At 40.8% G+C, this 521,467-nt stretch overlaps 9 protein-coding genes across 31 annotated transcripts; 4 read left to right on the top strand and 5 right to left on the bottom strand.

Annotated features, from left to right (window-relative positions):
- Window positions 1-25,901: 25,901 nt before the first annotated feature.
- On the bottom strand, window positions 25,902-54,296 carry CDC42EP3 (CDC42 effector protein 3). Of its 6 annotated transcripts, XR_011140327.1 has the most exons (3): window positions 53,650-53,808; window positions 49,750-49,811; window positions 25,902-27,999 (listed from the first exon to the last, which is right to left on the bottom strand). XR_011140327.1 is itself a non-coding variant. In XM_068939389.1 (2 exons), exon 2 carries the CDS (start codon window positions 27,723-27,725, stop codon window positions 26,958-26,960), a length of 768 nt encoding a protein of 255 aa, XP_068795490.1. In that variant the 5' UTR covers window positions 27,726-27,999; window positions 54,225-54,296; the 3' UTR covers window positions 25,902-26,957. The 6 variants fall into 6 exon arrangements, 5 of the variants coding, with proteins under 5 accessions (XP_068795490.1, XP_068795486.1, XP_068795488.1 ...); XM_068939389.1 differs by lacking the exons at window positions 49,750-49,811; window positions 53,650-53,808 and adding an exon at window positions 54,225-54,296; XM_068939385.1 differs by lacking the exon at window positions 49,750-49,811 and having other exon boundaries at window positions 53,650-53,801.
- Window positions 54,297-122,335: 68,039 nt separating this feature from the next.
- On the top strand, window positions 122,336-175,189 carry RMDN2 (regulator of microtubule dynamics 2). Of its 3 annotated transcripts, none has more exons than XM_009686659.2 (11): window positions 122,336-122,428; window positions 125,849-126,315; window positions 133,588-133,783; window positions 134,721-134,823; window positions 136,917-136,977; window positions 149,857-149,932; window positions 151,649-151,726; window positions 160,140-160,238; window positions 161,229-161,282; window positions 161,375-161,455; window positions 171,814-175,189. In XM_009686659.2, the coding sequence occupies exons 2-11, from the start codon at window positions 125,861-125,863 to the stop codon at window positions 171,865-171,867; spliced, it is 1,257 nt and encodes a 418-aa protein (XP_009684954.2). In that variant the 5' UTR covers window positions 122,336-122,428; window positions 125,849-125,860; the 3' UTR covers window positions 171,868-175,189. The 3 variants fall into 3 exon arrangements, with proteins under 3 accessions (XP_009684954.2, XP_009684953.2, XP_068795482.1); XM_009686658.2 differs by lacking the exon at window positions 122,336-122,428 and adding an exon at window positions 123,086-123,198; XM_068939381.1 differs by lacking the exon at window positions 122,336-122,428 and adding an exon at window positions 125,205-125,317.
- On the bottom strand, window positions 161,462-205,649 carry CYP1B1 (cytochrome P450 family 1 subfamily B member 1). Of its 2 annotated transcripts, XM_068939379.1 has the most exons (4): window positions 204,916-205,609; window positions 204,675-204,809; window positions 202,874-203,884; window positions 198,112-200,964 (listed from the first exon to the last, which is right to left on the bottom strand). In XM_068939379.1, exons 2-4 carry the CDS (start codon window positions 204,692-204,694, stop codon window positions 200,352-200,354), a joined length of 1,644 nt encoding a protein of 547 aa, XP_068795480.1. In that variant the 5' UTR covers window positions 204,695-204,809; window positions 204,916-205,609; the 3' UTR covers window positions 198,112-200,351. The 2 variants fall into 2 exon arrangements, with proteins under 2 accessions (XP_068795481.1, XP_068795480.1); XM_068939380.1 differs by lacking the exon at window positions 198,112-200,964 and adding an exon at window positions 161,462-167,669 and having other exon boundaries at window positions 204,675-205,649.
- EIF2AK2 (eukaryotic translation initiation factor 2 alpha kinase 2) lies at window positions 178,627-310,403 on the top strand. Of its 6 annotated transcripts, XM_068939373.1 has the most exons (20): window positions 178,651-178,985; window positions 207,820-207,922; window positions 281,728-281,822; window positions 282,198-282,318; window positions 284,534-284,691; window positions 289,510-289,626; window positions 291,919-292,033; window positions 293,207-293,394; window positions 295,834-295,960; window positions 297,603-297,685; window positions 298,622-298,700; window positions 299,173-299,207; window positions 299,375-299,506; window positions 301,253-301,372; window positions 302,643-302,750; window positions 303,304-303,496; window positions 305,746-305,871; window positions 306,478-306,576; window positions 308,669-308,731; window positions 308,835-310,403. In XM_068939373.1, the coding sequence occupies exons 5-20, from the start codon at window positions 284,657-284,659 to the stop codon at window positions 308,952-308,954; spliced, it is 1,740 nt and encodes a 579-aa protein (XP_068795474.1). In that variant the 5' UTR covers window positions 178,651-178,985; window positions 207,820-207,922; window positions 281,728-281,822; window positions 282,198-282,318; window positions 284,534-284,656; the 3' UTR covers window positions 308,955-310,403. The 6 variants fall into 6 exon arrangements, with proteins under 6 accessions (XP_068795475.1, XP_068795474.1, XP_068795476.1 ...); XM_068939374.1 differs by lacking the exon at window positions 207,820-207,922 and having other exon boundaries at window positions 178,627-178,985; XM_068939375.1 differs by lacking the exons at window positions 178,651-178,985; window positions 207,820-207,922 and adding an exon at window positions 278,606-278,880.
- NANP (N-acetylneuraminic acid phosphatase) lies at window positions 274,409-278,566 on the bottom strand. The gene is made up of 2 exons (XM_068939382.1): window positions 278,357-278,566; window positions 274,409-278,186 (listed from the first exon to the last, which is right to left on the bottom strand). Exons 1-2 carry the CDS (start codon window positions 278,444-278,446, stop codon window positions 277,491-277,493), a joined length of 786 nt encoding a protein of 261 aa, XP_068795483.1. The 5' UTR covers window positions 278,447-278,566; the 3' UTR covers window positions 274,409-277,490.
- Window positions 308,412-316,929, bottom strand: GPATCH11 (G-patch domain containing 11). Of its 2 annotated transcripts, none has more exons than XM_068939383.1 (9): window positions 316,864-316,929; window positions 316,360-316,444; window positions 316,033-316,259; window positions 315,096-315,137; window positions 314,896-315,016; window positions 314,033-314,123; window positions 312,867-312,968; window positions 312,068-312,149; window positions 308,412-311,401 (listed from the first exon to the last, which is right to left on the bottom strand). In XM_068939383.1, the coding sequence occupies exons 2-9, from the start codon at window positions 316,398-316,400 to the stop codon at window positions 311,346-311,348; spliced, it is 762 nt and encodes a 253-aa protein (XP_068795484.1). In that variant the 5' UTR covers window positions 316,401-316,444; window positions 316,864-316,929; the 3' UTR covers window positions 308,412-311,345. The 2 variants fall into 2 exon arrangements, with proteins under 2 accessions (XP_068795484.1, XP_068795485.1); XM_068939384.1 differs by having other exon boundaries at window positions 316,360-316,459; window positions 316,864-316,923.
- On the top strand, window positions 316,930-379,145 carry HEATR5B (HEAT repeat containing 5B). 3 transcript variants are annotated; one of them, XM_068939370.1, is made up of 36 exons: window positions 316,930-317,003; window positions 320,388-320,554; window positions 321,109-321,320; window positions 323,052-323,160; window positions 324,618-324,767; window positions 325,311-325,482; window positions 325,877-326,034; window positions 327,094-327,343; window positions 329,024-329,179; window positions 330,614-330,864; window positions 331,314-331,425; window positions 332,630-332,782; window positions 333,074-333,173; window positions 334,014-334,123; window positions 335,341-335,504; window positions 337,458-337,633; window positions 338,901-339,006; window positions 341,386-341,576; window positions 343,166-343,325; window positions 346,133-346,322; window positions 347,624-347,793; window positions 349,635-349,779; window positions 350,616-350,855; window positions 352,736-352,987; window positions 354,816-354,997; window positions 357,161-357,229; window positions 359,330-359,509; window positions 360,845-361,082; window positions 361,766-362,026; window positions 362,997-363,124; window positions 363,318-363,462; window positions 368,525-368,794; window positions 370,950-371,174; window positions 373,603-373,754; window positions 376,701-376,914; window positions 378,196-379,145. In XM_068939370.1, the coding sequence occupies exons 2-36, from the start codon at window positions 320,429-320,431 to the stop codon at window positions 378,498-378,500; spliced, it is 6,222 nt and encodes a 2,073-aa protein (XP_068795471.1). In that variant the 5' UTR covers window positions 316,930-317,003; window positions 320,388-320,428; the 3' UTR covers window positions 378,501-379,145. The 3 variants fall into 3 exon arrangements, with proteins under 3 accessions (XP_068795471.1, XP_068795472.1, XP_068795473.1); XM_068939371.1 differs by having other exon boundaries at window positions 316,931-317,003; window positions 373,606-373,754; XM_068939372.1 differs by lacking the exons at window positions 341,386-341,576; window positions 343,166-343,325 and having other exon boundaries at window positions 316,931-317,003.
- A 3,504-nt stretch (window positions 379,146-382,649) lies between these two features.
- Window positions 382,650-448,578, top strand: STRN (striatin). Of its 4 annotated transcripts, none has more exons than XM_068939367.1 (19): window positions 382,650-383,025; window positions 396,616-396,719; window positions 404,254-404,327; window positions 407,513-407,591; window positions 409,594-409,758; window positions 420,937-421,072; window positions 423,126-423,261; window positions 426,972-427,082; window positions 429,405-429,491; window positions 430,049-430,192; window positions 432,951-433,087; window positions 436,593-436,768; window positions 437,790-437,837; window positions 438,511-438,632; window positions 439,429-439,596; window positions 441,930-442,070; window positions 444,444-444,548; window positions 445,886-445,972; window positions 446,065-448,578. In XM_068939367.1, the coding sequence occupies exons 1-19, from the start codon at window positions 382,726-382,728 to the stop codon at window positions 446,232-446,234; spliced, it is 2,490 nt and encodes an 829-aa protein (XP_068795468.1). In that variant the 5' UTR covers window positions 382,650-382,725; the 3' UTR covers window positions 446,235-448,578. The 4 variants fall into 4 exon arrangements, with proteins under 4 accessions (XP_068795468.1, XP_068795467.1, XP_068795470.1 ...); XM_068939366.1 differs by having other exon boundaries at window positions 382,651-383,025; window positions 444,441-444,548; XM_068939369.1 differs by lacking the exon at window positions 429,405-429,491 and having other exon boundaries at window positions 382,651-383,025.
- A 9,417-nt stretch (window positions 448,579-457,995) lies between these two features.
- Window positions 457,996-520,585, bottom strand: VIT (vitrin). 4 transcript variants are annotated; one of them, XM_009686646.2, is made up of 19 exons: window positions 520,256-520,585; window positions 500,717-500,786; window positions 498,487-498,552; window positions 497,328-497,484; window positions 494,862-494,995; window positions 490,050-490,127; window positions 487,160-487,240; window positions 485,124-485,330; window positions 484,358-484,408; window positions 478,819-478,857; window positions 478,664-478,720; window positions 477,949-478,011; window positions 472,975-473,022; window positions 469,991-470,053; window positions 467,058-467,205; window positions 466,103-466,206; window positions 465,327-465,553; window positions 461,986-462,499; window positions 457,996-461,303 (listed from the first exon to the last, which is right to left on the bottom strand). In XM_009686646.2, exons 2-19 carry the CDS (start codon window positions 500,745-500,747, stop codon window positions 461,125-461,127), a joined length of 2,247 nt encoding a protein of 748 aa, XP_009684941.1. In that variant the 5' UTR covers window positions 500,748-500,786; window positions 520,256-520,585; the 3' UTR covers window positions 457,996-461,124. The 4 variants fall into 4 exon arrangements, with proteins under 4 accessions (XP_009684941.1, XP_009684940.1, XP_009684944.1 ...); XM_009686645.2 differs by having other exon boundaries at window positions 497,328-497,499; window positions 520,256-520,556; XM_009686649.2 differs by lacking the exon at window positions 478,664-478,720 and having other exon boundaries at window positions 520,256-520,550.
- Between the last annotated feature and the right edge of the window lie 882 nt (window positions 520,586-521,467).

The following is a 521,467-nucleotide window of genomic DNA, read 5'->3' as shown; positions in this document are numbered from 1 at the left end:
TGTTTTTTAGACCACCTTATTCACTTACCACAAATTAGCTTAATTTCAGCTGATAAATTTTCTATTTACCAGGTTTCACCTCACATATAATTGGAACTTAGCTCTATATCAAAGGCATTTTTGATGTATATTTTTAGCTAAGTTTTTACATGAGCATTACACTTGAATTAGCACACAGTTTTGAACCACGCATGAGCAGCAGTTGAAAAAAAGATGAGCTTAGGATTTTTAAAGTACACCGTTAAAAGCAAGGAACTGCTAAACGCCATTTCTGACTGTTCTTACATTAATTTAGGCAAAGTTTCTTTTGGACTTTTTGCTTGAGTAAGTTCTATAGATTTTAGCCTAGCTTTGTCTGTCTTCAGCTGTAACAACAGTGTAACTGTGGTCTGTTCTTAGCCTGTCCCATCACAAATGGCCTCTTTAAACAAAGACCTACAATGTTAACTGCAGTACGCTGTCTGAGTATTGACTTTAACTTTTCTTAGGCAAGAACATTACAAAAACAGATAGATGGAAAAAAGGCAGAGACTTTAGAATGAAAAAGTTCAGTTGTTTGAAATAGGTTGGGTCCTATGTGACCATTTAAAAAAATTAAGCTACAACAGTCTTTTTTAAAAAATAAAATAGCTGTACTGTGCAACTTTTGCTTTCTTCTGACAGAACTGTGTTGTGTTGCATTTCAAGGCTGACCCTGGAAAGCATCTTAGGTGGCAAAGCAAAGATCAAGACCAATGCCAAATTTTTCTGATTTATGTTTCTCCAATGCTTTCAGAGTCTGGAGGCAAGATGAAGTCTAAATGGATTTAGGGTTATTATATTCCCACGTACACCTCATGAAGAAATATCTTGGGACTAAGAAAATCATAGAAATCCCTTATTCTTTTTGGCTTAGTATAAGATGTGCATATGTGAAGTATAACTCAGGCGAGGCTTTTCAGCATCTCTTGTCTCAGACTGATATCCATGACAGTGGTGGGCATGCCTGAATAATGAAATTGCTATCAGCAGTTCACCCTCTTTTCCAGGATCACATGAGTGTCACCGTGCTGTGCTGAAAGAACATGAGGTCGTATTTCGCATAAGGAGAGAACGAAAGCTGGAACTGGTTTCATATTTTTCTCCATATTTTCTTTTCCGCTCTCTCAGTTATATCTGCATGGCTGATGGTTAACAGGGTGCTTTGCTTCTATGTGAGGAAGCATTTGTTATTGCTTGCTCACTATTTTCCATAGCAACACAATGTCTCTGTTTAAGATCCAGTGCAGATGAGCAAACAGAAAAGCCTTTAAGAAGCAGTTTGTCAAAGAAGCAAAATTAAACTTAACTCTTTCATGTTAACGGTGCAGTCAGTATTTATTCTGGTACAGTGAAAAGTCTAGCTGAAAGCCAGAATGCCCTCAATCTTTAGGCACAAGAATGGGCATATTGGGCCAAACCTACTGTCCCTTTAGCACCGAAAGTGGTCTCTGTCAGTGCTGGATAGCGGATACGTAGAAAAATATACAAAAGCAGGGCAGGCGTGACAAGTTCCCTGCTATGCCCTCCCCTTCTCCCCCTCCACAAGTTCCTACAAGCTGCAGCTGAGGAACTTCCTTGGTAGAGGAGGGGTCTGTGTTTTTAAACACAGGTGTGTATGAAAATGGTTAGGTGGCAAAGAATTTTATCTTTTATTTATTCCCCTTAGGGCAAGAGACAACTCATGGACTTTGTATTTGATCACACACTGCACTCACGGGATACACAAGCAAAACCAGACAGAAATCTAAGGTGGGAATCGGAGACAACTTGAAAGGTCCAGATCATTGGCGGAACGCTTTAAACCACAAAACATGTATGGAAGTACACAGTATTAAAACATCTACCATGAAGAGCACATTTTGTTTCAAAAGACTTAGAAGAGCCAGTGAATAGTAAATTCAGACTCAAGTTGGGCTGTGAAAGATGAAGTATCCCAGGGACATGGGAAAGGCTACAAAACACTGGTGAGAGTATACACAACAAATGATTTGTGTCCCAACCTGGAAACTAAAGTTGGTGCAGGACTTCATGTGCAGGTGCTGCTCCAGCAGCAACATTTTGTAGAAGCAGTAGACATTTGCAAGCAGCATTTTCTTAGACTTTTTTTCCCTAGCATATACTCTACTATCTACCTGGAGACACCAGTAGTAACTAAGGACAACAGAGACAGGTTAAGAGCGTTAACTGGACAGTGTTGGCATTGAGAATGATTTTGAATTGAAAAGACCATCCACCAGCACTACTGACACTGAGATTTTTTCTTGTAAATCCTTCCATATATGACGGGTTTTTTAAGCCCTAACCCCGGAGTAATTCGATATATCATGATGTCTGCACTTTTACCTTCCTTTTCCTTGTGTTTATATCCTTCATGATTGCACAGAAAACCTTGAAAATGCATACGCTAAAGCTTAAGAGCATACCTGAACAAATAAAAACACTACCAGTTTTTAACTCTCATGGTTACCAAGCCAAACCCAGCTCACATGAACCTTGTTAAGGTGGGCCTGCCAACACCTCACAGAGCTGTTCAACTTTCTACAACAGCCCTGACTCAACATATTTCCCAGAAAGGTTGCATTAGAATGAATACAAACAAATATTCTTGAGTAAATCTTGAATTGGCGGGGGGGGGGGGGGGGGGCAAATTTAAGCAAAATTAGCAAGAAAGAAAAAATTATTTGCTTTGATCAGCCTGGCCTTTTTCTCCAGTACCTATTCAGCTAAAGATACTGTGATCACTTTGACAACAGAAAACATCCTCAAGGTATTGTGTACTTATTCTTCAATTTAGTCAATGAAAAATAGTCAATGCTTTGAAAATGAAGTTTAAAATGAATGTTAGTTAATCTCTCACTGCTCACCAGCTGCTCTTGTGTTTACAACATACATTTTACAGAGATAAATTTGGATGTAAAGTATAATGCTCCAGGATTTCTGCTTCAAAAACTGCTAGAAACCATATGGCAGTAGCTTGCAAATACCACTGAAACAGGCATCTGTTAGAGCAGCAGCAGTCTGGCAAAAGGACATTGAGTACATCGGCAAGCGAGGCAGGGTAAAGACTTAAGCTTGCAAGCAAAAAGCATATCGTTTGGTCAGCCTTATCTAAGCTGGCGTAAGAATGCACTTCCCTCTCATTTGTTTTAGTCAGCTTTATTCTCATGGTTTAGTTGGTCCCCAGACCCACACAGCTGAATAGCAGCCGTTTCGCACAGGGCCTAGCGCTACTCTACGGTATGAAAGCGCTTCTGTAGGATACTATAATTAGGATTTACCCTCCGGTACAACAAAGTTGTGGTTCATAGACACTTTTTAAGGTGATTGGTTAATCTTAATAAGCCTAGTTGAAGAATTATGACTATATCAAGCAACTATGAATGATACACATGTGTTTTATGTCAAAACCATTAAGTGAATGGAAGCAACAGACTGACGCAAAAGAAAGAACAGCAGCACGAAAGAGATGAGAGGGGGAAGAGCAAATGCCTAGGAACGCAGATCTTTAATTTAGCCTTGACAGAGCATATTGTAATTCGTGTAAATATTTTCTGTTTTCTCAATCCAAGCTGACAGTCTTTCTGCAAGGGCTATAAATGCACCACGGGATGTTTTCTGGGGAATCGTTTATAAGACATACAACTATGTGTTTCTTGTAATAACTGCCGCTTGCTTACCCTGTATGTCAATGAGAGAGACACAGGATAAAAACAATCGCCTAAAGCCTCAGTCAATTTCTAAAATGTCTTTACATGCCGCCAAATCCATCATTAAAATCCAGGCACACTGACAAAACACCTCTGACCCCACCTGACATCAGGGCTGCCCGTTAATCGCTCCCCGGGGCCGAATCAAATTGATTTGGCGAGCGCCCGTTTACCGACCGGCGATGCGGAAGCGTGACCACCGCCTCACACCCAGGCTTGTCGCCAGCGTAATCGCCGGGTTTCGGCCCAATTTCGAGGCCTGGCTGCGCGCCGGGGCGCAAACCCTGCGCCGGGGGGTCTCGCAGGCCTCTCGCGGCCGGCTTCTCTTCTTCGCCCGCCATCCCCGGCGGCTTCCTGCCCCTTTATTTCAAGGCTAGCCCCAATATTTATTACCCTCGAATTAAAACTTAAGAGCGTGGTTTCAAGGCAGGGGAGGGGGGAGCGGCTCCCCCGCTGGCCGTGCCCTTCGGACGCTTCAGCGCGGCGCTGACGCTTGCCAGGCCCCTTCTGTGCGCCAATTCGATTAGTTCAAATGGCCCCCCCCCAAAAAAAAAAAAAAGGAAACGCAATGAAATTTGGAATAGCTCTCTGCCATATTAGTGAGTTAAATTAGATCACAGGAGGGTCCAAAGTGTGCCCGAGCTGGCGCAGGAGCGGAGGCGAGCAGCGAGGAGCCGAAGGGCGGCGAAGGGGAGGCAGGAGAGATTAAATGCCTGCCCTCCACCGAGCTTGATCAGCTAATTGAATTGCAGTCCTTGTTTTATTTTACCTCTGAAACCCGAGTGCGTCAGAAAGGCAGAGGAGGCCTGGCACTGCCCCTCGGTCACTAGTAGGTGCCAATGGAGGGCCGCCGCCGTCGGGCAGCCTGGCTCCTGCCGACGCGCTCGAGCAGCCGGTGCTGCACCTCTCGCTGCCCACAGGAGCTGCCGAACGTGAGTTACCCCTTTTCTAGGACTTAAAAACCCCTAGGATGGGAATTACTTGCGGAATATTTAGAAGCTGGTTTTGCCACGACGCTTCAAAGGCTGAAACGCAGCCTTGAGCCCCTTTTGCGGATGAAAAGCAGAATGTGCCGTAGGACGTGGGGTTCCTCAGGCTTTCGTCCACGGAAACATCCTTCTCGGGGGTAACGCTCCCTTGCTCGGTGCAAGGCAATGCACTTGCACCAGTGCCCGTATCTCTTCTCAAGGGGGGTGTGAGGATTTTTCTGAAAAATCACACAATGAAATGATGAGAAAGATGCTATGCAAAAGAAAACATTATGATCTGAGCATGGGAGGATCTAATAACGGGTTCCTATTGGCACAGTCTTGGAAAGCTCTCTTGGGTGTGATAAAATTCAGAAAGTGATGAAACATATATTTTTATGCCTCTCTTGGAAAACTGGAGACGGCCAATCCACTGCTTTTAAGCTTTGTTCGTATCCCTCTTCCCACCACAAAGACAGAGTAGTTTTCATCGCTGCTGAAGGTAGATTGAAGAGCTTCTAGCATCCAGACACAGGCATAACAAAATGCAGTGGCTGAAGTTTAAGTCAGCAAATTTTAAACAGGAAGTAAAACATATTTTTAACACTGAGGGAAATAACTACTGGAACAGTTTACCACAGGCATGGAAAACCAGGCCTGTTTTGCACTTCTCAAATTAGAATTGGCTGTCTTTATAAAAAAAAAATACTCTCTAGTGAAGTTTTTGGGGTAACCATGGAAATTGCAGGATAGGACAGGCAGGAGGTCAGGTCAGGCCATACCATAACCATCCCTTTTCACTACAAATCATGATTATCATCCTCAATCCCTATCAGGCCCTAGGCCGATAGCTTCTCAGACAAGCAGTACGTTTTCTAACAAAGTTGACCTCAAAGCTGAAGCTGGAGTATTCCTTCCTGGATCCACCGAGGAGCAGGTGTCCCAAGTAGTCTGCAGAGAACTGTGAATTTGGAGGATGCTCTACAATTACGTTAAGGTCAAATATAGTTAGTTCACCTTCCATAACTACTGACTGCAGAGAAACTAAACAGCTCAGAATAACGCAAGCGCTATGCAGTCATGCATCTTTATTTTCCTATTTCGATTACTATCAGACACTTACAAAAGAGTATTTGGAAAATCTTTTATGCCAACATTGGCAATTTCCCCAATGGGAATGGCCAAACAGTGAAACAGATGCTATTGATTTTAATTACACTAAGAGCATCCATTGTAATCATCCGCTAGCAGAATCTATGTTACAAAAAAGGAGAATTGAAGTCTAACTTCAGAAAAAAATGACAAGCCCCTAATCCTATTACTAGGTGATTTCAATAGTTGGATTTGATATGGGATATTTCTTTTGTCTAATGTCCAGGTAGCAATAAGTGTTCAGAAAGAAAATTTGATAGAAAAGAAATAGGAAAAAATAATAAGCTGTAAATGCCAATACCTAGCATAGACCCATGCAAGATTACTTCGCAAGACTAATGCAGTTAAATTAATATTGTGGCATCAGTGCTATGCATTTCAGGATGACAAGTTTTGCTATTTTCCAGACTCTTTCACCTTATAGCTGCCCATTAATTACCTTCATTTGTCAGCTGGCAGTACAAACAGGGTACAAATGTTTAGTCTGCTGCTTGTGTTAATATCTAGGAGTTGCAGTAGACAGAAGGTTTCCAGAGCTCTGCTATATAGTCACCCTATGAAATTGTTCAGCTCTGAAGTTTGCTAGTACTACCAGCATGTTTTATTTTTCTTACAAATAACATAACAGATGAAAATGTCTTAAGCTAACACTAGCTTGTTTGCATTCATAACAAAAACACTTTATAGCAATGCAGTAATTCAACCTCAGTATCAGTTTTCAATGTGCTTACTCACAAATTACATTTTAATATTCAGTTTTAGGACCAAATTGATTTACACAGTGGCATATTTGCGTAAGCTGCTTTCTTGTGTCCCTACCTCATGAATAACATCGTAGGAAGAAAGACAGGTAAAATAGGGTGCATAAAGCTAGCATGTTCTCTCGGTCTTCTCAGGCAGAGAAGCAACAGAAGAATGAGACAAGAAGCACGTTGAGTGTTATTGCTCTGCTCCCACCAAAGGAAACAAGCCTGGTCCTGGGTATTGGCTTGCTCAGTCATTTTTGGAGGCAGAAAGTGAACTGCTGGATAAACATGCAAATGCACAAGAGCTTTCCATCAAATCTGGCACTGGACCAAGTTCCCTCACTACCATGTAAGCTAGCCAGTTCACTTACCATGCGTCATCAAAACGCTAACTAGAGATAGCATGTTACTCATTTTTTGAAGAACCCGTTTATTACCTAGCCACAGACAGTGCAACATTGGGAGAAATCCTAGCACAAAGTCACACCTAGGATCCTATGTCAAAAACTTCTACTGCCGCTTTGTTAGGCGTATCCTCAGCCAGTCTGATCATTCGACCAGGACCGTAGCCCTACCAGCATTCCTCAGGCTAGAACCGTTCTACGAGCAGCAGCAGCAACTGCTCTTAATGCCACCTCTTTTGCAGCTTTTTTCTTACCAGCCAGGAGGTAACTGAACAGACACAGGTGGGATTCAGCCCTAGTCCTTAAAAGGTTTTCCCAGACCATGAAAGTTTGATTTTTTTTTCCGATATACATTTGTTCTCTCAGGTTCTTTTCGCACTGCAGCTGCAGAAAAGCTATAATTCAATGACTTACTAACTTTTTCCACATAAAAGCCTGCAGCAGAAGATTCACATACTTTATAGTATAGTTCCTCATATTGCGGTAGGCTGGTATGGCTGTAAACAGACTAATATGATAAATATCTTGATCTTGCGGTGTTTTACCAATCTGCTTATTTTGACCTAACATCAGTAGGTTTCTCATATTTTCAAAGTTAAACACAAGTTAATATTTGCAGAATTGGGGTTGAAGTCAAGTTGAAGTCAGTTGAATCAAGCTATAGCGTATGCACAAGAGAGAAAATGTGATGGTCTCTGATGTCTGTCTGTGCACAAATACATGATTGAGCTCATTTGTAAGAACTACTGAAGACAGTAATAATGCCAGTTTACTTGTCTCTAAATGTTAACAGACTATGTTGAAAATCTCTGTTGTCAGTGCTTCCAGCTCCTGCTAATGCAGCCTGCAGGTTTATACAGCTGAATTTTCCTCATTCATTTTATACTGATTCTTTTTGTCAATATAAACACAGATCAAAGCTAAAATGTTTTAAAGACGAAGCTAGAGACAAAAGACAGCAGCTGGTCCCCAGAGGGAGGGCTCCAGCCTCCAGATCAGAGAAACTGGGGAATTTCCTCTTTGCCCTGTCTCTCAAAGGCTGTTGCTAGGGAGAGCACTTTTGTTTCAGCAAGCCTGTGGGATGGACTAGTTGGCATATATGCAATACTCCTGCCACTAAAGGTAAAAGAGAAGCACAACCTGTGGAGTCTTTGTCAGGACAGAGCACAGAACACCGCTTATGAGGCCCTTTTCAACTATCATCCTTGTTCCTAGACACAACAGTTGGTAACCTCACCATTTTTAAGTTTCCTTTGCAGTCAGCTTCATTTCACATGGGAAGAAAAATGTTGCTGTGAATGACACGGAGATGATATCTTCCTACCAGCAGAAATCCAAGCAGAGCACAGGCTTTTTGTAGGAATGGCTCTCCAGCTAGGCATAATCTTTTCATTACAATTTCGGCAGGTAATCATTCTAAATATGGCACCATCTCTGACTTCTCAAATAGTGACAATAACAGGAGGTAGTATACGTGGATGTGAGCTTACTTTACCCAAGGCAATGCTATTTGCATTACTAAAGAGTTTCAATGGTGCTTGCAAGTAACACAAATTCTTGACGTGTTTTAACGCTTAAGATTTACTCTTTTCACATCTAGCCTTCCATCATTCCCAGTTTTGATAGTTTTGAGTTTCTTCACATTGGCTTTGGGTGAGAGAGCACTGGCACAGGTTGCCCGGAAAGGTTGTGGAGTCTCCTTCCCTGGAGATATTGAAAACCCGCCTGAACGTGATCCTGTGCAATGTGCTCTCGATGACCCTCCTTGAGCAGGGAGGTTGGACTAGATGATCTCCAGAGGTCCCTTCCAACCTTAGCCACTCTGTGATTCTTTGATTCTGATTCTGTGACTTCTGTTCCCGTAGGTTTGACATTCACACGAGCTGTGTGACATCAGCAGCAAAACTGAGGTCACAAGGCCTCCATTGTCCAATCTATTGTTTCCCTCTGATGATCTTTTTGCAAGATAAATTAGTCTTGGAAGGCATTTCCTAAAAAGGAAGGGAGAGAAGTTTCCACTGCAGAATTATTAAGAATCAAAAGGTCATTCAAATCTGTTATATTTTTAAAAAGGTTTTACTCCTATTACTGTTTTGATTAGAGGTGTAATGTTTTAAGAAAATAGTTACATACAGGAAAGGCTGTTGGGTGGACCCCATATATAAATGCTCTGCGCTGAAATAGCTAATACAGCTTCTAGAATGAGCTGTATTTGTATGATCATGTTCATCTGCCCTAAGGAAATTTTGTAAAACTTGGTAGCAGTAAAATTGTTATGGATAAGCCCCCCCTAGTGATCTACGATTCATCTAGAAATTAGGAGCAATAAGCTCTCCAGTTCCTTGAGCCTCACTTTTCAATGCTGTTGTACAATCCAGAGGAAAGGCATAACAGTTTTCATCAGAGATTTTCATTCTTCTCTTACCATGTGAAGTGAATGTGATTCCCTTTCCCAGTGACAGCGGTATGTTGCATTCTTTGCTTGGCACCTACTTCTTTACATTGATACTCACTTTTTGATCTTTAACCTTTAAAATATTCTCCTTATCAATGATGTAAAGTGGCTTGCAATATTTATTTGAATTTGTCACAGATCTTTCTAATATAAGGAATATTTAGATTAAATGTGTTGAGTAGTTCCATGACAGAAGAGGATCCAAGAAGTCTTGGTGAGTTGAGTTCAGTTCATTTATTTCACTAAAGAGACACATTGATACACAATTGTTCTTTAACACTCAGTCTACAGGGGAGTGAAAGTAAAAAATGGAGTAGAGCAAGACAATGTAGGGCCAACATACTTCATTTCAATCATCACCTATTTAAAATTCTTTGAAGAGAGATGTAAATAAATTAATACCAATTATTTTAATAAACCAATTATTTTAATAATTTACATGTAATATACATATATTTACTGGTTTTGTAAGAGGAATGTGAATATTATTAATTGCAGTGTAAACAGCACGCATAAACTATTTGATTCCTGGATGGTCTCTCGCTTTGCACTATTATGCTTTGATGGGGGAAAAGCAAAGTGTTAAAGGTGGGATAAAAAGGGTGCCAAACTGTGAAAAATATATCTCCTCATTACCAGCTACTATTTGTACCGCTGAGAGGGAGCAGAATCCAAGGCAGCCAGGTGAGCGAGAGCTGGGGGCAGCGGAAGAAAAGTAAGGCTTGTTCAGTGTGGGGGTAGGTGGTTTCCTAGGCTCCAAAATTCCTGCTACAGCATGAGGAAAAATCCTTGAAATGACCAAGCGTGTGCCAAAATCTGCATGTCTGTTTTGTCTTTTGTAAATTAAGAGGTAATTTTCATCTTTATTGTTTGTTGTTACTTTTTATTTTGGGGGAGGTATAATCACGTTCCGCAGTCCATTGTATTTTTATGGAGCATTGTTTCATAAAATCATCACCTCCTGGATGCTGAGCTAGGAGAAAAGAATGAAATTTCATTGCAATGTCACTTAGAACTATCACCAATCAACTCTGGTTTCTTCTCACTTAATTACTCATCTCATCCTAAACTATTTATATCTTACAAATACTTGGTTTATTTTTCCCTCTCCGAAGGAATGCAGCTAGAACAAATTGAAAACAAAAGGAAAAACCCAAAGTTGCTTCACAATGACTGAGCATGGAGTTATTCTTCTGAAAACCCTTGAGCTTCCTGATAAATTATTAACACTTAACAAAGAAAGAGCCAAAATCATCAGAGATTTAACTGCAGGCTTTTTGTGCAGAACCTTTTTCCTCTTTAAAGGTTTAGAGTGAAAGCACTGTTTTGTTCACAATTCATTAATTCTTACTGCTTGTGGAAATTATTTTTGAAGGTATCATATTTTAATACGCGTTTCCATTAATTTTTCCACACTACTTCTTTGCTTGTGGGTCAGTGCTTGCAGCCAATAACATACAACAATGTCTTCATTTAATTCAACTTGATGTGTTTTACATTCTGAGTATGTTATTGAATTCCTCTAATATAGTCTGGAGAACTTCTGCCACAATACATGAAGTAAGGGGCTCCCAGCCACTAAAACAAAGTGAATCATTAAGTTGCTTCCCACAAATTCAAAGTTCTTAACACCTTAGCAACTCCTGTATTTTAAATCTCTAAGGCACATTCTTTGCTGGCATAATGTGGTTTCAGCTAAGGTGTGACAATTTGCAGCAGCTGAAGATCCCGTGCTCAGTTGTCAAATATTGCTATAATTCACCTTCTCTGCAATATATCTGCATTGCAGCTGGCTATTAAAATCTATTAAAAAATAAACCAAGTGCAGAATTTTTGGCTTTAGGATAACAAATAGAAGCTGCAATACTATACCTCAGAGTTAACATCCAAGGTGTCTGGGCCCCAGCAAAGTCAATGGGAGTTGTGCCATTGCTTTAAATGACACCTAAGATTTCACCTCAGAACTTTGAGACTAGGCTGATCCATCTCAACAAACTCAAGATTGATTTCTTTCCTCATCACAACAACGTGAAAAAATGTGAGATTTTCTCAGAAAAGCGAGATTGGCACAAAAGAACATTTCTGAACAATACACTCACATAGTCACCATATCTAGGAGGGATGAGAGCTACCTCTGTGGTATGCTTCCATTTTCCTCAGTCCTGAGGAGGACTCTCAGTGGTGGTTCAGTGGTATCAGTTTCCAGCCTTCCCGGGTCTGTGGGATAATAGTTACATAAATCGAATCTATATTGTTCCCCAGTGGATATGCAGAGGATCTGGGAGTCTGGGAAGACTGTGGCCAGGGAAGGAAACACAACTGCTGAGGCTGTTGCATTGACCAGCATGTCTAGGCCTGGGGCAATCCAGGCAAGGAAGCAGGATCAGCATGTTTCCACTGACATGCTTACTGGCCAACAGGTCTCGTGATTCTCTCAGGCATATATTGTAGAAGAGCATTACTTTAAAAAAACACAACAGAACCAAATGCACAACACCTTATCAATAAAAAATGAGATGGAAACTGCATGAAAACTCCCTGAGGTTTCATGTCAGCACAAATGTGCGAGAGGTATTGCTCAGATCCATCCTTTTTCTTCATGAAGATTTACTGGTGGCAACACCTCCTTGCACTGTAACAGACCAGTGGAGAACCAGCTGTTTGACTGCTAGGATTTGGGTCGCGATGCTGGCCAGGAGGTGTGGAGGCAGCGCAGAGTACTTACTAATGGTGGGTGGAGAGCATCCAGGCCTACACGTTCTTCCTTTCAGATCCACATAGCACAACCTTGCAGCTTTCTGAGTATCAAAGCAAAATCAGCTGCTGGTTTGACAACAGACAGCTAGAAGTGAGTGGAGGCACAAAGACAGCCTTGTAGCAACAAGGAAGTACTGTGGAAAAAACTCCTGTAATTCTATAACAAGGATTTACAGATTTATACAACTGTTCCACAACTTTTGGGTTCTTTCAAGCATTTCAATGCTATTTGATATCCAAATAAGGTCTGCTTGTACCTAAGGCTGGACTTCCCTTTCAGAGGTAGTGATCTGTAAGTTCAGGAATTCGGGATTATGCTACTATAACCCTTAACTAGAGTTAAAAACACATACTGTGAAGTAACCTCTAACTGACTTGCTGCATGGCAAGCTTTTTACTTAGCAATGAAGGTCAGCACTAGCCATCTTACTTTACTGCTTTGCTTTCTATACTAGCTGCCTGCTCTGCCTGTTCTGTGCAGGATTCAGGGAATCACTAATTCTAATCAAGGCCCAAGGTAATATCAAGGCAAGGTAATTCTAGCATAAATTGGGAAGTCCAGGCAATAGTGAAATCACTTTTGGGAAACTGCATAATCATCCATGTACAGGAAAGATGCACTTAAACTGGAAGGTTTGCAGGAATGAGCTGGAAGGATCATTAAGGAATGAAAGGACTTTTAAAAGATGTAAATAGCTCAGCTTGTTCAGTCAAACAAAATGAAGATGGAGGGAGAATACGACAAATACCCTGGAGAGAAGGGGTAAACACCAGGAAGAAGAACTGTTTCGAATAAAAGACAACACTGGCACAAGGGTATAAATTGACCCTTAATGATTTTAGACTGGAAAAATGAGGAGAAGGTTTCTCTGCTGCAGGAGTGAAATGCTGGAGTAACGACAGCAGCAGTGCAAACAGAGAGGTTTAAGATAGCATTTGACATAGCCCTGAAAGGGACTATATAATGTGACTCGCTATAATGTGGGAGATTGGTCCTGAGAGCCTGTGATACTTAGTGCCGTTTTATCTTTCTAAGGCCCAGTCTACAAACAAACGTGTACTGAAATAACTCCCTCCATTGCCCCTCCAGCTGTGAGCAGGACCATCACACAGCAGCTGCATTCCACAAGAACAATGAAGGGAGTCCAGGCTCCCTCATGAGCAGAGAGACAGAGACTTGGCTTTCCTACGCTTGGAGTATGTTACTTATAGAACTTCAGATCTCACTGCATTCATAACTAAATACAAAACTAATTTGCTTGATTTCCTACAGTAAGCTTTATAGACACATTCAGATTCTACTGATTTTTTAATTACTTCTACAACTGAAGAGAGGGAGAGAGGGAGGGAAAAAGTGCATTTGAGATTTTCATAATTGCTATAGAATGTTCATTCTTAAATTTTTCTTTTTGTGACACATAGTCTTTTTGTGAAACGAAGGATTCTTCCCCATTTCCATAGAGCACTATCTTCTAGAATGTGTCCTCTTAGAGACCTGTGTAGAATGCCACCAATATGCCAGAGGGACATAGAAAATACAGCTGTGGAGCTATTTTAAGTTTTGCAGTGCTGTATTAATAAATTACTTAGTAAAAGAAGGCTTTGCCTTTGCATATGAGCAGGCTTAGGACTGTTTCTAGAATTCTGTCTGTGTTGTACAGCATCCAGAAACTATACATAATTACTCAAACTTTCTTCACGGTCTTGTATTCTCATGGTGTCCATGAAATTCTTTCCAGTCCTGCAGTCAGAATGGATGAAAAGGGTCTCCAAAGACAATCTATCTTTTTCCTGTCCTACTGCTGAGGAGAGACCCAGAGATGCCCGCTGGGCTGCAGAGTTTCCATGGAAAGCAGAGAGGCCCTGCTTGGGTATATGGATTGGCTTGCTTTGTAAAGCCTGACTCCTCTTCACAACTCTTACACAGACAGTTAGGAGTAGTGCATTAGAGCCAAGTCTCTTCATGATCAGGTTTAGATTTGCTGCTTTCTCCTCTTATTGTATTTTGTCTCATCAGAAGAAATTGTTCATCCACTGCAGTAAGTGCTTGCAGGCAGACTATAAAAGAATTAGTTATTCTCATTCAGCATATTCAGCTAACGGGTAATCTTACCCAAAGATCTGAACTATTTATTTATGAAATACAATTTAAAAATGCTCTCTGGTGCAAAGCAATTACTGTAGGGATGTTTTGGGCCAGTTGGATCTAGCACTGCAAATAATAGAAGGGGAAAACAATCCTATAAATGGATGAGAAGGAAAATATTTATGAGATCATCTTGAAATTCCCCCAAGATAAACATCAGGAATAAATTATTAGAGAAAACAATTGAAGTGGTGATTATCTGTAAGTTCAAAAGATACCCGATTGTTTCTGACGAACACTGAACCATATTATTCCAGAGTAGAAGCCTGTCATGGTTACATTTCAGATCCATAATCTGAACTGGGCTGAGTGGGAAGCTTCCAGGGCCACTTATGTATTACTGGAAATATAAGTGGTAATTCTGTAGAGGATTTCCCAACTCAGTATTCATTTTTGCATATTTCTGTTGTACTCTAGAGTGATCAAGGGGTGATGGCCAAAAGAAAGACAGTCAGTGCTTTGCTGTGGTAATGTTACCAGGGATGGAGAGGAAGAGGAAGGAGGCAAACCCAGAGCCACTGGGGCATTATAAACTCATATAGCTTCTTCGAGACAGCCCTATTTTCTGATTGTTCTCTGACAGCCACTCGGGTGTAAGAGACGACATATTTTAAAGTTCAAATTCTTCCCTCATTCCACAGGAGCTAAACCCTGCTCCAGCGTAAAAATGATTTGAAGGATCTTCTAGAAGGAAAACTTCACAGAGCACCAGGAGCATTCATTTATCTTCAGGTCACATCTGGAGTTTTCAGTTTGTTGGGGAGCTTTACAGTGTAGAAGTCCTGAATTCATAAAGCCTAGTTGGTACGGTGTGGATCCCTCATCTGTGTAAATTGTTACAGCTTTATGGATGGATTTGATGTATTTTTTTGTTTTTCTTATTCCTTTTCTTTATCTAGTCAAGACATTTTACTGAGTTTTATGGTATAAATATGAAACCCTAATTAAAGCAACTACATTGTGGAAAATGATCCAAACTATCACATTTTGTTTTCCAAACAAAAAGTGCAGCTGAAGTGACAAACTCCTGGTTTATTCAGTTAGAATATCTAAGGATATTTTCCCAATGGCACAGTTTTCTAACTGTGAAAAACATTTAATGTGTTTTTGAGCTCTCCAACATCGTATGCACGTTTGTAATTAGAAAAGCACTTTAACTGGGCTGGAAAACAAGTTCAAAAGAAACGTAGGTTTAATCGGGAAATGTGATTGAATGGATAATTCCATGAGTTTTTGAAGGAAAATGTTGACGTTCAGTATTTCAGGTTAATATGTATCCTCCCCACTTTGAAATCCATCACATGCATACATAAATGAAAAGACCTAGCTGATCTGAAAAGCTGGTATGTATCAAGTGATAACTTTAACGTAAATTTAATGTTGGTAGAAAGTATAATGAATATGAACAAGCAGGTACAGAATGGGAAAAAAAAAACAGTATATAGCTACCTCCCTCAAATGAAGACTAATGGAAGTTTTCCATGTCAATAGATTTTCCCCTAAAAGGAAACAGTTTACAGAATCCAAAAAATAGCCATGCACAAGCCCAATTGTACATATCTCTGCTTGACAGTGATGAACTTTTTATGAGATAGTTTAAATTATATCTTTAAGACATTTCCTAAAAAGGAAGAGATAGACTCATCCACAGCAGTTAAACGATGTTTTAAGAAATAATGAACAAACAGTTCAAAATTGAACTGTATATTATTTACATTTATTTGCACTTAGTATCACACGTCTGAATCTCAAAACACTTAAGGCATATTCTGCATCTATTTACACTTTGTCTGACTTCATAGACTTCAATGTGGGATACAGAATAGCACACAATTAGCCTGGCTTTCTAAAGAAATGTGGTTTGGAAATCTCAGTATGGCACTCTATGGGTGGGTTGGTGGGAGAAAGCCACCAACAATCCACAATACTGGTGAAACTCTTGGCCATTTACATTTGGAGTCAATAGACAGGAAAACACCTCAGCTATGTTGCATTGCTGCAAACTGCATGAAAAAAAAATAAGCAGCTAGGTAGCAGAGAGACTATTTTAGTGTGTCCCTGTCCCTCTAGTGTAGAAAAGGCAGTATCATGAAAGGAGCCTTTATTAGACATGAAAGTATCCATGCAACAGGACTTTCCTCTGCTCCCAAAGACATAAAAGCCCTTGGAACCATGATGCTTTAGCATCATGGTTCAGGTACTGGTTTATATGTGTAAGTATGTATGCTTATGTCTTAATATACATACAGTGTCACAAATTGAGTTTTATTCTGTATCGGAAAAAAGCTGCGTTACCCAGTCGATGAGCCACTGGGTAATTTTCAACTTGTGTACTTTTCTCAGATTTGCCCACTCAGTAATTTGGGACGATGTGTCTCCCAACATGCCAAGGGCCAAATTGTATGATTTAATGTAGTAAGGAAGCTTTCAGAAGGCATCTTGCAGCTGCAAGTTACCAGTGGAGAGATGGAGTCATTAGGACTTTTTTTACACATATCCAGGTTTCAGAATGGAATGAGGAGCACTACAAATGGAAAAGTGGTAATTTCTGTTTTGCTTGCAGGCATGTTACACAGGCGTGTACACAGCAAGCAAGGCTGAGTGGGACCACTTTCATTTGAACGGCATTTTGCTAGGTGCACAGCCAAGAGGCAAACCCCACGATTCCAGTAGGGGAGAGCTCTAGGACTCTGCACGAACTGGTGTGCTTGCGGGTCCTGGCTGCGGGGGTATGCCCTGGCAACATCCTGCCTGAGATCATAGCAAGGCCCAAGTTCACATCAGTTTTCCACTCCTATGCTGTTTCCAGGGGAAGGAAACCTGGACATATGGGCCAGAGGGGAACTAAGGCATGCTTTAGCTGGGTCCTGAAGCTGTTCCACTGAGGGATCTTAGCCCCAGTGTGCACTGTGTCCCCATTGCTCAATGTCAACATAGTCTGAACAAATTAATTTCTAAGTTAAGCAGAAAAGCCTAGAGGTTTTCTAAGTCAGCATGAAGGCAGCAGGCCTTAGTGAGGAAAGGCATAGCCTCCTGCAGATTGCTCTGTGTGGGCCTCTGAGCCATTCCTTGTTGCATGAAGTTCCCATGAGAGGTGACATGATCTGGTGAAAGGATGCCACTCCACATGCGAGCTACTTACAGTTTCCCTCCTTTCCATGAATAGCAGTAGAAAAGGAAGATATCTTGTGATTACTCCCACATCAGGAAGCAATTCAGAATACTGACAAGATAAAATGTTTTTCAAGATACAGCAGTAACGTGAGGATGTCCATTTCTCTTGCTTGCTTGCTCTAGGAATCCTGTCAGATACTCTGTGGCCACAGGACAGTTTAAGATTACAAATACCATGAGGGTAGAGTGTCTTATGCCTCATTTAGCGTGGCTTAACCAGATAGTTATTTCCTGGTGGTCTGGTAGCACCTGTTCACACTTAACTGAATCTGCCCAAATTTGACCTCTGCCTGACATCTCTGCTAACATGTCCTGGCACACTGAATATCCCTTTGTTGCTGGCCATGTGTTTTATTATTTCTTGAACTGTGGTGACAGCCAGGTTATTCTAACTGCTTTCCAGATGTAGGACAAGACAGTCCTTGTTCACCAATGCAGTTCCAAAAAGACAAATGATAACAGGCAAACAAATAAGTTAGATACTTTTCTGGAAATCCCCAAACAGAGGATTTCCTCAGACTACCACTATCCCATCTTGCCCTCTTCTCCAAGTTGTGCAATCAGATTGCCTCACAATCTATCATATTTCAAACTGAGAATAAAGCCTTGATTTTTTTTTCTTCAGATGATGGATCCTGATATGGAAGTTCTGTATGGGAATTCATAGAAAGTATGGTTTTAAGGCATCTGCCATTGAAACCTTCTACAGTCTGTTAAGCATATGTATTTATTAACCCATTTTGTGTATAGCATAGTAAAACATGACAGTTCCACGTAACAATACCTCTTAGATACCCCAGCTAATGCTTCTTAAACTAAGCACTGTCTTCAGAACAATTTATCTGCAAATTTGTTTTCAACTAATTTGACAGAATGGAAAAAAGTTGAGAGAAGCATAAAATTGTCTTTCTGATACTAGAGATGACAGTCTCAGCTGTGGAGAGGTTTAAGTGATTTGCCCAAGTTCATGCAGAAAGTTTGTACTAGAACCAAGAGAACCCACAACTTCAGGTTAATACTGTAGTCACAGAGCAATCTTTCCCTTTCTTTTGTTTTTCCTATTAGCTTGGAGGTCTGCACTGGCAATGCTAGGGAAGACTCCCTTAACTACACCAGTGCAAGTACAGATACCAGTACTGGAAAGCATGTTACTTCCAGAACGTGCAATGGCATTGCTCAGTATGCACATCCTTAGCACAGTTAGAATTTCCCCAACACTGTCACAGGATACAGGGCTCACTACAGAACATTCAGCTTAAATTCAAAACTAATTTCATAAGCTGAATACAGAAAAGGCTGTTTCAACCCTGTGAATGCTGAAGGTCAGCGTTTACATTCGGCTTGTTAACTTGCTGTCTCCATCTGCATTTTTCTAGTGAGAGCAGTTCAGATAAAATAACAAGTGATGTGACGCTTTTCTAAATTTAGAAAATGCTTGATGATTAAACATAAATATATAAACCATGAAGTGCAGATATGTATGAGTATCTGCCAGGAGAGGAAATAGAAATATCATGAGTAAGGCTATTCTCACAATTTTTCCAGCCCATCAGATACCATCATATACTGAAAATTAAGGTGGAGGAAAAGAGAATCCATCCTCAGAAATTTTTCCACCCTTTTTTTGGTTCAGCAGACTGCCTTGTCAAGAAGGAGTAGGCAGAAGCCCTGAGAGACAGGGTGAATGTCCTACAGTATCAGTGAGAAACAGAAAATAATGGTTGGAATTCTGTTTCCTATAAAGAGAATAAATATTAGAAAACAAATAAACCATCCAGTTATCATATGGTAAAATAAACAGCAATTATAGTTGTTTGGCACTCAGTGTTTTAAATCTTTTCTCCTAAATCTGGTACTACCATCAGACACATGTCTAAGGAGCCTGCAGCAAATGTTTTCTGTTAAGGTATTTTTACTTCTTGTTGCCTAAACAAAAGGCAGTGAGGATGTGTTTCTCAAGTATGATTCTTGGTGCTTATTTTTCTTTGTAAGTATGTATCATATCTGTAGACAGCTAATGAAGAACCTAGAGCTCATCTTGTAGTAAAAGACATAACGGATTTCAAATCGGCATGGATCACAACTGGTCAGGAATGTGACGGTCAGGGCAGCCTTGGCTGCAGTGACCACAAGATGGTGGAGTTTAGGACTCTGAGAGAGCAAATAAGGCAAATAGCAGGATCACAACCCTGCACTTCAGGAGAGCAAACTTTGACCTGTTCAGGGAACTGCTTGGAAGACTCTCATTGGATATGGTCTTGGAGAAAAGAGGGATCCAGGAGAGCTAATTGATTTTCAAGGATCACGCCCTCCAAGCTCAAAAAAGGTCCATCTCAATTAGCAGTGCAGCAAGCAAAGGTGTCAAGAGACCTGCATGAATAACAAGTAGCTCCTGACAAAACTCAAATATAAAAAGGAAGGGTAGAAGAGGTGGAAGGAAGGTCAGGTGGCCCAGGAGGAACATATGGACACCGCCTGAGTATGCATGGATGGGGCTAGGAAACCAAAACCCATCTGGAGCTGAATCTGGCGAGGGATGTGAAGGGCAACAGGAAGGACTTCTACAAGTACAGCAGCAGCAAAAGGCAAACTAAGGAAAACATGGGCCTTCTGCTGAATGGGGCAGGGGACCTGGTTACAAAGGATGTGGAAAAGGCTGAAGTACTCAATGCCTTCTTCACTGTGGTCTTTACTGGTAAGGCTTGCCTTCAGGAATACCAGGTCCCTGAGACCAGTGGGAAAGCAAGGAAGCTTACTGCAGTGGAGGAGGATCAAGTTAGGGAGTATTTAAACAAACTGGACACACACAAGTCCATGCGACCTGATGGCATGCACCCATGAGTATTGAGGGAGTTGGCCAATGTCATTGTGAGGCTGCTCTTGATAACCTTTGAAAGGTCATGATGACTGGGGGTGGTGCTGGTCAGACTATAACAAGCAAAACTAGCCAATATATGGCAAAAGGCATGGTCCACAGAGCCAGAGAGCCAGACTTCCCTTTTGGCAAAGCACCTAAGAGCTGGAAGCATGCCCAGAGCAAAACAAAACAAAACAAAACAAAACAAAACAAAACAAAACAAAACAAAACACTCCCGCAGCTGACAAGCAGTCCACAAAGCAGAACTCCTAACTTGCAGCAGTGCTGGCCATGTGAGGTTCTGGATCCTGTGCCTTCAAAGTAGATCTGTTCCTGGGCCTTTCTCCTTCTTCCTTTCTACTCTTGCTCCCCAGCAGCCTTCTATCTCTCAGCTAAAAGGTCACCCATTGCTCTGACCTTGCTCCCCCATCTTGGGAGACAGGAACAAAAGCTCATCCCTAGTGTGCACCCATCGATATCCCTCGTATTCAGAGCCTGAATCTGTCTGTCAGCCAAGAACACGATTGATGGTAGAGGGACACACGCTCACACATTGGGGGCAGCTGTTATTCTACATGACTTTCTTGTGAGTGACCCTTGAAGGGTTAGGCATGGTCCATGTGCTTGGCACAATAGATGGCATTATTCTTCCCATTCCCAGTGATGGGCCCATTCCTGGGTGTCTCCTCCCAAGAACCCCTGCAAGTTTGCTTGAGTCCAGCTGGGATTGCAATGGATCATTCCTGGGGGCCATAATTGCTCAGCACATGGTTTCCACCGTGGCTGGTTCTGGGTGGGGGCTGGGTCCTGACTGGACTTTCTTTCATTAGGTGTGAGTGAGCTGACTGACGAGATGTGGAGGAGGCTGGATTTGTAGCAGTCTGGCAGGAAGCAAGGAAAGGCTCAGGTCCAACGAGCCTTCAAAAATGCATGAGACAGTATCTTATAGTGAAAGGTGATCACTTTCTGGGAATATGGGGACTGTGACCTCAGGGCACTGACAGCTGAAAGGAGGCAAGATGGGACTGGCAAAAGCCCCGCTGGGTTATCTGCTGACATGGGGTATCTAACCTGTCAATTTTACCAGGATATGGGTACCTCTGCAAAATACGTGAACAGCTTTCTTCTTGAGAAGTAGATTTATTGATCAGCACTTCATCTGGAAAAGCTGAAGCACTTTTAATGAGGCATTAGGTGCCCTGGAATAGATTCAGCAATTCGGTAAATAGGTAAATTTAGGCTGACTTTTCTTTGCCTGATGGTTCCATAGTACGTAGCAAATAGGGAAAGGATCAACTCCCCGTTATTCATATTGCACCAAAATCTAATAGCATGGTAGATGGCTTCAACTATTTATGAGTTACTAAAGGCAAAATAAGCTCCATCATTCTTTCAGGTCAAAAGTATTACCCACAAAAATCTGCCAGAGGTGTTAGGGCCCTGAGTGCACTAATAGGCCTCCCCCGGGAACTCCTCCCACCCTTCCCAGGCCAGGTCCCCATTTCAGCCCAGGCTGGGACTGTTGGTCCCTGCCCCATGATGCTGCAGCAGTGCTGGTCTCCTGCCCCTCCGTGGACCTGCCACGGGCCCCCCAGCCCCAACCCCAACCCGCAGTCAACTGCCCATCCCGACCTTGGCCCAACCCTGTCCCTGCAGCGGTGCTGGTCTCCTGCCCCTCCGTGGACCTGCCACGGGCCCCCCAGCCCCAACCCCAACCCGCAGTCAACTGCCCATCCCGACCTTGGCCCAACTCTGTCCCTGCAGCGGTGCCCGACTCCTGGGGCTGGGGCTGCCCCAGCTGCCCCCAGCGGCCCTGTTCCCTCGTGGGGCAGCAGGACAGGCTCTGGCAGCCAGGCTGGGCCCTGCCACCACCGGGAGCCCCTGGCACTGGGGAGCCCCCAGGGAGTCCCCCGACAAGAGGTTCTAATGGAAAAAAGGTTCCCAAATGTATCAATTCCTTAAGAAACAAAGAAAATATAGCACAGGCTAAAAATCACTCATCTGCACAGCTAAAGTTCTAGTTTCATTGAGCACAAGCTAAGAAAGAGTTGTCTTAGACGATCAGGAAAAGAAATGACCTGACTGCTTAGGGCCATACTACCATGATGTACCTGTGAAAAAAAAAAGGGAAACTTTCCCCCGGTATAAATCAGAATCCATGATTTTTTGGGAGTGGTGCTAACTCATACCAGCAGAAAATCAGCCCTTTTGAGGGAAAAAATAAGCTTACAATATTAAAAAAATAAACAAAGTATTAAGTACTTCCTTGATTTTCTAGCACTTGTAAAACTGTGACTAGAGAGGAGCGATAGATCCAGCCTTACCTTTGGACTCAGAAAATCCCTTAAAAAAAACACATAAAATGAAAGCATTTATAGAAAACAGATGTACTAATGTACTTCATGTTCATGTGAAAAGCAAATGGATGCAAGCAGAGTAGAGTTAGGTCACTGCTAATTTAATTAATTTGCTTACAGCAACTGTTAATTGTTTTCCTTGGAATCAAGTCTAGTGCATATCTGTCTTAGCTTCCCCTTGCGTCATCCTAACTTTATTTGGCCTCGTTATGCAAGGTCCAACAGCGTCCTTGTGACGCTTGCATCTAGATTATTTATATTTGACACATCAAACAACTGCTTCTGATTCTGGTCGTGACTGACATTCTCAAAAAAGCAGCCATCTCAAGTGTTCCTTCTCTGTCTAATTCTGGCAAGAATGAAACATTTTTGAGCTGATATACCTTCAAGAAGCCAAGTCCTCCTGTGTTTTGTCTGAAACTTGGCCTCAGCCTATTCTTGTCACTTGCTGAGAATTTCCTGCACAAATTAGAGACTATCCTTCCAGCTCTAATCCTGATAACAAGCTTCCCCCCTTTAAAACCAATAATGCAAAAATGGAAAAGGACTATGAAGTAAATTCATCCTTAAACAAGGTATTGTTTATCAGTCTCTTGAAACATTTATATTAGATTTGAGGCCCACTTCTGTCATGTCCACGTACTACAGAGTTATTCATACCTATTTGTCAGCAAATCCAAATGGTTCTATCCTGTATCCACTTTCACCGGTGTGGGTAAACCAGGTGAAATGAAACAAAGGTGAAGCCTTCTGTATTTGAAACTTTGAAGAGTGTGAACTTAAGCAAATGTCAATAACAAGCAAATTTCAATAACATAAAATAGCTTTGGCAATGGAGGAAGGAAAGTAAGCTTGCTATTGAGGTCATTCGTTACTTGATGCACCTAGACAGGGCACTTTGAAAAGAAACTGTTTGTTTGGACTGCATTAAACCCCTACCTCAGCGTTTGTGCTAATCTCCTCTTAAGACCATTGCCATCCTTGATTTGTGATCTAGCTTGCAGGTTAGTTTTGCTTTTCAATTTCCTCTAAAGCACTTGAGGTTGGTCCTTGCTAGAGAAAGAGGGTGAACGCAGGCTCGTGCACCTCCTGGCATTTAACTTGCATTGTTGCATCCCACTGCCATTCTCAGCACAACACTGATCATCCCAGTCAGTGTGGCAGGGGAACCAGGACAGGGGTTCAGGGTTTCTTGAACTGGGTGGCTATCAGACTTTCAGGTATGTTTCTGTATTGTATGGGGCAGAGTCAAGTTAATAGGATTGTACAGATGTGGAATTTAGCAAATACTCATGCAGGGACCAAGCAGCTAACTTGATGTCTCCTGCCATCTTCCTCTAGCACATTTAAAATATTTTGACCTTCACTGCATCTTTTCAGTTAGTAGAAGAGATAGGGAAGTATTTTCTGGCATATTAGAATGAGTTGTGAAGCACCTGTAGACCTTTCGGTGTAGCTGCAACAGTTAGCACACTTATTCCTATGATCACACAAAATTGATGTGATATTCAAGGCAATCCATTCTAGCCCTTTGTTCCAAGGCCAGCTTACAGTAGTATCTTGGTTTTGAGGAAATCGCAGTAGAACTCCCCCTAGAAAATTCTAGTTTTCATTCAAAATTTGATCAAGGCTTTAGGAAGTCAGAACTTCTGATAAACCAGAAATCCAAGATTTCGATCTGACAACCTGCCTTGTGACAGCTAAGATGCCCGATGAGGCCAGATTAGACAGAACAGTACTGTATAGAAGACCATGTCAGAACAGTAACTAGGCGTGTTTTGACTTCTGTGTGTTCAAAGTCTTTACATATAAGACTTAGCAAATCTGAACAATTCAAGGATCCAGTTTCTGAGGAAAATGATCTTTAAGAAAGATGCAATTTACTTTGCCAGTGTAAAAGTCCCATTCTTGACTTGAGCAAAGGTTCTCCTGCACATCACTGTGGTTCTTTTTGCCTGGAGTGATTGTTATTATTTTAGTTCAGACTACCCTCATAAGAATTAAGCATTTACAAGTTGTAGAAGAGCAGTCATATCAAAAGGATAATACAGACCAAAACCTCCTGAAACCGTGACCCATTTTACAGCCCTAAGCCAGGAAACCAATTATAAAACATGACAAAAGCAAAAATAACCTGACTGCAGATTCTGCTTTCTAGAAAACGCTTGCTGTCCTGCAAGATACTGACTTTTCATTCAGCAAATACTTCTAATGTTCTAATAATAACGATACTTCAACCTGGCCCGCACAGAAAGTGTCTAACTCCTTATTTCACCCCAACTTCCCCTATGCCAATGACTGACAGATTTTTTTCCCCTGAAAGTTTTGGCACCTAAATTCTCATTGGGTTTTAAATCCCAAGATCCTGCAAGAAATATTTGGCCAGAGAGAGCCTTGAACCTGCTTTCTAAAATGCTAAAAGCGCTATAGTCACAGAGCCACATTCTTACAGCATGAAACCACTGGAAATTTGATCTAAGCTTATACACAGAAAATACGAAGTTAAAGGCAATTAAGTATTATCTTAAAAATAAACATAGCTCTTGGCCATCTACATCTCAGGTCCTCATTTGCAAGAATAATATGGGAGGCAGCATCCATATGTCTCATTAATTCACAATAATATAACTCCTTGACTGGAAAAAGGGGTAGCAACTGTGACGGGCAGAATTGCTTCTGAAACAGGTTGCAGAAATGAAATTAGTTGGCACTGACTCCCCACATTTTTTTGAGGATAGAGATAAAAAATACTTTAAGTCATTCATGACTTACATGTTCTGATAAGAAGATACAGATGCAACGTGGTTATCTAATGAAAAACTATTTACAAACTCTGTCAGGATTTACCTAAAGACTTCACCAAAAGCTGCAGAAATTTTCATCAACTTTACTGAGACCAAAATATCATCCTTTTGTCTCCTACTACTTATTGAAATCAGCGCATGTCCCAGAGGATCCTACCTGCTTGGAGCTTGTCCCTTCTACTTCAGGAAGTAAATTGCATTGGAGAAGTGAAGTTAACTGAATAAAGATAGTGGAACTGATCGGCCCCTCCATCTCGTATTTCTGCAATTCTGCTGCGGTCTGTCTCACTACAGCAGAAGAGAAAACTCAGTGTTTTGATGAGGCTATGTACTGAATCACAAAGACATAGCAGTTTAAAGATTTTTTTTATTGTATTGCACAAAATATCTATGCAATCCATGTAGGTACTGTATTAAATGATCCACATTTCCCAAAACATTGGCTGTTGCAGCACGCATCAAGCATTGTGAATAACCAGTGCCTTCTTCAAAAATTAAAATAATCGGTTGCAAGTTTAAGCATGTGTGGCAATAAATGAAGAAAAAAAGCTAGGAGTATCAATACATATTTCTTTTCAAACACACAATTATACAACTTTCAGAAGAGCACCAATAATGTCAAGCAACTATTTTGATGAGATACTGTATGTGTAGGCTCTGCAGTAAAACGCCAAGATGCACACAAAAAATATATTTCAACTTTTAAAATAATTTAACCATAGTATCTTGCATGTGCTACCTGTTTACAACATATGATTTCATATACAATATCAGCTCCAAAGCCTCCATTTGTTTAAATTTGTGCATGCTCATTTAAAGCAGCTGTGACTCTGGACCACATGTTCAAGCTGAAAGAGCCTTCAAATTGTTCACACCTGAACACAGAGCAGTAGAAAATAGAGGAAATAGTTACAGTGAAGGTATAACAGAAATGGTACAATGAAAAATGAAGAAAAACACAATCAAACTCCCAAACATAAGGTTCTAGAAAGAGGCCTACATGTAAAGTGATGTTGCAATAATTTATAAAGGTGAAGAATTAATATCGGTCTCCTTTCTGACGCTTACAGATTCTCAAATATTCAGAAGCTCATAGAAGTGAACTAACCAAATGTCACAATCAATATCATCCTCAAACTGTCTTTCTTAAGTTTGATTGTTAATACTGGTACTTAAAACATTTTATATTATTTGCTGAAAACTGTTATTAAAATTTACCCTCCTGCTGTGAGAATTTATTGTAATAAAAATCACGAAAAACAATAGGTAAAAAAATAGTATTTTAAGTACATTTTTAGAAAACCCGTCGAACAACTGCAAATACAGCCGATTTTTAAGTGTCTCTGCTCTTGAGTTGTGGTTTTTTGTTGTTACATGAATGACTTATAAAGAAGCAAGAAGTACCAGATCTAAGATTTATTTTTGTCCATTACATTGAGGACCTCATCCAAAAGTGAAGGTCCCAAGTCAAGTTGTAATGAGAGAAGAGAGCCTGCAAGATCTGAAAGGGATTCTTCTGACTTAGTCTCTGTCTTGGTTAGTTCACACGAAAGCTGACTGTCATCAAATAAATCAACTGTTTGCCAATCAGTGCATCGTTCGGAAAGGCTGGATGAGTGACTGTCTCTACCATTGGTAAAATGCGATGAAGAACCATTTTGCTCCCATATATCATCTTTGTATATTTCTCCATCCTCCAACTGTTTATTTTTCTCCTGCAATTTTTCTTCCATTACTGGCTCACAGCTAAGCCTAGGATTTCTGGATGGCCTGACAGATTCTTGCTTTGAATTAAATGTCACTGGTGACAATAAGGGCAGCATAAGGGCTTGAGAACCCCCAATGGCAGGAAGGGAAATGGCATTTTTGAGCACTGGTGACGGAGTTTCTGTAAACATGGATTCAGAAGTGCTGTTTGCCCTTAGGAATTCACTGTGGCCACCAGACTGGGTAACTCTAGTTTCTCCTTCGTTTCCAGGCAAGAGTTCATAGTTTCCCTGCAAAAAGGAGATATCCCCAAAAACATCATGTTGCCCTTCTTTTCCAATGTGTATGGTGTGACGAAAATCTCCAAGGGGTGGACTGATCATATCAGGAGACAAGATATCCCTTAGTTTGAACTTCTTCCCTTTCTTATTGTTAGCAGCTTTCAAGTAGATGGGTGTCTTGGCTGGCATCTTGTGTGTAGATTCTGAGAGGGCGAGTTATCAAAAAAAAAAAAAGGAAAAGCCTCTTACAAAGCCTCAGTTATTCTCAGGATAGCTTGAGTGTTATCTGAGTTACATCATCATCTTGGACGACCCTCACACATGAAGTCCCTTTCTTCTGAGACAGAAAACTCGCAGATGTGTTAAGGTGAAAGTCTCTCACTGCAGATCTTTCTAAAGCAGAGCACAAGTTCCGGGTCAGTTAGCAACCAACTGTCCTACTATGTTCAGAACCTGAGAAAACCTGCATGAGATAAAAAACCAGGTTATCATTAACTTATTTTTCATGGTCCATTCAGTCTTGTTTTTGCAAAAAAATTTTTAATGGTACTGACAGTTCCAGCCTGCAGATTAGCTTTATGATGTTGCTTCCCTTCATTACGCAGGATAAAAGGGTATAGATTAGCAAGGGTTAGCTAACCTTTCCCTGCCTTCATAGGGTTTTTTTTTGTTTTTTTTTTAAAAAGTCAGAGTTTCTTAGACACAGTTGCTGAGCATAGTTAATTTGATAAACATCACTATCTCAATCTTTCTTCTTACTATTCTGGCATTCAGAATGCAGGCCTTCAAGAGCACATGCAGACACACATTTAAAACATGAGGACTCAATTACATTAAGGTTTCAGAAAGACCCAAAAAGCGTCACAGAGTCACACAGACAAAGTTTTTTGAAATGGAGACCACCTTGGATCTGAGAACTTTGGATACCCCTATTTAGGGCTGGAACTCTCCTAAGCTGTCACCAACGACGCTTCTGAAAAACGGGCCTATAAAAAGGATCATTTTAGGCACTTAAAGTTCTGCTGGTCCACGTCTCTAAAATTAGTTGGAAAAGTCCAAATGCAGGTGTTTTAGAAGAGACTGATTCTTATCACTATCATCTTTAGACTATGGGAATTCTTCATAGCAATGATTACACACTGTAGCTCATGAATACCTGCTACGCCATGAGGCCACAGTGACTCAAAGTTGGTCTGTGCAACCAAATGAAACAGTACTTTCAAACCAACAATCTCCCCTAGAATCTAGTCTCTGAAAAGGCTGATAGACTGTCAGTGCTATGGACTCTTTTTTGGGGCCAAAAGCTTACGGTAAAACACTTTTTATTAATGCTTTATTGGTGTATTTCTTTCTTACAGTACCAACTCTTGACTCCTGAGCAATGCCAGAATAAACGCATTTTTCTCCAGGACATCTTTGTCCTTTCCCCCACTCAACGCCTGGAGCACCAGAGTGTCACTATCTTTCTGCTGTAGGTTTAGTGGTCATTCCTTCTTACCAGGATCCTTACCCCCAAATCCCTCACCCTCTGTCCTCTTCCAGCCTTACTCTTTAAAGAAGCTTGCAGTTCCTGCACAGGAAGGACTGTAACGTGAAATAAGTGAAGGAATAACAAAGTGCTACTCCTGCTGCCTTTTAATAAATGCCCCAGCAGAGCTATTCCTTCATTGAGTTAAGCCAACACAGATCACCAGTTTCAAAAATCTGTATACTATGAATATACAGCCAGATTGTCAGAGAGTATTTAGGCATTTCACAAATCCTTTAACCTAACTGAGCAATTGGTACCCACACAGAGTGCTTAACCGTGCCTCACAAGGGGAGCTGCGAATCCAGCCAGCTTAGTATTCTTTTTTGACTCCCACAAGACATCTACTGAATTTCAGATACCACTGAAAATCCCTCCCCCAAACACCTCAGCAAAAAGTACAACAGATACAAGCAGATGAAAGCTGTCATGCAAAATAAGCTCAATGTTCTATGAATTATAAGGATACTTATACTTTCAAGCTCAGTTTTGATAATACAATTACTTGCATTAATCAGTTAAAAGCACTTCAAAGATTGCTCCTCCATAACAAAATGCTAATTGTTTAGGATCTAGAGAATGCTAGGAGATTTACATTACATACCAAAACTCCACTGACTGAACTCCATCTTGGTACTGTAAGATACTGAATAAAAAAGTTGTGCCACAGATCATGGGAATAGAACTAATTAGTCAGTTTAGTCACCTTTCAGATTCAAGCTGAAAAATTCACTGCATTGTTTTAACTTCCTCCTCCTCCCCCTCCTTCCACAGCTTATCATTTTAACCTTGTAACCCATTTAGCTAAACAAAATGTTCTCAATTCTAAAGAGAATTCTATTCTCGGTGAACAAAGCTGAATGGTGAGGTTGTTTTATGTTTATCTAGCAAATTCAGCTCTATCTCAATTCCCAGGAATAACAGACAGAACTCCCTCTGGTTCTAAATCCTCGCTCTTTCAGCTTTTTTGATCTGCAGAACGAATGGCAATGCAGTGCCAATGTGGTCCAAAGTCAAGCCTATTGGCTACTAGTTTAAAAATGAAAGACAAATCCCAGTTCATTCAAACTTTCATGGGTTCTACCAGTTTGGTTCTGCAAAGGCCATTATCACCAGATTTCAAACACACCTAAGTTACACAACGAAACACACCTGAACATCCAGAAATACTAAAATTAACTGCCAACCAACTTTCATTGCAAGAAATACATTTTGACTATAATATAGTCAAATAATATATATTATAGAGAGGACTATATTATATTAAACTCATCGCTTGGGAAAAAACAAAAACAAAACAGAACAAACATTGGGACATCCAGAGCTCCTTCAGTTCTTGCACTATGAGCGAGCCCCAGTAAGGGGCAGTGTAAAACCACGCTACCCTGGAGGCTGCTGCAGGAGGCTGCTGCCAGGAACTGCAGTCCCTCCCTGTACAGCAGGCACAGCAGTTGTGCAAGAGGAGGCAATGCCTTCTGTTTGGCCAGTTCAGAAAGGCTTTACATCTCAAGAGGAGAACATTCGAAACTATATGCTTACCACAAGCATTGCTTGCTCGGCTAAAATCAATGGCTACCCTTGCTACACGTTTCATTAATCACTTTATTGAAAACTCCCCAAAGTACACCTTGTAAGTAAAAGATATGGGTTCCCTCTTCAACAGGCAGGCTTTTCACGCACAGCATAACACAGGCCTTCAGAGCAACTATACTTCAATTCTGCGTACTTGTCCTCTTTGGCAACTGTTACCCAAAGGAGTACAAATTTTAAGCCATTCTGAACAGCTGAAATACAATACTAATCTGGAAATAGTCACTCATCCCAAAATACTGTTATTAATCATATTTAATTTACAATTAAATGAGGACAAGCCTATGCCTATATATAAAGTAACTTAAAAAAAAATTAAGACTTTGTAAAGGAAGCAAGGCTTAACAAGACCACGTCTCCCACTCGACTCCTCCAACCCCCTCCCTCCCAAATTGGTCCAGAAGTTCTCACAATATCTTTGAGCACTGCCTGCATTCAATAATATCTAAGGACCAGTACACGCTGGTTAAGAGATTACCTTCCAGTCTTGATACTGTGCTCCACAGTAGTGTTCACCTGGTCTGAAAATTAGTAGCAGCTCCTGAAATGAGAGACCGCAGGTCTGTCCACTTCTAGACTAGGCCACCAGTGAACCTCTACTTATACAACCACCAGTTTCTGAGTAGTTCTAATAAAATCAAGTGGTAACGCTTTTCCTTCCAAGTTGTTCATCTAAACTTACCTCGTTTATAAAAGGCCCAGCCTTTTGATTAATCTGTATTAAAGTCAGTCTTCCTGATTGGGTTAAAATCCTTTGCCCTTTTGTTTCCCCCTCCTTCAAAGAATTTGCACCTTTCTGATTAAAGCTACAGATTTAATTAATTTATAAAATAATCAGGCTAATTCACACTTAAGTTCAATTGATCTCAAACTGCACTCAACCCAGTTGCCTAGATCAAATCTAACTTTTCACCCCATTGTCCCATATGCTTCTAGAAAATGAAAAGGGGAGAGGAAAAAAAAACCACACAAAAAACACCCAGTACTTCCCAGAGCTATAGAAACACAGGTCAAGAGGGGACCCCAACATGCGCTTCGTGCATTGCTCCCTCGTCCTGCAAAGGCCTAGGTGGCCTTCTGCTAGTCCTGGCAGAAGTCTATCCACCCTCCTTTTAAAATCCCCTACAAGCGCAGATCACCCAGGTTAATCTACTCTACGTAGGCTAGTTGTCAGGGAAAACAGCCAAAGTCTCCCCTACTCCAGTTTGCGCTCTAATGAATGCAGCTTATTCTTTTCTTTTATACATTCTACATCTCCTTTCAGCCTTCTCTTCTCCAGACTAAACAACCCAAATGTTTCAGTCTTTCAACACAGGTCCTGCTTTCTTGAACACAGATCCCTTCCCCCCAACCCCCTTTTCTGGTCTCCCTCCTCTTGGCTCATGTCTTTCTTTAAGTGCGCCCAAAAGTAGACACAGTACTCAAGCCGAGATCTCAACTTCTCTCTTAACAGCATATCTGCATTTTTCTCTTAGCAGCCCAGCACTGTGCTGGCTTATGTTTACTTTGTGGTCCACTAAAAAAACCTAGCTGCTTTTCAGAAGAACTGCTGTCTAGCCAGTTATTCTGCGTCTTGTTCTTGATTACTGATTACTGCCACTTCAGAGAAGCCTTGGCGCTCGCTGCACTATGCTCTGCTCATTACAAGCTTTTCAGTTTGTTAGGAACATTTCCAATTTTAATCCTGTTCTCTACAGCATACGAATTTAGCATCGTCTTCAAATGATATAAGCATACATTCAAATCATTCACGAAAATATTCTGTAATAAAAGAGATGGAATATAGCCCTGCAAAATTCCACTTGATCCATCTGTCTACACTGATAGCGATTAAATACTCCAAGCTACTACTCGAAGTAGTTTGAATTCTTGAGAACGACTGTCTGCTCATGGCTAGGGAATGGGGGGAGGGAGGGAACACAAGTATGCTCCGTAATACAGATCTATTAATGAATGTGTGACAAGGAAGGCTTGGAAGACTTCAGCTATGGGAACACTAGCTGGGGAGAAAAAACAAAAAAGCAAACAGAGGAATTAATGGATTATCAGTCATATTTCCCTTTCACTTTCCCTTCTAAGGATATGAAAATTATATGAGGATGCATTTTCTTTTTCCTTGCTAAAAACCACTTTTTCCCCACTTAAATCATAAAAATAAATACACCAGCTATAAGCAGTCCATCTGAAGAAGTGTTGTCATTAAATGTTAGCACAGATAGTGAATATATTTAGTGTCTTTCCTTCCAGGTATCTTCCATTTCTCCAACACCCTCTTCTTTTCCCCCGTAAATCTTATGTTTATGGAGGAGAAAAACTCAAGTTGCTGAAATGATTTTCAGTTGTTGACTGCTTTAAATCTTGCAAGCTTTCCCTCCCAATATCCTTTCAAATGGGTCAAAACAGAGTAAACCATGTTAACCAGATAACACCTTCAACATTATATCATTAAACGACTTACACATTTCATTGAAATGAATGAGGCATTTCACACATTTAAGAGCTTTTATTTTAGCCCCTAAGAAACCGAAATAACGGAAAACCAACCTGATTTGAATTAACTGTTTTCACAGTTCATTGTGCTCTGCAAACTGCCGTACCAGCACAGCTGGAAGGGGCTGCTGAAGGGATGACTGTCAGATTTGAGTAACTGGCACCAACCTCCAGTTAATATTTACATCTGTCTGTTTGATTAAAAATGCCCTTTATCACCCAGTAACCTTCACCGCTGTTAAGGTACTTGAATACTAACTAAATCATTTCTCAGGCTTCTTTTTTGATCAATGTGAGCTGAGGGGATTCCCCATTTTGTGGGGCAAACTGGTTTTGAACCTTCAAATATGTCTCTCGCTCTCTCTCATTTCATCTCCAATTTTCCAACATCCTTTTCACAGCAGATTAGAACGGATTCTAATATTCTGATATCGTTCTCCTGAACGACACATACCAATATAAAAATCAGTTCTTTCTTCCCATCTTTGCTGCCTTGCTTATAAAGAAGATCATATTAACGCTCTTTCCCCACCATCTCACAATAGGAATTCTCCTATAATTACAGGGTTTGCTTGCGGTGTTATATCACAAATCCTTTAAGAGTTCTTTTCAGGTGTAACATACACCAGCTCACCAAGTAGAATAAGCTATATTGGCAAAACTAGAAATCTGTTAGCACAGCCACTCATTGGTCCAGAGTGGGTGTCCCCATCCTCGCTCTCCAGGATGGGGATACACAACATACCCATCACATCAACAATATTGCCAGCACGGCCAAAGGCAGTGCTCATACTACACTGTTTGTCAGTAAGACTCTATTCTATAGAAAACACTATGGCTTTCCAAGCTATTGTTCTCCAATACATGAGCATGATTTATTTTCTTTATAACAAAATATAGGGCTATATCTCAGAAAGAGAAAACATTTTATATGACTGATGGGGTGAAAACATTCAGTCAACTGAGATTTCTGCATCTTCCTCCTCAATATACTACCTCAGCAGCCTCCATCACCTGAAAACTTACACCGCAGTGATTTTACACTTACATGCAGGTTACTCATCAAAATACTATATAGCACTGGGCTGATGAAAAGATCCCTGCATTATTTCACCGAAATTTGTCCCTCTTTGACACTGACTTCCCTCTGACATTTTCTTTGAGATTTTTAATCTGTTTAATGTGTGCCTTGTTGACACTGCAAAGGAGCAATGTTTTAAAAATTTGGCTATCGGCCAATATTAAGTCAAATGCCTTATAGAGTCATTTTTTATGGCTGTGCTTTTGACTCTTAATTAGAGTATCTTAATTCCTCGGTTTTCATTAGGCAATTTTCTTTTCCACCTTCCAATAGGTTTTGGTTGCAGCTTGCTTTCAGCTTTGAGAAGCTAGTATCTTTTCTAGAATAATAAAACTCTTTTTTTTTTTTTTTTTCCTTCTCTAGAGACAGGCATTTAATGAGGAGTTCACTGTATTCAGTTCAACCCCGTGGTCAGAAACAGGCCCCTCTTATTGCTTTCTTCTTAGCTTTGCTGGCTCATACATTCATACGCATGGATTTAATACCTCATAGTTCAGTTTTATCACTGGCTTTCAAAAAAACTGTATGAGCGCAAGACAATGCAGATGCAGGCAGAGGTATGAACGCTTCCACCAGGTCAGTGCAAAGCCTAGCACCTTAACACAGAGCCTGTGAAGGTGAGGGCATGCTAAGTCAGCCAGACTGTGCACTAAAGCACAGGCACACATTTCCTCCTACAAAGCTAGCAGACCAAACAGCTGGGGCCTATCAAGTCATAAGCCACAAGACAGAGAGGCTTCTCTTAGGCCAATGAAAACCCATTGTGAAATGGGACCAAAAAACCTACAACCTAAGTCCATATGCCACCTAAAGGACTGGGTAACTGCTCTGGCTGAAATCTCACCTGCAGAGGGAGAAGAAAGGATTAATTTCAGCCAGAGCAGCTCAAGACTTGTCTACCAAAGTGCTGGTACTGGCCTACAGACGCATTTAGAAATGTGTGGACTGAGGCAGGCAGCACTGCCCCTTTTGATGTCAACCAGCACTGATAGCTGGTTAAGTGGATTATGAATCCACCCCCTTTGTAATTCTGAGCAGGTTAGTGTAGATGGCTTCTTTTGAGACAGAGGGTGTAGTTCCCCTACCAAGCTCTCTTCTCAAAGCTGGTTTAAAAGTTCCCACCCCAGAGCCTGGCCCTCCTGGCTGGCTGCTCCTAGTTGCGCACTGCCGTTCCCTGTACCCTCCGTTCACCGGCACGCCTGCAAGCCATGCTGCAGACAGGTCACAGCAGCAGCTCTCCCCCGACTCAGTTTACAGTAAAAGCTTCCAAACTGCTGTGGTATAACTGGTGGTAAAGTTTCAAGAGAGAGTTAAAGCCCACCTAATTGTTGCTGTCAGAAGGGCTTTCTCCCCCTCCCTCCCTTCGCACCATATGCACACCTTTAGCCCGTTCAATTCACTACACTGGATGAAAAATAATTAGGAAAAGGGTGTAGGACCACATGGCTAGGAGTGCGACTGCTCCTTTTGGCTGCAACAAGTCATTTGAACAGCTCAGCTGTCTGGTGAAGCATCATGCTTAGAGAGTGAGGAGTTCTGGCAGAGGGATGCACAATTCTGAAACTAACTCTTCTACAACGTAAGATGTCCATGGAATTACACCCAGATTCCATTTTCTTGATTCAAAACTGGCTTGGTAGCTCCACCAGCTTCCGCCTTACAGTTCCAAGGGCTGCTGTCATGTCAAAATGAAGTTTTTCCAGCTATAGTTAGCAGTTTATTATTCATAATTTGTAAAAGATCCCTAATTTAACTTTTCCTTACTTGGTAGCTCCTGATAAAAGGCAATCTGAAATAAAAGCATCTTATAAGACCTCACCCCCACCCCAGTCTCTAACCTCCTCCAATTCTCAAATACCCTTCATCTCTAAGTCAAATATTTTTTATCGTCTCCTTGAAACACACAAGTGACACAGACTTACTGTAATCACCAATGCTGCTATTATTCAATTCTCTTAAGTGCTTCACTTCAAATAAGTATTTACCATCCTGAAATGCCTGGTAAAATGGTTTAAACCAAACTTGAAGCCAGAGAGCCCTCTATGTGCAAATGCTAAGAGTGAAGTAGAGGTACAAAGCTACAGAAAACTATGAATTTGCACAAGGCTTATTTGATTTATTACATAGGAAAGGATGAATCCTCTGCTCTGTTGCAGTTCTTCTGCTTCCTTCAAAGAGCTGAATGGTCATCGAGATGAGATCAAAGAGCATGGGGTTGGGGTAGTTGGAAAGAAGGAAAGTCTACAATGGATTACAAACTCTTCACCGAATTTCTTTTTTGGTCCAATTCATGCCCTTGAGGAATAGGGGTGAAATCACGGAGAGCGGGTAAGACTTTTAAAAATTGGTTATGCATGTATAAGTCAGTGTAGGTTGTTAAAGTAATTGTTTCTGCTTTATCACCTTGATATGAAGTAGAACGAAATCAAATGGAAATTACATCTTCACAGTGAGTTTATCCTATACTCCTAACAAAACAGCTCCACCGTGTGAAGGTACCATACAAGCAGAGGGAAGAATCTGGAGGAACAAGTGACAACTGGAAGACATGTCATATTCTGGCTCTGCTCTGCAGCATGTCAGGGACACCTGGGACTCGCCCCTGGCGGAGGGGAACGCATCGCGCTGGACAGCAGTTCAGCGTTCGCCACTTCCTCCTGGCATCTTTGTGACAGAAGCTCAGCTCTATTAACTTGAGTTGCCTCTACTAAACTCTTTTTTTTTTCTCCTTGGAATATATCAAATAGCATCGGAGCGCCTCTCTATACAAACAGTTACATTTCACACACTGCTCTTAAAACCAGGCAGAGTTGAGGACCCTAATTTGAAAGTTACGTACTCAGGCCTTGTATTTTCTATGTTTGGAAGCGCTACAGAGGGGCACTGTCAGAATATTCAGAGCGGCACAGTGGCAGTTAAGTGCTAAAACTAGTTTATTAATTAGCAGCTGATATTTCTTTCAAACTCTCAAAACCAAGCATTTTAACTGTCTGAAATACTGCTGTTTCAGGTCCCACTGAAGCTACCTTCTCTATACTCGAGTGTTACCTCAGCCAGTACTTAGCACCTATCATCCCATTACTGCAGCTGCATTTCAGAAGAGAAGTGTGGGTCTGCAGGACAGTTTACGCCAAAATGGCAAACAAGATGACAACATCTGTATATAGAGAGGACTGGGCTTCTAGCTTGCATGTGCAGGCAGTATGACAGCATAATTAAACGGGTCAGGGAAACATGCTGTATCCAATGAACCCGAGCAGACCTAATGTACTGCAAGTCAAGTCCTGTCCTTTGCAGCTTTCTGGAAAAGCATTTTGCACACATTACTTGTTCTCTCTGCACTCTGCAGGGGTTCCTGCTCAGGATTTTGCTTTGAGACTACAAAAGAACATAAATCTCTGTGCTTAAAGGTCAGTATTTCAAAGTGCTCCAAAACGCACATTTTGTTTGCAGAAGTAATGCCTAGGGAAAGAGTATTGGTGGCAAAAAGAAAACTTCTAGTAGGCAGTCACATTAGGGTAATGTAATCATGACTCACGCTCCTCACCCATTTCCTGACTAGGCTGTGTATGATCAAAAGAAAAATCGGCCACAGTAATGCTGCCGCTCGTTAATGTTAGCTGCCTGAGAGGATTACAGACTACCAGAAAACAAACTCATTGCAGAGTATCCTATTTAAAGGCTGGCATAAACTGACACTGACAAATGCAGTGTTGTAATACCATACTCAACCAAAACAGCAACTTGCCTTTGTTGCAAGACAAATTACAACTTTTTACAGTGAGTTCTCCTAGCTAAACAAAGCTGAGGATTCATACCTCTCGCACACCTTAAAGCACAGACAATCCTTGGTAGGTCTCTAAGGAAATACAAGCTACATGGCCCTTTTGAAAAGGATCACAGCAAACACACTGCTACAAAACAACAGCCACCTCCCCAGAAAGGCTATAAATGAACACACACACACACACACAAAAAAAGCACGGGCAGGGCATAAGTGGCTTTCACCTTTTAAGAGAGGCACTGCAAGAAGTGATTTCTCTCATGCTGCTCAACAGGATTGCACGTTGAAAGTGAAGCATGCATGTAAGGATGAAAATTGGAGTTGGATAAAGAGTTTTTCAGTGGAAAACAAATGTCAGATCCTTAGGACTTTGGTCACAATTAATTTGTTCCAGAACCCACATTAATGAAAAACCAAAAAGTAACAGGTATTTCTACAAAAACTAGGCTAGACTTTAGGTAACACAGAGGACAACACCCAGCTGCACCTCTCTGCGCTCCTCTTAGGTCAAATCGGGATGAATTGCCTCTCCTCCCTCCCTCCTTCCTCAGAAGCAGAGCCCTCTGCATTTGCAGCTGCCTTTCACTCCCCTTTACAAGTGCCAACTGCTAAACATGCTTCTCAGCACCAGTCACCGGGTTCCTCACGTCACTTCAGGCAAGGGATATCAAAGGGGAGAAAAAGCCTCAAGTTGAGCATTACATTTACAATCCCTTGCCAAAAACATTGCGCATAGACTTCAGATTTATCAGCAATGGCACTCCACTTCCAGGATGCTGAAAAGACCTTCACCAGGTTTCTGACAGCCAAATCCCACCTGAATTACACAACAACCTCCCTTTTAAGCAATGCCTTGGCGTGCCTATTACAAGCATCAGACAAATATCAGACTCCACAAATACTCCGCAAATATCAGACTCCTACAAACATCAGACTCCACACGATATGGAGTACTGTGGGGACAGGCAGGAGAAACAATCAAGGCAGAAGTTATTTTAGATCTGGCTAAATGAATACCAGCTGAATATACTAAGCCTATACTTTATCTAGGTTGCACTTACTACTTCAGAGTTGAGACAAGCTAATTCTGTATCACAGCACACACAGCAAGGCCTTGCAGTGCATTTTGACACTTGTTCCTAGACTGTTATAACTCTGCTTGGTCATCATATGCCTTATTTATACAACTATAACAGCACAAAAACAAGGTGCAGCAATCCCTTTGGGCATGGATGCGCCTCTCTCTTGACGCAAGCATGAGCACGCTGCGAGTAATCCATGTACCAAGTCATACCTGGCATGGAAGGCAGTGGCGTGCAGACCATCAACATAATTCTGGAACTTACTTTGCTATGTAAAGGACCTGTTTATTTACTTAACCCTGTAATAAGTGGGAAAGATGAATTGACTCATGCTACTGAACCTGAGAATGCTACTGAACCTGAGAAAAAACTTCTTCACTGTGAGGGTGACAGAGCATTGGAACAGGTTGCCCAGAGAGGTGGTGGAGTCTCCTTCCCTGGAGATATTCAAAAGCCGTCTGGATGTGATCCTGGGCAATATGCTCTAGGTGACCCTGCTTGAACAGGGAGGTTGGACTAGATGATCTCCAGAGGTCCCTTCCAACCTAAACGATTCTGTGAAGATGAACTTCTGCCCTTGGTGAAGGCTATTTAAAGCAGATTTTTAATTGTCATTAGAAAGCCCTTACCATCAGACAGTCAGAATTAAGAGCCAAAATTCAAATTGTGAGAGAGGAGCGACGTGCTGCTTAGTACGGTTCACAGTCCATCAGAAATAAAAGAAAATGTGACACATTGTAGGGTCCGGGACATCCACCCACAGCACTGACAAAAACCTCTGCTCAAACGTTGCAGAAAAATACCCTCAGAAAATAAAACTCATGGTCAGAATCCAAGCCATAGCAGTTAATGGCCAGAAGGTCCTGAGCTCCTTAACGTGGACAAATAATTTTGAGTAGAAGGTGAGGTCAGTTTCTCTGCCCTGAGGGCAAACACAAACTGGGCAAAATATCCCCCATATAATACTGTAACAGTGCAAGAGGATTGCATTAATTTAAGACACAGCGTGGCATTCTCTTCCTCCTTTGTAAAAGTCCATGCTATTTCTCTCAACAGAGATAGCCTCTGTAGAAACACAGAAACCTGCAGGCTTTAGCTTCCTCAAATACAAAAGAGCGTATGGCTAACAGAGACAGCACACTGAAGAAATTCAAGAAGAGGGAACTTGCACGTGAGAAGGGCATCAGCATCTCAGTGCTGCTGCTGCTGCTTCAGTGCAGTCAAGACAAAAATACATGAACGCAGCGGGGACCATTCCACAGAGTCATGGGGAAGAACAGAAGTACCATCATCAAAGTACCGCGCATGTCTTTTGCTGGATCTGTGTTTCATAGCAACTTCAAGTAGAAAGGTGATGGTACAAAGCTGGTATTTTCTTCCTTCTCCTATGTACTTGGGTACTACCTCAAATCTGCCACAAGTATTTCCTTTTGGCTGCAGCAGCAGTGGGGCAGCATACTTAGGCTCTGATCTATATTGGAGAAAATCATTAAATTGTTCACCAACAGCTACGTAGATCCATGGTAGAAACAGTTCATCAACACCCCTATTACCATAGTCCCATGCTTCTTAAATTATACCACATTGTGATTATTATTGTTTTACTGGTCTAAGGAACAGTATTCCCCTAAAATAAGAAAGAAAATACATACACGTATCCACTCATCCTCCAACACGGAGCTCTTAATCCAAAGAAAAGATTTGAACCCAAAAGTGAGAGGAAGATGGCAGATCTCTGATCTCTTTGCTGTTCATATTCTGCTTGTTTCTTTCCTAATGACTCCTCTACCATCGCTACACAGTTCTTTCTACTGTATAAAGATAATCTTTGCAAAATGCTCCGTAGGCAGTATTTATTTCTAAAGGTAGCTAAAAAGATCAGCAATTTATTCACTTTATGAGAAAGAATACTTTTGCAAATTAAGTCACCGTATAGCCTCACAGTTATTCAGAGCCTATCTAACTGTATCCATGGTCTCTGAGTGAGTTCATAGTTAATACAGCTCTCTGTATTTAGAGCCCATTGAAGCCTTTGGGATTTTTTTTTTTCCGCTTGAATTATTGCAGGACAACCTGTATTTAGTGTGTTCTGAGAATTTAAGTTAAGTAGATCTGTTCCCTTGAAACAAAAATCCTGCTACCAACGTTGCTGTTGAACTCTTACCATTCATGAAAATCCGTTCACTTGGGAGAAACAGAAGTGGGAAGGCAGAGACAATTTAGCATGGGAAGAGAATCTATACTGCAAAGGCCTGAACAACAAAAAAAAATCTGCATCCAATCAATAAATCAAAACTCTCTGAATTCGGCATATTAACAGTTTGCAGTAACAAGGTTAACTTTTAATAGTCACCAAGTTCCAGGGTTAGTCACCACTGACATGATTAGGAAAACTCACACCTCCCAAAGCTATTGTTTCAGAGGGCCTGCAACAAGGGCAGGCAGTATCACCCCGGGGTGCCAACACAGGCTGAAAGAGCCCAAATTCTTAAAGTGAAAGTTCAATAATTTTAAGACCAAAAACATTGTGAATACCTGAAAATCCAGAAAGACTTTTAATCTGCCTGACATTTTGGCTGTTACAGCCTCAGTGATTTGACTTATTATGCAATGGTATGAATTAAGTGCAGTTTCAGTATTTCAGCAAGCTTAATTAATAGTGAAACTCCCTTCATACCTCTTGCTATTTACCTCTCTCACGTTGGAGAAGATATGGAAGAATTTGCTCATAGTTTTCCACACACTGAAATATTTTGTTGGACTTCCTGTTGGCAGCTCGTCATTTACGAGTCACTTGGAAATGGCCATTTGCTCCGTGGTCAAACTTAGCATTCATGTCCTCAGCAGAGTGCAAGGAAGAATTTACCAAGGCAGCAAATGTCTTAATACATATGTTGCATTGGGAAAGGAACAACACTCCACCCCCCAGGAAGTACAATGAACTCCTAAGTTCATCTGTTTTGCTAGTACCTTTCATTATTAAATAGAAGAAAACAGAATGAAACACTGTTAAATGCTTTGAAATACTGCAGCGGTAGTGCATCTACTGATGACACTTTTTTTGATAGCTTAGCAGACAACCAAGCTTAACCTCGAGCCACTTGGTCCAGTTCTGGTCTCTCCTGGTTAGCGGTAATTAAATAAGTATAATCACTGGAGGGCGTAGCTGCTATAAACCAAATTAGAATCAGGACTCTTGTTTTCCTAAACAGACAAGAAAGCAAACTGATACAACTGTAATGGAAGAATTACCGGTTTCTATAGCATCCAATATACACAGCTCCTCTTCTGCCCAGTGCATCTACTCAAAGACAAAAGAACATTTTTGTCATAGGATCTCAGACTAGATCAATTGTGACTTATTAAACCAGCTTAACACGTCTGATTTCACAGGAGTTTCTCCTCGTTTGTAGACAGCAAAGGGTAACGTTACTCCAAGTCAGATAGACAGAAGATGTTGCAAATAGAATTTCTAGCATTTGCTTCTACTATGGACGTTATGATTCACATGGGCCTTTGGTTCACCAAAAGACCCTTCAACCTGTGCATGCTCTTACACTCTTTGCGTTCAATTCATCCATTTTAGTTGGGGAATTAAGCTAAAATGACCTACAGCGGAGGACTTGGGGTCAGGGGGAAGAGAGGAAAACTGACTGGTAGGTAATGGAAGGGAGAGGAAGAGAGTGATCCTGATTAGCTGATGCCTGAACAGCAGCAAGACATCTGAACATCAGCAAGCCATTTACATGTTAATAGTGGCCAAGTTCATACATTTAAGATTAAAATTTAAGATTAAATCACATAGGCCACATTTTCAGGATCAAAGACTGTGCTTGGGAACAGTAGCAATAGCTGTGCAGGTCAGAAGAGGGAACTAGTTGAATCTGATCTTCTCGTGCTTTATCAAAAGGGGCTAAAAGTGATTCCCCAGTGCCTACGAGAGCATTGACAAGGAGAAGAGAAGTTCCAGTGATTTTGTATTTGGCCCTTATCGTGACCAGTCCTGGCATCCACAATTCCAGGAGGATGCTACTGAGCAGAAGAGTTTCAGCAACAGCCGTGAGACTGATTAATGGACTAGATAATTTACAGCAACAGACTCACAGAGCATTCAATCTGTTCAGTTACTTAGAAGACGAAGTGATGAGTTGATCATGGGCTGTAAGTACTTCACATGCAGCAAAAATTTAATAATAGAGGGCATTCAACTTCCACTCACTGCATCTGCTACAACTTACACTTACTGGAATGAAAGCTTGACAAAGCAAGGTAGGAAAAAAAAAAATGTATCTTTTTAACAGTTAGAACAGCTTACCAAGGACTGTGGTGGATTCTCTCCTATTTGGATTTTTTTGAAGACAGTTTTTCTTTTCTAAAAAAATCCCCATGGTCTAATTCAAACTATTCAGGCAGATCCAGGAGCCATACTGGCACAGAACTGGGTAACAACTCAGCAAAGTCCTATAGCGTTATAGGCAGGTTCCCAATGGTCCATTCTGGCTTTTATCATTCAAGATACAAAATGTATTTTCCCTTGATTGCATGCATGACATCTCTCTTTTCTTAAGGAATACATATTTTGAAAAGCATTTTTATCCAGGGAAGGCCATACTAAATTTTTAAAGTCTTTTTGTCCACGGGTTATATTTTCTCGATCATCAGGGTGATTATTAAGACTGAAAGGGTAAATCTGGAAGTTATTAAAACAGAGCTCTCATCCAAACTGTTGTGTCCAAGGAAAGTTATAGTCCTTCAACGCCAAATTAAAAAAAAAAAAAAAAAAAAGATATCTATGTTTGATACTGCTACTTCAAATCCTGCATGGACAACTGAATAAATACTCTTCTGTCAAACTGCCATAAACAGTTTGAGATCTGCAAACTTTAAAAGCTAGTTCTCCTCTGATACTGTGCAGGCAGAACGGGCACACATTTCACAACAATTCAACCTATTCAAAGCGAGTAAGGAAAACAAAACATTTTAAGATACCACTCTGAAACAAGCATCTCAAAACCCTGACCAAGTAGAATCCAATGTTCAACTTTAAATATCCCGTTTTTGGAGAAAAGAATGAAAATTGAGATGTGGCTTTGGCTTTGTTTACTTTCTACTCCAGAGAAATTAAGATAACTTGCATTTTGACAACACTCTCAAACTATCATTTATTTTCAAGGCAATTCGCCTATACATTACGAGAACTTAGATTTGGGACCACATTTGTCCTTTTAAGATATTAACTCAAGAACTGCAAACTTTGAAATTCAGAAGGCCCACTAACTCCTGACACTACCTCACCAACGGACTGAAAGAGCACACTGAATCAAAGCATCTGAAAAGTTATCAGGTGCCATTTCAGACAAGGATCTTAAACCTATACACACACACATGCATGTACACGGAGCTGTTTTGTTACACGTAGCTTACACACCGTTTCTTAGATGTGGCATTTCTAACATTGCCACCTATCCTTCAGGTCTCTCAGCCTCTTCTATTGAAAGGCTCATCTTAAGAGCGGTTTCTAACTATCAGACTTTGCCATTTAAGCCAACAATTTCTGTCCTCTGTCCACCTCTGCATATATTTGTTGAGAGAATTAGAAACAAGTGGGAGAATTTTAGCAGGAGTTGTTAATCTGTTTCTCTAGCGAGGCAAAAGCAAAATGATGCGTTTTCTCTTCCCCTGCCCCAACCTAATCCCCTTATTCCTATACATAACCACCCACCAAAATCCACAGCCCTGCAGTGGTGCTGCTAAAAAGTTCTGGCACGTCTGTGCTTTTAAACATAGTCTTGAAATTCAAATTTATGTCCAGGATGTGTCTTTCACTGTTCCTGTGAATTACCAGGATGGCCAATTTAAGGTGCTTCAAACACGTGTTGTTTTTGCAAGAATCAGTAGCTGTCTGTTAGCACTGGCCAGCTGAAGTGTTTCAAGATTCCTGCTCCATTACAAATACTGCCTCTCCTCATAGCTCTCTATGCTCCCTGTCCACAAGCAGCTTTGCAGGAAGGAAGCACCACGAGCCCACATTCGGGAAGGACAGAATCCGTGTGTAAGGATTAAGGGCGTGGAACTAGGAGATGGAGGAAAGTGAAAAGGGAGAAGGGATCAACCCAGTACGCACAGCACACAGAGCGATGTGGAGGCGTCAAGAAAAACCTAGTGTAAGTAAACACTACACATATACGCACAGGTACAAGGGAGAAAGAAACATAAGCAGGCTTGATTCAGGTGCTTCCTAATATTTCAGTGATAGACTTCACCATGCGTAACTTCCATTTAACAACTTGCTTGTGCATTTTATACGCTCATAAACACAATGACATTACCAAGCCGTTCCAGCTTTCACAACAAATTTTTCTTCTTATGATGCTATAAATTGTTGTGTACACACCTACAAATACGTGTTTCCACAGCTTTTCACTTTCCTTCAAAAGCAGAACATACAGTGTTCATTAACAAAGAGGACATTTTAGGACCCAAGTCTACTTACATATGGAAATTAGCTGGAATTTAGCAATTAGAGTTAATCCCATGTTTAGATTGCATCTTTGAGCACTGAAACCTGTATCTCACGTTATGAAATTTTCATTTTTATGCATATTATCTCTTCTTATTTTCAGTGATTGCTCAAATACACTTAAAGATTTGCACTTTAATGGTTATGCTGTTCTTAGCAAAGGCATTGTCAAAAAATTTCAAGTCCTCTGTTGTTGCTTCATTCAGTGCTACTCCTGTTTCTTCCTCCCAAACAGTCATCACATTACATCCCAGCAATTCAGCTGTCATACCATCCCACAAAATACTTTGTAAACAACATACTCTTCTGCCAAAGTAGGAGCACTGCAGTAGTTTCAAGGTAAAATAATTACTGCAACTAAGAGTGAAGGTAATTCTCAAGGAAAAATATGAAAGCTGTCTGCAGTATAAACTACTCGATAGTTCATCACTTTCCTTAGGAGAGGTGGAGTTTTTTTTGTCCTTCTCACAGATTCCTTCAGGAACTCCTACAGATTCCTAACCTACTTGGGCTCTTGCTTTCGTAACTAACTTTTCTTCTCTGGGACTAGAAATATGTATTTTCAAGAGAACCGTGCAGCCCACTCTGCCATAAAATGGATGGGTGCCCTTTTCATCTTTGCTGTTGAGTTTAGTGGATCTTATCTAAAAGATTCTGGAAACTGAGATGGGTATTCATCGTGCCTGAGGGTGCACCGTTTACCAGCTGTAGACAAAAAAACCAAAAAGAAATAGAGCCTTCCTCTCCCGCTATGACCATGCAGTGCAAGCAGGGAAGGGACATACAGGAGCACAGTAGCTGCCATACAAGTTGGTGACCTGTTCAAATCAGTGTGTTTCTAACTATGTATTTTCTGTTCAGTCTATATGACTTCTCCATATCACTAATTATTTTGCTTATCATTAAAAAGAAACTAGTAGGAGCAGATATGATAACATTAACAATCCAATCTCTCTTCATTTAAGATTTTCTTTTCAAACTGACTAGATGTGTGAACCCTCTTTCTTCCTACCCTTTTTTACTTCTAGGCAAGATGACGAAACTGAGCAAATGCATTACTATGCAGTTGTATTACTGTAGTATCAGGAGCCTTAATCACAAGCTAGGGATCTAGTATGTTAAGCTCTGCGCAGACACAAAATCACAACAGAATCTCACAGACAACAGAATCTCCTCAGTCGTGGCATCTTTGAGGGCAGGGAATACTGTTAGCTTTATAACAGAATTATAATTATTGTAACTAACACCTCCCGTCCTATTCCATCGTTCTACTCCAAGTGTTTGGACTGAATTAAAATAAAATTCCACACGCCGTACAAACAGCCTGTGTGTGGACACTCTGCTCTATTCTTTACCTGCATATGCTCATCTGGTTTTAAAATATCCAAACAGAAAACGCTGTCTGCAGAAAATGCCAGCAACACCCCCAAGCACACTTATCCTTCATAAGCTGTGGTAATTTTTCCAAAATCATCTGCTAGAGAGCCACAAGCAAGCAAAGGAAAGACCAGCTTAAACCGATGAAGAGCAGTAATCTGTAGCATCCAAAGCAGGGGCACATGAGCTGCATCTGCCATGCAGGATGATCAGTGGCACTAGCCTTTCCCTGCCCTCCTTTCACATGCCATGTAGCTCTCCTACTATTTAAGTCTTCCCCTCAGCTGAGCTAACCCCTGACATTCTTCCTAGGAGCCAAGTGTGCTAAAAAAAAAAAAAAAAAAAAAAAAAAAAAAGGGAGAAACCAAAGTCTAACTAGCCACATACTATCCTCCAAATGAATACAGAAAAGTCAGGCAAAAAGCAAAGTATCTTTGCAAGGACCACAGCATTTGGGAGACACGTTATGGCTGGCCTTTGGAACAAACTACGTCCTCAGCAGACCTGCATCAAACAGAAGGCAGAACTTGCACTTTCCTCTTCCTTCACACCCTCACTGTGATAGATGCAACTTTCGACTTCACAGGCACTTTTGTTTTTATTCTTTGTGATTACAGTGACAGGAACTCTCAGAGAGCCAATCCAAGTCATACTAGTGTTTCAGATGACAGGGAGTTTGTAAAATTAAAATTGATCAAGCTATAATTTGAAAACTGAACTAGGAGAAGACTGGCCTAACCCTTCCCTTGGGATAAATTATAAAGCAAATTCACACTAAGTTTTAGTCCCCAAAAGACAGTTTATTAAATGAATCTGAAAATAAAGAGAGCAAAGTAATACTGGTGACCGTTTCCCAACACAATTAATTATTAAAAGCAGTGGTAAGAACGCCTGAGCAAGATATTGTTCCTTAATACCAGTATGTCAGATTCATATTTATGGTGTACATCTTGAGCACAAAAAAGAGGAGAAAAAAAGCAAAACAAAACATTCACCTCAAGCCACACCACATCTTGGACTAATCTTTGCCTGAGTTTCAGATCTAATTTATCCAATCTCATGAATAAATAGAATTAAAGGCAAACTAAATCAAAGCACATATTGAATCACATTAAATGAAACAAAGATAAACGTAGAGGTTTCTAGAAAATATTAAGAGATTTATGTAAACTTTTTAAAAGATATATATATATATATATATATATATATACACACACATGATTTAGGCATTACTTAACTAAAACTGAAGATACACATTAAAAAAAATGGAACTAGTTTCTGTTCACAATAGATTTATGAATACAATTTAAAAGGTTAGCGTTAGTGAGCACTATAATCAAGAGTAACAGCTAAAAATTGTTTTGGTACCTGTATTTCACAAGGACTTTTTAAGGTCCTAAATTACTAAGGTACTGACTTTTGTAAAATTTAAAGTCCTTCTTAACGAGAAGAATTCAATAGTGCTGGCATATATTTTGTGAAAGTTTAATTGAGCTAAGGGAAAATTAAACAAAAAGGCAAGTATACTGGCACTATGTTCCTGTATATCACTTGGTACTAGAGCACCACTTGAGCATTAAGGAAACTGCCAACTCTACAGGAGTTGACCCTGTCATATGACCTGACAAAAGTGCCTCTTAAAAGTCAGCGAGGAGCTTTACTAGAACTACAGAAACAAACAGTTTGCCAAATCAACAAGACCCATTGCCCTCTTCTTCACTAAACATCTTATGCCTGAAGTCCTGTCTAGCATCTCCTTCCTGCCCTTTCTTTCCCTCAGCTTTGCTTCCTACTAAAGATTAAAAACAGTATTACTCATCTCCTTACAGGTATCAGAGCTCCTCCCTGCAAAGCTCCCATGACAGAAAGCTCTGCTGGCAAGGAAGCTAGTTTCACAACCTCTTTGGAAAAACACTTCACAGGTGACTGTGGTGGCAGCAAAGCACCTTTGATCCTCCTCACAGAGTATCACTGAGAATTCTGTACCCCGTAATTAGAAATATCATATGTGGAACACTTAAGGTTGCAAAGTCAAAGAATGCAAAGTTAAGAAATCCCAAGATTAAATTACTTGTGCAACCAATACTTGGTTCCTTCACGCATCTGCATTAAAACATTGCCCAACACCACCCAAAAGGGCTATGACAGAGGAGGACCAGGACCTTCAGCCTTAGCCCAGCACTTCAGAGTCTTTCTTCCTGTAATTTCTCACCTCATTCACCCCACATGCTGTTTGGGGAAGAGGGCTATGAGAAATAAAATGCGACCGTAATTCACATACATCTGTGTCTCCATTTTCCACAGGCATTTTCTAACTTCTGGATACTTCCTTTTGCCGGGCTTTTCACATAGGTTTTTGGGTTTCCTTGACTTTTGTATCATACTGTACGCACTTTTAAAAAAGTTAACTGGAAAAAAGATTGCTTACTGTTTTTATGCTAGTGTCTAATATTTTTATAGGAAAAAAAGCATTTGGAATGAAGATTCAACACCTGTTTCCTTTGTTTAAGGCGGAATACAAGTATTCAGATACACAAAAAAATTCTACAGCAAAACAGTGAGAGTCAGACTTGAAACACCTGGCATTTCAAAGGGAGAGAATAAAAAAAAATACAGCAAGTCCTGCTCTCTGGATCTTCCTGGCAAAGACAGGAACAAGCATTCCTTTTCAGAAAGCTCTCTACAAGTTCCTTAAAAAAAAAAAATTGCCATTAGCATGCATCTAGACAAGTTTGCAGAGATCTGATTAAGCAAGTCATACCTGGTTTCAATGAGCAAGGCTTGTCATCAGCAGTTGTATCTCTACAGAAGGTCCGCTGCTATCTGCACAAACCGCAGACAAGTTGCCTCAGATCATTCAGAATGACCCACAGCACAATAACTGACTATATCATTCCATCTCATTTCTTATCTGACTTGTTCTGTGCTGACCTGTATGCTAGAAATCAAAGCAGCGCATCAGACTTGTGAGTTTTCTTCTACTATTTAGGGCAAGTAAACAACATTAATGAAATATTTACATAGTTAAGTTGTATGCTGGAGACCCCACAGATGGTGAAGGCTGAAACCCTTAATTCAGCTCCTTGGCATTCATGAGATATCAGTCATCAAATTTTATGAGTATTGTGCAACTGCATAATTTCAAAGATAAGTATAACAGTATTTTAAATTACTTCAGCTAAACATACCATCAATAAATGGTCTCACATAAAAAGCTATTGTGGTCACAAAGATATGATTTAATTTGAGCATTCAACTATCACTTTCCCATTTTCAGAGCTTTAAGCATGAAAATGTGCTGCTCTGACGTAGGCTCGGGCTATAAATGCCTTGCCTCCCCACTTTAAATAAAACAAAAAGGAGTAAAACACACTCAACTCTTCACTGGCCCCTCAGAGGAGAACTGTAACAGATGCTTATAAAAATTATTGATTAACTGTGTTCCTGCGAGCGTAACTTGTTTTAGAACCTTAAGGCAAACATTTGTTTCTACACCTGACTTATTTATTCCATAAACGCCAAGGAAATACAAGTAACAGCATACATATATCTTGTCACCCTGGCCAACTCTGTCCATTAGATATTTTCTCAGTTTATCCTGGCCGTGTGCTTTCTGAAGCTTGTGCATCTTGATTTACCTCTGAAACTAAGAGGAGATTAACCTCACAGACTAGCTTTGTCGCTAGCCAGTTCCGAAGCGACTCCTGTTCCACCCATTTCCCTGGTGTCACCACACTGGATTAATAGCTTTGCTCAACGAAATTATGAAAGTAAATTCAGAACACTGTAAAGTATATCATCAAGAATGTCATCCACAAATATCTCTTATTTAACATAGCACTAGAAAGAGATCTTTTCTGAGGTCAGCAAATCAGTTCATTCCGACTTTTCCTTCGGCACAGACTTCACCTGAGCTTGCACTCAGTAGCTGCACCTAATTCTGCCCTCCTGTTTCACAGAAAACCCTTCCGCTGAGTAAGTGGTGCTTCAAACCCACCTGGCTGGCCTACCTAGGCATGTCCATCAGTAACAGATAGCTGCTGTCACTAGCTAGTAACCAATCTGCTCTGCAGTGAGAATACAGAATAAATCATATAAAAACTGACAGTCCCCAGCCCAACGCCTGTTTACAGTTCTCCTCACATCCCCAGAGGACTTCACGTCCGAGGTTTTGGGGTAAATCACCTTGCTGTCGAATGAAAAAACCATAGGATATGCCTTCAGCCTACTGCCACCCATGTCTACGCCAGTGCTGTACCAGCGGTGACTGCTGCAACTCTGCAGTGGGGCTGCTCCTAGCAGGCACCGACCACCCAGTTAGCTCAGTTATACCGCTGTGGGAAGGGAGCGGACGCCAGCTCTCCCTGAGAGGACTCGGATCTTGAGCAAAGATATCTACTGTGCTTTGATCATGATAAGAAAAGAAAGAAAAAAGAAGAGTAGAAAGTGATGCTTTTTGTTTGCTTTTGCAAAGTTACATTTGCATGCAGCAAGGTGAAAGCCTGTGGCCTTTTAAGTAATTAGACACGGCCAAAATGGGCCAAATCCAGAGCAATTCTATCAGCGACAGGCTCGGAGCATGAAGAATAACTGGCCGGAGTCTATCGGTGCACCTCAGGGATACAACTGCACTGAAAAGTGAAGCAAAAGGGAACCCGATGGCAAGGTACATGGGAGAAGGAAATTCATCTTCAAAAGCTTGCACAGTTCCCTCCCCTACCCCATACTCTTTCTCAAGACTTGGGCAGAGAACCAGAATTTCTTCTGTAAGAAGTCATCTAGCTTATAAGACTATAAACCAAAGCAGCCTACCTAATTACGGAAAGCCGAGTACAAAACAAGGTTTGCCAAGAACTATGGCCTTCTTTGGTTAATCTAAGGCTGATAAAAGTGGTTTGGAACAGATTTAAAACACCTCTTTGAAGTCAGTGTGACATTTAGCCACAGCAGTCAAATAGCGACGGTGCAGAGCCATGCTGCCCCAGGGAAAGAGTGGCTACAGGCTGCCTCTTGGGCGATATCCAGCTCTTTCCTTCTCCAAAATTCACCCAGGCTGCCTCCTGGTGACATTGGCTGGCTTTAGGGATCAGTGACGAGAGGCAGAACCACCACCAGGGGAGTTTCTGCAGCCTGATTTTCACTTCTGAGAGCGCACCAGGTATCGCCGGGCTCCTGAGAGAACAGTAATTGGGATTATCTTTAATCTAAGCAGGAGATAGGCCCCATTGTTTCCTGCACTGATACCATTTGCTTACGCGAGGGCCAGGAAAAATTGTTCCCTTCAGTACTATCCTACCGACTGAAGGACCTGTTCAGTTCCTCTCCCCTTGCAGGCTCTAATAAAAAACAAATGTTCAAAGCAAGGAATGTTTTTGAACATAGGAATTCACTGTTACTTTTTTGAATACTGCTGCTGAAAACCTATTTTTAACATGCCATACAGCTGAAGTAAATCTTAATGCTCACCCTAAAAAAAGCTGGACCCTTTCAGGACGAAACGCTTTAAAAATAAATCCTTGCGACAGTAATCACCTGCTGATATATGCTTTTATGTTTAGCCAGTTGCTAAGATGCCACATCTGTCACTTCTTGCTTCCAATAATGCGCTTTCCTTTTCTGTGGGGAAGGGGAAAATTCTGCTCCTGGAATTGCACCGAGCATCGCGATGCCTTTTTTGGTATCTCTGTCATTCTGCTAAACATCTGAACGACAGCACATGGATTTTAAGGTTTCTGGCAACATGTCGCTTAAGAATTGTTCAGTTTTAGATTTTCGTATCTTAAAGGCTCTGCTTTTTTTCCGTGCTTTGCTGAACAACGTTACATATTTATAACCTACATGTAACCAAGAAGAATGGTCCGCATGTGAATAATTTCACTCCCGCATATGAATAATTTCACTCTGCTTGCCTCCCTCCCCCAAATATTTTCCAAAAGAAAATAAAAGATCGAGATCATATTTGTTACATTAAACACTTCATAATAAGCCCTCTTCCTATTTTTAAAACGTAACAACAATCTACAATGACGCAAGCCCCACATTAATTACTTCCTCTATTTCGGTCTCCTTCTAATTTCAAGTGAAAACAAATCAAGTCCCTCTTATTAATCCCCTGCCCGCATGTCTTAATCAGCAGCCCAAATGCAAATTCTTACTTGACTTCCTGACTGGGACTCTTTGTTTGACAATCAGCATTACACCCTGCTGTTGACTTTCTTCCCAGCGCTGCATTTCGCTTAGGTGCAGCTCCCGCCCCAGCTCCGCAGCCGCTCAGCACCGCGGCGTTCAAGCGCCTATTTATTTTCGCACCGATGCGGAACGGCACAGCTAGCAGCGACATCCTGCACCCAGTTAGACGTGTTATTTTCGCCCGCGCTGCAGCGTTGCCTTGTGCCTCTAAGACAGGACATAACATCAGGTGTGGCTGAGCACCCAGGCAGGAAAATTTAAACCGAATAACGGGGAGGGGGGGGGGGGAAGCAACGAGGCGACTATTCCGCCTTGAATTTCAGTGATTTAAAAGCAGCCCGAGACGAGCTCAGGCGCCTCCAGCCTGCAAGCCCCCCGCAGCCCAGCACGGGGCCACCCCCAAACGCCTCCCCCGCCGCCTAGCCGGGGCCCCCCGCTCCGCGCTGCCCGCCCGCTCCCGCTCCCCACTCACGGCGCGGCTCGCTGCTGGGCTCCGGCTCCGGCTCCGGCTCCGGCTCCGGCTCCGGCTCCTCCCGCCGGTGCGGCGCGGTGCTGGGCGGCGGCGCGGAGCCGGGGGAGGCGCCGGGGCGAGCGCGGCACCTGTGACCGCCTGTCAGTGCCGGGCGCCGCGGCGGCGGCGGCGCGTGTGCCGGTGCGCAGCGCGGGGTGCGCAGCGCGGCGGGGCGGGGGGGGGGGGGGGGGGGACGCGCAGCGCTGCGAGGCGGCGGCGCGCAGCGGCGGGCGGCGCTGCCGGCGGGGAAGGCGGCTGCAGGGAAATCCTGGCACCGCGGAGGAGTGCCGGGAAGGCGGGCGGGGAAGGGGGAAACAAGAGCAGCAATAGTAATACTATTAATACAGGCTTTTTTCTTTCTTTCTTTCTTTCTTTTTCTTTTTTTTTTTTTTTACGTCTGCAGCGTGAGGCGACCGGTCCCCACCCCCGGCAGAGCCCGCGCAAGCCCCGGGGCGGGACCCCAGCCGAGCACAGCGCCGGCTCGGTGGATTGCTTACAATTGAGCGGGTGGGGTTTTTTTTCACCCTCTCACCTACCTCCTCGCTTCCCCGCTGCGCTAAAGGGGCTGTTTTCAAGCTTGTCTCCGCAGCGGCCACTGCCCGCTTCCGTCTTTCCCGCATGATTTATGCGGTGGCGAGGAGCGAGGATGTTTCCGTGGCTCCGCAGCCTGCGCTGCCCAGGTAGGCAGCAGATCCGCGGCTGGCGGCGTGGGCCGGGGGATGCAGCGGCGCGCAAGCCGCAGCGCCGCGCCGCCGCTGCGCTTGCCAAAGCCGAGAGCATGTGTAATGACAGATTTGAGGGAAGCTGCCCATCTGCTTTATAAAAGTGCAAATGCTTTGCGCAGAACGGTAAAGGACTCGGAGTAGCTGCTGGCAGCCCGACAGGTTGCTGAATAGGAAGCCCGTAAATACTGAGCTGATGTTAACGTTTTTACAAGCTCCTTGGTAAATGCAGGTAGAGACCCCGATATTGTTCCACTCCTTCCAGTGACATCCTCCCAGAAGTTTCTGTTGGCAGGTACCTGAGCCTAACACCGTGCTTTCGACAGTTTTGCTGAAGGTTCGTTTTTCGAAATGCTACGCTTGGCAGTGCCGTACAAGCACTGCACGTGCATTTACTGAGATATTAAATATGGTTCATACCTTCCTCAGGTGTTTTTATAAATAGTGGCATAGTTTTCATTATGTATGGCATTTTTAAATAAGTGTAAACACTATATGCACTGCATATAAAGGTATACTTATTTTAAAATGTTTACATACATGTGGATGAGAGGATTTTTTCCCTTTGCTCTTTTTGCACTGTTAGCATTGGAGCACTTTACGGCTAGAGCGTTTTGTCACAGGACAATTGTATTTTCTTTTATGTAAATACAGCGCCCAATTCAGAGAACATTTTCATTTCAAGGTGCCGAGTCTGCAGTATTCAGGATGCCCGCAGACTGTTGCACCCTTACAGATCCACAGTGCTGTCTCTGGGCGGGCACCATCGTGGGATGCACAGCGGTTTACAACCTGATCCTTTCTGAAATACCCAGGAAAAACCTGCCCTTTCAGGCAAATTCTCTCATCGCTGAAGCATTTGAAGTTCTACGAAAATCCCTTCAGCCATTTGACTTACCAAACATAACGATTTTTTTCGAAACAAAACCTCCGTATGTCAGTCCGGTAGGTGACTGCTGGCTCGGTCAGAGCTGTAACACAGCCCAGAGGCTTTGTGCCGAAAGCGGCGGCCCGTGGCCAGTGCGCGGGGCCTCCCGGCTGGTGGCGGCGCGGGGAGCGAGCAGGTGGCTCCACGGAGGAGTCCGCGGCTGCGCGAGGGGCAGGATGGCTCCGGGCCTCGGCCTCCGGCCGGGCTGAAGGCACGGCCAGGGGTTGAGCAGTTCCAGTAATTCCTAATTGTAATTGCGAAAGCCAAAGTAAATTTGAGAGCAGCCCAAAGGCTGCTCCCGGTTTATGCAAAGAGGCCGTCCAAGAAAAAAGCTATTAGAAAGTTAGCGTAAGCGAAAGAGAAAAAGAATTCTGTAATAGACGCTGTCTCCTTTGGGTTCTTTTCCAGCTTTGCAATTATTTGCTTATTTATTCTGCGCGAATGCACTCACATGCTACCTTTAATCTGCCGACTCTATTCTCAAGACTAGTTTTTCATTTAAGAACCCAATTTAAGTGGTTTATGACTTTCCAAAGGGGACACTCGAGGGATGACATTGCTCATATTTCTTTCTAGTTCAGAAAGGAAATGTGTGTGGGCAGGCATGTGTGTGGCTTCATATGCTGAATCTCTGAAGGAAATCCACACAACCGTTCCTGAGGACAAAAGAGACCCCCAGCCGCATTTGCTGTAACAATGCGCTGCCACCATTTAACAGCGGCACGCTCAGAAGCTCGCTCCAGTCATGTCACACATCCCTGCCTCTTCTGAAGACTTCCATTGGTTTCTCTTTTTCAGAGCGAGGTTGCAAACCTCTGCCTGCCACGGTGCTGTGCCACCGTTCATTCGGTTCAAGTTTCTCTCTTTTGTGCCCTTTCGCATAGCGCTCCCCTTGCGCCTCCAACCTGTCACACCTCTTCCAGCTTTTCCGTTGCCTTTACCCATTCTGAGATTCATAATTGGTTTCACCGTAATGAGAAGACAACCAATTTCTCTTTAGTCCTAAAAGCCTACCCCTGCCAGGAGCCACAGCCACCCCATTTCTGGTATACCATTACTCATACCTTCTCCAAAGGTAGGAGTATCTCTTTTCTGAAGAGAATCTCTTCTAAGATTATAGAAGGCAGGCTGCAACACCCAGTACCAGGAATCCTTTCTTTATCCTGTACTGTACCCAGGTATACAGCCATAGATCATAACCATTATTATTTTGCTCTTATTATGAAGAAGAAAAGGATTATTAGTAGAAAAGTGTTCTTTATACACATAAATACAGTTACTGTTTTGAGGCAGAAACAGCTCAGAGAAAAGATGCATTTTCTCTGTGGAAGAAATGCCGATCCATTGCCCAGCTTAGCGTGTTTTGGGGAAACCCTGTGGGACAGAACTATACATGCCAGAGGTGGAGTCAGGGTTACGAAAAGAACCGGAATTCTGAATTTCTCCAGGTTCTTAGCAGCTAAAAAAAGCATTAAGCATGTATTAACATTGTTAATAACACACAGATTTTATACTGAGTGCCAAGAAAAAGTGATGGAAGTCTTTGAATGTTTGGTCCATTTCCACCACAGATTTATGGTGTCTCTTCTGTCATTTCAAACCTCTATCATTAGGAACTAAATGGAGTTTAAAGCATAGTCTGAAGATTCCTAAATGACAGAATATTGTTTTTATTTGTGTCTGCCCAACTCAAGCCCACGGTGTTTTCGCATTTCTTTCAGCTGGAGCAGGATCATGCATTTAATGAAGATTGTAAGTAGACTCTGCTACACTTCAAAATTGTCTGGTTAAAAGTCATATTTCGACAAGGATTCTATGCTTCTTAAAGTACACACCATTAGCATAAGCTCTGGAAGCTAAAAAGTTAAACTGTTTAATGTAAATGCTCTTCCTACTGCAGTCATAAACAAAAACATATTGCTAAAGCCTTTTCCAAAAGCTGTTTAATGCTATTTTCCAGTGCTCCAGCAGATTGCACCCTGAAATACTATTGCTGAATAGTGTTTAGCAATGATGTATAGGAATAGTCTAAATTTTTGTATTTTTTTTAATAATCCATGTGGATTACCAAAGCACATATCTCCAAACGCACAACATTTCTGGTAACTTCCTTCACAGAGCTGTAAGACTGTAGGGTCAGAAGGGACTTCAGAGTCATCTCCTCCATGCTGGGCCCCGATGCAGGGCCGAGCTCACTTACCTTTCAAAACCTTTCAAAATCTGTGGACGTCGCCATTCTCTTCTCTAGTGAAGGTGCAGAGCCCTTACGGTTACCTGAAACAGGCTGCTGCATAGCATATAAAAACGGATCCGCTCTGCCCCCTTTCACAGTCCCCTTAAAAATGGCCCACAGATCCCTCTGGCACTATGGACAAGTTGGAAACCAGCTACACGCGTTCATTTATCCTCCATTCCTAAGGGCAACAAGGATGGACATTCCACAACCTCCCTAGGTAAGTCCATGCGTTCCTCTCTTCGCTACCCTTATTTTTTCTGTTTTTCCAACTGATACTACACAACTTGCATCTTTCTTTGCTGCAGATTGACCCACTTTCTTCTCTCACTGAGCCCAGAGAACAGTGAGACTCCCTTCTTTATAACAGCCCTATTTGGAGATTGCTCTTTTCGCAAACCTCATAGTCTTTCCTCGCTGTTGGCTCTTACCAAGTCAAAACAAGGATCAGGGCTACATGATGCAGCTTCTTTCATGGAAATTATTATGCAGCGTTGGAAAGAAATAATATGATCTGACTGAGGGAAAAATCTCCTGCAACTTGATTGCCACAGATTATTTCTATAACTGTCACTCTGGGAATTTCTATAAATAAAATCGCTATCACTCTTGTGAGAAGTGAACATTTTCTACCATTTTTTTAAACAATGAAAAAATACAGATCTGTTTTTCATCTAAATTCTTTATATATTTGAAATCGCTCAGAGAAGAAAGTCCAAAGAAATGTGGTTAGCTTTGACGAAAAGAAGCCTCCCAGTGGGATATTTAACAGAATACCTAGAAAAGAGTGTTGAAAGACTTATAATATTTGGAACCCATTTTTTTAGACTCTTGTTCTGTGACCTCTGATCTCCAGAGGACCTTACTTAGCTTTAACTCATTAGCCTCTGTGGCGATAACACTTTGGACACGGGGGAGAAAGAAGGACCAACTGACCCTCAGTTTGAGCAAAGCTTTTGTTTAACCTTCTAAATACTAATGACGGATGTTTGACTTGCAACACACTTTGGGTATTCAAACACGGTACCAGGTTTGGCTTTCTTAGCCTACCTTTTCCTTCAGCATTAGGCGACCCCAAACGGAAGCACATGAGCGCTCAGCAACCCCTCCAAAGCCTTCATCGACTGCGTGGTAGCATCTGGATGGAGTGCACGGGATGAAGTGGTGATTCAGTTGGTCAAAGGAGGTGGTAGTTCACATACTGCCCACAAGCAGCTTTTCCCTTTTCTGTCATTTGCTCTCTCTGGCTCCCCTCAGTTCAGACCCCTTTTCTCTGCAGAACTCCCCAAGGAGGGAGGATGAAATTCCGCAGCGTTCGGAGGGAGGGGATGCAAGCAAGTCTCGAGTGCCAGATGAATGCCATCGTCTATAACCACCCAGCAGCTTCAAATGAGTAATTAATTCATTTTTAATAAAAGGCAGTTAAAGGCTGCTTTAAGGTCAGAAGGGAAAAAGTAAAGTAAAAGTCGCTTGAAAGGATATTGCAGTTGTTCATATAAGGATAATAATTGGATAAGGCCTAGAGTAAATATTATTTTAATTTTTAATAATAATTGCTCACTTTACAAACAAAAAGGAGACTCAAAGAACAATGAGAACACTGCAAAATGTTGTCCTGCCTAATGGAAAAATTGGCACTTCTTTATCAGCATCTAGGGACTAATTCTGAAACTGCAGAGTCCTCTTGCCGTCCATTGACTACTGTGGGAGTTGAGACCCCTGGCCTCTTGAGGAGTCGGGCTCTTTGGTGGTTTTAATTTAGAGTCTGACAATAACACTGAATAAAAATATTCTTGGGGATAGCCCGCAATTATATAGCATGAGCTCATTTCTTCATTATAACATGTGAGCTGAAACCATTCATAACTGCCAGCCGATGTTACAACAAGCAATTCCAGTTTCTCATTGCATGGGAAAGGCACTAGCAAGCTTTAATGAGTTTCAAAAATAGCTGCCACATCACAAAATTGTAATTGTGCTTGCTTTTCTAACGTGAATACCTGTTCAGCAGACATCGCTTAAACAATGGAATCCAAATAGACCAGGGCATGTAAAATAGCTACTTTTATTTGTCAGCTGCACACCCATTGTTTTCGGTCAGAGCCTGCAGAGCAGCTTCAGCTGTACATTCCTGGGGAGTGAATAATATCGGTTGAGATTATGCTACAGTACCACATCTATTACAAGCACGTTATAAAGATTGAATATAACCTAATTAGGAAATGCTGAAGTCTGCTGGGTGTGGATGTGGGTTGGTAAAGAGTCGTTTAACATGACCTTCGCTTACTGAAAAATGAGAGTTCACAGAGGATAAAATAAAGGTAACAATAGAGATTTCAGTCCGGAATCCAGATATCACAAATGCATCTCACATTCCTCATACCATTGCCACTGAGCTAAACAATTGTTCTCCAGATTTCGCTCCTACGAAGCACTCTTGTAAACACTTCGTGAATCCAGCAGGACAAGCCAAATTTGATCACATCCTTCTTTTTGATCCAGATAAGAATTAGAGACATATTCAGGCTTTCAGGGCTAGCAGGAGGAGGCTGCAGAGGGAGGCAGCCCGAGCCTCTCCCGGGAAGCAGAAGCTGTTCTGCGTGCGCTCACTGAAAGCTGTGCTTCCCCACCACGGCCCGCTGACGAGCCTCTTCCTCCCACCGCACAAGCACGGCCACCAGGCCTAAGGACAGAGGGCCTGGCAGGTCAGCCCTCTCACCTGGGTCCTCACAGGTTTTCTTATCTTAACGAGGTATTAATACAGCAGCAAAAGACAGCAAATACCTGCAGACCGCAATGTCCTGCCTAGATGACGGGACAATTCCAGCTGTAATCTGGCTTGAGTTTTTCTTCATCTTTGGACTTGGAGGGTATATATTAAGAGGATTGGAAGGTCGTCTGCTTTCATTACAGCATCCCTGAGGGCTTGTCTTTAGTGGACAAGTGACGGGGCAAGCTCTCCCACTAGCTTCGTGGGACCTGCCTCTTCATGTAGGTCTGACCCTACTGACATCTCCTCTGGTTTGTCAGACAGGGTTGTTTCACTGCTCCCTGCTTGCAGCCTTCCCACAGAATAACTGATGAGCATTATGGGATTTCACAGCTATAAAAATTGCTATCAACTGCCTCTGTGCCTGCACGTTGTTAGCCAGGCATGCCTCTGGCTAGCAAGAAGTCCCTGACAAACTGCCTGCAAACATGTCTCATGTCTTGCATTTACCTCCTGGTTCCAAAATGAAAGCCGCGTTAATGCCAACAGCTGGAACAGATCAGTGCTCCAAGTTGGATTCATGCCTCACCGCTGACTGAAACAGAGGTTGCAGAGAGAAAACTTGAGCGTGCCAGGCAGAAAGTAGTTTACTATGTTTATGGGACAAAGTCACATCTGTGCGGGTACTCACAAAGGACAGGCCAGTTTTCCCACAGCACACCGCAGAACGGTGCAACTGAGTGTGCGGTCAGAACCAGTAAACATAAACCTCAGACATCACGGTATGTCACATAACTGAATACAGAAGCAGAATAAATACACTTGAGCATAGCTTTGCCGTTCGTGAGCTTGGACCTGAACTAAAAAATCAACAATTACTTGTTTTCTCTGCCGTGAAGGATTTTTGAGACCCTACTCCCGCTGCGGACAAAGGAAAGGCTCATCTTCTCGGTGTTGGCCTTTGCACGTTGTTTAAGTGCTGTGGAACTGAGCCTCCTCTGATTTTACTGTAAGTCAAGAACAACTGCTAAGATCAGTGATTTGATGCCGCTGGGAAATCGTAGTCAGGTCTCGGCATCACTTACAGGAAACACTCTCTACAGGCATGCATTTACTAAGCCATACATACGCTGTGCCGTGCCATCCTGTAGCTCCTGGCATTAGCACGGCCGCGCAGCTCGTGCCCTGCACCCTGTGGATGCGGCCGCCTCTGCCCCTGCTGTGGAGGTCACAAGCCCTGGGAAGTTCTCCCTTCTCGCAGATGCTCCTGGGCTACGTGTGTCCTCATCAGTGCCAACCCAACCTGCATTCCAAATGCAAAAATTTGTAAAATTACCTGTTCCACAGCCCCGCAAATATTCTCTGGTTTGCAGCTTACACAAGTTGCAAACCACGCTTGAAGCCAGCGAAAAAGACAGGTTCAAAAAGTCTGAATTGCTTCTGTTACGCAGTGTCCCCGGAGCAGTCAAGACAAGCTTGCTGCTGCCTCACTTCTGAAGCGCTCGTTTCGAACCCGTGCTCTGCAGGCCCCCGTGCCCTCTTCTGAGGGGTGTATGAAAGGTAAATAAGAAAAGCAGGCCCCTTGCCAGTAGGTTTGCCTTTGCTACAGGAAGCCACATCATCCCGGGAAAATGTTTAGGAGTCTGCAAATTGAGAAAAGTCGAGAACCACTGATCTTGGGAATGCAGGCTTACACCTTTTTGTTACACATGGGAAAGATTTAAAGATTTACTTCGGACTGAAGAGTATTAGGGCGACAAAATACAGGGGGAGGGAAAGCTTAAAAATGTTTTGACTGATCAAATCTGAAACAGATCATTTAAAGATATCTCCATTTTGTAAGATATCGAGTGCATTTGGGGAAAAATGTCTGGAAACCTAATAACAAGTATTAGTGTTATATATGTTTTAATTTTCATAATACATCAATTACTGTAATGTTTTTACCAGTATTCCTGTTACATAATTAGATGACCTGACATCTGGCTGAACAAACAACATACTGTATGCAATTAAAAGACTGATTAAATTGCATAGGATGATAATAGGGCAGTGCTGGAAAAATCCATTTGCTTCTGATAAATAGTTATTTTTCCCAGACAAAACCACCGTCATCTGGAGGTTAACCTTCATTAACCCCTTCCCTCCCTTCTTCCCCTTCCCAAGTACGCATAGATGTGTTTGCATCCTAGAGGAAAGTTTGGGAAGCAACTGGACTAAAAGTGGTAATGGCCTACGAAGCGGCAGTTAACTTCAGGTAAAAAGTGCTCCACAAGTGCAAATAAATCCTAGAATAAGAAAACTCCCACTGAAGTAGTAGGAATTTGGCCTGCAGTAGATTAGTCCAGAATCAGGTCTTTACGGTTTCTATGGTCTTTGACACTCAATGGATACTTTAAATCCCATCTTGTTTTAGTTAAATCATTCTTTTTGTGTACTCTCGTAAGCAAACTGGTATGCTTGGAGTACATATTTTAGAGAAGAAAGATTTGGACCAAACCTTAATCATCCATCTTTCCGCTGAATTACATAATCTGTGTTTCTTAAGTAACCACAACACTTGCAGTCTTTTATTTGGAGTCTGGTATGTTTAATGTTGGCTTTTTTTTTTTTTTTTTGAGTGTAGTTTACTATAGGTCTATTACTCTTACGCTTATGTCGCCTGTAAAGGCTGCTGGAGTGGAACGAGTATGGTCAGTTAGTCATATCTGCCAGTTTACTAGGAACACACAAAGTCTTTCTGTTGCAAAAGTTTTGTTGCTTCCAGCATCAAGCGCTTAGAAACGTCTAAGAACAGCTCCTTTCTATTTGGTTTAAGTTTTCAGGTTGCTAAATAGAGGTATGTGCTAACCCAAACCAGATTATACATTTGGGTTGATACCATTTGCTGATGGAATTAAAAACAAAAAAGCCCCAAAGTTTGTCAAAAGCCCTTCTGTTAAGTGCAAACAACGTGGAATTAAATAAACCTTGCTGGATCTGAGCTAGCGGTGCATGGAGTGATGCAGATATTTTGTGCATTGCTTTTCTCCAGTGTCCAAAGTATGTTGTTTGCTCTATTATCCAGGCAACCGCAGCTGGATTTTACCTTGTACTTGGTCTGTCTAGCATAGAAGTATAGAAGTATAGCATGGGTGAAGAGTAAAGGGATTTGAACATGTCAGACTTCTGTCTTAGAAGTCACTTGGGAGTTCTGCTAGTTACTTGAAAAATACATCCCGTTACAACTGTGTGCTTATTCAGCCTGTCTGTATACTTAGAAAATTCGTTGCGTGTATCTTTATGTTTGACTGGTGGTTGTCTATTCAAGGCTGTAAAAAGTAAAACTGAAAAAAATAGAAAAGTATGAAGCTGCTTTCAGATATCTATTTTTTCTCTCCTTTCACTTGATTTGTAAGAAATAATACAATTATACAAACTTATACGGTTATATAAACTTATAGAAGTTGTACAAACAAATGTTTAAGGTAGATTCATCAGTGGCGTTCTTCAGCTTACTATTGGGAGGCTAATGATACCACTGGAGCCGCATCAGCTTAAAGCTTGAGTATTAAGGCTCAGCCTTAGAGGTCCAGTGGTGTGTCTGGCTATCTTGCATTCCCATGCTTGAAGAGATGAATTTTCTACTCAATTTTTTCCATTCTAACTGGAATCCTAAAAGATGTACAAATTTCACATGTGTATCTTAGGCAGTACAGGCACATCATTCGAAAAAAAGCTCAGCATCATGGAATGATGTCAAGTGATGACTCTCTCATGATGTGTCCCAACTATGAAAACCTGAATTAAAAAAATGCATCTTTGAAAAAAACCTCAGAGTTTAGTCACAATGGACCAATTCCTGAAGTCCTGAACAAAGATCTACCCTGGCTTTGGTTAGCTGGGACACACATGTAAAGATGCAAAACCAATGCTTCCCAAAGGGATTCCATCGTTCTGAAATTTCCAGTGGTTTAGAGAAGGGATGAAGGCATCAACTAGAAGGAGAGGAAGGGATCCTACTTCTGCATGTCAGTGTTTTCATATTTACCTTAGTTTGGCCTTGCTTGCCATTGTGTCGTGTTTGTTTTAAAAGTGACTCAGAATTTATGGACTCTTTCGGGAGGATGTCCAGTAACCTGTGATTCATGACATCCTGCAGAAGTTGCATGCTGCTGGTAAATAATACCCTCTCTGTACAGCACTGCATTTCTAAGTTGTGAAATACAAGTGCTGACAAATCATTCCAACTTACCTCTGTTGAAAATCTATTTTGTGATGTCCAGCCTCTCAGAGTATGGGCCTATCCTGAAAAAAAGCCTCCAGAGCATTCAATGATAGGCTCACAAGCCCCATAGAGCCCATCCTCCCCATAAGAAATATTTGAAGAGCTTACCCACATCTATGCTACATTATCTGCAGAACTGTTGGCTTTTTAAAATGCAGACTTCCAAATTAAAGGCTCAGGCTGTAAACCCATTCAGCAGGCCCAGTGCTCTCTGCTGTGGAGCAATCCCAACGGTTTGGCCGCCTGGGACAGGTTGCCTTGTGGTCCATCAGAGACCGAAGAAAAGAGTGTTGACTTCAGGTGGCTCTCTGCCTGCAGTGCGCCTAATGAGATGTACGAGTGTGGAGCCTTTCACTAGCGTGTTTTTCGTATCTGATTTTAAATTACACTGTCATTTAGAATAAATACAACCCCACAATATTAAGAAATTAGCATTAGTAACACCTAGGGAAATTCTTTTTGAAATATGCAGTCTCTTAAAGTGAAATGGAAATAAAAGCGTAGGAAGGAAAGTGCCATTAAAAATAAGCTACAGTAATAGCCTAGCATGCAAACGGTTCTGTGAAACTTGCCGGTATTGCTCTGCTGAAATTCTGCAAAGTGTGCCCTAAGAGAAAATCCTGCATAGACTTGCAGCTGACTTAGAAGAACATAGTGACAATGACATTATTATGCCTTGTCTTGCAGTTTTTGAGGTTTCTTTTCTGCGAGGTAAGAAGGTACCTTTTTTTCTCTCCTCAACAGGAATTGCATGAAAGAAAAATATTGACCTGAAAGATAAATACCAATCTGAACTGAATTACCTTACAGATAAATAATCATTTCCATGGTGTGTGTGTCAGGGGGAGGGTCTAGAGAAGGATCAGGAAACACTGAACTTCTACATTCCAACACTTTTCATTTTGGAGGAGTATTGCTATTTTCTGTAAATAGCTGTCGCTTCAGCTGGGCAGTACAGGATATTGTAAATTGAAACACTTCCTAAAAAATACAATGCCTGCACAGGTGCAGTGAGCTAGCAGGATGATATCAAGAGTTGCTCTGTGACGCTCATCCTCACAAATAGCCGTGTCTCTTGATCTGTTTGGCCACAAGAAATCTTTTTAACCACCTTCGCTCTTACCATTGAAAACTCCAACATGTGAAGAATGTTTTCAGACAGGATGACAAGGCCACATCCTGCATGGATTTGAAAGGAATTGATTGCCAAGAGCAAGCAATCGCCCATAATATCCTTCCTGCAGTGTAGACTCTCCTATCGCTGATGATCTCAATATGGGGAAGTCCCAAATAAATAGGTACTTTAAACTTCCTAGTTGTGTTACGTCCCTATTTGGCATCTAGACTCCTATTCTTTGCTCTCTAGTGAGGAGGCACGTGGATTATTGATTAGATCATGGTAGGTCTGAATGGAGGAATGTGAGCATGTGAAACTGCAGCACAATTAGATCACTGTAGGCCGTTAAAATGGACTTTACCCTATACTTTTTCAAGGATTTTTCCCAGTTGCCCTGGAATCAGGTGTCCCTGGTACCTGGTGCATGCAGTTGGTACACTCAGGCTGTGTCTAGACGGAGGGCAGATGTGTGCTGTGGTATGCATGCAACGAGGATCTTGGCCTCCTTCTTCTCCCATGAGGGCCTTGCCCCGAGCCATGGCAGCTCTCAGCTGCATTTCCATACTGCCTTGCTGCAGAAACCCTCACGGGGGGAGACAGCATGTGTCTGACTTTCCTTCCAGCATGGCGCTGGGAAGTGGCTGGGCTGCTCTCACCCAGGAGATCGGAAGTGTTTCTGGATGCACCAGTTTTGACAGGCCTCACGCTGGTTCTACAGCGATATTTTGGTTTGACCGGGACAGCCACCCGTCTCCAGGTTCACAATACAGGAGCCGCACCTCACCCTCATTTGCATCGTACCTCGAAGCTCACTCCAAGGCACCCGCATGGTGTGTCCTGACCTTCCTGCAGCAGTGACCCTCTAGGAATCAGCCTTTCTCTCCCCCTAGTTTTGTTATCTCTAATTAGGAGCATCCGAGACAGGCTCAGCAAGTGATGGATGGCTGGAAGCCAGGTGTGGGCACTGCCTCGGGGCTGCCGCTTGAGGACGCCTCGTACTGGCAGCATGCAACCCTGAGGCACTTTCGAGCAGGGCAGGACTCGCCCTCGGGCACCCGCCTCCTTCTGGGCATGGGCTAAGCAGCTGCCAGGAGCCAAGCGAAGGATTTATTGCGCGGGCAGCGGGCAGGAGTGGCCGAAACTTGGGATCCCGTCGGCCTATTGCTAAATGCTTTTTTTGCCAGCAACCAAATGGCAACTGCTAGCGTTCATTTCTGTAACGTAGGTCTTGTAAAGAAAATAGCATGATCAAATAATGTGGCATGTTGTATTGCTTAATTAATGGAAGGGAAGGCCTGAGATAATTTACCACTTCATCATCCTCCAAATTAAAAGCCTGATGCTTGAGGCTTGTGCCCAGAACTCCTATTTGTTGCTATTAGGACAAGAAAAAAAGTGCTACACTGCCAGGCCAAATTCTGATAAAATGATGATCTTTAAGGGGCTGATTCTGCTCTCATGACAAGTAGTGCAAATCAGAAGAAAACTCTAAAGATAGTATGGGAGCTGTAATGCTAAAATGTCAGTGATAACACCCAAACCTTAGATATTTACAAGAAAAGATGTAGTGCTAGTGTCTGTCCTACGTTTGTTGATAGTTTAGTTTGGTGCAAACCAAAAGCTTAGCCTGATAGTGATTACTTAATTCCTATTTTCTTTTCCAAAACATGTTTATGTTGTCTTCTAGCTCATTTTGGGATAAATTTGGCTGAGTTCAGATTTGAAAGGATCTGCACTAAGTAGATAACACAGTTCTTTCTGGTCAAAGCAATTCCTTAGCATAACAAACTGGGTTAAAGCACTGACATGACAATCAAATGTTAAGTGAAAATGAATCTATTTTTTGTAGCATGTCTCTGTAAAACTACCTGGATCTCCATGTACATCATAGTGTACTTCACTGTTTTTTGGTACTGGTCAGCTGGTTCTAGATAAAAGACTTAAAAGTGGACTTTGAAGGCACTACTGCGTTCATTAGTTGGAGAGAGGAACTGGATCAGGCTCGATGAGTCACTGCGTGAGCGTGCTGCAGTGTTGACCCAGCTGCCTACTGGGATTCGCAGGTGCACATTGCTTGGCCCGGATATTCAAAATTAATAGGGAGGCATTCAACATTCAGCAAATTCTTATTAGACAGAGAAGGTTTTCTCCTAAGGACAAGGGCATGCTCTTCATGGCAGCATACAGTACACGCTACTGATGGAAACACCGTGAATCCCAGTATGCTTTGACTTTCTGCCTTGGTTTCTCTTTTGGTAGTCCAGTGCAGTAGTGAGTTGGACTCGGTGCTAAGAGCTGTCTTGAATGTTTTCCTGTATTTTTTGCCATTTTAGCCTCTAGCCTATACTGAAAGAGAAAGTCAACGTGCTGAGATTGGCAGGCAGCCAAAAGTTTAGCAACTTCTCAACTACCAGATTTTCTTGTGCAACTGTAGAGAGCATATGCAAAAGATATGAGCTATTGTTACTAATTTTTTAATCTGGAAAAGTTTCGAGTCGTATCTGCTATGCTCTGCAGAGGAATCTGCCTGTAAAATCCAAATTACTGCACTGGAAGCACATTACACTTTTCCAAGTCAAGACTACTGAAAATTATGTTTCCTTTTAAGCGCAATGCATTTTAAAACTTTCTATGTTTTTTATCATACCCCTTTTTGGTGTTTGTTTTTTGTTATGAATTATTACTAAGAGAATTTCCTGGCATGTCTTATCCTTTTGCGCCTATAGTTTTCGTCAATACTAAATGCCGGTATTATTAGAACAAAAACTAACACTAGTATTATTAGTGCAGTACTAAATGACACCAGGGATGCATTATTGTTGTACATCTTTAATATGACTTTTCTGACCCGACCAACAGAAAAAGATGAACTGTAATCATGGCAAATTATAAAATGAATTTGAATCAAATTTGATCAAGTTCTAGTCATTAATATATAATACAAGCATATTATATAATACAGGCTTTTGATTACATGATTTGATTAGTCAGTAGGAAAGCATGCTTCTGTGGAAGGATATTTTAGATTTATATTTACATGCTTTCCAACAGCAATAGCATGCACTAACAGCTGTGGATGATACATCAAAACTGCCATTCCTGGCATGTCTTCCGGTTTGTTTTTTGCTTTCTGTTTCCCAGCATGTACACTTTTTCTGTCTGGAAATCTTGCCTGGGTGAATTTGGATCACGTTCTATATTCGTCTGGGATTTTCAGCCATCCTGTAGACCCGTGCCTGGTGAAAGGTCAGGCGCTATTTCACATATGCCATGCCCTGACACTTGAGCTGGTAAGTTTGGACCTGTTTTAGCTACAGATAGTGTGAACACCCAGTGTGGATTTATACCTCCCTCGCTCGATGCCAGGGCTTTCAGGAAGCACAGGATTTACCCTGCATGCAACACCAGCGCTTCGGACCTCTGCAATCCATTTGATGCTTTTTAGGAGGAATCGGCCGTAACTGCTGGGCTAGTGTTGCCCAATTACCCTGCGGAAGGGCAGTATGTCTGGGACGTCCCAGCGGTTCCTATGTGGTGCCAAGCACAGGGAAAGTATCTGTGGCAGAGTCCAGCTGTTTCTACACCCATTGCATGAGAATAGCTATTTAATCAACTTTAATCAACTTTAATTCTGTACTTTCACTTAGTTAGCCTTGGCTTCCTTGAGTGGTCTCTCAAAGACAAGCCCTCACAGGAAATAATCCCTTATTTCCCACTTGGCCCTACTCTTTAGGCTTTCTTCAGGACTACCGGTGATTTTGAACAATGCTGCCTTTTGTGGCTTAATGTATTTGCGAGTACACCTTAGACATTTTGATTATATTTGGGATTCCAAAGAACTGCTGGTAGTCTCCTGTGACAAGATCGTTCTCTCTGCAGCCCGCTCAGCGCATGAATATCTGACCCTCTGAAGCGCAGCTGAAATGTTGAGGTATAGTTCCTTTTTCAATTGACTCATTTTAAGTGGAATTTAGGATAATAAGACACTATATTTTTTTAGATTTATGTAATTATATAAGCACCGCTAAGACTACAAATAAAGCCTTAGATCATTGTGAAACAGCAATAGCAGTCCAAGAAAAACTCCGAGTTACCAGAAGAATGTTCACTTATGGAAGGAAAGATAAATATTTCTAAGACTCACATCATAATTTTAGCCGTATCTGAAGGAATAGTTTTTTCCAGTTTATCTTTTACCTTTGGTAATTAGAAGTTATGGTTCTTGCCCTGAGCAACTCCAGTTTCCATTTAGCTTTAACGTGAGTGCATGAATGGAATGCGGCCCTCTGTGCCGAGCGCGCATGCCGCCCGGTGGCTTTCCCAGGGCTCAGGATGGGCTTGTCTGGCTCTTGGTGAGCCCTAGTTTTTAAAAAAAAAAAAAAAAAAAAAAAAAGCCCTAAGATTTGGGTTGCTCAATGAACCTCGCTTACGGATATATGAGCTAGATTTGTACATAGATTGGGCTGCTGGCACCATTTCCACGTGTGTGAGCTTGTCAAATGTGTGTTTACCTTAAAATGGTGATTTTGCTTGTGTCTCTGCATGGTTTTGCTTCATTAACTGCTCCGTTCTGAGTTTTCAGTCAACAAGGGGTTCCCTATGCGTTCTTCACCAGAAGTAATACAGCATAGGAACAAAGATTTAACGTTTAAAAAGGAAAATGATCTTTTGCCAAGATTGTTAGTTTCAAGGAATTTAGTCTGCTTGTTTGACTAAAATACTGTATTTTAAAAATAACTGTATTTATAAAACCACCAGCTCCCTTCCCAGCTAAGTTACTTTGGCATCTGTAAAAGCAGTTAGAATAACCATACCAATCATACCCATTAAAACTGTATCAGGAGCTGTTTTACCATGCAGTTTATTTCACGCAATTGCCAAGCTCAGGCATCCAAAAACCATGAGCTAGTTTCCCCCCAAATAACAAGACTTCAAGGAGTAAAAATGTTGGTGCTGTTTTTATTCCTTGATGTTTGGTACACTTTGGTGTGACCTTCTACCTAGTCTGTGGCATATCTTGCTCTAAAAACAGCATATACTATATTTCATTCTCCCTAAAGACCTGATATGTCCCAGGAAATCCAGCAGCGCTCTCTGACATTTAATCACTTTCCATGCAGTTTTATTCAAACCCCAAATATCAATAAATAACAATCATTTCATATGTATATTATATTAATTAGTGTAAGTTATCTCATGAATATGGTGACATCTGTTTACATATATGCACATTAGCATTCGCTAATATGGAGATTTAATGCTGTTTAAATATAGGCTAGATATTGTACTTCTTTATTTAGCCTTGCCAGTCCAAACAATTCGCAAAACAGGAGTCAAGCTTTAAGGTCAGCCTTCAAATCATGGTACTTAAAAATAAGTAAGTGTTGTATTCTACTTTTTGACTTTTTTGTTTCTTCATACCATGTTTTCAAGCTCAGAATTACAGGAACTAGGTTTTTACGAAACAGCAAATATCGTAAGAATTATGGTAAAAAGATACGTTGGCAGCTGTATGGCAGTTGTGACATTGTTTTAAATTTTCCTGCTTTCTTCCCCTTGCAGCTACATATAAGGACACTAAAAGTGACATAATGGGAAAGAGGTAGCAGTTAGGCTATAAAGTGCGTGACAAACTGTCACAAAATCAGTGTCTACTTTGCAAAGGAAAGTGTGTCATTTTAAGTATACATCCCACATTGTTGCACGTACTTGAAAATACAGCGAGGAAATCTGAGGAATGAATAGCTCAATGAAAGAGGTCAAAGCAAAATTTTATTTCCTAGATTTCCAGCTCATTATATCTAGCGTGAAGTATAAAATGTGCTTAGCATGGAAATGGGCAGAGATGGTAAGCTAGGATTTCTAATACTGCGTATAACCCATAAACACAAGTGTTTGCAGTGCTTTTATGTTCTATACAAACATTGTTAAACTACCCAGTTTGAAAAAGATAATACAGTTACTCAAAAGTAGATGTGAAAACTACTGCCCAGTCTGATATTTTCCAATAAATTCTATATCTGAAACCAATTCAATATGGAATGTGAGCGGTATATTATCATCTATATTTCAGGCATATTTTGTGTGAATTATGAACAAAGTCATGGGGAAACAAATGGCTGCATTCTCCTCTGCTGGCAGATAAAAATCAGTGAGTTTCAGCATTTGCAGAGGTTGTAATGAGTCCCCCCCATCCCTCTCAATATTCAGGACCTGATTCCAGGCTGGCTAGGGCCATTGGAAAGGTTTTCGTACTGCAGTAAGCATTGCATTAAGTTGGCAGCACCTAAGCAAATCATTTAAATCCTCCTTAAACATTCCTCTCTCTTTGTGAGGATATAGATTTATGGAATTACCACAAACAAGTTTTATGATCATATTGAGAAATTCCTTCTCCTTGCAACTGATTTCTTCTTTTCTTAATCCTGACCCTGTACCTGTGTTTTTAAAACCCTAGAGTATTACCATAGAGTATAACTAGCTTTTACACACACACACACTTATGTCTATTTATGTGTATTTCAAGGGTCCTTAAGCAGCAGTAACATACAATTTGTTAGTCCTCATATGGTCCACACAGGATATCGTTAGCACCCAGCACTTCTTATTGAAAGCAGAATTCCTGATTCAGGAATACCTGATATCTGCAAAGCTCCCAGTCCAAATGCCAAACTTTGCACCTCTGGGACAAGATATGTTTATTCTGCACTTCCTAAGTGATAATAAACAAAACATATTTTGCACCTGAAGCTGTCTAATCATGTCTCTCAGCAGGAAAAGTGGCTTTCAAAGAGCCCTGTGATATTGCTGAGCTGAGCTGCTTCCCATACTTGCCCTAGATCTTTCCACCTCTAGCTGGACAAATGTTTTAATCCAGCACTGTTGGTCCAACTTCTGCCCAACCCAGATTCATGCCCAACTTTGTGGGGCCCTTCTCTTATGCCAGTGTAATCATTTTTCAGGCAGGTCAGTTCTCCAGCTCGCCCTGTGCCTGCCCAAGCACTTACATGGGTAAGGCGAAGGGTGATGCACGGGCACGGGCAGCTCGGACCAGGGCAATGCTGCTCCTCGCAGCAGCAGCAGCTGATACCACCTTCTGCTGGTTTAAAGCGTTTGTCAAACTACAGCCTGGGACGGCAGTATTGTCTTCTAAAGCTGAATTGACTCGTCAGCGTTGCACAAGATACAGTCAATAAAATGTAACAAAGATAAGAGAGTCTCATCTTTTAGAGACCTTACTGCTTGTGAGTAAGTCCCACAAGGAGCCTTGGAGGCTGACCACCACTGATTTTGCCAGGACGCTGTGCTGGAGCTGACATGCATACGGTCATTCGCTATGCCACAGTCTTTCATACCTACCTCAAACTGCAAGCCCATAAATAGTGAAAGTACCTGTAAAAACCCAGTCCTCGGCTGAAGCCCAGTGAACGACACCACATTTACACAGAAGAAGAGCCATTGCCCTAGATATGCACCTGACCTTGGCCTCAGCGTTTTGACTTAACTCGCACACGGCTCCTGGTTTTGCCAGTATCACACACTTGCTATGAGAAACGTCAGGAACTGCTGGGCCTTTTCCAGTCTCACTTACCTGGACAGAAATCTGCAGTAACTCTACCAAAAATCACTGGAGTTACTACAGAGTTGCACCATCTTAAATGACATCAGAATCTGCCTTATGGCATATTCAGTGCTTCAGTTACTGCATAAAGATACACTTTCACTTAGGATCAGATATAATCTTTGACTCTCAGAATGAGGTAAGAATTAATCTGTCTTGCATTTATAGGGGAAAAGCAGATCTAAATATTATAATGGGAACAGCTTTTTCAATTTCTGGAGGCTGAAGAAGCCAGCGTCTGTCAGATTACACGTTCTTATAGGTAGATAAAACTTTGTCCACTAGAGGGATGTTTTAATTTTATCCTAATGTAACACAAATTCCGAATGAGAATTTTATTAAAATGGTATTAAAAGCAATTTATATAGTTAAGTGAACTGTTAGGAATAGAAGGCTGAGTCATATCCTACTGAAAAGGATTATTATTAAGTATTATTGATAATAATACTTAATTTTTTGGTTCAAAGCAACACTGCCTTATCAACTAATTAAGCCTTAGAATACCTATCTGAGGTTGCAGTCACTTCCCTTTTATGGATGGAGGAATCGGTGGATCAGCTTTACCTGACACCAGATTATGCTTCAGTGATGGAGTGAAGATCAGAATTGAAATTCCTGAGCACACACTGTCTCCCCACTGGCAATTAATAGTTTAATAAATGTATATAACTGATGTGAAATACATATAACTAATGCAAAGAAAGCTAAACTGCATTATAAAGCAGAACTTTGAATTAATCAGTTACTGATTGAATTTGATCTATCTGACCTCGAAGTCTGGATCTCCACTGCCTTGCAGTTTGTACGGTGGCTTCCACCAAGACAAGAGGAAGTTCAATTGCTTCCAATTCAGAAGCGCAGCATTTTACATTCACTTTGCACTTACCGACAAGTGGAAGCGATTCCACAAGTGATTTGGGTCTTTCGACATGAATTCCTTCTACTCTAATCTCAGTGCACAGTGTCGTCATGCGCCTCGCAGTAAGGCAGACGGAGTGCATTGCATTGCTGCAAATGGAAAGCTCTGGAAAACAGAAAACGCCAAAGCTAGACAGACATCATCTCTACTGTACAATCATATGTCTGCCTTTCTTAAATGAAGGCACCACATGCCAGAACTGCAATAGTTTTACAAATGCTATGGGACACTTTGGGAACCAAGGGCAAGGCACAGCGCCGGATGCCAAACCCTGGCACTTTCTCTTTGTTAAGACAGATCTCCAGCTCTGGTTGAATACATCGAGCAGGAGCCTCTTACTTCTTGCAAGCCATCTCAGAGTTTATAAATGTTGTTTTTCTCCTTTCTTCTGCTCTGAACATTATTTCTGGGGCACTGCTTTCCTTTGACCCTCACTAAACCTTGGAGTCACTTGTGCAGGGTTCATCCAGCTGGCTGATAATTTCTATGGTGACAGGAGAGCTTTGTATACCTCTGCAGGCGCAACCCGCAGAATTAGGTGTTGACAAGGGCTGCATTTGATGTACGTTTACCTCTCTTGCCACAGCCACCGCTTTGGGGAACTGCCATTCACCATGCAGTGCAGCTGCATACAGCCCAGCGGGTACAGCTGGACCAAATACAGAGAAACGCTGCAGTTTAAACTTGCAAAACACATTCCCAGTAAGAACAAGTCATTTCAGGCCTTTTACTCTTTACTTTCCGGTTTTGGACACCCCACACCTTCTGCATGGCTGAAGCACTTCTCCCAGTGCTGCTGAGCTGAGCTGGAGAAGGTGCCTCCGATTCCTTGCCCACGGCAGGGGCCGTGGTAAGGAGAGGCAGGGGAGGAAGGGAGACCAGGACCAGATGGAAATCGCAAAAGTGGGGCCCTCTCGGCTCTGCCTGCTCGGTGTTTCCACTGCATATGGCCCTGGGCTGCAAGGCAGGAACCGCTGACCTAATCACTCAGCAGCTTGATTTGACCACACTCAGTCTCCCTCTTTAGAAAACATGATTACTGTGTCCTAAATGCTTCCTAGAGCCTTTCATCTTTCCTCTATTTAATTAATGCTAATTTCCTTGATGGTACTCCTAATATACAGTTGGAGCCTGGCTGCAGATTATAAAGCACTTTACAATGTCAGCATTAAATCAGACGGAGACCACAAAGCACATATAACATGCATTTTCTGAGACTTGTGAAGGGCGGGATTTTATCTTGCAGTGCATTAGTGCCCCCAAGATTGTGTGACGCTATAAGTCACTCAGTTATCATGACACTTGGTTGCCTGGAAATCCTCTTCCTTTACTCCATATGCCTATTTCATTTTCGTGGACAAATCAGTTTGACACATGTTAACCTCTAACAATAACTTTTACCTTTCAGAGTTTTCAATAGTGTTTTTTCCACAAGTGTGAAAAGTATCACAAATTTGCTGAGAGACATGAAAAGGGACTAAAATTGCCTTGGGGAGAATCACACCCATAATTTGAGCCGAGAAGTGTACATGAGATGTAAAAGACGGATACCCGTTAAAACTAAAAGTACGCTCAGCTTGGACTATAACAGGTAAGTTACCACTGAAGCAATGAAAATAAAATTATCCTCCATTTTAGCGATACTTCCCTTCAGTAAGAAAGGTAAATGGGCAATTTTTTAATGTAACGTTAGGCCACTTGGCTGTGTGACTCAAGCCCAAATCGTGCAGCAAGTATCATTGTGCATACTACTAAGTCTCTCATATAGGAATACATAAGTGCTTGCACAAGCACTTTTCTGATTTATGCAGGTATATTTGTGGGTGTGCATGCATAAGGGCAGGTGCAATTTGGAGGTTCGATTCTAAAAATGTGGCCTAAATGACCTAAAAGCCAAGCCTATCTGGCGCTATCACTTCCAGTGATGGTAAAGGAGATATGAAATATGACTCTCGGGGTTCGATAGTATTTTTCCATCGCGTCTCACTGATTACCCAGGGATCTGATCAACCCAGGGGATTCCCAAGGAACCCTTGGTTCTGCTATTCTAAACAATAACTCTTCGAAGCAATATATGCGACCCAGTATAGTTTATAGCTGGACTCAGATTTCGTTTGACAGAACAAGACATGTAGAGAAATTGAGCCAATACACGGAGAGATAGAAATCAGAATTCTGATTCATCAGAAGAGCTCTCCGTACCTCTTCCTAACTAAAGTACAGCATCTTCTACAATCTGCTCATGGAAGGGAAAAATAAATATACCCTTGCCTCCTTAATAATACCAAAACTCCCTATGTTTTTACCTAAATGTTTATATACGTTAGAAAATGAGAATGCGATCAGAACACACTTATATAAATTCAGGACTAATGATCTATTAAGCTTCCTCTAGAGACAACTTTCTTCTGACCCACCATAAATTACTGTTAGTTCATTTTTCTAATAACAGCTTAGCTTCAGTGACTACAGGGACCCAAACCTAAATTATTTTCATTGTAAATTATGACATGCACATTTTACAAAGCCTATGTGTTATTTAGCTTAAAATCGTCCTCCCTTTTAAAGAAATACAGTAGCTGGCACTTCTACTGAAAAATTCATTAAATATTTCCAGATTGGATTCCAGCTTGTCTGGTGTTTTTGCCTGGCAGAGTACAGAGCATCTTTGTGCTTTATTAATGGGCTGAGCTTCTGGACAAGACCATGCTTTTTGCCACTGCAGAATTTTCTTACAAACTATGCACTATAAAGTGGACAGAAACAAAAACTTTCATACATCCAGAGGGCTATTTTTAACAGACTAAGTTAAGTCATTTGCATTATACAAAAGCAGAAATAGAGACCTCCTCCCTTCAAAACATAAATAAAAATTAAAGAAAAAAACCTAGGCATTTTAGTAGTTCAAAAATTGGAAGGAATGTAGGAGGCTGCTAGCCTGGAGGTCTGGTCTTTGACCTGCATGAATCCTTCTCCTTTTGGCTTCATGATGGAGGAACGCAGGACGAGTGTGGCAGATGCAGAACTACATGGTAGGGTTGCCAGATGTGGGCAGTGCAGGCAAATTACTGTCATGTATTAGAGAACCCTTTCCAGGTGGGCTGCAGGCTCTGGGGTGGGAAGCGTACCATTGCCAGCAGCACTTGAAGCCATGTGTGACACTGATACTGCATTCGGCGGCGGGTTCGGAGCAGCCGGAGCAGCCGGGGAACAGTGGTGGGTGGCCCTGCACCTGGCCGGCAGGAGAAGGGGGAGCTGGTTTGTCGCATGAGGAGAAGATAACCAGGAAGTTTCCTGAGCCCCCCATTGCCCCCTTAGTCCCTGCTCCCGCAGCTCATCTGCCCTCTGAAATGAAGGCAATCCAGAAAACTGTCCAGGAATTGTCAGCCCTTTGAGGTCTTTATACTGCAAAGATGGCTTTGGTGAATCTGCCAGATGTTGCCACCCCTGGAGCAGAAAGAAACACGTGCCTTGGTCTCAGCTGCAGTATTTCATAAGCTGAGGGAATGTGTTAAACCACTGATGAAGAGGGAGTTATGACACTAAGCCAGTCTGCGCGTTGTTATTGCGCTAACGGCCTACTTTCCCTTGAGCCCTCCCTCCGGTGAGGGGGCTAGCTCGGGCGGACAGGCGTGGAGGAATTTTCTGAAATTAACTAATCTAAATTTGCTCAATGACAGCGTTCACTAAACGACAACAGGAAAGTCTCATGAATCTGAATATTTCGTTGGCAGTACTTCTGGTTTCCTTCATTTCATAATTATTGTAAGCTGTCAGGAGGGGCAGTAGAGGCAATGCTGGCAGATAAATTGGTCTTCTGAATCTCTTATTTACTAAGTTGAATACAGTAAATGATGAGGCAAGAGTCACTCACTTAAATTGTCCCAACAAGATTCACCAACGCTATGTATTTAATCCTCACACGTCTCTATTATTTCAAGTGTGCTACTTCCCTCCCTTCCATCCACCTCCATCTAAAACCCATCCTCCTGCCTCAGGGCGTCTAGGTTTTGAACACAGACAACTAGTGTTCTCTGCTCTTTGGCAAAAATGGAGGGGCTCCTTCACCTCAGTACAGGATGACAACTTAAGGGTGGTCCTAACCTTGACCAAATCACAAAGTAAAAGTCAAATAAATATGGGATACCATGTCCTAGGAGTTTCAGTGTTAATTTAGCAGGAAGTTTGAATCTTTTTTAGTAAAATATCTTTTATTGGTTCCTTTGTAATATTACAGAGCGGAGGGGATCTGGCCAACATGGATTTGTATTTCCTGACTACTTGGCAGAAGCAAACCTCTTGAAAGGATTTGGTGCACAGTGGCTTCTCAATGCTTAGCAGTTAGCCTGGAATGAGACATAAGGAAATGAAAAAGGAAGCAGGAGTAACTGAGTAGACAACATGACAGGATATGAAAATGTGTTTTTTTAATACAGGAGGAGTTTGGTGACGGTTCTACTGTTAAGTTTTGCAGTGAAGGGAACAGCATGTTTTTGATGACAAAATTGTTCTCCCCTTTTTCTGACAGCTCCTCCTGTCAGAAAATGACATCATTTTTAATCTACTCTAGCAAAATAAAGGTCCAGATTTTTTCCTTTACCTGTGCGTGTTCTGAACACCGGCAGCCACTCACTGAGCGACCAAAAACTTGGGAACAAGCTGCATGTTCTTCAGCACCATCTACTGGCACTTTCCCTATTTGCCACTTGGGCATCCCATCACCTAGAGCCCCCGGGGACGCAGCCAGGCTGAAAGAACGCCCAGGTACAATCCTCCATACCACTGTCCATATATTACATGTACAGCTGGAATCAGCGCTTAATTAGATTTTGATTCTCACATGAAGCATAGTACAAATCAGGCAACTTATAAATTGCGCAGGTTGAGCTAAGGAGAATACAAGTCCCCTAACAAAAGTGTAATGGAGGCAAGGGGCAAAAAGGAAACTCAAAGCAAAACAAAACTCATGAGGTGATGAGAACACAAGATGAGGTTTATCTGGGCAGGAAAAAATGTACAGGAAATGTAGGAAAATATTATCCTGGAAATGAGCCTTTGGAAGCAGAGGAATGGGGACAGTATGTATTTCCTGAGATCTAAGAACTGCATTCTTGAACAGGCTTGTGCTGTTAATCTCAAATTTTGCAATACTCCTGTTTAAACATAAAACTGATTAAGAGAGAGGGATGACTGTGGTTCTAGAGAAATGAACTCTGACTCCAAACTGGAGCAGCTCGACCTAGTCCAGTGGGACAGATCTGGTGCTGAGTTTATCAACAGTCTCTGCCATCCTCAGAAATAATAACAGGAAAATGAAATGTGGAGCACATCTGTAGCTGCTGTAAATCAGTGCAACTCGCTGACATCAAAAGCACTTACTGATTTGCTGCCATGGAGGAACTTTTTCCTGTGTTTGATGCCTCTTCTGCCAATGGAGTAAACCCAAATTGAAGCACAGCCACTGAATGAGCATATGCAAGAAGTTCAGTAGTGTTTAGTGCCAATTTTCAGTATTCATTTCAGTATTCATTTCATTGATGAAAGATGGTGTACCAGAGACAATTCAGGATAGCCATGAATGAACTGTTTCTGTTGTTTCTGAACATGAAATAAGAAAATCAGAGAAAAACAGCCTAACACAATGAGCTACTGAACGCATTGGGGTAAATCCTCATTAAACCTTTCTAGTTTTTTTTTTTTTGTTTAAGCACAACTCTATCTTCACAGATTTACAGCAGTTCGATGAAGCACTACAAAGACAAAGATATGTTCCCTCAGCATGAAAGAGGGAATTTCTAAGTCATCTGGTCCAATAAAAATCCATTGATAAAAGGCTTCTATATATACCTCACAACCTTCTCTTTTTAAAGTCTTTCTCATCAACATTACACTTAGTTGTGGCATCAGCACAATGTTGATAAAAAGAACATTTTCTTGTTTGCAGTATCTAACCGGCTCTCCCAGCCAAGGATGTTGACAGCAGCACCTTCTGAAAGGATGTTTTAAAGTTGTCAGCTTGGCCTCATCGGAACAAAACTTAGGCAAAATCTCCTATATTGCCTGTGCTTGCCTCTGCTGTTGTCACAATCACTGATATCCCCAGCTGCTAAAGAGAGGATAACTCAGTTACTGGCTGTAGTTAGGGATTTCAGCAAGCTTTACTTCCCCATGATATCATTAGACTTGTGGTTTTTGTAATGCTTTCTGGAAGATACTGTATCTATCCTCACAAAGACCTAAGATATCTTCCGAAGTTAACGACTCCAACTCTTCTAGACATGGCAATATATGCGGGCAACAGTATTACTTCGGTGAAGTCAGTGGAAGAACAGACCTAGGGTAAAGCACGATTGGATGTCAAGTGAAGTTAAGGAGACAGTGCTGGAAATGATAATGATGTCAGTGATGTTCTTAGAAAATACAATTGATAAAGAAGGAGTAAAGATAGATTCAGAAAAAGTCAAAAACATAGAAAATGTGCCTCCAAAAAGTATTGATGCAGATCAAACGATTTATATACTTCAAAATGACTAAAAGAAGATACCAGATATGCTTTGAGGGTTATAAAGCATCCCATATGTTCCTCCCCTCTTTCACTGCAATTTCATAATGTTTCCAAATTTAGTCATTTTAGTGACTATGATCTCAGGAAGTTGCTACTGTATTCAGCTGAAGATCAGAAGTTGGCAGCATATCATTCCAGATGGCTTTCAGACAGGTCTGGGATGCCCAGATAAAACTGATGGAGCGTTTGGTGAACATACGCGTGAGCGAGCTGCCTGTAGATTTTGCAAGATGTTGATAGCACCACGCTTCTGACAAAACACAAACTACTTGTTCCCACGTATGAAAAACAAAACCCGAAGCGAGAGTTTGCCATGGTCGACAGAGAGTAGAACGTGCACCACAGAATTTCCTAGTAGCAGCCGTACCTGAGGCAGAACAAATCCTACAGCTTAAGGATAAAAGCACAGGGCAATGAGACCCTGCAGCTGGAGGGCTAGCGTTGGAATTTGGCCAGGATTTGCACACCTTAATGATAATCATACCTCTTTCTAAGGGCCTCAACTCAGCGCCTCCGTCACTGTTACAACTTGGTCTTTGCGTACAATTCAAGGTGCTGCCTGATTCATAGCCGCCCTTCAAGGACAAACCAGAACCTGACATTGAAGGGAAGGTGTCATTCCGTGGGCCGCGTGTAATCAAAGATGGTTTCTGAGGACTCTGAGATTAACTATCTGAGTAGACAGCCTGTGTGTAGCAGATTTAATTTTTTTTCCTTTAGAGCATTCAGGGCTTTACACATGGCATACATATATTTTTTTCTGGTACTAATATAACAGTTATGCAATGCAAGTGAAGAGTAGCAAAGCCCAGAATAAAATTAAGGAAGAGTAACATGTGCCTCCCACATGCATATGCGAGCAACAGGATTTTTCCGCCTGTATCAACAAACTTGTCCAAGAACTACAATGAAAGGAATGTAACTTCCTGTTAATAAGCCCAAAAACTTTTGACAGGGAGGCATTATAAATATCGCCGTGCAGAGACTCCTACCTTCGGTTTGCGGGGGTACATCTGCGTAGCCGGAGCAGGCGTGCGCAGAAGGAAACGGCCTCCCAGTCTATCCTCCCTGCACCGGGGGTCCCCGTCAGCCCAGGGCGCCTGCAGCTCCTCAGCTGGCCCAGGGCCCTGGGCAGCACCCAGGTGCAGGGAACCGCCGTCTGCAGCTGCTCATCCCAGACCTGCTCCAGGGCCTTCTCCATGCGCTCCTTTGGGGAGACTCATGCACCATCCCCGGGAACGTACCATGACTCCGGTGAAAGCTATGTCCACCACTGGAATGGTCGCTGAAATGACAGACTAGGAAGCTGGGGAGATGGAGATCTGTTTGCTGTCGGGCAGGCTCCTACAGTTCAGGAAATAAAACTGCCTTATTGTACTGAAGAGCAGTGGCACAACAATGCTAATGGCTGTATCCTGCATCCTTTCAGCTCTGTGAGAAATGGGAAATAGCGGGTGACTCTCCAGAGGAAACAAGGAGACCCAAGTGCCCAGTCACATGTTTGCAGGAGCCCAGCAACATCCAAATTTCTGGATAATTCAACCAAGCTGTCTTGCTGCCAGGTGCCTGAACACTGCTTAATGATGCAGGGTAGTTGCAGCTGCGTCCTGGTGACAGACACATTTTCTCATAGATGGACAAGATATTGGAGGAACTGGAACAGTTTTCTTATAAACGGCACTAATGCAAGAGTGGTAAAGGAGATCTATTGGGAGAGCACAAAATCCACTGCCTTTGGGAAGAAAGCGTGGTTGGAAATCTATACTTTGAATGGTGGATAAAGGGCTAAGTCTGGGCTATTTATAGAGTGTATGCGCTCTGCTCCATAATCTTCACTAGCTGAATTTCAGTAAGCTCTTATTCACTGAGTTTTAACTAGCAATTTAGCTGTTCAACACAGTGGTGTATCAGTTTGTTCGTGTGCAAATCTGCCCCTCAGTTTTCAATAGGCTCACGCGCTCCCCTGTGCCGAAGCGGAGGAGCCCACCGCGACACCATCTGGGACGCTGCAAGGGAAATGGAAGTGATTAAAAAGTGGGGCCATGCTCACTTTAATCAACAGTGCTATCAAGGGTGATTTTATGAAGCTGAAGAATATTCAGTGACATTGCCTGTTTATGTTTTAACCTACAGATCATTGCACCCCAGAGGACAGTTCACACAGCGCAAAGAAAATTGAGTTTCGTATAGTTGTTGCAACTATGCTGTAATAAATATTTTAGTCACGCTGTATAATGATGGAAACTATCTTGACCTCTCCTGCATGAGGCATATAAAATAGAACTATAAAATGAGTTACCTAATGGAAGTTTTGTCTCACCTGCAATTGTTTCACCTTTTTAAAACAATATTTGTGGGAACAAAAGGAGAAGTCATTCAGAAAGAATAATGCATTGTTGGAAATGAACTGTAAAGATTATTCTACTCATACAGAAATTACCTGCAGCAATAACAATACGGTAGAGGATACCAGTGCTCAGCATAAAATTGCCTGTAACTCCTAGAACAGGTGTTTGAGCCTATTTCAGGCTGATGATGCCTGAGAGCTGCGGGACGCTTGTATAAAATGAGCTTGTAAGCTTAGCTGGAGCATTTAAACCTATGCTTAAAAGCCGCCATCTCAGGTGAAACTTTTGCTTAACCCTCCAAGCACTCCATCCAATGTATAGCTACAGGCTATATAGGCTGTAGGGCAAACTGATGCTTTAGTGTACCATAGCAGCTGGTCAGGATAATTTCAAAGAATGTGGAAATTAGAGATATATTACGTTTTGTTTTTATTTCCTAGCTACCTATAAAGATCGGGATTTTTGTCTTGCTTTTGCCTGTGGTTCAATAACTGTGAAATAGGAGCTTTTAAGTCTCGAAGGGATGACAAGCGAGCATTTATTAAACACTAAAATCAAAGTAAACTATTCCCCTAGAAAAAAATGGTAAAACTGACATTGCATTGTTGCACAACATTACTGCAAAGTCAGAAAGCACTTATTCCAAAAAGCACTATTAAATTATCAAACTGTTATACCAACATTTCTTATTAATTATGTGGTTCTACTGCGCATTTTCAAGAGTACATTTTTTTAGTTTGTTATATTTCCAGAGAACTGGGAAAAAAGTGCATAATAGCTAGAGCTATCCTGCTGGGATGGGTCAGTAAGCAAATTTTAGCAGAACATTTCTTCTTATTATTTATATAGTTAGGTAATTACAATTCTTGCTAAGGATGAAGAATGAAAGACTTTTAGAAGCATTCAATAAGGTTTAATGGTGTTCAATGGATGCAACTTCAAAGAGTGAGCATAGTGAGGTCATTTAATTAAAAACTTACTGAATACATGGCTCAAATATGCTCTTGCCTAGCTGTTAGCCAAGGGAACGTGTAGATGCCCCGTGTGCAAAGCAATGACAAGAATCTTTCTTAAAACAAAGCGATAACAAAAATGCTAGTGGTCAAAAATTAAGTCAGGAAGAAGCCATTTTTCACTGTAAAGAGGAGAGAGTCATGAGTTGACTCCTGGCTCCTTCTTGTGTGTACATTATCTGCAGAAATAACTTTTGATATAGTCTATGTATCTCAAATAGGGACTGGAGAGCTAAAAGCCTGTTAACAGGCTGCCTTCTAAGAGAAAGGAAAATTAATAAGAAACTTAAGCAATTGCAGTTTGAGAAGGGATGTAATTGGCGATGTACTATGCTAAGAGACTTCAGGTTGAAAGGACAATAAAGTGGAGGACTGGATCTAAACTGCAAACCAAAAGAGTACAGGCAAGTTTGTGAGCTGTGACTGATGTAACTCTCATCCTACAAATTGGGGAAGGAGAGGGAGACCAGTACACTGTTAGATTCAAGGTGACCTCTCCTTATTTTACCTAAAGGCACTCTGAGCTAGAGCAGCCATCCACTAGGTCCAAAACAAGAGACGCTCTGACTCTCTCTGAATCCTTCTAAAAGTTTTGCTTTTAAAAAATGCTTTGGATGGAGGCTGGGGTAGTTGGCAGTCGTCTTTGTGGGAGACAGCAAAAATTGCCCAGGAGAAAATATGATGAAGCGCTCCTCTCAAACAGCTCAGTAACGCCACAGAAATCACTTGTGGCTATGTTTTCTCTCATATTATTTTACTGCATTTTTCTGTTTCAACAAAAAACTGCGCTGTGTGTATGTGTGTAGTGAACTGCAGATGTGGTAGAGAGGAGGAGAAGTTCACTTCAAGCTTGCCTGTTGAAAAATTTCATGCAGTGTTAACTTATTTTCTCTTTAAACTAAACATGTATTTGTGTACATTTAAAAAGTGCTGATTTTAATCGTTTTTGTTTCTGATCTGGGAACTCAAAGGGCAGTCTTCTGAACAAACTGTTGACATTACTGAGCTATTATTACACCTTAGAGACCTGAACAGTTCCAGTATATGCATTTGAAGGTAATTTGACAAGACATGTGGAATCTAAGGTAGTGGAAGTGTAGATAGAGGTTCATTTTCTTGAGGAAAAAAAAGAGTTCAGAGTATAACCTAACCTGAAATGCCGAGTCAGCAACAAGGTGCCTCAAAAGTTTCTTTCCAAACACTGTGGCATCTGTTAATGCCAAGACACCTCACAAAAGTTAAAGAATGTGACTGAGATATTTAGAGTAAGATCCTGAATTCTACTTCAAGCTCTGATGATGATATAGTTTATGGTATGTCTCCACAGTAAAGTATGATTTTAATATGGGTAGGCCTACCTTACAAGCAAAACCCAGCTAGCATGAATGACTAACAGTGAAGACCCCAGAAGTCTGAAGTATTCACATATGCTGGCAACTGCCCCGAAAGTTCTCCAAGGATCCTGGTCATATATTCTGTTTTCTAGCATGTTATGGTTTTCCGAAATGACTGCCATATTCTGGTTAATTAATCCTGGATGCTCAGTTTGGTGTTGGATAGCTGCGCACTCTTGCTCTTCCGCACTGTCTCTTTCCGAGAACCTGCTTTCGGTAGTCACTGGGTGGCCGATGACGCTGGTAAATGAAAGGAGTATTTCAGAGGGTGTATACAGAGATGAGGAGGTGTGATGCAAATGGGTAACTCAGAAAAAGAAACGAGGTAGTTGTTCTAAAGGAATAGTTATGATTTATCTTCTGTAAAATTCTTTCACCTCATCTAAACCAAGGGCTTCTTTGGAACACCTGCCCTTCGCTGTTGGAAGCTCATCTGAGTTGGAAAATTCTTCCTCCGGAGGCAATTTATTACCCATGTAACGGATGCTATTCTGTTGAATGTGTAATGTATTGAGGTTTGGCTGCCGGTTCCACTCTTTCAACACAAAGTGAAAGTATGGAGTTTGTGGGTTTGGAAGAATTTCTCCTATTGATATGGAAAACTGAGAATATAACTTGGAAATTCTTTGATTAACTCTTGAGTCTGTTTATGCAGGGAAAAGGCTGTTAATGTTGGAAATTAAGTTCAAATATATTTAAATAACAAACTTCCTTCTTCGGGGGCAGATCTTATTTCCCCTTTTGACGGGATACCATTCCCTGAGCAAAAAGTCTATCTGGCAACAGGCTGATATCATTATCTATTTTAAAATTGTACAAATATATGTATTATACACATGAGAAAAGTGAAGGTCTGAGAGGCAAAAAGGGAAAATTTCCTTTGTCTTAATTAAATCGCTCAGCACAATTAAAAACTTAGCAGCTCTGAGAAAAAGTACATTGAACTGTGTTCCCTCAATCAGATGATATAAGTTGTTTGTTTTTGTTAAGAACGATTTGCAGTATATTTCCACATTTTTAGAACACAGTTCTCCTCAGTGTGTGCCTACTGATTCGAGTGATGTAGAAAATTAGCAAACCTCTAAAACTAGAAACAAACCACCTATTTTCATCTTCTCTTCTTAAAGATTCTTTATCTGTAAAGGTATTTTTGCTTTATTTTGTATTTTAATTTCAGTAGGCATCAAAGCACTGGGAGATGGGTATGACTGTCCATTTTGCATGTAGAATTCCTAAGGAATTACCATATTCGACTGCTCATGACACCATGATTATCCATTACAGAATTTCTTGCATATATTTATGAACCATCATGTACCAGATGCAGTTGATCAGTGTCATGAGCAGTTGAGTATGGCAAGTGAAATACACTCCTGTAAAACACAGTTGTGGAGCTATCTCCAGTCTTTGAATTTCAAATGTTTCAAAGTGGTCAAAGCTTTATGTTCTTTGTTGTAGTTCACCTCAGAATGATGACAGCAAGGATCCTTCTCTTACAGCCTCCACTGTGGTTTGATCATGTTACTGTAGCAGTTTTGATATTGTTCTTAGTTTTGAGCAGGATTAGGGTACAAGTGTGAATCTTATTTTTGTTTAGTGTAAAACCTGTGCCCCGTTCAAGTGCTTTGGATAGCAAGGGCATTCTGCCTAAGACCCAGATCTGGGTCTGAACGTCACAGCAAGCCCTTCCAGGCTGGACTAAATGTCTGGGTACAAACCCTGGGCTTTTGCAACGCTGACTCCAGATTGGAACAGAGTGGCTTTGGCCTCTCTTCTTTATTTTTGCTAAAAACCAAAACCTCAAACTGCATAAATAGCAGCCTGTAGCAAATACTTAGATTCAGTGAAAAATCCTTATGCTAAAAAATAGAGAAATGAAAAATATTGTTTTCAAATGTTTTAACTAGATAGATAGGAAAAATATGTTGATAACTAACACTATTGATTGCACTTAATATAAGGTTTGCTTTGTTTTAACTGTGAATTAATAGGAGCTGGTAAACAAAACCATAGCAAAAGTAAACCCACTTTGATATTTTCCTGGTGTGGGTGGCTATAGCTCAGACAAGTTTTTGTCTTGAGGCCAACCCCATATCAGTCTTAAATGAAGGACTAAATGTTTTTTTCTTCCTACCTACTCCTTCATATGTACGTATTTAGGTTAACGTCTTTGAGAGTGTTCTAGGGAAGTGTCAGATCTGCAAAGACAAAGAACAGGTATTGCAATTTTTACTGTGAAGCGTTAAGTTTATATAATGGAGAATGACAGGCTGCTTGCGCAGGTGCAGTGGTACAAGTAAGCAAAGTGGAAGACTGTATCTCAAAAGCCCACATCAGGCCTTGCAGCAGATTGGTTTTTTCCACAAAAGGTCTGGAGAACAATTTAGGGGCTTTTCGGGGTAGGAGTCTGACCTGGGCATTGGTGTATTCGTGCAGTTTGTCACTCTCAGAAGAAAAAGTATTATAATAGTACACTATCCTGATCTAATCTATTCCTTGAAGGTTACTAAGGCCACTACCAAAATACTAACAGCCCAAAGTGGAGCCATGTGATGACGTGGAAGTGGTTTATCAAAATCGGCTCATTCTGTAAATAAAGTTGTATATCTCAGATGCCATAACAACTCCTTCAGAAGCCTCCTTTGAACTAGGGGAGATAATAAAGTGCAAACTCTGTTAGTACGGAAGAGACAAGTTGCACTTTGAGAATTATTTATCAAGCAAATATGACATGCCACAGCTATAGGAGGTTCTTTTTGTTTTGTTTTGTTTTCCTTTTTTGCTTGTTTCACACTGTATTTATAATCTGAATTTCATGTTGACTATCTGGATGCTCCGTCATTCATATACGGATTATTCAGAGTCCATTTCCAGGGCTTACTATCAAAGCAACTTCAAAAGATACATTTGCTCCCATCTAATGTGACTGCCCCATTCCAGGCACAGAGGCTCTCTAATCACTGGCTTCCAAAAACATCAGACTGCAGATAACAAAGCGAGAGAAAGACCCCGATATAAACAGCAGGGTTTCCCCCGCCATACAAACCTCCATCTGTTTCCTGATTTAGACAGGAATGGGGAGAACTGGGTCTGTCTGGATTTTTTTTTTTTTACCTCCTCCATTTCTTATTTTAGCTTCTCTTTCATCAGCTGCGCATTTGAAAACACTCTTCTCCCAGATGCTCAGCATGGACACCAGGAGGTACGAGAGTCCTGAGCACGTGATAATACCAATTAAATGCTCTATGCTCTGTCATCAACTTGTTCATCTTTAAGCTGCTCTTTCCCTCCTGGCTGCAGGTTCAAAAGACATCGCCATGCTCCTGGGATCTGCTGGCACAAAGCAGCCCTGAGACTGGTTTAGGACTGCAGGCTTGCTCTGGGGAGTGACCAGAGCCACCTTGCTGGGCAGACACATCCTCATGCCTGCGGTGGGGAGCGCATGTAGTGTCCTAGAGCCCCAAAGTGGGTATTTTTGCACTCAGAATTTCTCTCTGTGTTGCTCCTCTGCTCCACTCTCCTCCTTCCCTGACTTGGACTGCCTTTGCTCTTTCTCTTTTGGGTGTGTGGAGGTGGCCTTACCTGGACCTCCACTGCTTGCCTTCACTGGTGCCGAGCACTCATTCAGGCACCAGCATTTCCCCCACAGTTTTAGCATGCAGCATATACTGTAGTTTTGGGATCAGTCAGGCTTACCATCCATATGCAGTGGAGCCAGTGTGCACTGTGCACTGGACATCTTTCTGGGCAAGTTTAGTAAATTATGGGCATTTTCATGCTGTTGACCTCATAGGCTGCAGAGGGATGCATCCACATTTTTATCTGAGCTTTCCCAAATGGAAGAGAGCTCTTGCTGCATGTCCTCCATGTAGATGAGAGCTCTGCCTGCCCCTACATTAGGTACTTACATTCTCCTGCCCTCTCTTCATTGGGGATTTAGCGTTTCTCAGCCTTTAACACAGTTATTGTCATAAAAACACATATGAAATGTTGCTACCCTTTTTTACAGAGTGAGAAGAAACGTGCAGAATGGTTAAAGGATTTAACCCATGTCACCAAAGAAGCGGGTGACACAGTCAGGGACTTAAACCCCCGATTCCCAAATTTTAGGCTACTTCTACAGCCTATCTGGTGGTCCCCCTCTGGTGCATTCACATTAATACTTGGAAGCAGGCAGTGCTGCAACTGCTCTTTGCCTTCTCTCCCTGCAGAGGGAGAGGTGGGTGCTCTCTCTACAACCCCACCTTTACCTCAGGTACCCCCATGCAGGGCACAGCCTTACCTTAAATAAACTTCATGGCATTTAGTAAGTAAATCTCTGTGTTCATCTTATAGTACTCTTGTGCAATGTCATAAAAGTTGGTACACATTTTTTCTCTTAGTAGCTTACCTCCAGGAAGGCATGAAACCACAAGGAATCTAAGTGCTTTGAACGTGGGCTTTACTTTGAATTCCTATGCTCTCCCCCCTGTACATCTTTGGAAACAAAGTTATTTTCAGATGTCCCCAAAGAATCTTTTCATCAGATAGCTGGGTTTGTGAATAATAGCTTTATTGATGAGAAATGTTGCCGATTGCATGGTTCAGCAGCAAGGAAAAATATGATGGCAGGATTTTTTTGGCCACATTTTTCAGACTTTTTTTTCCCTCACCATGAAACCTTCAGGCTTCCCTCTGGCACACTTGAATGAATTAACTGTGCAGCCTTTTGCCACTGCCAAGATCCTTCTTATCCTGCTCTGTAGATGAAAGGATGAGAAATCTACGGATCTGCTTTGCATCGCTCATTGCAGGCAAATGTCCCCTTTATCACCAAGAAACATACCAAGACTTGGTTAAGATTGAAGGCACAGACTTGCTGTGTTCAAGCTCAGGTCAAAGCTCAGCAGGCAGTCAGCAGCTGGATCTAAACCTTGTGAGCACTTGAGGCAGATCAGCAGCATTTTAGACCTGAACACACTAAACTACTGCGACACTGGCACGTGTGCCTATTTTTGGTGTCACTGTTACCAAGCTAGTAAATATAGTTGCAAGACTTAGGTCTTGATCTAGTTTTTAAACTCCACAGCCAAACACCACATTTACAAAAGCTGTAACGTTGGGTATTGACCTAGCTTCTGTACAGCTGCTGGCAGGTTTGTTTTTTCAGCAGGTTTTGTAAATCACATCATCTGAAGTACATTAGATGTGGAGGTATCTGTACTTACTAGACAATTTTCAAAACCTGAGACAGGGTCTTAGTTTGAGGAAGTAAGGTTTGACCCACTGTAAAGCTCGTAGCACTTGTAAGGTTTGGATGCAGACCAGGGGCTGGGTTGAAGGCTTCAAGGACTTTTAATTTGTGCCCAGAGACAAAGTGGGCCCACTTGCACCCCTCTTCCTCTGTTACGTGGCTATTTGCTTCCAGCAGGACTGCTTTGGTCTGCAAGCTCTGCTCAGCATGAAAAAGCACAACAGAACCTAGCCCACTAATGGTAACGTGTTAACAAGGTTTTAGTCTTAAGAGTATGAACTTTCAAACGTAATTAATTCAAGCGTGATTATCATCCATGCAGCGCCAATTTGTTTGGTCTTGTCCATTATGTCTGAGAGATGGTCATGGTGGCCTTACTGGAGCTCAAATCTAATGTGGCCAACGATGAGAAAAGTGCTTTTATAAAGTTTTGGAAGCTTCTCCATACTTTTATATGCATTTCACTTTAGAGCTACTGTTCTATCACAAACCCATTGCTGAAAAGAGCTTTCCTCTTCCACAGTTTGCTCTTAGTGCAAAGGACAACTCAGAAGAAGGAAAGAAGACAGCTGCTTTTAAAGCATACAGCGTTTGAAACCGGGAACAAGCAACATACATGGGAGTCCTAGTACTCCAGCCCCTCACAAAGAGATGACATAAAGCTTTTAAAGTAGCCGAATTCTGAGGAAAAATCAAAATTCTTATTTAACTATGGGGTTTCGGGGTGACTGGAACTGCACTATTTGCCTTCAGTTAGCTTCCCACTGATTCTTTACCTGTCTCAGGTGTGTTCAGGTCTATCTATGCACTAATTTGATGAAGAAAGTGTCATAGACTTTTCTTTTTATTTTATTTTAAAGTCATTTCTAAGTAGACTTACTGAAGCTGGAATAAACCTAACTGTCTTTTAAGTGAGTGCTCAGACAGCTTAGTTTCACTGTAATGTTTTAAAATAACATCTGCACTTAAACTACTCTGACTGAAAGCACAGGCTCTTGGCTGTTTTGCTGTGAGGCTTGTTCTTTCCTGTGCAAGCACCGTCAATGGCAGCAGAGCTGGTTCTGCTGTTACCGAACTAGCGGGCTTCAAAAGCCCCAGGCCTATTTATTTCAAGAAGAGATGTTTCAGCAGAACTGAGTCTTTCCTAGTGTTTTAAAAACATTTCTTCTCAGAGTAAAAAAAGGGGTGTGTGTTAAAGGAAAGGCTTAGAGAGTCACAAATTCACAAAACTGAGTTCCTAATTTTCTTCCTTACTTTTTAACTCTGCCTCAGCATGCAGCTGCAGCGGCCACAGCCTTGAGCCTTAGCAGCCTAGCTGCGTTTCCTTCGTGCTGAAGAATCCGGCCCTATCGGCACTCTAGTGCTTCAAGCAGGAAAGAAAATATCCTGAAAGGTGCCCCAGGATAAGGGAACGGGAGAGTAAGTGTAAATAAAGCACGAGGCTGGGCAGCCCAGCGAGAAATGTTTAACATTCCACGCTCTCCGCAAAGGGCAGGTCAAGGAAAGGGAATGAGTGGTTGGGATGAAGCACATGCCACAGATATTTTTCAAGTACTGTTCACCAGGGTATATCTGGTCACGTAAACATCCACAACAAACAGAACGGGCTTGTTCTTGAACGTGGCGAACCTCCCGAGGTCCTGCTACGTACGCAGGGGATGGGGAAGCCGCAGCTGCCGAATTCACAGCTGTATGTTTGAATTTGCAGGCACGAATGACAACGAAAGCTGTGGCCCAACTGACAGATGTTCTCAGATGAGAGCAGTTGAACCCTCTCTTGCTCGTGTCCCCAGCAAACTAAAATCCTGTGAAGTTACCTGTGCACTTCATCACCTTGGGCAGGGAGGAGGTGGAAGAGGTGAACTTGTCAAAAGTCATAATTTGGGGTCTGTGGAAAAGCTACAGAACCCTTAATAACAAATGAAAGACCCAGATGCAGTAGGTAAGATTCTGATCTTCCTTATCCTCAGGTGTAATCCAAAGTAATTGCATGAAGGTCAGAATTATTAACCCCATCTTTTAATTTATATAAAGTAAAAGCAACAGGTTTGATTCCATTTAAGGCTCATGTCACTCCGAGTCTTGAATTAATGAGGCTGTAATGATGTAGAAGTGGTATGTGATCAAAATGAAATTTATTTTTGCCTTTTTATATTGGTCAACATTTCATATTAGCAGTGATTTTGCCTCCTGCGCAGTCTGAAACCACTTCCTAGGCAGTTTGCATGGTGATCCAGAGAGACGCGAGCCTCCTGGAGTTTGAGCGTATTGCAGACATTGTGTTTTTTGGTTTGGCTTTTTTTTTTTTTTTTTGAGATGGCAGGGTTCAGAAATCTAGCTGGAGTTCATGAACCTATTCTTCCTGTAACTGAAACCCATGTTTTAGTCAAGGTTGATTCAATTTTTAAAATAAATGTTTTCCTAGTTAAAGGGAAAGCCAGTGTTATGTATAAGGGCTAGAATAACACCCTTCCAAAATCCATGTGTCATGGGTGGGTGGCCTGTATACAGGATATGTACGCATACAAAATCTAATGTAGAGTAAAAGATTTTTTCCTCCCTTTCCATCTGTTTTCTCCCTCCTACTCCCCTGCCATAATTTCTGTCATCTTTCTGCCTTCTCTCTGGGCTCTTTGCATATCAATTGCCATCTTTTTAAACATAAGTTTGTGGTCATTATTTTCAGTTTCTCTCAATGGAAAGGGAGCTCAATACCATCAGATTTCGGGACAAATTTACCAAACCCCGTTTTTGTGTAACGTCAACTTAAGCGGAGTTTACTTTCCCTCAACAGAGTCGCAGGTCTGAACTTGGATTACTGACATAAACACAATGATAAGCGGTTCGTTTTCTTGGGCATGAGTCACCTCTCCAGCCTGAGTTAGCAATGGCACCTACTATCTTGAAGGATCTGGAGCGCCAGATTTCTCTGCAGAGACCCTAATGCGCAGCGCGGGGTGTCCCACCCGGATGTCTGCAACATGACCCACGCAGGAGGGAAGGGACAGGAGCCTCCTCCATGGCACAGCATGCTCTCCACTCTTTTTACGGGAGTCCTGCAGCCCTTTTACCCAGGGGAATATCACTGGTTTCCCATTGCTCCCCAGGAAACGTTCCTCGAAGACAGTAGGTTTTTTTCCGCTCCAGGACTCTGACTATACACATCGTACGAAATTCCCATTCATGCTGGGGGAAATTCCATGCGCAGATCACGGGCAGTGCAAACTCAGGCATGCAGTCATCTGCCAAGATACATCAGTTTCATTTCATAAAACCACAGAATTATCCACTGCAAAAAGGAGATAAATCATTAAAAACAAGTTATGATATTAGACAGGAAAATGTAAATAACCACATATAGCAGCATCTGCTCCTGAGCAGGTTCTTTTCTTTGCTCTTTAGAAAGATGGCTTATTAATTAGTCGGGTCAGCTCTAAGTCTTTTCTCAGTAACAATGCTCTTCTGAAGCACCCAAATAATACCTAGTCACTTGCAATTTTGCTATGCTAAGTTTCTCTGGCAAGGAGTCTTCAGAAAAATGGGACAACCTAATTGGTTTAAGATAAATAGCCTAGAATTTAGGTCATGTCTGTAGTGGAGAGGGGAGCCATTTTACGGATGACCAGGAGGACTAAAACCTTTGAAACCCTAAAAGAAATGGATTCAGATCGTATTGATATTGCTGGGTACAGCTGATTGTGAAGGGGGTGTCTATCTGCTGTGTCAAGTTCCATCTGCACCAGAAAAGCCACCACATTACAGTTGCCAGGACTGCTGAAACAGCGTGCTGTTAAACTGCATTTCTATCTTGTGCTGCTGGATGAACTGCAGAGTCCTGCTGCGGTCCATGTGACTGATGGGGTACAGGATCAGGCCCTGGGCTGGGCTCGAATCCAGAGCACCTTAAAACCTAAAGCCCGGCATCAAACCAGCTCACAAGAGCAAAACCCTGGAGCCACAGAAGATGCCCTAGCTGGGCCTCACTAGTTTCCAATGAATCGTCCCTGACTCCGCTTCTTTGGATTTAGCTGCAAACAGGAACAAGCTACACCTGTAATTTAAATGTAGGCCATAACATTTAAAGGCAACATCTTTCTGTTAACATGATATAACTATGCACTGTCTTACAAATTAAACTTGTAGCAACCTGTATGGAGGGACTACCAAAGGAATGGGAAGTGACCTTGATTTCTCCTACTTTTCACACAGTAAAAAGCACTAGAAGTTCAAGGTCTGTGATTATGTCTGCACCTGACACAAGACATGCAGCAAAGCAGAGGCTTCTAGACTATGTTTATTTACACATATGTTAGGGATAGGCCCAGTATGGCCCAAAGTAATTAGGGTTAGGATTGCTGTTTCGCTGTTTTCTGGGCTGAACGTTCAGAAAATCATGGACAAGCCTTGTTCCCCACCTGCTAACGTGGTTTAACAACAGAGTAGCTTGTCCTCCTGAAAAGGATGTGTAGTCAAATACACAAACACTTCCTCCTTGCTTATGCTTGATGCAACATGAGTGACTCTGGCTCTCTGTCCGTGCAAACGTGCGTGACAAGTTGAGCTTTTTATCACTTCCTCTGTGGCTGCTTTGATAGAAATGAGAGTGGGGAAAGCATTGCCAGTTGCTTCACATGGAAAGATTGCAGTCAGTGACAAAATGGCTGGCTAAGTATCAAGAGAAGAGCCAAAGCAACATACACAACAGCTGAAAATATTTAGAAAGTGTGGAGATCTGTGGTTTTGGTTTAGGCTTACCTTAAAACAATTGTAGAAACTTAGGTCACTTGTAATCATGTTGATATGTATACAACTTTACAATACATATTTATGCAAGAACACATATAAAGTGCGGTCGTACATTCAATCCTTATGCAAAATGCTGCAATGAAACCCTGGATAAACCTGACTGGAAGAGCAGAAAAAGCCGCAGATCCCTTCAGTGGTGTGTTGCTAGGGTCACAGCAGTTGTTTAGTTGAGAACTGTTGCATTGGAGGTTGTGTCGGGAAAGATGCGATATTTTAAAAAATGATTCCCCACGTTCCTTAGCATTCATCATAGAATCAAAGAATAATGTCACATTTTGAGCATTCAGACTGACCTACGGATTTCAGGCAGCATTTCACCAGCACAGAAATCCAGCTTGCTCTCCAGGGCCTGGTTGCATCAAGGCTTTAATGCTAACGTCCCTGGAGCCACTTGTAACGTTTGGGAAGCCCTGCGAAGGGTAGCAGCTGGCTCCTCACTCCCCGCTCCACTACTATCTCTTCCCTTTTGAAATCACACTTACTCACACATTCCTTCTGGGCATGGCTCAACTCTTTACCTCGCTCGGTAAGAACTTCCTAGCAAGCTCTGGCACACTGTACTGCACAAGGTTTGTAACTGTGCCTCCCTACTGAAACACTTGCTTCATCTGCTTTATTCGGTAAAGAAGTGAGGTGCATAAATATCTTAAAAATCTGATCTGTACTTACTTGTTCAAAGAACCTAGCTGGAAAACAGAGAATGGTGGCAGGAATTTTTTCAATGTGATTTTTGCAATTCATAACTACCACAGACAGACCTGAGCTTTAGGCAGTAACTAAATGCAATGTTGCAACTATACTTTACTTCTGAGTCCTTTGAGGATTACATCAAATTGTTGGCCTTCAGAAGGGCTGAGATGTGTCTCTTTCTTATGTTTTTGTTACTCTTCCTTTCCATCTCCATGTCTTCTGTGCAGTCCTGTAAACTATTCAAGAGTCTACTAAAACTTCAGAAACCAAGTAGCAAAATGCAGCCAGATCAGAGCCCTTGTGTTGCCCTGCCTGCAGTGATGCACCAGGTGCATGACAAGTGGGAACAGAGAGGAAACTTCTAAGAAACAAACCTAAGTCTTTCAGTGAAGTGTATTTCCTCAGTGGCGGACATAGGTTTCTTTTTTCTTTCTGTGGACACAAGTGCTGAGTTTATAATAACTGCCTGCGCAGGGGTATAACGTACAGGTACTGTATCTTCTTATACCTTCGTTGTTTCCCCCACACACTGCCTGACTGTACACCCAGATGGAGACCTGCCTGGTCCTCTGCTGCAATTCCCAACTCTCTGTCTCCAACAGGCTGTATTACTGCCTAGGAAAAAGGAGGCTAACAGGTTAAAATCTGGGGATGAACTTGGAAAATCCCTGTAGTTCTGCTGGCTCTAGTTTTGCACACTGCTATTGACTAGTCCTCAGCAACAACTAACAACGGGGACTTTTCTCTATCCTCTTCTGTCTGAACGTTAAGTACTAAAAACAGACGCTAATTGTACGGTTCCAAAGAAAAGAGTGAGCTGGGGTGACTCAGGACATACTCCCTCTGTTGTGCAAAGAAAAATGATATTTAGATATGTGGAGATAGGTTTGTGGTTAACTGTGGCTTGTTGGGAGCAGGAGACGGGTATGTGTATATATGCAAAACCTTACAAGCACCACCCTAGACTATTTTAAGTCCTGGAGATGAAACTGGTGATTATCTGCTGTCTAAGTTGTTAGCAAATGACTACTCACTGCCATGGTGGGATAAGCTGAACTCAGTGACAAGTAAAGAATGGGAAAATAAGGAGAATATTATGCATTTCTTTTGAAAGCATAAAGCTCACTACAAATTACATATCATTAAACAAAGGCATTAAAACTTATTGAAAAACAGAGGGTGGCAACACGTTCACAAAAATGTAAATAGGACTCTGGTGCATATATTTTTACTTGAGGGAAATCAATGCCTGTGAAAATACTCAAGGCAAGAATGCCTACGAAAATGAAAACGCTCAAGATTAGAACTTATTACCCTACAGTTAGATTTTTTTATCCTATTCTCTAACACCACATCAAGTGATAGGAATGCAGCGCTCTTGACCACACTCACAGTTCTCTCAGCAATTGACTATAAGCATTGACAAGGACCTAGGAACACCATTCGGAAACTTCCACATCTCAAGCTGGATTCTTCAGTTTAGAGTCAGGCATCCAAGTAGTTAGCATCATTATCTTAGCTAGTAAGCATGTGAATGGAAAACTTATTTAGAAACACTAGTTGAAAGGCTTATTTAGGTGACTTTCAAGCACCAAAGCTTGACAATGTTGTCTATAACTTCCCCATACCTTCGATTACTTTAGCTGGGGGACTGTAAAGCTTGACTTGTTACTTGACATTGCATGTCACATTTTTGTCACTGTTACGCTCCAGATGCTAGAGTCAGGGTATTAATTATGAAATAGATTTTTGGCTTTCTGCTGTGACTTAAGTCCATACTGCTCCTGCAGCAAACATTATTTCCAAGCAGTTAATTTCTCCAAGGTATCTTTTAAATATTTCCTTGATAGTCTGAATAACAAAAATCATCACAGAAGGGCAAGTCTGTTTTCCTTGGTATGGTCCTTCTTTGTCCAATGTGACCTAAGTTCTTGTGTTAGGTCTTGTGTCCTTCACCTTTTGGACAGATAAGATTCTTTCGCATCTTATTAACGCTCCCAGTTGCTAATAAGATTGATTATGCACGTGGCTAGCAAGGAGAGCTATTTTTACAGGCACCAAAAATGAAAATGATGGCCCTTGACACCCCTTCACAACCTAAGCTTTCTGGTTATGAGATCTCATTTGTTTTAATGAACTTTCAGGTTTCACTGCTAAATGCTGCAAAATCCTCTGGTAATCCCCTGAGAAGAGACAGGAGTGTCCTGAGGACAAGAAGGAGCCTAGAGTGAAGCAGGAGCAGGAGCAGCACATTGGAGGAAGCTCTCCAGACCTTGGCAGCAGTGGAAGCAGCCTATGGAGGCTGGGCCCACGGAGCAGGAGCAAATAGCTACTTGCCAGCAGTCACCAAAGAGCTTTGGACGAGACTGCGGCCATCAGGCCACAGCTTGCTGGTATCAACCTCTGCAGCCGCAGGGTGCAGCTGTCTGGGGATGGAATAACCCTCACATTGGGTGTGAAGAAATGCATTTGTTTTCCTTTAATTCACTGTCCTGTTGGGGCTGGGTATGAAGGTGTAATCTGTGCGTTTACAATAATTCTTGAAGCAACCGTGCCTCAAATATTTGAATGCAAAGCCTCTGGCAGACCTAACGAATGCCTCCAGTTTCTTCCCACGTGTACGTTCAGGTCATGCCGACGCAGCTGGTGAACGTGGAGACTGATGCATGAAGAAATGACGATCACTTGCTTCCGAACTTCTGATTCCCGGCACTTGTAGCGCCAAGTCGGCAATGGCATCCCCTTGTACTGAAGGCAGGTAGGTAGATAGGTGCCTGCTGGTACAGTTCTCCTGGTACTGATGGTGGTATTGTCTTTCCCTTTTAAAGCTCCAGATGTTGTTGTCAGGATGTTACCCGTGAGCGTGAGCTTTCATTAAAAAGGAAAACAGTAATTTAAAGACAATGGTCTTCAGTATGGTAAAGGAAAGCTTGAAACTGTAAGACCTCAATGTCCCCAACCCAAAGCAATACTTTTTTTTTTTTTTTAGAATTAAGATTTCTAATCCAGCCTTCAGTGGATTAAAAACCTGCCAGTGAGGGGCTCAGCTTCACTAAATTGTTTGGCTTTCCCTACACGTCCTATCACTGGAGAGCGGCATCCAACTTTGTCTCTCCGACCAATGTTGCTGGAGTGAGATGGTTTGCCTCTGTGATGCTTATGTTTACACTGGCTGCCCTGTGGTGACTTTTTGTGGTTCTTTCCCTCCTTCTTGCCAAATACTTAGTTTCCAGTGCCAGAAAAGGGAAGAAGGGGTGAATGAAGGTTTTTGGGGGAAGGAAATCACCATGCGTGATAGCAAAAGGAGCAGAACTGGGAAGGGGGATGAGGGAACAGGAGGAAGAAGCTGAGAGATCTGGAAGGACCATAAGATTCAAATGCTTTGCGTCATTGAACCTCCAGCATTTCATTAATATAAGTCTCTCTAAGTTCTAAACAATATTATTTTTGTCTGGTTATTATAAACTGATAAACAGGAAATGTATTCAAGTAATAAGCAAAGAACAGGAAAAAGGAAACACCACTAATCAAACAGGAACAAGGCCTGTTAACACAAAAAAAGGAACAAACAATAGTTATGTGTTGTCCCATTATCTCTCAGGACTGAAAAGGATAGCAAATCACACTTAAAGGGTTACTGTGACATAACACAGGACAAAAAAAAAGATACACACAGTTGCAGTGGGACAGAAACAAAGACCAATGCTTTCAGAGACATTTTGCGGCCCTGTTATTGCTAGGAAAAAGGATGGGGGCTTTTGGCCTAGTGCAAATTCTAGCTGTTGTTCTACTTCTTACAGTGCAGAGGTTTATGAGCTTGGCTCTGTATGAAACTGTAGCTACCCCACCCTAGAGCAGTCTCTCATTTTTGTAGACATGTTTGCATCAACAGAATGAACCCATACTTGCATAAAAAGTGTGTACAATACTCATCTATTGCCAAAGCTAGGCTTTGCTTGTGGTGGAAGTAGAGCTAAAATATAACCTCCCTCATTTATATATGTATATTTTATATACACATATATGTATGCATGTGTGTATATATATATACACACACACACACATATATATGGTTTTTGTTTGTAGGAACCTATTATTTCCAGTGTTTTTAGTGGGCTAGGGAGTATCCTTTCATGCATCCTTTGTTCTTTTCTAGTACGTGTGCTCTGTGTTTTAGCCACAAAACCCTCTTTAGAAAACAGACTGTTTTCTGTACAGAATCTCTAGTCAAAAATAAGTCTGTGTTCCTTTAACTGTTGTTCCATGTAGTTCATTCTGAAAACAGTATTACTTTCCTGGAAATTCTCTGTTACAAATTTTCTTGGATTAAGACCCATTTCATAATCGCACAGTTTTATGTTGTGCCTAAAGGACAAAGGTGAATAATGGAGAATTCTTTGGATATCACAAATAGGATACTCATGAACAGAATATTCATAAATAAAATTCTCAAATGCTCAAATGAGCTTCCAGTGGATGAAGACTAGCAACATGGGAAATATACGATTGTATTTCAGCTAAGTAACATCTTCATTAATGACCTCGATGATGGGACAGAGTACACCCTCAGCAAGTTTGCTGATGGTACAAAACTGCGAGGAATGGCTGATACCCCAGAGGGCTGTGCTGCCATTCAGAGGGACCCCAACGGGCTGGAGAAATGAGCAGAGAGGAACCTCATGAAGCTCAACACAGGGAAGTCCTGCCCCTGGGCAAGAATAACCCCAGGCACCAGTACAGTCTTGGGGCTGCCCTGCTGGAGACCAGCTTTGCAGAGAAGGACCTGGGAGTCCTAGTGAACAAGAAGTTAAACATGCACCAGCAATACGCCCTCGGGCAAAGAAGGCCAACAGTATCCTGGGCTGCATTAAGCAGCATTGCCAGCAGATCAAGGGAAGTGATCCTTCCCCTTTGATCAGCACTGGTGAGGCCACACTCAGAGTGCTGGGTCCATTTCTGGGCTCCCCAGTACAAGAAAGACATGGAGCTACTGGAGTGAGTCCAGCAAAGAGCCACAAAGGTGATGAAGGAGCTGGAGCATCTCTCTTGTGAGGAGAGGCTGAGAGAGCTGGGACTGTGCTGATGGGAGGGAGTAAAGACAGAGCAAGGCTCCTCTCAGTGGTACCCACTGAACAGACAAGAGGTAAAAGGCACAAACTAAAATACAAGAAATTCCATTTAAGCAAAAGAATGAACTTTTTTTAAGGTGAGCATGGCAAAGCACTGGGAGAGGTTGCCCAGAGAGGCTGTGGCATCTCCATCCTTGGAGATATTCAAAACCTGATTGGATACAACTAGCTCTAGGTGACCCTGCTTTGAGCAGTGGAGTTGGACCAGATGATCTCTAGAGGTCCATGCCAACCTCAACTATTCTGTGATTTTCTGATTTTGTGATTCTGTAAAATAAAAATGAATAAATAAACAAATAAATAAAGAGAGGATGAAGATTAAATGATGAACAAGTCACAGAGAAGGACAAGCAGGGGAAACACTCTGCAGAGCACCTCTGACTGTGCCATCTCTGAAGGCACCCAAAGAGACAGTAGATGCTGCTGAAAGCAACTCTGGAGGTACCTGAAGAGCTGATATTAGTAGGGACCTAGCAGTCAAAGCAGCACTCAGATCTCCTCCTCCAAACCGTACAGATGGCTCTGCCAGCAGAAGCAGCAGGGAGGTAGTGAGGAAATTCATGGGTTCTAGGATGAGAGGAAAAAAAAGTGCAGGTGGATTCTCAGCAGGGTATTTGGAGAAGGGTTTCACACTGGCCTAGCTGCAGATCAGGATGTGGCTGTCTCCACTTGAAAAGAGAGAGCGGGCTCAGGTGCTCTTCACTGTGTGCCTCAGTCCTCTCAGTGCTTGCAACGGAGTTGTATCCAGCCCAGATGGATGCTGAGCTTGGGCTTGAGAGCAGGCATCGGTCTGTCATGAATGCCTTCTCACTCAATTCTGCTTGTTACCTGCTTCTCTCACTTTTCCCCCCACCGGCTTTAGCTGATGATCCAGTTCCTACTGATCATGACAAAATGATTTTGATAGTCCTCTAGGAGTCCAGCAAGGATAGGTTTGGAAAGATACCCAACATAAGGACAGCAGAAGGATGGGCTGAAGGCAATCCATCTTCCTTGTCTCTTTTGGATGCTTGTGCATGAAGACAGCCCCATAGACAGCTGGAGAAAAGAGACTAGACAGGGTTAACACACATCACTGGCATGACCTTCCCAAGTAATAGCGTAAAGAAAAGCATGAGGTACTGCCCAGCCAGAGACCAGGCCTCTGCAGCTTCCAGCCTAATTAGCAGAGGACTGTGCCTGTAGCTGAGAGCTATAGTCCTCTGTCAGCAAAGTATGTGTGTGCTTGCTTTGCTCACAGTCAGCATGGAGGAGACGCTTCATTGCTCTGCCAGGAGCCTGACTGACAGGCTGCGAGTACATTTTCTAGACCTGCATCCTGCCTGCAGATGCCCCAACTTCAGTCAATAGACATGCCTCTAACTCAGGTTAGATAAATGACTTCAGGTGCTGACTGGCTTTAGTACATGTAAACTGTCAACATTTAACCTTGTTCTTGAGTTTCTCTCACCATTGCACACCCTAACAGTTATCCCGTTTTGTGTTCACAGCACAAACAAAAGCAAGTGTGGAGAAATAACAGGTTCAGAGAGTACAGACTGCCCTTCCTACGTGACAGACCATTTCGTCAGGCAAAGGGCCAAGTCAGACTAGGCAAATACAACGTAATGAAGCTGATTTAAGTAATCTCTATCAAAAACAGTGTCCTCAGTTGTGTATTAAAGAAAAGAACCCAGACTGTATACTGACCCACCCCTACTAAAACGGAAGCAGGAATGGCAGCAACAGGGCAAAGATCAAGTCTTGTCCATACGAAGGAATGCCGAGGTCACGAGCAGAAATGTGAAGTGTGGTGAGAAGGACGGATCTCTGGCTTGGCATAGAAAACAATAAACACAATTCATCATAATAGCACAGTTCATCAACACATACTGCCTTTCTAAAATGCTGGCAATTATCTATGATTCTCAGACACTTGGGCCAGTTCTACAGCTGTAGTAAAATGGCACATTTTCCCTCAGGCCACAGTTCAAACACGTCTTCTCTGCTAAGATTCTTTTTGATGCTTTATTCTTTGCACACATTAAGACTGAGCACAAGTATGAATAATGCTGTACCATTCACACTGTCCAAGCGCATGGCAAGTAGATTCTTTGTGCAGCCCATTTCTTCTCAGTATTTTGAATAAAACTATTTAAAATTTAATCAGTCTTTTCAGTTTTTGGCTAGGCTGAACGAAAATAAGGTGAAAAAACTCTAATGAAAAACTGACTTCCCTAAAGAAGTTTTGTGCCACTAAGCTGATACAGGTGCAATACACCAGTTTGCTAAAGCAAATTGCTCCGGCTTTGAAAACCTGAGACATTTATTCTAGAATCCAAATTTTAAAACCTTTAAAAATTAAATGTTAGAAGTAGAAACCTGGGAGTAAAGCAAACCAAAGACTGCAGCAGTTAGTTTTGGCAAAATTAGTAAAGAAAACAGAACAAAATAAAATATGATCAAGGGAAGGGGAAATCCACAAACATAAAGGCTCTCACAGTGTGATTTTTTTCAGAGTGGGATTTTCACCAAAATCTTTACATAAACTGAAAACTTCATTAAAACATACAGCTTGAAAGGGTTTAGTGGACAGGGCTCTTGTTTATTATGTGAGACTGTGATGTCAGGCCAGGTGGCAGCTGTAATGAAAACAGTTACATGATTTCAGTCCAGTTTCTTTGAAGGTTAACCCAACATCACAGAGCCATCATGTAATATAACACTTTTTGGCAAGACCAGGGCTGCTTCCATCTCTGAAGTCCTAAGACTGCATGGAGGGTATGTAAACTGAACTACAAATCACTTGTGGGATAGTAGCTGTGTAAGTTAAAATCTTTCGATGGTTATTATGGCCCGTTTGGAAAACATGAAAGGCCAGGTTTCCAGCTACACACGTGTCTGTCTTGAGCATGAAAAATATTCCCTAGGTGTGAAAGGGTCCAGTGTTTGCACAAACAAATACCTGGCTGCACCTGACTTATGGATTAGTCCTGAGCACTGTGCATGGTCATGTCACACATGATGCAGACCATTTAAAAAGTAAAGCAAATACCATCTTTTTAGGAAATACGTTATAACACCAGAATGCAGAGGGGGAATGCCGCCGAGATAGGAAATTAGCCCACATACCCTCTCAGCTTGACAAGTTTTCATTAGAAGGTGATGAGAACCTCTGAAAATCCTCTCAGCAGGTCCTACAATGGGCCTGAAGCAGCCTCTGGGATGCAAGTGTTTCAAAAGGTTCTTGATATAAGCCTTTTCCTAAAAAAGGTAATGGAAGAGAGAAATTAAGTCCTGATTTTGGCTTGAAAAAGCAAGTAAAGAAAGATTATTTCCTTTTATGACAGAAGAGTTGTAATATGCTGCCTCTTGTCTGCTGCTGCCTTGGAAAACAAGTGTGGGCAGATTTTCTGTCAATATTGGCTCTTACAGCTTCACCAGGATCAAGCACCTTGACTGAGGATCTGTCACTGTGCGCTTAGACAAATATCACATTCACACATGCAAAGGCTACATTTCCTAATTACAGTGTAGGAACCATAGCCTTAGCAAACTACTTGCATTAAATGCAATGCTTTCCTGAATAGGTCTTTATTCTAATATTCCCTGGAAGGAAAGTTGTCTTTTGCAAAGCATGCCTCTCAGATTTCTAACTTAAGCTGTCAAGTAGGATGGGATGGGTTCTCTGTGCCCCTCCAGCTCTCCCCACCCAGATTTCCGCTCATGCCCTTCAGTAAGGGCTAAGTGCCTAAAGGAGATTTATGCTGAGTACTACTCTTTGGCCCCTTACTGCCTGGTGGCATCCACTGCTCCCAGTTCGTACCTCGATATTTGTCCAGATATTGCATGAAGAGTCTTGGGAGACTCCTGGAAGTTGAAAAGCCGAGTGCGAAGCCGGTGGCAAGTGCCGAGAGGAAAGGCAAGGCTCAAGGGTAGGTAGGGGTCTAACTCTCAGCTGGACAGAAGTATTTACCTCTCAATATTCACTGCCATGAACCTTTTCCCAGGAAAGTAAGTTAGTCCCTTTCCATGAGAAGCAGGTACTGTGTTTCTTTTTGCCTCTACGAGAAGGGCAGTAGTTAGTCTACATATACCGAATGCCCCTTTTCCAGGGCGGGGCAGGCTTTCCTGCCTCCCAGAGGTTGCCCTAGTCAGAGGTCTGCTGTGTATCAGGAGGAAACACCTTTAACGGAAACGTTGTGTGCGAGGACCTGGGTGAGAGCGCACATGGAAAATGCTGGAGCCATAGCCCTGCAGGCAAAGAAGATCAGCTAATAGCTAATTTAAGAAGGACTTAAACAAGGACCAGTGTGGATGTATCTGCCCTTCAGTAGTTATGATGTGCTGCCTGAGTTCAGATGGGCAAACAACTTTGATGCCTTCCCCAGCAGGTGGCATCTGAACAGCCCCTTGGGGATTCAAGGGTTGAACTCAGGTAAAGTGGCAGGTAGGGCCCCGAGTCCCCTGAGGGATCAATTCTCTCTAAATATGGAGTAGGGAATCGGAGTTTTTCTGGGTGAGTGAAGGAAAAATTGTCCTGTAACTGAAAAAAACAGTTACAGGTCTTTGTGATTTTTGTAAAGGAGATGTTCGCACGAGCCCAAGCAGCAGTCTCTCAGCTCAACCTTTTGAGGCAGCTTTATTCAGTCCTGTCACTTGATTTGTGTGTGCATGAGCTTTCCTGAATACTTTACACAGTAGATGTAGCATGTAGCACATGCCCCCAAAATGCACAACTAGGCATGCATTTTCCTGCTTCAGTTTTCTCATCACTCTGTGGCAGTCTTTGGTTCTCTAGTTTTTAAAGGCTAGCATCAGTACATTGGTTTCTTTGTTCTGAATTTGGGTATTTTCCATTCTGCCAACCCCAGCTCCCCTGCAAAGTGGCAAGTCAGAAAGAGGTCAGTTAAATGATTGTCCAAACATGTTTCCACCTAAATAAATTACCACTAAATCCTGCTGCCTTAGCATTTTTGCATGATGTATGAGGGACACAGATTTGCCTCATGGCTGGAACTGACCCAGACAGTCTGGCTTTCCAGTGATTGCCAGGTGCCAGGGTCACAAATGCAATCCAGACTATTAGAAGACACCCCTAGGTTGGAGTACTCAGGAGGCCACAAAATGGTGCAATTACTTCAGTTTGGGTCCAAACAGATTCATCACGTGCAAGGACACATGACATCCCTCATCAGCAAAGGTAGAATACCGCAAATACGGAAGCCTTCCGTAATTCAGCAGCACTGTAAATTTAATCACCACTGATAAGTTGTACAGAGATTGCTCACATTTATAAAGTTTTCACAGAATCACAGAAAGGTTTAGGTTGGAAGGGATCTTCAGATGTCATCTAGTCCAACTGCCAATACGATTAAAAGCATTCATACCTGAAGGCCAAATGTCATAAACCTTCTGCTTGCCGATCCCTCAAATCATCTTTTCTGTATCTCCATAGTAAATGCATATAGGATTCTAAACCAATGCAGTCAAAAGGTGAAACATATGTCATTTATGTCTCATAAATAGAGAACGATGGCAGAATGTAACTTTGTCATTCCTAGAACACGGCAGAAGTAGAAGGGAGACAGCGCTGGGTACAGAGTATCTCAGAAGTTCTCTAAGTCATGAGGGGACCTCAGTGTTCTCATTTCTCTGAAATATTAATCAGTTTGCTATTGTCACACTTTTATTTTTCTTCTAGTCTAATAGCAGATATGCATTTGCTATTATGCTTCGGTTGGAGAGCTCACAGCTGCTGTTTTTAAAGTGAACTATTGCTTTTGTTAGCCAATTCCAAATTCATTTAAAAAGGAAAATCTTGTTTCTCAAGATCATTTTATGTTTTTATAAAAATGTGTATTTTAAATGTTGTCTATTTAGATATTCCTAACCTCATTTTTATAGGTTTCCTTCCTTTGAACTAATTGCTCATTCCTGACCAGTTCTGTTTCCTAGCATCCTGTCTGAACATCATTACATTGTGGATCTATTCAATCTTTTGGGAGTTATGCTATTCCTTTTTTATCACCACGGAAGGAGGGGGAGGCTAGTAACATACTACTTGCTCTAGCTTACTCTTATTCAAAGGAAAATAATATATTACTTTAGGGACCAACTTCCTGTTATTCTGTTTATTGATGCTGTCATCTGATATCCATCAATGAAGCTTTTTATGCGGTATATATCCATGTTTAACACAATTCTTTGGAGAACCAGTGCGAACTCTTTAAAAGAATTTTAAAAATGTACAACCTCATCTATATATGATGGTGATGTGAAGGCCTTCCACAACTCAGGCATCAGTATTGGTTTGGTTTAGATCCCAAATGTGCATGTTTTACTTCTCCTATAACTCTCTAAGGACCTCAGCTTGGCTGAATGTAGCAAGCCTTTTAAAAATTCCCCTGTGACATCTATGTTCAAGTGGAATGGCTTGGCTAGAAGGATTCTGGAGTTTGGATGTTTTGCTTTTTATGTATTAAAAAATGTTGCATGCTAGGCCATGACATCACCTTGTCCTGAATCCTACCGTTACGGTTTCAGCTATTCTACTTTCCCATGCTTACAGCAGTTTGAACTTCTGCAGCAGCGTGTTGGTTCAGTGGAGAAATTTTTTACTCTTTCATCCTAAGTCTAACAAGCAAACATTGGTGATGTAGCAGGAGTGGAGGGGTTTATTTGCTCAAGTCTGACTCTCGGGAAGTTTACTGGCATATTTGAAGAGCTGAGGATGTTTTTGCAGCATAGCAGCCAAGCTGACTGTGATAAGGCCCTGTGGGGTGAAACACCAGGGTATTTTCTGTGTTTAGTTAAACTCTCATATCTGTGAGCAATTTAAAATGTTGATTATATTTTATTGAAGACTTGTGATTCAGTTTTCTCAAGAGGCCTATAAACATGAGACTCTTCTTAGTTTGTGAACAACTCATATTCCAATGCCAGATTTTGCTTTAAAACAAAAAAATAAAAATCCCAAAACTTCCTTAAGACAATGGTTAGTATTCTAAAAACCTCTAAATTAGTTAGTATTCAAAAAAGGAAGAGTCCAGGATAGCTACTGACTTCCCAAAACAATGGGCTAGGCAAGCTAGGGTCTGATCCAAGACTTGTTGAACCTAGTGGAAGATCTCCTTTCACTCCAACAGGAATGGAGCAGGCCTCTTAGGACTCCGTTGCAACCAATAACATCATGAAATATAGGAAATTGTGACTGAAATGTTATGACATATTACAGTCATTTGGACACAGCACACTTGGAAGGAATTTCTTTCTTTATGCACAAGAATGACTGAGAGCTGTAACTTCATGTAGGTGAGACTATTTTGACATAAATCTGTGGAATAATAAAAGTTTCTAGTGGCAAGCGTTAGTAGAATAGTAACAGGACTCTGCTTTACTTTGTCTGGTCAAGACAAACAAAAAGAGCCTGCAAATATATGGTATAAAATTACTTCCAAATTATTCTCTTTCCCTGCTGAGCTAACTTTATACAGTACGTGCAATAGGTACTGTAACATGTTGGGCATAACCAGCCATTGTGTTGCAGCTGCTACCCCTTCTGTCAAAACTTGCTGCTCAGTATACAGCTAGCATGCAGCTAAGAAACATTCACACTAAATATTATTTCTGCTGCAAACAACCTTCGGTGTTTATTACGATAGTTACAAAAAGAATTACAAATACACAGTTGCAAACACTTTGAATCTGAAATACCCCTCAGCTTATTAAAATATCAGTTCCGTCATTTCCATGGAATCTGCCCTGCATTTTCCTGTTGTGACGTGACTGACTCTTATGACCCAGCTAACCCAGACTGTTTTCTTGTGACACAGCAAACAGGCAAACACAGAAAGCTCTCTACTTTCTGTAGCAGAAATTGTCAATCATCATCTACAAACGTAAGCTATGAAAACACAAGATAAAAACCTTCATAATACTTTCCTAGGTATATGGTGTTTCTTCCCCTGTGTTAAGCTCCTCAATTTCCACAGAACCACAATTTCATGCTAGTTCTGTATCTGCTTTAAAGTACCACATAAATTGAGATCCATTGGAGAGAAGGAGAGGGGAGCATTGCAGATTATGGGATTTTGGCCAAACCATCCCTAGAGAAAAAAGAAGTGAGAGTGGTTATGACAATTCAGGACAAATTTTTGTTCTTAGATATGTAGCGTTAGTCCAAAAAACCCTGTCTCATAAAGACTGCTTTGAAAGGCAATCTATTCAAAGTCTTAACTTGGCAATATCTTATTCAAAACAAAACTTGAAAACCTAAATTTTCAGAGATAAGCTTCTGATTTTCACATAATATCTATATCCAAATACATGAGCAGCCATCTGCTCCTTTTGAGTACTAACTAAAAATATACTGACAAAACGATTTAGGAACTTACAAACTGTTACTCAGGCTTTGTGTTTGTTTTTGGAAAATGGAACTTTTATAGCATCTTGGCTTCTTTTTGCCATGTATGCTGCATAAACAATTGTGAGGGATATAACTTCAAGCACCAAATTTTTCCAGGTCTAGAGCTGGGGGACTGAGCAGCCAGCCAAGGAACACCAGAGGAAGGTGTTGGGGAAAAAATCGTTCAGGTAGATGGTTTGGCGTGTTTCCTTCTATTGCACCTTTAAACTCCTGAGGATTCAGCTTGCCAGGACTCAGCATAGCCTTCCACAGAAGTCGCAGTCCAGTGGGGCTTCCACATCCAGTACATTCGCTCACCAGAAACCTGCAAGCAACACTGGTAGAAAACCTAACTCTCTGAAAACCAGATGCAGACTGAAGTGGCAGACAGGCTGGTATTCACAGGCTCACAACGTGTTCAGAAAATCCCACTTCATCAACCTCTTGCCATCAACATTTTAAGAGACTTTTCTGAAGTCTCCTACAAATTATTATTTTTCCAGAAAGATGCATGTCTTTCACAAAGTTGCATGGGTCTTATTGAAAAAAAAAACAGCCTTAGGAAGTCTTCTTGTTCTTCTTAAAGCTTTAGAAGTTCTGCAGTAATTTGTTCAGTCTCTTGATAACCTTACAGGCTTTATCTCTGTTCAATTCTGTGACAGGCTTTCATAAAGCAAATAATCCAGTAATGGTGGTCGCTTGTGGAACAGGTTTAAATGAGGGAGGGACATCTGAGTTTCCCCTTGCTGGCGATGGGAGAACATATGAAATCCTTTCCCAACCCCTGCACCCAGTAGTAGGCACAGGACATGGTTAGAGAATAAAAAGTCTGTGGCTGGGGAAACACCGTATGTAATCTGATTCCTATTTATTAGGGCTGTATCCAAACAAATCCTCCGAACTCATTAGGGAGACTGGCAGAGAAGGGAGTAAACTCCAGCTGAAAAGGAAGACAGGAAGGTGAGGTGATAGAGAGAGATGCCCTGACCAGAAGCCTGTGGGTGTTGCTGTCAGCACTGCCCATTTTCAGGCTTGCAGTGAACTGAGGCCAAGTTAAAATCGGTGCTGCCCATTGAGTGCCATGGTCTCAATACAACCATGATTTCAGCTGTCATCTCTAGAAACTTTACTCAAGAGTAATGAACTTGAGCAAGACAGAAAGAGATGAGAACAATAAAGGGATTCCTCAGAGCTCTTAAGAAAGTTGTACAGGGAAGAAAATACAGACTAAGTAGCTTTGCAGTTCTTCAAGATCGTCTCTGTTAAGTAGTGTTCTAGGGAAGCGCCAATGCTTTTTTGAAAGAGAAAAAAATAATAAATGGTTTCTCTGACTTTTCCCTTTGACATCTCAGTATTACTTTGTCTTATGTTTGGAGTGACAGAATCAGGTTTCTCTCCTCTTAACCTTCACAGATCCTTAAAACTCTTGGTGATAGCAAATCGTCTTGTTCAATCTTTTCACAGTGCCTTAGTCAGTCTTTGGCTTTATTGGTTCAGTCCTAACTCAATACTGTCCATAGGTAAAGCACACATATGTAAAGCTAGTAGTAGCATGATTTCAGTGATGAATGTTTATAACAGAGCTTGAGGAATTTCATCCTCCCCTGGTAAACTGTGGAGGAGATTGTCTTAACGGACAAAGAAAAATGTCTGCTGGATTGTAGCCAGATGCTTGGACTTGCTTACAAAGAAGAAAACGCTTGTCTAACCTTCTGGTACTGTGTACAGAAGACTTTTTTTTTTTTAAATATTCAGCTCTCTTCTCACAACCTAAAATGGAATCAGTGAGAGATTAATGTGTTTTTCATTATTTTATGGCAAATCACTTAGTTGTGACAAGTTTAATTCTGCCTTTTGACCAGATGCCTTACAAGGCTGTTCTGCTCTATTTGCTTCTATAGATACCCCGATCTGGGAAAATAAATTATGGATGACGGTGAAAAGCTGAAGAGAACTAAAAGATATGAAAAGAGAAAACGATAATTGGCTTTATTCACAGGAGTAAGGATTCTGACTTGAAACAACAGGTTAAAAACCACAACCGAGTCTTAACTTCCTTGAATGGTTTTGCTTGAGTAAGTTGGGGCTCAAGTTCAGAAAGCCATTATGTTAGTTAGATTTATGCTTGCAGAGTTTGTTTAATCAAGGCCTGCATAAAAACTTCAGGATTTGAGCCGTTCTGTAGTTTACACGACACAGAGTGTTCTGGGCCTAACTTAAATTCTGTGCAGAACAGTTTCTACCCTACATTGATGAGTACCGCAATTACCATGCATTGTCCTGCTAATCCTAATATATGTCCTAAATAAATGTTCTAATAGATGTTGCATTTATTATAAAGGCAATATACATATTCAGCACTATATTGAAGAATAGCTGCTCACAGGTAGAGAGCCTAAAAAATCTTCATGCCACACAGTTGTTCAGGATCTCGTTGCTTGCTTAAAAACAGTAGATGCCTAGCAGTTAAGAAGGAGAGTTTCAAACATGATCTCGGCATCACTGACTAGCAGCCAGGGTGTACTAGTGCCTTTATCCACTTGAGAACAGCGGTGCAGAACTATGAATAGCCCTCTGTGTTTACTTCCCTCATTCGCTGGTCTAGGTTAAATGTCTATTAACTGGACCCCTATGGAAAATGTCAAGTGCCAGGAATGGAAAAGCACATCACCTGCAACACCCACTTAGCTGATGCAGAGATTGAAAGTGGACGGGCACCTTCTGCCTCTGTATCTCAAAAAGGGACGAGAGAATGCCTGTTTTTCCTTAGAGCACCTTACCCCTGCTGCTGCTTCTGGGTTAGAGAAGGACACTCCCGAGGCCATTGGCATTGCCTCAAGTGCTCTGGAAGAGGAGACCCATCTCCTCTTTCTTTCATCAGAGCCCTGGAGAACAGGAATTTCTCTCCCACATTTCTGGAAAAGACTATCCTTCCCAAGTGGAATTCCAACGGAAATGTGAGCTTAATTCTGGCCCCACCTGTCACGTTCACAGGCTCCCTGACACCTGGTAGCTTCCATATTGAGCTGTCACGCCTGGAAGCCACGCAAGCTGCTGACGGAGAAGCCAAGTGAAGCTGGAGGGCAATCAGGCAGCTTGGGATCCTACCTGGCTTCTGTCAGAGCCAAAGGGCTGCTCAGAAACCTGTCCATTTCAATTCGTTTTTTTCTCCAATGGAAAAATGTTCTGTCAGAAATTCCCAGCCAGCTCTGTTCTGTGTTGCCACTGTCTCTCCAGACAAAAAATGCAAAAAGGCCCACAACGCCTGGCAGAGAGAGCAGTGCAGGGCCCTGGGAGACCTGGCGTCGCAGCAGGGCTAGAGTCCTGGCTGCCACAACCCAGCCACAAATACCCTTCTGAAATGTCAGATACTCCCTCCGGAATTAAGAATATTTATTCAGTCTAGCGTGGCCAGTAGAACAATACAGGTGTCTTGCCTGGGACTTTTAATATTAAAGGGTTTACACAACACTGTAATCCTCTGATAAAAACTTCTGGTTTTTATTAGTCAATAATCTTTAAACAGAAGAGGAAAGTGAACTCTCCTGCTATATTTTCACTGAGCAGTATGTGCTTCTTTTATTAAACACCCAGTTGCTTAATAACTTTGCATTTGTCACCTTAGCTGACAGAGATGCATTTATGGCATATTTGAACAATGGCGTCTCTATCTAAAGTACACAGAAGTACAAAATTGCTGGGTCCAAAACTATAACCACTGAAGCTGAGCTCTTGAAATGAACTGGGACATTGCTCCTAATACACAATATTTTTTAAGTGTTACCGTGCCTTTGCTGCGTCAGCCTAAACAACAGATCAACTATTAGGCTTTTTCTGTACATTGCAACCCTACTACTCCCTTTTTCTATGTATTAGAAAGTGAAATATGATGGGAACACAAAGCTTATGTTCAGTGCATGATTTTAATCTGCTCACGGTATTTAGAAATAGATACTACAAAGAAAACGAACTAGAATCTAAGTAGAAACTTGACTTTTTAAACTAAAGAGCTTGCATCCATAAGCTTGCTGCTTTGCAACTTGGCTAGAGCTAACTTTTATTATTCTGTACTGTTAAACACTGATTATGGTCTTAGTGCCATCACAGATAAAGCCTACCATTGCCTCAAAGAGATTAAAGTATTAAAAAGGAGATACAGACAAGAAAAAAACGCATTGAGAGACCCGTGTTTGTTTAGAAATACTGTTCAAGCTTCTCTGCTGCACCAGACTGCTGTTCAGCACAGCTACTCTGGAGAAGGCAGCCAAGATAAGCAGCAAAGCTGTCACAGCTTCGTGACTGTCTGCTCATCCTGCTGTCTCCGTTCGAAAAGGACTGCAGGACAGCTTGCCAAAGGTCGAACCTAAATTCACCCGTTTTAAGACCTAAGAGACAATGATGGTCATGTGGGCTTGGCCTCCCACAGTCCAAATATTCTCTCACTAGTAATTCTCACTCCAAGGATTATCTTGCTATAAGCAGAGGTCGGTATAGCTTAGGCACGTAGGAGCTAGAGTTAGAGAGTGATCTATAACCTGAAGTAGATGGACAACTACTGCTATTCTACTTAGAGACCTGTGTTACTCTTTGAAGGTGCCGTTCCCTCTGCAGAAGTTATAGGAAGACTAAACTTAGGCATCCTGGTAACATGCTTAAAAACAGGAGAAAGAAATTCAGGTTATGATCACCTTCATCTAGGAGAGAAGCTCTCCTGGCACGCATACAGCTAGTGCTGCCACATACTTTCCTTTAAAATTTTACAGACCTTGGCCACCTTCCTTTACTTCTTGTTTCTTTGCTTTCACTTTCAGTTTTTATTTCTGATCACTCCACTTTTCTCCTGTGCATCTGTTTTGGTGTTTCCATTTCTCTGGATATATTTTTTTGCAAGAGTCACAGAACCCATGACTCTGAACTGCATCTAGCTCTTTAAGAGCCAACTCACACAAGATACACCACGAGAATTATTCTGGTTCAGATCTACACTAGAAACAAGAACAAACACCAGAGAGCTCTGCTGCTCTCTAGTCCCTGAAGATATTTGTTCTCCTCTTCCTAGTACAGGTGTTTGGTAGATACAAGCAGGTTTTGTGGCGCCTTTCCTTTCTCCATTTGTATCGTGCACCTTTCCCGCACCATTAATGGTGCATCTTCAAGATGTGCTCCCCTGTGAGATATGAGCTGAGCCAGTCCATCTGGCTCACCTTTTTCTACAACTCTTAGCCATGTGCTTGTGCCTTTTCTTGCATTGAACTCCTTGAGCTGATTAACCCACCAATCCGGCAGAAAACTAACTCAGCCAAAAACAAGTTTTCAGTCAAGCCAGTGAGCTGCAAGATGTAATGAACATTGGATTCAGTGCAAGGGACAGGGTAAAATCATTGGGAAGAAGAAGACAACTGCTTTGGGTGGCAGCAAGCTGTGCATTCAAGCAGCTTCACTTCGCATTGCCTGCTCTTCTTTCCTCACACATTCTATTTTCCTCTTTTCCAGACTGCAGATTTTTTTATCATCTGCTCTTTTTCCTCACCTCTTCTTAGAAAAAAAAACAGTGATAACCAAAGACTACAATGTCCAGTGCTTTACGAAAATACCTGAATATGTGGAGGCCAAAATTTTAGAGAAGTCAAGCTTCTAAGATTCACCTAAGATATACCCGAAGTGGCCATCTAGTAACACTTAATCACATGATTTTCTCAAGCGCTAAGCACTGACTGCTCCACTGTTGCTATCTCCTGATGGCAGGAGATGTTGCACCTAAGTGGCAACACTTAGGTGAGCGCTCCAAGGCGGATTTCAATACACTAAATGAAAACCTCGGCCTAGGGCCATCAGTTTTGACCAAGGCTTTCATACAAACGGGCTCCTGCATGACATTTCCTGTTTATCGCTGGACTGGAAATCCCACATGAACGCTCATCAACAACTCAGGGCATTTCAGCGTTTCCAACCGTGCGGCCCGGAAACGTGCCAAAGAGTCCCGAGACAAGGGGTGAAAACGGGGCTGGCGGGGAGGGACCGCACATTCCCTTCAGTATCAACAGGTTCATTTTGAGGGGTAATAGTGCTGCTTCTCTCAGCGAAACGGAGCCCAGCCCTGACTACAGTTAACAACCGCCGGGTTTCACTGCGCACCCACGTATTTTTACGAGCGCGGCGCCCCACAGCGGGGCCCCGGCGCCTTCAGGGCCGGGCACGGCAGCGAGGCTGGAAAACTCTAGAAAAAGCCGCGGCAGCGGGGTCTTCCCCCGCCACCCCTCACTCCCAGCCCGCAGCCCCCCCCTCGGAGGCGGCGGCCCCTTCCCGGCTGCCGCTCCCGCCGCCGCGGCCCCCGGCACCCGCCGGGGCTCCGCGAGGGAAGCGACCGCCCCGCCGCCCCCCTTCCCGCCCTTCCCGCCAGCCGTTGGGCGGCGGCGGCGACGCTCTGGCGCCCCCCAGCGGGGCCGTTGCGGCCCGGCCCGGGGCAGTGCGGGGGCGGCCGTGTGCCCGGAGCTCCCTGAGAGAAGGGGGGGAAGGGGGATCTCGCTCAAGTGATAATAAATCGTGTCGTTTTTAGGGGGCCTTGCGGCCCTGTCAGCGTGAGGAGGACGATTCCCTCCCTGCTCGGCCCAGGGCGGCTGCAGGCACCGCCGCGAGTGGGGCGTGTTACATGTGGGGAGAGACCTGGCGCGTCGCGAATTGTGGAGGGCTCCCGGTTCCTCTGCTCTCCCTGCACAGACACAGCAGAGATCCGTGATACAGTGTAGGGTGTAGAATAAGAAAGGGACTCCTGGGTCAGCGGCTCCAGTGCCCTGCTGTTTCGGGGAGTCCCATTATTTGCCTCTTCTTACATGTACCACATGCCATCTTAAAACCCAACAGGACTCTCCACGCTTTACACTTCACTGCAAGGCTGTTTCACAGCGCAGCTCCTCCGTTAGTTAAAAAACCTTTTGTAGTTTCCAGGCTACGTTTGCCCATGGCCAGTTTACACCAACTTGCTGTGTGTTTTAGCGTTAAAAGCACCCCTTCTCCCTGCCTCCCTCCCTCAGTGAGCAGCCACGTCCCCTGCGCCCGCCTCGCCGGCAAGGACAGGATTGTGCCCGTACGCCTGGGCAGGAGCCGGCCGTTGCGTGTTGGGGCGGTGGCACCATCCGAGACGGAGAGGCTGCGACGTGGGTTGCGATGACCTGCCTGCCTGACAGCCGGAGGCCCTGGGACAGTGCAAGCCCCGAGGAAATCACAAGGGCCTCCCGTGCCTCAGGCTCCCCCAGCAAAACCGTCAGGGACAGAGAACGGAGAGAGGCAATGTCGGGTTTTGCGGTGGCATTTGATTCATGCCCTGTCATGGAGCCACCCTGTATTTGTCACATATTTGACTCAAGCTGGCATACGCTATTCTGAGCGGCCAAACTACTTTTGAATATCTGATTTTAAGTGCAGAGAAAAAGTTGGGGTTTACAATGGGGAATGTTTGGTATCAGGGAAGCACTGAGGTAAGGCATCCCCAGAGACAGTGCCTGCCCTTTTCCCCGTGTGCTTTGCCATACAGGCCTGGTTTATACAGGACCTGACTTTCCTCTTGGCCTCAGAAAGGCAGCTGCAAGCAGCTGATCACAGCGACTGCATCTGTGCTGTGTCCTGGGGGTCCAGAGTGACTCGACAGCCAGAGGAGTCCTGAGACAGACTCTGTTTATGTATTTTGTCTTTCAGGGTAGCTTGAAGTCAGTCAGCCTTCAAATCCCACCTGCCGTTGCAGGAGCAACCCAAGGTTACGGTCTTCCTAAAATTAGCCAAGTGACCTCCCATAAAGGCAAATGGGAAACAGCGAGATGGGTAGACCAAACACAGCGTTTTGGGCTCGTCTGTAGGCTAATATGCACTTGAGAGCGCTCTAAAGAGCGCTATCCCACTTTTATCCTAGGCATGACAGCTAAGCTGTACCCAGAAAGCGTGCCCTCAGAACAACAGGCTGGCCTTGAGTTCAGCTTTTAAATTGTAGGGTGGATGTACTTGAAGTCTATGAACTCCAGAAGACCATGAGAACAAGACGTCCGTTTCTCCGTGCCAGCACTACTGCATGACCTATGGGACAGCTTTCTGTGCTGGGCAGCTCTCTACTCCTGAGAGACTGGATTGTCTGGAGTGACTCCCGGAAATCGTTAGCTGATCATCACCGTATGCCAGTGCGCTGCTGATAGTTATCATCAGGATTTCTGTGTCTACTGCTGCTAGGTAGTAGCAAGTCAGAGGCAGAAAGACAGCAGGGAAGGTAAACAAGCTTCATCCTTCAAAATGGAGTCTGCAGGAATAATAAGCAACCTGTCAATACCATGTCGTACTGCAGTTCTAAATACACGCACTGCCAATATATTAGGCTTCGTTACTACCGTAGTATTGCAGCACCTGCAACACCCGACTTGTGCCCTGTGCATCCTAGCCTGGCCGGAGCCCCATGTTGCCCCCACAGTTTCCCACTTGTGGAAGCTGGGACAGCGCAAGCCACAGGGCAGCTCTGCTCCAGCCGCAGGAAAGGGCAGGGGTGGGGGGCATGCTCCCTGCCTCTGCAAGGTGGGCAGCAAAGCTCCACACACACGCACACACAGGCAGGCTGAGCAGGCCCTGGAGAGGAGCAGGCCTTGGTGGGGTAGTGCTAGAGGAGGGGTGGCCTTTGGGCACAGAGATGAGGCGTGAAGCGGTGGCACCTCCTGTCCCACCCTTGTCCATGAGCGCCTGAAATGCCTCCGAAAGCCCCGAACAGCAGGGGAACAAGGAATTAATGAGGGGTGGGAAAGAGAGAAATACCTTTGCCCTCAGCAGCTGCTCCAGCCTCATGGTCCAAAGGTTTAATAGCAACGTAACACATGATACTGGCATGATGCTGTATCAGGAAAGGTTTAAATGTCATGGCCCCACATTAGTTTGCAGCCTAGCACAAATGAGTTGAAAGTACCCTAAGATCAAACATATTTCATGCTCTGAGGCTTTACAAAATGCTTCTGCACCCTGATTTAGGAGAGTACTTCAGTAAGTTCAAAATTAAGCATATTTTTAGCATTCTTTCTAGGCAGACAGATGTTTTATTGAACCAGGGTCTGATGCAAAATGGTGAAACTAATAACTTGTGTATGTCCTTTGCTGCCGTATATGCTGCTAGCTCTTCAAGGGGACTCTTGATGTGTGTGAGACTTGTTCAGAGTGCAGTGCCAGATTTTATTCATGCTTCAAACTTCTCCCTCGATGAGACTTTTAGTTGTGCAAGGAATGCAGATCCACAGATTCCTTTACAGCTTTGGAACTATTTTACATTTGTAAAGAGCATAAATTTTAAAAAATAGTTAAAAGTATCTAAAAGGATTGCTTTGTCTCTTAAAGACATACTGTTTTCTGGACGTTACTGTACTTCTGGAAGTTATCTTTTTGTCTTTGGAATAATACCTATAGAAGCAAACCAACCTTTCCACCCCCACCCTATTTAAAAAGTGACAGATACAATCCCATTGAAATTGCAGTAATTTACTCAAAAGAATGTTGTTTTGATACACTATTAATTTTCTGGGCTCTAGGGCAAAACTCTTCTGTCTCTGACTTTTCTAGGCATTTTGTTTGCTTAAGCTGCACTTTGCCAATTCAATTATATTCAGTGAAACACTAAGTACATGCTTTATGACTATGGATGGACTTCAGAAACTGCTTAGTAGCTTGCTAAGGTGGGTTATAAGGGTGTGTAATAAAAGTCTATCAAGTATTTAATGTGCATATCAACATACAAAGCTGTATTTGCATAAGCATGTGAAATTGAAAATAAAATACCAGAAACACATGCTTAAATTGTCAGTGCAATTTCTTTTTCTGGCTGGAACCTTAACTCAGTAGTTCTCAAAAATAACTGGTATTTCACTTTGAATATAAAAGCACATGCCAATGAAAACATTTCCAAAACAACTGTTCTGACCAAAAAATGTGCGTATTTCAGAAAAATAATGTAATGCTGAGATGCTTTCCTAGCTGTTAGTTAGAAGTGGATTTTCAAAGCTACATACTGAGAAACAATGCAGTAGCTTTAAGTAGTGGCTCTAAGAAGCAACTATGGTGGCCAAAAGGGGCTATGGAAGAAACATATTCACTATTTTCACGGACAGCAGTACTCCTTCTACCCCCGAATGAGTTGGGATGGATTTTGTTACCTCTGCTGAAAAACGCTACAAAATTTTAGGTAGTCAGAAAGCCCAAATCTTTTTCTGGACCACGCTGAATACTGCTTCCCCATATAACCTACTGGTTTAATCACAATAACATAGGTTGAGTGATGTAATTTCTCTAGTTAGAAAACATTTAAATTATAATAATACAAACATGCAAACATTTAAAAGTCTATCGTTACTGTTCTTGACACTTGTTCTTAAAATACCCACTTCTCTACCAGAGGGCAAACTCGACGTTGAAATTGCTACAGGGTTTATTCCCACAAGGTGGCAGCATTAGTACTATTAATAAGCAAGAGGCTCGCAAAACATTTCACCAAAATGCAGCAAGGTTGCCCGATTTATTTTTATTTTTTTAATTTTCTGGACTCTGTAGCTCAGAATCAGGTAGGACAAGCTTCTTAAAAGCCAGCACTGGGCGCAAAGAGCAATGAAAATAATAAAATCTGCATTGGCATTTCATATTAACTGGCCTACCCCTGCTGAAAAAGCAAAGCAGGGCATTTGCAGCGACCTGCAAAACTCAAATGTTGCGAATGTATAGGTATTTTTATATATGTTTGTGTGTGCATTGTATATAGGATAACTCCTATATTGTTACTGTGCGTAGTTAAAAACCTGTAACTAACCAGGAGCGTTTGTTTCCCCTTAACTCTTCTGGTTTCGCCGCTTCTGCTGCTTGTCGCAGCGCTTACCAGTTGCCATTGCCCGCCAGCGATCGTGCCGTGAAGCTGGAACCACTTTGCCAGCACGCTGCAGCTGCTGCCGGGAAGCTGCCTCTCCGCTGTGGATAACTGCGTAACCCACATCGAAACCTCCAAAATCCCTTGGCTCACAACGCGGCCATGCTTATCCCATAGAGAGCACTCAGCAGTGTATAGGCCTAGCAAAGCTAAATTATTCTGTATGCAGTCAGACAGTGAAGATGTTGTCTATAACTTTTTTCCAGGAGTTGTTCAAATGAGCATTTAAACTAATATTTCCTAGCCATTTGAATAGAAAGTAAATGGACTGTGAAAATATATATATTTGTATATATGTTTTACAGCTTTAATATTTTCTGGTACTGCGGATAGAGAAAAACGCATGTGCTAAATAATGAAATGACTTACTGAAAGATGCATTCAAGCGTGCAACAGAGCCAGGGATAAGCCCCTTGTTAGCAGGCATTCATCAACAAACCAAAAGACAATGTTAAAAATGTAGAATGTTGACGAATTTTACATTTACTCAGATGATTATTGGTAAAAATAGTTACTATTTTAAAGTTCATTTAGCTGAAGGGAAGCTGAGGAAAACTGTCATTCTATTTAAAAAACTATTTAAAGGTAATCTTTGCACTGGTATCTTTGATATTTACATGATGTCTTCTTCAGGGATAAAGAAAGACATCCACTGAGCAGCTTTTAGGCAGGTGGAAACTAGTCTATCATAGCTTTGCTTGTCTTGCCAAAGTTTCACAACTTTTTACTTTTATTGCTACAAGCCCCACCTAATTCTGTCTTCACTAGCAGAGGCTGTTACGCTACATAATGTAAATATGTATGTATAGAGTAATGTTTTAGGCTGGATGAGGTGTGCACTTCTGAAGCAAAACTCCTGGCTGTCCCCACTGAGCAAGCTTTGCTTGGCCCGTGGAGCAGGCTTGGGGCACGAGCTGCGCTTCAGGGAGGCCCGTTGCAGAAGGGCGTCTAATGCACTGCAGCCATTTCTCTTTGTGAAGGCATCAGGCAGCGCTGAGCAGTTATCACTAATGTAACCGTAAGTGTTTATTCCTGTTATTGTCAACACAACATGCAGAAACCCTTTTGGACTGCCAACTGTCATCTCCTATATCAAGGAAATTGAATCATGCACCTTGGCCTAAAAAATTAACATGGCTTGCCTAAGTATCTTTTGATAATGTCCTTGAACTTCCTGGTGAGATGAAAAGAAACACAAAGAAATAGGAAGAGGGAGTACATTTTTCTTTTTAAATACCATGACATCAGTTACCATTTGTCCGTAGCTGAAATTGCAGCACTGGATCCTGTCAACACAATAAATAAATAAGCAGATGGTTCTGTGTGCAGTTGCGCTAATGAAACCAGGTTTCCTATCAGTTTCTATCTCGTAGTTCCATTCTCTCACATCTAATAAAATGTAAGCTCTGTGTAAAGCTTTTCCTGTCCTCGCGCAATGCAGAGTGCTCCTCTCCTGGGTGGATTCTCAGTTGCGTAACAAGGGGTGAGCAGTCCTCTCCATAGTGGGGGCACTAATTCAGGCCTTTCTCCACTACGTGACTGACTAATTCAAAGAAACTCGTCAAAACTTCAGTGCTGTGTTGAATTTGACTGAGCTTGGCCAAAGATCCAAAAAATACCCGAGAGGACGCAGATGTGCACACATATGCATGAAGACAGTGCAGTAACAGTAGTTCATCTCCGCTGGCAACCAGGCTAAGCAGTACGTCTGCGTCTGAAGAAGACAGAAAAGGTCAGTGTGCCATTGCCCATCCCCTTTTAACTCCGATGTATTAATTTTTAATTAAGAGTTCTAGGCAATTGTTCAGGGCAAGAGCGGCAGAGAGTAAGTGACAAGTCTGATGGTGAACGCTCTTCCCTGCCCTTTGAGGTAAGACACAATTTTGTCCATTTTTATAGCAAATGATTCAGAAGAATTCAATGCAACTTGATAAAACAGTAGGATTTCTGGCAGGCTGGCTCCAGGTTTGGTCAAAGGTATTTAAGTTTCACAATATTTGGTAATTTATTAACGAGGTTCAACTGTATGCTTACAAGACAACTGCTAAAATAATAAGTATAAAGTGTTGCTAACACATTAAAGACTGGACTTTTAAAAGTTTCTGTATTCTTTACAGGCGGTAGTTTTACTTCCAGTTTGTAAGACTATTTCAGAAAAAATAGCAAACCACAAAAGCAAAGTTACAGAAAAATTACAGCTATTGAATTTTATGTAGATTTTAAAATATGAATGCCTTTCATCCACTCATTACAACACTAGTAAGGGAAGCTTCCTCTTGGCTAGAAAAAAACATGCCTTGGTTACTTTGGAACTGCTCTTTCACCTTTTAAACACAATCGATCAATAATACACTTGTAAAATATGGCACAAGAATACTGCCCAAGTTCAAAATATTGCAAAGGACAAGTTAAGCTGCCTGGTCTGCTTAAAGCAACCAGTGCTGTGAGCAGGCTGGTGGTCTACGCCCATGTGTGTGGGGTGCAGCTCTGGTGCGGGGTCTGGTGAGTCTCGCTCAGGCAGGAGCACTTGCCCTGGGCAGGGGCCGGGGCGGGAGGAGGCATGCTAGCAGGGTCTTACCGCCTCGCAGCCGCTGACCCTCATGAAACTTGCTGGGACTTCAGTATCTTGGCATCTTTCTTCTTCTGTGAAAACTGATTGAAATTAATCCGGAGGTTCAGAAGTTACTGGGTGGAGAATGTGTCGTGGTGTTGCCTGACGAAAGGACAGCACGCAGACCACCCAGGGACATAAGCTTTGTCTTCTTAGGAAGTAAGGCTAAAAACACAATTGCAAGTAATGGACATCTAACCACTTTATAAGAGAAGGTTGCCTGGACTTACACATTTATGAAGAGGCCAGGGACAAAGTTGGTTTTGAATTAGGAAGAAATCCACATACAGAATAACTAAAAAAAAAAAAAAAAAGTTCCTTTCAGTTTTCTTAGAACGGCTGTCAGATTTAGGCCAATTTAGTTGTGCCAAATCTAGGTGAATGAGTGTTTATGTCCCAGCCTGGCAAGCTGCTCTGGCAGGTTTCTATGTGCATGTAATGACTTCTTCTCTTCCGCATAGCTCTTTCTTGGGTAAAATAGCCACAGGTGCAAAGCAAATGATGAGTTAGGGACCAAATAGGTGACCTGATTTTCACAGTGGCTGAGCATCCAGAGAAACAAATGGCAGATGTAGATGTTGGTTCTCACAGCCATTATTTTAGAAAACAGGACGCTTGACTAAGGCCTGCGGCCTTAGATGCTGACTTTGGAAAATCTTTTATCACTGAAAAAATCCACTTTGCTTTTGCACCTGTAATCTTTCAGGTTTGTGTTGTTTTTGTTCTCTGATTCTCATTTTAAAAAACCCTTCCTGTTTTACTTGGCTTATATAAAGACATCTCCTTCCTTGGAGATGTTCAAAAGCTGTCTGGACAGGAACCTGGGCAATGTGCTCTAGGTGACCCTGCTTGAGGTAGGGTGGTTGGACTGGATGATCTCCAGAGGTCCCTTCCAACCTCAACCACTCTGTGATTCGGTAAATGCTATTTAAGAGTGAAAATACAAATAAAGGTTTTCAAACCGTTTTTTCATTACTATTCCTGAACAACATTTGAAATACAACCACCAAGAAGATTCATGTTACTCTCTTCCATCTTAAAACCACTGGTGGATTATGTAACTTAAAACAATTACCTCTACTGTAGTGAAACTTGTTCTTTGGAAATAACTCTATTTTAGTAAAGTTTCCATAAAATTGAAGAGATTCCTCCTCAGTTCAGACATTTCCAATTATGAAGAGATGCGCAGATTATATTTTTTTTGTAACTAGGAAAACTATAGAATACTGAAAGAATATCCATTTTTCCGTCTTAATAGCTTTCTACGTTTTTCTCAGGTTGTAGAGCGGTCTCATGTAAGGCTAGTTTCATTCTCAGGTTCTCAATGGAGAATATTTTAGCGGCTGTGAAGTAACTGTTTAATGAACAGACAGCAGACTTATTTACATTTGCTAACTTAACGTTGGACTGAAAAATCCAGCAGAAGATTTTCTTTCTTTTCTTTTCTTTTCTTTTTTTTTTTTGGGGGGGGGGGAGGCAGAAGCTTGTTGGGGCCGAACTTCCGAGTTCTTCGCCACCTGCGTAAGGCGCGTTTTTGTCAGCAGCACTTTGTTCATCTTCCTCAGGGCAACAAATATGTTTAAGGGCTACCTCGGAATCGCTTGTTCCCGAGCGACACGGCCGAGGAAAGCCGTAACCGTTGAAGGGCGGCTGCCTTCCTCGCTCACGTGTTATGGCTCCCTTGAGCCTGCACGCGAAAGGACGAGCGAACTGGGCACGGTCCGTGGCCGTCCCTCTTTCCCAGCAGCAGGAAGGCCGACTTCACGTCGACAAGCAGCCAGCCGGCACAAGGGCTGGCTGGTAAACGCCCAGACGGGCAGGCGGCGCCACACGCCTCCCGCCGCCGCCCCGGGCCCCTGCTGCCGCCCGGCAGCTCCGCGCCGCCGCCCCTGGCCGCGGCGGCCGGCGGAGGCCCGGCCCGGCCCCCTCGATCCGGGTATCGCCGCCCCTCGGCCGCGCTGCCAGACCTGCGGCGGGCCGCGCCGCGCTGGGGCCCGGCCCGGCCCGCCGGTACGTAGCGGGGCGGCCCCGCGGCGCCATCCGCGCTGCTCCCCCTCCACCTCGGCGGGAGCGGGCCGGGACCCGGGCGGGGGGCGGCTTGGGGGGGCGGCGGGGCGCTGGGCGGCGGCGCCTGGCCGCGGCGGGCCGAGCCGCGGCCTGACAGCTGCGACCCCTGCCGCTGTGCAGAGCGGGGAAATGCCGCCGAAACCTAAGTTTCTCCCCTTAAAAAAAAAAAAAAGTTGCCGCAAAGGTGAAAAAATGAAGGCTGCGGTCCTGCGCACGTGCGCTGCAGAAGTCACCCCCCCCCTCCCCTCGCCCCCCCAAAATAGCCGGCCCTGGCCTCGGTGCCGCGCGGCCCCTGGCCTCGCAGACCATCCTGCCTCGCACAGGCGGCCCCGGCCGCGCTGCAGCTCCTGCGGCCGCTCCGGTCACGCCGCTCCCACGCTTTTGTGGGTTAAAAACAATGTAAGTATTCCGCTGAGAGTAAGAAAACATTTTTAACACCCCCCCCCCCCTTCGGTTATTGTCTCACAATTTCAGGAGAATACAGCAATGTCTCACTTCGAAAATAAAGGCCTAATACTGGGCGTAATGGCAGGGACCGCTGGAATAAGCCTGTTCCTCATCTGGTACCATAAGATGCGAAAGCCCAGCGCAGCCGTGAGTACCTCTGCGCTGCTCGCCGCGGGGAAAGGGTTTAATGCGGTGGGCTTGCAAAACGAAGCTCCTAGCGAGCAGGGAGCTGTGGTGGTCCTGCACGGAAGACAGCTTCAGATCCTAGAAAAACTGAACGGCTTGCTAGTCAGTGTGGACGAGCTGAAGAGAGAGGTGGCGTCCCTTAAAGAAGCTCTTCCCAAGCTGGAAGACCTTGTCCGCGCGGAGCTGCGAGGCAAGGGCGACACTCCGAGGGGCAGCCCATCGCACAGAGCAGCCCGACGGAGAAGAACTGAGGCAGATCCGGGCGCAGCGGAAACCACCAGCTCCGAGGAGGCGGAAAGCGAAGGAGGGTGAGTCGGTAATAGTATACCGTGTGTAGCGCACAGCACGTGCAGGGCACGTTTATATCGTGGCATATGTGAAACTGCGTGTTGCCAGCAGTAGCCTAGTTTTTTTTTTGTTTGATGGGTATTTTGTCTTTCTCTGTGTTCAGGGAAAAATCCTCAAAGAAGTCAGATTAGTCATTTTCAAGTGAGAGGAAGCTCTGGGTGACCACCTCTAAAACTTCACTGTGTGTTAAGTAGTGCATTCAATGCCAAGCATAATGCAGATTTTTACATTACGTTTGGTAGCAGCCTGATGCAGTATTGCTACATAGCTATGTAATGGAAAGCAAAGTTCTGAATAATGCTGTGATTTTACCAGAGCTTCTAGGAAGAAAGTAGTCATGTTACTCTGACAGTGCTGTGTTCAAACTGCAGGAACGTTTTGTGCTTTTCATGATAATTGTCTTCCATTGGCTTTAAAGGTGAGTTATTACAGTGTTCCACTAACAGGTATTGCATAGCTATGAAAGTTATGTCTGAATGCAACACAGGTACAAATGGCTATATGTTTATGTATATCCGTTACTGTATGCCGTTCTCCCTGTCTTAAAAATCGTGAGGGATTTTGGGCACCGATTCAGTAAGGTAGTAAGTTCCTAGTTTTGATCACATCTGGAGTCCCACTGTGGTTAATGGCCTGAGGGAGGGGCTGTATTTTTGTGTTTTTATGTTACCCAGTACACCCTACGGTCATAATGTAAAAATAGTGATGGCGTTACTTTCCTCGATTGCAATGTTCCTATCTCTAGATCAAGACTAGTATCATGCACCTCGCATTTATTTGTGCAGATAAGCCAAACTGAAATGTGTTTTGATGTAATCAAATTAGATGCTTACATGAAATTTAACATAGGTATGTTTGCAGCAACTGAGTTTTTGTGTCACCTGCTCGATGTGTTATACATACTAGCGCAGGCATCAGTACGTCTGTAAATTGCTTATCCTGTCGTGTGTTCTTTTTTAAGATACTTTAATATTCTAAAGGCAGCAATGTGCTGTATATTATAATTAATACAGTTCTTTTTTTTGAAGAGTTCCTCAAAATGTCTCTTCAGTTCCTGTGGGGAGAATTTTTTGTTGTGTTACTTCCCAGCCCACATGCTTCATGAGCCTTGTATTTTTGCACTGTGTTTTGAGACCTGTCAGTTCTATTATGAATCGGTTCTTACTCTTATTTTTATTTTAAATCCTTAAATATTAGCAGGGATCTTCAAAGACATATTCCCCTTCATGTGGTATAGAGACATAGCAGTTCTATTAGTTTCTCAGATTGGCTTGTCCTTTAGTTGATTTGCAGAGGCCTTTGTATTGCATGTAAAATATCTGGAGATGTAGATAATTCACAAACGGGTGCTTTAGACTTACCAGATTCATAGACTGAGTGCAGAGGTTATTCCATACCTAGCAGTTAAGAAGATTACATTTTATGGTCTGGAGAGATGCATTGCAGTTTGAGAACTTGTCAAGGAAACTTGGCTGTTCAGGTTCTTCTGTGTGACAGCAAAGCTGTGAGATGATCCGACAGAAAAATGATTCTCGTGTGCAAGAGCTTTGAATGTGTCCTTGAGAAAGACCTTCTCTAATGAGTGTTTGCATACAGTCAGAAGAAAGGAAGGAAGATAATTCTTCAAGGTTATAGATAGTGTTAATCATTGGAGTATGTTCTTAACAAGGCTATTTTTTTTATCTCTTCTGAAAAGAGGTTTTTTTTTTTTACTAACACAGATTACTTTCATATGCATATTTTTGAAGGTAATTCCTAAGCAGTACTTATTGATTGATCATTTTGCATATCTTCTCTGAGTTTAAGATAGTTTTGTTTCATTTGATTAATTAGTTCTCTTTTTTTCACTTGCTTTATTTATCTATCTAAAGTGCATACAGTGTGTTTCACTGTCAAGCAATATTTTCATTGTCTAGAAGGCAGGATTTTGCTTGTGTTCAGCACTTCTGGTTTTAACTGACACATGGCTAGATGCTGGGAATGGACAAATGAAGTCATTTTAAGAGTTTTATGTTGAAAGACTACATTGGTTTCAGATTTGCAAACTTCTCCCTAAAGAGGTTTTAATACTACCTATTTTTTCGATAAAATATTTGATGCTGGCAGGCTCACGTGTAACCTTCGTGGCTTTGATCTGTTCTAGTTATATTCTCAATATTGCAATTGATGTTCAGCCCCTTGGACAGAGAAGCTTAGAAGCTTTGTATTTTGCCTTTCAAAAATTATCATATATTTCTGGAAGTGAAAAAAGATCACGCATTTTTATATAAACGAGATACATTTTTACATAATAACAGCTAGCCTGAATGGAGGGGACCCTGAATGGATTGTACATTATATGGTTGCTGAAGAGCCCATTGTTTATAGTCTGTGTGCTCCTATGGACTATTCTTAATAGTTTGTTTCAGTTTACATTATTCATTGGCAAAGATCGTGGTCTTTAACTTTGGAGGATTCATTCATTTACAAATACAATAAATGGTGTCTAGATGGATCAGCTGTGATGGGGTGTGTCACCTAGTTCTGACCTCTCTGCCATTTTGAAGCTGTTTCCTCCCAAATACAGCAGTGACAAACCATTGGCCTCAGTGCCACGTTTGGCACCAATCTTCAGCTAGCCTGGCACCCAAGCTTTTCAGATGACATTTGGCATCAGTCACCAGAAAGATTCACCGCAGTAACTCTTTTTTCTTCAATTTTTTTTCACTATTTTTCCTGGAAATAGTTTATTCTTGGGAGAGAGAGAAGGAGAGAGAGAAATATTTCTCTTGGCTGCTTGGGAATTTTATTTCACTTTTCATTTATTCATTCATTTTTGCTGCCCATAGGTTTCCAGTGCAATCCTCAGCTGACCTAAGAATCTGATTTGGGAGATTTCTTCTCTGAGGCCATTATCATTAATAATGGCTCTGCCTTCTGCTGGGTCGTATGAGGCAAATTTGATCCAGATCAGGTGTTGACACATAAGCATCTTCCTATTTAATTAGCTGGAGTGGATTAGACAGTGTTTGTGTCAGCTTATGCTTTTTATGTTGGCTGGGAGACAACAGATAATATCTCGTCTATCTAAAAGTTGGAGTGCTGTGAGCAGATTGGATTTATGGTTAGTGTCGCCAATAAAAAGTTACTCCAAAGCAGTTTTCATACCAGGAAAGTGAGTCTATGCCACAGCAGCGTTTCATACTATGTGGCTCAGATTTTTTAATGCAGTGCTAGGTGCCTGGATTACTGCACAGCTTAACCACAGCATGGTGAGTCCCCAGCATAGTTTCCATTTGTTCTTTGAACTTTGAACAGCCCTTTGCGATCCAGCAAAGTCCGGTTGGTCGATTGTTGCTCCTTACAATCTTACCACTGTTCTCTTTTAAATGAAATGTATTGGTAATAAAGGTGAAAACAAGCTGGCACAGAGTGCACGCATTTTTAAAGTTCTTGCATTTTGTCAGATACTGGTCAAAGTGTTTATCACATGTAAGTATTCACTTTTCTTTTCATCATTTGATAAAACCAAGTTCAGGAAAATGCCAGGTGAAATAGCAGCTACCAGTAGTTAAATGCAGCATTTGTAAAGCAAACCATGATGACTCTTTCTCCTGTGTTTTTAATTTGCCTTTTCAGTTACTCTCATCATCTCTTGGATTTTTAGGATGTGTTGGAATTCCGCACTTCTGTTTCTTGTGTTTAGTGGTGATAAATTTGTTTTGCAGTGTGGCTCTTCATAACATACAGCTTGCTCTTCTACTTCTAGAGTGAGCAGATATAAAAGCCTGCTAGAGAGTTTGTGGAAGTCAGTTATCTAGCTCTTCTTGTTGTAGTTTTATATCAACAATGTCTTTCAGGCTCTTACTTGGTCCTTAAGTAGCTGTAAGGATTTCCTGTCTTGAAGTAAAACTGGCTTCAGTTCAAAATGGTAAAGTACACCTTACCCAAATTTTTAGGAAAAATCCTAGTGTTTATTTTTTAGCAGTCTATATTGCCTTCATAACATGTTATGTTTTCATGCTTAAGATAAATGTTTTGGTCTGACTACCTCAAGAATTGAACAGAGAGCTAGGAAGAACATTCATGTAATCAGAAGCAAAACAGAAAACATTCTTTATGCCTAGTTTGGCAAAATGTTAAAAGTGATATTTAATGTTTTATACTTGATTAAATTACCTTATTGTCATTTTACCTCAGTAGCTCCCAGCCAGTGTAGGAGTTTGCCTGGGGTGCCTGATGAGTGAGGCAGGAACTCATCACGAGTGAGTTCTGGAGCCCCGTAAAAGCTGTCGACTTTGTGTTGGTTCTTTGGGAAATGCCTGGAGCCAGCAATGTCAGCTCTGGAGCCAGGGAAGGAGGAAGAGGAGGAGAAGACCCTCTGAAGGCACTGTATTGTCAGTTTTCTGAGGGAAGAAAACAGAAATTTTGAGGAATGCTGATGCATCTCTGGAGGGACAACTAGCACGTCTAAGCTTAAGCATGGAGAATCGTTTGCGTTCCCTTGGACAAATTGGTATCAGGACAATTAATTTCTGTCCTTCTCACGAGAAACACTGTTCATGGGCCAAACTGGGAGATTTTAAATGTTTTGTGTTACTTCATTTGAGAATGGCATTCTTTTTTTTGGTTGTATAGATGCCCCAGCCCCTTAGTGCAGCTCAGTGTCTTTTGACTTACGTCAGCAGGTTATATGTTTTTTTGCAGTTCCCAGAAATTGTATTGCCTAACATGGGGGTGGAGGAAGAGTGTTGATGTTTTTCATTTTTCCTTGGATTGTTTAGTAGGTACTCGTGTACATTCTTTAAAGCATGTAGGTCATCAACTAAAAAGAAATATATGACATTCTTACCAAGGTTTAAGATGGTCTGTTGAACATTTAAATTCTTTGAGGACTTGTAAGACAGGAATACAGAAGGTGGGAGAGAATTTCCCAGGATAGTGAGGGGTGGAAACAAAGGACCTGTCCTGCCTCCTTCTCCTTCTAAGCACAGACGTGATCTGGCAATCAAGTTTCTCTAGGAGTAGCAGCATGAGAAGAGAATTAATGCATTATGGGCTGATCTTAGGAGATCGTTCTTCCGTGATGTTTTATATTTTGCTCCTTGTGAGTTCCACATCAGCTGTTAGTCAGTGACCTGCTTGCATGCTTCTTTTCATTTGAGTTGTTGGAAGAATATTTGTATATGACTTAACCTGCTGGAATATGATACTTGGTCATGCCAGTTTAGTACAGCGCTGCTGAAAATTTCTGCTGAGCTTGTTTGGAGTGACAGGGGTGGCTCTCAGCCCAACCTTGGCCTTTCCATTTTTGCTGAGAGAGTAACCTCTTAAGATAATCGCTTTTGTCTGTTTTCCAACATTGGAATGGAAATGATTTTAGAAATTTGAGACGTTTGTGCAGCGAAGACAGAGATGTCAATACCAAGATTGAATTCCGAACGCTGGTTTCTTTCTTTCATACCTACACGCTTAGGTGTCATATCATGCAGTGCCCAAATGTCTGGAACTGACTGGTGTTACAGTATTGTTCAGGAATTTGTAATTCCTTTTACTGCTTAGTAGTTGCTACTTTATATTATCTGACACCCAGGATTTAAAGTATGTAATTGCACAAATTTTCTTTTAATTGGAAGAGCAACCCAAATCAAGTCAGGAAAGGAAGAAAAGTGCTTTTCAAACATAACTTCAATCTGAGTACTTTTCAAGCATCCCCCCTCCCCCCACCCCCAAATCTCGTGCACTGCTGGTTAAGTTGGTGTTCCTGCTTGTGCTCTTTATATATGATGTAGCTCTGCTGCTGCTTCAAAATAACTGTGGAAGAATACACTGTGTTTTTAAAGACGCATCAGGAAACCAAAGTAAACATTCACTGTGCATAAGCACAGCTGCAGCATACAGCATAGGATTTGTCTTTGGCTTCAGCAGTATCAAGATTTGGCGTTATAATTCTATGGGAATCTATGACATTTCCCTTCTTTTCTCTACTGTGCCTTATTTTTTCCATTCGAACATGTATGTATGTTTGCTTTTTTGCTGTTCAGAAGTTTTTTGACTCCTCCTTCCCATATTACTGGGTTCATTTTACAGAGAAATCATCGTTCCACATCTGGCAGTTCCGTAATTTAAATGAAAGTTTACAATTGCATATTACAGGCTACAGCCAGGGTATCTGGTGGTATTTTAATTCTGGTCACTTCCTATAGCAATTTATTGAAAACAGGGTATTTGAAAGCCATAATTATAAAGCTCTATTTATATTGCTAACATACTGTACTGGTTATATTTCCAGGGAAAGAAATAGGACTACTGTCCTGAACTAGTTAGAGTTGCTTAATGCATATAGTACATTTCGTGCTTTCTTTTCTGCTCATAGTGGCCATTTAAAATCTCTGAACTTAGCAGATAATACTTTTAAATAATCATTTCTGATAGGAACAACATTTTCAAAAATGGAAATGCAAAAGATCAGGCTTTTCTGTCCATCTTTAGTGCATAACCAAATGGCTACTTTTCAAATAATGCTGTTCAGTTGCTCCTATTTGAAAATTGAGGACCCGATTCTATGCTTAGCGCTTTGGACAATAAGGCCACTCACTTACCTCTGCATGGAATTTATGGCTTCTGTAAATATTTGTTTGTCCTTGACTCTCTTGTGCTGAGTTCTTGTGCCCTAAGAGTAATGAATTAATACAAGCTGTTTCCCATTTTCAGATATTCTGATCTTCAGAATGTACAGAAGAAATAAGTAAAAAAAATGACGATAGTGATGTTACTGCTTATATTTAAATTGTGTCTGTGATCTTCGAAGTGTTTAACAAAACACTGTGTGATTCTTAAAAGCAGTCCTGTTTTGGTTAGTAAGTGCTTCAATTTCAAAACATTGGAAGACTGAGGCAGAGTGTTGTGGAGGCCTATTCAGGGTTGCAGAGCATGTCTTAATATGCATTATGATTTGTAGTGTTCTGCATTTGAACCACAAGGACACATGTTTCTAATATAGATTTAATTTTTTGAATGCATTGTTAGGGAGGATATAATGTAATTACTTGCCTATTATGTGTGGTATTATGGTCGTGCTGTCCCTTTGAAGGTAGGGGTACTATAATAATAAAAAGCTTACTACCATGAACAAAAAATCCCTTAAGGTTTCACAACTGGCAGAAATCGTGCTCTGAAGTTTTTGCATTTGAATTTCGCAATGCTTTACCAATATCTTCAGAAAACATAGTTATCATTTTCTGCTATTTTAGTTATATTACAGCTCATACTGATACTGAAGGAGAGTCTGAGGAAGAAAAGGGATGGATGAAATCGCCTGATGTTGCTGTGCGATCAGAAGAAGAAAAAGAGTTATTTAACCTTTTGCAGCAGGTGGACAGTTTGCACAAGGGTTCAGAGGATGATAAGAAGAAAAGTTTCAGACTGCTGCTTGAGAAAGAGGACAAGGTATTAAAGGGTAAACTTCGTATTACGTTGCTGTTAACTTATGCTTAGCACTGTATTTGAGAACTTCCTTAATGTAAGCGTTAAAATGCACACAGAAGTGGGAGATGGAATTCCATGCCTATTTTTCAAATATAGTGAAAATGAAAATTTTTCAGGTATTGCCAGTATTCATCTTGGGCATGCATAGAAGTTTTACTATTTCATATCCAGCCCAGGTGCAGTAACTCTGAGGCTCTGTTTGGTGTGTGTGTTCTTGCATGCAACGGAGGATGATACTATGGGCTTTTTCCTAGATAAATGATCCTTATTTTTACTGGTTTTAAAATGGCCTGTATGAGAAAGTCCTGTGGCATTAAATAATAACAAGACCAAATGTTCTCAAGAAATCAAACAATGAGTCTGTAAACTGCTTATAGTTTTCTGGTATACTTCATGTGACTTTTAACTTTACTGTGTACGTGTGTAACTTGTAATGAAATTTCCAAGTGGTGTGATGCACAATGCTTAATTCAGTGTATCAGCTTCTTCTGATTTGACAGATACTGATTTTATTGCCATTTACATATTGAAATATACAGATGGGTAGATGTGATAAGAATTATGAGTGAGTATGGTGCTTATTTCATGCCTAAAGAAAATATACATCGTTCAGGGACCTGTTGTGCTTTACTGGATTGTCTTTTTATTTTTAATTAAAAAAGACCTGTAAAAATGACTTATAAAATAAAACCTCTTTAGCCATTGCAGGCTATTACCAAAGTTACCTTCTGTGATAGTGGAAAAATTGAGCATGTGGTTCTCACAAAGCTAGCACAGAAGGATGCAAAACACCAAAGATTCGTGCTGTATTCCTCAAAACTACTCTAACTTTTATGAAAGCAAACTGTATAAGTCTCATTTGGATGAGTTTAATTATCCAGTTGTCCTCTACTTCCAGTATGAAAACTGTGCAGGCTTTCTTTGGAGAATTGCTCGCGCTTACGGAGATCTGTTTGAGATGACTACAGATGCTGAGGAAAAGAAAAAGTATGTTACTGATGGTAAGTCAAGGAAAAATATTTATGTAAAATGTCATCTGAATGTAGTAAAACGTGCTTTGAGCATTCTTGCTTAAGTTCTCCAACGCAAGCCATTTCCAGTCCAATAAATGGGAGCTTGCATACCATAATAAAAATGTTTTGCACAACAAACGGCCACATTATACAGCTTCAGTCTCTTCTTTTCGCACTGGAGAGATGCAGAAGTGGTGTAGGAGAAGTGTTGTCAGTCACAGTTGAGGGCTGTTGGCTCTAGACGGTGTCCTAAAATCCTTTATTTTAATGAGAATCATATGGAAACAAAATGTAAAAAAAGACAGATGTCAGCACAGCTTCTTAATTACATCTTTGGGAGAGAGGGGAATAAATGCAAAGGCAAAGCCAAGATTTGTTTTAATTCTTTCCTGTGGCAAAGAAGCTGTCCTGCAAATCAGCAACCTCTTTTGTGGTGGTCATGGGGCTAATACTTTGGGAATCTGGAAACACTGTCTAACAGAAACAATAGTCCTGTATGACAACGGAGGCTGCTGCTTCCAGGCATCTCTCCCCAGGTGCCCTGTTTTGACAACTTATCCTCGAGAAAGTTCTAATTTCCTTCTTCACAGCTCTTTTTCTATGTTGCTTTTAAGGGTATGACCCTTTCTTTCACTGTTTAGAGGCATTTTGGGGAGAGGAGTGGTTTACATTTCTCTTTTATTTTGGGCCTTCTTCTCTTGATTACAGTCAAACTTACTTCTTTTCTACCCACGTCACTCTTCTGCTGTCTGTTCAACGTATTCTCTTAAAATAATCCTTTTTGCCTCTGTCTGAGAATATGCCTCCCTCCTCTTTTTCTCCATTGCCTCTCCCCTTTTTACTGCACCAAATTAAAGGTTTTATAATTGTATTCCAAGTTCAGGTTATTCTGTTTTTTGTAACTCTTCTCCCTCTTTTGCTACTTACTGTTCTGTTGGCAGTGACATCCCTGACAGAGCAGTTTTGACTACCCTTTGTTATCCTGAAAGGCAGCGTGACCCTTTGTGCTGTGGTTAAGTATGCCACAGCCAGCATCAGCTTGTCCAAAGTCCCCGTTCCTATCCTATTGTCATCTTAATGCTCATGAAGACTTACACTGCCTTAACTATTTGATTGATGCCGTCTTTGCTTTGGTAGCAACTTGGCTTCTTTGTATGGAAATCACCCAGTCCAGTGAGGGTTATGACAAAAAATAAAATACAGTGGTAAACTCTATTACTGGATCCTTTGCTTTTATCAGTGATTAAATGTAGCTTTAGCTGATGGAAGATAATGGCATAGCAAAAGACAGGAAGAGGTAAGGAATGGTGGAATGAAAGTAGGTCTTAGGTGTTACGTAATCAGCTGTGTTTGGCTCATTCTCCTAAAGCGGTGGGTGGGGGCAGCCTTTTTCATCTGGTTTTTGGAAGTGGTGCAGAGAGATTGAGGCTGTGGGGGAGCTGGCAGTAGATTGTGGTTTTTTTTTTTTTTCATTCCACTCAATTGGAGGACTGTGTATGCTGCCCTTTGTTTTTAGGAAGTTAACTTGTAATGCAGAAATGTCAGTGTGGTTTAATTGGTTGCAGCTGAGACTTTGCAAACAGCAAGCGTCTCCTCTGAACTTCTTATTGGGAGCATGGATTTGATCGAATCACCTGCTGTCTTCTTTACTCAGTTAAAACTGGAACTTAATGGAAATTATTGTGCTGGAAAGGAACTTCACCTAGTTCACTCCTGTACCCAAGGTGGAAAACAGCTCTGCTTGGTTCTGACAAGGTGCTTCTGTAATGAGCTTTTAAGGGTCTGTCCTCTTAGCTGCACCACAGCCTCTTTCAGCAGTTCAGTCCAATTCTTCCCCAATTTAGCTGAATCTGAATTGAATTATATAAGAGAAAATATTAAAATTACATATATGTGTGCGTGTGTGTGTGTGTATACATGGTTTAAAACCATAATGTTACATTGTCCATCTAAATATCTTAAGAAAGAAGGCACAATTTCTCCTTTGCAGCTAGAGTTTATCTGACTGCTTAGTTCTTGGGTGTTTCTTAAAATGTAGAAGAGTACAATAACTCTTTTAATATATCATACTCCTTTTACAGGAAGGAGTAAAGCTGAAAAGGCCATCCAGCTGGATGCCATGAATGCAGAGAGTCATCAGTGGTAAGTTTGCAAGAGCGTGCATTTTTGCAAAGTTACATGTGTTTATCAGATCCAACCAAAAAGGCAGCAGTCCCCGGCTCTATAAACAGTGCCCACCGCAAGTTACATATGCCATATTGGAGCTGGACATAATTTCATCAATTATTCATTAATATCTTTTCGTAGTTTCATAGAACTCAATCAGTTGCAGCTAAAAATTACTTAGACGTAGTATTTTGTGAAGCATTTACTATAGCAGACGGGACATCACTAGCAATATTTCAGTAATAATGAAATATAGGAATATTTCCTGTTATCTCAGGCTCCCTTCATAGTCAAGAATGTAAGTATGTGCTCCTGAAGTGCGGTTCATATGAGTCTATGTTGCACGTCTGCATTAGGGTGAGATGAATTTCTCCCTAGGCTCAGCTGACTACATCTCCATTGCCAATAAAGGGAGCACAGGTCAGCTCACTCAGGTTTAGAGACTCGAATAGATGCAGATGTTTATGTTTAATTATGTGGCTCTTATGTTTGCTCTCTCTCTCTTCTTTTAAACTTCAAAGATGGCTATGTTATTCCATGCTGTGTTCCTGTGAGTGTTGCCATACTTCTATGATTGTTTTTCTTCCTTGTGCTTATAACAACTAGTGATCCAAACACCTGCTTTGTAACAGCGGGGTGCTGGAAGTAATGCACTGTGGAAATAAGTTTAATCTCAGCGGAACTTTGCCATCACTGACAGATTTGCATTCGTTCTCTCCAGCGGCTTTGAAGTAGTGATGATACTTGCCTGGAGGTGAGGCCTGGGCTGGAGGTGAGGCCAGCTATAATGTGGCAGTTAAAGATAGGAGCCTTTGCTTTGCCCCTTACCCAGCTGCTTGTTAATGTCCATCAGCTGAAGGTTGCTACTGTAGCAGCAAAGCTTGCAGAAGAGCTTGCAGGAGTGCGTGTGAGCACCCCTCCTCAGTGCAAAGTGGATTGAAGCCCCTTAAACACCTGCTGGAAGCAAATCGTAGCCATTTCTGCCAATTGCCTGACCACAGCTATGGTCACTTCTGCAGGGTAATGCTGGTGGTACCCCTCTCAGCTAGAGCTATGTGTATAAAAAAACACCACAACATCACATGCACATACAAGTCCTCCCCACTGCTGCCTGACAAAATCGCCTAGTGTAAACTCAGCTACAGAAACTAGGCTGACAAAAGCTTTCATGGTGTTCAGGGAAATGTAGGTGGTCTGCCAGACTTCAGATGTAAGATCCTGTACCGGCAGGCACGTCCAGCAGGGGAAGAATTACAAGTGTAAGGAGACGCGTTCCAGAGTTAGCTCAGAAAGCCTGTTTTAGAGATATAAGAAAAAAACGTTGTGTTCTGTAAGCTACGGCTTCTTGTTACGGGCCAGGTCTTTCTGTATGTTTCGGTTTTCATCCTTTGTGTATCTGGGTTGCAAGCAAATGTGATGTTTTTATCTATTACTGTTGAACCCGTGGCTTTCTAGTGGTACAAGCAGGCATAATAGATTTGAATAGTCTGGTATAATAATTTTTTTCCAAATATTTTGTCTGCTGATTGTTCTTTTCTGAATTCTTTCTGATTCGATGCATAAGTCTTAAATTGTGGTGCCCCATACTTGGATATACCTCTCCAGCTGAGGCTCTAAACCCTGAACAGAATGGACTTCCCTGTTGATGTGCTGCTCCAGAAAGACATTTGTATGTTTTTGTCTAGCATGCCAACCGTCATTCAGTCTGTGGTCCCTGTTGATCCTTTTCTGCTGTGCTGCTGCTTAACCAAATAGACTTGTTTTGCAATTGTGCATATGTTTTTTTCCTTCTTGGGAAGAGTGTTTTACACTCATGTTTCATTGATTTCATGTTGATTTCAGACCATTTCTCTGGTTTATCAAGGATATTTAGGGTAGTAAGTGCTTGCATCCCCTCCTCTATACTATTTTATTTCGTAAGTTTGTTCTCTGGTTATCATTGAAGTCATTAATGAAAATACTGTAATATAATGAACCCAAGACAAAACTTCTTGGCACACCTGTAATGATTCACAGGTTCATATGAACCAGTGATACGGTCACTGACCCTGGTTCTGCAACCAGCTGTGGGTTATTTCATCTGAAGAATATTTCTGTGGTTAGATTATGGGGCACATCATGTAGGACAAAGTCAAAAGCCATACTAAGGTCGAGCTATATCACATTTGCTACATTCCTATGATATACTGAGCAAATCTGTTTTGTCAGAGAAGAAAATTATGTTGGTTTGATAGTGTTTGCTCATGACAAATTTGTGCTAACTGCTTTGTGTGTTCAAAATTTATTCTAGAATGTTTTCAGGTTAGGCTGGTTTGTCTATAGCTTCTACTCTGTCCTTTCTTTTCTCCTTTTATAAATAGGGACTACACTTGCCTTTTACCTTGCTGTTGGGACTTTCCCCATTACCCAGGAGATCTTGGTAGTCAGCTGTCTGGCTAATGTAAATTCATCCAGTTTATCTGAACAGTTTTTTACATGTTAATCTCTGCGTGTTGACCTCCCAGACACGAACAGGAAATCAAAAGAGTTCAGCAAATCTTTCCTGTAGAAACTAGGCTCTCAAAGTTATCTGCAAACGGAATTTTGCCTGAGATCATTAGTAGATAATACAGTGTATGAACAGAAAACAGTGCAATACAGTTAACACATAAAGAAATAATATGTGAGAGTAATATGAAATCCGCAGTTTAAATGATAATGAATGAAAGAGAAAACATCTAAAAAAATAGAATAAATATCTAAACAAAAGGATTAGGATCACTAGCGAGTAGTCAGTTAAGCGAGAAAGGCTTGCCAGTTTTCCCTAAGTTTAGAGATGAAGGGCAGGACCCAACTCCAGATTGGCACCTAAATGTACTGCCTGCGTTATAGGTGTGTGCCATTTGACATGCCAGGATACTTATGTGTCATGGCGGATATGACGTAGGACCTATGGGAGGTCTCTACCCTTCTGGGCCAGCAGCTGGAACTGGTCGGAAACCTTAGGGTCTCTCCTGTGGCAGTAGATACCTGTGTTGTTTGGGCAGGATGTTGAGAATTGAGCAGGGTCTCTATTGACTGTAATAGGAACGTAGATACACAGTGAGAACTTGGGGTATCTACAGATGAGAAGCTTCGCATGAATACATGCTCAATGAGAGTGCAACAGCATCTCATACCAAAATCTTTTCTTCTCATCTCATCACCAGTATAAAGTTTTCTCAAGTTGTATAAGCTAAGCGAAAACCCTGCGAAGTGATCTTAACCTGTATAAGATACATCCATCTATTGGTTATATAATTTTCTCATTTTTGTATAGCGTTATCACATTCTGTATTAGCTGTTGATGAACAAGTTGGCTGACTGTTGCCTAAGGAAAGCTTTGGCTGATTTCTTACTTCTCTGTACCTTCTCATTTCTGAGGTTTTTTGGTATTTCCTATCGGTGTGACTGCATTTTTACTCATGTTTGGTGTAGCTGCTCTCTGTATTGTTAACTCGTGCATTATTTCTGGTGTTCTGTTAAACTGTTTAATATATTATGACTTACTAAATGAGTGAGGATTAAATGGTAGGCCTATTCTTTTCCTGGCCTGTGGTCCTATCCCCTGTCCCCCAATTAAAGTTTGAGGGGTGGGGAGGGGAGGGAAAGGTATACGCAAAGAAAAGATTGAATAGTTCAGCCTTGTTGGTTTCATCAACATATCTCACTGCTAGTGGTTCTGTACTTCCATCTGTGGCTTTTTTTTTTTCCTTCTACTGCATTTATAGAGCCTTTTCTTACTGCCTTTTATGCCTCTTGCAACTTGCAGTTCAGTTTGTATTAAGCATTTCTGATTTTTATCTTTAAATACTTGTGTGCTCTTCTTCAGTAACCATCCAATATCACCTGCTTGGCCATATGTTCTTACTTTCACTTTTGGGTTCAGTCTCCATTTTTTAGGTCAATGGAGAACACCTCCCTGGAGCTGAGCTGGCATTTAAATTCACGTCCTGTCTTTCCTCCACAGAGGAAGGGCCGTTTGCCTTTCTGCTTTTGAATATTGTCTCTTCTACGAAACTTTTGATAACCTGGCACTCAGCTTTCTTTGTATGCTGTTCTGTTTATGGTTTAATGTTCTTTACTAGGAATGTATACTGTGTCTGTCAAGCAAAGATTAGGGCTGTAGGCCTCTTTGAAAGTTTGTTTTAGAAGCTTATCCCTAATGCTTAAAAGCTTTGTTCACAGCAAAATATATTTTGGTCACACCCTGACTGGCATAACTGTTCTGTGAAAGCCCTAGTGTGAATGGAGTTGTACAGGGAAAAAGTCCTTTTGCCAGGGCAATTGTTTTCCGTTTTGTGGAACTGCCATAAGCTGTCCTGGGAAATGAGAAGTATGTTTTGTGTCTACCAGGAGAATTTAGCGAGGGTTTGCTGGTAAGACCATTCCACTAATGTACACAACACCTAGAGTTCAGATATCTTGCTTTACTTTTCATGTGTACTCCATTAAAAAAAAAAAAAAGCCATACGTATCCTTAGTAAGCCACCTATATTTTGTGGTCTAGTTTTATGAAAAAATATATCAATACTAGAATTGGCCAACTTACTGATCAAAACACTGACTAGTGAGCGATATTCATCTTCGGTTTACATTTGATAAGATACGTGCAGAAAGAGCTGGGCAAAAGAGCTTGAAGTAGTCCGTCAGCTTTGGTAACAGTCTCCTCCAGCTGCTAATAATTTTAATATCCAAATCCAGATATTTGAAAACATGTGTTCATACTTAATATTGTGGTTGCCAGGCAGATCACAAAACCTTCAGACTGTTTGAGTGGACACCTTGAAAAAAATGTACTTAAATGGAAACACTGGAAAGGGAAAAGCATAGCTGTAACCTTTTATTGTTTGTCTGACCACTGCAGTGAGAGGCAGAGTAAATATTTTAGGTGACTTGTTGCCTTCTTCAGCCTGTGGCAGTTTAAGTTGTGAAGGAACCTGAATGCAAAAGTTGGCATTGGCCAGTGACAGGTGGTCTTGTTTTCCCAAGCCTCAAACAAAATCTTTTTTTGGGTCAGTGATTCCCAAATGATAGCTGTGAACCCTCACAGCTCATCTTGGACCGCAGTGTATCCTTGTCATCCTGATTTTAATTAGAAGTGCTCTGAGGCCAATTCAGTGTTGTAGCCACTTCAGATGACACCAGTTGATAACTTCAGAATTATTAAAAAAAAAATGCAGAATGCCGAGGTGTGTTGAATAGTGCTTTTACTAAAATATAAGCAATCACTTTTAAGTTAATTTTCAAAGCAAGTGGATTTGTTGTCTTTTGTTGTTGTTGTTGCTTTTTTCCCCCTCAAAAGTTAGGAAAAAGTCCAGAAGGCTTCTCTGATAATTGTCCAGAATCCTGCACCTCTGTTTTTCAGTGAAGAGGATATGTTACATACAGGCTCTTCAAAGAACAGAAAGATTACTAGATGCAGCCAGTCTTCATCACATTCACCCAGAAGGATCATTCTTTGCACTGGACTTCGGTTTGGTTGCCACAAAGCCAGCTTAGTGCTGCAGTTAAGTTTGGGTTACTTTGTGGAATTCACCTGGTGACAGGAGTCATGCAGAACATGCATCTCGTTTGCAGCAGAGTGAAATTCTCAAGTGAAAAGCTGATAACTTTAGCTGCAGACACCTCAGAACGTACAGCTGCCCCCAAGACTTTTCTCTGTCACGTGTACGTGGGTTACACAGAAACAAGATCCCCAAGCCCAGGGTTGTCCATGGGAGTCAATCCCGGAGCTGACAGTCTCTCACTGAGAAAGGTAACTGTGGAAGAGAATGGATTGTCTTCATTGAGGACCTGAGTAATTATCCCGTGGGAATTTGGCTGGCTCATATTAACATGGCAGAAAACGGGAAAGGAGGTCGCCGTAAGAGACTCTACTAGCTTTTACTAGCCGTGGAGCTTTATTACTCACTCCCAGGACTACTTCAAAGTCTTGACCCTTATGTTTGTATATAATTTTCTGCTAAGCTTGTGCCTGGGCTAGAACTCGTGGAATCTTTCCACTAGTATGCCTTACGCTTCGGAGTGGGCTTGCTGTGTCTTACACTTGGTATGGAAAAAATGAAAAAAATTATAGTCTGAGGTAGACCACATTTCAGTGAAGAAGCCTAAAGATTGCAAACGTATGGAGGGAGTCTAGCCCGGTGTTTTGTAGTACTTGAGAGTTACAAAGTATTCATAAATCTAGAAACATCTTTAACTTGTAAGTCTTGTGAATAAAAGATGGTTAACTCACTCGTAATAGGGTCAAGAACTGCTCAGAAGGAAATTCCCAAGTGCAGAAGTCTATCACTGCTTTGAGCTGACCAGGGTTAGGTTTCTCCTGCATCACCATCAGTGGATTAACTTTTAAGGTTAATAGATATTACTACCCAGCATGGTAAAGTCCAGTTCTTAAATGCATATAACTTGGTTATTTTGCAGAAATGTAGGGGGCTGTGCAGGAGCAGGAAAAATGTTCTTTTTATGGAAGAAGAACTTTTGTATTTAAAGGCACGTACATGCAAAAGAATTTTACACAGACTTCCCACAGAGGAGCGAACGTGTCATGCGCTCTCAGAAATAGAGTTGTAACAGACAGTTCCTCGGATTAGTAGGGTTCAATGACAGTAAAATATTTTCCTAGTGAGACAGAACTCCTTGCAATTATAGAATATGTTGTAGGATATTGTCATACTACTTTGTAGGATATTATCATACTACTACCGACAGCTTTTGAAAGTGAAATCTGTACGGTGCTTGTTCTGATTAAAACTTGTAACCTTCTCTCCTTAATGATCCCTTAGCCCTAGAATTGTAGCACAGACAGATAACTCACAAGCTACAAGCATGTGTTTCTGTTACACGCTCCTGTTTTTCAAGACCTGATGCCTTGGCCAGAAATACTGCTTACAGGCAAAACTTGGTATAACAGAGTTTTAAGTTATGGGTTATTTATCCTGTATTTGGTTTATGGGAAGACCAAAGAAGTTTTCTAGGAATCTTCACTGTTAATTATGCTTGATGTCAGCCAGTTATCCTTGAATCACTTATTATTTTGGCAACAATAATTTCAAATAATTTCTGAACCACAGGAAGTTCCATCTGAACCTGAGAAAAAACTTCTTCACAGTGAGGGTGACAGAGCACTGGAACAGGTTGCCCAGAGAGGTGGTGGAGTCTCCTTCCCTGGAGATATTCAAAAGCCGCCTGGATGTGATCCTGGGCAATATGCTCTAGGTGACCCTGCTTGAACGGGGAGGTTGGACTAGATGATCTCCAGAGGTCCCTTCCAACCTAAACGATTCTGTGATTCTGTGAAATACAGAAAGGCAATTTCAGAAGCCGTTTTTGAAAAGCTGTAGCTTGTTTTGTAGCAGGTGAATCTGCCAGATGCTTAGCTTATGTACTTTGATTAAGGAGCATTTAAATGAGAGAATGGTGGAGGGTCATGCATTAGGACTATGCGATTCGTGGGGTTATAATTAGATCAGACAAAATCATTTGAGGAGGGCAAAAAATTACAATTTAGGGTTCTGTTTGCGTTTTTTGTTTTTTTTAATAGAGTAGGTGACTGAAATGTTTCTATTCAGAAGTGTCGAAATGTCATTGCAGCAGTGCCTGAGGACGTTTTTGGTCCATTTTCCTTCCATCCATTTTCCTGCTTGGTGCATGTTTCCCTCCTTGCTGAAGGGAGGAGGTAGGAGATGCTGGCAGTTGCGTCATAGGAGCCCTCTGCAAGGGACTGAGCTCAGGTCTCTAGTCCAGCCTGTGAGGAGGGGCACGATACGTCCCCTGGGTGTAAAGGCTCTTGGAATAGCAATGCCTTGGTAAAACGCTTCAGCATCCTTGTGCAAGTGCAAAGGAGGCAGATTTGGCTTGTGAGAAGATGTATGTACTAGAAGTTTTCTGCCAGCATGATCTCAGAGGAAGTAATGTTGGCAGCCCACTGATCCCCATGACACTTCTGTCAAGGAGAATTGTTATGTTACTATCTCTGACAGCTGTTGTTTCACTCAGTTTCCAGATTTGCAGATTTTTTTGAGGTCATGTTTGCAGCAATAAGGACTAGAAATGTGTGTGATAAAAAGCTACATTTCTGGAAAATGATCCAGTTGCAGAATCCACAGCCTCAGAAATGCGAAACACAACGTCTACATGTTCCAATAATGCACTTCTGTGAATATCCTTTAACAGCAGCATTTTTCCTTGTTCTGATTTATAGTATGTGTTGCAATAATTTATTAAGCCATAATTCTTAAATGTCCTTGTGTGTTTTTTTTCTTTTTTTACCAAAGCAATGGTTTGTTTCCAGTGTATTTTCAAGCGTCAGCTACACAAGTGCGTGCTGCATCTGATGTTTCCGTGGAGCTCAGCTTTGTTACTCTGGTGAATTTTTGATATAAAAACTATATTCCTGCCAGTTTTTGCACTGTAGACTCAGTTGTGTTCCAAGTAAGGGAAACGTAAACATTTTACTTTGCACCTTGGCACGTTTTAGTTTGTACGCTGGCATTGTTAGCCACTGCTGCCATGCTCTTGCCAACATGAGGAAAGTAGTATCAAATTGATGCTTTACTTTTGATATATCAGATATCAGATGCATTTTTATAGATGATGCATCATGGTGGGAAAGCAATGCAATTTTAAGCATGCAAAACTGATCTCTGAAACAGTACTGTAACAGAAGTCACAAACAGTAATATAAGTGGCAGAACCTCCCTCTGTAGGAACTGAGATCTCATTGAAGTCAGACTAAAAAGGAAGCCTGAGGGTCTGGCTGCATCGCAGAGGCTGTTGGCAGCGCGCGTGAATCTCCTGTGCAGGGTGCACGCAGCCCCGAGAGGCAGGGAAGCAGGTATGCTCCTGGTCTGTCGGACAGAATGAGTGCTGTGGACAAATTCTGAATATTTTCATTGGTGCGATAACTGCTGTGCTACAGATAAGAGGGAGTTAATGGCAAAGAAATAAGATGGGGTGCAGAAGGCCCTGAGCTGTGTAGAGAGGGGCAAGAATGGCATTTAGAACCAGAATGAAAGTGGACCTTTTTTTCCATGGGCCTCATGCGTTACCCCTATGTGGAGGGGATTGGAGGCTCGGAGAGCAGGAGTAGTCACGAAGTGCATGAATTAAGTTGCCTTTGGCATTAGTAAATACCACGAACTCTAATCCCATTCTTAGTCATACTGATTACAGTAAAGAAACTTTTCTGTTGAAACTAGACTGCTGAATGGGAGGCTCAGGAGCCCTGAAAGTCCTATCCCCAAACATGTGTTTCCAAGCCAAAGTGTGCATGGAGCAGGAGGTTATTTTAGAGTTGGAATAGATGGAAGGAAGTGTAGAAGAGTAGGGAGCCGGCTTGAGAGGATACATGTTGTTTCTGATTTTCGTCCCATGAAGCTTATCAGGGGAAAGGTAAAACTTGATGTGTTTGCATGTCCTCAGGTAGCTTCTTTTTGGCTTCAGGCTTTAAACCTTTTCTGTGAATTCATCTCATATGGCATAAACTCTGCTTACCAGAGCCCAACCGCTGGTAGTGTCTGTCTGCGTTTTTGGCATTAAGTGCAGTTAAAATTCAGGTTGCTTGTGAACTTGCTTGGTAAAACTAGCTGGATCAACCTGCTGCTCTTCCTTTTGCAGCAGATAATTCCCTCTTACAATTTGATCTTGTCTGAATGCATATGGAAATTCTGGAACACCAGAAGCGAAAACGTAAGCTGGCTTCCAGCTGGACCCCTTTACATGAGGTCCACATGGATGCTTGGCCTCCATCTATGTCAAGTACTTTTTCTTATGATTCTGAGTTTCAGTCACATCGTTTGTGGCAAAGGGACCCGGTACTGATTTATTGCTGAGTTTTATTGTGTTTGTGCTTAGAAAGAGAATATTAGTTGTGGGAGATTAATCCATATGCTTCTGTGCTGTTTTCAGTAAGATTTCTTCCACCTAGAAATAACCATATATTTTTTTTAAACAAAAAAAATGTATGTCTGTCTAACAGAGTTATGATTATCTCTGTTAAGTTTATTTTGACGACTATGTTTACGGGCATGTTTTTGACATGTTTCAGGCAGTAGCATTAACTTAGCAGTTAGGTTGCTTCCTTGCAGTGCTTAGTCAATAGTGATTTTCACTTTATTTTTCTCTGTGTAGCTGCTGTGATACTGCAATCTTGATGTTCGAAGGGCCTAAGTAAGGCCATGGCTGCGAGGAAAGACAATATCACGTGCTCTCATAAAATATATGTATGTTTTATTCATTCCACAGACTCCTTGCACAGTCTTGTGGGGTTTCTTTTACAATTTTTATGATAATAGTGCACTGGGTGACCATGTTAAAATCTGTGAAAACCTCGGGGCCGTAGACTGGCTGATACTTTTATGTTTAACCACTAGATGGGGGAGGTGACTGTGAAGAGAGAGGAGACTGAAAGCAAGGTTAGTGCAGTGAGTACGGCTCCAAGATCGAGGAGGTGCGGAAAAGTAAGATAGAGTCTCTGCAATACAAGCACTTCTGTTTCAGTCTGGTTGCTTTGCTAAGAGCTATACCATGAATCTGTAAAGATATCTCTGTATTGAAGGGAATGAGCAAGATGGAAGTACTTTCAATTAGTTCCTTCCTAATTTTCACTGATCGTTTTCTTACTAGTTAATATCACCTTTTAGGCCAGTGAAAATAAAGCTTACTTTCTTATCCTTCCGTTTTTGAACTGTTTTAAAATCATATCAAACGTCTAAGAACTCCTGCCTGGCTAAAGGTACTCTTGTCCCTGGAAATTAATATTTGAAATGCCATAGAATTTTAAATCCAAAAAATAAATAATTTATTTATGCTAATTGCCCGTTTAATGCATTTCAAATGTATAAAATATAAAATATGATGCTCATATGCGAGACGCTTTCATTTTATCTTTGAAAAAAGAAAATGCATTTAAAGTCAGTAGACTAGCCTATTTTTCATTTGTTGAGAATTTTACTGGCATTTCTCTCCACTGGAGATTTTAGCTGTAAGTAAAAATTTTCCTCTGAACTGGTTTAAACTAAGGCCCTTTTTCTTGTCACGCACAGACAGGGAAATACTGCAAGATGCTGGATTAGCTTGTTCGCTTTTCATTGTTTTCTTTTGTAGCAGCAATCCGTTTAGCTATGGTATGCTGAGTTTATCTGATTAGCCCTTAATGAGTAAAGGGAATAGGGAAATGTTGCGTGAGTTACTTAAGCCAAATGAAGTTTTCAGGACCTTCCCCCCCTTTCTAAATACCTGAACTTTCCTGACCACCCCCCTCCTTGGTTTTTTTCTTCCACCGCAGCTCTTTCCCATCTGAAATGCGCTCCCCCTGCAACTTTAGCTGTCAGAAGTAGCGGTGCGATTAGCCGGATTTTGTTCAGTGCACACTGATCACAACATACGTCCTGCTCAACAGTGTTTGACAGTCTGTCTGGAGCTCTTACAAATTCAACTACTGTTGTTATGCTGACTTTCATGCCGTATCCAAGAACGTTTACAGAATAAAAAAAGTAATAATCTGTAGCATGAGTACTTCTAAAATAGATTTTTAAATTAAAACCAGGAGGTATGACTGTAAGCAATAAAATGATTTATTTAGAAGTGACATTTTAATGAGGATTCACTGGAGCTTGAACCATTACATTATATAAAGAAAATCAAGAAAGCTGAGATTTATTAACGCTTAAAATCAGTGTGTGCCATAGAGATTGTGGTTCTGTTACTGCGATTAACCTGGTAAGTTTCTTGCATAACTCATGTTTTCCTCTGGACTTCAACTTGATTTCCCTCTTTTGGGATTACTCTGTTTCCATATGATATTGCGTTGTAAATGTTTTAATAGGAAAGTGAAATTCTGAAAAACTTAGAGGAAAACATCTGTATCAGTTTATGCTGCTTAAATATATCGTAAGTGGTTGTATTAGTTTTATAGAGAAATGTGAAGTTGTCCTAATGTCAGTGAAAGTAGGTCCATGGAAGGTAGGACTGACTTGCAAAAGGGAATTTTCTTTGGGTTATGCATAGCAAGTTCTACAGCTGTTGAAGTAATAATGGCAAAGCAATGAAAATGTGTAAAGTGGATTATCAACAAAACAACAGTGCTGTTGAAGAAATGTATTAGAGAGAGAGACCACTTCAAATATTACAAGCTTTACCTGCTTAACAATAAATTTTTAAAAGAAGTGAGTTCACATTTCTTTTCTTGCTGTCAATGTCCCCACTTTCTCAGAATTAGAAAAAAAAAACCCTTTACAATAGGCAGATAGAATAGCAGTAGTGATCCTGTGGGAGCAGAATGTGTGTGTATATTTTTAAATAATTTGAACATATTGAAACAAAGCTAGAGGTCCTGAAATGCACCACGACACTTGAGAAAGGTTGTAGGAGGCGGTGAAGGGCTGTTGGAGCGTGCTCATCCTCCCGCTTAGCGTATCCCGAGGAGTTGCCTCCCCCAGGGGAGGTGCCGTCACTGATGGCGTTCACGTTCTCGGTGCGTTGCAATGCAGAACATAACGTGTTCGATTAAACTACTGTCAATGCTGAAGCCAGTCTGGAAGCGTCACAGGTTTAAAAGAAATAAATTTTGAGGAACATCCCAGTTTGTTCACTTCACTGACAGCCCAGTGTCATTTAAGCTTCTTGTTTCCATTATTGCTGTGTTTTGTTTTGTTTTGTTTTTGTCTGCTCCTGAATATATACAGCTCACGCCAGACTTCTAACCAGCCATCAAGATGGAAGAAAAATAGGTCCTAATCTGTGAATTAGGTATTGAAATATTTTGTAATTTCATTCAAAGATTTATTCAAATCACAAAAAGTATGTGTGTGTGTTTTTCTTTTCCCCTCTCAGGTTTGCAATTATGTGTGGCTATATGTCTCAGTTTGAAAGTGTACAAAACAAAATCAGGAATGGTTATCTCTTTAAGGTATGTTTTTTGTAGGGTTTTTTTTAAGCTATTCCTGTAATTTATTTCCTCATATAGTGTCAAAGATGGATTTTTTTCCATCACACTAATTTGTCCTCAAAAGTGTACTTTGGTGCCTATGTTAAAGAGAAAGAGTTATTTTTATGTACACTAGTAGGCGATATGCTGGCAAAATGTAAGTATATTGACTCAGGTTTCCAATAGCGTCGAGATTTCCATTTTATTCTGTGATCACAGTGAGGAGGAGAAGGGAGTAACAATTCCGTTTGTAAAAATGAAATACGTTAAATGTGAAGTGGTGAACTAACACAATCCTGCAATCATGCTTCCTGCCACCCTTCAGAAGCGGTGTATGTTTTAACCCTGGCCCTTCAAAGGCAACTGTATAACTTAGACGTAGCGATTTGTGTTACGTGTACTCCCCTGCCCCTCCTTGCGCTCAGTGTTGCTCAGGCTCCTTCCACCCGCTGCCCCTTCGAGCCTGTGTCCCCGTTTCTGGGTGTCACCAGGGCCAGCAGGCAGGTTTTAATTTGCTGGGAGTTCCTGTCCTGGCGGATGCCCAGGCCAGGTCCCCATCGCATCCCCTCCTTGGCAGGGCTTTGAGCGTCACAGGGCTCTCCGATGAGGGTGCATTAATTTTGTCAGAGCCGTGCCAAGTGAGCTAAATCCCAAGTGTCAGGGCATGGCAGGAGCAAAGGAAAAATGATGTGGTGTTGCATAAAAGGGAGCATGTAACAGAGAAGTGCTGCAGTTGTTAAAGGATGGAGCTTAAAAAGAGCCCACAGTGTTAGCAGTAGCCTTTTCAGTGAAGACCTTCTCTTGAGAAGGACTTGCTGAAATCCACGTAAATCATTTGGAAGCATGAGGGCTTTGGGGAAAATCGTAGCTTGAAAAAGGAGCTCATACCTGCATAGTTGTGGACATCATGATGAAATAATAGGCTCTCAGATCAGTACAATTCGGATATTTTAGTGATTGGCTTCATTGGAAAAACAGAGCTATCTGAAAAAATGATATCTTAAGAGAGAGATTTATTCTGAGAGGCAAATGGTCGCTAGGGATGAAATAACATATTTCTTTTTTCTTTAAACTGAGGTTAAGGAACAAGAGCTTTTTGCGGTGCATTAAACAGAAACAGAGAAACTCGTGACCTATAATGAAAATGATTTTGGAAGAAGCACCCCGTTAGATAGTTCCTGGGTTTTATTGTTTCATTGCAGCAGAACCATTTTATCTCCTAAGTTTCACGTTATAGCAACAATTTATTGCGTCATGAACCATATTGTTAGGAGAGTGATGTTCCAAGGTGGAGGAGATTGGTGCTGTTTTGTAAGATCTATCAAAGAGAATAATTGCATTCCTACCGATTTGGTGTGCTACCGTTTTCTAATAGTAACTGTATATACAACGAATGTAATTGAAGCTGTTGCCTTTTTAAGACAAAAGTTCTTGAGCTGTTTGGTTGAACTTTGGAGCTGCTCAGTCTTATTCTAAATGCAGCACGTCTTGCTGAATTGTGTGCAAAGTGGCTAAATAATTTTGTTTGTGGTTTCCCTTCATAAAGGTTTTGCTAACTGAAATATTTTTAGGATATTAGAACAAAATTTAAGGAGAAGAGAGTTTCAAAATGTGTATATGATTTACAGTGAATTTCTAAGAATGTAAACACACTTGCCAAACAAACATCTAAAGTGACACTGATTTTCTTTCTAATAGGAGCATCTAGACAAAGCAATTGAACTTAAGCCTCAAGATCCTTTTTTATATTACCTAAATGGAAGATGGTGCTATTCAGTAAGTTGCTTTCTATATCTAACATATGATTTGAATATACTGAATAATGATAATGCATTTGAAATGAAATAACAGACCTTAAGACAAAATATGTATTTATTGAAGTAGATGTTTTGAAACCAGATGAAACAGTACACATACATTTCTGGATTTCATTTCCACACCTGTGATGTTACTGTGACCTCGGATGTTGGAAGGCTTGATTTCAGTTCTTCACTCTGCCACAAACTTCCTGGGTGCTCTTGGGCCAGTTACGTAGCCCTTCTGTGACTTCAGTCCTCACCTGTAACTGGAGATGATGGCAGCAGCTCTGTGCTGCAGCATTAGGTCTGTGGCAGGACAGCTACCATGCTGGCTTGGTGAATTTCAGGTGAATGTCACAGCAAAGGTGCAGGTATAAAATCTATAACTTACCTCAAAACTTCTGAGTAACACAATTTTTTGTTGTGCTAACATGACAAATACTTTTAAATATTGTGTTAATGACATAGGGATAGGTATTCATATATGCAAAACTAAAATAATTATCTGGTTTATAAGCTTAGCTGTCGATTTATTTTTGTTAGAGAAATTGATGATTGTGCTTGTAATCTGAGAGTTCCTCTATTCCTAAACCCACATCCTTGATGGCTCAGATAGCTGTCCTTATCGCTTCATCTTGCATGTTGCGAGACATCTTTGTCAGAAGAAAATGTTCCTGCACAAGCTATGCTGTAAAAGGTCACTAGGGAACTTCTCAAAGCAGTAGCAGCCAGTGTTAGTAGAAGATCTCTTACTTCTCTCCAAAAATTCAAAGTCTGAACTCTTCATATTAAAAGTTGTGTTCTGCAACCACTATATTCCTCTTTTAGTAGGGTGTTGTCTTCAAACACATTAATTGAATCAAAAGCATATACAAGCATGAGATGAAGATGTCCATCTAGATTGGGATCAGGTGTTCAGGCTGCCTTGAAAAGTGAAATAGGTCAGAAAAATGTGGCACACCCACGCACTAAGGCATTTCAGTCCTTTCACTGTGTTCAGCAGAGGCTTCCTTCACTGACACGTTCCTGATAGTTTGTAAAATTTTGCCTAGTTTGTGAACTCACATCGGTCATTTATCATTTTTTGTGCTCTAATCTGAGGGAGGTTGTGTTTCTTTTTGAATGCTGAAAGTTGGTCTTGAACCATGTGCCTCTGTTTCTAAACCAGTTGTATGTATTTCTGCTGATGCATGCAGGGAGACGACATCCTCTTCTGTTGGATTCTATTTTTTAATCATCACTCTTTTAAAAATAATTACATGTCAAAATGGGCAGCTTTAGCTTTGCTGTTCTTTAGTCCAGTGGTGATGGTACTGCAGTTGTTTTTCCTTCTGGGTCAGTAGTAAGACTCTGCAGGCAGAAAAAATAGTGAAAGTTTCTTTTAATGCAAGAGCATTAACATACATAGCAGGGTGTTTTTTTCCCCCCTACCTATGCCCACATGAGTTGGGGAAAAAACATGATCATAGGTTTTGAGCAAGCCTGTATTTCAGAGTCAGTTTTCTCTGTGGCCTACCTCACTGCCTAAGTCTCCCCGCATAAAATAAAATAAACTGCTAGAAAAAATGTGAACTCCAGCCCTGCCTTTTTCTTTCACCTCTTTCCGAAGCTAGTCACTGTGAAGTGCCTGCACACTAGTAAGAGGGAGTTGCTATGACATTGAGAACGTTGCAGCCTTTGACTTTGGTTGTCTTCATCTAGAAAAAGAGTTAATGCAAAGTAATCTTTCAGCAGGTCTTTCAGATCACATATATGACTTTCAATAAACTTTCAGCAACTACATTTTTCTTAGTTGATCCAAGCAAGGTATGTCACCACGTTTTTCAAAGAGCTTTTCATTCAGCTTTTCATCACGGTGTACTTTGGAATATCAGCACTAGCTATGCAAAAGTGAGTTGCTAAAGACTATCCTGTCGTATACCTGCTGTCCTGCCGTTGAAGAAAATCTCTCTCAAACGCTTCTATGCTATGCTGTGTCCAACAACTGACTGCAGCTTGCATTTATTTCAGACACTCCCGGATGTTTCTCATGGCTTGTTTCTCACATGAGCTATCCCTTTTGGGTACTTCACGTGTTATCTCAGTATATCCCACTTGGCTTTTATTGCACTGTTTGTTAGTATTTTTTTAGTCTTGTTTCACCTTAGTGACATAAGAAACTGTGAAATGGGATGCTTCTGGTATTATTAGTCTGGACTCCAGTTTATTTTCTTGAATGAAAATCGTTTGAACAGACGTTTGGGCAAAAAAATATAGTGGAGGCAAACAGCGAAGATTTATTGAAGACTGAAATCTCTACCCAGAGACTGCATGTTATACTGGTAGAGCAATTTGGTTTGTGGAGTTTTGCCAGAATTTGACTCCGACTTCCACTTCTCACCTTCCTCAGTATAACACAGTCCTGCTGTGAAAAGCAGCAATAACGGGAGAGCCAAGTTTCTGACGCAGCAGTTGTTCTCGCAGGGCCAGATCCCCGCTGGTGCCTTCCAGCAGAGCCCCTGGCAGCCTTCCCACCTCTTCGCAGCACGAAGGGGTTTGCCTCTGATGCACTGCCAGTGACAGTCGGATGCCTCCATGTCTAAAAATCAATTTCTGATATTTTTGAGTTCTCTTATTAAAAAGTCGGTAGGGCTGTAAGACAGAGCTAGATTCTGTTCCGACTCACATATCATCTCAGCTTTGTCAGAGATTTACTTCTGGTGACAAAATCATCTGATCAGGCAGGATTTTTCACAGCTCTCTTCATAGATGTCATGGTGGGCAAAATTTTCCTGTAGGACCTGTTGTGTGTAGAAGAACCCACATATAGCTCCAATGTAAAGCATGTTTTTTGTTTTGCAGAGGTGATGAGTAAAAAAAATAATAATCTACCCATTTAGCAAACACAATTGAACACAGTTAGAGATGAATAACCATAGAACCCTACCAAATGTTGTTTTAATATTCCTTTTTTCATTTTAATATTCCTTTTTCCAGAGCTGATATGTACTGCTAAATAGTGGTAATTTTTTCCAGGATAGCTTTAGTGGTAAGGTTGAGGAAAAGATGCATACCATATGATTGTAATTAAGATACTTTAAAATATTTAGTAAGCAAATTAAAACTGTGGTTAGTATGGAAGAAGATATATTAGTATTATTAGTATTGCAAGGAAAAGCAACTGGAGCAAAAGCGTTTTCATTTAAAATTTCTTTAATGATGGTAGATGAAACTCCCCCCCCCCCCCCCCCCCACATCAAGCTTCAATGACAAAAAGCAGACTTTGTGAAGTACGTATCTTTTAGGGAAGGTTTCATGTTGATGCATATGATTTAAAATAATTACAGTGTTGTTTGGAGACTTTTAAGTTTCAGCTTCTTCATTTTTGTGAAGGGACAGTGAAAACTACTTTACTCTTCAAATCAACAGGAAATGTTTGTTGGAAGTGAATTAATCTGTGGTGATTTGTATGTATGAATTACAGCTTTCTTTAAAATTTCGTAAGCAAATATCTGGTAGTTCTTAAAAATTACTTTTTTCAATGCTTTGATGTTTAAAGTAGCTTTTAAAACTGAGTTTGTATCTAGTTAAGATTTATGGCTACTTGTCGTTACAGTACTGGCACAGAACAGCTGGGGTGTATACTTGTGAAACTGGATCAGAGCCTCTGCTAAATGCAAGTGTGGTGTTAAAAATGAGACCTCTTGGAATTTGCTTTTGCAGATTACGTGCTATGTGTTGGATTCATCCCAAGTGTATCCCAGTATAATCTGTTTGGGTTACATCAGGGAACAAATTGACCCAGTGCCTTTGTCTGTGTGCTTTGTAAGTCTGCTCCCCTTACTGGAAGGGGAACAGCCCAGGGAATTCAAGTTGCATAAATGGCTAAATGCCGGTGCAGACTGTAGTGGCTCCTCAGCTGGCAAGAAAAGGGAATATTTGTGTTGGAAGCCAGTGTTTTAGAGCTGCTGTCCAGTTATTTAATCTCTTCCAGAAGTCAAAACATTATAAAATTATTTAATACAATTTCACATTAATGTATTGTAATAAAAAAGAAAAAACTCTCAGAAGATATTTAAATAGGTTGCATTAATATTTTACTGAAGCTGGATCAATGGGATGATTTTTCTTTATGGAAGACAATTGTGTTATGTGTCTTCAGTGGACTATTACCAAGGAAACATTGGAGAAGGAAATCCTTTAAGGAGGCAGGTCGGTCTGGGCTGAATTTTCAGACTGAATGGGTTAGTTTCCTTGGTACCAACATCCTGGAGTCTGACAAAGGCTAGGAATGGACAGGGTTTGCATCTCATCAAAACCGAATAGAAGACAAAAACAGACTCCAAGCAGCGGGTGTTTTAGTTTATATCTGAGTTTTGCTGCCACTAATCTGCAGAGGAGAAAGGGATGTTAGGGAAACCTTTTCCCCACTTCCAATTTAGACACAAAATATATTGGTGAGAACCGGAGCTTCTGCCTTAGTCTTCAGTGGAAGGAGAGGTGAGGTCTGATAGGAGAGTGCTGGGCGCAGACTTTATGGTCAGCTGCACATTAGCCCTGTGGATGGTATTCTTCCATCTCTGGTATTAATACAGATTTGGGTAGAATAAACTGCTGGAAGCTAGCTCTTTTGACAGAGCTATAGGAGAAATCTTAAGAGACACCTATCTCTGTTAGCTTTGGGATACAGAAGAGTGGAGTCCCCTCCTTGCCAGTGGCCAGGCGGTGCTGGTGACCTACTCCCCTCCAGCCCTAGGGAAGTTCAGGAGAAGAGTGATGTTTTCTTTCTTCTTAGTCTCTCTTCTCGAGCGAGCAGATGGGGGCTGGGGAGCAATGTTCCTCTTCAGCGTGATCCAGTTCATTCAGGGCATGAAACAGCGTTCCTTGCAGTGTCCTTGTGAATTTTCAGGTTGCTGGGGGACTGAGGTCAGGGCTTGGGAGATCTTGAAAAACTAAAACATGCTAAAGGTTGAGAAGTTGTTTGTAGAGCAGGGGACAATCTTGTTCTTTCTTTAACTATTTTTTTGTAGTAGTTATTACCTGCTGTGTTAGCTACTTTGCCTTTACTTTCTGCTCTCCTATACCAGTCCTAGGACATGCATGTTAAGTGAAATATGGCCATACTGAAGTTGATGATAGCTACAGTCTCACTCCAACCAATCTCTGTGCTTCATTTTGTATGGGCCTCCAGACATGCTTTTGCACTATTTGGAAAAACGTTGACTATAAGAGTCAGTGTTTCACTACACTAGAGCTTTCTGCACCAGGGTTTATGTTGCATGTGCTTGCTAACCTGCAGAGAACACTTAATAAAGTGAGTTGGTATAAAAATTTACTGTCGTAAATTGATTTCAAGTTAAAGACTCTGCTTGTGTGCGTGTGTTTAGGGGAAGGATATCATTTCCTGTACATCATTATTGCTCCAGGACACAATTTTGTATTACAAAGCAGCTCTTTTCCATTTGTCCCCACTCAGGCATATGAGGGGGGCAGGCTGACTCCGACAGGGGTTAGTTAAGCTGTTCGGATGGAATTCATCTCTCCTGTCTTTAGGCATCCACAAGATACCTGCCAGATCTGAGCTAGTTGTCAGCGCTCCTTTTGTAGTCGAAAGAAAGAGGAAGAGAGGATAGTTCAACCCAGGCTGAAGTAGATGAAGCAAGAGAATTGCCTGATGAAAAGTTGCTCTCTCTCTCTATTGACTCTCCAAGGAACCTAGAAAATGAGTGTAAACCAGGCACTTCATTTGTAAACGGCTAGAGTTTGCTGCAATGAATTCATCAAGCCATTCGGGTGCAAGTCTGAGTACTTAAAGCATTACAGAATTATCTGACTACCTGTGTAACACCCATAAAGTGTAATACTGCTTCCAGTGCATGTTAAAGAAAACTCACTGTAGCTGCCTTTTGTTTTTTAATGTTGCTTTAGGTTGGGGGATTTTGTAATATAAAAATGGCCAAGTAAGTATAGTTCAAAGCAGCACCCAAGGCAGATAAAACAAGAACTAAAACCTCAGTAAAATAATTCTGATTAAATCTTATACGACAATGGAACAACTGCTAGGAATAACTTTTATTTTAAGTAGCTAGTTGTAACTCCACGTGGAAAAATTGCAAGATCATTTTGTGTATGGTAATTGTATCCATGCAGTGTATATATAATGTCGCGTGGTCTTGCAGAGAACGGTATAAGAAGATACACTCCCTTCGTTTTTTTCATCTCTTCCTTCCCCTCTAAGCTCACTGTATCTTGATGAGATGAACCTTAGAGAGACAGAAAACCTCTTCCTCTTCAAGACAATAAGGAACACTACAGCAGTAGATTGGCCCAAAGAAAACCGTGTGTGTGTGTGTGTGTGTGTGTGTGTGTGTGTGTGTGTGTGTGTGTATTTTTTTTTTAAACATTTAATACCTCTCACAGAATGTGTCCTAGAAACCTAGAGAGTAGGTAGGAAAGTGCAGCACAGGGGGAGTTATGCATACATACATACATGCATACGTATATGTATACATGTATGTGTGTGTATATATATACACACACACACCCGTACCTACCTACAACTTGAAGTGTTTACCTGCGTGCTGCAGTTCATAACACAGTATAAAAGCACTGCTGTGCGGAGAGGGGAGGCATCATGTTGTTTTAATGAGTGAGAACTGTGAGACTGATATAGAGAGCTTTGCTAAAAATGCTTTATTCCATTAAAAGCGGCTTCAAGAGCGAGAGATCTGAGAGAGATAATGAAAAAGGCTTTAGTTTCTTAATAGTGTTTATCTTTCGAATATTATTTTTAGTGGTTTTGAGTGAAAGACTTACTGACGACATTTAACAAACAAGACATTGGACCCTGCCAGACAACCAGCAAGGCTTGGCCAGGATGCCTTCTGTCTCCAAGCAATGCTGCTCTTACTTAAGAGTTGTTTGACGCCAGACGAAAAAAAATTGGTTCTGTGCGTTTTTCCTGTTGCGTGCTGGCCTGCATTTGCTCTCTTTGCGGTGGTATTTTTACGGCAGTTTGCAACAAGAAATAGGGAGAGCTTGATGTCCACTCAAAAGAGAAACGTTCTGATCGATGGCTGTGGGTAGCTGTATGTTCTAGTGTGGATGGATTCTCGTATTTTAGCATAATTGACTGTAACCTGCTGGATAATTGCTGGATTCAGCAGGAGAGGGCAGGGGAAGCGGCAACAGCTCTGAAGAGTTTGGGAAGCCAGGGAATGAGGCGGGAATAATCTGAAGCTATCCAAAGCCATTTAAATTTTTACAGTATTGGGACAGGCTTGAATTCAAGGCTTAACTCCATTAACTGAATTGGAGCTCCCTCTATAACAGGTGGCTATAAGGTGCTCATCTCTTGCTTCACCTCCTAGTTTGAATGAGAAGCTTGCTTTCTTTGCCTGTGTGTATCCCTTCTCTGCATTACTTCCGTATCGATCAGGCCAGAAATCACTAAGAAAACACAGAACCTTACTTTACCTCTCCTCTACTCTGTGACAGGAGCCATCAGTGCTGGGGTTCAGATACTTCTGTGAAGACATAAAGTCCTGCCCTTTGTTTGCAGATGTAGGAGCTATTCCATGTATCCGAAGGAGGAGGAGGATTCCTTCACCCATTGTCCATATGAACAGGCTTCAGGCTCGCGTTGCGTTTCTGAGCGGCTCCTTACTTCAGTTGAGGTGTGAGGCGTGTTTCACTGGGTTTGGGGATACAACCAAATTCCTTGTGGCAGTAACCAGTGCAGCTTCTGTCATGTGTCACGATATGTAAGGGAGGAAGTTGTGTATGTTATGTGGCAATGTGGCATTTCCATAAAGCCCTTTTATAGCAGCCTGTCTTCCTGAGAAGAGAAGAGCTTTTTGGCATGTGTTATTTGTCAGAACTGGAGAGGGAAAAAAGAAGATTACGTCTTAACAGTTGTTGTAACCAGCTTCTGTATAATAAATGAGCTTGTTTTACAAGGGCCAAGAGCACATTTTGACTGTAGCAGCATCTTTTCATAATGTTGAAAAGCATTCAGTAGATGGACTACCATGCTATGCTGTCTCTTGAAAATCTTAAAAGATTAAGGCACTATTGCTAGGCTTAGTTTTTTCTAAATTGGTATGGTTCTTATGATGCTTTCAGTATACTTTAAGCTTTGTAGGCGGAGATAATCTTTCAACAGGGTTAGTGTTTGGTAGTGTATTTCTACCTGTGTACTTCTACCTGTTAGTGGACTCTAAAATCCAAAAGACTGTGCTTTAAGTTGGCTAATGGACAACATTAAACATTCCTTTGTGTGTTCTTTTTGCAAAATAAGTTGTATAGGTAGTACAGCAGCACAGGACAATGGTTTACCCCAAATCTTAGAAACAATCCTAAAAGACTTCTCTTTTTTTTTTTTTTTCCTCTCTCTCCCGTTTTTATTATAGGTAGCTCAGTTGTCTTGGATTGAAAAGAAAGTAGCTGCTGCTCTTTTTGGGACTCCACCAACTTCAACAGTAGAAGAAGCATTGCAGAATTTCCTTAAGGTGGGTCCCAGCCAAGGATTTTCCTGCACGGCCATTTACCAGCCGCTATATGTGACTGTTCTCAGGATGTCTGCTTAACAGATTATGTTCGGTAGCTATAAATCCAGGACTCTCCTAAATACCACAGAGCTCTCTAATAAAATAATTTTTTTCTTTTCTGTTTTAAAATTAATTTGGAGACAAGTGACTGATACTTTTCTCCTCTTAATTCTGTTTTACAGAAGTCTTCAATTACTTGCCTCACTAATAGTTCTTGGTTTTAATGTGAGATAGATAATAGATGTAGTTATACATGCCACTGAAACAAATTGACCACAGGGGTAACTGATTATTTTCCCATTTTTGCAAGGGGTTTAAAACAGGCAAGGAAAACTTTGGCATTATGACACTTCCCTTTTTCTGACCTGAAGCTCTTTTCTTTGAATTTCAGTAGAAGCTTTTCTTTTTTGGGGGAGGTGGGGTAGATGCTAAGAAAAGACCTTTGCAGTGAAGGAGAAAAGAAAGCTCTGTCACATAGGTCCATGTTCTGGCCATTCTACTTGAATGGTAAGGGTCTGTGAAGGAAAAGTAGTAATAAGGTTGAAGAATACAGTTCTTAACCATCACCCAAAGTGAGAAACCATTGGTTGCTTGTTTATTTCTTTGATGGGGAAATAACTATTAATAATGCAGAAAAATTAGCGTCTTCCAACTCGCTGTATGAGTGAGTACATGTTGTTTTCTGTTTAGAATGATCCATTGTCTTTACAAAACATTTAGAGAGAGAGAAAACTGAGGAGTTCAGAACATTTTTGTGTTCAGTAGCAACATCTCATGTGTTTGTGTGTTTGTTTTTTTTAAATGCTAAATGGGTTGTGGTACACACAGTAGGGATGATTCAGTCTGATGTTTGAGGAAGCTCAGTGCATTACTGAAAATGTTATGCTAACCACATAAGTCTCATCACACAGTTTTTATGTCTATTTTGTTTCCTGTTTTTTTATTATTTAGGCAGAAGAAATATGTCCAGGATATTCCAAGTCAAATTATGTGTATTTGGCAAAGGTAATCAACTTCTTTAAAAAATAATGATTTGTAGACTCTGGTATTCTTACAGCGGTCTGGTTAGAAATAAAATGTGATTTTTTTCTTCTCAGTGCTATAAAGATCTTGGCCAGAAAAACAGCGCTCTGAAGTACTGTGATTCTGCACTGTCAATTCTCTCAGTTACTAATGAGGTGGGTACTGAGAAAGATAGCTTGTTCTCTTGTGACTGCTGTCCTGTTTTTAGTATCCATTATTACAGTTGTCAGTCGTGGCATAATGTTTCACTTTTTCCTCTGAACACAGAACCTTCCTTTTTCCTCCGCTCTAGGCTGGCTCATTACAGTTGTCTGTATCAACAGCTGTGAAAAAATCTTTGGGAAACTGTCAGAGACTTGTTTGTGTCAAAGGCTGTCAGAGATTTGCCTTGTGAATTGAACTCTTTGTAATTCAACCCATTTCATTAAACTGTCTTAAGCACAAGCAGTTGAATGTGTCACTCTAGCTGTGCTGAAATTTTGCTTCACACCTCCTCTTTCTCAGCTGACAGTATTCTGGATTTTAGTCCGACAGTTTCTAGTTCACCTAAAAGCCTATGTTTTGTTAAGGCCTCCTGGGCACTGTGGGTTGTTAGCTATAGCAGAACTGGATGCATTGTTCAAGCTTGTTTTTGTCTTCGGCAACAGTCTAGTTAAAGAGACACAGTTCTTCCAGTTCCATCTACCAGAAGTTAGTTTACTCTTACAGATTATTAGATTATTTTTAAGGTCATTTAGAGCATTTTTGTACACAGATGTGAAATTTCGATGGATATTTGAGAGATTTTAAGTGGTTTAATTTCTCAAATGTAACCCGAGTCATGGCAAGAAGATTCACTCTTGCTGTCTAATCTCAGGTAGAAGCAAGTTCCATAATTAACAACCTGTGACTGAAAACGTCTTACCATCCTAGAGCATCACAAGTTCAAACCTGAGCTTTGTCAGTCTTAAGGGACCCCCTTTGAGCATAGCAGATGCGGTAGGGGGAGAGAGAGAAAGAGGTGATTCCAGAGAGGAATTGACCGTATCCCATTTAGTTCTTTGAAGTTAAGGAAAAAGACCATTAAATAGCTCTGTAATTTGATTGACAATAAGTGCAGTGTGTGGAGCACTAACATGTTTATGTCAAACGCTCCTGCTCAGAAGAAAGACCACTGCATGCCTCACCAGCAGCTGCTCCTGGGTGGCCTCTGTTTTCAGGCCAAGTTAGAGTATGTACCAATCCTAAATTAGGCAATCATTGCTTAACTGTAGTGTTTCTTTAAAAATCTATTGATATAGATATGATTTAGTAATCTTTTTACTCTGCTTTATTCTTTGCTTACAGCTGAAATGTACCTTCAGTTTGCCTATTTTTACAGAACATAGCAAAGACTGATATCAATTAGCAGTAAATTCATGCCATATTTCTTTGCAAAAAAACAGTAGGACCAGTGGTTTAAGGGCGAGGGTATGCAACTAAAACTGCTTGAGCTCAGCCAGTTTTGTGTATGTCTGGACCAATTATGCTGATGAATTTGGTGCTCTTCCTGTTACAGGCCAGGTAATATTGCAATGAACTCTGAAGTCAAAAAGTAAGACATGTAATTTCAAATGCTACCCAATAAAACTACAAACTCTTATATCACAGAAACTTCTGGTGGGCAGAAAACTGCTTGTGTATAGTAAGCTGGAAGTCGTTCAACATATGCGTAAAGACTCCTCAAAAAATACAGCGATAGCATAGGCTGGGATCCATCTCTGCTAAGATTAGCTGGCCAAAAGTTTGGTGACCAGTCAAAGGTAGTTGTTGAGGCTCCGCTTGGTGGAGAGAGATTAGATACCTCCAGGTGCCGCATCCTGCCTCTCTCTGTCCACAGATGGTAGACAGAGATGAGATGTGAACACCTTAGATATTTAACTTTCAAGCTGCTAAGTTAATGGGAGACAAATCCTGCCTCCAAATTTCAGCGTCATCAGTCTAAACATGAGCTGGAGCCCACCTGGGAGTATTTCGTTCCTGGAAAAAGGAAAGCCCCATCCAATTTCTGAAGTGCCGACAGACCTGAAAGAGCGGGGGGTCGCTGTGGTAAGGGAAGGAATTCAGTAACAATCTGAGGGGTGTGTATGTGTATTGTGGCAAACAGAGTGGTGACGAGAATAAGAATTATGGTGGTATTTGAACTGACAAAGAGCAGCAAGTAGGTCCCAAAAGTCTATTGTGCATCTGAAGAGAACAAGATGATTTATCCTCTTCTGCTATGGCTAATTTTATAGATATCACAGGTTCATCTGACTTGGCTTGTTTACGTGTAACATGTTGTGAGATAAATTTAGAAAAAGCTCCAGGAAAACATGGTGTTGGGGCAACAGTGTGTAATTAAAAAAAAAAAAAATAGTAGTCAGCATGAGGTAAAGCAGGCACATTCTCAAAGGAATTAGTTTATGGATATCTGGAACATGACCTCTGCTGATGCTAACTGTTAATTCCAGTCCCACTGCCCGAATTAGAATATTGTGTATTGTTCTGATTATTGTGTTAGAGAAAGACCGTTACAGGTTTTTGGGAAGACGTTGGAACTGCAGTTGTTCAGAGTTTGGAGTTGAATGTAGGAATAACTTTTAGTTGGGTTAATTTAAGGGAGGGAAGAGGCTGTAATAAGATGGAAGAGGCTTTGTGGAGACAATAAAAACAGATACTGGTGAAGTACCTGAATTGACTACAGTCCTATAGAAGATGGAGTTCATGGATTGAAATGGAAAATGCAGTTCAACAGCAGTTTGAGAATCTCAAGGTTGTCAGCAGCGTAGTATGTTGTCACAGTCGTGCTAGAAATCTGAGAGTAGTCACCGTTTCTCATGTGATTTTTAAAACCTCTCTTTCTTCAGGCAGGGGAATTCCTTTATTGTTTTTAAATGCTGGCTTCCACTGAGAAACGTATATATGTATGAAGGCATAAAATCAGCAGTAGACTGAAAGACAAAGTCACTGGAAAGGTGCCATGTTGAGAAAATGTATTGTGTTTCCTGAAACAAATCACCCTGTAGCACAAATATGAAAAATAATAGTAGATAATGGTTTAATTTTTTAGTGTTTCTGAGCCTCCAGTTTCCATTGACTTTGGTGGGAACCAGAGGTACTTGGCATCAGTAAAATAACCCATAGCTCATTTTAATCCTCAGGCCAAATTCTCAGCTGGTCTAAGTCAAGATACTTCTCTGACACTTGTCTAGGATTCATTTCATGTAACATTTCAAATAAAGTGAGATGATTTTCATCTTGAATGTTGTATCACATCCAATTACCCCTTTGTGTGTCTGCTCTACCACTTATAGAATATGTTTTCAGTTCACAGCTTCCAAACAAAGTTAATTCTTATTAAGGAAAAAAATCTGATGGCGAGTTTCAACCCAGTGATAAACCTAAAACAGAATACCGAAGAAATTAGCAAGAGAGAGGTAATTTATTAAGAAAGATTCCCGTAAGTCTTAGTATGGGTTTTTTGAAATAGCCAGTTTGGCACCTTTTTAACTAAGCAGTATGCACATATTTTTTTATTTTAAGAGTGAATACAGGCCTTTTGATGCAAATTATATCTGGAGAATGAAATTGATGTTATAGTACTATATTAGAGGCCTTTCTCTTTATCCTCTCTACGCTAAACAGAAACCTCTGATGAATCATATAGTCTTTGCTTGGCCATAAATATTCTCATATTGTAGAGTGGTGCTAGAGGTTCACGGGACATTAAATTGTCCCACTTTTCTCTGGTTGCTGTCCAGGTGGATAACCTCAGGGTCCTGGGAAACATTCACCCCTTCAAAAAAAGAGATCCTAACGTTCAGGGCTGCATGTGAGTTATTGTCAAGTGCATAATAGCTGCTCTGTTTATCTAATAGTCATTGCAATACGCTTTCTGAGACTCTTTACTCATTACTTTGTAATGCACTCAGAGGCTTGGTGAGTGTGACTACATAAAGGGCTGTGGAAACCAGATGTGGTGGACTACTGTGATGGAAAAAAATGACTTTTTTGAACTTGGGGAGAAAAATATAGTTTAAATTTGAAAATATGAGCATTGATCTTGCATACAACCTCAAGCTTCTTGTCTCTGTGACATTGCTGGAAAATGAATCTAAAAAGCAGCACTTCTTTTACAAAACGTGTAGTCTTCGAAGAGCTGAAGTCAGTAAAGCAGGAATAAAGCAAAGCAAACTTATTTGCACTGAAAGTTACAGAAGAGGTTTATTTAAAATGTGGATAAAAACCTCACTGAGGCTGAGAATATATTTTACAAAATTATTAGTGGTAAAAAAAAAAAAAATTCTTGCCTTAACAAAACACTCCCCCCTCCCCAGTAATTAAAAATGAAGGCAATTCTGAGTTAAAAGTAATGAGAGAGCAATATTACAGATATTACAGGAATTGACAACTTTGCCTTTTACTTCTTACGGCCATAGCGTGGCGGGAAGCATAGGCTTGGTAAGGACTCTGCCATTAACCTCAGTGACACTTGAAAGGCTGGAAAAACCCATGAGAACTTGGAGGTATATGTAATGTTAGACAGAAGTAGTGGCAGGAGGTTTGAACAATGAGGAGAAATCATGCCCATAAGATTTTCTTATATTTTCTTATCTCACCATAACTGACATTCCAAGTCACTAATTTACTTTTTGAATATTGTCTGTGAGGAAAAGGGTGGGAGTTGCAAAGGGATGGCAGAGGGGGCAGAGTGTAAAACTCAGCATCTGTCAGTTGCTTTTATCAAAACAGACCATTTAGATGTCTTTAATTTTCCTAAGGAGATCTTCTGAGATATGTCTTCTCCAAGCTAAAGGCTGATCCTGTGTAACAGATCTTGCTGTGATATTTCCCGTAGATCTTAGTTGAAGCTAATGTGATAATCTGTGGTTTTAAATAAGATTTTGAGAAGAGGAAAAGTAATGTAATTTTGTTTTTAAAGTGAAGAGTACAAATTATGACTTGTTTGTGAAGAAACTGCTCATCAAAGCTATCTGAATAATTTGGGCTAACCTTATACAAAAATGTTTTTGCTTTCCCATCAAATAGAACGTTTTCCTTTCTCTGCATCTTTCCTTTTTTCCCCTATTCAAAAATGTATCAATTACAGATGCTACTCAAAACAAAATGTTACTGTTTTCAGAGGATATTCTTTCCTTTAGATTTTATGTACATTTGTTCTTAAAATGCCAAACCAAAATCCATAATGTTTCAGTTATGAAATAATGAAATTATTCAGATTGGTATTCATTTTTAAGTTGCAGGCTATTGTTTTTCTGCTAATACTGTTTGTGAAGTTCAACAAGAATTTGCTAATAGCTACCACCAGCCCCAAATTAAAGTATCTTTTGAATAAACTGTTTGCCAAAAGATTATGTTTCTAACCAAAAAAAAAAAAAATTAACTATTGCTTTAGTTAGTGATTCTGTTTACAGAATATGAGTTCTTGAAGCTTAGAGAATGGACCTTCCAAAAACTCTTAGTAGGGAGATCAGCTTTCAAACTGTAAAATGCTGCTAAAATGAGTCGTTTGTAAAAGAACTGCTAAAAGAACTTATGAGCACCTCTTCTTTACGTTATTTAGCTCTTCATAGAATGTACAGTCTGTTTTTCTCTCTCTTACTCCTCACTTTACAGACTGCATATTTTTGAAGTTTTTGCCGAAAGGTTTGTTTGCATTGTTTGCTAATAGCTACCACCAGCTCGGAATTAAAGTATCTTTTGAATAAACTGTTTGCCAAAAGATTGTGTTTGTTGTTGTAAAAAAAAAGATTTCAAAAAATGATGAAGATTTTGGTTGTTTGGTAGTGTAGTAATGTCATTCATATGGATAAAGTCTATACTGATAAATACTGAGCTTAGTATACTTGCGATGAAATGGACTAGTTTCTTGCCCAATATTCCTGGCAACATCCTGTCAAAGGTAGCACAATTTCAGCATAGCTGTCAGTGCAATACGACGTATCTTCTCTGGCATACTGAGGATGGGGGGTGGAAGCAGGAGAGGTATTCACGGAGGTAGCAGCGCGTTTCAGTATGAAGAGGTTTGCCGTTGGTTTCATATTTTCTTAAGGGCAGCTGAGAGACATCGAGGGGATTTTGAAATACGTTGTCTCAGAGCCAATATGCAGGGTGAAGGTGAGCCTGAGCAGGTGTCTTTCTGAGGAGGCTATAACGGGTATGAACACGTGCAAGCCCGTGCAGCGGTGACCGGGCAGAAGGAGGGGCTGTAGGTCCCGTGCTGGTGGGAGCTGCAGCTGCAGGGGAAGTGGAGATGCCTCCGACACCAACAGCTCCCTATTGTGTGCGATGATAAAAGGAAACCAGGTGGTCGGTGAGACTCGGTGCTTTAGGTTAGAAAAATGCCTCCTGGGGTGTAAAAAATTTTACACAACTATTAATCATTATAAATTCAGTTATTCTGTAACTTTTTAACAGCAATCCTAAAACTCGTTGAAATATCAATTCACAGTCATTTGGATAGGAAAAGATATCTTTCCCATTGCTCAAAGTATAATCAGAACGTGTTGAATTATTGTCGGCTCTGTATTTTAAAGCTGTGGCTGCCCTGTTCCTAAAAGCCTAGAGAAGACATCTTTCATCTGTGGAGCAAGATACTGAAAATATGAAAGAATATAGAAAGTCCGAACTTGTGACATGCAGCAGTCATACAGAAAGTTGCAAGTGGATGATTGCGATGGTTTATAGAAATGTCTGAGGGGAAAAACAGTATTACGCAACTCAATGTGAATTAATGCCTGCTGCAATCACACCGTATGTGAAAAGTTGTCACGAAATTGCGAAGGGATGACATATAGCTTTCTCTAATGATTTGTATTGTCTACAAGCACTGTTACTCGCTAATTAACCATCCCTGTGCACGCCTGGGAGCCTCTTCAATTATAGTCCAGGGTTTCTCCTGGAGCAGGGAAGGAGCGATACAGCTGTACCCGAAAGCTTGGCTGGCTCTCAGCACCTCGTTGCTGTTCCTGAGCAGCAGAGCACAGCCCTGGACCACCCTCGCAGCACTGCTCGCTGGATATACCACGCAGCCCCGCTGCCTGCGCTGCAGTCATACGGGATGCATGTCAGCTTGGAATTTGGCACTGGCTGCACACAAGTATGTTATAGTTGGCAGCTGTAACCATTTTGGCTGCGGTCATGGGGGTGTATCAATTCTCTGCTGACAGTTGGGACTTTGTCAACAAGTGCACACATATGCGATGCCTGGGTTGAGTGTGTTTAATGCATAAGGAAGCAATTAACTGAGATGGAAGGTAAAATCATTATCTGTTTGTCTCAGTTTTAATTGCCGTTAACTTTTTACACGCACATTTATATGACTATATGTCTGTGTGTGTATATGTATGTATAAATAAAATTCATTAGCAGAAAATAACTGTAAAAATATGGACTACATCCAATTAAGCCAACATTCCCTTCTTTCCACCAACTCTCTCTTCTGTCTTGCTCTTGTTCTCAACTCCCTCTCTTCCCTTGTTCAGTTCCTGGCCTCCCCAGTCTTTCTTTCCTGTATATATCCCCTGTGAATGGTGAAATAAGAAAGAAAAGCAACTAAATAGGAAGAGGGGGGAATGCAGTCACTGACCCTGTAGTTCTGAATACCCTTTGTGTGACAGTTTGCAGAGCATTTTGAACTCATATTCAACTCTGAAAACGGTATGAGCAGTGTTTAATAAATGTAAGCCTTGGCAGTAGAAAGTCAAGGTTGAAAATGGCTCGGTGCTCAAGGAGAGCTAAACTCAGGCTCAGGGTGAGCAACTGGGACTATGGCAAATGTATTGCATTCTTCATCTGACTTGCACATCGTCCTCTCCCTACCCTACTCTACAGGGACATCAAAGCCTGCTCATAGTTAAAAAAAAAAAAAAAAAAAAGGGGGGGGGAAGGAGGAGGGGGAGGTGGAGGAGGGAAGGCAACCGTAGTGATTGTTTCCAGAAAGCCAGAGACCCAGAAATCAGTGAGGAAGAAAGTTGTCCAGATGCGGAACCTGACTTTGTGTTCCCATTAAAGTCAAGGTTTGGGCATTAATGAAGTTTTCATCCTTCAAACAGGAGAATGGCACAGTTAGCAATGTTGTAAGCTTCTCCCTTCTTTTCGTGTGACAGAGCTCTCAGGCTCGAAGAACACTATCTGAGGGAGACATAATAGTTCCCTTCCCAGACCATTCTCAGCTTTTCTTTTAATTTTTACTAATTTTTCTAAAATGATTTTGCCAGCTGCGTTTTTATTATCGAATAGAAGCTGCTGGCTCAGTTAACACAGCCAGTTAAATACACAATAGTTCACAACAGTAATTCCTGCCTTTACTGATGCAACCTTATTTAAAACTGGCAACGCAGAGGTAGAAAGCTCTGCGTGCTGTTGCAGTTTCTTCTTTAACTAGTTCTTAAAACAATCATGTTTCTGTTTCATTTTTTTTCATAACCCAGAGGAAGATTCAGGAAAGATTGCCCAATGGTTTTGGGACTTTGCAACTCCCTAAAGCTCATTGCCCAACATAATCGTTTGCTTCTAAGGAAAAAGATAATTACCCAGGACTGTTTGGAGATCTAGTTTTAAAAAGCTGCATTGTGCCAAGTGAGTAACGAATTCTGTGAATCCATAAAATGCTGACCGCAGTACTTTCAGGTATGACAAAACCTGCCTCTATATTATTTTTGGCTCAGAAATGTATGAAAAGAATAGGACCAGGTAGAACCGCTTTAATTTTCGTAATAGCATGGGACAGTATCTGTCCTGCTACTTTTACGTTTAATGGAATTTAGACAGAAATAGACAGAAAACACAGAAAAAGTATATTTCCCCTGAATTAATCAATATATTGATTCAAAGCTCGTTAGTTTGCCAGTTTTTTTTGAAAGCCATGGACTGCTGCTCCAAGCAGCCTGCCGGGACGTGGAATTTAAGGGGTGCTGAATTCAGTGTGACATTTCCTTCTGTTGGAGTATTTTGGCAAGAGCTTACTAGCTTTACAATGTGTGCCTTTTAAAGGCCTCTGATAAATGATTAGGCAGATAGTTTAGCCTATTGTTGCCAGTGGGAGCAAGGCAGTGACTCCAAGAGAAGTGTCCAGCTAATGTATTAATGCCTTAATGCAGAGCAATAATATAATGTAGTTTGACATATTTGGCATATGGTTTCTATCATCCCAATAGTCTACTCTAGTCCTCCATGACATTATAGACAACTAACCAAAATAAAGAGAAGCAGGAATTTCTTCACCCGTAAAATGTATTTTAAAATGTTCTGTATTTTGTTCCAGCTCTTTGGTTGATTGGATAATGAAGTGATCTTGAAATTCAGTGGTTACTTCCCTGTCTGTCTGCAGTATTTTCTTTCAGAATTGGCTGTTATTTTGTCTGGGAAAGAAATACTAGTCTCTGTCATTAGAAATACTTGCACAAAATTTGTGATGTGCATGTGCCTTTGTACCATTAAATACATGTGGGTGCAAATACTGGTTGCTTGGACCCTTACCAGTCTGCAGGTGTGCGGCGCTGACTTTTTAGACATGTTGTTTCCAGCTAAGGTCCGTTTTACAGGCTAGACGTTTTGCAGCAGCAAGTGAAGTGAGTGGATTATATCCAGGAGACATTATAAAAATACGTACACGAGTAAGAGGTTTTGTACTGCTGTGACATGCTCGTACACGTGTACCCCTTTCCTAACAGTTTATATGAAGTAGGTAGGATGTATGTTGTTGGTACCGTTGGAAGAGTTCTCCGGGCTAGGCTTTGTTTTGAGGAGTAGTTCTGTGCAAACTGTGCGCTTACACATCAGCCTGAAAGGAGTCTTTCCCTTTTCCCCTAGGTGATATATAGTATTGGCTCTGACCATAGCAGATCGCTTGCCTCTTGCTCTCACACTGGCTCCACTTGGCTGTGAGCCTGGTAGCATAGACAGGGCCCCCGTACTCCAGTATGGAAGATACCGAGAATGTAGTCGTTCCGTAGTGGGATGTTATAGGTAGGTCTGGCCATATAGGCTGAAAATACAGTCTCACCTGTGGCATTAATCACATTTCCCAATGTTTTCATATTAATTGGATAATAAATTTGTAGGAAACACATTCCCGTATTTTCTTGTTCGTTGGATAATAAATTATTAGGAAGCATCACAGAAAATATCCTTAGAAAAACTGCTCACAGTTGGGTTGCGAGCTTATGTAAAACACAAAGCTAGGCAGTACCTTATGCAGAGTACACCAATAAAAGTTATGGCCTAAGCCGAAAGGCTTACTGCTCTGCTGAGAAGGCTCTTTGTGCCCAACGTTTTAAGTGCTTTAACAGAGCTGTATAAAGAGGGCTGCCATCTGGCTCTTGTTTTCACTTCGTATTTTATTTTTGCAATTACTATGCGGTCTTGTACATTGTGTGGCTATTACAGTTGTGTGTTATGTCTGTTGTTAGTGAAGAAACGCGGATAGGCACGTATTAGGCAAATCAAAGGATTTATCCTATCTAAGTTTGTGTATGATTGTCTCTTTCAGGATAAAGAGGCCCAGAAAGACTTAGAGGCTCTACTTCTCACACTGAAGCTGTGATACTACGCACTTTTAACTCTTCATGCTGTGATAAAATTGCAGAATCAAAATGAGAATCTGTAGACGCTGGGGACTGCAGGTAGATTTTCCGCTAAGCCGGTGGGAAACCTGTCATTGGTTTCAGTGAGTTTGGATCATGGCCTTTAACTGTCTGCATATTATGATATGAAAGTGATATATTAATTTCTTTGAATATTTATAATTCTTAAGTTTAATTTTAGATTGTTGACACTGTGAGTTCGATTCTCTGAACATGAAGTCCGCTGCTGGCAATGGACATAGTGGGGATTGGAGTGCAAATTGCATAAATCTTGCTATTTGAGATATTAACCAACTAAAATGTGATGCCAGCATAGAACTGCATGTAGCAAAAACAAAAAAAAATTATACTTTTGGTTCCTACAGTAAATTATGTTTGTATCAACTGATCTGCCGAGATGTATGCAAAGGGAAATCATGAATGTTTTGTTTATACATTTAAAAAATAAGAATCTCATTGAAGTTAAAGAAGAAGCTGTTGCCTCCGCAAAGCTCTTTTTACTTTAAATCTGCTGTTGGTTTTACATGGAAATATGAAAACTTTATAAATTAAGTACTGAAGTTATATTTTACGTTATTTGTAACCTCAACAAGTTAAATATTAAAAATCAGACCAATGATGTTAAGTGTTTTGGCCAAATCTGTTATAGCTGTGATTTTCATTGGATTTTTTATGAGACCTCCGTCAAGTTTGTGAATCCTGGCTGTTTTGCTTTGAACAATTGCCTGCTGTGGTGGTGCTATTGCGTCTTCTGAGGACTTTCTCCAGCATGTGACTATCTTTAACCTTTTATATCTGCTGTATAACATAATTTGACATAAAAGTAGAATGGTTAAAGACCTACTACTTTTGCCTGAGTGTATAGGGCAGCGATGTTTTCAATAAAACATAATAGGCAGGGAGAGAATTTTCTTCACTAACGGACTGATCTAGAATTCACCAAAGTCTGTAGAAAAAGAAAGGCAAGTTTTCATTGGCTTTTAAATCAGGGTCTTAATCTAGAGGTAAAGAGTGTATCCAGAAGTAAGCATTCCTGTTAAAGGAAATGAAGCGAATAAAGTTGGATAGGTACAGCTGCACAATCCTTCTACTTGTTTGATGTGTAAGATAAAAGTGGACCAATTTATGGCTAAGGCATGGAGAACTCTTAACGGCACCGGTATATTAAACTAATGACTGGGCCTTTAATTTCGGACTGAAGGGGGCAGTGACATAAACTTACTAGGAACTACAGTGACCTGAATAAAGATCTAGAAAAGTTGGGCAGATGTGGAGGAATGCGTGTACATATGACTGAAGCATCTCATAGTAAGTGAGCTTTGGCAACTGACAACAAAAGGCAATAGGTGCAGAGTAGTGGAAGAAGACAAATGTGTAGAGTTATATTTGAATTCAGCCTAAATCCATGAGTCCTCCTGAAGTGCAGGGATTTTGCAAGCTCTTCATTAAAAAAAGGGCTGTCCATTTTCCAAATAAGTTTTTTAAAAATAAGTTTTTAGAAATGCTAGCATTACCATGGGATATTTCTGACCAAAATCTGAAAGTTCAAAACACTGGTTCTGAATTTTCACTGTCATCTTCATGTCTTTCATTCTGCAGAAGTTCTCCACAAATTGCAGTAAGCATTTTAATAGTTTTCAGTGTTCTTTCTGAGGGAGAATATTTAATATACCCATTTTTCAATCCCAGAGTTCTTTTTCACACAAAATTTCAGGAAAAAGGGGAAATATCAGACTGAATAAATGATATCAAGTAATTCCTTCTCTGAAAGAATAAATGGCTTGTGAACGGAGGAGCAGCTGCAAAGGTGACATGTCTCGATTTTGGTAAGGGGCTTTGGGTAAAGGCTGCTTTTGACATTGTGGTAGTCAAAGTAGATAAGCATCATCTGAATTGATCTACCCCAGTGATTTGTGCTGTTAGGGTTGTTGTTAGTAATTCACTGTCACCTAGGAGGATGCAACAAGTAGGGTTTTACCTAGATCTGTTTAATGCTGTTTGGTATTCTTTATAAATTGTATTGAATTATGCAATAGATTCTTCATTTACAAACAACAATTACTGATGAAAGTTGAAAGTGTTTTGGAGGAAAGGATTAGAACTATAAATTATTTAAATTAATTGGAGAAATTGTGAGGTAAGTAGGTATCACTTCATTAAGGGCAATTAGTAAGTATTACATTCAAGTAATAGCAGATAGAGGATGGAGGATAACACAGTAGGTTTTGTAATTCTGTGAAAAAGGACCTGCAGATTCCAGTGAACAGCAAGCTAACCATGGGTCAATAATGTCATGTTTTTGTGAGAAAGCAAATTACATACTAGAGTGAATAAATAAGAGTGCACGTGGAACAACCTTTTACTCTAATTAGGCCTAATAAGCTCTAATTAGGTCTGGGCTGGAATACTGTATCCAGTTTTGGGCACCACACTTCCAAGAAGGCTGCAGGCGAATTGGAAAGAGGCCAGCGGAGAGAGACAAGAAAGACGAGAGGGACAGACAACATGATTTTGTGTGTGAAAAATGGAAGAGTTTGGTTTGTTTAGTCTGCAAGAGTGAAGACCAAAGGAGTATTCACATTTGTAAAAAGTTATTGCAGAGGAGAGAGTAAAACAAAAACCCCTCAAGTCCTGTTCTCCAAATTCGCTGTTCATAAGACAAGTAGTTGGCTACCTTTAGCTTAGACATTAGAGGAAAAAAATCCTGATGGTAACTTTGCAAAGCCCTGCAATACATTTCCGGAGAACATTATAAAATCATTTACGCAAGTTTTTAAGAAAAAGTTAAACAAAGATGACTTTAAACATTGGCGATGTTTAAGGCACAGCTCATCCTCTGGCAGAGGTGAACTAGATGACTTCTTATGATCTCTTCTGGCCTTGCTATCTCTGGGGAGTACAGGCCCCTGCAGGCCACGGGCACTCCTCCTCCTCCTCCTCCTCCATTTCCGCAGTCAGTGGGATTGCATCTGCACACACTGGCTCTGAATTGGGGCCCAGCCTACCGAATGAGTTGTTACTGTGAAACATTTACCATCATGTCTCAAGACGTGAACTTAAAGGTGCACATTACGGCTATCAGCAGCAGCTTATTTGGTTTGTTGCACCTGTGGTTTTAATCCACGTAGGCTTTTAATGGAAATTCTAGTTTTATGAAATGAAATTACTGATCTTCTGCCTTTGCAGTTTTCTGAACTAAAGCCCTTCTGCTGTTTTAATTTTTGTTACTGTTCTATGTGTAGAATCTCAAAATAACATCTGGGAAATAAAATGCCGATTTTAGTCATTTGTTCCGGGTTTTCTTTCATAGTTTGCAAAAATATCCCTCACACAGGTAAGAAGCTGTTGTTTACTACAGGTAAAATATTTTGTGCCTATTTTTATTTCTTTATGGTAACTGTACATGAGTGGTCTCAACTCTTTGTTTTTCCTGGTTTGTTAATCTGATTACTTTTAAAATTGAAACATTTTCCCCAGTTTGTTCTCTAGTTGCTCCTGGAGTAAAGCTTTTACATTTAGTTCCAGCCCTAGGCCCTCTGTTCTCTGTGACATACCAGCTGCAGCAGCAGCAAGCATAGCTCCAGAGGGCCATATGTTTTCCTTTTTGTTTAAAATATCCACAAGCAGACATTCACTTCCGTAGTTTTGTCTCTTTGGAGGAGCTGAAAGTTGACTGCATTAACCCCCCGAGGGTCTGTAAGCGGTATGGAAGAGCTAGGGCTCAAGCTGAATGAAGCTGTGATGTCTTGTCCGTGTTGCCCACAGTCTCCTTCAGCTCTTCCGCTCGCGCAACTCTTGTTTGATCTCTGCTCCTGTACTTATATTGTACATTCCCTGGGGAAGTGCTTCTCTCTGTATGTGTTTGCAAAAGGTGCGTTTAAGGGGCCTCGATCTACTACTGGGATTTTTGTGCTTCATTACAGTTAAAACTGCTAGTTCTGCATGCTGCTTGATGCCTTCCTAAATGACTGATACTACTTTTTCTTCTTGTGGTGAAGATGAGGGCTATGTTAGCGGATCCTAATCCTTTGGAATTGCCTCCATGCAACAGTAGATACTCCTCTAGGAACTCACAAACTAAATTGTATTTTTAATAGTAATTGGTGCATCATGGAAAAAGTTAAAATGATACAGTCTCATACCTACTTTGTTTAAATGACTGTCTTTCCTTTTGCGGAGTCTCAGAGTGATTTACTTATTTTTATGTAGCAATCTCAATACGCCAACTGCTGGAATGAACTACGAAGCTGTCCAACAGCAGCAAGTAGCTGACAATTCAGGAAGGAAAGTGACAATTCCTATATCCAGTTAAATCAAAATAAAACTAAAATTCCTGCCCCCTTTCCCAAACTGTTATTATAGTATTAAAAGCTAGAATAAATTTAAAAAAAATGATGGAAGAAGTGGTTACCAGAGATAAAGTATATCCATGTCAACCTAAGCATATCTATTTTTCTGGATGTAGATGACTTTCTTCAGGTTATTCGGCCAGTCATTGCTAACTGAACGTCTCCCATGTAAAGTACCTATAGCTGTAGGTAGGTACTGTAGATTCCAGCAACGTCCATAGGTTTTCTGGATATGCTGGAGTGTGGTGGTCCTGTAGTGTTTTATGCCAGTGGGTGCAATAGTCATGAATGCCTTACACCTATTTCGAAACAGAAAATCCTGTGGTAATGCGACAGTTAAAATTCTACTGCAGCATTCATCCGATGCGAACTCAGAAGGAGTACCTCTGACTGAAGGACCAACGTTATTTCTTGCAACTCCTAATTTTTCTTTTGTTCATAAAGTTATGTTCATATTTGCTAGTACTTTTCCTTCTTACAGGCTCTCCCAAGTTCATTAGAGAAGAAACAAATCAAGCTGTCTTGACAGTACAAATGGAAGTAAGCTTTCCTGGCCCCATCTATGTTTGTGTAACTCATGCATGTGTGACACTGGTAAATGAAGCACTAGAACTAAGAACGTGAAACTTTTTTTTTTTTTTGAGGAAATATTTTACTGCATCTCATTAAAATAAACAGTCATTTTAGAAATATATGTAGGGACCATGTCCAGTATGCACTTGAATATGTATATTCTGGGCTCTGTGCCTGGTTGTGCTATTGATCCATGATGTGGCTTTGGGTAAGTTACTTGTCCAAGTTACGCATGCAAACACCCATTTATCCACTCTTCATTTGGCGTGTTTATTGAGATTATAATCTGTTTTGGATTGCTTACCTATATGAGCCAAATAAACAGATGCACAATACTAACTGGGAACTGTTGTAATATAAATATGTACTAAAGACATCAGGCATGAATATGAATGCACTTTTTAATCTACCAGGCATGTATAAACTAAGTTCAGGTTTCTCATTCTTGGATAAAAATATTCAACATGGCTGATGAATTTTCAGTGCCCAGGTGGTAGAAGTATTCATATCCTGTTCAGAATAAAGTGGCAAATCAGCAGAGTGAATTCAACGAGTTACTTGTGTTTTTCCAATATTAGAAGAGGATCGTTTATGAAGGAATGAAAGTCATTTGTAAAGCTGCTGACTGTGGCTCTGATTAAGGATGGATGATTTTCAGCATACTAGACCAGCTTATATAGTGCAGTATGAAGTCATATGTGAAGTTTTAAAGCAGTAAGAAAGCTAAGATGTTCAAAACAAAAAAAAAAACAGTGCTTTTATAGCAACGTTGTTGAAGGACAGCAAGGAATTCATATAAAAGCGCTGTTACATATTGAACTTTGGTTTCGCTACCGCCAGCTTTGGACTCAGCAGAACACATGGGTATTGGCACTTGCAAGCAGCAGAGCGTTCTGGTGAAACCCTAGACAGGATGTATCAGCGGACACTGGAACAAAAGACCAGCTTCGAGGGTGTGCATCCACGATCGCGTGATGTCCTCTTAGTTTTGGAAGTATTTGTCTTACTAAAGAGTAGTTTCACTTGATTTGTCCCTCTGCAACCTACCTGTGAAGTGTTGGTGGCGCTGAAGAACATGGCAGAGCTGCCCCCGGACGTCAGGGAGACCCAGGCTTTGTGCCAGGATCACATTTTTTAAATGTACCCACTTGACATGTGCTTTTTTAAGTTCTGAGACTTTATTCTGCTTGTTACGGTAGCACACCTTTGGCCCCTTTTATGGCCATTCCTGAGTGACCAAAGGTCTAATTCATGCAATGAAAAGGCAGGTGTTTCCAGCTGCCCTGGTAGAAGTTCAGAGCAATAGTTAAGGAAAAAACCCAAACAACTGGGCCTGTATGGTCATTCGAGAAATACTTTTAATTAGTTGTCCAGCAAACAGAATTTCTTTAAAGGGCATTAGTTTGCTCTCTAGGGGGGACCTTTATGAACGCTTAGTCTAACCCATTGCACACCAGAGTTTTTCTCCAGTCACACCAAGCATTTAGATTATACTACTTATTCCCTCACTGTGACTCGTTTCTCCGTCTGGAAAATGGGGGTGAGAGTCCTTCTTCCAGCCACGTGGGCTGGTTTGAAGGGGTACATGTCAGGCTGTGAGGCACAATTCTCCGTAACGGGTGCCACTGCGCTGCTTGAACAGATCATCAAGCGCGTAGGAACCGTCGCCTTCCCAGGCTGGAATTGCAAAAGGGGGAAGGCAGTCGTAAGATTTTTCAGCCAAACGTTAATTGGTTGGGGAACGTACACAGGAGCAAGCAATAAAATAGGTTTCAGGTTTTCAGCCTCTTTTACTCTTTACATGAGCACTTGAAGAGCTGTGAGGGGACACAAAGCCTCGGGAAACTGCACCCTAGCTGCAGTTCTCGGTGTTTTAACTCGCAGAGGCCCCGTGCAGCAGGAGAGCTACCCCGCCGTTGCACCAGCAAGCGCCGCTGTGAGAAGTGGCACCAGCTGGGATGGCTCACGTGGGGCCTGCAGCTGTGGGCCTGGTGGGAACGTCCTAGCTGTCTCTTGAGAAGAATTAGGCTGTGTGTTGGCCTGTTGTTCATCTCCAGGTGAAGGACACTGGTCACCTGGGTGCTGCTCTGCTACAGGAGATCGCTGGAGGAAGGGCTGAGGTTGCTGCTGCCACCGGCATAGAGGCGAAGGATGGGGTGAGTACCACGCGCTGCGGTGTACCTGCCCTCGCGCTGGTGCCACCGCATGAGAAGGGGAGTGTTTGCAACCCACATAGCGCTGTGGGCATTACAGCGGCTGGTGTTTCGTAAATCCGTGGGTCTGTTCTTGGCATCTGCCGAGATTCACTTGAAAGAGAAAATCCGGAAGCTCTTTGTAGGAAAAGTAGCCAAAGGTAGGAAGGGTTTGTGGCCAGTGCTGTCAAGGGGGTGCGTTAAGGCTGAAGAGCGCTCCAGACCCACCACGTCACCCTTCGGGGTTGCAGTGCCCGTCGCAGTTAGGAAGGACCCACTGTATCCCTCCGCTTCTGCGCAGGGCTCGTGTGTGTGCCAGTTGACAGTGAAATGAAAGATGTTTATTTTTCTTCTGTCCTTGCTTCAAAAAGTGCATTTCAAATTGTTCACATCCTCAAAATTATATGGAGAAATACGAGGTAGAAGACACCTGATGCTTCAAAAGTGTTGGCTACCAACTGTCTTCTTGTGGGAAGAGCTCATTACTTTTAATCAAGTGTTTGCAGATGCTAAAATCACACTAAAACGCTGGTGGGAAAACAGCTTTTTTTTTTTTTTTTTTGTGGCATATGTTTTAACTGCCAGCGCCTTACTCAGTTTGCCCAGGAGGAAACGATGTTCCCAGCGCAGCTAACATGCTGCCTGAGGGAGCTGTCGGAAGCGGTGTGGCTGCCCGGGGTGGTGGCAGCAGCTGCTGCGAGTGCGCACGGCCCCAGCGCTGGCAGGGCTCTGCAAGAGCTGCTGGGCTGGTTCCCAGCAGCTGAGAGTCTCTTTCACTAATTTGCAGTCTTGAACGCAAGCAAAGGGGTGCTGTGTTTTTGTTACGCTGTTAAAGGTTTGTTTAAAAGTAACCGTAAATTTAGACCAGAGAAGGAACTTCAGTGAAGGAGCTCTTCTTACATGAGTGAGCAGCAGAACAGGAGCAAATGGTTAACGTTTCTGAAATGGTATCAGATAAAAGCAGACAGTCTGACTGGGTTCATCTGCCCGGCAATGTCCTGATTTGTGTGTGTTATGCTGGATTTACTTTAGTACAAATGACGCGTATTTGGGACTTGGTTCTCTCTCATTTTGAATGCCAAGCTGCATTTGCATGTAAAAGGGAATGGTGATTACAGTTCCTGTGTTTGCCTGTGTATATACCTATGTGTGTCTCTATATATGCAAGTATATATACACATGCACAACTTAACAGAGGAATTGAAACAGATACAATTAGCTATATTTTGTAGCTGCAGTAAGCAGCTTGGTTTTTTTGGCGAACCTTTTGAAATTCCCGTCCATAAGACACGTAGTGAAAATATAAGAAAGTAAGAGCGGAGGAGAAAGGCTATAAAATCACGTGAAGGCAGAAGCTAATGTCTGGTAAGAGCAGAGTTTAAACTGCTTCATGAAAGGGAACTGACAACACAGCTCAGCTCTGAACTGGACCTATTTCATGGGCCCAGTTGGTACTGCCTTTGAGAGGAAGGAAAAGGAAAATATGTGTAGAATACGAGCTGTTGCTGGATACCTTGTCAGCTGGAGAGGAAATGCTAGTTATAATAGCCCTGCTCGATAGTGCAGACGCTCAGCTTGGTACAGGGCAGTCAGTTTCCACTGGAATTCCTTGATGTATTTGACTTGGGGTAGGGAGATGATAGGAGGAAAAAAAAGGTTTTTAAAAAATGTAAATTAATATATTAGCATTCTTTGACTTGGCTTCTTGACCTGTGAGCCTGTGAACTCTGAAGGGTTTACTGAGTCAGTAAACTGATAGACTGAGCTGGTTCCCTGACCATAGGACATATAGCTGTAATCCGTATCCCTGGGGCATCATGTCTGCCTCTGGTGAGTCTGTGTTTGGGAGTGGGGGGATAGGAGGTTGAGCTTTTGTTTGTGGGTTTTTTGGTTTTTTGAGGGGTTTTTTTTTTTGGTAAGTCAGAATTGTGATTTGGAGGCAGAGATGCTCAAGGAGGTTTACCTAATAACCATTTGTGGAATGCTTGACTTCCTTTAGTTTCTTGAACTCGGTACGCATTCACCAATCAGTAAATTCAAAGTGAATGCAAAAGATGTAGTGCAGAAAGGCTGGTCCAAAACTAATCAATGGACTTGAAGCTATCTTCCAGGATTTTCTTTTCCAGTAATCAGCTGTTGGAACAAGAGAGTGTCCCTATGTGGAGGAAGAGGAATAGAAAATTTCAGGCAAGACTGAAACAACCCATTGGGCATTAGGTACAAGGAGATTAAAGTGCCAACATGTTTTCTTAATTGCTGTCCAATTCATTCTCTTATCTCAGTTCCAGTGTAGGAAACTAGAAAGGATGTTTTCAGTGACAAAGGAAAACGGCGCTAGATTATCCCTGGTTTCTGCACTTCCGAGGTGAAAGCTTGCCTGGGACAGGGACTGGCTTCCTTCCCCTTCTCCCATTAGTGAGTGTCTTTGCAGAGAGTGCAGCCTTTGCAGAGATGGCCGTGAAGCCATCACTCTGCCTTCCCCCTCCTCATCCTGCTCCCTAAGCATGCAAGCGAGTGGAGCTCAGTTAAAAGACTGCGGGGGAGACCTGAGACTGGAGCAGGTGTGGGTTTCCTCTGTGTTTGGTGATACTCCCTTTGGGACGTGGCCAGAAAGTTTTCCTTAATCCAAAACTAGTCTGTAGTCCCTGCCCAGGAGGAGATGAGCAGACGTGTCCGTGTGTCCCTGGAAGACTGTCCTGCTGAGATGCCAATAGCTGATCCGCTCACCAGTATTACATTGAATCTCTTCCAGCTTTCTTGCCAAACCAAATGGTATTTTTGTTTGTACTCCAAGTAAGGAGAGGTCAAAATGTAACCTTAAACCAGTGAGCTTTAAAGCTAGTATTTGAGGGACTGTTAAGTGCTTTTTCTGTCAAGCAGAGAGGCAGGGCTATTCAGCAGTAACTGCAGGCCTGTCAATAAGTTTGACCTGAGGCAGATGAGGCCCCATGGCCAGAAGGGAAGTTGCCTGTAAAAGTTAAGTCTTCAGCAGAGCTATGCACATCTCCAGGACTTCAGTTTCCAAAAATTTTGGCAAACTTTGATTTTCACTGTTGATCTCGCATGGCTCCTTCTCTCTGGAGTTGGCTTTGATTTTTATTCTGATTGTTGCAACACGTGGCAGTCAGAAACAGGCACGTTTAGATCCTCAACAGTTACGTTCTACATCGGTGTCTTGATTACAAGGTACAGCATCCAATATATTCAGTCCTTAACATATATAATATGAACTGCTGAGGGGAGGTAATGCTGTATTTACTGACTCACTCAATTATTGTCTTACCAAACTACTTCTAATTAATTATCTGTTTCATCAGACAGGATCTCGTTTGATCTCTAGCATAAGCTTTTGCAGCGAAGTATTCCGCAGTGTTCTAAGTAGTCTTACAGCACCAATAGTCTTTTCCACCAGCAACACGACCCTCCTGTTAAAGATGGTGAGCTGGAACCGCCGCAAACGCGAAGCACATCAGAGAGAAGGTCGGGGCAGCGGGGGCCTGTGTAAACTCTGCAGGACGGTGTTCTAGTTGAAGTGTGCCCAGCCTCTCTTGGTTCGGTCTTCTTGGAGAACTTAAAACAGTCTGTTGTTCTTTCCTTCTTTTATTCTTTCCTTTCTGTAGTTGTCTCGATTTACTGGAATTTGTCACATTTTAAGTCAGAGTGCTCCTACTGATAGTCTCAGGTGGAAAATAGATGAGAAACTGTAAAACACAAAGAGAGCTTGAATGTTGCCCTTTAGGAAAGTTTTATCCTTTGGGGTAGGGAAGCTAAAGAGGGTATCTGAGTATAGTTCTGAATAGGACCCTTAATAGCATGCTTTTAATTGCTATGTCTTCTAGCTTGGAGCCTAATTTAAATGATGGGATCTTCCAAGTTGAGCATCCTTTATCTGCTGATAGTAAGAACTAAGAAATAGCAAAAGGCACCCGCTGTGACCCACAGTCTTTTTTTCATTCTTCAGTCTGCCTTATTGCCTGTTCAGGCTGTGGTGGTGTGCCTCATTAAAGACTTGATCCAAAGCCCTCTGAGGCTGCCTTCTGCTGACTTAGGTAGGTTTTGTTTAAGGCTCCACTGAGCATCTCTTCTTCTAGGGTTTCATAAGGGCTATAAAAAGATTTCTTTCGCTGGAGACCTGTGAAATTTTTCGTTCAGGTAGTGTTTCGCTGAGTACAATTTTCATTAACATATAGCTGATGTGGAAACTTGGATGTGGAAGCAGCCAACTTGCCCAAATTCACATTTTCTTTTTTCCAGTAACATAATAGATTTTCCAGTTGTCATCAGAAGTTTTCGAAAAGATATATCTTGTATTTGGAGAAAGTCTGAGTAATTCTTGTTGTTACAGGCATCGTAGCAGCCTTAAAAGAAAATATGACCTTTCAGCACAGATAGAATTCTCTAATTTTGCAGATTGGTTTAGAAAGCTCTTGGTGTGAAAGCATAACCTTCTGCGGATTCCTTCATGTAAAATGCTTCATGCCGAGGCTTATGTGCCTTGACCCTTTCAAAAAATCTCCTTAGACACTGCAATTACCTGATCTCTTTAGTTTTAAGAAATATTGCATAAGCAATAGACATTTCTCCTATAATTGACATGCACCACTTACAAACTGCTTCCTTCATGTCCTCCCTTTCCCTCTTTAGGTTTAAAAACAAAACCACTTAAGTCCTCAACCCAATTTCTTAACTCAGTTAAAATTCTGATCCTGCCAGGGGGGAGGAACCCAGGCACCCTGAGTATCAACAGGCATTTTCCTGCCGATATTAAGTGGAATGTTCTCAGATGCAATAGCGAGTTGGGTGCTATAAACTTATAAAATGGATTAGACGTCAAAGCCATTGAGCTAGAGGACCCCTTAGGCTTTTTTGTATCCTCTGGAATTATCTTCTGGGTTTCCGTTGTTGCCCTGAAAGGGTGCAAACTGACAACACACTAGTAGCTCTGGAATAAAGCTGGGTGGAAAAACTGCTTGGAGAATGCCATTAGCACTTTACTAAAGCCACAGTATCTAAACTAACTGTGAACTTAAGGCGGGGGAAAGGAAGCCGATAGGTTATGCAGCCTAGGAGTGAAAAGAGTAAGTTTCTACTGCAGTGTTATCAGAGTGACAATTCAGCAAAGAACTTAAGAAAACCGTATTAAAAATGATATGATAACATGATAAAAATCGTATTGAAAATGTAACTTGGAACTGTATTTTTCATATTCGTTAATCCAAATATTTTTTTCTCATGAAAGTGTCTTTAGTATTTTGCTAGTATCAATATTCGATGATGCACATCCATGTATTAAAAAATAACTACAAGATTGCTATTTTTCCTAGAAACAGAGGCCACGTGACAGCCTGTAGGTCTAGCCTAATAAAACAGATAACCATGTGTGGGCGTGCCAGGGAAACAGTAATGCTGGGCTGCTGGTGAGTCGCCAGCTATGTGGTTCCCTCTCGAACAATAGGATGCTTTGTGGAAGCCCTGGGTGTTGTTTCAGTTGTCAGTGCTTGTTGGTCGTACTGGAGACAAGAAGGCAAACGTGAAAAAAGGAAGAAACAAGAGACCTTGATGTGGGCCAGGATTCCTCCTCTGACTCTGATCTCTTCCCAGCTGCCGTTCAGCTCGGACAGCAGTGATGCTGATAAGACTCCTGTGGGTGTTAGGCAGCAGTTGCTCAGGTGCCTGGGGCACATATTTCATTCCAGGCACACCGTGTTTTGGAGTTTCCATGAGTAGGTGTTACAGGATTTTAATTTGCCATTTGCTTTTTTTCCCTCTTTCCTTTTTGGCATTCGGGCCCAGTGTAGATGAAAAGATTGTCCAGGGACATGAACATTTTCCTGGAGCTGAAATTCACGTTACCAGAGAACTTTCCTAGGATCTCCTCCTTAACACATGGTGGTTTCCCTAGGGAGAGGGCGTTCTCGCTATGAGGGCACCGGCTTGAAATGCGCACATAGGCTGCTCAGCTACAGGAATCAGCAGCAAGAGCTCTGGCAAGCGGCTCGACTGCGTTGGTGTGCTCGTGTTACCCTTAGCTCTTCTGTGTCTGGGTTGGGGAGTGAAATTCATGAGCCTGTTAGGGATCCCAGTCCCTAGACTGTAAATAGGAGAAATAAGATGCCTTATGATGTAGCAGTGAGGTGTGCTTTTCCTAGGGAGCTGCAGCCTTCCCTGTTAACACCCCGAATGTAGCATGTATGTTTTAAGTCTTGTGATGTTATCTTTTCTCCAACCATACCGGCCAACTCTGACCCTGGCAATGAGCCCCTTAGCTGAGGAGCTGCTATATCAGCTATTAGGGAATGAAGAGACTTGTCTGCCCCAAATCCCACCTCTGTCCTTGCCTTAGGACAGAGTGTGAGTGCCATCCCGATTTAGATATCTGAGAGACTGGGTGAATTTGCAGCCCAAAACTGCTTCCTAGACAAAAGTGCTTAAATTGCCCTTTTAATATAAAGGCAAGATGATAATTGATGCCTTTTAAATTCTAGGCAGAGGAGGTGCCTGTATTACATGCAGAAGTCTAACGGGGAGAGGATTTGCCTAAGTGGGAGAGCTGGAGCTTAGAGCCTTGGCAGCCTGGGAAGTTTCATAATGAACTATTACTTCTTGAGATGCTTTAATATCGGGTTGTAGAAGGACTAGAATGGGGCACTCCTTATCCGCCTTGCAAGACAATGATAATCGCAAAAAGGAAAGCCAGATCCCCTGGGATGCATAGACAATAAGCAAGTAGAAACCTAGTTGTAGTCTAATGATCCAGCAGGTTTGAACCAGAGGATGCAAGAGTCTTCTTGGTCTCAGGGAGGACTATACATTTTTACTCAATGATTTTTTTTTTTTTTTGGTAGTAGCGCATAAGCAGATCCATTAGCAGGAAGTGAACCTGTTCTCCTGTGCAATTGTTCTAACAATTCTCTTGTTATCAGTAAAAATGAATTTCCCCCTCTCACCCCTCTTTTCTGGCACGTATCTTTTTACTTTTTTATTTTAAGAATGTGGTTGAGACTAGGGTGGTTTGGACTCCTGCGTCATGGTAAGTGTGCTGAGAACAGGCCTGTTAGCTTGCTCTGTTGGGACGCTGGATGCCCAAGTCCCAAACTGACGTGGATGAGAAAGATGTAAGGCTGTGGCAAGTGCAGCTGGCGGTGCTGCTGCTCTGTGTGAGGAAACGCTGGATTTCACTTTGGCACCGACTTCAGGCTGAGTGCTTTCCCCCAACACATGCTGATGCTATGATGATGTAGGTGTTAATAGTTGCTGATTACTTTGATGCAGCAGCAGTGATCATGTTTGTGTTTTAGATGGAAACAAGTTTGCACAGGCTGGAATAGACAACGGAAATCCGTGGGAATCCTTGTATGCAGATCCACATCCAAGGTGGAGTCCTTGTTTTACTTGTTCACATTTCACTGGGAATTAGCAGTAGTTTCTAATATAAAGGATTAACTGTCTTTAACTGTTGATGACTGTGGGTAGATCCCCCAAATGGTCTTCTACTAAAATCACCTTGTATTTGGGTGTTGGCCGCAGCATTATTTGCTGTTTCCTGAAACAGAGGAGGGCAATGGAAACTTGTGGAACATGTTTGGCAATACGATATTTATATAGGTAGGATGTAGTGCTTTTTCTACCTTTTGCTTTCTGTTTCTTTTCTGTTTCTTTTCTGTGCAGCAGAAGTCCAAAGTTACATAAGTTCAGATCTTTGAGTACATGGACATTAGATGCCTAAATGACTTCTTGGGGGTGTGGTCTTGAAAATCTTGAGTTGTAGCAGAAATATATTGGAAGTATCTGGCACTCGTGTTCAGGCATAGTTCTGAAGAGTTTTATGCTGCTAGTGTAACCCATCTTCGGTTCAGGCAAGGATTGGTTGTGGACTTCCTTGTCTAGAAATTTCCTCCATCTACACCCAGAAAGCTTGGGCTTATTTGCAAACATTCAGTGCTAAAGAACCTTCAGGTGACCCATCTCTAAAGACTTTAAGACTCTATATGGCTTTGTTCCATGAGAATAATATGTAGTCCCATGGCAACAGTAGGCTGCTTTCTAAGATCCGTATCTCTTTTTATAAGTGGGAATGTACTATGAAATAAAACATAATTCTGTTTGCCTGTGAAAAAATTGCACAAAAAAGAATAGCAGTGATGTTACCATTCATATTGCTTTTTATCGAGGAATAAGAAAATAGCTTGGGCCACCAAAACAAACTCAGTCAAAAAAGATGAGTTCCTAGCTATTAAGTATAACTTGCAAGAACGCTCTTTACGGCTCTTCTCCTAGCCAAACTATGTGGACAAACTCTTCCATTCCCTGGGATGCTCTTAACCTAAAACTAAAGCACATATTGGTGCTTTAATTGACGGATTAAGCTTTCAGCTTTCATCTTGCTGCCCAGATTGAACAGAGGGTAGATGTCTGACTGCAGAAATGCCCTTTACTAGGAGATGGGACTGAATGAGACCAAGGAATTAGAAATTCTCCTAATTTCTATAACTGCCTTTATTGCCTCCTGTGTCTTGCCTTTGGTACTCTAACCCCACCTGGCCTTTATTTTTAATAGCAGAATTACTAGCAAAGTTACTCCTGCTGCTTGGGACTTGATTTTTTCCCTCTTGCTGTGCCTATTGCAGATCTGGCCGTATGTGGAAACTTCTAATACTGGGCCCTTTAGATCCAAAGGCCCAAGCATGACTACAGGATTGCTTTTCATCCGGCTTTGTGTTTCTGCTCTGAAATAAAGAATCCATAGGTTCTCATGTTGTGGGTAGTCTAATATGAGAGAACCGCATTTCAGCTGTGCCTTGGTCCCTGATTACCAAGTCTGTGAAATATCAGTGTCTAAAGATGGACTGGGCATGGAGCCGAACACAGAGTTCAAGGCCTTTCTTGCACCTGATATATCACTTTTAAACTGGATGATGCTTCCTCATGTGGAGAGGGGACTGTAGTGCCTGTGCCCTTCTCTTACCGTACATAATCTAACCTGGTGTGTTTTGGTGGGCAGGATCTGAGATAATGGTGGCTCCTGAAGATGGTTCCCTGAGATGAATGAAGCAGTTTGGTTTGGGGCATAAAGCTTGAGTTTCTCAGCAGTCTTAGATGTAGATAATGCAGCTGTAGACATAGATGTAGATACCAAGTTCATGTTCCAAACTCTTCTAGAAACTTACTTTTTAGATACAGATGCTGAAAGAGACTAGAATATGGTGTAACTGTGGCCAGATGGCCTGTCCTCCTTCACTTGGTTTCTCTGTCAGTACAAAATAGCTCTATCTATACGTAGTACAAGCAAATAAACACAGGTATTCATTGCAATATAGGAATTTCGGTATGAAATTCTAGGAACTGCACTATCTGTGAGACTATATTTTGTATTTTATCATTACGAGGGCTATAAATGGAGAGCGAAAAGGAGAGGAATTTGCTGACTGGGATTCAGATTGAAGCTTTCTAGAGGTTTATACAAATTACATGATACAGCTTTATAACTTCCAGCAATGAGACAGGAGGGGATTTACCAAGCTTGGAAATAATTAAGGTCATACTGAAACTTTCCTGACAGGTGCTAAATGTGACATAGTGTGTGGTCTGCCTGAACAGGGTTGGCTTTCCCTATGAATTGGTTAAGTGCAACATCAGATGTTTCAATACACGCACATGGATAAACAATGTTTTTATGGCATATTAAGGACACTTTGTTTTATGGCTCCTTATATGCATATTATAATCTTCTTTTATGATGACTTTAGCAGAGCTGTCAAATTCCAAGATGTGCTTCTAAAGCAGGATGAGGTTGTACCTGGTTTTTATTAACTACATTACAAACTAAAAATAAATCAAGATGCAAACATCTGAAAGCAATGTGGACCTTCAGTGTGTTTCATTAAAAAAAAAAAAAATACTAATAATAATTCTTTTGGGGAGAGGGAGGGGAAGGAATCAAGCTCCTTAAGTCTCCTGGAAGCCCTTCTACTTGTCTGGAGGAGAAAAGTGACCTGGCAGTCCGTGACGTTTACAGACATTCATCAAGATCATTGGGCTTTCGTAGTTTTTCTCAGACAAAATAAGTGGCTTTCTCATGCCTTGCAGGCTACTGGCAAGGAAGCTTTCTAATCGCGTGTGTAAAAGGATCCAGTGGTTGTGTGTCTAAACTTGACAACTCCAAGTGCAGAATTACAATGAGGGTGGTCTCATTTTTTAAACCACCTTAGGGATGTGGTATTTCTTTCTAATTTGGCGTTTAATCATGTCTGAGTGTCTTTGTGAAGACTGGACTCAGGGTGACTTGGGAGTTAACACTTCCATACAGAAATTCATAGATAAAAGCCCAGGACCTCTGCAGGAGTGCAAGCTAATTACTGAGTGCAAGTTGAGCAGCATTCCCTTGGAAAAAGGATTATAAAAGGTCTAGTCTGGCCAGAGCTAGACAAATGAAAAGAAACATTCTAGAAGAACACTGGGGCTTTTCTTTATCATTACTATGTAAGCCTATGCTACTACTGAAATCTGTTTCCCCAAGAGTCATATTTCACTGAAGTCTGTCCCTTCTAATACTGTTGCTGTTTAGCAGTGAAAACTAAAAAGCCAATAAACCAAGTGCATTTAGGCTGAAAACACTTTGTGCCTCCTAAATTTGGAGACAATTTCTGTGGAACAGTTTAATAAAACGTGTTCTGGTGCACATCTGTAAGCAAATATTTTGTGCATTGGATAGGAAAAGCCCCTACAAAATCCCCCAAACAGTTTTTAATATATCTGTGTGGATGATACTCAGCAAAGTCTTTCTGGACACTGGGAAAGAAAGCTTTCTATAAATTACTTTGATCAACATCTGAGCAAGAAGGAAGAGAGCAAAGAAAAGAAATCACTTAAAATAAAAAGGTAGAATTTTAATTTCTAGTGATTTTTGAAGTGCTATTCCGTGCTCTGAATTTCTCCGTCCAGATTTGGGTTCACATAAATCATAATTTGCTTCCTATTTTTAAAATTTGGGTCTTTTCAGATATGCATTAAAATGTAATGGACAGAATCGAGGCATAAGTGTTTGCAAATTTGTTGCTCTATAGCTTTCTCCTAAGTCCTGATAATAAGAGTTGACTACTAGTGGAACACTGCACGTTTACCACTATTTTACTGATATTTGTGCATTTATAAAAACATATTTGTGACAGTACTTTGACAACAAGGAGTTTACTTTTAAAATAGCGGGGAAAAGCTCCTTGATGTGTCACCATTGAAATATTACACTGTACAACACTGACTTATGTGCTAAAAATCAGTGGGCAAACACAGCAGTGCTTGCCACCTATGTCTTAAATTGCATGGCCATTTGGCTTCCTGTTACAGGTAAGATTTCTGCATGTAGTGCTTAATTCCTACTTCAAGTATCAAAGAGTGTGGTGCTATTTAGAATTTCAGAAGGATTAAAACCTTTTAAAAGGTGTGGGGATTTTCCCCAGTAGGTCATACTTGTGTGCGCTGGTCCTGGTGGCTCCTGAATGGCTCTTTGGTAGAGCCTCCACTTGGAAAGTGCCTTGCGCCGACTCTGCTAACACAGGCGAGCAAGCGCCTCCTTCCTTAAGTCGAATGGAGAGTTCCCCTCCCTGCCTCTGTTTGTGCTGGCACGGGTCTTCGGGGAGAGCGGCAGTACATACGGTTCCTATTAGTTCAGAAAACAGAAACATCTGGGAAAGAAATGAGTGACTTACTGGCTCAGTTCAGCAGCAGGAAAGCCTGTGACAGATCGTTCTGCGCTGATAGATCCTCTCCAGTATGTGCTGAAGGAGGGAGCAAATATGCATGAAATCACATAAAATCCAGCTCAGAAGAGCAGGAGGTGGGCAGAAATGGCTGTTTTATATGGCCTTCCCTTCATCCTGCCTCTGTGGATGCTTCCTCAGGAAAGTGAGGAGATGAAAGGCTGTTCTCATCCAGGGCGAGTGGGACATCGCCAAGGAAAAGCGCTTCCTAGGGACAACAGTGGATTTCCCAGGGGGTGAAGTCCATGCAGGTTTAAGTACAAGAAGAAAGGAAAGCAAACCAGTGGTGGCACAAACTATTTACAGTGTGTTTACTATTTAAAAAACTGCAGGAAAAAGACTGCAATCTGATGGGTAGTTAGTATTGTTACCACGGAGGTAGAATGACTTCAGCTAGTTGAATTGGGATAAACTCTGTAATGTTGTCTAGTTAAATCCGTGTGGCTTATTTTCTTGATCCATAGAGAAATGTGCTCCACTAGCGTAAGGGTATTGGTTTCACTAATCTAACTGCACCGTTTCAGAGGTTTCCTAGCTTAACGTGTCCGTTTCTAAACATCTACCTCTAATGTATCATGAGTAGTAAGGGAAAGACAGAGCATAAAAGTCTCCTAAAATGTAGGTGTTTGGTATAAGCAGGCTGTCTATGCTCTCTCTAGTCAGTGGAGATAAAATGGCAGATGGGATCAATTGCCCTCTGTGGGGGCATGTGCATCTTTCTTCATGAATTATAAGCTGTTGTTGTTAAGGTACCTTGGGAAGCTTTAACTTCCCTAGAAAATTACTCATGTTCATTTTCGCATGGTCACGCTTATAGAGCTACTGGCTCTATATGATGTTTGTGAACTCGGACAGTGGTTTTATGACAGCCAGGGAAGGCCAGAGGTTCACAGTAGGCACCACCATGCATGCAGTTTCACCAGAGATCAGCTCCTGCAGTGTTCAAAGTGCTCCAAGACTGACATGGCTTGCTCCAGCTCTGGCGCAGGGCAAGGCCTCCCAGGCAGCACAGAAATGCAGACAAGGTGAGAAGTATGTGAAGAGTTTCTGAGTGCTGAATGGGAGGGAAGAGGACTGCAATACCCTGCACTTTAAACTCATGCGATCAATATTGTTCATGCTCAGAGAATTAAGCGCAGGGAGAAGCTACTGTATTTGGGGATGGGGCAAGACTAGCATTAGCAGCCTCTCACAGTTTTTTCCATTTCATTTATTTTCTTCCTCATGAGGAAACATTTCTCTCTCTATTTTCTCTGGCCTACTGCTTTAATATATTTCTCCTTTTCTGTGTGTTCCTCCCTCTCACTCCTCAACTACCCCTATTTTCCCTCTGTTTACTCCTCCTCACATTCAGTCTTCTTTACTCTGCATCCTAAAGAGCTTCCGCTTTTATTAGTGTATAATCAAACCTTGAGCGATTTCTCCAAAAGACAGGTATGTGCCTGCTTTAAAAAGATACATATGACGTGAGTTCAGGGAAATAACTGACTAGAATTCTATTGCCAGCTAGGTTTGTATGTATTTCAGGGAAATATTTGAAGAAAAGAGGGAAACTGGCACATCCTCAGGGAGAAGCTTGTTCATAATTACATGAAGGCCTTGACTGTATATGGAAGTAAGGATGCAGGAAGTTCCACTCACTGGATCTTTGTTAGGGAAAACAATGTCATCTAACCAGGATACAAATTTGGGGGTTATAAAGAGAGCGAAAGAGCTCAACAACTGTTGAACAACTGACAGAGCCAAAACAACTGTTACTTCAGTAACTGATTTTTCATAAACCATTAGAAGAAAGCACCTGTTTTGTTAAGAGTGAAAGTTTGTCTTTACTATCCAATCTTTCTGTAAATATCTACTCTGCTTTCACAGTTTCAGCCATTCAGACAATTGATGGAACATCTATTTTTCCCAAGAACTTCCTTAAGAGAGTTTCTGTTTTGCTAGACATAGTTTTATGGTTGTATGCCCAATGAAAACTGTTGTTAAGTACCTACCATGGGAACACACTACAGCTATTTACTCAAGTTGAAAAGTATTGTATTAGCATAACAAGTAACTTGTACTCAAAGTATTGTGAAGATATGAAATCTTTCTGGCTCTGAGAAGACAAGAAAGTATTTGCAGCAGTGTTGTATAGTGAATACATTGTAAGCTAAATGCTGTGAATTCTGGCTCTGCTGATGACTTCAGGGAAATTAAACTGTGCCTTATCTTTAAAATGGAGAGGATGACATTATTGGCATGCTGTAGATCTCTATGCAGAGATGCTAAGTTTCTTAGTCTCAGTACCAACAACAGTATGTGGGTTTTTTTGTACGAGGTTTCAGTCTAAGCATAACTTCACCAGAGGATCTGCTTTGCAGTTCTCTGGGGATCCTTCTTAATTTAAATATTTAGATAAAACTGATTTTTTTTTCTTTTCCCCCTTTGTGGGAATTCATCCTTGTTTAATTCTATTAAATATTTTCTGCAGTGCTTTTGTCCAGAATTCATTATCTGATTTGCACTTGGCTCAATTATGGCACAAGTGCTTGTCACACACTTGGAAGATGTTAGCTTGGCAGGATGTAGGGCACCTGAGAGAAAGAATGCATATGCAGAGGAAGCAGATGGAAAACACTTCCCTTCTGTTGTTGTGCTACTTGGAAGGGTTATCCAGAAAGCTTCCCTGCAGGGCACGTTGTTCTGGAGTGTAGGTACAGCTCTTCCTCACTTCTGCCAGAAACAGAAATATGAACATAGTTATGGCTTTGGAACAAGTTGTGGCATGACACTGTGGCCCAGCAGTTACATACTTGAATGAAGGGAAGGAAAAGAAGCTTTGTTACAATGAGACAAAGATTCATTTAGGAATCTCATTTTTCATTTGAAAGAGTAATTATTATGAAATCTGAGGTTAATCTCTAGTGGCACATTTTTACTTGAATTGAGCTATTCAAATTTCCTGAATCACAAAGGATTAATAGCTTCACAATTGGATTTTTCTCTGACAAGTGAAAAAAGTATAATTAAAAATGAATTAAAATATACAATAGTATTACACTTTTTGAACTGCAGCCTGGAAGTCTTGTACACAATACAAAGCACGTAAGTATGGAGTATTGTTTCCCATTGCTCTGCAGATGATTGCAGATCGTATTTGCTTTATGAAGGCCGAATTTGCCCTAAATCTTGCTTTCTTACTGGGCAACAAGGGCATCTTACATCTTCTCCACTTGAATTACTTTATCATGGTCCAGAGTAGTCTAAATAAGAGGAAGGTCTTTTGTTAGTCTTACCACAGAAAATTTAGTGACTTCAAATCCCATTTATTACGATGAGAGGATTAGAAGTCTGTTTCTATGTGATGACTGCTATGCTGTTATCATGAGAGCTCAGGCTGGTAGAAGGGAGGATGCAGAAAAAGTTTTTATTCTTTTAGAACTATCCTTGCACCCTCCCCCCCCCCCCAATAGAATGTCATCCATCACTGAATATATACTGATATATATCAGATAAAATTAATTCTGGTATATCCTGCAACATATGTACCATTCTCTGGGTGACATTGTGCAACCTCAGAAACAACTGAAGACAACTATACAGTGTGGGAATATCCAACTCTGATATAAACCTCTCCCTGTTCAGCTTGCCCAAATAAATGACACTGACCTGCTCTGCATGAGTCTTCTAGACCAGAAGTGCTTCTGTCTGGTGTAGTGCTCACTCCTTACACTGCTCTGACTGAATGTAGAGAGGAAAATTTCCCCAGTCAGACTGTTGCTTTTGGGGTGTCTTTTTGTCCCCGGTGCCCTCAGGTGCAGGGGGAGCTGGGGTAAGGAGGGGAATGAAAGACTCTCCATGGGTCCCTCTTGTGGACCCCTTCTGTTTGCAGATCCTGCAGCCTGCATGGCACAGCCACTATGGTCATCCTTCCTGGTTGGTTCCACAGCTCTTGTTTCCATGTTTGCTACCTCCCGAACCTATTGCTCAAGTTAATGGGCAGTGAGGAGTCAGTATTTGGACTTCCCTAGTTTGTTCAAAGTTTTCAAGAAAATAATCGCTCATTCTGTCTTCTGCTTGGTGCAATGGTAGGATTTGGTCCAGTTGCTCCCTGCAGCTGATGTGAGTTAACAGCTCTAGTATCATGTGGGATGTTTATAATCCTAATTCTAATACACTGCATGCACAAGCCATGTGAAACCACCACCTTTGTCTCTGTGGAGCTCCAAGCCCTCGTGCATGGTTCCTCTCTAGCTGGAGGGTCTTCCCACGCTTTAGACATACATTTTCCTCCACTAGCTCTCAGCCACTCCAGCGAATTACTCTGTAGAGCTCCGCAGTTGATTTCTGTACCTTTCATAAGTCCCTAAGCATTCCTTCCCCCTTCTCCACACACATTCATGGTTGAAATTGGCTCAACATCCTATGTCTTTGAAATTAACTGTATTAATGGATCAGTATCCCCAGACACCCAGCATGGAAAAGGAATGGAGGGAATATTGGGAGACTGTTGTTTGTTTTGGATCGCCCTAGATTTGTCCTTTCAGGCTGGAGCAAGCTCTCCCTAAGTATTGAAGGACAGAGCAACACTAACAAATCAAGAAATAGTTTTGGTTAGTGGAGCTGACTGAAAAGTTTGCAAAAATCCCCAGAGAAGGGCTATCAAAGCATCAGCTAGAGCCATCTTAAATGCTCTGTGGCTGTTCATGCTTTATGCCAAGCTTATTTTCACCCTGACAATTAATCAGTTGGCCTGGTCTGAGTACAAGTCACTGCAGCATGAAAAAACAGCTGAAAAAATACAGAGCAGTAAACAGCAGAGAAGCTGTTGAAACTTGAATCATGGCATCTGTGTTGTACTGCATTCAAAATCCAATCCCTTCTTCCTCCACCAAACAGCCAGGTCCAGGTGTTGTGCTAACTTGAATTCTTTTTCAGGGTGAATGAGAAGTCTGAATAAAACTTGACCAAGGTAGGGATGCAGCAGAGACAAATCTTAACTGTTCACTTTCAGTGGCTAATTCCTCAACTTCTCTCTGGTAAAATGTAAGCTCCTGATTGTCTAGTCTTTATAGTTGCTCTGCCTGGATAATGGGAACCAATTTTCTAAAGACAGACCTACCCATCAGGCCCTGACACTTACAAACAAACAATGGATCTGATGCAAAGACAGTTGCAATTTGTTGTGGTGAATTTCCATTTAGTAATATGCTATACTGGTACTCATACCTGATCCACAGCTCCTGGACTGACCCACCTCTTATCTTTCCAGAAGTGATTGTTTCTCAAGCTCTGATGAGTCTTGTTCTTAGCAATAGCTTCTGAGAAAACACTTATCTACAAGAAGAGCATTGTCATCTGTTCCAGCCTCTTTGAACTGTGTTCTGCTAAAGCCAGTAAGCTTAAGTATTGGCTTTACTAGGAATATAATGGTACACTTGAATAGCATAAATGCCTTCCCTATCAACTCTGCTAGGTCTGCCAACTTACTTCCCCTTTGTGTTATGTAGTGGGTAGTCTGATAGCTACTGGTTTTCCAAGAAACTTACAATTGTATTAAGTGGTCCCTGTACTTCCCAGTCTTTTTTGGTCACTCATCCTAGCCTGAACGAAAGATGTTACTTGAGTTCTCCTGGCCCACTGAAGTCACTACAACCTGAACATCAAGATTTTAAAGGAAAAACATTTGACTTGAATAAATTGTTTCTGTAACTGTTTTTATTTGAACTGTGTGTATTTCACAAAGTAGTTCCCGAAGAGCAGCATGTATTTGTCAAGTATTGCTATGGTGACATCCAGTCACAGGCTGGTGAGGTAGTGACAGTGCAAACTTGAAATCTCATGAGATGAGCATGACTTGCTGTGAAATATGACCTTGCCCAATTTTGAAAATGGTGGGGTTTTTTCTACCAATTGTTCTAACGAAATAGGTGGAAAATGGAAATATAGAATTTTTAAAAAGCTTCAGGATGATTTGCCCTGTTAGCCTTTATTCTATTTCCTTTACAATTTGTACTAGCTCACAGTGAGTGAATCAGAAACTTTCAGTTGCTTACTGAGTTGCTATAAATACTATAGTATTTATAGCGATCTTCACGGATCTCTCCAAGAATGCCTTCTTCAGGCCAGCTTCTCCTAACTGCATCAGCACAAGAATCTTTTTGCACTAAAGCAGCAGTTTTTGCTGTAAAAACATGCCTGTCAATGCTGAAGAGGGAGTCTAGACTTCAGCTGTAGACAGCTGGTAAAGCAGAAAAATACCTACAAATTAACCAGAAGCAGGGACAGTGTGGCTGGCAGCTCACTGCAGTATCTCTTGACGATATTAAATTGCCCTTGGGTTTTGCCGCAGGGAGGACACCTGCCCTCTATTCACACCGTGTCCCCCACTAGCCAGCCCCAGCCACGCATACGCTGCATGGGGTGTCCTTGGACATTCCACTTACTCCACGGGTCTTTTGCTGCTTCTAGGAGGTCTTCTTCAGCTGGCGCTCCTTCCAATTTCACCAGCTTGGCCAACACTTAAAATCCTGCTCCCTTGGGGAGAAACTCCAGGAAAATAAAAGTGTCCCAAATCAGTAGGAAACTACTGTTAGTCAGAAGTTTTTTATCACTTTCTCATGGCTAAATGACTGTGAAGGTCTTTTCTCAGATACGTCTGAAGTAAGCAGGCTTGCAGAGTAAGAGACCTGGGGGGAGGAGAGAATGCAGACAGGGGGTCATTGCCTTATGAGGAAATGTTTTATATGCAAATAAGGCCACCCTTCACTGCAGGATTGCCTTGACTTTGTGAGAGGTTGCACTAGGGGCATGTTAAGGCCCTGAAATTTCCTTCCTGGCACTCTGGGGAAACTATTCCTGCCCCACTCCTGACTATACACCAAGGCCAAAATAGCATGAACAGTGAGGGAATTTGGTCTCAAGGGCAGTGATGTGGATACAGTAGCAGGCATGTATCGATGCCAGCACTGGATATAGGGCAAAAAAAGAAGGGAAAAGCAGCTTGTGGGCATGAAATCGGGGGAGATGGAAGTAAACTAAAATGCTAGAGGGAAGAACCTAACATAGGGGACTGTGAAGGCTGAGGAGAGGTGAACAGATGTTAGAAGAAAGCAAAAGACATGAGGGAATCCAGACAGATGCTCAAAGCAGAAGCAGGGAGTGCTCTGATCCAAAGGGGAACGAGGAACATGAATACAGATGGCAAGGTGCGAACCGAAACGGAGACCCGAGAAGCCTGAATAAAGAAAGAATAAGTGTATGAACAAAGAATATCTAAAATTATACTTTCCAAATCAAAAATAAAAATTGTGTTTCTCTTGATGTTAAAAAGTCACACGTGAACTAAGCAAAGGCAGTACAAGAATAATTTTATTTAGTATTTTGGTAACACACTGATTCGTCTCAAAATAATCACAGAAATTATCTCACTGAACAACTGCATACATTCTAAATGGATGTTACTAAATTCGAATAACTTTATGGATTATATGAGGCATTATTTCACCAGCAGCTATGTAATGTGTGAGATCCACTGACAGACATCAGTACAAAACCACATCAGCAGTGTGAATGAAAGTTGCATTAGTAGCCAATGCATAGTTAAAGCTTTAGGGAGAGTACAAAATTGCAAAAGCCTTTTTTACTGAAATATAAAACAGTAATCCTTGAGTTTGAATAACTATTCCGTTGTAGGTTACCTCCTTTATGTTTTTTTCAATAATGATGCTTACAAAGGTACAAGGAAAAATGTCTTGCTAGCGTTTGATCTAATGTAGATCTCCACACGAAAATGCTGGATATCTTATAAAGCTTTTCACAGGTATAGGCTAAGTTCTGGGATATCACAGATTTGTACATAATTCAGAAGAACACCTGAGGTTACTCCTTGTGTAGGTAACAAAGCTTTTTTAGCTTTGAAAAAAAGAGAATAGATGCCATGTGAAGTCAGAGAGATTAAATAAGTGCATTACTACTATGGGGGGTTAGGGAGGGGTACTTTTAGACTTGATTCAGGTTCTTATTGAAATCAGTCACAAAGTCTCTACTTATTTGAAGAAGATCAGGATTGTGTCATTAATCTAGCTCCTATCACTGTCAGTATGAGTTCTGTCACTGCTGTCAACATAATTATGCCTGGCCACGTATCAGAAGACGCGGTCCTGCAAATCTTTACTTGCTTAGGTCTCAGCAGAGCTACTTTAGATTGTAGGCTTGTGCCCTTATTTTCTAGGGCTGCTAAGGCCTTATTTTGTACTAGGATGAGTAAAGCAAGCCGCGTGTGAGGTACTGTTATTTCTGACAGGTTTCATATATAATTGAGGGCTAGCTGTAGCTCCTCAGAAATGTCCAACACTTTTTGAAATCAGACACGTACGTGGGATGGTTCACATTTTAGAGAAATATATGCAGCTTCGTGTGCACAAACATTAACCAGACATTCAAGGCCATAAAGTTTCATGTGTATGTTTTACCTTAAAACAATAGTTTTATTTTTTTAACTTGACGTTCTTTACCTCACAAAAGTTTTAGAAGTACTTCTTCTTTAGTGAACCAGTACATTAATCAGGATATGTAATGTTAGTTTTTGTTCTGTGACTTTGTTTTAAATAACTCATACTAAAAGTACATAACTAACGTCTGGACATACCGTTCAACTCAATCTAAATAGAATAACTAGAGAGTTGTTTTTGCTATGTGCATTATTTGAGGCATTTGGCACTGAAGTTTCAATATAACCCCCCCCCCCCCCCAGATTCTCACTTCTACAAATCCTGGCCCATTTGAATTTTAACTGGACTTACTATGTGCCTAGGGGCAGGGATTCACGTCTTTACTGGAGAAAACTGGTGACATACCAGTTCTGATCTTTCCTTTCAATACGTATTGAAAGTGACTGGATTAGGACACTCTGTTCTCATATAAAATATGAATTTTATTTTAAAATATGTTGTGCTCATAAGCAAATCTATTTTTTTTAGTCATATGTGTAAACACTCTGGCATATTAAAGGCAAGATTTTACATTGGCCTTTTATCAAAAGTATTTGAAAGTTTTTTATGGAGGCATTAATGTACACCCCAGCAGTCACAACGCAGGACCTGCCATATGCCTATGGCAGTTTCCAAAAGAGCGAACTCAGAGGGAGGCTACAATGTTCTGAGTGCGCTTTTTTTTTTTTTTTTGTGGAATATGAGATTTCACTTTGGAATGTGGAATCACTGAAGGCGAGCTTAGAGTTAAGGCATAGTGCACGGAGACATGGAAAGGACTGTACAAACAGTTCCTGGAAATGCTCTAACCAGTCAGCAGACAAAAAACGCTTTACAATTATAACTTCTGTGAACAGGCTAGAAAAGGAAAACCTTACTTTCAAATTGCATATTTTTGCATATGTTTTATCATTTAATATATTAAATGCTTCTGGCTCTGCCTCTAGAATTAAAAAAGAGGACTGAATTATGACTTGCGCAGTTTTCCTTCCTGCTCCTGTATCTTGTTGTCTATTTTCCAAAAAGATCACCAGAACAAACTGTAAGTTATTTAAGTCTAAAAAGAGAGAGGGAGTATCTTTAGATGCAAGATTTGGTGCTTAGGCATTTGCTGATGGGTGATTTTCATTGGCTGTTTTCTCTGCTTGCAGTCTTTGGACAGCCTTATCAAGCAAATCCATAGTATCTCTAAGTGTGACATTCACAGTAAATGGCTTAGGTTTAATGGTCAACCCATAAGTAAAGTCCATTTTAGGGTCCTCATTTGGATTAGCAGTAAAATTGCACTGATGCACCAGTATGGAGGTAAAGAGAAACAGCTGCACCTTCGATAACTCCTCTCCAATACACCGACGTTTTCCCAATGAGAATATCATCACACTACTAGTAAGATCTTTGTTAATGAATCCATTCTCATCCAGGAATCTCGTTGGGTCAAAATCTTCTGGGTTGGACCATTTTGCTGGATCATGATTCACTGACCATTGATTAATAAATATCACTGTGTCTTTGGGAATGAGGTAGCCCATTATGAAGGTGTTGGTTGTGGTGGCATGTGGGATAGTAACAGGCACAAAGCTGCTGAAACGCATGGATTCATACAAGAAAGCCATGATGTAGTGCAAATGAGGCTGATCTTCAGTACATGGCAGACGGTCTCTTCCAACAATCCTATCCACTTCTTCTTGCATTTTAGCCTGCACTTTTGGATACCTGTCATTTAAAATAAGTGTGTGTGCATACATAATACTTTCAAAAGATTACTTTTAAAAATAATAAAATCTCTAAATGCTTCCCACAGAACGATTTCTCACCCCCTGCCCTACACTATGCCAACGTGAGCAAACGTAAACATGTTGCAGGAACATGTAGATCTTAACGAAAACTTGATGTGAGAAAAATCCAAACTTTCCATGCAATGGTGCCATTTTTAATTTGCTCAGTTTTCACTTTTATATTTAATATCACATCTAATCAAATCTCAGTCTAATCAAATCACAATCTAATCAAAAACTGAAATTAATTGAGATGTTCTGAAACAAAATATTCTAAAATTATATATCCAATATATTTATACATACGTATATGTATATATATATAGAGAGAGAGAGAGAGAGAGAGAGAGTTTGTTCTAAAATGGCTTATTTCTTTCAAATATTGAGCTTTCTGGGGGAGTGAAAATTCTGTTTTCCAGCTCTGTATGTGACTTCTAAATGTTGGCACTGGAGTTCAAGTAATCATTAGACCTATTGCACACATACTAAAGTCTATACATTTTAAACAGAAAAAGATCCCTGCTAAAAATCGTCAGGATAGTTTTATGAACATCCTGCCTGGTCTTAGTTTGTGTATAGTTACTCAAATTATTATCAAGATATGTTTTCTTTATAATGCATTTTAAGACCACTGTCATGAAGTGTGGACAGTAACTAAGAACACACTAGTGAAGTGTGCACAGTAACAAATTAACAAAACAAGATCAAAATATCAATAAATTATTCTTATTTTCCTTGCTTGCCTAAAAAGCAAGTCTTCCTACAAGCAGCCTTCATTTGCTTTTTTAAATATTCAAGTTTGGTTTTTGTGTCTCTGCCTTCTCCTCCTGCAGTGGGTCTGCGTGTCAAGTGCAAGGCAAACGTAAGAAACGGGGAGAAATCAGACAGGTTATGTAAACACTGGAAATCCTACCCTTCACGTGAAGCACTAAACATTTGCCTGTTTTTCGAGAAGTGGCTGAGTAGATAAAAACCTAATGAAATGTTTCTGTAAGTCTACAGATGATGCAAATGATCAAAGAAAACGCTGGGACCCGCAAGAAAATCAGTGCTATGCCCTTTTCTATTAAACGACCTCTGGCAGCTGCGAGGTTTCCCGGCAGTGAAGGGCCGGGCCAGGGCAGCATTTTAAAGTTTTGAGGTGTTTTGCCACCAGTCACGCAACCACAATAAAGGCACATATTACAGGGGCGACAACATAATAGCGGGTCTGTAAACCAGTGCACGAACTCTTTATCTCGCTTAAGCAGTTGTTATCCTGTTCCTATGATCTCCTTGATCTTGACCCGGTGAAATCTGTTACTTTTGGGCTTTACGCCGCCGCCTTTTTTGCCAGCCTCTCTTTGTGCAACATTACCCGTTCGCCAGAGCAGGGGCTTTTTTTTAAAACAAACAAACAAACAAACAAGCTTGCTTTCTTTCTTCATGTCTTTTCCTGGCAGCTCTCCCAGAGCTTCCGTGTCCGTTAATCGGCAACCGCCGAGGTGCCCGGTGCCACCCGGGCAGGCCGTCCGGGCGCCCCCTCGCCGCCGCGCGCACAGCGGCGCCGCCCCAACGGTCGCCCGGCAGCCGTTGGCGGCCGCAACCGTCGAGGCGGCCGCTGCCCGCGGCCCCGCGCCTCCGGAGCCGCAGCCGCAGCCGGAGCCGCAGCCGCAGCCGCAGCCGCAGCCGGAGCCGGCGGGTGTCGCCCTGCTCCGGGGCCGGCCGCTGCCGTGGGCGCCTCCCCCGCGGCGGCAGGACTTTTCGGAAAGGGGGTGCCCGTGCCCCCGAGCCCGGCGCGCCTGCCCTCGCCTCCCCCCCGGGCGGGGGGCCGCCGCGGGGGGCGCCGCCGCCTCGCCGCCACCTACCTGATGAGGAAGATGACGAGCCACTGCAGGGCGGTGGAGAGGGTGTCCTGGCTGGCGCCGAAGATGTCGGTGACGGTGGCGGGCACGTGCTCGAGCTGCAGCCGCGGCTGCTCCCGCTGGAGGCGGATGAAGGCGTCCATCATGTCGCGGGGGGCGGCCCCCGGGAGCAGGCTGCGCTGGTGCTGCAGGAACTTGCCGCGCACGAAGCCGTAGAAGTCGCGGTTGAGGTCGCGGAAGGCGCGGTAGGCGGCGCGCACGGGGCTGGGGAAGCGCTGGAGCCAGGGCAGCGCGTCCACCAGGCTGCCGGCGCCCACGGCGCGCCCGAACTGCTCGTTGCGCCCCACCAGGCGCAGGAACTCGCCGTCGCCGTGGCTGTAGCGGCGGCCGAAGCACAGCGCGCTCATCACGTTGGCCACGGCCACCACCAGGACGCGCGAGGGGTCGAGGAAGGCGCCGCCGGCGCTGCCGCGCACCAGCAGCGCCACCAGCGCCCGCGCCTCGCCCACCAGGTGCCGCTCCAGCAGGCGGCGGGTGGCGGGGCTGCCCGTGGAGAAGGCGCGCACCGTGGCGTGCGCCGCCCGCCGGTGCAGCTTCCACAGCTCCGAGTAGCCGCCGAAGGCCAGGCTGCGCCCGCCCGACACCAGCTGGAAGGAGGGGAAGGGCGGGCGGCCCGCGAAGGCGGCCCCCTGGCGGACGAGCGCCTGCCGGATGGCGCGCTCGCCGTTCAGCACCACCACGGGCCAGCGCCCCAGGCGCAGCTGGAAGACGGCGCCGTACGTGCTGGCCAGGCGGGCGAAGGAGAGGTGCGGCGCGCTGCCCAGCTGGGCCGCGTTGCCGATCAGCGGCCAGGGGAAGGGGCCCGGCGGCGCCTGGCGCTGGCCCTGCCGCCGCCGCCGCTGCAGGAGGAGCTTGCCCAGGTGGATGGCGGCGAGCAGGGAGAGGAGGAGCAGCAGGGAGCTTTGCAAGGGGGGGATGCTGCGCAGGGCTTCCCCCAGCCTCTCGAGGGCCATGCTGCAAGGGAAAGGGAAAAGGAAAGGTCAGCGGGCAGCGCCTCTCCCGAAGGGCTGGGAAGCTCCCTGTCGCCCGCAGGAGGAGCGGGGCCCCGCGCGGTCGAGGGCCCCGGGATGCGCTGGCGCGGCGGAGGGGAGCGCCGGCAGCGCCGCGGGCGCCCGGAGCCGGCGCGCGCTCCCGCTGGGCGCTCGCGGCGTGCCTACCACCCGCCTGGGTCCTGTGCGAGAAACAAGGCATAGTCGATAACCAAGCGACAAATTAAAGAACCGAAACCATCTGTAAGTGCCGGGGCCACTGCTCTCTCCCCCTCGGAGGGGGAGTTTGCAGCGGGGGATCCAGAAGGTTACGGCTGAGGAAGGCGGAAAGGACGGCGGGAGGATGCTCTCTCCCGACGAGCTTCCCGCAGATGCAGGCAGCCAGTGTGTGCTGGAGACAGGTTCACCCCCGCGCTGCTCATCGCTGCTCCCGGCAAAAGAGCCCCTGCAAGAAACGGGCTTCTCGCGTGGCAGTCGGAGCTCTCCTCCGCTTTGGCGAGGCCACCTGCGCGCTCCCCGCCCTGTCCCCAGCCCTTCCCTCCTCCCCGCACCTTCCCGTTCCTGGCGGGCAGGCGAGGATGCGGTGTGCGCGGTGCGGCAGGTCCCGGCCGGGCAGAGCTACCTGGCCCCGCTGCCCGCCCCGGTGCCCAGGACCGGCAGCACCCGCCCCTACCTTTTGCCCCAGCCTTTCTGAAGCGGCCAGGGAGGAGGGGGTGAAATAAGCGGCCGTCGCAGGCGCCGGTAGCGAAACTGACCTGTTGTACACTGCTTCCATCAGAGACCTCGGGGAGGATGGAGAGGAGCCGGGCAGCCTGCGGCAGCTGTAACGGGCAGCCCCAGGGAGGAGAGCGCGGCAGCAGCAGCAGCAGCAGCGACGTTCAGATCCCAGACTGCGGGAAACTCATTAGGAGCCCAGGTTCCTGTCACCCGGAGCTTGGCAGGTCATGTGCAGGCAAATGCCAGTTGCACCCGATCCCAGCACAGAGTTATTATCACCTTCTCAGCGCTTTAACCCTTCGGAGCTCGCCCCGCAGGCAGCCACCTGCCGAGCGCTGGACGGGGGCGAGCGGGCTGCGGTGCCGCTCGGCCGGCGGGGGCGAGCTGCTGCAGAGCGGGGGGACGGGACTGGGCGACCCCAGCTGCCGCCGAGAGTGGCTGTGAGCGGCTCGGAGGGTGCGGGGAGGACGGCCCGGTCCCCCGAGGCTTAGCGGGAGCCGGAGCAGCCGCGCCTGGCTTTGGTACTCGTGCCTTTAAATCCACCAGCATCCGCGGCGCGCAGCACCGTGCGGTGCGGGCGTGCCTCAGTTAGCCCCACTGACAAATCGCCGCTGCCTGGCCCTTCCCCTGGCTTGAGGGGTCCCAGCTATTTGCCAGCTGCCCTTGGTCCCAAGCCAAGCGGAGCGGCTCAGCCGCGGATGCTTTTATGGCTCGGGCCAAAAGTTTTAGCAGAGGAGCTGCTGGGAGGGAAGCGGGGCGGCGGGCGGGCTCGCAGCCCTCCGTGTCAGGAGGCAAAGTCTCGCCTTCATCTTCGCGGCTGAGGAAGCCGCAGAGCTTCCCCTCCTCCGCCTGTCGCCTCCCCGTTGCGTGCGGAGTTCGCATTGCGTGAGCCGGGGCTGGAAAGCCTCCAGCCATCTCCTCCCCGGGCCCCTACCCCTCCTCGCCATACCTGACAGCGGCGCGGGGGAGAGAGGCAGGGGGGGCGCGGGCTGCCGCCGGCCCCGCCGGCCCCGGCCTCGCCCCCGCGCTCACCCCGCTCCCCGGCCGCGGCGCGGTTTGCTGCCAGCTCCGGCGCCTCCGGCCGCCGACAGGGCTGGCTAGGGCCGTGCGGGTGCTGCTCGCCGGTGCCGCGGAAGGGAAAAGGGGGCTGCAAAACCCCCAAGCTTAAAGGAAACCGTTCCCCAGGTGTTCAGAAACTCCTTGGTTTTGTTGTTGTTGTACCAGGCAAAGAAAATAAAATTAAAAAACCCAGGTCCTAGTTCTGGTGGCGCCATGAGATAAAAAGGCATTTTGGTGGCATTTAGGAATTAGATAAAATTGAATGCTGGGAGTCAGCCCAGCTCAGAGGGTGATCCTAGGCCCGGCCTGGCTGCTGCTTGTGTCTTTGTTAGGAAGTGCAATCCCATCTGTTGTCACTGTCCCAGGCTCTTCCAGACAGTAGTACTATCTCTTGCTTAAACTAGCATCACACAGATTTTCCATGTCTCTCTAAAATCCCATCTGCGTGCCCCAGAACACGCTGTGCTTCTTCCAGATGTGGCCAATTGACAGAGGCATTGAAAACACGTTTTCCTAGTAATGCAGAACAAGTAAGCTTCGCTCCTCCCAGATGCATCTCTGGGGTGAACTGCAGGGATCCTGCAGCCCAGCCCTGCGCTGTGGCCCAGCTTCACCTAAGAGGAGAAGGGAATGGCCCCATCCCCATGGCATGGGGATTACAGCAAGCTTGGGAGGAGTCCTGAGGGTTTGATCTCACCACCACCATCACAAGGTAGAAACCAAATTTCACACACTGTAACCACTAGGCTGTTATATAAAGCAGGCTCTCCGACCTTGGCAGCCACCCTTCCTTCATTCGTCTGTCACATGTCGAAGAAGAGACATAGGCCTCTCTCCCTGCAAAGAGTGTTCAGGATTCTGGGTCCAGGCAGCAAGGACTAGCTTGGATCAGTTACCTGACGGCTGGATTATCTTGCTGAGTGTTTGCCATTGCTGGAAGGCAAATTTGCATTTTTTCTGGTGACCCTGGGAATTGGCTGCTTAAAACCTGAACCTTACAGCACTAGTTAGTAAGTCCCTAAATCCTTTCTTGGATGCAGTCCTTAACCTAGCGTCTATTGCCGTCAGGATGAGGATGCCATTCACTTTGGAGCAAGCATTTACTTTGCTGCAAGCAGCCTTGCACCCACCTCACTGTTTCTCATCTATTCAGTAGGTGAGCTGGGGTCCAGTACACTACACACTTTATATCCTGCTAACATTTTTTTTTTTCTGTAATTTCAACATGTGTAATCTCAACATTCCCACATGCAAATGGGATGGGTCCTTGGTGGCTAGTAGTCAGTACAGAAGGAAGGAGCATGTTGGCACTGCTATGAGCTTCACAGGCACAGTTTAAGGAGGAGTTATTCACAAATCCTTATACATTTTTTTTTTCATGCTGTAAGAAAACACTTGTCTCTTTTTTCACGTCTTTTTTTTTTTTTTAGAAGTTCTGTCATTATTAAACAAGAAAGATAGAAAAATCTCTTTCAGATGTTTTGCTCTCCTAATGTGATACCAGCCAGTCCCACTGTAATAGGTGCTGTATGAATAGGGTACTTACAGTCTCTGCCTACTGGTACATCTATTATAGCCTGAGTATTAACTTGACTGTGTGCAATAAACATTCACCCGGTTTTCTCGGGTCTGATACTAGGGTCTGATCCTGAACTTTAGTAGTCCCTTACAGATTCAGTAAAACATTTCGCACACTGATGAGTTAATGTGTTACCAGGTGCAGGCAATCGATGATCAGGCCCTTCGTCTCTGTTACATTTGACAAATTGCCCTTCTGCCTACCTCCTTTTTTATTCTTCTTGCTTCCCTTCTTTTGTTTCTAGAGGCACAGAAGTTCAGAACTGCCCTTAGATGTTTCAGGATTTGTTTTTTCAGTTTAGACTTAATTCAGTACTACTGAAGCCAGTCCCAGATTTCTGTGAGTCAGAGTTGGTTTTGTTAAGTGAAGACTGGGATCACTGAAAACGTGTGCTGCCTAAAATGAATTATTTCTGAGGCCTAGAAAAATGTACTTGATGTGTGATATGGGAGAGAAAGAAGTTGAAAGGGTTTAAGTGGGTGGGTTTGGGATTAAGGGAAAGGAATTTGTGCCTAATCTGGTAAAAATCCTGATTGATTTGACAGGAATGCCAGACACGGGTCAGGCAGAGTCGGTGGGGACATCAGTGCCTCTGCAATACCGAATGAAGGTGCTTTGTGAACATGGATGAGAAACCTTATTGTGAAGGTAAAATTTGATGGGGGAGGGGGGAATTGCATAACCTGGAGAGACTTAATTTACCTTTTAAGAGGAAATTTTGAGCTCTGAACTACAGTCTTCTCTTTTTGAAGACTCAGCTCCCAGCTTTTCTTCCAACTCTGGCAGCAGTTGGCTTCTCTTTTGGACACTGGCAAGACTAGGTTATCAGACAGGATCTGCTGCACAAAAATCCTCCTGAGCAACAACTGGAACTTCTCAGGGACTTGACCTTGTCCCATTTTCTTTCCTTACCTCTTCCTGTTGAAGCTTTTTGTGGAGAACACTCTGTCACTGAGCTCCTTTGTCTCCCTGGGACTATGGACCCCCCCCCCCCCTTTTTCTTTACAAGTTCTCAGGGTAAATTATATGACAGTTGAGCAATGTTTTATCCTGGGATTGATTCAGTATAGAGCTTGTACAAATTGTTTACAGTTTATAGAACGATTCAACCCATGCTTCATTAAAGAATCCCTTGGAAATATTTTTCTGATCGTCTGTTTCTGAATGTTGCACAATACTTTATAAGATGAAGAAACAAGTAGCATGATGATAAAACCCAGAAATCACTGGGAAAGCTAAACAAATGGAACATCCTATTGTTTTTTTACAGGCGTTTTTATATATCTCCGCAGTTTAATTCTCATCTCAACAATACTGTTGTAAAGCAGGCAAATCACCATTAAAATAAGCGGAGTTGTGTTGGTTCACAGTCAGGACTAGAACCTGGTAAACCTCTGGCCTTACAAGAATTCCCTCAGATGGTCTACACGATCTCGCACCATGCGAACTTACCTGAGCCAGCTTTGGCTGAGGTAGGTTTAGATCCAGGGGCAGAAGGTCTGCACCAGCTGCTCAGCCCAGGCACAGGACCACCCTGGGGCAGCCAGATCTGGAGCCAGCATCTGTGCTTGCTGCATGGCATCATGTAGATAAAACCTACTTGCTCAGGGTTGTCTACACAATACTGAATTGCTCAGAGTTAAAACTTTTCTCTGAGACTGCTTACTGTAGGATCATTCCAGAAATCCTGGGGAGATCAGAATTAGACATTTCTGTTTGGCTGGTGGATTTTCTCTCCACTTTTTGGACTTAATATTTGCTGCTTTTGCAATTTTTTTTGGAAAAGAAATCCCAGACCAAAAGAGTTTACCACAAAGTGTGGGTAATGATAGAATATTTTCTGATCCAGGCTCCTGGTTTTGCTCAGTTTGGCAGCTTTCCCCTGACACCAAGCATGAGATGTCAGCAAATACAAGGAGCCACTTCCTTGGTATTGCTCAGCGTGCCAGGCATACCCAGGAGCCAGTGGCTCCATGGTTCAGGGGTAGCTCTGTGTTCACTCTGGCCTAAATTAAAGCATTTATGGCATGCTTTTCAAAGTATATATTTTTATGGTTGCATATCACATTCTTAACCTTCGTTAATTTCAGATTTCCTTGGACTTTCACTCTTCTCTGTATTCCCACTGACTTCCCAACTCATGATTTCAAGTCTCACTAGCTACTGAAAAGCCCAAGTTGGGTCCTAATTCTGAGCCAAATTCCCACAGCTTCTGAGGGAAGGGAAGAAACCTCCCAATACTTCCTGGGCCTCAGCTCAGTGCTAGCGTGAATTATTGTCTTTGTATCTGTTCACATTTTCATGTTATTTGTAAAATAAAGATACAAATTGCAGTCTCTTTCCACACAGATAACACACAGGTGTGATTACAGAAAATGTGAACATAACATTATATTTAATTCAAGCATAGAACTTGATTATTTAACTTATCTTAATTTTTCATTGTCAAATTCCTATAAAATTTCTTTCCAAAGTTTGCTGTCTTTTCTTGACAGTACTAGATGAAACCACACGGCTAAGTCTTTCCTGAGAGGAAAACACAGAGCTGATCACTTTGTGGGCATGCTTGGAATAACTTTTCTAAACTGCTCTTCTAAGAGGAACAAGAGCAAAATGTGATTTACACACTCCTGGGCGCTCATCAGTGGCGTTCTGTGTGCGTCCTTTTACTTATACCACACAAATGCCCTGAGTGAGTGACAATTAAACTACTGTGAAGGGCTTGACAGAAAGATGGACCGAACAGCAACATTTAGAACAGTTTAGATCCTGCTTAAGATTTACATTATTATCTTAAAAATGTGGGCAAACTGTGGTGCCTGCTCAGTGCCCCTCTAGCAAAGAGACTCCTTGTGACATTTAGCAGCTTTGCATCATCACATTGTTACTGAATTTTGCAGAACTAGGAGCTGTGTTGCCAAGGTCCACCTTTCCTTTGAAGTATAGAAACTTTATAGCCTGTATGATAGGCTGGGTCATTAAAAATGGTAACATTGCTTAGAGTATTATGCAGTCATATTGTATTTCTCATTTGTTTTGCAAACTTTTCTGGGCGTTGTATTAATAGTTATGAGGTTTGCAATGTACTGCTTTATAAACTCTGAGAGTTTTGTATTTGCCGTTTTAGCAAATACCTTTGTATGCTCAGCACCGTGATGTCTGCTAGTTCACAACAGCCCAGGGCTACAGCTGAAAGCCGTGTCCACTTCAGTTACAGGCTGGAGTATATTCTGTATGAATGCAAGTTTTGAAGATTTATCTGTGAAGTTCTATAAAGTCTCTGCTACAAAGGTGCAAAATATGATTTTTCAGAGTTTTACAATTTGTTCATATTTGAGTGGATTATCAAGGGAAGAGCAAAAGCCACAAATGTGGGAGAAAAGGCATTACCTGGGTGAATGTCAAGTTCCGGCTTTGAAGTTTGAGGCTACAAAGTGTTTCAAAGGAAAGGCCACCACCATTTTTTAACATGAACACTTTTTTTCCTTGTTCTCATAGATGGCCTCGACTGTTTCTGGACTAAACGTTTCTGAAAATTGCAACCCGAGGCATGGATTTTTCCAGGGTAGAAAATTTCAGTCTAGACGATTATGCTTTGATGAAGTTACGAGTAATAGAGGACATAGAGTCTCTAGCTAAGGGAACGCAGTGCAAGTAGACCCAGTGGCACTGCTACACAGAGAGAGAAGACACTGAAGCACAGACAGAAGCAAGAAACTTGCAATTGTTTGTTGAGAATGTGGTTTTTCCTATCTTGTGTCCCAGGTTCCCTAGCCATTGGTTAGACCAGCCTATGTTCACTTCACCGGCTCCCAAGAGATAATTTGCTGTGATACAAAATATTGGTCATTTGGGTTCTTTACTTGGTAGTGTGTGCACTGGGCATTGAATCTGGTAGCTTCTAGAGCAATGCAAGCTGAGTTTCAGAATTCTCCTTCCTTCAGAGAATAAACCTGGTTATTCAGTGGGGAATGCAGGTTTGATCTAGGTAAAGGAACTGCACACAGGTTTGGCCAGTGAGGTGTCCCCTGATGTGCGGGCAAGTTTTCTATATGGAGTTGTCCTTAAAAGTAGGTTCTGTGGCTTCTTCAGCTTCTCCAATGAACCAGTGCTTGTTATGATACCTCTAATCTTGCTGCTTATGGGTGTTCTTGGACTGAGCTGCAAACCACCTAAATAAAGAACACTTCAGACAGTGATATGCCAAGGGTATATTGGTATAGTGTGTATACATGCATGCATATATATATATATATATATATATATACACACACACTCATTTTTATATATATATGCTTTTCCCTTCTGGAGTCAGACTAGGACCATTATTGAAACATAGCATCAAGTGAATGTAAAAGCAGATCTTGGCTACTTGTGCTCATTAGGTGTTTTCAGAGGACTGGCAGTGTGTCCCTTGTTTGGGCTTCAGCTCTAGCTTCTGAAATGTTTGTTCTGCTTACTGGCACGTTCACGTGGATACGCCAAACTTGCTTGCATTGTCAGGCATGGGCTTCATAGGGCCTGGGATAATTTATTGTCCAAATGATTGAAATTTTATAATGAGAAAATTTCAGTGCTTTAAAAAATATTTTCCTTTACTTAATTCTGTTCCTCTCAGGTTCTCAGGCGCTCTGAAACAGGAGGTTGTGCTCGGCACAGGGATTCAGCATGACAAACTGATTGTCAAGGTGGCAGCTGAACTAGACAGAGACAGAGCCACATGTGCATCACGAGGGCTTTCCCTAGCCTTTAATTGTTAAGAGGAAGGTCCTTAGCTGGGATCTCACTAAGAAAATTCATGTCAATCACAGGTTTGCTTGTAAATGTCATCCCTTAAATAGCCCCTCTGAAATGAGCCAGGGAACATACTTGCTCCAGCCCCTCACTCCCCTTTTCCCTTCTGTCGCCAGAGGTCAGTAAAACGGTGAATAGTAGGTGTGAAGATCTGAGAGAGGACAGACACACGCAGCTGGAGAGTGATAGATTTTCCACCAGAAATGGTGAGTTTGGCTAAGCAAAGTGCGTATGTATATCCTGTCAAATGTAAATACACGGATCGAAAATGGGCCTTAATGGTTTGGCTGCTAAAGCTCAGCTAAGGAAACATTCACACAACCCCCTGCAGTTTGGTATTCTTAGCTTCAGTTGCTCTGTTGTGTAAGATTTTGGTGCATTTGCCTCCGGCAGTAACTGCGTTGCAGCGGTAAGTGAAATGAGTCCAATTTTAAGGACTGGTATATATGTTGGTAATACTTTAGCCTATAAAATTATTCATGCCCTTCCCTGGGGTAAAGGAAATGGGAGTACTTTATTTACAAAATTTTTTATTTGAAGAAACGTTTAGAGGAAATATAATCGAACCAAGGGAATAAGGAGCACCCTTTGTGGTACCTGTGCTCAGTCATGGAAAACTGAGTTTGGGAGACAATATTCCATATAACGGCCTGCGACCTTGGTCAAGACAGCTGACTCCTCCTATAAGACAAGTAGTAATAATAAAGTTTTCCTCTAACCCTCTCAGTAAATTCAGCAGGGAGGGAAAACGCACTCCTGACACATACATCGCTCCAAGCATTTGGAAGCGAACCCAGGGGAAGTGTCTGTTTGTGAGCTGTTCAGGTCTCCTAACCTTCAGCAATGGCAGATCAAAGACCACGAGGGAAGCAGACTGCAGGTGCCAGTCAGGGCAGGTTTCGTCTTGTCACAGCACTCTGGGAAGAGGCATTTGCTAATGTCTGTTAATCTCATGGCACGCCAAGGGAGAAAGACAGAAAAAAATTGCAAGAAACTCTTCCCTTTCCCAAGCAGCCCACACCGAGGCTCCCATCAGCTGCGAGGAGGCCTGCTGGCTGCCTCCAGAGGGGAGAGCTGGGCAGGAGCCGCTGCCCACCCGGAGGCAGGAGTGCAGCTGCAGGGGTCAGGGAGTGGATGCTGCTTCCGAGGGAGAGCAGAGAAGAAGCACCCACTGAAGCAGCACCCCGCTGCGAGGTGCATCCTTGTGGCAAAGCAAAAGAAGCAGTAGCTGAGACCAGGAGAGGAAAGGTCTCCCATGGAAGAAAACCATAGATCCATCTTGGCAGCTGTCCTCTCCCGTAGAAAAGCTCTTGCCAGGCAGTTGCTGCAGAGGAGGCAGCATGAAACACTGTGCTACCGTGGAGAAGAGGTAGCAGCAGCGGAGGTAACAAGGTGCTTTACCAGATGCAGGATCTGGTAGCACTGCTTGAGGTGCTCTCGGGGATGGCTTTGGCTGAAAGCCAGGTTTGCCCCTCTCTTTCTTTTGAGGTGTAAATGGCATGCAAGTAGACTCTTCTCAGTGGCTTGGCTGTGAAGATAAATAAGCTGAACCCCCGGTTATTATCCCCCTGCTCGCCTCTCCTTCCCCCTGACTGACTTTGATTATTGTAACTTTACATGCGCTTTTAATTTGCGTGCAGGCAAGTACAAAGGCACAACCGGATATACCTGTTATTTGCCAATGACCTGAAAGAGAATAGTTTATGTTAAGCCTTGGGTTATGGTAACGTTTGCACGCGATTCCTCAATATACGTGCTGCAGGCAACTGATGGACGGAGGTGATGGAGGGCGGAGGAAAGTTTTAAAGTGACAGAACCTGATTTAGTTCCTACTTAGTTTACCAGTTATATAAAGGCCTACATTTCAATTTTATGCAAAGCAAAATTTTGCCCTCTTTTCAGGCAAGGAATGTATGACTTGGATCACGTTATCCAGGCTGTAGTTCGTTCATAGCTGCTCCGGCAACTGATTTCATGAAAGCTTTATGAAAGTTAGGTAAAAGAGGCAGGTGGGATATTTATACCTCTGCATTTGTGCACACACTGACATGGCGGGGAGAGGCTTGCAGCGGGAGGAAACTATGTCTGAGATGCTTAGGGTTCGAGGAGCCCTTGCTGAGTGGCTCCGGGGCTGCAGTGTTTCCACATCAAATTAGCTAGGTCTTCAAGCAGGAAGAAAGCATTTTCATCTGCCAGGTAAGCAAGCCTACCTTGAAGTCTGAAACTCAGGTGGTTTTATTTCTGGCAGGTGTCTTAACACAGTGTTAAAGCCTGCACTGAAGGAATTCATTAAGGATTTCTTTTGAAGGTTCAGGAAGGCAAAGGAATCCTGTTCACCGTCAGCACCTCCTCTCGTCTCAAGAGGAGCGAGCATGTTAGTGAACTGCTGCTTTGACGTTATGGTCTGGACTTTGCTACGTGTACTAGCACTTCCCTCAGAGGCGGTGCGACAAGGTACAGAGCCAAGTGCTACTCTTACACATTAGGGCATCATAAAATTGGTGTTAAAATAGCATAAGCCAAGATGGGCCTGTTGTTCAGAGTGCTATGTAACTTTACGTTTCTGGAGATAAGTGTGGACAGTTTCTCTCTTCTATGCCTCAACTTCCCTTGGAAATTTAGGACTGATGATAGTCTATGGAGCTGCCTAGTATCTGTTCTCTTGTTCTCTAGCATGTTAAGCTAGACTTTGTGCAGCCAGCATCCAGGAAAATGTTTAAATCTGAGGGGTAGGAATTGAAGGACTGAGTTTTTCCTACTTTTAAGTAAGACAAAACAAAGGTGCCTTCTGCTTCACAAGTCCACAGTACAGCAGGCAACTGTGGTCCACTTGCATAAGGGGTTTATCTGAAGCAGCCTTGAAAATAAATCCTTTTGCATTTCTGCCCTCCTCTCTGCTGTTTCTTGCTTTTTCTTTGCATCTCTCTGGTTTATCTATCTTCTCTTTTGAGAACCAGGTTCAATTAACAAACTCTTCTATTTTTTTTCCAAATTAGTCTTCTGTTTCCCATCATGTTTTTAAGTTTTAAGCATCCAAAACGTAAGACACAGTTGCACATCTCCGTTGTTCTCTCTTCTCTGTTTGTCTTGATAGTTTGGCTGAGTGTAGAGAACTTACATCCAATAGCTTCTCGTAAGCGTGGAATTCTTAGCAAGAACACGTGGCTGGTCTTTGTATGGTCAGAAAACTTCTCTAAGCTAAACTGCATATACTTATGATTTAAGAAAGGGCATACACCTCACATACACCTCTTCATAGCCTGATTTTTAAACAAGTTTGGCAAAATTGCCTAATGCTGCTTTAAGTATTGATGCACGAAACAAGCTGTTAAAGCACTATGTCCATAGAAGCCGTAAAGACCATAAAACTGTCTTTTCCAGCCCTACCCCCCAACCTTCACAGCAGCAAATCGTATTGTGACAGAGTAAAACAGTCAGGAAAGGGTTACGGCTGCCTACTTGTCACTTGATTCAGCAGGGTTTTAAACACAGATGTGTGCCCTTCTGCTGACATGGAAAGCCTGCGAGCCCCTGCAGCCGGCTTTGGACAAGGGAATAGCTTTGCTTTGTGTTACTTTATGATTTTGATGTTTAGCTAGTAAACTGTATCCTGGAGCAAAAGCTGAAGAGGGCTTGGGTATTTCTGTGGCCTGACCCTTCCCTCTCCCCCTGGGCGAGGAAGCCCACCAGTGTTCAGGCTGCGAAAAAGCGTATGACATGGATAGTAAAATATTTTCCTTTCCCTTTATTGAAGCAATCCTGGCTTATGTTACTGAAAGAGAATTGTGAAGAGGCAAGTATAAAGAAGTTGTAAAGATGCAGCCGGCCTGAGTTTCACTTGTTATATGTGCAAGAGAAAGTCCTGCTGAAGATAATTGGGCTTATGATGAAAGTAGGACGAACGAGATGATTGAGTTGTGATATCCGTCTAATACTCAGCATTTCCAAAGCTCATGTCACAAAGTAGCGTCTGCTGGAGCAGGGGTACATGTCTTCAATCTATTTAAGATTTTGAATACACAGATAGGAAACTTGACACTAGACCAGAGGGACAAACAAGCTACTGTAACCTTCAGCTGGACAAGGGTTACAGAAAGTGGTGTAAGTCAGTATTTCCATATCGAATCAAAACTGAGAGGAAAGCTCCAGCAGGCTGCAAGTACAGGAAACAGGCTTAGTATTGCACATGGTTTGGGCGCACCGCAGGGAGGATTTGCTACCAACAAGATGAAGTAATAAAAAAAAAAAAAAGCACAGAGAAATAAGGACAAATGCACACGGATGAGAAGGCAACTTTTGTGGAAGTACCGGGGTGGGGGGATGTTACGGTGAACAGGACACAAGGTACGTTGCTGTTGCAAAGGGCAGATGTCAGGCTGCAGTGTATGAGAAGTGGCATAATACATAAGACGAGGGTGGTGACTAAGTCTCTTCTTGCCCTGATGGCATCTCAGCAGGAGCACTTTGTCCAGTTTTAAGCGCTATGTTCAAGAGATGTGGACAGACTGGAGGGAGATCAGAGCAGAGCAGCAAGATGCATAACAAAGTTTAAGAGATGGAAGCTCTTTGGCTTGCTTAGCCTGATAAGGACTTCAGTATTGAGAGGGCTATTATAAAGAATAATGTAAGCAGAGTTTTTTCTTAGCTGTAATGGAGATATGATCAAAAGTTACCGGATCATCACAGAAGATTTAAATATTAGGAAAAACCTTCTACTGAGAGAACAGAGCACTTGAACAGGCTACCGTTGGAGGTTTTGGCAAACAAAATTTAACAGATGTTTCTCTGCTGTCACCTAAACGTATTTGATTTTACCTTGCTTTGGTTGGGGCGAATGAGCTTGAGCATGGTCCACTTTAGGTTTGTTCTGGCCTAGTATTTCACTGACTCCACAGCAGCCCATGGGCAGCTTGAAAAAGGGTCAAGCGGGGCTCGTTCTGGGTTCAATGTTACCATATCTAACAATGATGCTGCCTCTGAGTTGGAGGCTTTCTTGAGGCTGGGATTTCAGTCTCTGGCACTAACAGGATCACAGCCGAAAATATATCTGCCAGTAATGAATATGGCCTGTTCTCTGTTAGCTGCAGTGAGGCTGCAGTGAGTTTGCAGTGTATCAGAAATCAAATGTTAGCAAAATCTAATTCCGCTCTTCCTGGTTATTTCCCAGCACCCTGTAAACACATCATAAACCAGCACATCCCAGTCTATCTGTCTTGTGATTTCTGTTCAGCCATGTGGTTGGTTTGCGCTAGTATGACTTCTAGCTCTCTCCAAGTCCTTGTCACAACAAGTCTTGGTGGACCAAGGTTGCTTTGGGGCTTACCACTTGTGCAGTGTGTCTTCATTCCCCTCTAAGGTGGATCTGAGCACGAAAGTCTAAAGAGCAAACAAGGAAACAGGTGGCAGGTAATTCAGAAAGCAGCTTGGCTCAGTTGTTTGCTAACTCTCACTGGATTGTTTTGCTCATGAGGGCAGAAATCTTGCTGCTAACAGCTGGCGTTGCTCCATCTCGATGCAAAGCAGAAGAGCCAGGGCAGTGCTGGGCAAAGCACTGTGCAGGGGACAGCCTGGGAAGGATATAGCCTGCGAGGCAGCAGGCTGCTCTCCTCTCCTCTGCCTCCCTGCAAGAAGGGTAACATGGCTTTTTGCTTTTCTAAGCAGCAGCAGTGGCGATGGTGGCCCTGACACACTTTTATGCCCTGTTACCGAGCGCTGCAGGTGGAAGGCAGCAGGGGAGCTGCCTGCTCTGTGCGAGCCCTCCCTTTCCCTGCTAAGTGGGGAGGTGGAGCAATACCTGAAGGGTCAACTACATCCTCCCATCTGAGCTTGAACCAAGCTTCCCTGGGGCCAAAAGTGACTTTCCAAGGTCACTACAGGATGCACCCATAGGCAGGCTGGGACCAGGCCCCTGCTTGTGCTGTTTGCAGAGGCCAACAGGGGCACAGTGGGCTCCAACTCTGAGAGCCTGGGCACAGGCTTGCTGTGAGCAATGAACCTAATTCTTCCCACCACAGCAAGAGACGATGTTTTTCCAGGGAGAGCCCATAAACCCACCAGGGACTGTGGCTCTGGGAAGAGGGATCTTTTTCACCGTGCACCAAATCTGAGTGCTCCGAGTCCCTTCCCAGGTCTGGAGGCAGTCGGTTGTGGATGCTTGTAATATCACATTAATAACACAATTCAGAGAGCAGGGCTCTGAGCTGTCCTCCTGCAGGTGAACAGCCTGTGATCAGTTCCCAGGCCAGGTAATAGATCTCCAGTTTTCCTAATGCTGAATATAAATAATTCTCTTTAGAAATCAGAGCAGTCTATACTGGTCAGGGGACAGAACCTATTTCAGTCACTGGGAGTTCTGTCCAAATACTGATTGTAGTTTGTACTCTTCACAAGAGCCACTGAATCTTAAGAATGAGTTTGTGCAATCCTGCTTCTGTGAGACATCTCAGCAGGCAAAATCCTTGTGTGCTTCGGGGGAGGCTGAGGTTTGCCTTTGAGGAAGTGCAGATACAGGTACTGTCTTTACACTTCTTCTCTCACCTGGGTCTAAACTTGGCTCTTCTTAGTCCTGGTAAAGTCATTCTTATCTCAGTGCTTTTGCCATCCTGTCAGTTGTCAGTCTTTGTTAGACGATTTTACTCTTATTTTTAATGTTCACATCGATGAAAATGTCTCTGTCTCCTTTTTGGTGTGATATCAACAACTACAACCCCTTCATTTAACTCACTCCTTTAAGCATTTATTTATTGGAACCCAAAGAAGTGATGCAGCGTATGCACTCCTCTCTTCTGATCGGTCAGCTCCCAGCGCAGTGAGAGAGGAGAGCCGTAGGTGCGCGCTAATGCCCCCTCTGCACACTATCAGGTCATTTGGCAGGACACATTTGATCTGACCAGATAAAAGTCATTACAGGTTTTATGCTTTATGCCAACTGTGGAAGGATATATAATACCTGTAAGAGCAGTATGAACAGATCCTATCTAATCTGGCATAGAGTCTACATAGGTGACTGTACCTCTTCAGAGTATTCTGGACTGATTTGAATTGACAGAGCAAGCTTGCACCAGTTTTACATACCCAAGGTACTTTAGATCTGTATTCCAAGTATACTTGCCTTGTGCAGTTATACTGTAGAGTTGTGGTCTGACTTTTTCTATCTGTGATAGGTAAATCTCATTCTTCCATCAAGGTCATCTTAAATTATTATTTCAGCAGAAAAGTATGTGGGTTCTGCTTACTAAGCCCGCATCAGGCATCAGGCGTACTGTAATTTTCATGTGCCCATCCTTAACATATTTCGCTCTACAGTGTCCTTGTTGCAGATTGCAGGACGGATTTTGAGTGGGATCTTCATTGTTTGCTCTTGATTTAAAATGTAGGCAGCTCTCCAGATTACGCAGTGAAACAGTTTGTCATCTGGCATTAATGTGTCTCTCAGTCAGTTGTACTAAGCTATGAAAGAACAACCTAAGAGTAAGCAGTTATCTCTAAATTTCAGCCAGCATCTGAAATAGATCACCTGGGGAGGCAGATGTATTTGCATGAACATACACAGATCATAGGGATAATGCTGTTAATAACATTTTTGTGAGGTAATCGCAGAACTTTTTGCAGTCACTCATAAGCACAGCAGTACAGCACACTTGTGATGTGGGTAATTATTAAAATTCCATTTTAAAGAGGAAAACACTGAAACAGTGCGATTAGCGACTTTCCAAAAGCTACGCATGACATTTTTACTTGCTTGACAGTAAAATCCAAATTTAATTATCTCTATTCCCATGCCTTATCTACAGACTCATTTTCCTTTTTTATATTTTTGCTTGGCATTACCTGTTGCACCTAATATGTTTTCATGTTCAAGCAGACCCTTACTAAGTGTTCCCACTGATAGATGACTTTTGATAGATATTTTCCATTTTACTAAGGAAGAATGAGAAAAAAACAAGCATGTTTTATACCATGCAACGTAAACACATGCGCCAGCTTCTGCAGTTTCCCAAAATTCGTTTTGACAGGTCAGCACTGTATTAAAATCAGCCAGTCACAGCACTAACTTCCTTCTCAAGGCCAAGTGATGAAGCTGACTGATGGTACTGGCTCATGCTACTCGAAGCGTCTGCCTGACGCCTCATAGAAACTGCTCTCAGGAAATCTAGCAGCAAGCCACAAGTTTAAAGCACCAAACGGAGTAGAAAATATTTTATGATGTGGTAAAAAATAGACAGCTCTGTATGTGGTCGGGGAATCCTCCTTTCCTTGCATCTACTAGGTATCATTTAGGAGAAATGACTCCGGCTCCATTACGGCTGTGGTGGTGTACTGACTCCTGGGAAAAGAAATGTGTGCACGGCTCATGTGCAGAGACCTGGAGCCACAGCCTCCGCTGTGGGAGCTACTCCTAGCACAAGCAAGGCTGGCGGGAGCATTCGGAGAGGACCTGGAGCTCACCACCGTGGCTCCTCATTCCCGGGCAGCACGTCCCTGCACAGGAGGGGGAGCAGCCGGGGAGGTCCAGAGGCCGAGAGCTGCAGCTGCAGGTTGTAGAGGGACGCACGGTGTCAGCGCCAGAGCAGGCCGGGGAGGGTCTCCAGAGATACTACAGCCCACCCTGCTGCGGCCAAGCCTGAATCACATACGCCTATAACATTTCCAACAGATGTCTGTCTGAACCGCTGTGAAAAACCTCCCCAATGGTGATTCCACATCCTCCTCCAACAGTATGTCTGGGGCTTTACTACCCCTCCCCAAATGCCAAACATCAATTTCCCTTGTTCTGACACATCAATTTTTATCCATCAGGGACCCAGAGGACAGGTTCTTCTGTCTGCAGCCGCGTGCATTTGAAGTTTGACACTGTCTCTTCTCTCAGTCTTCTCTAGATGGAGCCTCCCAGCCTTTTCCTATCCATCCTCGTAGGTTATAGTTTGGAGATGTAGGATTATTCCTGTTAGCTTTTTTTTTAAGGCACCCTGTAATTGCTCTGCATTATTCTTAAAGCCAGAGCCTAAAACTGGACAGAGTACCTAGATGAGCATGAGTAGAACAAGAATATACTTTTTTCCAAGCTATAGCATGTGTCACACAAGCCTGGGATTGCTGTCTGTATTATCTCGTTTCCCTCTGCTCAGACCAGGAAACAATTTTTTTTTTTCAGTATTGTATGCCCTGCAACAGTATCTTGTGGGGTAATGGAAAAGGTTGAACAAGTATGCTGTGAAAAAATTGTAATAGGTAAATATGTGGACATGTAGTTAGCTTTGAATTTCTTTCTTTCTGTCTGTCTTTCTTTTTAGTTTATTATCATGGCAGTGTTGTGATAATTAAGAGTATTTCCTGTTCACATGGGAGTTTATTTGTCCCCAGGAGTAGCTATCTCTACTTTAGCAGGAGCTATTTTTATTGTATGCTTGAAAAACACTTTCATTATGCTTTGATTCTGCTCCTTATGTCCCAGCTCTCTCTTGTGGTACTCAGAAAAATGCTACAGTAGGTAAATATTTGGGTAGGACAGGTAGGACTATCTTCTTCATCCAAGTTAGCCATTCACTTCTTTCCTTCAATAATTGTTCATGCCATCTCTTCAGAAACAATTTCCAGTAGCTGTGGGAATGAGACATTTCAATGCCATGTTTTTTGTTATTTAAAATATTTCCTCTATTTTGTACAGAAAATGGAAAGAGGGCAATTATGGAAACCAAGCAAACCGGTAAGACCCTAATGTCTGGATTAGGGTTAGTGCAGAGACCAGTTCCTACCTGGACTGACTTCCAGTCTAAAGTCAGTAGAAGTGCAGTTTGCCTGTGATTGTGCTACATTTCTCTGCTCGTGGCTAATACAGAGGATTCATTTAATTACTGCACCCAGTTACCAGGCCCTTTCGCTTTTAGCCACATGGAATAGTTTCTGTGGGATCTGGAGGAAGCTACAAGGCGTTTCTGTATCCCAGAGGGGTTCTTCCTGCATTCAGTCCCCACATATTGTCCCTGCCTTAGCACACCTTGTAGCATTTCTTTTGACTAGGAACATCTACGGAGAGGATGAGAAGATTCAAGCTAAAGCTATGTATTGATAGTAGACCAGTTTTTGCAGGGCAGATGTGGGTACTTCCTTTATTTTCACTAGAATTGTCTTCTACGACCAAGCTCATGCATTCTAGTGTGAGACACCCAATGGGATGAGAACTCCAGCTTGAAAAGATTGCTGATGAGAATGAAGACAGGAATCATTGTTAAAGAACATTACACTAAAAAAACACAGTGAAAAACTTGGCTACGCTGTGGAAAATCAAAATGATTAAAAACGGAGATGTGTCATTTTTTTTCTTCTAGCTACATGCAGCATGTGTTTCCCGTGTCTCATATTACAAGCAAAAGTGAACTGAGGGTTTATGGTAATACCACCAGGGAAGTATGATATCATCTCCCCCACAGGTGGTAAGTCAGTTTTCCAAGGTGTGTTTACACGGCGCATTTCAGAACACCAGCACACACAGGAGGTACTTGAACAGTATCTGTAATTACTGGAAGGTTTGAGGAATAAACACTGTCTAGCCAGGTATGAGTTGTAAAACACCTTATGGCAAAATACGTGATGTCATTCATCTTGTCTTGATAAATACTTGTTACGGCATGAATTTGACTGCATTTTAAGTGAAGCTGGTAATGTGGTTTATAAATGCATGGCACGTAGATCTTATGTAATCAGACTAGCAGTTAATAAGATAAATAGTCTGATAGCACAGAAGCAAATTTGCTTATATTTTGACATTTATAAAACTGTGTTTCGGGATGCTGGTCTGTTTTTATCTAAACTGTAAACCACAAACAGAATAAACAGTACAAGATTACTAGAGGAAAAGTGACAAAAATCAGCATCAATAACACACCCAGCTTGATGGATTTATTCTTTTGGGTCACCAGAGGACTGAAAAACTAGAGATCATTAAAACTATCTAAGCATTATCTGCCCTTTATCTCCTTTATGTTTATGTTCATTGAAACAATTTCATGCAATCAGACAAGATGGAAATGGCACTTGCCTGCTAAGTCTATTTGCTATTTGTTATCTTTCATAGTGGAAGCACATATGTTTTATACATGTTCCTAGAAGCTGCAAAATGGGGTAAAAACAGTAATCTGTTCTTTTTATGTCACGTTAATTCTACTGCATGGCTCCAGGACAGATTCACAGCTGTCTGTCTTTAGGGCCTTAGGTATTTTGGGAAGAAAATGATATATCTGTAAAGTTCACCTTTTGTGAAACACCTGGCTGGATATTACCATTTTGATACCAATAAAATTCCTCATGAATATTAAGCTCAAGGCAGCCCCAGCCTTGGCCACTAGCAGGGACGTGCTCTGCACCACAGTGACCAGGAACAGTGCGTTATGGCACGGATAGCGAGCTCCTTGAGGACCACCACCTGGGCGATTGCAGGTGTGTCTGCTAGGCCACCCACTGGCTCCAGGCTGGCTTCCCAGGGCCTCCAGAGTCAACCCAAGAAAATGCTGTTTGTTACACAGCTCCTTCAAACCATATTGTCCCTCATCATTTCCCCACCGGAGCCCAGAGGCAGGAAGGGCAGCTCTGAGTCCCAATACCACTGCAGTGATGGTGTCTCACTTTGGTTTTAGTTGTTGTTTTTCACAGTCTGATCCCATTTAAGTATCTTAGCAGATGTGCTTGACCACCTACCGTCTTTTTGGACACTTTCCCTTCCTGACTTTCCATGCTCAGCTATTCGTGTAATGTTGATCTCTGAGGCTCTTCCAACTTCCCTTAATGCAGTAATTCTTTCAAAAAGGAAATGGGCAGCAGTTCTGCGAAATGCTTGTCCCCATTTCTCTTGGATGCTGTCCTTTAATAAGCAGAAGAGGGGAAGGTCTGTTTTTAGCTAGTTTCCCAAGGAGGCAAGGCATGCGCAGTATTTGCTGACTGCATATATGTGTGTGTCTCTCAGTCTTCCCCAAACACCTTTTGAATTCACTGGCCAGTCTAAACCAGAGGGACACACATCCCTGTGGTCCTGTATGGCCCTATAAATTTCAGTCAAATTGGATAGAAGAGAGACATATTATCAAGGGTTTGCTGAAGGGTAGGATTCAGCACAAGCTCATACTTGAATAGGCACAATTCAGCTGTGAGACACAAACCCACAGGAAACCGGGTTCATTACTTTCCCTGTTCACACCACTCCCTGTCGTAATGCTCAAAGCGTGCAGGATGACTGGGTTACTTCTCTTAGCCAGGAGTAAGGCAGTCTTTTTTGGAGTGCTAAAACCTTTAATCTTATGCAAGCCCTTAGCAGAGCATATTTCTCCTGTCTTCCACATCATTCTCTGTATAAGTCTGTTTTCTGGTCAGCTCATGCATTATGGAGCCCTGCAGGGCTTGAAACTGCACCTATTTTTTTATGGGTATGTGTTGTTTCTCAGTTCAACTTTCCACTAAAGAGATACAGGGCATTGCTACACCAATCATTTTTCATTACTCCTTTCCTGAAGTGTCTTGTTCTTCTGTTTCATGCTGTGCTGGAAATTTAGCATTAACAGCATAAAAATTTTTAATCAGAAACCAAAACCAAGCCATTCAGGAGTGAGTGGTATTTTGCCTATTTTATTGTTAATGTGATAGCCTTTTCAGCTTCTGTTTATAATCTCCTTTTAATTGATGGAATTGTAGCATTACTGTTATTTTTTTCCTTCTTCTCATCTGCACTATGAAGTCTCTGATTGTCAGGCACTCTTTAGATATTGTTTTTATCAGGGGCAGCTTGCAGCTCTTGAGATTCCCAGCGAACTGAGGATAGCAAGTCTCCTCTGTACCCATCGCCTCCTCCCCATGGTGACGGCACCAGAACATCTGAAGCCTTCACTTCCTTTCAGTTCCTGGCAGGGACTGGCCTGGGAATGGCCAGGGAGCAAAATTGATATGCAGCCACCTCAGTTCCGGAGCAGGCTACTTCCTGACACCCTTGGCATGCTGGAATTGCTACGTTGTAGGAAGTTTTGAGCTTTCTCTAAGCTATTTAGTCTGCATATTTTGGATACCATTCATATGCACGCTCACTACTTGGGCCATTGGCTTGGATTTTCAAAGCAGGGGGTTTATCCTAAGTCTGTCATAGTCAGCCTAGTCTTTTTCCTCATGGCTTCAGACTAGTCAAGGACAATTTATGTGTTTTACAGTTGATACTATTTTCTTCCTACTGGGGCAGCAACAAACTCGTCTACAGCTGTTAGAGAGATATTTGCTGCCTGAACCCCTGCTCCCTGTCTTTCTGACCACACTGTGGTAAATTCTGTAGGATCCACATCTAGATGCATTCAGCCTGTGTGCATTTCTCTATGAGAAAACTATCCATTTCTGCCTGTACTCCCTTGTTATAGCATCAGAAATAGGAGAAGTGTTTCCAAATGCAGCTGAAGCCTTGGGTGCAGAACTGCAGCCACTTGTGCCAGCATGAATGAAGGTGAGATCTGGCACTGAGAGCACATGGGCATTCATTTGCCAGCACATTTCCCTTCTGCCTCTGCATGTGAAATTGTTGTGTGAGTTCTTATGGACAGAAAACTCCATTCGGTGTCTATCCAAAAGTGAACTTTTCTGAACACCTTGTACTTTTTTTGTTTGAGAAGAGGGTAATCTCTGCATGATCAAACAATTTGTGAGACCTCCCAGGGGCACTCATACTGTTCAAAGGGATGAAGGAGCTCTGGGTGGAAAGTTAAGATGTAAAATAGCCCAAACTGTGGCGAATCCAAGTATTTCAGTATTTGTAATTTGTGAGTGTTTAAAAATTGTACACCCACCTTACATGAACAATACGTTTGGGGCCGGTTCCCTGCTGAAGTTTTTGAGATAAGGACTCTCTCTTGCAGTAAGTTTTATCCTGTGCAATACAACCCATTTATGGTAGTTTTCAGTTCTTCAATAATTTCATACATGTAATATGGAAAATCTTTTTTTGTTATGCAAAGTTTTAAGGTAACAATGGCATGTGAAACCTGAGTTTCTGCTTTCACTAGCACAAAGCCCATATTCCCTTTAGCCTAGCATCACAGTATAATCAGTATTCCTTTCAAGAAACCCCTACATTTCTAAAATGGATTTGAAATGGTAACATTGAAACCTAGCTAAAACTAAAAACTAAAGAAACTAAACTACGGAAATCTGTTTGAAAGATAGTTGTTTGTGCTCTCCAACACTTGCCATCAGCAATGCTTTAGAAGCGGAGTGAAGTTTCTAACTCGAAAGAAAAGAAAGCGGTGCTGGATTTAGCAGCGTATTAAGGTGACTAAGTGAATTACTCAAGTGTCATCCTCTTGACATATGAGGTAGGAGCTGGTTTTAGTAGTGACTGCCAGCATATTCCACCCAGGAAAGCACCTGATAGCCTGATTTGGTTATTGTCCTCCTCAACCAGAAAATGAAGAAGTCTGCATGTAAATTAGTTTCTAATGATGCCTCAGGCTGCTGCATTGAAAAAGCTTTGGTTTCTTTGGAACATGCTTTACTGACCTCTGCATCTGTAGATGCTCCCCACCAGGCGTGATGTGTCTGTCCCATTCTGACTCCAGAGATAGCAGAGAGGTCCCAGGCTCCCCTCGAGGAACAAGAAGAGCACAGAGAGGCTGCTTCTGCCCCCTCTGATGAATCCTGTCTTCTATAGTGGGTCAAAAGACTGGAGCTTTTTTTGTTTGGGAGGACGTAGGCAAAAAGGAAAGTGTAAAATTAGATAAAATAGTAAATCATTTAGAGCAGTTAGATTTGTTGCTTTTATTACCTTTCTCATAACGTAAGAGCAAGGGGATGGCCAGAGATGAAATCTGAGCAAATTCCAGAAAGACTAAAGGTAGTGCATTTTATGTAAGGTACAGCTGGAGTTTGGGACTCATTGGCAAAAGATAGCAACAAGGCTCAGGAGTCAGCAAGACTGGGAAAACGGACTGGATACTTCTATGAGAAACATAAATGTTCAGAGATACTTTGCAAAGGCTCAAAGCAGGTTTAGAAGGCATGCAAAACTTGAGGTACTTGTGAAATTTGCACAGATCAACCCTCGCAGCATTAAACCTGTAACTTCAATATTCTACATTGTTTGATCTTTTGAGCCTGTAGGTAAACACACCTGTTAAATCTCTTTAGTCTTAAGTAACGTATTAATTTACCTTTGTGTCAAGATGGTGCCTATCTGCTATGAAGTGCTAAAGTTTCATTGATGGTGCTCTGTCATTGTCCGCTCTGGGATTTTTTAATTGCTTCAGAAAGTCCTGTCATCTCTTAGGGAAAAGATTTCAACCTCTCCTTTCCCTTCAAGATTTTAGACAGGTGGGAGAGCCTAGTTCGCTGTTGGAAATGTCTGTTTGGGACAAGATTCAGATCTTTGGGCAAGATCTGAATACTTACAACATCAAGAAAGTTTTGAACTGAGTAGGGTTTTTGTGGCCAGTTGCTAATGGTATGTTTGCTGGTTGATCACCACTAGATCTAAGTGCTCACCCTTCAACAAGGAGGATTTTTGCAGTTATTGGATCATTGTGGAAGAGATGTATGTGTTATTCTCTTCTGGTAAAAATATCAGCTTGCAACATTTTCCCACTAGCTTTTTGGGAATCGTTACTTGGATGTATTCTTGGCTCACCTTCTGGGCAATCGCATGTGCATTGCATGCACTCCTCCCCTGGAATTATTATCTGCTCAGGGCATGTAGGTTTTGAATGCAGGTTTTGTGTCGGGGGTTAGGGAGGAATCTACAGATAAGAACAGATGAAGATTGTGTTTTAGGAGAGAATGGACCTGGCTGTGATCCTCGTGCCCCTCTGGTACGACCACAGAGAAGAGGGAAGAGACAGGAAACGGAGGCCCACAGCTGTGTCATTTGTGTCACCTGCACTATGAAATTTGGACCCATAAGCCAGAAAATAAGATGAAAGCTTGCTTTGCCACATGGGAAAAATACTTGGAAAACTGTAGTGAGGTATTTCAGACCAGTCTTATTCATCCTTAAACTGTTTTATTTCCTTCTAACATTAGCCACCAAACAAAATATTTGGAGTCTTTAAGAAGCACAGTTCCTTTTTGCTTTGTAAATAAGAAACTAATTTACTCAACGGTAGCTGTCTTTGAGATCTGTTTTTTGATTCAATGGAAAGGTGATGACAGGTGTTGTCACACAGAAATTAATTCTTTCAGCATAACTTTCCAGGGTTTTGAATGATTTATTCTGTGTAAAATATTTGGCAAAAATAAAATCCACTCATCCTGTTTAAACAACAAGGACAAATGACTGAACGAAACATTCCAGCGCAGCCGCCTGGTTAGACGATCCTGGTTAGAAACCAGCACCCTCGCGACCATAACGTGCAGTTTGGAGGCTATTAAACTGATACTCAGCAAGTTCTCATAATGGGGGTTTTTCTCAGGGAAAAGAATGCCAATGCTTGTTTTAGGCCAGCACCAAAATCGGTGTTGTTGTTGTTGTTGTTATTGTTTTTCTCTGCATAAAAGCAGATTGCAGGCTTAAGAACAAAGGTCTCCATTTCCCCTATCCATTACTCAGTTCTCATGAGAAGCAGCCCGTGTCCGCCTGTTAAAATAAACCGACGTACTGGATTGTGGGGAAGTTAATCAAAACTGACAGTATAATGAAAGTGATTGCAGCTTAAGTTGCAATAAGCTTGTTTGTTTACAGATGGGATTTTGGAATAAACAAAGTGTTTTATAAATCAAACAGATCGCTCACTGAACTCACCTTATTATTGAGTAAAACAACATCTGATAGTATGGAAACGTAACTGCTTTGAAAATGGCGTTTAGCTTAATTTCTTTTGAAATAGTTGGTAGGTGAACATTTTATTTATTTCAGGCAGTGGAAAAAAATAATACTACAGCATGGCCATCTTTTAATTTTGCCCCACAGTCCCAAAATATTTATGCTAGGTCCTGATGACATGAGACTGTCAGTTTATTCCCTTCTTTTTTGTTTTAAATAAGTATGCAGTCCTCCAGGATCAGGAAAAAGCTGGGCTAGCTAACCAGCAGACAAAGGTGCTTTCTAAATTCTATTGCGTATATAAAAACATCATAGTACTCAAATCACTGCCATGACTCAGGTCCAGCTCATGTTTTTTTCATTCTTGAGTTGGCAGTGTTGTTATTGTTTATCACTTGCACTAAGATAGAGCCCGTTAGGACTGCTGCACTGTTCCCACATGTCCCGGTCTTGATCTGTGATTTGCAACTTGATCTTAGGAAAGATATGGTAGTTATCAATTCTTGGTCACTGTTGCTGTGCTAATCACCTTTGCAGTCTCTTTACTAAGGCATATGGGATATGAGCAGATTCATAGATGTATTTAGAAAACACTACCAGGAATATTCATCTCTGTCTCTGTTTGCTACTTCCAGGAAATACATTTTTTGTTTTTTTGAAGGCTGGACCATGAGTACAAACCTCACATATAATTGCATTTAACACTTCTCTAAGTCCACTGATATTGATGAATTGATGCTTTAAATTATTTTAACAACTGAAAATCTTACATGTGCACTGCTGAAAGCAGTGTTTTCTCACTGATTGGATAAGAAATGTGGAACTAGATGTTGCAGCATTCTCCTTTCAGTATAATAGACTAGTGATCAGGGATTTGCAACCGGACCACAGGAGAGTTACGGTAGTTATCCTCTCTTGCTTGCCACCACTGCACCAGTCACCTTTGCTAACGACCTTACCAGAAGTGGTAGGATTTCGTATTCTGATAACGTGTAATACCCAGGAGGCCGCATGGCAGAGCTGGGAAACGCAGCTGACACTGTGGCACAGTGCAGTCATTTGTAAAATGTAAGAACCAAGAACTGGAGGGACCTCCTTCATCTTTGTATGACAACAGCCATTTCATTTCAAGCCTGCTAAAAACTGAAAATAAGTTTCATTCTCAAGATTTGCTTATTTGCCTTCACTGCTTCTATTGGCAGTAGAGCATTATTCTTCCGAAAGTCAGGAATCTTCTTATCTTCCGTGTACATATGCTATATTAATTGGCTCTTTTGCCAACGTTTTCGGTCGGCTTGACTCGTTCTCCCTTTGTGGTGCTTGCCCCCTGGATTTAAATACCAGTAACATCATGTCTCAGCTTTGCTTTTGCCAGGATGAACTCCTGCAGTTTTCTTTTGTGTCATACGTTCCCATTCCCTTACCCTACTGGCAGCCCCTCTCTGTCTAAATTTCAGTTCAAATTCATCTTCTCTGAACACGGATAACAAGAATTATATACACCACCCTAGCTGAGATTTTACTAATCTCTGCCCATTAGCAATAATATTGCTGTTACTGGAAACACCCTTATTTTTTCTCAGCAGGTAATAACAAGAAATACGTCATCACACTAAGTGCAATGCAGTGCAGTTGGCAATATCCAGCATGTTGTGTGCCTATTTCATAGGGGACGTTGTCATCGCCTCTAAGAATCACTAACAATAACTCACTGAGGCTTTTTTACATGAATTTTAATCTGATGGTTAAGATTTGCCGTTAAGAACTGGATAAGCCCTGTGCCAACAAGCCAGGCAACTGCCTTCCTGGCCAAACAGATAAGGGTGAGGAAGAGTCTGCACCTTGCTGAAAAAAGAAGGTGAGGTTTCCCAGTAAAGCTCGTTCCCAATGCCCTCCCCCCCGCCCCAGTTTAGCACGCTACATTTTTATTGCCGTGGTGCTCCGCGCTTGTTAAAAACCTCGGTTGGAGGAAGCTTGTTGCAACCTGCCAGCAGCTCCTTCCCTTTGACAGCTTCGAAGCCGGGCCGTTCCTCAGTGCTCTGTGGTGTGACCCTGCAACGTGCACAACTTGCGCCGGCGTCGATGTAAAGCTGCCAGCCAAGTGACGCTTTCAAAAATGCTTTAAAATAGTTTTTAAAATTTGGAACGCCTGTGCTAAAAGCAGAGATTTAGGTAAAGAGCCTCACGGCAGCAAGGTTTTGATGGACTTCAGGAGTGAGACCTGGCAGTCCCTTGGGAGGCAGCTCGCAGCTGCCAAATGCTTCCCCTTCCCTACGGGACATCCCCACCAAGCACTCAGCCCAGCTCCTCACCTGCATTGGTAGCAAGGACTCGCTTTCGCTTACGCTCCTCCGGCTCGTGCGGGCTGAACGAGCGACGGGAGGGCTCTCGCATGTCGGGAGGTGGCCGCCCCGGTGGCGGCAGGCAAGGAAGAGCAGGGACTTCTTGCCTCCGTGCCGCTGCGTCGTGTCTGCCTGCAGCCAAATGTCATTTCTTGCTGCGCGCCAGCGCTGTCGGGAGCCTCTCGTTCATGTGCCTTTGTGGCCTTCCTCCCCTTTCTTGAAACTGGGAAGATGTGTGAAATGAAATGTCGTTCTTTATAAATAATCCGAATTGGCAGCAAGCTCCCCGAATGTGGTCACGTGCACACAAATTAAAAGCTGTTGCAGTGAGCTTGAGACATTCCTAAAATAGATTCTCTCTTACAGAGTGACTTTCACTTTGTGCCACTTTACATAAATTAGTTCAAAAACTGGTTTAGCAGAGTGCTGTCTTTCTTCAGAGCAGACCGCTCTCAGGCAGTTTGTAACGGTAGCTGATTTTGTAGCTAACAGTGAATTGCTATTCTCTTTTCCATCCTTCATTATGTTTGGCCTTAGAGTTAATAAGAATAGTTTAACTGTGCTGGTAGCAAGAAACTTGTAAGAATCTGTCTTACCATCAGCTGCCTCCAGAGTCTGTCCATACTCTTAATTCCCCAATGGTATCAACCTTCACTTTTGTCTTGGGAAGCTTGATTACTTAGGCACTTACCTATGTCCTTTGCTTTGGTGTTTCATGCTAGTGATTTCAGTGAGAGCACTTCTACATGTTGTTCCAGCTGAACACAAATATTTGCAGAAATAGGGTCTAATAGGGTCTCTGCTTTCGTTTTGCTTGTGTTGGCATCACTGGGCCAGGTCATCAGAGCATTTTCAACTACTGCAGAGATCGTGTTGCCTTGCTAACATGAGTGCAGTTGCTGCTGGAACAAATATCTAAAAAGCAGGATATCAATCAGCTGCATGGGAGCTGAGAGGACTGTGGTATTTGAACAGTCAGAAAGAAAGAATGAGAATGCTGCAGTTCAATTTGTCTTACTGACTTTTTAATTGTTTGGGCAAAACTTTATTCAGTTTTGTTTAATCTAGCAGATCTTCTTTTGTTGTTTGCATCCATAGAACTGTAGGATAATGCTAGAAGCTGTTGGCAACCCTTCAGCTTTCACCAAATGGGACTTTACGTTAGTCTGGAAAGATGGAATACAGACACAGTACAAGTTTGTAAATACTTTTTAGACGTAAGGAGCTCACACTGACCTCACATTGGTCCAATGTGAAGACAGCCCAGCAAGAGGTGTGAGTCATCTGCTGTGGCAAACAGGAGGAAGGTGCTGGTAATCTGTAGGCCAAATAGAAATGCAGAAGTCGAGGTATGTAGAACCGAGATGTCGCAGTACGCCATCCCTCCGCCCTGCCGGCAATGCACAGGAGAAGTCCTGGTTTCACATATCCATCCATCCGAGGGGTGTCCATCTTTACCGGCACTTTCCAACCATGGCTTGTAATTTGTCAGCAGAACATGTTTCGTTATGCCTAATTCAAAGCGTATTGCACTCAGTGGGAGTCTTTCCAGGGATTTCGGTTGTATTTAAATTACACTCTTGGAATATGCTTGCTTTCCCATGCAAAGCACTTAGTTAAAATAATCCAAATTAAAGATATTACTATTATTATTAAAGCCAGCTTTTCAAACAGGCCTTTGGAAGTGCAATATGAGTGAGGTGAGCTGATACGACTCGTATCAGTTTCAAGACAAACTTTCCATATTGACCTCCTTCGGGGTGAGCAGTGAGCAGCCTGCCCCGTGCCAGGCGCAGGTGCGCGGAGAGCCAGCAGCCGCGCTGTCCTCCGGAGCAGCCTGGCTCACGCGCCAAAGGGCCGCGTGCAGCTGCGTGTGCAAACACACTCGATTGCTGCTTTGGCTCCAGGAGCCGTGGGCGATATTTCACTCTTGCTAATCTAGCTAAATGTGCAGGAGATTGAGGGGCCCCGCGTCCCACTGTTCCTGTCTCATCATCTCTCTTCCCACCGGGACTCTGGTTAGTCCAAAGTTTCTTCACGTACAATATAAACAGGCTCAGTGAAGGCAAGGGTGAAAGCATGCATGGAAGTGCTGATTCCATTATTTCCGTTTATTTTAAAAATCTGTTCCTAGTCTACAGAAGATAAATAGATGTGAGCCTGATATATATAGGTGGAAAGAGTGACATTTTTATAACCATTTCTGCTTGTTCAACTAAACTGTTTTGAAGTAACAGCTTTTCTTAAAAACACTGTAACTGTGTGTAAACAGGCTCTGAGATTGAAAGGAATGCCAATGAAAAGTGAATTTTTCTCTTATTCTGGAACTTAACTCTCTTTGCTTTCTTCTTGCTATCTCCCTTTATTGAAATTTTCTTCACAAACAGAGAGAAGGGAAAAAAAACCCTGAGCACCTATTCATTAAGCAGTAAGCGCCCTTCCAGTTTAAAAAGAACAAAATTATTGTAATTTAAGCTTAGTCAGAATTGAACAGAAAAGTAAGTATTTGGAAGAAAAGGGGATCTAATTTTTAAAACTTCTCTATTTCATTGGATTTCCAGAACAAAACTTTAAAAAGGTCCAACCAAAAACAGCACAGAGAGAAGTGCAAGAAATACTATTAATGAGATTGTATCTACTGAGATTGGCCAAGTACTTACACAAGCTGCTGAAAGAAATTTGATGCTTAATTCTTTCAGACAATTTGGATGTTGCCAGCGGTGGTGTTCCACCTGCCTACAGGAAACTATCTGCAACTTTACATCTTAAAAAAAAAGTTTTAAAACTTATATTAATCATCTCATTTACAAGCTACTGGTACTATACATGTTGCTGCAGATTAAATGACTCATTGGCTGGGTTTCAAATAGTAGAAAACAAGGCTCTGCACTGACATCTTCCCTTTCTATCATGCTAATTAGACTGCTATTTGCGTTCTTTTTATCCCATCTGGAGCCCTCAGCAGAAGGGACTGCTTGGCCCTGAAAGATTAAGATTAAAATTGATCTGATGACAATCAGATGATGGCAATTGATTTTGTTTTCATGTTGACATTTTAGCAGCCACTACATTTACATTAGGCCTATGTGGGCATACAAGACACTGTAGCAGTAAATTGGCTTACCAGAAGCAGTTGGTGGCAATCGTGCTATTACCTGTATTACCTGGTGCGCTACCGGGGAGGGACAAGGCCCCTTGCACTTCTTATGGGTACCACAAGGTAAGAGCATGTAACTGCAAGCAGTTCCTGAGGAGCAGCTGAGGTGCTGCCAATTTGGGCCCTGACTTCAGCCTCGGTAACTCCTTTCTCTGCCCATCTCCTCAGGGAGGAAAGGTGGTTTTGGAGTCAGGAAGCTGAAGAGACCTGCCTAGTGTGAGACCTGTTCACCATTGCTTCGTGCATGGTGCACGGTTCACCAGTGCAGACAGGGACATTCTCCAGGGTGAAGTGGGTGGTGCATGGGCAGGGTCTGTCCTCACCTTGTGACAGGCCTCGTGGTAACCAAATTGTTTCGAGTGCTCTCTCCACTGTCTTGTTGCTTGCTGACAAAGCTGGGCTACCACTTGGTGAAGGAGATATTTCTTCATGCTGTGCCTGACTGTGAGCAGGCCTTTGGGCCAGCGCGAGGTTGATGCCCTGCAGACTCATTGGCTGTGAGATACTCCAGGACTTTGTTAGTCCACCCCTGAATAAAGAATTTCTCATGCCCCAAAGGTGCAAGTCCTGGGTAGCATGTGTCATGTTACCCAGATCATTTAAGGATAAGAGAAGAGGTTTCCTTCAAAACGTGGATTTGCAATAATTAGGCAAAGTTACAAAATGCTGAGAGCGTGTAAGGCTTTACGAGCATTGCTCCTTAGCTGCTGCAGCGTCTGAGTTGGCACATGAGGCTGGCAATTTACCTGAAGATAGCAAGTTCTGGCAAGTTTTTTGAGCTACGTCTTTCTTGCTCCTGCTTTTAGAAAGGACAACATGCCTGTGTGCCCCTTTGTAGTCCTAGTGGGTAAGCGGCACCTGGCGTAGCTCTCCACCAGCAGCAAAAGTGGTTCACGAGAACGTTCAGTATCTCATCCTTTACAAAGGAAGAGCTGGTCAAAGGTGCTGATTGCTTGTTCTGATACCTCATGACAAGAACAGGAGCTCTGGCAATAAGTTTGTACATTCTTGGATAGTTTTCTTAAATAACCTGAACTTCTAGGTTAGAGAGTACGCCGGGCCAAAGTGTCAGAAAGCATGAAGCCCATTCTTTCAGAGCTCGTAAGACTGATTTAAAATCATGCATTTAAAATTAATAAGCAAAAATATTCCTTTGATTTGTGAGCTTTCACGATAATGTAATATATATAATATATAATGGAAACACATATTACCAAAATTAAGTACCAAGCACATACACGAAAAAAAAGTCAAAGCATATTCTAACGAATAAGGCGACTGCAGGAACGCAGACTTTGAGAAAAAAAAAATGTATGTTTGTAATGAAAGCCAGTATAAAATCATGGGAGGGCAACTCTGAAATCTTTTTCTGTCTGGGGCTTGACTGCCTAAACAGAGGCATTGAGTGCCACTTGGGTCTCCCTTGTGGACCTGAGACATCTGTGCAGGACAGACAGACATGACACAGGATCCACAGGAGATGCGCACCCTTCTGGGTGTATGTGGAGACCAGGAAATTGAGGACATCTCAAATGCCTCTAAACATCCATGTTTAAGCAACTACATTGAGCTATAGGCTATCACTGCCAAAAAAAATCCCTGTAACAGAGAAGTTAGTCTATGAAGGGCATAGGAGGACTAATAATTACTCTTAAATACTGCTATTTCTATCTGACAGAGCACAGAGTCAGGCTCCTGGTAGCTGTGATGGTCCTTTCTGGGAACCTTACTGGCTTATGTTTCTTACAGTTATATAAGTCTTTGTATGAACTGAGTCCGTAACTACATCTTGGGGTCAATGCACTGTGGAGGTAGAACCCCACCACGCTTGTCTGTGCTCACGAACAGAGACGACTGGCAGGGTGCTAGACTATGCTAGGTTTCAGGGAGCAAAGCTGCTTTATGGTGTCTGTTGGGAGCTTCCAGGAAAGGGGAGGAAAGGACCTCTTACAGATGAGTTGCTCCCCAAATATTTGGGATGAGTGGACTGACTATTGATGACCTATCATTAAACTGCAGCTGAAAACACTAAATTGCATTGTTTAACGTGGTTCTGCAGAATAGTTACCACAATCCTGTGAATCATCAGATGGAGACCTATTAGTTTAAATAAACTGATTGTGGTCTCAGCTGCCTAAGATATTGTGCCCTGCTTTTACTGTGAGTCCTATGAAGAGGACTTCCTTCTATGAGATCTTTTGAAGGGAGGAAACTAAGGACTCATGCGAAAGGTGGGGCTTAATTTACTCTCCTTCTAGATATCTGCGCTCTGTCAGATCCAAAACTTAATATCCCTACCATAGTATATTTCCTACAGTGTCTCATCAAGTAGCAGAAGTATTCTGTGTGCCTCAAAGGATGGGAAAGGTGACCTTTTTGCAGGACTTCCAAAGCAGCAGCTTTGTTTTATGAATGGTATGTGTACAGCACTTCAGTATTGTAAAATACATATGATCTTCAATCTTATATGCAAATACAGGCTTTTTTTGGATGCAGATACTGTTTAGGTACACTGTTGGGGAAGCCCTTTGGAAAATATTGGCTATAATTTGCATCTAGTTTGCATTACCTAAGTTTGTATATTTAACCTCCCTTCCTTATCTCATTCTTTTTAGGTCCGATAGTGCATTTCGTTTAGCTAGTCAAAACTGCTTCAAGTTTACATTGGTAAAATATAGCGTTTGACTCAAGGTAACATTTTTCTCTGAGACTGCTTCACCGTTGTTGAAATTCCCTTTTCGGATGTGCTTAAGCTACTTCTATTTTATGGAATAGAGAAGAAAACCATACTGATTCCACCCTAGCTCAGAAATTCTGATTTTAACTTGGAAAACAGAACAATACAGGAAAATGTCACAAAGCATGTGTTGATCTTTGTGTTTGAAGATAATATTGTCTAAGATTTTGAGGGAATAGGAAGAAGGTAAAGGGAGAAAACTAGAATCTAATCTGCCTGGAAGAACAGATCATTCACACAATTCCAAAAAACCTCTATGTGGGGGTGGGGGTGGGGGGGGGAGGGGGTTGTTTATGGAAAACATATAGAGAAAAGCCTTTGCTGGTGTATACTAAAAACTGGAAATAGTTTTGATGTTAGGTAGACATCAACAAGGAAGTGAGAGCGATGGTAATCGAATCTATTTGAGATTTAGAGCCATAATCTCCAGCTGAAAGCCTCCTTACCCCATGAATTTCCTCCCTGACTTCAGAGGAGTGTGTGCATTAAGATCATACTCCCCACGGGTAAATGCATCAGAATCTGGCCATAGACAGAGCCCCTGCCGCTCCTAACTTCTCACGCACCTTCTCACAGTATTTGTGCAGCTCGCTCATACTTCAAACTGGCAAATAAGTTCCCCCGTCCTGCCCTGTCCCTGCTAATCACCACCATTGCCCTGGCCTGCATTGGATTTTTCAGCTCACTGTGGTCTTTGACAATTTACCCCCCACATTTGCTCTGCTCCCATCCAGGCCTTTTCTTTTAATCTCTTCTCTGTTTTACTGCTACTCCATGCTTCCATCCAAAATTTTAGTCCAGCTACTGACTATCTTTTACCTGAAATACTATGATGCCTTCTGCTTACTCTTCATCTTTTTACCTCTCTTGCAAAATCATACTTGTCCCTTTGATTTGGGAAGACACTCCTAACCACAACCACACACACTTTTGGTTCACTCCTGGGACTGCCCTTGCTTTTTGCTTACTTTCAAAAGTGTTGATGTTATCTTTTAAGGCCCTGCACATAGATATACCTTGATATCTGTTCTTATTTCTTCATACTGCACCCACTTGCTACCTGTGCTTCACCAGTTCTCTTTTCCTCTCTCTCTCTCAGGCAAAACTGAGAAAATAATAGCAGCCTAAGGACATTCTGAATAAGGACTGTAGATATTACCTTCTTGCAACTTTAGAAGAAGAGTGTTTCAGTCCAGCAAATCCTGAATACAGAGATGGGAGTCCTTAGAAAAGAGAAAAGCGTGACAACATGCTCTTCAAAGGGGTACTCATTAGTGGAACAAAGACCTAGCATGTGGACAAGTGCTGATGAACCTGCTTTATCAAGTGCATAAAACTGTAAGAAATTGTAATAAATATCCATTTTCTCATTCAGACCCAGCAAGCTTGAAAAATCATAAACCTAATTTCCATGCAATATTGTGTATAGTGTATTCTATATAAAGCAATAGACTATGGTATGTCTTCTGTGCTAATTGAAGGTCGAAAAATAGAAAGTTGATAAGGGTTCCCATTAGCCTGCAATTGGGTTATTTGCTATTACTTTTAGGGCACAGTCTCTGTTACGCATTTCATCATTAAAATAGAGGAAAAAGCACTTACTATTGGAAAATGCCCTTCACTGTTCCGAAGGACTGTGATCGACAGCTTGGAGATCCTAATTGCAGCCTATTAGAAATAATGAGATTTGCATCGTAGAAGCCAGAGAATTATACGGATAAAGGAAAAAATTCACAACATGAAAGGTTAATATAAACATATACTGCCTGAAAGTGCAAAGGACACATAAATTGGTGACTCATTACTGCAGACTGACCCATGGGTAAGAATGTCACCCAGCTCAGAGCCTTTCCCAGGAAGTTTGGCTGCAAAAGTTACAAAAGATAAGGCCATGCTTGTGGAAACCGCTAAACTAATGAGAGTTGAAAGTTGTTTGAAATATCCCGATGACCTCACAGATGGGATGCTTATTAAGGTATCTGCACCAGGCTCTTTTTTGTCTAATAGACTGTTGTAAAGCTTTGCCGAGGCGTAGCCAACAGTCCGTGAAGGTGTCTCCATGCTTTCTGACATACCAAGAGGTTTTTTTTTTTTTTTTCCAAATGAATTCAAAATGAAAGCCAACATGCATATCCAATTTTTGTTTGCGGGCATGTTTGTGGAATAGCACAGGCGAGGCAGTCAACTATGATTACTTCATCGACACGGGGTCTGCCCGCTACCTACGTGCCTATCTGCTCGAATGCGCTGGTCAGGAGCCAACTGCAAATTTAGGTCTTGAAAGTCTGAAGAAAAGCGCTTTATGTGTGGGGGTCCCATGGAGGCTCCATAACGCAATTAAGCCACATTTTAACAAAAGGCTTGCCATTTTGCTGAGGCATGACATGAGTAATTAAAATATCATTTTAAAAAACAAATGAGTGTTCTTTCCCACTCTCAGATATTTTTTGAAGAAGATGGGGGAACAGGAATATGATTTTTGTTTGTTTCAGGGTCTCCTGGGTGGGAATCATGGGCAACGCAATAAGCCAACAACATAACCTACCTACCCAAGCTCCTAAGTGGACCCTCTCCCTGTAGCAGCTAATACTGCTCATAACTGAAAGAACGGCAATAATTATTTCTTTCTCTACGGGAAATAAATAGATTTTCCAAGTGCTTTTCTTTGTTTTAGATGACTGTGTAAGTATAAAAGTGCTGTAGGAAAATCTAGGCAACTTGAAGAGTGGAATAGGCAGTACAAGTTGATTTGGATTTTGCATATAATGAAACACTGCTGGAATGGCATGAAAATCATGGTTGGTCAACTAAAAGAGTAAGAAATGACAGTAGGTTAAAAGAGGGGAGCTATAATTCTAGCCATAGCCAAAGACAAGAAAACAAAGACAAATTTATGAGGGAAAAAACTGTTTAAGGCATGTCTAAGGAAGCAGATTTTGGTAACTTTATTTCAGGAACTCTTTCGTGTGATTACACACTTTTGTTAAATAGTCACAAAACGTAATTGTCTTAGTGCTTTTGGCCGGATTCTGCTGAATATATCCAGCAAGTCAGAGCTTCAGTGGATATCAGACATTCAGCTCCTTCCCCAGGGCTGTGATGGATGGAGTTCATGGTTGCTATGGAATCTATTACGTTAAAAATACATGGCCAGGCAGTGAGATGTGGCCCGTAATGAGGAATTTGCTAATAGCCTGAGCACTGCCAAATCCCGCTAAAATGTTTGGCAACCTTTATTTAAGGGTTTACATTTGCATTTAAAAGCCTAATTTAAAGTTCTCAGATTAGAAATTGTAGCCTCTCTGTTTAGGAAAATAACAAATGAAAACAAATTAGAGAGTTGCTGCTTATAGCACCAATTAGGTCTTTCTGGAGCAACACGAGCCAATAAATCCCTCACATATATGTCCTCTGTCCATCTGGCAGTCTTTTTAGATCATCCTCATGAATAAGCCCAAGGCAACCCACAACAATAAACCACTATTTTGCTAAACTCTTTCACTGCCTCTCATTGCCTTTCTTGCCATTCCCTTCAGATGTATCACTTTGCCCAGGGGCCATAATGATCTTGGTTTCAACTACTGTGGGAAGGAGCCTTCCCAGGCGATGCATGCAGCGCTGTTATCCTCTTCCCACACTTGGGCTGCAGACCCTGCTCTGAATTAAAACAGCAAAAAAGCCCAAGAAGCCCGAGAGTGGTGATTAAACCTAAAATCAAGGAAGACTCTCATCACAGCTCTGCTTGGTGTGAACCAGTCAAAGGTGGGTGGAGGAGAACATGGGCATCATGTCCCTGTGAGCCCCATTTCTAGAAAGTACACTTGGCGGTATGAAAGCTGTTACGAAAACTCAGACAAGCTGAGGCCATGTTTTTGAGGCAGTTTGCTTATTGCTCAGGGAACATACGTAAGTTTGCAGAAGATAGTTGACTCTACAGCTTCTTCTCGGCTATTTTCTTCTTGCTCTCCTAGCCAGCCCATCAGCTGCATTTTAGTTGTAAGTGGTGCTTCCATCCACCTTGGGTTCAATGTTGATTTTTCACTTACTGAAGCACTAAAAATGGACGGACTTTTCCCCTACGTACACTGAAAAGCATGGTCATTTGGTGCAGAGTTTTTTTTTTTTCCCTCTGAACAAAGCCATTTTATACACTACGATTATGTGTGAACACTTCACAGTATTGCCGTGGCAGTTTGAAACCTATGTTACATGTAGGACTGAAAATTATTGAAAATTTGGTGTGCTGTGCCTTTTAGGGCCCTCTAAGTTAGGAGGGAAGGAGCAAGTGCATGGCTCTTCTTGGAAGTTACTGAAAATTCGTGAGCAGAGTGCATAAATATTCACACTTGTTGAAATTTGTCATTTCCAAGCAGCCACCAGTTATTACACTGTAGGACAAAAGATATGGGGAGCGGGGAGGGAGGGTTGCTCTAAGCACTCAGGTTCAGCAAAGGTTGTAATTCAACTTTCATAGCCCTGTGGTGGATCTGAACTTCTGAACTCACTATTGTCTTGGGTTTGTCCTCCTGTCTTTATGCCCATGTGCAGCTGCGATACCATAATATTTCCATTTTCCCCAGAGCGCTGTCATGTGATTGTATATTGAAATGAAATGGAAAATGATTTATTGTCCTGGATCATTTTTTTTTCTCTTCTGTGTATGGATGTAAATCTAGGGCAATTTCCCATGCTCCTGGAAGTAGATCTGGCTTGAAAAAATTTCTAGAATCAACACAAGAGAAAAACATTCCAGAACACTAGAAAAATAGGAGCATTTCTCTCTGCCTTCCTGTGTTGATCCAATGGGTTTTTGCTTAGTTTGCTGATGACTGAGAAATGTCTTACACCTAAGTTCCCTAATCCCTTTCTCATAATTGCATTTTATAATTCTGTACAACTGAATACACAAAAGATGTTAAAATAACAGTCATATAATACCCCTGAATTCTCAATGTGAAATTTTTTTAAGTTCAAGATAACTGCTACAAAGAGCTGTATTACAGAAGAAAAGTGCCTATGAAACAGGAATTCAGAGGGAATTAATGATAAAACTCATTGTGAATCTTTCTATGCTGGTAATGCAGCAGAAATCCAGTCGTTAGATAAGATATTCAAATGTTGAAATAGCTGTACAGAAACAAATGCACTGTTCTGATGTTAAATGAGGCACAGATTAAGTATCCTTCCTTTACATTATTAAATTTACAGTAATTGATGTTGTTTTAAACTCTCATTTTATACTGATATTCTCAGGGGATGAATTTCTGCCAATCTTATCCACAGACCCAGGGGAATCTTTCAATGATGGCGTTGTTTAGTTTTTGCCAGATGACCATTGAGGGGATCTGCATTCTTTTAACTGTTTTTGTTATAAGATTTAGTGTGAGTGCAGTCAAAGTGTTTAATTTCACGGTGTTTGATTTCATGGTTGTTAGTTGTTTGTCTTGATATTTTAGCCTGTAAACTTCCAGGGTGAGTAGCTGTGGCTCACAAATAGTCCGTGTCACCTCAGGGCCCTCGTCCCCACTGGGGCTTTCAGGAAATATTGTAGTACAAATCATATATATATATATATATATATATATATATATTCTGCTCAGAAGAAGAGGAGCATCAGCAGCTGTATTTTTCCTTTGCGTCGTTCATCTAACAAGAACCTAGTCTTTTCTTTACGCAGGAAATTGTCTCTGATATGAATAATGAGGAGAGTTTATCCTCGGTAGAGGATAACAGAAGGTGTGGCCAGTGTCCTAAGACCGGGACAGATTTGCTCTGCAGTGTTGGCAGACGCAACTCCATGAAAGCCAGAAACATATCCAAGGGCTCATTTGGGTGGGACTGCTGAGAAAGAAGTTAAAGTATCTGGCACTTCTGGAGAGTTTCAAAGATTTGGGAAGGTCGCTCCATTGGTTCATACCAATTATTTAATCCTGACCTCCGATTTCTGCTTCTATATTTTTTATTTCCACTGAAAGCAGAAAAGAAGGATGAGAGCTTTCCAAAATGTTAAGCATTCTTTTCTACTACTCAAGGAAATAATAAAAAGCAAGGCAAATAAAGGATGATAATTTATTTGTGATTTTTCTGGCAAGTGCTATTTGAAGTGTACATCTGCACCAGTCAGTGTATTACCCCAGGGGCTGATTAGGGGGCCTGGGAAGGGGACAAAGACAGATTTTGCTGAAACAACTTGTATTTTCCCATTTGGAACAAAATGTAATTTGATAGGAAAGGCAGGATCCTGCAAGCAGGATGAGATGGCAAAAGTGGCAGTAATCAGCCTCCAATTTGGCAGGCAGCAGTGGATTTTGCATCTCAGCCGGGCATATCGAGCCTGTTGTGGTGGCTCGGATGATTAATTTCGAGGATAACAACCATCTTTACAAAGCTGCGACCTGTGGCAGTGAGGGTGATGGGCTCCCCTTCAGATCGAATCACAGCACGACAGCTGAGTTGTTGTTTTAACCCTAACAAGACCCGTCATTAAAAGTTACTGGCGCCTGACTTTTCTCCATTCTTTATCAGTCACCCTTAGCCAGGGCCGCGGGTCCCGTTTCCTTTGAAGACAGCTGAGCCGCGGCTCTGCTCGCTTTGTTGCTTTTCACTGCATAACGATGCCGGGCAGCTCGCGGCCAAGGGCCGGGCTGGCTCCCGCAGCCCAGAGAAACCTCGGAAACTGGTGCGGGTGGAAAGACCGGTGCCTACGTATGCAGGGGAGCGCAATCCTCCACAATTTTCCTAACTTCTGCCTGCTGGGATTAAAGGTGGCTGTGCAAAACACAGTACTTTTGCTCATCCCCTACCAATTCCACATTCAGTGTCATGCGGGATATTCGGTGAAGGAAGGTTTCTCATTCTTGGTGTATGCAGTTATTGACGTTATGTAACCCCATTAATGACAGAAGGATTTTGGCTAGGGAGGACTGCCGCATTAGTTATGGTTGCTTGTTAGTTAGAAGTACTTTAAGATTTTGCTTCAAAATAATTGAATTTATCATTTCACAAAAAGCTGCTTGATGTTAGGAGCACTACTTTCTTAGGTCTTTCCTATTTCGCCAGACCACAAGCATCAATAATTATTCCTATGCATGTAATTCTTTATCAGCAAGAAGCCGACAACAAATTAAGAATGCAGTGAATAAATAATTGCTCAGGAAAGTAGGAAAGTGCAATGAAGCCAGTGGAAAGGCATACAGATGTGCCTGTAACTCATGTTATACTTCAAACAGAGAGCAAAGAGAATAGTATCTCCACAGAAAATCCCAGCACCTGACTGGGAGCACTGGAGGTTTTTTTTTTTACTGGCAGTAAATAAATACATTTTTAAAAAATAATGTTCTTCCCTGGACCCTGGAGTCACTTGGCACGAGCCCTTTCCATGCTACCTCCCTGCTACTCCCCCTCTCTCCCTCTTCCACCCCCTCCTAAGAAGGTCTTGCAGCTCCTCAGTTTTTTTTTACCCTGGAATTGCCAGTTACAGCTGTGCTAAATAAGTTGTAAGTTGTTACTGTTTTATTTTCCTGTCACATGAACAGAGATGATGATGCTGTTTTTTGAAGAGGAGCACATGAAGAAATCTTCTCCTAATGACTAATTCAAAGAAATTTCTTCACAAGAATCTCTAAATTTATCTTGTAAAAACTGCAAACAGCGAAGAAGTGACCATGTCACGCAACTGCTACATGTAACCAGGAGCCAGACAACTGTTGCCTGTGTCTCCAGAGACTTTGGCAGTTTTGTTTGCCTATTAGGACCACTTTGCTGCTGATGGGAAATCCCTATTTTTTTTGCTTCTAATATGCCTACCACACTGAAGATAAACGTGAAAACGTAAATAGATGTTTTCTGTTCAAAGCACTCTATTCCCAATGGTGCTGTGTGTTTTCATTATTTGCAATGTACTTCATGCTACACTCCTTCCAACTTCCACTCTTCTTTCCTCCAGATGCCCCTCAGCTAAGTCAAGCTCTGGAAGCAATGATGACTCAAAGGTGCTCCTGCTGACATGATTTAAATTGAATTAAGCCAATGATTTACAAATCTGAGACATCGTTTTCTTTTTAAGTGATGAAAACATCAGCTATAAACTCGTGAGTCCTTCTGGTCTGTGCCCAATTGAATGTGATAGGTAAGCTCTTGCTCTTTTCCCAAATTTACAATTGTGCATGGCAGTCTGGAGAGTACATCTGTCTGCAGCTTTATTATTCAGTAAATTGCATCTGCATGGTTCATTGGTAATTAAAGTAATAAACACCATGGAGTCACTAGTTCACCCAAATAATTTCAATGAGAGAAAAAAGAAAAAGAGTCCTCAGAAGATCCAAGGAAAACAAATATAGCCACTGAAGTTCCTTTTGCCTTTCCTTTTGCTCTTCTGAAGGACTTGCCCCTGGGAATCAAGGCTCAGTGACGAAAAGGATCCCAGGCAGAAGGAAAGGATTTAAGTACCTATATTTGCAAAATGGTACTTGTACGATGAATTGCCCAAAGTCGGTAGCTGCAGAACCAGGGCTCAGTATATTTTTCTAGCTGAGAGGGACCAGCCAAGGCGGGACATCTCGTGTCAGAGATTTAGAGGCTAAGAAAAGTCACCATTACTAGATCAGAGCAGACAGCCACTTGGCTGAGGAATAATAACGTAATATCATCAGGAACCTATCACACTTAAAGAGATTGACTAGGAGTGCACACTAGCAATCACTGCAGAAAGAAAGTGTTGCTGCCTTTCCATCCAGGTTACGGCCTCCTCTGTGAGTTCAGCAAGACGTAGGAGCATTCACCGTTTGCTCTGCTGCAAGGTCAGCCCTGTGGCAGTGTGAATGCAATTTCACATTCAATTTTGTGCCTCTGCCCCAGCGGTAATTTTCCATACCTCATCCAACACCATTTAGTCTCAGATTTCTCCCCTCCTTGAACTATGTGCATTTTGAATGATATTCCCCTCTAACAAATAAACCAACATTTTTACAAGTGGCGTCACTTAGGCATTAATCCCTCAAATGTAAATAGTTGAGTAAATATTTTGTAAATATTTGAAAATTTGAGTACAAGAGGAATCCTGTTGATTTAGATTCTTTCTTCCTACATTTCTAATCTCTGCTCCCTTTGTACTCATTCTCACTGGATTTTGTAATTCTCAGAGGTTATTTAGTGCAGGTGTTAGACAAAACTATTTTCTAGTCTCTTTCATGAAGAATAAATATTTTAATAGCAATAATCACATAACTGAATAATTTAAATTACACACGGTGAAAACCACAATCAAATTATCACGTGGACACATTTCTGGCAGCGTTGGCTGCCTAGAAAGACAATGCCCATTTACTTTAATCTTCTGATAAAATATGAACATCACTTTGTAATATAGTTATATGTAGTGGACCGAAATACTCACTTTCAAAGAGGCCTTATCCAGAGACTGAAGAAGGTATAGGTTTGCACTTTGGCTGGGAGGTGGACGTTTATGAAAAGGATCTAATAGCTTTGTAAACAGAGGGGAAACGTTGTCGGTAAGGAATTAAGAAAGATGGCAAGGAGCTGCCATCTCATGTGCTCTTCAGAAACCTGGCCATGAGAAGAGCACCAGAAGTGGGGCTGGTTTTGGAAAGAGGTAAAATCACATGGTGGCGCTCCTGTCCAGAGATGATGCTCTTTGCAAGAGAGGGGGATTTAGTGCACCTTGCAGTGCCTGTGAGGATTTACCCTCACTCCTGGAGCAACACAACATCCATAGGGTAAAAAGATAGGTCAAAGGCATCCCTGCTTGTCTTCTCCTCTTTTTGAGTGCTTTCGCTGGGTCTGTAGGAGGCATAGCAGATTCCCACACAGTGTATTTATTAAAATATGTTTTTTATGAAGACAGAATGTCCTAACACATTAACATTATTTTGAACATTTTGAAGTGAAGAAAATGGCTCAAGACTAAGCCATAAAGATACTTACCATTTTATCACTGGGTTGACTCAGTGCTTGGCATAAGTGGTACCTCTCTGTAGACTATTAGCATGCAGAAGACCATTAGCACAACTGCGGAACTGGCTGATTGGCTGTGTGTTGGAGAGCGGCTGATAAAACCGGAGTTCAAGCGTAGTTCTCTTCCACTGGAAACTGACTGCAAACAAGGGGGCATAAGACCAGCAGGGTTTTAGCCACCACCCTAATCCTTTAAGCCAAAAATGGTTGAAGTATAGCAGAGCTGCTCAAAATGTGCTGGCCTGGGTTTTTCAGGAAGACCATTTTCTGCTCGAATGGTTCTCCCAGGTTCACGCCCACTAATGTTGCTCTGGATTTCAGGCTGGGATTAATACATAATCTCCAAAAGGCCAGCTTAGCCAAATTTAGACAGAAGGTTTTATACCGTGCAAAACCATTGAATTTCAGATGTTCCACCTAAACACATAAATCTTATATCTGAACATATCTAGATGAAAATAAACTAAGTTACCTTAGCATCAGCTGAAAGTTGCAAGGGAGTCCAGCTGTCCCGTGTCTCCTATAGCACATTAAATCAGGCAAAGAGGTATTGCACCATGGCTGACCGGTGCTATTAATACCTCTCTTGGGTGACAGATTCCTTCTATAGGACAATCAGAAGAGAAATGAGAAAAATGAACTAAATAAAATTATTGATCTTTTTGTGTTTAATTAACCTAGACTTACGTCTTCCTTTTGTTTAAGCATCCCCTTATTCTGGCTGTCTGGTCAGTTTGTGACTGATACACATTTTAAAATGTTTTCCTTTAATCTTCTGAGGTTTTTTTTCTTATTCCCATTAGTCTATGTCCCATGTAAGGGCAACACTATATTCTCTGGATGCCACCTCCTAAAACAGGCCAGTGTTTAGGGGCCTATCTGTGAATGAGCTAATGTTGAACTTTTCACAAGACTTAACGTAGGGCAGGCAAAGATGCAACAGATACTACCTCTGTGCATGTTCTCTGAAGTCTGGCCTGTGAGCAAAAACAGAAAGTCAGTATTGGGTATCATAATTTTTGCTGATAGTAGCTGACATTCCTTTTCTTTTACTTTCCAGAGCAATTATTTATGTATTTTCTTGATGGTGTGTGCTTCTGTTCCCTTTTGCATAGTCATTTCTGACATGCACCTTATGCAGCCTGTGTAGAACTGGTCCTTTGGGCAGGAAAATGTGCTGTCTTCAGAAGGTTTATACTGTAAGGTTATATTTTTGCTGAACAAGAACTTCACATTTACTTTGGTAAAAAAATCCGCTTTAAAAATCTGACATAAAATATTCTGTAGCCATTAATAAAAATGTTATAGTTTAAAAAATAAAATGAAAACCTATAGAACATATTCCTCTGGGGAAGAGAAAAATTCAGCATGTAATGAATGACTCAGATTAGGATTTATCTGACTGCTAGGAAGACATCTGCCTCCTATTTGTGTGCAGCGAATTCTGTTCTGTACAGATGCCACACTAACCTATCAGTGGGTTTCTTAGCAGTTGTCACAAAATATTGAGCAGAATTTTACATATCCGAATTACTTTTTAATCAGACTGTATTGTTTTGCCTCAATACTTAAAAAACATCCTTAAAGCCTGGAGATATTTTCTTCACAACCAAGGTGTGATTTTATAGGGGTACTTGAAATGGTGAAAGTACTGAACGCCTCATAACAGTGATTCACACAAGCCGTACTCATTTGATGAATTTTCAGTTATAGCCTGTAGGCAATATCATAGCACAGATAGCAGATGCTATGGGATCGTAATCTTACATACTCTTTCCTCATTTACTGGTGGATCGCAGAAAAATTATTAGTAAAGCACCTAAGGTCTGTATGTTACTTGACTGCACTGAAAACAGCAAATACAATAAGGGTCATATACAAATCTGTGAAGCATGTGACATATGGGCCAGCCTGTTGCTGCATATGAAGTTCATTTAATTTCAGCGTGAATAAAAAGGGGTGAACATACATATATACGTTCAGGAACGATGATCCACTACTTAAAAAAAAATCACAAGCTCATAAGTCAGCATTTGGAAGATAATCTTAGAGAAGATCTCTATCAAGTTCCCTTCACTGAGAGGCAATGAACTGTATTTAGGCATTCCCTACAAGCATTGGTCCCGTGGGTTTCTTAAAACTTCCAGCATCTGACTGAAATCTTCTTTGCTGCAAATGAAGATAATATCTTCTTATCTTTCCCTGAGTGGCTATGGGGAGAAATCTATCACAATCCTCTCTCAAACAGCCTTTGGAACAATCCATTGCAAGATTATTAATCCCCCTCCCCAAATCTGCCTGTTTCTAGACTAAGCAAGCCCAGTCTTCTCTCATACTCAATACTTGAACATCTTGTCACTCAAACTGCGTCTCTCCAGTTTCACCACATCTTACTCTGCCAAACACAGTGTGGCAGTTGAGGTCTTTTTTAGCAACGAGAAGAAAGCTATCATGATCTCCCACAAGATACACATGATGCTCCTGTTAGTACAGCTGAAATGAATTAACAGTATTAAATTATTGCTTTGTATTCAGCTTAGAATCAGCTGTAGCTCCTGCCTCTCTTTTGACTTAGCCCTTACTTGTACAACTGATTTTTCTTTCCTGAGCATTGTGCTGTGCACTGTGGTTATTCAATGTGATCCTATGTGAGGGTTGGACCTTCTTTCCAATTGCTCACATTCGGCTTGACTTCTGTTTCCATTCTCCAAAAGACTTGTGAAAGTCTTCAGGTTGGTACGTCTATATATTTTTTAGCCTAGTGTCTCCTCTGTTATCTAAGCCGCTCACTGGAATATTAATTATAATTGGGCTCATGAAAGACCCTTGCAGGAGCACACATGAAAACAGACACAGAACTCTTGTAAGTGCTCCTTCAAAGTGTTTTTTTCAACCAGACGGACACATTATATTTATATTAATGTCCATTAACTTGCTTATGTGAATATCATGTGGAACGCTACTAAAAACCTTGCTGAAGTCAAGAGGTGTCTATATCTAATGCTTCCCACTTATCCACTAAGCCAGAGACTACATCAAAAAGGAAAGTGGACTTGGTTGGACGTAGTCTCTTTTTCAGGCATCTGTAATGACTGTTTTTAATCTTGTTAGTGTTTTCTAGGTATTTGCAAACTGATTGTGCAGTCATCTATTTCATGACTGTTCCTGGTAGGGAGGCTAGGATCACTGATTTACTATTTGCCAAGTCCTTTCTGAAGGGAAGTACAAGGTTTGATCTTCTGACAGAATGTGCACTCTCATTGCCTTCCATTTTTCAATGGCCCTTTGAAATGTAATTGAAAAGGGAAAATATAGTGCTGAAGTACTAACTAAAGTGCTAACTTCACAAGGCATGAACAGTATTTTGTTTCTCAAAGAGAAATATAGAAGAAAGAACTGTGACTGGCTCTGATTCCAATTTTTAAGCAAGGGCAGAAAGGTTTTGGTAGATTGCGAGAGCGGGAGAAGAGACTGTGAGAAAACCAGTATCTTTACAAAGACCACATTATCCCCACTGTTTGTTTTTTAACTCTTAATGGCCTTCATCCGAATAGTCTCTCTCTCTTATTCTATATCATTTTAGTTTCTCTAAGAGTGACGGATCTTTTTTTACACGCTTTTTAGAAACCCAGATAGACAATATCAGTCAGATCTGTTATGTTCACTTTTGTTGAATTCGATAACCCTTAATAGATTTGTGAGGTATGACTTCTGTGTACAAAAACCATGTTAGCTTTTCCTCAATATACTATGTTTATCCATGTATCTACTAGTTGTACTCTTTAGAACAGATTTTCTATTCGGAAGGCTCCTTGATCTTTCTTGCAGGTCTTTATTTTTGCATCTCTATTGAAATAACAACTGAAACATTGAAAAAAATTTTGTCATCTACCAGTGTTGACCATAAGCATATTTTTTTTTGGCATAGTACACTGTTAATGCACTGAAAGAGGTGAAATTCATTGCATTATAAAGAACCTACTATGAAACTCTTATAAAGTATTTTCTCAAGATCCCAAAAGCTGATTTGCTGTTTTGATAGCCATCATTCTTGCAGAATAAGGCCAGATCCTGAGGTGGCAATAATAGCTCTTTTGCCTTCAGCATTGTGTTAGAATTAATAAAGTGAACCTCAGACGTGACTATGCTAGATCCCTTCTTATTACAATGACTTGTTAAATTAGGTATCCTGATCCATCCAGAAGAAACAGTATTTGGAACTGCTTCCTTTTTTGGAAGTTGCCCAAGCCCCTCCTAAAGCCTCGAAATTGTCCCCATTTTCTCTCCTTTTCTGTTCTCCAACTTAGTATCCCAATACAAACAAGCTAGTGGAGTGTCTTCTCCCCAGGGTGGAGACCTCTGTCATGCTACCCCCAAGATTCCTCACTGAATCTGACAGCTTGAGTTGTTAGTTAACATGTGAAAAGAGGTTTGTAAGTGTTATGTTCATGCTACATTTTGGGGGGCCTTAGAAAAACCTACCATAGAGGCAAATAAGAGAAAGGGTACTTTCTTTAAGTACTAAGTATTATTTCCAGTTAACAAATTTCGTTCACTGGAAGTGGATTGCAGGAAAGAGCATGAATCCCTAGCTCAAGAAATTACCTTGCTCTTGCCTTAGCTCTCCCAGCTTTTGAAGGCCAGCAGAGACAATGTGTAGAGGACCAAGACTCCAGAATTTCCTATTGTGTTACAGCATTGTGGTTAAACCACAGAGCCAGCATAGCGTGACTGACTTCTTAAGCCCAAGGTGTAGCGTGCCAGGAAGGTTGCCAAGTTTTCAGAATATGTCTTTGTTGTCTTTCGGGATGTAGACTGCCAAGATATGTGGTTTGGCTGAGTGGAAGCACTTTTTGTTTCAGTACGTCAACATAGCAGGCTGGTTGATCAGAACGTATTATCCCTAAGTTCCCACATGCATGGATACTGGCAAAGAAAATGACTTCTTTATCATTTCAACAGCTAGGCACTGCAGGAAATATTCCTGTCCCTGATGTTTGCTTTTGGTTCATTATAGGCTTAGGAACAGTGAAACAGTTGCGACTTTACATCTCAAACTAAGATCAGGGGGAGAGGAGAAAGTTGTTACTGTAGTCAGTGATTGGATGGAGAGGAAATGAGGATATTGACCACAGGTCTTTAGGTGTGGAACTTGCAGAAATGTGGGTACTAAATAACCACTCATTCACCATTCACTATCAGCTGGCTTTCAGGACTGAGGGGCACCTAGCTGCACTTTGCAGAAAGCTCAGGACTTCTGGTTTGCTTACGGTTTCCTGTTGCCTTCCTTTGTCTTCCAGTTATGGCCTAATCAACGAATACTTTCATGTTTGCTGTTTATTCATTCTTTACGCATCGCATCCTCCCTGCCTATTCTGCCTATTATACTATAACTATATGGATGATATATGGACAAATCTGGCCCTTTTGGTTATCCCGTCCTCATTGCAGAGATGCTGGGCAGAAGCAAAGGGAGCCTTCATCATTCAAAAATTCTGAAACTGCAGGGTATAGTGAGTGATGTTCAGCTCCACCTCCTAGGGGAACTGCAGTTGCTCATGCCCTGATTTAGTAGAAGGTGCACTTTGCTGGCAAACAGCTAACCTCAGAGGCAGGGTCTTTCTTCACTGGACCTTATAAATGCTAGCAGAGAGAAATGACTACATTGACTGGAAGTAATGATGATTCCCAGTGCTCATGTTGTCTTGTTAGTGAATTTGGAAGCTAACCAGTTCCTGAGTGTAAATCAAGACAGCAAATGTTCAGCATTCACCATTCAGAGTATATAGGATAAGAATTCTCCATTCCTTTAGGCAGAAAAAGGCAATGTCATCCATAATATACACTGATTTTTCCTCTTGATTCCTCTTTTTGACAATTCTGATCACTTTGATTTGATCAGAATTTCCAGATTTCACAGGTCTATGTGCCTTTTTGCTAGTGTTGATACGTATGTGCACTTGGGAAAGAGGTTTTTTGTGCATATTTTACTAACATAATAGTGAAAGCAGAACTATTGGACTGATCTTTTACAGCTCAGTTTAGTTTCTAGCTGTAATTGTAGGAATCATAGAAAATACATAAAAAGAATGCCCTCAGAGGCTGGAGGGAACACCTCATATAGCTGCCCTCCAAAATACCTGGGCCTGCCTACACTGCCTTGTGGGACTGGCTGCCCTCAGCCACTCCAAACGTCTTGTTGAGATGGGTAGTAAGCACATCTATGAGGATGGCTCACCAGCAACCCCAATGTCACTCCAGCATACCTAGGCATTCAGTTAAATTAAAATTTCAATTAAAATGGAAAAAAAAAATGTTTGGTGTAAAGGAAGGCTGCTCTGAAGAAATCAAAGGTGGATTTAGGCACTGGGGGATTGATTCTGTTCCTGTTGCAGTTAGTGCTGAAATACAGTAGTTAAGATGTCATCTGTTGAATTAGTTGAACTGAATGGATCTCAAAACATTAGCGGGGAATTACTAGCCTACTGGGGATTTTGGTAAAATGTACTTTAATGGGAAAGAGTCACATGAAAATGCTCAGTGGAATTTGATACTTCATCAGTGATGTGGAAGACATAAATTGCTTGCTACCTGAAAACAGAACTGCAGATGGCGCAAGAATTGGAGGAATAGGAATAAACCGCTAAGAGAGGCCACAGAAAGAAAGCAAATTCTTGGCTCTCTTAGCAAGAGAGGAGCAATCAGACTATGGGAAGACATGGAAGAGGGAGCCTGTGTTACGTCCACGCGTGTGCTGGGGAGGCTTGTACTAAATAGTGTCTCTGTCAGAGTCCCTGCAGGTGAGCAGAGCCCTGGCCTGGGCGGCGCAGAGCTGAGCACCCCAAAGGGGAGGGGGCCAGGCTGCGAGGGCACACTCTGGGCAGCCAGGAAAGAGCTCGGGATGGTGCAGTGATTTGGAAAACAGGAGGCTAAAGGGGTGGCGCGATTTGTTTAGCTAACTGAAAAGAAAGCTAAGAGGTAATTCCATCAGGGTTTATGAGTAAGTATGCGGTGGGGGAAGATACCTGATACTATGAGGCTCTTTAATCTAGCAGATAAAGGCAGAACAAGATTTGGTTTCTCAAAGTTGAAGTCAGCCAAGTTCAGCCTGGGAAAGAGAAGCCGACCTTGAACAATGGATGCAACTAGCGACCGAAACAAAAGGAGGTGAGAAAGTCTCCAGAGAGAGTCCCTAAATGAAGGCTGACACTTCTACCAAGGATAGACTACCGCTCAGGCACAGACTGAAAACTAAGACCTCTCAGCCACTGATTGACGGTCCTTGGCTCATGTTATACCAGAGGTCTGCTCACATGACCGCATGTGGACACGCTCATGTGGTCTCAGCGGGTCCTATATTTGGATATAAGATGGATATTTGAAAGCAGGATCAAATCCTCTGGTCTGTACTGCTTGGGAAGTTGTTGGCAGTCACAGCTGAATATTATTATTATTATCACTATTACTGTTGGTTATAGTAGTATCTTGATCAGAATCCCGTTGTACTGAGGGCTGCAGGAACACTCTGTGGCAACTACAGCAGCAGTGTTCCTTGCTCCAAAGAAAATTTCCATGCCTGTTAACTAATCAAATATACACAAGAAATTGTTTGTCTGTCTTCCCTCTGCTCTTGCCTTTTTTCATTAAACTCTGACCTTAAGGATCAGAATAGTTTACTATCGAGGGAAGAAAATCCTATGTCAGAACAGTAACTGCATCTTTATTTCCCTTTATTACTGAATAGTAGGAAACCTAATCTGTACTGCCTGACTGGGTGTGTTTGGCTGTTCTTCAAACTAAAACAAGCCTTGGAGGATTAAAGTGGTGCTTGGCTCAGGATCAGGTGAACCAGCATAGTTATAATGCCAGCGAATGGCCTGCAGGATGGCCTCTATTCTGTAATTATATAGGCTCTTTATGCCGTACAGGCAAAGGAAGTGATTTAATCTATCTGTTCTAATTGAATATGTGATATGAGGAAACAGTGATATGTCTGTGTAAAACATGCTTTAGGTTCTTTTGTTGAGAAAGTGAACAGGCTAACTGTAGCTACTGTACTCTAACCTAACTATAACTTTACCATCAGTACTTACACTCTCAAATGTCATTCATGTACCAAGTTCTACTAGCAGTTTTTAGTTGATATGTAGCACGAAACTTTATGGGTAGTTTCCTCCGCTCTTGTATATTTCGCAAGTTTATTTTATGGCCTAAAGCAAGTTACTTGGGACAAATGTGATACCAAATGAAATGAAATTTAGTTATCACAGAACCGGAACCGGTGAAGGAATTAGGGAAAATGAATTCCTATAGACTATACTGGAAGCCAGGTTGGACCCACATATCACGGAGGTCTCATTTAGCTGGGAAACAGTAATGTTTAATTAAAAGGAGTATTTGAAGGTTATTATGCAGTATTTGTTGTCTCTTCTGTTGGTAATGCCTGATCAAAAGAGTTCTGCCTTTGGTTTCAAAAGCCAAGGTCAGCCCTGAGCTGTCATGAAAAGGTGTTAATGAAAAGAACTGGAAAGAGGATGTATTATGATGAGTGAAGGAGAAGGACTGAAGAAGTCAGATTGGCAAATAATGGTCAAACATGGAATAAGAAAATGAAACAGATGCTCCCGTTGTGCCTGTCTTATGTAGAGGTAATGAAGGCCATAGATAAGCTGGTGAATGCTTTTCGGGGAACTCATATGCAAAATAATATCATCCTTTAACGCCATTGTAAAAATATCACTTTACCACAGCACTATATGTTTTGTAGGTGCTTTCTCCTATTTTCATTAGTGCTTTTTAAAGAAGGACCAGGATTCTTAAAACCTGCCCCATCAGAGAAGAGGAAAAATGCTCTTGAGGAAAAAATTTTTTTTCTTGGTTTGCTTTGTTTTGCTTGTTTATTAGCAGTTAGCTGGCACTGTCATTTCACTCTATCACTGGTTTATAGCTGTAGTAAATTTGCAGAAGGACTTGATGTTCCCACTGTTTTGAGATGCGAAAATATGCTATAAATTGTGCTACAGCTTTTTGATGAGCGTTAAAGCTAGGATTTGGGGGAGGAAAGAGTCTGTGAAAGCCTTGGCCTTGCTGGCAGCGGAATCACGCCTAGGGAGCAGTCAGTCTCCTGCTCATACATTGGCCTGGGAACTTAAAATGAAGATAAAAGAGAAAGGGTGTTACCCGTACCATCCAGGAAGGCTTTGGCATCGTTACCCTGGAAAGTTACCAAAGGAAATTGATATTTCTGGGAGAAACTAATGGCTTACTCAGCTCCTAAAGGTGGTGGTGCTAATAGCTTGGGGAATAAGGTGCCTGATTTATATAACCTGAACAGTGTTTGAGCACTTCTTGCTGACTATAAATGATTTGTTCCCAAGGGCAGTAACCTTCCTGAGGCTTGTTAATGAGCCAGGAAAGGCATTAGGTGAAAGCTGGTATCAGATATTCAGGAAATGGGTGTGTGAGTTAAAAGATGAAAAATAGGAGGTAGGATCCCCGAGGGGTGTGGGGTGATGCTGCCAGCAGAGTCTGCAGAGATGCACTTGCTAGAGCCGCGGGAGAGGGTGTGAGTCCACGTGAGCGAGCACCTCCGGCTGCCCTTGGCACAACCTGCTTCGGGTCCCACGGCGTAGGAGCCAGCAGAAGTGAGTGGTGCACATCTCTGACTGCACCCAGCGCTGCGGGATGGCTGACTTATGATTCATTTCTCAGTGCTGGAAAAAATGAAGTGCTCAAAAAACAGCATCTGTCTTCCCTGGTGCCCTCATCCATCAGCGATCCAGGATGTGCTTTGGGGCTCAGATGACCTTTCCTGTTTATTTTATCTTCTGGAGTGACAAGCATGCAGTGGCAGTGATGTTGCGGGCTGCCGGCAAAAACAAAGGTGTAAAGGAGGGAAGGCAGAAAAGAAGACCGAAGAGCAGGACATAGTGTTTAAAAAAACAAAACAAAACAGTCCCAGTAAGAGTGAAAGGCAGGTCTGATAAGGGGATGGGAGAACGGAGACTGGCTAAAAGGACAGTAAGGGAGCAGGGCACAGGGGAGGAGCCAGAAGAGAGGGTTTGAAAAGGTAAAGGAGAGTAGAGTAGCAGTTTCACCATAGCAGGGGTTAGGAGAAGAAAAATGGCTTTTCAGAGGAGTTTGTCGTTATGGTGACCTGCTGTCTCTGCACCTCGCTTAATTCCTCCTTACCTCAGCTGCCACCTGAAAAAATGGGGGGGGGGGGGGAACGGTCAGGAGGTAAAAAGGTGCGGAAGAAAGGTACCAGTTACCATTGGTTAGGTAGGTGTTTTAGGCCCTACTGCGAGACAGTCCTTGAGGTGCCCAGTTGTGACTTACGGGTGGTGCGTGCCCTCGCTTGGCTCCTGAGCAGACAACCTCTGGCTGCAAAAGAGCCGTGCTAAAACCTATAAAGCTTCCTGGTGCATCGAGCTACTGCCATTGAAAACCGCGGTAGTATTTCAATCTCAGTCCTAGTGATACAGCTGCTATGATCCATCGTGCAGTCCAGCTCTGGTGTCTGAACACAGACACGGCTTTCCCGTTCCCGCTGCTCCGTGGGGAAGGGACGGCGAGCACAGGGCAAGGGGCTTCTCCAGCGACCGCCTGGAAGAGACACGTGCATGAGATTTATCTCTAGTGAAACAGCGCCAGGAGGATTCAGTCCTCAGGATCCTTCCCTGTCGCCTCCTCCCCTGAATTTCAGGAGCGCTGCCGACATCGTCGTGGCCCGTCCGAGACAGCCTGGCACCCTGCCCGAGGGCAGGCGAACCAGCCTCTCTGCCTAGCAGGAGGCAGACGCTGTGCAGAGCCTTTGCCAGGGTAGCGTGCTTTCTGTTGTTGTCTTTTTGCCTCTCTTTCACCCAAAGATATGCTTTCCCTCCTTTCCGATTGTATGCTAATTTAGGCAGTGGCTTGCTTTCCTATACTTCTCATACTGTGAGATAATCATGATGTCCTCTCACTGCCAGCCATCGATACACGCATGACAGGAGTAGCCTGGTGTCACTCACACTCACTTACTGGAGGTGTGCTCACGGCTCTGCACTTCTTCCTTTTTTGGGGTCACTGTCTGGTAACCCTGATTGCAGTCCTCTGCTGCCCCACTGGATGTGCCTTGGTAGGTCTGTAAAACGTGCTACCTAACCCCTTTCAGTTAGTTTTAGTGTGCTCTGCCATATATGCTCAACCTAGTTCACCTGCAGTTTTTGGTAAGAGTCATGTAACATAGCAACTACTGTCCTGAAGTTCTGGTGTGTTATTACAAACCTTTTCTCTTCTCCCAGTCCAGCTTAACCCTATCTCTCAGATTACTGCTCTGTTTCCTGCCTCTGTTAACTCTGACAGTGTTAGAGCATATGGACTACCTAGTTAGCTCACCATATGCACACATAGGCACATTTATTAGGGAGACTTGTAGCACTGCAGTTAGTAATAGATAGTCTCACGTTTTGAACTTGTAAATAAACTTTGGTAAATCCAAAACACTCACTGAAGCATTTATTTTTGTCTCTAATAATAATACCTCTGATATAAGAACTTGTTCTGTCATCTGTAGGATGCAAGTTAGCTGTACCTATGGTTTTATTTTTTTACCTTAGTGCAGTGCATGCTGTTTTTAGCTTAATCACGTGCAGCAAAAGAGGCAGTAAATCTTGCATGTTGTAGACCAGAGTTTGTCATCCGTAGGAGCTTTGGTCAGTTCAGCACTGCTGCATTCTTGGGAAACGTGAAAACTGTGCTTGAGCATGGGTGGGGACAGGCTGACACTCACAAACCCATGATTTTCATTGCCCCTCAAGGCCCATGAGGAAGGGTAAAATTACAGGTATAAATTTTACTCAGAAATTAGTTTGAACGATGAGGACGTTGCTGCATAGCCGTATCTCAAAGGTCATAAACCAGCATGGAAGTAGCTCAGCTGTCATTACTATTACCTGCTGGGGACTATAAAGTAAGGGCTACTATAAAGTATGGCAATATACTCCTTGGAAGAGTTCTTGTACTCTTCTTGTTTCACCCTGTGGCACGATCCCTCTGTGGGAAGAAGCACTTGAGAGTGAAAGAAGGCCGTGAGAACCCAGCGGCCACACAGAGGGGAAGTGTTTTAATAAAGAGCAGCTTTCATGTGGCCAGGTGTAAAAATAGATTATATTTAATTGTTGAATCTGTCTATACATATATATACATATGTATATCTTGCACACCTTACTGTTTCACCTCTACTGCTTAGTTCATATTTCAGCTATGGTGCCGTTTCAGAAACTTCCCATCTCCCTCTAGGCCTTCCTTCTTCATTACATATAATAAGCATTTGTTGTTACCTGATGGCATCTAGACCAAATACTTACTTGGTGAGATCAAACTCACCAGAACAGGACTGGGAGCCATGAGGTTTTCTGTAAAATAGCCTACACCTTTCAAGAACTGAACTGGAGATCTGTCAGCAGCAAGGCCCTGCAATTAAATGAAATAAGCCTTGGCAATAGCTCTGCCATATCTGCCTGTACGAGGCTCCCTCAGCAGCAACGCTCCCATGGGAAATTAAATGCCCGGCTGGTGCATGAGCCAGCCTCGGTGTCTGGTGTCTGCAGCAGGGGAAACTCAGCCCTGCCTCCAAATCAGCCCTGGTGGAGGAAGTGTTTCACGCTTCCCTGAATTTCGGGACAGATCTAGGGAGAAGGCATTGCCTGCATCCACGCAACATGCCTGGCCTGGAGAGCAGGCAGCCGTGAGGGAACAGGGCAATAGTGGGGCTGGAGGCCTCCGCTCTCCCCCTGCTTTCAGTCTCCTGCTGTAGGTTCTTCCCCGGCAGGACCAGCCAGCATAGCCAGGCGTAGATGCGGGTGAGACAATAAAGCAAAACAAGCAAAAACCAGCGTGAGAGAGTACGACCTTCCTGGGATGAAGTGGTCCAAGCGCAGTTGTCCCTTTCGCAGGAGATCACTTGATTTAACTTCTCCGGGGGTGGCCTCTCCCCCTTGGGAAAGTCCTCTGAGCCTGAAGAGAGCAGAGAGCACCCTGGTGATACGCTGGGATAAAAACCTCTCTCTCCGGCAAAAAAATGCATTGTTTGATTCTGTGATTGCCAAGCTTCTCTGGAGTAATGGCCACCGTCACCCCACAGAAATGTTCTGGGAGTGAAAGAGAGGAAACACCTTGCCTGCACACTTTTGACTAAAAACACAACATAACATCTGTTATCATAATGTAGTTTTTCTTAAAACAAGTTTTTACTAGATTAGAAAAAAGAGACTAGAGATATGTGAATGACTGATTTCTTAATTCTTTGGCTGGGCTGAAAAAATTAAAACAAAATTACCTTCACAGTGGATAAAATAGATTGGTTTGGCATCTCTTACATTTTAAAGATAGTTTTGTCAAATTTGAATTCAGAATTTTCTGAAATGAAAAATTTTAAGACTTTTACAAAATGTTTCCCAAATGTAACCAGACTTCTCAAATCTTCCCCAAACTGTTAGACTTGAGATTGCACTTTTTGTAAGTAAGACATTCAAAAAAATTCACTCAGATATGAGAGTGATGCACAACTTAAGAATTTTTAAAGATAGAAAAAATTATACAGTTTTGTGTTACTAAATATGATGGTAAGGGTGGCAATCTATTCTTGTGCTCCAACGTAATGAACTTCTTTTTATTTTTCCCATGAAAGTGTATTCTCAGAAAATGCTAACTTCTTCAAGTAAGGCAAATCACACCAGAGTTTAATAGTCTCTGCCTTGCCCTCAGTTTCACGTAATTAGGTATGTCTGGACTTTTTAAAAATAGAGCTAGAAAAACTCAGGAGAAAGGATGGAAGATAAGGAATTCAATGATGAGAATAAAACAGATGGAAAAGAAGATTCATGAAAATAGTAGGGGAAATTAAGAGCCTTGCATTTGAAGTGAAAGTAAAGATGACAGTTTGCAAAGAGGATGTATACAAAGTGAAATACTACAGATATGTATAAACTGTGATTTAGAGATCAGTTCAGCATCTTTTCCTACTAAAAAATTGTGATACAAAGTCACTTAAAACTATTCATTTGGTCATCACTTTTCACAGTGCATATGTACCAGAAGTACTAAAAAGCATCTTAGTTTAGTAAAGAATATCAAGAGTAGACTTGATGGAGAGAATAAGTAAAATCCAAAATCATATCAGGAACTTATATCACGAAGATAAATATTATGCAGAGCTAAAATAATCTAAATATATATATATATATAAGGTCTGCATCCTCTCACTCCATTGCATTTACCAACTGAATGCTCTGTAGTGTGCTTGGCGTTGCTGAGTAACTTCTACACCATTCTTGAAAACATCTGGTATTGACGGCTGTCAGAAAAGGAAAGTGGACTTAGTAGACTGCTGATCTGGTTTGTAATGGTGAATCCTGCAGAGTCATTGCAGAAGTCAAAGATAATAAGTTGTGTGTTTAAAAAGCAAAAAAAGTTTAACTCTGCTGAGAAAGAGGAATGGCGATGTGGCTCTCCATCAATGTGAAAGAGGGTAGGAGCTCTGTAAATCCATGTTCCTGCTCGTAGCGCAGGCCCCAGCTGCCCTCGTCTTGGCATGTGGACGAGGGCATCCTGTCCAGGAGGGCGTCTGAAGCAACCTGCTCTTTGCAGCCTGGCCACATCCAAGCCTGAGGGGTGTCTTTTAACAGGTGCTGGTGATACAGCACACACTATTGCTGGGCTCAGGAGGAAAATCTAGTTTGGACTTCTTCACCAGTAAAAGCAGTTGTTTTGCCCTCTGCTAAAGCCCGGGAGCAGGCTAAGATGGTTGCCACGTGGGGAATCAGGAGATCAGAGCCCCCAAGTGAAGGAGGAGCTGCTGCATGCCTTACCTGGGGCACAGGAGGGTATAGATAGCCACTCTGGATGTATTTCAGCCTCTGGATGTACCGAATTTGCCAAATGAAACCCCTCTGCTGTTCATTTGTGCAGCTTATTTTACTCTAATTACCTACCGTTTCTATATGCTGCAGTAGTATTTTTGTCCTACCTGCTGGATCCTTAAAACAACAAATAGTGAGTATCTTAACCTCCAGCGACTACGGATTAGTTAAAGGAGTGCGCAGAATTGCTAATAAAGGGGGAATTCCAAATACAGGCAAAAACATTCAGGATCACCTTATGGTTTCAACACGCAAGGGCAAAAATCTTGTTAATAACACCACATCATAATTTATCTTAAAAAATCAGTTTAAGTTTTCATGACCCACAGCATTAAAGTTTATTTTACATAGACATCCTTATTAAAAATCTCTTTCTGCTTGTGGCTGAATCTGGTTAGCTGTGTTGGATGATACATTATCAATGTGCTGGGAGATAGCAAGTCATGTTTTTTAAGATCTCAAAACATGAGATTTTTATTGTGTCCAGAGTAAGGAAGTTATTTTGCCTCTTTTAGCAGAAAAAGGTATCTAGCAGAATAAGAGAATTTTGCCTTATGCAATTTATTTATTTAGAACTCCTGCTCCTTTGGGTAGGGACCATACCTTTACAGGGCCGAATATAATTGAATGCGCGTGTATCTTGGCTTTTATTTCTGCTATATAAAAGAGAAATTCCTGTCAGCTGTTGAAGACAACTGACTTTGCAGTTATGCTATTGTGGCATGCAGTTTTAATGTAATATTTTACCCAGTTCTTTCATTATAGAATGCAGCTCATTCTTTTGTTACTTACTAAAATGCCATCCTGAGTATGTGAACAGCATCCCTGCAAAATTCCTACTGCAGTTTCATAGGGAAAGGAATAATGGTCGGTAAAAACCTGTGTCCCGAAGCCCTCAAATTGTTGATTTGTTTAGTTCTCTTTACTATGAAGACTTTTCTATGAAGACTGGCGCTGCCTAAATCCTCTTCAGAAACTGCATTTCTCTAATTTAGGTAACGTTTACCTTCAAAGCTATTCTGGTTTACTGTATAATTTAAAAGTAGTCATCTAATCTGAAGGCGCTTTTTATTCGGTTTCAAAGCGGTGCTTAACAGCTGAAGTTGGTGATAAACTCAATTAACTGGCTGATACAACCTTATTCAAATCAAATTAAGTGCATTTCTGCAGCGGTTAGCATCTATTTCATTAAATGTGATTAAAAACTGCTTGGAAGTTAAATTGGTATGGCTTTGAATATAGATAAAGCCCAAGGAAGACAGAACTGGCAGCTGAGCTTGAACGGGACTGGGAAGTTTGCAGTTCTTCTTTGTATCTGCAGCACCAGAGCTTTGTTTGTTTTCATTAAAACTTGGATCGGGCAGAATGTAATGGATGTTGTTTAGAAAAGCTGCCTGCTTGTTTCTGATAATTGGATTTTTCTAGCCCAGATTAATATCCACCATTCCATCTCATTACCTCTTAGCGTATACCTCCAAATAATTAAAAAATGAGTGCTGAAGACTGTAACTATCTCATTAAGGTAAACTGACAACAACTCTTTGATTTAAATAAGGAGATCCTTTCTTTTCCTCCGGAAAGAAGCCACAGTTTATTTAGCCCAGCAGTGGCAAGAACGGATTTATGGGTATGGGGGGGGAAAAAAAAAAAAAAAGCTTTTAAAGCTGCTACTGTTGAATCATGGTGTCCCAAGTAACACAAAATTGGACTAGTAAGCTTTAACAGGCGTTTTCAGGATCTAATTTGGAGGGGGTCACAGTGGCAAAATAATGAAAAATAAAGCATTTGTGAGAGTATAAGTATTTCCAGAGAACTTCTGGCATGTAGTCTCACACCAAACAGAGGCCAACAAATGAATCTGCCTGATACTCAACGGTAGAAATAGTAGCTCTCCTGTTTATTCACCAGGATGATGCTATCTATTTGTGTTCTAGGGGTAACATACCATGCAGCAATATATCTAAGGGCTAATCCTAGCTCTGCTTAAGCAAGGTACTAAGGTACAAGCCTAAAGTTAAACCTGAAGGCAGACCAAGGGCACTTGCCTACATCAGTGAAATCTTTGTAGACTCACGGGGGCCCAACTTCCACAGCTCCCCTTGCTTTGAGAGCTGGTTTCAGACTGAAACTTGTGCAGTGTACAGCTTTACTCAAAACTTGTTCCTAGGGCAAATTCCACATCAAAAATCATATAATCCAGTAATGTCACAGATAATTAGATATTGAAGATATACCTCTTTATAGGAATATATTATTTTAAAGCACTACATCAAAAAATACTTATTCCTGGCTCTATCATAAGCAGTACCTGGCATACTAAATGTAATAAACACCACTTTAAAGAATAAAAGGAGAAGAGTCATGGTACTGATAAACCAATAAATAAGTAGCTGCTGAAGGAAGTATCCCCATGAAGAGAGAACTATATTTCATTCTTGATTAAATTTTACAGTAAGGTAGGGGTTAGATATTTCTTTCACTGTGACTTACTTTAGGTAATTTCTTTGGATCCCATGGGTCCACAGGATATTTTAAATAATTAGTATGGAGATTTCATGTGCTGGGTAAGTAGGCAGGTCCAAGAAGTGCATTTGAGAACACTTTCCTCCAAGTCTCTGTTGTGCTTGGAAGTTGGGAGATAATGAAAGTGGTAGATTCCCAGAGGGCACAGTGATTGCATCTGAAAACCCTGCAAGTTTTGCCTGGTTTCTGAAGTATTTGTCTGCAAGGTGTAAGAAGCCTCATATCATAATCTTTTCTAAGTGAACATGCAAGCTATATGTAAATTATATACATTTAATCTTAATTCTGGGGAAGTTTTTCTTGAGTGTTTTTTTTTTTTTTTAATATTATAAGAACATCTGCCTGGGACCAGATCAGAAGTGCATGCTGTCTGCAGGGGTGGCTGGTTGTAGATTACTAGGCAGAAAGATAAGAAATGGGGAATTATCTAGGTATCTTTGCCTGGTAAATACTTTTCAGCTGCCAGCTGTGAGTGATTTAGAAACTTTCTGAGCCATGAGCTGTATCCAAAACATTGTTTAACATATTCTTTTTGGATACATCCTCACATCCACAAATTTGCTTCATCTCTCAGAAACCATTTATACTTTGACAGTCGCAACATCCCGTGGCAATTAAATCCACGTTTAGCATACAGGGTAGGTTGAGAAAGGACATCAGTTATTTGCAGTACACCTGTTTCCCGATATTGCTGTACTCTCGACTGCCTTGTGCTCATGTGCAGAGATCCTGGGGCATCACCACCTGGGAATTGTCTGTTTTCTTCCTAGCAGCCTTTGGAGCGCAGGGTTTAGGCTAATGCGCTGGCTGCTCTGCATGGCGTGTTAGCTTTCCTGCATGCCAGACCGCTGCACGCTGACAAATACCTGCCAGCAGTTTTGTCCCGGGGAATTCCAGGTAAACATGATCGTTCAGCCTCTCAGAGAGAACAGCTGCTACTTTTGCTCAAAGGGAATTCCCACTGACTTTGATCTGCGAGAGAAGACATTGCCCTCAATTTGCTTTGCTGCAGTGATGGCCATATTAGCAAAAATGTTTGATAGGAGCTACTTCACAAGTGGCAGGTCAGATTTTCCCACCTCTCAGCCGTGTCACAGACGCTTTGCTCTTAATGGGGTTCTTCAGTTGCCCCTGTAAAAGCATGGTCACAATCTGAGCCAAAGAGGAGCAAGCAAGAGCAGAACACACAGTAATTATTTCTCTGGTAAGACCTGTGGAAATCTACAGGAATGTTAGATTTTGGCATTTTTACCATCTATCTTTGCAGTCTTCAGTGCATTGGAAAGCTCTAACGCCTTTAAAAAGTCTGCCTTTCATTGCATAATGAAGAAATGTTGTTCATTACAACTCAGCATTCATTACTTGTGCTTACTTTGGGCATGGTGCACGGGCCAACCTCCTGGGCTTATACTAAGTACTGTATAAACATGTTGTAAGAATACCTGCCCAAGGAAGCTTAATAATTAGATCCTTAAAAGTGGCTGAAACAAGTGAGAGGAGTTGGATGGGCAGGAAAGAAAAAGCAGGATAAAAAATATAGTATGAGAGACACAATTTCCAGTCAGCCAGGAGTACCAGTCATAATCTTTTACAGTCTCAGTGATTAAAAGTGCATTGACCACTTACACTGACAGTTCCAGATCTTTATCATAAAAATTAAGGTTTTTATTATTATTATCATGTGAGTAAGGCACAAGGGTACTGTAAAATCATTGCACCCGTGCACTTATCGTGTGCATCAAACAGGCGGTCACTGGGCAGTGCAGCACGGTATTTTCCAAGGCTTAAGGAAAGGGCTTGGGGATCGTTCTCCTGACAAACACCCGATGCTTAGCGCAGAGGTAGACCTCACCTAACGCCAGGCCCTTTGAGGGAGCCCCCAGGTGTTCACGAAGCCTTCAGGAGAAGACAGGCAGCCAGTGCAGAAATGTTCTTTTTGGAAGTGCATGCCATAATTCACAGCCATTTGTCAGAGGCGCTTCCCTGTAGGAACACCCCTCCTGTACAGCCACGCTCCCAGGTGAGAAAAGTCGCTGGATGCAATTGAACATTTTTGAACCATTCCAATATGACACTGCTTATTCTCATTATAATGGACAGATCCTAATGCCATGCTGTTGTTCTTTGCCTAGAACAGCCTCAGGTTCAATAGCCAAGGCCCCTACTGCAGGCTGGACGCACCTGGATGCAAGCTCCGTTTCCACCCTAAACCCACTAGGTCACTCTCGGCAAGTCACTGCAGGTTTCGGTGTCTCATACATGCTGGAAGTCTAATCAGTGTCAAGTGTGTTATTCACTGTATGGGATGTACTGGGCATCTCTGTGTGTTGTAGTATAAATGTTCGAAATGCAGAAACCTACTGCAGGTGTCGATCAGTCTTTCTGTGCTCTCAGGGTCAACGTGATGGCTGTGGTGGGGAAGGAGCAGGCTGTGCTAAACCCAGGCCCTGTTTACTGTGGGACATGCTAGTGCAGTTGCACAGAGATAGGGTAGCCTGTGGGCTGGTTCTGCTGAAAACTAATCCTCACCTGCCACCTGCTGAGCATTAAGAAAAAATGCAGCAGAAATTCTTGCTTCCTCATGCAGAGATCTTAAAGCTATCACTCCAGGGCCAAAATTAAAGTCAGTAACCAGGGGCAGATGCTGAACACAGTGAGTGAAAACCAGCCCGCTCTTTCAGGTACCCAAAAAAAAATGTAGGTGCTTACTGTAAAATCGTGTTTAAAATTGCCAGTGTGGGGATGTAGCCAAGAACTCCTCAGAGAAAGAAAAATATGATGTAGCAGCAGGTAACAGTTTATAGGAATCCTTTACATGACGTCACAGAAACAAACTGTTAGTAAATTGCTTGTTCAAATATAGACAGAGGAGCTTATCAGCAGAATTTTGAAATCATGAAGAAGCATCAGCCATGCAGGAAAAAAAAAGCTCCTCTGTCTTAAATAAATCCAATGCTTGCATGATGCAAATCAAACTCAGTGTAAGCACCGTGCACCTGTACCCTCTAAGGCTGGTTCCTGTCTGGCATTGTGATGTTATCACAAACTTGTTGCTGACATAAGACACGTTCTTCTTCAACAAGCTGTTGGGCATCTTGCAAAATATGCCTCAGATTCCATACTTGAAACAAAGATGATACTTCTTATCGACACAGATCAAAAAGCTCTTCTAAGCAGGGCTACTCTGCCACGTAGCTGTACGGTGCCTAGTGAAGTAGGGTCCCAGCATCAATTATGACTTCAGGAGGGCAGCGGGATGCGACGAGGAGAGTGCTCTGACCTCACCCATCACTTCTAGGTGGTGTCGCACATGTAAAACAGTGACAGAGAAAACAGTGGGGAGAACAGGGAAGAAAGCCTGTGCTTTTAACTACATTTAACAAATCTCTAATGCCACCTGCTGAGGAAACACTGAAAATGAGAACAGTCTTCACCAAGCTTCTTACTGCAGTGTTCTCATTATTGATTTCTTTTTAAATTTCTTTATATAACAATATTGAAATTATTTTAAGAAACGCAGGTGAGCAACCACGAGCACAATAAAGTGGATCTGTTTTTAAATGCCCAAACGGTAGGACATCCTTTTGGACACTATTCCCCAAACTAACTTTTTGCAGTCAAGAAATGCCCCTGATATTCAACTTTAATTTTTTTCTTTTTTCACTCCTAAGTTAGTCAGCCACAAAATTATTCTATAATATATTTTGCTTCTTTAAATGTAGAAAGGATCTCTTATTAGCAGCATTGTGAATCCTTACAGGCATCTCTGTAGCACCCAACACTGCAGAGAGGAGAAAAAAAATGTTCTTAAACAACCCCCCCATACAACACAAGTGCATACAAACATGAATACCGTGCTGGTTCTTAATAGGAAAAAGAGATCGAAAAATAGTGGGGCCTATTTCTGAATAGCCTTACAATATTTTTATGCCAGCATGACCCTGCTGACATCTGAACAGCTTTACTATTATAACAGAATGGAGAATCGAGGCCTATTACAATTCTTTCTGGAAACATATGATAAAATTATCCTGTGGTATTCAGAAATATCTCCTTTGTCCATCATTCACGGGTGATAGGACTTAAGCTTCAGGGAAGGGTATTTAGTGGACCTAAAAAAAAATCCTGTCAAATTCTGAAAGCACAGATCTTAACACAGAGGATAATAGAGGCCAAGGGTTTTTTTTTTCCTCCACCATTCATCATCTACTGCATCCTGCTTACCCTGAAAACATGCACATACACTGCTACTCTACAGAAAAGAGAGAAAAACAAATGGGACATTGTATGGATGGATAGAACATCATTAAACAGGGGGCAGAGTAGTCAAAATATAAGAAAAACAAATTGTTATTTTAGAAGATCTGTCTCAAAGTAAACATATTTCTGAGGTGGGGGCTTGTGTTTTGTGTCCATTTCCACACACAGCATGAAAATAAAATATAAAGCTATCATAATATAATATACAGATGAACCTGTGACTGCAGCAGCCATTATTTAAAGGGACATAAAACGATTCACAAAGTAACAGAAAAAAGATATCAAATATATCAGTGTTTTGTGTATGAAGATATTAGGTATCATTTAATACTTTCAACTGAGAGGGATGGAAATAAAAGGTATATTTATCTAGTTACGTTTACTGAAAAAATAAACAAGCTATTTGCGTTGTTGATGCATTTTCTTACTGAAAGGAAAAAAAGACTTGGAACATTCAGGACCCTTCTTATTTGAATGTCTGAAACAAAACACAATGGAAAGCATCAACAATTTGGAAAACAAAGGCTATCGGTCCACCCATTGCAGACTTCCTGGTAAATCCTATCCCCACGGAGATTTTGCATGCCATAGAAACATGCAGTATTAACAATAAGGAAACCTTAACCAATATAGCAACAGAAAACAGTTGAGATGACGATTGATTTTATCAAAAAGGCAGACCTAGCACAAGTTATTACTCTGATGAAAATGGTATGGTAACTTTGACGATAACTGTTGGTCTGACTAATTAAAAGAATAAAATAGAAGAAATTAGTGTGATTCTTAATACTTGAGCCTCAAAAGAACAAATATATATTTGCATACCTGATACATTTTCACATGTAATGAGAAAATTACATCCAGCTGGACCATTCTGTTACTCTGGTGACTGCTACGTGAACTGCCTATAGAGGGTTTCATCCTCTATCAAAATTTTCTAGAATGGCTGGAGAGGAAATGGTCATCTTGTGTCTGCCCAAATATACTACTACTCAGGAGACTCAGTGACAAATTTGCTAATTTGATGCGCATCAGGATGTATTTTGACCAAGAAAGCAGGATAAATAGAAATGCTCTCCACCTTGCTTTCTTGAATGTTCATTGAGCAGATGGGGAAATCAAGCCATAAATATATTGACTTCCCCAAATCATGGAGAAGTACAAAGAAAACCCCCGAATCCTTAATCTCAAACATAGTACATAGCTGACCACACTCATATATGCTCAGGTACATCACTCTACCCTATTGGCCTTGTATTCTATTGCTTTTTATATTGCTTAGTTATTGATGTTGTAGGAAAATAAACATTTCCAGAACAAAGCACAAAACGAAACCTAATAAAAATTTGAATTAATACATTAAATACATTAAATATTAAAATGTGATTTTGATTCTCGGTGTTCCTTCCATGTTGCTTAGTAGCATATTATTTCCAAAATATAAGGAGGGGACGATTCACATACAGATTTTCTCAGAGTCACAAAGTTATCCTTAAGTACATTTAATACAAAAATCCCATGTTTAGAGTTGGTGATGAAGGGACTGAATAGACAATGGGAAACTGCTGAAATGATTATTAATGTTTTGTTTTCCTCACAACATTAATTTTTTAAGTCAACTAACCAACATTTATTTTGAAACTTTGCGAAAAGTAGCTCAAACTTAGTATTTTAAACCTGTCATGAACTTTGATATCTTTGGATGATTAACAGAAGATTTTTTTTTTACATATTTTTATACCTTTTTTTTTTTTTTTTTACATATTTACAAATGTGCCTGGCTATATGATATGGATAGAAGTTTCTTTGGAGGTAAGGCTATTTAAAACAAACATAGCCCTAATACATGCTTGCTGCACACAGCCACCAAGAAGCTGATAATAAATGTACATACTTGCATGCTCTTATTAGAAAAGCTGGCCCTTTTCCACTACTTTTTATTGCGGTCCTCTGCAAACTTTGCCCTAGATGCTAGAAACTGTTGTGATTCAGAGAGCTACAGAAGTGCAACCAATGAAATAGATGGCTGAGAAAAGGGAGCAAAGGGAAAAGTGCAAGGCAGAAGTCACTTGCTAATGATTTTATAGAAATGAGCCTACAAATCTTATTTAAACTTGTGACCTCCCACTGATGTAAATAGCAGCATTTTCATGTTGCTATTGGTAAATGTTCGTGTTGCATATGTTAAATTACATCCTATGCAAATTTAGCATCTGGTCTTTGGTTAGATCTTGATATGAGTAGCATGGCTTGCATTTCTAAAGGACTAAAATTTCATACAATATTAATAAGTTCATTTCATTTTTCGTAAAGCATCTTTTTCTGGCATTTGAGGACTGTTTAGTAGAAGGCTTTCATGCAACTCTGTTCTTCTCAGGTGAAAAAAATGTCAAAATATGCTATATGGAGAGGCCAGGGCCCTTGCAATTGCAGTTTTTGCTTTAGACACAGCTGACACCATCTCTGCATTGTTATGTCTCTTGTATGTGCACAGCATGATCTAGAAAGTGAGTTATAATGGAGACAATCCCACTGCAAGGTTGATAGAAAAATAAAAGCTATGCACAAAAAAGCAGTGTGCCACTCCATACAACAGAGAAACATTGTATTTCTATTATTTGTTGAACTTCTCAGCATATTCAAATAATTTCCAGGTGATGAGATTTGTTAGTGTAGAATTAAGGTAGACTTTAAATTTTATTTAAAAGCCATAAGACAGCTTAGAGGTAAAAATCCCCACAATTCAGAGCTGAAGTCAAAAAAAGAAAAAAAGAGTCATTACAGATGTGAACAGTCAACACCACCTGTCTTTGCTCCTGTATGATAACATTGAGAGGAATGAGAATGAAAGTTGCAGGGCAGAAACAAGTCCTGCTGCTCTCACATGCACCCACAGCATCAAGAGCCACTGCCCCCTGTGCTGACCCTTCTGCCGGGGACATTAGTGACAAAACTGAAGGACTTACTTAAATTTCTTATTATTGGTAGCCATAAGAATTAAGAGCACTTTCAATTAGGCTACCTTAATTTTAAAGTTGCGGGGGCTGTAGAAGACTAATTTGGTAGACTGCAAACTCTTTTCAGGCAAGGGCTCTTACATACTACATGTTTGTACAGTCTGTAATATGTTAGTCACTATCTGCATTGGCTCTAGGGGCTACTGAAGAACAATGTTAAAATGTTGGTATTTCCTAAACCAAACTGCATCAGCACATACATTATAAATGGTTGTCTTTCCTGACTTCTTGCACAATCTGTTAACAGAGGCATTGCTGGCTGCTTTATGAATCAAATGGAACAATAACTGCTCTCTTCCCCTCCCACCCACAGTTTCGAAACAAGAATGTGGCTGGTCACCTGTTTATTTGTGAACAATTAAAACATCTTGTTCACATATGCACAGACAGCTCCCATCAAAAATCAACCTTTGGTACTCTCCCCTTTGCCAAGCCTCCCCTCCCAACCCTAGCCTTAACTGCATGACTAGTCATTATAGAAATAGGGATAGCTTTCTGTGTTTAAACATACGGATAAGGAGCAGCTCAGTATTGTGTCTTGGCAGATTCTTAAGACCCAACACACAAGAAATGGCATATTTCAGTATGCTACAGCCTAGAACAATCTCTTCGGAATAAACAACAACCCTTCATTTGAGTTCAGTGGGCTTTGAATTAGACAAATAATGCTGAAGGTGGTTGTCTTTGAAGATAAAACTATTCCATTGTAGCTCTGACCTTGATCAGACTCTCAGTTCATTCACTCAGTTGCATTTAATGCAAGTAGTCGCTCAACAGACAGATGTCTGTATCTGACTCTTTGTCTTCTAGGCTCCTTTATAACCAGTGGAGAAAAATAAAGATCTTCCTAGGACATGAGCCATCAGTGACTAGAAGAGGATCTTAGGGCAACTGGTTCCAATGGTAAATCTGCGCTGTATGTATTCATATTAGGTGGTATGAACCCTTGCCACAATTCATTGCGATTAATGCAGAAAATAAAACTTAAGCATGCATGTAAATCTTAGATGTTGTTTCTGGTAGTGAGGTAACCATGGCATATTGGGCTCATCATTCTATGCTTTGGCTATCCAAACTCATATTACAACTCTGCTTGGGTTATCTTTCAATATTTAATTCAAATTAACACCAAGAATTACTGTGTCTAACTAAATAGATTACTTTCCTTATATGGTAGTGCCAGATCCTTTAAAGCAGCAAAAAAGATTGACTTTCAAAGTCAGTCTTGCCTACCATTTATATTACCTCTGCGGAGTAAGCTACTGTAATGATGGGGGTGGGGAAAAGGAAAACAAACAGTGAGAGGAAATAAAACAAGGAAGGCTATTCATAAAATATATTAATTAAAAAACAAATCCTTAACATAGAGTATGTTTACTCATTTCCTAAAAACAGAAATTGCTCTGATGGATCAGACTACTTCAATGTAGTTCTAAACCGTATTTACTCGCAGTGTCAGGTGACAGAAGCTTCAGAGGAAAAGACAACTGGAATGGGCAGGTGCAGGTAACTAGTGTACAGCAACGTTTCCATTGCCAGTATTTCAGGGAATAATAAACTCTTTAGTTGCTATTTCTGAGTATCCCTTCCAAACAACTTTTCCCCCCCCCCCATTAACAGTATTCTGACTAAAGGGCTTTTCACTTGTACAAACACTTAAGTCACTTCTAAGAACTATTAACTTTGTGCTGAAGTTTTTAAAGCATGTAAGAAAACATTATTTCTGAGCCTCTCACTAGCTAACCCAATGCCTTCCGCATAATAAAACTTCTTAAACAAGAGCAGAGATGCGATGATGTGCCTGTCTGTGATATTTCGGAAAGGTAGCGGGCACAGCCAATGGTGTGGTTATGGAATGAGTTCCCCTGTACACCATTTAACACCCTGCCCTCACCTAGAGTCAAATTTTAAAGAAACTTTCCCCTTCTCTCCATTTCTGCATGCCCGGAAGATGGGTGAGCTGTTCCATTACTCAACGGAAAACAATCGGGACACCTTGCTTTTCTACAACCAAGAGAACCACGAGATTTGCAACCTTGCACCCTCCCCTCTCCAATGTCACACACACGTGAGTGTAGAAATAACTTAGATATGGCTTTGTTCACCCAGAATACAAACGGAAATGAGTGCCCAGAACCTGAGATTACTGTTATGTCCTTATCCCATCTCCTTTGCAGTCTTACGCTCCTGCTGCAGCCAGTGCTGTGATGTCAGGTCACGTACGCACGCACCTGCTGGCACATACCTTGGCAAGTCACATTCAACTAGCAATGAACTGCAGTTAGAATCCATAATGGCTTACAATTTGGCCAAAAAGCTTTATAAATACACAGCTATGATTCAGCTTCTGTTGGAAATTATGGAAATTACACACATTAACACATAAAATATGAAGGTCACAGATTTTAAAGCCTAATTCTATGCTATTTAAAAAACAACTAGAATCCTCGTCCTTTGCTGTAAGCCTGGCCACAAGCAAATTTATCCACAGTAATAATACAGTGTTAAAAGTATTTTTTATAAACAAAATATTTTTATTAGACTACTGCACAGGTTATTTTAAATCAAGACTTAAAATATAGTTGTTAGTAAACTATTGATTCAGATCATTTCACTGCAGTCAAAGTTACTGAAGATTAACCTCAGGAGACAATATTTTTCTGAAAAAAGGTGTTTAATGGAATTTTTTCTTTTTTTATTTAGCGTGTTTTGGCAGTATAATTTAAACCAGACAACTTATCTCCTGCAGCATATTCACTAAGCAAAACCAGAACTGAACTGAATACACACTGTTACATTGATCCATTTCCACTTCTGGTGTGAAAATGATCCCATGGTTATATTTATTTTTCCATTTCCATAAATACAGTTATTTTGCAACAAGCTTTCCCACTAGGAGTAAAAGCTGCATCCACAAAAAACAGCTCAAGAATTTAGAGATATTCCAGATACCCAATCCAGTTTACTCCATAAGTGCTTCTATGAACATCCTGGATGGAGAAATTCCTTCCATTGTTTTTTCCTGTTTTATAGCAGCATCTTAATAACATCAGCCTATGTTGAACAGGTAATCAAATATGACCACTCAGCAGTGGTGGTGGTGGGGGGTAGGAGACAAAAAAAAAAAAAAAAACCCTCGAGCGTGGCTTCTACAGACCACATTACCACCTGAGCATTCAGTTGTAGTGTTTTTTCCATGTTTCATTCCTAGAATTAAGAAAAAGGGTGGCCATGTGTAAAACAAGGAATAGCCTCTTCTAAAACAAGAGACCTTTCATATAATATGTAGGCTCAGGATCCTACTTCAGAATGATGAAATTGCATGAGACTATAAGCCTCAACTTACACATACAACAAAGAAAAGGTAACTGGATGTACATCCTTAAAGCTTATAGATAGAATTGTAAATTGTTACTATTTGTCACTTTTAATCATAGATGTATTCAGAAATTTCATTCAGATCTAAGTTATGTTACCCTGACGCTGTGCAAACAATGTAGAGCTATACTGTGACTATTTTGGGATGCTGTTGTAATGAAAGTTGTTTTTTGTATCAGATGGCATGCTTAAAACAGCTTACTTCAACTAAATTATGTTTTCAGATATCCATCTAATCTTTTGGATACACTTTATTCCCTTTTTACGTAATATTCCTTACAGGTTCAATGTTCTTCATTATTTTTCTCTCAGCCCTTGGTTACAATGCATGTTACTAACAATGCTCCTCTTTGCATTTGATTGCTTTGCTCATCAACTACACCACAGCAACTGTTTTCATGCTCAATGCAATGCTCATGTTCCAATGCAAAATAAAATCTTGTCTTAGGCCTCTTACTTCAGTAACAAGGGTGTGTCCAGTCAGTCACACTGCCTCTATTACAGGTGGCAACTTGCTATCTACCGCTGTAACTGGATCATTTTCTGCACACGCCCGTTTCCTCATAGGTACAAGTGGAGCTGGCCTCTCTCCTCTTCACTGATGTCATTAACATCTCAAAGGTCTTGGTTATCTAAAACGAAGAACCTGGCCTGGTCTGCCCTTTTTAAGGGACAATTTGATGAAAGGGCTTCAAACCTCAAGTAGTTCAACTTCTTCCAATGTAGAATCAACTTACTTCGATGTAACCTAAACTCTTTGCCAAACAATTCAACCCAAATCAAAAATAGCCTCCCCTAAACTGAATCTGTCACCCTATGTAGAGACTCATTTAATGGATCAGTTTAAATTCATGTCAAGATAAACAAAGGCACCTTTCTTATACAGAGGATTCCTTCCACATACCTTCTTCCTGCTGTTTTTATACTGTTTGCTAATCTTTCATTATTGCCAGCGTGTGCCAAACACTCTTCTGCCAGCTCCTCAATATCCCTGTTTTCACAGAATTTGTCATAACATTATTCTAAAACATAAAATGTATGATTGCTCACATAATGTTAGATGCTTAGTCCAATTTCTATATAGCAAATAAGCTTTGAAACAGGCAGACTTTTGCTTCTCCATTCAATATGTGAGCACTTTCCCAAAGTTTTCATATGTGTTATGTAGTGAGAATATGAACTACAGCAAAATTAAATCATAATCTAGGAAACAGAAGTGTTACAGTGCCTTAGAGGGTCATCTCCCACATCTAGCAGAAACTGCACATACACATTATGAAGTTGTGTACAGCAGTGTAACACATCATTTTCCACGTTCCTGGAAAGCAGTCATGAAGGCTATTTATCAGCAGCTAGCTCATATTTTCTCCAGAGTCAATCATATGAAATACATGTAGAACCTGGATTAAGTAGGGACTGTACAGCAATACCAGGAAAACAGTCAAAAAAGCACTGAGCCAGCAATTGGATCTGAATGACAGTACATCTGAGCAAGACCAAGAGCAATTTCTCCAAAAAGTCTGATCAAAATTCACTAACGAAACGAGTCCAAACAAAATTTTTTACCTTTTTAAGAGTTTGACTGTACGGTAAGAAGACCACTGAAAATACCCTTGGTATACCAATTGCAACAAAAATCATAATCCGAATAACAGTATACGGCATACCTGCACAAGCACCGAGACAACACAGAACAAAACCTAATCCATCAAGTCCCTCTGATAAATGGTCCCCTATACAGATGCAAATGTTTATGTACATTTAAGTATTTTTGACAAGAAGTACCAATTCCATAAAAGAAAAGCCACTGCAAAGCTGGAAAAAATTCTAAATATGAACTTAAACTTGAAAAAAAGATCAAAAGCAAGCATTTTCTAATTGTCTGATACACAATAAATTCTGTCACTTTTTATAAATGCCAAAGTTCTTCAATTCTTGAGATAAACTGCAGATTCACGTGTAAAGATTTACTAGATTGCACCACACAGTGTCTTTCACCTTCTCTTGTTTTATACACTGCAAACAAGCTTTGAACATGAAAGAGCAAAATATTCAATTTTTCTTTTCCAGTATAAAAACAGGAGAGTGGCAACTCAGGTCAGAGATAGATATGCTTTAGGCACAGTCTGTCAAAATAACTCCAAGGCAGAAACAGTTATTTTAAATTAACTGCACTTGCATCATTTAAATTAATCTAATTTCGTGTTTCGATCCAGCTTCACTGACAATTGTGCTCTTATCCATCCACCTGCTGTTTGAGAAAGCACACTGTATGAGTTTAAAATCCCAGGGTCAGAATTTAAACAAAAATGCGAGTCACCTAGCAGTTTAGCATTTCTCAGATTGTATGCTGGAACTGTCAATGAACTTCATTACTACAAATCATATGGTCATTTTCTAAGTTAGCATTAATTTTGTGGTCCATCTTCTGTAAAAGTGCTGGAAGGTCGAGAACAGAAGAAATAACATAATGAGGTACAGGGGAGGTATCTAAGGGGGTCGTCATTGCTTTGTTTAACCAGACAGTAGCTTTCAAGCCAGCATTTAGGCCTCCTTGAATATCTGTGTCTAGAGAGTCGCCAACCATAACACACTCTGCAGGCTGCACCCCCAGAAGATCACAACAGTAATGAAATATAGAGGGTGCCGGTTTCTCCTCCTTCTGTTCTCCCCCCACAACGATAGCATCAAAGTATGGCTGACAGGCACACGCTTCAATCTTCTCCCTCTGGGTCTGCTTGTCTCCGTTGGTCACCAGCAGCAAACGGACCACTTTCCGCAGCTCCGTGAGCATGCCTCGCGTGTCCTCGGCCAGGGTGAGATGCTGCAGGCGGGTCGTTTTCCACAGGAAATAGCATTCGGCAGCCAGGCTGCGGTTCGCCTCCCCCCCCATCGTTTCCTGGATAGCTTCCTGCCAGTGCGAAATTCTCAGGTCAGTGATGCACATTTTAGCGGGATCGTGACACTCCTTGAGAAGTTTCGCCTGGACCTTATCGCAAATGACACGGGCTTCTTCCTCGCCACAGTGATGCTTTAACTGCAGGGCGCTAACCACCTTCAAGGAACACGAGAAACCCATGAGAGCGCCGCACGCGGGCCCGCCGCCGCTCCCCCTCGCCCGCAGGAGCGCGCCGCGGCCGTTAACGGCTACGTGTCAGAGGCGGCGCCCGAACGGGACCCGCCGCAGCCGCAGCCGCCCGGGCGGGAGGGGGGCAAGGGCAGTACCTCCTCGATGGCCCGCCGGCCCGCCGCCGCCGTGTCCACCAGCGTGTTGTCCAAGTCGAAGAAGACAGCCTTGACGCCCGGCAGCTCCATGGCGCCGGCCGGCTCTAACGGCCGCGCCGCCCAGGCCGCTCCCAAGCCCCGCGAGAGCGCCCCGTCCCGGCAACCAGCCCGGCGGCGGCGGGGGCGGTGGCAGCGGCAGCCAGCCCCGCCCCCTCCCCGCCCCGGCGCTGGGCGGGGCGGGGCGGTGCCACGTCACGCCGATGTGCTGGCGCGGCCGTTGGTGTCGGTTAACGGCTGTTGCGAGGGTTGGCGGGGGGGAAGAGTGACAGGCTGCGCCCGCCCCGGGCACGCCTCAGCTCCAGGGTAACCGCTGCACCGCCGCCCCTTTTCGTCCACCCGTCCGTCCGTCCGCCTGCCTGCCTGCCTTAAAACGCTCTTGCAGGCTTTTGCTAAACTGGAGATGAAGGCCAGCGTACCTGCGGCGTCCGGGGGGGGGGCTCCGCAGTCCTGGTGCTCTCCGTGAGGTGCCAGAGTCGCCTTCTCTCACTTGGTGCAGTACGCGGAGGGAGAGGCAGCAGTGCTAGCAAGTGTTGGATCGGGGAAGAGAGACCTATCCGAGGAAAGGGAAGGAAGAACGAGAACAGGACCTTTGGGAAGTAGTGACAGAGGGAAATGAAACTGGCTATTGGTGGTGATACTCCTTTGTGGTTTTTTTGAAGGAATGGGTTTTGGATGAGGTAACTAGGAACTGGAATCTGTGGGTTTTTTGTTTGTTTTGTGGTAGTGCTGCCAGGAGGTAAGGGGAACATCTTTTCTTAATAAATTCAGGGATGCTACTTTAAGAAGGCTTACAAAGCGACCACCACTAGTTGTCTGCCCTCTCCTGTTTAACAGTCCTGTTGACCTCAGTATCTTTAGCAAAAGTGACAGTTCAGTTCCATGACACTGTTTTCATGACACACTGAATTATTTGGGTACTGTAATGACCATGGCTATTATTACAGGTAAAGTCTATTATCCATCTCGTAAAATGTTGTCAGTAAGGTCTCTTTATTGTGTTACTGCATGGCTTCCAAAGATACCAAAGTCCTTAGGTTTGTATTCTAGAGCATTTTTTGAACAGACTTTTGTGAAAACCACATAAAAGGAGGAAGCAGATATATGGGAAAACAACATATTGAGTTCACTGGCAGGCACAGGACTTTCACAGTTCCACAGTTGCATTCCCTGGAGCGTGTCCTTTTAGAGCCTCCTACAGGCAAAGAAAGCCATGAGCCATTCCACAGCATCGAAATGGCTTGTTCGTGATCAAGTCAAAGCCAATGACTTCAGTATAAATACTTCAATATTTGGGGGACTGGTATAACATTAGAATATTTGAAATTCCGAAGCTTAATATTTTCTGTAACAATAGGAATCCGAAAGGGGATGAAAGCACAAATTTTACTGTTGTACATACGGACTACTGTTTCAGAAAAGATCATTTTACACAAAGTGAATCAAACAACAGGTTTGATTAGTTGATAAATATGCCTGTCATTCTTGGATAAAATGTTTGGATAAGCACAGTATCTCTTTCTCTATTCTGCCAGCAAGTTCTGTTGCTTGATTGCTGCTAGTATTGCTAATACCAGTTAGACATTAAAGTTAAATGTAACTCACAGCACTGGAGGAGACTGTTTACATGTTACCAGAGATACCAGAAGTTCACTACAAGGCACTTGCAATTTTGAACACTACACCTTTGTCAGCAATTCCTTTGGTGGATCACACAGTACGTAGGGCCCAATAAGTTTTTGCCAAAGAGCTTGCTGTATGGCAAGTAAGGCTAGAGAAGACAATGTTTAAGGAGAAGGATTCTGAGAAGAAGCAGGCGGCACATTCAAGACACAGCTAAGGATCCTGTAGTTAGGGAAACAAGATTTTAGTAGAGTTTAAGACACACAACCTTAAGAATAACTGTTGTTTTGTAATGGGATTTCTTACCCAAGGTGAATGTGTAGCACTGAAACATTTCAACCCCTGGACATTCTGGAAGTTAGAGGAGATGGTGTGTTCACACCACACGCACACACACCCACACCCACACAGCTGGGCAGAGGACGGTTCTATGGAAATTGATATATCCTTATATATAAAATACCTGCTCACTTCCGAGGGTACAGAAAAGCAGTAACTGATTCAGTTCTTGTAGCCGAGCAGTATTTGCAACAGGGAACCTGTGATACTTCTGGGAACGGCATATTCTTTCTTGCATAATTTCAGATGCATGTATTTGATCTGGCAGTGATTTTAGTATCAGGATAGACAAATGCCTCTGGCTATAGGAAATTGAATACAAAGGAATATTCAAGCTAATAACTTGAAGTGCATGGGCTCAAAGATTTAGTGTTCTCCAATTCTTTTATCAACTGAATTTGAATTCTTCTGGGTGTCCGCATTCCTTAAAGATAAGTACTATATACATAACACAACATAAAAGAGATAGGAATCAAGTCACAGCATTTGGGACTGGCAAAATCAAAATTTTTCTAAGCTTCATTGAATACCAAACCCTGCTAAAGCTTTACTAACTCAAAGACAGTATCATCAGCACAGAACACAGACAGACATGATTGTTTTGAAACAGTTTTCAAGAAAAAATTTCAAAAGCAGTCACCCTTGGCCTACGTTAAAGTAAATAGGAATAAAGTGATGCTGATCTTGAGAATATTTAGAAATCTTGCTGTAAGGAACGATATGAAATCTGATTGAAATGCATACTTTTATTTAGCAGAAAACGTTTAAAGAAGATCTGTAATAAGATTTTTGCGTGATGCAGAATAGTAAGACTATTCTAAAGCAGATTAAAAGGAAACTTTAGTCTAACTTAGGTTAATACGGCATTCAACAAAACATCAGTAGAATTAAAAATAAAACAATGCAGCATCATTGCAGGCACAAATGGAGAGGTACGTAGCTATAACTTCCCTTTCAGGAATGTGAAATACTAAAGAACTTTAGGCATTTTTTTTTCTTTTCAAAGACAGCCTGAGCAGCTGCAGGGCTCTAGACTACATTAATTTACTTTCCACCCTGAAATCTTTCAGAATTTTTAATTCTTCTTATGGAAAAACCTCCTAAATATATATGATTGAAACCTCTAGCCACATTTCATTACTATTATTTAGAGATAAATTGCAAGCCAAGTAGCACTCAGTAGCCTCATTTTCCCAAACAAAAATTTGCCTTTCTTTTGGAAGCCCTCCTTTCTAGGCATCTGAAATCAGGTGGGTTTAGTTGCTCCTGACTGAGTTTAGGCAAGTAGGCACTCTCACCAAAATGGCTGCTAAGTTCTAAACTCCATGTTTTGATTTTTCCTTCTGATTTAGTGGAATATCCTCCTAAATTTACTTCTGGGTTAAATATGCAAGAAGATGCCGTCAAGAAATCTGTGAGTGAGAGAGATGAGAGAGTCCTATGACTGGTATGTGTTTTATGAAATTTAGTAGAACTTACGTGTTGAAAGTTTTGAACTTTTAATTCAAGGGAAAAAAAAACCCTCAGGTATGTTCTTTGACATTGATTTATGCAAAAGGTTTATGTTTTGGGCAACAGACTTGAACCAAAATAAGGATGCTAATAACTTTGTGGATACTTAGTGGGAACAACATTTTAAAAAGTGATTGCATATTTAATCCTGGAGAAAATATACCAAAATATAATAGCTACTTATACCTTTGTCCTACCCAGATCTTTCTGGAGCAAGGAGTCTTAGCACAGGATCTTCAGCAAAATATACTTAATAGGTTATGAGTCTAAAATGTATACTTAACTCCTTTAAACTGTTTTGCTGTGTAAGAGGCGCTAACCGGATTTGGAAGGATTTAAGTGAGTTGATGACTTCACGTCTAAACAATAAAGGGAAACCAGCAGTAGAACCTATGAGGATGCTTGGATTTGGAGTACCAGTAAAACTTCAGGTCAGCACTGATTAGATAATGAAATTTATTTTCTTTTTCTTCTTTTTTTTTTACTTTAATGTTTGTTATTTCAGTGCTTATGCAAGAACAGAACAACTTGTATATAGACTATTTACTTCATTTGGGAAGTCTGTGAAGTTATTTCTGTGTTAGTTTCTTTTTTCCTCTGAAAACAGATTATAAAATATTGACAAAAGCAAGTACAAGTTGAAAGTAATTTGACTTCTGGATAAAGAGATATTAATTCCTCTCTAGACTGTATTTCTCACTGCTTTTACTTTGCTGTTTGAGTTTCATTTCTATAATTGTGTAACTTTTAAGCAATAAGCTGAATTTCCTTCTTTTAAAGAAAAAATTAGTAAAACAGAAGCTGGTTAAGTCATAGGTTTGTCTTTTCTAGATAGTCTCTTGGAATCAGCTGAAACACAGAAGTAAATTTAAGCACAAAATGCATACAGAAGAGATAATTACAAACTGGAAGCAGTGTTTGAATTTGGCAAAAATCAACATTTTTCCTGACCTTGGAATTAAAGGTTGTAAAGTGAATCAGAGATGTGCAATCAAGGCAATTTATTTTCTTTAGTATATTCATTTGTAAAGCAGTCTCAAAAGCAGTTATTTCAGACTGATTAATAGTTGCAAATTGAAAAAAAAGGCAAAGTAGTATATCACTGTATGAATACATAAAGAAACATTAAGAGGTAGCTAAATTGCAGTGAAAACAGACCTTCTCTAATCATGCACAAACACATGGATGTGCTCAATTCTCTAATTAAATAGGAATTATAACAATCACCCCATGTGAAGAAATATAACAAAGTTAATTTAAATATAAAACCAAAAATTGCTTCATATTAGTTCAATATCAAATCATCTTACAACAGAATTCAGAAATTACTGGACCAAAAAAGCTACAAACTCAGTTGTAGATGAACAGTTGATCAGCGAGAGTTGGGATAAGAAGCTGCAGTCAAAGGAAGAAGCAGTGACTGTCTGGGAAACCTTTACTGTTTCTACTGTAGGAAGAAAGGATTAGAATGGCATTCCTGATATGCAGGTGTAGGATCTGTGATGGGAAGAGATGAGGAGAAAGCAAGAAAGACTGTTTCCTGGACAATGAGCACAATTACCTTGGAATCTCAACTGGGAGAAATCAACAAACTCAGTACCAAGGGGAATGTATTAGCTGTGAATACTAAGTTGTATTTTTGTGTGCCTCTTTAACTTGTTTAGTAAGTCCTAATCCTGGAAATGCATGGGAATTCTGTATTAACTGTGATGATTTTTTTAATTATTGGAAGAACACAGAAAAGTGGGGTGCTTAGCATCAGGGTATATACTACAGAAATTCAATTCTGAGAGAGATTTGTCCTCCTTAGTGTATCTTCTAGTGTCTTCTTGAACAGCTTCATTTTGTCTTAGGAAATTTCACCTTTTTTTAATATCTGAAGAGTGGAAGAGGTCTTGCATAACGTAGCAGCCCTTTTAACTTCTTCTTTGTTGAAGAAACTGGGCTGTGTAATTGTCAGTTTTCATTACTGATAGACTCTGATTGTGAAAATAATGTTGTGAAATTAGTTTCATGCACATTGGCCACAGCAGCTATGACTAAACTAGTAAATTAAGCAGCACAAGAGACTCTTCCCAGACACAGAATGTGGTTATCTCTACTGTTAGTCTTTTCATGGCTCTTGGTGTGATTTTTATTCCCCAGATAATATCTAGAATGGGCCATTCCCAAGAGGAAGTTTGAACACCACCTGTTTTGGAGGTGAAGAGAATATGATTGAGTAGAGGGTGGCCAGGCCACTCATTTTCAAAGCCAGCAAATGTTTCCTAGCACTGATCAGTTTACTAGAATAGGCATAGCCAGTGGCATGGTTAACATGCCTAGAAGTAGAATATGCATGTGATGGCAGGATCAGGGTCTTAAATTATAAGAATGGTAATATTTATCCGGAATCATAAATCGTTATCTGTTGGAAATAAATGAAGTGAGTGCATTTTATCTTTTATAGTTTGTTATTCTATTTCAGGTATGGAAGAGTTCCAAATGACATTTAAAATAACCACCTTACTGTGGCAGAATTTAATATTTTTCTTTAACTCTGTGCTCTAGTTGACTTGTAATAGAATGTGTTTCTTTCATTGGTTCAAATATGAGAAGTGTTAGGCATGTTAATTTTACTTATTTTACTTAATTACTGTTTTTCAGAATTTATTATAAAGAAGAGTGATTAGAAATAGCTGAATTTCTGTGATTCTCTCTGCTTAAGAAGATGCATCCTGTTTCAGAGAACCCTATTTTCCTGTCAGTAAACAGTGGATCCCGTGAAGCATGTGGCAAGTTTGCTTCTGTTTGTTTCAGAAAAGGTACATTTATATAAAAGCAGTCTCTGTGGTTTCAAAACAGTTTCCCAATTGGTCAAAGAAGTCGTAATTGCAAACTAAATGTCTTCAAAGATTTGGTAAGATATATATCTTTACTAGAAGCTTCCATTTACAGAACTGAAGCATTTAAACCATGGATGATAATTTTTTATGTGTTGTCAACTAATATTCACCTCAAAGTAGTAGGAAGATGCCATAATCTTAAAAGGTGCTTGCATGTAAAGTCGTAAAATTTCCTGCAAGGTCTTTTAATTTCAAACAGTAATTGCCATGCTTAATTTGAATGAACCCTGTGGTTATGAAATAAGGCAGTAAGGCCGCTCATAACAGCCCTTTCTATCAGCATTTCAGCATGCATTATCTACGTGCAATCTTACACTTTCAAACATACATAAAACTTTTTCATTGTTCTTTCTATGTGATTGTTGAGACTATAAATGTTTCACAGAAGCTCAGAGCCAGGAAATGGATGGAAAATTTGAAGAATGTTTAGCAAAAACCTAACTAGAAGCCAAGTTAAAATATGAGGTATATTGCAAATTCTGGAAGTGATAGGAATGCAATTTTTCATGTCTTTGAATGAGAATCCATATATGGGATTATTCTAGGTGGGCTTTCACAATGAAGAACGTCATGAACATTTTTAAAGAAAGCCTATTCTGTCTGTCGCGGGAGGCCCAGGAGGGGCAGCTGAGCCGACCGCAGAGCATCCTCACGCTCTGGTCCCCACAGCGCTCCACGCTACAAGAAGGGTTCGGGTGGCGGTATAGCTGTCCCTGTCACTTATGACTGGGTTCACAATTAACGGCCAAAAACGAACAACAAAGTTTAATATGTACCGCTGGTAACAATAACAATTAAAAGCTAGTGATAACAAAAACAATAGTAACAATACACTATTAGTTAGTAACCACACGCTGAACTCCCCATACAACACAGCACAGTAACAATTACAGTCATTACAAGCACAAACATGAGCTCAAACCAGTAAGGTGAAGGTACCTGGTGGTTACCCCGGAAGCCGTGGGTGGGGAGGAGGAAGGGACAAGCAGGTCATGCCCGGGTTGGGGCGGCTGGTGCCGCTTCAAGCCCAAGGATTACTAAACAGGCCATACGAGGCGCAGTGTGCCGCCGCCATGTGCGCTCCACAGTAAGCAGGCTACAGCCAAGCCGGCGTGCCGCTTCGGTTACCGCTCCCCGGAGTGGTCTGGTTTCAATCCCTAATTTTAATGTGGACCTCTTTGCAGATGGCCATGTAGACTCACCTGCCTTCTGGAGTAGTCTGCTTGACTGACAGGTACGGGCTGCTAGGTGACATGTTAGCCCTCCGCTAATCTTCAGTTGTGGCAGTGGGGGATTTCTGCAGGCTAACTGGGGTTACAACAGGATGCAGTGATTGGCACCTTGTACCCATTGTTCAGTAAAACAAATTTTTTTTAACTTTTCCCCTAAACCAAACCTCTCCATGACGCTGTCCATATATATGGTCATACTAACTTGTGAATTATGTGACTAATATATTTTGTCCTTTTTTTGCAAGATGATTATACATTTTTAAAGCCAGATTCTCAGTTCTTATCTAGATTTCTGTAAGTAGGTCTTGTGTTTTCTTCACATCCGTACCAGTAGCTGAATGGGTTCCTTTCTGGCTGTATCTGTGCTATGGGAGGGTAGGATTGCTCCCAAGGTGCAGGAGGGTGCCCAAGCTATTTCCTCATTCTAAGGATGAGACCTAAAGCATACTGTTGTTTTCTTTCTCACCTCCATAGCTGTCTGGTTTCTACCAGAAGGCGATCTTACTGTGAGGGGCAAAGGGAGTGAAAGCACAGTCTAATTGTATCTGGACGATCAGGAGTAGAAGTATAAAGCACACAGTGGAGCATGCCTGCCCCGTAGTTTAAATATAGTCTCTGGAAAAAGATCTCTGAGATCTCTTTATTATTTTTTTGAAGAATATATTAATTTGGTAGCTCATTTTTTTAAATCTCAGTAAGAGATTAACTATAAAATGTCTTAATGTTTAGTGATATCCTTAACATATTTTAACTTTAAGAAGGGTTAAACAATAAGAGATGAGAAGTACTTCTTATATTGGAGAAAGTTATCTGTTAGTTGAGACCAAAACAGAGGACTGTGAGGAACTTCAAAGAGACCTGAGAAGGCTGATTGGATTGATTAGCATCGTTCAGTTCTGAGAAATGCAAACAATGCAGGCTGGAAGGAAAAATGTTTAAGTTATACAATTGATTTTTAGGTTTTCTAAGCTCAATACGGGCTCCTTGGTATGATGTCTGAAAAGTGAAAGGCTGTTTTTGTTAAATGAATGCTTACCAGCACAGAAGGAATGATGAAGTACCATGTACAGATGATGGATTTTTTTTTTAAATTAAATCCATAGTGCAAATTCATTTAGAAGAATTGTGCTCACTGAACATGTCATTAAAAAACTCCCACAGATGCAGAACTGGAAAGGTTTCAGAGAAAGGTGGTAAAGCTGATTAAGGGCTGAGGAAGAATGTTTAGAGAGAGATTGCGTTTAAATGGGATGCAATGGAACGCAATAAAGTAATGTGATAATGAGCTTCTCTTTTGCTTCCCCCATTACTATCTAAAAGGGTAGCAACTGAGTTGAAAATTCAAAATATATAAAATGATTTTTTTTTTAAATGTGCCATAACGGCAGTTCAGAATATGCTTTTTTTGGGAAGTTGCCAAAGTTAAGACCATGAAGTTATTGGAAAAAAGTGGGATATCGACATGAACAGCAAGACTATTCGGAGGTATATTTTTGCTGTAACATTAGCGTTGTCACACTTGGTAAGAGATATGAGAGTATTGACAGGCTAGCCCCTTGCATTGCCATTTGTATTTAGCAGAGAGAAAGGGAAAAGTAGTATGAGAACTTAATTGGGTGTATCTATGCGTCATCACCCTCCACGTCCAGAAATGGAACTATAATATGTGGTTACTGTAACTGTCTTGTATCACTTGGAATAGAAAATGCTAACACCTCGTCAGGAAAAAAAATTGTTCTTGAGTAAGACTAGCAACGTGTCAAACATCTTTGAGAAGCAGCTTGTTTGACTTGCCACCCCTAGTAATAGTTTCTAGAAAATTAAGCGTCGTTGAGCGAACATATTGTGGCAGAGCAGCAAAGCCAGGATTACGTGCGGCATAAAGAGTAGATTCCCTGCAACTGCAGGAGCGGAAGAGCTGGCTCTGCGCGGGCGAGGGCCGTGGGGACGTCTACCCCCGTTTCGTGGTTGGCCCGCAAGCCCGTCTTTAGCGAAGCCTTGCAACAACCCCCCGCGGGCAAAATACAGCCGTTTCTGCCTCCTGTGTAGCGAGTAGCCTCCGCCAAGGCGCTGCGTCCCATCCGGGACTACCGGCGCCCCCCACCGTTTCGGTTTCGGTTGCGGCTGGGAGCTGGAGGCGCTGCGGGAAACGAAACTGGGGCGGTCCCTAACGCGCGGAGCCTGCGTCGTGGCTCGGCGCTCTTCGGGTGTCCTTACAGCGGCTGCCGGGGCCTCGGAGGTAACCGCGGGCAGGGGCGCTTGGAGGGGAGGGAGAATCTGACATGTCCCGCAGGGGAGGCTCTCTTCACCCGGCTATAACGCGGCGAGTTGCCCTGTTTGCGCCCCGTGGCTGCGGACGCACCCGGGCTGCCGGACCCGTGCGAGCGCCGGGCGGGCTCGGGGTGCTGGGCTCCGGGGAAAAGCCCGTCGCTGCCCCTTGGAGCCGAGAGCGCTTGTGCCGCTCCTCCCGGGCGGGGGAAGGCTGCAGCAGGGAAGAAGGACCGCTCGCCGCAGTGCCCGGAGGTGGCAAGGGCCGCGCGGGCTCCTCGGGGCAGAGCGCCTGGGGAGCTCGGAGAGTCGTTGTGGCCTGGGCAAGGATTTGAATCAGGGTTTCCAGTGCTAAAGGAGCCTGAACGTACACGAGAGTTTCCAGCCCCCTGGGAATTGCTTGGGGTTATAGCCAATTGGGTACTCAGTTGCTGTCCCTTTTACTGTGCATTGGAATGGTAATGCTAACTGAGCGCGTATCAGGCATCAGACGTATCGTTTCTGGGCGCCTTTACAGGTTGCCCTTTACAAAAAGATCAGTTCGAAGTGGCCAGACTGTACCTGCACTTCCGTAATTCAGAGGAAATTTTCAATGAAATAATTCAGCAGATGAGTTAATTAGGTAGTCAAGAGTTTGGAAATGCTCTTCCCTGCTGCCATTGCTGGTATTTTCACATTGTTAGCTTCCCCCCCCCCTCCCCCGGCCCTCTCAAGTTTCCATTTTAAAAATCTTGCTATTAAATTAATCTAGTTTTTACTTTTTAGTGTAGTTCTTTTCTTCTGCTTGTCTATTTTAATTGTTATTGTTGCCGTGGATTTATTTTCTGTATGTGTCACTCGGCCTGACAATCAACACATTTCGAAAGGATATGTTAAAATGCCTTTCTGCCCCACTCTGAAACAACTCATTTTAATTCTGTCTGGAGAAGTGTTACTGATTTCCCACCCCCCAAGTTAATCAGAGATTCAGCTTTTTCTTGCCACACCCTCCCTAATCACTAAATTTCCTCTTTCACTTCTGAAATTTGTTATTCCAATTAAAAGCAACAGATCTTGGAAAACAGTGGCAAATCACCTGCTTGGATTAGAAAACTACCGTGAACTTAATCCTACTGGTGCTGATTTTATATTTTATATCACAGTAGTGGTCTGCCAGAGTTGAGGGCTGTCTCACCACTGTGCATGGAGAGATAGTCATGTCTTTGCATGTTGCTTTACAGAACCTTTTTTTCCTCAGAGATTGTGCCAAAATGGAACGAGACTGCATGGCCAAGATTAACAGTTATTGTCAAAAGAATAAATTTACATTGATTTATAGGGACATCCAGAAGACTGGCCCTCCTCATGATCCTGAGTAAGTTCATAATGCCTGTCAATTAACTTCATAACTCTTAATGCAATGCACAACACAGGCTAAAGCTTGCAATCAGTGTCGTCTGAGGACCTACGAAGAGTAAAAGGTAGTTTTCTGAATGTATACGTGCAGTAGGAGAGCTGTTTGACGCTTGTATAAAATTTTACATTTTAGCCTTACATATAGATTGTTGGGGGGAGGGTCCCGTGACTTTAAGGAGAAAACTAATTTCTGAGTTATTGGCTGTTTACCAAGAGCAACAGCAATGCACGTGTTACTGGTAGCTGTATTGTAAGTATGTTACGTGGAGAATCTCAGGAGGTCAGGGATTACAGCAAGTATTTCAGTTTATGATGCGTGCTAAAGTGCTTTGTTTATTATTTAGTTTTACAAGGGTGTTTACAGGAATTATTTATGTTTTATATTAATTCCTAAGAATTTGCGTAAGGGTTGGTGTGTTATGGGTAGTTCATTTTTGAATGTCTGCTACAGGGGGAGGGTCTTTTTGGTTAAACAGCTTTGCTTTTATTTTTAGAGACAATTACAGGTGATGGAATAGGTGTTATTTTTAACATCAATATATATATATATTTTACTGTTTTTGCCCTGCCAGAGGTCATAGATACCTAAGATCTATGATATGTGTCTTTCTGTTTATTTGCTAGTTTGCATGAAGACAAGCCTCATGCTAATAACCTGGATGTTTCTTTTAAACTGCAGTCTTCCACATTGCCAGCTAGCACTGTCTGTGTTGACATATTATTAGACTTGACCACAAACCCAGAGTAAATTAATATGTACTAGCTGGGTCTCAAATTTTGATCAATTATCTTGTTTTTTTTTCCATGCAGCTCAGGTAATTCAAGAAAGTAACCCATATCACGGTAATTGCCACAGCTGTGGTCACGCAGCTGTGTGTTCATAGGTGACTCAAAGGGGATAGCTGGGACTGATAGAACTTAAACACATTTTGGACTTACCCGTTTATCCCATTTATTGCATTTTTTCCATTTCTTGTGTATTCTGCTACGTTCACAACGATAATTCAGCCAGCTCTCTTGTATTTGTAGGTCATGTACAGTGGGATCGTGGTATCTAGGAAAATCCTGGATAACTTGGGCTGTTCTGAGGAGTAGTACAGTGTGCAGTGCCTGGCTACAGTGAGTCAGTGCTGTAGACCCTCTTGGGTGTCCCTGTGGTGCCTCAGTGTTCTGACTACTAGCAGGGCGGGTTGGCCATTGCTGGTCCAAGCTGCCTCCCTAACCCTTCTGTGCTGTGTCCCATCTCATGAGCTCTCCTGGAGTTGTCTGGGATATGACGCAGAGATACCTGCTGCCAGCTCCTCTCATCCTGCCCGGCTTTGGTGCTGTAGTGGCTTCTGCTGTGATGTCTGGCAGTGTTGGTGCAGATCACAGCCTAAGAAGCTTGAGAGAGTCCAGGCTGGCTTTGTCCTGAGCTGCTCCAATGCCTTTACGCTACACTGCACTACCAGCTTTCCTGGCCTGGAAGCACAGTGTGTGGACAGCCAGGCCAGCGCTGTCAAGTCTGGACAGGCTTATGAACTTGGAGTCCGTGGTGGGTAAATGTGACTGTACTGCTTTTGGGATCAACTCACGCAACACTCTCTCAGATTTAAATCTACGGGATGAATAATCCTCAACTCACATAATTAGCTCCCGTTCACTGAGACTCAGACTACGCGTTTCCTTGGAACACTTGAATAAAATGGTGAATTTTGGATGCAAAGTTGCAATAGAATGTGCATAGTATTCAGCGCTTACGTATGGGTTGGCTAACGAGCCCTTTCTGGAAGAATGATCTTTCTTTTATGCTTTTTTTTTAATCCTGTTTCCTATGTGCAGAGTATGTGGCACAGTGGGGTGTGCCTTCTCCCGCTCTTTCTGTCCTTAAGAACTCTCATAGAGGCTCACTTATGTGATGACTGCAAGCACTATTCTGCATCACGTTCCTTTTTTTACCCTAATATTTCATTAAAGGAGAGTGAAGTTGGAGAATACAATTTCAGTAGAGAGTGAAGTTGGGATAATGAAAATAAGTCAATTCTTGAAATCATCCTGCTATTCATGAGACAAATTCTCCCACAGAGAAATTCATGCTGTTCTACCTAGACTCCTTCTTTGTGTGTAATCTATCTTGTTTACTCTTAGCTTGAATATCTTTATGTTATGCTGTGGTCTGAAGTACAAATTGGAAAAAAAGAAAGTTCAATCCAAACAAAATTGTATAGGACAAAATTTAACAATCTTTTCATAAAGGTTTTCTTCGTTGCAGATTTACAATTGTGGTTAAAATAAATAATGAAGAATATGGTACAGGCACTGGTAAATCTAAGAAAGAAGCAAAAGCAGCAGCAGCAAAAAAATCGTGGGAAATGATAGAAGAAAAGGTGAGTAAACTATAGGACTTCTTATGAGTAAAGGTTTAAGGTGAATTGCTAGAAGTAGCCAATAAAATATTATTTTCTTTAAATTGGAAGAGATTCTAATTATTTATTTAATTTAAAATGTCTTTACTGTTTGTTTTTCTACTTTTTTTCCACTAAAGTATTTTCCTTGTCATTCTACTACTAGATTGTATGTAGTATTCAGAGTATTTCTTCCTCTTATGTCTGCAAGAAGGAGGAAATTAATTTGCCCTTCTTAAGCTGCCTTGGTGTGCCCAGAATTTAAAGTGTTTTTTTTTTTTTGTCTTGACATTTGTTCGATGATATAGTACAATGTCTTCAAAACATTTGTGGGATGTTGCTCAGTATGTCTGTTGCCACTTTGTTCATAAAAATGCTTAATGTCACTTGATACTCTGCTTATCTTTGTTTCCTTTTCATTATATTCCTTATGATATCGCTGATTTTGTGCTTTTTATTTTTAATTGATTTATTTTAATTTTGAATTTTGTTCCTCTATTTTTTGCCATGTGTTTTGTGGTAACCATTCTTTATTCCTCTTTCTGACTCTGAATGCTTCCTAGCCTTTTAAGTGAAGTCTTTTTTCTTACCTGTTAGCATTTGCGTTTCGTCATGGCAGCATCATTATTTAACAAGAATTACTGCATGTTTGCTAATATATTTTTAATGGTGGCAAATCAGGAGACAGCTGTGAAAGGAGTCTCGTTTGCCCTGTCATATATGCACCAGACCATTTGCAGCCTTTGCTTAAAGTAACATCAGTAGCTTCCTGCTGCCATCCCCCATCTTGGTTCTGAAGCAAGCTGCGAGCAAATTCAAGAGACAGCATTCATGTGTTTGTAACATGTTTCACTGCTCATTCCCTTCCTTTTCTTAAAAGAGGTGGTGAGACACAGTAATGGGTTGTTAAATACATTGGTCTAGTATTTGGAAAATATGGCTTAAGTTTCTCTGGAAATTCAAAATGTAATAGTTCTGGGTTGGAGTAGCTGTGTTCTGCCTTAAAAGACTCCATTAATGCACATTTGGAATATTTAAATAATATTTTGAAACGCTCACAAACCTTGCAGCTATACTAGTTCTCTCATACACTACTCCTTTTAAATGATTTATTAATCTTAAGTTTTTAAGTTACCTTTTTTAACTGTTTTGTAGCAAAGCAGATCTTCAAATGTGCAAAATCCAGGATTAATTACATCTCCAGTGAACTCACTACCTACACCAACAGCAGAAGTGCTACCTGCAGTCGACTACGTCAGCCTACTAAATACATTTTCACAAAAGAAAATGCAAGCAGTTGATTATAATGTGGTCCGACAAACTGGAGATGGCCATGCTTCCCAGTAAGATGTACTTAGTGTTATTATTTGCTTTTACATCTTCTCTATGTTTACTGATACTACTGTTAGTTACCATGAATAGTGTCATCTGAGTCTTTTGGAAGAGACTCAGTCAAGATTTGGGGATAGGCTGGAGAGAATCCAGTGGAGGGCCATTAAGATGTTTAGGGAGTTGAAGCAGTATGACGTAAGAGGAGAGGCTAAAGTTCAGTTCAATTCAGAAAGCTATTACAATCTATTAGTGGGGTCATGGAAGAAAAATCAGCCAGGGCAGAAACTTGGGAGATGGGGAAAGCAATTCTGACTCAGGATGTCTTTAAGCTGAGATTGCTGGAGATGTCTATATACAGAGAAGCACTGTAATGTGTTGGCCCAGTTCTCTTTGCCTGTCTCTCTGCTCCTCTTGCTCCCTTCTCCCTCTCTCTCCCCCAAGCATCCACAGTGGGTCACTGTCACGGGATATCAGACTAGATGGACTTATGGTCCTACGCAGGATATTCTTTTTTTGTTACATGTTTCTTCTCACAGTATGTAAAGAATCCTGGGAATAGTTGTGTTTTAGGGAATTTTTTTTGATAGAGGGGAGAACATTGAAAGTATAGGCTGAAGCACAAACAATACCTATCAAAGAAATAAAGGGTTTCTATTAGGGTTAACTACTTTTTGGAGTCTGATCTCAAAGAACACAAAAGAGTATGTTTTAGACTCTGCTTTTGAAACCTCAGCCAGAAGAAAATACACCACTTATGATGATTTTTGTCTAAGTTAAAATGGCAGCAGAGTCTAGCTTCCTTCAGCCAATGCTTCAGTGAGGCAAAAAAATAGAAAGTCACTTCCTCAAGAAAAGCGTTTTTTTTTTCCTTTTTTACTTTATAAGTTAGAATAATTTCATGGCACTTGGGTAGGCCAACCTTCAGCTTTAAGTCTTCAGTTATCTTGGTTGTTGATCTGGTTCCTTTGTGAATCTCCTGGTGTGTAATTCTGAGGAGTGATATACATACCCCCCCCCCAATAAATATATTTAACACTCTTGACAATAGCTGCTGGAAAACTCCTTCTCTGCTTCCCTGTAAAATCAGTGATTTTAAAACTTAAACTAAAGTGACTACTCTAAGTTGATTCCGGCATATCTGTACTTGGCTGTAACAAGAAGCTCATTGGGATCATGCTGTGGTGGAACATAGAGTGAAAGTCCTTGAAAGCATCCAGTTTTCTCTTGCTTTTGCCCTTGGGTTTAATTCATACACCTTCTTTCCTATGAGGCAAGAAACACTTTTGTTTTCATGCTGTTCACTGGCATGGCTTTCCTGATGAGGCAGAAGAACTACTGTTTTAATTCCATTGTTCTCCAAGGAAATACAGCTGGCTGGCGAGGGAGGTATTAATATAGATTCTGAGTACGGCGCATATGGTATGTATCAAATCCTGAAGGAACTGAGGAGTGAAGCGATTGAACTACTGCCAGTTTTTGTAGTCTTCTCCAAATCAGCTACTGTAGGAGACTACTCTACTGTACTTAAATCCAGTCATGGTTTTAACATGGAGGAAGTTGGTGATACATTTATTGCAGGGAATAAAAGAAGCTAATAGAGTTTCTAATACCTACACGCATCACATGGGCCAATCAAGCATTTTTTTGGGTCTCTCGTCAGGGGTCTAGTTGCTCAGTCGTCTATTTACACTGTGTTTGTGTCCTGCACTATATGAATTTAATAACTTTTATATGAATTTTGAGACTCAGAGCCATATGTTAATGCCATCATTCTGTCCTATGTCCCCCTGCCCAGTGAAAGGGACCTGCCTTGGTAGTATTCTTGAATAATATGTTCAGGAGTTCATTCTAGGGAAGATGCACTTTATTAAAGGCTTCTTAATTGGTGCCTATGTCCATTTAAGGATCAGCTTGATTCATAGTTATTTACAAAATGTATTAAATAACAGCCATAATAAAAATCTTAATTCTCTTTATTTTATCAAGATTTTTTTTGAAAGTTAGTATCAAATACTGAAAATTAGCCATAAATATATCCTTCTTTAAGCTACACTTTAATCAGCTTGCTGTGAGAGGAAGTTTTAAAAAAAAAAAAAAAACAGGATCCTGTAGGCAAAGCTATTAAAATTTTAAATTAAAAAGCACTGGATGACATTGCGTATAATGGCACTTTACATTTCAGTTCAAAATTTGCAGAGAGTTTGCGGTTGTAGGTGCCTACCAGATGATGCTTTGAGGCATTCAATCTTCAAAAAGCATTAAATATGTTATCCTGGAGGCATGTCAAATTAGGTATCTACCATTACTAATTATATTGAATGAATATTGAAAACACTCATCTGAAGATGTGTGTGTTAGGCTTATTTTCTATAATGTCAGTTGACTGTAGTGTTTTTTATTAAAGCTTGTCATATAGAGTGTAAGGAGACTTTTCTTTGTTGTATTTACAGCTTTTTGTGTACTTACACAATTAGTGGTTTTGTTTATGGAAGTGGCATTGGAATTTCTCAAGCTGCTGCAAAACAAGCTGCTGCAAAACAAGCATATGAGCAACTAAATAAGGAAGGAGAGCTAACGGTACGTGCTACTTTTAGCCTAAGATAGAAGTTTAATTTTCATATACTTAATCTTTGAAACAGATTCCTTGCATTCCTTTTAGCAGGGAAATAGTCCAGATTTTGGAGGTTTTGCTGGGCTACAGCATTCTTTTGGTAAAATTTTGTTGTGGTTTTATGTCCAGTTGCTGGGTTAAAAAAACCCACAACTGCTATCTCTAACTATATATTTCAGAACATGATCTGATATGTTATAATACAGAGATGCATGTGTATTAAAAATTTCTGTATTCTCTCCGTTGATTGTCTCTTCAAAGTGTTGTCAAGCTGACTGCTATGAACATAAATCTCTTACTGCCTTCCATTTTAAAATCTTGGGCGAAATGTGAGAAAGGCAGAATGAGGAATGCTAATCAAAAAAACTGTGTCTTTATAGTGTTACAAGGAAAGATTCTATTGAAGCAATTGAAACAACATCCTCTAGAGAGCAGAGCTGTTGTCTTCATGACAGCTATTATGTTTCCATGTATGCACAAAAGTATCAGAATTCTAAAATCCCAAGGCACTTGTGAAATACACAGAATAGTACATGTGAACTAACTGAACTAACTCATATGGCGTACAGTTTGCAGTTTCGTAGTGGAGGGAGGCAGTAAGGGCAAGAAAAGAAATCTTTTCCATTTTAAATGCTTGATTGTAACTACTTGACAGCTTACTGTGCGTTTTAAATTTTTTGTTGTTGTTGTTTTTAAATTGACCACTTTAATTAGAATGGTCTATTGTACAATATTAAGGAAAGACCATAGAGTTAATGTATTGTGAGCCGAATGATTTTTATGATAGAGCTCCTGCTTGAGGAAGTAAATATCAGACTATCTTAATAATTCTAAATGCAGAGTGGTTTATTCATTCTTAGTGGTTTCTGTTTGGCATTCAAATTGTTACTAAATGTATATAATCAGCCAAAAGTAGTAAAGGCCCAGTGTATTCCTGAGTCCAAAAAAGGTGGGGGGAGGGGGAGGGAGATGGAAGATTTCTGTCTGTTGGTTGTTACTGAAACAAAAACTCTAAATTTTTTGACTTTTCATCAAGTTGTTAAGGTCTATAACAATTGTAGAGTTGAGCTCAAGCTTAAGCTGCTTTGACATGGGGGAAAGAAGGGAAGGGATGCTGCTAAGCGTTTAGGATTAATTAGGCTCTGAATTAGCAATTAAGAGTTATCACACTGAAGGCGTTTAATTTTTTTTTTTTTTTAACAGACTAATAGTTAGATTTGCAGCTATCCTGACTGCGTATACCAAAGCCTACACGTCTTGTTTTTCACGTGGACAGTTGCATGTTCAGCTAACAATGGAAACATTTGCTTTTAGTAACCACCTATTGTCTTAATTTTTAATAAAGCTCAGACTCTGCTTCTGCAGATGTTAGTATACGCTGCATGTGAGTGGAAAACTGCTCCATAGGGCATTTGGGATAGGGCCTTGTTTTTCCACTATAGGTGGAAGTTAAGCAGATGCTTTTCTTATGCATAGCTTTAGCCAGTAACAACTTTCACTTAGAACTTTATAATCTTTCCTCACTTTTAGAATGACACCTTTTGCACTAGGGATTTTCTAAGTGATTTTGTTAAGCATTTTTAGGGTTTTGTTTTTTTCTTTTTTCAGGAGGGAAGGGAAACATCTAACATCAGTTCCACAACTAGCAAATCTAGTAATTCTTGTGGAATGTCAAATCTGTCTGACTCAAAGTAAGTTGGATGCATCGATAGTGTAATACTACCAAAATGTATTTACTAATTTTAGAGCATCATGTGATCTAGTTCAGAATAAAATCTCTCATAGTTTCTGTATTGCCATATAAAGGTGTTTAAGCTTATATTTCTTTGACTTCAGGGGAAAATTCATTATAATTGAGCAAGTCTATTTGACTTGAGTCCCTACAATTTAGCTTATAATAGTTTTAGGGCTTTCTGATATATTTATAGTTTGGCACAAATAATTCTTTCAGAAACATTTCTATTGAGACATAAAAGGAAACAACGCTACTCCATTCAGTAGCGTTATTTCATTCCATTTCTAACACTTGTTTTCCTGTTGTGATGCTCTTGTGAACTGAGTATAATTCAATGTCAGTACTTTTGTGTGCTCTACGTTCTGATTTCTTCTGTACTTTTTGCTTTTCATTCGCTGTAAATCTTCATTCTCACTGAAGGGAAAAGTTGCTTACCGAAAGAAAATGAATGTGCCTAATGTTTCGTTTGTGATTTGGGAACCTTAGATCAGGCCTTTTGTGCCTGACAGTTAACTTGACAGTGGTGCTACTACTATTTTTTCTTTATCTTCCTGTGCCATTGTAAAGCAAGCTGATCCATAAAATGCTAGAGGTGGCTGTGCTGTGTTGAAGTGAACATCTGTACTTAAGCTTGACTGGAGGATATAATCTTTTTATAGATTTTATAGAAATAGAGGATTTTATTGTAAAAATAATTACTGTTTTATTAGCTGTTTGGCATAAAATTTTGTAGTTTAAATCAGTCACAATTATTAATGCTTTTTTTTTATGTTTTACTTCTTAAAAACTGTGCCCTGGTAATGCTTCTTTTTCTGTAGTAGCAAACATTGTAATTTTTATTTAGGAATGTGTTACTTCCACCTAAAACCAGTCTATTATTTTTCCATGATAGTGGTATTGCTTTTGAAGACTTAGGTGCAAGCTTGTTAAAGAAAAACGCGGTGCTAAGTGAAAAGCCTTCACATTCTGAGGTATAGTATAAAAGTGATCTTACTCATAATTATATTTTAGATTCTGAATAGAGCAAGTCAAAGTGTAGCATCAGTTTTCTCCTGTATGTGCTAAAGTTATCACTAGAAAACATATGTGGGTTTTTTCCCCCCAGATGTTTGGTACCTTATTACTGCTAGCCATTAGTTTTTCTTTTGTGTACTGTAGATCCAGTTTAGGTACTGTTGACCAAATGGGTTTGTACTCCCAAGAAAGAGGACAGACTTAACCTTATATTTTCTATGCAAATAGAATGATTTGGAAAGAATCGTGATGTCATACATAGAATATGTGAAAAATTTAAACTAAGATACAACATCAGTCTTATTACTTTGTATAAAGTGTGTTCATGTTTATAGACCACTGTTAGATATAGTCTCAGGCACGTTTTAAACTAATTATAGTGAAAATATTCAACATATCTTAGTTGTGTTTTTCTTATTTTTTGTGTAGAGAAATGCTCGAAGTTCTCTTCTGAAACCCAAAAGGTATGTGTTTATTTCTACATAGCTATTTTCCATAAATGAGCTTGCAAACCTCTTTAGTGTTTTCTATACTTAACATGGAAATATTGCTAATAAGAGGTGCATTTCTTTTCTCTTGATGCATATTATAAAAATAGTTCATTATAATTTTGCTTTTATCCTTGTTAAAGAAAACTGGCTGCTAAATTTGATAATGAAAGAAACGAGGAGAAAGAAAGTATGTCAGATTCAGATGAAAGTTTGTCAGATTTGGACACAAATGAAAGTGAGGAGGGTGAAAATACATGCACTGTGGATAAAAGGTAAGAAAGAATTTGTAATGAGATTTTTTTGGCAATTACAATATGTAGCAGTCTAGATTTCTGTTTGTTTATTTGAAATCGAATGTGGGGAAAATACTGTTGTAAAAGAAACTTTCAAAGAAAATTGATACTTGATTCCCCCCCCCCCCGCCCCTACAAATGTTAAATATACTGTAGCAACTGATATGCAATGATGTTTGATGCTTACGACCAAAAGTCATTTGTATGAAGATATGAAAGTAATGACGCTATAGTCTGTCAAGTCAGGTGCATATATTGAAATGTAACAGGTAACGTTATATTCTACTGATGTAGTGAAGTGCCACCTATAACTCTTGTAACAGGACACTTCCTGGACATATTGGCTTATGGCAGCCTTCCATCACTGTCCTTCCTGATTCATCAAATTGCCTTTGTGACATAGCATGCTTTTTTATTATAAAGTGCTTACTATCTGAAATATTGGAGAAAGAACATTTTTGTTTCATACATGGAAGGATGGGAAAAGTTCTACCATTCACAGATCTCCTAATAAATCTGTACTAAAGCTTAGGATAGCTTATGATCAGTTTAATGGCAAGTCTGAAACCTTTAATCTCAATTATAACAAAAAATGAAACAAAAGGGGCCAGTGTGAATCTGCCATCCTTTCTTGATAAATACAACAGTTAAATTTTGCACCATCTTACTGATTGATTCTACTATTCTAAATAACTTTAATAAGGAGATTTTTAGGAAAGCCCATTTAAATGGATCACTCTGAGGTTGCCTGAAGAACATGTAGTGAAGCAGGAGCTATGAACTCATTAGCCTTAAATGTTGAAGAAAATTTTAGATGATTGTGAGTGTGTATCACAAGTACTATATTTTTGTAGGAGCTTAATATGACTTTAAACATGGGTCTGTATTTTGTATGTTCAAGAGACAAGTTAAAGCATTCCTGTGAATACCCAATCAAAGGAACAGCTTCTTCATTTATTAAAGCAATGCAGACTAATGAACGAAGTGACTTTATTCTTGTTGCCACATGAAAAAACTAAAACTATTGTGAAACATCGTTTGCAAATGCCTAAAATTAAAAGTCAGAGGGTGAGTTTTGAGATCCCGTTTGGTGAAAATATTGATGGATAGCATGAATAGACACACATTCCTCTTGATACATGAGTTTGGAATAGACAGAGAAAAATTTGAGAATTGTCATGTTAGTTGAAAGGACATTCCTCAAGTTGGAAGTTTTAAAAGTCCTTTCAAAGTTACAGTGAAAAATGTTTGGACTAAATTATCATAAAATTTTTCATACTGATTCACTTGTATGTGACTACAACTAAGATATGTGGGTGATCTCATTGAAGTCTATTTTGCCTGGCATGGAACTAGACTTGAGCCTAGAATCTAGAAGAGTTTCTTAAACATAGGTGATAGGCAATCAGGTGTAATACAATCTCAGTTTCCCTTTGTATAAATTATGAAATATTTATTAGAACTACTATTTGAAACTTGTTCTTTCACATTTCAGATGAGAGGTGTAACTGTGGGTAATAGAATCGTTTTCCCTTGGTTTTTTTTTATTTTTATATTTTGGGTTTTTTTAGTAGTCTTCAGGATTTAGACCTAAACAGGTGTTGAGTGATCCACGTAGAATGGTATTTTAGCTGATGTGTTGTGCTTTACAGGACAACTTGTTCTTGTATTTTGCTAGTTTAATGTTAAAGACACTTAAGTTACTTTTCTTTTTGTTTTTTTAAGATTTCTTAAAGATTTTAAAAATATAGTTTGTATTGGTGAAGGTGGTTTTGGGAACGTTTTCAAAGCAACTGCAAGGATTGCTGAGAAGACCTATGCAGTCAAACGAGTCCAGCTCACAGAGTAAGTAATGTATATCTACTTGTGTTATTTATATATTTATTTGAGGACATCAGTTTTTAACCGTTTAATTATGTTGTCTCTTTAATAATCCTTGGAGTATGTAAGCAATTTCCACTATTAATTGTTCATTTTTCTGGTTAAACTGTTTTCTTGCTTTCTAAGTGAAGCTGAAAATAGCACCCAACTTTATTAATTTTTATATGCAGTGGAATAATTTTACGTGTAGCTGTAAGAAAATGATTTATTAAGTTTTATTGTCTGTGAACAAAATTTTACAGAATTTTTAATAGTTCTGGTTTTTATATGCTTGAAGAAAACTTGCAGATTTATAGAACATTGAAAGCAGCAGTGTTACTTTGACAGGTTTCATTGTCTGAAAATGTCCTTATCAGTAACAATAAATATGGAAAATGGAGAAAAATTAATACATTTCTGTATATGTAACTGGAACATACTTCATGTATGACCTGTGTTGTCATTCTTTTGACAGTGTTACTTGTCTTTTATAAATCTCAGCACAGAATCATTATCTTAATTTATTTAAAGTAATTTTCTGTAGCTAGTACCTAGTGCTGTACTTCAGCAGCAGCCAAAAAAAATATAATTTCTTTTAATCTGTTCAGAAATTTTCAAGTTGTTCCTTTAAAATCATAATACTTACCTTACATTTGAAGAAAATTGTTCCATGTATCGTGTAACTGCCCTTCCTCAATTTTCTTGTGTCCTTCAGAATTGTACATTACGTTAATTTGTATTACAGTCCTGAGAACTATACTAAAAACCATTCTACTGATTCTTCAAATACAGGCTGCTGGTCTGTTGATGGGTTTGATTAGGCAATATTACAGCAGTTAGTGTAGGCCAAATTTAGTAATAGGTTTTCATGAGTATTTACACTGACTTCTGGGTTTGTAAACAAACTTCACAGAGGTGAAAAGGAATGCCTGAGTGTTTGCTACACTGTGTTTTGCTACTCAGTGCAATTATGCTTTAGAACTGTCTCCTTTTTCTTTTGGCTCTTTTGAGTGGGACTTTCATTTCTAATAAGGTTAAAACATTTCAGCACTTGGAATAACTGAGCAGATAAGCAAAACACAGTTTCTAACTGCAAATGTTAACTTTTTTAAATCAATTTTTTTTCCAAATTAATGTAAAACTATCTGTAGATTACAACTGCTCCTTAATAGCATGTCTTTTATTGAATTTAGAATTTAATTTTCTTAGGGAAATGTCATTTGTTTGAGATCTTTTTTTATTTTCCTCTGAGTAGGAATGTAGAGCGTGAAGTGAAAGAACTTGCAGCACTTGACCATGAAAATATAGTGCGATATTACAGTAGCTGGACAGGGAAGGACTATGTAACGTATCCGGACTCAAGGTAATTACAAGGCAGCTCTGCAGTTTAAAACAGCAGCTTGCAAATTGCAATCCCCCCTTTTCCAAAGGACAGAAGTTGAAGGAATGTGATCACATGATATTTGAGGGCGTAGAGGAAACGTAATGCTGTATTTGCTGAGCAGAGCAGAAAATACCTGCCAGAGACTTGCAGTGGTTCCTAGAGGGCAAAGCGGGAGCCGAGGACTGTGCTGTTTCCTGCTTTGTAGGGCATACCTCTAGATGTGAGGAGAGCAGAATCTGGGCACTCGAAAAATTTTCAGTGCAAATAAAGAGGCAAGCAAGAAGTTAAAAATTTTCCAGGGGTAAGCAGCCTCTAAGCAGGGACTCTTTGGTTTGCAGTTTTATTTTTTTAGTTCTAGTGCAAATTGATCTGAGATCTTCTTAAAATCAAGGGACTTGCACACCCTGTTCTGGGGAACTCTCAAAATGAAAACAATTTTAAAAAGAAAGGCACTTTAGAATCATTGATGCAGTGGCTTGGGAGGAATTGTATTTTGCTAATTTTAATATGGTTATATAATTTGCTCTTGCAGGCAGAGGTCACGCGCAAAACATAAGTGTCTTTTTATCCAAATGGAGTTATGTGAACAAGGGCCACTGGAAAACTGGATTGTAAATAATCGAGAAAAACGAAACTATCAGGATATGGCACAAAAAAAATTTGTACAAATCGTGAAAGGAGTAGAATATATTCATTCTAAAGGGTTAATTCATCGAGACCTCAAGGTAAGTAGAAGAGGTCATTTTTAAGTGGATAAATGTAAGTAGTACTTATTGGAAATTCAGACAATGTTAAAGTGGTTGTACTCTTTGCTTATTCTATTATGTGCCTTAGTAGTGTGTCTCTTCTGGTATTACCAGTGTTTTTTTTTTTCCCCCAACAGTCAGACTGAATTCTAAAATCAGAAGGTGAACTAAAGGATCTCAGAAAACAGTAGTTCAAAAAACCAGTCATTAGTTAACAAACTTATTAAGTGTTACTGGGACACAAGATTGCCTATTAGAAAAAGAAATAGAAAGTTTCTTTAGTAATCAAATTATGTAAAATGTTTTTCTTACGATAACAGTGGCTGTCAATCAACCTACTTAGCAATCTTAAAAGAAAGGTGGCAAAAGGTTGAGATTAGGAAGTTTGCTCTTGTCATATTATAAAGGGATATTCTATTCTAATACATGTTGCATTTTATAACTGCATACTCTAGTTCTTGTATCTTGTACACAAAAATATGTGAATGCTACGTTTTTGGACAGAATTGCTCAGTCCCCAGAGGAACTGCATAATCATATAACCTTTATATGGAAATAAATTATTTTTAAAGGACAAGGTTGCAAGCCTTTTCAAGGTTTCAAATGCTGGCTATAATGTTGCTTATAGAGCTTTAAATCAGTCTGTGCACAGGCACTGATACAATTTTTAATTACACGTTAACATACCATATTTTAAACAGAATTAACATTACTCACTTTTTCAGCAATTCATTAGTGTGGTGGTGGTTGTGAGAACTAAAAACAGCTGTAGCAAGGCACACTAAATGTTGATCTAGCTTGTTGTCCTCCTCATACAATGGGTAATTCCAGATACCTAAAGACTTTCAAGACTACCCCTCCAGTAACCTGAATTTCGTGGAATTCTTGAGCCAGAGGTGGAATCGTCTGCGTTTTGCATTCACAGCATGGTTCCAGGCCACATTCATTGCACACTCTTAGAATCTTTTCTTACAGACATGCATGTCATCCTGAGCTTTTCTGTGTGGCTTATACTATTCATTTGTTCTCCCCAGAAGGCCGGGAAGAAGACGGCTAATAAATGTCTTATCTCCCTACTTAGCTCTTCCCTCTCTGCTGGCTTCCTATACCCTTGCTCCTTCAGTCCTGCTTTACTTTCAGCTCAAACTCCTAGTTTTCCCTCTTCCTTTGAATCTGTTGCCCCAGTCTCTCATGTGTGGAATCTGGCTGTAAGCTACTTTAAAGTTCTGTTGCTAACTTGTCTGTCTGCATTTGAATTTAGAAACTTTTTTCTCCCCACTTCAGTCTGCTGTCCACTTAGATGCTTTGCCAGTTGAGAACTCAATGTCCCAGAATCCCAGCTGCAGGATAGGTTCAGGCTCTGAGATGAATGTCCGTTTGTGGCTAGCATGAATGGAGTCTTCGAATAGTATAGCCATGAAGCACTGTAGTACTGTGTTAAGTGTGTGAAGTTGGTCAAACTTGAACAGAATTAGTTTGGACATTCTTGACACAATCATCCCTTCCTGTAAAATCTTAAATCTCTCTCAGCCTTAGGGGCCACTGGAGCTTCTTTGAGTAAAAGATAGTGTGGCTTTTTTTGTTTTTGCTTTAGTAACATTCAGAAATGTATTTTCTTTATCTTCTTTGGAATGACAGGCGGTTTGGAAAACTTCAGCAAAATGTATATGATTCTATTTTTAGTTGCGTGTAACTCTCAAGTTTTAAAATGGGAAGTTCAAAGAAACCTAAATACTTAAAAGTGATACTGTGAGATGCCTAGAGTAAGCTCTGCAACTGACTTAATACAGACAACCCTGCTGTGAAACCTAGGTGAAACCATTGATTTGAGTGGAACTCCACGTGAGCTTAACGGCTCTGCCCAAGTGTATCAAATCCAAAGTGCTTTATAGTCTCAGATACTGGTCCTGGGAAGTGAAATGTTCTATGCAGAATATATCTGATGAGAGCTAAAGCATGACTGAGCTAGCGAAAAACGTTATGGTTACCATCGTGTGCACTATCTTAAAATTGGTTTGTATGTTTAAAAAATAAGTTAATTGAATGTTCCTCTGTTCCCCTCACCTCTTCCCGCCCCCCCCCCCCCCCATCTGTTTCTTAATACTAGTATCTGTGGAAAAACTACCAAATTTTATGGGGAGCTCTTCTGTGGTCGGTTATAGTTGACAACAAATGTTAGCCATATGGCAATTTACTTTTTTTTTTTTTCCCTCCTCGCCTCTGCATAGCCTCAGAATATATTCATATCAAATGAAGATAAAATAAAAATAGGTGACTTTGGGCTTGTGACCTCTGAGGCGTATAACCCTCTGACTGAAAACCGAGGAACAAAATCATACATGGCACCAGAACAGGTAATTGTCCTGCTGTATTAGCATGTCTGTTATACCCTATATTAAGTCTGTTAGACTTGCATTGTAAACTCAGTATTGGTTGTGCTCAGTCCTAATATCAGTACTAAACCAAGTTGCCTAAAGTTTCCTGGTGTGATTGTATACCAGCATAACCTCATTCTGGAGAAAGCAGCCTGCCAGTTTAGTTGTTGCAAACTACAATGTTTGAAGCTGATGCATAAGTAATACTCTTGCAAAAATAGGATGCCCACCATGAATTTCAATTTGAATGTAAGTAATCCAGGATTTCTGATAATTGTGGCATTTGAGTCTCTATTTGTACCAGATGCATTGGCATGTCTTATCTCTATAGGTCTCTAGAAGTGTTAATTTCAGTGTATTCAGTGTCACATAACAGTAATTATTTAACAGGTCTTTGGCAGAAAGGATTAAGACTAATTTGAAGATCAAGTAGTAGCTCCAGTCCTGTAGCATTTAAGTGAAATTTTCTACTGATTTCAAAATGTTTTGCCTTAAGAAGTGCTATCAAGCTGGATTTGATGGAAATAAATTGAAATGCATTCTTATGCATTTATGCCTATGTTTTGCTTGTTGTAATCTTTGTAGTTTGGAGACAGATATGGAAAAGAAGTAGATATTTATGCACTGGGATTAATTTGGTTTGAAATTCTTTCGGCACTGGCCAGTTGCCATGAGAAAACTAAGGTAGGTAATTTTTAAATTAAAAAAAAAAAAAAGCAAAACTAAAAAAGCAAAACCTCACGTTAAGTCATTGCTTTGCCTTGCTGCTGATGTCTCATGCTGCTTAGATGCCAGAAGGAAACTCTATATCTAAAGTACTGCCTCCGTTTATTTACACTTCCCTCTGTGATTCATTTCTGTAAGGCCTGTAAGTTTATCGCACTTCAGTTAAAATGCAGTAACTCTGGTAAAGAAATAATGTTTTTATTTTACTTATCTTCTACTGACATACAAACAGATTAAGGCTTAAGTGTGCTTAGCCATGTGCTTACATCTATGGAAAGGCTAGTCAAAGAGCTAAAAAGTATTATCCATTAAAAAACATCTCGAGTTTCTGATAAATCTTTTTGTTTGATCAGAACATTGAAAAGGATTATTTTTCTGTTTTTAGAAAACAAATCCTTAAGGGAGGGAGAGGAGACATTAGTCTCTGCCATACTCTCCTCTTTACTGCAGAGTGAAGCAAGAATAAAATTTCCATCAGGCCAAAACATCTGCAGTTTTCCAAAGTGGAAAAAAAAAGTGACTTGGAGTATGTGACTGTTTTGTTTAATTGAAAAAATGGTGCTTCAAGTAGAAATCATTAGTACTTTAAAGATAACTTCAAAGAACTGTTTTTTGTCTTTTTCTGGGTACTTTGCAGATTAATAGTGTAACAGGTTGTTTGCGCAAGCCTACCTATTTGTAGGCTGGGGATGAGGATGCTGAATGTCTTGTCTGATGTTATTATTTTGTAAGATACATGTATCTTACATAATACATGAGATATCGTTGGACCTAGAAGCTCTTTAAACACATCAGCTTGCCCCTTTGCCGATGTGGAAAAACAATACCAAAGTGGTTGTTTGACTTGCAGATTCAACTTTGCTCCGTTTGGCTACCTTGTAGTATTTTCTAAGACATCTTGTTCCTGCTTGCAGCTGACTATACAGATGTGTCCCTAGTCCCATAGCTTTTAAAGTTAAAAGGGCAAGACAATTTTTTAGTCTAGCTTCCTTAAAGTAAAGCATAAAAGTCCTGTGGCTGTACAGAAATGGAGAACTCATGTGGATGGAAAGTCCTAGGATGCTCTTCAGCTGCTTCATCAGCTTAAAATAGTAATTTCGCTCAGAGCATGATAGAATCTTTTGTTATATGGTGTTGGCAAGCCCTGTTGAAAGACCATCGTGCAAAAGCAAGGTTGGTGCTACGAAATGAGTAACTGGTTCATTTGATGATCATCAGCAGGTAGGATCAAAAGCCTAAAGGTATTGGTCAAGAATAGGAAAAAAGCTTGAAGTTCACGGGAGCTGTTGTTTTACTGGACATTGATTATATGGGCTTACTAAGCCAGACCAGTACAATCCAAAAATCTAGCTAATGATTCAGGCTGCATAGCTAAGTGCCCAAGAACACAATTATCTTTTTCTTCGGACACACGTTACAGTAGTTAACAGCCAAGAGGGTGATGTGGACATCTTTGTTTACCCAGAAAGCCACGTCGCGTAGGGCAAAATAGTTACCCGGAAGCAGTTTCTGAAAGCATGTAACTGTAACTATTAAGTATGTTAGTTGCTTTGAGTTCTACCTAGCACTGTTTGCAGTGACACAGAAATAAAGTGTATGTGATATAGAACAAGATAAAAGAGAGGAAGCATAGCTGCTTGGCTTGCAAATAACAAATAACATCCAAATGGTATCAAAGTAGGAAATTTAGTCTTCTCCCATCACTTTTCTATGTGATAAGGAAATATAAAAAACACTACTTTTAAATTAGTGCCAGAAAGATAATGGTTATGAAATGGAGAGTTTTGCCAGAATGAGCTCATCATTATAGTTTATGAAGCCTTTACGTTCAAAAGGGTACAACAGTTGATGACAAGACCATAAAAACAAAACAAAGTATAACCAAATGTAAAACTTCATAATTTTTACAAGTACTTTCTTTTTGAAGCTCTACCTTTTTCATAATTTGTATTTTCCTAATTACACATAACATTACTAGTTATGGGGGTTGGAATCTGGGATGCAAAATACAATCACTGAAAACATAGTGAAAATGTTACGTGACTTTCAGGTATGGAAAGATGTTAAAGAAGGTAACTTTCCAGAGGGCTTCACTGAGAAATTTGCAACAGAGGTACAGTATTTTAACCAATTACTTCAGCTGATGTCTTTATTTACTCATAAACAATAATGTATATTGATCTTTTTTTCTTGTAACTTAATTTCTTTTTCTGCAGGCATCTATGATCAAGAAGATGCTTTCAAAAGATTCCCAAAGACGACCTTCTACAACTCAAATACTTGTATTTCTTAAGTCTGTTGATAAAGACAACCCACTTAGAGCTCATACTCGCTAAATGCCATTTTAAAAGACTTGCAGAATTGCTTTGATCCATGTCTTTTGAAACTGATGAAATATTATTTCAGAAACAACAGCAAAACTTACGTCTTCTCCTTGATGCTTAGCCTTCCTGCCATTTATCATAGGTCAGGGAGCTTATTGGCTGAAATGGTCACATCACCATTCAGTCCCATCAGCTGCAGATCAAAACACTTCCCCTGGTGCACTTCTGTAAACATCTGCGTGTGTATGTTTTTAACCTGGAGCCACAGGTTGCAGATGAACTGACCTATATTCTTTAATAAGTAAAGGAACCTAGTCTGTGGCTCTCAGAAGATAAAGCTGATATAGTGCTAACTTCTGTGACAACTGCCTATATGCATGCTCTTAACATGTGCTGCATGCATTATGGGGTCACCTGCTGCTTTCTGTGAAAGTGCTGTCTTGTGGCATGTGAATCAAAATATTTTGATCTGTTCATGGTGATGTTCTTATTAGAATTAGCAGTATGCTCCCTTTAAGACCACAGGAAGTAATGTGCTGAACAGAAAGGAAAGACTAATTTTTTTAAAAAGCTAGAAATGGCTGTGGGTTACTTTTTAAAGTTCTTTAAGATATATTTTCTTCTCTCTGACCAACTGTCCAACACCTAGCACCTTCAGTGTGCTGGACTTTAAAGATATGTGTGCTTTTAAAATAAGTGTTCATTGAGAATTTAGATGTTTAACATCCAGCTTTAGGAAATCTAGTTTAAGAAGATCTGGTCTGAACAGCTGAATCATGAATTTTTTTAAATTTGTTTCTGAAAGGAATACGAAGGGTGCTGTAAAATATAGCAACTCTTTCTAGAGTTTTCTCAGTAGTATTTAAAATGCAGAGACCACCTTAAATATAGGTACTGCTAGCTTTTAATCGTCATTATCATACCAAAGCATGTCTAACATGTTCTAACAAGTGTTCTGAACACCTCTGACGGTCCTTTTCTCATCCCCACAAGAGGTAACAATGCAGTTTGCCTGTTACTCTTTAGTTACAGACTTCAAAGAGTTCTGACCTGGCTGAATAGGAAGAATTGGGCCCCTGGCGTGGGGGAGGAGGCTGGGGAACAGGGAGAAAAGAGAGACAAAGTACCCCTAAATACTTGTCTGAGGTGTATTTTTTTCAAACCATTCCCAGCTGTGGAGCCCCTGTAATTTCATAAGAGGCAGGCAAGCAGAGATTTCTAAGCAGGAAAATAGTTAATGAATGATGTGTAGAGCTTAAAATAGTGTCTGATTGGTTTGAAATGGGAAAAAAAAAGGGTGTTTGGTTAAAAGGAATAATAGATATGGCTGCATAATCATTTTTACACTCTTAAGGAAATCTACTGCTGATCTTCTGCAAGTGTTTGTCACTAAATAACCATCTGATGTTCTTTTGTCACATCTTTCTGTAACAAGTAAAGTTTTCTTTCTTTTTCTTGTAATGACTGTTATTTTTTCTTCACAAATACATACACTGCTATTTTAGACTACTATTAATTTCCTGGCATCCCTCTCCCCTGGCAGGGAGAAATGATACCATGATACAGACAAAACACCACGTGTTTGACTTCCTACTCCTTTTCCACCCCCTCAAAACTACTCTTATACTATGAAAACTGGTATATGGCAAACTTTAGCTGAATATCCTTTACAGTTCATGGGCAGAGTGCCCATAAAACAAACAGCATTACTTTTTACTACTAAATAATGTTGAACGTGGCCCAACACTATGATAGATTTACTCTGTAGTAATTGCATACTTCAGTACCTTTTATTAGTGGTGTTTACAGTAGCAGTTACTGTTCTATAAGAACAAAAAAAAAAATCTATTACTAGATAATGGGGTATGTTAAATATATTAATATATATTTTCTTAGCTCTACAAAATATCCACCTTTAATTAAAGATAATATCAGTTCAAATAATGCCACTGTAATATTTCACAAGCTTTTTTCACTGGGTATAAGATGATAAGAAAAAATAAACTCAGTTACAACACAGATGTACAACCATTCTTTTAAAGATACAAAAACACTTGTTTAACACACTATAAACAGAGTAACTAGTTAATAGTTATCCCCTCATTTAAACCTGAATTTTATTATCAGCTCAAGACAGGGCTTAAGTGAAGACTGTAGAAGTCTTACCTGCCTCTAAATTACAGTAGTGCAAATATAAACGTAAAGTTGTAATTCCTATTAAATTGTTAATCAAGCAGAAAATGCATAGAATGCTTCAGAAATGTGCAGTTTAACCCGTCAACATTTCTCCTCTTCTGCATGCTTTGTATGAATTCATACAGAGTCTGGCATAGTACTCCATCTTTTTTAAAAAAAGTTATGGACTATACATATTTATCTAGGATTCCTTTCTTTAGGACGACTTTAGTCATGGTCTGCAGCACTGTCTCCAGGGCAGTTTGAAGATAAATCTTCAGAATCTACAGAGTAAGCAGAGAAAAGTCAATGATGCCAGCTAGGAGGGGGCAATAAAAAACTCAGAAGTTATTTGCAGAATCTGTAAAAACAAATCAAAAAAATTAATGAAGGTGTGCAAGTCTGACAGCGGGGTTACTTGCTTTACGAATTCCAAAGTATACTTTAAAACGATGAAAGCAAATGAATTTAATTCTGTCCTCTTTGGTGCAACGAGAACAGATATACTCTCACACAATGTTAATGTAGGATAGTTTTCATCTCTCCCACAGCATGTGTTGGGCTGGATGAGGGCTGAGCACACAATCAGAGTACAATATGAGAACTTCTAAGCCAGCTAGCAGAACAGAAAACAAAGCGTCTCTTAGGAAAACATCTCTGACAAAGTTAAAGCTATCCAGTACCCTTCCGGCTTAAGTAAAGGAAAGATAGTTAGGGAAACTGGGTCAGACCCCTCATCAAATACTTGATGCTCTCCGATTCCAGACCTCAGAAAAGGAGAAGTGACTGAATAGAACAAATTAAATAAAAAAAGACGTGCAGGGATATTGTCTACAGCACTCTCCCTGGTGAAGGCATGACAGGCTAAAGAATATGTATCTAGACTCAAATAGTAGGATATATACTCAGCCAAAACAAAACATTTATATACCTGAAAGGTTTACTCTCACCTTCATAGGTTATTCCACACCAAATGCAGTAAAAATGTTCTCCTCTCAAATAAGCGGTCAGGATCTGTAACTTTTCTGATACCTAGAGGAATGTACAGGGATGCAAGGGTCAGGTGCTCATGACATAAAAGGGTTTGAGCTATTGGCTTTCCTGAAGTACACTGTTCACCCTTTTGCTATGGAAAAGTTACGCGATACTGCAGCTTAGTAAGGCATAAGATCCCCAAATTGTAGCCTACAGCACAGTAATCCGTGAAGTCTGGAAAGCCGATGACTTGTTAGCTCATCCTTGTTTCCCACTAAGAAATTTGCACTGAAGAGACAGCTAAAAATATGACTTAGGTGTTTTATTTCAAGTATGTGGTATTTTTTGTGGATTTTTTCGTATCCGATCTCCTCTGCAAATCAAACATATACAACTGAACAACAGTGGTGTGATCTAGTTCCTGTAAAAACTGGATTTCCAGTGTCCAATTTGAGATTACTGCTGAAGCAATTTCGGAAATTACTTAGTGTTTCTAAAATTCAGCCTAAGACATGAGGCATCCAAAATTAAAACTTCAAAGCAAATGATTTTGCATTCATCAAATAAATGATTTTGCAAGATCTTGGCTAAAACAAAAGTGTTTAGAAATTGATTTCTAGAGTACTTTTTTAAAGATCGGCTTCAAAACAGATTACCAATAAATCAGTGTTCTAAAGTTCTTTTACAACAATTATATGAAATATAAAAGTGTTTGTTGCAAGATTGCAGAGAAGCCATTCTGAATCAAGCCATTCATTTAGTTGCAGAACTTACACTCAAGTCTGAACTTGTGCATTCATCTTCCTTGTCTTCATCCTTTTTTTCTTCCTCTTCAGGTTCTGTCCAATACCAAATCTCCTTGGGAACATCAATATCCTTAATAACGAAAGATTTAACGGAAAGTTATCTGCTTCTGTAGTTTTTCCTATAAGATACCGGATAAAATCAATTTCTAGTAGGTGAGATATTAGGTTTTAAAACTTTCTTATAAACTATAATCAACAATTATTAAAGTTGTAGTAGACAACTAAGCACAGCAGTACGCAGAAAGGATTATTAACTTTTTCTTTTAACAAATATAAATGCAGGCTACAATGAACTTTTATTCCATCGATGTTCAGTATGTGTAAGGTTACACAGCAACATGATCTCACACCAAGGCCTTTTCTAGATGTGTTTTTATCCACCGAGGACGTGCCACCTGAAGTTCTTATATCAAGAGATCACACAACGCTTCCCAATTCACGTCAGATTAAGTTAACTTAAAGGAAGAAGACCCAACAAAGATGATTTAAGCTAATACAGCTGACTTTCCTTGAAACAGACTAGGGGGTATCATACAATCTCAGCAGAACTCTGGGGCAATATCAACCTCCAATAGGGTCATGAAAGTGAAAAGAAGACTTAAAATCTTCCAAGCAGCAAAGCTTTAAACTACTTCACCCTTATTACTCACCTTATTCCTAGCAGGCAGAAAGTTTTTTTTTTTTTTAAAAGCTTTTAGAAGTGTTTTTAAAAAGTGTTTTTTGAATCTGCTTATGCCCTAGACCATGATGTTGCTCCCTCATTTGAAGGAACAGCACTGCCATTTAGGACAGCCTGACATTGCTTTTGTGCTGTTTTCATACCTTGCAGTTGGCAACCACAAGAATTGCAATCCACAGGAGCAATCGCATGTGAGCTCTGATGACCCCAAAGAGCATGGGTACTCACATAACTTACCGTAATGGCTGGTTTCCCAAAAACCTTCAAAGAGCTTAACGGTGACAACATACACTTTGAGGCATTTTGAGAATACTGATGTGTAGCAGACTTTGTGACTTCAGCCTAGTTATCCCACCATTTTACAGAACTTTCAAGAACGGAATCACTACTTTGTTGATAGCCTCTATCTCTACCTGTAGCATTCCTTCCAGTCCAAAGAAATATATTTGCCTTACCTTTTGCATATCCAACTGCTGGCAGGCCCTCTGGCTTTTTCGAAGGTCTCCTTCCATCTTACGTTCTTCTTGCTTGTTTTTGAATCTTATTCTGTTAAGAAAAAGCAAATAGCTAAAACGAGCAGGTAAACAAACAGTGAGATGCATTACAGTCATAGGTTTTTCAAAATAGAAAATCTGTTAAGATATTAGCCATACAATTCCCTCAGAACCACTGAAAGCAGACCAGAGAAGACAATCCTAACCAGGACTATGCTGAAGTTGAGAAGTCCCTCCTGACATTGTTTCTGTGGGAGTATGCACATATTTCTTAAGAGTGATACCTTTAAATTATTATATTTTTAGGATAGACCTCTTGATCACACTCCACCCCCTGAATGCTGTTTCTCCACCAGGTTTCCACAAGACAGGAAAAAGTGGTAATGAAGCATCTGCAAAAAAATATAGCCTTGCCTGGCTTTTTCTTCTCTACATGTAAAAAAGTAAATCAAGAAAAAATAAAAAACAAAGCCCAAAACATTTGCCCTGATTTTTAATTGGCTGTAAATGAAAATCACTGTGGTAACCCTGTACCGGTGGATTTTATCTTCAAAAAGCTGATGCGTTTCTCTGATTTTAAAAAGTTGCAAATGCTTTCTCTGAGATAAATGAGTATTTATACTGTGCATTCACTTTTAATATTACAGTGTTCTTCTGCTGTTGCTTTAGAACTGAGAAGCAATTATTGTATGTTTCAACTCCTTCTCTATCCCTCATTCAAACAACATTCAGAATTAGTAACACACTGAAAGAACAATTAAACCTAAAGCCTAAAAAGAATGGCGTTATAGCCATTGCTTGGAATATTAATTACATCATTTTACCGGAACTGATCTGCAGCCTGCTCATTTGCTTTCTTTTTCATATGGAGTTTTTGTCTGTAGTTTTCTAGTTTTTCTTCGGCTTTTCGCTTTTTGAATTCCTCATGACCAAGCCCGCTTCTGCCTGTGTAAGTTCAGAATATGAATGTAAGCAGCTGAGAAGCTCCGATATCCAACTAAGTAAACTAGGAAGTATCACACACCTGTTTTTATGTTCAGAGGAATAGGTTCAACAATGCCTTCTCCTGTGGGGAGCAAAATAGGCAAGTTAAGAAATCAGGTCTCTCTCAAACCACGAATGCAGTATATTCAAGTAGACAAGCTGCTTTTATCATTAAACTTCTAAGTTTTCTTGACATTTTGTTGTTTGGAAATTGAAAAATCTCATATCAATTATACATTTAGTCCAACAGAAATCTAGTGCATTGCAAATCCCTTCTTTTTTTTCCCCTTGCCTCTTTGATTGCTGTATGCTGTTTACAGAACGGTACCAAATTGAAAGAAAACGGCATTGATTTGACATGTATAACATAGCAGTGATGAACAATAATTCATTGCTACATTCCTCTGTAGCATTTTTTATGCTTGAATCTCAGAACTTGACAAACATCAAGAATGTAAAGAATCTGTCCGGGTCAGTTTATTTCCTATTCGTCTGCTAGAGATGCATTAAAATGGCCCAGTTACAGATACTGTGTTTTTAATGATTTTCTTATTTCTTTTACTGAAGCTTCATAACAGTAGGCCGGTGTATACCTTTTTTTCAGAAGCCAACTATAAATTCAAATGCTGGGGCTGATTTTTTTTTTTTTGAACACCATTAACCTCGCAAGATCACCAAAACAAATTCCTGCTGCAACTTCTGTAGATACCACACACATATGGAAGTGCCACTTAGCTAGTGGAAAGTAGTGCTGCTTCCCTCAGGTCTCTCAATAGTCCATACCATTTTTATTTCAGTTCTTAGATATTTGCTTTCATCTTTTGTTCTGCCGTGACACACTGACAGTTCAGTAATGCTAGGGCTCCAAGAGAGGCATCTATTGACCTTGTCTATAAATAGAGCGGCAGCTGCAGCCCATACAAAATAAAGGTACATCTGCATCCAGGCAAACAGTTTCAGGCAGTGACAAAACTTACCACTTTTGCCAAGAGCTTGGCCACTCCTGTAGCCCATCTTCTGGAGCAAAGCAAAGCCTTTGTTCTCATTGCCTAACGCACTTTTCAGCACCAACTCACGTCTCTCTTTTTCTTCTTCTTTTATACTCTTCTGCTTGTTTTTCTCATTGGCTTCTTTCTGCTTCTCTTCCTTCTGAATAGCTTCTTTCATCCGCCTCACCATGGGCAAGCCTGGCCTGACATCCTGCCTAAGAATCAGTAATTCCAGCAAATATTAACACTTTTTTTTGTTTTTGTTGTTTTACATCTTTCAATCACTTAGAGAGAAAAACACAAACATCTACTTACTTGATAAACGAATCAGACATGTAATCTTCCTCTTCCTCCATGTTTAACACGCATGCCCTTTTCAGACCTCTCCGGCCTATAAACACTGTAATTACAGTCCCTCGGGGGAGGGAGGGGAAGAGGGGGCTGTTTGTTTGGTTGCTTTCGCAAGTAACCTGCTCTCAGGCGGAGGGCAAGCCTGCAGCTCAGCCCTGCCACACTCGCTGCGCAGCCGGACCAAATCCCCTCTCCTCCCCTTAGGGCTGCTGACGAGGCCTGGCCGCCCCCAGCACCCCCAGGGCACCGGCGGGGTTCACTGCCCCCAGCCCCTTCCCTGCCGACCACCAGCTGCTGCCACGTTTATCTGCCTTTCCCCGGCCACCACCGTAACGCTCCTCAGCCCCCAGACACCCCGGAGCGCGGCGGCGGCGGCGGCGGCGACCACCCCCTCCCCCCGCTGCCAAGACGCCCGCAAACCCGCGGCAGAGCGGGTCGGGGCCTCGGTAACGGCCGCCCCCGGCTCACCCGCTGCCCCGCACCGCGGCCCGGCCCGGCTCCGCCGCACTGCGCCTGCGCGCCCCGCCCCGCCCCGCCCCGCCCGGCGCCTGCGCCTGCGCGCAGGCCGCTTCCTGCCGGGCGGCCGCAGGTGCCGCCGCGGTACTGAGGTGAGTCGGGGCCGGCGCCGGGCCCGGGGGATTGGAGGGCGCCGCGGCAGAGCCGTTTGCGTGCCTGGTAGCCTGGCTGGGGTACGGGGTGGGCAGGGGAGAAGGAAGGGGTTCGTCCCTCGGCGGGGAGCGCCTGGCCGCGGTGCGAGGGGGATCGGTGACGGGGCGGGTGAGGGGCGCGGCGGCGCGTCCGGCGAGGTGCGTTTGTGCGTGTGTGTGCGCGCGCATACGTGTGTATATACCTCCAGGTGTGTCCGCGGGGCTCGAGGCCCTGTTGTCACGCCTCGCGCAGCCCGCCGCGGGCAGGACGCGGTCGCTGGACTTTGCCGGCGTAACGTGCTCCTGGCGACCGTTGGCGGCGGCGGCGGCGGCGGAGGCGCAGCCCGGGCGGGCAGGTGCCCGTGTCCCGGCGGCGGCGGCGCCGAGCGGGGGTCCTGCCCGCCGCCCCCGGCTGCCCCGGAGCCAGAGGAGGCAGCGTTTGTGTGGGTGTGCGTGTTTCTGGGGCGTGAGTGTGCCGCCCGGACGCGGTGTGCAGGTGTTTCTAGAAAGCAGCAACTTTCTGATTGTTTTTTTTGGAATTCTTTCTGCTGAGAAGCTGGTGAATAATTATGTAATGCAGGCTTGAGGCGTTACTTCTCGAGGGGTTTTTAAGCCAGGCAAGACTTACTGGGAGAGGTAATGCTGCTTATTAAACTAATGGATGCGGTTGGACGATCGGAGGCACAGAAAACCTTTCCATCTGATCCAGGCCCTCAGAAGCACCTACGTCCTCCAAAGCTTGTTGGATTTTCAGCTTTCTCAGTTAGTCTGGTGAAGTGTATGATGAATCAGTCTAAACGATTGATTTAGAGGTAAATAACTGGAGAAGAGACCTGATGTCTGGTGTGTTTGTATGCTGTTAATTATACCCTCTCTATTGCTTCAGAATACTTTCCTGGAGGGTAGTTCACTTTGAGCTCTTATTTGCATCCTGTGGGAAATAGGGTGCGTTACCTATAATGTGCACAGTAAGAACCAGCTGTAGTGCGGATCAGAGGAGGTTGGTAGGCGTTTTTGTTTGAATTTTGGAGCAAGCCGTTGGCCGATGTAGGTGACTTTTGGATTGCCTGTTTGCGTAGCTATATATTTGACTCCGATTCTTCTATTAGTTGGATATTTGTATAATTATAGCAAATCCTTTGTGCTGCAGTGGCACAGCTGAATGTATGTGGAGGTTTGATACCTTAGAGCTTGTATTTCCTGAGTTTAGGTGGCGAAGTGGTACGGGAATGTGTGGAAAGCGTATAAAGAGTTCTCAACTCTATACGCCAGGGGAAAGTGGAAACTTTTATCAGGAGAGGAAAAGGAGACAGGTAGTGAGCTGTGCTGTCAAATTGTATTTGTACTGCTGTGTTGTGCTGTCCGTAAGTGTGACAAGCGTGTAGCTCTCTGGGAGCATCTCTGAAGAATCATAGTGCATGCCATAATTCACTGTATTTCTCTGTGCTTTCATTTAAAAGTGCTTTCAGGCAACGTGTCTGTACCTTAGTGACAGGTGATACCTCCTGAATCCTTCATAATATTGTGTGGGTGTTTTTGTTGTTTTTTGTTTTAAAAAAAGGGCCCCAACAAGTCTTTGGAGGTCTTGGGGTGAGGGCTGAATGTGCCTGTGTATGTGCTTATTCTACCCTCGCTATTCTGTCTGTGGAGATTTATGTCATGAAAAATATAACGCAAACTCTCAAAGAGCAGGGAACAAGATCAGTATTACAGATATCATGATGCTATAGTTCTGTCAACGCCTAACTACTAAGGTAAATTTAGAACGATGATACAGTTTTACTACTAATATGTCACCCTTTACTGCTGGCTGCTCTGGGTTTAGGGGGGGAAAAAAGACCATTTAATTTAAATCTCTTCATTTGACTTAAAGGAATTGTTAGGTTTGCTCACAAATGAGGAAGCAGGCATGAGCACAATAACTGTCTTGAGAATACAGGCAGAAGGACGCACCTGCAGAAAGATAATACTCTTTGTTTGCTTTACTTTTTCTGTTTTGCCCGAGATCGTAGTTACAGCATCACTGAATTCAGTTTTTTTGTTTTTGTTCTGCAGAAGAGGGTCAGCTTTCATTGTGATTTTCAGATAAGCTTTGTCTGTCTATTCTGCACTTGTTTAAATAGGGTATACTAAGGTAACAATCATTGTTTGCTGAGTGCTTGCGCCGAGAGCACCCTTTTGGTAGTACTTTTTTGTTAGCCCCACACCCGCTGACTGAGCTGGATCTTAGGTACTTGATCTGTAGTATTTTGCCTGCTGGGGAGACTTGTGCTCGCTTGGCTGCTGCTTATATTCCAGGCTGTGACACACAGGGCTTGCAGGATTTCAGAGGGCTTGTTTGCCTACTCCTTAAAACAAGACTGGTAGGGTCTGGGAAGTTTTAGGTCTATGATTCTAAATGCTGTGAACGTTCCTGCCTCTCTCAAATTTGTGGTGGCAGGAATGTCTGTATGGGAAAGTCTAATAATACAGTTTTTCTCCCTTTTCTCTTACTGTTTCTGTTGCACAGTTAGTTAATTTGGGCCATCCTAACATTTCAACTGCAAAACTCTGTTAGGCCACAGGACTGTCTGCTGTGGAATTTTACTGGAGGATATGTTGGTGGATTGCCTTGTGATTCTTAGTAGTATATTCTAGAGCAGCCCAGATGAATCCTATTTCTAGATGATGTGTATTCTGTCTTACTTAATGTAGTGCTGTTACTTGCATGTGATCAGTTCTGCAGCTCCGCTGTGTTCTGGAGCTATGTTTAGTGGAATGCAAGCCTTGTGCTGTGCTTGTGCTGTGAAACCCACAGTTTGTGCTTCAGAACATGCATGCATGCTTTTGCTTCAGAGGAAAGAATCATTTTATCATTTCTCAAAGCAAAAAAGCCACTGATTCTTCACCAGCCCTTGGGATGGGTTCATCTGTTTCTCACCCTGTCTGTTGAAGATGTTGAAAAGTGGCCAAGTTCATGCCGAAGCATCAGGGATGGGGGAAGGGTCATGCTTAGTGGTAGTCCTTATTCTGTTTTATGTAAGAGGAGAAAGTGAAATGACTCCTTTATCTCTCCCTCCCCCCCCCCCCCATAGAGATTTCAGTATATTTTTCTTGGCAAAGAATTAATACCCTGAAGTTGCCAATAGATGCACTTTTTACTGTTTATGACTCTGATCTCTGAAATACTAGTGGATGTACTCAGTCTTAAGCATGTAAGTAGTTTTTATATGAGACTGTTTAGTTAAGCTGAGTCTAAGCACACTTCAACTGTGATGCTGTAATCCATAACTTTGAAAACAGATGATGAAAGCTTTGTGCTGTTGTATTGCACTGTATAGTAATATTTTATTTTTTGTTTTAAAGTCAATACACAACTCTACAATAAAACTGGAATTTAATGAATAATGGAGCTGGCTCATAGTTTGTTACTGAATGAAGAAGCGTTAGCTCAAATCACGGAAGCAAAGAGACCAGTCTTTATCTTTGAGTGGTTAAGATTTTTGGACAAAGTGTTTGTAGCTGCTAACAAGGTAATTCTTCTCCTTTTTCTAAACACTTACACACACATTAATTTTATGCTAGAGAAAGATAACAGATAATGTCCAGATGATAACTGTATGATTTCAGACTCAGCGTGCAGAGCTACTGTATTAATTTGTAGCTTTTAGCGTCTAATTATAGGCACTCAGTATGACACTCTGTTATAAAACACTTAGTTTGGTCCGAGTTCTTCGGTGTCATACATTTTTGGAAGGTAAAACCTCTCCCAGAGTAGGGATTCTTGATGGTGAAGAGGATGAAAAGATGCTTTAGGGGGGTAACATTACATTTTTAATAAGAATTTTTAAAAGATGAAAAATAAACACAGTAATGGCTGATCTTGATCATTTAGCATCTGTCTCTGATAATTTTGAGTGTATCTCAAATCTCTGTGAGATAAGCAATTTGTTGAATTACATATATGTGGGAGTGGTATAAGGTTTCCTTCAGTCTCCTGTAGGTGTTTGCTGCTGACTGTTTTTGGAGACAAGACAGAGGATTAGACAGCCTCTCTTATTCTTAATAATTTTTGTCCTGTTAACAGACGGATGTCAAGGAAAAACAAAAGAAACTTGTAGAACAGCTAACGGGACTCATCAGCAGTTCCCCTGGACCGCCGACGCGGAAACTACTCGCAAAAAATCTTGCTGCTCTCTACAGCATTGGAGACACGTTTACTGTTTTTCAGACGCTTGACAAATGTAATGACATCATCAAGAGTAAAGATGATACTGCTGCTTACCTGCCCACCAAACTGTAAGCTTAATATTATTAAGAGTGAGGGAATGATTTTTTTTTTTTTTTTAAGCAAAGTGGTACTGGATAGTACAAAATATCAGCCCGTGTATGTGCACGTTTTGTGGCTTACTTAAACTCCAAGCATGCCAAATATACATACGCTTAGCGTAACAGAAGAAAGAGCAGGATTGAGATTGTGGAGGGCAGGATTCAAAGGCGATAGATATGTGGCTATCTGAACTTGAGATAGTTTCCTCTACACAAGGAGCCTCGTGGTTATTTACATGTTTGTATCATTAGGAAGATAATTAACAGTTGGTGAAATAATGCAATGAAGAAATTCTTCCAGTTTGCCTTTTTACTAGTTGGGTTTAAGTATCCAATGTAAGACAAGGTGAAACCTGCAGACTGCCAGAACTGGAGCATTATCTGTGCCAAGAGAGAGTTCTAACTAAATCTTTTTTTTTTCCCCTAAGCTTTGCTGGCTTATGTTCCTCTGCTGTAATGTACTGCACAAGTCTCTTACATAGAGTCTCTATATTTGGATGTAAATGTGCATGATTATGTGATTCAGCTTGTATTTAGATTATGGAAGCAATTTCATTGGTAGGAATTACAGTTAAAGCCACAAAAAATCTCTGCTGAAACTGTTTTTAACACTATCCTTCCCATACTGCTTCATATATTCACAGCATTTAGTGAACCCTAATTTAGGCTTGTCCTTAGGCATTGCCATAATAGTAGGGGTTAACAATAAAATCCAATAGTCACAATTTGGGCAGAAAGTGTCTTCCTTTTATTAGAAGCTGTTGCAACTCTGTGAGAAGCTTATGTAAGTGGGAAGGGTTTTGTGCTATAACGATCTCGGCAATTTACTCTCCTGACTTTAAGTGAAAGTCCAGGAGTCTTTTTACTGACTTTAATGACTTCAAGCTGCAGTTGTGTTTTTTTGGGTGGTTTTTTCTTTTTAATTGCAGAATTGTGTAAGACATGTCAGTTAAGTGGTAGGCTTTGAGTTTGTAGCAAATATCTTTTTAACTGATAATGCTATCAGTTGCCAAATAATCATTTATCCAAGAACTTTAGTTTAAAAAAAAACCCAGAAAACCTTGTTTCTTTGTGATGAAAAAAATGTGTGTTTTCAGGAGCTGCTTCTGTGGCTCTCCTGAAGCAACTAGTATATCTAACTGAAGGACAAGGTTACTTAAAATACCCCTAATCTCAAATGGCAGTGGAAGGAAAAGGCATATATAGCGTGTTTATGGGCCCAGTGATTTTGTAGCACCCATACATTTTTTTGCAATGTGCAATTATTTAAGCATTTTAAGTTCTTGTGCTTGAAAAAAGTCTCATTTGATGTCTAGGAAAATATGTTCATGGGTGGGATTATGTTGTTTACAACTTTGCAGCTGCTTAGAAAAGAGATAGTTTATTGAAACTGTGGTAGTGTCCTAATCTTGCTGAGATTGCAGCATATACTTGTCTTCTCTGGAATTTCTCGTTCCGTATGTAGGTCCTGTAATAATATCCATCCAAATACATTTACGTTCTTAGTAGCTGATAACTTTTCTGTTACTTTCTTTTTAATCAATGAAGTATTTTAAATACAGAATTAAGCAGCCAGAATAACGCAGTGGATAGATTTTTTATTCATCAAAGATAATTAAAAATGTGCCTTTATATTTAACTATTCGTCTTCATTTGGATGATGTAGAAAATGAGTACACTGATGAATGCCTGTCTTCATAGGGCTGCAGTGGCATGTGTTGGAGCGTTTTACGAAAAAATGGGCAGAATGCTGGGTAGTTCTTTTCCAGAAACCGTTAATAATCTTTTAAAGTCTTTGAAAAGTGCAGAGGTAAGTTTCAGCCTACCTTATATATGCAGTCTTGATTTCATTTAAACTGAAACCCGTGTCCTCCAAAGGTGTTTGCCAAAATAGCTTGATTTTCTGCTACTTAGGAAAATTCAAATCACTTGTGTAGTTAGTATCACGTTGAACAGGTGCATTTATTTTTATTTTTTTACTACAGAGAGAATTTATATTTTTTTATATGAATGCTGTAGCAGTTGCTTCATTCTGACATCAGTGATTAAAATGATTACATGTACCATTATGACTAGCGTGTTAGGGTTCCCTCTCGTGTACCCTGAATACATTTTCAGTTGTTTAAAATGGAAAAAGTAATGCTTGAGTTTTGCAAGAAAGATACTACTCTTCTTGCAAGCAGAGTATGTTCTTTCCTGAACAGAGAGTATTGTAGTATTGTGAGATCATGTTCTGGGCTGTCCGTGGGTCTGATTTGCCTTATTGTCCTGTTTTACAGGACATTACAGGACATTTCAGTATGGCTTACCAAACCATGATGTTTGTTCTTGGAATTATTTTTTCATTTAGAGAATTAAAAAAAAATGCAGATTCTAAAATTTAAGCATTCTGTGGGGATAATTTTGTTGAGCTAAAAAAGTAACTTCATTTAAGTTTTGCCCTAGTGATAGCTAGGCAGTTTGCATTTAGCCTCAGTAAAACTGCATGCTCAGGAAAACTGCTTTTGATTCAGAGTTCTGTTGATGTAAACTTAGCAGGCTCAAAAGCTCAATTTTTTTTTTGAAATGTGTGACAAATTGGAAGGGGTACTGAGTGTACTGATCTTGATTCCTGTTTCTTACTGAACATAAATATATATGCAGTAATTAATATTACAATAATCCCATTGTTGGGGATAGAAGCAGGGACTTCTCTTGTGAGAGTCAAGGAGACCATGGGATCCTTAGTGTGTGTGGTGGGTTTTTTTTTTGGTTTTTTTTGTTTTTTTTTAAGCAGTGCTGTGTATGGAGAACAAATCTGCATTTTACCTCAAGAGCTTTTTTCTTCAGCTGGGTCCTTATACTGTGTGGTTTCAGTGCCTTGTGGCTTTAAGTACCTAGGTGCAAGAGTAGTTGGAAGCCTTTGACTGTCTGAGCTTCCTGTTCTTTCGTATCAGCTGGTTGGTTGGTTGGTGTGGTTTTCCTGAGGCTGCAGCAGACAAATGGTGGAGTAGAAAAGAAGCATTCTGCCTAGGATCGATCTGTTGAATTGCTTAGCCTCATCTTAATTTATAGGCTGTTTCAGTAAGGTTAGGTATAGCGCTTAGCACTATCTAAAAACAGCTAGGTGTTTGTTATATATGACTTCAGTGAAACATATTATCTTTGTTCACAAAATATGCGTGCATAAATGCAGAAAAACACAGAAATACACACCTGCTACTTGATAGAAATGCTGTATCTATCTATTTGCATAAACATTTTTAAATTTCCTCTTCATATGTGCAGTCACAGGGCCGCAGTGAAATCCTGATGAGTTTACAGAAAGTCTTAAATGGACTTGGAGGAGCAGCAGCTTCTTGTCACCGTGATATTTATAAGAACGCCCGATCTCTCTTGACAGACAGATCTATGGCTGTACGATGTGCAGTAGCTAAGGTGAGTGTTTCTAATCAGCTCTAGAAATTCTTTGTGCTATGACTGTGAAGTGCCTGCAGTCAGGCTTTCACCTGTTGTTTATGATGTGAAATTTGGTAATTATTTGGGCAAGATAAGTCCTTCTTAGTTTATGCTGAAGGCTCAGACATGCGACCAATTACTTCACATAAGCCAAAGAACAGTAGCGTTGTCTTCCCTCCTTCATAGACAAATAGGAGGTAGAATGTATTAGCTGTGAGCCTCAGTGGGAGAGGTTTTTGGTAACACAATTTTTTTGGGTGTATTTTCCTTTTATTTATTTATTTTATTTGTTAACCTAATCCCATGATTCTTCTAAGTGTTTACTCCAGCTATGTTATCTGGGGTAAGTGAGGCAGTGGGGAAGTTGTTAAGAATATCTGGGGTAAGTGAGGCAGTGGGGAAAAAGTTAAGATACTCATTAACAAAACATTTGCTGAGTAAATCTGATAAGTATCCTGATATCTAGTCAAAAGGTAAGCATAGTCTCCACCGGTGCTCAGCAGCTCATATTTTTTTCTACAGTGTCTACTGGAATTACAAAATGAAGCTGTATTTATGTGGACGGCTGAACTGGAGAATGTTGCAACGCTTTGCTTTAAGGCTCTGGAAAACTCAAACTACGGTGTGCGAGTTGCGGTGTCAAAGCTTTTGGGGACGGTCATGGCTACAGCACTAATACCAAAACAAGCAACAGGTACGTTCCTTTTTGGATTCCGTTTTCAAGTAGACAGACTGCACCTTTGGTACTGTATTATGTGACAGAGTTGCATGATATTTTGTTGTTCCAGTTCATGGGGGTATGCACGTTGAATTGTTTTGTTCTATTACAAGCTTTAAACTAAATTGAGTGAAGTATGCAGATTCTCTATTGTAGACATACAAAGAAAGAGTGAGTGAGCTCTGACCACCAAAAATAACTAGGGAGAAGTAGCTTATTTTTAAATAAAAAAAAATGAGCAGTTATCCGAAATGATGACTGGATTCACGATTGCAAGATGATTGTGAATGATTAGTTCTGCTTTCAAGATTATTGATTGTATTGTTTGGAGAACTTTGGGATTAAATGATTGCTTTTATCTTTGCAAAAGTGATGCGGCAGAATGTGAAGAGAGCTACGCTTGAGGAAGTCTTGGAACTCATGGCCACTGGATTTCTGCGAGGCGGTTCTGGTTTCCTAAAGAGTGGTGGAGAGATGTTAAAAGTAGGAGGATCTGTCAACAGGGAAGTGCGAGTTGGTGTTACCCAGGTTTGTGATAATCTGGAGAAATTTTCATTTGGTCATCTTTTTTAAATAAAGTAACATTTATATATCAACTATGACCCTTTAGGGAGGAAAAATGTACACTTACGGTCTTTTTTTTTTTGTCTTTTATAAGTTGAATAACAAACAGCTTAACTCACCTTTTACATGAGATGTATATGCAGTGTCACTTGCCTAAGATATTTTCTTTTATTGTTGATGTGCAGTACTTATCGATTAAAATGTATACTAAGGAGAGCTTATTTGACCAGTATATCTTAGTATATCTACAAATATTTGAAAACTTAGAACATTGAAGACTTTAGCTCCCTATTTAAATCTTACTTCTTTTGAGACAGGGCACGTTTCTGTCCTTTTGTGTGTGCTGGCTCTCTTTTGTTTGCTGGGTAAAATTTACAGCCCTAGCTCATTAAATGGTGTTTCTTTTCTCCACATGTCTTCCTTTAGTAGGTGAAATCTGCCAAACGTGGAAGGTCTGCTTTTTTAATTCGTAATAGAGAAAGACGGCAGCAGCACATCTTCCAGTTCAGGGTGACCATGCTGATGTATATTTCAGTATACCTCAGTAACTTTCCAGAATCCAGATTTCTTTTTTTCCTAAGCTGTTTTGTTAAGCCCTTTTATTTTCTTGGTCTTTTTCAAGTGATTTTGACAAAAATGCTGAGTCGCTATTTTCAGTTGAAACACATTCATGTAACTTGCTGTTACTGACTTTTTTTTTTTAATGTGACAATTGTTTAGAGCAGTGGACTAGACTTTCTTGCAATCATCCAAAGAGTATTTTGTACTTTACAGTATATGTAGCAGTACTGGAGTCAGCTGTGGCACTGGAAACGGCTTAGCTGAAGCAGCTGAGAGCTGGCTAATGGATTGATTCATCTTACTTAGCCTTTTTAGGGTTGCTTATAGCTAACTTTGATATAACTATTATGCTACGTTATGCATGAGTATAACTATCTACCTATAATTGTTTAGTCTTTGGTGACTGAGTATAACCTTTTTTTCTATTTTAATTGAATCTGTATATAACTTATGTATTTGCAGGCCTATGTTGTCTTTGTTACAACATTAGGAGGTCAGTGGCTGGAGCGCAACTTTGCTACGTTTTTATCACATGTACTTGATCTGGTCTCCCATCCTCGTGCAACTCAGACTCACGTGGAGGCAGTGTACTCTCGAAGATGCGTGTCCTTTATTCTGAGAGCGACTGTGGGCAGCTTACTGGGGGAGAAAGCCCAGATTGCAGCTGCCAAAGATATATGTCAAGCCATTGGTAAACAGATGAAGGCTGTGGGTGAGAACCGTTTTTCTTTATCTGAGACCTGTTGAAAGTTGCTGTCATTCGATAGGGTCAGCCATTTTTCCACTTCCTTCTGCCATGAGAAGTAATTTTATTGTTATGGTAAAAGATTATTCAGATGCTTTCTGTTTGAAATACGATATCCAAAAGATAAGTTCTACTTGAAAAGTGATTATGTAGAATTGGCTCTTTATGCTGTGAGGACTTTTTCCATTGCGTTTGCCTGGAAGGCAAGGGGGAGAAGAGTATGCTTTTTCAATCTATTTTGGGGTAGGCTGTATTGAAAATCAGAGTTCCTTATGACCAGCGTTGAAGATCCTATAGGCCGGATATATGTCCTTATGTATCCCCTACTAATATCTGTATTGCTATTTAATTGGATTTTACCGATAACAAAAATGTAATCTGGAGACTGTAATACAGTAGATAAGTATTCCCTTTGCAGAACCTTTGACATGTAATCACTAAGGGGGTTGATAGTTAAAACTGTTTTGGCATTTATGTTTCTTATAAAATGGGTTAATTTGAGCTAGAGATTAAGGAAGTAAACTAAAATTGCATCACAATGTGTTTACTGGACAACTATTTCTACTGCTTCATTATTTTTATGCTGCCATCTAGTTTTGAGTTTAAAGTAACATTTAACGCATGGAATCACACTTCTTTTTAAAACACTTGCAGGTTTTTCTTACAGCTCTTTTTTTCTTTTTTTTTTTTTCTCCCCCCCCCCCCTTTTTTTTTTTTAATAGGGAAGGTATGTTTGAGATTACTTGGGACTTTAAACAGGGTTCTCTTTAAAGTAAAGATTATAGTAAATATTGCTTTCAGGAAAGAAGTCTATTGGAAATGCAGCTTCTGAGATGACAGAGTTGCAGAAATGTCCCCTTCCACCACCTCCTTATCATTACAGAAAATTCCATTATATAGTTAGATGATGGGAAAAACTTAAGTTTTTTTTTGAGCATTTCTGTTGAATTTGTTTTTTCATAAAAGGAGGACTACTTGCTAAATTTGTACTGTATTAGACATATAAATATTAAGCTGATACTAAAGCCCCTTTTCTTTAAAGTGACAGTTGGAGCTTCTTTTCCCATATGCTACTTCTGTGACATAGTGTAGGAGAAAGAACATACAGTGGAATCTTTGAAATTAGTTAGATAACTTGGAGGTGAAAGCAAAATATAAGGCTGTGGTTATCTACTGAAGATTAAGTTTTAACAGTTTTATTCCAGATACATGCGTGAAAAGGCATATGCAGAACCTAGATATGTCAAGATTATATTATTAACAACTTCATCTATAGGAGTGTGTGTGTATATATATGTAAATATAGATACAATGCACACATGCTGCACATCTGTATATCCTTTGCTGTGTTATGTTATTAATCCTACCTTTTAGTGCACTGCCATCCACAGTAACTTGGGATCTTCTGAGCATCTGTTATTCATGGTCTTTGGACACTTTGTGTTTGGCTAGTAACTGTAAAGCGTTTTTCTTCAGAATGTGCTTGCTTTGCCAGCTCATACTGTGAGAAAAGTTGTGGTTTTGTTTCAATATTTAGAGTTGATGTCAAAACTAAGCTGTCCCTTTCTGTCCCCTGTTGTTATCTGTAGGTGTTTACCTGTCATTCAAGTGACAGTTAAGCAGGATGCTTTGTTTTCTTTTCTACAGAAGCAGTAGTGAATGATGCTAACAGTGAAAATAAATCAGGAGCTGCTGATGTAGCTGCAAGCCAACACGTAATGGTCTGTGCCCTTCAAGAACTGGGTAGTCTGGTTCAGAGTCTGAATGCCACTGCATCTCCTCTTATTCAAGAACCCTCCATAGGTATTTAAATCAATTTAAGTACCTTATATGAGACATTTGAGAAACTATTATGAAGCATGATTGCAATCTTGTTAAATAATAAAGTACTGTGTAAGAAACAAAGTGATGAGACTGGCACTCCTTGTAATTTATCTTGCTATTTATTCAGCTCATTATTTTAAAGTACCCTAACTTGAAGTTTGGCAAAGTTTTAACCCATTATTTTGACAGAAGGTTTGCCTGACGTTCTCTTTTTGGGATGTGAAGTTTTGTTTTCAGTACTGATGACTTTCAGATAATGATATTATAGAAAATGCACTGTTTTTCTCTATAAGTTCTAAAACACTTGCTTCTGGAAAGGTACTTCGCTTTCTGGTGTCAAATTTTTTTGGGGAGATTAGGAGATTTTTTTTAGGAGGTTTTATCAGGAGATGAACCTGTGGATAGACCCGTTTCGAAAGCTTATTATTTGCATACAGTTGATCGCGATTGGTGTGTGTTTGCATTTTTTATTTTTATTTTTTTAATCTGGATCCATATTTGTACTGTAGAGCTGCACTGTTTTTATCTTTCTGAATGTGTGGATTCCTATTTTTTTTCCAATGGAAGTGCAAGCCGCTTTAGACATTTCATTTATAGATTGTTTTCTAGCGCACACAACATTCTTTTCCTGTTGATTTTGTACGAGCTGTGGGGTGAGGAAGACTGTGCTTGCATTTATTCCTTCTGGCTGTTGTGTCCTGCAAGAACAAAGAGCAAAGGGAACTGTATCTTGGTGGTGTTTCTGCTAGCTACTGTGAAATAAGATGAGTAGAAGCTGTTGACTAGATACAGAGAGCACAAGAGAAAAGGCATCAGTGGGAGACGTGAGCTAGGAGTAGGTAAGGGTTAGAGGACGGGGCTAGGGAAGTTGCGGGTGTTGGAGACTGAGGTTGCTAGAAAGCAGGACTAGCTAGGCATAGAGGTTTGGAGAGTGCAGAAGGATGGTAACTTTGTGTACAGCAGAGCGTTCTGTCAAAAGCACGCTGCACAGAGTACAGTGGTCAGTGGCATCTATAGAGCACATGCTTGTCTGCTATGTGAAACAAAACAAAAAATCACTTTTATTTGCTGCTCTGTTATTGACAGATTGTAAAAGATGGACAAAGTTTAGGCATTGTCCCATTCAAAGCTTGTTCCCGTATGTGGGATTACTGTCTCTTTTCAGTTGCTCTGTTAGTTCAAGTGGCCGCATTGTGGCTCTGACAGCTCTGATTTTCCTGGTAAAACCTTATGCAGATCAGCATGATGCTAGTAACTTTTTTGCCTTTCCTTAAAGAAAAAGGATAAGTCACAAAACTTCAGTTCTGGCATTTCTTAACTTTTATATTGCCTGTCAAATTTGGATACAGTTTACTTGTCTACGTATATTAAAAAATGCATCATAATTGTATGGCTATAAACTCTTTCCTTTAGGTCTGTTGGAGACAGTAACTTCAGTTCTTCTTCATCCCAGCATGGCTGCTCGACTTGCCGCTGCATGGTGCTTACGGTGTGTAGCTGTGGCATTGCCTTTTCAGTTGACTCCATTTTTGGATAGATGCGCAGAAAGACTCAACAATCTGAAGACTTCCCCTGAAGCTGTCAGCGGCTACAGTTTTGCTATGGCTGCTTTACTAGGTGGTGTGCATCAGTGTCCCTTAGGTATTCCTCATGCCAAAGGAAAGGTGAGATAATGAGCGTTTAATATGTGAGTACGCTAAAAAGAATCTTTTTATCTAGAATCGCTTTGCGATTGTGTGACGTGGTAACAAGTTAGAGCATTGAAAAGCTAAGCTGTGCTTAGTAAGAGCGATGGCCAGAACCTTCATATGCAGTATTTCAGTTGCAATATTTACCAGCGTTCTTTTTCCCCTCTCTTTTCTTTTTCTAAGTTTAATTCTCATTTGGCATGTTAATGTAGAGCTACTCATGAAAACATTACTTTGTGTTGTTGTGAGCATAGGGTAATTATTTGCATGAAATGTAATCTGCTGTTTATAGAATGTCCATTTACATGATTTGAAACTGTCTCTATGTATAATCTTTAAGGGTGATTTTGTAGCAGTCTTCCATTATCTACATTTATATTTTGAAATCCATTGCTTTTTTTTTTTTTTTCCTGTCATTGCTGCAGATGGTTGTCAGTATTGCTGAGGATCTGTTACGAACTGCTGCACAAAATAGCAGACTCTCCTTGCAGCGAACTCAAGCTGGATGGCTTTTACTTGGAGCACTTATGACTTTAGGTTTGTAAAAACAGATGTTTTTTATTTTACTTAAATGCTTTCCCAACATTTCTGATTATGCAAATAGTCTCTGCATGCAGTCATTCCAGTATTATACCAGTCGTTTCCCCAAACAGAGAATTGTTGCTTTTATTTCAGCGGTGATGGTTTATACTGGGGAAAAGTGAAATATTAGTGTTTATGTAAGCTGAATGACAGTAGAAAGTGTCATATCTAATTTTTCTGTGCTTTTTTTGGGTGCGGGGGACAGGGAGAGGGCGGCAAGGGAGTGGAAACTAGCCTGTAGTCATAGTATGAAAAGGGCAAAATTACCCATAACCTTCCTTCCCTAATTATTGCTGTGGTATTGGAGTATATGCACTGTAAACAAAATGCAACTGAAATTCCTGCACTTTGCGTGTGTCCCTGGATAAACAACAATTCTGACTACAAATATTAACAATTTAAAAAACATTCAGTTACCTTTTTAAAAATCCAGCCTCATATGTGTCTGTGCTTATCTGTCACCACAGAAGTATCAGAAGTTGAATTTTGAGAGATTTTTTTTTTATAGACAGTTCTGATGCATCCTTCAGTATTTTCAATCTCAGCAAATACATTTTATGTTTCCTCTTGCTTCTCTAAATTGTTCCATTCTTTTGCCAGCTTGCTGTCCTATGTTTTTTCTAACAGTGCAGTGCTATTTTGGCTGTTCTTCTCCAGAGCGTTTTTGAATGCACTTGCATTGGATCTTCCGGAGCTTTTTCAGGAACTTTTTATAAACTTGACCGTTAAGCTAGTCAGTAAGTGTCAGTTAGTCTTCTACTCATCATATGAACAAGTTAGGATAGGCTGAAGAACTTGTCTTCAAAATAATAATATAAAAAAAATTAAAGGAAGTCAAACAATTGACAAAAAGTTAAAAAGATGACTGGCAGCAGATGGCTAGTTCTGGATATTGAGTTATATATTACATACTTTCTATTTTTAGTACTAAAATTGATAATCAACAAAAAGTTATATTTATACTGTTTATTTGCAGCATTTTTAACATACAAATGAAAAAGGTTTTCCTTTATTTTTCATTGTTCAGGTAGGGAGCAGTAGAGGGGAAAGGGAAGTGAGGAAAAAATACTGTAAAGGACAAAGCCTTCATTGCAGTTTTTTAATCATACTTAATTTAGTAAGAGTTCGTATTATAGTGTCATCTCATTTTTTTGCATAGGTCCGTCGGTTGTTCGGTACCATCTACCTAAGATGTTGCTGCTATGGCGAAATGTGTTTCCACGTTCTCTGAAGGAGTTGGAAGCAGAGAAGGCGAGAGGAGATTCTTTTACCTGGCAAGTAACGCTGGAAGGCCGTGCTGGAGCTCTATGTGGTAAGAATTTCCAACCCGAAAATTACAACAACAAATAACGCAAAACGTGATCCCGTATATTATACAGAGGACTCTTGTAACTTCTCCTCCTTCTTTTAAAATGAGTGAGTTATATCATTTTTTCACCAAATGTGCCCTGTTCACAAGTCTGTGCATCAAAAACAGGTCACACAGACCTTGAATAAACATTTTTATTTGCTGCTTTTTGATATTCTGTTAGTATCTATATCTTGCTCACGTTCTTTGTCATTTGTCTCGGTAACATTTTAATTTGAAATACTTTGTTATTAGCTATGAGAAGTTTTGTTGCTCACTGCCCTGAGCTTCTTACTGAGGATGTGATCAGGAAATTGATGACACCTATAGAATGTGCCATGACCATGATGTCACAGTAAGTAGACAGTTTTAAAAACTAAATGTTTTTGTGTAATCTGTAGAAGGACAGTTTGAGACTAAAAATGGTCTTTTGAAAACAACTTCCTACTGCTGTTACGATATAAACTGTCAAAACTGAGAGAAGTTACTGTTGTACTTGTTGCTCTTTCTGGTTGCTCTTTCTGCTCTTTGTTTGCTTCTGTGTATTCCCTGAATTGAAGTATTACAAATAAATTTGTATTAATTTGCCTTCTCATCTTTTAGCCTAGCACTGGACTATTGCTGCTTGTGCATAATGAAAAAACTGTTTTGTTTTTAGTTATGAGCATAACATTCCCATCTTTAGGTTTGTGAAAGTATCTCGTCACATAGCCTGTACCAAGTGGCTTACCGCAATAGTTTTTGTTAACTGTCTTTTAGATTTCCAGTTCATTGAGCATGTGACTCCAACATTTGCTTATCCTTTTACAAGAAATAAGAAAACGAATGTACTTTCATACTAGATGTGTCCTTTTACGAGATGGAATACTGAAGAGACTTTAAACACTTTATAGACTGTAAGGAAAAATGCAGTGTTGGGCTAGAGTGTTTTTGGAGGGATAAATTAAAGATGCAGTGTTTTTATGAGGAGGTACACCTCTGAATTACAGCACTGTGTTTAAAAAAATGTTTCCTCAGAACAATTACTTCTCAAACTACAAATAAATTTTCAGTAATGTTGTTCAGAATAGTTCTTGGAACACTGTTTTCTTATCTTTGCTAGGAGAGGTATCTTGCAGGGGGGGAAAAAATGGAAATGCTTTTTTCAGTAACTGCAATGTTTCTGACTTCCATCTCTCTTCTTTTGATTCTGTAGCATTCCATCAGTAATTAAAGCCCACGGAGCTCATCTCAAAGCTAGTGCAGCTATGGTCCGTTTAAGACTTTATGATATTTTGGCTTTATTACCTCCAAAGACATATGAAGGTACATAACTCTTTGACAATTTTTATTAAAGTAAAAATTCTAGTTATTCCTTTTAACGCATTTTTAGTGATTGCTCTTGAAGCTCGTTTGTCAAATTCGTGTGGTTATATGCAGATACAAGATTCAAAATAAAAGACTAGAAGTCTCCAGAAGTGTTACACTATATTTCTTATCTCATGGATGTCATCTTGACTGCTTAAGTACACAGTATGAATATTGCATATTAGAGTAACACTTAGAGTATATAAAGTTTTAGTTACATTTGTAGGATTGAGATGTATTGAGTTCCCATTTTGAAATTCACTTTAGGTGTTTTATGTTATTATTATTTAAAAGAGAGAGAACATATTTCATAGTATACTGACAAAGAGCAGCTGTAGGAATAAAGAGTTAATTCTGTTTTCTAACTATAACTGTTTTAAGCTCTATTGTAGTACTAGGTGAATATAAAAAGTACATATATATTCCTTCCTAAATATTTAAAAAAAAAAAAAAAGAGAATTGAAGTCAACTAAACAGATATCACACACTTTTGGGGAATTGCAGTATGGACAAAATAGCTTTTTATCTACTTAAGTATACAAACTTGTTTAGAAAAAATCTGATGGCTCACTTGATTAATACCATTACCCACAATGATGGAAAATAGATATGGCTTTTGGGCAAGAAAATGTGTATAGTTCTTGAAATGTTTCATTTAGAGATTTTTCTTTTTAAAATCTTTAATGTTTTCTGCTCTGGAGATGTTCTGTTTGTATTCTTTCTCTAGCTTTTTCTCTTCTCCTTATCAAGTATGAGTGTAATCAGATATGTTAGTTTATTAGACTATTTGATCTAGCAGTCAGAATTATGCTAGTATTGTTGAATGACCAGACATTTTCACATGATCTGACAAATTAGCTTTAAATGAAAAAAAAAAAAAAACAAAAACCCTCAGTAAATTTACGCAATCACTTAAATGAGCAAATATTTGTAAAATCTGGATTGCCATCCTGGAAGGAATGGCATGATTCTTTGTTTAGAACGTTGATTTGGGACCTGGGAGCCCTGGTTTTTGTTTGAAGCCTTGCTCTCAACTGTAGTGTAGTCAGGTTTACTTCTGTGGCTGTTTGCTATGTGTAAAATCAAAATAATGGGTCATGCTTTCATTTGTAACTCTAGCTTAAATCTTCTGGATAAGAAGCAACAATGGTTCTTTTAAATATTGTACCTTTTAGGATCGTTTAATGCACTTCTTCGAGAACTGGTAGCAGAATTTACTTTGACAGACAACTCTGCTAATACAACCACATCACTCCTGAGGTCTCTTTGCCATTATGATGATAGTGTTCTTCTTGGCTCCTGGCTACAGGAAACGGATCATAAGTCAATTGAAGACCAGGTAGTATAAAAACAGAATAAGAATAAGATGAATTATCTGCATTATCTGTCTGGGAGGTGGTGGTGGGGAACCCTTCAAAAACTGAAGTTTCAGTCCTTGTTTTTAGGCTTATCTCATGCCTTACTAAGTTTTAAGGCCCTTCGTCTACAGTGTAATGTTTTGATAAAACTGCTCACAGATGAGCTGTGGATGTTGTTATACAATTTATATGGCTGTGGTTATACAGCTAGCTTAGTTCTTAAAGATTAACTAGACCCTCTTAGTCTAGCAATTGTTCTGATGGTTTTTATTAATCAAGAGATACGTTGCCAGTTCCACTTAGCATGTTTTATAATGGAAGTGCTGTCACGGGAGCCGCATTGCAAATTACGTTATAGCAAAACAGAATAAAACTTTGAGGGTGCAATGTGAAGTCTTACAATTCATTTGGAAGCATGCTGCAGTCTTGTTGGCAGTATAAGGGATTTGCCATCTTTCTGAATAAAGTGAATCTTTGAAACACTGGCATAATAAAAGGAAGCAATTATTGCTATGGGAGTCTCTTGTAATGTATTTTTTCAGATCAACTGCTAATGTTGATTGTTACCTTTTTTTCTCTGTGCTCCTTAGAAAAATGGAGCATTGGGAAACTTCACTGGGAAATAATTTTAAATAGCTTGGGAAACTATCTGACAATAACCTTCTTTCTTTCCTAATGTGTAGTGATTAGGAAGGGACTGGCCTTCTCTTTCAAGCCTTTTACCCTCATAGGTTTCAAGATTTAATGACATGAAGAAAAGTGCTTGTCCACATGAATATACCCACCATGCTGTCTCTGTTTTCATAATTTTGCTTTCCTTTCTGGTTTATCAGTGAACTATGCTCTCTAGACAAGTATCTGTTCTGAGCATTTGCTGAACTGTGCCATCATAAACTTTGCAGCTCAGTTTCTTGGAGATTTCTTGGAGTAAGAAGGGGAGGTGAAAACGCCTCTTCTGCCCCAGCCTGTCTAAAATAGTAAGGCCTTCTCAGAAGGCATCTGTCTTGATGGAGCAGATGCAAAAGCCACGACTGATACCCAGTGTTGGGAAACCATGGGGAAACTGTTTCTGAGCAAAGAACAGCATGTCAAACAGGAAGAGGGTTTTATAGACTGTATTTGTTGTGGTAGACAGTAAACTTCCAATGCGCCATTCAATGCACAGAGCTTTCTGGGAAACCTGGCTTTTTTGCCTGTAAAACGGTGGCAGTGTGGGTAGCAATGAAGCACTGCTATGAGAGTCCCAGGATTTGGTCATATTTTTTTACAGTATATGAAGATCCTGAGACCTGTGTGTTTGCTTTGTTTTTTGACCCTTTTAAGAAGAATACGGAGCCACTGGACTCAGCTTTTGTTTCATGATAAAATAATGAATGCGTTAGGAAAATAAGTTGTTCTTCAGACAAGGTAGATGATTGAAAAAATGATGTTTAGGAAGTATATGCATTATGGTAGAAATGTCTGTCATTGTAATACTATTTTTAAATCTTTCTGCATAGAGAATCATTACAATGAAAACTGATCCTTTAACTTGTACAGTGTTGTAACTCAAAGCTCAAAGAAAGAGTGAATTAGTAGCCTTTTTTCTGAAATGATGCTTTGTTGTAACTGCTTCACAAGCTGCTGTTGGTACTGGAATTTATCTGCCTTTCTGTAGTTTCCTTGTCTTACTACCAAGCGTGAGAGTTTGTACACTTACCTAGTTGTTAACTGTTTTGAGCCTCTGGGATTTCGCTGGCCCTGCAAACAAAATGATGAATTTAAATTGATTTGCTAGTACGTGTATGCATGGGGCACTGCCGTTGCAGAATTTCGGTTGTTTGTAAATTACCTAGTTGTTCTAGCTACTGCAGATGTGTTTTGGTTATCTCTATTTCTGAATTTTATGTGCAAAGATATATTCAGAGCTATTCATATTATATGGCATTTTGCAGCTTCAGCCAAACAGCGCATCTGGAAGTGGTGCTTTGGAACATGATCCGTCTTCTATTTATTTGCGTATTCCTGCTGGTGAAGCTGTACCTGGTCCCCTTCCCTTAGGAGTATCCGTCATTGATGCATCTGTGGCTCTCTTTGGTGTGGTTTTTCCTCATGTTTCTTACAAACATAGGTCAGTTTAAATCGATGTTTAATTTTGGAATCGAATGGCCTGTTTTTTGGATTATATTACTTTTTTTTTTTTTTTAACAAGAATCTGCTCTAAAATCAACTATCTCAAATTCAGATTTCAGTATTTGGTGCTCATTGTGTCTCAGGATTTCAAAACGTGTCTACTCACTTTAAAAGTAAGATGATTTCATGAATTTATCATTTTTGAAGAATAAGATTCTGAGGTGCAGGCTGGATTCTTCGCTTCTCTTGCTGCTTTAACAGTAGTAGTGTCTTTGCAACCCAGACTTCCTGTATGGAAACATAACAGTGGCATCCATTAGTTTTCATTTGGCTTCTACAAGTAAAACTGTTTGATTCACGCTCAGCGAATATTTTATGACTAATGAAAAAGATGGAACGGAATTCAGCTTATCTTTCTTGTGCGTTCCACGTTATCTTTGCAGAGTTACGAGCTATCATAACTACTTTTGTCATACAACGTAGCTAACTTGTCATTGATTATAGAGTTGAAAGCAGCTCTGAGCTGCGTTTCAGAGTAAAATTACCTGTCAGTGCAATCCTGATGGGAACAGCTTTTTTTCTTAACAGTCAATCTCATTTTGCTGTAAGTCCAAGTTAGATTTAAGACTGGCTTGCAGTAATTCAACCTTATCTATGCTGTTGTTAGCTATGGAAAGATTTGGCTGTGTCTGAACAGCTCTGTGGCCAGCTACAGGGGAACTGCTGAGTAGTTGAGAATGCAGATTTTTCATTATATTCCTGTTCTTGGTATCTTTTAGAGAATACTTCTTAGGGAGTTACTCTTTAGGGAGTACTCCTCTTCCCCGCAACACTTCCTGGAGTGAGGTTAAGTGGGGAAAATCTGAACAGTAATAGGAAATTGAAGAGTAACATTATTTTGAATGGTAGCGGAGAGGTGGTATTTTTGCTGATCTTGGCCTCATAGCTTTCCAGTTACATAGCCAGACGTTCTCTGCGGACTCATCTCCTCTTGCTGATACTTTCTTCAAAAGGGACAGATCATTTACTGTGGCTGAGCTCAAACAAGAGCTAGAAGGTACCATTTAGAAATAACTCTCTACTCTCCCTGCCTAAGGTGGAGCAGAGAAATGGACCAATACGTTCTGCCGTCCCTGCAGCCTGAATTGTGTAGCAGAAGTTATAGCACCCTTTTGATGTGTTTATTTTTTTTGCCAACTGTATTTTAGTTTGCATTTTTTTTTTTGAAGAATATTGCTTAAATTACGTTCTTTCCTCTGTTGTAGATTACAGATGTTGGATCACTTTGCTGAATGTGTCAAGCAAGCTAAAGGTGTTCGACAGCAAGCTGTGCAGCTGAATATCTTTACTGCTGTTCTTAGTGCTTTGAAGGTAAAGCTACTGTAAACGTGTAATGGATGCCAAAATTCAGCAGTTTGATTCATAGATTTATGTTCTATACTAGAGGCTGTCAGAAGAACATTATACTAAAATTTACGGTCAAGCACTCGGAAGTCGGAGAATACCAAAATTGATTTTTTTCAGAGGTTTGTAGCTTCACCTCTTGTCTGCATGGATCAGTACAGAGGGTAAACAAAACTTGCATGATCAGGAGCTCTGCAGTGCTCCACGCTTGGAAATCAAACCTCATGCAAGTAAGGAAGATAGACAGTAGGTCACAAATAATGTTAATGAGAAATGTTTGGTTTCAGTGACCTGTGCAGCCTCCAATCTCTGTGGAGAAGAATTTTCTTTCGACTGGTCAAATTTCTAAAGGCTTTTCTAGTTTTTACTGCTGCTGTTCTATATGGTTTCCAACTTGCGAGTCTGACAAACAAATGTTCTTCATTATATCGTCCTCATTCACTTTTAGAGCAGCTAAGTCCTGTGCACTGAGGAAACTACCCTCGTAGAGGTGTCTGCCTGTAAATAAAGATTGGATAGATTTCCTCTTATCTAACTTCTGTCTTCCTCAAAATGACTGCCTACTGTAAGCTCATTATTATCTGGGCTACGTATCCTTGATTAAAAGGGAGAGAACGAGTGTCTCTGTGGAGTGACTTGTCCCATTCCTTTTAGGATGGGATGGCACACCCTTCTCTCTAATGACTACAAGATATTTACATAGTTGTTTTTCGTTTTAATGCCTAACACTTTAGATGATTCTCGTGTTAGGTCTTTACCTGTGCAACCTAGTGCATATATGCAGTCTATTTTCTTTTTCAGTACTGTTTTTGCCATATTTCTTTTTCCTGCTACTCCAAGTCTTCTGCTTCCTGGCATCTCTTCCAGTCGTCATTTCTGCTCCAGCTGCTTTTTTTGCCTCAGTTCCTGTTTCTTTCTTTCCTGCAAGTCTCTAGGCCTTGTGGTTTGGTTGCTGGTGCTCGCTCGCGCTTTCTCTCGCTCGCGCTTTCTCTCGCTCGCGCTTTCTCTCGCTCGCGCTTTCTCTCGCTCGCGCTTTCTCTCGCTCGCGCTTTCTCTCGCTCGCGCTTTCTCTCGCTCGCGCTTTCTCTCGCTCGCGCTTTCTCTCGCTCGCGCTTTCTCTCGCTCGCTCTCTTTTGAGACTTCTGAGTTCAAGTTAATCGATCTTCTGCATAATTCTGGTTAGAGGACCATTAAGATCACAGGAAGAACTACTCCCTATTCAGTTTTGGTTCCTAGTTCTGAATTAAGACATCTGCCCTGATGTATAGCTAAGGGACATACCTGGTTAAGCGTGTGATTTGGAGCACAATAATTAAATAGAATATTCTGGGAATTTGACTGCAGAATTCTAGCGGAGTTGGGCAAAAAACATTTTTTATAAGCTTATAATTGGGTAAAATTTTTGTGGTAGCAGCAAAAGTTGTATTCCTCTTGCAAAAGTTGTCATCTGTCAAATGTCAACTCTCTGTTTAGAACTTGATAAGAGTTTTTCAGAGAAAAATGTCTTAGAAACATGAACCATTTTACTAAAAATTGAAATATAAAATCTGAGACAGATGCCTGGAATTTCCCATGCCATGCTAAGTAGCCAAATACTGTTGAAATTGTAAGAGTTGAAACTAGGATTCCAGAAATAAAAATGAGAATCTTTGGTAGAGCCATCAGCCTCTCCTCTATAACATGGGCAGTTGTAATTTACATGTATTTAATCACTTTAGGAAAAATAGAACTCTTTGAAAGTTGTAATGAAAGGTAAAGTGCTATTAATGGAATATAGGAACCAAAGAAGCTGCTGAAACAGTGTTGTAGTTTAGTTTTATTACTCTGCACACTATACTCTAAACACTGTATAAATGTTTGCAAAGATGTAAAATTTTTTTTTTTTAAAAAAAAGCTTTGATATACCTCAAATGTCTTTGATTTAAACGATGTTTACAGAAACATGACTGAGCTGTGGGTTTCCTCTCTGGTGGAAAGAGATGTTGCAGTTGCAAGGCAGATTTAAAGCTTCCTTTTTCTGGGGTATGCTGTGTAAAGCTAGCTCAGATTCAGTAGCAGTAGGCTGCATTTTTCTGTGATGCATTTGAGGATAAGAAACTGGTGTAACAAACCTTCCTGTATGTGAAACAGGTCAAATGTTGGCAAAGATAAGGCGTTTGTGTCTGCTGTTGGTATCACTTTAAATTTTATCATTTTTCCAGGATACCAGTATATTTTAGAAAAAAACATTAATTCAAACAAAAATAAAGTTTTGTCATTTTTTTAATTGAAGATCTCATATATAGAAAAATGACTCTTATTATCTTGCTCCCTTTGGAATGTTTTTTTTCTCATCTGTTTGTGTAGGGTTTAGCTGAAAATAAAAGCACATTAGGACCGGAAGAAGTTCGCAAATCTGCTCTGACATTGGTAATGGGTGCCCTTGATAATCCTAACCCTATTTTGAGATGTGCAGCAGGAGAAGCTCTTGGCAGAATGGCTCAGGTGGTTGGAGAAGCCACTTTCATCGCTAGAATGGCTCAGTACAGTTTTGATAAGTAAGTTGGTTTTGATTCAGAAAAGGAAATAAAAATATAATTTAGTGTTGTTTGAAAAATTCCTCTGCTAGATAACATAGTGATTATTCTCTTATTTTCATGATTTATGACTATATAGATCTAATGAAGTCTTCAAATTTTGATTTATTTCCTGTGATTCTACCAGCAGTAGATGCTGACTTGTTAAGATACTTGGAACCCAAAGGGATACTGATGAAGAGTTTTTGTTGGTTTACTTAAGAGTGAGCAGACCGCTTCAGACGAATGAACTAAACTTACTCTAAGCATGTCTGCAGCGCGAGTTCTATAATAGTGGTTCTGCTTCATCACAATATTCTCTTTACATATTGGTTTATCTTATCTCCTGGCCCATAATTTGCTTCTGTGTTCTGTCACTCATCTTGGGTCTTTAGGAATCTGTCTGCTAGGCTTAATGAGACAACATATTTCCCAATTTTTAGCTTAAAGTTAAGAAATACCAGCCAGTCTGTGGAATCAGTATGTGCCTGTGTCAGGGCTGCAGCCCATGTCTTCTGGCTGGCCAGACTACATGCACGCAACCTCAGACCAGCGATCCCTAACCCCCTTCCCCCACCCCCCAAAGATATTCAAATTTGTTGATCATTTTATCTTTCTTTCTTTTATCTTACATTTTCACTGTATTTCCTTAAGATGCAGTGAATTTCTGTTACTGGGACTATCTCCTTAGTCTTACCTAGGATTCATGTTAATATTGGATGCCTTTCTGTGACGTTGTCATGGTTTTTGTATGTTTGAGACTTTTTTTTTTTTTTTTTTTGGTCACTAGTGGCTGACAGCATGGTTACCTCCAGTAGAAGCAGACAGGGATTTTTTTGCTTTTTTTTTTTTTTTTTAGGCTATCCTTTTTTTCTTTCCTTTTTCTGGAGAAGGTTTAATTAAAGTTGACAGATATATGACATGCATATGGAAGCTAAAATATTGTACAAAATATTCATCTAGTCACTGCTTCATATAATTAGGTCATTCCAAATGCTATTCCTTTTGCTTTAGTCTTATTAATAAAACACTTGTTTCAGAATTGTATTGGAAAAGTCATAGAACTCAGCTGTGGAGGCAAATAGTTCAACTGAAAAAGTTATTAAGTTGGCTCTATAGTCGACAATGTAACTGAATTCCTTTTTCATTTCTCTGCATGTGTTGTCTTTTTTCCATTTGGGATTTGTTTTCACTGCCACAATCTAAAAATGACTTTTCTGATTATTAGATTAGTATACTGTGAAACATTGTTGAAGAGTAGACACGTTTCGTGTGTTCTTTCACTTCCAAAAATATTCTTTATCAAAAGTGTTAAGCTCTGACCAGGAAGAAAGAAAAGATTTATTAAATCACAGTACCTTTTTATTTGGTTGCTTTATATGCAATCTGTTTTAATAGCAATATGTATTAAATCTTTTTTCTTCTTTTGTGATTAAGGCTTCTGAAGATCTTGTAGGTTGATAGGCAAAATTATGTTAGAAGCTGAGTTATTTGCACTGTTATGGTACTTAAAAGGTTCTTGCTACAAATTTAGTGAATATCTTGATTTGTTTTTATTTAAATTTTGATAGGTTAAAATCTGCTCGAGATGTTGTATCAAGAACAGGGCATTCTTTGGCTCTGGGCTGTCTCCATCGGTATGTTGGAGGAATAGGTTCTGGACAGCATCTGAAAACTAGTGTCAGTATTCTCTTGGCTTTGGCACAAGATGGAACTTCTCCTGAAGTCCAGGTAAAAAAAAGCTCAACCACAAAATTGCTCTAAAACATTCAAGATTAAAAATCAAAACAAATTTACCTGTTTTAAGGTCTGTTTAGCTGAGATGGTCAAATAAGCCAAAACAGACGGATATAGCATGTGCCAGGGAGTATTAAGAAAGGAGAACTTTCCTTAGAAACTTACAATACAGAATCCCAAATATCTATTGCAATCGAAATGCAACCTTAATGTGAGCTGTTACTTAGGAAGGCAATTGCCAAGTGTTCATGTTAATTCAAATCAACAAGTTTCTGCTTGTCAGGTGAGCCAGAGTAATTTGCTGTGGGCATGTTCCTAACTAGTTCTAATTGCAAAGCAAAATGTGCTAATTGAACCTTCATATTCTAAACTAAAGTTTTATCAACTGGCTAATCAGCTGGTTCAACATGTGATCAGCTATCAGAGGCAATAAAGAGCAATAATTTCATTTCTTGTGATACAGTGAACACAATATGACGAAACATCTTTTTAGGGGGTTTATATTATGACAACAAAATCAAAATTTGTTGCAAGATAAACTTTTAATTTCCTTCTGTTACAAGGAATAGGAGATAGTACAGGAATTGGTGGGAGTGAAGTCCAAAGAAAGTAAAAGGAGGGTGTTCTTACCCCAATGGATTATGGCCCTGTGGAAGTTCTCACAGGAGGGCACTTTGGCTGCTAAAAGTTGCTGTAGGGTAAAGAGTGGACACTGAAAGGGCCGTGCCCTTGAGGTTACTGAATATGTATAAACGTTGTCCTGTTCATAAAGTTCCCTAAACTGAAAATATTTGGAAATTGGGAGAATTTAGTTTCCTGGGAGAATACTTGGAGGGGGGAGTATATTGCTCCATATCTGCTCTCCCCTAAACATCTTTTTGGCCTGCTGCTGGAGAATGAAGTGTGGGCTAGATGGACCAGTATGTCTGTCCTTACATTAAGAAGTTGACCTTTAGAGGGAAAATTTATGATTTTCTTTTTTTTAACAATCAAATCTGTCAAAGCAGTAGAATAAAAGAATTACTTAAAAAGGGGAAAAAAATAGAAACCCATTTTTAGGTGAAAAAGTCTTATCTGTAATTATTCTTCAAAGATTATAGTCTAATAGCACCATAGAACAGGTGACTTTTTGTCATTCTTTTCTCAAGTTACTGCAAGGAAATGATTATCTGAAAGAGTGACTGATTATTACACTTTAGCAGTAGGAAATTGTATACCACCCCCAGGAAGGGGCACTTTATACCCACAGAGTGAGAAACTGAAGCCCCTAGTAATTACACAGAATCATACTCCCACATCTATTTAAATTATTAACTTGATAAAATAGAGTACCTCTTTATTTCTTTTTCCTAAGGGAAATAAAAAAGATAAAAACTCATTTATAGCTTCTCGTTTGAAAAAACAAGGTTAGTTTTGTTTGGAGATAGAAGTTAGAAATATGTGAACACAATTTAAAATCTCGTTTACATTTTCTTAGTTAATTTAAAGTAGGACAAAGTTCAATTTGCATGTGTAACCTTATTTCATGTATGAGTCCGAAGCATACACTTCATACATTCCTTTTGGAAACAAAATGGAAAGTATCCCTGCTTTATGGAGGGAAAAAAAAAGAGAGGAGTCTACAGGGGAGGCATTCAGACACCTAGCTTCAATATATGTGCCTAACTTATTTTATATGGAGAGTATGACACCAGGCCACTGTGAAAAGCTAAGTTTGTAAATTTTTTCCCCTCACTAAATGAATGCGGATGCTCAGGAACTCTTTGGGAACAGAAGTAATGGAGATTGGCAAGAACAAAAAGATAAGCTGTAATGTGCTACTCATGTGGTTAGGACTGTAGAATATATGATTGCTAGAGATGGTGCTAATGGTTTTCAGGTTGCATCAGAGAGGACTAAAAGGGAACGATTTTAGAGGCAGGTTTTCCAGCTTACTCCAAAGAGTCTAGCTCTGTAGCCGTAATATTCTTTCAACTTAGCCTTGTCAGTGCATTTGCATCACTTATTAAATAGAAGAAATTTCTGAAATAAGATAATTTAATAGGGTGATATAGAGAGATATCTAATGTTTTCAGGTCTTTTAGAGGAGTTTATTTCCTGTGACGTTTTAGTGGTGGTAAAGATTGTTCCGTTCCCCCCTGCCCCCCTGCTGTTTTGCTTTAAATTGCAGTAAATTATTTTGTATTTGCTCTTTTGTTGCTTGCTTACGTTACAACTGAACAGTTTGATCTTTCATCAACTTTTTCTGCACCCTGCAGTACACCGGCTATATGTAAACAGCACTCCTTTCCTTTCCTGAACCCTCTAATGAGAAAATTCAGTGGTAAATGCACGTGAACCTTTTTAACTTGGGTGGAAGCTGATTTTCATGGCAAGTGTCGCAGGCACTCCCTGATAAGGACTTACCAACTGTCCATTTCAGAATGGACGTTCAGTCTCACAGAAATGATTCCTTCTTAGGAAAGACTCCCCCTTAAAATTTGCCTCCTCCTGTAATGGATACATTGTTTGTGTTTGATCAAAAAATGGTTAAGCATTTTGAGGAGATGGAAGAAAAATACAAACTCCGTCACCTTCATCTCTGTTATGCCCAAAAGCACTGGCAGCCAAGGAACACACAGGAAATATTTCAACCCCTAGATGACTGCTTGAGGTTCTGGGACTTTTGGGACATTTCAGGAATCAGAGAGCTAAGTAGAAATGTTTAAGCAAGGATATACAGAGCAATACTCAGCCTACATACAAATTTGTTTACATTTCCTAAATGTACTACTCAAAAGTATTCCTTTGTTTTTTAATAGACTTGGTCTCTCCATTCACTTGCCTTGATAGTGGATTCTAGTGGACCAATGTACCGTGGATATGTGGAGCCAACGCTTTCTCTAGTTCTTACTCTGCTCTTAACTGTCCCACCATCACATACAGAAGTGCATCAATGCTTGGGCCGATGTCTTGGAGCTATAATAACTACGGTTGGGCCAGAGCTGCAAGGTTAGTGTGAATTTGAAGAGAAAACAAGATAAATAATTTGTGTTAAATGGAAGCTACAATGGAATTACGCTCTTAAATTGAAGATAATCAGTTTTTGTTCCCTGCAGTTACTGAAGGGGGGGAAAAAAACTGGCCAGTTGGTAGTTAAGACCCTACAAACAACCTTAATTTGGATCCTACTTACAGTCAGGGTGGTTTTTTTTTTTTTTTTTTTTTTTTGGTAGACTGCAGTTTTAGTTTTATGTAAGGAAGTTGCAATTATGTCTGGCGTTCTGGCTAACGGCTAGTTTGCATGGTAGGTAAAAGATGAAGAATATCCTTACTGCATGTGTTTTATGTATAGGCAGGACAAGAGATGAGATTTCTTCCTCCACTTGTTCAGCATATGTTGGTAGTTTAAGCTCTTGCCGTCAGTCAAAGATTAAAGTTCTTAGAGCGTCTAAGCACAGAAAATAAAATCTTGTCATACCAAACCCTGTATCTGAAGTTTTGTGGCTCAGATGGCAAAAACATGGATTAGTGACTTGATCTAAGTGGGAATTTTTTAGGGATATTTATTGGATGGTCTTTGATGCAATGCCAGAGGGCCAGCCATTAGTAAAATTTTGACTCTAAATAATTGGACTTTCATATGTAGTTATGAACAATTTCTAGATGATTGTAACTTGTGTATCTGCTTGCTGTATATTAACTTTTTGCTTTGGAGTGTCCACTTTAGAGCATACTTGTCTAGAATGTTTTCAGCATGTTATGTTTTGCTGTAATTCAGGATGGTTTGTAAAGCTTGTGTAGGTTAATCCTTAAAATACAGGATAGTGCAGTTTTTAAAATCAAATTCTTTTGAATGCTTGTCCTGTTACAGCTGTGTGACTCATCTGATGGAGCCAGCAGACATCACCTGCATATCTGTATGTTAGCTTGAGTGTTAGCTGATATTTTAGGGAATGATTATGTGCGCAAAATGTTGTATAAAATGAAAGAGACTTTCAGAACTGAAATTCAGATGATTTTACTCGTTTCATGTCCTGGGAAGACGCTCTCAAAATACTTCTGACTGAAGATCATTGATTCAAAAGTTCAGTTGGAAGGGACATTGTTTAACTGAGCTAAAAGAGTTGTCGAAACGCTCTAGTTTATCATTAGAAATGGTGTGGGTACTGACTTGAAGTAGGAATTCAGAGAAGTCTCACGTTAATCCTCTGAGCTTTCGTGCATTTGAAATTGTGTAAGTCAAAGGTTTAAAATCTACAGTCGTCATACAATATCCTTAACACAGCAAGATTTTTGTATTATATCGTTAGGTAACGGAGCTACCATTTCAACAATCCGCTCTTCCTGTTTGGTGGGATGTGCAATCACGCAAGACCATTCAGACTCGCTCGTTCAGGCAGCTGCCATATCCTGCCTTCAGCAACTTCATATGTTTGCACCACGGCATGTCAACCTGTCCAGTCTAGTTCCCAGTCTTTGTGTGAGTAAAAAATGCATCCCTTCTGTTCCTCAGAACTTATGCGTGTGCCTAAGTGCAATAGCAGAAGTTAGGAGAAGCACTTAGCAAGTTGTTAAGGATACCTGTATGTAATAAACAGCTGCATTTGTAAAAACACTGGAGTCCCACTGAAATGCAATAAAAGGACTTTTGTCCCTAAGTGGTTTTAGATGCTTTTTAAAAGGCTGCGATCTTATTTGCATCAGTGTGGGAACTTTTTCTTAATCTCCCATTCCGACTTTTCCCTAGGGCATCCTCTCATCATTACAAGTTTTCCCCTTTCCAGTCCCTGTATTTTTTTTCCTGCTCTGGAGCCCTCCTGTATAGTGTTCCCAGATTCTGTTGTTTGTCTGTGCATAAGATTTTGCATGAAGGAGATGCAACATACTCAGAAGTAGGTGCGCCTTTTTGTATAAATAGCATGCACAACATGACAAATAATTTCTCCAGCAGTTCCTCTAGTGGATAATATGAAAGGCAATGAAGCTAATTCCGGCAGGATTTGTGCTGTTCTGGAAACTTTTCCTAGGCTTTTCTCCTGTCTCTTTCCTGATTCTTTATGGTCCTTTGTTAAACCACAGCTATTTTCCTTCTCTTTTCTCTTATTCTTTACTTTCAAATCATACTTGGTTTGATAAGTTTTCCTCTAAATAGGCTTATGCAGTTTTTTATACTGCAAATATAGATATGTAGGCCAGGTCTTTATTACCTGCCCAATTAATGAACTTTTCATTACTTTGTAACTTGCTTTTGCATAGAATTAATGCCAGGTATCAAAACTAAACCACACAGTTCCACAATGCTTTCTAGTTTTCTTTCTGCTTCTTGCATTGACATCATAACCTTTTTTTTTTTTTTTTTTGGTAACTAAAACCAGGCAGTAGTCTTTCCATTGATTAAATCCCCAAAGTGTTCTATGTTTTAGTTCCATTAAAACAACCTCAGTGTGATACTTAGAGGATTTTTTAAAGTCTGTTTGTTTTTTCAGGACTGAAATCTTGTATGTTTATATGTGGAATAAAGATCTACTGTTAAAATAGTTTATAAACTATATGACTCTCACATTTAGAAAAGCAGCTTCCATCCACATAATAAGCTTAATACTGAGAAAGCAAATGTGTTTGCAATTTATTGAGCACAAATTCCCCAGGGTAAATAAAGAATCGGAGTTTATTAAAGAGCACTCTTTATCTCCTCCACTGTGGAAAAACATACAGTACCCTGTGCAGCTACTTCCTCCCAAGAAAATTGGGATCATGCACAATTCTTCTATAAGAAAAATATTTACTTGTACTTGAGATGATTCAAAAGGAATTAGAAGCCCAATATTAGTTAGCAAAGAAATCTGAAAACTCTTTTATTGAGGCACTTGACTGAAATTTATGCTATAAATTTTGGTACACATTTGACATGGAAGTTTTTAATGATAGCTGTCATGTGTGGTGCAGCTGCTGGTGGCTTTTTTGTTTAAAAATGTGATTTATAGCTATAGCAGTGTATGGTGTTTAGTAGTACTCAAGAGTATAACAGATTCAAATGTATAATTAGTCTCAAGTCACTTTGCTCTAGTTCCAGTTTTTAAGCTCTTATCTCTTTAACCGGATAACAACAGTCAGCTCTGGATATGCCAGCTTTATTTTCAAATTTGTAGATTGTAATAAGTGATTATCCGTGAACTTTCAAGATTTTGTGAAGAGCTTGGTATCCAGCAGCTCACACATGGACGTATAATTAAAAAAGAGAATGCTGGTAGTCCTTAGCAGTTCTGATTTGCTGAAGTGAGGATGCAGCAGTTCACTGACTTGTAATGGTTCTGATTGTAGGTTCATTTGTGCAGCTCCCACTTGCTACTTCGCCGGGCTGCAGTTGCATGTTTACGACAACTTGCTCAGAGGGAAGCAGCAGAGGTATGTGAATATGCCATGAGCTTAGCGAAAAATGCTGGAGACAAAGAAAATAGTGGCATCAGTAAGTATTTCTTTCACGTCGTTGTTTGTAACAGCTATGTGTGTGCGCGTGTATGCACGTGTGTGGTTTGTCCTCAAAAAAACAAAACAAGAAACGTTCCTTCCAGCTCCAAGAAGAGCTTCTAGCCTCACCCCCCACTTACCTCCTGAATTATGCTTGTAACTTAACCTTTTGTACAGTTCAGAATTAAACTTCTCTGCCCCATTAAGAAAAGCAGGCAAGTAAGGAGGCACAATGTACATACGGTGGAAACATTTTGTAGTTTTCTGATATTCCTGTTTTGGGTCTTGCTCTTTTGAAACGGGCTTAATGGTATGCTGTTTGATTGAGCTACCTAGTTGTGATGTATTCTGTTAGCGGCACATCTACCAGCCTTTGGGCTTTCCTGGGTGGTTCAGTTTTGTGTGTAACATTTCATTCTGAAAATGGAAGGCTCAACAGTGTTGATCAGCAAAGTTTTCTTCATATGAACACAGAATTGTGAACATACTAGTATTAGATCAAACCAATTAAGTCTGTCTGTGAAAGGATTCTGTAGAGTCCAATGCTATTAGGCATTTCTACAAAAAGACAGGGTAGGTACCTTGAACAGAAATAGATTATTATTTTTTTAATTAATCCTAGGAGATTTAAATTGCCTGGCAGAAAATAAATTTAATGAATTGCTTTATTAAAAGCTTTTTAATGTTAATTCAGAAGAAATTTAGTAACATCTTTATATACCACTGCCTGAACTGTATGCACATGAATGCAAAATGTCCAATTCTAGTTTGTTACTCCCAGTTTTAAAACTGAGTCATTAATTTCAGAAAAGTTACTTCACTATCATTTTACAGATATTAATCCTTTTGCCCCTGGAGCTGGTTCTCGGCGAGATATTCATTCCCGGCATCAGGGAGTTAATATAACAGAGACGGGCCTCGAGGGTGTCCTTTTTGGAATGTTGGATCGGGAGACTGATCGGAAGTTGTGCTCTGATATCCATGACACTCTAGGACATATGCTTTCATCACTGGCAGTAGAAAACCTGTCTCACTGGCTAATGCTTTGTAAGGATGTTCTTGCAGCTTCCAGTGGTAAGTGTTCTGTAGCATTTGCATGAGAAGACAGTGTGTTCCTAGTATTAGCATTGTCTGGCAATGCTTCTTTGGAGCTTGTCTTTTGTTATAGCAAAGATGCATGCTGTAACTTAATGCTGCGTATAGAACTTAGACTATGGTGCATTAAGACTTGCTCAGAAAGAGAAAGTCGTCAATATTTTGGTCCATTTTAAAAAGTATTTCTTTCTTTTAAGATTTAAAAGTTATCCTTTAGAAAGTAGAATTTCCAGCGGGGAGCGATGTGGTCATTAATCTGACTTTTCAGTATGTTGTAGTAAAAGGAGATGTATTCTTTTTAACCTTTATACATCAGGACCATGCAGAAGGAAGAGTGCTGGTCATGCTCTGAGCTTTCTTTCATGAGGTTTTTTGAGTCACTGATGTGATGATGGGTTGCCATGGTGACGGGAGTTTTTTGCTTGTTGTTCAGCTTTGCAGACTTGTTTGCAAAGATCTTGTCCTCAGAGACCTTATTCCTGTTTTTCAGCTTTTAGGATGGTTGTGACGCAGATTCTGCTCGTTTCCCTTGCATTTATACTTGTTTATTGGCATCCTGTGAGTTCATCTTGAAGCTCTTCCTAAATGTGGCCAACTTTATGTTTACTGATGAGTAATGCAACCAACAATTTCTTTATGCCATGTAGTTACAGTATATCTGCCAAGTGAGAATGGCCTCTTGTTTCCCAAGTTTGAAGTGGATATGTCCTTCTCTTATTTCATGTGGGATGAGTTTTAAAGTTATTAACACGTTTGTCCAATCTCTTCTTTGTGACTTTTTTTTCAGTAGCTGAAATAACCTCTGAAAGAACCATATTTAAATACATTTCACTCCGCTGTACTTTAATAAGCCAGCAACTTCAGTTTGAACTCTTTGATCCAAGTAACTCTGGCATATGAACAAAATCTACTTTGTTTTTTAAGCAGAGATTTACATAAGTTTTCCTGGATGCTTTCTCAAAACACTCTTGTTGTGACTTGGCTTCATCCATGTTTGCTTTGTCATAGCCTCTCTCCCTATTGAGTGTCTTGGCTTTTCAGCTGCCTAAATTTGCACTTCCTAAGAAGTATGCCTTAGTTGGGGTAGGTTACCCTTGCAATAATTTCTTCTTGTTCTCCTCTGGCTATTACCAGAGTGATTTTTGTCAGTATGTTGGCGTTCTGCTAATTTACAGCTGAGCACTGAGATTTCATGTGCTGATATTTGAATAGTAGGAGTGTAGATGCATGTTTGGTGAGTTAGTTTTTGTTCCCCTTTTTTTTTCTTCCTCCTGTGATCCCTGAAGTTTTGTTATTTTCTGAAATGAAATCTCATAGCCCCATTTAAAGAAAGGAATTTTTATTTGCGCATTAAGCATATTTGTAGGTGCCATAAACTGTCCACTTGGTTGTATGTCTGTCCCATGGCACAGAATTTAGTTTTGTTTCAGTTTAATGTGCACGCTTAGCTTTTACTTGAATAGTTCAAGGCCAAGCTAGTTCTTTGATTCTGAGCCTCGTAAACTCCTTACTCTGTTTATTGATAGTTTCATAGGTTAATTTTCAAAGTTGAGGAGCTTAGATATGGGATTTGCTATAGTTGGTATCTGTGGAGAACTAATGTTGAAGGAATTCATTTCATATCCTTTAAACCAAATAAAGGATAATGTAGCCCAGAGTTAGGGGTGAAAAACTTTCCTTTTACTGATATTCCTATATCCTTCTACATTTTCCAAATGTTGCTGTTTCCGCAGAAGAATGTCTGTTTTGAATCTGAGTATAAAGAAAGGCCTGGCAGCCTCCTTGTTGAAATGTCTGTCTGCAGATTATAATAGTGCTTTTTTATTTTTTTTTTCTTCTTCCATTGTTCTGTGTTGCAGACATGAGCACTGCAGCTCCCTTGGGAGGAGGGAAGGATGAGGAATCGGAGAAGAAGGAGGAGATGGATGATGACACAATGTTCACCACCCTGGGTGAAGAAGATAAATCTAAGCCTTCTGTAGCACCTCGTTGGGCAACTCGTGTGTTTGCAGCTGACTGTCTGTGTCGAGTTATCATGCTGTGTGAGAATGCAAACAAGGCGCACTTTGATCTGGCAATGGCCCGTTCAGCCAGACTTAAAAACCCCAAAAGTAATTACATAACGTGCATACTTGTTTTTTGTTTTTGTTTTTAATTTGACACCTCTTTAAGATTATGCAGCTAAGATAGAAATGTAAGTGGTTAAAAGTAAGGTGAACATCCTTTCATGCAAATGGTTAAAAACAGAAGCTATGTCCAGCAAAAGGCAATAAAACTGTGGTTGTGTAACTGTTAGAGCATGCATGAACACGAAGGGTTGAGGGTTGCTGGAGGAGATAGCTTCTGTTGTTGACAGACTGATCTAATCGGAAAAAAACCTTCCGGATTTGCAAACTTTTTCTCCAATTTGCAGTAGAAGCAGCAAACTTCTAGCTAAGTGTGAGCCGGGAACAGTTGCCCCGAGTTTAGTGACAGGACAGGAATGATTCAGACTTCAGAGGTTATTTTAGCATCTGCAGAGCAAAGGTATGCTAGAAAAAGAAGAGTTGATAAGGCCAAGTAATTATTGCTGTGGGGTTGGTGCGGGGTTAGGGATGTGGGAGGGAGTGGTAATATGCCATGAAGCCTACTGCTTTATTAAGTTCATTATTTTGATATCCATGAGAGTGAAGAGTATTAGTTTTAAAGCTCCTGCTTTCAAGATACTCTTTTGACTTGGAGGATCTTAACTGAGAGAGATGAGATGGTTGGTTTCTGAAAAATATTTCTTTGACTGATAATGGGAGGTGTCTGTCCTTTGATCATCCATATGTATTCGTTCTGGTGCATGGTAATTGTTTGCTTTCACCGTATAGGGTTCATGAAGGCTTTGTGTTATATCTCCGAATTTGATATTTAAAGTGAACTCGGTGTATTTGGTATTATTTAAAAAAAAAGAAAAACCCAGCAACCCTCCCCTCCCACCTTAAACTTCTAAAATATTTACATTTTACTGGTATTTATTATGGCCTGAACTAGCAATGTTAGGCCTTACCTAATTTTACTTACTGTTAAAATCTGATTACTAATTTATTATCTATTTTACTAATTACCTATGTGTTGCTAATTTGTTAATGATTTTTCAGCCTTTCCTTAAGGTCATGCCTCTGAAAAATTTTAACTGCAATATTTTTTTTTTTCCTTGAGACTTGAAAATATCTAGAGCTTTAATAATTTGTGATTTTTCTTTGTTATTAATCACCCTGGATATTATGTTTTAAAATGGTTTATTTTCATATTAATTGTACAGCATCTGGTAATGTAAAGCTGAAGGTCAAGAGAGAAATAAAATGAATAAGAAGAGAGAAAAATAACCCTTACAGAAATGTTATTGAATTAAGTATCATTCTTCTTTTCTGCATGTTTTCTTCTATTACTTCTGACCTTGGATGCAGCTTTTGGGAGCAGAAGTAGAGGCATACTCAGTTTTTGGATTTCAACTTGACGAAGTTGTCCTTTATCAGCAGAGGTCACTATAAGTATAGGACTCTAACAGCAATTGCTGTTAAAGTTTTTCTGTAGCTGTGAGGAAAAAAACAGTAAAATTAGCTTTATTAAGTATCTTAATGTCTTATAAGCTGCCTCAGCCACATTTACAATTTTCTATTCAATGCAATTTTTGTACATCTCTTATTTCACTTTGTTTCATATTTGTGCTTAAAATTTTAAGGTGTTTTTTTTAGGAGTAAGGTGCAGGTATCATTTAAAAAAAAAAAAAAAAAAAAAAAGTTGCCTTCTTACCTGCCTTCTCCCACACCTTAAGTGTAGACCTTTGAAAAAGAATAGGTGACATTTGTGCATATCAATGAAGAAAAAGTTACAAATATCTGATAGGTGTCAGCTTTAAAGTTCTTTAATAGGCTTTTTGGTTTTTTTTGTTTGTTTTGGTTCTGTTTTAAGATGACTTCTTAGTGCTCCATCTTTCCGACCTTATTCGAATGGCGTTCATGGCAGCGACTGATCACAGCAACCAGTTACGAATGGCGGGTCTCCAAGCTCTTGAAGACATTATCAAGAAATTTGCATCGGTTCCTGAGCCAGAGTTTCCAGGCCATGTGATACTGGAGCAGTATCAGGCTAATGTGAGACCTCCTTTATAAGTTTAGGAAATTGTGTATTTATGCCAATATGCCAGTATTAGCTTTCAGAACATTTTGTAACTTCAAAAGAGCTGTGAAGAGCTTTTTTATGTGTGAAAATGTACTGAAGAGACTATTTTATTTACCTCTTCAAAATTCATTTCTAGATCTCTTTCTATTTATTATAATTTAGTGACTGACAAAGTTAAAAAATCAGTAGCTATTCATTCCTGAAAGCCAAATATTAAAAGGTACATTTAATTCCATATTGAACCTAATAAATCTGTTTTCTTAGGAATTAATGAAAATACTTCTATTTAAATGAGAAAGCTACAAAAATATAGGAATCGGAGCTGGGCAGTTTAAGACTTATTTTGGGTATCAATTTAATTTGTTGAGTTGCTTAACTCTTGTATGCCCTCTATCTTTGCTTTTAAAAATTTCAATTTTGATAATACTGAAGTGTCAAAACTGCGAATTTAACTATTAAAAATACCTGCCCTGCCTAAAAGTCATCTTTTGCCTGAGGTTTGCTTACAGTGACTAAAGCTTTAGGATAGTGCAATTCAAAGAGGTTTTTTTTGTTGACTTTGCATATCTGACTGGCTTGCAGCTGTACTCAGCTCTGCTGTTTCTCTTGTTCTCTCTATTTGAATAGATCTTAACCTTGCGGACAACTGCATGTGTGACTTGTCCCACTGACTTCAATATTTGCATTTATCCCTTTGATAAATGATTGCAAGATCAGGTTTTCACTTGGTCGAGTTTCCCAGTTTTTGGGGGCGTGTTTCCCACGCTGATAAATATGAGAGAGAAATTTATGTATGATTATAAAACAAAAGCTGATTTTTTTAAAGCAATAGGATCTCGTTTGTTCTCCTCTTATCATTGTACTATTTGTATAAACTGTTGGAGAAAGTAATGGTGCTATATTATTTGCAGAGGCAAGGATCATATTATGAACCTTGTCCTCTTTCTTTTCAAATAAATACTTTCCCTGCATTGTAATTTCTTTGCTAACAGTACTCGAAATGTGATTGATCTCCTGTTGCTTTGGAAACGAGAATGTTTGAAGTGACTATCCTTTTAGTCTTATGGGAACATTTATATTCACTTTTTATTTTACAGATGGACTAATTATATCTGATTTTATCAGTCTTGTCTTCCTTGGAACATACCAGTTATGTTTTGCTGATGCATGTTAATCAGTCTTTAAAACCGTTGAGTGTGTGTGGTTTGTAGACTGCATTTTAACTTAAGAATAATCTGAGATAGTTCGCTGGTACGTAGAAGGAGCTTTGGAGAGGTGACAGAATACCTCCTTTTGATTCTTGTACAGAAATAGCTATTTGAATGGGGATACTTTGTATTAGAATTAGGAGGGCAATATGGCATCTTTAATTTGTTACGTGCTGGAAATATATGCCATGCATATGGAAATATATTAAGAGATGATGAAGAGCAGTTGAGATGTAGGCCTTTTCTTTCTGTCTACAAGAGTGATTAGACCAGCTCTGGACTCAGTCCTGCAATTGCACTAATTTCTTCTTTGTCTTTTTTACTGTCCTGTGCCTTCTGCACCTTCTAAGTCCCCCTCACCGCTATTCCCCCGCCCCCCAAGCATCCGGTTCTGCTGTTGTGTGTTCAGGATCTTGGCAAATCCTTTTTAAAGACAGGTTTTCATCCTTGTCTACTCCTGTCTCTTTCTCCTTCCTTCTAATAGTGCTCTGACTATTGCTTCTGTCCCTTTGACTTGTTTTTTTTTTTTTTTTTTTTTGGGAAAAATACTGTCTCAGAAGGACAGCATTCGTCATGCTAGCGAACTTAACGCAAATCCAACCGTAAATGTTTGATTTCACATTTTTGGATATCAAAAAATCATTGTCTTCTGGTGCACTAATAAGTGATTGAGGTAGTTGAAGGTAATTGAAACTTAAAAAGGCAATGGGAAAGCAGGAAAAAGTTGAGGACTTTGTTGTTGCTTAAGGAATACTATAGCAAGTATCTGCTAGGGAAAAATGAAGATTTTTTTTTGATATAATTAGAATGTCAAATTTACAATCCTATCTGTTCATTTTGTATATATGCTTTAGCCTTGATTGCGATTAGATGAAGAATGTTAAGTCTCAATTATTTTAGTTGGATTTTTTTTCTTCTTACAAATAGGTTGGAGCTGCTCTGAGGCCAGCTTTTTCCCAAGATACTCCATCAGATATAACTGCAAAGGCCTGCCAGGTACAGAGGAAAATACTCAGGTGGCATAATCCAAACTGAATCCATGTCATGCATTTTAAGAGTTGATGTGTATAATTTCCTTTCCTTTGGAAGAAGGATGCAGAAGAAAAATAGTAGTAAAGAGCTGGAAAATTTTGTAAATTCATCAGAAAATACTTAGTCTTTCTGGAACTAGTTAGGTCTCCGTGTCAATTCTGCATTCTTTGCTGAAAATTTTATTCGCACAGCGAGACTGATGCTAATGTATTTGCTGAGATGCCTTTCAACTTGATCAAGTATTTTCGATTAATGCTGATTTACCTTTATAGTTTTATTCAGATTAAGACTGTCTTAGATTTGCGACGTTCTCAGCATTCTCATTAGTCATAGTAACAACCCGACAGTGAAAATTCAGTGAAAGGTTTTTGGTTTTTTTCTTTAGTATGGTCTTGTACTAGTTTTAAATCAGCTATCAGCTGCATAGCTATAGTTGTATCAGATAAGTAGTTTGAGTCATCTATTTACTGTAGTTTAAATCAGTTAAACTACTACTGTAGTTTAAATCCTCAGTTAATTATCTATGCAGACATCAGTTTTAATAGGATAATGTTGTATATGTGGGAGTTTTATTCGATAGATTTTGGTCCAACAGGACCTTGATTTTTATTGTTTTATACTCCTCGCTGGCAGCAAAACTTGTAATCATAGGTCAAATATTGGTATAATTTCTTGTTATACGTTCCAAAGAAGGTATCCATTTTACCTTATGGAAAGTTAAGCTAGAGGAAGAGACAGTTTGTGTGAAAACATGTAAAATTCTTTGGAAGTGGTCCAAGTCTTCCCTATTGAACAAGTTTCACAGTGGACATGAACGCTTACAGGATCAGATAGTTGGAGATCAAGTCTGGATATTTAACTCTCTCTTTAGAAATGATGTGGGTAGAGACGAGCTGCACTGAATGAGCTGGATATTGTTACTGTTTTATATGTCATTACTGAAACAGAGTTGTTAACTTGACCAGCAGCAGGAGTGAAACTGGTCTTAGTCCTGCTGTGAATGAATTATGGGTTTGTTACAAAGATATTTTCAGCAGTCCTGTCCAGTGCACCCTCAGTGCTGTATATATAAACTGACAGCATCAGTTTATATATACTTCAGATATACTCATTATTCTGGTCAGGAGACCCCTTCCCAAAGGCTTCCATAGAATCAGTTCTCTAAAATCAAAATAAATGAATAAATTGGAGATAAGACAAGAATACCATTAATTTAAAAAAAAAAAAAATTTGAAAAACCTGAGACTCTTGAGTTCTGTGGTTTTTGCTTATATTCCTTATCCCTGTAGAATCTCCACCACAATTAAAGCTGCTCATTTGTATAAAGAGAGACTTTGTCACTTTTTCTTTTTGTAAAAAAGCAGCTGCACCAGAATTCTTCCGTTGCCTTCCGTATGTGTGGGTGTGAATGTGTTTCGGAGGGCGAATGCCAGTGCATAGCACAAGACGTGAGCAGCTGATCTGTGTGATGCCTGGATTTTAAGCACCTGTTTTTATTAACTTGGTATTAACTTTCTAGGATGTGATATTGTTGGTTCCACATAAGAGCCCAGCTGTTTGGAGGCTTTAGCTCATGCCTTTACAGGTGTTTTCTTGAAGTAGTTGATGTGCTTGAAAGCCTCCCATTGTTCTGGAACCTTAATACAAAATTTGCGAGTTGTTGACTTTAAAAAAAACATACTGCTACGGATTGCTGACTGATATATAGTTCAAAATGAATGGGATGACCAAATCATACCTTTGTGATTTGGCACACACTTGGGAAGGGAATAAAAACTTTGTTTTACGTATTTATGGAGGATTAAAAAGCTATTTTAAGTATTGTGCAATGTATTTTCGATTTGTTTACCAAGTTGCCATTGCAATACAATTTACAAATATAGTCTTTGTAACCACTTGTGAGCAGTTCCATCAGTATGGGGATGAAAAAGGAAAATCTCATATTTGTGATGTTAAGCAGGAAGAGAGCTACTAAGTTTTGTTTTAGAAAATTTTCATTTATAAAGGTTTTTTTTTTTTTTTTCCCCCTGCTAGTTTACAATGATTTTGAACTTTGTTGTTTAGGTATGTAGCACATGGATAGGAAGTGGGGTTGTAAGTGACCTGAACGATCTCCGCCGAGTTCACAACCTCCTTGTCTCTTCCCTGGATAAAGTGCAAGCAGGAAAGGGATCTTCTAGCCAGCTTTACCGAGAGAGCGCCACTACTATGGAAAAACTTGCAGTTCTGAAAGCATGGGCTGAGGTAAACATTTACCATTAAATCTCTAAACTTTTGAAAGGATTTTGCAGCATAATAGCAGCCTCACACCTCACTATCTGTTCAGCCAGTGAGCCTTCCATCCTTCTTAGTGGCTTTTCTTTCTCTCTCTGTATACATTCCTCTCTGTCTTTCTCCATTTCTTTTTCTGCCGTGCTCAATTTTTCATCCTGTTTGTCCATGTTTATAGTGGTGTGTGTTTGTTCTTTCCCACTACTGTGTTTTTGTGTATTAAAGTACATGCCCGTTTCCTGTCAGATTTTGATTTTCTTCTCATCTTACTGCTCATAAATTAAAATACTTAAAAGATATTGTGGTTCAATATTGTATTTAATTAGTTAGGAATTTCCCGAAGTGTTGGCAATAAATTACGGGCTTAATGTAGGTGATGGGGAATGGCTGGAGTACCAGAAATCTTGGAAATATCTCCAAAGGTGGAATGAGCAATATTTATGTTGCCTTGCTTCTGAAAATGTTACTTGCATGCCATAGAGCTCTACATGTAATTACACAAATGATATTTAATTTCTTTTAGAGCAGCACTGTAAGGATTCTTTACCTTAAATTTTCTTGGAAATTACTTTTGAACCTATTAAAGGAAAAATATGACACTTCAGCCGTGTAGTGTTAATCACCCTGTACTGTTATTTTCAGTTTTGATAGAGCAGGTAGAGCATCTGTTGTGTGAAGACACTTATTTCTGTACTATTCTAAATATATTCCTTTACTGTATTTTTGTGATATTTCTGATTATTTCCACGTTATTTATCTAACTGTTTGAATATCCTCCCTTAGCTCCTATAGCATCCGTCAAAGACAGTCGTATATGCTCTTGTATTCATGTTGCCCATATTCAAAGCCATTTCACCTTTATTTTTACGATATCTAATCTGCTTCCAGAAATTGCAAATTATTCTGACTTGTATAGCAGCTCTTAACATAGGTCAATAAATCTATCTGTGGTGAGCACAGAAAAAGTACGTGCAGCCAGGTTGTTTTAGGAGGGTGCTATTTATGTCCCTAAATGTTACATACTGGTAGAAATAAAAGCAAAAATATTTAAATAAAATGTAATTGTAGTGCAGATCTCTTTCTCACTCTCCCACTCTCCCCCTTCTCTCACCCCCCAAGTCCTTTTCTGGATGTTTTTCATGGACTTCACAAAAAAGAAAATCTAATAGCGTTTACGACCTACAGGGGCTAAACTGTGAATCATCTGTTTATAGAATCTGTTATTTTCACTGGGGAAGGCTGCTGTTTTTTTTTTTTTTCTTTTTAGCATTTTACAGCCTATATTTTCATATCTGTCTTGCTCCTTAGGTGTACGTTGTTGCCATGAAAATTAAGAAGGAAGCAGAGACCAAACCGAAGCGTGTTTCAAAGAGCACGGATGATGATGATGATGATTTTGGTGCTGTAGATGAGTTGCCACCAGACAGTTTGATAACACTTGTACAGCCGGAGCTACCTGCATTGAGCCGACTCTGGTTAGCTGCACTGAAAGACTATGCTCTTTTAACTTTACCAGCTGAATTTGCTACTCAGCTTCCACCAGATGGTAAGCACAGAAATTTATTTTTGTGTTGTCATGAAGGACAGAATGAAACTCTTAGGTGAGATTTTAAAATTTGTCTATACATTATTTGGCAGACATCTTTTTTCTTCTTTTTCTATTTAAAAACGTGCACATAGTAACATACATTCTTATTATGTATAGGTGGAAATTTTAAAGTTTGAGTGAGTTTTTATTTCTGCAGTCTTCAGTGAAGATATTCTGTATCTGAACTATGATCAGAGATCACTAAAACCACGTTTTTCCGAAAATAAGAGTGCTTCAGTTACTTCTAATACTTGAATATTAAATGTAAAAAGATGTTGATGTTTATTATATGAAAAGCATAGTCTGCCCTTGAAATTAGAGTAGATACTGTCTTATTCTTAACTCGGCGAAGTACTAGGAGCGCTCCGTATGAGGAGTGCTGCAAGACCCGATGTCTTTGCCTGCCCTCTTGCTCTCTGCTTACTATTCCATCATGTCCATTGCAGTTTGTTATGAGAAGTATTAAGGTTGCTTATTCACACAGAGAATTGGGATGCGCTGTCAGTAACAAGGATTACATCTGAACATGTGCATGGTCAAACACACCCAGAGCAGATCCAGTGATGAATTTAGAGTATGTGCTTTTTGTCTGTTGTATGCAGAGAATTTCGGAATTTACTTTTGCTTTGCTAACTTAACAGGGGGAGCATTTTACACTCCAGAGACAATTGACACAGCTAGACTACATTATCGAAACTCTTGGGCTCCCATACTACATGCAGTGGCACTTTGGCTAAATAGTGCAGGATTTAATGCTTCTGAGTCCACAGAAGAGGCTGCTGCAGTGATGCCTAATTCACAGAAACGTGCTACGTCTGTAATGTTAAACCAGACACCTGGAACTCCACCAACCATTAAATCTTTGCCAGAGATAAACAAAGATCGAATGCACTTGATTTTGGGTAAGAGTTATGAGTTTAGAGTTCAGTGCCAGCACATTACAGGAATAAGAAAAAAATATTTTGTGCAAAATCGAGATCATTTAAAATGTGAAAGCATTGCATATCTGCTGGGACACTAAAGTTTGGAAATATGTCTGTCTGTCTCTCTTTATGTGTGTGTGTGTGTGTGTGTGTGGTTTTGTTTTGTTTTTTTTTTAATAGACCAGCTTTATATCTGGTTTATTTATATAATTGAAGAATAAAATGACTAGTTACTGTCCCGTGCTGTCATAAAATTCAGATAACAGAAAATATTATTTGCTTATCTGCAGAACTGTGTTCTTTCAAAGACCCTAAAGCTGTAGGACTAATTAAAATACGCAGCTTGATTAAAAACACAGTTCAGTAGAGGCTGATATTTGACAAGTCACATGGGCTAGCTTTTGCGTCCCTTTTTTCATCTTTGGGTAGCGCTCCCTGTTTCAATTTGTTATCTAACAACTTTTAGTAGTGAATGGGATCGGATATTCTGAGGAATGCCAACAGATTGCTCAAATATACAGATGTTTAAAACTGGAGTTATGTGCTATATGTGTACTACATTTTTGAACCTTAGCTTTATCAAACTTTTAAACATAAAAATAACCAAGATAAAATAAAACTCAATTTACAATTGAAAGATGCAGAATTCTAACTTACAGATCTTTAGAACAAAGCATGAATTTGTGTTCAGTCCTCTAAGTTACTGGCTGTGAATATTTACTTGTTTTCTTGCCAAAATTTGGGGAAACAGGGTGCAGAAGAGGAAGAGAATACAGTCCTGTATTTCTAATACATAGAAACTCTCTTTTCCTTTAAAGGAAAACAGAATTGGGAAATACATGTGTCTTTCTGAAGACATTAAGAACGTTCCGTGTTTTTAAATAAATTTAAAAAGAAGAAATATTTTTGTTTTTTAAATATGAACATTTTTAGTTTTTGTTCTTTTCAGGTGTCAGTATACAGTTTCTCTGTTCCCCGCGACCTGAAGAGCCTGTTGAGCATGTTACATCTTGTTTACAAGCACTTCATACTTTATTGGATTCACCTTGTGCTAGGATCCATATTGCAGAGGATCAGGTACTGTATTCAATTCTTTCTCTTAGTGTGTTGCAACAGTTAGCTTTCATAGATCTTGATCTTTCATCTACGATGATTACAAAACCTGTAATTATTTTTATGTGAGAAAAGGATTTGCTTATCGTAAGCAAGCGACATTAGGAGTTATTAAGTCCTAATTCATTTTTTTAATGTGTATTTTGTTTTACTGTAGCTCCTTGGTGTTGAACTCTTGAGTGTGCTTCACCGACTCCTCCTGACCTGGGATCCTCCTTCAGTGCAGCTACTAGTAACAGGAGTTGTCCAGCAGATAGTAAGAGCAGCTCAAGATTATTTGCAGGAAAAAAGGAACACCCTAAGTAAGACTTTGAAAACACACCTTGTTTTGCAGAGTAAATAAGCAACAGGTTTTCATATCGGGAAGGACATTAAAATACATGAGAGTACACTGAGGAAAAAATTGCTGTGTATTTCACAGATCCTTTTGATATGTTCATAATCTCACCTGCTGATTTCTCAGCTCCTGTAAGATGCAGTTTTTCTACTTCTGATCAGCCTAACGGTCTTTCTCTTCATGTCATCATTTTAATTCATTTTTCTTGAACGTGGGTGACCGAAAGTATGCCCAGCAAACCAGTAAGGTCTTACCAGTACCTTGCTCAGTTTCATTAATATTTCTCTATTGACAGCATCCTAGCATTCCGTTTGCTTTTTTTTTTTTCCTGAAGTTTAACAGTTTCAACACCATATATAGGGTCCTGTGGTGTGTACTTGGCAGAACTGGTGTTTGTGATGTGAGTGAACTGTTGCTGGAACCAGAAGATATTTGCCTGACAACCAGAAGATCTTACAGGGAAGTGAAGCAGGCTTGCATCTGGCCTCTTACTCACCTGACACTTAGGGAGTGTCAGCAACCAGGAGTTCTGGGAACAGGGTGTGCAAACAGGAGCAAGGCAGTTGGCACTGGAAAAGAGTGCTCATGGAGCCCAGAGGTGCTGCTCAAGACTGTACAAGACTGCTAGAGAGAGCACAATGATGACAGTGACACATAGCAAGGCACAGTCCCCTGTCTGAGCGGGAGCAATCACCTCTGGCGCATCAGAGGTCTAATAAATCAGAGACCTGGCTTGAGATTCAGGTGAAAGTCCTGCTGTGGCTGTCCTCCAGTTTCTCGTCTTTGCAGCCAGGGCTGGGGGTGATAGCGGTCTCACCTGTGGGATGTGAAGGTAATGCACATGAAGGTGAGCAGACTGTGTGTGTAATGTCAGGGAAGGCAAATGGGAGAATGACACATTCTTCATAGGGAGAACTGTGGGCAGTAACCCAGGTTCTGCATGTCACAGGAGGAAGGACAACCAGAGGCTATGCTGGAATAGGGGGAGTGTAGGACTCCCACGGTAGTGGAGGTTGCAAGCTTATGACTTCCAGCAACAAAAGGCTTGCTCCATCTCCAGATGTTTGGCTGGAGATGGAGCATAGGGCCCTGGCAAGAAGAGAGAAGGAAGAAGTTGTCAGGGAAGGAATTTGGGCCAATAATGCCTCTTTGACAAGTCAGAACTGGTACCACTGAGAGGAAATAGAGAATGATAGTGGTCAGGAACTCTCTTCTGCTTTGCCACAGACTGCCTGATCAAAAAGAGGAGGTGCCTGAAGCAATTTTAGAACTACTGGAAGAAGCCTTCCAGTTGCAGGGTCTAGGAAACTCACGATAGACTTTAACCATCTCACCATCTGCTGGAAGGGCAACACTGCAGGCTGCTAGTAATTTGAAGATTTCAGGAGTAACTGTAGGAGGCACAATTTTCTGGCACAAGTATTGGACAGTGAGCAAGGAGATGCTCACTGGATCTCATACTTACCAGTATAGAAGAAATGATTGGGGATGTGAAGGTTGATGGCAGCCTTCAGCGGAGCAACCGGGAGATGGTGGAGCTCAAGATCCTGAGGGAAGTGAGGAAGGCAAATGGCAGACTGGAAGTCCTGGGCTCAGCAGACTTGGGCGTCTGACCTTGCAGATGATCCTGTAGTAAGTTGCCTGGAAGGGCACAGGCAGATAGATTATTAATCTTCAAAGACGTTCAAAAAAAAAAAAAAAAAAAAAAACCCACCTAAACAGCTCAGGATGATATGCAGGAAGCCAAATGTTCGTGGCAAGAGGCTGGCTTCGCTGAATTGGGAACTCCAACCTGAGTCCAAAGGCGACAGGGAAGTGTATAGAAGGTGAAAGTGTGGACAAGCTTCTCAGGAAGACTAATAAAGACACCTGCCCAGGTATGAAGGAGTGAAATTTGGAAAAATCACAGTTTGGCTGAAGTTGAAACTGGCGATGGATGTGAAAGGTAGCAAGAGGGACTTCAACAGGTATGTTAGCAGCAAAAGAAAGACCAAGGAAAACGCGACCCTGCCGCTGAATGCGGTGGATGACCTAGCTTCATTGGAAAAACTGAGGCAATCGATACCACCTTTGCCTCGACCTTCAGTGGTACAGTCTGTTCTTAGCCCTCACGTTTCTCTCTGTCTAGTGACAGAGTTTGGGGGAGAAAATTACTCCCTATAGTAGGTGAGCACTGAGTTTGGGGCTACTTAAGTAAAAGCTGGACATACCCTGGGACGAGATGGGATGCATCTGAGGGAACTGGCTGATGACGTGCTGAGGCTACTGTCAGTCTTTGAAAGGCTGTGGTACTCAGGAAAGGTTTGCAATGAATGGCAAAAGACAGATGTTATGTCTGACTTGAGGGGAAAACAAAAAGGGAGGGGAAGGCAAAAAAGGGGGTGGGGGTAGAGAGGGACAAGAAGAAGGTTCTGGGGAACTACAGGCCAGTAAGCCTATCTTGTGTGCTGAAATATTTTGGAGTAAATCCTCCTGTATGCTTTCTGAGTACATGAACAAGGTGTTTGGGAACAGCCAGCACAGATTTACCAGGGACAAATAGTGCCTAATCATGTTCTATGATGAGATGACTGGCTCCGTGGATGAAAGGAGAGTGCTGGATATTGACTTGACTTCAGCAAGGCTTTTGACACAGTACCCCACAGTATCCTTGTAGTCAAATTGGAAAGATGTGGACTGGATGGGTGGACTGCAAGGTGGGTAAATAACTCCTTGGACTGCTGTGCCTGAGTGGAGTTCAGTAATTCAAATCTAACTGGCAGCTGGTTGCAAGTGATGTTCCTCAAGGTTCAATATTGGGGTGCTGCTGTTCAATGTCTTTATTAACAGCCTGGATGTTAGGACAGAATACACCCTGAGCAAGTTTGTGGATGGCACCAAAATGTGGGAGTGATTGATACACTGGAGGACAGTGTTACATTTCATGGGGTTTTCAGCGGGCTGTAGGAGTGAAAACCAGGCAAAGTTCAAAAAGAGCAATTGCAAAAATCTGTGTTTGGGATGGAATAACCCCATGCATTGGTACAGGCTGGGGACTGACAGACTGGAAGACAGCTTTGCAGGGAAGGACCTGGGGATTTCTGGTGGGTAATGAGTTGAATGTGAGTCATCAATGTGCCTATGTGCTGATGAAGACCAATTACATACTGGACTGCATTAGAAAATCATGGCCAGCAGATCAAGGGACATGATCGTTCCTCTCAACTTGTGCTTGTAAAGCCGCATCTGGAGCAGTGTCTAGTTTTTCCTCCCACCAAGAGAGGTATTGACAAACTGAAGAATGTGCAATGGAGGTCCACCAAGATGCTTAGGGAGCTAAAGTATGTGATATATGAGGAGAGGCTGGGAGAGCTGAGCTTTAGTCTGCAGAAGAGAGTGTTAGTAGGGGATTGAATAGCAGTCCCGCTTACCTAAAGGGGGTTTATAGAGAAGACTGAGCTAGAGCCTTCTGAAGGGCACATGTTGAAAGGACAAGAGGCAGTGGACAAGTTGCAGTAAAGGAGATCCTATTGGGATTTAAGGAAAAAATTTATCACCATGGGAGTGGTTAAGCAATAGGACAGGTACCCAGAGAGACTGAGGCATCTGCATCCTTGGAGATACGCAGAACTTGACCAAACAGGGCCCTTAGCAACCTGCTGTAGATTTCAAGTTGGCCCTCCTTTGAGCAGGAGGTTGGACTCAGATGACTTATGGAGGTCCCTCTCAACTTTAATTTTTCTGAGATTCTCTGATCAACAGGTATACCCAAATCATGTTCCTCTACCTTTGTTTATATTAAGCACTACTACAGCTCATTCCCATTTCATTTATCCCTTCTTCTGGTGTGACATTTCAGCTTCTGATGTTTTGCTTAAGCTTTTCATCAGCAAATTTCATTAGTTTGTGTCTACTTTATGTGAGAAGATCCTTGATGGGGGTATTGACATCAGTCCAAATGCTACTCTGAGGTACGATTAGTAAACTCTTCCTTTTAACAGAGCATCTTTATCTTTAATCTTTCCTTTACCAATTCTTTAGCAGTTTCACATAGGATGTACCCATCTTCTGTAGGTAAATTATTTTCAACTGGCAACCTGGCAAACAGTTTACTGATGTCTGATTAGGTTAGGTCTGCTATGTTTATTTTACCTGAAAGAAACAAAGCAAACCCCAAAGAATGTTTATCTTGCTAAGGCAAACTACCTTCTTGGTCTGGCATGATATACTGTTAGAAAAAGATTATTAACTTATACCCATTTTCCACACAAAAATAGGGAGAGGATTTTGCTGGAATTTGAAGAGTCAATGCAGCTAAAAATGTGAGCTCTGCTACTTCTTGTGAATTAATGGCATTGTTTGCCATAGGCCCAGTAAGTTGCATTTTTCAAGTCAATTAATGTGATAACATTAGAGCAAATCATTTGAATTCGTAAGGGCTCCATAGGGGTAGTGTAGGCCAGCTTTGACTTGTGAATCTCTGTTGCTGTTTAATGACAGAATGTTTAGTGGGAGAAGGAAAAGCTGCAGCCAGCTGAGCTGCCATTCAAAAGAGACTTTTTGAACTGAACCCCCTGAAATCATGAAGCCAGACACAGAATCCTACAGTGCTTTTCTGTTCTCTTATTACATAATCAGCTTAGACTGAAATAAGATTTTGGCAGAGTGAAACATTAATTTATAGCTATTAAATTAAGAAATATTGCCATGACGGTTTATTTGGCAATCATTGCAGTTAGTTTTGCCATTAGATTTGAAAGAAAAAAAGTAGAATAATTGCTGCATTTTTATTTTGTATATTACTTTTTTCTAGTTCTAGGTGGATTTTAAAAATGTACTATTGTAGTCATAATACTTCTAAAGGATGTTAAACTCCTTTAGGTCATTCTGACTGGAGCATTTAGTTTAACATGAGCCACGTTTGTCATATCTAACTGTGAAGCAACTCTTTTTTCATGACTTTATCTTTTTGCAGAATGTTTCAAGGTAGTGTTTTTTTAATGTTCCTTTTTGAACTATCTGCTCAGACATTTCTTTCCTTTTTTCAGACGAAGATGACATTGAGGATAAAGAAAATTGCCTTCCTTTAGGAGAGGGAGGTGAAAGTGGTGGTCTTGTGCCTGGAAAATCTCTAGTCTTTGCGGCCATGGAACTGCTCATGTTTATCCTAGTACGGCACATGCCACATCTAAGTTCAAAAGTGTCAGATTCTCCAAGTCATGTATCTGCCAAATCTCATCTTTCTGAGGAAAGTGCTCGTCTTGTGGCTGCCACTGTTACTATACTGTCTGACCTGCCTTCTCTGTGTTCTCCAGCAGGTAAAGTATTGTAACAAAATACATATGAATAGTTATTCTAGGGGAAGCGTCATGAGCGTATAATGCTAAGAGCAAGCTGGCTCTAAGTATGTTTTACAGACTACTTTAAAGGTCATCTGTTGAAAGTGATGTGTAGGCTTAATGAAAAACTCAAACTTTTCTAGTGAGCCAACATAAAGACATTTTTATGGTGTTAAGTTTGCATGCGTGCTCTGCTTTTATCCAAGTTTGCTAAAGAAATGAAGCATATGCCATTGTGACTTTGCTTTTTTTCCCCTCCATTTTTACCTCTCATGATTTTTGAAAACTTTTGACCAATTGTAATCATATTGTAAAAGAAGTTATACATATCAAAGATAATTAAATTACTGAGAAGTTGAAAAGCAGCAGCCAGATGAAGAAGAGAATGCCACTGAGGAAAAGATTAGCACAGTTCAGCTGTGGTACACTTTGTTTTGCAGCCATTGCCTATCAGTCATCCTAAATGTAACTCTAAACTAAACAGAGCTTGCTTCTGCCTAGGAAGACTGTCACAAAGGATACGTGTAAACTGGGGTAACTGCACTGAGTGGAGTTCAGGGGAAAGGGACACAAAAACATGGGACGCTGTTTTGCTTTTCAGAGAACAAATTGTTTGAGTTGTGCATCTCATGCATCTCTGAAGTTTCACTCACTGATGTAGATAAGATGTTCTGGAGGTTGGTCCCTTAGTGAGATACAGGGTAAATAACATATTTAGACAAAATCATGCTCAGAAAACCATGTATTCTTTTCAAACAAGCAATAAATGCCCTACAATTTTTTGTTAAAACATAGCAAATTTTGAACTGGTCTAGAGTCCTACTTTTATTTTTGATTTCTGGTTCCTTTTTCTTTCTCCTTGTTTTTGAGCAAGAAGAGTTACCCTACTACTTCTGCGTTGAATGGGATGAAGGTATGACTCCCAACTCATGGCAGTAACTAGTGAAAGTAGTAGCTAAGGAGCTATTACTAGTCTAAAGAGACTGTTACAGTTGTATACTTTCTCATCCAGAAGATGTAGCCTGCTGATTGCTGTAGGGGTGTGGCATAGTATACGCACAAATATTTGTGCTATTTGGATCTTTGGATGTGAGGGAAACTGAACAAGGAGATTGAATCCCTTCCTGAGACTGAGTGGTTTCTTTGTTTCCTCTTCTTTCTTTTATATGTGGGCATCTTGTGATCTCACCTGGACAAGGTTCTGGGCAGTCTGATCTAGAGGAACTGTTTTGATCAGGGATTTGGACTACATCTCCCTCTGTCCCTTCTAACCATAATGATTCTCCAATTCTCTTGAGTGTATTTATCCTCAAAACATTTCCATAAGTAGGAAAACAGTGGGGTTTGAGGTGCCACGGATGTAGAAAATGAGGCATGGAGAAGTTAGACATGCAAAGTGACCTGACTGTCTGAAATGAGCTGTAGATGGATAATAAGCACCTAAACCCAACAGCACCCTTCTTTCAGTCCTACAGGTGCTAAAAGCTTCTGTGCATTATTGAAGCTCATTCTAATACAATTCCTATGTGTCTAAAGGCAGGTTACAAGTTACTTCACCAGCACTTCTTGAGTTGCCTGATATACGCCTAACTTGCACCTGCAGGACTGGCTGCACAAAACTTACAGATAACTGTTGATTTCCTCAGGGAAAAAAACAAGACCCTAGGAGGAGGATTGTTTTGTTATCTCCCATATAGAGTAGTCACAGGGTTATACCTTTTCCCTAGGATGAGACACCCAGATTAACTTCCCCAGAGGGAACTGCACTCGATTCTGTTGTCTTGCAGTTTCTCCAGTGCGTCGGACCAATCTATCTTTGGCAAAATCATACCGTGTGTCATATGCCACATAGGGCAAAACTTTAATTGCTGAATATCATTTCTGAACTGATAGCAAGATTTTAAGTGTTGGCTTGTATGACTTTGATTATGATATACTTCACTAGTACTGATAAATGAATTAGTTGATAAAATAACTGAACTGCATATATCACTTGTTAGCTGAATTACAGTTTATCTCCGTGTGTCCTTTGTTAGCTACATATATCTCAAAAGAGAAATATATATAACCTGAAGAGGTTATCCACCATACTCATTGGAATTAACTTGAGATAATGTACTTTGTCTTGTTCTAGGATGTATGACGATTCTACCCACTATCTTGTTTTTGATAACAAGAGTACTGAAAGAAACAGCAGTAAAATCAGCAGATAATCAGGTCCCACCTCCAGTCAGTGCAGCCCTTCAAGGGATAAAAACTATTGTTACTCTTCCAACAGTCAAGACTGATGAAACTCAAAAGCAGTGGACAAGTCTTATCCGCAGCACCCTGGCATCTATCTTGGAATACTCTCAACCTGGTAAGCAGTTTCCCAGTGTGGGAAAGTTTAAATTAGAGAGAGATGGGCTTTGCTTTAGTGAAAAGGAAAGTCTTGTCTCTGTAATTTAATAGGCTGCACGTCTAAGCAACCGGTTGGGGATTGAAAGGAGTGATGAACTGCTTGTAAAAATGAAGTGGGAGGAAGACCTGACTGCACACAACTCTGTGCACTTAATAGGCTGTGTTGAGGACAAGCACAACATTGAGAAAATACAGTTTTATCTCAGGAATTCCCATTCCAGATTTATGCTTCTTTGTCTGTATTCTTTGACAATATTGATCATAACCTCCTGTTTGAATTATTGCCTTTTGCAACTTATCAGTCAACCTTTCTTCCTAAGGTCATTATCTCAGGGTATTCTTCTGTACTAGTCCAGACTTTCCGCTCTCGTTGTGAATCCTATTAAGATGTAATTATTCCTCTTTCTCCAAATTGTCCTTAGGTAGACCTTATCAATCTTCATAGTTTCAGCTATTGACTTATTTCTGGAACTTGGGAATCTACCCTCTGATGTCGATCAGTCTTTCTGACGTGTGCTGAATGTCTCAATCTGTACGAGTTCCAAGCTGAAATCATTTCACTTCCTAGACCATGCCACAATTTCTGTGACTACTGGAAACTGTAAACCTCTTGGCAAGGCCAGAACAAACTATCAGTTCGACTCCTCCTTTCCTGTTTCCACAGAATACCTGCTAGCTTAGAGGGAAGGAGATTTTAGTTGCCAAAACAATGTTTGCAGAGGAACTGATCTCTTAACTGAAGCTGTAATTGTTCAGTATGATACATCAGTTCATTGAATTAATCTTCAAGAAAAATGGCGATCAGTGTGTCTTTTAACTGTTTGCTGACAGGATTCATATAGTTCTCATGACAGTGAGTATTAAAGTGAATGAGTGTGAAGATGGCAAGGGCAAGGCTCATACTGGAGTAAGATATTCACAATACTGTTACAAGGTTTTAGTGGTTAAAAAAAATCCTACCCCTGCCAAAAATCTCTTACCCACCAGCAGGATGTCTACTGTGTCTCTTTGGAGAACTATAGGCTGCCTCTATTGGTTCACGTTCGTACTTCGCCTAGTACTAGAAAAGCAAAAAAAGCTGTACAGTCTCAGCTCTGTAGTTAACAAAAGAGACACACAAAGGCTTGTCATTTGCATAATGGTAGTTCAGCCAAAAACTTCCCATTACATCCCCCAGTAGCCATTTATACAGATTGAAGAGAGGCTTGAATGGAGTTACTCATGTGAGATATAGGGAGAGAGTAGGTAATCGCAAACAATCCTGAAAATGTTTAAAGGGGAAGGCTCAGTGGATTTGCGTTATCCAGATTAAACTCCTAATTTGATCTGTCACGTCAGCTCTTGTTTTCCAACCTTCTGTTATCATAAAGGTCTCTCGGCATCTTTCCAGAAACATTACTGGCTTTATTTAGGCCTTTTGCAGACTTCAGAAATCCTTTTCGTTACCTTGCAAGAGCATGTATCTTCCTTTTCCTCTCAGACCTTCTGTAGAGTGGGACATACCAACCACATAGACAAGAATCTTAGCAAGACGTACTGCATGTGATTTGTCACTTAAAATGCTTGGGGTCATTTTTGTAGTGAGGTTTCACATCATGGCTAAGCCAATCTAATGACTAGCTGACACCCAGAAAGGGAAGTCATGCTGTTTTTCCTGCTGCTGGCTGTATATTTCTGCTGCTTCTTTACTTTGACTCGCAAGGGAGAGCATAATCAGTCTGGGCAACAAAACCAGCAGAAAACTAGTTAATTTGTTTTTTTGTGTTGATGTAGCTTCATGAATGAGATCCAAGAAGACAGAGCTGGCGCAAGGAAAAAAAAAAAAAAGGATGGCACAGGCAAATACAGATCAATTTGAAAAGCAGAGAGGGTTAAGGCAGGACTGCACTTTTTTGTGATGGTTAGCTGTTGAATCAGCTTGTCTGTTATGTGAAACTCATCCTAAGAGAAAACTGTTGCCATGTTAGATTCCAGTCTCTTATTCTGCTGTGTAAACTGAAGAGATTTAAAAAAAAAAACAAAACACAATGTATATTTTTAATAGGAAAAGATTTAAAAAATGTCTTTTTTCCTATTGTTTACACACTGAAAACAAAAATATGACTTGGTCAGAGACAGTGTTGATGATGTTTTGGCTTGATAAATTTAAGTTTCGGAAAGTTTGACTCACTTTGTTAAAACAAATAAATAGCTATTAGAATGAAATTGCTAAACGTTAAATTGTCAGTCACAGTCAATAATGACTCAGTGATGAGCATATGGATAAATGCAGTTACAAGTCATTTCAAGTACATTTATGTTTGTGAGTTTATCTCTGTTCACTGGCATTTACTAAACAAATTTAAACCTTTTTCAGAGTAATCTAACAACCTATTTTTGTTTTTCAGAAGCCTCTAAACCGATTCTTGATGAAGTAAGCATACTTACTGCTATCGCTCTCTTTCTCTGGTCGGCAAGCACTGAAATAATTGGAGTACAGTCTTTACAGAATGGATGTATGAACAGATTTAAAAATGCATTAAATTCCTGTGATCCTTGGGTAAGCTTCTGATATAGGAGCGTGAATGATACATGCCTGAGAAAAAGTAATTATGATATATTTACTGTGTTTCCTGAATTTTTTTGTTATTTCTTTACTTCAGAGACTAATCAGGTACTGCTTGTCAAAACAACTAGCATTTTCAACAATTCATTATAGAAACGCTTAATGAACAGATAAAACAACCCAAACTAGGTGCTTCTGAGTAATGCCTGTTCATGGCCTTGTGCCAGATTCTTGACTCAGTCTTTTAAAAAGAAAACCTGTATCTTTGTTAATATGTGAAATTTTAGTAAACGAAAAGATTTGGTTACCAAAGAATGGTAACATTTCTAATTAATTATGACTTTTTATAATGTAGACTAAACTTCTTTTTCTGTAGATAAATTTACAGCCCAAATTCCTGATGAACTTTATATTTGTTTGTGTAAAACCTGTGCTCATTTTATGTGTTTGTACACAGTCCTGTTTGAAACCAGTGCAAAAATGCAATCCTGTGGTCACCATCAGAACATTTACAGATTGTGAATCATCTGTCTCCTGATTTCACTTCTGTCCTTTGATTTGTCTTTATGAATTGTCTTCTGAATTAATTCCTTGCTGAAGAGAGAAACTAAATAAAGTTGTAGCCTGACTTTGCTCAAGCAGGCTAATGTACTATATAGTTTAGCTTAACTCTTCTAGCTGTGTATAAATCCGTTTGTTTGAACGGATATACAGATTTGCAATTGGGAGCTAAAACATCTAGTGTTTCCACAAGCAGGCACTGCAGAGATTCCTGAGAAGAAAAATATGCAGAAAATGCTGACGTATTTAGGATCACATTTGAGGCATTTAGCATCCTGTGTAGACCGAGAATTCTTCTCTGCAGCTGGTTGACTGTCTTGAGCATGGATGTAAAACTCAGTTCTGCGCTGAAGCCTAATTTATGGTGGAAAACTGCTTTTAAGATTTTAGTGCATGAATGGAAGTGTCAGTTGTATCAAGCAGAAGCTTTTATATCTTATTCTCTCTCGGCTCTGTATAAGCACATAAACAGTGCTTATAATCTTACAGTAGAAGTGCATAGAAGTACTCCTTTGTCCGCTCTGCTGGAAAGCTGTCAGTGAGCTGGAGCTTGGCACTGTTTTTGTAATTCACAGAGAATGCTTTGATAGCAGCCAGATTGTATCCACTCTTCTTTGCTCCCTGATGTGCAGAATATACAGTCTGTCTTTGTTTTATTTTAGTTTTTAAAGTGGAAAACACATATATTGGGGCCAGTAGCTAGATACCTGTTTTATATAATAAAAGCATTGCCTATTGAAATGGTTATGGAAAAAAGAACCCTGAAGAAATACTGCTGCCTCATAAGAAATAACAGGAGTATGTTTGAAGCTGTGATGATCTGGAACAAAAGCCTGAAAGCTTAAATATGCTAGATGTAGTGTATCCTGGAGGCTGGTGAACACAGGTTCGTTTTGCCCCTACAATCGAAATGATTTCTAGAGCCATAGGCTCTCACTTGAGACCCTAGTCTCCAAACGCCTTTGTCTCTAAATCTTTAATGGATAAGTTTTACAGGAGATTGTGCCTTACAGACTTTAAAGAAACCCTGATTTTGTCTCACAGGAGTTTTTGTTGTGCATGTAGACTAGTCAAAAGGTTAGCATGCATAAAATAAATGAAGCTTTTTTGAAACTTCTGCATGCATGTAAGAGAACAGATTTTAATTTTTATTTCAAAGGATGTTGTACACTTTAAAAGCTAATAAGGGAAAGAAAGGGAAGGGAATGATTTGGAGAAGTGCAGAGTGGTATAGGAATAACTTGTTGAAACAGATCAAAGGTGATGCTAAGACAGGTGAAAAAGTTCTGCCATGGAGCTCTGTTAGAGAGTATAGAAAAAGTATTAGAAGTGTTATTACTTCAGGCCTTAAACATTAAACTGTACAGAGCACTTGCAGTCTTGTACAGAATTAACAGTAAACTGAACTGCATAACTTATAATACCTTATTACTAGTTTTATCCTTTTATTTAATTATATACATGCTTTTAGTCGCCCTCAGACCTCCTCAGAGATCGTTATGTTCAATAATACTTCCTCTAATATGCTTCTGTTTAGAACATGCTTGATAACTCAGCCTGTTTTGATTAGCATGCAGTTTACAAACGTGCAGCATTTTGTCCTGATATTTGTTGGGGCTGTACATTTTCAAATGTTTTGGGTTATTTGTGGGGCATTTTGGAGGAAGGCTTATTTTAAACCCAAACCGAATCCATTCATACATTCTTCTAAACAAGATTATCAGTGAGTCGTTTTCACAAGCATTAACTATTCCCTGATGGCGGTGAAAAGGAGGAGGAAAAAAAAAAAAACAAGGAAAGGAGGGGGCTCTGTGATCACTCTGTGGCTGTGCATATACTCCTATACTACTACCAGCACAAGCAGGAGAATTAGAAAGGAGGATAGGCAGGCCTGACGCTTCTGGCAGCAGCCTTGGCCAGTGTTAGAGCAACAAGGTCACTTAAATCTGGTCCAAGTCCTACTTTTTATGGATCGCTTCACCCTTCTGGTTGGAATAGCATTTCATGATTTTGCAGATACTTCCAGTATTGATGCTGGTAGTTCTGAGACTTAAAGATCTAGTTCTTTGTGGATCTGTGTGACTGAGTTGTATGTTACTAACTTCCTTTCTTTTCTCGAAGTTCATATAGCTGCTGGCCCCTTGTATTTCTGTGTTCTTTCTAACTTGCCTCCCTTTCTTTTATTGAAAACTGAGCTAATATTATTTTAGCAGATAAACTGTCTTGCATTGTGGCTTGCCTCTTCCTTGATATATTTTCTTTCCATTTAGTCTTTTCTTGTATCACCTGTATCTCTCACACATAGATAGTGAATTTTATTGGAATTCTCTCAGTTAACAAATAACTTTCAGGACAATGTATCTATCTTGATTTGATTAGGTTCAAGCCAAGTGTTACCAGCTTCTGCTTTCTGTATTCCAACATACCAATCGTGCTCTGTCAACTCCATACATCCATTCATTGGCTCCTATAATGGTTGAGAAGTTGAAAGCTGTGGAAAGGAACCGCCCGAACAACAACATGGAGCTGTTAGCAGTGCAGGAAGGAATTAAAGTTCTTGAAACATTGGTTGCCCTTGGTGAGGAGCAGAATAGTAAGTATTTAGTTTCCTTAAAGCACCTGTAATTCTGAAATAAAATATCAAACGCTAGAGATACTGAAGTTAGGAACTTGATGGCATGTTCATAAAAAGGTGAAATCTATGCAACATTCTTTGTAGCATTCAAATTTCTTGTGGTTGCAAAGAAGAACTTATAAGCATGAACTGCAGTAGTGATGCTTTCTTGTGCTTGGAGAATAACTGAAAGAATGCATCGTTTAAGGACTGATCCTGCAGACACTTAGGTTCAAATACTGATCAAGTTAAATGTACAAATAACGCTGTTTTTCTCCTCCAATTTATTCCCGGTTGATATTTCTCTGCATTGCTGATAAAACACTAAATTTTGTTTTCTTAAGTGCTATTCTTTTTGGCATAGTTGTTTCAAACACTTATAGAATGAGAGACTAACTGAAATGTATGAGGAAGCAAACCATCTGATTTGTGTTAGTATTGGCTGGAGTCAATCACCCTCTCGTATGAGTATATAAATTAGTTCAGAACCTTGAGGGGAAAAATGTTAATATTGTGATAAACTGACAACATTTTAAATAAATGAGTTGCCACAAATGTTAAATGTCTTTGAGCTTAAAATTTACTTGTTAACATGTTACATGTTTCGAGGACGGTCCTTGCTAGATCCAAAAATTAGCAGTATTGCTTAAGGTTAGTGTTGTTTTTTTTTTTTAATTCTAAACATACTTTTTTATACCTGTGCCATTTTGGGCTCTGGCCTCATTAGTTGTTGCTAGCTCAAGTGTGGTTGTCATCAATTTTCAGATGGGAAAACTTCCAAGTTGGAATGATATAGCAGATAACTGTCCCTGAATTTTTAGCAAACCGTTGCATACTAATAGCAGTTCCGTTATGCTCATTGGGGGAGCTGCTTTTCAGATTCAGCTGAATAATTTTTATGTCTGTCTGAGAAGTGTTTTAAAATTCCGTAGTGTGCTACAGGCAGCCTACACTTTGAGATTTGTTAGCAATGATCCGCAATCAGTTTGCGCAAAGGCATCTCTGAAGAAGTGTCAGGAACAAAATAACTGTGACGAACAATAGGAAAAAGTCTGAAACACTATCCTGATTGAGTGACCCCAGGAGAAGAAACCATTTTCATTTTAAATGTTTTTGATTTGATCATTTGTAATTACAGTGTGTGTTTGTCAGTCCTGAAAATAAAACTACCCTTCTCAAGACTACTAACTGATGCAATTCATTTTCTTTTGTTTCCTTTTCTAATATGGTGGTTATCTTGTGTTTTCCTTTCACTTTTAGGAGTCCAGTTACTTGCCCTTCTGGTTCCCACTCTGATCTCCTATTTGCTGAATGAAAATGCCTTTGCTTCTGCATCTACGGCATCTAAGGATCTTCATGAGTTTGCACTTCAGAATCTAATGCACATTGGTCCACTTTACCCACATGCTTTCAAGACAGTAATGGGAGCTGCTCCCGAATTAAAAACACGTCTGGAAACTGCAGTCCGAGCAAGTCAGGCCAGCAAAGCAAAAGCAGCTGCTAGGCAACCACCACCCACAGTACATTCCACCCCAACAATTAAACTTAAAACTAGCTTTTTTTGAATTACTTGTATTATTTTTGGACCATTAAATAGTCAGAAGCATTACATTATTCCTGATGTGTTACTGCATATGTCTGTAATTTTGTGTAATTTGTATGTGAAAGGCTATCTAATGGAGCTTGTGTAATTATTTGAAATCCATGCATTACAAGGGAAGTGGTGTTGCTAGTATTTGTATAGATTTTTAAGAAATTGAATGTGATCATATTTATGAATTTGTGTTATAAATATCCACCACCAAAAAGTATTCTCTATCTTACTAAATTGTTTTATTTATTTTTTTAAAGCTACCCTGAACCTTTTTGAGTGGTTTTTGAAATCTAGCAAATGTTATCCTACCACTGTGCCAACAGGCTAACACAGTGGAGGGAGGAGAACCTGTTATGCAGTACTTACTGTATATCACGGGGAATTTCAAGTGTAGAAGTATGCACTTTTTCCCTTTAAAAACAAACTAGGGTAAGGGCTTGTCATACCTAGTAGATCACTTCAGCTTGCATGAAAAAAAAAAAAAAAAAAGAATTGAAAGTTTTTAGTCTTTTTCAAGCATGTTCTTATAGTGAAATGTCCTTATTTATGTGGTGTATCTCTTTCTTTCAGGTCCATTTCCATGCTTGAACATTAATAAAGGGTTCAAAGAATCTTATTCCCTATCTCTTCTAAGATAAATTTTTAAAAAGCACATTGGAAATTGAGGTTGTGAAGGGGACTGCCTGCTATCTGCATTTCAGTAGCTATAGTTGCCATGGGTTAGCAGTCTTTCTGTTCTGCCAGACGCTAGTTAAATATGGTGGTTCTCTTTGCCTGGATTCCCAGATATTTGCTTTTTCCTGCAATTTTTAGTCTCATTGGCTTTCTCTAATCTCCAGTCCTTGATAAAGTTTGCAGAACCAAATGACTTGACTCCTTTGCATCCTTACTGAAAATAGAGAAGCAGAACACAAGTGTGAGCCAGGTAACTCCAATTCTTTCTTCCATTGCCAAGATTTTCTTTCTGGAAAAGCACTTGGCTCTCCTCACATGTGAGTGAGTTTGGTTGATTTGGGGATTTTGGAGCTTAAGCGAGAGCTCAAGTGCTGTGTTAACCTTACAACACAGAGCCAGTGGCTCCCATTTGGTCATGTCTGTCTTCTGCCAGACCTCACCCTTCCTGTTGGCAGAAGTATAGAACCATGTATTTTCTTGTGTATACAAGACCTAATATACAGAGATTTTTTTGGACACTGTTGTCAAATTTCTAGACTGCCACAGGGATCTTTTTATGCATCTTTGTTTTATAGTGACAGGCCATGTAACTAGAAGCCTAGGATAGGACTGTATGGTACAGTTAAGTTTCATCTCTGATGTTTTTCTGCTACGTGTATAGCAGGGTTCTGTAAAAACTCTGTATGCTTCAGAAGTTTCTACTTCAACCCAAATACAGCAAACAGATAGTAATTAGAATTGGCCGAAATATTTGTCGATGATCATTTTTGTGTAGTCACTTGCCTCTAAGTCTCGTTTCCCACAAGAGCTTTATATTGCCCTTTGGGTACTTATGCAAAGAAAAGCTTTTATTTCACAGCAAATCTTCTAGTACTAACATGAGGTCAACACTGGTGGAAACTCTAATCTCTCAAATAGTTTTCATAAACATGCGAATCTTAACTCTCTAGTCTTGTTCCACTGTCCTACTGGACTAAAGATACATGCAGCAGCAAAAATAGTATGCGGTACGCAAGAAGGAAAGCAATTTCAATATTCACTTTTCTTCTCTGTAGTGGGAATTGATTAAAATGTATTAGTTGCTAATAACTGTTTCAAAAAAAACATTACCAACCTGTTTTGCTGAGCAGTTCCAAACCTGTTTAATGTTTGAGAGAAAGTGCAGTTGAAGTATCAGGGGAACTCTTTCTAGATATAAAGTTGACCACAAAGATTTTTGCAAATTAAAATGGAAAAAATAACCTCATAACTTTTCTTAGATGTTTTTTCCCTAAGTAGTCTAGTAATTGGTAACTCTTGAATGTTTGTTGTAGACTTTTTGTCTATGTCTATGACTTCAGCTTTATTTACCTTAATTTTGTGTCCCAGCACTATCATGTTCTGGTTTGACTCTAGTTTACAAGATGGCTGAAAATTTAGTGGTGGGGGGTGGAGGGAGGGAGAAAGGGAGTAAATATACCAATCAAGCATAACTAAGAAGCCTGTAGAAACGTAGTAAAAATGTTAGTGGAAGGGAAAACAGGGCTAGATAGATGTAGAGGGGTAGTGGAGAGAGGTTTTCTTTTTTTGTGTACTGTCACACAGTATACAAAGTGCTCAACTTTCATTTGCATTCAGGCGTCTCAGGTTTCTAGCCTGCATTTGCTTTTGTTGCTCTGGATACTAAAAATATAACTGTGTGGTTTTGCATAATATTTTGGCATAAAACTTCATTTGATTTAAAAAAAAAAAAAAAAAAAAAGTGAAATGCCTGTAGTGCTTTTTGTTCTTCCTTCTCTTTTGTCCCCTTCCTTTTAATGTTTTTCTTTGTTGATGGGCTTTTTAGTCTGTTTTTTTCATGAAGCTAATTCTCTATTTCCCCTTGAAGTCTTTCCTCTTCTCTCTCCACTATTTCCTTCCTTTCTTAATGAGCCTTGTTGTTCTACCCTGCTTCTCTACTAAGTTTCCCCCAGACTGCATTCCCTGTTCTGTGCTTTCTGTGATGACTTCTAGTCTCTTGATTTTTTTTTTTTCTTTCCCTAGGCTTCATTAATTATTTTTCTTTTCTTCTGCCTAAAAATGCAAAGGGATCATCCTCAAGACACAATTGTTATTTTGGAGGGCCAGGTTAAGAAGCGGGCAAGTATGATTTCAGAGCAGCTAGAAAGAGGAAGTGCTGCTTGAGTAAGCAGAGAAGCACTCCTGGGCGTGCAGGGTGCAGCGAAGGGTGCTGGGGCTCTTTCTCAGCACCTCACGCACTGCTATCACATGAGCGTGTCTGGGTACATCGTGGCTCTGTAGTCAGTGATCCTATTACATGCAGCATTCTCAGTGGCCTCGTTTGATCTTTTACACACATTTATGTTCAAGTGGAGAAGACAGAGTGGTTGCTAGTGCTTAACCCAGCAGTAAAGCCTTTTTGGTAGTGTTGCATTTTGTCTCTCTTTAGCAAGCCTCTTGTGTTAGTATCTATGTGGCATGGAAAGCAAGCTTGACTCTGAATCTTCTTGCATCCTTGGGAGAGGTGTGAGAGAGCAGTGCCTCTGACAGCTGCAGTCATGAAGGATGCTCACTTTTCCTTGCAGACTTCCTCCCCCTCCCCCCCCCCTTAACCCAGGGCTTTGCTACTGGTTTCAGAAGTTTGTTTTTTCTCTTTCCTCTCAGTTAAGGCAGTGTAGTAATTCCCCCAAAAATGTTCTTGTCCTCTTTTTCATTAATCTTAAGGTTTTCAAGAAATCACTGTAGTCCTGGGATGGATTTATAGTTTTCAGTATTTTGGACAGAGCAATTCTCTAGAACATAGCCAAAAAAAGGAAGGATCAAAGACAGGAGTTGAAATTGCAGGATTTGGCAGAACTTTTGTGGCGCTGCTGCGCCAAGGCATCACCGCGCTGCGGACTGAGCGGGGGCGCGCCAGATGCCTGTCCTTTACACCCCCGGGCTGGGCCGCTAGTATGCCAAAGCCCTTGAAATCCTCCTTGGCGAGGGAGCTGCTCGTTAGTCCGTGGAGGAGGGCCTTGCGCCCTCCCTGCTCCTCGCAGCCCTCCGTCCCTCTCCCTGCAGCGGCCTTGCAGGGCAGGGGCCGAGGGGAGCCGGCCGGGGGGCGCGGGGGCCTCAGGGCTCCGCGCCCTTTGCTGTTGGGATCAGGCCGCGCGGGGGGGGGGGGGGATTTCCACCCGCTCCGTTCGAGGCTTACTGCTCTCTGACGCTTCAGGGGGATGGGACTCCCTTCCTATAAGGTCATTCCTCGAAATGAGGGCAGCGCGGAGGAGGAAAAGGACGTTTCCCCCCCGCTCCGCTTCGCAGAGCGCCCCGCCGCCCGGCGGAACTACACTTCCCAGAATGCTGCGGGCCGGGCCGGAGCGAATCGCTCTCTGGAATTGTCCCCGCCGGGCCCCGGTAGCAGCCGGCGGGGGCGGCTGTCAGGCGGTGACGGCGGGCGGGACGCGCCCAGGTTGTTGCTGCTGCTGCTGCCGGGACGCGGCTGGGTGCGGGCGGCGGCGGCGGGGAGCGAGGCGGACCCGACCCGACCCGGCCCGGCCATGGACGAGCAAGCGGGGCCCGGCGTTTTCTTCAGCAACAACAACAACAACAACGCGCTGCTCCTGCCGCCGCCGACCGGCGGGCCGGGGCTGGAGCCCGGCGAGGCGGCGGCGGCGGCAGCAGCGGCGGCGGCGGGAGGCGGCGGCGGGGTGCCTCCCACCGGGGCCGGGGCCGCCGCGCCGGTGTCGGCGTCCCGGGCTCAATACAGCGTGCCGGGCATCCTGCATTTCCTGCAGCACGAGTGGGGCCGCTTCGAGGCGGAGCGCGCCGAGTGGGAGGCGGAGCGGGCGGAGCTGCAGGTAACACCCGCGACCTCCTCCCCCTGCCCCAAACCCCGCGGCTGCGCCTCGCCTCCCCCCCACCGGGAGCGACCCCCACCCCTCCTCCCCGCCGGGCCCAACGCGGCCCCTGCCTGCACCGGGCCGGGCCGAGCCGGGCCGCCCCGCGCGGAGGGGCGCGACATGGCGGCGGCGGCCGCTGCCGGGCTGCGCGGGGCGCCTGTGGGGCTGGTCTGGGCCCCCCCGCGGCCTGCGCCGGCGGCGAGGGTCGAGCTGCTGGGGCCCCCACACGGCTGAGCGGTCTGCCGGCGGCGGCGGGGCGGGAGGCCGCGGGGTTGCGGGCCTTCCCCTGCCGCCCGAGGGGGCTGCTGGGCAGAGCGCGCCCATAAATCCCCCTTCCTTTGTGGGGCGGCTCGTGGTCCCCTCCTCTTCCTCCTCCTCCCCCCCCCGCCCCCCCAGCTGGGGCACCGGCCACCTGTTTCGTAACCCGCTGTTCAAAACCAGCGCGGCCGGGCACGTCGCGGGGGGGGGGGGGGGGGTAAAAAGCCACCGGGCGGTTGTGCTCGTTAGTACGTTAAAGGCTTTAATAGTGATCTTGTGGTTAAACAACTCGTGAAGTGCTGGCCTAGAGCCACCGCTGTCAGATACTTCAGTGATGAGTGCGCTGTATTAACTCTAATAACAGCGGAGAATACAACCTTTGTTGTTGTTATTCTTTAGCTTCGTTGACAAGAAAGTCTCTGTTACAAATCTGAACTCTGTCCGCACCACCAGTAGCCCGCTGTTTGCTTCTCAGTGGCCCGTGTTTGAGCTGAAAAGTGTCTGCTCAGCTTCCTTTTTAGCTCTCCCTTCTTTGTCTTCTACTTCCTGTCCGTCCCTTTTCTTTCTATTTCTTTCCTTGAAAGTCCTGTCTTTGTCAACACTGTCTTTCGCCTGTATAGCAATGCAAACCACTCCTCTCTTTTTTTAGTTAGTGGGAGAGTTGCCTTTTTAATAGTGCTTTTTGTAGTAAAGTAAACAAAATCGCTGTGAGAAGAATGGTAGACGTGACAGCCTTCGTTGGGGGATCTCTTGTTGGAACTTCAAGGAAGTGGTCATGAGGGCAAGAGGGAGATGCAGTACTTATGGTAACCTGAATGATTCAGTGAAGAATCTGTTAGTAACTGAATCAGGTTTCTAGTCAGTATAATGAATACTATGTAGAAGGTTACTAATTTAGTATGTGTATTTGGAACATCAGCTGTCACGTATCTGCTGGAGTCTGATAAGTAAGCATCTTGATAGTTTTTCATAGCTGATACAGATGTCTCAAACTGCTTTGGAGAAAAAACCTGTTTTACGGGATCTGAGAAATTCTGCCAGTGCTTGAATAGCAAAAGCACGATGCATATTTATAATGCCTCTCAACAGGGGCCTCCCATGCTCCTAGTACCCTTCAGAAGCTTTGAAAGTATTATGGATGAAATAGGAGGCAGGTTTAAACCATTTGCCGGAGCTGTGTATTGTCAGTGGCAGACTGGGAATATAACCCAATTACAAGTCATTTGCTTGAACTCCTTTGGCTTCTGCCGGAACATCTCAATAAAGTTGTAATTAGCTGTGATTGGCATTACCATAAGCTGTAACAGCATTTATCTGCTGCAGAGTCATGTTCAGAAAGGTGCAGAATTCTTGGCTGTCTCTATAGGCATCGGCTATAGATGTTATGTCTACTGTGACCATTTACAATTGAACGTTCTTTGATTCATGTGGGAGGTTTGTGTTAGGGGTTCAACGGCACTACTAGGATGGCGTTTGGAAATTGCGTATGCATAACTGAATGATGAGCAGTATTAATTAAAAACAGATTCCACACTCCTGAAGCCTTTTGTTGGCCTATATATTTGGAAGTGTTTAACTGAATAATGGAAATCTGAGGTCATGCAGTTTCTCTCTCTTGAGATAAAGATACAATGCTCCTGATTGTACTTTATTAGTCTTCCACCCAATCTAAATTTAAATGTTAAATTATCTACTCTCTTGGGAGATTGTGTGGCAGAGATTCTATTGTGTATGGTGTTCTTAGTATCCCATAAAGTTTATCTCTCATTCATCTTGTTTCTTAGAGGTAGTCCTTTTATCCTCACTTTCCTACCTACTATGGTATTTTAATACTTTAGATGTTGTATGCCACAGGGTTACCATGTTTGGCTTCTGCTCTGTAGTCATTGGTTGGTTGAGCTATGCTCTTACTGAGAAACACCTTGAAAATCAATTCCACAGTGATTACCTAGCTTCCTTTTTTCCCCCCTTCAGGCTTCTCTTGTTTATCTGTCTCTCTCCCCCCTTCCCTCCCTCCCTCCCTCCCTCTCTCCTTTTTTTTTTTTTTTTGTAGTTAGTTGCGTGAAATTAAATGTGATATTGAGGAATACCTTTCTTTTGCATTATGTGATGCTTATGCAGGTGACACCTTTTCCTCGAGTTTCAAACAGTATGTAAGCTGATGTGTCAGACAGCTTGCTTTCTGTTCTTGCTTATTGGTTTACTGCTGTTTTTTCAATAACTTGATACCTCCTATCGAGTGCCTATATTTTGCTTTCCTTGGCAAATATCCGTGTTTGTTCTGATTTTCTGATTATTTTTCTTGAATCTTTGTTAATTATTCTTGCCTCTATTATATAATCTTCCTCATTCAGGGCAGAAGAGGACTTCAATATTTATGTATGTTCAAGGATCATTAATAAGCTGTGTATTTCAGATCAGAGTGAAAACAGATTCATAGAGGGCTCCCCTAGATGCTTATCTGCTAATTATATATTTCACCATTAATGCTTGACTTGTGTTTGCAATACATGGACATCTGTTTTTATGCAGACACGCCTGTGGACTGAATAACTGTCCTAAGAATAAACTTTTTGATGCCACTAGAACTAAATACTAACTTTGTTAATCCTCCTTTTAGTATTCACAAACTGTGTTTTATAGTATCATTATTTATTTTCTTACCTTTTCAGAAACTAGTACCTTTCCCTTTCTTAAGTTCTAGCAGCTGCTTGGGAGAGTTGACAAGAAAGGGTTTCCTATTCTGCAAAACTGATTTAAACTTCAAGGTGTTTTACATTCTGCATTGGACTGTGTTTCCAAGGCATTTCGGAGTCTTCATCAGGTATTGAACTAGCCCATCCCAAAATAGCCGGACTTATGTGTATACAGGAAAGTGAAATATGTATCTTTACTGTTAAGGCATCTAGGGTTTGAACTACTATCCGTATTGGTGTCTTCCCTTAACCATAATTTACTGAGGGGTTGGGGGTGGTTCTGTTTCTGTTGTTGACATCATCTCTTATTTTATTAATAATCTGTCACTTGCCAGACAGAGAGACCTAGATTGTGCCCCCTGGCTACGAATCCCACGGAGTAGAGAACTGAGGAGTTTTTTTTCTAGGGAGTGACAAAACTATTGAACTGTTATTATTCTGGACTGGCTGAGTTTGGCAGACTACTTTGTTTGTTTGTGTGGCTTTTGTTTTGACTATGAATTTCATCTTTGAAAGTAACGCGTATGTGGTGGAAAGTTTTACTTTTAACAAATTACCGTTTTTTCTGGCAAAAATGCCAATTTGCAGAATTTGATTGGCATTTCTCTTAATTTCTCATTTGCTCTAAGTTGCAGTGAAGTGTTACAGGTGACGCTCTCTTTTGTGTAGATTCCCTTTATGCTGCTAAGGAATTCTAGCTCCTGTCCTCTTTGCTAATAAAGTTTCAATTTCTTTTAACTGATAATTGTTTCTTAAGAGTAGCAGGATATTTTGTAGTGGTGGGACCTGATCAGATTGTGTTGGAAAGAAATTATTCTGGCTAGATAAACTTTCCTTTGAAAAGGTTTGCAAATAGATTATGGAGAATAGGTGGATATAATTTGCTGATCTTTCCACAACTTCTTGAAAATGTTCCTTGTAAGGCAGTGCCAAAAGAAAAAAGCAAATCATAAACAAACAAGTTAATGAAATGAGATGATATGCGGTTCAATGATAGCAAACAGCTGTAATAAGGGCTGCCTCTTGAATATATTTTGGAAAAAATAAATGGGCACTTGAGGTTGGTTATAGAAGTTGGATTTTTCTTTTGAATTTCTTGCCTTATGTCAGATCCAGCCTCTCTGGGGATCAGGGTGCATAGCAGCGAGCAGTGAGAGTGATCAGCCCTCTTGCTTCCCCCCCCCCTCCCCCCCCGGGGCAAAAGACAGACATTGATACCATGCTTACTAACTTGTAAGATTATGTTCTTGGAGACAGACAAGTTAAAGTAGTTAGGAGAAGGGGCAAATCAGACAGATGGCTGTGGCTATTTCTAGTGAATTTTAGAACATTGGTTACATGATTCAGAAAGGGTTGATATTTACTGTTTGGCTTTTAGATACGGTATTTTTATTGAATTAAGTTTCTAGTAGAAGTCATTCTGATAGATGAAAAGATTATCTAGAGAAAAAGAAATGGGCAGTGAGTTGATTAAATTGCCTGTTTATTTAAGTGAGAACTCCCCGAGCTGCAAGTGGTTTGGTCAATAAACTGGAGGATAAGATACTATTTGCAGAAATATCTTACCAGATTTTCAAATGTGATGCTGTGCCCTGAATCTCTGAGACTCTCTGTGAAAGATGAATTGGCAGAAGTACTGTATAAGTCTCTGGTAGTATCTGCCTTATGAGAAGAAATACTTTACAAAGAAAACAGTGGTTATTGTCAAATTCCTCTCCACCCCAAAAGAACAATATTTTCAACTCTGTTGTTTTAAATCCATCAGATAATTAAAAAGAAAGATTGTTGGACTCAGTCATGGATTGATCACTAGACTCGGACATGTTTAGCTGGGAAAGATGATGCTAAATGGATCTCAGTAAATAGCAGATATCCTTCCTCTTGCTAATGTTTTTAGCAAACTTTTTAGTTGCCAAATTCATGGGAAGCAAAGAAGAGAAGCTTCTATACCTCTTTCTTCTGTTTGTTTGCTTATATGCATGATTGGCAGCTAATCCCCATATTCTCATCAGGAGAATATCAGGAGTTGTCTTATTTAAACCGGAGGACTAGTGGGAGTAAACGTTCAGTGACTGAAGGGCCATATTGTAGAAATTTGTAGTTTTTATTGTAAAGTAGAGAAGTAGAGTATAAACACAAATTGATGAGACTGTTTCTTATATTCTTTCTTTTTTTTTTTAATTGCGTATATGGTCCCAGCTTTTCCCAGCATCAGATTTTCATCTTCTTTTTGAATCTATTAAACCTGTAGTTTGTTTAAGTACATGCAAAAAATGTTTCTTAAATGCGTCTAACTCCTTTTAAGAGTGTTGCTTTAAATGTGAACGTGGCATGAACAGACAGAATTTAGCGAACGTTTAAAGCGTTATCTCCAAGTGTTCTTTAAAGCTTACAAACACTTCTCGCAAAGTTGTAGTTTTTAAAAATGATTCAGAGGGGTTTCTGATTTTTTTTTTTTTCCTGATTTGTTGTGGAATTCTTGAATTACTACTAAAGTAAAGTAAAAATGAAATAATTTGTAACATTTCAGGTGAAAAACTTTATTTTTTCATGTCAAGTTAATATACTGTATCAAGTTAGTAAAACATCATATGTCTTTATTAGTGCATGTTCATAATTTAAATTGGTATCTCTATGTGCTTCTCCAACAGAAAAACGAGGAGTACAATTTAAGTTCTTAGCTTGTGTCAGTTCCATTGCATAAGGGGGTAAATAACTTTGTACTACTTGAACAAGAAGTTGGAAATATAACTCAGCCTTTATCTATGTTTCAGTAGACACTGAAACTCTGAAACTTTATTTACTAATTCTAGAACAGGCTATATGTAAAATTCCCAAAGGAAGATCACATGCATCTTAAGAGACTTTTGGTTCATCTTAGTTTAACGCTAAAAGAAGAACTCCATACAAATGTCAAGTCTCAGCTGAAATTGATCTCCGTACACAGTTCTGTAAGTGAGAAAATACGTATCAGTAAGCAACCGACTCGCATATTTAGCTTCACAAGGCTGCCAGGCCTTGTCAAGTCCTCCTTTCTAAGTTTCTTGGCTGAAGACTGGCAGGAGCTGACTTAGAAATAGATGAAGAATTGTAAAATGCTTGGTTTTGAAATGCTGAGAAGTGTTTAGATACTTGATATGGATCTTCTGAATCACTTCGAAGTGTTCAGGATCCAGGCTTTGCGGACAGTATCCTGGAAGTAAAAATTCTCTGAAACGTGAAAACAAAAGTTTCCTTTATTAGAGTGACTTCCTCTGTATGCTCTGTAGTTCAGTTAATCTGGATATCATTTTCTGATTTTGAATATTAATAAAAGAGTTTATTAATAGTTAACTGCTATTGAACACATTCAGAGTAGCCATTCTGGTGACAAAGAAGAATAATTTGAGATTGCAGTGTAGAAAGATTGCATTTTTCTATGGGTAGCCTGTGATATGTTTCCCTTTAGGGCAGTCGCATAGGGCAGGATTGCAAAAGCATCAGAACAAAAACGGCATCAATTCCATGCTTGTAAACAGGAGGTAAGAACAGAATCAGCTGTCTGTGTATCTGTTTCACTTGATGCCCTGATCACCAGGGTGGTGGGGTGTGTATAAGGAGTAGCTGCTCCTGGTCGTAGGACTGAAAAACAGTAGCGAGCTGTTGCCTTTGCAAATGCTTACACGTTTAAGTCTGATTCACTCCACTTTTCTTTAGCTTAGCCACTGCCTTTTTCCTTCAGAATTGTTCTCCCTTGTCTTACTGTACCCCAAGTAATTTGTTCAGCTGGTGAACTTGAATCATTTTAGTTTAAATGTGGACCACAAGCCACTTACCTAGGAATGGCAACAGCAGTCAACACTACCTTCTTCTCTATGGCATCTTGTGCAGTAGACGGAAAGGAATTATATTTGCACTTTTGCTGTTTAGACTTCAGCTTATAATATGATGAGCTTATAAAGTGCTCATCACTTAAACAAATGTATTACATAAATGATTGAAGGGCTAAAGAGAATTTGTCTTACGAAGAATGATTAAATAAGCTGAATATGTATTACTTGGCTAACTCGGCAATCACTCTAATGTTTCCAGTTGTTAGAATAGTGAAAGGCTACTACTAAATACTGGGTGAAGCATAGACTGTCTTTCGGAGAAGAGATCTACCTAGTAAAACACTAAATTATAGAAAGGAAAATTGTCCTGTTGGTTGAGATGTTTAAGTTACTAAACAAGGTGTTGCTAGGTATAAATTACTAAACCATTTTTGGCTCTGGATGATCTATCACGAGTTTTACGTTCCTGATCTCTTCAAAAAATTATTTGGAAACAATGTGATATTTAATTTAAGGAAATAACTTTCTCAACTTTATTATTATGGTAAGCTAAACGCTTGATCTCTTTTGCATGGTTCAACTTTTAAAGTGCTTAGGGCTGATGCCAGTTTTGAGGCACCTCTGAGAAATTCAGCAAAAATAATTTGCCAGTAGCTGATTGTGCTATTTGTTAGTCCCATAAGGCAGCATCCTCCAGTTTGAGCATGCTGATGATAAAACTGGACTAAGCGTGTGCGATGCTAGGTGCTCCTCCTGCTGCACAGCAGTGTGGGCTTCCTGTGTGACACTTCTCCGTCATGTCCTGTCCTGGCAGGAGGCTGCAATGCCTCCTGCAACCCTCTTCGTGGCCAGGGCTGCTCCGTAGGCTGCCTGTTGGACCCCTTTGATCTACATCACGTTTCAAATCTTGAAATACGGGGCAAAAAGTTTGCTTTAGTGTGATGATAATGTAATAGTTCAGGCTTACGTGGCTCACGTAACCCACCGTAATGGATACAGTTCAGAATTCAAACTTTTTTCAGTTTATGGCCCTACCTCAGTTTTGTATTATCTTTCTTATAAATGGCTGTAGGCGCTCATAAAAGCTTTCTAGCTTCTCTTTTCACAGAGGACTGGGAACTGAAAATCCAAAGGTCATTTATGGGTGGGCGCTTTAAAGTTTCTCAAGTGTGGTGCCTGAAAAGTTGTTTGCCAGTTGTACTAGACCACTGATATTTTCCCTTCCCCACCTAGCTTTTAGGCATACTTGAGTTTTAGGTTGTTTGTTTGTTTGTTTTCTTCTCACCCTCCTCCTCTTCTGCCCTGCTCCCCAGGGCATACCGGCTGGCACCTATTTGCAAATATGCTTAAAGTGTAGCACTTCAGGGAGGGAACTACAATGCAAAATACCTGAGCACACCTAACAGCCTGCAGAAGCATACTGGTAAATCTTGGTAGACCGGTTGGAACCACTGTTCTAGGCTGATTCATCTGTCATCATTTAGTTATTTTAGCTATTTGCATACTTTCTGCAATATTTTTCTCAGAGTTTTTTCCTTCTTCTTTCCCTCTCTCTCTTCCACCCGACTTTGGGTGGACATCATTGTTGAGTTACAGAATTGTGCGTCTTAATAATAGTGCTTATTTTGATAAATGACTTCTGTTGCCCTTCAACTGCCCATAAATTTGAAAAGTAAGGCTTACTCTAAAATATTCAGAGAAATATTTTAAAGAGAAAAATGGGAATGCTTTTCATGGTTCTTGAGTCTTAATTGAAACATCACCTTTTAAATTGGAGTAGCTTTAAAAGTCATGAATTGATAGAAGTTAATACTAAACCGGAATAGTTTGTGACAGTCATAGCATGATTTCTTTTTAAACATTTTCCTGTAAAGTAAGTATATATTTTTAAGTCTGCTTTTCTGTAATGTCAAGATGTCAGCCTACAAAGGCGTGGAGATATAACATACTTTTTAACATCTATGTCATTATGGGTGATGATTCCAGGACGAGTAAATTTCAGTTTATTTTTTCAAGAGTGGTGAAGTCCAGATTTAATTTATAAAGATGCAATTAAAATTTTTTATTATATTTTTATGACTATTAAAAACCTATTTTAGGAAGGCAACAGGTTATTAAAAGTATTATTTCTAACCCAGTGCTACCTAAAGTATCGCCTCAACCTTCTTGAAGTGTGCCATCACTTCATGGCAATGTGACCTTCAGAGCCTTTTTGGGAATCTCTTAAAACTATAATGTTGTTGTACATGAGATCTTCCCCGCCCCCCCTTTTTTTTAAATTTAAAAGTGAATGATACTTTTAAAATTTCACAGTTAATATGTGGAATAGTTGAGATCCTTACAGTACTATTAACTTGGGCCCAATCCACATGAAACTTCCAACTTCTGTTGCAGTTAATAATACTTTATCTCACTAAAGATTTTAGTGGAAAAGTCAGGCTGTACAATTGTAGCTGAAATAGATTGTTCCAGGCATCCTAATATTCTTTTCCCCCCAACTCTCTTGACTTTAATTGCACAACTTTAGCTGTAATGCGGTAACTTCTAGCGTTTAATTTGGAAGCAACTGGAAGTTACAGCTGCCTTGCTTCTTCTCTGCTGAGCCAGCAGGGCCCGAGTGCTTTATAGAGACTGTGCGCCCCACCCATAAGGCAAGAAACAATGTGGGTTTTTTGCATGATCCCCATAGGCTGCTTAGATTTGTGATGACTAGCTCACAAGTTTGATGCGTTTTAACTTTCTTAGCTAGACGATCACTTGTCAGAAAAACTGTTTGTTGAGGCATATTTGTGAATTCTTGAAATTTTTGGCAAGCCTTCCCAGGAGTGGCCGAAGCACAAATGTGAAGCAGCGTTGCAGATTATTCAAAATGAAAGTGTCCCCCTGATTGTGTCAGGTAGTTCAGACTTAAGATTTGACTTGCAGTAAAGTTGTCATAGTGGGAAGCTGTCTGTGCAGTCTAAATTTATTAATAATTTTTTTGGTTTGCAGTGGAATTGTAAGCAAACTCTAGTTGCACAGTTGTACTTTACCTCACGTTAACACCCTGACCGCTTACGTTTTAAATGTTTGCACAGACATCTGGGCATTGGCCAGATGTTTTGATTTCTAGGTTCAGAGTTGATGAACTTAAGAGTTATCACCAAATCATTTCAAGACTTACAAATATTGTAATTTGTCTTTTTTGAGATGTAAATTTATTTATTAAATTTTCATTTATATATTGTTTCATTTATGGTATAAACATGCAGGTTCCTCTGCACATTTTCAGTTAATGGCCAAGCATGGTAAAGAGTGAAATATGCTTTTGATGTAGACTGCTAAGTATTGTGGTTAATGTAAGATTTCAGTTATTCTCTTAATGCTGTCCTCATGTACGTTATCATTTAATCTCAGTATTATTAAGAATTTCTTAAATAGCGACATAAAACTTTGAGCCTACATGCATAATTCATGTTTTGTTGTCTACTGAGGCTTACTTAATTGTGATTATTGAGTACTTATATAGAAGGAGGATAAGGGTTTCTAATGTCCTGTGAGAAAGAAGAGGAATGGTCCCCTTGTATTTGGTATGTTATGAAAATGACAAAAGGAACGCGTTCTCATTTTCAGAGCAAGAATCACTGAAAAATAATGGGTGTGTTGGACATAAGGATTCTCCCCTAAAAGGAGCGCAGGCAAACTATGTTAGAAACTTTCTAACTATGTTAGAAACTTTCTAACTATGTTAGAAACTTCACGGGCCCCACCAAAAGGGCACAAATTATTCTTGAGCCCTGTGATGCGCTTGTCTATTTCTTGAAATGTGAAAAAAACCCTGCTTCTCTGTAAAGCATATAGTAACCATGAAGGATTCTGACAATAAATTTGAGTAGGACTGGACAGACAACTCTTGCATCATTAATTTCTGTCTGTTGCTGCTGCTGCTGCATACTTTCTGAGTAGTAAATACAAGGATTTCTTGAAAGTTTAGGCACAAGAAAAACTGCACGACATCAATAACATCATTGACATATCACTGAGGATAAAAGATGGCCAGACATCGGTTGATATTTCTTCCAGTTGTCTTCCTTCCTGTATAATATATATATAATGTTGTATATTGTATTATGTATAATAATATATATTTATATATATGTAGCTATAAGTATATATAGCATTCTAGTCGCCTCAAGGAGACAGAAGACAATCCCATTCCTTCATTTTGAATCTTAAGGTAGAGGTGCTTTTTTCCCAGCAGTAGAGTTAGGAACATTATTTTACATGTTTAAGAAGTTTATGATAATAGCTTTAACTTTAGATTCTCAAATGATTAGTCAAACCAGTCAGAGAACGAGGCCTTGCGTATCAGAAGCATGCCGTGAATGAGTGCTCATGTTAGCATCGAGGAGTTGTGTACTACTGTCCTATTTAATCAAGTGCATTTCTGTCTGTCTCTTACAAAAGTAAGTTGTAAAGACTACTACTAAGTTGCATTTTTTCCCTTTGTCTAGGCTGCTAGCAGTGGAAGAGTTTAAGCTCAGCTGTTCTCGTGAAAATGCCAGAACTTTGCTAGTTGTTAGTGCTTGACCTTTGGTGAGCCTAGGGCAGCAGGCAGGCTCTCGCTGGCTGTCACTTGCCAACCTGCCAAAGAGAAATGCTTCGTTCCAGCCTGTTTAGTCAGTTCTGTCTTAGCTAGAAATTGCTTGCAGACAGCAGGGCTCATCATACATCAATTTGGGTCGTGTCCTAATGTCATTGGATGATCTTTTGCATTCCAGCATTTACATAACATTGTACTCCCCCCCCCCCCCCCCCCCCGGCTGTGCTTTGATGTTATCTCACTTTCTTGGTTAGAAGGGCACTAGTTTCTTTCTACTGGGCCTGTTTGGAGGCAGGGGCAGAAAAATTACCGGGTGTATGAATGTATGTGTTTTAATCTGGATGTCTGTACAGCTGTTACAAAGTCAAATGTATCTGCTTTGGGTATTCCTGTTGTTACTGAGCGGGATAGTGATCTTGTTAAGTTGAAATGCTTCTTGCACAGTGAATTTTCTCGGTGTGGGAAGTGATGGCACCAAAACCAGTTTGTCGCTCATGCTAGTTTGAGCATTAAGTGAGGAGAAGCTTGACGCCAGAGTGACAAAGGCCCTCTGAAAGACGTCGTCAGCTGAGGTTTGATTCAGCTGAGGTTGTTTTGGAAGCCAAATACATTTCCACAAACGAAGGTGAAGATTGACTTCATTGGAGAGCAGCCAGTGTTTTTCACTTGTCCTAAACTGGCTGCTGTAGTTGGTTGACTGGTAGTTAAGGGTTTTTCAGATGTCTGTCAGGCTCGTTCCTGGCAGTATTTGAACGATGGAATTACTTCAGTTGGTATCATGTTTTGGAGCAGCTGCTATAGGTGGTCGCCTGCAAATGACCTGTTAGAGTGAGATTTTATCTGGCCTGATCTCCAAAATTCAACTGAGTTAGTTTGTGTGCGTTCCCTTTGTAGTTGATGGGAAGGAAGTGGCGTTTATGGACGCTGTTGTTGTCATTGAGTAAAAATCTAAAATCAAGTAAGTTATCCTTCAGAGGTGTCTGTCTGTGTTTGTTGACCTTAAAAGACATCTGGTGACTACTCTGAAGATTATGGCAGATGAGGAAAGGACACTGCTGTTTGTTTCTCCTAAGCTTTCCCTAGGAGGTTGGTGCAGGCTGTAGTATCTACAGAAAATACCAGCTGCAGTCCCAAAATGTGAATTTATATGAATGAAAAGTTTACTGGTCTTCACATTCAGCAGCTGATGTTCTAAACCAGCAATGTTTTATCCTGTTGATGCTTCTCAAGAGATAGGACAGATATTTTACAGACTTGTCTAGAAAGGTGGCAGAAAGCTGCTGATACTGAAAATGGCAGGTGGATGGCAGTACAGGTGAGGGTGAGGTGTGAAGTGGTGACAGCCTATAGGTATTTTTGTCCAAACGTGGATTCATGAGTTGTGAAAGCACGAGGACCCACTGTTTTCTAATGGGTTTGATTTAAGCCTCAAGTACAAAGGCAGGTAGTTCTGTGTTTATGATTAGGAATGACTATTGTGCATGTATCATCATTTTCTACTTAAAGGAGATTTTTTTCAAAGGCAACCAAGTACTTATTTTTTGCTGAAAGTCGAGAAAGGTTAGATGTCTGTCTTCCACTGGGCTTTTATTTACCTCTATGCCATTTCTCTCCTCCTTTCCCTGACTGAAATACCTTTCCCTGTTTTCCCTTTTTCTCTCGCTATTTCTGGAGAGCTTTCTTTAACCAGTTTTAGTAGGTATTACAGAGAATGCTTGGCACTCTGTTGCAAACTTTTTTTTTTTTTTAAGCTCAACTTGCTGTACTTCAGTCCTTTGACTAGTATCGTGTATCTAATTTATCTGTAGAGCAGTACACTAGTGATATACTACTTTAGTGAGTAGACAGAACTACTTTACCATATTCTCCCTGCGTTTTGTTGGTAAATGCTTTTGTCTGCTGAAGTTTTTTTGTATGCTTATTATATCTATTCGTTATCTTTGATTGAATGTTTAGAGAGTAAATAAACTCTGTCAAACTCAAATTGCTGCATTTCTTTATCTTTGTATTATTTTTGGAGCGTGCAGTTTAGGCATTTAATGTTTATGAAACACGCGAAGCCAGTTGCTTCTGGACTTTGTAAATCAATGCAAAAATAACTCAGGAAAAAAATGTAACACTTACAAGCTAGGTGGAATGATTTTGAGGAAACAGTTTGTTACCTTCCGAGTTTTTCTAAGTTGAATACTGTCTTTTGCAGGCCCAGATTGCTTTCCTTCAAGGCGAAAGGAAGGGACAAGAAAATCTGAAGAAGGATCTAGTGCGGAGAATCAAAATGCTGGAATATGCACTTAAACAAGAAAGGTACACTGCTTTAGTAATGAGTACACCATGCAGAAATTCTAAATGTGTACAAAAGAAATATTTCCTGTTTTTGTTAACATAAAGGCAAATGTATCCATCTTTAGATCTCCAACTGACAACTACTTAAATGAAAATTGTTGCACTAAATAAAGCTAGTTGTCTAAATGTTCCATATGCTTGTGAAACAATAGCTAACATTGTATGCATCCCAAAAATGTGCAAAAAAAAAATACTGTTTAGAAGTGATGAATACTTTCTTTCAGTTAGGTGATTCCACCTAGCTGCATAGAGTATACCCCACATTTACCATGTATTCTCTCTGTTCAAAGTTCTAGCTTTGTTTAATAATAGCTGAAACTGTCTTGAGTATAGTAATTACTAGTTTTTAACCTTGCTAAGTTTTTTTACCCTTTTCTATATGATAGAAAATACTGTACAGGAATATCTTTTGAAGGCTACCTGCGTACAAGGAACACGTTGTGTTTATCAGTTATTTGAATGTTTATTTCTTTGTTCATGGGAATTTCAGTAGACGTTCCTAGCCTACTTCTTTACTTTTTTAGTGTTATGTATACTCTCTTATTAATCTCATTTTTGAGCCAAACACCTTTTTTTTTTTTCCCTAGTGTACAGTGTTTCCAAAAGTCTTTTTGTTCATCTGATGTACTTTAGAGCTGGATTTATTGTAAAACGTCTTTTAAAAATGTTTGACTGAAGAATATATTTGTAAAACAGTTGCAAAGCAACCATTACTTATGTACCATTTTTCCCATCAGATAATTCCTACTTTTTTAAACTAAAATAGTCTTTTAAATATTTTGTATTACTAGAAATAACATTGGAAATACGAAGAATAGGCTACTTCTGCTAGAGAAACTAAAAAAGGACTCTAACAGTCCTGTTTCACATCACCATATTGTATTGTATTTAGGTTTGGCCATCTTATATGGGTTACTTTGGCACCTGAGACATGCCTTACCCCATCAAAGTCGACTCTTTCCAGTAGCTACCACTTCAGCCCACTAGCACAGAGCTATACCTGTTCTTCTGGATGGCAGTAGCCTCAATGCTATTGACGAACACCTAAGGTATCCCCTTCTCACCCAGGTGTTGTTATGGCACTGATCTTATATCAAGTTGCTATAGAAATACAAAATGTATGCATAATGGAGATGGCAGTTTCTAGTGATGGAAAGGTTTACATTTGAGGAGTAATTTAAAAAGATTAGAGTCACTCTAAAAGGAGACGGGGCAGTGGAGTACATTCTTGTGCAAAGAAAGATATGCTCTAAGGAGTACAGGGGCAGGAAGATTTCTGTTCTTGTATTTCAAAAAATGGTAGCGCTTCCTGGTTTCTTAGAGAAACCTCTAATATTTCAAAGTCCTAAACTAGTTAAATTAGGAAGTAATTTATGCAAAATTATCGGACTGCATAAATACAATGCATCTCCTTGTGCTATTAGAGAAGCTGAGGATTTTGTCAGATTTAAAAAAAAAAAAAAAAAAAAACACGCTTCTGTATTGCTAATAGAAATATCCACCAGTTGTATTCGGTAAGATCCACAGTAAATTAGACATTGAAACCTTAATGTTACAGATTGTGAACAGTCGCTTTCAGGATTAAGGAAAAACTCCTTGTGATTTCTTATTGGCGGGTTTACGTATGTATCTTTTATTTTTCTTGCACTTTTTTCTGCGATATATGGTGTTAGCCTCAGTTACTCAGGTCGCAGAACTACACAGTCAGCTGGTCTGATCCAGTTTGACAGTTCCTGGATGGGGGTGTAATCCTTTTTTAAAGTAAATCTAATGCTTGTGAATGGTGTGTGCTGAAGACAGCTATTTATAACAGTTTGCGGTCTTAAACAAGGGTTCTATTTGCCAGTTAATGGAGAAACAATCTTGTATTTCTGCTGGGAATGTCTCCCAACAAGTGTTCTTGCTTGATACTTAAAGGCATGGCACGATACTGAGCTTGGAAGCATTGCTCTCTTTCCCAACATTTTCCTGAATCAGCCATTAGCCCGGTTAGCCAGTAGTCAGTTTGGATGCTGAGTGTTCCCACTGGGCATCTCGGAGTTGAAAAATGAGGTCCTACAAGGTAGGAGAAAAACGTTTCTGGCCAGTTTTGCGAAGGGTGGTGCTTGTGGGAGGGGGCGAGGAAGCGTTCCTGCATTCCTTCGTTTCTGCCCTGCCCTTGCAGTGCACCAGAGCTTTCTTAGCTAGATGAAAGAAATAGGTGATTAATAATGGGGCAGAATATCCAATTGTGACCCAGTGGAGTGTGTGTTGGCAGCACCTTCAGGAAACCAAGACCAAGAAATGAGTGACACTGTTTTTCTCAAATACGTGCTTTTCTGAGCTGCTGTTCTATGTGGTGGCTGTTTAGCACTTCTTTTTCCGATCCTTACAAATAGTAAACTTTGCAAGCAGTCGTTGTTCTCTGTTTCATGGCACTCACGTAATTATATAGTGGGAAAGGTAGAAAATGAGGGTTACTCACGAATCACCTTGTTGTTTTTTTCTGACAAATGTAGTTGCCTGTAATGTTCAGTCATTACATCAGTCGTTGTAAGATTACCTCTTCGTTGTTTGTGTCTGGAAACCCAGTTATTTCTGCTAAAGAGTCTTAATAGACTAAATAGAAAAGAACTTGGAGGTAGTTAATAATTAAGCACTATTGTTTGTTCAACAGCAGTTTTGATGTAGTTTTGTTAACATCCAGTAGATCGCAGTGTAAGTCTGTCATTCATACTTCAGGGTTACTTTTTATTACTTTATCAATACTTACTTCATCACCAGTAAATTGCACTGTTTCCTCTGCATTTTCAGGAGCTAGCTGAAATACAGTACTCTTTCTCTCAAGTACATATCTAATTTAGTAACCTAGTCTAGCTCATTTCCTGTCTTAACAAATTTTAACCTAAGAACTTGACTCTTGAGCCATGTGTCTAGAAACACTTGATTTAATTTTATGTTGTTTTCTGCACTTGTGTGTCTCATCAGAGTAAGGCTGGCGCCTTCTCCCCTGTGCAGAATATCTCACAGTGCTGTTCCTGGCAGTCTGTCTTGTTTACGTCTCTTGGTTTGGCGGCGACTCCTAGGTCTTCTACGGATGTTTTGGCAGGCTCCCTCAGCACAGCTGGATCAGATGCTTCAGGTCTGGTGACAGATATTTCCAAGAAATAATGGCCTTTCTTGATTGAAATCAAATTTGTTTCTTTGTGGAGTATTCAGAAGAGTTTCATTGCTCTCAGTCGTAGGAAATTTAGAAGGATGAAAGCCCTTAGCAGTTTTTTCATCCACTTTTCAAGTGTTGCAGCAGCCGTATTGAACGTCTCTATGCACTGTTTGCATAGAAGACCCATGATTTAACGAAAATAATAAAGAAGATGAATTATGTAATGAAGTGCAAAAGCCAGAGCAATTGTAATGTTCATCCTTGTGTTAGTAACTACATCTACCTGGTAACATTGTTCAACAGTCCAAAAATAGCTCTCTTCCAAACAACTCGCAAAGCCAGTTTTCAGATGGGAAGTGACTCTTATAACGTTGTGTGTCCTCAAGGTGGTTACTTGCAAGTAATTCTTCATTCTCTGCATACAGTTGATAATTCAGATTTCATTTGCAGAAATTGAAATTAAGTTATCAAGGTTGAACAACTTTCAGATAACACATACTGTTGTGGTTTTTCTCCCTCGCCCTTCTCCCCTCCCCTGCCAAAACCCCCAAACCCATCGTCTTTGTTTTTGACTGGATGATAAAAAGATTAGAGGAACTTTAATTTTTCTGAATAATGATTTAGAAGAAAAAAATAATGTAGTTGTGCTTTGTTATGGTATGAAATTATTTCGCAGCTGAGATGGGTGAACTAGAGTTCAATGTGAACTGTAGAGGGTCAAATTCAATCTGTTCTTACTTGGAATATAAGATTTCTGAGGAAATTGAGAAATTAAGCATGAGAGGTGGGGAAGAGATTTGACTGGTGTAGAAATGGGTAAGTATAAACAAATGAACAAAGTATAACAAATTCTAGTTCTTTCGAAAATGATAACAATTCTAAGGGAATAAGCTATATTAAGAAAATATATTTAAAAAGTTAAAATTTATTCTGTGAGAAATTTGCTAGTCTTTGATTGCCATATGTGAAACTGAATTGTCAAGACTCCTTTCTAGACTTAGAGTCTGAATCCTTCTGCTCATCCCTTTCCTTACTATACTTTAGAAAGAAGAGGATTGTCTTTCGTATGTGTGACATTTTCAACTCTGCCATAAGAAAGTTCCCAAAACTAAAACTATACTTGTTTTCTGCAGGAGTGCAGAAATTTATTTCCCTGATGCACTGTTAGCTAAGTATAGTAATTTTTTTATTTTCTTCTAAACTTCAGAAGCTGACCACAGCTGGAGATGGGTTCACCAGCTCAAGTACTCTGACATGGTACTCATGATCCTGTTTCACATCTAGCTGATGTCTGACTCAGATACTCAAATTCATACTAATGAATTCTCAGATTTGAGTTTGGCATTGGATTTTCTGTCATATTCTGCAGGCAACGGTCTTTGGCTTTTTATTTTTTTTAACTTCCCTGCAACGTTAAGAGTAAGAATTACTTTTTTGAGGTTGTCATTTATCCAGTTGTCTGTCTTTGCAAGGACATTATGCTTTAGTTGGGTCTCTATTTCTGCTAGTCTCTCTGCCTGTGACACACAAAGGAGGAAACCTTAGAGGACCTTAGTCATGAAACAAATTTAAGGGCCTGTGACGTACAAGACTACATAATCTAGGTTATGCTTTTGAAGTAAGGAAGAATAAGAAAGGCTTTAAAAAGTGTTACATTAGCGGGAAGAACCAATTTCAAAAAAACTGCACTACTAATAGATGAGGATGTGGATGGACTGAATAATCTCACTTTATTGAATTGATTTTATAACGCCGCTAAATGAGGGGGAAAATACTAATACAAAGACAGACATAAAACATTACTATTGATTTAAAGGGGCCACCCCCAAAAAACTTTTAAAAGGAGCGTAGGCAAATTTAATGGATTTGAATAAATGTACTGAAAAACTTAAAAAAAAAAAAAAAAAAAAGTTACAAACTTGCAGAGTTGTTATCATTATTTTTTAAGATAAATTTTGGAAAACAGGAGAGATTTGAAGAATAGGAAAGGTATAAGGAATGATTCGTTCAGTTAATCTACCAAATATTTTCTTTTGGTTTTTAGACTGAAAATTGTTAATCAAACTTTGATAAGAAAATTGGTGAATGAATAGAGCATAATGTGATTTTTATGTAAGAACCATGAGCTGAAAACAAATGCCTCATGCCATGAAACTAATTGTTCTCTGAAATTACTTGGAGGAAAGGAGCACAGTGTAGCATATGTCACTAATTTGGGTTTGAGTAAAGTGCTAATATTTGCTCATTATTGCAAGACAAAGTTAGAATGGATTGAATATTAGTGTCACTTGAATTGGTGCATAAAGATGTTTGCATAAAGTCTACGTGAAGACTTTTAAGTTTTTGACAAAATGTAGCGTTTAGAGTTGTTGAGTTAGTGACAGGCTTTTGGGATTTGTTAGTTCTTGATCAGTCATTCTTTTCCATTAGTGGTGATGGGAGAAAAAGGTGTACGCAACATCAATATTATTGAAGAATAATGAAGTAGAGTTCTAAAAAGCAGGTGCCTACAGGGTAACAGCTCTCTGCTTGTGAGCTGTAGCGAACAGATAATTGAAAAATGAAATATTTCAGTTGTGTGTCCAGCTTTAATTTTGTTCTGTTCTTGGTAATTCTTTCTATACCAACCAAAATATTTTTTATTTTCCTTCGTTTCCCGCTAGCAATACACTTCAGCTGCATCTTTTCTCCTTTCCTCACTGGTTGTAGCTCAGACGAGTTAGAGCTTAGCGCTCTGACTCTTGAGAAGGAGGTCAGTTCCTTCGTCTATCTCTGTGGCTGTACCTAAGAGGCTTTTCTTCGATCTGCACTTACTTTTCTCATCCAGAGTTAAATGGGATGTTTATTATAATAGAAGTGCCGCTGAATTGGTAGGAAACTGGCACAGTCAATACTGAAGCATAAAAATTACCAAACATCGCTTCCCTCAGCACCGTTTTATTAGAAGTAATGAGCTTTCTTGATGAAATAGGAAAAGGCAAAACAAAACACAGCAGTAATGTAATGAAGGTATCCCAGAAGCAGTCAAGAGACACAGGTAACTTGAGAGCATTATCTGCAGTCACTCTTGATGCAGTCTCTCTAACTTGGTGGAACTTCTTGCTTCGTGCAGTTATGAAGGATCACACCCTGTAATTTAAAACAACAACAACAAAAAAGGCAACAAGCTTAAAGCAGAAGAGTTCCCTTATGAGCAGCGGAACTAACGAAGCCTGTTCTCCTCTTGGTGTATGCAGGGGTTACCTTTTTCTTTGTCTTTCGTTGCCGGTGTCTTACCTTCTCTCCTTTCGCCCATCTCAGTACGATTGCATTGGAGCTGCGTGTGTGTGTGCGCGAGCTAGTCGGTCCTTCCGCTATTGCCAAGCTGCATGTAAAGTATTCCCTGAATTATTCCTTGCCTTCTATTCAAGGTGGGAACTAGTATGAGTGCTACTTTTCTACATAGTTATCAATTTGTATGGAAGTTGGTTTTGAGTCCTCTAAGCTTTCATATTTGGCTGAAATTAATCATACAGTCAGAAGTTACTGCGAGCGTGAGAGAAGGAAGCAACTGAGAAACTGCACAAAGCTCTCTTTGCCTCCGTTTCTCTCTCTGTTTTTGTGTTGAAGACTTCCGTTTATTGTGATGAATCTTTTTTAATAACTTACATTTGTATTTGCAATGCTATACTTCTGTGGCATTATTTTGTGTGCCTTAAAGTGTATAGGCACTGACTCTGCAGGATGAAGCTTTTCAAATCAAAAGGCCTTTCTCTTTTTTGTAGTTACTCTGACATCATATAGCATGATCTGTGGGGCTTATTACATACTAGTTCTGTAGGCTAAATATTTTTGAAAGAAAAATCTCCATTTTTAAACTCAGTCAGGCAGCAGATTTAGCACCTTGGAGAAACTTATAGGTGGACCTCTGCCGTTACTAGAATCTAATTTAAAACTATTCTTGCTGAGGGCTTGCTTTTTTTGGCAAGCGTAGCGTTTTGCCAAACAAAACAAAGGCATTTAGTAGTTGAGTGATAGTGAACAAAATGGGAGAAGCGAGGAGCAGCACATATCCGTGAGGAAGGAACCTTTTCTGTACCAAAAACATTCTGTAAAATCTAGTATCTAATGATCTGGGTGTTTTGTTGTTATTCACTTTGCAAATATTTGCCGACCTTTGGAAGAAATAATTAGGCAAAGAAGTATGTATCTCAAGTTCTAATGAAATTACTTCATTTTTAAAATTTTTGTTCCAGCCTGGAAGGAAGGGGTGGCTTTTTTTAGTGAGGACAGATGACATTTATGATCTACAGATATCCCTTAAATGTGCTTATAGATTCCTTTGTTTTTATTTTTCTTTTTATTTTCTTTCAGGGCTAAATATCACAAATTAAAATATGGCACAGAACTGAATCAGGGAGATATGAAGCCGCCAAACTACGATTCTGGTAAGAATTTATTGAAAATGAGATTGTTGCTGACGTAAGAGCTTAACTGCAGCTTCTGCAAGTGCTGAAATGATAGTGTTAATAAAATAAGCCACTTAGTGGAAATAGACGTAATTAATGAAGGCCATATTTTACTATTATAAGATGCAAATAGTAACAATGCAGTTTGTTATGCCTCTTAAGATCATTAATGGTAGAATGACTATTAAACATATCTAAAATCAAAAATATATATTATACTCTAAAAGTCTCTTAATAAATCAAGTGAATTTAATTTAAAAAAAACCTTACTGCTTCTGGAGAGAATGATCTTTCTCTTCCTCAGTCATGTGAATGAGTATTTCGGGACAGGGATTTATAGCTATAAGAATCCTTATATTTATGAATAATTCTTTAGATGAAAAAGTTAACAGCAGAGGACATGCAATATGTATTACGTGATTGTTTAATTACCTCCCCTGGATTCCAGGAAAAAAATAATGAAAACACAAATTAGAAATAAGTAAGAATCTGAGATTAGGGAATTTATAAGTAAAGTTACAGCGAGCATTGGAAATGTATGCAGCAAACTTCAGTGACGTGTTGTGACAGAGCCACTTTTCACCTCAGTTTCTGGAGACCATGCTTGTTTCTCCAGAAATTGCATCTCATTACTTCAGAAAAATAGATTTTAAGTCCTGAACAGTTGGTATTAGGAAGTGAAATTACTTCCTTTCTTCCCTCCTTCTACCTCCTGTCCCTTCCTCCATGGGGGGGGGGGAAATAGGGGGTATGAGAATATGGGTATAGGTCAAGCCCTTGGAAAAAAAATCACCTCCTATTTCTCCTCCTTCTCATCTCAGTCCCCTGATACTTCTACTACGGGAACAAAACTAGATCCACCAATACGTAATGGAAGAATAGAGACAGTCTGCAGACCTCAACTCTTGTCATTTGGTTTGTGAAAGGGATGGCCAGGTTTACTGTCACAGTTATCTCTTTATCTCATTGGATTCAGAATGTGTTTAAAAAAAAAAAAAGGTCAACTGATGACATTTTACACCAGGCTTTTCCTGTCTAAGATGTAATGAAGTTTTGAGGAATTTTATTTCCTATTCATATCACAGTCATTTCCTGAACTGAAGAAATAGTTTAATCTGGTGTTACTCAAGTGGCAGACACTATCTGTATTAGACCACAAATAAACTTTCTCCTGATTGTGCCAAGATCACGTTCCTTGTTTTTGTATTTTCTCAGAACGCAGCTATAGCATGTTGCTCAGGGTTTCAGCTGAGAAAGCATAATGCAAGGCCTGGCTTGCCCAGCAGAGCCGATGCCACTGCACTACTTCTGCAAAATGAATATTAATGTAATTAGCTTTGTTAAAAATATGTTATTCAGATCTATCCCACTGCATTTTATTTGTAGCTGTCAGGAAAATGCATTTTTGCTCTATATCAAATCTGCAACGGTTAAAGATGCAGATTTAAGAGCCAGACTTTGTTATCATGCTCCTTTGGAGCTGTCCTCAGTAGGTACTTGACCTTTCCCCCTACCTCCCCTTACCCAGTCAGGAAAAAATGTTGAAATGTTTCTAGCAATACTTCTAAATGGGTCCTTGTTGTTGTTCTCTATGGTCTCTCGAAGAGCCTAGGAATACAGTTCTGAAGGAAGAGTTTAATATCCTGATGTGATTTTTCTCTCTCTCATGAGATCATCTGCCCTTATATGCTTGTATCGCAAATCCCTTCGTTCTCATCCATAAACTGCTGTTATGAGGAGCTGTCATCAGTTTTGAGGAGACTAAGCAGAAGAGAATTCTTACCTGTAGATGTTTTCAACTTTAACAGTGCCTTCAAATGAAAGGTTTTCACTCTCAAAAGGAATTTTAGATCAGATTTGTCTTAGTCTTGTTTTAGTTCTTATGTAGCGTGAGCTTTGACAGCTGTGTACTGGGTCCAACTGTGCTCAGTTGTGTTCAAAAGATCCATTGTGCAATTGATTATTTCCCACAGTTGCTATTGAATGGATTTGTGAACTTGAGATGGATGAAATTAATATGGTTCAGTTATAAAATTGCATAAAAAATCTCCATATGAATTTTGATTAATCTTTGACAGCTTCTTTGGTATTTTTTTTAATTCAAACTTTTGAAGGAAAATGGCTTCCAGTAAGGCAGAGTAACTTTCCTATATCACGTATTGAGTTATTCATAGGATTACACCACAGGTTTTTCTGGTTCTTAGTCTTGTTGCATAAACAAAAATTCTGTTCCTCCTTTAATGTTTGGACTACAAGGATTTCAAGTTTTGTGTAGACTTTTGTAGATAACAAACCAAGATCTTTTATCTTGGGAAGCATATGCTTTTATTTGTAAGCCTCTCCCCTGAAAACAACAAACCAAAACCATCATGTAGTATGAAACTATATGCGGGATGAATCTGTAGCTGTTGGTAGCTAGCCTTTAGATAGGATTTTTCCAGAACAGCCACATGATTTTTTGTGTGTATGAATTTTTGTGTGTTGTTTGGATCCAGATTTGTGGTTGTGGAAAGTGTGGTGAAAATTTGTTCAGGAGCTTATCAGGCAAAAAAAGGCAAACAAGCAAACTCTGCTGTATTTTTTCTCCTTTCTTCCACAAAAGATGTTTGATGCAGGTATGTCTGACGGGTACATGTTGTATGGTCAAAAATTAAGGAAATTGATTGGATAATAAAGCTTGTAAACAGATACCATGTAGCAGTTGTGTTAGGTGTTGTTAACAGTTAAAGATGGTTTGTGTTCAAGCTGAAGTTTTATGAGCAGCAATCATATTGAAAGGTTAATGCAAATACAGAACTCCAGGTTGTTCATGTGCCTGAATTCCCTTTAGGGAAAAAAAAAAAAAAAAAAAAAAAAAAGAGTAAGAGTAAGTTGGGGATTTCTGCCTTGGATGTGAGACGGAAGGGAAGACGCTGATGACTTACAGAACTTGCTCTCATACAGTTGGATGCAGCAGACAGTCTTTGTTATGTGTAGGTTGTACTATAATTACATACTATGTGCATTTTTTATTTCTTGGTTGATTTTTGACGCTTTGAATTTTTATTTTTTTTATTAAACCAGTCATAATAATTCAAAGGCAAGCCGCATTTATCTTTTTAACTGGATGGCCATTGTCTTTAAAAATAGGAACAAAATGTTTTTAATGAAATAATCTTTTTCAGATGAAGGGAATGAAACGGAGATTCAGCCACAACCAAACAGTCAGCTAATATGGAAACAAGGACGACAGCTGCTAAGACAGTAAGTGCTGAAAAAAGACTTGAATAAAGAATGAAAGGAAAGAAGCTGGCAATGGAATGTGGTGATGGTGGTATTTGAGTTTTCTGTTAGATTTTCTTTCAAGAAAACTTAGTGTGATGATGGAGTTCGTTCAGCTTCTGCCCAACTTTTCCTCTTTTTTTTTTTTTTTTAAATGTTTCAGAACTTCAAAAGAGAAACCTTGTCAAATGAAAAACACCTAACCTTGCTTACTTTCCGTTCGCTAGGTACAACTGAACAACCTGCTTAGGAGAATAATTGGATGATGAGGCTCTTTTTTCCTAATTCTTTTTGCAATGAAAAACAAAACAAAAAACGCACAAGTAATTCTGTTTAGAATAAAAATACATGGGATCAGGGAGGGATAACTTTTCCTTTTGGCTTGCTCTGGGTGTACAAAACACTAATACTCAGAAGGTTAGACTAGAAGTACTTCTTTTTTTCTAATTCACAGTTTTTGTCATTGAAACAAATGTCTTTTAGACTAAATCAGTTTTTGAACTGTGATCCTAATGAGTTTTTCACTTTCAAGCAACTTACTCACATTCTTGTGTGCTTTTGCTCAATTACAGCCCTCGATTTAAATTTAAGTGGTCTCTTAATAAGACTATATCAATATTGCACCACCTTTTCTGTAAGTCAGTCTTTCCATGCATCTGCCTCATTCCCTAGGCTGATAGTCAGATATTGTCATCTTCCAATCAGGTAGCAAAGCTTTTCTTTTCTGATGTGTTTTTTTTTCATGTTACAAAGGGGAGGGATACAGTAAGGACGGTCTGGGGCTTATTGGAAAGGATCAGTTCCCAACAAATTATGCAGAAGGTAAATTGTCCAGTTTGCGTGTTGGATGACTCTTACTGACTTTTCTTATACTAGAACCTGCATCTCTGTGTGTATGTTGAATAAATGTAAATAAAATGGCCTTGACATAGATTGGTGGTTTGAAGACCTGTCATTTCCTCCCTGTCTAATACATAAATAAATTACATTCTCTTCATTCAGCGGTGTGTATTACTGACAGGCTTTGTTTTGCAAAGGTGACTTGTTTGGTTTCTGTGCAGCCAACAGTGTTTCTCTGCTAATGTGGTTATGTAGAGGATATGGTTAAATAATTGGAGAAGCATGTTCTTGTTGGAAACATTCATGCCCTTGATTTGATGTAGCTTTTACCATAATATAGCATTTCCCCTCTTTATAGTCTTTCAGAATATTGACCATTTAATTGGTCCAATGCCCCTGAGAAGACAGTTATTAACTTTGTATTCCAAAAGAGGAGGCAGAGACTGATTTTTCCCAAGGCAATACTGCATGTTGATGAAAGAGCCAGCTTTAGACTTAGAGTTTTTTTTTTTTTTTTTTTTTTTTACAAACAAGTCCAAGATTCCTGCTGCCCAGCCCTTGTATGCAAGACAAATGAATATTCTGCAGAGTAAGAAAAGAGCAAGGCTAAATTTATATCAAACTTTGTGCGTTATAAATAACAATTTTTTCTGTTGTAACTACAGATACAGAATTTGTTTTATTCACTCAGTTTTCCAGCCTTTAAATAATGATTTTTCTAAGGAACACATCTGACGTTTTTTTCCTGCACGTTTAGTTTCCGTGTATAGAAGAACAGAATGGCTACGTTGTATATGCAACTGTAGTGATTTTTTGTAAGCTTGTAAATGTTTTAACTGAAAGTGCTTTTCCATCCATTTTAGTAAATGAATGAATAACGTATTGTATAACCTCTGACTGCTAGGCTCTTTGATTTTATTTATTCCTTTATTTATTTCCCTCAGAGACTGTAGAGGCTGGTACTGCAAGAGACGAGCCCTCTGCAGCTGGTACAGGATGGTTTATTAGCATGTTTCATTAGCACAGCACTATACTTTGCCAAGCTAAGGAACTGAGAATGAGTTTAGAGAGGAGTTTTTATTTATGGATTTGAGTAAACAACCGAGATGTGCATGTAAGATTAGCGTGACTTCTGTTCCTACAGGTATCTACAAGAAGTGGGCTACACTGACACGATATTGGATGTGAAGTCAAAACGGGTACGAGCTTTGTTGGGCCTCTCAAGTGATGCTTCAGAGAAGGAAAACAGAAATCAAGAGCCAATGGTAAATGGCACAGAGAGCCAGATTAAAGAAAACGCAATGATCGGGTAAGCATCAGAGATGACAGTGTTATCTTTGTGCATAAATGCAATTAATGATGTAGAACTAATTTTTGTTTACTGAGAAGATTTCAGGACTTTTTGCTAATTAGAGATTAGAGTATTTTTGCCTAATTTTATTATATCGGGTAGTAAGTTTGGACACAGCACCTCTCTCAGATTCACAGAATAAATGCAATATGGGGTTTTTTTCAGTTGGATGGCAGCACAAAGAGAAGTCAAGCCTCTTTGAGGTACAGTTGCTAAATGCTTAGAGGTCAGTGTTGTTTCAAGTTAACCGCTTTTCATTTGGATTATTGGAAACCTTACTGTGTAGATTACAGGCTTTGCAATTCTGGTGTACACTGACTTTGACGTTATAGCGTGCATCAGGTAGAGGTTTATTTTGATAGGATCTGGAAAACATGCATTAAATTCTAATGCCTGAAAGTTCTGTTTTCCACTAATGGATATATATATGCACAAATCTGGCTGAAATGTAAGATAGTCATCTGTCTTTTTAAATATTTCTAATACTACCAGAAGCTAGTAAATGAGAGTAAAAATGTTGTGCTTACGTTTGCTTTTAAATAATGTTGAAAATATAAAAGACTCTTTTTTGAGTTTTTCTATTTTCGTCTCTTTTCCATGCAAAAAAAAAAAAAAGAAAAGAAGAAAAAGTTAAATCTGTAACTTACTGTACAGGCTTCAGGAAAACAATCTGTTTGTTCTTGTTTTAAGATGTTGTAGTTATAAAACTTGAAAAATCATGCAGAAGTTTTTGTCCAAATAGTACGTGAGTTTTCTGTTCCCCGTAGTTTGTGCTGTCATCAGCATGCAGTCAGCACTGTTTTTCTTGAAGATTCTCCCTCCTCTTTTTTTCTTTTGTATACTAGTGTGGCAAAACTCAAGACCCTTTTATTCTAAGGTATAACACCGTTACATGATACATTCTGTCTTTTCAAAAGTATTTGTAAAATTTCATTATACCTGGCAGATAGTTACAATGACAGCAGGCCAATATGTTATATAAGGGCATAAGTTCATTGTTATGTAGTTAAATTTAATGCTGTGAGGTGGAAAATTTGAACTTAAGAGAAAACCCCCAAGCTATTAAAACATGCTGCTACATAGTTGACAGGCCACGTCCTTTATGTGTGAGAGCTTTGTTTGTGAAGGAGTCCTTGATAGATTACAGTAACAATTTTAGTTCTATTTCTGATGAAGTAATGCTTTCTTCTCCGGGGAAGTGGCTAAATAAAGCTCCCCTTCTTTTTCCTATGCTTGAAAATTAAAATTTTATTGAAATATTTAATTTGGGTTTGAAAAAGAGGGAGATCTATAAGGAAGTCATGTGATGGAAGAAATGATTGGACAATGCATTTGAGAGATCAGTTTCGAATATACATGCATTTTTCAAGCAAGCAGACTTGCTTTCTGGCTAGGTATGGTATTAGGTTTAACATTTGTAGTCTACTCCGTGGCTGAGGGTATTTGCTGATAGAGAAAAATCAGTTTTCCTTCCATTGTTGCTCTACAAGATTGTCAGCTACAAGGCTGTTAAGGCACGCGCACTTCGAGAAGCTTTGTTTTCCTCTCACTTGTAATATATAACGTGGCAGACTGTGTTAGAAAGCTAAGGGGAACGTTTTGATACATGCCGTACGTGAGACATGACTCCGGAGTTTTGCAATGAAAGAATTTTCAAGTGATCTTGTTCCACATAGTCATGTCGGTCTTCAGGGGCTATTTTGGGTTTATGAGTATCAGCTGAGATATCTCTCACTGAAAGGAAAAAGTTGGGATTTTTATTAAAAAAAAAAATATATATATCCCTGGTAAAGATGAATCTAAGGCTGGCTTTAAATGCTAGGATTCTTCTGGATGTTTTAGTACACGTTCAGATCGTCCTTCTGAATTTTCAGTGCGGGAGGCGTTCCATGGCTTTCTTCCTAGCAGAGACTGCCTGTTATTTCACAGCTTTTTCATCTTGGGCTAGTAGATGGTGTAAAAATTTTATGCTTCACTATTTTTGTGGTATGTGGCATTATTTACCTTTTCTCAAGTGCATTATCACTTGCCTGGGAAGTTTCCAAGTGCTGCTTTATGGCGGATTGGAAATCAGAAAGGGGATGAGATACTGTTCTCAGCTAGCTCATACATACCTATTCCCTGCCTAATCTATTACTAGCATTACTTAAGGATATACAGGCCAGCTTCTTTCTGAAGTGTATCAATATTGAATAGGTGACTAGGGTTTAAGGCATGTTGTTCTCACTCCTGATCCAAGCTGGAATTTTTGCTGAGCGTTCAAAACTTTTTCATTTCATTATTTTATCATGTGCTTTTTTTATTTAGGTGGCCCAGCTAGCTTGATTCTAGCTTACAGCGGAGGAAAGATCGCTCTGTGAAGCAATGTCGCTAATTCTAGGAGGGAGAAAAAGTCGCTAATTACTTCTTGTGGAGGGAGAAAAAGTTAGCAATTCTCTTAGCAGCCTCTTGTTATTCCTAGTGTGCACGTAAAGGGAGAAGAGGATTGGGGTCACAGCAAGCTCAGAAGTTTAGAAGGAAGGCAAAGAACAAGTCTTTCTAATTTGGTAGTGACAGAGGAGAGTTACGGTGAGAGACTGGACGAACAGGAAGAAAAAAAAAAAAAACCTTACTATAATCCCCAAAAGATTAAGGGCATGTATGGGTTTGCCAGGATCACTGGACATTGGGACAGCTGCAAAGTATAATGCAGATGGAAGACACAGGGTATGGCTGTATGAACACAGTGAAACCGTATGAGAAAACTTTCCTACTGCCACAGAACCATTTGAACTACTGAAGCCAGTGCAGTTTGGCGAATTTTGTGGTTGAAAACGCTTAATGAAGCAAACATTGAGGTCAAATACCTGCTAGCATGGAAGTAGTGGTCAACCTGAGGACGTTTTCATCGTCTTTGAAGAAAAGAATTCAAGGCAAAATATAATGAATGCATGGAAATGAGTCTAGTTTAAAAATGAATATCTGTGCTAATGAGAGGAAAAGCAGCACGCAAAGCGTTGTTGGTTTGTTTGGTCTTTGCAGAACTGCATAATACTATAGACCCAGACAGAGCTACAGATTTCAAAAGGCTAATTTGTAGAAAAATGTGTACATGGAAGGAAGACTGTGAGAAGTGGACTAAAGGGAATGAAGGAGGAGAAAGTTTGTGTTTGAGAAACAAAGACAAATCAATAGGAATTTGGAAAGAACGTGGGTGAATGTGAGGGAGATAACCTATTATAAAGTGGAAAAAATAGCACAGTGAAGAGCAGAAGGAAAAAGGGATACAATGATGTGTTTCAGGAACAGGAAAACAGAGGGTACATTAGGTTTAGATGTTCATTAAAATGCATTCATACAGGAATGTAAATTGAAGAAAGAACAGATTGGCTAAACTGCCTACCATATGACTGGAAAGCTCGTTCGAGAAATTCTGAAGAAAGTCAAAAATGATGTTTCATGCTGCCATATGGTTACCTCGTTGGGGGGTTGAGAGGGGACAACAGAAAGGGGAAGCAAATTTTCCATATGCTTTGAATATAATTTACTGGTAATCAACTAATACCTTCTCAAGGAAATGAAAACGGTGAAAAACAAAACACCAATTTGTACCCAAAGTAATCCCAATTTAAGAACCAAAGAGCCGAAATACTTTGCACTGACTCTGGCAAAGTTTCTGTGCAAGCCCATCGAGCCATTTACAGTGATTGATGGTGCTACTCAGCCACCTTCAGCAATATCACTGGTATACCTCTGAGCTCTCACAGAGAGGGACAGACACGCTTTTTTCCTTCCCTGAAATGCCTTTGTTTAAGGGTTAGCCCTGGCTTTCTTCCTCTGATCCCGGGGGCTGTATGAAGTATATATTTTTTGGCAGGTAGAGAGGATATTCCTCCTTGCCTCAGTTCACTGCTTTCTTCTTTTATGAATTCCGGTGGAAAAAGTCTACTCTACTAGAACTCGTGTACTTCAGCAATCGGGGTCGGATACCCGATGCTGTCATATTTGGAGTAAGTAGAGCCTTTTTTGGGGAGAGGCTTGTGAGAATGTTTGGGGTGGCTATTGTCAAGTTGCTGCTGTTTATTTTGGCATCTAGAAGCTTATGGCCTTGCTACTGCAGGACAGATATTCAGGACAGCAGACAAAATGCAACTCCAATTCTATTAGGCTGCAGTTATTTAAGAAAATTGCTATTCTCTGTCTGATCTCCCCTCAGCTTAATGTTGGATATCTTAGAGTGTTGTGCTTACATTAGAAAACTTTTAAACCCCTTTGGTTATCTCTTCTTTGGTACAATGACGAACCAGCTACTTGTTATCTGATAATCCTATAAATCCAAGTCAGTTTCTTCTCTTACTATTAGGTCAAGTAGCTTCAATCTTTGTGTGTTACCGCTACACCTGTAGCCAAATATTTGTATTCTTACGCTGCCTATTTATTTGCTGATGTACAGATCCTCATGAAAACTTTAGCACTCAAGACATCATGTGGATTTCGAATGCGCCCTGGAAGATTTTGGTTCCATAAATGAAACGTTATTTTGATAACCTGACATAGATATAGCCCTGTTTCCACTTATTTCATGGAATTTAAAAGGGGATCTCTTTTCAGTTTCTTCAAATCAGCTCACTTGCATTGCAACAGATAAGTACCACTTGGCATGATTGGACTCAAAACCAGATACTAAAATAATAACTTGACATTAACAGTTGGAAGTCTTAACACTTGCAGTGAGACGAATGGGTCCTTTCCCCAGCGAATTTAAACACAGATGAAAGCCACCTCTAAATGTCAGTTGTAGCCTTGAAAACGTGAGAGTATTTAAGTACCTTCAGTTCACCTGTTGCCTCATTTGTGACTGCTTCACCTTCTTGACTGAAACCTAAGCAGTCAGTTTAGTTTGTCTTCTGAAGGTATGTGTTTGACTACTGTTTGATATGAGCAGAAGAAAATCTAAGGAAGGAATACAACTGGAAAGGAACAAGGGGATACCAAGCATATGTATGTATATAAATATGTATGCATGTGTATATATGGAAAAAATATAGGTAAATTATCTGAGTTCTTGCTAAGAGTTTGATGATTAGAACGCTTTTTAAATAGCCAATAGAAACTTTTTAAAGAAAAATTAAGCCTGATTGGTATATTAGTCTCTCTATGAAACTGCCTTCGTTCCCCCGACCCCGATGGAACCACATATTATTTCTACTGCATTTATTTTACTTGAGCAGAAAACCAACAAATCTCAAGTAAAGCATTTGAGAGCAAACCCCAAGACGTTTTCAGAGATTAAAATTAAACGTTTTGAAGGCCTTATCTTTCTCATAAACAGTAAATCATTCCGGTCGAGACTTTGGCAAAGTGAACATCTTTTTACACTAGAAGGCCTTGAATAACTCCTTTGCTTCCCTAAATCCTATTAACACTGACACATTTAATGGAACTGCTGCATACTGGCTGATCAATGTGAATAGGCTTATGAATGTTGTGTGTTTACTCACTTATAAAATGGTTTATTGGGAAAAAGACCTTTGAATTTAATAACCTGAGGTAACATCTGCCTTGAGAAAGATTTCCAGAATAGTGTGCAAGACTAAAATATTGAATTAAAAAAAGAAAAAGAGGAAAAAAAAAAACAACAACAAAAAATCAGTTTGCCTTATTTCTTTTACTACTGTTCTTCCACCTTTTTGTTATTTGTCCTTACCCCTATCTTGCAGTGACCTAACCAGTGTTTCAAAGATAACTAGTTTTGGCCAGACCTAGAAACTTTGAACCGATGCATTGAAGCAGAAAAAAAGATTAGATAAATTGGGGATTTGTGTGAAGAAAGTAGCACCAGTGACAGCGCTTTTCACTTCATTGGCACAGCTCTATGGCTTAAGGAGATGAAAGCTGCTTCTTGGAAATTGTCACATAAGATTCATAGCTCAGGAGTGGAGAGGAAGACGCAGAGAAGTTGTGCAATGGGAGAAAGAGAAGCAAAGAGAGGGGAGGTAAATGGGGAAATAACTTCTAAAAGTTAATTTACTTCTTCAAATACTGAACTTTTAAATTTTTATTTAGGAAAAAAAAAGCTTATTTGACATAAATTAGTTATCTGACTAGATTTGGCAAGATGGGTGACCTTTCCTTTTTACGTGGCACTCCTTTACAATTGCAGTTTACATCCAAACCATTTTGTAAGTGTTGTTTACCAGTTGTAACGTGTATTGCACTGGTTCTTGCATTGTGTGGTGTGAACTCATAAGAAGTTTCAAAAAGGTTGCGGCAGACTGTCTAGCCGGTCCACTGTTTATCTTGTGTGTAAATTTTGATGATTGTAAGTGTCCAGCAGTTTATAGATTGGTAATTTGACATTTTCTGTACTGCATTATGCAAGATTTTGGAGAGCGTTGAGGATTTCTCAAAGTGTTCCTTAAAGGCCGTTGTCAGAGAGAGGAATCGATTTGAATTTGTATGCATGTATTTGTTGTCCAGTTTGAAAGAGATAATACAGTCTTTTCTGAGTGGCTAATTGAGTTAAAACATGACATGACAAAATTTTATGAGAAATTAATAAAAATTAGGACCTTGCACTAACACGTGGTGTGATAGTAGGAGGAAACTGAGCCAACAAAAGTGACTCAAGAAAGAGTAACTTGTGTTGCTGTCTAAAGCACAAAGCAGATCACAGGCAGAGACGTTTGAAAACTGGGGAGAGGCGGCATGGCAGCACACCTTTCTAACCTGTGGCTCATGCAGCATCTTTGTGGTACGTTAGAATAGCTCTTCAGTGGTGGGCCAGAACAGCCCTTTCCCTCTACAGGCTCCCAGGAAAACCGAAGTTGAGCCTGCATCTATTTAACTTTATATTGTGGTATTTCTTCCTACTTTTGGATTCATCAATAAAATCTGTTTTTATTTAAGATAACTTGTGTTTCTCTTGGATGGGGGGAAAAAAAGTGCCCTGTACTCCTCTTCCCTTTGGGAGAGTGGGTAGGACCGAAGCAGTTCATGGCTCTGTGGCTGGGCAGTTTGTGGAGGAGTGTTTGAACGTTTCCCAGAACATCACCGCAGAACTCCTCCTGAGAGTTACTGTGGGGACCGGAAAAGATAATGACAGAAGTATTGAATGTGTTGCTACAAAGAAAGTACTGGTCTGTAACCTGGCTTTAGTCCAAGTTAAACCTGATTTTACAATATGAAATGCCCTGATCGTGTTAGAAGCAGGAAAGGTATCATCAATATGGTGGTTTAATTGCCACGTAACTTACAGGAAAAGTGAATTTATTAGTTTCTAATTTTTGTGCAGTCAAAACCAGGTTTTATGTTAAGCTCCTGATATTAGATGTCGAGAGCCAATTGAATACTACATATTTTGTAGAGCTGCTGATGTTTAGACATCAGGGCCAACTGGATTTAACACAAGATACTCTGTTTTGAGCCATATAACTGTAGGGCGGAAAATGAAGAGTTGGCTGCATGGACTGCTGAGGGCCAGTAAGATCCATGAATGCTTTAAACAGTACACGTAGACTATTTAGAAATCATATTTCTTTGATTTCTTGGGAAGAGGTGATGATTATTTTTAATCCTAAGGAGGCCAAGAAGTTAAGACAAAACTGAGTAATTGAACACCCTATAAAGTACGAGTTAAAATGAGATTTTTCAGAGCAATCATAGCTGCAGAAAATTCTGGCAACCTCATGCTCCTGAGGAGAAAAATTTTCATGTGATTTCAGGAAGTTTATGTTACTTTAAAGGAGGTAAGAGTGAGGAACAGTGGAAAAGAGATTCAGAACAAATAGCTGATGAGTACAGGGTGAACAAAGTCCAGTCCAAATTAGGTTGTTCTGGGACTGCTGCTTTGGCAGCTTCTGTAGCTGCTGCCGCCGTCTGAAGTTTCTGGCTCCTTTTCCCCCTAGTTTTTCTTTATACAGGAAGGAATGGGAGCACAGGAAGAAGGGAAGAGCGCTGCCTAAGTTCTTGCACTTTGAAAATGATGCTCTCTCCTGCATAGATTTGGGTTCAGGACAGTTCAGTGAGTCTCCCTGTATTTGCAGTAGTTCCGGCATCTTGCCGTAGTCTTGCACCACTCATGCCTGTAATAAGACAGTTCCCACACCAGTCCCTGCCTTTGAACCCCCAGGTTCTTTGATCCTGTCTAATTTTTTTTTTTTTTTTTTACCTTAGTATCCTAGACTACAGGAGCCCTGGAATTGTTGGATTTCTTTCTAAAATGTATTTTGAAGTAATTTATTACGCTGCCCTATCTGTGAATGTTTTTGCCACTTCTGCGTTCTGCAGTTGCTTCGTGAATGACCGTGTAACAGAAGCAAACTAAACAGTTGGAAAATAATGAAACAGGCAAGCTTCACCTCGCTGTCCAAGTACATAACGGAGATTTAAGTCTAGGCGTTTTCTGTGAAATATTTTACAGTATTCTTAAGTGTTTCTTTTGACAGTAATATCTAAAATGTGTTATGTATCATTAAAGGATGAAAAATACCATAGCTAGAGCGTTATGAGTTATTTTGTTAGACTGTTAAATATATTTAGAGTCTGATATAGGTAATCAACCTGTAAGCTTGAAGCTTCTTTTCTCTATAAAACCTTTAAATGATTTAAATATTCTGTCACTTCTGTTTTCTTTTTCTGTTGTTCCGAGCTTTCTTGGAAGTTGTGCTTTAACACAAATATCTTCTGTGGTACTTTGCTGACTTTGTACATTTTTGTTCTGTGCAGGAGTTTTGAAATCTATGATTAGCTACTGTGTTTGCAAGCATGTAAGATACCTTCCTCCCCATATAAAAGGTGATACACGGCATTCGGTATATATCCTGTTCACTGCAGTATAATTAATATGACAGTTGAATTCAGGCCAGTTACTTAAAGAAGATGCAACCTCTTCTTTTGATCTTTGAACTTCGGTATGAGAGTGCCTGATGTAAAATCAAATGAGTGTAGAACCTAAGTAATCTGGGTCTGAATTGTTGCAAATAATTGGTACCTATAGAAGGCTATTTGGTTCTTAACAGCGAGTTCTGTAAATTAAAACTTTGTTCTACGTTTGGTATAAACTCATAGCAAGCTATTTGCTGTAGTATGTCTGTGATAGTTGCCAAAGTGGATGAGCAACCATGATGTTCCTAAACAGCAGATTTCTAAATAACAGCAAAATATACAAGAAAAAACAAAGATAATTGCAGAAAGACATTTTAGTCCCCTAAAAGTTGACCAGGACACACAAAATCTGTTAAAATCAAGAAGCTAAGTGAAACACACTTCCATTATCAAGATTTGTGTTGGAATACATGTTGGAAGCAGCAAAATAACAATCCCGTAGGATTTTTGTGAAATTGTATGTTATTGCTACAAATTCATGAGATGTTATAGTCTGCCAATGTAATGATTACTTCAGGAAAAAGAGAACAATGTTATGGCATTTTTTTCAGCTTTGTCATAGAAACAAGAAGAATCAAATACTGTAAGAAGCAAGGCAAATTGAAAGTATGTTTGAGAGTACTCTCATCTAAGATAAGATATGGAAGGTGAAAGGAAGAATCTCAGTGAAACCAGTGACCATGAAAAGATACAGTACCTCATGTTCTATTATGCTGATCGCACAGAACTGCTGTGTATCTGGATTTTCAAATGGAAAATGAAATCCTTATAGGTTTTTTTTTTCCGTGGATGATCCATCCATGGAAATAAAATGGAAAATGAAAATGAAATGAATGAATGAAAAAAGGGTGGGAGGACAGATTGTCCTTAAAGGATGCAAATATGCTAGAGCTATGAAGAAGCCGCTCCTGCTAATTGTCGTGTCTGTATGGAGCTGGCTGAGCAGAGACTTTGTAAAGAAGGGAGCGTTCTGAATATCATGCCTGATTGTGCATCGCAGCTTTTGCCCTTGAATGTTGCCTGTAATGCGCCTTTGAAAAGTGTTACGAAGGAACACTGGAATCGGTGGGCAAGGGACAGAAAATCAGGTGTTTATACTGCGGGGGGGTTAAAAAGGCCTTCTGTTACTGTATGGTCTTGTCAGCTGAGTGAACCTTTCTGGAATGGGTCATAGCTGAAGGGAAACATAGCGTTAGCAAGGCACTTGCTAATTACCAAGTAAGGATGACTGTGCAAAGCAAGTTAGAACTACGGTTCTGAAAAGGGAGAGACTTCTCTGGTTTCGGTGGTTGTGAAAATCAAGATGCCGTGCGTTTAGTGATGAACTGTGAAAAACAGACTACTGATTGAAGGTAAGAAAACTTAACTGTTAAGTGTGTTGTCTTTTTTACTGTTGGAAATACGTATCAATAACGTACAAGGTTTTCCTGAAGTCCTCGTTACAATAAAAGCTCAATTAAAACTTTGAGGGATTGGTGGAGAAGAGGTGTGTCTTATGCAGAGAAAGCATGGTGACTGTTGTTGATTTTAGGATTGTTTTAATTGTACATTCATCAATGTTTTCTCCACTAATGGTTACAATCCTACTTCTTGGATTCTTCCTCTTCAGTTTGACATATGACAACCCTTGTGGTTCCTGTTCCTAAGACACGGCCTGAATTTTTGCCAGTGCTGACAATCGTAACTTTACCCAGCCCCTCTTCCCTTGCCCCGTTCGTTTAATCTCCCTAAACATTATTTAGTCATTTACGATATATTTCCGTTATATTGTTTTATAGTGTCAACTTTAACATATCTCAAAGGGTAATGAATGATAGGTCTAGAATCTGACGTTTCGCAGCAGGATGGGGAAGCAGCAGGTAGCAGCAGCAAAATTTTGCTGTCCCCTGATGTGCCTGTGGGAGGCCAGCTAGTAGTTGTAACTGATGTCCTTGCTGCTGCAGCTTTGTGATGATATCAGTATTGTTACTACTTTGGGGCAAATGTCAGATGGATAGTGAATTAAAATGCATCAAATATTGAAGTGCCTGTGCTGGGAATTGCAGCCAGATGAAGATAAATTGTTGGTTGTAATAATTTTATGGATAATGTTCTTTTTTTTTTTTTCCCAACCCACAAACATTGTTGCCTGTAATAATCCATTTTTACCTGTAGGCTTATTTTAGTTTCATGTGTTGCTGGATGTTATAAAACAAAACAGACTTGTAAATGCAAAAGTGGCTTCATTCTGATTTCTTTTGACTCACGGTGCTGGTTGTTGTTGTTGTTTAGGAAACCAGAATTGACGGATTCTGCCTCTCTGCTAGAGACCTTCAAGTTTCTTGAAAATGCAGCTGCAGACTTCAGTGATGAAGAAGACGAAGAAGATATTGAAGGGAGAGAGAAAACAATCATTGATACCTCAACAGTGAGTGGAAAAAATAATTGAAAAAGTTACGAAGAACAGAAAAAGTGTGAGATTAATAAGATGCCTATTTGCAAAGTATATGACTGTGTATGTACAGGTGCAAATACTTAATGCATCTTTATGATGGTCTGTCCAAGCATGTGTGCATAAGAGGAGTTATATATTCATTTCTGAGTTTATGCATACAAATTAAGCTCGTTTGCCTATATTGCATTTTTTAAGTTTGCAGTGACAGATTAAAAAACATTTCTAATTGTCCTCTTACTGTTCCATATTGCCTAGTATTTTTGATACGCATCATATGAAGTTTTTAAGTTAATAGGTGTCCTTTTTTACAGTTTTCAGCTTAGTCTGAGGGTATTGTTTGTAATGTTGCGAAATGCATTATTTCTTGAATGTTTATGTAAATATAATTGACTATTTAAAATGACTTGAAGGAATTTCTCCCTGCAGAGTCCAAAGCTGAAATACCATATTTCTCATTAAATAAATATTTAATTTATTAATAAATATTAAATATTTCCCTTCCCTTGTGAAGGGAAGAAAAGTATAACAGGAAAAATATTAACATGTGGATAATCAACTTCTTGTTTGTTTGTGCAGTCAAGTGGCTAAAACTCCCCCGTGATACATAATTTGCAATGTAAACTTTGTCGTATAACTAGATAAAATATAATAGATACATACTATCAGTGTGTGACCTTATCCCCTTCTTTTCAAAATTAATGTTTATTCAATGAGTTGTGTATCTTACAAATTGAAGCTGATATCTGAGTTACGATGAAAGTGAAATGATGATCAATTTTAGAGCTTTTGAAAAGGATCTTTGTAAATTGTTCCCACCATACATGGACTGTGGACTAATATCTGAGTCTCTGTAAAAGCATTGGCATATTCAATATGCCAGACAAAGCAATTAAGTTTAATGTTTGTATTGTTGCAGGTCTTGAAATTGGTCCTCTGTATTTAGAGGAAACAGCCATTTTCTCTCCATGAACTATATGTCCATGTACTGAACTCTTGTGGGATTGACCCTTATCAAGGTTCTAAGTCCAAATACAATGGTGAATGTAACTTTTTTTTTTTTGGTAGAAGTAAAATTTTTATTGCAGATTTCAGTGGTGTCGCTTCATATGTTAGTCAAATAACCATAAGGTAGCCAGTCCACTTTGCTTATTGAGGAAAAGCAAATGTATTATAAGTATGCTATTAGGTCCTTCATTAAAATATTTCCTTTTTACCAGCTACCAAGTTAGCTTTTGGATGAGTAAAGAATATGCAATTTAAACATATGATTTTTGCCAAACTTGAGCAAATCAGCACTTGGCTTATTTATTTATTTATTTATTTATTTATGATCTCATGTCGTCTTGGTCTGTAAGTAGAATAGTTTCAGCATAAAAGAGTTTAAAAGGCTATTTTGAAGGAACCAGAGGCAGTTTTGCTTTGCTCGAGTTCTTTCCGAAGACATTCTGTATGCTTTTTTATGTCTATTAAAAGAAAGTTTGTACTCTTTTTGGATTGAAAAGATTAATAGTCTGTGTCAGTGTAGATATGCTATCAAGAAACTGAATATTGACAGTAGCAGGATGAGAGGCAATGGGCACAAACTAAAACCCAGGAAATTCTAGCTGAACATAAGAAAAGGCTTCTTCAGTGTGGGGGTGGTTGAACACTGGAACAGGTTGCCAGAAAGGTTGTGGCATTGCCATCCTTGGAAATGCTCGAAACCTGACTGGAATGATCTTGAGCAACCTGCTCTAGGTGACCTTATATGAACGTGGGGGTTAGGCCAGATGATCTCCAGAGCTGCCTGCCAACCTCAGCTATCCTATGATTCTGTTACAGGAAGAAAAATCTACAGCTGACTTCATTTTGACTTTGAATTTGAACAGAATTTGTTCTGTTTGCATGTTCTAAATTTGTTTATTACTGTGTACTTTTCTCCTTCTTCAACTTTGTGTTAGATTTTAAGAGAGGAGATAGCGCAGCTAGGTGTAAAGATGTGCTTTTGGTTTAATCTAACTTCTTCCCTCCCTTTCTGACCTTTCAGATTGTGAGGAAAAGAGTGCTGTCTGACAGCAGTGAAGACAGAGATACAGAAGAAGCTTTGAAAGAGTTTGACTTTTTGGTTACTTCAGATGAAGGCGATGGAGAATCAAGAAGTTCAGGAGATGGAACAGACTGGGGTAAGGCAATGGAGTGGGTTGTACCGAGGGGGGAAAAAATGTGCTAAGCACAGAGTTGACTGATTATGATCTTTGTCAAGATGGCAGCACCTGTTGATTATCCTTACAGTAAATCCTTCACTGGTGAACTGAGATCCTCTTGGTATAGTTTCCTCACTTTTCTGTGTACTGCTTTTATGCAAAAATTCTCGGAGCTTTATGCTTCTAGTCGTTTTACCTTTTTTGTCTTTTTTTAATAAGGCAGATAAAATTTGAATTTTATGAGAAGAATTTCGATATGTTTTTTCCAGTGATCCAGGCTAATGAAAGACTCTGATAAAGCTGTATTTTGTAATTACGAGCATGAAAGGTATTTCATCTTTCTGCTTCCTCCCACTTTGATACAGAGAGTAATGTGAGTCGTAAAGACTGAATTAGTTGTACTCTATTCATATGTTAGCATTTTGGGCAGTATGATCTATTCTGTTACTCAAATTTTTTTTTTTTAATTTAGCAAATGTATACATTTTTTAAAACCTCTGGTAAAAAAGAGAAATTTCCCAAACTGTTCTCTGTCCTTGAGGCTAATGTCCTACATTTCAGGTTGCCAGGACCACTTTACCTTGACATAACTTCTCCACGTAAGCCCACTGTATAGGGAAGGGAAGAAGGACGAGAACTGTGATTAAATCTTTTGATGTGAAGTTATTTCCTCCTTAAGCTTCTCTAGAAGGTCTTACATGTAAGAGGGCACAGGAGAGACTATGGAAGATGAATGGGAAGTAAATGGCCTTTTCAATGAAATTGAAACCTTGACGGACAAATTAGTCATGGTAGCTGTGGCTCTCAGGTGGGCTAACGGCTCTGAGATTCTCTGTTTCACTGAAGTTGCCAGCTCATGGTTGGACCCCAGATTATTTTTCCGTGTGGTATAGCCTCTCTAGTTAGGAGGATAACATCTCAATATCTTTAGACATAGCAGTCAATATTCTTTTCCTCAGATACATTTAGGAATGTTGTTCTTCAGCAAAAATGTATTTTTGAAGTTGTTCTAGTATTTCTTCTTTTAAAAGTTTGTCAATTTATTCTTGATAAGTGCAGCTATTGCTTGTGTTACTGAAATGTTAGTATGTCAGCAGGAGCTTTTTTGTTCTCACATAAATTCACACTTCTAGTGTATTTTTACTTTCATTGATGACAGCTGAGTACAAATCAGCAAAAATCTAACATTAAAAAGATGCTGTCATGGAAAGTAGTAGTTTTGTTTCTAGAAACATTAAGACTTCTTTCTGAGTTATAACTATTTGTGTTTTTAAATTATTTCTATTTCACAACCTCTTTATCTTTAAGGATAGTGGTCTGTGAAAGTAAGCTTCTTCAAGGAACTGTCATTATGAATCACTTGTGTCAATTTGATTTAAGTGAAACTTTTATGTAGCGTAGGAGAGGGCAGTGTTGTGTATTGAGGATAGGAGCAAACAGAGAAAGTCCTTGCTTCATTTTTGATTCTAAGCAATATTGATTGATTGGAGTAATCTGTGGCACTCATTTGACTCTAAAGATCCTCAGAAGTGTTCAATTGATTTTTAAACAATAAAACCCCCTTACAGAAGTTCAAGATTCACTTTGTGAAATTGAATAGAACCTATGGGACATGCAGCAAGCATCCTGGGACAGGCTATAGAAAATTAAGTTATGAAGTAGTTTCCTGACAAGTGCTACCTATTATAAATCCATTTAATTTTTTTTTCTTTTTAAGAGAGGAAAAAAATGTCATCTAGTTGGGGAGGGAAAACATGATTAAAACTTTTAATCTGGTCACTGAAACAGTTGGGTTTTTTCTCCTCAAAGATGACAGTCCTCGTACCTTTTGAATTCCTCATCGCGCAGTTTTTGATCATTAGTGCTGCATAATTGGACATGGCATATTAAGAGGATGTGAGTTAGTCCACAGACCATTTTTCCAGGAATTTCTCTTCAATTTATTAATATAGCTCTACTTTGATAGCTACTGGAAAAATGCTTCAATACTTTGGTTATTGAATTATTCTACTACTCGTGAGTATGGGACCATAAACCATCCCTGCAAGGTTCAAAGGGATCTTCATCCAGTCCTGCTTCCTGCTCAAGCAGGTCCATTTACAGCAGGTTGCTCTGGGCTTTGTTCCTGTCAAGTTTTGAATATCTCCAAGAATGGAGAACCCACAACCTCTTGGGGCCCTCTTCCAGTGTTTGACCACCCTCATGGTTTAAACAAACCCCACTTAGTGCCCCACCACAGGACTTGCTACAGTATGTCAATACTGTATATATACTGTTATACATATAAGATTCCTCTTTATGAGGAAATATTTTACTAGATGTAGTAGTCCAGATGCGATCGCACAAGTGCTAAATAGAGAGGAACGATGACTTCGCTCGCCCTGCTGGCTGCACGCTTGTTGATACAGCCCAGTACGTGGTTGGTCACCTTTCCTGCAAGGGCACGCTGCTGACTCCTGTTCAATTTGTTGTTGCCTAGAATCCGTAAGGCTTTTTCTGCAAAGCTGCTGTCTAACCAGTCGGCTCCCAGAATAATCCATCTCTGTTTTTATATCTTCTATCCAAATGTAGTGACTCCTTCAGCTTATGACTGATAGTGTTGTGCTTCCTTTGCAGACTTTTTAATATCCTTACTGCATATTATTCTGAAGATAAGTTTATTATTGTTTTTATTTTAGAAGGGCTAGAATAGTTTATTAATGTGGAAAACAAGCTTTGTCTAAAGCATAAGGAGTTAATATTTAAATAGTAAGTATTAGGTTAAGATCTTAAACAGGAAAACAAAGCAAAAAGATAATGCATTTCTAAAAATGCATAGCTGTAGTGGTCATGAAGATAAATATATGTGAGAAAAAATGAATTATCTTCCTCTTTTCAGATGTAAATTACTTTTCTAAACTGCCTCAGTACCGTCTTTCCCCAAACAGAAAAAATGTACTGGAAGTTTGAATTTTGATAGCATCTTTTTGTTCAAACATCTCTGAATACCATGCTCTTGGTAGAAAACTTCTTGTCTGTATCGTGTCACAGGGGAAGTAAATTGAGAGAGATGTTTACAAAAAATAATAACTTTTTTAAATCTAGATCTTCTGTCCGTGTCATTAAGCATGCTGTCGAGTGTCATGTATTTTTTCAAAGACCAGTAACTCAGGCTTTTTTCCCCTTTTGTGAAATTTCATGGCTTTAATGCTTTAAGATTTTATTCAAAGTTTGGTGAAATGTGTACTATGTTCAGAAATTATTAAATATGCTGCTACTTTGTGTAAATGATGCTATATCACAAAGACAATCAAATCAAAATTTCAAATGTAGTGACGCAGCATCCGTATTACAAAGTTATGTTGACCAGTAACGTAACCAGTAGCTTCTAGGTATAATTTGCTCTCAGAAGGAGAGAAAATACTGGTTTATTGTAAAATAAATGTTGTTGAAATTTATGAACCGATAAGTATTTGGTTATAGAGACTAGACATGAGAAATTTCATCTCAAAGTTTCTTTTTAAGAAAACTCTGAGCAAATGAAAGTGGAATATGAGTAGCAGTTTTACAGCTTTTCACAAGCTTGGTGCTATTTCTGTCTGCTTAAATTAAAAGACAAATGCCATTGACAGCAGCTGTTACCTCCTTCAGTGGAGATCACGTGGTGACATTATTGAAAAAGAATGTTTCATTTGTTTCACTTTGTTTAGAAAAGGAAGACCAGTGTCTCATGCCTGAAGCCTGGAATGTGGACCAGGGAGTAATAACCAAACTCAAGGAACAATACAAAAAGGAGCGCAAGGGGAAAAAGGGGGTGAAGAGTAAGTGGAAAACATTGCACCTTAAAATCATAAATCCCACCTCTTTCACACCCTTAATTCTATCTCTCTTTCAATGTTTTCCTAAAATTACTTACTCTTTTACTTTGCTGCTCCTGACTGCTTTCCTGTTCACCAGTTCTCAGGGGTTGAAATTAATGATAGTCAGTCAAGTTACCTGATAAAGAGTTGGATGAGATATCAGTTCTTCCAACAAGGTGTTGGATTAGTGCAAAATTCTTACTTTGGACATGGATTGTGCTTTTATTATGTTTAAATTGTAAAATGCATTAGTTTAATACTTCTACTTCACATTTTAACTTAGAGAGTTTCAGAACCCTGTCTTAGTAAAAACATGGCGGTTTCACAGGAAGAGTTTTGAAGTCTGGTATCTAAATTAAAAAACAAAACAGAAACTGTCTTGAATATCATATTAGATGACAGAGGGAGAAAACAGGTTAATTTCTACCCCTGTGTGAATTAATATTCACAACATGAAAGTCATGCTCTCATCATGATTCCTTATGCAGGGCTCGAAATAAGAAGTAACTCTGATCATCAGTTTATTTGCAGATCACAGGATTTATTTATCACCTTTTTTTTTGTTTTATGTGTGGGACTATTCTTTAAAAATGCTGGGTATTTTTATCCAAACAAACAGCTGTGATCAGTATCTGAAATACAGTTTCTAGCCCTGTATTACAGTTTTTATGTTTTTTGAAACATAGACCCGTTTTGTAAAACCAGTGTTTTTGATTAAGTAAGCCTTAAAGCCTGTTTGAACTCAAAGTGTTTAAAATGAAGCACTGTATTCACAACTATATTTCAAACATCTAGCCATGCTGAGAATTCATGTGTGAATGATGTAATTTAAAAATACTGCACGTAGATCAGTAAGAAATTTGAGGGATGTTTCTCCCTTTGTGGGAAGATGCTTATTAACACCAAAGAAATTCTTGCTTACAGGGAGACATGCAGACTAATGCTAAAGATGTCAGCTTGTCACTTCATTGTTTGAGGCTGACTTATTTTGTTACTCTTTGTATTTAATTGATGCTAAATATAACCTACTGCCGAGCAGTTGGTTATGTTGCTGAAATTACACTATCAAATATACAAACTAAACCTCCATTTTTTTTTTTTTTTAATAAATCCTTACATACCTTAATTAAATTCCTCAAGTGATAAGAGCAATATCTTTGTCATCTTCGGAATCATTAAAGTTACTTGAAGATGGTGCGAGTCTGGCAAGAAGTTGAGCTGGTCAACAAGAGTGCTAATGTCTCTCCAAATCAGTTCTAAATTTCTTTATAGTTAAGATAGAAAGGGCATACCATTATATGACTTCAATGCAAATTGCTTTTATAACTTTTTGTCTATGATTTTTAAAGTGCGCGGATGTGTTATATAGTGCCATGGTGAAGAGCTGTAGAGTTAAATTAGCAGAAATACTTTAATCAAGTTATTGAAATGATACTATTGAACAGCTATTGAATACACTTTATCTTTGATAATAAAACAGTTAATATTTAATTGTTAATATAGACCTAGAAATTATTGGAACTTTTATCAAATGCTTATGAGAAAAATACCTGATGTAAGGCAGCATTGGATATCCGGTGTTCTTTCATGAAGATAAATGCTGCTCAGCACACTTACAGTACATTTTTGGATGGAGGTTTGATCTTGGGGCACCAAGTAGTTTACTGCAATACAGAAATTAAGCATCTTTCCATGGACTAACCATCGTTGGAAGGGCATCAATGCAGAAAAATCAGAATGAACCACACAACCTGTTATCACCTGTTCATGATATTGCACATAATGAAGAAGAGTGTGAGGAAAGAAGTCTGGGGAAAAAGAACGGACTAAATATTGTGACATTAAATTGTGCAAAGTATATTTTTATGATTTTTTTTAATATCATCATAAATGGTACTTAGACACTGAACTGCTACTAAGTAAAATACTGTGTTTTATAAAAAGCAGATTTTTCTAGTAAAACAATCTTGCAAAATCTTACTTAACTGTTTTCCTGAATCAAATAATATTTTCTGACAGACAAGCGAAATACCATTTAGTTTATTAAACATCATTATGGTTAGGGTGGGAAAAGCAGAGTTTGCAACTGCATTAGTAAACTTACGATTTTGCAAGGCTGTAGTAAACACTCCTGTGAAGTAGTTTAATAAGAACATACATATGTTAGAGTACACTTCTGTATTAAAGCTGCTTAAAAATAGCTGTATTATTTACTGGTCTAGGAAAAAACCATAATGGACTATGGGTAAGACATTTTCCCATTCTTAATTAAACTTACAACAGGAAAAACTACCGAAGATATGTTTCAGCCTCAAACCTATATAAAACAGTCAAAACAGGGATGTGGGAAAATGATGGAGCAAAGTACAGGTAAGTGTCGAGAAGGGCATGGGTCTTCACCATATGTAGCTTCAGGAAGTAGGCCAGTGAATCCAGTTGCATTTATAGTATAATTACCATAATTTTTTTTAGATTATGTAGTTCCACAATACTACACTATTGCACAAATAAATCTAAAATAATCATATTGTCATAAGAATATGCTTCACAAAGTATCTGATACACAAATTTTAAAATATTCACAAACGTTTGCACTTGCTTTGGAAAAGTAAATATTTTAATAATAATTTTGATGCTGTCACTCAAATGGAGGCTTTCCATGCAAATAGCAGTGTGAGTTTATAAATGTGGGGAAAATGGTATGTTCACAGTTCTCAGTTGCTTCCATCATTTTCTTTTCAAGAAATTCATTTCATGCTGGATGATCAGTTACTGCAAAAAGTAGGTGCTCATTAGTTTTTCTGTGGTAATGTTATAATGCAAGGTAGGATCCATTGTTGCATGTGCTGCTGTAGCATATTTGATGTGATATGTAGCTTTGTTATGAATTACACATAAACCATTTCACTTTTTGTTTCTCTGGTTAGGGCCCAACAGGTCAAAGCTGCAAGATATGCTTGCAAACTTGAGAGATGTTGATGATCTCCCTTCATTACAGCCATCTGTTGCACCTTCTTCCAGGCCCAGTAGCTCAAGGCTCATTGAACATGAGATAAACAGGACAGATGAAGGCAAGTATTTAAAGTGTATATCCACCTTTGTAAACTAGAAATGTTTTTAGCTAGCGCTGCTTAAAGATTATCCCCTGTCTAAGACTTCCGCATCACTTTACCAATACTGATTTAACGTTACCTCTTCTATCTAAATGCAATAAACAGCATTGCCATTCCTCCCCTCCAGTCATTTCTGAGAAAGTCAGGACACCTAGGTAAAGCCTTGACTGAATGCCTTTGAACACAGCGGAAAATACTTATTTGGCGCCTGTTGACTTTATAATATGAGGATCTTAAGTCATTTGCCTGTGTTCATACTCAGGTCTGCAAGAGTCAGGTGTGGAACGTAATCTCTGAAGACATTAGTGTATCTGTTTTCCTCCCCATGCACATAATACGATTTATATTTATATATATTTGTATGTGTGTAGGTGTATATAGGAATAGGTATGTGTATGTATGAATTTTTTTTAATATGTTAAAGTAGAAAGATAAAGAAGCTCTTTATCTTGTATAGCTACAATATATATAGCTTGTAAATGCACAAGGTGGTTTTATCCAGGATCTTGCAGGAGAATGTTACAGCTTGACAATATATTGATTTCCATGATCTCTTCCCAAAATTCTCATAGCAGCTAAATCCAAGTATGGAAAGCTACCGATCTTTACTGGGCTTTGTCTCAAATGTGGCATGTGATCCCTTACCTTCCTTAATATTACCTCCGTAACTTGCTGATTCACGCATCTAATTCGACATTTGAATTGCCCTAATATGCAGCAGAATAAAATAAATATATTAGGACATATTAATTTGTAAAAGATAATATCAAACACTCTTTATTTAAATGATAAATATGTCATTAGGAGAATGAACAAAACACAGTGGTGGCTTAGCAGTCTTTCAGGGAGTGTACAAAGTAGGTTGGCCAAGTTATAATTAAGATGCACAAAAAAACCCCAGCATGTGGCATAGTTACTAAAGATCTCAGTAGTTCTACTTCCTACATGCTCAGTGATTTTGTTTATGAAAAGAGGAGGTAACTTAGCAACACTTCGAAAAGTGAAAGAATTTTTTGTTGAATGTTTGCTTTCCAACTTTCCTCACATCTGCTAGGAGCCATAATAGCAGAGCTTTATTTTCATGTCCTTTCAAGTATATGTTTTTAATTCAGAGACTCAGATGGACTCGCAAAAAAACAAAAGAGGACAGTTTGTTTTTATTAGTCTGAGTTCAGTATTAGAAGCTATTAGTTGCGTATTGCTCTATAAATCTGAGACCTCTGATATATCATTTTGGCATCCAAATCTCGTTATCCTAGTAGCATTTCAAATTTGACGTTAAATTCATCAGAATGCAGGAATTTGCTAGTAGCGCTAACGGCAGTCCTGTATGTATTGTGTTGAATGGACTATTACAGCACAAATGCGAGAGAGAGAGAGAATAGTAGCTCAGAGTCCATCAGAGTGTGAAGAGATGTTTGTGCGTGATAACTTGAGAACTAATCGAACAATGGAGCTTTGAAGGGTATCATGAAGACCTTTTACTTGACTATGAGAGGTAACAGGAAGCAAACAAGGCATTTTAGAGAGGTGTGAGTGTGGAATGGAAAGAACATGAAGATTAGCTTACTGTATGCTGGATGGGCTAGAGAGGAATTGAATAACATCTGAACCTGAAGCCCTAAGAGACAGAGGAGCAAGTCTGAATAGATCAATCAGACTATTCATTGTAAGCCATTCTTTGTTTGGTTTAAACTTAGTGTTTATACCATGAAACTGAATAATATTTGGAGGATGAGATGGTGTTTCCTTTCCTCTCTCCCTGGTAGCTACAGTATTTGCAAAGGCTTGCGTTTGCAGTGAAACTAAAAGGAAAAGATAAATTGTAATTTACTGAAAATCCCTGGTAATTTGAGGTACAAGGTGTATAAAACTGCCTAAGGTCTGTCATCCCCCAAAATGAGATGTTTTTATGTGTTTGGCCCTTCTTTTGTGATGTATGGCTATAGTCTTGGAGAGTTGTAGTAGACAGAAGTTGATAATGGCACAGCTCTTCTCAGCTTTATCGCGTAAGGCTCTGCATCAAATGGTGCAAGTGTATAAACTGTACTCCCCTTAGTCTTTTGTCCTTCCATCCCCAGTGAATCTACCACCAAGCATGCTTATATTATAGTGACTGGTGCTCCTATAGGCATGTTGTGCAACAGCTGTAAACTAGTAAGTTTGGATGCTGCTGGTAGAAACCTGGAATTCAGTGCTGACTAACCTACTGAGTAGTTAAACTGATTTTGCGAGTAGCAGTGAATTCCCTGCTTCCAGTCATGTTGCTAGATTGAGGTGCACATAAACAAACCTATCTGTATACTTTTGGATAGGTATGCATGCAGCATTAAGAAGAAAAGTCTTCCCCCCCCCCCTTTTTTTTTAAAGGAACTGACATCCTCTGCATGCGTTGTTCCTACTAGCTATTCTTATGTCCTTTTGTGAATGATAGCATACTCATCCCTCCTGTGGCTAATTGCGCTTATTGTCCTGAGTAGCGCAGACTTCAAGTGCAAGTATTATGTTCAGAGGACGCTGTTTTTTGGGAAGCAGGGTGCTTATCTTTAGAATGCCTTTTCTTTTTTTTTTCATGCATCCTTTTATATATTTTTTCTCCCTAGCTACTTGAGACATTGTTCAGTATTTTGAAAGTAGATAATACCCTTTTGTTAATCAACATTGTATATAACTTATGTTTCTGTATGTATTTTTATTTTTGTTTCTTTTCTTGCAGTGGAAGCGTTAACATTCCCTCCTTCTTCAGGAAAGTCTTTCATTATGGGAACAGATGAAGCCCTTGAAAATGAGCTGGGCCTTGGAGAGCTTGCAGGCCTTACAGTAGCCAATGAGGCAGATTCACTGACTTACGATGTAAGTAGTTATTAATAGTAACTCAAGGTACTACTGTCTCTACAGGCTGAAGGCAGATGCCAGTTACATCCATATAGAAAAATTTCTCTTGTTTAAAATTATGCTGCCAAAGGATATCACAAGTTGTTCTTGAAATACTTGTTTTCTTCATATGCAGCAGCCTTCAAGCTGTCTCCAAGCCTCCCTCCTACAGTCATTTGCTTGCTGTTTCATTCAAATAGTTGAAAATTAAAAAGTAACTGTAATTGGCAGTAGTGATACAGGGGCACTGCGTACTCAGTGGTGGAGTTGGGTTACCTGCAGCATTAAGAATAGCATGGCCAGCAGATTGAGGGAAGTTAATGTCTGTTCCACTTGGGGCTGGTGAGGCCATACTTGTATCCAGTTTTGGGCCCCTCCACTTCAAGCGGGTTGTGGAAAAACAGGAGAAGTTGAGGGAACTTGGCTTGTGCACTCTGATGAAGAGGCTAAGATGTGCTACAATAGCAGCTTATAAGCATTGGCAGAGTGCTTATACAAAGATCACAGAGCCAAACCTATTGGTAGTGCCAGGTGATGCGGCAAGGGGCAACAGTCACAAATTGTGGCTTGGGAGGCCAAGCTAGGTTGGGCGTTATGAAAAAAATTCTGCGTGGAGGGGTGGTGCAGCAGTGAAGCAAGTTGCCCAGAGAGACTGTGGAATTCCCGTCCTTGCAGACGTTTGAGACGTGGCTAGGGAAAGCTATGACTGACTTCATCTGGTGTTAGTAGTAGTCTAATTTCAAATGGGAGGCTGAACCAGAGGTCTTTAGGAAGCCTTTGTAGCCAGCACTTCTATGGTTGTGTGTGTAGCACAGCACTCAAAAGTTAATACCTGTGGCTGCCTTCTATTTCCCTCTTCGTGGAAGAAGTTTCTTAAAATTGCTGTTTTGCAGCCATATGCAATTTCTATCTATATTTCTGATTTCTTGCAAAAAGATACTTTGGATATTATTTTATTTAGTTGTTCCTTTATCATCTGACATGTTCAGATGAGTCTTGCCATTGTGTTATCCAGCTCCCTCAAAGTTGAGGCATTTCAGAAATGATTGAGTTCAGCGTGTTGGGGAGGAGTGTTATCTTTCAGGAAACCTGACTGTTTCAAAGGAGTCGCCATCTGGGATTTTACTATCACAAATCAAATCCGAGACTTCAAAAATAACATGCAGGTCCGTACTTTGAAGAAGTTCTACCCTTGCATGTACTTGTAGAGGCATATATTACACAGCTGATGCAAGTTTACGCACGATCTGTGAATGACACTGCAGTCATGTGTGTGACTGTGAATCATCGGGATTGCAATGAAATAGAACATCCCTGATTTTAAATTCAGTATCTTAGTTTTAGCTCCTAGTTTGAGCTCAGCATGAATTTTTTGTTAATCTTGCCCAACTCTGTCTCCAAAAAGATGATGTACAAATTATACTTCTTTTCCAGTTACACGTGAAACTTCTACTGAATTTTTAAATTTAGAGATGATGACAAACCTCAACCATCTGCACAAAATCTTACTGCTTTCATTCATCAGCTTCATTGTTCAGGTGCCCATGTATCCTCTAGTGTCGTTTGTCCATGTCTCCACATCTTGAAGTAACAGCTTTCATTTATGAAATCTAGCGTTTCTTTACCCCCCCCCCCCACCATCCCTTTCTCCATGCATGGGAGTATTCACTTCTGTTTGTTCAGTGGTTGAATGCCTTTTGAAATCAGTTTCTGTGATCAGGAATTCATAGTCATGCTTACCTCACCCCTTATCTTTTCTAAGTTAAAAATTTTTATTTGGGAAGCTCCTCTCTCTTGTTGCTGTGTCACGTGGGCCGCCCTGTGGGGCGTCTGCCCTCGGTTCCCCTTCTGCTAGTGCTCTGCCGACTGGTACTGCCCTCTGGCTATTTCCTGATTGATTTTTTTTTTTTTTTTTTTTAAACTAACCATCTGGGACACCTTCGGAAAAATATTTTTGAATGAATGAGAAATAAATGGAGAAAACTATCCTGTTAGAATTGGTGTGTCCTGTTAGGGTGTCTGCGGTATGTGTGTGGTGAGTCTGACAGATACGACCCAAGGCCTGCGCTTCTGGGCGGCAGCTGGGGGCAGGTGGGGTTCCCTCCGTTAGCTCGATCGGCATTAGATGCCGGTGTTTAGGCAGCGGAATCCTACTCCAGATATGTGCGATTACTCTGTACGTGTTGTACCCTTTCTGCTGAGACGTTCTTGGCCAGTCTCCAGAAAATCTGGCAGAGCTGCTAACTTTACAGTCCTGCCCCTTCCTTGCACCAGCTTCAGCATTCGTGTTACCTGTCATTGAGCCAACGGAGCTCTGTAAGCTGGCAAAGAAACTGAACTGTCTAACTGAGCAGACAGTACACAATTACTAAGAAATACGATGAGACTGAGCCTGTTGGTTGTTATGCCTCGTTTCTCGTTGTTTAAACCTTACAGAACTCTCTAAGGGAAGTGAGTAAGGAAGAAAATTTAAGAAAAATTACTTCTGGTTTTAAACCTTTTGTTCCTTACAGATCGATCCAAAAAAAGTATAGATTCCCAAAGTGACTCAAAACAGCTGTCTCTTCTTTCCAGTTAATAACACTAAAGCATTTGGAGTTATCTATAACTTTCAATATAATGAAATCATAAATATTTGAATAAGTTGTTTATATTAATGTTTATTTAATAGACCATTTGCAATGGTTAGGGCACATTAAAATTAATCATGGCAGTGACGACTGACAAGGTCCTAAAAGTCTGTACAGTGTTTTATGTCAATATTAGTTCGGAGGAACAGTGTTGAAATAACTGTTATTTCTTATGGGCTTTCTTTTAGATCTGTTAGAAGTAGTCTTATTGCCAAATAATTGTGTCTGTACATATGATTTATTACATGCCAATTATATTCCTCAGATGTATCCAGGTCATTTTTGCCCCCCTCCCCCCCCTTTTTCTCCTGGTGCGCTTTGCCTGTATTGCATTATTAGGAAGTTTGTACTGCCTCAAGTTAATGAGTTAGACTGTGTTCCTTTGTGACCTGCTAGGCATTTCTCTTAGATCTGTACATAAGAGACTCCCATGTCAGTGGTATTTCAGATATTTATGGACTTCAACTTGGTTGAGTCAAGCCTAGTGTTAACGAATGAACCAGTAGGAATAGATTGACCTTCAAATCCCAAGCCAAATTTACGGTGGTATCATTCAGGACAGTTAGTTTTCAGCTTTTAAATTAGGGATCTTAAAAGGAGTGCAGTATATTTCAGGTTTACACAGAACACGTTACTGTGGAGGTATACTTGCTGTCTGTTTTTGTGGAATACCTTCGTATGCATATTCGTTTTGAACTGTCTAATCAATGTCAAATCAAGAACAGGTTATTGGGGGGAAAAAGGATGAGGTCATCTGTCATATGAAAATACCAAAGCAAAATTCTGATTTTGTCCTTTCTTGTTGTCTTCCAGATTACTTATGGTTATTAATTGGTTATTAATTTTTTTAATAGATAGCAAACAATAAGGATGCATTGAGAAAGACTTGGAACCCCAAATTCACTTTAAGAAGCCACTTTGATGGAATAAGGGGTCTGGCTTTTCATCCAGTTGAACCAGTCTTAATAACAGCTTCAGAGGACCATACATTGAAAATGTGGAATTTACAAAAAACAGCCCCAGCAAAAAAGTAAGATTTTTTTTTTTTATTTCCTTTGTTTCCTAAAAACACTTTTATTCGTTGTTTCTGGAAATAAAATTGTAGCTGCAACTTCGTCTAGCCTTCCTTAGAGTTAATAAGAATCGTTCCTTGACTTTGAGAGTAAGGAAACAAGCTGTTAAAGATGGAGACTTCTAAAGAATGCCAAGAGAAAGCCGTGCAAGTTCATGAATGCTTTTTCATTTTCAAAGACAAACATTCATTTTTGTATTTTTCTTGTAGATAACGTGGCATATTAATTTACTAATGAAAATATTTGGAGGTGGCCTGTTTTATATTACTGTGCTTGCATGTGTGTAACGCATAAGAGATAGTGTACAAAGAAATCTTGACAGCATCCCTGACCAAGTTGGAATTTGTTTGTGTATGTATACACACGCACGCGCACACACAGATTCAAACATGGACTGAGATGTTGTTAGTTGGTACGCTGTCGTCTTTGTGTTGCTGGGGACTTCCAGAAATGAGAGGAAATCCTTAGCAGAGCTTAACATAGTAAGTGAGAAGAGTATATCGTAAGTTTTAGGAAGAAAGGGCAAAACATGTGGCCTTCCTGCAGTCCATAATAGTCCCTGGTTGGTAAAGTTTCGATTAAGGGTTTTGAAACTGCTACAGCTTTAGTACAAAATACCAAAGCCCCTCTGGTAGGGGCTGGGAGCGCTTAATGGTATTTCCCCTGATAATGACGACAATCTGCTGCTTTGCCACCATTGATGTACCCACTGGTTTGACTGGTGTGTGAGAGCTCAGGTACAGCCTGCCTCCACCTTGAAGGTCTTTAAGCAAGAAAAACAAAAACTATTATATTTTGAAGAAGTACAAAGAATTACTAGGCATGTGAAACATCATGTTGGGAGAAGGAGTTGTGGGAGGATGTTTCCAAAGCGCTAGATTTTAAGAACTTAGTGATTTTGGCACATTTTCATAAAATATTTCTAGGAACATTGTGTAAGGTCAGATACATGTTAATGTCTTCCTGTGCTTCATTTAGGAGTGCTTCTCTTGATGTAGAGCCAATATATACATTCAGAGCGCATAAGTGAGTATTTGCTAAGAACATTGTCTTGTATTTTGAGAAATGTAGGATTTTAAACAGACACAGAATTTTTTTCCGTAGTTTCCAGCATGTTAGCTAGTGATTTCATGTGGTGCTCTTGGTTCCCACCTTACTTATTTTAAATATCTGCATATGCTCAGTTCCCTTCTGCATAACTTTTTACATCTGGAGCTAGGTAAACCACCCTTTAAAAAACCAACCAAACGAAAAAAAAAAGACCCTGCAAATAATATTGGTCAAATGTTTTTCTGTTCATCATTGCAGCTCTGACCTTTTTGCTGAGTATATGCATCTATAGAATGAAGCTCTTTTCAGTCAGTTAAAATCTACTGAACGGCTTTTATGAAACAGTCTTAGATTTTTAAAAAGGGAGAAAGGCTGTTTAAACAGCCTAACAGAGCTTATAGTTTAAAAGTGTAACACTGTTCACGTTTCATGTGCTTAATGATTAAATTGTTCTGACTGCAATTATTTTACTAAATATTGTGGAGTTTTTTGGGGGATTTGTTGTAGCATATGATCTGAAATATACAGAATTTGTTGCAGCAAATGAATTGTATTTAATAGGAAAGTCTCAGGATTAGGTTATCGTTATTTTTCATTTGATTAATGAAAATGTTAGTAGTCAAGTTGGTTTTTGTGGGTTTTATTCCAGTGGACCAGTGCTTTGTGTGGTGATGAGCAGTAATGGTGAACAGTGTTACAGTGGGGGAACTGATGGACTCATCCATGGCTGGAATACCACCAACCCAAACATCGACCCCTATGACTCTTACGGTACATTGCTTTCAGACATACCGATGAAATGATACATCTAGTGACATTATTGTGTGGCTTAAAAAAAAGTATAATTTCTAGGAGATGTTGCTTTGAAAATTTCAAAGAGAAAATGGAATGTTGGCTTCAGTTACTAGAAGTAAATTTTTGTTTTAATACTATTTGATAAGAAGGTCAACTTGATGCTTTCATTAAAAGGTCCTTGATCTCATCACCGTTTTGAGGAACAACTAGGTTGAAAAAGTACTGGACCTAATCTTTGGCAAGTAGAGCAAATGTCTATGTTAATGTTCTTTTCTTTTACTGTACATCTGAGATGATAAGAGATTGTATAGTATGAGACCACAGCTGTTAATATTGTCTGCAAACTGCCAAAAAGGTCCCAGTTCAGCCTTGTGTCTGTGTTTTAAAATATTTTTAACTTCTCATAGTTTCATATATGATGAGCCTCAAAGCTGACCTGTGGAAAAAGGGACTCTTGTGCCATTAATGGCTACTTGAGAGTTGATTTTAAAATCAAAGTCCATGTTGCTAACTAACTCGATATGATTCTGTTTACTGAAACTTCACGTTGTTCTATTAGTTGTAAATTGGATAACTGAATGCCAGATATGCTGATGAATTCAGTCATCTTCACACCAGGATAAGTGAGCTTTCTGCATTGATAAGAGCTATCTGGTATTTTTCTTTGGGAGCTCGCTTATTAAGGCTGGTCCATAAACAGAAACCAGGATACAACTAGTGGTGTGATTTACTTTTTGTTTTGAAATGTGAATTGTTGTCATTCTGTTCACAGATCCTTCTGTTCTAAGAGGTGCTTTTGTAGGCCATACAGATGCAGTGTGGGGTCTGGTATACAGTGGAGCGCACCAGCGTTTATTGTCCTGTTCAGCAGACGGCACTATACGTTTATGGAAAGCTACAGAAATTGCTCCGGCTCTTAATATATTTAATGATAATCAAGGTACAGAAAAGTGTCCTACCATAAAGTTTATGAGTGTCTCTGTTCAGGCTGCCGTAACTTTGTCTGCTGCGTAGAAATCTTTCTTGTCTGTTTTGATCGATCTTATATCTTTATGAATTTGGGGTGGGGGGGGTGAAGAGTTGAAATTTGGATCCCCTCTCCTGAGGCACCAGTTGAATAGATACAGAGGGACAATTGCACGTATCTAGAAGCCAACTCCTGCAGATTATCTGCTGCTTTTACTAGAGCCATGCAGCGTAATGCTTCCACTCTGCAGTTCAGGTTGGAGCTAAGTTTCCATTAGGCCTTTGCTTCTGAGTTGCCTGGAATAAAATTCCCTTCCTCCCCCTCAGTGGTTTGGAATAGCCAGAGATTAGGTCCAGGCCAGGGTCGTAGTATCTGTTCAGATTAGATTCCTTATGCTTCTAACACAGTAATTCTGATTCAATTTCTGATTCTGTGCGTTAACTAGAAAGCAATGATCTGGTCGTCCTAAACAGTGATATTAAAGAAAAAAAGAAAAGTAATCCTTTGGGTTTAGTTACTGAAACGTGTTGTACTCAGACCAAAATCCCGTTGTTTAGAGTCTAGTTTCTTAAAGCTGCTGTTTCAGTAAGTGCACGAGAATGAGCCCATTAACACTGCCAAATTCCTGTGGAGTTGATAATTCTAAAGATAATTTATTAACTAAGGCAGTTGCCTTGCTCTTCAGAAAAATTTCAAGGCAAAGTAAACTTCTACATAACTGAGCGGACTTCGTGAATTACAGTGTAAAGCTAATCAGATCTGTTGGGACAGTGTCTTGTTAGTTAAAATGGACTGAGCAAAACCGAAATGTTTCATGTAGTTTAGCTCTGGCAGAACTGTCTCCAAAGGTCTGCAGAAGTCTGTCAGGAATCTGAGTGGTTTACTGCCAGCTTGCCTGCCTATCCACTCTGAAGCCTTCCTGGCAAACAAATTTTCAAACAAAATTTTTTGTTCAAAATTATTAAATTAGTGAAGAGGAGAAGGGGATCTTGCCTCACAGAGCAGTTTGTTTCCCTGTGTTGTTTCAAACTGGAACGAAACCCAGTTGTGAAATTCAGAGATCCTCCTTTGAAACTATTTTCCCTATGGCTCATTGCAAAGCTTGAACAAACTCTTTAAAATACTCAGTAGCCATCATTTAAATCCTTTAGATTACTATTGTAGGTTTACGAGGAAGCCGCAGATAAGCGGGCAGCACAGTGGCAGAAGAAGTCCCTTCTCACTTGAGGAAACACTACAGGTTTTCTTTTTGTCCCAGTCCTTTTTGACCTTATTGGAGGATCAATAGATAAGTACCATTGTTCATGGGCACCCAGGCAGTGTGTGCAAGATGTTTCTCCTGGGAATCTTAGGTTTCGAGAGAAGCAGTGATGATATTCCTGCATTAGCTGGATCCACGGACGTTAGGATACTTGGAACCTTCAGTGTCCTACTTTGTACCTCCTCCTCCTAACATCTCTTGGGACTCTTTTTGTTCTTTCAGATAGCGGGTGGAGAGGAGTAAACTTGAGAAAAGTTCTAAGGGGTATGTCTGATATCAAGGTTCTGCCGATCTGAGCTTCTGTCCTGTAGTGTTCAGAGAGCTACAGTGTAAAGAGGAGATCAGATGTATTGCTGTAGCAGGCAGGTTGGAAGAAGCTTTGTAACATGAATTGATAACTTACATAAATAACTTTCCATGCCGACAGTACCACTATATAAATTTGTACCTGGGAAAATTGGGGAGGGGGGAGATGTTGCTAGTAACTTTTTTATGATTAAAATAGTAACTTTAATCACCTGTCTTGTGGTGTGTGTTTGTGCGTGTGTGTCCTACCACTTTTGTCATTTTTGCTTGATTCAGTAGAGGTTTGACTGAGAACTGATCTTAAAGCTGGAGGAAGGAAGAGGGGGGGCGTTTTTTACTTTCCAGTAGCTTCCAGAGTAGATGTCTGTCCCAGCCCCAGTTCCAGATAAAGCATCTTAGCAGAAAATGTTGTTGATATGCATATCAAAGACATAGGATAAAAGCAGTGGTCAAGCAGACAATCTAGATTCTTGGTATAATGTAGATTTTAAAATCTGTAATAAAATAGCATGTCAGGGTTGAAGTAGTAATTTAATATAATATGTCCAAGACAGCAGCCTGTGTTTCAGCATTTCAAGTAGTGTTTTGGAGAAGAAATCTGTATTTGTTTTAAGGTCACATAACTTTACCTTTCATAATGATGACCTTTTTAATACTAAAGTGCTTGCGTTTGTTGGTTGGTTGTTTTTTTTTTTTTTTGACTAAATCTTACAAATATGTTTTCTAAATTATTTTCTAGAAATGGGAATTCCTTCATCAGTAGATCTTGTGAGCAGTGACCCAAGCCTCATGGTAGCATCATTTAACAGTGGACACACTAGCATTTTTAACATGGAAACACGGCAACGAATTCTTACCCTGGAGTCCGGAGTAGATACTAGTAGGTATCCAGAAAAAAAAAAAAAAAAGCAACTTGCTTGCTTAAGATCAGATACTGTTAATGGTCTTTTCAGTGCTTTCAAAATAATAGGCAGATAGTGTCATGGTAGTTTATAATATGAACTATGTTATAAGCTGCATTTTAAGATGTAACACAGTTATAATCAGTTATAATTTACTATGGCAGACCTCATGGGCACTTCGATAGCAGAAGGGTACACATACTTCTGAAAGAATGTAGAAGAAGAAACCACACACGCTGTGAGTTATCCTTCAAGGTACACACAAGGAAAGGCATTTAATATAGCCCAATGATTTTTGCAGTTTTGTGATTTTCCAATCTCTCTCTAATTCAAAATTGCACAAAAGTAGTAATATCAGGAAAATATGAAGTTGATGTTATTTTTTAAAAAATGGACGAGGAGGAATCATTTTTTAATTTTTCCTCAAAGGTAGACTTTTTAAAAAGCTTTTATGTATGCTTTGGGCTCACTTGCTGGTATGGTTTATTTGAGGTTTTCACTGTAGGAGAACAGCAAAGCTCTGGTGCAAGAGTATTCACAGGCTTCCATATAATGCCTTGGATCATGGCAATGGTCAATATCACATGTTTTAGAGGAAACTGTAAGAAGTCTGCTCTCAGGATACTACTTTGCCTCTGCGTTTGAAAAGGGACCAGTATGAGCTGAAGCACAAGGTGTCATATTCAGGCGAAAATTGTAACATGATAACAATATAAGTGTTCAGCCTTTTTTTGAACCTTACCTTTTTTCCCTAAAAGTTTTCTGTGCCAATGAGTTCTGCTGTCTAATTATATTTTTAAAAGGAAATAACCCTTCTTGCCAGCCTTGCTCCACTGTTTTAAAATAGTTGAACAACTCCCTTCATTTTATAAAGGGGGGAAAAGAAACTGCTGCCTCCCGTCTTAATATCATTTCTTACTGTGAAGGAACTTATATCGCACATCTTTGTCCCTGTGTGGAAAATAAAAATCCTAAATCACTTATCTTTATTCAGTGGAAGTTCTTTTTCCTCCTCCTTGACTTTTTTTTTTTTTTTTTTTTTTTAAACGACCCTTCTCCTTACTATAATTCAGGAATATTCCTGAATAAGAAAAGGAGGCCAGTATGACAACCAGCAATCCCTAATTAGTTACATAAAGGCACTTCTGTGTCTGTATTAAAAATAAATAAATAAATAAATTATACAAGAATCAGGCAAGAGGAAAATGAATTATGTATTCCCCTCTACCCAATCAGAGTTGTCACTGTTCAGTGCGGGCCTTGTTCTGCTTGTCATTTTAAAGCTGAGGATAGCCTGCTCTGATACAGTTTCATGTGCTATAAAGTAGTACTTTTAGGTGTATTTAGTAATTTACGGTTTGATGATTTTTAGGTGTCCTGTGGATGCTGGCACAATTTGTAGGTTCAGATTTTTAGAGGAAGATGTAAAACTGAAGTTTTCGCCATCTTGGTAGCAAGTGATCCTCTGGTGGTATTTTATTTCATTTGGCAAGATTTTGATTAGTCGATGTCAAGCGTCCCTTGGCCGCAGTTTGACGAAATAGAGTTAGCTTGTTTAATGTGGGAGTTGACTGTATTTCGATGATCTGTGAAGTGGTGTTTATGTTTTCTCTGCTAATCTGTCCCTGTTAAGAGCGCTCCTGCACTAGTCTGTGCATCGAAGCAATGCTTAGAGTTCTAATCAAAACATGAACTACCAAAAATTCTTCATTCCTGTAATTTCCTAACGCCTGCTGTGAGTAGTAGTAGTTTAAGGGCAGGACAGAGCATATATAGTCTTGATATTTCAAGATTCTTGAAGGCTAGAAAAATGATGCTACTATGAGTAGCCTAGAGTCCCTTTCTTCAAGAATTTTAGTCCGTGCATATCAAGTGATTGTGGATTGTTGTTATATGGCCGTTTGGGTGGGGAATCTTGCTTGCCTCGAAAACATGCTGACTGTAATGTTCATCTCCCTCAACGGCCTGTATATTATGAAGAAAATTTGGCTTGACAGAAAGAGGACTGTGGAGGTGGGGAATGCAAAAAAGTATTTTCACTCTTTTTTCACTTCCCATTGTGGGAAGTCCCGTGTGACACATCCATCTAAAAATGTGGCATAAAGTTGGACCTTGTTTGTTTGTATTTACATTCATATGTATGGTTAATGTGTGCCTGTGTGTGTGTAATTTGATAAGTATTCTAGAGTAAAACATATAAGGCGTTAGTTGAAAGAATTTCCATTATATAAAGGTAAGAATTACATTACTAGTAAGAATGATCACATTCGTTTTGTAGTAGCAATCTTTCAGAGGATTTAGCAATTTACGCCTGTTGATATGTGTGGTTTTTTCTTTTCTCTTCTTAGCAGTCAGTTCTTCCTGTCAGATAAACAGAGTCATCAGCCATCCAACTCTTCCAATTAGTATCACTGCTCATGAAGACAGACACATCAAATTCTATGACAACAATACAGGTAGACATGTTTCCAGCAAGCCCTAGTCATAGCAGTTGTATAAAATAAAGCAGAAACAGAATTTCATTGTGATTAACGTTCTTCACCTAAATCCTGGGGGATACTTGGAGGTGAATATCCTCTGAAAGAGGAAATATCTTTTTACTGGTAGAGCCAAAAGATGGCCAGTCGTATAAAAGCTTTATTGGGGCAGTAATGAAAAACTTCCGTCATTCTCTGTCCATTCTTTTTAAAAGCCTTCAATATGAGGGTTATCAACATTTAACATAAAAGGAAATCTCTTTTAATTTTCATATGCTCATGGTCATGTTTCTTCTATTGTGCCTCTTAATCTTCCTCTGAGGCAGGAAGCTTGGGCCCTAGTTTAGTGCTTCTAAGATCTGTGACTGGCTGGTGTGGAGGTAGAAGTTCCCTTGTAGGGCATCATTCTCAATTTGATCCAACGTTTATCTTCAAATCTCTCGCTTCTGCAGAATAGCTGGACAGTTTTAAATATATTTTTTTTAATCTATAGTGGGAGTCACAAAAAGATGAGTAATTATAAATTACCTCAGTTAAAGGAATTTTGGGAGTGGAATGGTAGTACTAATCTGGTCATCTTTCTGGGAATCTTGAGGGTGTTCGATTTGTGACTTCTTTGCTTCCAGGTCACACTATCCTTAAAGTTAAATTAAGAACTTCCAATATTCTTGTTGATTTTACGTGTGCCGCTACCCTGATTTGTGTTAAATGAGGATAGGTCAAAGGACCTGATGGAAGCAGAGAAAAAGCTGAAAGTAGCTAGCTTGTTTGATGTAGTTCTGACATAGTAGGGGAAACACATTTAGTCTTTCCGTTTTTTGTACTTTCTTATTTTCTGTAACAAAAAAGTAGATTTGACACATGATTTCTTATTTTTAATATAAAATCATTACTGTAATAGTGAGAAGAGATAATAGAACCTTGATTCCCTCTGCATCGATTAAATGTATCCGGTATTCCTACTTAGTTTATATTCATTCCTTACTAATGGACTCAGCCCCTGTCCTCCCTCCCACTGAAGATATTGCTGCTGAACTTACTTAAGTCACTGAAGGGGCAGATATTTAAAGTGCACACTGATTGCAGCATTAGAGTGGTTTGGCACACATAATGTAAAGGGCTGACAAAGCTGGTGGTATTGGTACTGTTGCTCTCCTGAGACAGTAAACATTGTAAGAATGACTTCTTGCATAACTATATTCAATTGTGGGACAAGGTCTTGTATTTATAGTAAGGTAGTCTGTGGTAGGATTTAGGCAATTAATACAGATAATGAAGTCAATTGCAGAAAATAACGTAAATCTTTTCTTTCAAAGGAAAACTGATCCATTCCATGGTAGCTCACTTAGATGCAGTTACAAGTTTAGCTGTTGATCCTAATGGCTTGTATTTGATGTCTGGCAGTAAGTACATTAAATTTCATTGTTTTCCTTTCTCGTAACGATGGCAGACACGAGCATTATATTGATAATTGTGTTTTTTTTCCTTTCTTTAGGTCATGACTGTTCAATTCGCTTATGGAATCTTGAAAGCAAGACCTGCATCCAAGAATTCACTGCTCATCGCAAAAAATTTGATGAATCCATTCATGATGTGGCATTCCACCCATCCAAATGCTATATTGCCAGTGCAGGAGCAGATGCCCTGGCTAAAGTGTTTGTATGACAGAGTGCTTCCCTTTCAACTCTAGCTTGTATATATTTAACCAGCTGCACAAAAGAGAAGAGGAGGGCAAGAGTCTCCTCACCCTGCCCTATAATTCAGAGAATGTTTGTAAGTGTTTAGTTTTTGCGGGGTGCTCTTTTCTAAATTAAGGTTTGTTCTGGTTTCTGTGAGCTCAGCTGGTGCTGAGAGCTTAGAAACTCTCAGTTTCAAGTAGTTCAAAAACAAAAGAAGCGTTTTTATTTCAGAGGGTGTGAATTTTCGTCCAGGCAGGCCTTGGGTGAAACTTAGGTCTATGTATTCTCTATTAATGAAATGGGATACTGGAAAGGGTCTAATCGCTTCCGGGAGTGGGAAAAGAGGGCAACTTCCTGGGATGCTTCTCATTGGGGAATCTTCATGTGCTTAAAATTAAATCACCTGGAAAAAGTGTCAGTTCACATGCTCATTATTGTGCCATGTGAGAGGCACTTTATCATCCCTTTGGTATTAATAAGTAGATAATGTGCAGAGAGCAGTAGCTGATAGTTAATCTCAGCCACCTGGCTGCTAGCCTAAGATAAATGTGATTAAAGGAAAGCAGATTACTAACAAAAATTAAAACGCAGTAAAGTTTTGTTACATCTTTTATGTTATACAGCAAATATTTAGTTTGCAAAAAAATTATATAATTTTTTAAAGACTGTATTAGCATGTGGCTAGAAGCTGAGCCTTTAATCTAGTCACAATTAACAACAGACTGAAGCAGTCTGTATATACTGTAGTAGCAGATTAACTTATTCAGATTTATAATACTGTTTATTCTTGGAGGTCTGGCACAAGAAGTTATCACAAAACTTTCCAAAGAAACTCTCTTACAATTTAATTATCAAATGTTCATCTCCTCTTTCTGTTCCTGCTTAAAAAAAAAAAAAAAAGGGTGTCATTCAGGGCATTAAGTGTAACAGTGAAATACTTTAATTCATTCTGAAGATGAAAACTATATCTGATACTCTGTATGACTTGTATTACTGTAATAGATGTCTATACAAAGTTCCACCGGTTTGAAAGATTCTGCTATTTCTAGAAGTATTTCCTAACTTTAACACTTGTGGAACTTTTTAACATGTTGTGCCATTGATCAGGTTATGTAAAAAAAATGAATGCTTTTTTTTTTTTTTAATTACTCAACAGATGTGCTTGTTTGTGTATTCAGAGCTGCTCTGTTGATTTGAACGACAAATAACTTTAAAACTAATATTTTAGTCTTTTTATCCCTTCTTAAAAGAAAGTGCATGGATTCTTTTCTATTACACCTCATCATCAGTGTCTTATTACTCTTCTGCAAGTCTATGGAGGTTGGTGTTGTCTTTTAAGTGGAATGAAAAGCATAATTTGTGCTAGAGATTGTGTGGTGCTGATGTGAGTAGGAGAGAACCCAATGCAACTCTTTCAAATACCAGCCTGAGTTTAAGACTGGAAGTTGATAAATAAATCTTTACCTTTAAACTGACACTTTTTAAAAAGGAATCATTGAAAGATACCGACATAGGATTTGATCACGCTGTTTTAGAGTGACGTTTCAGGATGGGACCATGTTTTAAGCTGAACTCAGAGTTTAGATTAACTGTATTATTTAGAATAAAAGGTTGACCTGTGCTGTTTGAGCCTGCAACACATTATATTTACTGCTAAAATATCCTGGAGTACCTTTTATTGCTCAGAATATTCAGATATGTCACTTCATGATACTGATATGCAATATATTTCCATAGATAAGATTAGAACGTTTACCATTAAACAGATGACTACAATAGTAATTCAGATTATTTACATTTTATAATACATTTTGGTTATGATTAAAAGGGGGAAACTGGGCTGCAAAACTGAGCATTCAACTTTGTGAGAGTTCTGTGTACTTGACTCTTATTCTTTCAGTGTCATTATTTTATTTCTTTTTGAAAAGGAAATTACAAAGATTTATTTGAAAAATTCTAAAATTTATGTATATTATATATGTGTATATATATATTGTAAACATGTATTAAATGTGTCTAGTAAGGGAAGACTCCATGGGTGCATTTTAATGTTTTAGTATTAAGAGTTCTCTTGAGTTTGTGTATACAAAGGATAATGGTGTGAGTATGAAATGAATGTTGTGCTTTTGCTTACACAATACAATATGTAGTTACAGTTGTTTAAATTGCTGTACATAAAACTAATAGGCCAGCATGCTTGTTTTTAAAGACGGTCATTCTGATTACAATTGGGATGTAAGAAGTGGCTGTTCAAATGTGAATTGAAAGATGAAAATCACTGAAAAGTGATTCTTTAAAGCTGGCAATAGCTGGAGGATGAGGTGCCTTTAAAAAAAAAAAAAAAAAAAAAAAAAACAAATGTAGCCTTACAAAGAGGTTGTGGAGTATATATATTTTTGTGCTGGTCTTCATAATTGATGTCAATGTCTTTTTACTGTACTTGCTCACATACTGGTAGGACTGCAGGGTATTGTGCATGAGCCTGTCAGATCTTCTGAACATCATCATAGAAGTTAGGGATGAAAAAATTATTTAGGTTATCTAGTTCATCTGCTTGCTAAAGCAGGTTTGTAGACTTGTGCATTTTAATAGTGTCTTGGACAGTGAGGTTTTTACGTATGTTTGAAATGATTAGGCTTCCTCTGGCAGATTCTTTCAATGATTATATCTCACTGACAGGAGAATTTATGTGATGTTTACTGGTTCTTTTTTGTAATTTCATGTCAGTATCCCAAGTCATGTTCTTTTGTGCCATTTTAAATATTCCTCATTATCTTTGTAGTTTGGAACCTGCAAGTGCACGCTAGCTCTAGTTGCATATTTCCGTTCCTTTCTTCAAGCTATTTTTAACCTACTCCTTTTATACAACTTTTTTTTCTTGTTTTCAGCTTGTTAGCTCATTTCTCTATAGCTTGGTGCCTGTGACACCATTCCACGTACATGACTCCTTGGACTTAGTCTGGAAGTAACCCGATAATTTTTTTTTTTTTTTTCCCCTTGGCTGTAACATGATGCCTTTGCATAGGAGGGCCAAACTTTTGGTCTTATGGCTAGTGTCACACAAACCCAAATCTTGTTTGTCTGACAGCTGTTTTAAATAGCTACTAGCATTGCTGCTTCTCGAGTTTCTTCTTCATTTTGTAGTATGTATTTATGTTTCTTCTCCAGCTGGATATTTAACTCTTGTTTCATGATTAATGCTATTTTTTGTAAGCCTTGGACTTCTGATCTCTGAGGGCACTAAATTATTTTTATTTTCCTCCCTTTTATGTGCAGTTCTTCCAAGTTTGATGTAATTGGTGGTTTCATGAATGTGATAAATATAACTAGCGAAGATATCAGTAAAACTGGACCTAATGCTTATTCTTGCAATAAGCATTTTTTGTGCAACTTGGTATATTGCATTTTAGCATTACTGATTGTCCCTTATCTAATTCACGTGGTACCTTTTGTAATGACTAATTCGGAAATTTTTGTGTGTTTTGGCCTATGCTAACGATCTTGATTTTTATTGACTAACTGAAAAGGAGAAGTTGCAGTCCTTCCATATGCTGAAAACTGGTCCACTAGGTTTAAATATTCTTGTTTTTATTTCTAAATTACATCAGAGTGCTGTGTGGTTTCACACAAAATGATTTGAAATAACCTGGAAAAAGCTCTAAATATAATTATATTGTGGAAAATATTTCCCTCACTTTTATTGTAGAGTCCTAGTCGCTGCATTTATTTTTGTGCCTCAAAAGACAAAATTGTTTTGATGTACCAGGTATTTATTGCTTATAGGAAAATCACCTGATTGATATTTTTGAATCTCATTCATCTACATTTTGATAAAATGCTTTTTTAGCAAGGAGTCTGTGCAACTGTATACCACCTACTATATATATATATTTATGGCCATATGTTTTCAAATAATGTTACGTTAAATCAGTCCCTTACATAGTGCGTTTGAGTAAGCGCATGATATTCAACATACAGCTTTGTGATTAGGCCATACAGAATCATTTTGCAATTGTGAATTCACGGTAAATAGAAACTTGTCCTTTTGAATAAATGTGTAAAAGATAAAGGACTTAATCACGCTATCCTTTTCAGTACACCTGTGTGATCTCAGATGTATCCCCTTGCCGCACCTCCATACTCACCCTTTAACAGCATAATTTTGGGGAGCAGCAATTTCCATGAACCGATATGTGACTTGGGCAGTATTTGATTGGCAGAAGTATTAGTCCATATCAAAGGAAACAAAAAATTAAAAAGCAGGCATAACTATCAGTTCATAAAGGTTTTCAGATGCCTTTGAAGATGTGTATTTGGAAGTATTTGCAGCCTGTGGCTTGGCAGGGTCTTTTCAGAACTGTCTTAGGCAGACAATTTGACACCTTTGTGAAATGATAAGTAGTAAATCCTCTGTGGTCCAGTTTACAACTTCCTAAAATCTGTCTTATAATGGGCAAATTTTGTAAGGTAGGTTGAGTGACAGAAGAAAATGCAGCTGATGTGTTTGTCCCTGTGCCTGGACACCAAAAGCTGTAGCAGCGCTCTTGTTGGAGTCCTCTTGCTGAAGCGTCAGGCTTGTGATCTAGCAGTAGTAGTTTCTTCAGTGTTGTATTACGTGGGATCCTACTGGAAAAACTTTATTATTAGTAGTATTTTTATTTTGAAGATATGTAGACAGTGGTGGTATTTGGGATTGTGGGCTGATCAGTGAGGCAAGCTAACAGGTTATTCACTGAGCCTCAGAGAGGATAGTAAGTGAAGTGTCCAAAACCAGTGTTTGCTCCACGTGACTGACGTGGCCTCACTAACATTAGGCTGAGAAGCTGTGCAGAGCTTAGCGTGCCGCCGTCACGGAGAACAAACGAAACCCTTTGAAAGGTCAGAGGAGCAAGTTTAGTGAGGCTTTCCCAGAATGACTCCTAAGGTTCATTCGTTTGTCCATTCGTTGCAGGCTGTACGTAGGACAAAATGGAGTATATATTCGGGTTCTTTTGTGTCAAAGTAAAGGATGTAATTTGTTCAAATTTCAAAACCATGCCACTTTAGAGGAGGAGATGGCAAGAGATTTCTAACGTATTATTACTTAAATTCTAAGAACAGAACTTTTCTCTTAACCTCGTCTCATGTTGGGGGCCCAACTATGCTAAGATAGATACCTCAGACAGCTGTAATGGGACCACTCTTGCCCTTCTGGATAAACCTTTATTTTCTAAAAAAAATCACAGGATTAAGACTTTATCTTGTGATGTCTGTCAGGATTGAACCAAAGCCACAATATTTGAAAAGCAGAAATGATTAGACTTGTTTCTGAGTTTTCTTTTTTTGCTTCAGTCATTATTTTCATACTTTAAAATACTATATTAAATACGTATTGTCATCTTCATCACGCCTCATAAATATTCTATTCTGTAAAAAATACTCCACATTCAGATCCATTGTAAAGGCACTTGTGAACGGTAGCTTGTAGCTTTCCAGTAAAGGAATGCCAAAAACATTTGCGTAAGTTGCTAAATGTTGCTGTGTCGTTTTTAATTTTCACATAAATGAGATGTGGATGGAACCAGTGCTTCCAGGTAATTTATGAGTCACTCAGTGTGCATGTATTTCAGCTTTCTAACAGGGGAGCTGGAACTCTTAGAAGATTTGTGGAAATAACTGTGAAAACGTTATGCTGCTTATAATACAGCATTTGAAAGCATTCCGAAATTTGTGGGTGTGGAAATGGCTTTGGCCTTCACTGTTAGAAAGGAAGAAATCTGAATATGATAAAACACTCTTATATGGCAGATTGGTTTGTATAAACTGTTGCAATCTTTGACATGGTAATTTGAGTTTTCTTGGGCATCTGCTGTTGGTAAGCATTGTAGTGATGCTCAGTTTAGCTGTTCTCGTTGAGTGACGGAGAGGAGGCAAAGGCTTTTCTGCAAAGTCTGCTATCTTTCCCTGTCTGACAAATGTTTAAGTAAACTCCCTTTTTCTATAAGGAGGTGAAGGCGTTGAGAACGTTCTGTCTAAATCTGATACGTATTTAGCTGGTGGCGTTACAATAAGTTAACGATCTCGGCCATTTCATCATTGATGGATTTAGGCTTATAGAAGGGTAGTGTTTGGGAAACTAATGGCCTCTAAACTGCTAGTCAAAACCTCGGCAATATTTTTATTGAGCAGGAGTGAAACTGTGAGAAACCAGTGGTAGACAGTGTTTAATTCATCCAGATATATGTGGGGTGCTTCAGGAGGAATAACTCATTTTAAAAGATAATCTTATGTTCAATAGAGCAAAGTAACAAACATTGACAGGGGAGGAACTAGAATGACTTTTGTATAAATAGGTCTTGCTCAGATACTCCTGTTCAGCAGATGGGGCTAATCCCGTGAGGGGGAGTTTTGGGAAATCAGCCCTTTTAAGTGATGTCTCTGCCTGGGCTACCCTACCTGTTGTGCAGATTATCTGTCTTTTTTTTTATCTTACTTTATTTTCTCACTTCAATCCTTCTGTAGCCTATAATTTCTTGGAAACTTAAAATCCTGTCTGCAGTAGGCTGTCAGTGCAGGGTAAATTAATAAAGCACTACTGATATTCTTTTAGTGTGTTTTCTGAAGGGTAGCGGGATTTCACCTGCAGCCCTCACCCTCTCGCTACCACCACCAGGCTCTTTTGCATCTCCTTATTCACAACGCTCTTTGATTGTACTGAATTACCTCTTATCCCACCTGCTGACTTAATTTTACTGCTCTGTAGTCTGTTGTCAAAACTCGTCAAGTGCTGTATTAATTAAGATGATGTTCTTGAGAATCTGAATTCAACTGTAGAAAGCGTAAATCCAGTTGGGCAGTACAATTTAGGAGTCTGAACTGGTTTGATGTCAGTAGATATTTGTTGCTGGCTGAGGAAAATCAAACCATAGCTAAAGTAAAGAAGCATTTAATAGCGTATGCTTTTTAGCCCGAGTTTCTTCCTGATTGAGTCTCTGTGGTGTTGTGTATTAAACTAGTTTGGCCCTGTTTGTGCTACCAGGCTGTGCTGTGGTCCAGGGAGATCAAACCCGTGTTTAAACCATGCCTGCATGTGTTTTTAAGCTGCTCAAAGCCCTGTGTTGACAAGGTCCTCAGGCCCTGCCTGCTTGCATTCACTCGGCGAGTTTACTCGCTTACTATTTCAAGAAACCCTTGGTCCTAGTGCCAGAATATTAAGTGGAAGGCTGAGAAAAGATTTACACAGCTGGATTTGTACTTTTCTAAAGGGAAGGGATAACTTATTACCAAGCCAAATATTTTCATTATTTTGGATGACTTACTAAAAGCAGCCAAAAACATTGTTTAAGGGATAAATGATGGACTTCAAGCTAATATTTTTCCATTAAGAATTTATTTTTTTATTCTCCTTTCATGAAGATAGCAGTCTTTGAATGTAGCTTGTTTTCAGATGTATGGCTCCTAAAACTGTTGTTTCCTCGCTGTCAGGCGTTTACAAGCATACACAGGTTTTGAAGACGGTTAACGTTTTTTCTGGAAATGCAAAATGAGCATGTTAGCTAATAGTTTCTTGTACCTTTGTAGCCTAAGCAGACTGCAAAGCAGTTTTGTGCTATGTTTTCCTTGAATCATGCATCTGAAAAACTTGTGGGAGAAAATCCGTGGTGATAAGACTATTGTTGCTGTAACATTTTCTGTTAGCATCTGTCAGCATGTCTACCTGCATTGTATTTCATATAAGTGTCTTCAATTGGTTTCTTTTTAAAGAAGTTTGTCAGGTAACGAAAAATGTTTTCAGACAAAGTTCTTTGCCTTATGGAACTAATATTAGTAAAACTGATGTAATTATCTGATTTACTTTTCAAAACCATGGTGATAGCTTGGTCTTTTTTAGTGTTGCTTGTATCATCTACTACTTTTTTCTTACAAAAGCAGCTATTGATTTAGAGTTACCTGACAGTTCCCTTTCAGAGGAGATATCCCAGGTTGTAACCACTTAAATGTTAGTAGTTACAGTTATTCCTATTCTTCTTGGGTCACTTCCATGACAGATAATTGATATGAAAAGGCTACTATTACCGATATGTAAACTCTTCCTTAAACAGCTAAAGGAAATTAAGATTCCCCAGCAGGATTATGCTGAGGTTATGATGTTGCATGCCAGTTTTGAAGGACTACTTTGAAACAATGTTGGACTTCAGGTGTCTTGCAAAGTGGTGGATCCAAATGAGAAATATCTACTTGTTGAGTAATACAATCTGTTTGTCAGTTTGTGTATGGTTCAGTACAAGGCTGTGTCAGAATTACAGTACCACCAAATTACCTTGTTTAAATGCTACTGTTGTATAAAAGTGAATGTTATCTTAAGTGAGATACTCTGTTTTCTAGTCTGTGAAGGAAATAGTTCTCTTGGGAATACAAATCCATAAATTTCATGTAACTCATGATTCCAGAAAGGCTTTTTATTCGTGGGAAATGAGAGAAATGAAGTAGTGATTTGTTCTCTAAAAATTTGATAAGCCTTTATCATAAAAAAAAAAAATACAAATTTTTGCTTTAAATGAAAATGCTGCATCAAACATGTAATATTAAACTTCATATTAAACTTCAATATTTTAAATCCTGGATAAATATCTAAAATGACAAAGAGAGAAAATTCTGTGGGAGATTATTTTGAAATACACCATATATTTTTGAGCTTCTCAATTGCAACCCTGACTTTTCTATTTTTCACTGCAATTCGTGTTTTGTGAAACTTCTTGGGTAGGCTATACTTAACGTTGCATTCACTTGCCTGATTAAGCCGAGTATATATTTTGTCATTAAAATTATATCGATCTGCTTATGTTAGTGTGCAGTTCAAAATGAGACCACATTGAGGTAACTGTGCAGGTATTTATATTGATATGACAGTAGTGAAGTGGGATAGCTGTATACTGTACCTGCAATCTGTGCTGAGCAAAATCACATGGACTTCCAGAAATAAGCAATGTTTTTTAAGAGCAGCTTTATTTAATGTTACAGCAGCAAGTAAGTGTCATTTGTACCATATAATTATGTAAATTGGGTGCTAATAAATACTATTTTTCAACATTTTGTATTGTGTTTGTAATTCTGCTTGTTTCTTATCAAGAAACGTGTGGTTTTGGAATGTGTACCAGAAGAGGGAAATAAATGCACACAAACTAGCACAAGCAGACGTGAGTTTAGAGTGGCATGAGGTAACTTCATGTGAACTTCCTTTTGAACTGTGCAAAGTATTATCTGTCTCCACTTTTCTGTTTTCCATATATTTTTTTCTTCTGCTTTTATACCTTCTTGGCATTGTTGGCACCCTGCATTTTTCCGTGCGCTTAGACACACAGTCTGCGATGTCTTCACTGGGCGAACAGGTGTGCAGAGTGGGTACGTTGCCTTTGTTCCGTGGTACATGGATCCCAGCGAAACATGGTGCGCTTCCTAGGTAGAACATTCATTTAAAATAGAAATAAGCGCACAGTTCTGCCCTTGGGGAGAGAACGAGAGAGAGCAAACCACACATCCCAGATGGTAGCCGCGTTGCTGCAGGAAAATGCTCAGAATGGCACTGTTGAGGGGGTGGGATAGGAACCTACACAGAAGAGAATAGAACAACTTGTTAGCAAGCCCATCCTGTTTTTTCTAAGCTTGTAGGTGGGATAAGTAAAGTTCTCATCTCCTCTCCGTGGTAGGTAGAATAAGCGTTCTGATTTAGTCCTACTCATCTTCCCTCCTCATGGGAAAATAGGAGTTGCCTTACAAAGTAACAACCCATTGCATTCACAGTGGTATTCTGCCTCCAGAGAGGGTCAATAGAAAGCTCCTTGAAATAAGGAGAAAAAACGTTTAATGAGCAATGTAGGAGCAACCCACCCCCACGGGACACCTTCCTTGAATCCTTAAGAATTTGCCTATAAGCTGTACGTATCCCTGTGGGAGAAAAGTGAGCGTGTTCTTTTTGGTCGTACGGTGAAACTTTTAACTAGCGTTTGAGTGTGGGCTTAAAAATAATCCATTTCTCTGAGCGATTGTTGGAGTTAGTTATTTATTGTCAGAGTTAGCAGTTTTATTAGAACTCAAACATGAGGCTAAACTGGTGTAAAGGAAAGTAATACCTACTTTTCTTACCGTTCATTGTGACTGACTGTTGAATGTTAACAATATAGCTGACACATTGCTAAACCTGTCATTCCCCACAGGTTTAACTGGCTAACTTTAACAAAATAAAAAGGCGCTTTTGGGGAGTTTGAGACATAGCCATATAGATGTACGCTTGCAATGTTTCCAGTATATAGAAGATTTAGCAAATGTAGATTGCCTTGTGTTATCTAAACTTCCATAAACTGAGTTGGGAATGGAAAGGAAAATGGAACTGTGATGGAGAGATGTTGCTGATGGGCAGACAAAAACAGCTAGAAGAGTGATAGACAGTGACTTTGTTCTACAGTGAAATCGTTTAAGGTACGTGTAATACAGGAGACTTCTGCCTGCTCAGTATCTAGGCAGTATTTCTGATATCTGCTCCTTCCATTGATTTGTCAGTAAGATATTGCAGTTTGGATTCCGGGGAGTTTATGGGTGGGGAATTAGACCCATTAAGGAAGGGTAGATCAGGTTGGGCCTGTCCGGACGTTTAATCCTCAAGTTTTTCCTGATTCTCAGAACTGTTTCTGTCATGTGTGGGAGAGGTGCAGGGCAGCGAGGCCTCCCCCCAGCAGGAGAGCAAAGCCATGGGCTGCAGTGGGGAGCTCCTCCAGTTGCCGAAGAGAAAAGCAGCAGCTGAGGAGTGGGAAGGTGCATGCTGCAGGCGATGCCATCCGTGCAGGGTGGTGCAGTAATGGGAGGTGCCCCCTTTCCCACTGGTGGACTAGCCTAGGTGAGACACTGCTGAGAGAAACAGGCAACATGGCTTTGAGTTACCTCTGCCTGAAGAGGTGGTTGAACTTGGAACTGAACTTTAGTTATTCACCTAGAATGCGAATAGTTAGTGCCAGAGTTGCGTGTGAAAGGGGAAGATGCTGTTACGGTGCTCCCCCACCACTTTCCCGACAGTGCGCTGTGATGACTGAGCAGTCACAAACACCAACCCAACTCCTGAGCGCAAAGATCCTTGTGTCCTAGGACAGGATGATCAGACAAATCCCTTCTAGCCCTATATCCAGTGCCCAGTTCAGATAGCTCCCCACTTGGCCAGCTCCCTGCCTCCCGAGTCCAGCTCTAGGTACTCCAGCTCTAGGTACTCTGTGCTTTTGCATGCCTCAGCCAGATTGCAGGTTCGACTGCATTCGTCAGGCATCTAAAATTAAGTGGCCTAGTGTCAAGCATTAGGACATCCAAATCTTCTTTTGATTCAATCCCACATCTAGAGGTGTTGACTGATTTACTTATTTTTTTCAGCTTCCAAAGGAGGTCTGGTTCTACGCATGATCTTGCAGACTTGGGAAAGGTACATCCAAGTTTGATGCCTTTCAGCCAGTAGACTCTGCTTCAATGACTGATTCCTCTGGTTGGTAATTTGGTAGTCCCTCCTCTGCTAGCTCACTTGTAGGCTCCCCTTCCCTCCCCCCCCCCCCCCCCCAATTAAGCACGTAAAAGAAGCATGTTGAAACACTTGAGGTTTTGCCAGTCTTGCTAGGTCTTCCAAAATCTAGTAAGAACATCAGCTGTATTTCAGAAACTAAAATTGCATGGGCACAATGCATTTGATGTTTATTTTTCTAACCAGATATATGAGACAACATGTACTGCATATGCCTTTTGGGACATTTTTATTGCAAAAGATTTAGCAACTTATGTTGTGAGAAGCTCAGAATAGCTTATATATGTTACAAAGTTCTGCTGCTTTCCTCAAACACACACCCTTCCCTCCCAACTTTTATGAAGAAAATGTGCATGTAAGTTGTTTCTTTGGGGGGGGGGAGCTAAAATATTATTTATAGACTTTATTAGATGACCAATATTTTGTTTGCTATGAAAGGTAAAAGTAAAGAGAGGAGCATGTTCTGCCCTGATCCACGTGCTTGCTTTTGTTTATGGAAGAATATATTCTTACGACTTTTGAAGCTTACACTTAAGTTTACAGTGTTTATGAACAGGGCATTTAAGTTTAAAAGAGAGCTGGATGAAAAATTAAACCACTTTCCCACTTTTGGATTGGACAATTTCAAGGTCATCTCAAGAACTTAATAAAAATACGCATTGCCGGGCAAGCACCATCGTCGTTCTATAAAGTTCAGATAAACCATTTAAGCAACAACGAACCCTGAAGTGCATTTTTTTAAAGGCTTGCCACAGGGGATAACAGTTGAACTTTTCTGTGAGGAGCATTTGAAAACTGTTGCTGTCGTTGATTGAAGTTCAAGCTTTTGGAAGGAATGAAAATGCCTGTCCTAAAGAATGCATGTGGCTCTAACTGTTCTTCCTAACGTCTCTACCATCTGTGCTGTGCTTTCAGCAGAAAACAAGCAATACATTTGGAGTATCTCTCTTTTGTACTGTGAGATTACATTCAGTTGTGGAGCTAAATATACAGTGATATTTGTTGCGTTAGAAACTTAACTGCAGCATTAAGTGTAGTTAAAAGTGAAAAAGTAGGCACTTTCCTCAGGTAGCCCTAAATAAAAGCCCAAGCAGGCAGGTTTTCAAACAATAAATCTGTCATCTAAGCTACATTCCCCAGTAAATCCAGTTTATGAGTTTGAGTTTTGTCCAGACCGCGTAATATCCCTTATTGGAAGAGAATGATGCCTTCAGCCGAATGCTATTGAGGAAATAGATCTGAAGATGGGGGGGTGGGAAATATCAGGCTTGCTCTGATTCTGCATAATTGTCTGTCCTTGATCTTTTTTTTTTTTTCAGGCCAAGAGGCTATTACTGTGGAAACGCTAAAGCATAAATTAGTGTTTAAAAAAAACCCCAAACCCTCTGTATGCATGTCTTTTATGTCTTTGCTTGCTTTCTTCTGGCAGTAACCTGTGTCTTCTGTCTGGGTAGCATTACTATATGTTAGGTGTCCAGCTAAAGCTAGAATGGAACATTTCTTCTAAAAGAGGAAGATCTGAATCTTCCCTTCATCCAATGTTTTGTTTTTGATAACAGTTGGAGAACCTCTTGAGAGGATCCTAGCCTGGCTTATGTTATCACACTACGGAGATCATGTAGAATCTGCTCATTAATGAAAATGTGCTCATTAATTTGGGTTATTTTCAAACATAAAGATCTGAAAGATTGTGCTTATTTTGTTGACAGAAAGGAATCTTCTGTGATGGCAATTTACTTCCATTAACATTTTTATATGAATAGATATTAAGCATCCTTTGATCATAGTTATTCATTAAAAGCATAAAGGCTATTGAAACTCCAGTTTGTGAGTAAGATGTGAAATTTGAGCTCTAATTTATTCACTTTCCTGTTAGTTCCACAAGCCTGATGCAGTATTGCTTTGACAGCCATAAGGTTTATGAACACACACATTTTCACTGGCTCTGAAGCTTCTTCCCTTTCCTTCTGTAGCTTCTGCTTAATGAACGTGTTTTCTTAAATTACAGCGGATAGAAACATAACCAGCAACTGCTGCTTCCTAATTAAAGTGCAATTCTTTTGACCCTCTTAATGTATCACTCCTGGCGTCACCAACTAGCCATGTGGCTAGTTCTTCCCTTAAGAAGGAAGGGTGTCTTTTGAATAATCGAGGGCTGTAGTAGGTGTGTTTTGAAATCGACCTATATAGCAGAAGCCAATTCCAAATTCTGAAGAGGGTGTCTGTAAATGCTAGAAATCTTGGTTTTGCCAGTGTATAATACAAAACATTAAAATTCTTTCCTCTGAAAAGCCTTCTAATGGCCCTTGAATAATTCTCTTCATGTCAGTGACTGCTATAAGCTGATCTTACTGAGCCATGCTTTAATGATGGAGCAGTGGTTCTCGAGCATTTTTTGGACTGTGAGCAACATAAACCCATGATTTTTCTTCAGAGTCTCTTCTATCTCTGCAACTCTCCTACTGTACTACAGGCCTTGAGCTGCTGACAAAGTGGAGCAAGAGAAAGCTAAATGGAAAAGGTTTTCTTCCCAAAATCAAATTTTAATGCAGGGCTGTGGGAGGAAGGAGGGGGAAGACTTAGATTCTAGTTCCTGTGTGCTGGCTGCTTTGTGGATCTGGGGCTTTACTGGGATTGATAAATGCTTGTAGGGTGCCACAGCTACAGACGGATCAGGTCACCTGGGAGCTTGAATCTTTCCTCTCACGTGTTTTCCAGTCTCTGCATTTGGATAAATCTCAGCACTTGAATTTACATTAGCTGAAACTTAACTTGCTAGCAAGACAGCTCTACGGGGAGAGTGGCTGCTTTTAAGAAGGTGCTCAAATTTTAATCAAAAAAAGAAAAAAAATCTCTAGAATTTCAGTTTTGACCTGGAGGACGGCTGGTGGGCAGTGTCACACGGAGGTGCTTCTGCCACAGTAGCTAAGCAGTGTGGATGCTCCCTGAAAGGTCCTGCAGACCGGGGCTGAGGCCACACACCAGTGCAGGAAGGAGATGGTTCATTTTAAAGAGCCTGTGTGCGCCCAAAGGTGGGAATCAGAAGTTTATCTATACTGGAAGAAGCTTTTGAAACAGCTCCAGTCATCTCCTCCAAAAAGTTTACTGCCTTTTTTGCTATCCATCCAAATCAGAATTTCTGAAGCCTGCAAGAAAAACAAAAATCAACGGTCTGTACAGAGCATTATCGCGCCTAGGGAAAGAGCTGCAATCAACCTTGCTAACTGGAAAGTGTCAGAGAAGAACAATTCCAGTATTTCTTGAACTCAGAGTTGGCATTACTCCTATAGCATTTTGTGTGTCTTCAGCATGATGCCCAAGGATCCCACTTTGCTTGATTTGATCAGTTCCGTGGCTGTGAATTAAATTCTGTACAAATGTTTTGGATGAGCTGATTAACAAATTGGTAGAGATTGTCAAATTCGTCCACAAAGAAGGAATGCTCCTTATCGGGATCCGTTGCAATGGCTTCCAGTTCATCCTGGGCTGCCCAAGCAATTCCAATGGAGTAAGCTATGACTCCTGAAAAGAAACACGGAGTTCAGAATGCATCTAAAAATAATAATTGCATTAAAGTCGATTTACTTAAGTCAGATATTATAAGCATAGTTACTAGGACACACAAATGCAGTCAGTGAATTGCAGCACGCTGTCTCCCCACGAAAATGGTATTTTCAAATGCAGATAGGCCTTATCTGTTCTTTGGAGCTAACTATTGTCAGTAGTAAAAAGGTTTAAATAATAGCAAATCTATAGCCGTGGCTGTGATCAACAGGCTCCTGAACGAGAGGTTCTTGCTCCACTGTGAATGTCCTGCTACTGCATTCATCTCCCTGCTGTGTAGGGAGATGAATGAATAGCCAAAGGAGGCTATTCCTCAGGCTCTGCAGAACTGCAGAGCCGAAGGGGGCCTCATATGCTACTAAGGCAATAGAAATCCACTGAGATCTCCTAGGAATAGATGCATATTGCTAAATCTATGTGGTTTTATATATATATATATATATGTATATATATGTATATATTTGAGTTATTAAACAGACTGTGTGGTCTTGCTTAGCGTTTAACTAGATCACGTTGCAAGGTGCTATGCTTCCCTCCTAACATTTCATCCAGTGCCTTCAAATCACAGAAAACTAATTCTCTGAGCTGGATAAATGCTGAGATAGAAAGAGTAGATAACAGTAGAAGAACCCCAGCTTACCGTTCTGGTGAGCTGTCATGGCCGGCACTCTGACGTCATCGTAAGACCTGCCGTCTGTAATGAGAATCATAATCTTCCTTTTGTTGGGTTTGGATTTGCTGAACAGCTGCTCTGAGGCATAGCTGATGGCTGCTCCCGTGCTGGTGCCTCCACTCCAGTAACTGATCCTTTTAATAGCACTCAGTACGTCTTGCTTAGAGCTGTACTTGTCAAAGCCGAACTCCAGCCGTTGCTCGTATGTGTACTGAACAGCTCCGATGCGCGTGTCCGTGTCCGAAATCTCAAACTCCTTGCTGATGTTGGCTACAAACTGGAGGACCGTGCGGAAGTTGTCGGTGCCAACGCTACTGGAGCCATCGATTACGAAGCCGATGTCAGCTGAATTGAGGCACGTCTTGCTGCAAACCAGCCGATCAGTGTCGCAGACCCGCTTCACCAAGGGCTGGACTGCCTTGTGTAGGCTGAACCAACTGGGCACGTTGATGGAATAGAAACCGTTTGTTCTGCATACGGCCTGTAAAACAACACAATATGAATGCAACGGAGATGCAGTGCACCTGTTTCAGTGAGGATTTTAGTTAAACTGTAAGTTTGGGGCCTGGAAAGGAGGATGCTAGAATCTGCAGCGGCCTCTCCTCTGGTTACTGTCTGCTTCCCTGAGAAATGACATCAATGTAACATCACAGATACTTGTGTAAAGAGCCAGTCTTTCCTGCCCTTTATTTACAAACTGGGGCATGGAGCTGATGTTATTGTACAGGTGAAAGAATTGTAATAGGAAGTTTGCCACCTGTCAAGCTTTTATGAATAAGTTATATAGCTCCTGGAGAAAGCATCCAAATCACAGAGCTAGTGTTAATGTGGCTCCAGTGGGCCTTATGGGAGCCTCTGTGTTTGTCAGAGGGCGACTTCAGCTCACATCCTCCCAGCTTCAGGGTAACTAGGAAAGTTTTGCCTGCTGGTAAAGCCCTGCTATCCTGAACTGAAATCTGGGACCGAAACAAGGTTCTTCCTGGCTTATATGTTCCTAAGCAGGAAAACCCCCCGACCAAACAAGGAATCTTGGTGAAAATGCAGAAAGTTCGTAAAGACTCCCAGTTGTGCTGGCTCTGCTGAGTCATAAAATTTTATTCATTTTTATTGTTTTAACTGAATAGGGAATTAGGGGTGGCACAGAAAAGTGAGTGGGAGAAGCCAAGCCTGTGGGAGCTGGTGGGGACGCGCTAGAGCAAATTGTCCTTGGCTTCAGTACCTTTAAAGTGCTAATGTCCCAGTTCTGTGTCTGAGAATATTTTGCTAAGCCAGGCTTTCCTTATCAACTTCTTGCGCGTGCGTGTGAGATAAATGAACCAGGCACTGTCTTCTTCCCTGTGCCTGGGCTTGACTCACAGGAAGTTTAACAGCTCTAAGCCAGTTGTGGTTCCCATCAGCTTGGGCTTCCCAACATATGCTGCTCTTGTTTATGTTTTCTTCCATCTTGCTGCTTTTTTAATGCTCTATGAAGTCACCAAACACTCTTTGCTTTCCTATCTTGAGTTTATACTATAGTCCCAGTTCTGCTCGGTCTCTGCTAGGCTCACAGAGACTCGCTGTAGCTTGCCCCTTTTAAAAAGTAAATGCAAATGAGACTACAACCAAGTAAACACTGACTGGAGACGGTGAAGCGCTCTGGAACAGCTCTGAAGCTCCTTGAAAATGGATTTCATGGCAGAGCAACATGGCTCAGACAGGAATCTGTTTTCTAAAAATACCAGATATCTTCCGCCCTGCTTCCTCAACCCAGGCTGGTCTGGCACTCAGTACCTCCCTCCATAACTTTGTGCCAATTTGCCCTGAAGCACTATTGAAGTAGGCAGCCACCGTTAGTGCTCAGTGCAAATAGATCAAGGCTTGCATTCTCCTCTTTGCTGCGCGCTGCAGCTTTTTACTCTTTTTTGAAAAGTTAAAATAAGGTTCATGACAGCAGAAGGAAATAACAGAGAAAAAAATACATCAGGCCAACCACTGGTACAAAACGTTAGCTATGCGGTGTAGCTAAACAATTGAGATATCCATGTGTTCAGTGTCACAACATTTGTACGAATGGGTGTTTCCTGTAACTCGGGCATGAATATGTCTGGTCTCTGGGCCTCCTGCTGCAATTGCTGTCAGGATACCATTTAGAAACAGTAAAAACTACCACTGGAATGCTTACATCTGCCAACATATGCTGCACTTTTAAGTTGATCAAAAACCTTAGCATGACCACTGGATTACACCTAGTGATTTATCCTTATATTTTAAAAGTGGTGAATCATAACGACCAAAGATCTAGTCTTTTCTAATCACTGAGCTTCATAACAACAAAGAAAAGCTCACATTTTAAAATGAAGTCACTTTTATCTAGAACTTAAAAAAAAGTATATATAAAAAAACTATGTTTGACCTTTTCTTTGCTGCAGAATATTGTGACAGATTTTAGTTATATATGGTAAGCCTTTAAAAAAAAAAAAAAAAACCCAAAAACTCAAACGTCATGCTGCTCCAAATGCTAGCACAGTACCATTTCAGCTTGGCAAAGATGATCATATCCTGCTTTAACTTCGATTTAGAAAGTTTTAATTTCTGACTGACAGTCTCAGAACATGGTTTGGGTGGATTTAGTGATTTTTGCTATCTTGATACTAAACTACTGGTGTTTTTTACTCCAGTAGGTTTCTAGTCAGCAATTCTCACCATAGGTGTTAATTTGCTGTCAAAGGCCTTTAAAACTCTTTTGTTGTGGGTAGTACTGCAACACCTTGGAAAGGAGCAGTAGAGTAAAATGGTCTGTTTTTGTTATCCTGTGCAACCATCTGAATGCGGGAATGGCACCTGTCTGTAACTGCAACACTAGCATGAGACTGAAAGGGCTTCTCAGCCTGTACTGAGTGGAAGAGGCACTGTAGGAGGCTCATGGATAACTTAGAGTGCAATTGTGCTTTGTCACTCTGCTGCATATTCAGAAAACCTCTTGTCTCAGAACGACTGCAGGTTTGTGCTAGTGTTTAGTGACTGGTCAGCAAAAAGCCGTTTGCTTCATAGTACATATCAAACCAGAACTTTATGGTGAGACAAAGCCTGCCGTGTCTTTTAGCGTGTTTCAGGCTCCGATTCCCTTTCTGACTTTAGCGCTGCTGCCTGCTATCTGGCTCTTTGTGTGTGACACCTCAAGATAGTATAAGCGGGACAAGAAATAGACAGAAGCGTCAAGAAGAAAAGGGGAGCCTCCTGTGAGGAGGACTATGACTCCCTGATTGAAATGGCTTGGAAAAGTCAGAGCTGGAGCCAGCCTTCCAGCCAGAGCCCAGCCCTGTGAGTACCTTGTCCACAAAGTCTGGTTCAATAACGTTCTGCTTTTCATTTTCAGCAGCTCCTTCAATAGTGACAAAGAAAATATTGATTCCTGATTCTCTGGCCAGCCTGGAGGCCTCCTCCACTTTGTCAGTAGGCCATCCGTCCACCATCACTATGACCACGTTTGGTGCGCCGCCTCTGTTTCCGTTAGCATCCGAAAAGAAGTTTTTGTTAACAAATGAAAGTGCCCTCCCTGAAACAGAAGAGGAGATTGAGTTACAGGGCTGGCAGAGCTTCTCAAATAATCTCTCTGGAAATAGGAAAAACCTACTCATGAAACATCAGACAGCATCAGACAGAGGGCAGATTTAAGTGTTAGAGCCCTGCTGAGAGCTGGGAAAAGCAGTTAGGCAGTTCATCTAGCTGTGAAAACAGGAAAGAGATGCACCTTTATTGGTACAAGGACCTCCTGAGCACTGCTGTGCGGGTGGGCCAAGCATCAGCCTTCCCCTCCTTTTGCCTCTGTGGTGGCTGGAGGTGACCAGCTGTGTTAGCAAGAGCCTCCAGCACCTCAGTGGGAGCTGCTGATGAGGAGAAAGGTAAGTCTTTCCCTTGCAATGGACTCACAGGGCCCTGTACTGGCACAGGCAGGTCATCGTGGAAGTGACGTGCTCCAGCCAGCCCTGCTGTAGCCCTCAGCACTGTTTAGTCACAGGCTCCCCAGCCCTGTGAGGAGCTCACAGGCTTGCCACAACCGAGGCGCTGCAGCCTTCCCCAAGCATGCAAGCAGCCCGGCACGTACCAACGTTGGAAAGTCCGCCTTTCTGTGGGATTTTCTCAATCGCGTTTCTGACATCCTTGGAGTTTGCGTAAGTTTTTAGGTTAAATTCTGTGGAAGGGTCATTGCTAGCAGATCAAAAGAAGAAATAAAAGCAGTCATCACTTCTTTGCTTTGCATACCACATAATAGCTGTAGATCCTGCCGGTGCTATCCTGACCCTGGGAGCAAGCTGGAGCGTGCCCTTTGCTATGTGTTAGCTACACGGCTATGCCTGCCAGGGTGCACAGTCGCACCCCACAGTAATGGGAGTAGCTTGTCCCTAGGAAGCACCCTGGATGATATCTGATTGCTTTTACAGGCCATGCAATAAGATGGAGGAGGCTCTATGAAGGCAGCAGATTGGGATAAGCTACTTGCTTGAAGCAGGGAGTGTAACACTGGATGTGAAGGCAGGATAAATGCACTTTACCACACCATTATTTTATGTGAATGTGCCCCATGCCCTTGGGGGTTTCCAAGGGGAGAGGAGAGCCAGTCTTCTCACGTAGCACACCTTGATACCCAGTCATGGTGCAAGGTCCTTTATCTAGTCACCAGCGCTAACAACATACTGCTGCCGTTCTGTACACACGAGGGAAAAATAAACCAGTGAGGCCACGCTGGTGAGGTTTTAGATGTTATTTTAGCAACAAGCACCTGTGAATTTGATAACTGTGGTTTATGGTAATAATGGAGCAGGACTAAGTTTATAGCCACTAGAGGCCTGCTCTCATTTGGATGATTATTGTTGAGGATAGTTACAACGTGTATGGAAAAAACGTGGCAGGTGTAATTTTAAATTAAGCTCAATTTTAGGCAGTACTAGAAGTTAGAAAACGAGATGGCCTTCCCCTCAGCTACCTCTTTTTCAAGGCCTCCCTGGACCCTCCCGGCCTATCTGGACGGGGGTAAGTGCTGATATTTAAGAAGCTCTTACCCATACTGAATGATGCCCATCAGAGGACCAGCACTGCCAAGGTCAAGGGCTTCAGCCACGTTACTGAGGAACTGCTTCTGGATCTGAAAGCGGCGTTTACCGATGCTCCAGCTCCCATCAATCAAGAAGGACAAATCAACTTTGCAATCTGAGGAGAGACACACAAACACAGAAAGTATTTTCTTTCCTTTCTGACAGCTTTTCTTCTTGCGAGGAATGAAGGCCTAACAAAAAAAAAAAATCTATATCCAGCAACTTGTCCAGCTGTGCAGGCTCTGCTAAAAAACCTTTAACAGGGACAAGGGCAAAGCTGCGGGCTCACGTCTGTACTGCTCACTGGCAGACACACATGGTCCTTGACTGACTGGCCAGAGGCAGTAGCGAGGGCTCTTAAAGCCTGACGTGACTGCTGGATTACATAGTGTGGCCACCTGCAGAACGCAGGCCAGAGCATTTCCCTTAGTTATGCTTTTATGGGCCTAATTAATATAATAGTCATAGCAGGAAGTGTTTTTCATATGATAACCCTGCTCAGAAGGAAGAGAAAAATCCATTCGGTTCCTTGACAACTTGAGGCTGATCACATCCTGGCTTCCTTGGAGCCTGTGGCAGAGCTGTCCGGGATGGCCCTGGGCTCGGGAACCAGGGACCAGGCCGGTGCGCGGGGCTGCCGTGTGCCTCTGCCTGTGCCACCCATCGCGCCACTGGCGCTGAGCTGGAGCTGCTAGCTGTGCCCCGCCAGGCGTCGCCTGCGTCCCCTGCTCGCTCCCCGTTTCGGCTTGCTGCCCATGAAGTGCTTGCAGGGCAAAGGGAAGCGTTTAATTTCTTCTGTGGGCTTTCTTCAAGTAGCTGCTGAAAGCAATCCTTGCAATACTGCTTGCTGAGCCGCTGCGGACACCTGAATGAGAAGCGGTTGGCGGTTGCTGTCTCTGGGCTGGCGTTAACACTGGAAACGAGAAGCTCGCTTGGCGTTGTCAGGTCGACCGCAGGATCTTTTCGAATGCAGTTGTGCGTTTTACCTGTGCGCCTGCAGCAGCGTGCTTTTGTCTATTTGCTCACCCAGCTAAAAGCAACTTTCTAGAAAAACTGTCTCTCCATACAAGGAAACTCCTCCCTGTAATTACACAGATGAACCTGCTCTTTGTGCCTCTGCAAATAGTGTCTTCAGTCACTATCAGCCCACTTCTACTTCTCTACAAGTTAGTGGTAAACATTTGTTGACTGAACTGTGACCAGCAACGGGATCAAAATTCGGCTGAACTAGAGTGCTAATTAATATTTTCCTCTTCCATGTGCCTCTCTTGATTTCTCACTGATGTTACTTCCTACCAATCAGACTCTCCAAAATAGTCTGTTTTAATCATTAGATAGCCCAAAGGCTACAAAGCACTGATTGTTCTTACTGCCTTATGCAACTGCCTCCCATCTCATTACTTTCAATTTTTTCTCCTGTGGCTGTCTGTTTTTCTAATTTTAATAATGCTGAATTATGGAAGCATGACAGAGAACTATGTTCTTTCACAGCAGATCATGAGGCAAGGCCAGGAACCCACAACAAATAACAACTTAATTAAGGGCCAGATTCTCCTGAATTTCCTGTCCTTAAAAGGCAAATTCTATCATGTGATGTGTATGTGTAAAGTGGAAGTTTCTTAGCCAACTGGGACTGATCAAGGGAAGACTTACACGTCTTCTCAAAATTATATACAAACTTGATTTCTGAGGACAATTCACACAGCAGGAGTACTTCAGTGCTTGGACGTTAGTAGGGCTTTGAAAGATCATGTGCTAAACATGCTCTGTAGGGAGCTAAATGCTTTCTGATTTGTAGGGGAAATCTGAAATCTAGCTTATGGTCCTAGAGGTATCACAGTCATGCGACTTATGATTCTGGGGCATCCTATTTCTGTTCACTTCCAGCACTGTTGCACTTCCAGCTGTGCAATTGCCTGAATCTCTGCTAAACTACTAAATTTTCCTTCAGTGAGAGTGAGTCTGTATGGTGGATCCTTCTCCTTTTCTTCTCCCCTCCCTTATTTCTATGTTAATTTTAAGTATATTTGACATTCTTTGGAGCAAAAAATATTTCTAAGTATTAGGAGAAGCAAACAGGACTGTAATGACGTTTGGTTTAGTATTTGATCTAAGGATGCCCTGTAACGCAAGTTCTGCCACAGAGAGCCCTCAGCTGTTGCAGGATGAGTAACAGGACACTGGGTGTCAGTGGGAGGACGAGGCAAGGGCAGGCGCCTGGCACTCTCCAGGGAGGGCTTGCTGTGAGGATGGGGTAGAAGACCTCATCTCTCCACTCTGTCAGTTCCTCTCCATTCGGGAACAAGAGTTCCCTTTCAGAACGGGAGACCTAACATCTTTTCCAGACTGAGGGATCCTAGATGCTCCCTCCGTACCCTCTCCCGGGATGCAGACCCCTCTCTCACGCTGTGCTCACCTTTCTCGAGTGGTTTCTTGCCCTACCATCCACAGCAGCGGGAAGGGGGCCTGTGCACCAGGCTCCTCGCTCAGCGTAGCCACAGGAACATACTCTCGTCAGCAGGGCTTACCTGTCTATCCCTGGCCACAGCGGATGGGCTTGCTATCGCCCACCATCGATATCCCCTTATCGAAATTCTGTGCCCCAGGAATGTGGAGCTGATATGGCCCCAGCAAGGTAATGGTAGGTAGCCATCATCTCACTGTCCAGGTATGCCAAGTTTGGGTTGTAGCTCCTCCTCTATAGAAGCAAAAGCTGATTATGTGTATGAGAAGGATCAGTGGAGAATGCCTGCTATTCCTCTGGGAAGGAAAACGCGTTCCTTAAGTTTCTTAGGTTCCTTAATAACTGATCTTTGGTTAATTAATTTGAAAACATTCTAGTAAAGTGTAATTAATAAAGTGCTACTGCTTAATTATGAAATTAATTCTGATATACGTACTTGGGTTCCCCTGGGATCTTGACTCCAGCGGTTTTGGATTCAATTCTTCTTTTGAACTGAAGCCTAGAGAGATTAATGAAATGTTCAATCGGTGCATGTACGGGAGCTACCTTAATTCTGAGAGAAAAAAGGTGAGGAGAGTGGGGCCAGGCGTGGAGTGAAAGCTGCTAGTGCATTTGGTGAATTCACTGTGATCTGAGGAGTTACATAAGAAGGAAATGAGGATGTGGTGTATGTCCTTGGAACTTACTTTTTTTTACATCTTCTAGGATAGCTTCCTATAAAAAAAAAAAACAGTGAAGCCATTTCTAGAAAGGCCAGCAAAATGTACCTAAGCAGACAGACCACTGGGAATGCCAAGTCAGAAGTACTTTTCTTTTTCTGACTCTTTGACTCCCCTTTTGGAGTTGGTTGCCTCACTCAAGGATATATAAATGGAAGATTCCTGAGATGCAAAAAGGGAGAGAAAAAGCATGAGCTATCGACTTCCCAGTTTCACTCCCTATCTTGCCATTTGCAACTAGGCTGAGTGAACTGCCAGCCTTACCTCACCGACTTGTGATTGTTTTACAGGTTCTTTACACTGAGCTGCACAACCTTTGAAGCAGTTCAAGAGATGCCTTTACAGTGTTGCCTTTACGTCTGGAGGTCAAAACACGGGCAAGGACGCTCCCCCACCACGTTATAGCTGGGGAAGCAATGAAAGCCATGGCTCTTCAGGTGCTTTGCAGGATTTGCTTGGAAAGCGCAAAGAAAATGGGGTAAATCCTGGCGAAAGGCCACAGTGAAGTCATGGGAAATAGTCTCATGGGTCATTAGTAGATCTTAGCTGAGGTCCTGAACAAGATATTTGCAAGGTAGCAGCCTTGGAAACATGAGATTATGTCTTTGTGAGAGGAAAAAGAGATTCACTGAATCACAGAGCATTGCTGGATTGGTGTCAGAAAGTTTGAAAACGTTTCATTTCACTCATGATTTGCAGGCCTGGAGAGAGGACCTCAGACAGTTCCGGCTTGGACCCACGCGTAGGTTAATTGCACGGGCATATAACATTTCCTCAATAATTCACCAAAGCCATGCTTCATCTTACAGCCTGTGCACTGCATACGTGGCATGTGCCAGCTTGGTACCACGTACCTGCAGATTCCTCAGCCTGTCTTATACTCAGAACATAAAGTAGGCGGATTTAACACCGTAGTGAAATTAGATATTAGCGTGTTCCATCCATTTTAGCAACCAAATTGTACAGAGAAGTTAATTCATAGTTACCTGCCTCATGCATTTATCTGCATCCAATAAAATCCATACTCCATACCCAGGCAGGTAACCGATATTAGCTTTGCCAGCATGGAAAATCCACGTCTAGGCAACACAGCACTTTTCGTTTTTATTTGCTAGTGCAATTAACAGTTCTTGAAGGTTGCGGGGCAGCTGGCTGATTTGCGTTTAGTGTGACAATAAGGTCACCTACCAAATAATCTTCTCCACTAATTGGGGAGGTGGTCAGTCTGTGTGGCTCTCCCTGTTCTGCCAGTCCAATTTAATGTCGTTATTGCCATGGGAATTTCAACTCGCTGCATGGGCAGCTCACTTCATGCTAATTAAAGTTCCCTTTGCTGATTGTCACAGCTGTCCATGCTGATTAAACTTCCCATTCATTTAAGTAAGACAGCAGTGGCTACATGCATGCCAGAAACCATTCCTTTGAAGTGACGATGTGAATTCATCAGACTTTAGCACTAGTCTGCACGGCCACTTCACTTACAGAGGAACTATTAATACAACTTCCCTTCCCCCGTGCCCAATCTTTCATTGCATTTAATGCAATCTGTCATTTTTCTTTCTCAAAATACCCATCTGCCCATCACTGGTCCTAGTGCTGTAGCTTTTTTCTGGATAAACACACTGACAGCTTTAGCTGCAGTGGCTAGAAATGATTTGTCTCTCTGGCTCAGCTTGCAACCTCTGTAGACGGGAAATCTGTTCATGTTCAGGATGATGCACGTTTTGACTAAACAGCCATCATTGCTGATACTAGATTTTCAGACTAATGCAACGGCTCCAGCTTTCAGCCATGCTTCAGCTTTGGAATGAGCAGAGCTTTCAGGGGAATGGTCTTTACAAGGGCCACCAGCCCAGCCCAGCCCAGCCCAGCCCAGCCCAGTGTGGCCCTCCTCCAGCAACAAACTGGTGACAGAAAAGACATCTTACATTGGAAGGTCGAGTCTCTTGTGACAGAGAGTGTGTACCCTATAATGAATTGCCCTGCGTTTTGTGTGGTCTGCTTTTAAATGTTTCTGAGGAAAGGCATAACCTCAGAATATACAAAGGAATATCAAGCATGTAGAAATTGCAGTTGGTAACTGCTCCTGATTAAGGGTTATGCACCTCCCTTTCTTGTTGCTAGTTGGGTCTCCTACAAATGTAGGATGTTTTTTCTCACCCACTAATAATTATAAAAATGTTAGCATCTCCATATTGTCAGTTTTTGAGGATAAAACAATACAAATGGTCAATAATATTTATTTTCCTTTACGTTCATTTAAAATCCTCCTTTTCCTATCTGAATGCCCTTCCTTCTTATATCTATTGTCCTCAGAATAATTCATCTTGTTTGCTGATTGCATCTCTAGGCTGCTATCTGGACTGCGGCATTCTCAAAATTCACCTTTGTAATTTAGAAATGGATTTTAGTAGCTAGAACCTTTTTTTTTGCAGCAGCAGCAGAGCTGCCAACTCTTTCCAGAGCTCATCTGTTCTGTTCCTGCTTGACGCAATGCTTGAGACTGAGGCAAGCACAGAATAAATTGGACTACTGAGATGTAAGCTACGTACCTCATTTATCAGTTTAAATACTATAGTTACTCTTTAAAAGAAGATTGTTATCAACAGTGTCATGGGACTGATTAATAGTGTTAGCTTTCCCCATGTGTGTTGGAAACCAATTATTCCCAGACTAGTTACTGGATGCTTTAAATATTTACCTGTGTCAAAAAGGCTTAATCCAGATTTCCACAGATCTGTTTCCATTGCTTTCACACATGAAAGACAAGAAAAATTATTACTAAAAACAATAATGGAATTACTGGAAGTTACAGAGCTCTTGGCTCAGTTCAGAAAGGTCAATTTGTACAATGAGTCATCATCAATGAGTAGGAGCTAAGGAAATCAGTAAACCTGGAAACCTTTATGGACACATTTCAAGCCATATGTAAGAGCCTCATGTCACCTCCTCAAAAACACTAATCTTTTTAATGATTTTTAATATGCCTCTTCAGTTTCATTCTTGTTCCTCTAAACTGCATTGATACCGAGGCAGGTGCTGGGCCTACATTGTGTCTCAATGAAAATCTACAAGTACCTCCCTTCCACCAACCTCTGTATCACCTCAACCCACTCCAAATACAACGTTCTGTACATCTTTTCTACAGCCTATCAGGCATGAAAAGCTATACCAAAAATTGTTATTTTCATGAATAAATCCAAAAATGTCCCTGGCTTTGGAGACTGTTGAAGAACTTTCCCAGAAATGTCATGTTTTGTTCTGCACTATAGCCAGATGAAAGCACTTACAGCCAACTGAGATAGTAACAAGACTAAGAACGGTGGTGAAATCACTAGCCTCTCAGTCCTCCTCCAGATGTGTCATAACATACCTGGCCCTCTGCTAATTCTGAGACACACGTTTTTTACCCACACCCCTTCATCTCACCCATAGTTTTCCCTATTTACTCGATTATCAGTATTTTTAATGGAAGATCATGATATGTTTTGTTTTGGTTTTTTGCTTCTTATTTTTGTTTGTTTGTTTCCAGGACAAAATTTTCAACCTTATGCATGAAAGCCTTGTTGTTCCTTGGGCCTTTCTCTATACCGCCTTGGACAGCTGGACTTGAGTTCAGAGTGGTTTCCAAAAACATGTATCTCAGGCCCATTGAATTTATACTGTCTGTAGGGCCATAGCCAATACCCTTCCATGGCAACTGGCTTGCTCTAGACTAGAATCAGTGGGTGAAAATGTAGATGTAGATGTGGAAAAATCTGGGGGTCTTGGGCTTGCCTTAGTCCTCCAACTTTATGAGGGCACTGACTTGGCCATTAGATTGCCATCCCTGTGAGGAGCTATCAGTTTCTCTTTGGGAGGGAGACTTGTTGCGTGAGTAAGGTGGCTGAATAAGACTTATGGTCTCCCTTAGAATAAGAGGAACCTCAGCCACATTTCATTGCTACTGTGATTCTTCCAGATCCCATTCCCTCCTTATGCTAAACGCTGTTTAGACATATTGTGAAGAATCTAAGAAACAGAATAAGCAAAGGGTTGAGAAGTCAGTGATGATTCACACAGAAGTTCTGCTGTGATCTTAATCAGGAGGAGAAGTAGGTTGAGAGGAGGGCAGGAATGAGTAATGAAGAAGGAAACAGAAGGAAAGACAGGAGGAAAATTCCTAGTCTATTATCTACTTGGGCAGGACTGTTTGCCAGAATTTTCATGACTCAGCAGAGAAGACTATTTCCTGAGAAAATTGCAGGGAATGGAGTGAGGGATGGTGCTTGCAGAGCAGGAGGAACCTACCTACAGTGAAGGTCTGTGGTGCTCATTCGTTATGAGAGTGTTATGAGTTATGTGTCTCGTGAACTCTGTCATTGAGAAGAACAATAGATTTCAGCAAAAAGCAGCTTGTGAGCAGCTGACCTCAAAATGTGTGCTTCACTTTCCTGAGCTGAGAATTTTTCAGTGGCTGCTAAAATAAAAAATTCATATGAAGCTACTTTTCAGCCTGACTGGCTGAAAAAATAGCCAAAGAGCAGGTCATGAGAAAGACTCTACCCTTTTTGAGTCTTCCATACCACAAATATGCTAACTGTGTAGGTTACAGGAGGAAAAAGTGTTTAAAAACATAGGAACTGCATTGCACATGAAACAAGCTGAGGGGCTGCACAAAGTATGCACCTTATCTCTTCCTTGCAAGCAGGGCCACGGGGTGGGGAACTTAGAACAAGGGAACATAGCTGTTTCACATATCACAGATTTGCTTCAGCTGCCAGCTCATTGTCAAGGACTATTCTCAACCCAAGGCATTAGGCTGTCTAACTGAAGCACTGCCTCTTCTAACTTTTCTGGGCTCTTTAAGCTCAGAGAAGAAAGATATTTTTTCAGTAACTCTGAGTAAAGACTGTTTTTTTCAGTGGGAGCACTGCTAAAGTTTCTCTAGATTTGCTCTTCTCAAGAACTACTTTTACTCAGACAATAGCAAGTGTCCTTTCAAATCCCCATGAGTGAGAGCTGTCTATTGCCTCTTTGAGAAGTCTTTGCATGGCTTGCATCCTTTAAAACTTTGTGTGGTGAGATGACCTCTGTATTTTCCTTCTTAATGGATGAATGAATGCTAGTTAAATGCTAGCAGCCAAGGATTTTGTGTAGCTGGCTACAAATATGGAGAATATACACTTTTCTGAGTGAGCCATAAACCCATGCAGATAGTCTAGGTATTCTTGCATATAGTCCTAGGTAAATGACAAAAAAGACTCAATAAAATGTACATCTAAAAGGGAAATGAGTGTTCTTGGTAACCAAGGATTTTTTTTTTACTTGATGATGCCCATAAAGAATCAAGAGCTTATTTTTAAAATACTACAAGACTATCTTAAAAAAGAAAAAGTATAATTGTCTTGAAAAAAATTCTGGACTAAGTCCAGATTAAGGACTAAGCGATTAAGGATTAAGCGATTAAGGAATTTCAAGAGAGTTGATGTGCATTGTCAAGAGCTTGGAAGAGGTGGGACGTTCTTAAGAATGTGTAGCGAGAAGCAGAGCAGGCAAATGGTGTGTTGGGATGAGTGTTTTCCCAGCACGCCTTTTTCCCTAACATGAGCTGATGACAGGAAGTTCCTCAAGAGCCCGGCCAACCCCATAGAATTGATCACTGTTGTTTGCTGAAAAGTGTACGCTCGCTTGGTAGGATCAAGAAAAACAACACTCCTTTCCAAGAAAGCAAGGAGTTGTCCAGGAATTTCCCTTTGATCGTTAGAGAAACTGGCTGCTTGGAAGAAATACATCTGAGCTGCCAGAACCTGAGCTGAAAAAAAGATTAGGACTTGTTGGGAACATGGCACGTATGTGTCTGTGGGGTTTTTCCTTCTTCTTCTTCTGTGATTGAGAAAAGAGAGTCATTCATGATGTGAAGTTTATGTTTTGTAATCACCTTGGGGGGACTTTTAAGATGTTTTAAGCCAATATATTTGGCAGGATTAAATGCTGACTTTGAGTTAAACAAGTCTCAGCACTGTTTTCCCCTGCCTCGCAGGCACAGATTCTGATAGATTGAGGATTGGCCTCCTTTAGCATCCTTTGGTCCAGATCACAAGACTCTTCTTGTTTTAATCCTGCCAGCCAGGCAGGTCTGCCATCTTCTCCTGTCGAGGGTATCGCATACTTAGCACGTTGCCGTGAGTGCAATTTACAGGCAACCCATTTGCCCTACTGTTCTGTACAGGCAAGTATTGCCCTTCTGTCTCTCCTCTGAAGGTGGGTGTTGGATTTTGACAAAGGGCAAAGGGAGTTGAGGGAGAACAAAAAAATCTATGGTAGAAAAAGGAAATGGCTGTGACACTAGTATGGCAAAAAGGACATGAGAAACACCAGCAAGGGTGGAACAAGGAAACAAGGAGGAGGAGTAGAAAAGTGAGGGAACAGAGTAAACCTTTGGAGGAGAAGGAGTGGGTACCCATTTTAAACACACTCTAACTAGGTCAACTACAAATTGTCATTTTGATGGAGGCGTTGCTGGGTAAACCTACTCGACCTGTGTTATCCAGGAAGTCTTACTGCACGATAATAGCCTCTATATTGCTCGCTCCTTTTGCAATATCCCTGCTGTGTACTTTCTAGCCCTCAGCAAAGCTGTCAGAGTGCTGAGTGGACCAGCAGGCTCTGCAGCCTGTCCCTCTCCAGGGGATTTGGCTGCCTATGTTCAAGGGCAGCTCTGACACAGCACAGCCTTCGACCAAGCTTTGGTGACATAGCTGAGCCATGAGAAGCCTCCTTGGGGACCTCCACCCGTGCAGTTCAGGAGCAGCAGTTAAGCTCAGACGCTTGCCTTTGCTCCGTGCCTGAGATGCACTGCGAGTTTGCCTGTGCTCAGCCTTGTACCACGCTGAGCCTGACCTTGCCTTCCTGGCCTGATGTCTTGCCTTGACCTCCTTCGTCAGTTTGGACCTGTCTGGGCTGTCAGCTGGCCCTGTCCACTGCCACTGCACCTGCTCTGTCCTGCTCACTTGGGGTCCGTGGGTCTGCAGCCCTTGTCGGTGAGTGCTGTCCTGCCTGCCGTGCCATCATCTGGCACCCTTCCCTGCTGGAGCAGCCAGCTCTGGCTGCTCCCTGACAAAAGCCGCATCTGAGAAACTCTGCTCTCTGGTCAAGTGAGAAGTAATATTTACACATAAACTGGGTGCTCTGGAGTCAAGTAAAGTTGTCAGTAGCCTTCCAGAGACCCCCCCCTGTAAGGTCTGCTCGCTGATGAAACAGGTTAATGGGAAGAAGGAAAGTATAGCTGATGTTTCTACTCAGTATTAAAGGCAATCTCCATGGTTGCATTCAGCTTGGAGGCTTCCGGGAATAACAGGAAGAAAAGAAAATTTAGCTTGCTGATAGACCTGACAGGCTATACAGAACTGATTTTTTTTTTTTTGTTCCACATTTTGACTAACAAAAAAGGAAAATTGCAAACATTGTGGTAGATGTTCATTCCCACAGCCTGAAACAACAGCTCACCAGTGACTGAGCTTGTCCTTTGCTTTTCACATTCAGGAAGTTGCTAGTTAGCATTCAGTACATGGGGATTGCTCTGGTGTTCCTCCAGAATACATGAAAACAATCTCAAATACTGCCTGTGGGTTTATTTTGGATTACTAAAACTAAGCAAGACAGCAGAAAAACTACTCCTAACAATCTTGCTCACCCAGATGGACTGGAGATCCGGCACGCTTTCGGAAGGCTGCAACAGGCTCTTGGCGCTGAATACCTGCATGATTTGACAAAAAAAGCTTAGAGGTTAGACATCAGTTGGCTAGGAGACATAAGCATGGTAACAAGGCACAGAGTGGCCCCAAACTGTCTTTCTGTACATGTTTTCGAACCAAATGGAAAAGGAAAATCGAAACTATGGATTAAAAAAAAGAGAATTTAAAAGCAGAAAAGGGGCCCAAAAGTAAAAATGGGTTTAAATGTTAGTCAGTGCTGCACAATGCAGCTATTCACCTGTGCACTGTAACAACAGACAGCGGGTCCTATGCGGTGCTGATCATGCTCAGTCCCTGGAAACTGAAAGCACTTATCTCCTCTAAGGGTCAGGCCAATGGTGCCCAAACGTGCACACACACAAAGTTCTCTTGCTGTTTTGCAACAGGAAATGTTATAGAAGACCCTTATAAATGGGTTTAGAATTCTATATTGAGAACAATTGTAAGTAGAATTATACCCATTTCTTTTTTTTTTTTTTCCTCTAAAAGTTGTACTATTGACATGCAATAACCAATGTGATGCCTGCTAACACTGCATCCTGCTAAGAATGTGATTAGGAGTGGAAATACAGCACATTACTACATGTCTCCGTAGAGGTGAGTGGTGGAACTAGCCACAGGGAGAAATTAGAGAAGAGATTTTAATGCCTTTACCTGTATTTGTTCGTAAAATATTCCTGTTACTTGAGGAGGTGGAAGTGCCCCTGAATGCTTTGGAAACATATTGGTTAGTACATGGAACTTAAACATAATGTGTTCTAGTATTCTAGTGATAAAAATCTACTACTTCTTATTAATCTAAAACATACCTAAAGTCTGTCCTCTTCCTTGTGCAGCCTGGATCTGTCCTAAGTAGACATCAGAATGGAAAAGTGTAACTTACACAATGTTTGGTTCAAGACTACTGCTACCTGGGATTTCCATTTTGTCTCATTTTATAGCTGTTGGAATTAATAGTTCATATATAGAGAGTTTTCATTAGCATACTTTCTCAGTTGTTAATGTTGTATAGTTGCAGTCAGCTTAGAAGAGAATTGCTTTGTTCTGTCATATAGAAAAGGTTAGTTAACGTTCGCTCCAGTTATGAATATTATTGGAATAGGACTCTGGTCTGCATTTAAAAAACTTGCAGTTATTGCTGTGATTTGTTTCCTATTAAAAGTTTCCTTATCTCAGTTACTTCCACTTGTTATCTATTTTTATTTATATTTCAGTACCATCTAATTGTGCTGGCTGTGGGAGGAAGGAAATACCAAACCAGACCAAATACCACCCTTCCCGCGGATAGCTTACAACCTGCGACAAAAGACAATAAGCGGACACAAGCAAGCAGGTAGACTGTAAATAATGAGACAATGACAATATGAGTGTGAGAGAATTCATGTGTCTGAAATGTCTTCATCACTGTCTTCATGAAAGGCTTTTATAAGGTGATTGGATCAATACTTTAAGCTCCTGTTGCTGAAAAATCCTGAAGGCTCTGCAGATGAAAATTATGTCTTCAGGCATGCCTTTCCTTTCATTAGTTATTCTTAAGAAGCTTGTTAACAAACTTGTTCTTCAGTAAGCTTTTATTCTTTTATTCATTGGCTTTCCCAGTAAAGATTAATTGCAAAGCTTGCTGAAATCAATGGGAATATTTAGCTGACTTCTGTGAACTTTGGACCAAGGCCCATGAGAGGTTTTTATCAATAAGATATCATAAATGACACCATATTGAAAGGCTGCTTCAGAAAATAGGGATTACTGCTCCTTGAGGCTTGGCGTTGCAAAATTAGGTGACAGCAAATATTTTATAGTTGACCCAAACTGGGACTTTTCCAGGCCATTGGAAGCCCTGGAATGGGATTTCTAGAAGCCACCTTGAGAGACCTTCTAAACTCCAGAAGCCAAATAGCTCCTGTTTAAGGAAATAATAAGCTTATCTGCCAAAACTGGCAAGGCTTTTAAACTCCATAAACCTGTTCACAAGCTCTTGCTCCTGAAGACCCTTGGCTAGCAAATGAGGCTGAGAGTTCAGGTTCTGGCAAGAAATATCTGTTTGCACAGCAGTGTGGTATGGAGTTTTTGCAGGTTACGCTTCCCACACTGGAGATCGGGGTGTGCCAAAGAGCCTGAAGAGGATGAACTTTGAGCCCAAGAGCTCTCCTGATTTTGGGTTTGCCACAACTGAACAGTGCATAACACTGTCTACAAGGACGGTAGCAGCAGAGTATGAGAGGGATAAGAGAAAAATATGTCAGTATTAGAAATTTTTTATGCCACCAAACTTGCATCCATGCCTGCCATGCCCTTCGCACCCCTGTTGGCAGCCTAGCTTTCCTTTTCAGCTCCTTTTGACTGTGCTGGGCTGTGGGGCTGTTTATTCTTGCTGTGCCTCCTAAAGGCATGTTACCAGCAGCCCCACGGTAACCTGATTTCTGCCGTCTTCGTTGACTGGGACAAACATGGTGATGGTAAAGGGGAGAAACTGGCATTGCCCTTCTAGGGCCTCAAGGCCATCTGTGGCATGTGAATGTGAGGATTCATTAAAGCAGAGCTGTGCAGGAGCTGAAATGTGTAAAGAAATGTGGATGGGTAGTCACTGAGTGAAGCCCAAGAACTGGGTCAGAAATTAAAGCAGTGGAGCAGAGAAGCCTTTTAAATACTCAGATTAGAGAGCTTCCATTTCAGATTGATGATGTGGTTGTAAATAGTGAGAATGGGTGTAAATAATGAGCAGCTAATAGTTCAAGGAATGAATATGCAATGCAAAACTGAGACCAGCTCTGGAGGGCTCAGAAAATATATGGCCAGGCAGAACAGACAGCTAACCGGGGTTTGGGATCAGCGACATGCAAATATGCTGCGGAACTGCTCAACTCTGTGATTAGAAACTGATCTCAGCCCATGGCTGGGACCAAGCCCTGTAGTGAGCAGGGAGGCATGGAGGCAGTAAAGGATGGGCCAAAATAGCCGCAAGGGCAGCAGAGAGAAACACAATTGGGAGTGGACCTTGCAAGTGATGGGAACTGGTATGAGAAGGTGAGCAGCTACTCCAAAGCATGAGTGGCAGGGAGGCTCTGCTGCAACTTTGTCAGCACCCTGTGTGGGTCAGGGTTAACCTAAGGGGAAAAACCAGCATCCAAACTCCAGCTGTTCTCCAGTGCTTCCTGTGCATATAAACCTTGATGGTTAAGCACCGTTGGGTAAGACCTTTCAGTACTTTCTATAGCATTTGCAGTACTGTTGTTTCCCTCCATACTCCTCCCCTCTTTTTTTCTTTTCTTGCTACTGTAGTAGTGCCAAACCTGTGCTCTCAGCTGGGGACAGAAAGTGCTGTAGAGCAGAGTGGCAGATAGCACCAGCTTAGAGAAGAGAGATGCAACAGTTGAGCGGAGATAGGCACCAAGTACAGGGCAGTGACTTGCCTAAGGACGCCCAGGTGCTTGCTGGCTGATGCTGAATTGCCAGCTCGGCGCCTTAACACGGGACCGTGCTCTCTGTCTACATGTGGTAGGCTGGTGATATGACTGACTATGACCCCAGAGTCCACAGAAGCACTGGATTTATACCCAGTCCTTGTCCAGGGTCCAAGCAGCTGTGCAGGAAATTATTGCTGGAAGAGCTGCGACTGCAGAGGGCGAACGCGTTTGCAGCACTTGGGCATGTGCTTGGTTAGCTGCTGTTGGGAAGAAGCAAAAGCCATGGCTGTACTATAGTGTGACTGAAATTAAGTTCTGCCCAGGGCAAGAGAGAGTCTGGATCCCCTTTCAAAGCCTGCTCTTGTCATTTATTCCCCTCTGGAGAGTCCTTTTGTGTGTACTGCCGCAGGGAAGCACTGCACTCTTCAGTAAGGCACACAGGAACAAGCTGTCAAATGTCAAGCTACTTGCTTAGTTTCACATTTAGCAGTTCTGCCCCATCAAAATGTTTAAAGCAGGGGGTCCTGCAGTGGAGCAATGTCAGGTATTTTCCCTGGTTCGATATCTTTGACAACTACGGAAGATAAAGGGAAAGGAAGTACGAGAAGAGCAAGGGCTAGGATGGAGGGTTTTAGCCTCCTGCTCTAGCACTGAAAGCTGTAAGCCCTGCTTTGCTTTTGGTCCTGTGAACTTTTGCCAATGCCAGTGGCTGGAAATGGAAACACCTTAGCTAACAGTAGCCACAGCCGTGCTTATTCTGACTGTGCTCTATTTCAAGGGTATTTACTTCCGAGGTGTCTTTTGCAGGCAAACTACCAATATAGTGAGAGGTAGATCTGTGAGCCCCTGGGAACCAAGACAGACAGGAGAGCATTTGGTTCTGCTCGCGAGGTGTCTTTATTTTTTCCGGAGTCCAGTTAAACCAAACTGTGGTAAAGACAAAGGCATCATCAGACACTCCAGTCTGAACAATAAGAGTGAGCCCTGAAATTTCCTCAGACAGAAAAAGCTGATGATACTACTCCATGTATGGTTATAGCTTCAAAAATATATTGTAATTTGTGGGGTTTTTAGCCAGTTTTTCCTCTTACGAATCAAAAAGAGAGCAGGAGAAGTTAGGAAGCCAAATACCAAGTACAGACATGCTGGAGATGGTCCTAAAAATAAAGTTCATGAAATCAGAAGTTAAGTCGCCACTACTTCTCTAGCTCACAAGTACCTCTCCCTAAATCTGACATTTTATTCTTTGGGGGATAATTTACATTAGAAATTTAATGAGGAACATTATGAAGAGACATGCATCCGAAATGGCAATGAGGTAGCTTTAGAAAGAGTCGCAAAAGGGAAAGGTTCTTATTTTTATTTTTTTCAATTTTTGGCTAAAACTTTGGTGTTTATAAAGACATACAGCCTTCAAACTGACTTCAGTGCTGCCAGAACTTCACTCTTAAGATGGACCTCTTACTGACTGGGGAACCTCAAATAGGTTTTTCCAATTGTCAGTAGAAACAGTAAAGGCCTCATTTGTTCTCACCCTCATTTGTTCTCACCCTCATTTGTTCTCAGCCTGCAGGAACGTGAAATGGAAAAGAAAACAACAAATAGGACCAGGTGTATGGGGACATTAGCTGCCAAATGAGGCAGATTCATAGTGAATCTAACCCTTCTTGAACTGTTTTGGCACTTTAGTAAATCCTGCCATACACCTATCTGCAAATTTTGCTCTGTAAGATTAACCCCCAGTACCTGCGCCTATCCTAGAAGAGGGCAGGAGCATACAGATCCTGCCAAGGGTCACTTGTGCTTAGTCCTCAGAAGAGGAGAGAATTAATGAAGGGGGATGGATATGGGACCTCAGGTAGCTGTTGCCCCTTTCGTGTGAGTAGGCAGGACATGGAGCGCTCCTCTCACATACACACACTCTTTGAAAGGCTTGGCTACAGCTCTCCCAGAGGGTGAACGGTTGCCTTGTTGCAGGAATGCCTCAAAAATAAAACTTTTCACCTCGTCCCATTTCCTTCTCCCTGGGCTTTCCAGGTAGACACAGCGAGGTCAGAGATTTCTGGACTTGCAGATAAATTTGACTTAATGATGCTTTCCCTCAACACCAGAATTGGCCAAAAGATACTTGCCCTGTGCTTTGGCTCTGAATTATTAGGCTGCAGGGATGGCTCTAGCCATGTTTGTGAGAGCAGAACTGAGCTCAAGGCGCTCAGAAATAGTGGCAGAACATAAAACCTAATGATGACCCCCCCCCTCCCTTTTTATCTGAAAGCAATCATATTCCAGCACTCGGAAAGAGCTGAAAATATTCTCCTGTACTTGACTGCACAGCTGAGCAATTGCACATTGTATGGGAAAATTCCTCTAAATATTTGTACTGCAGCCTGCAGGCTAGAATGGAAGGAGGCTTCTGGACCAGGATGAAGAGCTTTGAACAGCCATGATTTTTGTTGTCAATAACACAAATGTGATGCCAGGAATAACATCACATTTATGCCAGCCTCAGAACCACAGCCTGAGGTTTTCGAAAGAGCGTTGGTCTAATTTAAGTCAGCGTTTCAGAGCTCTCAGCTCTAAGTTTAGATAGCTATGCAACCATCTGTATTATATATCTTACAACTAACTCAAATCTTTGAGAGGCTAAGACTGCAGAAGGCAATATGAAAATACAGTTCAAACAGGACAGGTTTCATCTCAGGTGTAGCCAAACCTAGCATTTGTCACGGCTGAAATGTGCAGATATCCACTAGAAAGGCTTCTCCAAAGCCGTGGATGATTAGCATCTCTGACAATCACATCAAGTGTCTATTTTTGGTTTATATCCAGACTTGGCTTCAAGTGTTGAGTTTGCTGAAGCTTTAAAGGTTGTTATTGACTCATTGCTGCCTTAAAATACACAGTACTCCATGTCTCGTGGCACATATTTCTTCACCATACTTACTTGATGCTGCAGCTGCCACAGATGAATATGCCGGGTGGACGCTGCTAGAGCCTAAAAACAAGAGATTTTGTCTTTCAGGGGTTGAACCAAAAAAGTAACGTTAATGAAATGAAGGGAAGAACAAAAGATTGAGGAAACCTGGATGTGCAAAAATCATACGAGAAGAATTCTTTTAGGGTGGTTTCATTTTTAAAATTCAAGAGTTGTTAAAAAACCCCATATATTACAACTCCCACTTGTCGGAAAGTTATCACAAAATTAATTCTAAACTAAGTCTTGACCTGTTTGTTGCGCTCCCAGTCCACGTATATGAATCAAAGAAATATTTGTTAACTATTATATCTGAAAATTGCAAAAGCATTTGTGGATGAAGAGTTTACTCCCACATGAAACAAGTTACATGTTGGTATATTATAGGTAGTGATAAGGACTAGCCATAACTGCATTGCGAATTGTAGATGAACTAAGTTGAATACAGCCACTCTTACCTCGCATAATCTACATACATTGTTTAGTTTATAAGAAACACACTCATTTTGTACGTATCTCAAAGGCAATACTGCAACTACTAACTCCATCCCATCTGCTGGAATGAATTTCTTTATCTACTATTTATATTTCTACATTAAACTGCTGAAAACATGTTCGTGATCTACTAAATAATGGCGTATTTAACTTCATGTCCTGTTCCTTAAATTTTAGGAAAACTCCAACTTTAGGAAAAAAAACCCCAATGCTTCAGGAAAAAAATGTTCATGCTACTGACCTGTATCTCTGACTCTATGTAGTGCAGGTCGAGACTTGGCTGCAGCTCCAGCTGTTGTGGTTCTGGTTGTCGCAGGTGCTGTGGTTGGTTTTGGTGTTGTAGTGAAAGGATCTGTTGTTGTGGTTGTTGGTGTTGGGGTGGTGGCGGCAATTTGTGTAGTTGATATTGCTACCGGAGGCGTCTGGTACTCTTTGCGGACTGTATTGCCTTTAAGAACATTGAAACAAATCAGTGCATGTCATTAGTTGGGTGTGTGACACACATGGAAGCATCGTTAATAGTGTCACTGTTTAAGGCAACCAAGATGCCGACTTTTTCCTCAGGTTATCTACAAGCATCATCATCTTTGAATCCATTAGTGCCTTCATTGCTGTGTAGATACATAAGGCACAGGCCTGCGTGACACAGCATTACACTGCTCTCTGGAGAGTGCTGACAGTGACCTGTCGTAGCCTTAATGTTTCCCCTACGTTCTCTCTACCTTGAACAGGAAAACCTATAAACCTGACAGATGTCTCAGAGCTATGAAACGGATCAAACAGCCAGTTGCAGTTGCAGTTTCTGTTTTGCTGTCATCTTTTCTCAGTGTAATTAGGCAATCAGAAAGTCCATATAAATGGAAATCAGCTGACATCTGGTAATAAAAGATGGCAACTTTGGAGTCATAGACCGGAATAAGATATGCATTGCCTACCACAGCACTGAAATGCTTTTGGACAAATGACAACTTTTAGAAAAATAATGATTCAGGGAGCTGGTCTGAACCAGAACTGAGAACATTATGGCTTTGGTTGGGACGAGCAGGGGAGAAGAAACTCTTTGATGTGCTGATTTCATCCTAACTTTGATTCATTTCACAGTTGATACAACTTTTAAGGTTTATCATCTGTTGTGAGAGGAAGAGACAATTCTAGCTGCAAAAATGTACGCCCTATATATCCTCATACAAAACTGGTGACATGCTTACTATTATTTCAAGTCATCAGCTTAAGAAAAAAATCCTTCACTGGTATCTTCTCCATCTATCTACAAAAAACTGCTTGCTCTAAAATATAAGCCATGTTGACCTCAGTCTTATTCCTTTCCTCGTTGCCCGTATCTCCAGGGATGGCCTGACAGACTGTGTGCACTGCAAGGGAATGGTGTGTCTTTATGCAGTCTATTCTTTGCTGCACAGCACAGGCTTATATTTTATTCCTGCATGCTCTCCTTTTGTAAAGCATCATCACGAAACTGTCCAGTGGATTAATTACTACCTAATGCTAGCCAGCAAAAAATTCAGATCTCGGGCAGTTTTAATGGGATAATGCTGAAAGAGGGCTTGGAAGAAAAGCGAAGCAACTCAGCTGAAAAATCAATATGAATGGCTCTCTTGGGGCTGAACTGCGCCCTTCTCTACACTGGGGCACTAAAATAAAGAAGACCGAGGACGCAGTGATCCTTCCCGTGTGATCTGCTGCTGCAGAAACGGGCAGCAGGGATATCTGTGGTCTCTATACCCTAGGCTGCAAGGAGCAAAGAAGCCTGGAGCTAACAATACAGCAGAAAACCTAGGGACAAGGAAATATCATACAAAGAGCAGAGACAAGATGCTGCCTCAGCACGTGCTGGCTCGGACACTGGTGGAGCCTTTAGGGCAACAGAAGCGTTCGGGACGACTGGTCCTTTCCAGTGCTCCTGCAGGCAGGAAGTCCATCTCCATCATAGCATCTCGACAGGGTTTGCAGGACACATTTTCTGCATGGGAAATAACTGAGAGCTGTAATGCAGACTTTTGAAGGTCAGGACAGGCGAACTCGCCCAAAACACAGGCAGAAGCTAAGCTGTGAGGGTGCCCTCTCTTCTCCGAATTGTCACACACCCTCAGGCACAGGTCCTAGGAGCTCCCGTGGGAGCTGCATACGGCAGTAGAGCTGTAAGTGTTTCCTATTTGAAACTGCCTCCTATATATTCCTATAACTGTTTGTGGGTGGTTTAGGCTGGGAGGGATAATGCCACGGACTTTGGAAAGCAGCGCCAGGATCCCCAACCCATACCTTGTTCTGATGCTTTTTCTGATGTGTTCGAGGTGCTGGCATTCTTCATAGCTTTTATGTCTTGCTCTGACTTTTTAGGCTCTGAAGCAAAATTAAGTATATTAGAAAATGCAGCTTTGGGAGAAAATAATTTTAAGTCTCCTATTTAGAGATTAGCAGTCCTCAAATGGAGGCATCCTGTTGCCTAGCTTAGATAGGCTAGTCTCACTAGGGCTTTCTCGCCAGATGAGAAAAAGCGATAGCTGCTTCTAGAGAACCGTCACCCCCTATTTTTGGTACCTATCCAAAAGCTCCTGCCAATGTTAGTAGAACCTCAGAAGTGAGCAATAAACATGGGATTTTGTCACTAACAAACCTAAACTCATAAGATTAATTGATCATGTTGTTGATTTTTCCTGTAAGTCGCAGTGTCCTGAGAATCAGGGTCACAATGTGTGTGGTGAACACTAGCTGGCATGTGATATTTCAGTAACTAATTCACATTCAGATGCAGTTCTTTCTTGTCTGACACTGTCAAATCATCATGGGGCCAAATCCTGAATTCCATGCACTGGCTTAGAAGGAAAGACTTTTTCTTCGGTCTTTTTTTCTTCTAAGACCCAGAGTCATCAAAGTATTTGGAACATTTATTACAGTTCATTTATCGCTACCCTGCAACAGCCTTTGCTTGTAGAACTGACTGAGTTCTGGAGGTTTTTGATCTTATGGTTTTTTTTTCTCTTCTCTAGCATTGACCTATTTTAGAAATTATTCCAGGATTAATAGTTTGTTATTAATTTGAATTATTTTTTAGAACAGCAGCTGTTGGGTGCTTTTACCAGCTGTGAATCACTGTAATTCTGGGAAGGTTTTTCTTGCTATACCCAGTGTTTGGAGGGCACTGCAACCATCAGCAATATTTAAAGAAATGTCAGGCACTATGAATCTCCAGTGCCCCTGGGACAAGGACCAAAATTGCATCTCTGACAGCTGATCAGGTGTGAAGCAAGATTTTCTACTATCCTGGTAGTGAGTGTGTGTAATCCTCAAAGGAATCCCTTTAGCTCCTGGAGATAGTGGGTTTAAGTATCCAACTATGTAATGTGGTCTCTATAACTTAAATCAGAAAAAAAAGAAGTAGTTTTTTTTTAAATTAAAAAAAAAGTAGGAAATTCTCTATCACAAGATGGCTCTAGCACCACATTACAGAGATCTTACACTAGGAACAAACTGTTTCTATCACAGTGGGTCTGAGAGGGCAGGGCTGAGGCGGTGGGGCAAAGGAGGTCTCAGGAAAAAGTTGAGTGGTCAGAGCTCTTTGCTGGTTGTGAGAGAGGGCTGTGGAGTCCTCAAGCACTGCATTTGATAAAACAGATATTATTTGGTCCTACAGTCATCCTGGGTTTTCACTGCATGAATGCACAGTTTTTGTTACTAGGAGCCTAACATTTTCATTCATACTATTTCATTCAAGAACAAAGTGAAAGAAATTGCTAGCATCTTTGGATTGCTGCAGGAACAGTCTTCAGATATTTTGTTTCTATAACTGAGATGTGACTTGAGAATGCTCCCCATTCCTACACTATTTCTCATGTAATGTGGGTTTTTGCACTTATGGAAGAAATCATTGCTTGCAGTCTGCTGAGCAATATCTTGGCTGTGATAGTTCCTGGTTTGGCGTTATACTTTGGGCTGATGATACTTAAAATGTGGGCACAGTCAAGAATGAAGACATCTTTTTTTAGTGAACTTTTCCTGGAAAAAGATAAAATTTCCAAGCTACTGCCTCCCTTCTAGAAGAGTATAATTTTTAGGTTACTGATGTCTATGTGCCTAGTCAAGGAGCATGTATGCATCTGTACCTATCTGGTTGTAAATGCAAGGATACTGCATGGATTGGAGTGATGCATATTCAGTCTAAACACCTGCAGCATTCAGATGTAAAAGTGCCTTTGAGCAAGTAAAAGCATAAAGATGAGGAAAGAGCTTTACAATTTACCTCCACAGACCAAACAATAATGAAGAGATGAACAGCCCAGACTCCAAGTTATCTCTGTTGTCTTGGACGGTGGATGGGTACACCCATTGCCAAGTGCTTGAGTTCATGGAGAAGCTACAGCACATTTCATTACGCCACGGCTCACGGTGGACAAGCTCAGTAAGGTTCAGGCTCAGCAAAAGAGCCATGGCAGCTAGGAACAGCTAATAGGGAAGTATGGTACTATAAGACATTAATTTTGCTTTCATTCACACTCCCAGGGAAGAGCCTGACATTATGCTATTGTTACAGGGGGCACAAACAAGTGACATTTCGGTGATGGAGTCACTTCTTTTACACTTGAATATCCACTACCACCTGGTGCAAGACTTGATCAAAGACCTTTCAGAATAACTAAATTATTTAAACTGAGTTTGGTCTGACAGGTTAGGTTGCAAACTAAAATGGTTATAGAGAACTGGTCCTTATCATATGATCCTTAGCTAGGGCTGCTGTGAATTGCCATCTTTATCATTAATATTATATTATTATCTATTATTACACTCCACATTTAATGTCCCAAGAGATAACATGAATAACGTTAGGAGAAAGTGAACATGTAACATCTCAAATGATTTCATATAACCAGTACAACGTCATACTTTCAAACAGATTTAAAGCAAAGGGGGAAACTACTTGGGAACAGACACTCTGTGGAAAAATAGAACAAACCCCAGAAATTGTCTGGAATATTTTCCATATGCTTAACATAAAAACTATGGAGAGGCATTTAGATGAGATATTAACACTGATGAGCAAAACAGGTACATTAGTTTCAGACACTGAACAATCAAACCTTTGTCTTACACAACTGAGACACCACAACACATAGGTATGAATGGATTCGAGGGAAGGTCAGTCAAAATTACTTGCCTGATTTAACAATCGTGCTTTTTGAAGAAGAATATTCAAGAGTTGATGGGTACGTCACACCTTTCCTTGGCTTGCCCTCTACAAAAAATCATTAAATAACATCACAGAGTAGAGTCATGGTCACAGAAAGGAGAAAAGTACTCCAAATAGCTAAGGAGTGCCACAGTGCAACAGGTAAATGTGTGGTTGGCGTTTGAAGAGTCGTAAGTTTTCTTATACCAAAACTCCCATCTGACATATAGGTGCAGACTCAGACCCTGCTTCTCTGCCAATCAACTCATTTTCTTTAAAACGTCCTTCATCTCATGGTAGAATCTCAAAACCATTCCACTAAAAATACCAGTGCCTAAATTGAGCATCATAAAAAAAGGAAAGCATAAAAATGCAGGCCTGGGAGCATTTTGAGGAGGTCAGCTAGTTCGTTCCTTTGCTCTCAGGCAGCGTTAAGTATAAGGGCATTTATATAACCTGTACTTAAACCCACAGCCTTCCTAGGTAGCCTTTTCCAGCGCCCGACTATCCAGTTGAGTTAGAAAGCATGTTTGATGTGGGATTCCTTTCTTCAAGCACACAACATTCTTTTCTAACCTCACTTTTGTGATATGCTGTTTCTGGCAACAGTCTTTTGCAGTAATAACAGTGAAAGAAGGCTGCATTTGTGTGTGGGAGCATATGATAGCTATATTTAGACCTAAAATGAGGGTCCTGTCTTAAAAGAATGAGGTGCGTTTCCCATTGAAGCTCGAAACCACAAATCTTTTTAGTGCCACACTAGATGTCATTTCCATTGGCACGTGCCACCATGCAGTTCCATCTCATGGGGCGCTTCTAATATTCCTAAGGCATATCTACACCAGTGAATGAAAAATGCTGCAGTGAAGCCCAGGAAACTGAAGACCCCTCTGGCCTCTAGGAGCTGTTTGCAACTCATCTGCAGGAGCTTGGATGTGGTGGACATGGGACTTCTGGACCCAAGTGACTCTCTCTATGAGCTGCTGTGCTGTGTCATACATCTGTGCTAGCTCAGGTTAGACCTACCTCTCCCTCCAGCTCCTGCAAACCCTCAATCATGGTGCTCGGTTTGCTTTCCCTTATTCCCTCTGTGGATTCTTTTAGATCTGTGTATATGGCACTGCAAGCCTGATAGCTGTCATCTTAGGTGATCAGTCTGGAGGCCAACAGCATTGAAGAGAATTAGTTGCTACAGACTGAATCACACTTGGAAACTGAGAGATCTCTTTCCTCTGTGGCAGTGCACAGGGAAGGATGCGTGTCTGTGGAGCTGGCCCTCTACAGGCAGGAATGACCGCGCTCATCCCTGGAGTGAGAGAGGCACTGTCCTAATTTCCAGTTCTGTCCCTTTTTATGTCTCTAGTACCTTTATTTTTCCTCCTTCTCAAGTTTTAGAAGACATTACATGTCCTAGGTGAAGAAATTAATTTGAGAGTTAACGCAATTTAGCAACAAGGTGATGGTGTAAGGATCTATTCCATTTCTCATTTACAAAAGAAAGAGAATGAGAGTAGCTCCATCGAAGTCAACATAGCTCCATTGAAGACCAAAGCTGGCAAATTAACATGTAAGTACCTGCCACCTTCTTGTGGAAAAGAACTTCCCCCTCGCCCCCTGTCTCTCACAGGAGCTGGCCTAAGTGAAAGGCAGCAGGTCTTGACTTCCACTTTCCCCTGGGCTTTAAGCATAGCTGAAACTGGGATCAGGATCTTCTGTTTCTTGCAGCAGCAAAGTAGGATTAGAGATCCCTTCTGCCAATGTGGTAGGAAACTGAAAAAGTTGCTTGGTAACAAATGATTACTGAAAGCATTTCTTTATCTCTGACAGAGGTAGAATTGTCAGGTGTAAGTGGTTGTTACATAGATGCAGCAATAATGCAATAACAAAACTTTAATTTAGAATCTCTCTGTGCTAACCTGATTTCTAATGCAAATCTGAAGTCTGCCATTGTGCAGATAAGCTAGCTGGCATGTGGAGGCTGGCTGCTCCTGAACTCTGGGGGTTTTGTTAAACAGCAGCTTGGGTCCCGTATGTGGTCCAGAGGTAGGTCTGAGACCTGGACGGAGTGTGGCCCTGCTTTCCGGCGCAATGGTGATATGTCCTTGCCATTGATGCATCATCTGGAAAAAGTTGCATCTAGGCTAGACTTTGCTTAACATACCTAAAAATGTGGGTTGAAAACCTCAACTTCTGCCTGTTTGAAGTACAAGCAATGAGGTGGTGGCTGCTCACCCTCTCAAGCTTATTTGTAACAAGCAAACCCGGAGGGTTAGGACTCTATTTTCTTAACCCAGGAGCTGAAAACTCCCACTACACTGAATGGAGTCATTCAACTGAGTGCCAAGGCATTTCAGTGCTTGAAAGCGAATACCAGTACATTTGCATACCTCCTGGTGTGCTCCCTGCTTTAATCCCAGAGGACAAGCCTTGTCCCCCACTGCTCCTAAATCACGCCACTTCATTGCCTGGCTCCCTGAAGGATTCCTCTTCAGTGCTCTTTTGTTTGCATGCTTATCCACAATTTAAATATCACAAAAATCTCGGTGATAATATCCTGTCAGCACTTTTTCAGGGTAAAATATCACATACATTTTTGATTTACTAAAAGGGAACTCGGCTGGAGGATAGGTGATTCAGTTCAAGCTCGCAAGCTGTCCTGAAAGTAATTTGTTGGATGATTTTGTATTTTTATTGGCTCATAATTGCAAAAAAAAAAAAAAAAATCTTTTCCCCTTTTGAGAATGGAATCTGTCTACCTTCAGCCTCAGGCTAATGAGATGATTCCTGGGTTTTTATTCTTCTAAATTTCTCACATACAAATCCACATTTTCAGAAGGCACACTGAGGATTTCCTTCCTACCAACATATTATGAATTATATTTGCTGTAATGCTTGAAGTAGTTTATAAACTGAGTAGTTCCACTGACTTTAGTGGGACCACTCAGAATGAGTACAATTAAGTGCATGAAGGACAAATGTCATCATGCCTGTATGTACCCTGATTTCTCATCTCATCTTACATGCACTTGTAACTTTCTCCTGTTTCGTCTTTTATAGTGACTTATTAATTAAGAATCAAGATTTGATACTATAAATCAAAACTTCGTTTAGTTTCACAGAATAGAGACTGAGCAGCTACCGAGGTAAAAAATTCTTATTTCCCATTTATGTACCAGAATTACAATGTGCTGTTTGTTGGGGAAAAAACAGCAACAAGTACAAGCAGCAATTCAGCTGTTCCAGGAAATTCCTACTCATCCAAAATAAATCCCTCTCATAATGTGGTCTACCCATGGCAGAATGCTGTAAAAAAGTGCATCCAAATATATTAATGCAGATTCCAGATGGCAGTTCATTTTGGTCAGTTTCTGAGACCTCCTGTGCTGTTCACAAATTTTCACATGAAAAGAACATTTCTTTATTTTTAGTGGCTGTTCAGCTGCTTGAACTGTTGATTTTTCCAGAAGTGATGTAGTTAACTAACATTAGCTGATCATGCCCATCCTAAAGCCTCAGGAGAAGTCTGGACCGCATGTATGGATGCTGCAAGAAGTTAGATTTAGAAATAGTACATAAAGCAATGTAAACTAGACCCTCCTTCACAGGGGCACAATGGCTGCAAGTAGGTTTGAGAGAATCTGAAGCTGGTGTAAAGGAGATCTAACTTACTTACAAAAAAATTGTGAATTTTATCAGTGAATCCAAGGTAATATAGTATGTTGCTGTACACTATGGGGAGAAAAAGGAGTTAGTATTAAATTAAAGTGGATTTCCTTGTGCTGAGTAGTTACTGAAACTGTGTGGCTAACAACATATTTGGGTTACATCAATATGATTGTTTAATATAGGGTTCTGCATAAATACATTATGGCTGTGTATGGCTTGAGATGGGTGGAACGGTTTTAGCTTAAAATATGTAGGTATATAAATAAACTATGCATATTTAATTTTAACAAGGAACTTGGAGAATGTGGGTCACTGTGGCCAACAACTGTCGTGCAAATGCATTACAGCAGTGAAGGAAACCTTCAAAACCTAGCACATGACAGCCCACCTGCCTTTGCTGCAAAACCTAAACAAAAGCACCGGAATACGTCAGTCGCTTCGGAGGGCACGGACTCGAATGCAGACTGAGGGTACTCCAAATGGCCAACAGGTCATTTAGCCCCCCTTACTGGCAATACTTACCAGGGAGGAGAGGAAGCACATTAAGAAGACCTACGCTTCAGGAGTGCGGCCTTAATTCCTCTCCCCAGATTTTAAGTATCAATAGCAGGAGCTAAGACGCCCCCTGAGAGTCAGTTCAGAATGACTGTCCTCTCCAGAAGTGGATTCAGATCTAAGACTGGCTGAAAAAAACCCTCTCCAGCACTGTGTACTTCTCTTCACCGGCTGTATAGCAAACCCAGAATAAAGAGGCTCCTATTATTCGCCCTAAAGGTAGGTGAGGCAGACCTCAGGTGAATAAACAGGTATTTAAAAGAAGAACAGAATATCAGTTGTTCTTGTTCTCTTGTAACAGAGTAGGCAGGCACCTTTTTTCGAAAGACTAATAAACCACACAGATTCAGGGTACCTGAGCAAGGGCTGCCGCAGAGCTTTTCAGCCGACCGCCGCTGAGGGTCTGGCCCTTACAACGCCAGAGGGTGAAGGACGCATTTTGCCTTTCCTGTGCACAGTGCCCTGGGCAGAGGGAAGCTTTACGCTGACACTGCTTTGCCTTCCCCTGCCTGTTCCTGACCTGCCCGTCTTGACAGCTTTAGGCAGCCTGACTGTGGACTTGGTGCTTTCCCGCAGTACCTGCAACGAGGAAGGACTCCCTCCAGCGCGGCAGCGACAGGGATCGGACCCCGTTGGAGAAGCTCCCTCTGTAACCGGCATGGCCGGCGACTTTCTGGACGAGGATCTTCCCACCTGTGTTGTCAATTATACCACTGCAAGGGGGAAACAGAGTATGTGAAGGCAGAAATTCTCCCAAGAAACACAGAGACCATTCAACAGCGCAAGAGGCATGAAATGTTCACTTTTTTCTTTAAACCCGGAGTTATAGTGAAACTATGAAGATACAGCTAAGCCTGCTGCTAATAAATACATGTACTTCTTCAGCATAGCGAAGATCAGTTTGTTATAAAGTGCCGTTTGGTTTGTTTGATCTTCCTATTTATCTAAGGCTTCTGTGTTTAAATTTGACCTAGTTGCAGAAAAGAACACTTTTGTTAAAACCCCTGCAAGCCTCATTGAACTACTGAAGATACATGGAGATAGAGTCAGAGGAATTTTAGGGCCAACCATCCAATAGAAATAATTAGACAAATATGAGGCAAACCTCTCTTTGTATGACTTTTTGTTATATAAAAACTGATTTTTTTTTGCATTCCAGTACGTGTGTTACCCACAGAAAATTTAGGTTGGTTCTGATCTCAGCCAGGAGTAAACTCAACAAAATGTTATTGAAAGCTGTAGAAAACCTGACAGGTTGTATGTGTGGTGCACACTAAATGGTGTTTGTCGTATGTTATGATATGTATCTCAAGACAAACAAAAAACCTAGGTGACTGCTACTATAAAAGGATAATACAATTGACAAAAATTACACAGTACTGGAAAATAGAAATGAACAGCAAAAAATGGTGAAGCATATGTCAGAGATGTGAATTTCTCTTATAATTGCAAGATGCTATTGGTAAAATAATTGTAAGGAAAGGAAGGTCACTGTGGAAATGCAACATATAACCTAACAAATCCAAACTCAGTTGACAAACAAGGAAAACTGAGACCCTCTACTCCGAAAACACAGGCAGCCAGCATTTGAGCTATGGATATTCACTGTCAGTATTTTGAATGAAGGTCGTAACTTGGGGCAAGTTACGATAGCAGAGGCATACGAACAATTTCCAATGTGTGCAAGTATCTGAGGGAAGAATTGGCTTGCTGTAGGCCAGTCACTTGACAGTCATTTCCATAGCAAACAGCTGAGCACATATGGTTGCAGCCAGGAGATGGCAGCGGTATACACACAGACATGTCTATCTGCACCGTGTGCAACGGAGAGATAAGGCTTACTAACACGATTTGCATCTATGCAGTCTCCCGCTAGGCTGTCGTCCTCAACGCAGGGACAGCTCAGCTGCCTTGTGATAACTACCCCTTACAGCAAAACGTTTTATCTTCTTACATGTTCAAGTAAGAACACATACCAGACAATTTTAGTTAGGAAAACTAAATGCTTTGCATCTTCTTCTCAATTTACAGAGAGATTCCCAGAGCAACTAAAAGCGTCACTGTAGTCTCATCAGGTCATACCGGAGTAGGTTATCACATGGCTAGAGCAATTCACAGGACGGGACTGAGACGAGAAGGAGAGGAGTGAAGCTGATACTGCTGGTGTCACCTAAGATTTGCAAAACACTTTTCCTTTCTCAGTTGATGCTGCTGCAGTTCCCTAACACACTATTAAAGGAAACTGTTTTTCAGCTGTTAAGGGGAACTGTTTACAGTACCAAGTCCCAGAGTCTTGGCTATTCATGTTTACTCAAGATCCTAGCTATTTCACAGAACTAGAGGCACTCCAATAGCTCTCAAAATGAACTCAAGTTGCCAGTTAGACTATACGAGTTCTTACTGCATTTTCAGTTGGATCTTATGGTCTTTGCATCCTGCTTATAAGTGTTGCGTACTGTTGTTGCCAAGTTATTCTCTATTAAAGATTTCTGCACATTTTAACATGGTAAACAAAACTTTGCAAAACGTGTACTATGCATTTCCTTGTCCATTATCCTCTCCCGTGGTGTGAAAGAAAGCCTATTACTCAGCATTTGATGTTGAGGATGGTTAAATTGAAACCTGGGCAACCAAAATCAATCCCGGAACTATGTGAGCTGCATATATTCATCACTGGTGATATGTCTATTTTTTTCTGAAGCTTTATTAGTACAACTCTATCCCCTTCTTCCACTCAAATAATAGTAGTGCAATAACAGTCATTTGCTATGCATAGATGAGAGATCTGCAAATCTGAAGACATTTCTCCTAAGGTTGAAAAGCACCTTTAAACATGACTTATCTCAATAGGAATGCAGGATTGACAGCATTTTATAGGATTGGATCCATAATATCACAGTCTTTCTCATATGTTTTCTACCAGAACAGCAGCCTGCAATCAAACCTGCAAGGCATTCACAACTTTAAACAATCTGAAACACCAAGGGCTCCCTACACTGAAAGTATGAATCTATCTGAGTATGTTGCTCATTTAAACTCACTCACCTGTGAATTGCAGCACTACACACACTGGAAAAAGAAGCATAAATGTCTGTGCCATAAACACGGTATTTTACGTCTTGACATCCAGGAGGGCATTTTGCAATAAATTCTGGATTGATTATCTTCCCTGCCTTGACATCACAGTCGATCTGGGGTACATCTGTGAGTACAAAATCTTTGTAAAGTCAGATTGAATGTATGTTTTCACGGCTGAATGATCTTGTCATGAAATGAGTGAGCTGGGTGAGGGATGCCCTCCTCTCACACATTTGTACAAATACTTTGGGGATACAAGAGATGTTTACGTATCATGCATCTACATACAACACACAACCCCTATGCCGAGGGATGTGACTGTAACTAATGATGGACTGAACAAGTCTGTGGACATTTCTGACCTTGAATATTTGTTTCTCTGAAGGAAAATCCATTATGACACTTTGCTGGGGAGATAAAGTAATCTATTCACTCGGACTGTGGTTAACATACGGGAAGGAGGCAGTAGGGGAAGACGCAGTTGTGAGTAGGGACTGGGAACTACTGTGCATGCACAAGGCAGGATGCTTCCCAAGCCTCCCTCCATGGTCATGTACCACTGTGCCATCTATAAGGCAAGGCTGCAGCCACATCCCATTATCTTGCCCTTGATTTCTAAAAATATTTGCTGGGCACAATTTACTCGCGCAAGGGGTCTAAGTGTGAATTCAAAACCTCACAGCAGGCTTGCATGTTAACTAACAGAGCAAAATAATCTGTAAATAGAAATGTTTTTATGGGAGAAGAGCTAGACATTATTCAACTCTGTGCATAGGACATATGCCACCTCTTGCATGCTAATTAACTACACGTGTTTCACGTGACAGCAGGTTCATTCACATATTTATGTCTACCTCTTTCTGAAAGCCTTGGTGCTGTGGTTCCTGGTGGTCCATGGAGAAACATTTTAGTAGAGAAACATACAATATGTTCCTCACACATGTTCATTGGTACACATTTTGCTCAGTGATGTGACTTCACTAACAGCATGTGTTAGTCAATATATGTTCCCACTGTGTCTACAGAGCTTTGTGAAGAGTTACCAAAATGTAATTTAACTTTGGACTTTTTCTGCACCCGGCTTGCCTGCAGGAAAACAATCAAGCATACTACTGGGACCACTTACATAGCTTAGCCTTTTTAGTCTTCTTTGTGGCTTCCTTAGCTGCATATGTATATGTAAGAAATACACCTAGAACAAAGAAAAAACAGTATGAAGAAAATGGTGGATAACAGCATCAGTCACCACAAGCTCCTATATATGGGATTTCCTAAGTTTGACTCAACTGGATGAAGAAATGAAATGGAAATATTCTAAGCTGGTTTCTGCTTGTTAGTGAACTTTGCAGACGAGATGGTATCTAATGTGGGTGAGTTTTTTCAAAGGGATTTAAGATCAATTCATCTCACACATTAATCTGTGGAACTCACTGTCCAAAAACACACTGTTGAGTTCACGTGGTCAAGAAAATCATGAAAGGCCCAGATATTTTCCTGAGTAATGGAAGCACTGTATAGTTAGTGAGACAGAGATATTAGAGATATGCAACATGCTGTGTGCGTAAAGCGGCTGGGAAGTAATGGAGAGAAAGATCCTTCTTAACACCCTTTGCAAGGAGTTTATCCTTTAATAGTGCACTGTGAAATTTCACTCATTGGTCTCTGGTGGTAGCAGGTATGGGGTACCACATGGCATTGTGGACTGTGTGAGAGTGCAGTGTGGCACGCCCCAGTATCCTGTCTCAGCAAAGACACTGTTTTCCTTCAGTAAGCATAATTATGATTTGAAAACTTTAATGGCAAGAGAGAAAAGCACAGTTATGTTAAAACATATCTCACTGTCTCTCTCTATATGAAGCTTACCTTATCAGGTTTACTTGGTAAGCGTATGACATACAAAAACTCTTAGCTCTCTGCGCTTATCTTATAAGAGATATATTATGGGCAATAGCCTCATTGCAAACATTTTCACCTTCCTATTGACCTTTCCCTTGTCTGAGCTTTCAGAGGGAATCAGAACTCTCTGTGATGTGTTGGTTGATCCTCTGATGACTTGTCAGGTTAATCTTACTGAAGACAACAGCAGTCTTATTTCTTTTATGTTCTTCTCCCCCTAGACTGACTGCAGAGAGTTTGAGAACTTAATAACTCTTAGAACTTGCTTGAAAGAAAAAACAGTCTCACAGTATCTGAAGTGAAGGTGTGTAGATGCAGCATTGGGGCCTTTTGTCATTGCTGTAATTGTGTTACCAAGGTTAACTTTTAGTTTAAGGAAAAAAAAAAGAGAAAGAGAGAACCAACATAAAAGAAAGTGCAAAGTGCTAGTAGCTGCATGCGATATTAGGGCATAATTTCATATGGAGAAAATAATTTGCCCTTTGTAGCAAAGAGAGAAGAACGATGTGGATAGCTATGAAGCTAAACATGGATCTTCTGCTAGTTCTGAGGGTGCCAGCTGGACATGGGAATGTTGCAATGAAAGTCAGACAGCACAGCTAGGCTACATGATGGCTGTATCTCTGTCAAAGGCAGATGTGTAAGTAAAGTATACAAAGAAATCGTGCTTGATTCATTGCAATCAACCAGGTTGTTCAGGTAAGATCAAATGTAAATTCTGGAATCTCAACATGTTTCCTGAAGAAGCAAGATCCTGTCTGACTGCCAAGGTAAAGAAAATAAGACATATTTACAGCCATTTTCCTTTGGCACTCCTTGGTCATGGAAAGCCTTGCATTCTTGCATGACTCACAGGAAAACTGGGAAGGGATGTTTCCAAAGCATGAAATAGCTGATTTTCCTTTTGGAGGAATCATTAAGATACAGACACTTTTCAATCCCATCTGTGCTATCTGACAGAGACTGTATGCAGCTAGTCAGATATTTAGAGATCTGTCCAACTAATTAATAGGGTTTCTAAGGCAAATTTTCTATTGCAAATATGACAAGTATGCCAGGACATTCAGGCATGCAGTTTCTGAAAAGCTCTGTGCCAAGGCTTACTCCACCTTCCATTGAAAGCTTCATCAGCTGTGGAGCCCAAAAGGAAGAGAAGAAGCCAACAGCCGCTATCAGCCAGGACAATGGAATACAAACCCACTTCCCAGAGTTTTGGATCACCTTAGAGTGTTTTTCATGCAGTTATCTGAACTATGTGTTCATGTTGCACGGAATCCATGTGCATCTTCTTTTATGGAGCGGATTTCAGCGCAGGAAACATCCCAACAGGTTTCTCAGCCAAACTGGCAATGTCTGAAGCACGCAGACTCATAATGTTAAAATGATATTGTTGTTTTCCAGGAATCCTTGGACTAGCTCTACTCAAGCTAGTATAAATGTAGCAGATCAGCTGTACTTACCAAAAAAGGTGGCGATGACTGAGGTCTTCATGGTGAGAAAAGCGAAGTCTGGATGTATCAGTAAGGAACTCTGAAAAGGAAAAGAAGAGTATATCAGGCTGCATTCGGAGGTACAAGAGCTGGCACTAGAACCATGGGGCAAGAGGCACTGTGCACTGTTCTTCAACCTTTCACAGTCCGCATGTGCTGAATCCTCTTCTTGCAGGCTGCATGCGCTTTTTAGAGAAGCTGATGTCACTAGAGTAGATAGTGTTTGGGCTATGATAATCCCATGGTTTAATTTTTACTTCTTTCCACGTTTTGCCTTTTACCTCAGGAGAACCAAGATTTCATTGCATGATCTTATTTTTGAAGCCAGTGGTGACAGAGGACATAACAGATACTGACACACTCTTGAAGCTGCTCAAATTAATTCACTTGTCTTTTAAAGTGTATTCACAGAATTGTATTTCTCTATACTTCATACTACATCATTAAATCTCATAAAGGTACAGGAAACATAAGTCCGCTCCATCATTAAGCAGGTTGCACACAGTATCTTGCAATCATGGCATCAACTGTGAGGCATATGACTGGTTTCTTTCCTTTCCTGAGGATGTGTGTGTGTGCATGTGAGTGTGTGTGTGTCTGAGATGAAGAGGATGCTTTCTGCCAGAACATCTAGATAACATTTTTTCTAGGGTAGTTAGGAGGCAGGACAACTTGTTCCTAATTTGGGACAGCGGGTCCAACAGAAAGATGAAGACAGAGGAAAGGGGTGGAAGCCTTTGTGACCATGTTAAAACAGGGTCAAAGTTAGCTTTTTATCAAAGACGAAAACGTACAGAATGTTAAAGCTGGAAATGACCAGGAAGAAGATGTTATCTTGCTCTTGGACAACATGGAAGTGGCAGATTAAACTCAGAGATGCTTGTATTCAGAACCTATCCTTCATCCATCCCAAAAAGGAAATTTAGAATGACAAGATAGATATGGAAAAGAAAAAATTTCTGCAATCTGTCTTCACATACAATGTTTACACATTTTTTATTTTAACTGCTCTTCATCTTCTAGTAAGCCACATGTTTCTTCAGTGAGGATGACTAAAATGGTATGCTAGACTCTACACTGAGTTCAGCTAGCTCTATATCTATAAAATTTATAATCCTTTTTATATAGGCCAGCTGCACCTCTGATTTCTGCTTCTATACTGTGATCAGAGAAGTTAAAATGCCAGGACCATAGCACACTAACAATAGCACTTCATAATGGTTCTTTCTTATTACATCTGTCCCTAACAGTCTTATTAAAACAATCTTCCTGCTATGCTGCCAAAACTGAAAGCAATAGAATCGCAGAATCACAGAATGGTTGAGGTTAGAAGGGACCTCTGGAGATCTTCTAGTCCAACTCCCCTGCTCAAGCAGGGTCACCTAGAGCACATTGCCCCAGATTGTGTCCAGACAGCTGCTGAATATCTCCAAGAAGGAGACCCCACGACCTCTCTGGGCAACCCTCTGGTTCCAGTGCTCCGTCACCCTCACAGTCAAGAAGTTTTTCCTCATGTTCAAACAGAACTTCCTGTGTTTCAGTTTGTGCCCATTACCTCTCATCCTATCACTGGGCACCACTGAGAAGAGTCTGGCCCCATCCCCTTGACACCCTCCCTTCAGATACTTGTACACATTGATCAGATCCCCTCTCAATCTTCTCTTCTCCAGGCTGGACAGTCCCACCTCTCTCAACCTTTCCTCATACAAGAGATGCTCCAGTCCCCTAATCATCTTTGTAGCCCTCCACTGGACTCTCTCCAGTAGCTCAGTGTCACTCTTGTACTGAGGAGCCCAGAACCGGACACAGTACTCTGGATGAGGCCTCACCAGGGCTCACCTCCCTCCACCTGCTGGCAACACTTCTTAATGCAGCCCAGGATACCATTGGCCTTCTCGGCCACAAGGGCACATTGCTGCCTCATGCTCAACTTGCTGTCCACCAGGACTCCCAGGTCCTTCTCTGCAGAGCTGCTTTCCAACAGATCAGCCCCGCAGCCTGTCCTGGTGCCTGGGGTTATTCCTCCCAAGGTGCAGGACCCTGCGCTTGCCTTTGTTCAACTTCTTGAGGTTCCTCTTTGACCATTTCTCCAGCCTCACCAGCTCCCCCTGAGTGGCAGCACAGCCTTCTGGTGTGTCAGCCACTCCTCCCAGTTTAGTATCATCAGCAAATTTGCTGAGGGTGCACTCTGTCCCTTCTTCCAGGTCATCGATGAATACATTGAACAAGACTGGACCCAGTACTGACCCCGGGGGTCATTGCCAGCTACAGGCATCCAACTAGACTCTGCACCACTGACCACAACCCTCTGGGCTCTGCCATCCAGCCAGTTCTCAATCCACCTCACTGTCCGCTCATCCAACCCACACTTCCTGAGTTTACCTAGGAGGATGTGATGGGAGACAGTGTCAAAAGCCTTGCTGAAGTCCAGGTAGACAACATCCACTGCTCTCCCCTCACCTACCCAGCCAGTCATTCTATCATAGAAGGCTGTCATATCATAGAATTCTGTCATAGAAGGCTGTCACCCCTTGGTGAAGGCATGCTGACTACTCCTGATCACTTTGTCCCCCACATGCTTAGAGATGGCCTCCAGGATGAGCTGTTCCACCATCATTCTAGGGATCGAAGCGAGGTTAACTGGTCTGTAGTTCCCTGGGTCCTCCTCCTTGCCTTTTTTGAAGCCTGGAGTGACATTGGCTTTCTTCCAGTCCTCAGGCACCTCTCCTGATCTCCATGTCCTTTCAAAGATGATGGAGAGTGGCCTAGCAATGATGTCTGCCAGCTTCCTCAGCACTCGCAGATGCATCCCATCAGGCCCCATGGCCTTCTTGTAGGTGTCAAGTTTGCCTAAATGATCTCTAACTCGATTCTCCTTGACCAAGGGAAAGTCTTCCTTTCTCCAGACTTTCTTCCAGATTTCCAGCATCGGGGATTCCTGAGGGCAAGAGAAGTTGCTCTGAAGACCCAGCACTGAGTTCTGGGGGAGCCTGAGAGGCTGTTTAACCCCCTGAGTATGGCTTTCTGCAAAATAATGGATAATATAGTCACAGGTAGGCCCAAGCTGTACAAATCATAGCAGCAATAGCAGTTGCGTGGTAATGTTTTGCTGTAGCTGCTGTTGTTCTTTGCATTAAAAAATCTGTCCTACCTCCTAGAAGAAAAAAACACCGAATTATTTACTGCAGTGTATTTCCAGAGTGAAGCTCTCAAAGGAAATAGCAACAACAGCGAGTCCCAGACCAAAGTTTCCCTCCTAGCTCAGGTGCTCTTCACTTACATGCCTCAGCCCATCGCCAAGTCATTGAAATCTTCAAATATATCAAAAAGTAGACCATATTCCTCAGGCAATGATGGTTCTCACTTCCAAAACACCTACTGTCCTTTCAGATCAATCCCAGTAAAAGGATGAGGCAGATTATGAGAGTTGCTGATCATTTGCTGAGCCATCAAATACCGCTAAAGGCTGTATTGCTATTGACTTGGGCTTTGGAAAAGGCATCTTAATATGAGCATCCCCGAAATCTACAGCAAGCAAAATCACTGGTAGCATCTTTGTTTAAAGTCATAAGGTTTGGAGGAATTTGTCCTGACAAATTGGCTTGGTACTGTTGTCATCTTTAGTTTTACTAGTGCAAAAAAGGTTTGGGATGGTAAAGGACATATCTAAAAGTTTATTCATAGGTGGATTGCTGTGTGCGTTGTGGAGAGATTCCAGTGCTACCTAATTTTTCCTGTATGACAAAAGTATAAGCCACCTGTACAATTAGTGTTGCACAGAAATTCTCATGACTTTCCTAAAACACTGCCATCCCCGAGGCCCTGCTGTCCCAAAAGTTCTCCCGTCCCTACAGGCCAGAAGTTGCCGTCCCTGAGGCTCCACGGTCCCCCGGGGCATTGCACTGCGCTGAGGCAACACTGCCTGAGACTTGGTTGCAATCACAATCTCTCCCTTGTCTGCTGGTGGCATTGCTTCTCAAGGCAATAGGAACTATTTTTTCCTAAGACACTGTGAATTTCCTGTGGAAAGAAGCTGAACAATCTAAGAGGAGTTCAAATGTAAGGCCTCTCAGGTGGCACAAGACTTGAGTAAGTAGACACCACTGCCTGCAAAAACAAATATTCTTTCAATAGGAAAATTAACAGAAGCACTTAGACAATACACTTACTCAACAGATTTATTGTCATAGCTACACTTGAAAGCATCCAATTGTGGACCAGTAGTTTTGCCACTGAAGTTCATACTAGTGTCTTGATGAAAATAAATTTTAACAGTAAAGAAACTTATTTTTGCCACTACATTAACGCCTACATTAGGCACTGGTATGCCAGGAAAGCGCACACACACTCTGTGACATAACTAGGGTGGCAAAACCGTCAAGAGAGGTCCTGGCCTTCAGCTCTCAGGTCGTCACATGGAAGAAAGGGCAGGAGGATTTACACCGCCTGGCTTAGATGCTCTAAACTGTCTGTTGTAGGAAGTCTGTTTGTATTCACCGCATTTAGAGACTAGGGAGCTACCTGAATTAGGGTGCCTCAAATATGGTTGTATTAGATCCCCTATACCGCGTAGTAGCATGAAAGCTGCTACTTCGGAAAGGTAAAGGGTGCAAAAGCCTGGAATAAAACAGTATTTTTATTTTTCTTTTTTTCTGGGATCAGAAGCCAAGGCTCTGATCCTGCAAATGGACCCAGGCATATTACAGGCTCCTCAGTCCATGTAGATGCAATCACAGCTTCTGAAATGTTTTATCTTTATAAGGTCAGGAACAATACTTTGCTATTAAATACTGCTGTGCTATTGTCTCCTTGTTATTTTACCAGATAAATAATTCCCATTATACGAAAGCACGTTGAGTTAATCTCTAGTTTGAGTTTTTCTGACATTTCACCTTTTATTTTACCACTGTAAATCTCAGTACTATGATTACATTTTTTACCCTATTTTTTTCCTGAAAACATGAATTCACCACATCATGCATAAAACTGTTGACCTTTATGTGCAAGACAGAGGTTTATATACCAAAGTTATCAAATCGTTTGGTTTTATTCCAATAAATACATAGAAAGTCCCCAATTTTCTTCATTTTCTTGTGAAGTGGGGTGTAATTCATATAGGTCTAAAGTTGACCCTCCGCTTTGCTCCAAGATCTTATTTCTGTTCCAAAGATTATTCAACCTCATATCTTTCAAATATGTCTGATATGTAATTTCATCCCTCACTGACAAATACCTAATCACAGAGTCATCCATCGACGTTACTGCAAACAGCATCAGTTGGCCACTTGGGTTTACACTTCAGCCTTCTGCAATTATTTTCCTGACACCCTGTTATTTAAGTACACCTAGTTAAGTCCCCCGTCATTCAGAAATGTGATGCAGGGGGCCACACGGATGCATAAAACAGTCCACACTGCAATCCACATTACTAATGCTAAAGGAGAAACCTTACTTAAAAGAGAGAGTGCTTCTGCTGCAGCTGTACAGCTCTGGTAAATTATACCTGAATTTCACATGGGCTTTCCTCCATGGGTTTATATCCCTCTCTTCTGCCTATGACGCGTAACCTCAGTGACCCTTTCTTCTCCACTGCTGTATTATATATTCTCAGCTCTGACTAAAGAGTCATTTAAAATATTATATATTTAAAATATTGTTAATAATAATAATAATGATGAGCAATATTGTTAATAATATACTACTAACAATGTATTTGCTACAGCTTTTTCAGACATTTCTGAAAGCTTTTTATACAAGTGGTGCAGGAACATGCTGTTCCCTACTCATCTAGCTTCTGTCTAGGAAAACGCATTTGGGACATTTTGAAAAAGCAGGAGAGCAGTCAAATATACCAGTGGCTGATTAATAGCAAGAGTTATCCCAGTTCAACAGCTTTCATGTTGAGCATGTTCTAAGAGTCTTTCCTGAGTGAAGCGTGTTTTTATTAGTTCTTGCTGACAGAAAGTGAAGCCAAAAAGTACCTTCCTCCAACCGTCCTGGATCATATGTTCCTCATATTAGCTTGTCTTACTGCAGAAACCTCCTGGTGACCAGAGTCTGTAGCCTTTTAGTTACTGTAGACCTGTAAGACCTGTAGACCTACTGTACTCCAGCCCTCCAGCAGCCCGATCCCGTGCCTGTAGCAGGGGACCAGTCCCAGGTGGGGGTGAGGAACCTGCTCCTTCGTGGGTCCCCCTACTGCGACTGGGCACGCAGCCCAGTGGCCACAGAGAAATGCAGGTCTCTCAGTAAACTTGGCCCAGCTCCCCCCTCACAACTGTTTTAAGTAGCTGTTATTTATTATGGGTGGCTCATTCTTCATTTTCTCTTTTGCATCCTGCAAAGGGAAAAGAAAGTAATAGGCCTAAAAACATGAAGTGAGGCAGCAGCAGAGCTGGGAAAGGGACCAGTTATCCTGAGTCTGAGCCTGGCCTCTAACCCACCAAGCTACGTTGCCTCTGGTGGCAAGTTAGATTTTCCATGCTTTTATTTTTCCAGCCTCATGCAATTCCTGTCACATAAAATTGAAGAAAAAAAAAAAAAGGGTATCTAATGCCCACGCCCACTGCCCTGTTCTTGTTCGATTTGTCCAGTTTCTGCGACTTCTTTCATTCACAGCTCCGAGACCCTAGGGAGACTTTTGAGTTTGAGTCTCACTAGCAAACCAGGAAAATGGATGATCTGGATGATCCTTGGGAAACCCCAATTCACTGGCATCTTCCTTTTCTTTCCCTCATATTTGGCTTGCATTTGGCACTCTTCATAAAGCGAGTGGTAACGCCAGTTATCCTTGTCAGATTTCCACTAATGCGGCGTTTGCAGTCCTAGTCAGTACTGATAACTAGTGATCGTTCTGTTTTAAATCATCTAAACTGTTTGCTGGATCTTCGTTTGTCTGAGTAAATTTTCTCGTCTGTATCCTTCGGACTTCCATAATAGATGTTACCCCTTTCCAGGAAAATAACAAAGAATATGCATTACATTAACATGTGCTCAAATCCCAGTTTGAAGCACCTCCTTCAATGCTTTTCAGCATAGGTCCTATCTTACCTTTTAAAATCAAATTTCTGTTCGAAAGAAGGTTGCTTACTTTTTCCTTAACGCAGGTATTTGAAAAGGTTTGAATGTTAGGGAAGAAAAGCAGTTGGCAAACCAGTCTTCCAACATATGAAGTCATATTTTTATACTGGCCTTTTATTAGTAGCTTGGCTTTGATAAAGCTCTCTGAGAGAGCTGCTACATGAAAGAAAAAAAAAACTTCTACAAACAAGCAGATTGTTTAAATCTGTATAAATTGTCACTGTATGGCAAGCTATACATTTCTAAATGAAAATTCAGGTTTTAAGTCCTTGAATTCTGGTTAAGGCATCACTGTCCGTTACATGTGCAAACAGAAACTCTTTGTTCATGTCATGTGTTTTGTCTCTGCAAGAGTAAGCAGTTTATTTCCTGTAATCTTCTATGCTGCAGAAATTAATTTGTGGGCTCTCTTTGTTCTCCTTCTCAAGAAGTCATAATACAGCAGCAGCAGTTACGCCATAAAAAAATAGAAGTGGATTTTGTTTGAAAGCTATTTGAGCAAGTAGCTTGGAGTTAACAATACTATCTTTAAACATTGTGGGATGAGTGGAATGAGCTCCTTACAGGAAAATCAAGAGGGTTTGGTGTAGGTGTGAGCAAACTGGTTTGAATAAACAAGAGGTGATCATCACCTTCTGAATAAAATATTTTAGATTTTTTTTCTTTTGTTTCTTTTTTAAGTATTTCTCTCTTTCTTCGTTTCATGCTCATATTCTGTTCCTGTGATTCTTAAACCATGCTCAACAGTGTTATAGCTGTCCATTTTTGGTGTGCACTAGGTAATATGTCTAATACCTGCCACATATGATTTATTCTCACCTCCTTTCTTCCTAGAGGGAAGGAATGATGTGTACTTAGTGCATTGCGTTGCTCTGACAGACTATACATAAAAACAAGAATCCTAGTGGATGTTTATTCTAAAAAGGCAGTCAATGAGTCCTGTTGAACCAGGAAAGCAGACTTGATTGATAACTATATTTCATTTCAGAGACCTAGGTTGCCCTGTATGTTTCCCAGGCCAGGTCACTGGCTCTCAGAAGATAAGAAACACCCAAGATGCTGTTTTGCAAGGGTGAAGCTTATTTGCATAGGATGCTGGACTTTTTTGGGGGCTGGTCTGAGTTAGAAAAAATACCACAGACCTCATCACCTTCTGCAATGAAAAAGGTGGGTGGAAGCTCAACTACGTTCTTTCATATATAAAGGAAATTGCAAGGTGGGTGGTATAATTTAAGCAAGAGAAAGTTAATATCTGTACTAGCACCATCTGCTAGGATAGGACATACCATATCATATCATATCAAAGATAAGAAAAGACATTATTTTTTCTCTCACTGTTTTATGGAAAGTGTCAATAAGACACTCAAGACTGTTCCTATATCAGGGGCTGATTGTGCATACATCTTCAGCCTCCCTCAGCTTTTGGAGGAGTCTGTGCAGTGGTTGCAAACAGGACATCTTGAACAGACAGCAGGAAATGAAAATGCCAAAAGGAAGAGCTTTGTCTGAAAGCCTGTCCCCTGTTTGGACACACGTGCATCTTCAGACTAGGAGTGAGCTGGAAGTGTGGCCTAGGGTGAGCTAGGACTCAAAATCAAAAAGGCTTCCTGGAGCCTGTAACGAGACTTGGAGCACGATGATGCCTTTTGCCTAATCCTCTAGTGCCTCAGAAGGAAAGTTGACAGGGAAACACATGGTTTTGTGGCTGCAGGTCCCACCACTGTGGTAGAGGAGTTGTATGAAATATTAGGCATTACAAGTTAGGCAATTGTGTACTTAATAAAAGGAACACTCACTACTAAATGAGGTTCTGAGCCTAGGGACAACTTGTGTTTTCGCCTTAAAGAGTCCTTGCATAAAATACATAGCTAGAAGTAGGATTACAAGCAGAGCTAGTCATTTTGAATAAAAAGCATTTACCAACCAAGCAGTAGCTATGGGCTCTGCATTACCTACTTTATCTGGCTGCAGGAATCCCTCACTCTGGACCACAGTGGTCCTCACTGCTGCAAATAATCACCCAGTCTACAGCAGGGGTGGCAATCACTGTCACTCCAGCTTGGCATTTAGGTTTTGCTTCAGAGATGTTAACTATGGGCTCGAACACTGCTCTGTTCCTGGGGCAAGTGATGTTTTCCACTATACTGCTATACAGAGGTACCTGTTGGCTCTATTTCTCAAAGAAATGCAACCGACTGGCTGAGCTTACTGTTGTCAGTGTGCAGTAACTATACTCAGATTGGGCTGTTTAGCCTGCTGGGTGGTCCACGATCTGCCTAAAATGGATGTAGGCCTCATATCCCTTACAGCAATTGAGTTCATCCTCTTTTTAGTACTGCTTGTCCCCAAACACCTAAAATATAAGAAGTTTCCCTGTGGGGCCTGAAAGACCCTTGCTACCCAATTCTGGAGACCCATGCACTGGGAGATCAGTGCCTCTGTTATAACTCAGTCTTATTTGACATCAGTTTAGAGCTTGTCCCAGTCCATAGAGAAGTCCCAGCGTTTCCAGATGACCCTGGTTACAACTGACCTGTCTCCTGTCAGCAGTGTTCACTGTCAGCAGGATGCTGTAGTGAGCGGAGACCTCACCTCTAGAGTGGGGCTTATAGGTCCTGTTCAGAGTGAAGAGATTTAAGAGATTTTTTGAGAAAGAAGGTGCTATCCACCAGGCTACTGAGGATGCCTGGGCTCTCCTCTCTCTGCTGAAGTTAGACCACTGTGTGGTTAGTATTATAATGGCTGGGAAGATGCAAAAGGTGCCTTGCTGCAGGCCCATGGTTTGGCCATTCAGATCGGGGGGAGCAGGAGGACATAAGGTGCGGGGACCTTCCTCCCCCTGGACTATCTCTGTTTTTTGCCCAGCTGCAGTGAAATGCATGCCTCCTCTGGGACCAGAGCCACAAACTCTTGTCCTGCTCTGCTCCCAGGCGAGGGTCAGGCTCCTTCTCAGTTGCTTTCTTTCTGATCCCATTTCTGGCATTCCTGGTTGCACTGAGATCCTGCTTCATCAGAGAGAATGGGGCATATCCCAACCTCCCGAGGTGCCCCGGAGCCTGATGATGAGGGACCTTTTTGGCCATGAAAGAAATGTAGGTTCAAATTCTCTGACGCTGAGGACAGTCCTGAACCCTGTTCTTCCTGATCAAGGGTTTTCACCACCTGCCTCTTACGTGAAAAGCCTTGACTGGGGAGGCTGCCATATCCTGTTTTAAAAGGTGCCTGCTCTGCTCCATGAGGTACTTATCTCAGAAGAGGGTGAGCTGGACTGCTGGTACCCAGTACCTCTCACCGGGTGCCTGTGAAGTCACTGAAGTGAGATGTGTATCACAACGTAACGTGGTGCCCGAATTGCTCATGCTGGATCTGGCCCCTAACTTGCCAATTCCAGGTGTCCTTCCTCCTGCCAGAAGTGACACAAATATCTCTGGAAAGAAGGTGACAACACTAAGCAAGTGTGTAGAGGTCTGAAATATTGACAAGATCAGACAGAGCCTCAGTGCCTAGGCAGCTAGGACTGCTCCTTATGGATTGTATACTTGAATTTAGTGATCTAAATTCCCTCCAAGTTGTACTTTGGGCACCTGAGTCTGTTTTTTAGAGCTGCTTTAAGAGATAGCTGTATGTAGACTTGCAAAAAGAATTTAGTCCAAAAGGGCTCCGCTCAGGTAGTAATAATGAAGAGATGCTATACCCAGCAATTTAGGGACAAACATAAACACCCAAGCAAGTATGCGCTGCTTATTTTATACCCTTGAGATGCCCTGAAATTAAACCAACACAATGCTGAAGTAACAGTGATGAATCAGGACCTCTGCTTTCCTTGGAACTCTTTCAGAAGAAGGTAATTTATTTAAAACTGTAGTATGATTTATTTTGCCAGAGCTTTGTCAGGGCCTAAATAAAACTGCAGTGGTTATACTTTCTCCTCTGTTTCACAGAGACAACCATCAATTATGCTAAAGTGTGACCTGCCCCTTCCAGCAAAGGAAGAAATACACTTAGAGCATGCCACCCACTTAACAGAGAAAATGTAATTGGGAACATCCAGATGACCGGATCCAGGATCAATATAGGTCACCTTCCTGTTAATGAAGTATACATTAATTTACTTCCTTTCAAGGGGCAGCTTTTATGGCTCTCTGGAAGTCTCCGTTAGTCAAACCTGTGAAGCCCTGTCCAGCCAACTACCTCTGTCCGTCCTTCCTCCCACGACTGCTCTGGTTGCCTCCCACCCCTGCCCCAGTCTCCTGCTCTGCCCTCACGGAGCCCAGACTCCCTGTGCACACTGGGGCTTGCCCAGTGCAATCGTGCTGTTGAGGAATCTCTCTTTCCCTTTTCTAATATAACTAGTTCTACTTAAACATCAGTCAGGCCCCAGGCTGCATCCCTGTGCATCCCTGGCACAGCCACTTTCCCCAGAAACTGAGGGCAAAGAGTAAGGGATACTTGCATAAGGGAACTGCAAGTATCTTCAGCAGTGCCTTAGGGCTGTGTGCTGGGTGTGGTGTTTAAGATTCGTGTTGCTACTTCTTCTACTTTTTAGAAAATGCACCATTTTCTATTTTCAACAAAAGCACCCAGTCCTAGTGAGTCAAACTGGCTTTTTAAAGTATAATACATGCTTTCTGAGGTTAGATGTCCAATAAAAAAAGCACTGAATACCCATGCTATTGTGCTGACTGCAAACTAAGAATTACTGTAGTGAGCCAGAATTCCCCTGAAGGTAGGTATTTGGTCTGAAAGCGAAGAATTTGTGTTAAAGGCACTGAAGAAACTGCAGGTCGCCCTGAGGATGGTTTTATGAATTTTTCTAACGTGTTCAAACACGGCTTAAAACCTTTTTCTGCAAAAACTTAGAAGCAGAAATTCAGAGAAACTTTAGGATGTTTTTGCTCTGCTTATTAAAGCTACACGTATCCCTTTATTTTAGAAGTGAGTTATACAGGTGGTACAAAAGCAAAACTGATCCTTAAGCATGCTAGTAAGTTTATACAACATCCCACAGAAAAAAAGAAAAAGGAAAGTTTATCAATTGAGCGATTCCTGCAGTCAGTATCACTACTCATGCCTCATGCCAAGGCCAAAGACTGGTTGGATAAGGATTCAGAAAAGATAAACATTTTAATAAAATATCTGGAGCTATCCTGGTATGTGACACTGGCTTGAAATAAGACTGTAAGTGGTAAAATTCATTAATGAAATGAAACATCCAGTAATGATGCTGTAATCTTACTCAAAATATCTTCAGCAAAAGAGGAAGTATCAGGGGAAACTGTAGAAAGCATTTTGAAAAGCTAAGCTGCAATCTGCTTCTGTGCCTCAAGCCGGTTGAACAAAGTTGAGGAAATAATTTCACTTTTGCTTTATAGTTCTCTCTTAAAATGATAGCACCATGCTCCTCACGCTGTTGAACATTTTCCCCCTAATATAGTTTGTAAATGTCCTTAAATTTCAAAAATAATATTTCCTCCTGACTAATTGCATTAGTCCTAATTGGGAATCTCTCTCTCTCACTCTCTCAGATCCCCCCTGATACCTTTTTCTGGCTTTCTTTCAGGAAAAAAAATATTACCAATGGTTCACATATGAGACTGAGCAAGGATGAGTATCATTGCTAATCACAATCGTCCTTGGTTCCAAAGCAGAATAAAAACTATTATTCGTTCAGGCCTCTCCTGAAAACCTCCATGTAGCCAAGCAACAACCTTACGACGTCTCTTGTCAAAGAACATGTGTAGCTGCTGGAGAGGGCTTAACCCTGAAAGTCAGCCCCGTTACCAGCAGTCTGTTGCCCACCTGGGAAACCAAAATTTGAAGAGAAAATAGTTGTATATAACACAGTGCTCACTAGGACCAGGACTGCTCAGTCAGAGTGTGTGAATACACAAAGATCAGCCTTTGCTTGGAGTAGACAGCTCAAATCAGGCACATTCCCGTCAAAAGTTATGTAGCGATAGGTAGCCTTGCTTACTAGGACCACTTGAAAACCCTCGAGGACACCCGGGTGCCCAGCTGATGAGATCTGGATGTGATCTGGAGGTGTGATCCGGAGCAGAGTGCTCAGAAGAAGATGGAGGGCACAAGCACATACCACACTCTGGTCTGGGTTTCCACGGCAGTTAAAATAAAAACTGTTAAGTGGGCATTGATGTCCGTACACTGATACAAGGGAGCAGCGCTTAAGGCCACCCGCTTTCTCTGCCTTGCTGTTTCAGGCCTTGAATCCACCTCAGACCATCTGCTAAGTGCTTATTCAGAATTAGCTGTTATCATAGTCTGTGAAAAAGTGCAGAAAAAGGCCAATTCCTGCCACGAAAGGCAAATCAGAAAAAGAAAAAAACAACCCTAAACTGCCTTCCGATCCTCAGTCATCATCTAGCATTTCTCTGCTGGTCTCATGACCTGCAAATCCTTTGCCCTCTTGCTGGATCAGCTGCCTCGGGTCAGGCTGCCCAAATCCGCGGCTGAGGCCTTGCAAGTGGCCTCCCTTGCCCATGCCTTGCCAGCTTAGTGGCCTGCCCAGGCTCCCCCGTTCCTTAGGCATGAGATTGGCATAAAAAGGTGCCACGTGGATGCTCAGAGGAGATGTATGGGCTACTGTGAAGCATCCAGGTACAAAAGGCAGGTCTGTGGCTCTCCTGCTGGAGGTGGCCTTCATGTCCAACTGCTCTGGGTCATGAGGGACTGCTATGGCCACTCACTACCTCTCTACTTTCCCATTCTCCTCATAGAGAATGGCAAAGTCTAGTCCTTAGTCTAATCTTAATCCTTAGGCTAAGTCTAACCATACTCCTGTAGATAAGTTGGATGTTTCTCTGCTGTCCTCTCCAGAGATAGCTTTGGGATAGGAAGCTTGTCCTCTCTCCTTCTTCTAGGTAGGAGATAAGTCCTACTCCTCAAGGGCTTATTATGCACGGCCACAGGGAGGCAGGTGCCCTACACCTTGTATTAAGGCAAGATGATGTCCTGTGCAAGGCAATCACAGAGCAGGAACTTGTAACTTGTGGTCAAAGTTCTCTTTCAAAAACAAAACTAAACCCACAGAGTTCAACACTGCATAATCCACTTCCATGTCAGAGAGTTTGTTCTGAACTCTGGCTTTAAGAAATATCCAGATGAGCTTCTACTTATTAGAGTTACTCACTCACGTATTTTTTCCTACACACAAATTTCACCTGAGAATATAAAGAATATAAGATGTATACTACGGAAGTTTGAGACATTACATCCTGAATTACCACATATTTTGAGGTGCCCAACAACTGTCCCCCAAGCAGGATGAAAGAGGATCTGTCTGATCATGGCCCTCCATTCTTACCCTATGCTTGCGGAAAATGGCAGATGCCCATTTAAATTCATGCAGATTCATGGGTGCATATGCGATATCTGAATTTCTGTAACCTTTTCTCTCCCTCATCTTCCTCTCATTTCCCTAATATCCAAACAACCTCTCCTTCTTCACACCCTTCATACCCAGACACTTCTTCCACCAAGCCCAGGAGAACAAAATGCTGGAGTCCTGCAGATTCATTATGAGAAAAGTGAAAAAGAGGGGCTCCCACCAAAGTGAGACAGATGGGCTCCCATCATCCTCAGCTGGCTGGTAGGTATGAAAATAGCCCCAGGAGTCATGGATCCATTACCCTTTCGTAACTCTGACTCACTGGAGGTGACCAGGGCCAGGATACACACTGCCATTGCCAGTATTCCTGTATGCCTCACTCTTGTTCTATGGACTCAAGGGTAAACTACGTATTTGGCGAAAATACAAAGAATGAAGCCTTCTGAATCCTTAAAAGAACCTGGCAGAGAGACTGAGAGGTACAGACAGAGGTGGTTGCATTCACATTTTCCTGTAAACAAGCAGTTTTGGAGAGGGTAAAAATTTCCACAGTTTTATGTACAAGCCTGGAGGTACCGGAAATCCCCAATACATCCTAGAGGGAACATTAAAGAATTGCAAGAAGATACACAAAGTCGTTCAGAATTTTTCCAGAAATTTTGGCTCATATAAAACTGTCATTTGGCAATTATGCATTTTTTTCATATGAAAACAGCTGCTTGCTGAGAGACTGTTGACTGCTGTGTTACATTTACAAAGCTATTTAATAAGGTGACAGGCAGAAAAACAGACTGCAGATGCAGTTAATCTCAAAAATATTTTTTGTATTTGTATCTGTGAGATGTCCTGTGGAATGAGATACATCAAGGACAACTGACATCAGTAGCGCTCTTAATGGGCCATTGAACTCTTCATAAGCTCTGAAGACAAAGCGAAAATTGGAATGGACTTAATGGATGCTAAAAAGCTGGTTCAGGCATGACAGTAAGACTTGCCAGACTAAGAACTGCTTAAACCTTGATGATTTGAATACAGCAGAGGAGGTTATAACTACCCTTCTGAATGCGGGTAGCTGACCCACGATCGCCATGCTGGCGTGCCTGCCCACTCCTGACACGTCCTAGCCTTAGCAAGGGCGAAGCTAGTCTGGCGACGTCCATGCACACTGCAGTCAACTGGTGAGTATAGCTGCCCCCATAGACTCCCTAAGAGCCTACCTAGGTTCAATAGTCTCCCCCACTCATCCTGTGGGCCACAGCACTGGAGAAAATCCCATCAGTAATAAATGCTCTTGTCTTCGCTGCAGCATGTCCCTTCACGGCCGCAGTTTCCTTTCTACAGGGTTTTGTAAGGAGCCTGTAAGAGGTGGTTTTACTGCTCCCTTCCACAGCCGCTGCAGGGTGATGAAAGGGAGGGAGAGGAGACGGGAACCTGTAGAGGGTGAATCGTCTGTGTTGGAGTCCAGGGCTCAGGCTGCGCTAATAAATTAAACAGTGGCCAGGAGTGTTTGCAGGCACAGGACTGGGGTCATCGACACTGTTAGACCAGGAACATTTCTGGCTAATCTAGGACTTTTCCTGTCAGCTCCCCAGGAAGGGTGAGGGCTTAGAAAATTCCAGGGGTTCCCTTTATCTGCCACGGTTTATGTGCACTTTAGTGTGAGGCTGAGAGAGTTTAAAGCATGATGCAGGCTGCTGTGAGCCAGAGTGCCTGGGAATGCTCCCAGGCACGTTTAATTCGCTAACGTAGAGACAACCTAAATGGCTACAGATTTTCTGGGAACTTCTGCACCGCTCTGACCCTCTTCCGTGACACTGGGAGGCTGCGCTGCCTGGGCAGCATTCACTCAAGTTTTCCAAGTGTGAAATGCGCAATAAGCAAAGGAATCGGGATGCAAGAGAATGGCATCTGCTCCAAGACTGCTGGAGAGGCTCTTTTACAGGCGAATGAACCATAAATTTGTAGCAAGACATTGTTTTCTAAACACAGGAGAAAAACTGTTGTTATCTTGCTTGGTTGGTCATTAGAAGAGTGATAATTATAGTCTCTTTGTAACAATTGGGACCAGAACAGTGAATACATTGTCCCTAACGCTAGCTGAATTCTATCACATTTACCCAAGGCGAGGAGGAGCGCTTATGAACAATAGGACTCCTTGTGCCACAGGCAAGTTCAAAAAAGTATTTAACTGCTTAAGGAGGTCTTAAGCACCTGCCGGTCTCCATGAATCTGGCCTTATTATAGCTACCCAACATGCGTGAAAGGAGGAAGGAGGGTGAGGAGGGTGGAATTGTCATTACTTTAGCTGCATATTCTGCGGCTTTATGCACAATACGTACTATCAGTATTCTTTTTTTCTCTTCTAAAAGACCTTTAGTTTTGCATTTCCTTTTACATCATAACTTTAAAGTGTACAATTTGCTTCATAGTTTCTGCTTTCCACCATAGATCAATGAGACCTGTATTACTGGCAGATGCCACAGAGATGGGATTTCAGAAGGAAAGGTATGCATGAGGTACCACCTGTTCCTACCTACTAATGCAGAATTTTAGTTTTTAAGCTCTGAATGTGGGTTTTAAACCTCAGCTGGCACTGCAGCATGCCTGAGGAGTTATGGTGGGCTCGGAGCTTTAGGAGGCCAAAACATTTCCCAGGGCACTCAGGAAGCCCAGCACTATTACTTTGCGCCATTTGACCAGAAAATATAATACCTCCCCACCAATGATCACCATAGGCCAACCAGTGCCTCATTGATCCAGCACTTACCCGTTCCAGTCAATGTGCTTGGGGAATTCACGACTATGAGTGCCTCAACATTTTTTCCTACACGTTTAGCCTCGAGACATCAGAGGTGGAATGCAGTCTCAATTTTGCCGGCAGCAAACTGAGCTATCAATTTTGTTGCTCAGTTCAGCTGGGTGCCCTAAGTGACTTGCCTATCATTTAGGAGGCTTTTGGTAGAGCAGAAACTTGAATGTGAATATCCTTGAGTTAGGACGTTAAGCTATTGGGCCATCTTTTCTTTCTGGAGCTGTATTTGTGGCCCCGGGGTGAAAAGGAAAAAAAATAAAAATTCTGCAGGAAGACCAGCTACAATCTAGTCCTTAACGTCACTGCTATACAAACTTCACGTTTATTTTTAGCAATGAGGTTTTCCAAAAAGCAACGGGCAGAAGTAATAAATAATTATATTCTATCATGTAAATTAATTAGCCTTTTCCCCCAAGCTTCTGTATTTGCACTGTATCTGTGGGAGATCCCCTTTAGAAATATTCAAATTCAATCAAATTTTACAGAAGAGAATGTTAAAATTAATCTCCCGCTACTTCAGTGAAAGCAAGCAGCTGGGTGAAGGGGGAACACCTTGTTAATGTCCACACTAAAGGAAAGACTTCAGTAGGAATTCATTAATTATTAGACACCAGAGAATCCATATGGGGTCTTCTTCTTGCATCCCAAGAATGAGAAAACCTGGTTTCCTTCATGGTATCACTCAGAGAAGCCAGCTCAAATGGCAGCGTCAGGTTTTGTGTAAGAATACTGCCACTGACCATGAAAGAAGCATCTCATATAAAGCAATCTTAGCAAGCTAAGAGCATAAAATTCCTATTACGGGTAAAACCACAAAGCAATACTATATTGGCAGGACACTAAGGGTTTGCTTTTTAAAATATTGCTTATGCCTGGAATAACAGAAAGACAGAACGTGTTTCCTGTCACCTCAGTGAGAACAACTTCAGCAGCTTGAAGCATTAGATTAAAAAATGCAAGTAAAATAAGTTTGTTTAAAATGAGATACTAATTTAATATAAAGAAAGTAATGTGCATGTGTCATGCAGTTAGTTTTGTCTGAGCTCTGTTTGAGTGACTTAAAGAGATCAGTCTTACAGTCTTACACTTTAATTCAAGTGATGAACTGAATAAAGTCTAAATGTGGTGCTGCAGATATAGAAGAAGATAAAGGTCCATGCTCTTTGAACACAGTCACATGCAAGGTGTTTTTAAATATGGTAAAATTCAAGCTATAACCACCTATGACTATTGCTGTTCTCAGTCAAATGTATTTTAAAAGACATCTAAAGTTGCTTTTTCTGTACGTGTGTTTGCTTATTTTTGGTGATTTATTTAAATTTTGGAGGAGTTAGAAGAAAAGAAGTGTGCTCTAAGGAAGAAGATCTGCTTCTATAATCTGTAATTCCTTTTTTGCTCCGGGTGAGGCGTAGTTCCCACAAACTGTAGGAGCAAAATATCAGCCAGCGTCTTCAGAAGTCTCTCTGTGAAAAGTTTGCTTGGGGCATTTGGTTCATGTTTGTACTAGTCTAACATAAATTGCATTTTAGAGAGCCTTATCAAGAATCCAATCTCTGCAGAGACCTGAATGGCTGTGGCAGGCTCGACAATGCTATTCATTTTTGGAGCCTCATCAGCAAAACAAGCACTCAACACAAAAGGATATACAGATGCTAGGCTGCTCTACTGTTTATACATGCGTATCTATCCATCCAGCAGGAAAGTTCACACTGTATATACATATATATAAGTTTATACGTAAAGAACTGGAATAGTAACTGTTTTCCATTCTGTATCTCAGAGAACAGTGTTCCCCAGTGTCACTAATGTTACAACTCATACATACTTATCGATCAAAGAGGCGAAGAAAAAGTCATGGAAGTAACAGCATTTTAATTCTAGGGAACAAGTCACACTACCTATTACACATTTTACTTGAACCGTTAGCCTATATATGTCTACTGATCTGTGAATAATAGTCATCATTATTTATGAAACAGTTAAGCCCTTGCTGTGCAGACAGTGAGTGTGTGTGTCCACTTTAACGGTAGGGGGTTTAATGCTTTTATAAATAATTTAGAAAATCCGTATAACTTAAAGTAGTTTCATTCTGCATCGATGTCTTCATCTTCTCAGGTCTTTGATCCCATGCATACAGCTGACTGTTAGGCAAAAAAGTAAGTCTCTACAGTCTCTTAGCAGGGAAAACATTTAACTACTATCAACGTACCGAAAAGCAACTCCCCCCTCTCCCCGAGGAATAAATATAATAGAGAAACGACATCAGAATTACCTTGCTTGAGGTGTGTAACTTTTTATTCCTCGTCTCCACCCAGTATCAAAGTGCTAATTTTTCCAAGTTTTTCTGTGCCACAAACTCCAGTCAACATTATTCTAGAGAATCAGAGGCAGGCAGCGAAGGGGAGGCCTGGACACCTTCTCCCTTTCCGAGAGGAGCTAATCAAACATTCCCATCAAGCTCCCAGCTCCCTGCAAGGCACGTTACTCCCTCTCTCTCCCTCTCTCTCTTGCTGTCTCTCTCTCCCTCTGTCTCTCTCTCTCTCTCTCTCCCTCCCTCCCTCACACACAGACATACAGAGCTCCTTACATCCATTTAGCAGCTGAATTAGGCGGTCCTATTTTAAATATACGTTCCCTCCCACATATTTTTTTGGTAGGGATTTCTATGCTCCTTTTGCACCAGCCTGTCAGATTTGTCAGGTTTTTCTCTTTTGGAAAGTGAAGCTTCCCTTGCCTGATGTTCTGGCTCAGTTTTTTCAGTTCCCTGCCGCAGTTCAGCGTCGCAGTACAAGGACTGCAACTAGTAGCCTGGACTAAACTAAGTAGCTCTAAAGATTGCAAACACCAGATTAGTCAGGTGTGAGTCAGTTTTAAAGAATAAGATTAACTTTTGAAGAAGCAGACTGCGATGCCTTTACTCACATGAATAGCATCTCATTCCCTAAACAGTTAACGCTGGAGTCAGAGGATTAGTGGCAGAGCAGGGTCTTTATGAGTAAAGGGTAGTTGGGTCTAACCACAAAGAAGGAAAAGTATGAAATGAGCACTAGCATGCCTTTCTTTCGTATGAGGGTGTGGAAATTTAATAAAAAGGCTTTCAAACCCCTTTGAACCAGCATTCACTCAGTGTGGCCTAGCCCAACGAGATAGACAGAATGACTGGTCTGATCAAGTATCTGTATATGGATTGCCACCCTAAAAAACTCTGGTAGCCTGAAGAATAACATTGCACTGAGATAATCAAGAATGCAGCATTTGCAGGATTATCACAGAACAGATTATATATACTGGAATGTGGACAATAACCTGCAGTTCCCCCTAAGCCTTCTGAAATGTCCAGATAGCTTATATGATTGAACAGACACTGTTTTATCTAAGTTTATTGTTGGCTAAGGTTTACATATAAAAATCTAAAATAAGTGCAGGAGAGGGACTTCAAAAGACACAGTGAAAGCACATGCAGTTCCTGGCTACTTGTGATCTA

The sequence above is a fragment of the Struthio camelus genome, chromosome 3 (assembly GCF_040807025.1).
Source record: "Struthio camelus isolate bStrCam1 chromosome 3, bStrCam1.hap1, whole genome shotgun sequence".
NCBI lineage: Eukaryota > Metazoa > Chordata > Aves > Struthioniformes > Struthionidae > Struthio > Struthio camelus.
The sequence above is the reverse complement of the archived record's forward strand: the minus strand, read 5'-3'. Positions and strand labels throughout refer to the sequence as shown.

Bases quoted from the DNA above. Each gene is read 5' to 3' on its own strand.
- STRN (XM_068939366.1), top strand. From the start codon at position 382,726: ATGGACGAGCAAGCGGGGCCCGGCGTTTTCTTCAGCAACAACAACAAC. The intron at 404,328-407,512 runs GTAAGAATTTAT...AATCTTTTTCAG, and splicing joins GCCGCCAAACTACGATTCTG to ATGAAGGGAATGAAACGGAG. The intron at 423,262-426,971 runs GTAAGGCAATGG...CACTTTGTTTAG, and splicing joins AGGAGATGGAACAGACTGGG to AAAAGGAAGACCAGTGTCTC.
- CYP1B1 (XM_068939379.1), bottom strand. From the start codon at position 204,694: ATGGAAGCAGTGTACAACAG. The intron at 203,885-204,674 runs GTCAGTTTCGCT...TTTCCCTTGCAG, and splicing joins ATGGAAGCAGTGTACAACAG to CATGGCCCTCGAGAGGCTGG. The intron at 200,965-202,873 runs GTAGGTGGCGGC...TTTAAATGACAG, and splicing joins CTCGTCATCTTCCTCATCAG to GTATCCAAAAGTGCAGGCTA.
- EIF2AK2 (XM_068939374.1), top strand. From the start codon at position 284,657: ATGTGGCAAGTTTGCTTCTGTTTGTTTCAGAAAAG. The intron at 298,701-299,172 runs GTATAGTATAAA...TTTTTTGTGTAG, and splicing joins AAAAGCCTTCACATTCTGAG to AGAAATGCTCGAAGTTCTCT. The intron at 306,577-308,668 runs GTAGGTAATTTT...CGTGACTTTCAG, and splicing joins GTTGCCATGAGAAAACTAAG to GTATGGAAAGATGTTAAAGA.
- CDC42EP3 (XM_068939389.1), bottom strand. From the start codon at position 27,725: ATGCCAGCCAAGACACCCATCTACTTGAAAGCTGCTAACAATAAGAAA.
- VIT (XM_009686645.2), bottom strand. From the start codon at position 500,747: ATGAAGACCTCAGTCATCGCCACCTTTTTTG. The intron at 494,996-497,327 runs GTGAGTGAGTTT...TCCCCCTTGCAG, and splicing joins TGTAGTGCTGCAATTCACAG to TGGTATAATTGACAACACAG. The intron at 470,054-472,974 runs GTAAATATTTAA...TAATCTCTCTAG, and splicing joins ATTAAGCCTTTTTGACACAG to GCTTCAGTTCAAAAGAAGAA.
- HEATR5B (XM_068939370.1), top strand. From the start codon at position 320,429: ATGGAGCTGGCTCATAGTTTGTTACTGAATGAAGAAGCGTTAGCTCAA. The intron at 329,180-330,613 runs GTATTTAAATCA...TCTTTCCTTTAG, and splicing joins TATTCAAGAACCCTCCATAG to GTCTGTTGGAGACAGTAACT. The intron at 376,915-378,195 runs GTAAGTATTTAG...TTTCACTTTTAG, and splicing joins CCTTGGTGAGGAGCAGAATA to GAGTCCAGTTACTTGCCCTT.
- RMDN2 (XM_009686659.2), top strand. From the start codon at position 125,861: ATGTCTCACTTCGAAAATAAAGGCCTAATACTGGGCGTAATGGCAGGG. The intron at 161,283-161,374 runs GTAATCAACTTC...TTTTCTTCTCAG, and splicing joins ATTATGTGTATTTGGCAAAG to TGCTATAAAGATCTTGGCCA. The intron at 161,456-171,813 runs GTGGGTACTGAG...TGTCTCTTTCAG, and splicing joins TTCTCTCAGTTACTAATGAG to GATAAAGAGGCCCAGAAAGA.
- NANP (XM_068939382.1), bottom strand. From the start codon at position 278,446: ATGGAGCTGCCGGGCGTCAAGGCTGTCTTCTTCGACTTGGACAACACG. The intron at 278,187-278,356 runs GTACTGCCCTTG...TGTTCCTTGAAG, and splicing joins GCCGGCGGGCCATCGAGGAG to GTGGTTAGCGCCCTGCAGTT.
- GPATCH11 (XM_068939383.1), bottom strand. From the start codon at position 316,400: ATGGAGGAAGAGGAAGATTACATGTCTGATTCGTTTATCAA. The intron at 316,260-316,359 runs GTAAGTAGATGT...ACTGATTCTTAG, and splicing joins ATGTCTGATTCGTTTATCAA to GCAGGATGTCAGGCCAGGCT. The intron at 315,017-315,095 runs GTGTGTGATACT...GAACTTACACAG, and splicing joins TCCTCTGAACATAAAAACAG to GCAGAAGCGGGCTTGGTCAT.